Source organism: Ovis canadensis, chromosome 25 (genome assembly GCF_042477335.2).
Source record: "Ovis canadensis isolate MfBH-ARS-UI-01 breed Bighorn chromosome 25, ARS-UI_OviCan_v2, whole genome shotgun sequence".
In the NCBI taxonomy this organism is placed as follows: Eukaryota; Metazoa; Chordata; class Mammalia; order Artiodactyla; family Bovidae; genus Ovis; species Ovis canadensis.
In genome coordinates, this window is record NC_091269.1 from 46751062 (window position 1) to 47213575 (window position 462514).

Sequence of the window (462514 nt, forward strand, 5' to 3'; positions counted from 1 at the left end):
ATGGACAGGGAGGCCTGGCGTGCTGCTGTTCATGGGGTTGCAAAGAGTCAGACATGACTAAGCGACTGAACTGAACTGAACTGAGTCTATGAGGAGAAAAAAGTGGCAGTTCCACAGCTAGTATTTTCCCAGACTTCACCTTAATGTGCTTCTCCCCTCAGCTGGTTTTAATCTGTATTCTTATCCTGTAATAAGCCATCATTGTCGTTCATTCAGTCGCTCAGTCATGTCTGACTTTTTGCAACCCCGTGGACTGCAGCACACCAGGCTTCCTTGTCCTTCACCATCTCCCATTACTCAGGCTCATGGCCATGAGTCAGTGAAGCCATCCAACCATCTCATCCTCTATAATCCCCTTCTCCTGCATTCAATCTTTCAGAGCATCAGGGTCTTTTCCAATGGGTCAGTTCTTCTCATCAGGTGGCTGAAGTATTAGAGCTTCAGCATCAGTCCTCCCAATGAATATTCAAGATTGACTCCCTTTAGGATTGACTGGTTTGACCTCCTTGCTGTCCAAGGGACTCTCAAGAGTCTTCTCCAACACCACAGTTCAAAAGCATAAATTCTTCAGTGCACAGCCTTCTTCATGGTCCAACTCTCACATCCATACATGATTACTGGAAAAACCATAGCTTTGACTACATGGATTTTTGTTGGCAAAGTAACATCTCTGATTTCTAATATGCTGTCCAGTGTCTTTTCATTTCAAGGCTGCAGTCACCATCTGCAGTGATTTTGGAGCCCAAGAAGATAAAGTCTGTCACTGTTTCTGTTGTTTCTCCATCTATTGGCCATGAAGTGATGGGACCAGATGCCATGATCTTCATTTTTTGAGTGTTCTCTTTAAAGCCACCTTTTCACTCTCCTCTTTTATCTTCATCAAGATGCTCTTTAGTTCTTCTTTGCTCTCTACCGTAAGGGTGATCTCATCTGCATACCTGAGGTTATTGATATTTCTCCCAGCAATCTTGATTCCAGCTTGTGAGTCATCCAGCCCAGCATTTCACATGATGTATTCTGCATAGAAGTTAAATAAGCAGGGTGACAATATACAGCCTTGACATACTCCTTTCCCAATTGGAACCAGTCTACTGTTCCATGTACCATTCTGTTGCTTCTTGAGCTGCACACAGGTTTCTCAGGAGGCAGGTAGGGTGGTCTGGTATTCCCATCTCTTTAAATATTTTCCACAGTTTGTGCGACCCACACAATCAAAGGCTTTGGTGTAATCAATAAAGCAGAAGTAGATGTTTTTCTCAGAGAAGGCAATGGCACCCCACTCCAGTACTCTTGCCTGGAAAATCTCATGGACGGAGGAGCCTGGTAGGCTACAGTCCATGGGGTTGCTAGGAGTCGGACACGACTGAGCGACTTCACTTTCACTTTTCACTTTCATGCATTTGAGAAGGAAATGGCAACCCACTCCAGTGTTCTTGCCTGGAGAATCCCAGGGATGGGGGAGCCTGGTGGCTGCTGTCTCAGGGGTCGCACAGAGTTGGACACAACCGAAGCGACTTAGCAGCAGCAGCAGCAGCAGCAGCAGATGTTTTTCTGGAACTCTCTTGCTTTTTCAATGATCCAGCGGATGTTAGCTATTTGATCTCTGTCTCCTCTGCCTTTTCTAAATCCAGCTTGAACATCTGGAAGTTCTTGGCTCATGTACTGTTGAAGCCTAGCTTGGAGAATTCTGAGCATTTCTTTGCTAGTGTGTGAGATGAGAGCAATGGCACCCTACTCCAGTACTCTTGCCTGGAAAATCCCATGGACGGTGGAGCCTGGAAAGGTGCAGTCCATGGGGTCACTGATGGTCAGACACTACTGAGCTACTTCACTTTCACTTTTCACTTCCATGCATTGGAGAAGGAAATGGCAACCCACTCCAGTGTTCTTGCCTGGAGAATCCCAGGGACAGGGGAGCCTGGTAGGCTGCTGTCTATGGGGTCGCACAGAGTCGGACACTACTGAAGTGACTTAGCAGCTTAGCAGCAGAGATGAGAGCAATTCTGTGGTAGTTTGAGGATTCTTTGGTATTACCTTTTTTGGGGATTGAATGAAAGCAGACCTTTTCCAGTCCTAAGGCCGCTGCTGAGTTTTCCAGATTTGCTGGCATATTGACAGCAGCACTTTCACAGCATCATCTTTTAGGATTGGAAATAGTTCAGCTGGAATTCCATCACCTCCACTACCTTTGTTTGTAGTGATGCTTACTAAGGCCCACTTGACTTAGCATTCCAGGATGTCTGGCTCTAGGTGAGTGATCATGCCATCGTGGTTATCTGGGTCATGAAGATCTTTTTTGTACAGTTCTTCTGTGTATTCTTGTCACCTCTTCTTAATATCTTCTGTTTCTGTTAGGTCCATACCATTTCTGTCCTTTATTGTGCCCATTTTTGCATGAAATGTTCCCTTGGCATCTCTAATTTTCTTGAAGATATCTCTAGTCTTTCCCATTCTATTGTCTTCCTCTATTTCTTTGCATTGATCACTTAGGAAGGCTTTCTTATCTTTCCTTGCTATTGTTTGGAACTCTGCATTCAGACGGGTATATCTTTCCCTTTATCCTTTGCCTTTCGTTTCTCTTCTTTTCTTAGCTATTTGTAAGACCTCCTCAGACAACCATTTTGGCAATAAGGAGTTCATGATCTGAGACACAGTCAGCTCCCGGTCTTGTTTTTGCTGACTGTATAGAGCTTCTCCATCTTTGGCTGCAAAGAATATGATCATTCTGATTTTGGGATTGACCATCTGGTGACATCCATGTGTAGAGTCATCTCTTGTGTTGTTGGTAGAGGGTGTTTGCTATGACCAGTGCATTCTCTTGGCAAAACTCCGTTAGCCTTTGCCCTTCTTCATTTTGTATTCCAAAGCTAAACTTGCCTGTTACTTCAAATATCTCTTGACTACCTACTTTTGCATTCCAGTCCCCTACGATGAAAATGACATCTCTTTTGGTGTTAGTTCTAGAAGGTCTTATATGTCTTCATAGAACTGTTCAAATTTAGCTTCTTCAGCATTACTTGTTGGGGGCATATACTTGGGTTACTGTGATAGTGAATGGTTTGCCTTGGAAATGAACGGAAAGCATTCTGTCATTTATGAGATTGCACCCAAGTACTGTATTGCAGACTCCTTTGTTGACTATGAGGGCTACTCCATTTCTTCTAAGGGATTCTTGCCCACAGTAGTAGATATAATAATCATCTGAATTAAATTTGCCCATTCTGGTCCATTTTAGTTCACTGATTCCTAAGTTGATGTTCACTCTTGCCAACTCCTGTCTGACCACTTCCAAGTTACCTTGATTCATGGACCTAACATTCCAGGTTTCTATGCAATATTGTTCTTTACAGTATTGGACATTACTTTCACCACCAGACATGTCCACAGCTGGGCTTTATTTCTGCTTTGCCCAGCCTCTTCATTCCTTCTGGAGCTATTTCTCCACTCTTCTCCAGCAGCATATTGGGCACCTACCAACCTGGGGAGTTCATCTTTCTGTGTCATATCTTTGCCTTTTCATACTGTTCATGGGGTTCTCAAGGCAAGAATGCTGAGGTGATTTGCCATTCCCTTCTCCAGTAGACCACCTTTTGTCAGAACTCTCCACCATGACCCATCCATCTTGGGTGGCCCTACACAGCATGGCTCATACTTTCATTTAGTTAGACAAGGCTGTGATTCATGTGCTCAGTTTGGTTAGTTTTCTGTGATTGTGGTTTTCATTCTGTCTGCCCTCTGATGGATAATAAGCTATAGCCATGAGTATAATTACTTCTCAGTGAGTTTTATGAGTCCTTCTATCAAAACCGCAGATAGGGACTTTGCTGGTGTTCCAGGGGCTAAGACTTCATGTTCCCAATGCAGGGGCCCTGGGTCATATCCCTGGTCAGGGAACAAGAGCCCATATGCCTCAACTAACAGTTTACATGCTGCAACTAGTAGCGATCGCATGCTGCAACTAAGACCCAGCACAGTCAAATAAATAAATATTAAAAAAAAAAAACCCTGAGAATGATTTTGGAAACCCCTTGAAGATGCCGTTGGTATTGGAGGTAAGAATGATCTCCTGGAGCAGTGGGGGCAAGTGATCTCTTGGGGACTGTTCCTTATAACTATGTAGTTGACCTAAACCCCTCACAACATGAGACCTTGTGAAACCCTCCTATTGTAACTGTGGGCCTGACCATGTAATATGCTTTGAATGTCATGCAGGCAGAGACTTGCACATTTCCACTTGTGCTTTTACCCTCTGCCTACTCTCTGTGCTTTTACCCTCTTTCATCCTCAAAAGAATGTGCCCGTGTTAGCTTGCTAGAAAATGAGAGATACATGGAGCACAGCCAACTCACCCTCATTGTCCCAGCCAAGAACGTTTTAGATTATTCAACAGTGCAATACCCCTAAACACATAAACAAGCCTGACCAGGATCTGCAGAAGCACCTAGCCAATCACTCCAAGTATGTGAGTAATATTGTGATTTCAGGGATGTTTGCTCTGAAGTATTATTTTGACAATAGATTACTGATAACAACTACTTCTTAAGCTTCCACTGTGATATAGGAATACAGAGCATACAGATACTGTAAATCAGGAGAAACCTCCAAATTCTTTTCATCCAACACTGAAAATTTAATGACCATCTATTTGGATATTCCTTATGCTATAAAATATTAGATATTTAGGGATAGCTATAACTGAGAAATGAAATAATCACAGAAAAAATTATACTTACTTGGGAATACAACCACAGACAGTATACACTTTGTCTAATACTCAGAACCCCTTTGGATATTGGGGTAAAGATAATACTATACAAGACAATACAGAAGTGAAAGTTAACTACAATTATAACCAATTATTGGAAGACTTGCCAGACCTTTTAATTAATATGAAACTTTGATCTTTTTTAACTTTGCCAACTTTCTGATAGAATTTCCAGTGACTTCAATAAAATGGCCAGAGGTAGTTGTAAATTTTTTTTTAATTTAAAAGGGAAGAATTAAAGCAAAGAGTAACAGCTCAATTAACATGAAACAGAAACCCATACTCAGTCTACTGACTACATTATAATAACAAAAATCATGAAATCCAATTAATTTTTACTTTAGTATACCCTAAGTGGATCACAATAAACTGTGGAAAATTCTGAAAGAGATGGGAATACCAGACCACCTGAACTGCCTCTTGAGAAATCTGTATGCAGGTCAGGAAGCAACAGTCAGAACTGGACATGGAACAACAGACTGGTTCCAACTAGGAAAAGGAGTACATCAAGGCTATATATTGTCACCCTGCTTATTTAACTTCTATGCAGAGTACATCATGAGAAACGCTGGACTGGAAGAAACACAAGCTGGAATCAAGATTGCTGGGAGAAATATCAATAACCTCAGATATGCAGATGACACCACCCTTATGGCAGAAAGTGAAGAGGAGCTAAAAAGCCTCTTGATGAAAGTGAAAGTGGAGAGTGAAAAAGTTGGCTTAAAGCTCAACATTCAGAAAACGAAGATCATGGCATCTAGTCCCATCACTTCATGGGAAATAGATGGGGAAACAGTGGAAACAGTGTCAGACATTATCTTTTCGGGCTCCAAAATCACTGCAGATGGTGACTGCAGCCTTGAAAATTAAAAGACGCTTACTCCTTGGAAGAAAAGTTATGACCAACCTAGATAGCATATTCAAAAGCAGAGACATTACTTTGCCGACTAAGGTCCGTCTAGTCAAGGCTATGGTTTTTCCTGTGGTCATGTATGGATGTGAGAGTTGGACTGTGAAGAAGACTGAGCACCGAAGAATTGATGCTTTTGAAGTGTGGTGTTGGAGAAGACTCTTGAGGGTCCCTTGGACTGCAAGGAGATCCAACCAGTCCATTCTGAAGGAGATCAGCCCTGGGATTTCTTTGGAGGGAATGATGCTAAAGCTGAAGCTCCAGTACTTCAGCCACCTCATGCGAAGAGTTGACTCACTGGAAAAGACTCTGATGCTGGGAGGGATTGAGGGCAGGAGGAGAAGGGGACGACCGAGGATGAGATGGCTGGATGGCATCACGGACTTGATGGACGTGAGTCTGAGTGAACTCTGGGAGTTGGTGATGAACAGGGAGGCCTGGCGTGCTACGATTCATGGGGTCGCAAAGAGTCGGATACGACTGAGCGACTGAACTGAACTGAACTGAACTGAATTGTCCTATTTCATCTTGTCTCCCAGTGGAGACAAGTCTTAGTTTTTTTCCCCCCCTGTGTGTTAAACATTACTTCATATTTGGGGAGGTGGAAGAGAAGGAAACCCATTGTACTTTGCCCTTGAAAAGAAGCATAAAGACCTCCCAGTGTTTATGGCACCATTGGCCATGCAGACACACAGGGCCCTTTGCCAGTAGCTTAATATTTAAGGGGCCCTCATGAAACCACTTACCACCCTACTTGCTAAGATCTATTTCTTGTCTTACATGAAGTGAGACAACATCCAACTGTAAGCCTGCTTACAGAATGAACTTGCAGTTTCCCTCCAAGTTTGCTCAAGTGTCCCTGCATCCTAATGTTCACTCCTGTAACTGGTCATACACTGACTAATTGGGCTTTTGTCTCACATACGTACATGCTCACACACACAATGCGTCACGTGCATCACATACACACATGTACAAGAGTAATTAATTTTTGCTGGCAGAGACAACATATTATTCACCATTGTGTTCCCAATTCTAGCATGCTGCTTGGCACATAATAGGTTTTCAATAAGAATGTGTTCAATGAATTAATAAACATATGTATTAAATACATTGTTACTTTCCAGCAAAAGTTAGAGTAGGATTCAATGACTTGAGGCTCAATTTGTGCTCTTAAAATCGTATATGGTATTAAATTATTACATGATCAAACGAAGCCATTGCTTTGAACTTAAGCACACCCTAGGAGAGACAATTTTTACCTTATGACCAAAAAAACTATGAGGATTCTAGCTACTTACATCACATTTGTCGTATCTATTAAACATGTACTATAATTGTTAAACATAATTAATGATTTGGCTGAATATTTTAACAGTTTTATTGAGCTATAACTCAAATGACATATAACTTACCCATTTAAAGTGTGCAATTCAGTGATCTTTAGTAGGTTCACAGAATTGTGCAACCATCACCACTATCAATTTTACAACATTTTACCACTCCAAAACAACAACAAAATTGTTTCAACCAGTAGTCACTCCCCACTCTCCTCCAACACTTCCCTGATCCCTATCCATAGGAAACCTCTAAACTACTTTCTATCTCTATCGATTTGCCTATTCTAAACACTTTACGTAAATGCAATATGTGATTTTTTGTGAATAGAGTCACTTAGCATGCTTAATGCTTCGTCCATGTTTTAGTATGTATTGGTACTTCATTTCTTTATACTGCCAAATAAAATACTGTTTATGGATATACTGCATTTTGTTTTTCCCGTCATAGTTGATGGACATTTGGATTGTTTCTACTTTGGAGCTATTTTGAATGACACGGCTATTAAATTTGGTGTACAAGTTTTTGTGTGGACATATGTTTTCAGTTGTCTTGAGTATATACCCAGGAGTGGAACTGCTGGGTCATTTGGTAACTCTGTGTTTAACTTTTGGAGGAATAGCCAAACTGTTTGCCAAAGCAGCTACACCACTTACGATCCTGTAAGCAGTTTATGAGGATTCCATTTTCTCCACATCCTCACCACTCCTTGTCATTATCTGCCCTTTTGATGTGGCCTCCTTCATGGGCATAAAGTGCTATCTCATTGTGATTTTGATTTGCACATCTCTGATGGTTAATGATGTTCAGCATCTTTTCATGTCTGTATTAGTCATTTTTGTATCTTCTTTGGAGTAATATCTATGCATATCCTTTGATCATTTTAAAATTCAGTTAGTCGTCTTTTTATTATGGAATTGTAAGTGTTCTTTACATTTTTTGGATATAAGTCCCATATTAAATGTATGACTGGCAATACAGTTTTTCTTTATTTTGTGGGTGTTCTTGTCAAGTTCTTGGTGGTACTGTTTGTAGCACAAAGGTTTTTAAATTTTGGTGAAGTCCTACTTTTTATTTTGTTGTTTGTGGAAGCAAGCTACCTGTGATTTGATATGGATGCATTGTATCTGTAGATCAATTAGAGGAATATTGCCATTTCAACAAAATTAAGTCTTCCAATCTATGAACATGAGATTATTTCCAGCATTCCAATGTTTTCCAATATTTTTATTGAGTTTCCCCTCCCCATACCCAGTCAGATATAACCCAGGTCTATAGTACATTATGATAGTCAAAGGCACAATGTCTGTCTAGAGTCAGATAAGCTTGAGTTAAAATCCAGCCCTTCTACTGATTAGCTGTATAAATATGGACAAGGTATTTAACTTTTCTAAGCCTCTGTTTTCTCATCTATAAAGTGTAAAGAATAATGTATATCATTTAGGATGCAAGGATTAATGATAAATATGTAAAACACTTTGCATAGTGCCTTGAATACAGTAAACACTTAATTAATGTTAGCTATTTGTCTTAGTCTGTTTTGGCTGCTATAACAGAATACCACAGACTGGGAGGCTTGCAAAAAACCAGAAACTTATTTCTCTCAGTTCTGGGGCTAGAGCTGTGGTTTTAAGATCAGGGTGCTAGCATGGTCAGGTTCATGTAAGACCCTTTTTTGAACTGCAGATTACTTGCTGTGTCTTGTGGTGAAAGGGGCAAGGAAGCTTTCTCAAGCCTGTTATATGACAGCATCCATGTCTTTGAGCATAATGGTTCAATCCATATGACCAAATCACCGCCCAAAGACCTCACATAAAAGTTTAACACTGGGCATCAGGATTTCATCAGGGGGTTGGGGAATGGAAACATTTAGACCATGGCACTATTTTTTATTATAGCACTTAACACTTAATTGCTAAAAAATATAGTTTTTTATTTTAAAAAATTATCAGAGCCCAAACTTTCTCTAAGCATGCTTCCTCATTCCTTTGGAATTCACTGACTTTATATCTTGTTTCCCTCAAACTTTCTGTGCCTTCCTTAAGGCTAATGAATCAATCTGATAAGAAGCTTAGGTTTATGTGCTAATAGTAAGATCACAAATAAATAATTGATCAACTAACTGGAACTACTACTCTTCTTTCCCAGGTAACCTGGTACATATTAACAATGACATTCAAGATTTAATAATGTTTATTATCCCCTACAGCCTAATCACACAGAGAGTGATTTTTTTTTTAATGTAAGTCAAATCATCTCACTCTCCCATTCAAACTCTTCTGTAACATCCCATCCTTTCAGAGTAAAAGCCAAAGGCATTACAATAGTTCTATAAGAACTGCAAGACTTATAAAGTACTATGTGATCTGGTGCTTGGCTACTCTTTAATCTCATCTCTGACCACCACGCTTTGTCCTAGGCTTTCCTCAAAGCTTCCAGGCACCCTTCCCCACTAGGGTCTTGGCATCTGATAATTTTTTTTCTGTCTACAACTCTCTTCCCATAAATATTCACTTGGCTTCCTTCCTCAGCTCCTTCAGAGTCTTTGCTCAAATGATACCTTAACAATGAGGCAGATAGATAAAATAGCAAAATCCTCTGTCTTCTTCTCTTGCTTTATTTTCTCCCTGACATTTATAACTACTTGATACACTATATATTTACTTGTTTCTTTCTCTAGAATGTAAGTTACACAGAGATAGAAATTTTCATTTACCATCTGAGTCACCAGGAAAGCCCTGTTCTATGTAGAAGGATGGGTGTAAAGACTATATTTTTTATTGAAAAATGGATCTAATGGGCTTCCCTGGTGGTTCAGACAGTAAAGAATCTTCCTACAATGGGTTGGGACGATCACTTGGAGAAGGGAATGGCTACCCACTCCAGTATTCTTGTCCGGAGAATTCCATGGACAGAGGAGCCTGGCAGGCTACAGTCCGTGGGGTCACAAAGAGTTGGACTGAGCAACTAACACTTCTACTTTCACGGATCTAATACTAGAACTACCGGAGTAGTCCTCCTGGTAATGAATTTAGATCTTAGAAGATCATGCTTTTGACCACCATGGTTGACTATGTAGTTTGAGGGCATAGCAGCATGCCTGGGGATTGAACTACAATTCCCAGAATGCATCCTAAGAGGACTCTGGGAAGTGTGGCAGAAGCATGCATTTGACAATCGTGGTTAACTTTGGAGAGCTTAGTAAGCAGGCATGAGGATTGAACTACATTTCCCAGAGTGCATCTCAAGGAGGATCCTGGGAAGTGTGTCAAAGGCAGCAATCATTCTTTGAGGAAAGAGTCCAACTTCCCAGGAAGACTTGGAGTTCCCTGGTTGTTCGGATTCTTGAGGCCTAGGAAGGCACCCCTAAGAGAATTCAGAGTAAGTACAGTGGAAGAGAAACATATTCAGATTCTAAGTGAAAGAAAGATTTTATGAAGAGACAGAACCAGAACTTGAAAAAATCTGTCAGATTCTCTTCCTTCTTGCAGAAACCATAGTTATGCATCATAAATTATTGGAGCTGTCAGATTAACTCCAGCTAATAATTTTCTGATACTTTTTTGGAGAGTTGTTTAAAAATGGAATTTGTTAACTTCTCTGCATTGTCTGAATTATTTTGAATTAAGGGAGGAACACTTATTTTTTAGAAAGCCAACCACAAAGCTGGTCACTGAGAGCTTGAAATGTGTTTCCCAGTGGCTCCTCCATTCTGCATGTTTCCCATCCCACTGAGGTCCACAATCATCAAAAGTCAGACTCCCTGAAAAGGACTCTCTCAAACACTACTGAACCTGGCCTCTTCTTAGTAGAAGTAATCACAGAGATTAGGGGTGGACTTTTTTGTCATGTTATAGTGCTTTCTAAATGAATCTTTCTTCCGTTAAGATGAACAGGATGAGAAGTGTATATGAATCCTTTATTATAGGAGGTTCAGAGAAATTGTTCCACTTAAGGGCCTTGCCTCATCATTATTTAATAGTTTTTAGTCAAAAAAAATATTAACTTTTATCTGTATCAGTCTTTTTTAAAAAGTTACTTTTAAAAGTACTTTAAAAAAATTATACTTTTTAAAACTTAAATAGTCCATGAATGTTGGAAGGTGCTTCCTCATGTATTTCTGATCAAAACATGACCTTTGGAGCCAGATAGCCCTGAGTTTTCATCTATTGCTCTCTAGATTGTATCTCAGATTGGTTAACCTCTCAAAGTTTTACCTTCCTCTCTTATAAAATGGAATAAATTCATTTTTTCATTCAGTATATTGTGGTTTTTTCTGTGATAGGGACTGTACTAGATGCTGTAGATAGGGAGATACAATCCCAGTCCTTAAGGATTTTATAGACTATTAGAGCTGAGAATTAGGTAATAATATCTGACACAGTAATAATACACTTTAGATCTCTTTTCTCCCTTTCCTTCCTCTATGAAAAATGAGACAGAAACCAAGCTCCCCAACAAGTTAGGTGACAACTCCAGATCACAAATTCAGTCAGTGAGAGAGCCAGGAAAAAAGTCTGAGTCTCTGCAGTCCAAGTCTGACTGCCCTGTCCCTTTCTTGCTTTGGAGGAGATATGCCTTTGCACTGTAAACAAAACAGAAGGCAGGCCTGGGCTTGTCATCTAAAGTAAAATAAGGGTGCTAATATTTTCTTCTAAGACTAATTTTATGAATAGTGCATTTTTATCTCCAGTGCGTGATTTGGCATAAAGTATAATAATAGTTGCCAATTCAAACAAAAACAACTATCCTGTTCCTAATGGGGCAATTGAGCAACCGGATGTGTTTCATATGCAGCATGTTTTCTAGCTGTAGACCAGTATGTTTACCAAGTGTGAGCCCTTGGGTCAATACATTTTGAATAATACATCACACCAAAGACCCCAAAAGTGGAAATCACAAACCATTTCAGAAAAGCAGTGGCAAAATTTTTCCTGTATTAGATTTATAAATAATATAGGGCCATCGGAAATTTTATTTTTATCCAAAAAGTAATCTCACATAGCCTCTTGACTGTTAAGAGTCTTTTGTGTGTGTGTGCTGAGGTTCAGTTTGAATGACAGTTTCCCAGAGAAAAGCAGTACACCAGTGGTTCCTACAATGCATTTCAGTGATCATATTGTGGAAAATGCTGTAAATATCCTATAATATTTGAAAAATTAGACTGGGCAAAAGTAGAGTAAAGGCACAATAAATAACTAAGCACAGGAAATCAAACTGACACTTTACAAAAGGGGAGCTAGTATTGTTAAAAATCTGAACACTTTGAATCTCAGTAGTGATCAATGAAATATAAAGTTGTTTTTTTTAACCGGATGTTATCAAACTTTGTAAGTGTAGCAATCTAGAACCATATGATTTTAAAACAAATTTTGGCCCAGTAGTTCTATGTTGGAGACCTTACTTTAAAGAGGTAATCAGAAAATATCAGTACAGAGGTATTTAGTAGTCTTTTATTTCTGGTAATTTAAAATCAGAGCCACCTAAATGTCTAAAATTAGGGGAATATATAGCAAGTAAGGATAGAAGTCTGCTTGGTGTAATACTACACAGCCAAAAATAAATAGAATAGGTAAAACTTACAGGAAAAGATGGAAAACTGCTTATGACATGCTTCGTGAAAGCAAATTGAAAAAATGTTTACTGATTACAAATATGTAAAGGTCATATGTGCAGAAGACTAGTATATAAATTATATTAAGGTGGTGATAATATGGGTGTTCTCACAATTCTGTTTTCTGTATGTCCTGTAATATAGCATTAATTTGCTAATTTAAATTATATATTTGAAAGAGAGAAATACAATTAAAGTTGAATTTAAAGGAAATAATTTTCTCTGTTTAAATAGTCTACACTGCTTTTTATATGTATAAAAAGGAGCCATTTCAAAAAGGTATTAGACTTAATCTTTACTAGATTTATGACTATACCAATGAAGGTACAATTCTCAGTTAAATTATGTCTTCCTCTTGATTATCAATTCTTTTTTATTTTTATTTTTATTTTTTTTTTTTTATCTTTAAAAAATCATTGCTTTTTTTATTTATTTATTTTTTTATTTTTTAAATTTTAAATTCTTTTTTAAAACTACATGAGGAACTTTAATATGTCTTTTACCAGCTCTGAGATCATTAACTTATGAGTCAGCAGGCCATGTAAATCCACAGTTGGCTAAGGTTAATTTAGTGAGCATTACATTTAGCAAAGCACAGTGGGCCACACAGATTAGCTGGTAGTCATAACTACAAACAGCTCTTACAGTATCACCAAAGGAATTCAAAGAACTCACCGAAGAAATTCCCCATGACTCTCAGGGAATGTGATGCAGTGCTACTGGGAACAGTGGCCTGTAGAAAGCTTCCCAGTGAAGTTAGTCCTGGGAACGTACAAGAAATATGAACACTTGGTTAAAAAACTCTTTTAAGTGCAGAAATGTAAAAAGTAAAAATTATGAGTACCCTTTTTAATCCCTATCTCCATATCACTCTCTCAAATTAGTCACCATTAATAGCTTGGCAAGTGGATTTCTAGTCATTTTTAAAATAAAAAAAATACATATCTAATTAATTCTACTGGCCTGTATATATATATATCCTTTTCTTTACAAATTAATTAGATAATGCTAAACCAACCAACTACTCTTTGGTTTTCTTAATAATATATTCTGAATATCTTTCTCTGTTACTACAAATGTTTTGTCATATTGTTATCTTATCTGTTTGTTTTTACAGCTCTGTGTTATTCCATTTTATCATAATTTTCAATTAACGTCTTATATGTATCCTTTTCTTCCTACGATAAATTCTTAAAAGTGGAATTGCAGGGGAAGGGTGCTTACTTTCACCATTTAATAGATATTTCAAAATTTCCCTCTAAAAATAGCATATCAATAACATTCTCAGAGTTGGACCTGAGATAGAAATATTAACTTTAAATTCATTTCCTCCAGGATATCACACCAGTCTTTGTGTTATTAAACTAGAGACTATACTTTTAATATTCTCCTGGAATACTTTGTAACCCACATGTCACATTCTGCCATCTGTGAAAGCTATAATATTTGCTTTCTCTCTCCTGCAAGAGGGCAGGATTTTTATCCTGTACATTATTGTGTCCCCTCAGAAAGCCTGCATAAAGTCAGTACTCAATAAATATTTTGTTGAATGTTGCTTACTAAATATATTTTACCCTTGGCTAGGATATAGATTATAGGCAAAGCTGTCCAAGGATTAGTCATCAGTGATTCATAATTATGCAACTGAGAAGTAGGCCTAAACTTTAGACATTCCTTGGTGATTTAGTGTCAAAACTTGCTTCCCTTGGACAGAGTTAAAAGGGTGTTTGGATAAATTTTAAAAATAAATAAATAAATAAAAGGGTGTTTGGTTATTTAACTATACTGATTTTCTATTTCTTGACTTTTTTATTGCTAATGTGAACTGTAGTCTTCATGGAGAATAAAAAACTTACTGATATACAATTTAAAAGACGTCCCTTTCTACAGAATAGATTCTTAAGATATAGAGTTATTTTTCCTCTCACAAAAAGACTAAAAAATAAGAAATATCTTAGATTCATGTGGGTTTGCATAGCTGCCTTTTGAAATGTTTTCCTAATGCTTGTGTTTTTATATTTTTCTTATCTATAAGATTCTTCTTCATTTTCACAGGGACTTCATTTTTCACATATGCTGAGAAATTTGGCTACATTAGTCTGGAGACAGTCCTAGGCTTATTTGGTCTATTAGTGTAATGCTACCTGCTGTAACCAACTTCAGAATTTCAGTGCCTTAATATAGTAGAAGCTTATATCTTACTCTTGGGGAGTCTTTGCTTGGTGGATGGCATTTCTCCACGTAGTGGTTCAGGGTGGAGAAGGTGATGGCACCCCAGTCCAGTAATCTTGCCTGGAAAACCCCATGGGCCGGAGGAGCCTGGTAGGATGCAGTCCATGGGATCGCTAAGAGTCGGACACGACTTAAGAGACTTAGCGACTTCACTTTCACTTTTCACTTTCATGCATTGGAGAGGGAAACGGCAACCCACTCCAGTGTTCTTGCCTGGAGAATCCTAGGGACAGGGGAACCTGGTGGGCTGCCGTCTGTGGGGTCGCACAGAGTCGGACACGACTGAAGCGACTTAGCAGCAGCAGCAGCAGCAGCAGCAGTGATTCAGGGATCCAGGCTCCTCCATCTAATGGCTCTGCCATTTTGAAGTCATCCAAGCAGATGGGGAAATGATGGAGAAGGCAAACCCATACTTAACTGTGCCAGCCTAGAAGAGATACACATCACTTTCAGTAACATTATACTGTTTAGACCTAATTTTGATCCCATCAAAGAAACAGAGGAGGAGAGAAATGTAGGCCTTGGCTTGGCAAGTACCACCCAGCAAGAACTCCGCAACATGGAAGCAGGACCCCAAGGTTTTTAGTGGACAGTTACCTATTTCTCACGACCTATTAGCTAGGCAGAACAGGTTTTAATTTTGTAGGTACGAAAGAGGTACTGAAAAGTTGGGATTTTCCAGGTGGCACAGAATCCACCTGCCAATGCGGTAGACACAGGAGACTCGGGTTCGATTCCTGGGTCAGGAAGTTCCCCTGGAGTAGAAAATGGCAACCCATTTCAGTATTCTTGCCTGGGAACTTCCATGGAGAGAGGAGCTTGGCGGGCTACAGTCCATAGGGTCTCAAAGAGTCAGACATGACTGAGCAACTGAGCAGGCACGCTCTGAAAAGTTGACATCTCACAGCTAGTTAGCAGTAGAGATGTAATTTAGAAGCCAGATCATGACTTCTATTCAGTTTATCTTTTCTTAATATTAAATAGTGATCCTTTTCTGGCTTAAAGTATAACCCTCTTGGTGATTCATTACTTCAAATTGCATGCTCTTTTTTTTTCTTTTAATTCCTTTTTCTCCTAAGGAACTGACAATGTCCCTGTATTGTGGAACTGCTGTCAGGAGAAAATTTTTTTGGTGTTATAGGCTGCTGTCAACCTATGTCACTAAGACACGGTAAGTTTTGACCAAACTGAGCTCTGATTTTTCTATCTTTGGTCCATTAAAATTACAAAATATAAAGATCTCAAAATTATATATTGGGGCTTACGGATATATGATTAAGATTTACATGTAAAGATGTTCAATGCAAATTATATATAATTAGAGAATTTCTAAACTAAATTTCCAATAATATCTAAAGTATCTGACATACTTAAATATGTTCTTTTTTTAAGGTAATTATAGTCTTTTCCACTATGGTACCTCTCATGCATAGAACCCTAGTATCTGCCACATAGTAAGCACTGAAATATTGTTGAATGGATGAATGAACAGTAAGGGAGAAATTAAATTATGATACAGCCGTTATGATGGAATTAAAACTATATTGAATAATAGTTCATTAATGTTGCTGAAAATAAGGTAGGTAACTCCATTCCCTGCCTACTACGATTCCCAAACTCCTTCGCCCAAGAACAAACCTCAGTGAGAGGCAGTCTGGAAAAAAGTATCTACAGCAGTACAGTTCAGTTCAGTTCAGTTCAGTCGCTCAGTCATATCCGACTCTTTGAGACCCCATGAATCGCAGCACACCAGGCCTCCCTGTCCATTACCACCAACTCCCAGAGTCCACTCAGACTCACGTCCACCGAGTCCATGATGCCATCCAGCCATCTCATCCTCGGTCGTCCCCTTCTCCTCCTGCCCCCAATCCCTCCCAGCACAGCAGTACAGGAAGATGAAAAAGGACCTCTTTGTCATCAGTCTGAGCAAGTGTAAAATCTGTGAATTTGAAATCACTAGCCTGCTGTCATACAATTTTGGGGTATAAATTTGCACCATCTATGTGGTGTAGTTCCAAATTCCCAACCTATGAAAAGAATTTAAGTAGCATTTGTAGACCTGCAGAAGCAAGTGTAAAACCCCTCTGGAGTGATACACTCACAACCAGAGCTTTTCATGTTGAAAGCTCTCCCATACATGAGTGCCCAGTCCAAAATTTAAAAGCATACAACCATGTATTATCTTATACGAGCAAGAGTGAGAAAACAAAATTGCAATACTTGTTTTAGATATTGACATTTGAATTATTTACAGTTCTCAGGCTGAGACCCTGAGAACAATAACAGAATTACTGACTAGTCTAAAAAAATGAGTGTCAAGGTGATTAAATATATTGAAAATGAATAATAATCATAAGTAAAATAAAATTTTGTCAGTGAAGAATATGGTGTGAAAATGTTAATGTTTAAGAAAAGAAGGCTACAAATTAGTAGATAGAGTCTAAAAGTATTTATTGTACAATTTATTGTATATGTATAAATGGATAATATTAATACATAGTTTGGAGAATTCCAAGGGATAAACAGTGATCATCTCTGAGTGGTGAGATTCTCGATGATTTCCCTTTTTTAAAAAAATTGGTAACTGCATATTCTAATTTCAGTAGAATGACTATTTGTCAACTTTTATAACAAGAAAACAACAGTTGAAGTTTGTTAATCTTAGTGTGTTGTGGTTTCCATATTGTTATACTTAAAAGGAGAAAATGCATTATCAAGTGACTGATTATTGAGGCATAGTTGATTTATTATATGTTTTAGGTGTTTAACACAATAATTCAAAATTTTTATAGGTTATATTCTGTTTAAACTTATTATAAAATGTTGGCTATATTCCCTGTGCTGTACAATATATCCTTATAACTTAGTTTTTATTGAAATATAGTTAATTTACAATGTTTCAGGTGTACAACAAGAAAATGCATTTCTTTTTTTTTTTTTTTAAGAAAATGCATTTCTAAGAAACGTGTTCCAATCAAGAAGAATATAAGTTTTTGGATCTCAGTTCCAGCTGCAATGAGACCCTGGATTTAAGACCTTAACCTAGTTATTTTTGTAGATGTTTTGCTTTTTATGGTCATTAGGATAAAGCACAGGTTGTACAACTCTTACTGCTTTTTTACAAAGGCACCAGTGTATGTTCTTTTGTTTATATTAATATTTAGTAATGTCTGAGTGGCACCTGTCTCTCCTTTGAAATACACTGAGTCTTTGTCCCAGGAGATTATAGTCACTCACAATAACTATAAAAATATCTTGAGTATTAAAATCTCAGGTTCCTTTTGTCTTCTGTTTACAAAGAGCTCATTGCAATCGCTTTTATCATACAGTCAAAAATAGGTTTCTAAAGATACCACTGGGGCATGTTTATCATTTTGCTTTGTAGTTTCATGTGGAGCTAATGCTACTGGTGTTACAAAAGCTCCCAGATTCTACAGAAAATATCTGTTAACTGTATTTCCCACTTTAAGGGACAAAATGTACTGTATACCTGAGAGTCTGTCTTAGGGATTTCAACAGTCAAAATCATTATGCTGGGAGTTCCCTGGTGGCTTAGTGGTTAGGATCATGGGCTTATGCTGCTGTGGCCCAGGTTCAGTCCCTGGCTGGGGAACTGACATCCTGCAAGCCATATGGCACAGCCAAACAAACAAACAAAACAATACAAAAATCATTATCCCTAAGGCCCCAGAAGGGGAGTCCACATTCAGCCCTCCCCAAATCCCATAGACTTTGCCCTGATTCCTGAGGCTCTTGAAAGGATAGACTCAGGCCATCTTTAATGAAGGTACAGAACTTGCTGCATTCCTTTTCTTTTTTTTTTGAGAAACTAATTATAGGATGCTCTTTTTTCTACAGTTTAATTCTGGCTACTGAAAATTTTACTTATTAAATAAATGTCAAATATGGCTTCACTTTCATCAGTGGTCCCTTTAGTAGAGATAAGGAGCTAATGGCATACAGTTGGGAGAATAGATGCTTGAAATAAGACTGCATTTAAGATAAAAATTTTATCATCCCTAGGTTGAAAAGGGGTTTCTGAAGGTATATGTTTGCCCCTTGTCTGCAATAATAAAGTCTGCTCCCATCTCCAGGTACTCTGTGGTGGATGTTTTATCACTGTACTTATTTTCCTTTCGCTCCACTGCATGTAAATTCTTGCCTCACAGCATATTGGCAGAGTACCTTGAGGTTCAATTCAGTAACTATTTACTGTTGAAGTTCAAGTCAAATATTTATTGAATTTGAGCCATTCAATATGCTAATTACTCAAGATACATAACTGAAACAGACCCTGCCTGCCCTTAAGAAGATTTCAATCTTAGAGGAGACAGATTAACAAATAGAACCATGTTAGTGCAGTCACAGAAGTATCAGCAAGGTATACAGTAGGACAAAGGAGGGAATGATCTCCCAGAGTCATATCCTTTTTTAAAGCAGTTTAGGATGTAAATAAAAAAAGAGAAATAACTGTGGTAGGAGAGCAATGCAGGGACATAATTCTCAAAGACGAACGTTGTACAGGAAGCTAAGGATGGTTTTGTAATGGTTTGATTATTTCCAAAACACAGGTATTTATTTGAACTGAAAGAAGATGATGATGCATGTAAAAAAGCCCAGCAGACAGGAGCATTTTACCTCTTTCATAACTTGGCTCCTTTGCTTCAGAAATCAGAACATCAATACCTGGCCCCCCAGTATAGCCTATTAGGTAAGCCCAACATGGGGTCGCAGAGGGTCGGACACGACTGAGCGACTGAACTGAACTGAACTGAAAGTAGGCCAGCAAAGTAGACCAGCCTGTGGCCACTGAACAGAATTCAGTCCATGTTAGATCCCTGAGAAGAATCCTCCAACTTTAGAGTCCAGATTTTTTCCAAATGCTTTGACCAATTAATTATTTAGTATATGAACTGAATTGCCCAGTTGGATAATTTTTGGTGATGGTATGGACCTCCCAGGTTGCTCAGTGGTAAAGAACCTGCCTACCAATGTAGGATATCCAGGTTCGATCCCTGGGTCAGAAAGATCCCCTGGAGGAGGGCATGGCAACCCACTCCAGTATTCTTGCCTGGAGAATCCCATGGCCAGAGGAGCCTCGCAGGCTACAGTCCACAGGGTCACGAAGAGTCAGACATGACTGAAGAGACTTAGCATGTGTGCACAACTGTTTAAGATGTGTATCATGACTTAATTTATTCTTAGAAGGGTCAAAGTTAAACATGGATTAACTTGCTTTGAGATATAATGTTTTATATAAATAGAATAATTTTACATATAATTACTGATATATTAATAAGTACATATCATATAATTTGCTTTTAAGGTATATAACTAGAGATATCTAAGCCATTAGGAATTGGCATTCAAGATGCTACCTTTCAGTTTTACATGATGTCACTAGATGTTGTTGCTTAGTCGCTGAGTTTTGGCCAACCCTTTTGCAACCCCATGGACTGTAGCTCACCAGGCTCCTCTGTCCACGGGATTTTCCAGGCAAGAATACTGGAGTGGGTTGCTGTTTCCTTCTCCAGGGGATCTTCCCGATCCAGGGATCAAACCCGCATCTCCTACACTGCAGGCAGATTCTTTACCATTTGTGCCACCTGGGAAGCCCCTGTGTCGCTATATGCCAACTTCTAAATACACTGCCAGGGCCAGATTATGCACTGCATATGTTGGAATACTTGGATAGTTTCTGGCAGTACATAAGTATATGAGGATGTTTATCAGAAGGCACTAAACATTATTTAGAGGTTAGCAACGTAATCTTGTATTATGAACAAATAACCATGAATCCTTCAGGCACAGAACAGATTTTCTCCCAATACAGCACTTGTCTTTATAGACCAGGATCTCAGATGAGGAGTCTACCCTGGCCCATAAAAGCAGCATACTCTGGAGATGAAATTGTAGAACTGCTTTGGTCTACCATTTTAAGTATGACACTTTTTTTTTTTTCAGTGCTTTAGTAAGTTAACTATGATGTGTCTTTAAAACTAGGGGATATGCCGCTTTCATGATATAATCAGAGTAATACAGGATTACACAGAAAGAATTCCTTTAAACTCTTCAGATTGCTGATGGAAGCCAACAGAGCTTAAGTGAGTAGATCAAAATTGCACAGCTAATTAGCATGCAGCACAGTGACTGGGAGCCAGGTGTGCCTTCTTTAAGTTGAAGTAGATGGTTTCTAATAAGTCTAGTATGGCTCCGGTGGTTTAACTAAAACCCTGTGTTTTCTTCCCCCCTTTCGCATTTCTTAGAGTTGGAAAGGCTCCTGGGTAAGTTTGGACAAGACTCACAAATACTAGAAGATTCCGTGCTAATTGGATGCTCAGAACAGCAAGAAGCATGGTTTGCTCTGGATCTAGGTCTAAATAGCTCTTCTTCCATAAATGGTATATAACATTATTCCTGATGGACACTTCCCAGTGGTTCTTAGGCTTTGGGACTCTTCATAATAAAATTTCAAAGAACATGTTAAGAATATAAAACAATCTGTTTTTAAGTTGTTGTTCAGTCGCTAAGTTGTGTCTGACTCTTTGCGACTCTCCTGCGACTGCAACACGCCAGGCTTCCCTGTCCTTCGCTATATCCTGGAGTTTGCTCAGACTCGTGTCCACTGAGTTGGTGAAGCCATCCAATCATAAGCATTTAAGTAAGAACACTAAAAAATACTACCATCATTACATAAAATAAAGGATATTTTTTAATGCTTTCTTTCTCAACTATATGGTGGTACACAGATGTTTGTTATATTATTCTCTGTACCTTCATGTATTTTATATATCTTAAGAAGAAAGAAATGTTTTAAAGTTCATGATATTATTATTTCTCTTATCAATGCAGGTGAATAAACACATTACCCTGGAGTAGCTCTGAGTCTTCCGACTTGCATTTGGGAACTGGTTTGCTAGAGCTTGTGGCCCTTATCAGTCCTTCTGTGTCTGTTTTAGGGTATCAGCTGTGAATACAATGATGCTGGAATGAGGTTTAGATAGGGGCTCAGAGGTCCCATTTCATCTTTTTTCCAGGGATAGTGTGTGGCTAGTCCAAATGTCCTTATTGCCCCAGAGAGGATCTTGGGAAACACTATGGGAAACAACCCAAATCTTGGGAAACAACCCAAATCTTGGGAAACAACCCAAATCTGCCTGAATATAAGAATTTCCTGGTGCTTGTTAAAAAAAAAAAAATTTCTAGGCCTCACTCATCTGCTATTCAGAATCTCCAGGTAGGGGCTTGAGAACTTGAATATTTTTTCATTCTTCCTAGTTGAGTCTTATTAGGTGAGTTTGGGAAATACTCTTCTAACAAGATATACTAGAGAAGGTCCCCGAGGTAACATCTGACATTTGTTTCATTTTCATTTCATTCTCTTTTCTAATATTTTAGCTTCCTTACAGAAAGCTGAAATGGAGACAGCCCTCCAGGGGTCTTTCATTAAGCTGACAAAGGCTCTCTTTGAGCTGAATGTGAAGGATGCCTCCTTGCTGTCCACGGTAGATTGATTTCTTGGTTCTGTAGGAAATTTAGTGAAGTAGTGTATTTGGGAAAGATTTGATTTCTTTTTTTCAGATCATAGACTTTGGAGAAAGGACACTGTGTTTCTTCTTTTACCCTGTTTTTGTCAGTACCGTTTTCTCCTAAGGGTGTATACATCTATGGCACTATGACCTATAGGCCTTATAAACATTTTTAGTGACCCACAGCATGACATATATATGGTGAGAAGTTACTCTACATTGCCCTAATGACTTATTCTCCACCTTTGGATTTCACTTGCTGAAATGGCTTTTGACTGTCCATTTAGTTGGGCTTCCCAGGTGGCACTAGTGATAAAGAACCCAGCTACTTACGCAGGAGACAAAAGAGACTCGGGCTCAATCCCTGGGTCAGGAAGATTCCCCTGGCAGAGGGCATGGCAACCCACTCAAATTGCCTGGAGAATCCGATGAACAGAGGAGCCTGGCAGGCTACGGTCCCTAGGGTTGCAAAGAGATGGACACGACGGCAATGACTTCGCGTAGCACAGTACAGCGTAGTCGATTAATACTGTTGTGTCAGTTTCAGTCAGATATACGTATATATCTACCCACATATATATATATATATATACACATGTATCTATTCTTTTTCAAATTCTTTTACCAATTCAGTTGCTATATAATATTGGATTGTCCGTTTAAGTTAAAGAGCTATCTCTAAACATTCATTTGCAAAAAAATTCCAGACTTATTGGGGAGTACACATATTGAGGTATTTTGTTGTTGTTGTTGTTCAGTCACCCAGTCGTGTCCAACTCTTTGCAACCCCATGGACTGTAGCCTGCCTGGCTCTTCTGTCCATGTAATTCTCCAGGTCAGAATACTGGAGTTGGTTGCCATTATATAGAAAATGTTTTCTTAAGCTGTGTCATAAGTACATGGGTGTTTATTATACTTTTTTAAAAAATAATTCATAATGCATTTAAAATGCTTTTTTTAAAAAAATTCATACTTAAAATGATAGAGGACTATGTTCAGAGAGTTTCCTTTAAAGTTTAAATAATTAATAACCATTTAAAGCAGGTGAGCTGGAAAGGGAATGACACGTCCCTTTGAGTTGCTCTCAATATTAGTAGTCCCAGCACCATTACAGATGAAACCCACATTCTCTCCAAACAGTGCCAAGTCCATCTTTGTATTCCTAGGCTCAGGCTCTTCTCCGTTGGCATGACACTCATCAGTTCTGCAGCAGAAGTGGGCAGCCCACCAAGAAGAATGTGTCTGGCAGCAAGCGTGTGTGCCCTTCCAATAACATCATCTATTATCCACAGGTAAGCATTGCTTTAAAAGTACGATAATCCAAGCCAAAAGGCTTTCCTTAGTTACCCATTACTTGGTTTCATTAACGGGCCCTAAAGCCCTACGTTTCCATCCCCTTTTCCTAGGTGGCACCTGTGGTGATCACTCTGGTGTCAGATGGAACTCGATGCCTGCTTGTCCGCCAGAGTTCCTTTCCCAAGGGAATGTATTCTGCCTTGGCAGGTTTTTGTGATATAGGTAAGGAATTTAGGCATATACAGATAACATTGAAGGAAATGAAAGCTTATCAATAATATGTATTTCTTTTTTTTTTTTTTGGCTGCACTGGGTCTCCATTGCTATACTCCAGCTTCCTCTAGTTGTGGTGGCCGGGCTTCTCATTGAGGTGGCTTCTCTTGTTGCAGAACAGGACTCTAGGGCACACGAGCTCAGTAGCTGTGGTGGGTGGGCTTGGTAGTTGCAGCTTGCAGGCTCGAGAGTGCAGGCTTAGCAGTTGTGGCACTTAGTTGCCCCGCAGCATGTGGAATCTTCTCAAACCAGGGATTGAACCCATGTCCCCTGAATTGGCAGGTGGATTCTCAACCACTGGACCACCAGGAATGTTCAATAGTTACGTATTTATTCTTATTGCCAGAGTACTTGGAATCTCAAGCACATTTTCTCCTATTTTATCAAGAAAACTACCTTCTGGCACTATAATTTTCCAATATTTTATAGGGAAATTTTCAAATATAAGCATATGGACGATTTATACTGTAAACACCTATATACCCACCACCTAAATTCGATAATTATTTTATCACAAATCTGTTCATTCTTCCATCCATCCATTAATCATTCTTATTTTCTGAGGCATAGATTGCAGACATTAATACACTTCCTCCTAAATATTTCAGCATACATATTAATATTCTATTAACTAAAATTTAATATTTATTTACAGGCTGTTTTTTTCTCAGCCCATTGCAGTAAAATCGGCAAATGCTGACATGTGGCATTCGAATTTTATTGAAAAGCTGAGGACAGCAGTAGCCTTTCCAACTCTTATTTTGTGTAACGAACATAGCAGGTTCAAGAACTGGCAGTTTGATACCCAACTCCAGAGTTGATTCCTAGTGTAAAGACTCAGAGATTTAGGCCTTTCCCAAAAGTATTTCCTTGACTTTGAAGTCACTTTTATGCTCCTTTCAAAAATGGGCATCTGCATCACCCTTCCTGCTACAGGGCTGTTCTGAATTAATCTGAGTAGTTATAGGTGAAAGTCTGGAAGAGACTGTCCGGCGAGAGATTGCAGAAGAGGTGGGATTGGAGGTGGACAGACTGCATTACTCTGCATCCCAGCATTGGCCCTTTCCTAACAGCACACTCATGATTGCTTGTCATGCAACTGTGAAACCAGGGCAGACAGAGGTAAGTTCTGATGCTTTCCTTATGACATATCCTTTGCCCCATCCGAGCTGGTCCATAGTTACTTACTAAGCACCTGCCTAGTCCAGCACTGTCTAGATTATACAAAGATGTGTAAGATATGATTTATACCTTTAAGCAATTTACAGTCTTATAAACAAATTCACCATAAAAATTAGGAATGTCAACATGACCACCATTCTTCCTTGTATATATATCTCAATCATGAGACAATTTACCTTTCATCATCAGGAAATTAACAATGTTTTACACTGAGTAGGCACACAATAAATATATAAAATTTAATGACTGATTTCAGAATTGGTCTTATAGCTCAAGTCAGTCAGGATGTTGGGGATTAATAATATAAAGTCACAGGAACTTCTGACTGAAAGGGACTTAGATGTTGTTGTCTTATCCAACCTCATCTTGCTCTTTCGTAAATCTTAACAGATTGTGTTGTGTTCCCTATTTGCCAAAGTCTGCCTATTGTGTGCTTTGGTTTCTATACAGTAATATCTAACCTATCTCAGTTTCTGTAATAAACTGTGGATGCAGTTTGCATTATTTTGCTTCCTGCAAGGAAGATACTGTGCTTTTGACTATCATTAATTAACACTTACCTTTCAAAGAAGAGTAACACTTATATGTTTCCTTTTTAGTTATATAATCATTTAGGCACAGAAAGAAACAATATTATTCATAACTTATATTCAGTGCTAACCACTTTTTGTTTTGGCTGCACTGCATGGCTTGCAGGATCTTAGTTTCCCGACCAAGGACTGAACTTGGGCCACAACAGTGAAAGCGCAAATTCCTAACCACTAGACTGTTAGGAAACCCCCAATACTTTACTATTTGCACTTTCATGATTTTTTTAATGTGTGTGTGTTTTAATATTTAAAAAATATACTTAACTCTCTTCCCTTAATTATGGTTATTTTGCTTCTGGACATTATCTAGAATATTATCTCCCAGTGAATAGAATCCAGATACCATCTTCTAAGATTTCTCAGTTCTGGAACATTTTCTCACCCTTGGCCGTTGTACTCTAAGTAGCTCCTAACTTTATATCCTGTTTTTCCTTATGTCTTTCAGCTCCAGGTGAACTTGAAAGAACTAGAAGCAGCTGCCTGGTTCAGTCGTGATGAGGTGGCCACAGTCCTGAGGAGAAACAACCTATCCAATCAACAACAGAGTGGGGCCGTGCCATTCTGGTTGCCCCCCAAGTTAGCCATTGCCCATCAACTGATAAAGGAGTGGGTAGAAAAACCGACCTGTTCTCCCCTGCCTGCTTAGCTCAGATCAGGCTACCTGATCAGATAACTCCCTCCTCATGATCTAAGAGGGGCACATCAGAGAACAACAGATAAACAAAAGCCCATCCCAGGCCAACCTCATAAGGCAGAACAGACGGTGAGCCTACTGCAGGACACATCTGCCAGTGTTAACAGAAGTTCCTAACCACAGGCAATCAAAAGTGCCAAAACCCATCAGATAACAACAATCAAAGCAAAAGTTGATTAGTCTGGATACAGGCCCTTTGTTCACTCATTTTCTCCTGCACTGTGGAAGCAAACATCTTCTGGCATATGGCTTATCAATGCTGGATTTATACTAACTGCCAAAATGTGCCTGGTATAATTTCAGTTAAAATTTTATCTTAGTATTAAAAATATATAGCAGATCTCAACTGAGTTACTTTTTATGTTCACAGAATTTTAAAAAGTAGCACAACATTTTTGAATTTGCATAGAGGTAATTGTTTTATATATAGTAGTTAAGTAAAAGTCATAGTTCCTTAAGTCCTTCATCCCAGGAAAGCAGGAATTAAGGTCTTCCTCAAGGTGCTCTGTAATAAATCAGATACAGTGATGTTCTGTTGAGGTAACTGCATGCCAGTGGGGCTCAAGAGGGTAAGCATTTTTTGCTGTTACTTGCTCAGTTTGCGACCCAGGGAAAAGAGTATCCCTTGCCACACCTGTTTTCCTAAACTTAAAAATGGCTGCAGCCATTTGCACACCAAGTGTTGTAACTGCAATAAAATGACCAGTGAAGATGAACCATTTCTTGAGTTTTATGGAATAAACTAAATTTAGGATTTCTCGTCATTCATATATGCCATTCTGTACCTTATCACAGGAGAGAAGCACTGATCTGGAGGAAATGAAGTACATTTCTGAGCCTCTGTTCAGATGTATTTTTCTATCTTATGAAGTGAGGAAACTGTAGAAAGCGAGAACTGAGGGTGGGAGGGAGGAAACTATTAGTGTGAAGTCTGTGTAATGACTAAAGCAACGCTGGGAAGAAATGCTGTGAGAAGTCTGTTTGAGAAGAGGAATGGCTGAGGCAAGAGTCGTATGTTCAGGTACTTTTAGGCAACCAACTAGTGATTAAAGACACAAGTGCCAGAGACCCTAAGATGATTCACACACCCAAGTCCCACAGGACTAAGTAAAACCGATTCTAGAACTAGACAGGATGAAGCACTGAATTTCCTTTTGATCCTAAAAGCTGGGATCAATACTCTCACCACTGCCAGCACACCATCACGGCTTTGGGAAAATCAAACTGCTGTCATCGGGAAAGGCTGAGGGATAATATGTGATGGGACTCGATTGTCCTGTTAAGACTGGCAGCTTGCCCTGACCTGGGCTAAACCCGGGCACATAGAAGGGAAAAAACACTCTAGCAAGAGAGGTCCTGAGATTTCTTCATATCTTGCAGTTAGAAGAAAACAGTTCAGGGTCCATGAGTTGTACCGCCTCCCAATGTTTTCTATCTCTATGTGGGTGTGTTTGTGACCACATGTGTACATATCCCCAATTTGAAAATACTGATAGAAAGAGGAGTGTACAGAATTCCTGGTTATGAGTTTCTCAACTTACCACGAAGTAACTGTTTACTTTTAGATTAATGTGTTGTTTTGGAAAAGAAAATATGACAGTAGTTAATAGGAGGAGCTGCAACATTGAACTTTGTTTTCCAGCAGTGACTAGAAAGAGTGCTTTGGTTCTTAGAATTCCAAGGATAACTGAGAGCAGAGGCAAATGAGGCCAGGGTGGGCTGGAGTCCTAAAAAATGGCAGATAAATAAAAGAAACTTTGGTATAGGGCTTACCTGACTGGAGAATATTTTTGTGGCAATGAATTATGAAGGTGCTAAGAATAAAAAAAACCTGATGGGTCCTTGAAGAAGAATAGCAAAAACAGGTAGAACATTCAATTATTTGACACCAGAGGGAGACTGACTCAAGGTCGTTCCTGGTAACTGGAATAAAGCAGCTCATTCATTCCTTATGTTTGCCAGTCTACCTTCCTTCCTCCACCCAATGTTTAATCCTGAATAAAGATAAACTTAATGTTCCAAACATAGAGTGTGTAAGTCTTATCTCAAGGGCTTGATTCTCTTTCTTCTGCTGATTTCACAACCTTGTATGCACCCCACAGTTGAGATCACAAAAGACTTGTACAAAGAAGGCAACATTTGGGGCTCATAGAGAAGTTAACCTATGAACTTGAAGAAAACATTTTTACTAGATGAGTAATCAAAACTAGAAATGAGCATAGTCAGACTCAGTATTTATTCAAGAAGGAAAAAGAGAGGCTGGGTTGGCTGGCTAATCCTTCGTTGGCTTATTTGTGGGTCTGTGATCATCGTTGTCAGGCAGCTGCACACCCATGCTTTGTAAAAGGTTGGAAGCAGGTCCTGCCAGTCCAGCTTGGGAACTGTAGGACTCTAATATGTTTGAAACCAGGTTCAGGTCCACATCCACTGGCGTCATAACAGATCCTCCTGTGCCAGAATCTTCTTCCTCTGAATTGTCATTGGTAGTCTGGGATAGAGGTTCCTTGTTCATGGAAGGAAAAGAAAGTCATGGGACAATAGGACTAGGTTGGATGGCAGTTACAATAAAAAGCAACAATGTAAAGTTGAGTTACATATTAGAAAGGAAATTCCCTTCTTGACAGAAAGAAAATGAAGTCTAATAATAAACTATGTAATTTAACAAACACATTAAAATCTAGTTCCAAAGATTATAGCATACTTCTTCCTAGGAAAAGTTTCTACAAATTAAATGGATTCCTTCCCGATTTTGAAATAGCCCAAGGGAGATAACCAGAGGTAAGGAGATATATTTATAGCTTGCCTAAGAGTTTTAAAAGAAATACACAGAAAAAAAATGAACAGTTAAAAATAAATAAATAAAACAGAATCTGAAATTTACTCTAAGTGAAAGAAGGTAGATTTCTCTCCTACCCACATGTAACATAGAATAAGCAGTATAATTAAGCTTATGTTTAAGAAAATAATCTTTTATCCAAACAGAGTTAGAAAAAATTAACCTTATTCAAATCAAAAGATCAAATTCAAATCACAAAAAATTACCACAAATGAAAAAGAAAAACTAACATAAAATAATTTTAGCTGTCCTTTGTACTAGACTCAAAAGGGAAAGAGGTTGAACATATACCATTTGCTTCTGGGTGGTGAAACTTTTGGCAAGGCTGGTATGTGCTAGTTCCTGGTCCATCTGGGCCATGTATGACTTGAGATCATCCAGAGTCCCTTTTACAGATGCTTCTTCTCCAGGCTCCTGTGTTTCAAGATCCAAGTCATCATCACTATCTAAACATTCAGAGTCTTCCTCATCCAGATCATCAGAGTCTGACTCATGGGACTTTGAACCTACACAGACCCCAACACAGAAAGAGTCACTTGGTACATTTTTTTGGCATAACTATACATCTCAAAAGAATTAGAATATTCTCTGAAAAAAAAAAAAAGGTGAATATACATAGTCAAAGTACTTCAGAAAAATCCCCTCCAGAAAATGATACTGCTGGCAGACATTTGCAGAAAAGTACACAGGCTGAGCTGAAAGATTCCTTTTTTTTGTTTTAGGTGAATTTAATTGATTAAAAATTTTTACTTAAGAAATTTTAAAACTACATAATACATGAATACATTCTGATGTAAACATTCAAGTTATATAGAGTTATTGTCTCACATTTCATTCTCTTCCCAGAGTTAAACATCTTTTAACAGTTCAGTGGGTACCCAGACCTTTATTTATGTAATTCTGTATGTGTCTGTATGTGTATACAAAATATTTTTTACATAGATATATTGAACTACGGTTTGTTTTTCTATTTATTTATATATCTTGGAGGTCCTTTACTGTCAAAACCCATAAATGGACCTCATTCTTCACTAAGGCTATATAATATTTCATAAAATGAATGTACTATAATTTTTTTTGGTGGGGGGTAAAACTGTACTATAACCCAGTTTTTGCTACTACAATGTTGCAATCACCATCTTAGCACACACAGCTTTTTCATGAGGTAAATTCCTGGAAGTGAAATAGCAAAGTCAAAGGTTATCAACGTTCTGGAGCACCAAACTGCCTTGAGAAAAGACAACTTACACCTCCACCTCCACAGTTGGACAGTGCTCCTTTCTCCCACACTTGAGGAAACTGATTATTACCAACCTTTAACATTTTTCCCAATATGATGGGCAATAAAACTAATTCTTACTTTTATTGTATACTTACTTGTTTACTAGAAAGAGTTAACTATTTTCAAATACTTATTGATTATATTTCTTCTTCAAGACACTACCTGTTTATATTCTTTGTTGATTTTTTTCTTAATTGGGCTATTTGTCTTTTTTATTTTAGTAATATATAAGTGCTGCTGTGCTTAGTCGCTCAGTTGTGTCCAACTCTTTTCGACCCCATCGACTGTAGCCTGCCAGGCTCCTCTGTCCATGTGGATTCTCCAGGCAAGAATACTGGAGTGGGTGGCCATGCCCTCCTCCAGGGGACCTTCCCAACCCAGGGATCGAACCCAGTCTCCCGCATTGCAGGCAGATTCTTCACTGTCTGAGCCACCAGGGAAGCACAGTATTATAAGTGCAGGATGTTTAAAAGAGAAAAAAAAAGAACAATGTAACACTGGAGCCCATGTAAAACCCTATCTAAACACACAGCATTCATTCACTATTTAATGAGCAACTACTATGCCAGGCACTAAGCAAGGCATCTTCTGCAAAATTACTTAGGGCAATAATTAATAGTTGAAAGCAACTCAAAATCACACACACACACACAAAAAACAAAATACAAATGAGATCCAATGCTCCAAAGCTCTAGCAATCTCTATACAACTTACAGTTGCAAAATAAAAGTAAACATCACTGTAACTCACCTAAAATCTTATCAAAATAATTAAGAAAAGAATCTGCATCAAAAGTGATTGGAGCCTCAGAAGGTTCTCTGTAAGATTAAAGGAAAAAGACATTAGGAACGCATGTAAGAATTAAAGATTTTAAAATTTAAAAAATAAAAAACTAAAAAAAAAGAAAAAAAAAAAAGAAAGGAAAAAGACAATTTATCCCAAACAAAACTCTTTGAAACTTTGTCTAAGTTGGTGCTGTTCTTAGGAACACTACCAGAGATAAACTTTCAAAGGAGGCAGAGCAAGGAAAATCGTAGTTTAAATTTTAAAAACCATTAGGCTTACTGATCTTGCAAGGCAACAGAAATGAGAAAGATAGAAGAAATAAAAGTAAAAATTGCACTTTGATTATGCACATTTTTAACTTATGCTGATTTAGGGATCTGCCAACCTACCACCTCCTATCAGATATATCTAGCATTAGCAAAAGAAGCTATTTATCCAAATTCATTTAAATAAAATCTATCTTTTTAAGAACCAAACCTTTAAACATAAAAAAGATCAAACTTTCCCTATCCTTGCTGTCTTAAAGAGAGAATACTGAACATAAATTTTAATCTTATGAGGCTAATGGCATCAACACTAATAAAGATGTATTTGGCTGGGCAAGGAACAATTCCATCTACCTTTTTTCCCCTGCTGCTGGTGCTACTGCTACTAAGTCGTTTCAGTCGTGTCCGACTCTGTGCGACCCCATAGATGGCAGCCCACCAGGCTCCCCTGTCTCTGGGGTTCTCCAGGCAAGAACACTGGAGTGGGTTGCCATTTCCTTCTCCAATGCATGAAAGTGAAAAGTGAAAGTGAAGTCCCTCAGTTGTGTCCGACTCTTCGAGACCACATGGACTGCAGCCTACCAGGCTCCTCCGCCCATGGGATTTTCCAGGCAAGAGTACTGGAGTGGGGTGCCATTGCCTTGTTCTCTGTTATTATTTCTTCCTCTGATAAACACTTTCACCTCCTCTTTTTTGTAGCATTTATTATATAAAGTTATTTAAAACAGTACATTTTCTGTATTACACATGAAAATTCACATACAGATGTCTTTTCTATCAAATCTTTATTCTTTCTCCATTGTCAAAAATCTTAATTTTTCATTCCTGCTAGATTTTTCTTCCTTGGTAATTCTTTTTGTTACCCCACTAAAACATTTCTCATGGAAGGAATTATGACCTTGGTACAGCAGAAAGTGATCGCTCAGCAAATGTGAATACTGGCCTCGGTTCTCAAATTCCTTCACCTTTTCCATTGTTATCAAGCACCTTGATATGTGACTGGAAAGCTTCTGCTCACAGTTGCTGATGAGTTTCAAGCAGAGGTGCCAGGGTACCATCTGCTCGGTGTATTCTGGTGTGTATACTGGTAACCAATAGACAAGTCTTCCACCTAATACGAGGGTCTCTGCTGAGAACTTTAACAGGTCAAAAAACATGTCACACAGATAACTCAAGGAAACAGGAACGTGGCTTTCTGGACATTTTCTATTCCCTCTGGTATTTCCTTCTGTGAACTTGTCCTTCTTGTAGATTCTCTAATACCATATGAAGGATCAGTGATGACTGCATCAAAATAAGTGCCCTTCTTCCAGGAGGGTTTTGATGCATCTGAAACCACGATATCAAGGTAATACTTCTCTAAACCATACTGATGAAGATTTGCCCTAAACCAAACTGATGAAGATGTTTTCATCCGGTCCTCTCCATTTCCAGTTTTTCCTACTAGCCTTTCCTAAGCCATGAACAGTATTGTAGTCTATGTCTGTTCCATATACGTATGCACCAAAATGAGCAGAAGCTATCAAAAGGCCACCTGTTCCAACAAATGGATCAAATACAGTATCATCTTTTTTCACTTTTCCATGGTTGGCCATGATGAATGATAAACCAGCATCCATGCTTGTATTTCAAATAAAGTGTCTCTTTTTGACACTGTATGACTCAATAAGCTCTCTGTGTTCATCTGCAACCCATCTACCAAAATAAATATTATGTGGATTCTCAGGGATGTGGTTTGGGTCCAAACCATAATCTTCCAAAATAGAGAATGTATGTTGTGGCTTTTTTAAATTCACTTTCCCTTCAAATGACAGAAATTCAAATGCATCTATTCATCTTTTTCTTCTTGTGTCAAGGTTTTATTAAATGTGTGAATCTTTATTTTATACATAGACTCTGAATGCAGAAATAGAACCACCTTCTCAACAGGGTAGCTTTTAAGAGAACTGTACAGCTCCTCCAGACACTTTCCATGACCCCATAGTTCAAATATAGACTTGGCACACACAGAAAAATCAAGCTTCTGGCAATACCTTCAGATGGAATGCTAAGAATCCAAAAAGGAGACTTTTCATAAGTTTCCTGACTACTGGTGAACTAACCTCCAAAAAGTGAAAGGAAAGACTTTATCTCCAAAAGGAAGAACTCCAGGTGTTCCTGTGCCATGAGCAGAAGACAACGTGTTCAAGGTACCCAGCGGCACTTATCCTCCTCTTTCAAGTTTGAAGCTTCCAATCTACTTGAGGGTACAAGATCAGATGTCTGATCTTGATGAGAGCTAGATGTTAAAAGTCCATAATATTCTGAGTAAAAGCCTAAAAAGTAAAGTATATGGTTGCCCTGCACAGCTCTGGGGCAGTGGCCTTTAGATCTGAGTGATCTCTCTGGCTCACTTCAAGGATCATAATCAGGTTATCAGAAATTTGACTCCAGATAAGTAAGTTATCATAGCACTAGGTACCAAAAGAGGAAAACAAAGCATTGAAAATCATTTACTAAAAATAAAAAATAAAAAAAACCAAAACAAAACCACAGAACTGGCAATGATTGGATGATGCCAACATAGATCCTTTAACTATTTAGATAATTATACTTTAACAGAAATTACCGAGGCAGCTCTGCTCCTTTGTGGGTTGAAACTTTGGATATGAAAGCTTTCATGCTCTCTGAGACTTGGGTTAAGTCATAGTTCTCCTCCCGCCCCTTGGAAGTGGGCTCTGGCTCTTTTTTGCCAGCAGCTTCCTGCAGCAGCTGGTCCAGCTGATCTGGTGAGAGATCTAACCACCGTTCATCTGAAAAAGAAGTGTGACACTGCCATACTATACTCACATGAAACAGGTATGAAACAGGTATACTCTCAGTAAAGTACCCTCTGAGACTTAGTGGGATGTTTTAATTCTTTCTAACCCCGTGCTCTATCCTGGCCCATCACTTACCATCTTCTGGGGGAAGATAAGCTTCTTCTTTCTTAAGCTCTTCTATATCAAATTGTACTGTCTGCAATAATGTTAAGATTTCTTCACCTGGGCTCATAGCATGAGAGCTATAAAAAATCAAAGATATGGGTATTTAATGAGAACTTAGAATAATAACCACAAAAACAGAGTATTTTAAAGTTGGAAAGGATTATCTAGTCTAATTTGTTTTTAAACATTTGTTCAGGATACTGAATCCTTCCTCTCAAAATTTCACCAGGAACTCAAAATATAAAAAGAGCTCAAAGAAAAACTGCTTTGAGGAGTTCCTGGTGGTCCAGTGGTTAGGGCTTGGTGCTTTCACTGCCATGACCCCTGGTTCAATTCCTGATTAGAGAAAGAGGATCCCGCAAGCCTCACAGCACAGCCAAACCAACAAAAAGTCCAAAAAGTAAAGAAGAGAGAAACTGCTTTGCAAAAAAAGAAACCATCAACAAATGAAAAGACAACCTAAAGAACGGGAGAAAATATTCACTAACCATATATATGAAAAAAACCCCAAGTTCTTTGATTCAAAAATGGGCAGAGAGAATGAATAGACATTTTTCCAAAGAAGATACACAAATGCCAAGAAAAGGTACTCAACATCAACTAATCATCAAGGAAATGCAAATAAAAATCACAGTGAGATATCACCTCACACCTGTCAGAATGTCTATCATTAAAAAGAAAAGCATTGGCAAGAATGCGGAGAAAAGGGAACCCTCATGCACTGTTGGTGGGAATGCAAGTTGGTACAACCACTATGGAATACAGTATGGAGGTTTCTCAAAAATTAAAAATAGAGCTACCATATGACTTAGCAATCCCACTTCTGGGTATTTATCCAAAGGAAATGAAAACAAAATCTCAAAGAGATGTCTGCATCCCCATGTTCAGTGTAGTGTTATTCACAGTAGCTAAGACTGGAAACAATCTAAGTGTCTACAAATAGATAACTGGATAAAGGTGTGGTGTAGATGGATGAACGGACAGACAGATAAATTCACAGAGACAGAGATCTACATGGGGTCCCAGGTGGCGCTAGTGGTAAAGAGCTTGTCTGCCAATGCAGCAGATGTAAGAGATGCAGGTTCAATACCTGGGTCAGGAAGATCCCCTGGAGGAAGGCACAGCAACCCACTCCAGTATTCTTGCCTGGAGAATCCCATGGACAGAGGAGCCTGGCAGGCTACAGCCCATGGGATCACATAGAGCTTGACACGACTGAAGCAATTTAGCAAACACACACAGAGATATACATATACACACTGGAGATATATATAAATAAATACTGGATACACACTGGAATATATATATATATATACACACACACTGGAATATAATGGAATATTATTTAGCCATGAGAGAGAAAGAAACCTTGTCATTTTCAACAACATGGATGCACCTTGGAGGTTTTATGCTGCATGGAATAAGCTAGACAGAGAAAGTTAAATACTGCATGGTATCACTTATATGTGGAATCTAAAAAAAAAACGTCAACCTCATGGAAACGGAGAATAAAAGTGGTTGCCAGTGACTAAGGGGTGATGGAAATAAGCACAAAAATCGTGGAAAAAGGATTCAAACTTTCAGCTGTAAGTAAATATAGTCATAGGATCTGATGTGAAACATGGTTACTATAGTTGATAACACTATTGTGTAAATGAAGTCTGCTGAGAGAGTAAATATTAAATGTTCTCACATACACACAAAATATAAACATGTGAGGTGAAGAATCTGTTAATTAACTAGGTGGTGGGACTCTTTTTCATAATGTACAGGTATATCAAATCACCACAGTGACACTTTAAGTGTCTTACAGTTTTGTCAATTATACCTCAGTCAAACTAAAAAGAACCCTGAAAGATTGCTTTGATTGAAATGGAAGCTGGAGGCTTTGAGACCTGCTCCTCTTGCCTTCCCCTTTGCTCTGCAGCAGGCTCCATGGACACCATCATGAAGCTGCTGATTTAGTGTAGCTCTTTCAATCTGCATATATCATATTATGAGGAAATGAAAACCCAAAGAAAGTATGCACAAAAATTAATCTATCACGTATTAAACGCTAGGCTAGCACTTCAAATACATTTTCTTATTTAGCCCTCTAATTACTATTACAAGGAGGTAATAATCCTGTTTTACAAAGGAGAAACTCAGAGCCCAGTGAATCTCTATAACTTTTACAAGGTCATTGAGTTGGACAGAGCAAAGGCTTGAAATCAAGTCTTCTGATACTATTTTGTGCTCCTCTTACTATAAACTGATAGGGAAATACACACAGAGTGAGCTATTTTATGATGGTGATGTGATTTGTTATATAAGCTTATGGAACTCTGTCTGAACTATTTATAAGGGAACAAACCAAGTTATATAATGGACTTGCATTAATTTAATAAACATTTGCATACCTTGCTGAATCATGTGGGTAACAGGGACTTATCCCTACTCTGTAATATGCAAATATTACTAAGACAGAGAGAAGAAATATACACAAATAATTACGGTAAGTTAAAAACATATAAAGTCACACAGAAATACCAAATGGTTCAAAGAATCATAGGTGAAGGTAATTACATTCACTGGGTGGAGACAGAGAAGTTTAAAAAAAAAAAAAAGAGCTCATGGAAGAAGCTGAGTTAGCCCTTAAAGAACCAAGAGGATTTTGATGGGTAAGACAGGATAGAGAAATGTAAGGGGAAAAAATGAGCATCTGTACAGAGGTGGGGAAGTGAGGAACATGTTCAGAGAGAGCAAACGGGTTCAGTTTGGCTTAAGGGTGAGATCTGAGGCTGAACAGATGGACTGAAGAGTACAACGAGGCTGAAAAGGCTAAGTTTAGACTCAGTGAAGTAAGGAGTGAGTGATCACTGATGGCTTGTTATTTTTAATTTTTGCTTTATGAGATTAAAATAATATAGACAAGTCAAAAAGATAATATATCCTTACCACCCAGAATTAAAATACTGCTATATTTATCTCTAAATATATTATTACATTAATAAATTTAACATAAAAAGCAAACTAGTAATATATGTGGTGGTGGTGTCCCGTCGTGTCCGACTCTTTGTGACCCCATGGACTGCAGCTTGCCAGGCTCCTCCGTTCATAGAATTTTCTGGGCAAGAGTATTGGAATGGGTTGCCACTTCCTCTTCCTCCAGGGGATCTTCCCAACCCAGGGATCTAATCTGTATCTCCTACAGGTGAATTCTTTAAGTACGTACTTTAAAAAATATATGATAGATAAAGTTAGTATTCCCTTTGATGATCAACTACTAGTTCCAATCTGTTTCTCTGCTGCCCAGAAGTGACAGCTCTCACAAGAACCTTTCTGGGCCACTGAGTGAGTAAGAGAACACTGTTTTCTTTACCAGACATATTATTCCCTTGATACCATTCCCTCAGTTATCACCTGTCTGCCTCAATCCCTGACATTCTTAGATCTCTTTTGAAAGAAAACCTCCTTGGAAAGGTCTCCTGGGTCAACCTTTCTAGAAGAGCAGCCCTTACATCTCTCTCCCCAAACACTGCCTTTTCTTCAAAGTACTAATTACTATCTATCATCATATAATGGTTTATCATCTTTCTCCAACACTAGTATGCAGCTCCACAGGGCAGGGAGAATTGGGGTTCACTTGTTGTATTCCCAGTGCCTAGAAGAGGGCCTGGCATATAGGAGATAATAAATACTTACTGAGTGAATGAGGATATATGTATCTATAATATGTAATATCTTGTGTATTTTTATAATTTATATCCATAGCACCTACATTTTACTTGTATTTTTCATTCAACATTGTATTTTTTTAATCTATTCATTTAGACCAGTGATTCTCAACTGGGACAATTTGGCAACATTTGGTAATATTTTTGGTTGTCACAATTGGTGGGGAGTCAGTCCTAGGGAATTTACTGAGTAGAGGTCAGAGACATTGCTTCATCTTACAATGTACAGGATAGTTTCCCACAACAAAGAACCATCTGGTCCAAAGTGTCAATAGTGTCAAGGTTGAGAAATTCTTACTTAGATTTATGGATATTTATATAATCTCTGGCTAACTAATGGACAGTAAGCCATCATATAAATACATTGAAATTCATTTATCTATTATTGGTGGACACTTCCATTGTTTGTAATTTTTCACTATTACAATCTCTAATAATTTTTAGGAGAGGGAGGTAACATGAGTACATATGTATTTCAAGCAGATTCTCCTGGCTCTAATGGTTGAATTGGAAGAGAAGAGTCGCTAGAGGCTGAGAAATAAGTTTAGGTATAGCTATAGTTCAATATGGTTCACTTATGGCAGAAAGTGAAGAAGAACTAAAGAGTTTCTTGATGAAAGTGAAAGAGGAGAGTGAAAAAGTTGGCTTAAAGCTCAACATTCAGAAAACTAAGATCATGGCAACTGGTCCCATCACTTCATGGCAAATAGATGGGGAAATAGTGGAAACAGTGAGAGACTTTATTTTTTGGGGCTCCAAAATGACTGCAGATGGTGACTGCAGCCATGAAATTAAAAGATGCTTACTCCTTGGAAGGAAAGTTATGACCAACATAGACAGTCTATTAAAAAGCAGAAACATTACTTTCCTGACAAAGGTCTGTCTAGTCAAGGCTATGGTTTTTCCAGTAGTCATGTATGGATGTGAGAGTTGGACTGTGAAGAAAGCTGAGCACCAAAGAATTGATGCTTTTGAACTATGGTGTTAGAGAAGACTCTTGAGAGTTCCTTGGACTGCGAGGAGATCCAACCAGTCCATCCTAAAGGAGATCAGTCCTGGGTGTTCATTGGAAGGACTGATGCTGAAGCTGAAACTCCAATACTTTGGCCACCTCATGCAAAGAGCTGACTCACTGGAAAAGACTCTGATGCTGGGAAAGATTGAGGGCAGGAGGAGAAGGGGACAACAGAGGATGAGATGGTTGGATGGCATCACTGACTCAATGGACCTGAGTTTGGGTGGGCTCCGGGAGTTGGTGATGGACAGGGAGGCCTGGCGTGCTGCAGCTCATGGGGTCACAGAGTCGGACACGATTGAGCGACTGAACTGAACTGAGAGTTCAATAACTAAGTAATTAGAGTATCTAGACAGGCAGTAAGGTAAAAGAATGTAAGATACAAGATAACAGTGAACAGTATCTAAGGACTGGATCCAAGGAGAGCCAGGAGGTCTGGGTGATAAGAAGGATGACGGTACAATTAAAAGCCAGCAGGACAGTCGAAGATATTAATTCAGCTAATAAAAGCAAAGCAAACAAACAGAAGCTTTAGGAGCCAAGAGCAGGTCTGGAGGGGAATGTGAGCTTGGTTTCAAACTGCAAAGAAGTCATTCTGGTTGGTGAACGGGAGTTTCTCCTACAACACTCATGAAAATGTTGGATATTGAAGCTATTTGCAATAAGTAAATTAGAGTCCATTTGCTAAAACGCTGTGCAGCTATTTAAAAACACACTTTATCAAAACATTTTAAGGTCATGGGAAAATGTAAGATCACAACGAGTAAAAATTATGAACAAGATACATAATTTCTTGATAATGTAAAATTTTTTTAAAAAATCAATTGGTTATGGGGAATAATAATCCTGGGAGGCAGTAAATCGGAAGAATAATAATAGTGGCTAACTCATGATATAAATTGGAATAATAGTAGCTTACTCATGATATAAATTTTTCCCTCTTACGTTTTTCTCTATTTGCTATATGAATGAATGTTATTTGTATAATAATAAAAGACATTGTTTTTTAAAAAGAACTACCAAACCCTCAATCTATCTTATTTCATGGGAGAATAAGATAGCCCTAAATCTCCTACATGAGTCTCTCTAATTTCTTAACTTCTTTTCAACCTAAGATTATAAAGTAATGCTATTCAACAGGGAAGTGGTCTCCTAGAGGTGACAAGATTCATCTGGGGGAGATTCCCCTAATTATGAGAGCCACCTCCTTTACTTTCTTTCCCAAGTTTCCTTAAAACATACCCTAAGAAGGCATCCTCTTTTCCACAAATTACTGCCATAAAATTGATGAGAATGGGACAAAGGTACCTCTAGACACTTACAAAAGAGTGGGAAAAAAAACTGTCAGCCGTTCAGTTGTGTCGGACTCTGCAACCACATGGACTGCAGCCCATCAGGGCTCCTCTGTCCACAGAATTCTCCAGGCAAGAATACAAAAGAATAAAGACTGCTGTAAAGTCATTACTATCTCACAGATACTGAGGTTAGAGTTCTCTCGCCATCAATTTTGCTTCATACAATCTTTAAGTATTACACATATATGTGATATTTGAGATGTTGACAAAACAAATAAGGTTCAAAACCAGTTCGGTTTGAGAAAAAAAGCCCAACAACAAAACAAAACACACATCCACACACAACTGGGGACCTTCTGAGTCACAACATTTACAAAGTTATTTCTTTCATGTTATTTAATAGCTTTAAGTATCTCAAATTCAGTTTTGCAAACAGAAACTGAATTTTTTCCAGTGCTCAAATTCTGACCTTTGATTCCTCAGCCCAATAAACCCTTCTGCAGAAGCTCCATTATCCTTGGGCCATACTGACTAGAAGCGCTCTCGGGGGACAAGTCAGACAAGAGGGACTTTCTTTTTTCAAGCACCTATTCCTTCTGATTTTTGCCTGCTTTTTTCTCCAGTGTCTTCAAATAACTGTTTTTTCTCTTTTTTTAAAATATTCTGTCCAGGGTTATCACTGAAATTAGCAGGGAGTTAGTCTGAGATGATACTTCAGTATTACCAGAACTGAAACTCAACTTTATCGAATTTTAAAGGGCAGCCATTTTCTTCCATGTGGCTTCCCTCATAGCTCAGTCGGTAAAAGAATCTGCCTGCAATGCCAGAGATGTGGGTTCGAATCCTTGGTCGGCAAGATCCCCTGGAGAAGGAAATAGCAACCCGCTCCAGTATTCCTGCCTGGAAAATCCCATGAACATAGGAGTCTGGCAGGCTCTAGTCCATGGGTCACAAGAGTTGGACACGACTTAGCGACTAAACTACCACCATTTTCTTTCAACCTTGTGCTCAGTTCTTTCTTCCCCCAGAAAATATATGGCAGGTTAGAATGAGATATCATTTGGAAGCTGAATGTCTGCTTCATCCTGTGATTCAGATCCACCTTAAAAAAACTCAACACAGCCCAGAACTCCCACAGGAATTAAGCATGTGGCTCAATAACAGAATCCGCGAGTTCAAATCCCTAGGCCTGTCACTTTGAGCTGTGTAACCTTTGGCAAATTACATAACCTCTTTAAGATTCAGTTTCTCAGCTGTGGATAGAGAAAATAACAAATTATATCTATTTCACAGGGCTTTAAGAGGGGGTTAAATGAGTTAGTGGCCTAAGCTTTGTAAGTACTCAACATATACTAGCCATTATATGATGATGATGAAGGTGGTGGTGGTGGTGGTGGCTACAAGTGCCAGCAAACTCCCATAACAACACCTCCTCTCTTGACACCAGCTCCTTCAGTAGTCATGAGTTCTGCCGTAAACAGTTTAAATATGGCAGCTCCAACATGTGCAGCCATCTCAGGAGTAAGTAACTCCTTAACTTCTGGCAAGTTATCACTCTGCTGCCCTGTTTGGGTAGAGATAAACTCACCTTTCTGGCCGATTTACAGAGAGCTGGAAGTAGTTCTTGGCCATTTCTAGCCTTTCCTGGTACTGAACAGAACCTTCCATCAGTCCCTAAAAAAATAATAATGCCCATCAGAACCTGGTATAGATGATATCATTAAAATAACCTGCTCACCAGCAACTTCCAGGGAGGCAGTATACAATACTCTAATATATTGTACAAAAATCATGAGGCCTGACTCCTCGTCCTTGTTTTGTCATGGATGTACAGTTTCTCCAGAAAACGGACTAGGCTAAATGTGATGGGACCTCATCCTTTTCACCATTTAAGGGCCTCTTTCCAATTTGGGAGGTTTTCTATCATTTTCTATTATTTATTAATAACTTGTTATAAAGAAACAATTGATTAACCAGCAACTAATTTATAAAACAAAGTACAAATAGAGCTCAAAAAATAGCATAACCCTAACCTTAACTATCATTTCTACCTTTCACAGGCATGTTTATGATGGCATTTATGCTTAATACTTTACATTCTTTAAAAATATACTATAAGCAGTTTTCCATACCACTACACAATCTTTAAAATTATCATATTCTTAAGGCCTTTTCTACTTCTTGGATGTTTCCTTAAAGTGTAGATTATTTAACATAAAGCTTCCCTGTTTGCAAGGCAGGAACAGAGGCACAGACATAGAGGATGACTTGTGAACATGGAGGGGAAGGAGAGGGTAGGAGAAACTGAGACAGCAGCACTGATTATATATACACTACTACGTTTGAAACAGACAGCTACTAGGAAGCTGCTGTTCAGCACCGGGAGCTCAGCTCTGTGCTCTGCGATAACCTGCAGGGGGTGGGGTTGTGCGGAGGAGGGAGGTTTAGGAGGAGGGGACATACATATACTTATAGCTGATTCACACGTTGTACAGCAGAAACACAAAACACAACATTGTAACGCAATTATCTTCCAATTAAAAATAATAATAAAATAAAGTGAAGGTTCCAAGTTTGAACTTCTGTATAATTCTTGGAATACAGTATCAAATTCCTTTCCAGTTAAGGTTGCCACTATTACAATGTTATCGGCAATGGATAGGTGTAACTATTTTCACTATATTCTCAATAGCACTGAATATCTTTCATATGCTTTTTACATATGTGAAAATGGTCTTTATTATTGTGTTAATATACATATCTTTACTATGTGTGAGTGATTATTTTAAGAGAAATTTACTAGTTTCCTTTTCGTAAATTTTTTTATTGGAGCATAGTTGCTTTATACTGTTGTGTACGTCACTGTAAAGCAAAGTGAAATCAGCCATACATCTATCTACATACATCTCCTTTTTCTTGGATTTCCTTCCCATTTAGGTCATATAATTTTTTAATCTATGTCTTTGCTAATTTTTCTATTTGGTGTCTTCATGTTTGCTTCATAGATTTGCACAAGTTATTCATCTGATATAAATAATAACTTTTATCACTTTGTATAGATGTTATTTGGAGAAGGTAATGGCACCCCACTCCAGTACTCTTGCCTGGAAAATCCCATGGACAGAGGAGCCTCGTAGGCTGCAGTCCATGGGGTCGCTAAGAGTCAGACACGACGTAGCGTCTTCACTTTCACTTTTCACTTTCATGCACTGGAGAAGGAAATGGCAACCCCCTCCAGTGTTCTTGCCTGGAGAATCCCAGTGATGGGGGAGCCTCGTGGGCTGCCATCTATGGGGTCGCAGAATCGGAAACAACTGAAGCGACTTAGCAGCAGCAGCAGCATAGATGTTATTAATTTTTCTAAAATATTAGAAACAGTTTATAGACACTCCCTTATTACCACCAAACTAGAATGGTCCCTTTTAACTCTAGTTCTTACAATTATGTCACACATTAAATATGGACCTAACACTTTAGATCACTGGCTTGATTTTGCCTAGACTGTACAGTTTAAAGAGTGCATAGTAAGTCCTACCTTAAAGTAATCATTCTTTTTCAGACTTTCAAGGAAGCCAGCCCAGAGTGGTGACGTAGTCACAAGGGATTTTTTGGAGTCCGAAAAATGTGGGCTACATTTGGAGCATAAGATCTCAAATCCATGAGCCTACATGGAAAAGACAGAATTTTTATTATTTGGTTACTTTCTTTCCATTTAACCACATTCAAGAACTAGGTGACTGGACATATGGGTATGTGAACATTAATAATACTCTAAATTTTATGAAAAAAATATGACTTTAATTCCAAGTTTCTTAATCTCTACAGATTACTAAAAATTATAAAGGGGAAGCAAATAACAGAAAACAAAAAATTCTTATTTTCCTGAAAGAGATTTCTCTTCTTACTGATTAAAAAACTAGAAATTTAAACTTGTTTCCTGCTTGCTTAAAAAAGGTTGCAAAAGGTTTCTTGTCTAACACAATTATAAATGAATTAAGCATGGTCTTAGAAATAGTAAAGGGAGGGAATCACTTCATTTTAAGAGTCCTTTGATTAAAAAATATAATAAATGCACAAGGCAAAATAATTCTAATAGGGAGCTTCCCTGATTACTCTGGAGAAAACTACTGCCACCAATTCCTTGCATATCCTTTCAGAAGTAATCTTTGCCCTCAAGCAGATATGTGTGCGTGTGCGTACATATATCCTCCTACTTCATCCCCTTCATCACTAAATGGCAACATACACACTACTCTGAACCTTGCTTTTCTCTTAGTGATATGCCCTGGAGATGATTTCATACAAACACATACATTTATCCATCCCACTTCACGGATAGACCATAATTTATCCATCTATTTTTCTACTAGTAGACATTTAAGTATTTTCCAGTCTTCTGCTAAGATAAACAATGCTTTCACGAGTATCTTCATACATCTTTGTGTACGAGTAAAATATATGGAGGATAAATTTCAGGAAGTGAAAATACTGAGCAGCAGGGTTTGTGCATTTTAAATATTATGGAAAGTGATAAACTGTTCTAGAGACTGAATCAACTCATATTTCTATCAATAATGTTTGAGGGTACCTCTTTATGTATTTTTACAAACCTCATATTTGCTATCAAGCTTTGGGATACTTGTCAATCAAATGGTGAAAAACATTACTTTGTAGTTTTAAATTGCAATCCTCTTATGATGAGCAAGTGTCAACATTTTTCATAAAATCATTTGAATTTCCTTTTCTCTGGACTATCTGTTAATGGTTTCTGATCATTTTTGATTGATTACTACTATTTTTTTCACCTTGAATTGTAGCAATGCTATATACTAGATAAAGCAACTTTTGTCATTTACTAGTTTTATTTTTACTCTTTTGTCATTTAAACTGCAAAGATATTTTATACTTTCTCCAGGTTAACTATATTTATGGGTTTTTTTCCATATAGAAATGTTTAATTTTTATATAATCAAATTTATCAATCTTTTATTGTCTCCAGTTTCAAGTCATGCTTAGGAAGGACTTTCTTACTCATATTTTCATAAATTTCCCTACACTTTCTTCCAAATTTTATGGTTTTGTTTTTTTCACTTAAATATTTGGTTCAACTGGAATTTATTTTGGCATGGATGTAATAACTTTTTCAGCTGGACACACAGTTCTATCATCCCTTACAGAATAATCCATTTTGCCTTATTTCATATACCACATTCTTAATACATTAACAGAGTTTATTTCTAGATTTCTAAGTTGTGTCATTACTCTGTGAAGAGCCCTTTGACATTAAGGAAGAAAATTAAATTTTCTGGTTCAACATTACCAACTTCATGCCCAATTCATGGGCTCGGTACTGGGGATGACATGGAGGAGGCAGCTTGTATCCACTCCGCCGGTCCGGCACAAACCTTTGTTGCACCAACTGTGCATACAGACATTTAGTGAAAGTGACCTGGACATTAGGACAAAATATGTGAGTGTCTTCCTGAAATTAAAATGCCTGACTATCATTTCACAGTTAACAACAATAACTTCATTTATGAGCTTCACATTCAGATAAATGCAAAGAAGACTCAACCTACTTACTGTCTACACTTTTTAGTAACAGCTTTACAGAGATATAATTCACACACCATAAAATTTACCTTCACTGTCTATATTCAGTTGTCACTAAGGGATGGGAATACCAGAGCACCTGACCTGCCTCTTGAGAAACCTATATGCAGGTCAGGAAGCAACAGTCAGAACTGGACATGGAACAACAGACTGGTTCCAAATAGGAAAAGGAGTACATCAAGGCTGTATATTGTCACTCTGCTTATTTAACTTATATGCAGAGCACATCATGAGAAACACTGGGCTGGAAGAAGCACAAGCTGGAATCAAGATTGCCGGGAGAAATATCAATAACCTCAGATATGCAGATGACACTACCCTTATGGCAGAAAGTGAAGAGGAACTAAAAAGCCTCTTGATGAAAGTGAAAGAGGAGAGTGAAAAAGCTGGCTCAAAGCTCAACATTCAGAAAACGAAGATCATGGCATCTGGTCCCATCACTTCATGGGAAATAGATGGGGAAACAGTGGAAACAGTGGCTGACTTTATTTTCTTGGGCTCCAAAATCACTGCATATGGTGACTGCAGCCATGAAATTAAAAGACGCTTACTCCTAGGAAGAAAAGTTATGACCAACCTAGATAGCATATTCAAAAGCAGAGACATTACTTTGCCAACGAAAGTCCATCTAGTCAAGGCTATGGTTTCTCCAGTGGTCACGTATGGATGTGAGCGTTGGACTTTGAAGAAGGCTGAGTGCCGAAGAATTGATGCTTTTGAACTGTGGTGTTGGAGAAGACTCTTGAGAGTCCCTTGGACTGCAAGGAGATCCAACCAGTCCATTCTGAAGGAGATCAGCCCTGGGATTTCTTTGGAAGGAATGATGCTAAAGCTGAAACTCCAGTACTTTGGCCACCTCATGCGAAGAGTTGACTCATTGGAAAAGACCCTGATGCTGGGAGGGGTTGGGGCAGGAGGAGAAGGGGACGACAGAGGATGAGATGGCTGGATGGCATCACTGACTCGATGGACGTGAGTCTGAGTGAATTCTGGGAGTTGGTGATGGACAGGGAGGCCTGGCGTGCTGCGATTCATGGGGTCACAAAGAGTCGGACGTGACTGAGTGACTGAACTGAACTGAACTGAAGGTAATTCAAATCATTAGTTACATTACATGGCAATTTTGGCAGGTAGATGATAAAGAATAATTCTTAATTCTCTGGAGGAAATGAAATAGTTTATTGCTAAGAAAGATATAACTGCTCAAATAGGGAAAATTTGGTCAAAAATAGCTAGGAAATACTGAGATATAAAATAGGAAGTCAGGTCTCTTATAGTCTTCCTCTTCTGGATAGGAGAAAAGAAAAAAATCAAGGATATAAAACCAGTCAATCCTAAATGAAATCAACCCTGAATATTCATTGGAAGGACTGGTGCTTATGTTGAAGTTCCAATACTTTGGCCTCCTGATGTGAAGAGCTGACTCACTGGAAAAGACCTGGATGATGGGAAAAACTGTGGACAGAAGGAGAAGGCAGCAACAGTGGATGAGATGGTTGGATGGCATCACCAACTCAATGGACATGAGTTTGAGCAAACTCAGAGAGACAGTGAAGGACAGGGAAGCCTGGTGTGCTGCAGTCCATGAGACTGCAAAGTTGGACATGACTTAGTGACTGAACAATAACAACAAAAAGTCTATATTAACTTGCTATGAGGAAACAGAATATTCCCAATTTTTTCCTGGTGAACAATTAAAATAATGTTCAACATTCCTTTCAGTGAGAGAAACTAAACGACCAAGAGAGCTATCTTACCGATGTCATTATTCGTGTTTCAGGCAAGAATGTCTTGAAAATACGACAGGCCCGCAGGTCAATGGGGTCCCGGAGGTAAAACGCCTGGACTCCTGCAGCCACCAATCTAGGGCGCTGTTTCAGCACTGCTGCAATGCCAGCTGGGAGGAAGCAGTGTGCTTGATGAAGGGAGGCTTTAATTTTTTCTGGGTACCTGTGACAGGTAACATAATCACTTTTATTTTATGATACAACAGAGTTTATTTTCTTGGGCTCCAAAATCACTGTAGATGGTGACTACAGCCATGAAATTACAAGACGTTTACTCCTTGGAAGAAAAGCTATGATCAACCTAGACAGCATATTAAAAAGCAGAGACATTACTTTGCCAACAAAGGTCCATCTAGTCAAAGCTATGGTTTTTTTAGTAGTCATGTATGGATGTGAGAGTTGGACCATAAAGAAAGCTGAGCACTGAAGAATCAATGCTTTTGAAGTGTGGTGTTGCTGAAGACTCTTGAGAGTCCCATAGGCTGCAAGATCAAACCAGTCCATCCTAAAGGAAATCAGTCCTGAATATTCATGGAAAGGACTGATGCTGAAGCTGTACCACCAGTATACTTTGGCCACATGACGTGAAGAATTGATTCATTAGAAAAGACACTGATGCTGGGAAAGACTGAAGGCAGGAGAAGGGGACAACAGAGGATGAGATCGTTGGATGGCATCACTGACTCAATGGACAGGAGTTTGAGCAAGCTCCGGTAGTTGGTGATGGACAGGGAAGAATGGTGTGCTGCAGTCCACAGGGTTGCAAAGAATCAGACACAACTGAGCAACTGAACTGAACTGAACTGATGTAAATATCTAGGATTCTTATACCATTTACTTTCCTCTTAGCATTTTATCTTGTCTTGGTTCATCAGGAGTGAGATGAGTAAGATGAAAAGAGTAACAACTTTCTTGTCACCCTTGGGAATTCCCTGGTGGTCCACTGGTCAGGATTTGGTGCTTTCACTGCCAGCAACAACCCAGGTTCATTCCCTAACTGGGGAATTAAGATTTCCATGCTGAGTGGCAAAAAAAATAATTGTTTAAAAAAGATACTCTATATACTAAAGACTACAGGTAGGAAAAGAGAGAAAGAAAAACTGAAAGAAATGGAAAATAAAGAAAAGGGATTAAGGTGGTTCAATAAAAACAAAACGAAAATGTTATTACTATACTTTGAAAAGAAAATCAGAATTTATTCTCCTAAAAAATGGTACAAAGTGTACTGAAGCAAAGCTAAAAGAGATTATTATTTAATACTGTTATGGTCTGAATAGTACTAAATATTTAATAGGTACTCAAATTTGAATGGCTGAACTAATATGTTATTAGACTAAGGTGTTCTCTTCTGAATAGAACCTAATGTGCTCCAACTAAGTCAGAGAATCCCATATATACACCCAAAATCAGAGAAAAATCCTGAACAGATTGTGCTCACTCAGATTTTCATCTCTAAAGGTCTGAAAATTTTTATCTATGGATCTACATAATACTTGGCCACACTAAGATAAATAAATGCAAAAACACTGGGCCTATAACCTTCAAATGGCAACTAAAAGATACATCTGTTTCTCCATTTTAAAACACATGAAGTTTAATTTGTTGGTCAATTTCACAAAGGATGAAGACAGAATGAAAATCAGCACTAATCTAGGTGAAAGAAATGCTTAGATTCAACAAAAGACTTGAGCAACACAAGTCAAAAGACTCCTTGACTAGCAGTGAAAGTGTCAGTTTTCTTACCCTCTGATGCGTCTGTTCACAGCAGCTCGTACAGATTCTGAAGCCAGAATTTTTTCTGGGTGTGTTGAGATTATACTCAGTGCTTGTGAGATTGTTGGGGGTGTGGTAGGTAACCAGGATACTGTTCCAGATTTCTTTGGTGCAGGAATAATGCACAACTCCCCTTGGTGGAAAAATACCTGCAAAGTGATATAGTTTCCATACTTGGCATTGACAAAATCCAGGGACATATGAAAATGATGCAACATGGTTTCACCTCTGTAAATTTTCTAAACTTGGATATACTTACCCTGTTGGCACTATTATCAGGATCCAGCCATTTAGGGAGAAAATCAGCAGCTTCTATTAACAAGAATTCACCATCATTGTCTTTGATCCTAACGCAAAAGAAATTTCAACTTTGAATTAAAAGAAGTACATATTTGCTAATAATCAAAACAGATTTGTTCTAATACATTTTTGCCCTAATCTTAGTAAATAAATATATGAGTATATACCATACATTTCTATAAATATGTAGATTTCTATAATTAAGCAAAATGTTTTAAGATACCATTAAGTACTGAAGGGAGACTCTAAAATTATAAGGAGGAATTCGAGAGTGATAAGGAGAAAAAAATAAGTACATAAATAAATAGCAGTAGAAAAAAATGTGAAAAATAAACCAAGTACATAGGTCTTCAAAAGAAAAAAAGAAAAAAATCACATACAGCCAAGATTAGAAAAACCTTTATGGAGGAAGTACCTTTAGGCCCTGAAAGATACTTCTGTTTTGCCTCATCTGTATCACTTTTTAAAAATTTAAGTTCTGCATATGTAATACAGTCACATGATTAAAACTTTTTAAAAATACATAAATAGTTATACAATGAAAAAGTCTCCTTGCTATGTTTGTATCTAATGTGCCTAACCCCTCCACCATTGTTACTTCTTGTTTATCCTTCTAGAGTCTGCTGATGTGTAGTCAATAGGAATATAAATCTTTTTCTTCTCCTGTTGCACGAATGGTAACATACTATATTTATTGTCCCAGATTATTTTCACTTTTAATGGGTGGAGATACAATTTATCCAGAAAAAGGAGAGATGCTTTGGGGAGTAGGAACAGCATAAGCAAAACTATGGAGGTGGCATTTAAGGTAGAAATTTGAAGACTGACAACAAATTAAAAAAAAAAAGGACTAGAAAAGCACAGTTATATCATTTTGTGAAGAGCTTTAAATGTTGGCAGAATCCAGTGAGAATGAGTTTAATTTTATAAACAAAACAAGTGAAATGTTTTAGAGTAGGGAAGTAAAATGGTTTGAGTCCTACTTTAGGAATATTAATCTGGCGGAGACATAGAGGAAAAACGTCTTTTTCTAATTAAAAAAAAAAACAACTGACAAGACAGTAGATGCTTATTAAAAGAGCTTTAGAGGCCTAGTGGGTAAGTATGACCCATCACTGCATATATAAATATCAGAATCAGCATATGAAAGGCACTGCCCCCTCATTACCCTAGTAAAGATATAAACTACCATATTTGTGCCTGTTTATTGAAAATTCTACCATTTATTTAAAAAGTATGGCTACCTATTTGTAGGTGTGGTAATAGTAGTGTTGCATTATCTCTTAAGTTTACATCCTAAAGTATTTAAAAATCAAATGGTATAATATTGGAGGTTTGTTTTAAAACACTCTTGCTTCCCTGCTGGCTCAGTTGTTAAGACTCAGTCTGCCAATCGGGAGACTTGGGTTTGATCCCTGATCCCAGAAGATTCCATATGCCACAGAGCAACTAACTTGAGAATGACAGAGAATTATCAGTTCCTATAATATTTTAAAAACTGGATTACAATGCATTATTATCTACTTTGCTTCCTATCCATACAATTGTTCACTGATGTCTCTTTAAATTTCTTCTGTCTACAGTTGCTCAAAAAAAAAAATAGAGCTATAGAGGAAGAGATAGGGAAATCTGTGAAATAAATAAATATATATATATATATGAATTTCTGTTTAAGACACAGAAATTTGATAGTGATTACTTTTGGGAAATCAGAGCAGTACACCCTTTTGTATTGCTTGAATTTTATTTATCACGTGTATTTGTTCTTTCATAACAAGAATAAAAAAAAGAGAAAACCTATACTAAGCAGGTCTTGTGTGAAATTTTTTGAAAGTTAAACTCTCAGATGATACTTTAATTCTTCTTTATGAAAAGGAAGTCACCAGCAAAAAGGAAGAAAACACAGAAGTCACATTTGAAATCTGTATCTCAAATCTGTACAATTTCCACCAGCTACAGAAAAAAAATTACTAAACGGATAAAAATATAGTGACTTTCAATAATAGAATTTGTTAAGAATTACTATTTTTTGGTGAAGTTGGCTTCTTTATTTTTTTTAATTTTAATTTTTTAATTGGTGGAAAACTGTTTTACAATGTTTTGTTGGTTTGTGCAGTACTACACAAATCAGTCATAATTACAAATACGTGTATGTGTGTGTGTGTGTGTGTGTGTGTGTATATACACATCTCCCTCCCTCTGGAGCCTCCCTCCCTTCCCCTTACCCCATCCCTCTAGGCCATCACAGAGCAGGAGGTGGGTTCCCTATGTTATACAGCAACTTTCCACTATCTGTCTGTCTTACATATAATAGTGCATGCATGTCAACACTACTGTCTCAATTCATCCCATCCTCATCGTCCCCCTCTTTAGCCACAAGTCTGTTCTCTACTAGCTTCATCAGTGCCATTTTTCTAGATTTCATATATATGCATTAATATGATACCTGTTTAAGAATTATTAATAAAACTATAATACCTTGCTACTAACTCTGGAAATTCTTTCGTAATTTGCTTCACTATATAAACAATAAACCATTCATCCTCAATGTTATCCCCAAACTTTGTTATGCCAAATATATGAGCAGGAACATTTCCTAAAAACAAGAGAAAAGCAATGATATAATCAAATAAATTTATCAGTTCAAATAAAAGTACAAGCAATCATTCAATTAAACAAACTTATTGACTGGCTATGCCCCAGGAGTATGGCCATATACTGGGAGCTGGGGTTGCAATCCTGAACAAGATATAAGAAAGAAGCTTTCTCTTGAAGAGCTTAGAGTCTGGACAACAGGAGATAGACAACCAATCACAAAACAAGATGATGAACAGACGTATACACTGAGGGCTACGTGGTCATAAAGTATGTGATATCTGAGCTACGCGCCTCTGGAGGAATGACCACAGTAGGCTTTCCAGAAAGAGAACACGTGCATGTATAAAGGCACAGAGGCATGAGAGATGATTGTGTGTTCTGGGAGTATCGGCAGAAATTGTCAAACAAGTGCATTATCCAAAAACATGCAGAACTTAATATACTCAGATAGCCAATGGGTCAAAGAAGAAGTCGTAAGGGGAATCATAAAATATTGGGAGACTAATGAAAACCAGGGCTTCCCTGGTGGCTTAGACAGTAAAGAATCTACCCGCAATGCAGGAGACCCAGGTTCAATCTCTGAGTGGGGACGATCCTCTGGAGGAGGAAATTGCAACCCACTCCAGTATTCTTGCCCAGAGAATTCCATGGACAGAGGAGCCTGGCAGGTTACAGTCCACGGGGTTGCAAAGAGTCAGACACAAGACCGACCAACTAACACTTTCACTTTAACACTTTCAATGAAAACCAATACAACAAACCAAACATATGGGATACAGTGAAAGCAGTGCTAGGAGGAAGTTTACAGTCATAAAAGATCTCAGATCAACAATGTAGCTTTATACCTTAAGGAACTATAAAAAGAACTAAATTCCAAGATAGAGGAAGGAAATAATGAAGATTAGAGCAGAGATCAATGAAATAAAGAATCAGTTCAGTTCAGCTCAGTTCAGTCGCTTAGTCGTGTCCAACTCTTTGCGACCCCATGAATCGCAGCACGCCAGGACTCCCTGTCCATCACATCTCCCAGAGTTCACTCAGACTCACGTCCATCGAGTCAGTGATGCCATCCAGCCATCTCATCCTCTGTCGTCCCCTTCTCCTCCTGCCCTCAATCCCTCCCAGTATCAGAGTTTTTTCCAATGAGTCAACTCTTCTCATGAGGTGCCCAAAGTACTGGAGTTTCAGCTTTAGCATCATTCCTTCCAAAGAAATCCCAGGGCTGATCTCCTTCAGAATGGACTGGTTGGATCTCCTTGCAGTCCAAGGGACTCTCAAGAGTCTTCTCCAACACCACACTTCAAAAGCATCAATTCTTCGGCGCTCAGCCTTCTTCACAGTCCAACTCTCACATCCATACATGACCACAGGCAGGTTCAATGTAATGAACTAGACGGACCTTAGAGGGCAAAGTAATGTCTCTGCTTTTTAATATGCTATCTAGGTTGGTCATAACTTTTCTTCCAAGGAGTAAGTGTCTTTTAATTTCATGGCTGCAGTCACCATCTGCAGTGATTCTGGAGCCCCCAAAAATAAAGTCTGACACTGTTTCCATTGTTTCTCCATCTACTTCCCATGAAGTGATGAGACCGGATGCCATGATCTTCGTTTTCTGAATGTTGAGCTTTAAGCCAACTTTTTCACTCTCCTCTTTCACTTTCATCAAGAGGCTTTTTAGCTCCTCTTCACTTTCTGCCATAAGGGTGGTGTCGTCTGCATATCTGAGGTTATTGATATTTCTCCCAGCAATCTTGATTCCAGCTTGTGTTTCTTCCAGTCCAGCGTTTCTCATGATGTACTCTGCATAGAAGTTAAATAAGCAGGGTGACAATATACAGCCTTGACGTACTCCTTTTCCTATGTGGAACCAGCCTGTTGTTCCATGTCCAGTTCTGACTGTTGCTTCCTGACCTGCATACAGATTTCTCAAGAGGCAGGTCAGGTGGTCTGGTATTCCCATCTCTTTTAGAATTTTCCACAGTTTATTGTTATCCACACAATCAAAGGCTTTGGCATAGTCAATAAAGCAGAAATAGATGTTTTTCTGGAACTCTCTTGCTTTTTCCATGATCCAGTGGATGTTGGCAATTTGATTTCTAGTTCCTCTGCCTTTTCTAAAACCAGCTTGAACATCTGGAAGTTCTTGGTTCACGTATTGCTGAAGCCTGGCTTGGAGAATTTTGAGCATTACTTTACTAGCATGTGAGATGAGTGCAATTGTGCGGTAGTTTGAACATTCTTTGGCATTGCCTTTCCTTGGAATTGGAACAAAAACTGGCCTTTTCCAGTCCTGTGGCCACTGCTGAGTTTTCCAAATTTGCTGGCATATTGAGTGCAGCATTTTCACAGGAACACAATATTTTAAAAAATCAACTAAATGGAGTTGGTTTGTTTAAAAGATCAACAAAATTGACAAAACATTAGATTAACTAAGTAAAACAGACTCAAATAGCTAAAATCAGAAATGAAAGAGGAAAGGAATATCACAACCTATGCCACAGAAATAAAAATTATAAGAAAACACAAAGAACAACTGTATACCAACAAACTGGATACCTTAGAAGAAATGCATAAATTCCTGGAAACACACAACTTATCAAGACTGGGACACACAGACGTAGAAAATCTGTACATATCTATAAAAGTAAGGAAAGTGAATTAACAATCAGAAACTTCTCAACAAAGAAAAGCCCAGGGCTAGATGACTTCACTGGAAAACTCTACCAAACATTTAAAGAAGAATTAACATAAAAAAAAAACACTGAAGAGGAGGAAACATTCCCAAACTTGTTTTATGAGGCCAGCATGAGCCAACAAAACACTTGCAAACTAATTCAACAACATGTTAAAAGGATTATACACCATGACCAAGTGAGATTTATTCCTAGAATGCAAGGATGATTTGACACAGGAAAACCAGCTGACGTAATATACCATATTAACAGAATGAAGGTCAAACAAGTGTACTGTGGAGTGTCTCAAGAGCTGCCATGGCAAAAAAAAGCGCCACACAGGTGGGACAAACTGCCCAACCAACTCCTCTCCCTACTCCAGATCTCCCAAGTTTCTTCAACTAGAGAAGCTCCAGTCAGAGTGGCTTCATTTTTATCTACCTTACATATTAAGGGTTTCCCTTGGGGCTCAGCTAGGAAAGAGTACTCCTGCAATGAGGGAGACCTGGGTTCAATCCCTGGGTTGGGAAGATCCTCTGGAGAAGGGAAAGGCTACCCACTGGAGAATTCTCTGGCCTGGAGAATTCCATGGACTGTATAGTCCATGGGGTCACAAAGAGTCGGACATGACTGAGTGACTTTCACTTTACATATTAAACTTCAATTTTAATTTCATCCAGAAGCAATGCAGAACTGTTGCAGGGTGTTGGACAGGAGAGTGACATGATCAGATTGGTTTTACAAGGTAACTGTCAACACTGTCAGGAACTGGAGACATTGGGACCAGAGAGGTTAGTCAGGGGGCCTCCGTAGTCTTCCGGATGAAGAGGGCTTAGACTGTAGCCAAACAGATGTGAGAAAGGGTCAGATTTCAAGGGTAATAACAGTAGGATTTAGTGCCTGTGGAACATAGTGAAGTGAGGATTTGAGGATGATTTTGAATTACTAACAAGCTTGACTACTAGATGGATAGTAACACCATTAAGCAAGACAAGAAAACACTGTGTAAAAATTATTTTCGAGAAAAAAGATAGGGAATTAGTTTTGGCCATGTTATGCTAATGGGACAGTGTTCTTGCCAATAAGTATCACATGTATCAGTGATAAGGCATTCAATAAAATTAACGTTTTACATTTGGCAACTGCTAGCCAAAAGGTTGGAGAAGGCGATGGCACCCCACTCCAGTACTCTTGCCTGGAAAATCCCATGGACGGAGGAGCCTGGTGGGCTGCAGTCCATGGGGTCGCGAAGTGTCAGACACAACTGAGCAACTTCACTTTCACTTTTCACTTCCCTGCATTGGAGAAGGAAATGGCAACCCACTCCAGTGTTCTTGCCTGGAGAATCCCAGCGACGGGAGAGCCTGGTGGGCTGCCGTCTACAGGGTCGCACAGAGTCAGACACGACTGAAGCAACTCAGCAGCAGCAGCAGCAGCAGCCAAAAGGTTAACAGAGAAGCATTAAAATGAGCCAGAATGAAGGAATCACAAGATGTCAGGCTCCTGATATGAAATAAGACCCCACAGAAGTTGTTGTTGCATGAGTAGAGCCTTGGTAAGTTATCCATGACTCATTTTAGTAAAGTTATAAGAAATGAGATGACAAAGTGCCATTATTTGGCCACAGGTCAGATCTCATGCACTGACAATACAGGGAGCAGTGAAGGAATGTCAAAATGCTTCTGGGTGGAAAATAGTGGTTACTTAGCTCAATTATTTCTCTTTATAAGCCAAGCAGAGCCACTCTTAGACCCTTAGCAAAACAACTATTTGAAACAAGGCAGCCTAGTAAACACACTATCAAGACCGAGGAATACAGAGTAACAGCTGAAAGAACTATGGTTAAAGAAGCCAGCCAGAACCTGTTTAGTGTAGGAACCTAGATATATGATGGCATAGTAAAGTTCAAAAGTAAAGCCATGGCTTGATAATGTTGAGTATGTATTAGTTCCTAAGATAATGACTGTTAGAAAGCTTTCATCAACATGAATTTTTTTTTAAATTTTTTAAGTTCAAGAGCTTAACTGAATTTCAGCAAATACCATAAATAGTTCAGGATATAAGTCTTCCTGACAACACTGAATGAACTGTGGACTATTACACATCACTGGTGTCAGAATGACATTAAAAATCACATGTATCAAAGCAAAATAACCTTACCTTTCCCAGGTTTATATCTGAGATTGAAAGGCTGATTCTGCCAGATATAGGGGACCAGCATAGGTGCAAACTGGGTCATTATCCTCTCAATGTACTTTTGAAGGATCTCTCTGCATTGTTCTGGGTCCCCTGGTTTATCTGGTATCAGGAACAGGCGATACTCTACGGTGTCTTCCACTGTAGCAAACTTCATATTTTCCTCCATTCTTCTTTGAAAGTTACATTTAAAGTTTCAATAATATAAACCATATAGAATAATGCAGAAGTAATATCCTAGTCCCTGAACTATGCTAGGCAATTCCATTAACACTGTTTCCCCTAATTCAATGATTCACATACCATCATCATGATTTTTGCACTGACCACATACCAACTATGGTAACACTTATTTAATATTCTTTTAATGACAGTTTTATAGTTATATTAAAAGAATTTTTAATATATAATAAATGGAAATCCAATACCACATTCCCAAACTAATAAATAAGCATTAAGAATAAAATAAAAAATGTTGCCCTTGCATTATCAGTAGTGTACAACACACTTTCGGAAAAACTGCAATAACATCTTTTGAAACACTATCAAAAATCCCAGGTTTGCCTAAAGTCCCAGTTGTGTTCTGGGCATTTCATTTTCTCTTTCTGTGGCTTTTCCCTTAATTGGAGAATGAGACTGTTATCTGTTATCTCTATAATCCTTCCCTAGTTAAATTTTTAATATTTAAATATTCTTAAGCACAATCTCCCTTCCTCCGCAGAATTTAAATCTTTCCCATTGTGTGGGATAGAAGAACTCAAAACTACAAAACATTCATTCCTATCATTTCACCCCCAAATAATCTGCCCATGGCTCTTGATCCTACAACTATCTGTTCTAAATTTTCCCCCTTTTCAGGTTTCAGAGGGTATAGCTCTGGGATATTAGGAGGTGGAAAATAACTCTTTTCTAAAGGTTTCGCTTACATACAAAAGTACTAGTTCACTTTTGTTGTCAGGTGAGGCTTGGTACGGAGAAGGCAATGGCAACCCACTCCAGTACTCTTGCTGGAAAATCCCATGGATGGAGGAGCCTAGTGGGCTGCCATCTATGGGGTCGCACAGAATCGGACACGACTAAAGAGGCTTAGCAGCAGCAGCAGCAGCAGCAGCAGAGGCTTGGTAAAAGAAAAAACTGCGCTGGATCGTCCACTTCACGGCTGCAATTCGATTTTCAGACTTGTTTCTCTAACGGATTAGTAAAATGAGGTCCAGAGGAACTTGCATCTTCTATCCAGACATTCTTTCACTACAGACTGTCCATTTGGCCTTTTAATCCAAGTGCCCGCGTGCTAAGTCGCTTCAGTCTTTGTGTCCGATTCTTTGCGACCCTATGGACTGGGAATTCATGCGATTCTCCAGGCAAGAATACTGGAGTGGGTTGCCACTTCCTTCTCCAGGGGATCTTCCTGATCCAGGGATCGAACACGGGTCTCCCCCACTGCGGACAGATTCTTTACTATCTGAGCCACCAGGAAAGCCTTATTATGAAGAATTTCGTGACAGGGCTGAAGTGAAGTCGTTCAGTCGTGTCCGACTCTTTGCAACCCCATGAACTGTAGGCTCCTCCGTCCATGGGATTTTCCAGGCAAGAATACTGGAGTGGGTTGCCATTTTCTTCTCCAGGAGATCTTCCCAACCCAGGGACTGAACTTGGGTCTCCAGCATTGTAGGCAGACCTTTACAGTCTGAGGCACCAGGGAAGTCCTCTAGTGACAGAGCTAGAAGGGACTTTTGAGACCACGCAGGTTAACTCCACACTGTATATATGAGAAAACTGGGAGCACTGCCAGCTTGCTTGCAACCAAGCAACAGAGGCCTGGCTTGGAGTCTAGGGGCTCTTTACTCAGACTAGGCTCTCTCCTTCACCCAACAAAACGAAGCAAATTCCGCTTACGGTCTTGGGCCTGGGCCTCTTCGGCAAGTCTTTGTCGCAGCACCTTTCCTCAGCCGTCTCTCCTACCTAGTGAGCTGGTGGGGAACTGCCAGCAGTAGACACAGCCAGGCCCCGGATGGGTCCACACGTTCGTCTGGAACCAGAACCCCGAGGAAACTCCGAAAGTCAGAAACGACTCAGCCTCGGAACCCCGGGCCGTCATACCGAGGCACGTCGGCGGAAGCATTAGGCGAGTGCTCCTGTGGTATCGTCACTTCCGCCCACACGGGCAAGCCGGAAGACTAGGGAGGTGGGGGCCCTGGCAAAGTGGCGATCTGGAGTCTAGGAAACGGGGCGTGACGGGGCCGGAAGGTGGCGGGAGGGGGCCGAGCCGGAGCGGGCGCGAGGGCCAGGCTTGGAGGCCCCCACCCTGGCTTGTCCGCCCCCGCCGCGGCTGAGGAGGAAGAAGAGAATGACCTCCAGATACACTAGGAAGGCGGTGCCACAGAACTTGGAGTTGTGAGTGAACTGCTCAGCTACTCCAGCCCGGGCCGGGGGGTGCCGAGGAGGGTCGCAGGCGCGCTGGGGACCCTTCCTGCCCAGTCCCTTGCTCCTTTTACCTTTCCCAGGGTGAGGAAGAAAATCTTTGGAATTCTCTCCTACCAGCTTTGCCGGACGTTGGCCCTTCTGTTTCCTTCTCCAGCTAATAAGGGCATGTTGTTACTTGTGCTGTCCCAGAAACTTGGTCTGTTTGGCCTGCACTTCTTGAGCTTAGGGACTTGGTATCCTAAGGCATTTTGTAGTTTCCACGTGTTCCATGCCCCAGTGTCAATGGCCATTGACAACTCGTGAAACTGTTAATAGCTGAATGCTACAAGAAAGTTGAATACGTCTGGCGCCAACCACACTGCAAAGCTACTTATATGCATTAGCTCACAACTCTATCAATAAGGATAACAGATAGGAACTATTATTATTTTGCACAGATAAAGATCCCAGGTTTAAAGGTTGTAGCATGCCAGAGATCACACGGCCGGAAGGGGGTGGAGCTGAAGTATAAACCTGTTGTCTGATTTTGAAGCTTGTGGTCATAACCATTACACATAACTGCCTCCCCACCTCTGCAACTTAGTGTCGGAATCCTTGAGGATCAGTTTTGCTTTTGAGACTTTAGAGAGCAAGTGTGCTGTGTGCTAAGTCACTTCAGGCTTCTCCAACTCTTAGATACTCTCTGGATTGCCACAGAGGCTCCTCGGTCCATGGGTTTTTTCCAGGCAAGAATACCAGAGTGGGTTGCCATGCCTTCCTCCAAGGGATCTTCCCGATGTACGGATGGAACCTGGGTTTCCTATACTGCAGGCAGATTCTTTACCATCTGAGCCACCAGGGAAGCCCAGAGCAAGTATTTCTGGCTTAAAGACCCACCTCCCTCCCCTAGTGAAATGTTGTAATTTAGGAAGTAATGTCATCTATTTGTTAATACTTTAGACTTCCCTGGTGGCTTAGACGGTAAAGCGTCTTGCTTACAATGAGGGAGACCTGGGTTCGATCCCTGGGTTGGAAGATACAAAGGAAATGGCAACCCACTCCAGTACTCTTGCCTGGAAAATCCCATGGACGGAGGAGCCTGGTAGGCTATAGTCCATGGGGTCGCAAAGAGTCGCACACGACTGAGCGACTTCACTTTCACTATACTTTCAAAAATACTTTCACATCTTCATTCTTGTGACAACTCTGTAAGATGAGTATGATTATCTTAAGTTTTGCAGCAGATGAAATATAAGAAAGGTACATACCTTAAGATTATATAACCAATAGGTTTTGAGCTTGGGCTTTTCAACCCCAAATACCAATTTTTTTTCCCTCCACTGAACTGTGTAATTTTAACAACCATACATTTATTAACTATTACCTACACAGAGTAATAACAGGCATGGTATTTTCAGTCACATATGGGTTTCTGTTTAAACTCTTTTCTAGCCTTATTCATTTTAGGCAAATTACTAAATTTTTGAGCTTTCACTTCTGCAATATAGGCTAAGACCTTATCTAAAAGTGATGGCATAGAGCTTGACACATAGTAGGTCCTCAGTAAGTGGTAATTTCCTTGTCCCTTCCCATCTCTATTTGGTACAATAGCCATACAAAGAAAATCAGTCTATGATCTTTCCTTGCCTTTCAGAAGCTTGTTATCTATTAAATAATAGGATAGACCCAGAAGCAACTCAGTTAAGCTTTTTAGGAACTAGGAGAAGAAAGTCATTTCCCAATCTAGGGAGCAGAGCTTAGCCAAAAACCTGGTTTTATAATTAATTCTGACCATTATGAGAGTGAAAAAAGTATCATTTATGGAAAAAAATTGTTGATTGCATTTATTGGATCAGAATTATTGACCCAGTATGGTTACGTTGTTGTTGTTCTTGTTTAGTCATCTCTTTTGCGACCCCATGGACTGTAGCCCACCAGGCTCCTCTGAACATGGGATGTCCCAGGCAAGAATACTGGAGTGGGTTGCCATTTCCTTCTCCAGGGGATCTTCCTGACCCAGGGATCAAAACCTGCATTCTCTGCCTTGGCAAACAGATTCTTTACCACTGAACCACTTGGTTATGTTATTTGTTCTCTATTGTTGATTTCATACTCCCTAAAGATAACTCTCCCAAAAGATGATTGTCTAGAAGTGTCAGAATAATGTGAATAATGACAATAATGAAGATTATATGCATTTAAATAAAAGTATATTAAAGGTACTTTTCCCTTTTGCTCTTACAATGATAATTTGCTTTGAAGAACTAATTTTAGTTTTCTAATAGTTCCAAATTATAGATATTAAAAAGATTTTGGCATAAGGATACAGCTTGACATTTTAAAAATGATAAATCTTGAGCATAATTGTATAGTGAATAATATATTGAAGAAAGTAGGGAAAACCGCTAGACCATTCAGGTATGAACTAAATCAAATCCCTTATGATTATACAGTGGAAGTGAAAAACAGATTTAACGGCCTAGATCTGATAGATAGAGTGCCTGATGAACTATGGAATGAGGTTCGTGACATTGTACAGGAGACGGGGATCAAGACTATCCCCATGGAAAAGAAATGCAAAAAAGCAAAATGGCTGTCTGGGGAGGCCTTACATATAGCTGTGAAAAGAAGAGAGGCGAAAAGCAAAGGAGAAAAGGAAAGATATAAGCATCTGAATGCAGAGTTCCAAAGAACAGCAAGAAGAGATAAGAAAGCCTTCTTCAGCGATCAATGCAAAGAAATAGAGGGAAATAACAGAATGGGAAAGATTAGAGATCTCTTCAAGAAAATTAGAGATACCAAGGGAACATTTCATGCAAAGATGGGCTCGATAAAGGACAGAAATGGTATGGACCTAACAGAAGCTGAAGATATTAAGAAGAGGTAGCAAGAATACACAGAAGAACTGTACAAAAAAGATCTTCATGACCCAGATAATCATGATGGTGTGATCACTTACCTAGAGCCAGACATCCTGGAATGTGAAGTCAAGTGGGCCTTAGAAAGCATCACTACAAACAAAGCTAGTGGAGGTGATGGAATTCCAGTTGAGCTGTTTCAAATCCTGAAAGATGATGCTGTGAAAGTGCTGCACTCAATATGCCAGCAAATTTGGAAAACTCAGCAGTGGCCACAGGGCTGGAAAAGTTCAGTTTTCATTCCAATTCAAAAGAAAGGCAATGCCAAAGAATGTTCAAACTACCACACAATTGCACTCATCTCACATGCTAGTAAAGTAATGCTCAAAATTCTCCAAGCCAGGCTTCAGCAATACATGAACTGTGAACTTCCTGATGTTCAAGCTGGTTTTAGAAAAGGCAGAGGAACCAGAGATCAAATTGCCAACATCTGCTGGATCATGGAAAAGGCAAGGGAGTTCCAGAAAAATCTATTTCTGTTTTATTGACTATGCCAAAGCCTTTGACTGTGTGGATCACAATAAACTGTGGAAAATTCTAAAAGAGATGGGAATACCAGACCACCTGACCTGCCTCTTGAGAAATCTGTATGCAGGTCAGGAAGCAACAGTTAGAACTGGACATGGAACAACAGACTGGTTCCAAATAGGAAAAGGAGTACATCAAGGCTGTATATTGTCACTCTGCTTATTTAACTTCTATGCAGAGTACATCATGAGAAACGCTGGACTGGAAGAAACACAAGCTGGAATCAAGATTGCTGGGAGAAATATCAATAACCTCAGATATGCAGATGACACCACCCTTATGGCAGAAAGTGAAGAGGAGCTAAAAAGCCTCTTGATGAAAGTGAAAGTGGAGAGTGAAAAAGTTGGCTTAAAGCTCAACATTCAGAAAATGAAGATCATGGCATCTGGTCCCATCACTTCATGGGAAATAGATGGGGAAACAGTGGAAACAGTGTCAGACTTTATTTTGGGGGGTTCTAGAATCACTGCAGATGGTGACTGCAGCCATGAAATTAAAAGACGCTTACTCCTTGGAAGAAAAGTTATGACCAACCTAGATAGCATATTCAAAAGCAGAGACATTACTTTGCCCTCTAAGGTCCGTCTAGTCAAGGCTATGGTTTTTCCTGTGGTCATGTATGGATGTGAGAGTTGGACTGTGAAAAAAGCTGAGCACCAAAGAATTGATGCTTTTGAAGTGTGGTGTTGGAGAAGACTCTTGAGAGTCCCTTGGACTGCAAGGAGATCCAACCAGTCCATTCTGAAGGAGATCAGCCCTGGGATTTCTTTGGAAGGACTGATGCTGAAGCTGAAACTCCAGTACTTTGGCCACCTCATGCAAAGAGTTGACTCATTGGAAAAGACTCTGATGCTGGGAGGGATTGGGGGCAGGAGAAGGGGACGACAGAGGATGCGATGGCTAGATGGCATCATTGACTCAATGGACGTGAGTCTGAGTGAACTCTGGGAGTTGGTGATGGACAAGGAGGCCTGGCATGCTGCGATTCTTGGGGTTGCAAAGAGTCGGACACGACTGAGCGACTGAACTGAACTGAACCCATCACCTACATTAAAACAGTTATCAAAATTTTAATATATTTGCTTCATATTTCATCTGTATATTTTTTCAGCCTGTCATCTATGAAATATTGGAAAACCCCAGACATTATCATTTCCCCCCATATGCTTCATTATGCATTTCTAAAAATTATATACATTTTCTTATTTAATAACCATAAGTCTGTAATCAAAGTTAATATATCTTTGGTATTATCTGATTGTTACTTCATAACCAAATTTCTCTGACAGACTAAAATATGTCTTAAGTTTCTATTTCATCACTGGAATCCACATTTCTGATCTCCACCACTGTTTCAAAGACAAGCTTTTGGTTATAAGATCATTGAATGAGAAGAAAAAAGCTCTCCACTAATTCAGCTCCACCATTTGAGAAATAATTTAAAGTACAAGCTCTGCTGAGTAGGTCTTTATCTCTATATACAAAAATGGTACAGTTTATTAAAATCTCAAACTATTCATCTGCTCTGAGCAGCCTGAGACAGACTATTTGTATTTGAATCCTGGCTCCATCACTTACTAGCCATATGACCTTAAGCAAGTTCCTTAATCCTTCAGTGCCTCACTTTCCTTTCTTGTGAAACAAGAGTATTACATTTATAATACACATTTGCATATTAAAAGCCCTTGGAAAACCTATTGTAAAGAAACCTGTGTAACTTTGTTTAACCTATGAAGTTATTTGACTATAGGGTTTTTTGTGGAAAGAAAGTCTACTATAGATGATTAGGACTGGAACATACAATAATTGACCCCAGAGTTTATTCTGAGGCTTCCCTAGTGGCTCAGATGACAAAGAATCTACTTGCAGTGTGGGAGACCCAGGTTCGACCCCTGGGTCAGGAAGATCCTCCGGAGAAGGGAGTGGCTACCCACTCCAGTATTCTTGCCTGGAGAATCCATGGACAGAGGAGCCTTACGGGCTACAGTGTATAGGGTCGCAAAGAGTGAGACATAACTGAAGCAACTAACACTTTAACTTTTTTCATAGTTTATTCTAATGCACATGTTGAACTCTCTAGAACAGCACGGTCCAATAGAAATATAATACAAAACACATAACTTAAAACTTTGAGATACACTAAAAAATAGTAGAAACAGGTGAAATTAACTTTTAAATCTTTTTAAGTAACTATGGACTTACAGGAAGTTACAAAAATAGTACATAGAGTCCCATGAACCCTTCACTCAGATTCCCCCAATGATGACAACTTATATAACTTTCAAAGCCATGAAACTGACATTGGTACAGTACTGTTAAGTAGACTATAAACCTTACTCAGTCTTCATCAATTTTTATATCCACTCTTTTGTGTATGTATATGTATACATAGTTCTATGCAATTTGGTCTCATTTATATATTTATTTAACCACCAGTGCAATCAAGATACAGCGCTGTTCTATCACCACCAAGAAACATCCTTATATACCCCTTTATAGTCACTTCCATTCCTTTCTCCATACCCTGGAACCACTAATCTTTTCTTCACCTCTGTATTTTTCTCATTTGTGAATGTAATATAAATAGAATCATATAGTATATGTAATCTTTTGAGATTGGCTTTTTTCAGTAAGTATGATGCCTTTGCAATCCATCCAAGTGGTTGCATGTATCAGTTCACTCCTTTTTATTGCTAAATCATATTCCACTATGTGTGTAGAGATACCAAAGTTGAATTATTCACCTATGAAAGGACATTTCAGTTCTTCTAATTTTTTTTTCAATTATAAATAAAGCTGCTCTGAATGTTTGTGTACAGATTTTGTGTGAACATAAATTTTCATTTCTCTGGGATTAACCCAGGAGTGCAATGGGTAGGTCTTATGATTAATACATGCATTTAGTTTTATAAGAAACTGTGAAATTATTCCCAAGTGGTTGTACCATTTTACATGACTACCAGCAATGTATGAGAAATCCAGTTTCTCCATATCTTCACCTCTATTTAGTGTTATCACTGTATTTTATCTTAGCTGTTCTAATAAGTGTGTTTTATACCTTATTATGTTTTCAATTTGCAGTGAAATAAGTTTTAATATATTTTGTTTAACCCCTGTATATCCAGAATATTATCATTTTAACACGTAACCAAAATAAAATAATTAGTGGTACATTGTACATTCTTGTTGTACTAAGACTTCAAAATCCTGTGTGTTTTATACTTAAAGTGTATCTCATTTCCAGCTGACCACATTTTAACTGCTAGTGGCTAATGGCTATTGCACTGGATAGTGCAGTTCCTGAATAGCAAGAAGTAGGTGACTTGTAGATCAAGTTACTGAAAGGTATATATTTTTTTCTTTACAAAAAATATAACTATTTTTCCATTTCACAGGAAAGGAATAACAAAACATGCTCTTAATCATCATCCTCTTCCTGAGCAACTGGATGAAATTTCCTTTGCCAATGACAGCCGGGAAAAAGACCTAAGTTCCCAAAGGTAATGACACAAAGTGTACTGTTTGCTTACTGCACTTGATAATGGCATAAGTTTTGGGTTTTTTGCCTTAGGATTGGTATCAAGCCTTGTACTGATGAAACAAAAGAATTTTTGTCACATTTTTCAATACCATTCAACTTCCATTCTGGAACAACTAGTGGAAACATACTTATTTTTGTAATCTTTGAAAAATAGTATTATGAGGTAGTTAAAAGCAGAAATGCAGGAGGAATCCAAACAGATCAGATTTTTAATCTTGGTTTTGCTACCTATTAGCAGAATAATTGGAGAAGGCGATGGCACCCCGCTCCAGTACTCTTGCCTGGAAAATCCCATGGATGGAGGAGCCTGGTAGGCTGCAGTCCATGGGGTCACGAAGAGTCGGACATGACCGAGCGACTTCACTTTCACTTTCCACTTTCGAAATGGCAACCCACTCCAGTGTTCTTGCCTTGAGAATCCCAGGGATGGGGGAGCCTAGTGGGCTGCCATCTATGGGGTCGCACAGAGTTGGACACAACTGAAGCGACTTAGCAGCAGCAGCAGCAGCAGCAGCAGCAGCTGCTGAATAATATTGGGCAAGTTATTTACCTGGTAATAGTATCTCTTAAAGGGTGTAGTGAATATAAATGAGATAAAATATAGTAAATGCTGAGTAAATATTAGCTGCAATTATTATTTTAAGAAATAGGACAGAGGAGATGCTAACTTCACAGAGGGTTCTGAAAAGCAATTGTGGTATCATGCAAAAACTATAGTCATAAAACCTTGTTTCAAAATCTAGTACTAAATTTCCAGAGTTTTTGTCTTCAAGTATATCACTAGATGTACTGGTGAGTTTTACATCACCAGATTGTTGTGAGGATAAATGCAGTTAATATCTGTGAAAGTGCTTAGTAAACTAAAAGTGGCATACAAGTTCACATACTATTCCTAGTATTTCTGAAATGTCTTTAGTTTCTTGAGGGTAGATGTTATAAGTGAAATGTTAAAAAATATTAATTGTAAACTAAGACTAGAATTATTTAGAATGGCTGCCATCAATTCTGTAGGAATTAGGTCAGACCTTACTGTGATGCTTACATTTCAAATTCTTCATTTATTTTTATCTTTGTGGATGTATTTGTACAAATGTCTAACACCTAAAAGATTGCTGAGTAGTTAATGCTACAGAAACTTGAGGAAATAGAAGAATTTTTCTGTTTTCTCTTTTCCTTCCCACTTGTGCATTTAGTGAATCTGACATCACACAAGAATCACCTTTTACATCAGCTGACACTGGAAATTCAAGGTCTGCTTTTCCAAGTTATACAAGCACAGGGATCTCTACTGAAGGCAGCTCGGACTTCTCCTGGGGATATGGTGTGAGTTTTATGTTATTGGTCTCATGGAGTGCTTGTGTGACTGTTCTGGGAGTTAGGATTTGTCCGTTTGGTCAGTATATTTCATGCCTTCCCTCTCCTACATTTTTTATTTTATTTTATTTTATTTGGCCATGCCATGTGGTATGCAGGATCTTAATTCCCCAACAGAGAATCAAACAGTGAAAGTATGGAGTCTTAACCACTGGATCACCAGGGAAGTCCCTCCTACTTTGTTTATTTACCCTTTAAAATAGCTGTAAAGAAGGCATCAGTCCTCTGAGTAGTTGATCCTTAAAGATGCTTAGTGTTTGGCTTAAACAGCTGCAGGTCAGTATAGATCTGGGCCCTGGATCTACTGTGCTGTGCTCAGTCCACTAATGTGTCTCTCCACTACTAACGTTACCTTGTTGTTTAAAATGTTTTTGAAAGTTACTACTAAGCCATATAGACTCAGAAAATGTTTATAATATATTGTTAAATTTTAAAAAGCCCATTAAAAACAATGTGTAGTGTGATTCTAATTTTATTTACATATATTTTTGCTTATATATACTAGAAAAAAGATTAAAGGTGTTTACCTAAGATGTTATTCAGCTATTATTAATTAACTGAGTATTGTGATGAGGTTTATTTTTTTCATTCTTGACTATCTCCCATTGTATTTTAAATTGTATTTTAAATTTTCTTCAAAGAAAATTTAAAAGATAAATTTTATGCATGTTTATCGCCTTGATGCAATAGGTATTTTTATTCTGTTTGGGTTTTTTTGGCCACAAGGCATGTGGGATCTTAGCTCCCCAAAACCCATATCCCCAGCTTTGAAAGGCAAAGTCTTAATCACGGGACTGCCAGGGAAGTCTCTTAGTTTTTTTTTAAAGGGTATCTGATGCAGTGCGGTTGATGAGGAAAAAAAAATTGTACAACTTAAAGAAAATGGCATAACTTATGTATTGGGTATGCATGCGCTTGTGTGTGTATGAAAACAGTACACCGACCAAGATAGAGACAGTCAGCTTCCACAAGGCTCCTAGATGCCCTCTCCCAGTCCCAAAGATAACCACTATTCTGATCTCTATTACCAGGTTTACTTGTTCTTGCCCTTCATATAAATGGAATCCTATAGTATGTATTAACAGTTATATCTGGCTACTTTTGTTTAGAATTCTTTGGACAGTTCATACATGATATTGCATATATTTGTAGTCTGTGAATTGTCTGTCTATATTTCACACTCACTTATTTTTTAATTTATCGTTTTCATATTAATTAGGAGTTCTTTATCTTTTAGATTAGGTGTGGTGAAAGTCGCTCAGTTGTGTCCAACTCTTTGCAACCTCATGGACTATACAGTCCATGGAATTCTCCAGTCCAGAATACTGGAGTAGGTAGCCTTTCCCTTCTCCAGGGGGTCTTCCCAAACCAGGGATTGAACTGGGGTCTCCCACATTGCAGGTGGATTCTTTACCAGCTGAGCTACAAGGGAGGTATACTTTTTCTATTAAGGACTAAATAGTAAATATTTCAGGTTTTGCAGACTGTCAGGACCCTCAGTTCTCATTGAGAAGGCAGCTGTAGGCAGTGCATAAATAAATGGGCATGACAGGATTCCAATAAAATGTTATTAGAAAACAGGTTGTGGGCTGGATTTACCCCTCTGGTCATAGTTTGCTGACCCCTATTCTAACTACTTTTAATAGAGACTCTTAGGAAGCTGCATTGTGTCCCTTCACCCTGTAGAACTACAGAACTTTTGGTATTATACCCAGCTGAAAACTTATTTACCAACTGCTGTTACAGGTAGAGGTAGCTAATGAATTTTACAATAAGTCAGGAGATGGGGCTTTCTGGAATGCCATTTTTTCCATTTATCCCCTTTCTCCTAATTCCTGCCTGGAACATGGACCTATGGCTAAAGGTAAAAATAGCCGTTTTGAACCATAAAGCATCACTAAGGATGGAAATGATAGAAGAAACTGAATCCTTAGTAGCCATGGAGCTACTGTATCAGCTGAGCTACCATATCAGCTTTTAATGCCTATCTGTAGATTAATTTTTTTATGAGAGAAAAATAAACTTGTTTAAGCCACTATTATTGTTTTTGTTAGTAGTAACTAAGTGCAGTTCATCACTAATACACTAATTCTTTGTTAAATGTATTGCAAATATCATTTCCTGATAAGTGGCTTTTGTAACTTTCACAAATTCTTCCATACTTAGGTCTTTAATCCCCTGGAATGGTTTTTTTGTACATTCATATAGAAGGAACATAATTGTAATTTTTCTGTGTGGATAATGAATTGTTTCAGCACCATTTACTGACTAGTTCAGGATTTCTAAGCAAGGGCATTTTTGGCATTTTGGATATGGCTGTACAGAAATGTCCCATATATATAGCAGGATGTTTAGTATTCATCATCTCTGCCTATTAAATACCTAAAGCAACCTCTGGTCATTGTGATCACTAAAAATGCACATACACATTTCCAACTTCTTCCATGTGAAAGGAGTAGCATGAAAGTGTTAGTCGCTCAGTCGTGTCTGACTCTTTGTGACCACATGGACTGTAGCCCTCCAGGCTCCTCTGTCCAGGGAATTCTCCAGGCAGGAATACTGGAGTGGGTAGCCATTCCCTTCTCCAGGGGATCTTCCTGATCCTTGTTGCATCCTTTTCTTGTTGATTTGCTGTTATCTCTGTTATAAATTTCAAAATATAAAAGGGTTTGTTCCTGGGCTATCTAAACTATTCTATTCTAAAATCATGTTACTACAACTGACTTTAATGAAACTATAATTTTATAATAATCTATAATATATGATAGGGAAGTCTTACTACACTGTTCATAATTGTATTGGCCAGTCTTTTTCATGTATGTTAGAATCTGATTATTAAATTGCATAGGTCAATTTGGAGAGGACACAGAGTCGGACACGACTGAAGCGACTTAGCAGCAGCAGTAGCAGCAGCAGCTATCTTTATGATAGTGAATTCTCCTAATCATAAATTTGATATATAAATCTATCCATTTAATATCCATTTCTTTAATGTCTTTTAATACATTTTTATAATTTTATCCATAAAAGTAATATACATTTGTTGAAAATCTATTCCTAGGTACCTTGCATGGTATATGAAAAATTGTATTTTTAATCTATTTTTGCTAGTATATAGGTGTAGAGTTCATCTTTTTTAAGGGAACTGAGTTCTAGGCTAATATTGACTTCTGGCAGAAATTTATATTCTTTGTCACATGTTTAAAACTTTGATATTTCATTTAAATATTTTAATAGATTTCTTATCTGTTTAACATAAGATTAGACTTTGATTGGATTAATTATTTTTACCTTTTTTACTATCATTATCACATACATAAAATTCATTCTTTTAAAGTAAACAAGTGTTTTTTAGTATATTCACTGTTGTGTAAACTATCCTAATTCCAGAACACTTTCATCATCCCAAAAAGAAACCCAGTCTCCATTAGTAATTACTCTCCACTTCTCTCTTCACATTGCCCCTGGCAACTACTAATATGCTTTCTGTCTCTATGTATTTGTCTGTTCTGATATTTCATATAAATGAAGCATATACTGTGTCACCTATTATATCTGGCTTATTTCATCTAGCATATATCCAGGTTTTATCCATGTTATAGCATATGCCAGTACTTCTTTTTTACTGATAAATAAAATTTCATTGCATTGCTATACCAATTTTGTTTATCCATCAGATGATGGACATTTGGGTTGCTTCACTTTGTTGCTATTATGAATAATGCTACTATGAACATTTGTGTATGAGTTTTTCTGTGGACATGTTTTGAATATTCTTAGGTATATCCCTTAGGAGTGGAATTGCTAGGTGATATAAAAACTTTATGTTTAATATTTTGAAGAATACATTTCTCTTTGAAATTTATACCTATAATTGTGATTTTGTTCAAGGTTCCTGGTTAGTATGTAAATAATATTGATATTTTCCTTGAATTACACAAACATTTCATTGGAGATTTCACATGTATGTCAGAGTAGGTTATTCCTTTGAAATCCATTATTTTGTTAGTAAGGTTGTATCTTAATTAATGAAGTTCAAGTTTTGTGATCAGTTGCTATTACTGCATACTGTGTTAACTTGAAACAACCTCCAACTTACAGAAAAGTTACAAGTATAGTAAAAAGAACATTTGTACCTTGATATCCATAAGGGACTGATTCTAGGACCCCCCATGAATACCAAAATCCATGGATGCTCAAGTCTCATATATAAAATGGCACCGTATTTGCATATTACCTACACACATCCTTTGATACACTTTAAATCCTCTCTAGATTATTTAAAATACCTAATACAATGTAAATGGGTTTTACATTACAAACCCATGGATGTGGAAGACCAACTGTTTTTTTCCTAAATGGTTTGAGAGTAAGTTACTGACATGATACTTGCACCAAACATTTTAGTGTGTATTTCCTTCAAACAAGGATACTCTGTGTAACTAAAGGGCAAGCATCAAATTTAGGAAATTAACACTGCTACCATCTAATACACAGATTCCGTTGAAGTTTCACTAGTTGTCCCAATAATATTCTTCTTGGCAAAATCTTATATCACATTGTCAGGTCTCTTTAGTCTCCCTCAATCTGGACTAGTTCTTCAATCTGTGATACCCAAGAAATGAGCTTGCTTTTCTCATTTCATTCTATTAGGTGGCACGTAATTCCCATTATTGATGTTGTTCACTTTAATCACTTAATGTGACTTTCCTTTGCATTTTAAAGTATTTTATGGGGAGGTACACTGAAATTATGTAGCTACTATCCTATTCCTCCTCTAACTTTCAGTTTATGGTTTACATCAGTATAGACTCAAGGATTCCTATTTTGTTTAGTTAGTTATAATACATAGTTATCATTATTTATTTTGAAGTTCCAATTGTCCCAGATTTTACCAGTAAGAGTTCCCTTCAGGCTGGTTTCTGTGCCATTTTGACATGTTCCCATCATTCTTTGAGTCTGTCTGACACAAGGTATCCAGGCTTATTTTGTATTTTCCTTGCCACAGCCATGGAATCAGCCACTTCTCCAACGAGCCCTAATTCCTTTTAGTGCCATGTTTAGAAACAAGATTTGGGTGCTAAGTGTGCTTACTGCTTTTTAGGTGTCACTGATTCCTAAACCCTCCCAGTCGACAGAACTAGAGAATAGAAGTATTCTTCTGATTCCACTGTGAAATGACCCATTTCATTCTAGTTTTTTCCTTTTGCAAATTTGTAACTTCTCTGATAGAACATGGTTCCCCTTATAATTAATATATTTACTTATTTGATTAATTCCCCTGAACATAACCAATTCCCCACTAATTCACTGCCTCCTAACCTCTGCAAAGCCCTTCTCACTCCACATATGTTTTCAACACCCTGTGCTGGGTCACTGCCCCTTGCACCCTTCCACCCACTGAGTGGCCTCACCCTGCTCAGTCAGACACCCAATGTTGTCCTCGCATCCATGTACCTTCCTCACACTTGGCTGTCACCCTGTGTGGGGCTGCCTACTCCCTGTATGGTAACTTCCCTCACTTAAATGTGGTTCTAACATTATAAGCTGACTGCTCTTCCACATGGACATCCTCATCTCACTTGTACTCCATCACTCTGCAACAAACTGCTTCCCATGCAAACACCCACTGTGACAGATTACATTTTCAAAAGCCATGCTAATATGTATCCCATCTAACATGCTCTTCTTACAAGATACTAATACTCCTCCATTGAGAGAAAGGCTCTGTGTTCTTTCCCCTTGAACCTGGAATGGACTGTTTAACTGCCTCAACCTACAGAATGCAGTGAAAGTGATGCTGCATGATTTTTTAGGTTAGAAAGCAACGCAGCTTCTATCTGGCTCTTTTTCTTTCTCTCTCTGGATGCTTAACCTTGAAGTTCAGCTACTGTATTGTGAGAACATTTAAACCACATGGAAAAGCCCAGGTAGTGAGAAACTGAAGCCCCAGCTGAAAGCCAGTATCAACTGCTAGATATTTGAGTGAACGAGCACTCAGATACTTTCAGCTCCAAGCCTTTGAGCTTTTCAACTGGTATCTCACCTGCAGAGAAGAGACAAGCCATTCCTGCTGTGAGATATGTAAATTCCAGACACGTAGAAACCTGGAGAGAGAACACATGATTATTGCTATTTTGAGCCATTTCGTTCTGGAGTAATTTGGTACACTGCCAAAGTAATTAGAACACCCTTCTCACACTGCTCAGGGTCAGAAAAACTGCTTAGATGTTCTCTTTCTCTCTCTTAGGCTCCTACCATACAAGAGGCCATCTTCCTACACAGATGCCCTTCTTACTGTGCTTGGGTTTCAATGTCTTATACCAGGCTGCCTTGCCAGGTTGATGCTTTCCTTATTCTGTTCTGGCTTTGAAACTCCATGCTGTCTTTTGAGGCATTGGTGAACAGGCAGCATATACCTATAATCCCTGAGAGAAAAGAAACTCATAAGGTAGGCCCCTATTTAACCTAGCTTCCTGCCTGGGAATAATTTTCTGACTATGGAGTTGTAAGACAGAGTCCAAACAAAGCATAGTGGTCCCATTTTGCTGAGTAACAGAAATCGGAATTCTGGGCAGATGAAGCAGTTAGAATCTTTAGGACACGAGGCGATAAAGAACACCAGAAGATAATTGGGTAAATACAAAAGTCTATATTATTTGGTGATTTCTCTAAGGGATAACTAGCTGAATAAAGCAAAAAAGTACAAGATGGAGTTTATATTTATAGAAGTAAAAGATGAGACAAATACAACTCAAAGGATGGATGAATATAAACAGAAGTATAGTGTTATAAAGTTATTACATTTGTGATAAAAAGTTATTACATTTGTGTCAGGTATTGAGAGAGAAGTGAAAAGTATATGAAGAGGGAGGTATGAAGTGGTAAGATGTTGACTGACTAGACTTTGATAGGTTAAGAATGCACATTATTAGCCCTAGAGCAAACATTAAAAATTTTTAAGAAGAATAAGCTAAGATGCCAATGGGAAAAATAAAATGGAATAGTAACAAATATTTGATTAACCTAGAAAAAGACAGGAAAGGAAAAGAATAGGACCCACCTCCCAAAAACGGGGCAAATGGAAGAGTAATAGCAAGATGGTAGATTTCCATCCAACCATGTCAACAATTAAAACAAATGTAAATAGAATGGGTAAAAAATGGATAAAGTGCAGAATGGATTAAAAAAAAAAAGACTCAACTGTATAGTATATGTGTGCATGCTAAGTCACTTAATCATGTCCAACTCTTTGCATCCCTGTGGATTGTAGCCCGCCAGGCTCCTCTGTCCATGGGATTCTTCAGGCAAGAATACTGGAGTGTGTTGCCATGCCCTCCTCCAGGGGATCTTCCTGACCCAGGGATCAAACTTGCAACTCTTATGTCTCCTGTGTTGGCAGGCAGGTTCTTTACCATTAGTGCCACCTGGGAAGCCCATATACTATATGGAAAGAGATTAACTCTAAATATAAAGACACAAATAGGTTAAAATTAAAAGGACAGAGAAAATTATACACACAATAAGCTGACGAGGTTGTATTAATATGATACAACATAAATCTAAAGACGCATAGTTGATCACTGGGAAAGAAGAATGTGTTTTAGTGATAAAAAGGCAGTTTGGGGCCCTCCCTGGAGGGTCTGGTGGTTAAGACTCCATGCTTCCACTGCAGGGGGCACAAACTAAGACTCTATATGCTGTGCGGCCAAAAACAAACAAACAAAAACCTGTTTAAAACAAAATATAGTAACACTTAGGGCAGTTTGCCTTAGCTGAAGCTACCATACTGAATACCACAGACTGTGTGGCTTAAACAGTAGATACTTATTTTCTCACAGTTCTGGAGGCTAGAAATCCAAACTTAAGATGCCATCAGGGCTGATTTCTGGTAAGGCTACTCTTCCTGGCTTACTGTATCCTCTCTATAACCTTTCTCCTGGGCACGAGCATAGGTAGAGAGATCTCTGGTTCTCTTCCTCTTCTTATAAGAACACTAGTTCTATCAGATTAGAGCTCCATCCTTGGGACCTCATTTTACCTTAATTTCCACCTTAAAGGCATTAACAAAATAGCATCACATTACAGATGAGGGCTTCAACATAAGAATTTGAGATGACACAGTTCAGTCCATAACACAGTATACGAGGAAGATATAACAATTCTAAATAAATAAACATCTAATAGAGTCTCAAAATGTATGAAGAAAAACTGATAAAATTAAAGAGATTAGGTTAAACCATAATTATTGTTAGAGATTTTAGTTATTAATAAAGCAATTAGAAAATCAGAAATAAATAAAAGATCTGATGGTATACCCAACAAATGCAGAGTACGTATCCTTCTTAAGAGCATATGGAATGCTCGCAAGGACAGACTGTATGATGGACCATAAAGTATCTCAATATTGTTCAAAAGATTAAATCATACAGTGTATGCTCTCTGATTACAATAGATTTAATAGAAATCAATAATAATAAAATACCTATAACAATTCCCAAATATTTGGAAATTAAACAACACTGCTCTAAATATTAAATTTCAAGGAAAATTAGAGGGTATTCTGCAACTACATGGCAATAAAACGACAAAACATCCAAATTTATGGAGGCAGCTAAAGCAGTCCTTAAAAAGACATCTATAGCTTTAAATACTTATTTAAGAAAAGAAGAAAGCTTTAAAATGAATAATCTAAGTTTCTACCCTAGATGCTAGGAAAGAAGAGTAAATTAAACCCAAAGTAGAATGACAGAAATAATTAAAAGCAAAATCAATGAAATAGAAAATAGGTAAATAAAAGAGAAAATGAATAAGTTCAAGAGTTTACCCTTTGGAAAGATTAATAGTAAGCCCTCTAGTGGTATTAGTCAAGGAAAAGCAAGAAAATGCAAATTATAAATATAGGGAATGAAAGAGGAGATGTCACTACAAATTCTAGAGACATTAGTAAAACACTATTAACATAATAATATAAATAGTTTTATGCCAATAAATTCTGTAACTTAGAAGAAATGGACAAAGTCCTTAAAAATCTGACAGCTGTAAAACTCTTAAACTGAATCAATCTATTCTCACAGAGAAAGCACCAGGCTCAGATGGAAGAACATACATTTGTGGAAGAAATAACAGTCACACAACAATTTATAGATCAGTGTACTACTGATGTCAAAACCTGACAAAGGCAATATAATAGGAGAAAATTCTGAGGTGGGATTTGTAAATAGTATGACAGAGTGAGTATCCCCCAAAGCAACAATAAACTGAATGTAATCGTCAAAAGCAACCATTTCAGGATTCTGAAAATTAACTAAGGTACACAGAAAATGGAGAAGCAGTTATTCATCAAAATTAAGAAAACTTTGAGTTAGGAACACTAAAAGTCTATTCAACGTTAAAGGATGCTGTGCTTAGTTACTCACTCGTGTCCAGCCTCTTGTGACCCCATGGACTGCAGCTGGCCAGGCTCCTCTGTCCATGGAATTCTCCAAGCAAGAATACTGGAGTGGGTTGCCCTCCTCCATGGGATCTTCCCAACCCAGGGATCAAACCAGGTCTCCCGCGTTGGATTGAGCGGGAGCCACCAGGGAAGCCCAAGAGTAAGGAGTGGGTAGCTTATCCCTTCTCCAGGGGATCTTCCCTACCCAGGAATCAAATGGGGGTCGCCTGCATTGCAGGCGGATTCTTTACCTGTTGTACTACCAAGGAAGCCCCTGAAAACTAGCAGTTTCACTACCAGAGAGGTCTCAATAGATTTGGAGTGGAACTTGGATGGGCTTTATATCCAATAGCATTTTTAACATCAGTACTACACTTAGCGACATATGGAGAAGGGAAAACAGTGGCTCAGATAGTCTGAAGTTTCAATACTAACTGGAGCGAAAAATGGATTGGCAGACTATTCAGAAATTTACCAAGCATCTGAGAACTAAGTCACGGGAGGCCCTAATAAACTCTCCACATAGCCTATGCAGGAAAGAACAGAGAGGGCCCAAACTATGCACACATCCCTGGTTGATGTGAGTTAGCACACAAATGCAGAGGAGATATGAGAGGGCACAGAAATTAAGAGCCATCAAACTGCTTGAATTTGAACACAAAGTAAACTTTAAGACAGAAAATACCACGAGAAAAAAGGACATTTCCATAATGATAAAAAGGCCAATTCTTTAGGAAAATAAAATAGTTATAAATGTATACACACCTAACAATGAAGCCTTAAAGTATATGAAGCAAAATTACAGAATTTAAAAGAGAAATAAGAAACAAAAAATTGTAGCTGGAGACTTCAGTACTCCACTCTTAATATTCCATGTAACAACTAAACACAATCAGGAAGGATATTGAAGACTTAAACAATACTATTACCTCCTGACCTAACTGAGTCCACCCAATGACAAGAGAATATATAATCTTCACATAAAAAACAAATCTCATAAATCTAAAAGGATTGAAATTATACTGGGTATGTTCAACCATGTTGGAATTAAGTTAGAAATGAACAATGATATAAATTAGGTATCTCCCAAGTAGTTGACAATTAAAACGGTGCTCTTCTAAACAACTGATGAGTTAAATAACAGTCTACAGGGAAGTCAGAAAATATCTTGAATGAAAGGGAAAAACAGAATATCAAAATTTACAAGATACAGCTAAAGTGGTGCTTAGAGGGAAATTTACAGCTTTAAATACCTATGTAAAAAGAAAATCAAGCTTACAGATATGGAACAGATTCGTGATGACAGAGGTGGGATTGGGCGTGGGTGAAATGGATGAAGAATATCAAAAGATATAAACTTTCAGTTAAAAAATAAGTCATGAGGATGTAATATACAGCATGGTGACTATAGTTAAAATACTCTATTACACAGTTGAGAGTTGCTAAGAGAAAAGATCTTAATTCTCATCACAAGGAAAAACATTCTGTAATAACGTATGGTGACTCACTGTGGAGATTGATTTGCTTTATATACAAATATTGAATTATGTTATACACACCAGACACTAATATAATGTTGTATGTCAATTATACCTCCATGGAAGAAAAATGCCTATAGAAAAAAAGGAGCATATTTGAATCACTAACATAAGCTTCCATCTTAAGAAACTAAAAAAGAACAAATTAAATCCAGTGCAAGCAGAAGGAAGGAAATAATACAGATGAGAGTAGAAATTAATGAAACAGAAAACAGAAAAACAATAGAGAAACTCAGTAAAGTTCTTTGAAAAGAATCAACAAAATTGACAAGTCTTCAATTTGATCAAGAAAAAATAAGACAAATTAACAAGATTAGAAATGAAGGCAAAGACATAACTACTGACCTTATGGAAAGTAAAAGGACTAAGGAAACATAATAAGCAACTTCATGTCAAGAATTTAGATAACTTAGATATATAACGGACAACTTTCTAGACTAAAAGATTTTAATAAATTACAAAAGTTACTAGAAAAGAGGGACTACATATAATGGAGTAAAACTCAGACTTAAAATAGGTTGCGCACAATTAACAATGTCAGTTGACAATGATTCTGTATCTTTAAAGTGCTAAGGAAAAAATGAGTGATGCATCTCCATCATATATATGATAAATAATAAAATTATTACATAAATATGATATACTGTCATTCAGTGTGCATGCATGTAGAGAAGGCAAAATAAAGACATTTTAAATATCTATAGAGTAAGAGTTTCCCATTCCTATATACTCAACTAAAAGAATGATTAAAGGACAGACTGAAGCAAAAGGGAAATAAAGCCAGAAGAAAGAAATGGGGTACAAGAAGCAACAGAGAGTAAAATAATTGGCAAGCTTTATTGGTAGTTACTAAAACAAATAACAATAACATTTTATGTGTTAAAAACAACACTAATGCTGAAATTCAGTATAAGATGCTGAGAGGGGAATTAAAGAATATCAAAGATAAAAATCACACAGAAGATGTTTACAGGGAAGCTGAAGCATATCAAAGTCCTTTTAAAAAAAATTTTTGTTTTACATAATTGGAATGTCATTTATCAAAGTGGCAAAAGATGTCTCAAACCCCTACATCCCTTTCTGTTCCTTTCAGTCATCTTGTAAGCTAAAGGAAGGAAGGTTTAGACTAGAAAGGAACCTTCAAACTTTTTAAACTGCAACCCACATTAAGACATATAGTTGATATTGCAACCCAGTGTGCGTACATAAGATAAAACACAGACTTCCCTGGTGGTGGTCCAGTGGTTAAAACTCTGAGCTCCCGCTAAGGGGGCCTAGGTTCGATCCATGGTCAGGGAACTGGATTTCACATGGCACAACTAAAGATCCTGCATGCTGCAACAAAGATCAAAGAGCCTGTGTGCAGCAACTAAGAAGTGATGCAGCCAAATAAATGAATATATATATATGAATATAAATATAAATATATATTTGTGTTGAGTCTTTAAAGTTAAACCTATCTGTGTGCTTAAATCTATCTCTGTGCTCAGTCATTCAGTCATGTCCGACTCTTTTTGGCCCCATGGACTGTAGCTCACTAGGCTCCTCTGTCCATGGAATTTTCTAGGTAAGAAAACTGGAGTTGGCTGCCACTTCCTTTTTTTTTTTGGATAGTACCTGACTCACTGTTAAGAGTTAAAATACATATTTCTTATCTTATATTTTTAAAAGAAGGTGTTAACTTTTCTTCCTCCAGAATGTAAAAGGGCACATAAAAAAGATGAAGTAGAGCAGGCAGAGAATCAGATAACATGATCAGACTCCCATCCCTCTGGCTGCTGCAAAAGGACAGATGATAGGGTAAAGAGCTAACCTAAATTGTGAGGTGAAAACTGACTGTCTACCTTAAGCTCTAAAAAAAATACTAGAACCAAATAACTGTAATAAAATTAACAACCATTGTCTTTGAGTGGTAGAATTATTGATAATTTTTATTTTTCTTTATTTGTTTCTGTATTGTATGATAAGAAAATGTTGCTTAGAAACTGCTGTTTCTACGAATTCTCTTTAAATAGGAATAGGGAGGCCATCTGAATATTCTAAGATTGAAAAACTGACTAACTTAACTTTTCTTTCACACAAATGGACTAAATATTGAAAACGAAACAAAATCTGATTGCTTTCAACCTTTATGATTATGATTCTTAACAGAGACTGAAGCTCACCTAAGTATTTTGGGGTGATAATTTCTTTTAGGAACTTGATCAAAATGCCACTGAAAAAGTCCAGGCAATGTTCACAGCCATTGACGACCTCTTGTATGAGCAAAAGTTGAGTGTACATACTAAAAGTCTCCAAGAAGAGTGCCAACAGTGGACATGTAGCTTTCCTCATCTCAGGTATTGGAATCCTGTATATTCATGGCTAATACTAAAATTTGAAAAGCAGATTTCCAAGAAACCTTATATTCTAAAATCTTAATGGGCATGGATTTGTATCATTAAGGTGATATGGTATAAAGCCTCAGATGATAGAAAACTCATGTTGATGGAAGTTTCTCAGAGTTTTCATAACTAGTTGTCCTAATCAAGTAAAACAGTTTCTATACCAGTAGCTGTGATCTGTATGTGTCCAAAAGAGACCTTCTTTTGAACAAAAGCATCAGAAAATGTATTTGATTACACTACTGTCTATAAGTAAATTCTTATACATGTATACTTGAAAGCAGACATAGGCTATTAGGAAGCTTCCCTTAGAAACCACACTACTACACATACTTAAAATTTATAAAGCTTCATGTTCTTAAGAATACAATTCAGTTTTTACTAATTTGGCCTGGCTTTCACTCATTTTAGCAAATTTAATGAAGATTGTTATGAAGGGTGGAGGGTAAATTTAAATGTTTGCCCAGTTTCCTTGGATTCTTTTTCGGTGGGGTGGAAAAGCTTCATCCATTCTGTCTCCATTGTATAGGAGAGAGAGATACCTTCAGAAAGGCTCTGGATTCACATTTCTCTCAAGAATCATTCTAAATCAGTAAGGGACTAAGTATGTACTAGACTTCTCTGGAGAGCCATCACATTTGTTCCAAAAATACCTATATTTTGTATGCATGCTGGATGAAGGTGCTTAAGTGTCTCTTTATGTTCTTCACTTTGAAGGATTCTAGGTCGGCAGATAATCACTCCAAGTGAAGGTTATGGACTGTACCCTAGATCCCCTTCTGCTGTTTCAGCTTCACGTGAGGCAACACTGTCTCAAGAAAGAGATTCTACTATGTAAGTATTCTAGTATGTAAGTATTTATATATTCTAAATATGCAAGTATTTTATTCTACCGCTTATACTAAAGGATTAAAATACTTATTTATTGGTATTTAGTAAAGCACAGCAAATTCTGTAAGACTAATCATAGTCTTTATGCATACTAGAATTTTTTTACTTAGGTTATAAAAAGATTAGGTAAAAAAAAGATTTTCTCTAGAATTTTAAGAGTTACTCATATCCATAGATACTTATATCTCTGTCTACCTATAAATACAAGCACTTTCTTCCTGGAATAAATGTGTCAATAGAGTGGTTTAAAGAAATTCAGGGATCTAAGAAATAGAATTTTAAATTGTTTTGAAAAAAACTTTGAAAAAGTGGTTTTCTTAAACATGTAATACTAATTATTATGGAAGTTAAACTGATATTATTAAAATGGGTAATTAGTCGTTAGCTAAAGTGGCTAATTCTTTGAATACCTCAAACTCTTTTAACAGTAGCACAATAAACCCAGATAGGATTGCTTTAAAAACCTATGCTTACCCTTAATTCTGTGGTAAAATGTCATGGTTTTAATTCATTTTAAAATTATTCCTTTACTATTTCCTAAGACTGTAATTTTATTTATACTGATACCAGTTAAGAGTTGTAGTGATACTTGCTTTTGATGCCTTTTAAAGCTTGTAGTAATTTCATCAGACCACAAAGTAAAACATTATTGTCTTAGGTTAGTTACGGTTATGGGATCTGGGTTATCAACTAACTGATTTTTGGTCAGAGAGTGGGATTTGTTTACTTCTTTCAGAGTAATTTAAACTCAAGGTTCTGTTTACCAGGCTGAGATTTCTTTCTAAATTTAAGCCTCATGTATTACACCAATAAGCCTTTTAAAATTAACTCCTTTTCTATAAGTTTCAGATTTTTATAGACTAATTTGTCTCCCACAGAAAGGATGTATTCTTTAATTCTCACAGACCAAAATTAGATAACTTAGGTCCTGTGATTAAGATATATTTACCTGATCTATTAGTTTAAACTTTATATATACCTTTTATTTTCTAATTGTAAATAGCATTTCCTTTTAGAGATTCCAAAGAAATAAGGAACAAGTCTGAACAGTTAACTCCTCCTTCTCTAGGACGTTTGGCTAAATCATGATTCTGCAACACACTGCAGACATCTTTTCTGTCTGTTTTACTTGCTACTACCGTTGCTGCTTGGTCCTTCTTATTTTTGGTTCTGGATTATTTGACTTACAGTATTCAGTAATTACTTTTCTTTACTATACAGATGAAATAAATACCTATCTGTACTTTATACAGACATATAGTTAAATGAAGCAAGTTACTCAGCTATATTAGGATATCACTACTTAAAGAAAATAATAACAAATTAAATATAATCCATATTTACTTGCATATCACTACCAGTTTGTCCATACTTTATATTTTTTTCCTCTCAAGTGCCATTAAGGAGCTCACTGTACTGCAAAATATTTATATATTTTAACTAACTATAATTGTTATTGATGCTCAAATTGTTACAGCCGTGTCAAGCTGGTTCGTTTTTGTCCTTTTTTCCAGGCCTATCCTGGAAAAATATTTTTTCTTCTTTAAGGCATGGAAGCAGCTGAAAGTCAAGGAAACACTTAACTTCTTTGAGAGACTACTAGTATTTGAGAACAAAATTTGGGTAGTTGAGGATATTTAAGTTGGTGGTGATGCTGCAGTTTTGCCACTTTTTAAAATAAGTGATGTAAAAAAAATGTGTCAGAAATACAACTTTGGTATTTTTTAGTTTAACAAATTAGTTTTCCATAAAATATGAGGTTTATCAGCTACTAAGATTTTCTACAAAATAACATTTCAAATTATATCTATTCTTGCCCCACCACATTACATCAGATTTTCCTTTTAAAGTTCATGGTTAATCCTTTCTGTCCTTCACTTAAAAATCTTCAGTAGCTTCCCATTGAATTTATGATAAATTTAAAATTATATCATAAACTGGCCCCAGTCTACATCTGTGTCTTTATCTTCTGTCACTCTCTCGTTCATTAATCCTTCCACATTGGATTATTTTTCACATCTCAAATGTACTAAATAAGATATTTGGTTCAGCTTCCATTCTTGAGTTCTTGGGCCAGAGGAAATTGGTATAAAAACAACACAAAAATACAGTCGCTTTCTCTTTGTATCTCTAACACCTAAAACAATGCCTAGAATATAGTTAGAATCAACTTTTAAAAAAAACTAAATTAAATATCATATTTATTTGACAACAAACTCCATAAAAATGAACTTATATTGTGGCTGCAAAACAGTGTTATCAATCAAAACAAATATCATATATAGATCAAAGTGGAAGTCCAAGAACTTTATAACAGTAGAAAATGGTGGTAGCATAAAGAGAAAATACAGGCCAGAAAAGGATCTTGAACAGATGAGTTTGAGAACATTCCCATTTGAAAAAAAACATCGACGGAGGAATGGATAAAGAAGATGTGGTCCATATATACAGTGGTGGAGAAGGAAATGGTAACACACTCCAGTATTCTCGCCTGGAGAATCCCGCGGACAGAGGAATCTGGTGGGCTGCTGTCCATGGGGTCACACAGAGTTGGACATGACTGAAGCAACTTAGCACGCATACATGCATTGGAGAAGGAAATGGCAACCCACTCCAGTGTTCTTGCCTGGAGAATCCTAGGGACAGAGGAATCTGGTGGGCTGCCGTCTGTGGGGTCACACAGAGCCAGACACAACTGCAGCAACTTAGCAGCAGCAGCATATACACTGGAATGTTACTCAGCCATTAAAAACAATGAAATAATGCCATTTGCAGCAACATGGATGGACCTAGAGATTCATACTGAGTGAAGTAAGTAAGACAGAGAAGGAGAAACATCATATGACATTCCTTATATGTGGAATCTAAAAAGAAATGATACAAATGAACTTAATTACAAAACAGAAAGAGACTCACAGAGAGCAAACTTATGGTTTCCGGGTCCGGGGCAGGTAAGGATGGGAGGAAGGGATAGTTAAGGAGTTTGGTGTGGACAGGTACACACTGCTATATTTAAAATGGATAACCAACAAAGACCTACTGTATAGCACAAAATAAATACAATTTTTTTTTAATGAAAAAAAGCTTTGTAATCTTCTGCTGCAAGTTAGTTTAAGGGGCTTGTCTACCCTTAGTTTAAATACATAACGGCAACAAAAATTAACTATAATATCTAATAAGTTGCCAAAGTGTACGACTGTATGCAGAATTTTTTTTTTTTTTTGATGGTTTAGTATGGTTTATTAAGCTGTGCCTTAGTACAGACGCTGAGGCTTGCCCATGGTGCTCTTAATGTACAAGGCCCTGACGTTCTGCCAGTTTTTCTTGAGCAATGATACCAGGAAGTTGACAGCTAAGTGGATGTTGTACACAAGCTCATCATCTGTCATCTTCACGTGGCCAACAGCCACTGCCAGACACAGCACCTTCTTCATCTGGAACTTGATCGTGGACTTCACTTCATCAGCTTTGGCCACCATGTTCTCATTGTGGGTCAGCAAGGAAGGGAACTTGCCAGCCTTGTTCAGGCCTGGGCCCAGGATTCGGGGGATCTGCTTGATCAGAGACTCTGAAGCCAAAAAGGCATCATATTTCTTGGCCAGCTTCTTGACCAGTTTCTTATTCTTGTTGAGTTTTTTCAGTGCCTCGATGTCCATGTGGAGGATATCCACAGCCTTGGCCTCATCACAATGCTGCTGGTCCCCCAAGACACACACGGAGAACTTGGGGCGGGGAGTGGACTTAAGCCTGACGGTGCCCGAGAAACGTTTGTCCTTCTGAGGGTCATAGTTCTTCAGGCTGATCTGAAGCTCCACCGTCTCCAAAAACTTTCTGCGCTTGTGCTGGTTCCCCTGCAGGACTTCCCGCACCGCCTCGTAGAGGGTGTCACGGGAGACTTTGCTGCTCATAGTTCCTACGCCGCGATAACCGGAAAAGAGTGTATGCAGAATTATAACCGTTAAATCATTGAAAGAATAGATAACTAGAAAATAAACCTTTGTGTATATGACTAGATAATTTTCAACAAGGGTGCCAAGGTTACACAGCGGGGAAAGGACAATCCCCCCAACAAATGGTGCTGGGAAAACAATGCAAAAGAATGAAGTGGAACTCTGATCTTACACCATATACAGAGCTTAACTCAGAATGATTTCAAAGACCTAAATGTAAGACCTAAAACTATTAAAACTCCTAGAATAAAACACAGGGGAAAAGCTTCAGGATATTGGATTTGGCAATGATTTATTGGATAGAACATCAAAACCTAAAAACAAAAGCAAAAATAGACAAATGGGACTACATCAAACTCAAAAATTTCTGTGCACCCAAAGAAAAAAATCATTAAAGTGAAAATGCAACCTATGGAGTGGGGGAGAATATTTCCAAGTCACATGTCTGATAAAGGGTTAATATCTAGAACACATGAGGAACTTCTACAATCCAACAACAACAAAAAGAACCCAATTTAAAAATAGAAAAAGGACAAGAGAATAGACAATTCTCAAAGAAGATAAACCAGTGGCCAACAAGTAAATGAAAAGATGCTCAACATCACTAATCATAAGAGGAATGCAAATCAAAACCACAATGAAATAACCACCTCATACCCATTCCAGCTGAGCTATTTCAAGTCCGAAATGATGATGCTGTGAGGGCCTCCCTGGTGATCCAGCAGTTAGGAATCCACCTTGCAGTGCAGTGGACACTGGTTCAGTCCCATATGTGGGCAGATCCCACATGCCACAGGGCAACTAGGTCCGTGTGCCACAACTGCTAAGCCCATGTGAGGCAACTACTGAAGACCATGTACCTTAGACTCTCTGCTCCACAACAAGAGAAGCCACCGTTATGAGAAGCCTGCAAATGGCAACTAGAGAGTAGCCGCAACTAGAGCAAGCCCACACACAGCAGTGAAGACCCAGCACAGCCAAAATAAATAAATGTTATTTTTTTAAATAAGATGATGCTGTGTAAATGCTGCACTCAATATGCCAGCAAATTTGGTGAAAACTTGGCCACAGGACTGGAAAAGGTCAGTTTTCATTCCAATCCCAAAGAAAGGCAAAGCCAGAGAATGTTCAAACTACAGCACAACTGCACTCACCTCACACGCTAGCAGAGTAATGCTCAAGATTCTTCAAGCCAGGCTTCAACAGTACATGAACTGAGAACTTCCAGATGTTCAAGAAGGATTTAGAAAAGGCAGAGGAACCAGAGATGAAATTACCAACATTCATTGGATCATACAAAAAGCAAGAGAATGCCAGAAAAACATCTACTTCTGCTTCATTGACTACACTAAAGCCTTTGATTGTGTAGATCACAGCAAACTGTGAGAAATTCTTAAAGAGATGGGAATACCAGACCACCTTACCTGCCTCCTGAGAAATCTGTATGTAGGTCAAGAAGCAACAGTTAGGACAGAACATGGAACAACAGACTGGCTCCAAATTGGGAAAGGAGTACATCAAGGCTGTATATTGTCACCTTGCTTATTTAGCTTCTAGGCAGAGTACATCATGCAAAATGCCAGGCTGGATGAAGCATGAACTGGAATCAAGACTGGTGGAAGAAATATCAATAACCTCAGATATGCAGATGACACCACCCTCATGGCAAAACATGAAGGAGAACTAAAGAGCCTCTTGATGAAAGTGAAAGAAGAGAGTGAAAAAGCTGCCTTAAAACTCAACATTCAGAAAGCTAAGATTATGTCATCCAGTCCCATCACTTCATGGCAACTGGATGGGGAAACGATGGAAACAAGGAGAGACTTTATTTTCTTGGGCTCCAAAATCACTGCAGATAGTGACTGCAGCCATGAAATTAAAAGAAGCTTGGTCCTTGGAAGAAAAGCTATGACAAACCTTGACAGCATACTAAAAAGCAGAGACGTTACTTTAATGACAAAGGTCCATATAGTCAAAGCTATGGTTTTTCCAGTAGTCATGTATGGATGTCACTGTTGGACCATAAAGAAACCTGAGCGCCGAAGAATTCATGCTTTTGAACTGTGGTGTTGGAGAAGACTCTTGAGAGCCTCTTGGACAGCAAAGAGATCAAACTAGTCATTCCTAAAGAAAATCAGTCCTTAATATTCATTGGAAGGACTGATACTGAAGCTGAAGCCCCGATACTTCGGCCACTTGATGCAGAGCTGACTCGTTGGAAAAGACCCTGATGCTGGGAACGTTTGAAGGCAGGAAGACAAGGGGATGACAGAGGATGAGATGGTTGGATGGCATCACCAACTTGTTAGACATAAATTTGAGGAAGCTTTGGGAGTTCGTGATGAACAGGGAAGCCTGGTGTGCTGCAGTTCATGAGATTGCAGAGTCAGACATGACTGAGTGACTGAGCTGAACTGAACCCATCGTTTAACTGTATGGGGGTCCTGGGAAATGTAGTCTAGTTTTGTGGCCTGAGAAAAAGTTTAGTCAACATGTAACAGTCTCTTTGGGTGTCCCTGGTGGCTCAGCAATAAAGAGTCTGCCTGCAATGCAGGAGATGCTGGTTTGGTCCCTGGGTCAGGAAGATCTTCTGGAGAAGGAAATGGAAACCCACTCCAGTATTCTTGCCTGGAAAATCTCATGGACAGAGGAGTCAGGTGGGCTACAATCCACAGGGTCACAAGAGTCAAACACAACTTTGTGACTAAACCACCACAACCCATCATCAGGATGGCCACTATCTAGAGAACAGAAAGCAACAACTTTTGGCAAAAATGTAGACAAAAAATTGGAACCTTTGTGAACTGTTGAGAGAAATGGAGTGTAAAACAGTATAGCCACTAAGGAAAACAGTATGGGCTGTGTTAGTTGATCAGTCGTGTCTGACTCTTAGCGAACCCACAGACTTGCAGGCCGCCAGGCTTCTCTGCCCGTGGAATTCTCCAGGCAAGAATACTGGAGTGGATTGCCATTCCCTCCTCCCAAGGAACTTCCCAACCCAGTGATTGAACCCTGGTTTCCTGCCTCGCAGGCATTCTTTACCATTTAAGCTACAGGGAAGACTCCTGTTGTCTCTTGGAAAACAGTATGGAGGCTTCTTAAAACACTAAAAATAGAATTACTATATGAACCAGCAATCCCACTCAGGTGTATATCCAAAAAAAATTCAAAGGAGGATCTCAAAGAGATATTTGCATACCAGTATTCACTGAAGCATTAATCACAATAGGCAAGAGGTGGAAACAACCCAGATGGTCATCACAGATGAATGGATAAAGAAAATTTATATACACACAATGGAATATTATAGAAGGAAATCCTGTTACATGCCAGAATATGGATTGATGAGCCTTGAAGGTATTATTTAATAAGTTAAATAAGCTAGTCACAAAAGGACAAATACAATATGATTCCACCCATATTTAGTATCTAAAGTAGTCTAATCATAGAAACAGAAAATAGAAGCATAGTTGCCCAAAGGAGGAGAGGAAGGGGAAGGGGCAATTAGTGTTTAATGGATACCAGAGTCTCAGTTTTGCAATATAAGTTCAAGAGATCTGTTGCACAATAATGTGCATGCATTTTCAACAACAGTGAAGTTACTGAAATAAACCTATAATCTCCTGAGGTACTTCAGAGTTGAACATGAATGTAAATATTCTTAGATTTTAAAAAAAAAAGAAAGCTTATTTTATAGCCATAGCCATTGCATCTGAAAAGATAGCAAGCAGTATTCAACTGCTTCAGTATTAGGTGCATAATACACCGAAGCAGAGTGGGTGTGTGGCTCGTATTTATTCCTGTTCTGAGAAATAATAGGTATTAAAGTTTAGAGTAGCCCAGGAAGGTGTCATCAGGGGAAGGGACTTTGAGCTGAAACCTGTATGAATGAGTTCCTGTGAGAACTGTTTATGTTGTACATAATTACTATCTTTCCCCTCTCCCAGATTTGGCATTAGGGGAAAGAAGTTACATTTTTCATCTTCATTTGGTCCTAAAGCATCCTCCATTGCCAAATCCCCTTGCTTGTGTTCTATGGAAAGAGAAGAAGACTGTATCATATTTTCTGAGGGAATAATAGAAGAATACCTAGCATTTGACCACACAGATATGTGAGTATTATATCTTGTAAACGTTTTTACTCCCCTGTTCTGTGTATTAGTATCTATTTTTCTAAAGTATGCCACCAATATTATCTATAATTTATGTTATTTATGTTCTATTACTTCTCAGTTGTCCAGCATTCGTATACTTAATTGATATAAGTTGTTTTTTCCTGCACATGTCATTTGCCTCTTACTGGGATTAAACAGTTTTCAATGAATTAATTTTTTCTCCATATAATTTGATTTTTCTTCTTTGTCAATTATCACCAGTAATTCATGGAAACTTTATTCATCTTATTCTAAATCCAGGCTCTCTTACTGTTCCATGCTGTGTCCCTGAAATATTAACCTCTTAAACTATTCCTCCAAGCCTTTAGAAGTTCAGAATGATAGTCACAGTAGCACATCTGGAAGTGAGAATTTCAGGCTATGAGGCTGTGGTTAGGTCTAGTTAGTGTCACATGATTCTGGACTTTTCTTCCCTTATTTCCTATTGAGCCATGCTTACTTTTATGTTCAATGTATACAGTCCTAGGCTAAGGTAGACATAACTCAGATTTCTATACATGGCAATGAGTTAGCTAATTGTTCCAAGAGAATCATATGTATGCTCTTTCGATTTTCCAGAGATTTCCCCCTTCCCTTTCACTTCATCTGGCCTGAGTCAAATTATCTGTATTTTCTCCTCCTTTTTCCTCAAAGGTCTTTTCCCTTCATTTTAGCTTTAAATAAAGCTGATTTAACTACTCCAAAACGTGATGTTCATGACTCAAACCCAATGAATTTTCAAGTAATACAGGGAAGATTTTTAGGAAGGCAGTCTTCTCTTTAGAGATACCACTGAGATACTGAGATGTCATGAATCAAATCATGTAAGTTTGGAAGAAAATAAGATATGAAAGATTTTTTTTTTAATAGTTTGGTAATAGGGAAGGCCTTTCTAACTACAGCTTAAAATCTACAAGTCATTTAAAAATAACTACTTAAAATTTCTGGATAAAAAATTCATAAAGTCAGAAGACAAACTGGCAAAAATATTTGCAGTTAATGCATGCACAGAGGCTTAATTTCCTTAACATGTATATCAATAAGGAAAAAATTAAGGACAAAACAAAGAACATGGCAGAGTTCACATTATAAGAAAATGGATCTTAAATATATGAAATGAAACTCAGTCTCATTCAGAGATGCAAATCAAAACCATCATGAGTATTTTACCTGACAGACTATCAAAAGACAAAAGGGAAAGAAATTTGATTATTCCTTGAATGAGAAAGTAGGCATATTCTTTCACTACTGGAGAACTGTACCACCTCTTTAAATTGAAGTGCACATACCCTTTGACTCAGTAATCTGTTGATAGGAATCTACCCTACAAATAAGATACCTATGTAGCCAAAGAACTACATACATACAGTCCCCAACTTAAGATGAGTTGACTTATGAATTCTGGATTTACAATGGTATAGAACTGATACACATTGAATAGCAACTGTTTGCTGGAATTTATATCTTTTCTTAGACTAGCGATATGCAGTATGACTCTCTCTCAGGATGTTACACAGTGGCAGCAAGCTGCAGCTCCCAGTCAGCCACACTATCATGAGGGTAAACAACCAATACACTTACAGCCACTTTATACCCATAAACCATTGCTTTTCACTTTCAGTAGAGTATGAAATAAATTACATGAGATATTTAACACTTTATTATAAAATAGGCTTTGTGTTAGATAATTTTGCCCAGCTGTATGCTAATTTGCCTTCTGAGCACATTTAAGGAGGCTAGGTTAAGCTATAATGTTCAACAGGTTAGGTGTATTAAATGCATTTTTTACTTACGTTTTTGTTAGTTTATTGGGCTGTAACCTAATACATAAGGAATATCTCTAGAAATATATTGTGGTATTGATTATAAAAGCAAAAAGTTAGTTGATCAACAGCTGCCTGGCTACATATATTATGGTATATCCAATGGAATACTCTGCAGTTATTTTTTTAAAGAGGCAGATTTATATATATTGATAGGGATCATGGGCCAGGATACATTGATAATTGGATGAGCAAGGTACAGTACAGTGTATAATGGAACTTTCTCTGGACTTAATGTATGTTTGCTTCTGGGAATGAGGATTGGGGTAGAGATATAGGAAACTTATTTTTCACTACATGTATACATTTCCTTCTAAGCAATTTGAATTTTCATCATATGGCTATGTTATCTCCCCTTAAAAGAAATATAAATTGAAATACAGTTAATACTAATCAGCTTCCCTGGTGGCTTAGATGGTAAAGAATCTGCCTACAATGCAGGAAACCTGGGTTTCATCCCTGGGTCAAGATCCCCTGGAGAAGGAAATGGCAACCCACTCCAGTATTCTTGTCTGGAGACAGAGAAGCCTGGCAAGGGATAGTCCATGGGGTCGCAGTCAGACACGACTTGAGCAACCGACACACACACAGCCTCCTCCACCACTTAATGCCAAGCTAGCTCTTCCTTTGGAAAGGAGAAGCAGAGAGTCTGGCTGTCCTGCTTAAATCTTAGCATCCTTCTTTCCAGCCTAGTTTACTATTTCATTCTTGAGTACTTTGTTACCCTAGGAGTAACTTTCACTGTTAAGGCGGGAAGATACTTCTCTCCACCCAAGTCGGTTCCACAATTTGCTTTGTCTTAGTTTATACTGTCACAGATAAGCACATCTATCAGCCAGATTTTCTTCCCCTAGAAATCTATTTGTGCTATTGATACTCACTGCCAGGGAAGAGATAGCCTTGCCTAATTGGGAGTTTCTGAATTATAGGTACAGATTCCAGAAGAGCCCGAGTAGCTTCCTATGCTGTTGGGTTTCCCTCTTTTTCCTTTACAATCAATTACCAAACGTTTATTTAGGTTAGTAAAAGTATACAATATAATAATCTATGTGGACTATTTCCCTAATGAATCACTGCCTCAAATAACTATGCAGCATAATCACAGTTATACCATTCAGTGTGTCACATTAATATAATCTAAATGTTATCCAATTACAACAAAAAGATTATTTGTGTTCAAGTCATAGCTTGCTTGTTGCTCAACTGACAGTGCCATCTGTTTAAAGCTAAAAAAAAAGTACAGTGATTCTCACCCTTCTTTTTCTTGTTCTATTTTTTGCCAGAATAGGGGGGTGGAATCGGGGTAAAAAAGGAAAATGCAGTCTCCTCTGTTGAAAACTTCCTTAGCTCACAAGAGAACTTAATATCTGTGCTATATATGTCAAGGGTGGGGGGGGGGGGACAGATTTATGGAGGAGAAGCACAGATCACATTCCTAAGCAGCACAAAAGACAGTGGTGAACACTCAGTGAAAAAGAACCATGAAACCTTTCCCTCTTGTTTCTGTTACAGGGAAGAGGAGTTTCATGGAAAGAAATCAGAAGCAGCTACAGAGAAACAGAAATTAGGGTATCCACCCATTGCTCCATTTTACTGCATGAAAGAGGATGTCCTTGCTTATGTGTTTGATGACGTGTGGAGCAAGGTCCTAAGCTGTATGGAGCAGCTGACTCGTACTCACTGGGAGGGATTTGCTTCTGGTAAGGCTCTTTGTGAAAACAATGTAAAAAAATAATTAAGACTTCCAAACCCTAACCAGTCTATTAGATTATATGCTTAATAGTACAGAAGTGTCATATTTGTATTTCTTATAGAAACTAACAGATAGTTGGACAATATTTGGGAATGACTGGATGAGTAATGAGGCCTAGTCTATGATGACTAGAGATTGAGCTTTCTTTTTGAATGTAATTATTTGTGAGAAAAAAAACATGTGCAAGTCACAAATACATTTTAAAGACCACTTTATTGAAGAACTGATTTACAATAAACCAGTAAAACTTAAAGTATATAATAAGTTGATTTATGTATATACAGCCATGAAACTATGATAGTCAATACAGTGAACATATCCATTACCCGCAAAAGTTCATGACCTTGTAATCCCTCCCTCCTACCCTCGCCCAACTCACTATCCGGAAGTGACAACGTATCTGCTTAAATGGAATCATGTTGTATTGACTTTTTTTTATCATGTTCTTTCTCCCAGTATAAATCATTCTGAGAGTCATCCATGTGTCAATAATTTATTCCTTTTATTGCTGAGTAGTATTCCACTGTTCCACAACTTGTTTACCCATTTATCTGTTGATGGATGTTTGGACTATTTTCATTTTTGGTCTATTAGTGCTTTTATGAACACTAGGGTACAAGACATACATTTTGACATGTATTTCCTTTTTCTCTTGGGTAGATTTCTAGGAGTGGAGCTGTCAGAGTATATGGTCAAATGTATATTTAATGTCCTAACAACTGTCTGCATTGGTTTTCTATGTTGTATAAAACATTAACACAAACTTAGCAGCTTCAAACAATACACATTTATTATATCACAGGTCTGTGAGTCAGAAGTCCAATAACAGCCAGCTAGTCCTTTACTTAAGATCTCACAAGGCTGCAATCAGGGTGTTGGTCAGAGCTGGTTCTCATGTTGAGGCTCATGTTTTTGGAAGCATCCAGTTTCTTGTAGCTGTAGTAGTCATGGTAGCTTACTTCTCCAAAGCTTTCTCAGTAAGAAAGACTGAGAGCTAATCTACTAGCAAGACAGAAGATTATGTAACATAATCAAGGGGGTGACATCCTATCACCTTTACCATCATCTGTTGGTTTGAAGCAAGTCACAGGTCCTGCCCACACTCCCAGGGAGGGGATTACACAAAGGTTTGAACACCCAGAGATGAGAATCACGGGCTGGGGAGGCACATTGGAATTTGTCCACTACAGTCCTCCCACTGGCCCCCAGTGAGTCATGTGCTCCCACATGCAAAGTACATTCAACTCTCTTTAAAGGTTTCCAAGAGAATCATTCTTGGAATGATGGAGCCTCAGCTCCAAAGATTTTTGAATCAGGTAAGAATGAAGTTCCTGGATGTAATACAGGGCAAGTGAAGTTATTGGAGGCACAATTCATTTCTATTTTATAGCCCTATGAAACTAAATACAGAGGTACATTAACATCTAACTATTTAATCCAGCCATTCTGTTCCTAGAGACAGATTATTGATATTTGACCCCAACAAACCCAACATATAGTTGTGTGCCAGGAAAAGGATAACCATTCTAGACACTCCAGTTAAAGGCTGGGGTGGGGGAGGGATCCCTAGCAATTCTGAAATCCACCTGTGAAAATATTCAGGATTCCTTCATCAAGTTTCAAGGCCTGGAAATAATCCTCTTAGCTCTCTGCTCTCTCCTCTGAGCTCTTGATTTCACCCTCTGAGTCATCCTGTTAACATGAAAGGTATCATGTTTGTAGCTAAGTAATTTTATTAGGTTGTGTCCTGCCAGTAGAATTTTGGGGGCCTGATAGCCTTCCTTTATTTGGAATCTTTTGAATCTAGAGAGATTGAGAATTCTCAAAATCATTAAGTCCTGTTTTCTCTATGTTTAATAGTTTTTCCCTCAATTTCTCTCATCTCGTGTCTTATCATAAGCAGCAAAAAAAAAAAAATCAGGCTTCACCTTTAACACTTTGCTGGGAAATCTCCATAGCTATATAACCAGAATCATCACTTTGAAAGTTCAGCTGTTCACATGACCATAAGAGGCCATTTCCTAAACTTTCTGTCACAAAACAGCAAGCATCTCCTTTCTTCCAGTTTCTAATATGTTCTCCCTTTTTCCAGTTTCTAAGGTGTTCCTCATTTCCTTCTGAGCTTTCCCCTACAGCACCCTCCAAATCCAAATTTCTCCTAAGTCTATTCAAGGTAGTTTGTGACTTCTCTATCATGCTTCTCAAAATTCTTCCAGTTTCTATCAATGAACAATCAAAAATGAAATTAAGGAAACAGTTTATTTATACTAGTATGAAAAAGAATAAAATACTTAGGAATAAACTGAACCAAGGAAGTATAGGACTTCTACACAGAATACTACAAAACACTTAAAGAAAATAGGTAAGGCCTAAAGAAAGCCTTCCTCAGTGATCAATGCAAAGAAATAAAGGAAAACAAGAGAATGGGAAAGACTAGAGATCTCTTCAAGAAGATTAGAGATAACAAGGGAACATTTCATGAAAAGATGGGCACAATAAAGGACAGAAATGGTATGGACCTAACAGAAGCAGAAGATACTAAGAAGAGGTGGCAAAAATACACAGAAGAGCCATACAAAAAAGATCTTCATGACTCAGATAACCATGATGGTATGGTCACTCACCTAGAGCCAGACATCCTGGAATATGAAGTCAAGTGGGCCTTAGGAAGCATCACTACAAACAAAGCTAGTGGAGGTGATGGAATTCCAGCTGAGCTATTTCCAATCCTAAAAGATGATTCTGTGAAAGTGCTGCACTCAATATGTCAACAAATCTGGAAAACTCAGCAGTGGCCACAGGACTGGAAAAGGTCAGTTTTCATTCCAATCCCAAAGAAAGGCAATGCCAAAGAATGCTCAGACTACCACACAATTGCACTCATCTCATATGCTAGCAAAGTAATGTTCAAAATTCTCTAAGCCAGGTTTCAACAGTTTGTGAACTGTGAACTTCCAGATGTTCAAGCTGGATTTAGAAAAGGCAGAGGAACCAGAGATGAAATAGCCAAAAGCAGTTGCAAGAGAGTTCCAGAAGAACATCTATTTCTGCTTTACTGTCTATGCCAAAGCCTTTGACTGTGTGGATCACAACATACTATGGAAATATGGGAATACCAGACGACCTGACCTGCCTCCTGAGAAATCTTATGCAGGTCAAGAAGCAACAGTTAGAACCGGACATGTAACAATGGACTGGTTCCAAATTGGGAAAGTACATCAAGGCTGTCACCCTTGGGTGACAATATGTCACCCTGCTTATTTAACTTATATGCAGAGTACATCATGTGAAATGCCGGGCTGGATGAAGCACAAGCTGGAATCAAGATTGCCAAGAGAAATATCAATAAAGATAAAGGAGATCAGTCCTGGGTGTTCATTGGTAGGACTGAAGCTGAAACTCCAATACTTTGGCCACCTGATGCGAAGAGCTGACTCATTTGAAAAGACCCTGATGCTGGGAAAGATTGAGGGCAGGAGGAGAAGGAGACGACAGAGGATGAGATGGTTAGATGGCATCTCCGAGCTTGATGGACATGGGTTTGGGTGAACTCCAGGAGTTGGTGATGGACAGGGAGGCCTGGCATGCTGTGGTTCATGGGGTCGCAAAGAGTCGGACATGACTGAGCAACTGCACTGAACTGAACTGATGACACCACCCTTACAGCAGAAAGAGAAGAAGAACTCAAGAGCCTCTTGATGAAAGTGAAAAAAAGTGAAAAAGCTGGCTTAAAACTCAACATTCAGAAAACTAATAAGATCAAGGTATCTGGTCCCATCACTTCATGGCAAATAGATAGGGAAACAATGGAAACAGTGAGAGACTATCTTCTTGGGCTTCAAAATCACTGCAGATGGTGGCTACAGCCATGAAATTAAAAGACACTTGATCCTTGGAAGAAAAGCTATGACCAACCTCAACAGCATACTAAAAAGCAGAGACGTTACTTTGTCAACAAAGCTCCATCTAGTCAAAGCTGTGGTTTTTCCAGTAGTCATGTATGGATTTGAGAGTTGGACTATAAAGACAGCTGAGTGCCGAAGAATTGATGCTTCTGAGCTGTGGTGTTGGAGAAGACTCTTGAGAGTCCTTTGGACTGCATGGAGGTCCAACCAGTCAGTCCTAAAGGAAATCAGTCCTTAATATTCATTGGAAGGACTGATGCTGAAGCTGAAACTCCAATATTTTGGCCACCTGATGCAAAGAACTGACTCATTGGAAAAGACCCTGATGCTGGGAAAGATTGAAGGCGTAAAGAGAAGGGGACAACAGAGGATGAGATGGTTGAATGGCATCACTAAGTCGATGGACATGAGTTTGAGTAAGCTCCAGGAGTTGTTGATGGACAGGGAAGCCTGGCATGCTCCAATCCGTGGGGTTGCAAAGAGTCGGACACGACTGAGAGACTGAACTGAACTGAAAGAAACGGAAGGGGCTTCCCAGGCAGTGCAGTGGTAAAGAATCTGTCTGCCAATGCAGGAGACGCAAGAGATGCAGGTTCGATTCCTGGGTCTGGAAGATCCCCTGGAGTAGGAAATGGCAACCCACTCCAGTATTCCTGGGTAGAAAATTCCATGGACAGAGGAGTTTGGCGGCCTACAGTCCACAGGGTTGCAAAGACTTGACTTAACTGAGTGACTGGGCACACACACACAAAGAAATGGAAAGACAGGCTCTGCTTTTGTTATTGGAAGACTTAGTATTGTTAAGATGGCAATTTCCCTAAATATATCTACAGTCTGAGTACAACTTTCTCAAAATTCCAGCTGCCTTTTTTAAAAGGCAGAGATAATTCATATAGAAATGCAAGGTATCCTGAATATCCAGAACGATATTGAAAAAGAACAAATTTGGAGGACTCACACTTCTTGATTTTGAAAGATAATACAAAGCTACAGTGATCAAAACAGTGCAGTACTGGCATAAGAACATATATTGATACATGGAATAGAATAAAAAGTCCATAAATAAACCCACACCTCTATGGTCAGTTGATTTTCAACAAGGGAGCCAAGCCTATGAGGGAAGAAGAGTCTCTTTAAGAAATGATGCTGGCAGGGAACACAGCCAATATTTTATCATAACTATAAATGGAGTATAACCTTTTAAAATTGTAAACCACTATGTTGTACACCTGAAACTTACTGAATATTGTAAATCAACTCTGTCAATCAAAAAAAAAATTCAGATGGGGAAAAAAAAGGAAATGGTGCTGGGAGAACTGAAAAGAATGAAGTTGGATCGTTACTTCACATTTTATAAAAAATATCAACTCAGAATGGACCAAAGGAATACACTTACGAGCTACATAAAACTTAGGAGAAAACATTGGAGTAAATCTCAATGAGCTTGGATTTGGCAGCTGATTCTTAGATGTCATCTGACACCAAGACCACATACAACCAAAGAAAAAACAGATAAATTGGACTTCATCAAAATAAAATACTTTAGGGTGTATCAAGGGACATTATCAAGAAAGTGAAAAGATAGCCTACAAAATGGGAGGAAATATATGTAAAACATACACCTAACAAGAATCTATTATCCACAATATATAAAGAACTACAACCCCAAAACAAAAGAAAAAACAATCAGCAAATAACTCAAAGAGCAGTTTCTCCAAAGATATACAGATAGCCAATAAGTACATGAAAAGATGTTCAAAATCATTATTCATTAGGGGAAGCAAATAACCAAAACCACAATGAGACACTACTTCATACCTACTAGTGCGACTGTATTAAAGATTAAAAAAGGACAGTAACAAGTATTGATGAGGATGTGAAATTAGAATGTTTGTAAATTAATGGTAGGAATGCAAAGTGGTACAGTCACTATAGAACCAGTTTGGCAGTTCCTCAAAAAGTTAAATTACCATATGACCCAGCAGTTCTACTCAAAGGTATATAGCCTAAAGAAGTGAAATAGAGCCATACAAAAGCCTTTCATGAATGCTGATAGCAGCATTATTCATAAGAGTAAAAAAAGTGGAAGAAACCTAAACATCCATCAACTGATGGATAAACAAATGGTTTATCCATGTTATGGACTGAATTGTGTTCCCCTTAAAATCCAAAAGCCCCAACACCCAATGTGGTTATGTTTGGCGATATGGCCTTTAGAGAGATAATTAAGGTTAAATGAGGTCAGAATGGTGAGACTCTATTCCTATAGGGGTGGTATCCTTAAGAAAAGGAAGAAACATTAATGAGTTCTTTCTATGCATGTAAAGAGCAAAGGTCATGCAAACAAACACAAAGTGAAAAGGCAACTGTGCCTAGGAGCCAGGAAGAGAGGTCACACTATAAACCAACCCCAACAGCACCGTGATCATGGACTCTGAGGCTCCAGAACTGTGAGAAAATTTATTTCTGTCGTTTAAGCCACCCAGTCTCTGGCATTTAATGGCAGCTCAAGTAACTAATACTTCATGTACAACATTTCAAATATGCTAAACACCACTTATTTTTCTGTGTATCCATAAATTTAGGTTATTGTGAAACTTAAAGTTTGGAAAAAAGAAAGTGATTTTAAAATGGAGCTGGAGGATCTCTGACTAGTTTGGTGGGTTGACTGAAATGTCCTAAAATAGGGGTCAGCAAAGTTTGTGTATAAAGAACCAGGCAGTAAATATTTTAGCCTTTGCCAGCCATCCAATCTGTTGCAACTGCTTAACTCTGCCCTTGAAAGCAGCCATAAACAAGTGGATATAGATGTGACACTATTATACACTCAGTATATATCTTCCCCAAAGACATATATAATTACCGCTGCCACAAAAACTGGCAGTGGTAATGGGTATGAAGTTTCACTAGTCACGTGGCTATTTAAATTTTTAATTAATAACAATTAGGTAATTTTAAATTTCCATTCTCAATCACACTAGCTAAATTTTTCTTTAATTGAAGTATAGTTGATTTACAATGGTTGTGTTAATTACTGTTGTACAGCAGTGATTCAGTCATCCATATTTACATATCTTAATATTCTTTTCCATTATGGTTTACTGTAGGATACTGAATATACTTCTGTGCTATACAGTAGGACCTTGTTTTTTTTTAATCCATTCGATATATAAAAGCCTACATGTGCTAACCCCAATCTACCACTCCATCCTTCCTTCAGCCTCCTCCCCCTTAGAAACCAGTCTGTTCTCTATGTCCATAATTTTTTGTTTCACAAATAGGTTTGTGTCATATTTTAGATTCTACAAATGATATCATGTGGTATTTGCCTTTCTTTGACTTACTTCACTTAGTATAATAATCTCTCATTGCATCCATGTTGTTGCAAATGGCATTATTCCATTCTTTTATGGCTGAGTACTATTCCATGTATATATATATATACACACACACACACACATCTTTATCCATTCATCTGTCAGTGGATATTTAGGTTGTTTCCATGTATTGGCTCTTGTTGTGCTCTGGACACTGGGGTACATGCATCTTTTTGAATTATGGTTTTGTCCAGGTATATGCCCAGGAATGGGATTGCTGGATCATATGGTAACTCTATTTTTAGTTTTCTAAGGAACCTCCATGCTGTTTTCTACAGTGGCTACACGAGCTTATATTCCCACCAACAGTGTAGGAGGGTTCCCTTTTTTCTGAACTTTCTTTAGCATGTGTTATTTGTATACTTTTTAATGATGGCTATTCTGACTCATGTGAGCTGGTACCTCATTGTTTTGATTTGCATTTCTCTAATAATTAGAAGTGTTGAGCATCTGTTCTTGTGCCCATTGGCCATCTGTATGCCTTGTTTGAAGAAATATCTACTTAGGTCTTCTGCCAATTTTTGGATAGGGTTGTTTTTTGTTGAGCTATATGAGCTGTTTGTGTATTTAGGAAATTAAGTCATGTCATTTGCGAACACTTATTCTCAGTCTGCAGGTTGTCTTTTCGTTTTGTTTATGGTTTCTTTTACTCTGCAATAGCTTGTAAGTTTTACTAGGCCCCACAGTAGCCAAATTTTAAATCCTCTATAGCCACATGTGGCTTGAGGCCACTATCCTGGAGAGTGCATATATAGAACATTTCCTTCAATCTCCAAATGTCCCATTAGATAGCTTTGCTCTAGTAATCTTTGCTTTTCATTCTGCCAGGAACCAACAGGCATCACCAGCCTGAGAAACCACTTTAAAATAAATTCATGGTTTAAAGTGTTTTTTTTGAACCATGCAGGTGGTATGAAACTGGGCTATAAAGATTAGTGAAGCCTAGCTTGAGATTATGAATTCTCAGGGGAGATTTTTTTTCACAGTACTGTTGCTGTGGGTCTGAAGATATCCATGGATAATAGATTCTATTCCTTTGCTCAGATGATGAGAGTAATGTTGCAATCACCAGACCAGCTTCACAAAGCCCCTGTGTGCTGAGTGAACTACAACCTTTGGTCTTACCTCGAGTGCCACAGTCTAAGGTGCTGTCTATCACCTCAAATCCGGTAAGTCCCATAGGGTAATGTACAGGAGAGCCTAGACCTATTCTTATAGAGAAGTCTGCTCAGTTTTTTGGCTTAATTGTATCACTATGACTTTTTTTCCAGTAAAGTTATATGTTATCATAGTAATCCAGTGATTCTTTGCAAAAGTTTCATTTTGAAAAAACAGCAAGTTAGAGTTGATAAGTTGGAGAAGGCAATGGCACCCCACTCCAGTACTCTTGCCTGGAAAATCCCATGTATGGAGGAGCTTGATCGGCTGCAGTCCATGGGGTTGCACAGAGTCGGACATGACTGAGCGACTTCACTTTCACTTTTCACTTTCATGCACTGGAGAAGGAAATGGCAACCCACTCCAGTGTTCTTGCCTGGAGAATCCCAGGGACGGGGGAGCCTGGTGGGCTGCCATCTCTGGGGTCGCACAGAGTCAGACACAACTGAAACGATTTAGCAGAGTTGATAAGTAATTTTCAGCTCTTTTGAAAAGGTATCTATAAGCTCTGCAATCAAGATTCAACTATATGGTCAGCTCCAGGCAGCTTTGGGAAGAATGAAATATATAATAAAATGAGGGGCCAATGTCAGATTTTCTATGGCCTTAACATTCTATCTTTTGAATTTCTTTTTGACTTCTTCCCTCTTTTTTTCTGTTATTGTGACCTACCTGGTTTTTATTTTTTATACTTGAATCTGTTGACTTTTTTGCTTTTGGAGGCTTAGCAGCAATCATTACCCAGGTGTAAAAGGCAAATCAAAAGGAGAAAATGGTTTCAGTCTTCAGCATATAAGATGGCCATTTCTTGCAGGCTGATGAGCCTGATCTACTGTTTGCTTTGTTGGTATACTGGCCAGATATTGTGCAGCTATATTTTTAAAAGGGTTATTCAGAAGTAAATTCAGCTTGTACATAACTATACTATACATACCTGTAACATATAATACTGTATATCAATTATACTTCAATTAGAAAATAAACTCAGCAAGGCCCATATCTTATCACACTAGAGGATGACCCAGGTAATCTAATATTCCTATGATAGTAATAAAATACTTCTATATGTCAAACTGGTCTGCTTATGGTTTAAGTAAGCCCTGAAAAGTTAACATACACATTTCTAGTTGTTAATGACCAAAGGAAGGAGAAGCAATAATCCAAATATTCTAGAGAGAAAGTAGAAGAAGAATGCCTACTTGGGAGAGGAGGAGCTAACCAGAAAGGGCCCTGAACTGATTACCTAAGAGAGAAAATAAACAGGACACTAAGGTGGCAGTGGCAGTCCATGGAAGACTAAATCCTGCTAACATTAGAACAAATAAGATTAACTCCTTCTAATAGTCTTCAGATTTGAGCTTATTATTGAGAGCTGACTGCTCCAGGTGTAGCAGAGAAAGCATTAGCAGAGCACAGGATTAAGTGATGGTAAAAGATTATATACTAGAGTTTACCCTTATTCTTCCCATTTTTGTTCCATGTTGTTTTTTCTAATGTAAATAATAATAAAGGTCCTCTCTCCCCAATGAGACTGGCTATTAATTGCTTTCACATAAGTTGACCAGGCTTCCCCATTCAGAAATGAAGAGGATGACTCTGATGTTGTCATCTTAACAGTGGACTTGGGGCCCCAGATGGGATACTGGCCAAGATACTACAAAAGTTAAGACATAGGAGAAAAAACATAAATGATCTAATTTGGAAATATTAACTTTTGGCAAAGTTGGGAAACTAAGCTGGTATCGTCACCAACCAATGAGAAACATCTTCTTTTGATATGTAGATGAGTCTCTGTCAAGCAGCAAGTGGTCATCAGCCAAATGTGAATGGTCTCTTGATTCATGGGATGCCTCTACAGCCAAGAAATCTCTCTCTAATGGACAAGCTCCTGTAAGAAGTATAAAATTTTAAGACTATAGAGTTTAAGTAGATCACTAAAAAATAAAAGGAAAGCAAAGTCAAGTCAATCAACATGCATGTATTGAGTGCCTACCAAGCAACCAGAGACATGTGGGGAGTAGACATATATAAGGAAAATGGTCTCCACCTTCAGGGAGCTGATAAAATAACTGGTGAGAAGACACACAACTAAAAAGAGACCTAACCATTTATGGCATTCCTGTGACTGAGTACCAAGTGTGTGTACTTCAAGTGAGTGAACACTATGGCAGTCCCAAAGAAGGGAAGCATTTTGGTGGGAAGTGCAGGTTTTAAATGTGTCCTTGAAAGATGGAAGTATGGATAAGCAGAGAAGAGTAGCAAAGCTATTCTAGATATGAGAAATGATGTGGGGAAAGGTTTGGAGACAGGAAAATACAAATATTTAGAAGAGAAAGCAGATCATTTTTTGCTATAGTAGAACAGGAGACAATAGGTTAGAACTTCAATGTTCTGATCAAAGACCACTGGTGTGATTAGTGGGAAAGCAGACTGAAATTAAAGAACTTTGGAACCAGACAGTGGAGGGTTTTGAATGCCTTGTTTCTGAGATTCATTCATGTTTCATGTGATTCTCTTTTACTGCCAACTAGTATTCTATTTTAATAATATACCACAATTCATTTATCCATTCTTCTGTTAATAAACACTTGGGCTATTTTTCAGGTTGGGGCTGTTATACATAAAAGGCACTATACATATTCTTATACTGGTCTGGACTTATGTTCTCATTTATCAATATACAGAAGTAAAAGGATAAGTATATGTTTAATTTTATAATAAACTCATAAAATTTTTTCAAAAGAATTGTACCATTTTACATTCCCACCCAGCAGTGTATGTGTTCAGCTTTGGAGAACATCAGTTTAAATCAGGAATTTGAAAGACTTCACACAGTAGAACATAGATTGGATTAAAGAAGGAGGAACTGAAGGGAAAGGAGAAGTCTAATGCAGGAATTCAGGCAGTTATGGGTCTGTTCTCAAGATGTAGCCAAGACTAAAAAAGTAATAAAACTGTTTAGGAGTTATCATAAAAGAAATCAGATTCTATAAAAACAGAGGAATAAAGGTGAACTCAGATTTCAAGCTCAAGGGAAGACAGTTTGGGGATGGGGGAGATGAGTGTAGGGTCTGTTGAGTTTATAATGATGGGCCATATAGAAGAGGTCAGATTTGGAGACTGATCTAGAAGTATAGAGGTGATAAATCCACTTATGAGTGAGTAGTCCAGAGGAAAAATAAAGATGAGTGAAGAGCAGCTAAGGCCTAAACTCCTATAATTAGAAAGCAGGTAGGCTGTGTAAACAAAGGGCTTAAGTGAGTGGTTAGGGAGGCAAGACCAGAAAGATCTCTTACAAGTAATGCTCAAGGTTTAGCCCTATTCTGTGATGGGCATTTTTCCTTCAAAGTTCTCCAAACTCTGAGGCATATTTTGTGCTAGAGGATACCAAAGTGGCCTGAAAGCTTGAAGAACATGGCCTGTGGCAGAGTGTTATTCTTCCACTTTCCCTCCATATCACAGCATAAATACTATCTCTTAGGTGCCTTACAATAAAATCAAACGGTCTCTCATCTGCTTAAAACATAAAAATGAAGCATCTGAATCTGTGGGGCAGAGTTTAAGCTACTGAACTGTTGAATATGGTATTTTATTTACCAGAGTACTTACAGAAGAGTATTGTGTTTCACAGCTGTTTACGCAAATGGGGATCTACTGACCTGGGCTGCACAAAGCTCTGAACCCTTTGGCTGTTCCCGCTTTCTAAGGAACCCCTATCCCTGTGGGCTTCAGCTAGCTCAGCATTTTAATCTCTGCAATGTGAGCCACACTAGTGCCACAGCACTACTAAGCAACAGTACTGGCCTTTCAACTAAGTCTTTCTGATGACATGCCTTCAGCAAAAAGAATGCCTCCAACACGGTAGGAAGCACATTCCCTGAGGTAAACTTCTGGGAAGCACTTTGGAGTAGCTACACTACAGGTTAGCCTTTACCAGTAACTGAAGAAGTGACTCTGATGGCAGGTGAATAAAGTACTTGCTTTCCCAAGTCTCCACTCTAGTAAATCATGTGTAAGACTGAAATGATGTCCTTTTTTCAGATACACATACACATTCTCATTCCTGAGATAAATTATATGACATCTAAAACTAGGTTATTGATTGATTGTTTTCTGTTTTTGCCTTTCTCTCCCTTGAATGTACTTGAAAGTTTAAGGCTTTTTACCCTTTGAGTTCTGTCTCCCTGTACAGAGCAGTCTTGATCTCACTGTGGGTTTCTGATATTTGGCCACTAGAGATCTTGATGACAAGCTACTTATGAGACCTGGGTCCAGTACCATCTTTTCAACTCGAAATTGGCCAAATCGAGCCCTGAAGCTTAGTACATCATTTCTGTCATATACAGTGCAGTCCGCCAGGAGACGCAACCCCCCACCACGTACCCTTCATCCCATCAGCACAAGCCATTCACGCGCTGGAACACCAAGACTTACGGATGAAATACGCAGAGGATCCCGAGTGTAGGTTTCAGAAGCAGAATTTCTGGAATCTGTGGTAAAACTAATGAAAAATTTTACATATAGAATGAATTTAAAGATAAGATTGAAATATATGCTTAGGCAGTAATCACTACATATTCTTATGATGAGTTGTACACTGGTTTAAATCTAATACAGAAAAAATGGGAGTTATATTTGAATAATATATAGATATACTTGTCTTCTGATTATACTTATCTTCCTTCTGATTTAGCTAAACAGATTTTCACAAATGAAATGTTGGCTAGAATATTTCAATGGAACTCATCAAAGGAATAGAAGACATTCTATATATATTTTTATTAAAACATTTTCCTTAGTGGGAACATGCTCAGTAAAATTCTTTCCCCAAATGACGATTAGTTCTCCTTTAATATTTTTCCATACCAATAGGATTTACTTATTTCACTGACAATGAAAACTTCATAAATCTCAGATAAGTAGCTGCCTGTACCCCAGGAAAAAATGTCCCTTGGCACATCCTAGGAAGTAACAGTAAACATGTCCTCTTCCCTTTTCCCATCTCACTATGCGAAAGACTCCAAGTCAAGTTTTTAAAATAAAATCCTTCCATTAGTTGTTAATTTTAAAAACATCTTCGGAGGGTTGATTTCTAAGATTATGATCAAGGGTAGGAATTAATAACACCATAACTGAATTCAGCGTTTTGAATTCAGCCTCTGAATGAAGCATATGTCACTATACTTCTCTCCCAACATTTCTTAATTTTGACTTTATTGGTATATTATCTATACCAGTAAAGCTATACATTCACTTGGGTATGAGTGGTTTTGATGTAAAATTAATCTCTCATCCCTCGACAGTGCTTTTTTCGAAGTGGAAAAATAAGTTACTTTGTTTTTTTCTGGGATATGAAAAGTATCATTCAGCTTTAATTACTGTCTTGGGCTTGAGTAATACTGTAACTGCTCCAAATCCTTTGGAAGGAAATAAAAGTTTAGGATCCTTACCTGGAAATTATAATTTTTAGTGAAAAGGACAACCAGAAGGCCCCGAACTATGAGTTTCATCAGATGCAAAATTACCAATCTATGAATTTGTCAGGAAAAAACAACCCAGGATAGGGAAAATTGTTCTATTCCAGTTCTTTATGGGAGAAAGGGTCAAATGCTGCTGTGCACATAGGATGAAGCTTCAACAAAAAATAAGAAAATACTATGAAGCCCAAAATTTTCATTCTCCAAAATCCTTTGAGATCGCTTCACTTAAAAAAGTGTAGGCAGCTTAAAGCTTTCTGTGCATGACATTAAACTCATCTGTTCAATGTATTTGATGCTAACCAATTTGTTTATATTGTTACAATTTTATGCTTTCATATCTTGGTTTTTGCTGGTGGGATCTGCAGCCCTGTGGCGGCTGACTCGCGCTCCTCTCCCTCACCACTGCCGCTGAGTCGAAATAATCTGCTGCCACCTATTGGCACCTCTAAAGCAGAACACTTGAGCATGGTGGGGCCACAAAGGCAAACGGTATGTCTCCTTCCTATTGCCTTTCCAGTGTTTATAAAACCTCATGGTCAGTAATTCTGCAGGATCTGTGCTCTGGTTTTGACTTGTATATTTTGTCAAATGTGCAAACTGAATTCTGATTTGACAATGTAATTGGAGCTGCTTAGCCTGCAATTACCATACCTGTTAGGGCTGATACTGGACATGCACAGCTCCACTATAAATTAACTGTTTCCGTAATTCTTATCCCTTCTGCAGAAAACCCATAGCGATTCCAGTCGAGCTCGAAGTGCAGTGGTGGATGAGCCTAACCATCAGCAGCCCCAGGAGAGGCTCCTGTTACCTGACTTTTTCTCCAGGCCCAATACAACTCAGTCATTTTTGGTAGAGTGACATACTCTATTGTCTGATAGCTGAGCAAACGGGAAAAAACTAGTTTGGCAGGCTTAAGGCTTTATATGGTGATTTAATCAACTCTTAGAGTAAAAGCTGAGGTTCTAATAAAAACAGTGTTCTACATTTTAAGTATATTTGTTGAAACTCTAATTGCTCTCTGCCACTCATTATTTTAACTTGTAAAAATAAGGTAAAATGCCTTATATATAAACAGCAAATTCTAAGCAATTTAAAATTTAGATATTTCTGAGAATAATCAAAAAAAGTTAAACTCCAGTGCATATCAGATTAGCGTTAACTTCATTCTTTTAACATTGCTCTGAGGGAATTAAACAAAAAGTGGTAACATTATTTTGTGGACTGGTGGATGGGCAAGTTAAGACTTGCAGTTTTTGTTAACTGGTGTTTGAAATGCTAACACTGTCACCACTAAATGTACATTTACTAGACTTTTTACTTTTAAACATCAGAAGTTGCCCCAAACTCAGCCCCACGGCATTTGCTTTGTACAAGAGGGCTTGGAAAGCCCAGAGAGTGACTGAGGGCACACTTGTGGCCCAAGAACCAGGCACCCACACCCTAAACCAGTTTTCAAGACAGTGGTGTTTGCAACCCACTTATCTCAACTCATAATTCTTAAACTGTGTCAGCCTAAGGCACCATATGATCTTTCCTCCATTAGAAGAGTGGTGAGAATAAATGAATGGGACACTGTATTAGCTTCCTAGGGCTGCCATAACAAATTACCACAAACTGGGTGGCTTAAAACAGTATAAATTTATTCTCTCAGTTCCAGAGTCTGTTAAGTCCAAAATCAAGGTATCAGCAGAGCTACATTCCCACTGCAGGCTCTAGGGAAGAATCTTTTCTTGCCTCTATCCTAGTTCATGAGCTGTTCAGCTTAACTGCCTGTTTTTGTAAACAAAGTTTTCTTAGAGCAGAGCCACCACATTCAATTTTGTACTTTCTGTGGCTGCTTTCTTACTCTTAACAGCAGAATGGGATAGTTTCAGTGACAGTATGTTCCACAAAACCTGAAATGTTTACTATCTGGTCCTCTATTTTAAAAAAAAAAAAAAGTTTGCTGACCACAGATAGAAAACATGGGGCTTTATCAGGAGAGGAAAAAAAAACAAACCCTCAAATTTCTTATTCCAGTGCTGACAAGAAACTGAGGGGATGTTTGTTGTCCCAAAAGTACTAGCAAAATGGCCATGATAGCTCTTTTTTTAGTATCTGCATGTGGATATTTTAGTTGTATCTTAAAATCTTTAAATCCCTTAAACTTTGAAATGTTTGAGTCACATTTTAAGCATGGAGGTTGTCAGTGTTGCTGAAAACGTTCTGTTCTGTTGTTATAAACAGCAGGCACTGGAAATCAGATTCAAATTCCCTTGAGAGCCAATTATGAGTACTTAAGAAATATTAAACCATATGGATTATTTATAAATGCTGAGATTTTCTTAAAGGCATATTAATAAAGTTGCAGAACTTGCAATTTTTACAAGTTAACAATCACTCTGTGGGCTGCTGGCTTGGGATTTTTTACTTGGAATGTTAAGAGTATATTCAGCCAACTGTCCCTCAGACTGACAGATGATGCCAATTACACTGCTCTCTGACTTCAGGGCTTTCCCTTGTAAAACAACTAACACATCCTCTGGAAGAAGTCACACTGTAAGCAGTGACTCATCTTCTCTCTTTTTCAGCCAGATACGCAGTATCGTCGTGCGTGTGCTGCTGAGTATCCTCACCAGGCCCGACCTGGTAGGGGATCTGCAGGGACAGGTGGAGATATTACTACAGGTGGATTATTTTACTAAAGTCTTGTTAAGATCTTGCTTTTTTCCCATGCTTATTATTTTTCCTTCCTCCAAATTTTATATTTTGCTTTCCTACATCTTTATAAATCATCTCAAATTCATTTTGGAATATAGGATATAGTAAGGAAAATAAGAGAACTCTAACTGCTCAAAGCCAAAAAGTTCCAGATCTGTTTTCTCATATATAAATTAACCTCTTGCCATTCAGGCAGAGTAAACAATACTTTTTTTTTTTTTTAATCTAAACCAATTAAGCCAAATAAATCATTTTCATAGCATTCAAACACTGCATGGATTTTATTATGTAGGCAAAAACCTGTACTGCTATGGATTAAACTGCTCTAATCAGTTAAACTGGTAGGCCAAAGTAAGAAAAGAAATTCACAATGTCAAGACATGAGGAGTCTGATTCTATCCCACTAACTTTTTTGTCTAAGTTATATTCTATAGTTTCTGTTTTTACAGGAATGATAAAAGAAAATTTAAGGATGTCTTAATTCTTTCTATAATGGTCTTCTCACCACCAGGGTCATTTTTTCCTTATGTTATAGGTGAAATTTAGAATTACCAGGCAGTTGAAATGTTTCCTGTTAATAATCAGATTAATCAGCAAGTATGTTAAAAAGTAATCTGCCTGAAATCATCTCTGTAGTTCAAGTGAATTCTCTTAGTTCATGTTCCTAGTAGCAACACTTGGTAGTCTTTGAATGCTGTCAGCAGATTCTGTTCTTGAATCAGTCCTCAGGGAAGCACTACTGCCTCTGAGCTACAGTTATTACATCTGGCCATGCTGATGGTCAGGTATAACTAGTATAATGTTTAGGTAAGTGAAACACATTTTATTCCTTTTTAATTAGTGACTGTTTTCTAAAATTAGGTTACTACATCACATCTTACATAGATTTTGTTTTTACATCATAAAATATGTAAACACGATTTTTATTGCTTTAGTAAATATAAACTTTACTACTTAGCCACAGTCTCCAAATTTAAAGTCTAACAGTTGGAACAAAAAATGTCTGTACATAGGAGCTCAAGACGATCAAATCTAGAATGTCTATTCATGTTACTCTATGATGTCATCTTTGTCTCTCAGGTCCTCAGTTACATGGATCTACAAAATCTCAAAACAGAAGTGGACCAATCTCTAGAACCAGGCAGGGACCATAGCACGAATGAGGAGACCTTTCTTCGGGCTGCAGGGAACACATGGGAAGATTTCACAAATCAATGTTCAGTCATCTCATGATGCAGACCTTGTATACAAGAGACAACCTGAAACCATCTTTGTGAATTATTTTGGTACAACAGACTGAGAACAGTATCAGCCAAAGATTACATGGGTACTGTTTCTATCTCCAATTACTGTCTTCTGTTCAGCATAAGTTAATCACTTCACTGGACAGTAGTTTATAGCCAAAGATGTAACAAATGAATAATTTCCTCCAAATCACTGCTTATGTTGTCTGTTAACAATGATCAGTTCAATTACTACAGCATTCTATCAGACTACATGTACACAAAACGTAGCAAATCGTTTGATAACATTATTATTGGCTTTGGAATACTTCTGCTTGTGTTAATTTCTGGAGAGGTGTACTCACTTGTAAGTCATTTTTAAGAGACAGTTATGTAAAAAATCACATCACACAGATGTGATTCCTAAAGTTTTCTCTTAAATGTCCAAATCCATAGGCAGATATATATGGCAGGGATGAATAACTAAAAACATAAATGTTGAGCACTGGTATAAAGTAATCCATGTAATAAATAGTGAATTTTTTCCCCCCAGGTAGGACAATTCAGCCTTACAACAGCTGCCTATCAGGTTATACTTGTGTTCTTCTCAAAGTACTTTAGTGGCCATTCCCCACCCCCAACGCACCCCACCAAATATCACACCTGCCTTGCCAGATTTTCTCCTGCAGGTCTAAGAAATGCAATTTAAAAATTTATAGAATCTTTCTGTTAGTGAGCCAGCAAGACACAACTTCTTAAAATTCCTGAAACCCTGCCGTTCTGTCTAGTATAAACATATGCTAAGAGCAAAGGAAGAGAATTTTGACATTCTTCTGATTTTCACATGGACCTTTCCCGAGTGCACTCATGAATGCAGCAATGGTTTTAACTATGGTTTAAACTTATTTAAATTTCGTTGAATTCTGATGATCATTTTGGTTTTAGATCTTCTATTACTCTTCAGAGTTGATAAATTCAAATGATCATAAATTGGGATAATTTTATTGTTTCAAAGTGTTCTAATACTATCATATGAAGACAGATACAGCAAACAACCTGCATTAAAGTGTATTTTTAATACAATTAAAGAGTATTTTTTAACCTATTTGTAATCACAAACTGAAAACGTGTCTTATGCTTACCTCAGATAAATTATGTACATGAATCTCAGTAACAGAAGGCTTGTTTTATGCATATGGTATTAAATATATTAGCTTACAAATCAGAGATTTTAAGTTGAACAGTCTCTAAGAAATTTTCATATATTCTAATGAACTCATACCAGTTCTACTAAATATAAATGAAAATCTCTGTACTGTTCTCACAAATCAATACCATAAGAACATAACAAACCACTGGATCAAGACAGCTTGCCTTTCAAGGTCAAAGTTAACAAGGCATTTAGCCTCACCCTTTTATAGATGACGAAACAAGTTCTGACAAGCTCAGTAACCTGACTCTAAGGACATTCAGCAGTTAGAGAGGATTACAGCATCTCCTGCAACTTAAACTAGGCTATCTGCTACAATGGTGGCTAGAACTACTTTTCTTCTCTTTTCTTTATCCTAGGCACCATTCATATACTTAATAAATCATCTTTTAAATGATCATATTGAGATCACTTAAAAAGTCCTGGGAACTTAACAGTCATCTTTCACTTGATTATTTAATCTTATACAATTCTTACAAAAGAGCTTGAAGTAATCTGAACACCTGTTTCTCCTATACACCTCAAGCAAAGAGTGCCAAACTTGGTTGAGGAGGGAAAGAAAAAAAGAGAGGACGTATGCAAGAACATTAAGACTGCAAGCAAACAGGCAAGTATTTGGAAAATAGATGTCCAGCAAGTGTTGAAGGCTAGGTGGAGTACATGTCCTAAAAAACACACACCACTGAATACCCTGAAGCTCACTCCTATGTGGCAAAATAACAATCGCTAAAAGTGGTAGGGACAGATCTGCATTCTAGATAGTTCCTTATTCAGAAGAATACTCTCAAGGAAGCATTCACCCTCCCGCTCCCTCAGTGATCATCAACAAACTCCTTCATAGGAGGACCTCACAGAATGTCAGCATATTTCTAGGATATACTAAGACCAGGCTGAGAAAGTCTACTTGGTTTAGATAGTTGATCCAAATAATTTAGGCTTGAAAGACAACTTTTCTCAAGAGTTGAGTTGACTTTTTTCTTCAAATCTTGACTGTACCTTCCCTACAAAGGCATCAGTTAACACCTATGGACTTTTGAAGAGAATATTCCATTATTTCTTTTCTTTCTTGAGTGTCGTTTTTTTCCCTCCTCGTTTGGAAGGTTTGCAGTACTTTGCTTCCATCTGAGCCAGAAAATTGTCCATTTCCTTTTGCCGATCCTTTTGTCTGCTCTGTTTAAGAAGTTAAAACACAAGCTTTCAAAACTCAAGACTGTCCACAGAAATAAAGTATTTAGCAGTTGCCAAGGGAGAATAGAGAGTGACTGCTAGTGGATAAGGGGTTTGTGTTTAGAGTGATGAAGATGTTCTGGAATTAGTGCTGATGATGGTAAAACGTGATCAATATACTAAAAAAACCACTGAATTGTACATTTTAAAGGATGACTGTATGGTTCCTGAATGTCTTAAAAGATGAAAACAAAATGCCTACAATACTATATGAACTCCAAAGAAATACTAGCAGTAAGAAGCAGAAATTGAAAGAAATGGTGGTAAGCTTCACAGACAACCTCACAGTTTACCTGAATGGCTGCTTTCAAGTTATCCACTCCTTCATCAAGCCCCAACTCCTTCCTGCTCATTTCTGCTTCTTTAGCCTCTTCCTGAGCCTAAAACAGAAACTCATGTGAGATACAATACCAACCTAGCAAATACTAAAAATACACCCTTTTTCCCAAAAGCAAATCTGTTAAGACCATTTCAATTTGAGAATTATATAAATTAAAAGGATAAAATCAAGCAGTAGATCCTCTTTTTCCAATAAGCATTTCTGAGTGTTCCCCATTTGTATTTGCTAGGGGTAAGCAGGTCATTTGATTCCATAAACCATAGGGGGACAGGAAGGAAAACAAAATGCTAGAAGAGCTAAGAAAGGTCACTTAACCAAGGATGCTCTCAAAATGTTGCCAGGACACAGGCACCTCAAATTCCTCCTCTGGAAACCAAATTTATTACATGTGACTTGTGGTAGCCAAGAGTGCAACTCTGGTTTAAAATTTCCCAAGTAGCTAGGATAAACTCTTAACAAATTCCGTTTTAACGTTTCTTTAACAGATTTCAAAGCCGCCACCTCTTGCCATGTTTTACTAGGGCACTGATTCCAAGAATACCTTGGGAAAGGTTAGTAAGTTCATTCTCCAGGGCAACACCTAAGACTAGGAGAGGCCCCAATCCCCTGAGAATTTTCTAAATAGCAATGAATACTATTAATACTGTGAATGATGATATGTTAGAACCTCGTTACTCTAATGAGTTTCCCCTACCTACTTTCTGTCCTTGAAATCAATTTATTTCTTTTAATATTATTTTTTCTCTTAAGTTTGCAGAACTCTTTGTCAAAACTATTCCATTCCCCACTCTACCCCCCAAACTCTAGGGAAGTTTTTCAAGCTAACAGGCTATTGCTGAACACAGCTGTGCTCAGCTTCACCTAAAAAAAAGTTGCCAACTTAAACTGTCAGCTTGAAATCTAAACAGATGTAGCCTATAAGCCAAAGTGATGATCTTGATACATATTCCACTTCTCTCAACACACTTGTCAGGATTCTCCTGCACCTTTTTACATAAAAGCCTCAGACTTAACTCCACCTCCAATTCAGCCAAACAAAGTACCCGCCAAAGAGCTACAATCTTACACTGTCTGCTCTCCCTGGAGTTCCCATTATGAAAGCCAGGTTGAGGCAAGAGTGACTTTAATACCAGTCCAGTCTTCCCGTAAAGACCAGAGGCACAGCTATCTGTTACTTTGAATCTGCTCCCTCCTGAAACTCAGATGTCCTTACCCTCACCAACTCTCCAGTTTAACATGGGTGAAAAGGACACACAAACCACAATCCTTGATACTCTACAAAAGTGTACCTCAAAGGGTGTTTGGAAATACACCATTATCAAAATAAACTGGTTTTTGGTTGTTTTTTTTTCCACTCACCCCATCTCCCCATTTTTTTTTGTTTTTTGAATGTATATTCTCGGTCCAACTCAAGAATCGAAGTGAGTGAAGTCACTCAGTCATCTCTGACTCTTTGCGACCCCATGGACAAGCCTACCAGGCTCCTCCATGGTCCAGACGAGTACTGGAATGGGTTGCCATCAAACTGGGCAATACAGGAATTTGAATTAAGACATAGTCCTACAGTCTCTCTCACCTTCTCACCCCTTAACCAAGTGACTCACTGTGGAGCCTAGGTATCTGGATTCTGTTACTTTATTGCCTTAGAATGCCTCAGCAAGGTTAAAAGAATTGGCCCATATGAAGAATATTTCAGTGCTAATTTCAAGTGATACTGATTATCTAATCCATGCATTAAAATCCTTTTGAGCACAACAGAGTAGGGAAAAAAAAGTTTCTCTTAATGAGCTCATTATGCTCATTTAGTTAGATGGCAACTAGAAGTTAAGCCTTATCTTTATTTCAGCAGTCTTATTTCTATTTTCATTGTTATAAATATCCTCAAATTCTTTTGGGAAGTAGTCAAGATATAAATAGTAAATGGCATTCAAAATCTTACCCTCCTTTTCCTTGCATTCATCTTCTGCTTCGATTCTTTGACAAAGGCGTTATAGGATGGGACCTCTCCAGCATCAATGGCTTGTTGAATAATGTGCCTTATCCTGGGTTCTTCTGTGTACTGCACACACAGCACAGACTCCATAATCTGATCCATGTCACCCTTGAAGTCCAGATAGGCCTGTTTAATATCAGTCAGCTCTTCTTCAGAACCTTTGTATGTCTTCTCAAAAGCCTGAATGTCTTCCAGAGATATCTGAACAAATGAGAGACACATGCTGTAACTTTGAATCAGTTTATTTTAAATAACTGGAATACAAGAAAAAACTTAACTCAGGTTTCAAAATATTTCTCCCCAAATACAACAGCTGCTTGAGTTGAAACTGTTGCAAGGAAGCAAATTTTCTATGTTAAAGATTTTCTAGGGTTCTCCCTAGTCCAATCTTTAGAAATGCTAAGCTACACACCAGGAAAATTTAAGCGAAGTTTCCAAAGGTGAGAAGAGACCCAGAAAAATACTCAGGCCTTACACCTGGCTTCGTAAAATAAACACATATTATAAAAAAATTTAACGTCCCCTTTCACTCCACTCTACACCAACAGATAGTTAAAGGCCCATTTCATTAAGTGTGTGTATCTACGTATGTACATGCATGTGTTATAACACACATATATACATGGTTCAACAGAACGGTTAGATAAATTTGCCCTTCTTCAAAGAAGTGGGTCTCTCCTAAGGAATGTCTGTGTTGTGTGTGCGTTTATTAATATTTAGAGACCAAAAAATCCTCATCCTTAATAACACAAAACGCAAGGCCTTAGAGGCATTCAATAAAGGTTTGTTGAATGAGAAATGTTAACGGTCACAAGAAAATCTCCAGAGTTCTTTACCTTTTTAAAGAGTAATCTCCAATAGGCCTCCCAGTCCCGGTCTTGGCTGAGCACATCAGAATCCTCGTCCACTGTTCCCTGTTCATCGTATAATGTTCTCTGTTCTTTGTCACTCAGAACGGAGTAGACCTTCCCAAGGATCTGCGGGAAAGAGTACACTAAAATCACCCCTCCGCCTCTCACTGAAACCGCGCCGCGAGAAATAAAGATTAGAAAACGCCAGGCCGGGTTCGGCTCACTCCACTCCGGGAGAGGCCGGGCGGTCATAAGACGGAGCGAAGCCCGGGCGGCCGGTGGATAGAGTCTAGCGCACCTGGAAGCGGCGGGTGGCGTCTTCCTTGTCGCCCTCGCCCACCCGATCCGGGTGCACCTGCAGGGACACCTTGTGATAGCCGCGTCGGACCTCGCTGTCTGAGGCCTCGCGCCGCACGCCCAATACTTGGTAAAGGTCGGCGGTGCCGAATAGTTCTTCGCACAGTTCCAGAAGCCCCATGGTCGGCAGCGGTGCAAAGGGGCGGCGGGCTCAGCGAAAACACCTGAACCCAGCTACACTGAGTAAAGCTCAAGAGCGCCTACCTTTTCCCGCGCAAAAAGCCCGAGGCGCAAGCGTCACAAGAGGCGCCGGAAGAGGCGGGGCCACGACGCCGCACTTTACGGCCGTCGAGAAGTGGGGGCGTGGCCAAGCTGGGGACGGCCAGGATTGAGGCGGTGAGTCTCCGAACACCGAAATCTCCTTCCACAAATTCTCTCAGCCTCGGCCATTCTCCCCTTACTCTGAAAACCTCATCTCTACCTTTTCCCCAATGTCCCAGCTCAGTTTATGCAACAATGTAAACGTTCATATTTGGTTGAATCTAGCGCTGCGTTCTGCTCTTTATTCCAGTAAAAAACAGCGTAACATCAGCATTTGGCAATCTCATGTGGTTTAAATTTGGGGATCACAACAGATTGTGGAAAATTCTTAACAGAGATGGGAATATCAGACAACCTTACCTGCCTCCTGAGAAACCTGTATGGGCTTCCCTGTAGCTCAGACGGTGAAGAATCGGCCTGCAATGGAGACCTGGGTTCGATAGCCCAGTGGGGAAGATCCACTGGAGACAGGAATGGCAACCCACTCCTGTATTCCTACCTGGAGAATTCCATGGACCGAACAGAGGGGCCTGGCAGGCTACAGCCCATGGAGTAGCAGAGTCAGACAAGACTGAGCGATTAACTACACTACTACAAGAAGCAATAGTTAGAACCAGACGTGGAACAATGGGCTGGTTCCAAACTGGGAAAGGAGTCAGTCAAGACTGTAAATTGTCACCCTTATTTAACTTATATGCAGAGTAAATCATGCGAAATGCTGGGCTGGATGTATCACAAGCTGGAATCAGGACTGCAGGGAGAAATATCAAAAACCTCAGATATGTAGAGAACATCACCCTAATAGCAGAAAGTGAAGAACTAAAGAGTCACTTGATGAGGGTGAAAGAGAGTGAAAAAGCTGGCTTAAAACTCAACGTTCAAAAAACCAAGATAAGACATCCAGTCCCATCACTTCATGGCAAATAGACAGGGAAAAAATAGAAACAGTGACTGATTTTTTTCTTTGGCTCCAAAATCACTGCAGGTGGTGACTGTAGCCATACAATTAAAAGACGCTTGCTCCTTGGAAGAAAAGCTACGAAAAACCTAGACAGTATTAAAAAAGCTAAGTGCTGAAGAATTGATACTTTCAAACTGTAGTGCTGGAGAAGACTCTTGAGAGTCCCTTGGACAGCACGGTGATCAAACCAGTCAATCCTAGAGGAAATCAACCCTGAAAATTCATTGGAAGGACTGATGCTGAAGTGCCAATTATTTGACCACCTGATGTGACGAGCCGACAAACTGGAAAAGACCCCAATGCTGACAAAGACGGAGGGCATGAAGAGAAGGGAACAACAGAGGATGAGATGGTTGGATGGCATCATTGACTCAACAGACATGAGTTTGAGCAAACTCTGGGAGGTAGTGAAGGATAGGCATGCTACAGTGCATGAGGTCGTGAAGAGTCGGACACGACTGAGTGACTGAAGTTGGGACTGCTAGGCAGGGACTTTCCCTTGAGCCCTACAATTTAAAAAACCTACATTAAACAAAAAGCACAAAATACCAGTCTTCTAAAAATTATCTAATTGATAGAACTTCTAGATTTGACTTTTTTTACAGAATCATTTCCATTCACCTTCCAGTCCCTGAATCACCTTCCACTTTGGTGGAGATAACATGATCCAAACCCCCATCTTGATAAAAATAAAAGCTTTAGAAACAAAGGCTTTCTCAAGTGCAGACGTGGGTTTGAGCATGTTGGATTTGAGATGGTAGCAAGACAGACAGATGCAATCATCCAAGAATTGGTAAAAAATCTGGTTCTGGAAATCCAAAGCAAGAGTAGGACTAGAGGAAACTTTGGAAATCAGGGAGAGGATGAGCTTACACAGAAGTTTCCATAAGTGTGTCTTAAATAAAAGACAGACCAAGGCACAGAGTGAATACACAAATTGGCAGAAATTCAACAGCTCAAAATAATACCTATTTCACATCAGTTCCCTTCATCGGTCAATACTTTCCAGAATTACATTCTCCTCTACTCTACCAGTTAAGGTTTCTCCCAAGACCTCAAACTCTCCAGGATAGACTGTTCTCCTTTAAACTTTGAAATGGTTTTCAAAGCATTTCTTTTTCCTACCTTCAAGATCAAACTCCCATAAAGTCAGTTGCTCTCTGCCTGTCCTGCCTTTAAAGCCTCCCCAAAGCAAGTGGAGGCCATCCAGTGACAACTCAGAGAGCCTTGATGACCTGAGTTTGAGGTGGCTGGCAATTATTCTCAGAATATAAAACTGAGGATAGGTTGGTACAACAATAAGGCTTTAGAATCTCCTATATAAATCTCCCATATTTTAGTTTTACACCAGATTATGACATATTATTCAGAATGACGACTAAAGCCATCTAACCCTGCTACAGTTATGGTGGAACAGATAACAGGCTTTGGGGGGACACAACAAGTCATTTATATTAACAAACTATGGTGCTGCTGCTAAGTCACTTCAGTCGTGTCCGACTCTGTGTGACCCCATAGACGGCAGCCCACCAGGCTCCCCCATCCCTGGGATTCTCCAGGCAAGAACACTGGAGTGGGTTGCCATTTCCTTCTCCAATGCATTAAAGTGAAAAGTTAAAGGGAAGTTGCTCAGTCGTGTCCGAATCTTTGCAACCCCATGGACTGCAGCCCACCAGGCTCCTCTGTCCATGGGATTTTCCAGGCAAGAGTACTGGAGTGGGGTGCCATCGCCTTCTCTGACAAACCATGATACCTCAACCTAATTTTGTCGCTGACTTTTAAAAGTAGACTTTTGAAAAGTCCCTTATCTTTACTCACTACTCCCACTACAGACATAACATGGTGGAAAGGGCTCTCCAGGTAGGAACATCAGGGTCTGACTCTGTTCTGCCCAATACTTGGCCTTGACCAAGTTTCTACTTCTGAACCTCAGCTTCCCTACTGATACACTGGAGACAATCCTACCTAATTTCATGATACCTTATAATTCTCACAAATAACCTTGCATGGAAGTTGTACATAGGTACTTTACTTTCTTCCAGGCATTCTTTCTTTAAAAAGTAGATTATTAGAGCCTAAAAGCATGTAACAAACTACCTTTGTAAATTTGAGATTGTATGTTGACAAGACAATGTAAATCTGCAATTACAAAAACAGTAAATGAAGTAATCATATTCTTGAGTTGGTGGGATGACCATAAATGATTAAACAAGGAATACTTGGAGAGGACAGACATGCTGGTTGGGGACTTTGAAACAGGGAAATCTTGGAAGGTAGTAGGCTATAAAGTTGCCCAGGGGACCCAGAGTCCAATCTACACCACAACCACTGTCTTTCCCCTGAAGAAGGCTGAAAGAATTAATTAGTATCTATACCCAGCTTTATGTCGGTCAAGAACAAACTTCTCCCTGGGCTCTGTTCAGATCAGGCCAGATGATCATGGATGACTTAAAAAATTCCATTTATTCACCTCTAAATATAATAAAACTAAGAGTTCTGCACAAACATTTTAAGAGGACTTCAAGTTCGTTCCCACTGCTATGTTCACTGAAGTCAGTTCTCTTTTGTTTCTGTAGCCTCTGTATCTGTTTTCTGAGCCGCTAAGAGGACTTCTCGTGCCCGTTTCCGTCGCAGCCTCTCAGCATTTGTGATCACCATCGGGTGCAGAGGAAAAAAGCCAGAAAGACCTAAAAGTAACAGGATTTTCATTCATTATAACAATACAAACTAATGTTTACCTGGGACCTCAGTCTCACTGAACTGAAGTCTAACAGAGATTTGATCCAAGACAAAGATTCAAAACAAATTCCTCACTTGCCAAAATGTTTTCACCTCTTCCCCCAGCTCCCTTCCTTCCATTTACTGCAAGATCACAATGGATGTTGTCTACTTCTTAACACTATTTTCCTTACTTGAAAAAATCGACTGACAGTCATGCAAGACACACCATTCCCCTTTTTTTTTAGCATAAAATCTCAGTCATCCAAAAAGTCTCATGAAGTCTCTACAAAAGGAATCTCCAGATTTCAACTGGCAACTAGATCAATTTCAGTTCTCCCTCCAGTCCTGATTAGCCTGGAGATAGTGAAAATCATTCTTAATTCTCATCATCTTGGAAATGACTTCAATTTAAAATCCCCTCAAAGAGGTAAGGCTTAGCTGAGTTACCCAGAAGCTTTTCCACAGGCTTTGAGAGGTGGGCTCCACAGCCAATCCAATGCCGGATCCGGTCCAGGTTGAGAGCAACGAGTTTCTCTCCATGACTGTTGGGCATTGGATCATAGGAGCCCAGCTGCTCTACGAAACGGCCATCCCTGGGACACTTGTTGTGAGCAGCCACGATGCGGTAGAAAGGCCTGTTGGTACAGCCACCGAGCGCAAGGCGGATGGTTAAGTGGCCTCCACGGTAGGCCTTGCAAAGGACAGTAGCTGTAGACAAATAAGTGGTTAAGACACAAGAATCGAGAGCACAAAATGCAGAAAAGGAAATGAGACAACCCCCTTCACCCACTGAAATGTCCTTGCTGCTGCTGCTTAGTCGCTTTAGTCGTGTCCAACTCTGTACGACCCTATGGACTGCAGCCAACCAGGATCCTGTCCATGCGATTCTCTAGGCAGACTATTGGAGTGGGTTGCCCGTGCCCTCCACCAGGGGATCTTCCCGATCCAGGAATCGAACCAGGGTCTCCTGCACTGCAGGCAGATTCTTTACCTCTGAGCCACCAGGGAAGCCCAAAATGTCCTTCCTTTCAACCAATTCTTGTCAGTCTGACTCAGAAACCCTTTCTTTGTGAAACTCCTCTTAAACACTCCAGCTATACCCATCGCACTCAACACAGGCCTGATATTTACTGTCTCTGGAACAAGCTGAAGCCCGGCTGCCTCATCTAGAAAATGAACGCCATTTATCTCAAAGGAGTTCAGCGAAAACTTTAAAAGCGAACAAGAAAACCACTGAGGGCAGAATCAAACGTGTGCAGTTTCAGGTACGGACTGTCTCTAGCTCGTCTAGGAGAGCGCAGCTCCAGTCAGTCCACACTCCCTCTTATCCCCACGACCGCCCGGAAGGTCTCCCGAGGCCCCCAGCACTCACTGAGCTGGACCATGGCGCAACCGGCGGGCCCCGGGGCCTGTGCGCCAGTTGCGACGCTTCGGAGCTTCCCGGAGCCGGAGCGAATCCGCTCTACAGCCTCCGGCTGCGCGAACAACCCGCCAGAAAGCTCAACGCTGAAGAACCGCGGACTTCGACACTCCTCCACCCGCGCCCAGGCACCATGGTACCGGAAGCGAGTGGTCCACTCGCCCCGCCTCTTCCGGCCCTTTCCCTGCACTTCCGTAACACAACACGGAGAGCCCTAAGATATCTTAACTGCCACAAAGAAGGAGCGGTACAACTTGGGAATGCCCTGCGAGCCGAGCCCGGTGGGATCTCCCGCCCTCACTGCCCTGTGGGTCTCTGCCCAAGGGAGGAATACTGGGAGAATACAGGGAAGGGGGGAAGTGAAAGTGTTAGTCACTCAGCCGTGTCCGACTCTTTGCGACCCTACGCATCGTACCCCGCCAGGCTCCTGGGTCCATGGGATTTCCCAGGCAAGAATACTAGAGTGGGTTGCATTCTTCCCTCAAGGGGATATTCCTGACCCAGGGATCAAACCCGGGTATTACCTATTGCGGCAAATTTTTTACCGCTTTGAGACCAGCAGAGAAGGCCACCATCTAGATGTTTTCCGAGCACCAGTTAGGACCTAGGCGCAGTGCCAAAGAACGCAAAGATGAAAGAGGGCTGTCCTTGCCCCTAGGCAGCTGACAGTCCTGGGGTGAGCAGAAGAGAAGGTGAATCTGGTAATTCCTCAGGACGACTTCATAAAGGAGGTAGCATTAGGGCTGAAACTAGAGAAGAACTATAAATGAATGATTTTGTCCTGTGTTTACCAATGTGCCTTTCACTTTCCCTCCTGTTTTTCCATGTCCCTCTTATTCTCTGTGTCCTCCTTTAAAAAATAAAGACAGGAAGCCTTTATTTTTGGTTTTGCTGTGCACTGATCCAAGAGGACAAGGGTGAGGTATGGTTCCTTTGTCATTTCTAGCCCTAGAATAACGGCCTCAATTGTGAGGAGTTTTACATCTGTTACATAGTAGTGGATTCTTCATAGAGCCCTTGTGATTTACATCCATCAAGATACTGTCAGCAAAGACCACTCGATTCAGCTTCTCTGTTCACTGTTAGATCTGGGCACAACTCATGTGCTCTTTGCCCTAATGCAGTGACCCAGCACAGCATTCTTCCTTTCCACCCACCTTAGAAAATGATGCCTTAATTCCTAAGTTCCAGTAAGTGAACCTGGTCACAGACCTTAGCAGTTGACTTCCTACAGGAGTAATTCTGATAAGCTTTCACTAATAATTAACATACTATACCTTACTTACACACACACACACACAAATAGTTATATTCTTATGTATATCTCAGCATACAATAACAGATGAATTCTGAGTTTTTTATTTAGGTTTTTTTCTATTGCCATCCAGTTAACTGTCAAACAGTAAAACATCCAGTAACAATAGCCATTCAGTAAGACAATGGAAATAAATGAATGGGTATCAGTTATATTGATGATCATTTCTTTCTTTATCCCCAGTCTTCATTCTGGTGAAACATCCAGGGTTTAATTTTTCTTGAAAAGAAAGGAGCTCAGCATCCCATACAGAAAATTCTTCAGGTAGAAGGATGTCAGAAAGATGGATTTCCAAAGCCAACTGTCTCCTGAACCATGTGGAGCTCTGCAAGCAGATTCTCATCTTTCAATTTTAACTGCATAAGAGGTAGAAGGGAAGAACACATACGTCACGCCTGACATAGCTATGTGGAGGCTCCTTATTTGTGGGGCCACAGCTAAAGAACATAGTTCCTCAGGTTGGAATTGACTCTTCCTATATTCTCTGTTTCATGGTAACTCCATTAAAAAGTCTCAGAACACTGTGCTGGTTACATGGAAGTGTTCACTTTACCAAAATTTACATAGTATGAATGCTCACAATTTGTACTTTTTTTGTGTAAAAAAAAAGTTTATTTTTAAAAAGTTTACCCTAATACCCAAATATATTCTTAACTAATGTATAATACTGTTTGGCAGGTGAGAGACAGGAATAAAATACATAGGAATCAAAACCATTAGATTTGAATTTAATTTTAAAGTCTCAATGTGTAATGGCCACATCTGGTTGCCTACAAATCCACTCTCTTCTTTTACTAACAAAATCTTCATTTCTTTTCAGGACAGCAATGTAAGCAACTAAAAAGCAACAGAGTAGCTAACAGTAATTTCAACTGTGATCAATGAAATGTAAGTTCAAGTCACATCTCTTTAAAGGCAGGTGAAATAGCTAGTGTGGCCCTTTTGTCCTTTGCCTACTTTGTTCTTTACTATGCTTGAAATATGCATGTGATAGCTTGAGGTACAATGGCTGTCTTGCAACTGTGAGGGCTGGAAACTTCATGTTATGACTGGTGAAGCAGAAAGAAAGAGGTTGGGTTTCTGTTAACACTGTGGAGCTGTGGTACCAGTATGTTCTGGACTTTTCATTAGATGAGAAAAAATAAAACTCCTAATTTGTTTAAGCCACTGGCTTCCAAGTCACATTATTTGCAATCATAACCAATAGACTAGACCAGGGATTCACAAGCAATAGCTCATGAGCCAAATCTAGCCTGCTGCCTGTTTTTGTTAAGTAAAGTTTTACTCGAAATACAGCTGTGCTCATTGGTTTGCATATTGTCTGTAGCTGCTTTTGCACTACAAGGGCACAGTGTGGTAGCTACAAGAGAGACCACGTGGCCCACAAATCCTATTTTGCCCTTTATAGAAAAATTTGCTGACTGCTGGACTAGAACACCACCTTCATTTTGTATGTGAGGATAATGAGACCCATAGAGGGTAAAAAAAAGATCTCCCACGGTAATATGTGGGTTATGGCAAAGATGGTTAAGAAAGTCCTCTAGAAAAATCTTCGTATCGTGAAATGCTGTGAAGTCAAGTCTTGAATTAAGCCAGCACCTTCCTCCTAGCGTTCCCAATGTCAGTATACTACAAATAACAAAGGTATCTGCATCATACCTTCATCGTGTACTTGTAGGCCTGCTCAGCTTCCAGTTGCCGTCCAGCCTGAAAAAAAAGCACAATTTAGTGATGAAGACATACCATAATCATTAAACGGAGAAGGCACACTGCCGCCATTGCTGCCTAAAGCAGAAGATTCCACAGCTTCTTGGTTAAGAACCTCTGAATGAAAAGCGGAAGCAGGAAAATGAAAGGTGGTGGGGAAACCAGATAGTAAATATAATATATACTTATAAATAAATATATATATATATATATATTCCTCCTTCATTTCAAATAGCTGAAAGACAACTTGGCCTTTTTTTTTCTTCCTGAAAGCACCATAAGTCATTTGTTCCTCTTAGTATTTAAGCTATTCTGTTAATATTAGCTAACACACATAGCACTTGCTTTGTAGTTTACATTGTTTTAATCACTTACACTTTTAAAGTGCTTTACTTTCATATATACCACTATTATTTACATTTATATTGTATATCATTTACATGCCACTATTATTTATAATTCCCAGTTTACAGATAGAGAAGTCTGGGCACAGAAAAGATAAATAACTTGCCAGGGTTATTAAGCTAGTAAGTGGAGGAGCCGGGTATTGAAACAATACAGCCTGGCTCCAGAGTCCAAGTTTTTAACTGCTAAAATTTATCCCATCGTGGAAGAAGCAGATACTGGCATTACTTGCATGTAGATCTGGATATGAAGGGAGAATACTACTTCTCCTAGTTACTTCTTGTATGAAGTACTCATGTAAGACTTAAATGAGATAATATGACTTCACTAATAGACTTCACTCAGCATCTGTTGGGTCATCAAAAAAGCATGAGAGAGTTCCCAAGAAACATCTGCTTTATTGATGATGCCAAAGCCTTTGATGGTGTGGATCACAATGAACTATGGAAAATTCTGAAAGAGATGGGAATACCAGACCACCTGACCTGCCTCCTGAGAAATCTTATGCAGGTCAAAAAGCAACAGTTAGAACTGCACATGGAACAACAGACTGGTTCCAAATTGGGAAAGGAGTATGTCAAGGCTGTATATTGTCAGTTCAGTTCAGTTCAGTCGCTCAGTCGTGTCTGACTCTTTGCAACCCCATAGACTGCAGCATGCCTGGCCTCCTTGTCCAACACCAACTCCCAGAGCCTACCCAAACTCATGTCCATTGAATTGGTGATGCCATCCAACCATCTCATCCTCTGTCGTCCCCTTCTCCTCCTGCCTTTAATCTTTCCCACCATTACTGTCTTTTCAAATGAGTCAGCTCTTCGCATCAGGTAGCCAAAGTATTGGAGTTTCAGCTTCAACATCAGTCCTTCCAATGAACACCCAGAACTGATCTCCTTTAGGATGGACTGGTTGGATCTCCTTGCAGTCCAAGGGACTCTCAAGAGTCTTCTCCAACACCACAGTTCAAAAGCATCAATTCTTCTGTGCTCAGCTTTCTTCACAGTCCAACTCTCACATCCATACATGACTACTGGAGAAACCATAACCTTGACTAGTCGGACCTTTGTTGGCAAAATAATGTCTCTGCTTTTTAATATGCTGTCTAGGTTGGTCATAACTTTCCTTCCAAGGAGAAAGAGTCTTTTTATTTCCTGGCTGCAATCACCATCTGCAGTGATTTTGGAGCCCCCCAAAATAAAGTCTGACACTGCTTCCACTGTTCCCCATCTATTTGCCATGAAGTGATGGGACCAGATGCCATGATCTTTGTTTTCTGAATGTTGAGCTTTAAGCCAACTTTTTCACTCTTTAGTTCCTCTTCACTTTCTGCCATAAGGGTGGTGTCATCTGCATATCTGAGGTTATTGATATTTCTCCCAGCAATCTTGATTCCAGCTGTGCCTCTTCCAGCCCAGCGTTTCTCATTATGTACTCTGCATATAAGTTAAATAAGCAAAGTGATAATAAACAGCCTTGACATACTCCTTTTCCTATTTAGAACCAGTCTGTTGTTCCATGTCCAGTTCTAACTGTTGCTTCCTAACCTGCATATAGGTTTCTCAAGAGGCAGGTCAAGTGGTCCCATCTCTTGCAGAATTTTCCACAGTTTATTGTGATCCACACAGTCAAAGGCTTTGGCACAGTCAATAAAGCAGAAATAGATGTTTTTCTGGAACTCTCTTGCTTTTTCAGTGATCCAGTGGATGTTGGCAATTTGATCTCTGATTCCTCTGCCTTTTCTAAAACCAGCTTGAACATCTGGAAGTTCATGGTTCACGTATTGCTGAAGCCTGGCTTGGAGAATTTTGAGCATTATTTTACTAGCGTGTGAGATGAGTGCAATTGTGCGGTAGTTTGAGCATTCTTTGGGATTAGAATGAAAACTGACCTTTTCCAGTCCTGTGACCACTGCTGAGTTTTCCACATTTGCTGGCATATTGAGTGTAGCACTTCTCAGCATCATCTTGCAGGGTTTGAAATGCCTCAACTGGAATTCCATCACCTCCACTAGCTTTGTTCATAGTGATGCTCTCTAAGGCCCACTTGACTTCACATTCCAGGATGTCTGGCTCTAGGTGAGTGATCACACCATCGTGATTATCTGGGTCGTGAAGATCTTTTTTGTACACTTCTGTTTTCTTGCCACCTCTTCTTAATATCTTCTGCTTCTGTTAGGTCCATACCATTTCTGTCCTTTATTGAGCCCATCTTTGCATGAAATGTTCCCTTGGTATTTCTAATTCTCTTGAAGAGATCTTTAGTCTTTCCCATTCTGTTGTTTTCCTCTATTTCTTTGCATTGATCGCTGAGGAAGGCTTTCTTATCTCTCCTTGCTATTCTTTGGAACTCTGCATTCAGATGCTTATATCTTTCCTTTTCTCCTTTGCTTTTCACTTCTCTTCTTTTCACAGCTATTTATAAGTCCTCCTCAGACAGCCATTTTCCTTTTTTTCCATTTCTTTTCCATGGGAATCGTCTTGATCCCTGTCTCCTGTACTTACATATCCTTAATTTTTTCCATGTTTTATCAATCAGTTTCTGAGAAAAGTGTATTGAAATCTTGCATTTTAGCTTATAGATGAAGAAACTGAGGCCCAGCAAGTTTAAATAAATTGTCTAGGATCCCACAGCTAGTTGTGGCAGAGCTGGGGTAAGAACTCAGGTATTCCTCATACTGATATTTACTCCAAAGAGAAAATTCAATCATTTTTGTTTTGTTAGTTTCTCTTATAATCACAATATCCCCTGTTGGTTTTGTATTATGTTGGCCAATAAAAAATTGAGGGCCACTCTCATCATTCCCAATTTGAATCTTAGGCTAATGTGCAAGTTATTGAAGCAAGTTATTTTAATTATGAGAGGGTTATTTCCTACAGGTTAAGGAGCTATCACAAATTTCCACCCTTAGCCAGCAGTTCAACAGGAAGGAATGATTCAGAAACAGTATAAGAGAATCTCCTTTGCTGGTATCTGACCTTGTTACATTCTGATACAATATCACTCCCATTTGTAATTCTTTTAAATGAAAACTACTTTAATGAAACAGGAACTCAGGTCATTAAATATAACTAAATACATTTAAAATATAAACACCATGCCTTTCCTGATTAGTTTGGTAGAGCTGAGGTAAGAACTCAGGTAAATATCTAATCTATCTTTCTGAATAGCTAAACTATCTATCTGAATTCTGCTCTCAGAGAAAAATGTCAGAGACAATTACAAAGAAGAATGCTTCACAGCTTTGGGTACATGTTTTAAATGATAGGACTTTTGGGGAAAATAGCTTCAGTCTATCAGAGATTTCTGTTGTTGCTAATTCATTTATGTCTATACCCTTATAGGCTACTTTGCCTTTTTTTTAATCACTGGATTTTTATATCGCTTTTATAGACCATATCCTACATTTTTGGTAGATCCAGAGCATAAATGGCATGACTATACATTTCCCAGACTTGAGGTCCTAAACATGAGAGGGTGCTAAAAGGAGGGCAGAAGGAGAACCTCTCTTCCCCAAGTCTAATCTGCCATCCCACTGCATAACCCTTGCACATCTCCTAACTACAGCCCCAGACCACAATCTGATCTGTACATGCTCCTTCATCTTGGGGCAGGGCACACATTGGGCTGGGCTTGGTTTGTGTGGCTTGGGGTTGGGCCTGATGAGCAGCTCAAAAATGTTGCATGGAACCCACTCCACCTGAAACCCCCACTGGTGGTCAATTCCAGTCCACCCCCTTTACCACTCACCTGAGACCACCAAATCCAAGTGCCTCACTTCTATTTTTAGAATCTCCTTTCCAGACAAACACACCTAAGCATATAATTTTCAGGCACATTTTAAGGAGAAGCTTCCCAGACATGGCCCCTCCTTCATCACCAGTATAATGACCAAATCTAAGCTCACCAGACCTCACCTATCATGAATTGATGGCCTTCCCACTATCCCTTTCTTTACTTGGCCCCTCACCTCTCTGCCCAAGGACACTGTGTAAGGATAATAAACACTCACCTTCAGGCAGACCAGAGCCAGATATGCCCACACTTCAGCATTGTAGTTGTTCAAAGCATTGGCTTCAGAGAGAGCATCCTCAGCCTCTGTGAGCTCCTCTAGCTTGAAAGGAAAAGAAGATATGTGATTTGTTAAGTCAGAGTAATTTCCACTTAAGCCAGCTAGAATCTGTTTGGCTGAAAATGCTATGTCCAAATAACTGGTGTATGTGTGACCCATACTAATAATTTTCAACTTAAAAAAAAATTTAGCAACAGAAATCATTGTTCAAACAAAATCTTTTGTGGTGGTGTTCCAATATATGAGGCTTCCCTGGTAGCTCAGAGGTTAAAGCATCTGCCTGCAATGCAGGAGACCTGGGTTTGATCCCTGGGTCGGGGAGATCCCCTGGAGAAGGAAATGGCAACCCACTCCAGTATTCTTGCCTGGAGAATCCCATGGACGGAGGAGCCAAGTGGGCTACAGTCCATGGGGTCGCAGAGTCAGACACGACTGAGTGATGTGAACGAGTTAAAAGTAGAACTGCTTTGATTAAAAAGTCAGGTAGGGGACTTCCCTGGTGGTCTGGTGGTTAAGGATTCACCTTCCAGTGCAGGGGATGTGGGTTCGATTCCTGCTGGGGGACTAAGATCCCACATGCCATGAGACAACTAAGCCCTCTCACCACAACTAGAGAGAAGCGTACTTCCACGAGGAAGAGCCCATGCACTGCAAAGATCCCACATGGCACAACAAAGATTCCACATGCTGCCACTAAGACCACTGCTGCTGCTGCTAAGTCGCTTCAGTCGTGTCCAACTCTATGCGACCCCATAGATGGCAGCCCACCAGGCTCCCCTGTCCCTGGGATTCTCCAGGCAAGAACACTGGAGTGGGTTGCCATTTCCTTCTCCAGTGCATGAAGGTGAAAAGAAAAAGTGAAGTCGCTCAGTCGTGTCTGACTCTTAGCGACCCCATGGACTGTAGCCTACCAGGCTCCTCCGTCCATGGGATTTTCCAGGCAAGAGTACTGGAGTGGGATGCCATTGCTTTCTCCACTAAGACCACATGTGGCCAAAAATAAGTAAGTAAATAAAGAACATGCAGAAAAAAAATACTACTGAAAAAAAAAATCAGGTAGGGGAATCTGGAGCTCTGTCTGCTGGGCTCTCAATTTATACCCCTCTTCTTCCCTCTCTCTACAGCAGGCCCATGAGGGCTTCCATGCCCCACAGAGCTTCAGGTGCCAGGGGTGGAAAAACCAAAAGTATTCTCTATCATGTGTGCATCATTCAGTGATTTCCCTGCACACAATGGGATGTCAGACACATCTGTAGTTGTTCCATTTACATCATGTATCCCTTTCTTAAGTTAAAGTCCTATTAGTCTGTCAAATTACTATTGGTCAGAAAGGTTCTCTTTCCCCTAACATTAGTTATTGATAGCACAATCTTGAGCAATCTATAAAGTATTCAGAGATTCTAGGGTGCTCCCTGAGCTCTGGGCACATGGATATCATTGTTGCCCCTAATATGGTGAGTTTGCTTTGTAAAATCTTCCAAAAGGCCACCTAAGGAAAGGATAAGATACTTCTCTCTCCCTAGTAAACTGCTGTTCATTATCCTGTTTTATAAAAGATGATAATGGGTTTCCAGGCCCAAGACAATATGAACAATGGCCTTTCAAAAATGCCCATACATTTTCCCATACTTTAAATGTCTTGGAGATATTAATTATTTAATCAACTTATACTTGCTAAGGCTTTACTCTGTGCCAGGCAATATGCTAGATAATCTGAATAAAAGAAAAAAATACAATCTTTGTCCTCAAATACAAAGGAAAAAAATACAAACTTTGCCCTTTTATGACAGATATATAAAAAATTAAGACAAAATGAAAACTCAAACACATGAAGAGTTCTGATACAAAATAAGCACCCACGCACACATATACGTGTATGTATGTATAATTTAGTGGAGGGACAGAGGAATAATTCTTCCTGAGAGTAAAGGATGGCTTCAGAGAAGAAACATTGCTAAAGTCAATCTCAGCAAATAAAGAGCTGTTAGTTGTATTTCAAGGCATTCCAGATAAGAGGAATTTCATATACAGAAGCATGGAGGCTTTGGAGAGAATGGCATGCTCAGGAAACTTTTAATAAACCTGTGTGGCTGGAGAAGAGATGGGTGGGGGAGAGAGAAATAAGGTGAGAGAGAAAGAGAAAGAGAACAAAGGAAGTGATAACACTGAGAGGATTAGAGAGAGACCAGATCAATTTTTTAAAAATCTGATTATTATTCTGAAACAAGGGGTAGTATTGAAGGGTTTAAATAGGGAAGTAATAGGCATCTGCATATTTTAAAGACCACTTTGATAAAAACAGCAGCAGATGAATTGAGGGAGAACAGGATACCAGCCTAGCAAGTAAAGGGGATAAAGCTTGAATTAGAGCAGCAAAAGTAGGATGAAGAGGATAGAATAGACTCGAGAGACATTTAGGAGGCAAAATTAATAGGATATTCGATGCCTAATTAGAAGTAATGGAAGTAGACTAGGATAGCTTGTAAGTTTCTGGTTTGGTTGACAGAGTTCATTTAGTCCCATTCACTAAGATAGGGAATAAAGGGGAACGTACAGGCTTAAGGAATGTGAGAATCCTTCAGAGATAAGTTAGGTTATATTTTGGATATGTAAATTATGAGGTGTCTTGGGGACCACCAAAGGGAGCTGTTTGACAGAAGGGTCAGAACATGAAAGTGTTAGGAACTGAAACTTTAGTATAGAATTCACTGCGGCACAGGCAGCAGTTAAGCCCACTGGGGTGGATGATATTTCTTAGTGAGAAGAAATACAGTGACAGAAGAGCTGGCTATAGAACCCAGGAAGACCCAACAATTATGGTGGGTAAAAGACCAGGAGTCAGCGAAAAAAAGGCTGAGAAGGACACCCTTGTGGAAGTCAATGGAGGAGAGGGCTTCAAGAAGTTAGCAGTCAACAGGTTAAGTGTCACAGAGAATTCATCTAAGGGTCTGCTGCATTTGGCAATTAAGATGTTATATGTGGTCCTTGTCAGAGAAGTTTCAGCCAAGTGTTAGGGTTATACATCTAACTGCAAGGAAGTAAAGGGTAAATGCAACCTAGGAAATGAACATATAATTCACAAGTAAAGAAATACTTGTATCACATGATTTCAACTTCTTTGTGATGAAAATGTAAATTAAGATACATATTGGGATTCCCCAGTGGTTCAGTGGTTAGGACTCCATGCTGTCACTGCTAAGGGCCCAGTTTTAATCCCTGGTCAGTGAATTAAGATCCTATAATCTGTGCAGCACAGCCAAGAAAAAAAGATACATATCAAATTGGCAAATAATAATGCCCGTTGTTGATGAAGTTAACAGTAAAATGGATTCTCTTACCTGGCAGAGTAAAAATCAGTATATAGCCTTTCTAGAACATGAGTTGACACTATAAAGACTAACATTTTTCTACATTCTCTATGAATATATCCTAAGGAAATAACAGAATTATGCACAGAGATTTATGTCTAAGAATGTTTATTCCTGCTTTATTTATAATAATATAATTGTAGAAACTAATGACAAGTCCAATACTAAGTGGCTGGTCAAGTAAATTGTGATATCCCCATACATAGATATAGTATAACTATGACTGAAACACTCATTGGGGGGCAGAGATTACTTGGACATCTTAGCAGTCGGGCTTAACACAAGTTTTTCTGAATTTCTATATCAATAAAAATATTTTTATACTACTTAAAACAAACAGAAGCATGATTTATGCTGACTAGTTTATATAGTTGGTTTCTTGTACTTTTGAAAGTGCTGTTTGGTTTTTAACACCAATAGTTGTTTTACATCCCTTCTGGGAAGGTGTAACAGAGGGCATACGGCTTCTATATAAGTGATCACATGTCCCAGTTGACTATATCCCAGTATAAGTATTAATATTGCCCTTTACATTCTTAAAAGTGTCCAGGTTTATATGATAAATTACATGGTAATCTTACTTATTCATCCAAACCAGGGAATACTACACAGTTATCAAAATTCATGTTTTAGACTAATTGAAGATGTGAGAAAGTACCAATGCTATATTGTCAAGTAGAAAAAAGATTACAAAGTAGCAAATATATTATTCACAATCTTATACATTAAAATTACTTCCGTGCTAAGTCACTTCAGTCATGTCGAACTATTTGCAACCCCACGGACTATAGGCCAGCAGGCTCCTCTGTCCATGGGATTCTCCAAGCAAGAATATTGGAGTGCATTGCCATGCCCTCCTCCAGGGGATCTTCCCAACCCAGGGATCAAACCTGTGTCTCTTATGTCTCCTGCACTGGCGGGCAGTTTCTTTACCACTAGCACCATATATGTACAAAAAAAGACTGGAGGAAAATGCATTCAAATGTTAACACCATTGGTTATCATCAACGGTGGGATTAAGAATACTTTCATGTTTTCTTCATATTGTGTATCATCTATATTTTCTATAATGATCATATTTTACCTTTATGATTTAAAAAATAAAACAGCAATGAGGGATAGGAATCAAGGCACATAAACACTCTTTTGGTTAAGGTTAACAACCAGGGAGGTTGTTATCGCTGTTAAAGAAGGAGGAAGTATACGGAAAGAGCTGATTGAGAAGGAAAGCTTAGCAATGTAAATTTAAAAAAAAGAAAATATTAATACAGTAAGGGATTAGGAGAAAAGGAGAGGGAAAGATCTCAAATATGCACGAAGGAGTTAGACGAGAACAGGAGAATGCATGCCTCTTTCAAAGATTAGAGAAAAGGAGGGAAGGGTGACTAAAGAGTTTTCAGGGGCAGAGGAACAGAAATCTGCCAGAGGCTGTAGCAACTTTTCCTGAATATAGAAGGGCCACAGAGCTTAATAAGCATCAATTAGCTTCTTTAATTGAGTAGATTCTTCACATCCTATATCACTTTTCTCTTACAGGTAACATCATAAAATGATGAGCTTATGTACCAAATAACATTAATTTTTTTATTATATAGCTTCACACTTTAGTTTTTGTAGGATTTTTAAAGAACATTTTATTTTTGTAGTTCAGATGGAACTTCACTTTTCTACTGAACAGCTTTGAAGAGCAGCTTTTTATTAGAGAAGATTGCCTTGATAGCCTTCCCACCATCATTCAAACCCCATGGATGCCTGGAAGGCCAAGGAGTCAAGGTCAGCTATATGCACAGGCTAGTCTCAATACCTCATACTCTTACCCGATAACAGGCGATTCCCAGTCCTAGCCAGGTAAGGCATGAAGGTGATCTCTTACAGGCTTGCAAGTAGGTTTTCTTTGCCTTTTCGTACTGTAGAAAGAAAGCACCACTAAGCTGTTGTTCTTCTAGAAACTTTAAATACTGCATTGCCAGAATAATCATGGGGCTTCTGTAATTGTATTAACACTCCACACCAATCTAAGTTAGATGAGTCCTTGGATTATTAAGGACTCATATTATAACTTTTTAAGAGAAGTTTTATGTTCACAGCAAAACTGAAAATACAGAGATTTTCCAATTACCCCCAGTCCCCACACATGCATAGGCTCTCCCATTAGCAATATCCTCCACCAGAGTGCTATCTTTGTTACAAATGATGAACCTACACTGACATATCATCATCACCTAAAGTCCATGGTTTTCCTCAGGGTACACTCTTGGTGGTGTACATTCTATGGGTTTGGACAAACGTGTGACGTTTTTCCATCATTACAGTATTTTCACTGCCCTTAAAACCCTCTATGCTTCATCTGTTCATCACTCTCCTTCCTCCAGTCCCCAGGAATCACTGACACTTTTACTGTCACCATGGTTTTACCTCTTCCAGAATATCATACAGTTGGAATCATGCACCGCCTCGCTTACGCACATTTGATTTTTTCATTAAATAACAAGCATTTAACTGCGGTGTTGGAGAAGACTCTTGAGAGTCCCTTGGACTGCAAGGAGATCCAACCAGTCCATTCTGAAGGAGATCAGCCCTGGGATTTCTTTGGAGGGAATGATGCTGAAGCTGAAGCTCCAGTACTTTGGCCACCTCATGCGAAGAGTTGGCTCATTGGAAAAGACTCTGATGCTGGGAGGTACTGGGGGCAGGAGGAGAAGGGGACGACAGAGGATGAGATGGCTGGATGGCATCACTGACTTGATGGACGTGAGTCCGAGCGAACTCCGGGAGTTGGTGATGGACAGGGAGGCCTGGCGTGCTGCGATTCATGGGGTCGCAAAGAGTCGGACACGACTGAGCGACTGAACTGAACTGAAGGCTCCTTTTACGTTTTTTCATAGCCTGACAGCTTGATAGCTTTTTAGCACTGCATAAGGAGATGGCAACCCACTCCAGTGCTCTTGCCTGGAGAATCCCAGGGACGGGAGAGCCTCGTGGGTTGCCATCTGTGGGGTCACACAGAGTCGGACACGACTGAAGTGACTTAGCATAGCAATATTCTATTATCTGGCTGTACCACAGATTATTTATCCATTCACCTACTGAAAAACATCTTGGTTGCATCCAAGTTTTGGCCGTTATAAATAAAGTTACTATAAACACCCATGTGCAGGTTTTGGTGTGGAGATGAGTTTTCAACTTCTTTATGTAAATACAAGGAGAGTAACTGCTGAATCAGAGGGTAAAAATATTTCTGATTTTGTTAGGAATTGCCAAACTGTCTTACAAAGTAGCTGTATCAATTGTCATTCCCACCAGCAATGAAAGAGAATTCCTGTTGCTCCCACATCCTTAGCAGCATTTGGCAACGTCAATGTGCCAGATTTTGGACAGATTTTGGTGTATAGTTATATTTCGTTACTGTTTTAATTTTCATTTCCCTAATGATATATGATGTGGAGCATCTTTTCATGTGTTTATTTTCCATCTGTATTTCTTCTTTCATTAAATATTTTGGCCACACTGTGTGGCATGCAGGATCTTAGCTCCCTGACCAGGGATCAAATCTGCACTCCCTCCAGTGGAAGCATGGAATCTTAAATACTGGACCATCAGGCAGGTCCCTTCTGTCTTTTGTATTTCATCTGTATTGTGTTTGTTAAGGTCTTTGGCCCTTTTCTTAAATATTGTTTTCTTAAAGAATTGTTGTTCTTATTGTTCAGTTTTTAGAGTTCTTTCTATACTCTGGATAGCAGTCCTTTAGCGGTGTATCCTTTGTAAATGTTTTTTCTCAGTAATTTTTTTCACAGTATTTTTATTACAAAGCAGTGTATTCTCTATAAATGTTTTTTTGCAGAATATTCATTGGAAGGACTGATGCTGAAGCTGAAACTCCAATACTTTAGCCACCTGATGTGAAGAACTGACTCATTTGAAAAGACCCTGATGCTGGGAAAGATTGAAGGCAGGAGGAGAAGGGGACAACAGAGGATGAGATGGTTGGATGGTATCACCGACTCAATGGACATAAGTTGGAGTAAGCTCCAGGAGTTAGTGATGGACAGGGAGGCCTGGTGTGCTGCAGTCCATGGGGTCGCAAAGAGTCAGCTACAACTGAGTGACTGAACTGAACTGAATATTAGACTGCCTGAGTTTGAATCCTACTTCTATTAATTACTGGTTATCTGATGTTGAGCAAGTCACTACCTTTGGATGTAAAAGTATCATATTACTATTTTTAATCCTCAAAGAAGGATGTTAATGTTAATCAGGTCCCAGACCATGACCAGTTATTCCCCATCCTCTATTCCTCACCTCTTTCTCTTCCAGATATATTTGCCCCAGGCGCAGGAAGATAAAGTGCATTTCAGAAGCATCCACTACAAAACTAATGGTTCGCTCATAGCATGCCTTGGCCTCCACATGATTTCCACTCAGAAAATAGAGATGACCCTTTATGCCCCAGACATTAGGGTTCTGAGAAAGTGAAGAACAAGTAGTACATGGGATGAGATAGTATTTAAAAGCATATTAATGATTTTTGTTTAATATTTTTATTTAAATGAAGTCCGTGTTTTTTGCAAATTAGAAAGAGGGCCACTCAGTTGTACTGGGAAATACTGCTCTAGGACTGCCCGCTCATTCTTCAAAGTCATTTTGTCCTTAGGGTAAATATTAAGAAAAACATTCATGATGGTGTTCACAAAGAGAAAGTAGAAGTTCAGGAAAACTGAAGTAGATAAACTGTCTGCTAAAGAGCTGTCCTTATCTTTTCTCTGGCCTTTGTAAAAGTCATGATTAATTAAGGAAAACAAATGGAAGGAAATTAGATAAAATGAGTTAACTGCTTGTCCCTTCTCCAAACTAAATTTAAGACGCAATGGCGCCCCAATCCAGTACTCTTGCCTGGAAAATCCCATGGATGGAGGAGCCTGGTAGGCTGCAGTCCATGAGGTCGCTAAGAGTCGGACACGACTGAGCAACTTCACTTTCTCTTTTCACTTTCATGCACTGGAGAAGAAAATGGCAACCCACTCCAGTGTTCTTGCCTGGAAAATCCCAGGGACGGGGGAGCCTGGTAGGAGGCCATCTATGGGGTTGCACAGAGTCAGACACGACTGAAGCGACTTAGCAGTAGCAGCAGCAGCAAAAGTAATTACCAGGTAGTCCATCTGGGCAGCTTGTTGAAGGTATTCCTCTGCTTTAGCAAAGTCCTTCTTGAGAAGGTGTGTCTGGGCCAGCACCAAATAATACTCACAGCTGGGGCCTCCTTGAGGGCACAGTAGCTCATGGGCAAGCACTCTGTGTACATACTGCAAGGAAAAATCAGATGATAAGAAACATGTAAATGACTGCACTGTGTCAGTTCCACAGCTCTCATGGTTGAAGACTGTGTCTCTGATAATAAAGAGTATATTATAGAATGAGATGATTATCAATTTCAAAAGGCTAGAGGTGAGTTATGAACATTCAGCATATCATGGCTCCATTAAGAGCTATTCATGTGGCAATATTTCCAAGTTAATTATCTGTAGTACTATACAATCCTGTTCTCGCTCATCATACTAGATGAGTTTTAGCCTACTGTGTAGCATACATAGGCATTTCATCAACCACCAAATTAACATATAAAGTAAATGTTCAGGCATTTGTGTTTACAAGGAAACTCAGAATGAGGCAAAACTTCCCTTTCTAAAATTCTAGACTTGGGATCTTAGAAACATAAATGTCTGCTTCTGACATACTCTCAAATATTTGTTATATTCACCAGTTATACTTTGGGCTATTCTTTGTTTTTAATATGATTTAAGGCCTGCAAATTTGACAAACTCATATATACTTGCTAAGTAGAGGAGAAACCCTTCTCCCTCTGTTCTCATCCCAGGCTATAACACAGAAACTTCCACTAACATTAATACCTGCTTAGGAAAATACAGGGGAAGGCTCTGCAGCTCTCTCCTCTACCTGCATTCAGGCTCTTGGACATGGGGGGAAAAGTGATTCATTTAATTAGGAAGACAGAGAGCCTGTTTCTCTACTGTGAATGGTTAGCATGTTACAGGCTCCTGTTTTATGCGGTCCACTCTCATTGAGTTTGTAATTCTTGCCCTTTCTTGAGTTTGCCCACCCTCAAGTGGGACATGCACTCTACAGATTGAGGGCCAGCTCTCTTGGCTCCTGCATCTTGCTCTCTCTCTTACTGCTTGCTTCATGGGTATGTTCCTCATTGCCTATGTGGTAGGTAGACCTTGCAGGATGCTCTTCTTCTCTGGGAGGAGACTGCACCTTTCCAGCTGTTCCACCTATTACTGCACGGCTAGGTCAGATCTGGGACCAATCACATATCCAGCCCAGTTTTACCAATAAAAAGTTAATATTTTTATCCCTCAATAGCACTGTGTAATAGTTTCAATTGGTTCAGAATCTGGAAGGAAAGAAGGGTGTGCTTAGGCTCCTGTGAACCCCTAACACTCACATAATATGAGTTCCCATATTAAAGTAACATCAGGCTACACAACTCAGAGTCTGACTTTGCTTTGCTGATATTCTATAGGAAGCAGACTGGCAGTGAGGTCTGCTAATGCTTTCTGCAGAGAGTAGTTCACATTTGGATGTTTATACCATTAGGCCTACAGTGTGCTCTTAGAAACATGTTTGATTTCTGCATCATACACATTTAAACTTGCAAAGACACCACTATAATAGAATAAGTAGTTCATTAAAATCTCTCCCTCTACTTGCCCTATTCCAAATATTCTTACCTGCACAGCATTGACCTTCATCAAGAAGCGTATGGTCTCCATGAAAATGGTGGTAGGAGTTTGGGAAACGCTATACGGGGTGGAATGCAGACAAGTTGATGACTCTTGAGATTTTAGGGCTTCTGAAAATATGATATTAAAATAATAACAATTAGATATAAAGAGAAAATTCAGAACCTCAGATACATAGAAGAGAGAGTATCCTACTCAATTATAAGAGAGAAAGTATAATCTTGAAAGCTATAGATTATTCTACAACAATGGCCCCCAAAGAGATCTCCTAGGTTCTCAAGGTTAGTCTACTGGTGGTTCCAAATAAAAGTTGGATGAAATGAGAGTTGTTTTTTTTTTTTTAATTCAGATCTTCCTGCAATTTCCCTGGCAGTCCAGCTGTTGGGACTCCCCCCTCCCACTGCAGGAAGCACAAGTTCAATCCCTTGTCAGGGAACTAAGATCCCACATGTTGGACAGCATGCACCCACCCCCTCTCCGGCCAAAAAAAGTATTCAGGTCTTCCTGAATGTGAAACAGATCTGTAGATACTTTGAACCTTTAGATATTCCAAACATGAAAATTCACTGTTAGAAAGTTGTAGATCTGTTGGCTATTTCTCTGAGCTAAAAGTGAAAGAATGGCACTACTGAGATTGGATTTCAGAGACTAGCCTCATATGAAGGAATTTAAACATAACACATAAACCAATCAACTTCAAACAAGACTGCCATTTTGGTCATCATAAGAGTCTTTATCATTGCCTAGTTTGTTTATGCCCTTCTTTCAAGCAGAAATCTTTATTCTAGCTACCTTTTTTTGATGCTGTCTCCTTGATAAGTATGTTGGATGCTTTTTGGCTGGCAGCTGGATCCTGAGATTGTACAGACAAAATGGGTTCATGGGAATCAGACTGCAGCTGAGAGGATTCATCAAGAAATTCATCTAGAATGGATAATGGAGCTCCTAGTCCTAAAAAGATTATATTTTAATGAGAAAAAAAACACCTTCCTAAACTGTATTAATATTTAAATGTTTATTATAGGAAAAAATTTGAAGGAGGCTTGAAACTTCTAATCCAATTCTGAAAATATTAAGAAATACTATGTTGCAAAAAAACAACAGGAAGTTAACATGTGATACAGTATTTATTCATTATCATGCTGCTGCTGCTGCTGCTGCTGCTGCTGCTAAGTCGCTTCAGTCGTGTCCGACTCTGTGCAACCTCATAGATGGCAGCCCACCAGGCTCCCCCGTCCCTGGGATTCTCCAGGCAAGAACACTGGAGAGGGTTGCCATTTCCTTCATTATGCTAGTGTCCATTATTTGTTTTCATACTTCATTCAAGACTCCACATTGTATTTAATTGCACTGAGCAGCTTCAGTGTACAATAAATTCTGGTAAATTCTCTTTTCATTTTTATTCTATTACAAATATTTGTGACATTTAACTTCCCCAAAATGAGATTTTTAAAGTATCTTTGATATTAATTTCTCATTCAAACACTTTCTTCTCTGCAACTACCCTCTGTGTTTTTTGTCTTCTAATTTTGTTGAGGCTCTCAATAGCTAAGTCAAATATCTCTCTTGGTAAATGTCATATTGCACTTGAAAATATGTGAGTTATTTTCAAATATATTTTGATGTTGATCTCTAATATAATACCACAGTGAAAAGAGAACAGACTGTATGATATCAGTATATTTAGACCATGAAATTTTTGCACCTGGTCTTATATCACTGGATATGTTCCAATGTCTTCATAGTTTATAGTCTATGGGACCTTGAATAGAATTTGTATCTTATTGTTATATGAAAATTGTGTAAATCTTAATTATGTCAAACTGGTTTATAGTGCTTTTCAGGTCTACTATATCCTTCTATTTCTCTGTATATTCATTCTGTTAATCTTTGAGAGCTTGATATTGAATCTCCAACTAAAACTCTTAATTTACCTACTTTAAAAAATAATTGTAATATATAAGTGGAACTACAAGTAACTCTGTTATGCATTTTCAAGTCTCCTATAAATGTGTTATCATATTTTCATAATTTAAAAAATGAAAGACAAATACAGTGAAAAAATTTTATTATAAAAGAAGATAAAATATAAGTAACTTCCAAAGCATACATATCCCCTAAATATTTCATGGAAAGAAATGTTGTTTTGCAGACTTTTATTCTGATTAATTTAAAGAGCACAAGCTACATGGACAGCACAGCTCCTGCCATGATGACTCCCTAGTCCAAACCTGCTGTGAGCCCAAGTCCTGATAATGCCAAACAAATACCTATTGCCAAAGCTATACCTAGAATCTCAAGAATCCAAAGGAGAATATTAACATAGTTTTACAAAATATTAAAACTCCTTGAGGACAAGAATTCTATTGTATCTCATTATTCAAAAATCGTCACCATCATCATCAGTCATATAAAGCAGCTCCATTTGAACATGACTGTATTTGAACATAAGGACTGTAATGCATAGTTTTATTTATTTCTCACAACACTATGAGATATGTTTACTATGTTGCCTGAAACAAAGTGAACCACCACAGAAAAGTTAATTTGCTGAAGCTCTTAAACATACCATGCTGCCTCTCACATAAATACATGTTTTAGGAATAAAAATAAAAAGCAATGCCAGTTAGGAAATGATCAATGCCAATTGGCTCTGACTCAGAAGAAGTCACTCTCAGCTAGAGAAAAAGATATGGCTTTGAAAAATAGGTAAAAGTTGGATAGGTAAAGAGGTAGGGGCTAAAGCTTGGGAGTAGCAAGCTAATTATTTTAATAGGTACTGAGGACTGCATAGCAAAAATTAAGGAAAGGGAGGTTAGGGGCTAGACTCTATTGGTATTTGAATGCTAGGAGTTTTCTTCTATAAGAAAAAGAAGAGGGTTACAATGAAGAGTTTTAGCAGAAAAATCAGAGGACTAAAGTGGTATTTTATGAAGATTACTCTAGCAGTACTATGCAGCAAGGAGAAAAAATGTTGATGAAGATGTCCATAATAAGGCTGTTATAACACTCTGGATATTGGTAATGGATAGCAGTGGAAATATAAAGGCATGGTGTAGGGAGCATTTCGAAAGAGAATCAGCTGGTCTGGGAAATCAACTTGATATAAAGATACAGGGAAGATCAAGTAAGCAAGCAAGAAGAAGCAGGACTGACTCTGAGATCATGAGCTTGGGTGCCTAATATGACAATGTAGTCAGTTTGAGATATGGGGAGATGAGTTAACTAGTGGAAAAATCCACTGCTAGACTCTGGAGGGGCGTCAGCATTAAAGACAGACATTTGAGAGTTATGAGAAGTGAAACAGAAACTGTGAGGGTAGGTGAGATCTTAGAAAGTAAGACAGTATTACTGGGAAATGATTACACCCAATGGATGTATCAAGACAGCAAAGTGAAGTGAAGTTGCTAAGTCATGTCCGACTCTTTGTGACCCCATGGACTGTAGCCTACCAGGCTCTTCCATCCATGGGATTTTCCAGGCAAGAGTACTGGAGTGAGTTGCTATTTCCTTCTCCAGGGGATCTTCCCGACCTGGGGACTGAACCCAGGTCTCCCGCATTGTAGGCAGAACAAGAAAGAGAAGGAAACCCAAACTATTAGAGATGGAGGTAATACAATATGCACTTCAGGAAAAAGAGACTGGTTAAATATGCAGACTGATCATCGAGACATGATGATCTTAATGAAAAAAAAAAAAAAAAGAAACTGGAGGTGGCCAAAATAGCAGAGTAGGAAGGCCCTGAACTCACCGCCTCCCATTTGGAGGGAGGTGTAAATTTGGATGCACCAAATTTACAACCACTTATAGAACAGCTGTCTTTATCTATGAAAATGACAGAGACTAGAAGAAAATGTTTTCCACACTAAAGACTTAAAAAAGGAACCACAATGAGATAGTAGGAGGGATGGGGACATGGTATAGTCAGGATCCACACTCTCAGCTTGGTGACCCACAAACACGAGGAATATCACCATCATAGAGGTCCTCCCCGAGGAGCAAGGGGTTTGAGCCCTATATCAGGCTCCTCAACCCAGGGATTCTGCATCAGGAAGACAAGCCCTCAGAACACCTGGCTTTGAAAACCAGTGGGGCTTAGGATAAGGAGAGCCAAAGGACTATAGGAAATAGATAATCCACTCAAACGGCATCCACAAAATCTCACATGCTCCAAGTCTCAGCGCAGAGGCATTAACTTGAAAGGAGCCCGGGTCAGACCCTCTTGCTGATCTTGGAGAACCTTCTGGAGTGGCAGAAGCTGGTACTCCCTCTAGGGATGCAAACACTGGTGAAACAGCTATTTTTGAAGCATTCTACCATAATAACATTGGTACTAGTAAATGCCATTTTAGAATCTTCCCTTTGGCCTATTACCAATGGGAATCGACCCCACTCACCAGTGGGTTGGCACAAGCCATGAGCTCCCCTGGAGCTCACAAACAGCTGTTTGGAGATACGGACTTGCCCACCAGTGGACTGGCACCAGCCTTGAGTCCCTCAGGGACGCACGACCAACCACACAGGAAGATACTGTGCTATCCAGTGGGCCCTCAGTCACCACGTGAGGCACAGCCTCATGGACAATTGGGCCAGGGGCCAGTCCTGCTTACCAGCATGCCCATAAAGTTCACCTTGCCACAAGAGAAGAGGGATACTTCTAGAGTGTATACCTCTGGTGACCAGAGAAGAGTGCCCTGCTGGACCCCATTGGACATCTCCTACATAAGGCACTTCTTCAAGACAGGGAAATGTAGCCAACCGACCTATCTAACACAGAAATAAACACAGAATTGGGGAAAATGAAGAGATAGATGAATATGTTATCAATAAAAGAACAAGACATAACCTTAGACACTTAAACTGCTCTAAAAAATAAAGTTTGTATAAAAATAATATATTAATATGAAAAAACATGTCCTTCTAATGAATTTTTTCAACCTAGATGAAATTGATGAACTCTAAAAAGTAGAAAATGCAAAAAAGTAGAAAATGCCATGAATAACACTAATAAACATAAAATACAAATACATTAAAGACTAAAAGCAAAAGAACAAAAGGTACCTAATAATCTGGATCATAAAACTAGACAAAAAAAATTATAGGCTTTCATTTACGAACACAGATGCAAAGATCCAAAATAAAGAGTTAGCTATTCAAATAAAAAGGTATATTAAAAGTTAATACACTATGATCAAGCAGTATTTATTCAATTATTGCGAGGACTGTTCAGTATAAAAGAAATCTATCAATGTTGTTCACTATACTAATAGATAAAAGGAGAAAATAATTTTTTTTCAATTGATGCAGAAAAAGAATCTGATGAAGATCAATACTTATTAATGAAAAAAACTCTTTGGAAATTAAGAACAGAAGAGACTTTTCTTAATTCTGTAAAGGTTTTGTTTTTTTTTTTTTAAGAAAAATCTTAAAACCATATTTTAGATTTAATAGACAAACTTTAAACTCATTCCCCTTAGGAAAACAAGACAAGGCTGAACACTACAACTAATATACAACATATTACTGTAAATAATAAAAAGAAGTGAGCAGTATGAGAATTGGGAAGAAAAGGTAACACTATCATTATTGGCAGATGATATAATGATCATATTCTGGAAAAAACAATAGAAGTAATAATCTACCTGAGTCAATAAGAGTCAAATTACGGGCTTCCCCAGGGGCTCAGCAGTGGAGGATCCTCCTGCCAGTGCAGGAGACACAGGTTCCATCTCTGGTCCAGGAGGATGCCGCATGCCAAGGAGCTACTAAGCCTGCACACGACTACTGAGCCTGTGCTCTAGAGCCCAAGTGCCACAACTACTGAAGCCTGCACGCCCGGGAGCCTGTGCTTGGCAATAAAAGAAGCCACTGCAAGGAGAACTCTGCCCTCCTCAACTAGAGAGTAGCCCTCACTCTGCACCTAGAGAAAAGCCCGCATAGTAACGAAGACCCAGCCCAGCTGAAAATAAACAAATAAATAAACTAAGCTCCCTATTTTAAAAAAATGAGCCAAATTAGATTATCATACACAAGTCAAATCTAAAGAGCAATAGTATACACTAAAATCTAAAATGTAGAAAATCAATAGCGTACATTAAAAAATACCAGCAATAACCAACTAGAAAGCATAATTAAAATAAGATACTCTTCTGATAGCAATGCAATCAATAAAACAACTATGAATTACTTAAACAGGGCCTCACTGGTGAAAAAATGTTAAAAACTTTAATAAAGAACCCAGAAAATGACCTGAGTAAATGGAGAGATTCTCCACAAACTTGGATAGAATGGTTAATAATATGCAGATGTCTATTGGGGTCCCCTGTTGGCTCAGACGGTAAAGAATCCGCCTGCAATGCTTGAGACCTGGGTTTGATTCCTGGGTTGGGAAGATCCCCTGAAGGAGGACATGACAGCTACAGTCCATGGTGTCACTAAGAGTTGGACATGACTGAGGACCAAGCACAGAAGCACAGATGTGTATTACCCCTAAATTAATTTATAAACTCAATACAGTCGAAAAAAATGTCCAACTGGCTTTTTAATGTACTTGATAAACTCACTATAAAATTCATATAGGTGAATAAACATTCATGAACAGGTAAATCAGGTATACAAAAAGCAAGTAAATGGGAAAACCTCATATGCCAGAAACCAAGGCACAGTATAACACCACAGCAATAAAGAATGTGATGTTGTTTTAAGATCAGACAAATCAGAACATAGAGCTCAGAGACATATACACCTTAAATCAAATGATAAAAGATGATTGTTTAACATACGGTTTTGAGAAAGTTATCTCTCTACATGGAGAAAAATGAAACTAGTTCCCACCTAGCATCACACTCAAAGATGGAATCTGGACAGATTAAACATGTAAATGTAAAACTAATATTATAAAGTTAATTGAAGAAAATGTGACTTGAGGCAGGAAGAACTATTTAAACAAAACTTCAAAGGCACAAAACCACAAAGCATTTGTGGAGCTGAACAACATAATCAACTAATTAAACTCACTTTACAGAACACTCCACTCAACAACCTCAGAATATACACTCTTTTCAAGTGTACATGGATCAAGTCAGATTAAACTACTAGACCATAAAACAAGTCAAAATAGAATTAAAAGGATTCAAATCATGTAAAGTACATTTTCTAACCACTATTACATTACATTAGAAATAAGAAACAAGTATATCTGGAAAAATTCTCAAATATTAGAAAATAAAAAACATATGGCTAGATAACCCAGATATTCAACTTCTAAGTTGAACAGTCCCAGCTATTCGACTTCTACGTATTTATACATCTCATCCTCTTTCCCTCCTGCCCTCAATCTTTCCTAGTATCAGGGGTGACAGAGGATGAGATAGTTGGATGGTATCACTGACTCAGTGGACATGAATCTGAGCAAATGCTGGGAGATGGTGAAGGACAAGGAAGCCTGGCATGCTGCATTCCATGGGGTTGTAAAGAGTCAAACACAACTTTGCGACAAAGAATAACAGCAAGTATTTATCCAAAAGAATGAAAGTCCATGTCTACACAAAAATTTGTACACAATATCCACAGCAACTTTAACAGTCCCAAACTAGAAACAGCCCAAATATATATCAGTTCAGTTCAGTCGCTTAGTCGTGTCTGACTCTTTGCGAGCCCATGAATTACAGCACACCAGGCCTCCCTGTCTATCATGCACTCCCGGAGTTCACTCAGACTCACATCCTTTGAGTCAGTGATGCCATCCAGCGATCTCATCCTCTGTTGTCCCCTTCTCCTCCTGCCTCCAATCCCTCCCAGCATCAGAGTCTTTTCCAATGAGTCAACTCTTCTCATGAGGTGGCCAAAGTACTGGAGTTTCAGCGTCAGCATCATTCCCTCCAAAGAAATCCCAGGGCTGATCTCCTTCAGAATGGACTGGTTGGCTCTCCTTGCAGTCCAAGGGACACTCAAGAGTCTTCTCCAACACCACAGTTCAAAAGCATTGATTATTCAGCACTCAGCTTTCTTTACAGTCCAACTCTCACATCCATACATGACCACTGGAAAAACCATAGTCCTGACTAGACGGACCTTTGTTGGCAAAGTAATGTCTCTGCTTTTCAATATGCTATCTAGGTTGGTCACAACTTTTCTTCCAAGGAGTAAGCATCTTTTAATTTCATGGCTGCAGTCACCATCTGCAGTGATTTTGGAGCCCAAAAAGATAAAGTCTGACACTGTTTCCACTGTTTCCCCAACTATTTCCCATGAAGTGATGGGACCAGATGCCATGATCTTCGTTTTCTGAATGTTGAGCTTTAAGCCAACTTTTTCATTCTCCTCTTTCACTTTCAAGAGGCTCTTCAGTTCTTTGCTTTCTGCCGTAAGGGTGGTGTCATCTGCATATCTGAGGTTATTGATATTTCTCCCAGCAATCTTGATTCCAGCTTGTGCTTCTTCCAGCCCAGCGTTGATTAAATAAATACAGTGTTGGTATCGCCACACATCAGGATATTATTTAGCAATAAAAAAGGATGAACTACTGATATGGGCAACAACATGCTTGAGTCTCAAAATAATCAAAACTGGATTAAAGATTTACTGAGCATGGCCCCCACCATCAGAACAAGACCCAGTATCCCTCTCAGTCAGTCTATCGCATCAGGAAGCTTTCATAAGCCTTTTATGCTTCTCCATCAGAGGGCAGACAGACTGAAAACCACCAGAAAACACCAATCTAACCGTATGGACCACAGTCTTCTCTAACTCAATGAAATTATGAGTCATGCTGTGTAGGGCCACCCAAGATGGACGGGTCATGGTGGAGAGTTCTGACAAAATATGGTCCACTGGAGAAGGGAATGGCAAACCACTTCAGTATTCCTGCCTAGAGAGCCCCATGAACAGTATGAAAAGGCAAAAAGATAGGACATTGAAAGATGAACTCCCCAGGTTGATAGGTGTCCAATATGCTACTGGAGATCAGTGGAGAACTAACTCCAGAAAGAATGAAGAGATGGAGCCAAAATAAAAAGAACACCCAGTTGTGGATATGACTGGTGAAGAAAGCAAGGTCCAATGCTATAAACAGAGATATTGCATAGGAACCTGGAATGTTAGGTCCATGGATCAAGGCAAACTGGAAGTGATCAAACCAGCGATGGCAAGAGTGAACGCTGACATTTTAGGAATCAGTGAACTAAAATGGATTGGAATGGATGATTTTAACTCAGATGACTATTAAATTGATTACTGTGGGCAAGAATCTCTTAGAAGAAATGGAGTAGCCATCATAGTCAACAAGAGTCCAAAATGCAGTACTTGGATGCAGTCTCAAAAACAACATAATGACCTCTGTTCGTTTACAAGGCAACCCAATATCACGGTAATGCAAGTCTATGCCCTGACCAGTAATGCTGAAGAAGCTGAAGTACGGTTCTATGAAAACCTAAAAGACCTTCTAGAACACCCAAAAAAGATGTCCTTTTCATTATAGGGGACTGGAATGCAAAAGTAGGAAGTCAAGAAACACCTGGAGTAACAGGCAAATTTGGCCTTGGAGTACAGAATGAAGCAGGGCAAAGGCTAATAGAGTTCTACCAAGAGAACATACTGGTCATAGCAAACATCCTCTTCCAACAACACAAGAGAAGACTCTACACATGGACATCACCAGATGGTCATTACTGAAATCAGACTGATTATCTTCTTTGCAGCCAAAGATGGAGAAGCTCTATGCAGTCAGCAAGAACAAGACTGGGAGCTGACTGTGGCTCAGATCATGAACTCTTTATTGCCAAATTCAGACTTAAACTGGAGAAAGTAGAGAAAACCACAAGACCATTCATGTATGACCTAAATCAAATCGCTAACAATTTTACAGTGAAAGTGAGAAATGGATTTAAGGGACGAGATCTGATAGACAGAGTGCCTGATGAACTATGGATGAAGGTTCATGACACTGTACAGGAGACACGGAGGAAAACCATTCCAAAGAGAAAGAAATGCAAAAAAGCGAAATGGCTGTCTGAGGAGGCCTTACAAATAGCTGAGGAAAGAAGAGAAGCCAAAAGCAAAGAAGAAAAGGAAAGATATAAGCATCTGAATGCAGAGTTCCAAAGAATAGCAAGGAGAGATAAGAAAGCCTTCCTCAGTGATCAAGGCAAAGAAATAGAGGAAAACAATAGAATGAGAAAGATTAGAGATACCAAGGGAACATTTCATGCAAAGATGGGCTCAATAAAGGACAGAAATGGTAGGGACCTAACAGACGCAGAAGATATTAAGAGGTGGCAAGAATACACAGAAGAACTGTACAAAACGATCTTCATGACCCAGATAATCACGATGGTGTGATCACTTACCTAGAGCCAAACATCCTGGAATGTGAAGTCAAGTGGGACTTAGGAAGCATCACTACGAACAAAGCTAGTGGAGGTGATGGAATTCCAGTTGGACTATTTCCAATCCTAAAAGATGATGCTGTGAAAGTGCTGCACTCAGTATGCCAGCAAATTTGGAAAACTCAGCAGTGGCCACAGGACTGGAAAGGGTCAGTTTTCATTCCAATACCAAAGAAAGGCAATGCCACAGAATGCTCAAACTACCACACAATTGCACTCATCTCACACACTAGCAAAGTGATGTTCAAAATTCTCCAAGCCAGGCTTCAGCAATATGTGAACCATGAACTTCCAGATATTCAAGGTGGTTTTAGAAAAGGCAGAGGAACCAGAGATCAAATTGCCAACATCAGCTGGATCATCGAAAAAGCAAGAGAGTTTCAGAAAAATATCTATTTCTGCTTGATTGACTATGCCAAAGCCTTTGACTGTGTGGATCACAATAAACTGTGGAAAATTCTGAAAGAGATGGGAATACTAGACAACCTGACCTGCATCTTGAGAAACCTGTGTGCAGGTCACGAAGCAACAGTTAGAACTGGACATAGAACAACAGACTGGTTCCAAATAGGAAAAGGAGTATGTCAAGGCTGTATATTGTCACCATGCTTATTTAATGTATATGCAGAGTACTTCATGAGAAAAACTGGGCTGGATGAAGCACAAGCTGGAAGCAAGACTGCCAGGAAAAATATCAATAACCTCAGATATGCAGATGACACCACCCTTATGGTAGAAAGTGAAGAACTAAAGAGGCTCTTAATGAACGTGAAAGAGGAGAGTGAAAAAGTTGGCTTAAAGCTCAACATTCAGAAAACGAAGATCATGGCATCTGGTCCCGTCACTTCATGGCAAATAGATGGGGAAACAGTGGAAACAGTGTCAGACTTTATTTCTTTGGGCTCCAAAATGACTGCAGATGGTGACTGTAGCCATGAAATAAAAAGACGCTTACTCCTTGGAAGGAAAGTTATGACCAACCTAGATAGCATATTAAAAGGCAGAGACATTACTTTGCCAACAAAGGTCCATCTAGTCAAGGCTATGGTTTTTCTAGTAGTCATGTATGGATCTGAGAGTTGGACTATAAAGAAAGCTGAGTGCTGAATAATCGATGCTTTTGAACTGTGGTGTTGGAGAAGACTCTTGAGAGCCCCTTGGACTGCAAGGAGATCCTACCAGTCCATCCTAAAGGAAATCAGTCCTGAATGTTTATTGGAAGGACTGATACTGAAGCTTAAACTCCGATACTTTGGCCACCTGATCCGAAGAGCTGACTCATGAAAAGACCCCGATGCTGGGAAGATTGAAGGCAGGAGGAGAAGGGGATGACAGAGGATGAGATGGCTGGATGGCATCACCAACTCAATGGACATGAGTTTGAGTAAACTTCAGGAGTTGGTGATGGACAGGGAGGCCTGGCGTGCTGCAGTCCATGGGGTTGCAAAGAGTCAGACATGACTGAGTGATTGAGCTGACTGACCAACTAAAGTGGAAAAAGTCAGACCAAAAAAGAGTATATACTGTATAATTCTTCTTAATTCTAAAGCTGGGACATCCCCAGTGGTTAAGAATCTGCCTGCCAATGCAGAGGACACAGGTTGGACCCCTGGTCTGGGAAGATCCCACATGCAGCGAAGCAGCTGGGCCTGTGATCCACAACTGAGCCCAAAGTCCTAGAGCCCTTGCTCTGCAACAAGAGAGGCCACCACAATGCGAAGCCCACACACCACAGCAAAGAGTAGCTGTCCGCACTCACTGTAGCTAGAGAAAGCCTGCACACATTGATGAAGACCCAGCGCATCCATAAATAAATAAGTAAAATTATAACATATGCAAACTCATCCATAGGTGCCGGGGTCCAGCCCCGGTGGATCCAGGGAATTGGAAGCAGGGACGGCGTTGGCAAGGAAACTTATTTATTTATTAATATAAGATTAGATTAGGAAGAAATAGTGTAGTAGGAAAATTAAGTGGAGAAAGAAGGCTGAATAACTTGGTTTACGGGGAAGGCCAATACATTTTCAGACAAGGAGCTAGCACCATCTACGTTGGGCCACTGGCGCCCACTTGAATATCGGGGGGGTGCCCCGCCTTGGGCTCCCCCTTGTGTGGATCTTAAAAGCCAGGACAAGTAAGTATACATGGTGAGCCGCCCCACTCCAGATGGGAATTCAGCCTGAAATTAGAGTAAAGAGGAGACACGGGGGAAACCAGTCCAGCGACTGGCCCCGTCCTCTATTGTTCAGAAGGCCTTTTATACTTTTGATAAAACATGGAGATCAATGGGTAACACAAAGTTATGCAGCGTTAGCAGCCCAGACTCTTATCAAAACCAGGCTTTTCTCTCTGCATACCTAATTGTATACATAAGTCTTAGGTGATTTACATCATCTTCTGGCCAAAAAGGCCAATTAACATTCTACAGCCTTTTTTCTGATAATGGTTTGTTAACCAGAAGACTTATTTGTGTTGATCTTCCCAAAGTCTGGTGCTACTCTCAGAAAGCACTAAATAAAGTTACATTCTTACATAGCAAGGACACAAGAGGAGTACAGTGATATATAACAAAAGTAATTAACTCAAAAGTCTAGTGTTGCTAACATCAAAACTACTATATATCTTTTTCCATATCCCGTTTACATTGATTAACATCCTCCCAGGTGCCTAAAAGATAAAGAATATGGAGGCCTGGTAGCAGTCATTGAGTCAACAGTGAAAACCCTCTACCAATATAATTTTTAACTCTTTAGAAAAGGCTCTGTATCTTTAAGATGCTTTAAGCTTTGTGCCTCTTGTGGTTGGGGGGCTGTAAGCAATTCACAAGCTGTAAGAGGTGGGGGGGGGGGGAACCTGTTAGGCAAGCTAGAGAGTTATCAGAGGGGTTTTTACTGAAACATCCCTTTCAAATGCAGAAGGCTAAAGTCCTGATTTGACTTTTTCCAGAGAATATTAGAAGAGTGGAAAAGCAGGCAGATTCTTATTTTTTGGGGGGTGGATGCTCAGGAAATCCCAGGGGGAAAACCTGAGGTCTGATTAGCCTTGCCATCAGAGCTCTGCCGCATGACCTTGTCACGGGTGGAATTCCTCATGCTGGCTCCCGGCACATAGTAATAGAAAGTTGATTGGTGTTTATACGGAAACAGGGCCAAGACAAAGAGATTCCAGTCTACAGCCATACCACCCCGAATGCGCCAGATCTCACCTGATCAGGGTCAGGCCTGTTGAATACTTGGATGGGAGAAAGAGATTACAAATGGGCACAAAGAAAGTTTTGGAGTTTTCAGATATGTTCATTATGTTCATTATATTGACTGTGGTGATGTTTCCATGGATGTGTTCGTATGTCAAAACTTATCAAACTGTACACGTTAAATATGTGCAGTTTATGAAATATCCATTATACCTTAAACTGTTGAAAATATATGTACACAAAATAACAATTCTTTGTTAGTAAGTGTAACAACTTGTAAACAAAATAACACATGCAGGAAACACAAAAAAACACACAACTTTAAACACATTAGAATGATTTCCTAAAGTGGAGGAAAGGAGAATGTTAATGAAGAACAAGAAAAAAAAATGTATAAATAAATTTTAAAATTTTACAATCACATTACTGAGATTTTAGATCCTGGGGAAGAGAGTGAGGGGGAAAAGAATGAAACTTACTCTGCTAAAATGATACCCCTTTTGGTGGCTCAGAGGTTAAAGCATCTGCCTCTAATGCAGGAGACCCGGGTTTGATCCCTGGGTCGGGAAGATCCCCTGGAGAAGGAAATGGCAACCCACTCCAGTATTCTTGCCTGGAGAATCCCCTGGATGGAGGAGCCTGGTAGGCTACAGTCCACGGGGTCGCAGAGTCGGACACGACTGAGCGACTTCACCTTCACCTTCACCTTCAGAGATGTTAAATTCTCTAAAAATTTTTAAGTCTCAAAAAATTGACAAGCAACAACAGTAGAAATTGCCAACTTTCAGTCACATGAATGAGGAAATGTTTAGAAGGACTGTTGCCTGGTAGCCCTGGAACAACTCAAAACTCCACGTTCTCATTCATTTAACAACTATTTACTGTGTACCTACTATGTGCCAGGTCCCACTCATGAGGCCAAGAATTCTTCCAATAGCCACACACCATCTCCCTGGTCCTACCTGTTGGGGCTTCCACTTTGAGGGCTGCTGTAGAAGAACCACTGGTAACTCCCCAAGGACCTAAGCTGGATTCTGCTTTCCCTCCTTCCTCAACACACTCTACAGTACCAGCGCTCTTCTGCCTCGTTACTTGTGCCTGAAGAACCCGTGCCTGAAGCTGTTTGAAGGCTTCATGAAATGCCATTTCCATTCGAATATCATTATTTTGAATTTCATAGTACAAGCCTGAAAAAAAAAAAAAGACGTTGAAACAAATGTGACTAATTTCCCGCTATCAAATACTGTAGAAGGACAGCATTTCATTTGGATTTCCCACACTTCCACCAAAGTTTAAGAATTACATGATGAGCCATTAAAGAATGGAAAGAGAAAGGAAAAATATTCTAATGAAAGAAGAGACGTTTGTATCATAGGAAAGTATCAAACCAAGTAAAGTCCAGGCTACAACATTGGTTGGTTCCAAGCAAGTAGCATCTTCGAAGAAAACTTCCGCCTGCTCATAGTTCTCCATCAGGACAGCCAGGACACCACACAGCAACAAGCTGAGAAGAGACCACCAGCATGACTGACAACATGGCCCCACGTCACAGGAACCAAGGCAAACTCACACCGAAGCTTATCTGCCCCTACTCATTCCTCATCTCTCTTCCAATCATACCTCTGGATGTGATTCTGGTTCAGGGAAAGGGCTTTTCGAAAGCACTCCTGTGCTTTGATATTGTCTTCAGTTAGGAGGCAGAAGGCACCGTAGTCCAGCCAGTGCTCCAGGTTCTGGGGCTCCCGAACTAACCTCTGCCACACGAAACATCAGGAGGACCAAGGTTACTGCGACGCTGTTACATCCTTCAAGCACATAACATCACAGAGCAAGCACTCCAAAAATACTATAAGCTCTATGAAATTAGAAATGTGACTTCTTTTTTGCTTACCACTAACTTCTGAATGCCCAGAACAGTCACTTGTCTGACTTATATTATGTGGTCAATAAATATTTCTGGAAATAATGCAAAAAATGAAAGCCTCAAAAAAATAATGAATCCTCAATTCATTGCTTTCTAGTATCAGTGTTTTGGTCACCATATACTCATCCAATACTTGGGAATCAAAAGATTCATTTTATGTTTCATTTTAAAGATTTACATATAATCACTTCTGTCACAGTCTTGAGGAGGCAAATATCAGCTTATCCACAAATATGTAATAATAAAAACAACTTATAATGAGTGAAAACTATAAAACATTGCTGAAAGAAATTAAAGAAGAGAGATAAACAAATGAAAGCACATTGCATGTTCACAGATTAGATTAGAAGACTTAATACTGTAAAAAGCAATATACAGATTCAATGCAATATCTATCAAAATCCCAATGATATTTTTTTGCAGAAACAAAAAAGCCCACTCCAAAATTCATATGGAATCTTAAGGATCCCGAATATCCAAAACAATCTTAAAAAGGAACAAAACTAGAAAACTCAAACTTCCTGATTTCAGAACTTAACAAAGTTACAGTAATCAGTCTGGTACTGGTATAAAGACAGACATATAAGCCAAGGGAATAGAATGGAGAGCCCAGAAATAAATCCTAACATATATAGTCAAATGACTTTTGACAAAGGTGTCAAGACCATTTGGTAGGGAAAGGACAATATTTTAAGCAAACTCTGCTAGGAAAACTGAATATCCACATGCAGAGAATGAAGGTGAACCCTTATCTAACACCATATACAAAAAATAATTCAAATGGATCAAAGACATAAATGTAGTACCTAAAACTATGAAATTCTCAGAAGAAAACACAGGGTAACAGCTTCACAACTGGATGTGACAATTTTCCTCCAGCTGACTGTGTTCCCATTGAGTGCGCGTTTCTCCCTCTCCCCACACTGGGGCATTTGCACCAGAGGGAGGGTGTGCTGAAGCAAGCTGGGCCCATGCACACACAGCTATAACTATGGCTGCTTATGTAGCCATCTGTGGCTCTTCTCAGATGCAACCCAGGTTAGAATTTTTTTCCCTGGTTGTGGCCTCCCAGATCCAATGCTGTGCTGTGTTGTGGTCTGAGTAGGGCTGGAGCATTGGCTTGGCTTGGGCCCAGGTGCACGGTAAGGTGGCCATGAGGAATGTGCCAGCCTGTAGGGCAGATGTCTCTCTGCCCTGCCTCAGGGGCAAGCCAGGACACTTGCATTCTTCATAAGTGGAGTCCAGGCTTCTCCAGCCTTTCTGTCTGTCCCAGCAGCCAGTCCTCCAACCAGCAAAGGGACCTTGTCTTCTCTACACTGTAATCCAGGACTGGGACACCCAGTCTGTGGCTTGACCCACTTACTCCTCAGTTTGAATATACACCAGTGCACCCTCCCTTTTCTTCCGAGTCCCCTCCTAGGGACACAGGTCCCAACCAAATCACTTTTCTTCCCTTTCAAGTAACTTATGCGTGTATCTTTCTTACAGCCTTGTTGTACATGAGTCCTTCTGTCAGTTTCCAGTGAGAATTGTTCCACATGTAGATGTATTTTTAATGTGCTTAAGGCAAGGAGGTGACCTCCATGTCCTCTTACTCTGCCATCTTTATTTCTCTCTCTCCAGGTTCATTTTCTGCATATGGATAACCAACTGTTCTAACACAATTTTTTGAAAAGCCTATCCTTTCGGCATTGAATTTTTAAATTTGTAAACAATTTTGTCAAAAATATAATGGCTCTGTTTCTGGACCTATTTTTGGACTCTGTTTTATTGATCTATGTGTCAGTCTTTTCACCAACAAGGTTGGATTTTAAACAATCAAACACTACTATGTATTATACCCATATTTACAATTAGCAGTGGCAACAACCACCAGAAAGATGTTTAATTACCTCTTCATAGTACACTGTCGCCATTTCATAGTTTTCATTGACTTCTGCTTCAAATGCAAAGAGTCGAAGCTGTTCACTGCTAGTATAAATGACTGGAGGGGTGCCTTGGACATCATCTGGTATGGTCTTGTCAGCATCAAGATGACAGGCGGACAAAATGAAGCAGTTATAAGCAGAGAAGTTTTATAAGAATAAACCAGATATGAGACTCTAGTTATGATATCTAAAATGATATTGAGGTTTCTCACAGTCTTGCCAGTACAGTAACAGAGTGCGTGTGAACCAACAGATAAATATCAAGGGTGAAATAGAATCTCAGGTATCTGAACACCAAAAGTCTGAGGTCATGGAAGTGAGTAAAAATTATTTACAGCAGAACTGCTCTCCTCAAGGCTGGGCAGTCAGCATCCCTAAGTCACTTCTAACCCCAAATAGCTTCTTTCCTTTTCTCTAGTGTACAGAAATATTATCATTTTTTAGGTGTCATGACATGAATAGGGCAAGAACTAGCTAGAATCTTCAAACATCGAGAAAACAAATCTTTGGCAGCTACATCTATATTTTCAGTGGGATATATAGACAGATTCTACCAAGGAGACATTTTAGACATAGCCAGAAAGGTAGAAGGAAAAATAACATATCCTTTATACCCAGATAGGAAAGGAGGTCTGGTATAACAAGCAATCTCTTGGGCCAGAGGCTAGAGGCAGGGAAGACCCCTCCCCCGATTTCTTAACCAGAAATAAAACTTGTATCATTGACTTTAACAAGGAGAGTTACTAAGGAATGTGAAGAGTGAAGCTAAGTTTGGGATGGGCCAAAGAGAGCTTCTGATCACTGTTAATGCCTTTGTACTCCGTTCTTTCTAATTCTGAGCTCCAAATCCCTATAGCAACACACTCCTATGCCCAAACCAGAAATATTTTACCTCTAATATCCACTCCCCACACCCACATTACAAGCCTTCTGTCTTCTTGTCATTTAGTCCCCTAAAACTGTTCTCTGACTTCCAATATGCCTATAATTTCCCAAATGGATAAGCCTGGACCTCATGATTATCTACTCATACTGCTCTCTCACCAGCACATTCAAGTCCTGGGCATCCTTGTCCTTTTCCTGCACTTGCTCAGACAACTCCCAAATCAAAACAATCCTACAACCTGACTTCTTCCTTCTTAGGCAGAAGCTGCTAATTGAGCCTGAAGAAAACTGCATATGGTCTTAGCTGAGGACTTTAATACTCTCAATAATCTATGTATTTGTCCTTGTTCAGCAACATTTTCCATTATGCTAGGCAGTATCTAAATTTTCTTCTCTTCAAACTTGCCATTCAACCCTTACTCCCTTCACTTGCAGTAAAGAAGTTACTTCACAGAGGAAATAGAAATTATTAGGCAAAAAAAAAAAAAAAAATCCTACAACTTTTGAATCCCACAACCAAGCTCTGTTTTCTAAGATGTATCTAACTTCTTGGCTGTGGTGGGTCTCTGTCGGTGCATGTGGGCCTTCTCCAGCTGCAGAGAGCGGGGGCTCCTCTTCATCGCGGTGTGTGAGCTGCTGCTCATCGGTGGCTTCTCCTGTTGCAGAGCACAGGCTCTAGGCACATGCGCCTTCAGCAGCTGCGGCTCTCAGGGCCGAGAGCATGGGCTCAGCAGCTGCGGCTCTCAGGGCCAAGAGCATGGGCTCAGTAGCTGTGGTGCACAGGCTTAGTTAGTCCACAGCATGTGGAATCTCCGTAGACCAGGGATCAAACCAGCATCCCTTGCATTGCAAGGCAGATTCTTAACCACTTAACCACCAGTGGTTAAGACGGGAAGCCCCTGAACTGTTTATTCCTGCATCCATTGTATGTCTTTCCTTTCAGCCTCAGAGGAAGAGGTATCACATCCTTCTCTGTTTCGAGACTAATCCTTACATCTAAATTCTTGACCCTTTTCTACTTGTATATCCCAAGTTTGCCATTGATTGCCCCCTTTCCCCTCAACTTTCAACTTCTCCCAATCTACTGACTCCTTTTCCTAAACCTGAGGACATTCTAAAGACTTCCATCTTAAAAAGAAAATCTCTAATTTCCAGCTACTATTTTCCTACTTCTTCCCTTTATCTTCCAACTTCTTGAATGTTTATCCCAATTGCTTTTGGATCACTCATTTACTCTTCAATTCACTATAACTTGGATCTACTTCATTAGACCAATGAAACCGCTATGTAAAGGTTAACAACAGCCTCTTTCTGGCCAAATACAATAAAATCTTTTCAGACTTTCTCTTTTCTCCCCAGGTTTATGAAGATATAACTGGCATCAGTTCAGTTCAGTTCAGTTGCTCAGTCGTGTAGGACTCTGCAACCCCATGAACCGCAGCACGCCAGGCCTCCCTGTCTATCAACAACTCCCAGATTCCACCCAAACCCATGTTCATTAAGACGGTGACGCCATCCAACCATCTCATCCTCTGTCATCCCCTTCTCTTCCTGCCCTCAATCTTTCCCAGCATCAGGGTCTTTTCAAATGAGTCAGCTCTTCACATCAGGTGGCCAAAGTATTGGAGTTTCAGCTTCAACATCAGACCTTCCAATGAACACCCAGGACTGATCTCCTTTAGGATGGACTGGTTGGATCTCCTTGCAGTCCAAGGGACTCTCAAGAGTCTTCTCCAACACCACAGTTCAAAAGCATCAATTCTTCTGTTCTCAGCTTTCTTCACAGTCCAAATCTCACATCCATACTTGACCACTGGAAAAACCACAGCCTTGACTAGATGGACCTTTGTTGGCAAAGTAATGTCTCTGCTTTTTAATATGCTGTCTAGGTTGGTCATAACTTTCCTTTCAAGGAGTAAGCGTCTTATAATTTCATGGCTGCAATCACCATCTGCAGTCATTTTGGAGCCTCCCAAAACAAAGTCAGCCACTGTTTCCACTGTTTCCCCATCTATTTGCCATGAAGTGATGGGACCGGATGCCATGATCTTAGTCTTCTGAATGTTGAGCTTTAAGCCAACTTTTTCACTCTCCTCTTTTCCTTTCATCAAGAGCCTCTTTAGTTCTTTCTCGCTTTCTGCCATAATGGTGGCGTCATCTGCATATCTGAGGTTATTGATATTTCTCCCGGCAATCTTGATTCCAGCTTGTGGTCCCTCCAGCTCAGCGTTTCTCATGAGGTACTCTGCATATAAGTTAAATAAGCAGGGTGACAATATACAGCCTTGATGTACTTCTTTTCCTATTTGGAACCAGTCTGTTGTTCCATGTCCAGTTTTAACTGTTGTTTCCTGACCTGCATATAGGTTTCTCAAGAGGCAGGTCAGGTGGTCTGGTATTCCCATCTCTTTCAGAATTTTCCACAGTTTATTGGGACCCACACAGTCAAAGGCTTTGGCATAGTCAATAAAGCAGAAATAGATGTTTTTTCTGGAACTCTCTTGCTTTTTCAATGATCCAGCGGATGTTGGCAATTTGATCTCTGGTTCCTCTGCCCTTTCTAAAACCAGCTTGAACATCTGGAATTTCATGGTTCACATACTGCTGAAGTATGGTTTGGAGAATTTTGAGCATTACTAGCGTGTGAGGTGAGTGTAATTGTGCAGTAGTTTGAGCATTCTTTGGTATTGCCTTTCTTTGGGATTGGAATGAAAACTGACCTTTTCCAGTCCTGTGGCCACTGCTGAGTTTTCCACATTTGCTGGCATATTGAGTGCAGCACTTTCACAGCATCATCTTTCAGGATCTGAAATAGATCAACTGGAATTCCATCACCTCCACTAGCTTTGTTCATAGTGATGCTTCCTAAGTCCCACTTGACTTCACATTCCAGGATGTCTGGCTCTAGGTGAGTGATCACACCATCATGATTATCTGGGTTGTGAAGATCTTTTTTGTACAGTTCTTTGTGTATTCTTGCCACCTCTTCTTAATATCTTCTGCTTCTGTTAGGTCCCTACCATTTCTGTCCTTTATTGAGCCCATCTTTGCATGAAATGTTCACTTGGTATCTCTAATTCTCTTGAAGAGATCTTTAGTCTTTCCTATTCTATTGTTTTCCTCTATTTCTTCGCATTGATCGCTGAAGGAAGGCTTTCTTATCTCTTTGTTATTCTTTGGAATTCTGTAATCAAATGGGTATATCTTTCCTTTTCTCCTTTGCTTTTCGCTTCTATTCTTCTCACAGCTATTTGTAAGGCCTCCTCAGACAGCTACTTCGCTTTTTTGTATTTCTTTTTCTTCGGGATGGTCTTGATCCCTGTCTTCTGTACAATGTCATGAACCTTTATCCATAGTTCATCAGGCACTCTGTCTATTAGATCTAGTCCGTTAAATCTATTTTTCACTTCCACTGTATAGTCATAGGGATTTGATTTAGGTCATACCTGAATGGTCTAGTGGTTTTCCCCACTTTCTTCAATTTAAGTCTGAATTTGGCAATAACGAGTTCATGATCTGAGCTACAGTCAGCTCCTGGTCTTGTTCTTGCTGACTGCATAGAGCTTCTCCATCTTTGGCTGCAAAGAATATAATCAATCTGATTTTGGTGTTGACCATCTGGTGATGTCCATGTGTAGAGTCTTCTCGCGTTGTTGGAAGAGGGTGTTTGCTATGACCAGTGCATTTTCTTGGTAGAACTCTATTAATTAGCCTTTACCCTGTTTCATTCTGTACTCCAAGGCCAAATTTGCCTGTTACTGCAGGTGTTTCTTGACTTCCTACTTTTCCACTCCAGTCCCCTAGAATGAAAAGAACATCTTTTTTGGGTATTAGTTCTAGAAGGTCTTGTAGGTCTTCATAGAACTGTTCAACTTCAGCTTCTTCAGTGTTACTGGTTGGGGCATTCGTGATATTGAATGGTTTGCCTTGGAAATGAAGAGAGATCATTCTGTAGTTTTTGAGATTGCATGAAAGAGGATACCCCCTTATTTTTCCAAAAATTCGTCTTATAAGTTAGGCAGTTTCTCATTCATCTTTGTGTTTTCAATGCCTAGCACAGAGCAGCTACCCCAATAAATGTCTGTAGTGTTAAGGAAGAAAAGAGGGAAGAAGAAAGGAATTATTTAGAGGAGACCCGATGACCTACAGAGAAAAGGAAGAGTGCTTAGTTCTAAAGCACCTACCTGGTTTAAGGCCACATGCATCTGATCCACCAAGAAAACATATAGCTCACTGATAAATTTCTGCAGCTCCTCTTGGCTTTCAAATGATGTTGTCTTCAAGTACTTCTCTCTCACAATCTTTACCACAGCATGCTGCAAGAGACACACATCACCATCTGATAACACAGTTCAGCAGAAGACCTCCCTTGAGCTTCTGATCTAAGGCTCATCAGAAACCCAGAAGGTGAACTGATTTTCCTTGGTGACTGCTAGACTGTCGGCTCTCTGATTTTCCTCCAATCAACACACTTTGCATGACATCAAAGTATGTCTTCATGACATCATTCTTTTCTTGACATTACCATCATCATCAAAATGGTCAATACAGGATTCACACTTTGCAAAGAGAGTCATAAAGCCAAAGAAAACCTTAGCATTATGTTTATGCATTATGTTTCTCATAGTGGCAACATGATTCAAGGGAGAAAAAAGAGAAAGGCCTGATCTGAGAGACTGAACAATGGAATCCTGGTTCTAATCCTGCCACTGTACAACCTCATAAATTATTTTACACTTGGTATTTCGGTTTCCTCATTTATTAAATGGATACGTACTTCTGGTATTCTTATCCTACTTCAAAAGAGGATTGAGAGGCCAAAGAGAAATAACAGGGGAAGATGGTCATCCAGCTACTAATAGCAGAACCAGGGATCAAACTGAGATGTGCCTGTGCCACCTGAGAAGAGCCTCATGTCTCCATGGCTACCAGTTGTTTTTCACTTTATTATTTCCACATACTTTCTTTGTATCTGTTTGGAACAGTTTAGGGCACATAGTAAATGTACACAGAGAGGCACTGCAGTGCAGCAAATGAGAAGCCAGATTCTGAGCTGAGTCTGGAGCCAGATTGCCTGTATGTACATTCCATCTTTGACCTTTACTAGCTCTATAATCTTGGGCAAATTATTTAACCAGCTAAATACTGCAATTCTCTATCTATAAAATGAGGAGGACCTTTTTCTTATAGTTGTTGTGAGGATGAAATTAGTAAAATATGAAGTATTTAAAAATATGTCTGTACACAACAAATACTCAATAAATGTTAGCCATTATTATTTGGGAAATTATTATTAAGTAAATATTTCTCAAATCTTAGTGATTCTATGGGCTAGGAAAAGGTTTGCAATGGGAAACAGAAAACTGTCATGGAATCAACACCAGGTACAGAGTGACTGCTTGCTAGTACAACACGAAATCTGGCCTAATTTCAAGTGAGGAATTTGTTTATTACAGGTTTACACTCAGTATGGATACTGAACCATACCAAGACTATACAGGAGTGGAAGAATGTCTCTAGACATTCTGTCATAGAGAACATAGGTCTTTGCACCAGTAGCAAGAAAGGTAGAGCATAGCTGAACATAACTGGAAAAGAAATGATAACCACATATGCAGAGAAGATGCTTCATAAAAATCCACAGTTTAATAAATTAATATTTACCTTGAGCTGTTCTTTGAAAGCAAAGTATTTTCCAGAGCAATTAAGTTCATAGCTGAGCTGGCACTTCTGCTCCTCCAGGGTTTCACTGTCTATATCATTCCCAGTCTTGACTACTTGTTTTCCAAACATATTGTGATATTCATTCAGAATGGCTCTAGCAATGTTCTTGATCTGCATGTGGTAGTCACTCACCGCCTAGAAAAATACAAAATATCTGGTAAAGGGGCCTCAAAGAGGTCAAGACATGGAAAGAAAGTCTGAAACTTGATTGGGTTTTACATTCAATAATCCTTTTGGTATAAATTGCCCTTCTCTTCCCATCTCAGAAACCATCAGCCAAAGATTAAACACTGTATGCTATTCATTGCATGCCACTGGTCAGACTGAAGCATGAGGGAAAATTTGTGAAGCTACACTTTCTCACCCCTTCTGGAAAACATACTGAAGAACCCATGCCCTATTTTCAAGTGGGTGCACTCAACATCTCAGAGTTTCACCTTGGCCTTGGCACTTACTTTCTGAGCTCCTCCTGTCCTACGGGTAAGAGGTGGCCTTGGAGGAATCATTTCCTTGACCCTGTATCAGAAAAAAAAAAAACAACACATAAACTTTCCTATATCCAAGTGTATGTTCTTTTATTTCCCACCTCCAAAGGTCTGGGTGAGGGATATCAAAGGTCAGTTGCCCATCACACTTGACCACTATGCTATTATCTCATGTAAGAACCTAGACATGAACTTCAGAACAGCATATAACTGTGAACTAGGAAGGAAGGTAGGAAGCGACTAAATAGCTACCTGGAAAGTAGCTAAGTTGCACTTCTGGCTAATATGAGCCCCGGCTTTACCCTTATACATTTTTTTAAAACCTCTTGTACACAAGAAGCTACATGACTCAGGAATTAGAAAGAAACGGGTGTTTTTACTTTAGTAGCTTTATGTAGCTACTAACAGTAGCTGTTATGACTTTTGGTAGAATCTCTGAAAGCACAAAGTTTTGGAAATATAAATGGTACAAGCAAGTGAAAGCTTTTCTTTCCTCTCCAGTAGGAAAAATTGATGCTTTCGAACTGTGGTGCTGGAGAGGACTCTTGAGAGTCCCTTGGACTGCAAGGAGATCAAATCAGTCAATCCTAAAAGAAATCAACCCTGAATAGTCATTGGAAGAACTGATGCTGAAGCTGAAGCTCCAATACATTGGCCACCTGATGTGAAGAACTGACTCATTTGATAAGACCCTGATGCTGGGAAAGATTGAAGGCAAGAGGAGAAGGCAGTGACAGAGGACGAGATGGCTGGATGGCATCATTGACTCAATGGTCATGAGTTTGAGCAAACTCTGGGAGATAGTGAAGGACAGCGAAGCCTGATGTGCTACAGTCCATGGGGCTGTAAAAAGTCAGACACAACTGAATGACTGAATAACAATAAGGATAAAAAGTATACTCTTGGTCAGAATTTATAAGACTGCATTAAGCTATAGTAAAGACATCAAACTTTACGGTGGGAAAAAAAAAACTTTACAGCGAATAAGAAAATACATTTTACCACTGTCAAGCTACTTACACCAAAACTTTTACCTTCCATTTTCAGGAGTTCTTACAAGAACCCAAAAGAAATTAGGGATTTCCCTGATAGCTCACTTGGTAATGAATCCTGCAATGTGGGAGACCTGGGTTCAATCCCTGGGTTGGGAAGATCGCCTGGAGAAGGGCATGGCAACCCACTCCAGTATTCTTGCCTGGAGAATCCCCATGGACAGAGGAGCCTGGCGGGCTACAGTCCATGGGGTCGCAAAGAGTCGGAGACGACTGAGCGACTAAGCGCACACACAAACGGAATTATAGTTCTTCCTTCTTATAGTTTCAGATTCCTACTTAGGTATACTATACTGTCTTGAAATTTACCAAAAAACTCACAAATCCAATTTTTATTTAATAGGTTCTATATATGAGAGAATTCCCTGGTGGTCCAGTGGTGAAGACTTGGTGCTTCCACTGCAGTGGCCCAGGTTCAACCCTCGGCTGGGGAACTAAGATCTCGCAAGCTACGTGGCATGGCCAAAAAGAAAAGAAAAGTGAGACTAGGTTCTATGTAATTTTAGACCTTGCTCATAACTCCTAATTTTAATTTTATCTATGTTATTAGATAATATATCCATATGATTCAAAATTTAAGAAATATGAAACAATATATAGTAAATGGTCTCCTGCCAGCCTTGTTTAGCCACCCAGTCTCCTTTCTAGAGATAATGTTATTCATTCAATGAAAATATACATTAGTGCCTATTATCTACCAGGCACTTTTCCAGGTGCCGGGGATAGAGTATTAAGCAAAGACAAAAATTCTTGCCCTCGTGGCACTTACATTTTAGTTGGGGGAAAAAAGGACAATAAATAAGATAAATATGTTAGTGATATGTTTCACACAGAAAAATAATGCAAGAAGGCAGACAAACTATGTTGGGGGTTGGGAGCAGTGGAGTTGGGGAGCATATTTCACCAGGGAAAGCTTCACTGAGATGATAATACTCGAGTATGACCCGACAGAAGTGAGGAAACAAATCATGTAGGTAACTGGGGTGAAGGAAATTACAGGAAAAGCAAGCAGCAAGTGTAAAGGCCTTGCTGCAAAAGTATGCCTGGCATGCGTGAGCAATAACAAGAGCCCACTTTGGCTAGACCAAAAAAAATGAGGAGAAAATACATGCAGAATACATAGCCAGCCCCTTGTAGGTCATTACAGACTTTGACTTTTACTCAGAGTATGATGGGAGTCACTGGTAGCTTCTGAAGAGAGGAGTTATATGAATTGATTTCCATTTTAATATAATCATCATAGAATGCTGTAATAAGAATAAACTGCCCAAATGTGGTATATTCATAGAATTAAGTACTATTCAACAATAAGGAAATGAAGTACTGATACATGCTCCACTCTGGATGAACCTTCACAGCATTATATTAGATGAAAGAAGCCAGTCAACAAAGACCACATTAGTATGATTCCACTTAAACGAAATGTTCCAGAGTTGGCAAATTTATACAGACAAAAAGTAGATAAGTGATTGCTTAGGCCTGGGGTGCAGGGTGTTGGTAGGGAAATGGCATGAAGGTTGAGAGGAAATGAAGAGGGATTCCTCATATATATGGAGACATTACCCTCCATCTATCTATATAAAAAAGACAATAAAGGATACCATGAATAATTATACATCAATAAATTGGATAACCTTGATGAAACAGACAACTTCTTATAAACACAATCAAAGCACTGTGGTACAACATAAGCATAGCTCTAAAAAATTACACATATTTATATGAGAGGTGTGTGTGTGTGTGTGTGTGTAATACAGAGACTTACAATAACTCCAGAAGGATAAATACCAAGGTGTTAAAAATGGTAATCTTTGGGTGAGTAGAAAGAAATCTGGGTATTTTTAGATACTTTCTTGTTGATTTTTTTTTCTTGCTGATCTTGAAGTTTTCAATATTTTTGTAATTGGCCTATACGGCTTTTTTTAAAAGAAGACAAAATAACGAAAAAAACTTCATTAAAAAAACACCCAGAAAACTGTCTGCTGCTTAACCCAAGAAAAATTACATGTATGTAGACAAAATGACTTTCTTTAAAGGAAGTCACCTAAATTGTCTTGCAAAACAAGTATGAGAACCATTGCCACACACCTTCTGGCTAGTTCCTCTGGCATTCTCTTCGGAACCAAGGCTTTGTCCAGTTCAATCTCCAACACAATGTAAGTCCCTGCTTCTACATATTGCTGCAAAGACATTTTTCTCTAATTTATTCTTTCCAGGAAAATACATATTCATGAAAAAATTTTAGTACTATAATGCTCACAATATAAATGAGAAAACTGTATATTTAACTATATATAGGGTGATTATGACTTAAAATATTTTTTAGATAGAAAAATAACTGGAAAGAAAGATAGTAATGGCGGCGGGGGGGGCCTTCCCTGGTGGTCCAGTGCTTAAGGATCCGACTGCCAATGCAGTGGACATAGGTTTGATCCCAGGTCTGGAATGATCCCACATGCAGAAGGGCAACTAAGCCCATGCACCATAATCACTGAGCCTGAGGACTGGAGCCAGTGTGCCTGGAGCCCTTACTACACAAGAGAAGCCTCTGCAAGGAGAAGCCTGCACCCCGCAGCAAAGAGCAACCCCAGCTTGCCCTAACTAGAGAAAGCCCCAAGCGCAGCCACAAGTAAATAAATAAATAAATATTTTAAAAAAATTGTGGCAGCGGTTATCTCTTGCAGAAAAAGGTTTTCAGTTTTACTCTTGAAAACATCTACCCCAGTTGAAGTCTTGTTTAATTTGTTCAACACTATTCTTAGAATTCTTTTAAGTGAGTGTCATTCTATCTTCTAGCAAACATCTTTCAGGAGTCTTGCAGCAATAATATCATAACCTTCTGACATTCCCACCCACACCCTCCTAAGTACTATCTATCAACGTCAACCTAGGACATTTCTACCTAGATTTTTGCCAGCATCCTAAATACATCAGGTCCAAAACTGAACTTATCATTCCCCTATAATAACCACTATCTTTATTTTTCTCTAATGATTCTGTCATCTTTCCAGAAAGTGAGGCTTGATACCCAAGTTAGCTTTAACTTTTATTCCTCAAATTTCATACCTTGCCTCTGCTGGTTTTTTACTTTCTTTACTGCAACCCTGTCCCTAGATTAAACTGTCATTAACACTCCTCTACTATAAGAAAAACCTATACACTGACATCTGAATCCCCTACCACAACTTCAATCTCTTTTTTCCATATCCTGGCAAGAGTATTGCCCTGACACACTCATGAGGTATTATCTCCACATGACTTAAAAACTTAAATGTGCATCTCTAAGATAAGGCTTAACAGTCCCTCATCCTCCACAGAATGAAGCCCACACTTTTTTCAGCAAGCCTTTCAAAGCATTTCTAAACCCCACCTCAGTCTCCCTCTTCTTTATCACCTCCTTCTAGAGCCATTACTTTCTTTTCATTTCTCTGTATCATGGTGGTGGTGGTGGGTTAGTCGCTAAGTTGTATCCAACTCCTGCAACCCCATGGACTATAGCCTTCCAGGCTCCTCTGTCCATGGGATTCTCCAGGCAAGAATACTGGAGTGGGTTGTCATTTCTCTATATCATACACTGAATTAACATACCCTGAGTTCTGCTACCTTCTTTGTGTCTTGACTCAAGTTATTCTCTGATCCTGAAATTCTTCTCCTTCCGTCTCCATTGGCAGAGGGTTCCCTTTATCTTTCACTACTTAGCTTGGATGCCACCCCTTCCTGAAGACTTCTGAGACTGCCTCATCTGACTCCTGAGTTCACACAGCGCCTTCATTTGCACCTCTGCTACAGCAGTCTTCAAGTGTCTGTCTTACAGTTAGTTATATACCAGTCTGTTTTGCCCACCAAGGTGTTGAGTGTCCTGAGAGCATATGAATAAATGCTGTAGATGATAAGTATCTCTACATCCCTAATAGTGCTTAATAAGCATAATTAATGAGACATAATTTTTTAATGCTAGGAAGGACCTCGAAATTAATGTTATCCACTCATTTTAGAGTCTCAACAAGACAAAGACATGATCTTACTCGAGTAAGCTAGTCATGGCAAATATGGGATGGTTACTCAGAAAATGAATTTTCCTGAGCATTTTCCACTATATGATACAATCCTGCTTAGAAAGGACTGATGGATTCAAACTTTATTTTTAAACTCTTCATGCATAGTTACCTGTCCTTCTGGATTGTTGCAAAGGGAGGGTTCAATTTCCAAAGGAGTATCTGAGCTCTGAGATTTTATACTAGGTACTTGCTGAAACAAAATAAGCACGCATCAAAAATTCAATTCTTACACGGTCTCCACAACAGCAGGAGCAAGGAACATTGTGTTGCATCAAAACATCAATTAAACTGAAGCAATGCATCAAAAGAGAAATCAGTGCAAGCCTCTGGAAAGTAACAAAACCAGCAAAATCATCAACTTCTCGACAACCTACCACATCCCCAGGCCTAGGCTTTCCTTCCATATCCTTTTCTTTGACTGTTTTATCCTCTTTCAGGTTCTTAGAAACAACTGGTTTAGACACTGGAGAATTAATTCCTCCTACTTTATTATTCTGATTCAAACTATGGCCAGTATCCCGGAACAAGCTAAATAAACACTTGGTCTGAAAAGAAACGAACAAAAAATGTAATTACTCACAGGCAAATGAAACAAACTTAAAAAAAAAAAAAAACCTTTATATTTTTCTTATTGAGTTTTTAAAATTTTTACAAATGTTGTGTTGGTTTCTGCCACACAACAACACAAATTAGTCATAATTGTATATATGTCCCTTCCCTCCTTAGTCTCCCTCCTTTCCCACATCCCACCCCTCCAGGTCAGCACGAGCACCGGACTAGGCTCCTGCGCTACACAGCAACTTTTCCCCAGCTATCCCTCTCACCCGGATAGTGTGTGTATGTTGATGCTACTGTCCCCATTTGCCCCACTCTCTCCCTCCCCTGTGTTCACAAGACCATTCTCTACATTTGTGTCTCTTTTCCTTCCCTGCTGTTCATCAACATTATTTTTCTAGATTCCACATATATACATTAATATAGTATATTGTTTTTCTCTTTCTGACTTACTTCACTATGTATAATGGTGGAGAAACTTCTGAGCACATTATTCTTTAACATCATTTAGTTTTCCAGATCATTTTAGTATAGTACAATCAGAGATAAATAGAAGCTAAAAAGCTTAATTGCCTTGCCGTAAGGGCATTCATAGAAAATTAGCTGCCTACCCTAGTTTTTTTTTCCTACCCTAGTTTTTAAACTAGTAAGAGAAATTTCACCCTTGCTTGTTCTGGTTTCTCATAACTTGGTACCAGAAAGTGTTTAAACTTTGACACATAATTTCAGACTAAGCAACAGAATTTATTTCTGTTCAAGAAATATTATCTATCTAAATACTACTGGCTTATCACTTATAATTGGAAGAATAGTGCAAGTTTAAAGTAAAACTATGCATGGGAAAATTCAAACTATAGATAAATAACTAGAAAAGGATCTTAAAATAATCTTTATAATTAAACAACAAAGATGAATCTAAACATAATCTATGATAAGTGAAAGAAATAAGACTGCCCTCCCCCAAAAAAGAGGGGAGGAGTGGACCGAGGAGGGAGAGAAGGGCAACAGATGAGGGTAATGGAGATTTTCATTTCATGATTGTGGTGATAGTTTCACATATGCAAACCTACATTAGAAGTTTTACATTGTACACTTTAAATATATGCAATTTATATATATGTTTGATGCAGGATACAGGATGCTCGGGGCTGGTGCACGGGGATGATCCAGAGAGATGATATGGGGTGGGAGGGGGATCCATGTTTGGGAACTCATGTACACCCGTGGTGGATTCATGTCAATGTATGGCAAAACCAATACAGTATTGTAAAGTAAAATAAAGTAAAAATAAAAATTTTTTAAAAAGAGAAAAAAATAAATATATGCAATTTATATGTCAGCTATACCTTAATAAACCTGCTAAAAGATAGTAAGGCAATATTAAAGAAAAATTATGAATACTAAATACTACTCACAATCCTGCCACCTCTACCATAATTGCTGTATTTCATATATTCTAAGATGCAGATTTTTTTCAAATGTTAACATCTCTGGAAGAGAACATTTCATGTGAGTGGTATTACACAATATGCAGTCATCTGTGGCTCCTTTCACTCAGCATAATGTTTTTGAGGTTTATCCATGTTACAGCATGTGTCAGTAGTTCATTGCTTTTTAAAAAGAGCTTTGTTGTTTTGTTGTCCATACAATTTACCCATTTACAGTACAATCAAAATTCCATGATTTTGGGGGGAAAAAAATCGCTTTCCAGCTCTAAACAGCATCTTCCTATGAGAATCTGTTTTTCTGCTTGGTTGAAACAGAATGAAGCACTTACAATTTTGGATCTTTTCTGTTTAGGCTATGGGGATGGTACTAAAGACTGCTAGCCCATGAATATTAAAAACGGAATTCACTGGGCAACATCTAAGCAAGCTCCTGAATGGAGCAGATGATCAATAAAGGTGAAATAAGGTTCCGTTTCAGCAGCAAGTTCAAAAGAGACAAAGAAATGGATTCTCCCAGTTTGCTCTGGAAAAATAAAGTTCAGTGATTTTGGCATATTCCATTAATTGTAGTTCCTTCCTTTTTACTGTTAAATAGCATTCCCTAGTACTCCTCGGAAGGAAAGTTATGACCAACCTAGAGCATGTTAAAAAGCAGAGACATTACTTTGTCAACAAAGGTCTGTCTAGTCAAAGCTATGGTTTTTCCAGCAGTCATGTATGGATGTGAGAGTTGGACTATAAAGAAAGCTGACCGCTGAAGAACTGATGCTTTCGAATTATGGTGCTAGAAAAGACTCTTAAGAGTCCCTTGGACTGCAAGGAGATCCAACCAGTCCATCCTAAGGCAGATCAGTCCTGGGTGTTCATTGGAAGGACTGATGTTGAAGCTGAAACTCCAATACTTTGGCCACCTGATGCGAAGAGCTGACTCATTGGAAAAGACCTTGATGCTGGGAAAGATTGAGGGCAGGAGGAGAAGGGGACAACAAAGGATGAGATAGTTGGATGGCATCACCGACTCGATGGACGTGAGTTTGGGTGGACTCCGGGAGTTGTTGATGGACAAGGAGGCCTGTTGTGCTGCAATCCATGGGGTCTCAAACAGTTGGACACAACTGAGCGGCTGAACTGAACTGAACTGATTCCCTAGTGTAGATGTGCCACAGTTTGCTTATTGATTCACTAGTTGTGGGCATTTGGATTGCTGTGACATTTTAGCTATTATGAATAATGCTATCAACATACATATACATGTCTTTGTGAAAACTGCAGGTTTTCAGTTCTCTTGGTAGGTTCCTAGGAATGGCTACCCACTCCAGTATTCTTGCTTAGAGAAGTTCATGGACAGATCATGGGGTTGCAAAAAGTCGGAACACGACTGAGTGACTTTCACTTCACTTCACATGGTAAACCTGGGGAATCCCAGGTGGCTCAGCAGTAAAGAATCCACCTGCAGTGCAGGAGATATGGGTTCAATCCCTGGGTTTGGAAGATCCCCTGGAAGAGGAAATGGCAACCCACTCCAGTATTCTTGCCAGGAAAATCCCATGGACAAAGGAGACTGGTAGGCTACAGTTCACAGGGGCGCAAAGACATGACTGAGCACACACATACACACATATGGTAAGTTTAATATAGATTATGTTTATATTTAATGCAGATTGTCTATATTAAAGTAATTCTGTTTATTTAACAAAGATTTTCTAAATAGTTGTTCTGCCAAGTATTAAGAGTAAAATATTGAAATTTCTAAATGTTAACTGCCAAATTGCCTATTACCTCTTTCAAATCTGTTGAGTTTGGCTTCATGCATAATGAGGTTCTATTGTTAGATGTACATACATTTATTAAACATGTATTATATATAATAATCTATAATTTATAAATCTTAGCTTCCTGATTAATTGACATGCCACGCTATATCTGTAATAATATTACTCATCTTGAAGTCTATTTTATCTGACATAAATATAGCCACTTAGCTCTGTTTCTATTTGCATAGTATATATTTTCCATCCTTTTACTTCAACTTATGTCTTTGAATCAAAATGTATTTGTTATAGATAGCATATCATCGAATCTTGATTTTTTATTGAAATATAGTTGATTTACAGTTGTTAGTTTCAGGTATACAGAAAAGTGACTCAGTTACATACATTTTTCAGATTATCTTACATTATAGGTTACTACAAGATATTGAAAACAATTCCTTGTGTTCTGAAGTAACTCCTTGTTGCTTATCTATTTTATGTACAGTAGTTTGTTAATCTCATACTCCTAATTTACCCCTCCCCTCACTTCCTTTCCCCTTTGGTAACAATAAGTTTATTTTCTAAATCTGAGTGTATTTATGTTTTGTATATAGATTCATTTGTATTATTTTTTAGATTCCACACATAAGTGATATCATATATTTGATTTCTCAAATCCCGACTTTTTAAAAAAATCCAATCTCATAACCTCTTCCCTTTCACTGGTGTGTTTAGACTACTCACATGTGTTATTATTAAAATATTTACATTTATATTTGACATTTTGCTATTTGTGTTCTATATATCTTATCTTTTTTGCTCCTCTGTTCCTCCTTTAATTGCCTTCTTTTAATATTAAATAAATATATATTTTCTTTTATGCATGTGTATGGTGAGTGAGTGAGTGCTAAGTCGCTCAGTCATGTCCAACTCTTTGCGACCCTACCGACTATAGCCTGCCAGGCTCCTCTCTGTCCATGGGATTCTCCAGGCAAGAATACTGGAGTGGGTTGCCATGCCCTCCTCTAGGGGATCTTCCCATGCGTATGGTACCTACACACATACATTTTTTAGTGGTTGCTTTAGAGATCACAATACACATCTGAACTAATCCTGATCTATTGCACATTGAGCCTAACTTAATTCTTGTAAAAATGGAAACTTTATTGTACTACAGCTCCATTCTACTCTCCATCCTTTATGCTACTATTATTGTATATAAGTTATATCTATATAATGCTTTCAAAATGTGGTACTAGAGAAGATGTTTGAAAGTCCCATGGACAGTAAGGAGATCAAACCAGTCAATCCTAAAGGCAATCAACCCTGAATGTTCATTGGAATGACTGATGATGAAGCTGAAGCTCCAATACATTGGCCACCTGATGTGAAGAGCTGACTCATTGGAAAAGACCCTGATTCTGGAAAAGACTGAAGGCAGAAAGAGAAGGGGATGACAGAGGGTGAGATGGTTGGATGGCATCACTGACTCAATGGACATGAGTTTGAGCAAATTCCAGGAGAGGGTAAAGGACAGGGAAGCCAGGTGTGCTATAGTTCACGGGGTCGTAAAGAGTCAGACACAACTGAGTGACTTTCACTTTCAGAGTAAAGGGAGGAGGAGGTGGTTTAGAAGCAGATGTTGGTAAGAATGCCTCAAACTCCACAGTTTTTCATGCATTAATACTTCTCAGTTTGTTGATGTTTTGGTCAATTTCCAGAGTGCTGAAATGGCATTTTGTCAATGTGCTGAGCCTTATAGTTGCTTCTAGGGGGAGAAAATTTGACTACCTTGTCACTCAGACATAGCCAGAAGTGATTCCTCTCAAGTACTTTTCATATATTTAAAAAATTATGGTTATGTATTTATAAAAAGTTGTGATCACAGTAGATGTAGTTTTACACCCTTTTTCATTTAACAGACTATCACATGTATCTGTTCATGTTTTTTAAGTTTTTCCTAAGAATAATTTGAATAATCTTCTTCACATGCATATAATAAAAGTAATAAATAAAAATGTCTGTGTGTCACCTATATCTCTAGTGCTTTATGTATTTTCTCTTTTAATATGTAAAACAATTATAGGAAACAAGTACTGTCTCCATTTTACTAATACATAAAATTGAGAGAAATTTAGTCACTTGCCGTAAGTCAGTAAATGGCAGCTAGTCTGGAAGTTCCAGAATTCAATCTAGAAACTGCCTGACATCAAAGCCTATAACCTTTTGATTATGATATACTGTTTCCCTCACCCAGAGCACCTTGAAACGACTGATAGGATAAAGTAGTTTATATTTTAGGAATAATAGTCATGATTCTGATACATATTTAAACATTTGCCCTTATTTTTTAGGTACATTGTAATTTGGTTTGTGGTGGTTTCTTCTATGTATGCTGCTGCTGCTGCTAAGTCACTTCAGTCGTGTCTGACTCTGTGCGACCCCATAGACGGCAGCCCAACAGGCTCCCCCGTCCCTGGGACTCTCCAGGCAAGAACACTGGAGTGGGTTGCCATTTCCTTCTCCAATGCTAGAAAATGAAAAGTGAAAGTGAAGTCGCTCAGTTGTGTCCGACTCTTCGAGACCCCATGGACTGCAGCCTACCAGGCTCCTCCATCCATGGGATTTTCCAGGCAAGAGTACTGGAGTGGGTTGCCATTGCCTTCTCTGTCTTCTATGTATAGGAGATCTTTATTTTTTGGCAATCTAAATCTTTTATACCTTTCATTCTTCTCAAGCACAGGAAGTCTTCCCTTAATTCATATATTTAATTAATAGCCACTTCTGTATCTATAGACTTCACATTTAACTCACTTTAGTAAACTCACTAGGAATTTATCATGATCTATGCTATATGCAAAATTTTTGCTTCCTTTTTTGCATTTAATTATCTACAAAGCATTAATGTTTATCTTTTTAAAAAATTTTATTTCCTAAGTATATACACTTCATTACTTTCTTTTCTTGCTGCACTGGGTCTTCACTTGTGCACTGAGCTTTATCTAATTGTGGAGCGTGGGGGCTGCTCTCTAGTTGAAGTGCCAAGCTTTGCACTATGGTGGCTTCTCTTGCGGAGCCCAGGCTCTAGGCACGTAGGCTTCAGTAGTTGTGATGCACGGACTTAGTTTCCCTGCAGCATATGAGACCTTCCCGAACCAAGGACTGAACCTGTGTCCCGTGTTGCAAGGTGGATTCTTTAACCACTGGACCACCAGGGAAGCCATAATGCTTATCTTTTTAATGGGTGCGGGTTCTACCATTTTTATTTACAATAATCTATTAATCCATCCTGTATTATTAGACATTTAATCTTAAGTTTAGTTTTGCTATTATTGATCCCCAAAAGTTTTCATGAATATAAGGCCTTTGATCCTATTATTTATTTCAGACACATCCCTATAAACCTGACTTCTGATTCAAAGGATACTTATACAGAGCTTATTATTCATTTGGTTTTCAAATAGAGATGATGGGTCTTTCATGACTCTGTTATTGAGTAATAGCTGTCCTAATAATGATGAAATAGTAATGTGTTTTTGTTATTGATTTTTATAAAGCTGCACTTTCTCCTAAGAAGCAACATGATAAAACTTATTTTTCTCTTAAATAGTTTATATTTTAACATCTGAAAATTGCAAGAACCATATTATAGCTCATTAATCAGTACATGGATTTAAATTTTTGCATATTGAACACAATAGACTTCTTGCATTATTCTAAAGATTTTTATCTAACTTTATTGAGGTAAAATTCAAATATAGGCTTACTTTAGAGATACTGCAGGTTGGTCCCAGACTACATCAATAAAGCAAATATTGCAGTAGAGCAAGACATGGATTTTTTGGTTTCCCAATGCAAATAAAAGCTATGTTTACACTATACTGTAATCTATTAAGTGTACAATAGCAATGTCTCAAAAACCAATGTACAGATCTTAATTTTAAAATACTTCTTCACTTCTTCACTGAAAAAAAAGGCCAAAATGATTAGATTAGTAACAACACAGATCACTATAACAAATAAAACAGTAATGTTTGAAATACTTTTAGAATTAACAAAACGTGACAGAGACACAAAGTAAGCAAATGCGGCTGGAAAATATCACCCACAGACTTGCTCATCTCAGGGTTACTAAAAATCTTCAATTTGTAAGAAGAAAATACAACATCTGTGAAGAATAATAAAGCAAAGTACAATAAAATAAGGTATGCCTATATAGGAGGCTTCCCCAGTGGCTCAGCGGGTAAAGAATCTGCCTGCCAATGCAAGAGACACAGGAGACGTGGTTCGATTCCTAGGTTTGGAAGATCCCCTGGAGGAGGGCAAGGCAACCCATTCCAGTATTCTTGCCTGGAGAAGTCCATGGACTGAGAAGCCTGGTGGGCTACAGTCCAAAGGGTCCCAAAGAGTCAGATCTGACTGAGTACTCATGCCTATATCAGTTCAGTTCAGTCGCTCAGTCGTGTCTGTCTCTTTGAGACCCCATGAACCACAGCACGCCAAGCCTCCCTGTTCATCAACAACTCCCGGACTCCACTCAAACCCATGTCCATTGAGTCGGTGATGCCATCTAACCATCTCATCCTCTGTTGTCCCCTTCTCCTCCTGCCCTCAATCTTTCCCACCATTACAGTCTTTTCAGATGAGTCAGCTCTTCACATCAGGTGGACAAAGTACTGGAGTTTCAGCTTCAGCATCAGTCCTTCCAATGAACACCCAGGACTGATCTCCTTTAGGATGGACTGGCTGGATCTCCTTGCAGTCTAAGGGACTCTCAAGAGTCTTCTCTAACACCACAGTTCAAAAGCATCAATTCTTTGGCATTCAGCTGTCTTTATAGTCCAACTCTCACATCCATACATGACCACTGGAAAAACCATAGCCTTGACTAGACGGACCTTTGTTGGCAAAGTAATGTCTCTGCTTTTTAATATAAACTACATATTTAAAGTATATGATTTCATCAGTCAGAATAACCAATATTCTCATCCTCTCTAAATTTTTTCTCATATTTCTTTTGTAATCCATTCTTCCCTCTATCCCTGTTCCCAGGCAACCATTGATTTGCTTTCTACTTTCTGATAACTGTATTTCATTGGCATCATTCAGTATGCACCCTCTTTTGTCTGGTTTCTTTCATTTATCATAATACATTTGAGATTCATCCATGTTGCATATTTAATAGCTCATTCCTTTCTATTGCGAAATAGTATTTAATTGTATGGTTATACCACATAATTTGTTTTTCTGAATACCTATTGATAGAAATTTGGGTTGTTTCCAGTTTGGGGTTTTTGTTATCCTAAAGTTTTTAAGATTTAAGGGCGAAAGACTTCAAGGCTCTATATTTAACATCCCAGGGTATCAACTGTTTTCAAATATCAACTGCAAAGATGTGTGTGCTACAGATATACGTAAACACATATATAAGAATAAATAAGGATGATAACATCTATACTAATTTTTCTTACCTTTTCATAGACTGTACTATCTAGGTAAGGGTAAACATGAAAAGCTCCCCGAATCTTCTTTACACCTGGATACAGCAATGGCACCATATTAACATAAGCCACACCATGAAATGAAAACTGACCTTCATCATCAGTCTAAAGGAATAAAAACAGATAGCTGTTAGTGTTACAGAGTAATGTAGCATAAGGTCTGGAGCTCTGACTGAGCAGTGCAAAGACCTGACTTTAGGAACTAGCTATGCTACTTGATTTGAGCCAGTTATATAGACATTTTGGGTCTCTGCTTATTTATTTATAAGTGGGTTTAATAATATCATGATCACTGAGATAATATATATTAACGGTGTTAATTAACAGTAAAGATAGTAGTTTGATCAGCAAACACTCTAATAATGTATACTCAACCAAAGAGTCAATTTCTCCATGTTGCTTCTTAGGAAAAAATGAAACTTGGCCAAAAAACAATAACAACAATAACAAAAGCTTAAAAGAAATCAGACTGTGGCCTTAGCTTTAGTTCACAGGTTCATATAAATGAAAATACCCTTACAAATCATCTGGACCAGTGATGACAAACAGGATTTAACTTATGCTTAAATTCTGATATTAGTGGAGGTGTTTTATAATACTGTGTTGACAAAGATTCTACATCCTTATCTGGATTCAAAAGGATGGGTTCAAAAGGAAAGGATATTTTGATCGATCAGTATTATCTGCCATGGATGAAGGAGGATGAATGACAGTCTGCCATCATATATTTGTCAACCCTGCCCTCATCTAAATTCTCATTACATAGATGAAGAACATGTCAATAAATATACGTTAACATAATTCTTAATGGTTGTATGGTTTGCCATAGAAAACATTTACAAGGAAAAAAATCAATTAAATGAAGGAAAACACATTTAATTTCTACAAGGTTAAAAGTAATCTCTTTGATTTTGCTGATTATAACAATATCTAAGGACTTCCCTGGTGGTACAATGGAGAAAACTCCACCTGCCACTGCAGGGACATGGATTTGATCCCTGGTCCAGGAAGAGTCCACATGCCATGGAGCAGTTAAGCCCATGAGCCACCAACTATTGAGCCCGTATGCTACAACTACTGAACCCCGTACACCTAGAGCCTGTGCTTCGCAATGAGAAGCCCACAGCTACAGAGTAGCCCCCACTCACCACAACTAGAGAAAGCCCATGCTCAGCAATGAACATGCCGCATAACCAAAAAAAAAAGAAGAAAACAAGACAAAAACAATAATCAGAAATCAAACTTAAAGTCCTGTCTTCATAGGATAACATTATGTTGTTTTAGAAATCATATCCCTGATGAATATAAATTTCAAAATCCTCAACAAAATATCAGGAAACTAAATTCAACAATACATTAAAAGAATTGTACACTATGACCAACTGGGACTTAATACAGGGATATATGAATGGGTTCAGTTCAGTTCAGTTCAGTTGCTCAGTCGTGTCCGACTCTTTGCGACCCCATGGACTATAGCATGCCAGGCTTCCCTGTCTATCACCAACTCCTGGAGCTTAATATCCACAAATCAATCAATGCAATATACTACATTAACAAACTGAAGAATAAAAATCATATGATCTTCTTGACAGATGCAGAAAAAGCATTTGATAAAATTCAACATACATTTATGATTAAAAACCCTCAAGAGAGTGGGTATAAAGGAAATGCATCTCAACATCATATAGGCCATATATGACAAATCCAAAACCAACATCATCCTCAAAGGTAAGAAGCTGAAAGTATTTCCTCTGAGATCAAGAACAAGACAAGGATGCTCACTCTTACCACTTTTATTCAACATAGTATTAAAAGTCTTAGGCACAGCACTCAGAAAACAAAAAGAAAAAAAAGGAATACAAATTGGAAAGGAAGAAGTAATAAAGCTGCCACTGTTTGCAGACATGGTATTGTACATAGAAAATCCTAAAGATGCCATCCCTAAACTACTAGGACTAATAAATGAATTCAATAAATTTGCAGGATATAAAATCAATATCAGAAATCCACTGCATTTCTACATACTAAAATGAATTATCAGAAAGAATAAGAAAACACTCTCATTTAAAAATGCATCAAAAAAAAAAATAAACTATCTAGGAATAAATATAAGTAAGGTGGCAAAAGACCTGTACTCTGAAGAGTACAAGATACTAAGGAAAGAAACTGAAGACGACACAAACAAATGTAAAAATGTACCATGCTTATGGATTGATGGAGTTAATATCGTTAGAATACTACTCTGCAGGCACTAAAGATTCAATGCAATTCCTGCCAAAATACTAAGGGCATTTTTCACAGAGCTAAAACAAATAATTCTAAAATTTGCCACAAAAGGAGGCTCTAAAGGCTCTAAAAGGAGCCACAAAAGACTCTGAATAACCAAAACAATCTCAAGAAAGAAGAATAAAGCTGACGATATCATGTTCCCTGACTTCAACTATACCACAAAGCTAGGGTAATAAAGACAGTATGGTACTGGCACAAAAACACACACATAGATCAGAGGAACAGAATGGAGAGTAAAGAAATAACACTCATATGGTCAATTAATTTATAACACAGAAAAGAAGGATACACCATGAAAAATACAGCCTCCTCAATAAATGGTGATGGGAAAACTTGACATGCAAAAGAATCAGCTGGCCTTTCTCAAAATGTATATAAGACTAAACTCAAAATGGATAAAAGACTTAAATGTAACACCTGAAACCATAAAACTTCTAGAGGGAAACAGAGGCAATACACTCTTTGACAGCAATATTTATTGGATAAGACTCCTCAGGCAAGGGAAACAAAAGTAAAAATAAATTGGACTAAAAAAATAAATAAATAAATTGGACTATATTAATCTAAAAAGTTTTTACACAGGAAAAGAAACTACGAGCAAAACGAAAAGGCCATTTACTAAACGGGAGAAAATATTCGCAAACTATATATTCAAAATGGGGTTAATATCCAAAATGTACAAAGAACTCATACAACACAACATAATAATTAAAAAAAAAACCCCAAACAGCTGGATTTAAAAATGGGCAGAGGACGTTCATAGGCATTTTTCCAGAGAAGGCATACAGATGACCAACAGATATGTGAAAAGATGTTCAATATCAATAACCATCAGGGAAATGCAAATCAAAACCACAATGAAATATCTCACACCTGTAAGAAACCATGCACGTGTGCTCAGTTGTGTCCAACATTTTGCAACCCCATGGACTGTAGCTCACCAGGGTCCTCTGTCCACGGAATTGTCCAGGCAAGGAAACTAGAGTGGGTTGCCATTTCCTCCTCCAGAGGATCTTCCCGACCCAGGGATCGAACCTGTGTCTTCTGTCTTGGCAGGCAGATTCTTTACCAGTGAGCCATGTGGGAAGCCCCCTGTCAGAATGGCTGCCATCAAAAGACGATAAGCACTGGCAAGGATGTGGAGAAAAGGGAAGTCTTTTCTCAGTACAACAATACAACAATGTACTGTTGATGGGATTATAAATTGGTGAGCTGTTATGGAAAACGCTAGGGAGGTTCCACAAAAAATTAAAAATATACCTGCCATCTGATCTAGCATTTTCACTTTGGTGTATTTACCTGAAGAAAACAATATCATTAACTGGAAAAGAAAATATGTACTTCAATATTCATCACAGGATTATGTAAAATAGATATGGAAGTGACCTAAGTGTCTATCAATAGATAAAGAAAGGGCTTCCCTGGTGGCTCAACAGTAAAGAATCCATCAGACAAAGCAAGAGACATGGGTTCCATCCCTGGTACAGAAGATTCCACATGCCATGGGGCAACTAAGCCCACACACTCTAGAGCCCATGCTCTGCAACAAGCAGAGCAATGAGAAGCTGGTGCACTTCCGCTAGAGTGTAGTATCCACACACCGCAGCCAGAGAAATGCCCATGTACAACAAAGACCCAGCAAAGCCAAAAATAGATACGTAACTTTATCTAAACAGACAAAAGACAAAGAAGATGTGGCATATACGTGTGTGTATATGTATACACACACATACACACCTACATATACAATGGAATATTACGCAGCCATAAAAAAAGAAATCTTGCCATTTGTGACAACATGGATGGATCTAGAAAGTATTATGCTAAGTGAAATAAGTCAGACACAGAAAGACAGATACCACATCATCTCACTTGTATGTGGAATCAAAAAGAAAGAATAAAACAAAACAAAAACAGAGAAAAACGGGTAGTTGCCCGAAGGGAGCGGTCATTCAGTGGGTGAGAGGAAACAACTGAAGGAGATTAAGAGGTCCACACAACCAGTTATGTAATATATGTCACAGAGATATACTGTAATAATATACAACATAAGGAATGTGGTCAATATTACTGTAATAACTTTACACGGGGACAGATGGTACTATACTTATCATGGTGAACACTTCATAATGTATGGAAGTGTCAAATCATTATGCAGTACACCTGAAAAGCTAACAATATTGTGCAACAACTATATTTCAACTTTTTTAAAAAAAGGTCTTCTGGGAATTCCCTGGTGGTCCAGTGGCTGGGACTCTGAGCTCCCAGTGCGGGGGGCCCAGGTTCGATCCCTGGTCAGGGAGCTAGATCCCACATGCTACAACTAAGACCCAGAGCAGCCAAATAAATAAATAAATAAATTTTTTTTTAATGAAAAAAATAAATTAAATAAATAAAGGTCTTCTGCAGTAGACATTGATTGACCTACTTCCTGTGGTTTCCTTTTCAGCAGGATAGGAAGCAACTGTTGGCATCATCAGTGGGATGAATTAGAAACAGAGTCACTCGGACAAATGCATTTCTTTTTATCATAAACAAACAAAAAACAGTAGAGAACTTGTTCCAGGCTCATCAAAGCTATATCTTTTCAGAATAGTAGCACATCTACGAAAATTAGCAGGCTAAAACATTTTAAGTAGGTCAGTCTAAAATAAATTTGGGAAGATGTATTAGGTTGAACCGTACAGCCAATATTTAGCTACTTTTGGTGTATTCAAAGGCTATTTCATAGTTTTACTTGTGGTAAAACTATAACAAAGGGCTAAAGGGAAACAGGATATCTGAGAATAAAGCCTAAATAATTTTTAGTGGACAACAGGGAACTAGGGTTACCAGTCATTCTGATTTGCCAGGAACGAGGAGTTTCCTGACACAGGAGACTTGCAGCACTAAAACTGGGAAATTATTAATATTAAGCAAATTAGGATGAGCTGGCTACCCTAGGGAACAGCCACACAGTTCACAGTTTCCTTTGGTATCAGAATCAGAAGCAGAGTAACAGGCTGGGTCTGACACAGCATTTCTTCTACAAATATTTTTTAAGTGAACAAATTTACCTTTTCAAATTTAGCAGATTTCCCTTTGGGCACAGCAACCAGAGGAACCCTTGTGATCTCTACAGGCCAAAATCGGCAATCAGCAATTCGCTTCTGAAAACTGCAAATTAAGAATCAGCCCATTAGCATTATATGCAAAAAGGAGATTAGTATAATTAAGGTTAAAATGAAGTATCTTGCTCTTTAAAAGCAATGGAATACTTATATGCAAAAATTCTTATTCGGTATGTGAACTTTTAAAATCTTCTCATAGTTATGAAATTCCAAAAATAATTATCCTATATTGCTAGGAAAAGCAAATTGTAGTTTTTGAGAGCAGTTTGACAATATAAATCAAAAGTCTTTAAAATGTTCATAGTCCTTGACCCAGAAATTCTACTTCTAGCAATTAATTCTAAAGAAATAATCAAACAAGTCTGCACAAAGTACAAAATACATTTATTTCTACTGTGAAAGTAATCACAGTAGGATTTCCAGTGTCACCTTGGACACATAAAGAGCTTGAAAGCTGTCATTCTTGTCTTTACAACAAGAAAAAAGCTGTTCAAATAAAAAAATCAATGACTTCTTAGATCCACCTAAGAATTAAGTTCATATGGCAAATCACCACCTTGAAAAATAGAGAAACAAGCAAGTACAGAGAAGCATAGCTAAGATTAGCTTACAGGCATCAGAAGCCACTAGAGCCAGTTTAACTGGTAGAAACACTTTAAAGACAATTGTGAAAAACTGCTGGAGACAGAATGAACTAACCAGAGAGTTAAAAACTCCTGGGTGCCCACTCTTAGGGAGTCTCCACACCTTCTTAGGGTTTAAATCAAGGAGCTCCATCAGATTCTTATGGTGAAAACAGGAGAAAAATTGTCTTAGCAAGAAAGAAGGGAAAAGTAACTGTATTAAAATATGTCCAGAGTGTTCTCTGTAATAAAGGCCTGCTCTGTAAGGGAAACTACTTCATCAGAGTTTTATTTGACCCAGGGAAAGGGCAATGAGACAACTCTAGCCCTCTTTAGCCTTCCTTTCTCACATGAGAAGAGGAAGAAAAAAAGACACACTTATGAAGTTACAACCTCGGGACTCAAACTCATTGAAATACTGAGATTTAATAACAGGATTATAGAAAACTTCCTTTCCCCAACACTTTACCACCATTCAACAGGATCCAGTATAATAACAGTGAATTATAACTGAGAATCTGCAAAACACATACCCTATTTGGGAAAAAGCTCTGAGCAAATCCAAAGACAACAGGGAAGGAGTAAGAGGACACTGAAGCCTCTAGCACTTAAAGCTATAGTAAGTATTAAATACAGCCTACCTCCCAACCCAGTTAACATGAAACCTCACATTGAAAAACCCAATCATCACATTTCTTATTATCCAAAACATAATGTCCAGCCTTCAAAGGAAAAAAACTACAAGAAATGCTAAAAGGCAAGAAAAATGCCATCTGAAGAGGCAGAGCTATCATATGAACTAGACTCAGATATGACACAGATTTTGAAATTATCAGGTAGATAATTTAAAATAATTGATTAATATGATAAGGACTCTAATGGAATAAGTAGAAAACTCGTAAGAACAGATGGGTAATATAAGTAGAGAGATGGAAGTTCTAAGAAAGAATCAAAAGGAAATGGCGGAAAGCAAAAACACTAACAAAAAAGAAAAATTAATTTGATGGGCTTGTCAACAGACTGGACATAACTGAGGGAAAAAATCTGTGATCTTGAAGCAACTGAGCCAATAAAAATTTTCCAAACTGAAACAGAAAGGAGAAAAAAAAATTTTAATCACAAAAGAATATCTAAGAACTGTGGGACAATTACAGAAGGTATCTAGGAATACCAGAAGGGGCAAAAAAATGAGAAAGGAGCAGAAGAAATATTTGAAGTCACAATGGCTGCAAATTTTACCAAATTAATGACAGATACCACAGATCTAGAAAGCTGAGGGCACCAAGCATAATAAATAAATATATATATATATAAAATCTACACCTAGGTATATCATATTCAAATTGTAGAAAGCCAAACAGAAAGAAAATCTTGAAGTCAGAGGAAAAAAAAACTTACCTATAGAGGAATAAGGATAAGAATTATCTTGGATTTCCTTTCAGAAATCATGCAAGCAAGAAGAGAATGATGTGTAATACTTACAGTTCTGAAAGAAACCAACTACCAACTTAGAATTCTATATCTACTGGAATTATCCTTCAAAGATGAAGGAAAAATAGACTTTTAGTCAAACAAAAATGGAAACAAGTTGTGGCCAGTAAACCTGTGATGCATGAAGTGCTAAAAGTCTTCACAGAAAAAGATATGAGATGGGTTGGAAATGTGGATCCATAAGACAAGAAGAGAATAAGAATGAAACAGATTTAGGTAAAAGAAATCTAAATTTTTTCTTACTTTTAATTAGTCAAATAGATAACTGTTCAAAGTAATAATAGCAACAATACATCCTTAATGAAGTATCAGCAAATCAAATCTAACAATGCACATTTATATTATACACTACGATCACACTGGGTATATAGGAACTCTGGAATATGTGATCAATTTTTTCATAATTCTAAAACTGTTCTAAAAATATCCTATTAATTTAAAAATGTATTTATTTTCATTCAGATAATACATATATTGATAATCCTTTATGTCTCACTTCTCCCTAATCACTAGGTCACTGTGACCAGAGATTGACAGTTAACCACACAAAACTGTGTCATGTTCTGCTTTAGTAAATAAATCCTGATCTGGTACGGGTGACAATGTGTCCAACAAAACCACTCTTTCCTAAGTCTCTTTTTCTTTGAGAGACGGGCAGCGAGATGAAAGAAGGTTCTACAAAAAGGGCTAATACAGCCAGCATGTGTCCTTTTTTAATCCATGAGCAGTTGCCTCTTCCAACTTTCTGCCAGGAATGTGACAGTGCAGGCTAGAGATCCAAAAAGCCATCTTGAACCACGAGATAACCTTGTGTATGGAATGTACACGTTAAAGAAGGTAGAGCAAAGAGAAAGAGCCTGCATACCTAATAGTACTGTAGAGCCACCATACATACTAGGTCTGACCTTCTTTTACATGAAGGAGAAGAATCCACCATGGTTAAACCACCATCACTGGAAGCCTGCTATTAGCAGATGTGGTAGAAGAGAATCTCAGATCACCTTAACTCAACTGTAAATAAAAGTATAGTAAAACATTTCTTCCCACAGTCTCTATGGGTTAGACATACTCCCTCCCTCTTCCTACCTGACCACTGCAGGAGGATCAAGGTAGCAGCGACTTTCCAAGTCCCAAGTAATCCTTTTCTTCATGCATTCTGCTTGGTTCCTAAATTCCCTATCCTAGAAAATCATAAGACAGAGACTTTTATTCTCTCAGTATGGCATGGTTGCCTCCAGCTCCCTCGGAGGGCATTCTTTTAATGGATTTGATCATAATAGTTTTACTACTGCTACTATTACTACTCTAAGTATGACTACTACTAAAAGCACTAACACCATCTTAAAGTTTTGAGTACTTCACTATTAATAAAGTACACAGAATAAATTACTTATATTATCCTTTTATCAATCCAATACTAACTGCCAAATATTCATTCACGTAACCTCAATCAGTGATTCTCAACCCTGGATGCATATTAGAATTATCTGGAAGCTTTCAAAAACAAAAAATCAAAACTTGGGCATTGGTATTACTTTAAAAGTTAATTCTTATACAATTGATCTGGTTAGAGTTTGGCCACTGTTGTTTTAAAAGCTTTCCACGTGACTATGATGAGCAACCAAGGTTGAGAACTAGTTACTCAAACTAAAATGGAACATAAAATCTAAATATCTAAAATAAAATATCTGATCTAGGTGAAAATATTAATAAAAGTAAAGCATGAATTTTTAGTAATCACAATGATGAGAAAAGACACTACACAATATTTTAAAAATACTGCTAGCCTTATCTCTGGGCTTCCCAAGTGGCTCTATTTAAAATATTTAGAATCAGACGCTAAAGTAATTCAACCACTCACTATAAAATTACTTCATCAAATGTTTCCACTAATGATTAGGTTTGTTCAAGACACATTTGCAAATGTGTTTACAGAATTTCCTATGCCCTTGATAAACATACGTTGTAGAAAAATACGAAGGAAGGAACAGAGGGAGAGAGGGAAGGAGGGAAGGAAGGAAGAACCAAAGGAATAATTTCAACAACTTAAATGTCCATCAACAGGAGACTAATTAAGCAAATTAAAGGATGTTCATACCATTTCATATCATACAGCAAGTACCAATAAAGAAAAAGGATGAGAATGCTCTTCGTATACTTAGGTAGGAAAAATCTCCACCATATACTATAAAGCAAAAAAAAACAAGTTGCAGAAGTATGTGAGTATGTCACCATTTGTGGAAAAAAATGACAAGGAAAGAATACATGTAGGTATTTGTGTGTGTGAATATGTGAAGAAAAAACATATTTTCTGTGCTTCCAATATGATTAAGCACTTTATATGATACTCAGTTAAAAATAAACAAACACTTCACACTTGAAATAAAGCAAAAATAGCATAGTCTTCCTGACAGGTTCTAGTTCTGAAAACAGCAAGACTTTGAATACTTTCTGTAAATCCAGACTCCCTAAAGAAAAACAATTTGATCCCTGGCTTTTACTATGTCGATGTCTATAAGCCAGTCTTTCCGAAATCAGACTCCCTTGCGCCCTTTGTGAGGAATCTTTAGGAAACTTTACTTTTCTAAACATTTTTGCTTCTGCGTCTTCCTTTGACTATGTACTTTTGCTTTATTTATATTCATAAAAAAAGTATCTGAAAGGGAACACAAGAAACTATAGTGAAGGTTAACTATCAGGGTGATGATCGAGGAAGGAATTAGGAAGAAGAGGCAAGGAAGAGCAGGGAGACTGTAACTGCCTCTCTCTTCATGCTTTTTCAACTTGCGACTATATTATAACCTACTCATAAATAAATAAATTGCAAATGAGATAAACAGTAAAATATGAATTAAATCAATTATTTTGGTTGTTGGACTTGTCAGGAAATATTTTAATCAGATTTTTATAGATAATTGTTTTGACATAACTGTTTTAAAAGGTAATGGGTGTATATGAGTTACAGTGATTTACAAACTGTAAACATGTTTTATCATAGGTCAGTGCAATGAGATTACCACCAAAAAACCATCTAATTCTTTCACCTCAGGGTGGTTGAGTTCCCCTTCTTCTTCCTCATAAGGACCACCAACGATGAAACTATCAGGAATGTTATTAGCTCCAGGAGCCAGAATATTGGCAATAGGCCATTTTTTGGGCCGAGGAACAGGTTCTCTTTCCCCTCCAACCTTCAGAGTTCCGTTCTTGAAGAAGATGGGATAGTCCTTCTATAGAAATAAATACCATGTAACAGGAAATTTTGTAAAAGACTCTGAAGTGGACAAAAAAAGATTACCGAAGTGTCTTTTCAATGGAGTATCAGATATTGTCTAACAGACCCTTCTGGGATTAGCTGAGTCTAAAGAGGGGCCTATGTCCTTCATTTGTCTTTGTGCTATTTTATAATTCTTTAATTTATAGAAAATTGATAATAATGCAAATTATTCTTGTCCATAGATATGCACATGTATTTTGTCCAGTAAAAGTATAACTCATTATTCCCCTATGGCTGATGATAAGTTTTGAATTATCAGCAAACATATTATAACTTTCCTGGTTGCTTACCAGGAAATAGGGGCTTCCCTGGTGGCTCAGAGGTTAAAGCATCTGCCTGGAATGCAGGAGACCCGGGTTTGATCCCTGGGTCGGGAAGATCTCCTGGAGAAGGAAATGGCAATCCACTCCAGTACTCTTGCCTGGAGAATCCCATGGAGGGAGGAGCCTGGTAGGCAACAGTCCATGGAGTCGGACACGACTGGGCGACTTCACTTTCACTTTCACTTACCAGGAAAAGGTAAGCAACCTTACCTCTGAACAACTCTGGGCCATTTGTTCAGATTCTTGTTTGAATTGGTTTAATCCCTTTATTTCATTTTATACTTATATGAGAGTCATGATGCATCTTTTTAAAAATTCTTTTACAAAACAAATGTGACAAAGGCCAAAAATATAAACATTCTTATATTTGCAATTCATCTAAAATAAATTTGCAACAGAAAATTGGCAAAGTCTATAAACAGACAATTTAGAGAAAAGCAAATTAGAAAATCCAACATTTAAATAAAAACATGCCAAATATCATGAATAAGTGAAATGCACATTAAAACCATGAGATATCACTTTAAACTGCAGATTGGGAGAGTCAAAGTCTGAAAATATTAACTGTTGACAGCACTGTAAAGTTAATGGTATTCTTACACATAGTTGATGGAAATGTAAATTGGTATAACTATGGAAAGCAATTTTGTAGTCTATTATAAAAGTTAAAATTGGCATAACCTGTAAGTCAACTATTCTAATTCTTTGAGTTAAGTTTTAAAACTTCTGTGGAGGGGCCTTTACGGGATAGTAGAGTAATAATCTTTGAAAATCTGCTCTTCAAAAAAAACACCCAATAATGCTAGCAAAAATTGACAAAATTAAGGATGTCAAAACCATTCAATACGGACAGGACAGTCTTTCCAACAAATGGTTCTAAGAAGACTAGTTATTCACATGCAAAAGAATGAGATTAGTTCTTACCTAACACCATATACAAAAATTAACTCAAAAATGGATCAAAGGCCAAAACATAAGAGCTAAAACTGTAAAATTGTTAGATGCAAACACAGGGGAAAAGCCTCTAGACATCGCATTTGGCAATGATTTCTTCGTTATAACAAAATTAAAAAATGGATAAATAGAACGTCATCAAAATTGAAAACTCTGGGGCATCAAAAGATACTAACCAGCATAAGAAAAGGCAGCCAACAGAAGGGGAGAAAATACTTACAAATCACACAGCTGATAAGGGATTAACAGCTAAAAAATACAGAGGACTCCTAAAATGCCAACAACAAAAAGACAAACAACCCAGGTCAGAAATGAGCAAAGCACCTGAATAGATATTTCCCCAAAGAAGATATAAAATGGCCAATAAGCACATGAAAAGATGCTCAGCAACCTTTAATTTTTATTTCACTAGGGAAATATAAATCAAAATACAAGGTTTGCTACTTCATACCTATTAAAATGGCTATTATGAGAAAAGAAAATAACAAGAGTTGGTAAATATTAGAGAAATTGCACTGCAGGTGGGAGCGCTGAATGGCAAAAAGGAACTGGAGATTTCTATGCGTAAAAAGTGTAAAATGGCAATAAAGCAGATGAAACTATTATACTTTTTTAACAAGCAATTTGAAAAACTCTTTTAAGAGCCTCAAAAGACCCATACACATCGTTCTATAGAAATCTGGACTAAGAAAATAACTTGGAAGTAAAAGACTATAATGTAAAACACTATACAAAATTTACAATATATATGCAAAAAGTAATCTTTGTAGAAATAAGACTTCCAAAAATTGTCAGTTTTTAAGTGATTTACATATTTTCCACAATAAATATGTATTTATTGATATAAATTATACACAGACTATATGTAACATGTAAACTATAAAATTAACATCTATGTGTAAAACAAAAGTGAACGATTTTTTTTTTTTGAGCCTAAAAAACTCAGCTGTTAACAGAGCTTGCTTTGAATAAAATCTTAGAAGGAGAAGAAGAGATAGCCATACGAGTGTCTAAATCTGTATGAATATCGGGCTGTAAGTCTTTACCTCTCCAGCTGACGGAACTTGCATACCAACCATGTAGTTCTGCAGCGGCCCTATTGGAATGAAGGATTCAGGCACCGAGTAGGCAGCCTCCAATGTGACCTTCAGAAGATTGCCTCCTGAGATCTGGGCTGGGGTCAATAAGGGCTCCGCGACAAATACTTTAACTTCAAGGCTGCACTGCTATAAAAGAGTAAAATTACACAGAAATTTCAAAACGCCAGTGGCCTCCCCAGGTTTCACATTATCTCTTTTGAATCTCACATTACTGTTCATGGTAAGAAGGTCAGGTTTAATTATTTCCATACAGAGGAGTCAAATAACTCTTTCTAGGTCCCATAGTTTAGAGATAAAGCCAAGAAGAAAATCTTATCTCAAAGTTAGAGCCCTTCCTTTCTGAGGGCAAGTATGAATACAAATACATATAGACAAGGAATCAGAAAGTTTTATACCGAAATGTTATTAATAGTTGCACATGAGTGAGTGAGATTAGGGTGCTTTTATTGCCAGTGTATTTTATGATTATTTCTGTAATTTAAATATAGAGCTGAAAAAAATTTTATGTTTTTTATTAAATATTTTAAAATCATGTTCTTCAACATATTTCTGTTTTTCAAAGGTGAAAAAGTATTTCTGGTAGCACGAAAAGCTCTAGGAATGAATTTTTTTAGTAAGGCTACCAAGATTTGATCATAGCAAATACCTTCTTCCAATAACACAAGAGAAGACTCTACACATGGACATCACTAGATGGCCAACACCGAAATCAGATTGATTATATTCTCTGCAGCCAAAGATGGAGAAGCTCTATACAGTCACGAAAAACAAGACCGGGAGCTGACTGTGGCTCAGATCATGAACTACTTATTGTCAAATTCAGACTTAAATTGAAGAAAGTGTGGAAAGTCACGAGACCATTCAGGTATGACCTAAATCAAATCCCTTATGACTATACAGTGGAAGTGAAAAACAGATTTAAGGGACTAGATCTCATAGACAGAGTGCCTGATGAACTATGGATGGAGGTTCATGACATTGTACAGGAGACAGGGAGCAAGACCATCCCCAAGAAAAAGAAATGCAAAAAACCAAAATGGCTGTCTGGGGAGGCCTTACAAATAGCTGTGAAAAGAGGAGAAGCAAAAGGCAAAGGAGGAAAGGAAAGATATAAGCATCTGAATGCAGAGTTCCAAAGAATAGCAAGAAGAGATAAGAAAGCCGTCCTCAGTGATCAATGCAAAGAAACAGAGGCAAAAAATAGAATAGGAAAGACCAGAGATCTCCTGAAGAAAATTAGAGATATCAAGGGAACATTTCATGCAAAGATGGGCTCAATAAAGGACAGAAATGGTAGGGACCTAACAGAAGCAGAAGATATTAAGAAGAGGTGGCAAGAATACACAGAAGAGCTGTACCAAAAAGGTCTTCACGACCCAGATAATCATGATGGTGTGATCACTCATCTAGGGTCAGATATCCTGGAATGTGAAGTCAAGTGGGACTTAGGAAGCATCACTATGAACAAAGCTAGTGGAGGTGATGGAATTCCAGTTGAGCTATTTCAAATCCTGAAAGATGATTCTGTGAAAGTGCTGCCCTCAATATGCCAGCAAATTTGGAAAACTCAGCAGTGGCCACAGAACTGGAAAAGGTCAGTTTTCATTCCAATCCCAAAGAAAGGCAATGCCAAAGAATGCTCAAACTACCACACAATTGCACTCATCTCACACGCTAGTAAAGTGATGCTCAAAATTCTCCAAGCCAGGCTTCAGCAATACATGAACTGTGAACTTCCTGATGTTCAAGCTGGTTTTAGAAAAGGCAGAGGAACCAGAAATGACACTGAAAGATCTGCTAGATTATCGAAAAAGCAAGAGAGTTCCAGAAAAACATCTATTTCTGCTTTATTGACTATGCCAAAGCCTTTGACTGTATGGACCACAATAAATTGTGGAAAATTCTGAAAGAGATGGGAATACCAGACCACTTGACCTGCCTCTTGAGAAACCTATATGCAGGTCAGGAAGCAACAGTTAGAACTGGACATGGAACAACAGACTGGTTCCAAATAGGAAAAGGAGTATGTCAAGGCTGTATATTGTCACTCTGCTTATTTAACTTTTATGCAGAGTACATCATGAGAAACACTGGGCTGGAGGAAGCACAAGCTGGAATCAAGATTGCCACAAGAAATATCAATAACCTCAGATATGCAGATGACACCACCCTTATGGCAGAAAGTGAAGAAGAACTAAAGAGCCTCTTGATGAAAGTGAAAGTGGAGAGTGGAAAAGTTGGCTTAAAGCTCAAAATTCAGAAAACTAAGATCATGGCATCTGGTCCCACCACTTCATGGGAAATAGATGGGGAAACAGTGGAAACAGTGGCTGACTTTATTTTTCTGGGCTCCCAAATGACTGCAGATGGTGATTGCAGCCATGAAATTAAAAGACATTCCTTGGAAGAAAAGTTATGACCAACCTAGATAGCATATTGAAAAGCAGAGACATTACTTTGCCAACAAAGGTCCATCTAGTCAAGGCTATGGTTTTTCCAGTGGTCATGTATGGATGTGAGAGTCGGACTGTGAAGAAAGCTGAGCACCGAAGAATTGATGCTTCTGAACTGTGGTGTTGGAGAAGACTCTTGGGAGTCCCTTGGACTGCAAGGAGATCCAGCCAGTCCATCCTAAAGGAGATCAGTCCTGACTCTTCATTGGAAGGACTGATGTTGAAGCTGAAACTCCAACACTTTGGCCACCTGATGTGAAGAGCTGACTCACTTGAAAAGACCCTGATGCTGGGAGAGACTGAGGGCAGGAGAAGAAGAGGACGACAGAGGATGAGATGGTTGGATGGCGTCACTGACTCAAAGGCCATGGGTTTGGGTGAACTCTGGGAGTTGGTGATGGACAGAGAGGCCTGGCATGCTGCAGTCCCTGGTGTCGCAAAGAGTTGAACATGACTGAGCGACTGAACTGAACTGAACTGAAGCAGGGGAAGAGATGAGATCATATTTACTTTTAAGTCACTCTGCAAGCAGTGGGAAGGCAGAACTGGAGGGAAGCAAAGGCAGTTACAAGTCTACTTGTAATGTTCCAAGTGAGAGATTATAAGGTGATAAAGTGTAAGAATAAAGCTAAGAAGAGAGATTCCAAAGGCACTCACTGAGGATATAGAAAAGGCTGGATTTGGTGCAGTTCCAATTTGCAGGTTAGTGTCAGAGTCTGGGTGAGCAGTCATGGAAGTAATATAGATTCTATAGATGTCGTGATTTATGAATGAGTGATGCCACTATCCAAAATAAAATAAAAGGAAGATGTTAAGTTCAGTTTTAAAATGTTGAGTGGAATTTCATTATAGAGAAATCAGTAGGTAATTGTAAAGTCTGACATTCTGAAATTCAGGAGAGGGGTCTGAAGACTTTTAATTCAGCAGCTCTAGCTCAGACCCCCTCTCCTGAATTTCAGAATGTCAGACTTTACATGTGAAATTCATGGATGATACCCTTCCCCTCAAATTTATGGATGATAACCCTTCCCTAGGAATTGAACACAGATTAAGAAAAGAAGGTGACCAAGGACAGAACCTTTATACTAAGCAACAGATAGAGGAAAGACAGGAGCTTCGGTGGTGAGTCAGATGGTAAAGAATCTGCCTGCAGTGCAGGAGCCCTGGCTTGAATCCCTGGGTCGGAAAGATCCCCTGAAGAAGGGAATGGCAACCCACTCCAGCATTCTTGCCTGGGAAATCCCATGGACAGAAGGGTCTGGTGGGCTACAGTTCACGGGGCTGCAAACAGTCAGACATGACTTAGTAACTACCACCACCACCAGGGGAAAGAGATGCAATGCAGGAAGCTAAGAAGGAAGAGTCAGTGAGCTAGAAATCAGAATACCAAAGGGAGGAAAGATTTTTAAGAAGGAGAGACATTGGAGAATGCGGTATCTCTGATCAATATGTCTCTGAGAAGATAAGCGGAATGTCCCTCAGGTTTCTGATTTGTATTATTGAATATGACAGGGAATACCAGATGACAAATTGAAGTCTCCTTTTCAAGGACAGGTTTATGTCATTTTAGTCTCTGAGTCTTGAAAAAAGACTAATCTATGCTACTATATAAAATTAGTGAGAATTCTTGTTATATATTTTTTCCTTGAGTACGTGAAACAATTAAACACAGGAATATTATGAGCAGAGGTCATGAGGACTGACAAATCATTTGACTAACTTTTCCCCTACAGTGATTTAAAGGAAATCAACAGCACAGAGGCTGGGTCACTGGACCAAGGAAGGCAAACTGAGCTCAAATATCTACCTCTTTCCAGCATATGAAATGACAGAAAGATACTAAATGATTATCCTTATCATCAATAAAACAATAATGCTATAACAGCCCAAGAATAAGAAATGCCATCCCTGGACTACACAGTTTTAGGAATCCTTGACAGACAGAAAGAAAATTAAATCAGATCGACCAAAAAAAAAAAAAAAAAAACAGGAAAAAACCAATCATATCCTAGAATAAGAGGAGAGAATCACAGCAGATGTAGGAGTGGATTGTGGCAGAATCCACAGGAATCAGGAAGGGCCCACCTCAATTGTTAAATAGGGAACTGCATTCAGAATAGTTGGGACAGTTGGGCCTTTCTCTCTCCTTTGCTTGTGCAAAACAGAAGGCAGCTGTGGTGTCTGCTGAAGAGTGAGTGTGTACCTGCACAAGGGTGGTAACAGCAGTGCCTCAAGAAGCTGCTGATGCCAGGAGAAAGTGAAACAAGGCCCAGAACACAAACCAGTAGCACAGCCTACCGATTCATGCTTCCCCTCTTCCGGTGGTCAGGGGCAGGCTACCATGCAGAAACTGTGTTAGCTGCCTCAGATACTATTTAATTTAACCCACCAGGACATAGTTAAAGAGGTATTTTGATGGGTAAACCTTCCCTATATATACCCCTGGGCAAAGTAACAGATATCTACTCTGTGTCCATATACCCCACCCCATCATTTAATCACACTGGTGGTCATAACTTTTGATGAGTGGACTATGAACTCCTAAGGTAGGATTCTGCCTTTTTTATCTTTGTTTCCCAGAACCTAACACTACGTGTGCCTGTGAAAAGAAGGAAAGAAGGTGCCTGACGAATTAGACTCAACTAAATTGAACCTTACGAGCAGACAGTCTTGACTGAACATCAGGCTGAAATGTTGGAGAGTTAAAACTCTGATTACCTTAACACCTGATCGAAAAGGTTCTATGGGCGAACCTGGCACAGGGTGCAGTGGTACCACTGTTGCAAATGAACTTTCTCCTGTGAAAAGAAGCCCAGGTCAAGCCAAAAAAGGAAGGGTTTTGCAGAGATAGCTGTGCTCATCGTTTCATCGCATCTCTCAAATTCATTGCGGGTGATTTTTGTACTTCTCTGGAACTAAGTTTCACGGGCTTGGTTATTTCTGCTGTTGAGCAAATCACACATCTGACCTTCCAGCAGAGGAAGAAGGTCCACCACAGCCTGACCAAGAACCATGGTCTTCTCCTCTTTCTGTTTCTTTTCCTTTGGTAAAACTTCAGTCACTGTTACTAGAAAAATCAAAACAAAGAAATGAGAACATGTCTAACTCACAAATCAGATAACCAAGGTACAAACAAAGTACTGTCAAAGAAAATCAAGTTAAGAGAAATGAACTGGAAACTCAAGAAGGCACCATTATTAGCAACTTCCAGTGGGAGATGCTGGACCTTCTCAGTGACTTATTAAACTTCTTTCCATGCAAATTATTTTTAGAAAGGATTTTAGATCATCATCATGTACACACATCAGTATAAATTTACTGATACATATGACTGTAACAAAGTTTCACATAATATTCATCCTTACTAGCTCAAAATCCTTAGGTATTTTCTATTACGTTTCATGTATAAGAAATTACTGGTCATGACTCCCTCAATCAACTTTCAGAAAGACTAAAAATCACCATCTGTAGTTTGAAAAACACTGTTCCAGGTCTTCCCATATTGCCCAGCGTAGGACTTAGCACACCTTGGAATAATTTATAGAGCATGCAAGGTATGTACCAGGCTTTTCACTGCAGCATCATTCCTTGTATGTGTTGATATTTATTATGAAAAATTTCAAATATGTAAAAATGAGTAGCACAGATGGTAAAGAATCTGCCTGCAATGCAGGAGACCTGGGTTCAGTCCCTGTGTTGGGAAGATCCCCTGGAGAAGGAAACGGCAACCCACTCCAGTATTCTTACCTCTGGAAAACCCCATAGACAGAGGAGCCTGGTGGGCTACAGTCCATGGGGTCACAAAGAGTTGGACGTGACCAACGTGTAAAATATCCCTATTAAGCTTATATGCAGAATACATCATGAGAAATGCTGGGCTGGAATAAGCACAAGCTGGAATCAAGATTGCCACAAGAAATATCAATAACCTCAGATATGCAGATGACACCATCCTTATGGCAGAAAGTGAAGAAGAACTAAACAGTCTCTTGATGAAAGTGAAAGAGGAGAGTGAAGAAGCTAGCTTAAAACTCAACATTCAGAAAACGAAGATCATGGCATTCAGTCCCATCACTTCATGGGAAATAGATGGGGAAACAGTGGAAACAGTGGCAGACTTTATTTTTCTGGGCTCCCAAATGACTGCAGATGGTGATTGCAGTCATGAAATTAACAGACGCTTACTCCTTGGAAAGAAAGTTATGACCAACCTAGACGGCATATTAAAAAACAGAGACATTACTTTGCCAACAAAGGTCCGTCTAATCAAGGCTATGGTTTTTCCAGTGGTCATGTATGGATGTGAGAGTGGGACTGTGAAGAAAGCTGAGCACAGAAGAATTGATGCTTTTGAACTGTGGTGTTGGAGAAGACTCTTGAGAGTCCCTTGGACTGCAAGGAGATCCAACCAGTCCATCCTAAAGGAGATCAGTCCTGGGTGTTCATTGGAAAGACTGATGCTGAAGCTGAAACTCCAATACTTTGGCCACCTCATGCAAAGAGTTGACTCATTGGAAAAGACCCTCATGCTGGGAGGGATTGGGGGCAGGAGAAGAAGGGGACGACAGAGGATGAGATGGCTGGATGGCATCACAGACTCGATGGACATGAGTCTGAGTGAACTCCGGGCATTGGTGATGGACAGGGAGGCCTGGCATGCTGCAATTCATGGGGGCGCAGAGTCGGACACAACTGAGCGACTGAACTGAACTAGACTGATAACCAGCATGGAGGTTTAACAATAGTTAGCATATACTTGCTTCATGTTCGTGGAAATACTTCCAAGTAACTTACAGACATCTTTACATTTTACTCCCAAATATTAAAGTATACAAATCCAAAATACAGTACTTTCCTACATAACCACAACATCTCTATCACATCTAGTAAATATGCATAACAGCATTAAACATAATGCCTTAATGCATCTAATGCCCAGTCTACATCTAACATTTCTCAACTGTCCCAAAATTTATTCTGTAGCTGGTGTGTATCAAAGGCCACATGTTGCAATTGGCTGTCATGATTCTTCATGTTCTTTTCATTTACAACCGTCCCTCCTCCCACATACATTTTTTTAATATGGCACTGCTTTCTTGGAGACATCAGAACAGTTATAGAGAATATCTCACCTTCTGGATTCATCTTTTTTCTTTCTCATTATATTTATTTCTCAATCCTTGTTTCCTCTAAATTTAGGTTGTAGAGCCTGAGCTACTCCATCTTGTAAAAGAATTCCATTTTTGCAAAGGTACCGGGCAAACAGACTTAGACTTTGGATATTGCCTAAACTTGCCCCGCTATGCACGAGCCAATCAGCCCTTAGGATAAACCTCCTGACTTTAAGTTCAAGGATATGTGATTTACCTTGGAAGTAATGATTTACATTTGTGATTTACCTTGGAACTAATGATTTACATTTGTGATTTACCTTGGAAGTGATGATTTACCTTTGTGAAATAATGATTCACCGTGTAAGTGAAAAAAAATCAATCAGAGATCCACACACAACGCTATAGAAGAGGGTAACCAATCAGCAGTCCTTCAGCCTGAACATCCCTTTTTGTTACCCTTTCACCTGAATATTCCCTATATAAGCAGTGTAACCCAAAACTCGGGGCTCCCTCCCTAGAGCCGCTGCGTCGGTGGCGGTGGGAGCCCTAGCTCGAGCTAGCAATAAACCGCTGTATGCTTTTGCATTGCCGTGGACGTCTTATTTCTCTCAGTTTTGGGGACTCGGACTTCGGGCATAACAAGGTTCCTCTGTCAGCATTTTTAGCAAAGTTAATACAATTTGGTAACATATTTGTCTAAATGTTACATTATTAAACTCTGTGATCTTGCTAATTGTGAAAATGGAATCTCTGCTTAATTTTATTTCTCATATTAAAGTGAGATTGAACATTTTCCATATGTTTAACGGTAAGTTATGTTTCTTTATCTGTGAAATTTTCATATCTCTTTCATATGCTTTGTGCATTTATCCATTAGGTTCTAGGTGTTTTTTTAATTGGTATATAGGAGCTCTTTAAAGGGAAAGTACAGAACAGAACTGCAAATTGTATCTCAGTTTGTGATATCTTAGAGTTGCTTATGTAAAATGTATTTTGTTTTCCTTCTGTGGCTTCTGCATTGGTAAAATACTTAGAAAGGCTTCACTACTCTATTTGTTTAATTATGGTACATAATTTAATTTTGTATGCACATTTTATCCATCTATAATTTATAATTCAAAAAGATACATAATTCAAAAAATTCAAAAAAGACACATGTACCCTTGTTCATAGTAGCACTATTCACAATAGCCAAGACATGGAGACAACTTAAATGTCCATCCACAGATGAATGGATAAGGAGGATACACACACACACACACACATACACACACACACACATACACACACACACATAATGGAATACCAGACATCCATAATGAAGATTGAAATGAGGCCATTTGCAGCAACACGGATGCAACCAGAGATTACCATACTAAGTGAAGTAAGTCAGAAAAAGAAAGACAACTACCGTATGATATCACCTATATGTGGAAACTAAAATACGGCACAAAAAAAAGTGGATATATATGTATGTGTAACTGACTCTTTGCTGTATGGCAATAACTAACACAACATTGTAAATCAACTATACTCCAATAAAAACTTTAAATTACAAAAGTCGTCATAAGTCAAATTATAGTATACCTTAATGTGAATATTCAAAGGGACAATTCTAATTTAAACATATCTCAAGGCTACTAATGTTAATAATAAAAAAGACAAAACAAAAATAAATAAATAAAATATGGCACAAACGAACCTATCCATAAAACAGAAACAGACTCACAGAAACAGACTCACAGACACAGACGACAGACTTGTGGCTGCCAAGGTAAAGTGGGTGAGGGAGAGGGATGGACTGGGAGGTTGAGGTTAATAAGTCAAACTATCAAGTTTAGAATGGATAAGCCACAAGGTCCTACTTTATAGCACAGGGAACTATAATCTCCTGGGATAAACCATAATGTAAAAGAATATTAAAAAAGAATGCATGTATGTGTATAACTGAGTCACTTTGTTGTACAGTAGAAATTAGCACTGAAGGAAAGTTACATGGCTCAAAATAGCCTGGAGCTAAAACTCCCCTTCAGGTCCTCCCCTCCGTTCTATGCAAAACAAAGAACTCTCATCCGAAGGAAAAAATGGACATTAAGGTTGATTACACGCAGCTCCCAGCTGGTCCAGCCTCTGGCCAATCTCCAAAATTCCTTGCCCCAAATTCCCTGCCCCAGCTGTTTAAGAGATAACTACTCCGAACAACGTGTTGGAGAAGACTCTTGAGAGTCCCTTGGACTGCAAGGAGATCCAACCAGTCCATTCTGAAGGAGATCAACCCTGGGTCTTCTTTGGAAGGAATGATGCTAAAGCTGAAACTCCAGTACTTTGGCCACTTCATGCAAAGAGTTAACTCATTGGAAAAGACTCCGATGCTGGGATTGGGGGCAGGAGGAGAAGGGGACAACAGAGGATGAGATGGTTGGATGGCATCACTGACTCGATGGACGTGAGTCTGAGTGAACTCCGGGAGTTGGTGATGGACAGGGAGGCCTGGCATACTGCGATTCATGGGGTTGCAAAGGGTCGGACACGACTGAGCGACTGAAACTGAACTGACTCCAAACCACATTGGAAAAGAACAGGCCCCCTTAAGACCGTAACTTTCCACATACATGCCTATATATACTTACTTATTTCTTAGGTTAGTGCAGCAGCTCACTGATCTGACTGCTGCCCCTTCTCGCCTCATTAAAGGTGATCTGTTCCTGTAAAGTGTCGGTCTCGTTCTTTTTCTGAACCTCGCCTTCTCTAACTCCCTTACCTTACAAGCACATTAGAAATCAACTGTATTTCAATAAAAATAAATAAATAAAATAAAAATTTTAAATTCACACTATCAAAAAAAGGATATGGATTAAAACAAAATAAAACAAAAAAGACTTAGCCTAGAATATAGGTTTAGGAACAAAGTGTTTCAGAGATAATATTATGTAGCTAGCAACTGTAAAAGTGTGAATATAGAAACTATCCATTCATTCTTTCAACAAATATTTTTGAGCCCTTTTATATCCCAGATATTTCTAGGTGCTAGAAATTCTGAAATAAGATACCGTCTGATTTTAAGAAGTGTCTCCTCTAAAAAGGAAGAAAGTTAAAAATGCTCTACAGTATGGTGAATATATAGAAGTACAGATAGGGTTGCCAGATGCCCAATTAAATATGAATTTCAGATAAAGAACAAATAATTTTTTACTGTAAATATGTCTCAAATAGTTTTTTGCTTTGTTTTTTTTTTTCCCCTAAATCTGACAACCCTAAATATAAGAATACAAAGGAAAAGCTTCCAAACCAGCTTAGGAGACCAACGCTGCAAAGTCCAATTATATGTCTATTCATTTATGCCCATGGATTTATTTGAGGATTATCTCCATTCTTGTTTGACTGTTAACAGAACTTACTAGTTACTAAATAGTTATTAAATAATATTTTTAGGGAAATTAAAATGAGTTGTACACATGAATAGATCAAATTATCTATATATCACTGGTCTTGCTTTCAAACTTGGGGTTCTTTTTTTCATAAAAGAGAATGTTTACTTCTTTCTATATTATTGCTTACTGTTTCTTCAAAATTGTATAAATTCTCTTTTTTGGTGATCATATATGTGTTTTATTATCAACTGCTGGAAAGAATAAAGCCAATTTGGAAAATTTTTTTAAATCATTTAAAAAAGTCCAGTTACATGTCAAAAGGTCTTTGATACAAACGGATTAAAATTAGCAGGTCATGGTGACAGCTGCCAGAACCAGGCAAGACTCAAATTACTCTGTGTTATTTCTAGATTAAAAAGGTTAAGATGTGTTCATCTGTCCCAACAAAAGCTACTAAATACTTCAGAATTCCCTGATCACTCACATGATTATTGTATCTAGAATCACAAGGACTTACAGAACACAGGTTTGTGGGCGAGGTCATCTAAAGCGATTCCTCCTCCTTCAGGACTGAACTCAAAGCTGCAAGTGAAGTTGTATTTTGCAGTTCCTTCTGGAGAAACAGTAATTTTTGCAGAGTCTCCCAGAACCACTTGATTGAATTCTGCACGAATAAAGGTAACTGAAGTATCTCCTTTAAAACCTTTCTGTTGACAGAAACATACTTTACAATTATATTCAAATAAAGAATTTTCCCACATGTCTGGCAACCCATTGTGACTTAAACTGACACATTTTAAACATTTTTGTAACAAGCTGTACCACAAATACAAATGGGGGAAGTAGAAAGTCATTAAACAAATACAGCTGCAGCTAAATGCAATATTCTATTTAAAGGCCATTAAGTTGGAAGTTTTGAAAAATAAGTTATTGTGTTTATATAATTATAAAAGCACACTGTGGAAATCTTTTATGATTTTGTTTTTAATTGGAGTGGAAGTTTTGAAAAAGTGAGGAAAGCACATAGAAAAACTAATTACCTATAATAATATATTTTCTAGTGTTTTGCTGTTATGTAGATATATATATATACACATTTATATATACCTTTAAAATAAAGTAGAGATCATTTATTATATCCTGTTTTGGAATAAGCTGTTTGACTTCATAGTACTGAATGAATATTTTGACATTTCATTATTCTTTTAAAGTTTAATAGTTATACTGCAGTTTCATCAAATGAAATTAATCACAAGAGAAGCTCTGGAAGAATTCAGATCCTTTTCAGGAGAAAGGAACTGCTGTTTAGGAAAATGAGAACCAGCTGTTTTACCCTCATTAAGTTTAGTATTTAAATTGCCAGGCATTTTATACACACTAACATGACTTGCAGATTATGCTGCTGCTGCTGCTAAGTCGCTTCAGTCACGTCTGACTCTGTGCGACACCATAGACGGCAGCCCACCAGGCTCCCCCATCCCTGGGATTCTCTAGGCAAGAATACTGGAGTAGGTTACCATTTCCTTCACCAATGCATGAAAGTGAAAAGTCAAAGTGAAGTCGCTCAGTCGTGTCCGACTCTTCGCGACCTCATGGACTGCAGCCTACCAGGCTCCTCCATCCATGGGATTTTCCAGGCAAGAGTACTGGAGTACAGGAACACTGAGAAGGAAGTGCCATTACTATGTAAAGCCATGGCATTTGGTGGGACAGAAACATGCAGAACTCCATTCCTCCTGCTAATGTTCCCAACACATTCTTCCCCAAGCCACAATAGGATGACTGACAGGGAGACAGGAGGCTAAAGACAAACGTGCTCTCAAGAACGAATAAACTAGGGACTTCGAGAATTCCCGAAAATATAACTTTACCAAGTCATATCCCTCTGTCACAGTGATCTGCACAGGTCTGCCTGTCGATGACACCTGCTCCATATCAGCACCTGGGCAAAACCTCTCTGGTCTTCTTTGAGCTCTGTGAACATAAGAAGTGAATCTGTTCCCTTATATTCTACAGCTGCACAACTATCCACATTACATCATAACCGATACCAGGGGAAAACCTAGGGAAATGCCTTACTCCAGTACTGCTTTGTCCTCTTTCCAACCATTGGTGCCAGACAGGCAGTGCTTTAGGGAGCTAGTCACAGGATGACTCTGCTGGTTAGTGCTAAAAAATCCTCTTTATACATGTAACTACCCATTACGAGCAAATTATGACAAGGCACGTGAAGTGAAGTCGCTCAGTCGTGTCCAACTCTTTGTGACCCCACGGACTGTAGCCTACCAGGCTCCTCCCTCCATGGGATTTTCCAGGCAAGAGTACTGGAGTGGGTTGCCATTTCCTTCTCCAGGGGATCTTCCCTGACCCAGAGATCGCAGCCAGGTCTCCCGCATTCCAGGCAGACGCTTTAACCTCTGAGCCACCAGGGAAGCCCAGGCAAAGAGGGTAGGAATGCCATCACCCCACCTCCCATCCCCCACATCCTTCATAGTGGTTTTGGTAGCTTTTTTCTTTTTTTTTTCTGATGTGCAAGACTCCCCTCAAGGGTTATTTAATCTCTCAGTTTTAGAAAAACACATTTTGATAACAAGAAGCAACCATACAGAATGTTAGCCCACTGAAAAGAGTTCTGACATATGTCTTATTTAGTCAAAGACATTTTCAAATGATTTTACAACACTAAGGACACACTTTCAAAAATAAATTGGATAGCTGTTAAGGAAAAAAAGGTCATATTTTCTGACTCAATTAAAAATGGAACTTAATGCAATTCCAACACTTTCATAGGATACACTTTGTTAAGTGTGTCTAGGCTAGTGGTAAAAAAAAAAAAAAAGATGTTGCTGTCCCCAAGCTTCTGCCTCTTTCTGACAAGTCGCTCACTTTCCGTTAACTACAAGTCTCAGATCACTTGTGAAACGTTATGTCTCCAGGCTAACTTAGGGCCTAAGTGGCCCTGACAACTTTCTTACCAAGTTTACATTTGAAATGATCTTGTATATAAGTCTCCTTTTTTTCTTTTTCAAAAGCAGTACACGAATTAGGCCTTCACTAGCCTGGCCCTGGAGAAATGCCTAACTTTTCTGGGCCTCAGTGTCACCTTCCGTAAAACGGATAATATAACCTGACCTGTTACACATTTGTTGTGAATATCCACTAAAATAGTAAAACTGCTTAATCAATGAAGCACTTCACAAAAGGTGTTATTGACAGGCACTACTTGAGTGCTACTGAATGCTCAATTACTCCTTTAAAGACAAGTAATCTGTCACACATTTCTGCAGCCCCTGAGTGCCTGGCATCATGCCTTGGCAAGAGTCATTAGCAGCATATTTGTTAAATGAGTGCAAGAAATCTGGCCAGCTAAAAGTTATAGTCAAGGCAATCAGGTGGGGGCTCCTGTTGCCACCGACAAGGTACGCGATTGTTATCTGCTCAGAAGTTTCAGGAGGGGAAGTCAGATTAGAAATAGGTTAGATGCACTACAGTAAATCAACTATACTACAATCTTAAAATTTTTAATGTAATAAAAAAATTTTTAAATAGCTAAAAAAAACAACGAAAAAGGAACCGTTTACATGAAAGATAATGTTACTGGCGGTGGTCTGGAGACAGAAGCCCAGTGTGCACTTATTGGCGGGGGAACCTCGGCGCAAACCGGGAAGTGGGTTCTGAATCTGGCTTTGGGTGGGAGGCCTGGGCCTGGCGGGAGAGTCGGGGGCCTATCGGGGTCGGCAGCTTTCAGGTCTGTACGCGAGTACAATCGTGCAGGGATGCGACCTGTGGGTTAAGCTGAAGGAGAAGAGACTAAGGTAAAGCGGTGTGGCCGCAGGGTTGGAGTGGTGAGCCCGAAAAGAGATGATTTTCTAAGGAGTGCTACCAGTCTTACCGAACAGCCGCAGAAGCGTTTTTCGCAACTATAGCAACCAATTACCTCTCGCGATAACTTTGTCTCCGCAATCACCACAAGCTGATCCCAAGACTCGCGATAACATTGCCAGGGGGAAGAAAGGATGGGGGCGCCAGGTGAGATTTTGCGCGTGCGCCCTGGAAACCTTGCTCTTGAGCCACAACCTCCGTGGCTGGCTGGGGTTTCGTATTTTCGTAGATGCCACTTTCCCTTACCCAGGGTGTTGGCTAAGTACAAAGTTTTCCACTTTCGAGTTTGCTTTCTCAACTCCTTTCTTTCAGTAGTGAAAGTGAAGTCGCTCAGCGTGTCCGACTCTTTGCGACCCCATAGACTGGAGCCTGCAGGCTTCTCCGTCCATGGGATTTTCCAGGCAAGAGTACTGGAGTGGGTTGCCATTTCCTTTCTTTCAATAACCCTCCATAAATAGACAAACCAAAAGGAAATTTATTTAAAGATAAAAACCTTTATTAAACGATTTTGAAAACAGATCATTTAAGTTTTTCTCCGTGAAAAATGCGGCTAAGACAATATTTGCAAAGTAAGTGCCTCACACACTGTTGGAAGAATGCAAAACCACTATGCTTCTAGTGCGCAATATTTACACAATAGACTCCAAATATATGATGTTAATGGAAACATTTAATACATTTGAAATTCAGCATTACCTCAGAGTTGGAAAGGCAAAATACAATAGCAAAAACCTGGAAACAACCCAAAGGAAGAGTGGATGAATACACTGATAATATATCCAAAAAATTGCATATTACAAAGCAGTCAAAATGGATTAACTATAGCTATTCACCGTGTCGATGAATCTTAGCAGTATACATACTTTAAAATGTTGCACTGTTAGGAGCCACTTGAGGGGGGCTCCTGGCCAAATCAAACAATTTGAACATCAAAGTAAACAATGATAATGGATTACAATCTGTTGAATAAGATAGGAATACACAAGTTCACACTGATATAATGAAGAGAATGGAAAGCTCTTTATAGCAGTTGAATGTCAATCCAGTAATGGAGAGGAAATGATTGAAATAGAGAATTACCACTTGGCACCAACTATAGAAGTGGCTGATTCAGACAGGAGTCTTCGGTGCTAAGGCTGGTATGTGGAGATTTGATAAGGAATAGTTTAGTGGCATGATTTTGGAATACTAATCAATTACAAAGGGAAAAACTGAATTTAAGAAGCCAGCATGATCAAATGATCAAGGTTAACATCACCAGTGTGGGGAGGAGTCTACATTTTATGCCTCCTCATGAGACTCGCTGAGAAAAGCAAAGCATCATTTTGTGGTATTCCTACAGACAAAGGACCCAGATTGTAAGCCATCCTATAATAAAAGCTTGTACCTTTTAATAAAACTGTAAAGCTACAGAAGACTGGCAACTCGTCCAGATTAAAGGAGTCTGAAAATACACAACTAAATGCAGTACGTATTTCTGTATAGGATGTTGACCCAGAAATGAAGAGACATTGTTGGGATAGTGGGCAAAATTTGAATAGGCTTAATAGATTGGGTGGTAGTGTTGTACCAATATTGATTTACTGATGGGGAAGATTGTTTGCCACTATGTAGAAGAGTGACCCTGTTCAGGGGAAAACACCCGCTGGAGTGTTTAGAAGTGACGGGACAGCGTGACTGCAGTTTGCTCTCTCAACCCACCAACAGTTCAGATAAACACTAATAACAAAAGACTTATGCACACACACACACACTCAGAATAAGTAATGAACCAATAAAATATTAACTATGAGAATCTAGGTAAAGAGGACATGGGAGTTCTTTGTACTGTCCTGGTAACTTTTCTATACATTTGAAATTATTTCAAAACAAATTATTAAACTATACACACACACATTACTTTCCATGGAGAGTCACCAGAGTCTAATTTTAAAAATAAATTGCTTTTCTGCTAATAAACATATTAAAATTATAAAAATTGAGAAAAATGCCTTTAAAGTTAGTGTTATAAGTCATAAAAGTTCTCAAAAACAATAACAAGTAACTGTTGAGTAAGACATTTCTCCCAGGATTTTTTCCCAAGTGAAGATTACGACTGAATTTGTGCTGAGATAACTATCCTACCTTCTATACATCATAATCTTTTTTGGGACCATGTGGCTTGTGGGATCTTAGTTCCTCAAACAGGGGATCAAACCTGGTCCTCCAGCAGCAGCAGCATGGAGTCCTAACCACTGGATTGCCAGGGAATTCTCAATAACCCAGTTTAAAAACAGGCATTTTAATAGATATTTCCCCAAAGAAGATATGCAAATGGATAATCAAGAAAATATGGCCAATCAAGAAAATATATTCATTAGTTATTAGGGAAATGCAAATCAAAACTGCAATGAGATGCCACTTTACATCCACTAGGATGGTTAGAATCAAAGAGACAATGATAGTGTCGGTAAGAATGAAGACATTGGAAGCCTCATTCATTGATGGTAGGACTGTAAAATGGTACAGCTGCTTTGGAAAATAGTTTGGCAGATCCTCGAAAAGTTAAAGACACTACTACTACCAGCAATTTCACTCCTGTTATTATAGCCAAGAGAATTGAAAATTTGTGTCCATAGAAAAGCTTGTGCATGAATATTCATAGCAGCATTATTCATAATGGTAAATAGGTGAAAACAACCCGAATGTCCATCAACTGATAAATGGACAAGCAAAATGTAAATCCAAACAATGGATTATTCAGCCATAAACAGAATGAAGCACTGATTCATACTACCACACAGGTGAACCTTAAAAACAGTACGTTAGTTAAAAGAAGCCAGACACAAAGGGCCACACACTGTATAATTCCATTCGTACCGAAAGCCCCCAACAGGGAAATCCACAGAGACAGAAAGTAGATTAGCGATTGCCAGGGGACAGGCAGGAAGAAAGGAAAGAAGACTGCTAACGGGTGTAAGTTCTCTTTTCGGGTGATGAAAATATTCAAAAATCGATTGTGGTAACTGTTGCACAAGTATGTGAATATCCTAAAAACCCACTAAATTGTACACTTTAAAAGGATGAATGGTATGATATATGAGTTATATCTCAATCTTTAAAAGTTTAAAAATATATTTCTTACAAATTTTTTCTCTAATAACTTACACCCCTTTTCCTTTACCAAATCCTATTGCTGTTGGTTATTTTTCCAAAATCTATGACAGAAATCTATCTTGGCCTGTTATCCTTCGACCAGTGTATCTTGCTTTCGCCTCACACTACAGCTATACATAGGCCTCTAAGAGGAAGGTTGTGTCTTATACCACCTTGCATGTATGTCCCTTGGCACTTACCCCCAAACAAATGTTCACTGAATTGTAATTGATATTTACTATTCTTTCCCTCAATTTTTAGTACAATCATTCACCATATATATATTAAATATCTGCTTTGTGCTAGGGAGTTCAACAAAAAGAACAAATAGGGTTATTATTCTCAGAAGAATTTATAATCTAACAATATCCTTGTATCCTAAGTTTTGTTTAGATCCCCCACTAGATTACAAACCTCCTTCCTTTGTACTTTCCCTAACTTCCTATTGTAATGCTCAACATAATAAGCAATTGCTTAGTACTGGGAATAAACCCAGGTTTGAAATCACACTGCTATAGCACAAACTGAGTTCCTGAACTACTTCTCCAAAAAACTAATATTCAGTCTCCCAGGAAGATGATTTAAGCTTCATTCATTCATTCATTAATTTGGCACCTTTTATGTGTCAAGCTTCATTTTCTTGAATCATGATTAAACTGCAACTAAAATTAAAGTATTTTATAATTTTTTTTTAAAATCAAGGGCCAATAAAGATCTATAGGCAGTCTTAGTAGACATAAAAGTAGGCTATATATTTTAGGCATATAAACATATAATCTCTTTTTAAAAAGCCGCTACAGCCAATACTAAACTATTTTCTATGTGGGAAGTTCAGTGTTTATGAATATAGAATACTGATTTATGTGAAGTAAGATGCAAATTACTCTTTTAGGTCAAAACAGCTGAATTTGTTTTAAAAAGTAATACAATTTTGACATACTACCAACTATAACTGTCCAATGGAAAGCAAAGAGTTTTTTCTAATGTTCAATATTATTTATTAAAATTTATTCAATATTATTACACAGAATTTGAAATTATTGTGACTTTTACTCAATTCGGCATCCTATTTAGAATAAGTGCAGTGAGAATTACGCTTTACAAACATTGCATTATTACTTCATCATTGTGATATGGCTTTACTTGATTGTACATAGAGGAAAAAAATAACATTGGAATTAAGGCAATAACCACATGTGCAAACCAAGCACAATACCCTGACACAGTCCTTAGTAAAAGCTCTTTTGGTTAGGTGAGGGTTGATGTTGCTGCATGCAGGTCAGTCATTGCTTTGCAGGATAAGCTTTGAATAGCTTCATTCATTTATAAAAATCTCTCCTACTGGCCCACAATGGCCAGAAGAAGCTTTCGGTAATCTCCACTCGTGTCACTTGCAATCACTGTGCCCAGCGTCTTCTGATACATCTGACTGAACATCTGTTTTATCTGCACAAGATCGATCTGCATGCAAGACACGATGTTTGTAATATTAGAAAAAAGTTGTTAAAGAAAACTGATAATCTATTAAAATTATTCTTTAGTAGTGAAAAGATCCTAATTATAACCAAAGCAGAGGGGAAAAAACACCAAAGGACTGACATTTTATAGCTAGCATTTATACCAGCACTAGCAAAGTGTTGGCCAGGATGCAGAGAAGTTGAAATCCCTGTTCACTGCTGGTAGGAGTGTAAAGTGGTGCAGCCACTGGAAAACAGTATAGTAATTACTCAAATAAAAATAGAATTACCATACGACACAACCATTGCACTTCTGAGTATCCACAAAAGTGCAACACAGGCTCAAATATTTGCACACCCATGTTAAAAGCAGCATTATTCACAACAGTCAAAGGGTGGAAGCAACCCAAGTGTCCATTGGCGGATGAATGGATAAACAAAAGGTAGAGTATACATTCCTTGGAGAAGGAATTCCAGTATTCTTGCCTGGAAAATCCCATGGACAGAGGAGCCTGGCGGGCTATAGTTCATGGGGTCACCAAGAGTCAGACATGAGCACAATGTATACATACAATGGAATATTATTCAGCCTTAGAAAAGAAGGAAATTCTTACACATGCTACAATGTGGATGAACCCTAAAAATGTTAAAAAGGACAAATACTTTATGATTCCACTTATATAAATTAGCTAGAGAAATCAAATTGCAATACATAAGACAGAAAATAGAATGGTGGCTGCTAGGAGTTGGGAAGCAAAAAGAATGGTGAATTATTGTTTAATGAATATAGATTTTCAGTTTTTTAAGTTGAAAAAGTTCTGGCGGTGATGGTTGCACAACAATGGGAATGAACTTAATGTCACGGAACTATACACTTAAAAGTGATTAAAATGGTAAATTGTGTTACGTATATTTTATTATAATTAAAGAAAAAGAGATCCTGCTTAGAAAATTTAAGTCTAAAAACAAAGACACAACAAAGTTTTTCCAAATATTGTATTACAGTTGTCTTTTAAAAAATGATTTACCTTCTTTCACACAATTTTGTAGTACATGCTTTCTTTCAATTAAAAAAAGTCTACTAAATATACAAAGTCAAAGAAAGGAATACATCTGAGGCTATATTTAAGTAAAAAGATAAAGATAAAACTTTTAAGTTATTTTATTATACAGTGCATGCTAAATTTTAAGAATTTTTATGTCCAATAGGGTTAATCTGCATAGGTCTTTCATACAGCTTTTTGTTGATTTTTTTTTTTTTTTGGCAGCGCCTCATGCTTGCAGGATCTCAATTCCCTGACTGCTGAACTTGGCAGTGAAAGTGCCAAACCCTAACCACTAGACCACCAGGGAATTCCCTCATCCAGTTTTTTACATAAGCAAAATGAAAACGAAAAGATAAACCTCTTCTTGAATTCCCTGGCAGTCTGTTTCACTAAAGCAAGCCTCTCACAGCAGGAAGAAGGTGAACGCTATGCTTTATACAACCGCTACCAGCAGTGAAAAACAGAGCTCTTTCTTAACGTCACTCATGGACTGACAACCAACGGAGGAACTTTTAAGAAATTAACATTCTAAGTGAGACAGAGAAAGACAAATATTGTATGATTTCACTTACATGTGGAATCTGAAAAAAACAAATGATCAAATATAACAAAACAGAGTTAAAGACACAAAGAACAAACAGGTAACTGCCAGAAGGGAGGGGGTTGGGGGCAGGAAAGAAATAGGTGAAAGAGTAAGAGGTGCAAACTCCCAGTTGCAAAATAAATGAGCGAAGAGTATGAATGAGTGGAGAATACAGTCAATAACTATGTGAATATTTTTGTATGATGATATGTCATAATTAGACTTTTCATGGGAATCCTTTTAAAATGTACAGAAATATCACATCACAATGCTTTATAACAGAAACCAGCAGAGTACTGTAGGCGAATACACTTCAAAAACAAACAAACTCAAACAAAAAGATAAGATTTGTGGTTACTAGAGGCAGCGGATTGAGGGGGGCAGACTGGAGAAAGACAATCAGAAGGTACAAACTTCCAGTTATAAGATAAGTTACTAGGGGTGTAATATACAATGTGATAAATATAATTAACACTGCTTTATGTTATAGAGAGTAAATCCTAAAAGTTCTCATCACAAGGAAAAATATTTTCCTTTAATCTCGTATTTTATAAGATGATGGATGTTCATTAAATTTACTGTGATAATTGCTTCCTGATGTAAGTCAAATCTCTATGCAGCACACTTTAAATTTATACAGTGAGGTATATCAATTACATCTCAATAAAACTAGAAGAAAAATTGTGTTTAATATATCACTAAGAAAAAAGAATCAACATTCAAAATCAAATGACGATCAGACAGAAAGAGAGCGCCTCACCTCACTTCGAGTGACCACAATCCTGACCAGGGTGGAGTCATCTGTGCCAGCGCCTTTCATAGAATAGTAGAGCCGCTCAGCAAAGAAGGCAGGGCGGTTCAGGGCACACTGCACTGAAAGCGAGAGAGGCTTCAGACGAGAAATCGTGACTTGACGAAGATGTCCACACACCAGTTTCATCTATCACTTCCAGCTGCTTTGGCGCATTTCCCATGTAATTATCTCAGAAATCTTAGGTGAGTTGTAGAGTGCTCTCCCCCATGATTTTTCTCAGCCTCCCTCTTTCTTTCCAGCTACATCAGACAGTCTACCTTCAATTCTACAAGATTCCCTCTGGCCAGTAAATCCTATTTTCTCTCCACAGATGCAGTCACTTAAGATTCTTAACATTTTCCCCCTTAACATGAGAAAATGCGTAGGAACTGTAGCCTGGTAATACCTAACTAAACGGAAAAATGACTAAAATCTGAATTCTAGATGTCAAATGTATCCTTTGACTGAAAGAAGGATGTAAGATAGATTCCAAGATAAATAAGAAAACACAGACTTGAGAATGATAGTAAGAAATCTGACATGTTTTCGCTTAAGAAAATTAAGTTTGCAAAGGCTCTACCTTTCATAAAGATGGACTAACTGTACGTTATTGTGTTAGCTACAATTACAATAGTAGTATTTATAAAATATTCAATTGCTAATACCAATGTGTTACTAATATTCTCTTTAGTCTTATATTCTCCATGAAAACAAAATTTCCATTTCATTAAGCTTCTGGACGTCAGGACCAAAAACTGGGCTTTTAATTTCAAATGGAAAAGGGTCTCCTTTGGCTAATACTTGAAAGGTGTTTGGGGGCTCAAAATGATGGTTTGTGCGGCGGCACTCTGTAGTTTCCTTAGGGCTTCCCATTTACCTTAATGGAAATGCTACAATCCATTATATATTTTTGTATAGTCCTCAAGAAGGGTATAGAGAATAAAGACCAAATAATTCCAAAACAATCCTATTTGATCATACCACCAACCATTCATAGGGAACTGCATACAAAAACATAGGATTAGCTTGTCTCTGCCTAAGCAGACTCCAGGGAGGCTATACTAAGAATCACCACTTAATGGGAACAACTATTCAGAGTTATTTGAAACAAATAACACTCATTTACAAACAAAATGAAGCAAAACACGAAAACAGGAAAGGTGTCTTACAGATGGTCTTCAAACCGCTTTCAACATTTCCGGAAAACTCACGGCTGACACTGCTTAACAAATCTCGATTAGCCATCTGTAAACAAAAAAGTATAGGGGTTGAAATATTTTAACACCTCAAAATAGAAGCAAAATCTTCAAAAGAAAAGCTCATACCCTGGAATAGGCCTCCATGGTAGCTTTCAGCTGAGGAAAGCTTCTTGTGGCAAGAACCATGTTAAAGCAAGATTCATCTGTCCCTAGTCTCCCCTCACCAGCCTGGTAGAGACGCTGAGCATCTTCCTGAGCCAGTTGGTGGTTAACATTCTGGTTCTCATCACGATTTCCCTGCAAAACAAGGAAAGCAGGAGTTAGAAGAAAGTGATACAAGTCTTATTTTTAAAACAAGGTTTTCCAATATGGTCACTTTTGAATTTAAAAGGACAATTTACTAAAAACTAATGCATAAAGTTTGTCACGCTTGTCTTTCACTTCCAAAGAAACTATACTAGTGTAACTAGTATTTTATTACATTGCCAACTATGGATTTTATAATGTATGATCATGGTTTGATGAGGTTATATTAAAACAAGAGGTTTTACAGGGCTTTGAGAGCTAAATTAGAAAACGTTTCCATAAAAAATTACACAGACATTTTACTTTTGAAGGTATAGACAATTTTACCGATATTCAGTTTAAAAAGCTTTCTCTATAGACTAAAGAGACAGGGATTCTTAAAGAAATTACTCTTTTGGGTTTGATCCTTGGTTTACAAGCTGTGGGGGGTTTTTTGTTTTTATTCAATAAACATTTCTCCAGTAGCAGGTATTGAAAGTCTAGGTATGATACAAACCAAAGAGATTGGAAATGACTATTACTACTCCATTCCTCCCACGAAGGAGATAAAAGATGTCTCCAAAGAGGGATTAGGGCTACAACCAAACTCTCGGGAATTAAATGCAGGCTCAGAGCAGGGAATGACAAGTGGCCCAGGAGAGCCCAGGAAAGCTTCTCTGAGGAGGTGCTTTGAAGGGTGGTAATTGGGCCAGGAGAAAGAGACTATACTGAAACTGCAGACTATAGCACCTCCAGAGGCTGTGGCCACACACACAGACTTATGACCCACAAGTCCTGAACACTGACAATGCAGCCACTTCCACCCTCTGGGAGAAATCCCTCGGCATCAAAGGAATTTCACTTTCGCTTCTTTTGTGATAGGGTCTCCTTCCATCAGTCCATGTTCTGAGCCAGTGAGCACTGTCTCTTGTCTAGCTTGGGGAGAGATGCACTGAGATGTCCCAGAAGCTGGATATCCCTGAACTCCAAGGTCTGAAGTAACTTTAGATTTCTCATGATGAAGCGACTCCTAAGCCATGCTTTGCGGACCTCGTCTCCTAGGAGATATGAACTACCACTCAAATTAACAAAGTATGATTCTGCTTGGCTGGGATTTAAAATCAGCATTATACTGAGTTCCACTTTACATTTACCATGTACCTAAAAGGTATGGAGCTCTTATCTGGTACCAGAGTGTATTAGTCAGGGTTCTCCAGAGGAACAGAACCAACAGGATGTGCTATGTGGTGGGGACCCAAGAAAAGACAAGGCCCCTCCCTCCAAGGAAGTTAAGCCAAAAGAGGAAGCATACAGGATAGAGGCTTCGTGAACTTCCTTTCATTCATCCAAGTGCAATCTTAATATGTAAGTAACACAAGTGCTGACAGTCTGTATCCATTTATAGACCAAACTCTTCCCTGGGATGGGATGGGGCAGAGAGGGAGAGAGGAAGCTCCGGGCCTGAGTAAGAGTAAAGCTTAGATGGGTCGTTGGTTTCTCTCTGAAACAGAAACACAAACCCAAACAAGGAAAAGGTCGCCCTCTAGAGTCTTAGTGTCTGTCTGAGGAACAGAATGGAGCCGTGTTCCTGAAGGTTGAGGAACTGTTTTCTGAAGGTCACTGGCACAAGCAATGTATACAAGCCTATTCTAAACAGGCGGAATACGGCACAGGCAAAGGAGCTCAACACCAGCTCCCCAGATGACTGCCTTCGGGTTCAAGCACACAATATGGTCCCACTGTCCTAGAAAGCCACTTCCTGGAAGAGGGTCCTTTATTTTATAAAATGGTTGGGCCTTGAACCCTGCATAAAGAGACATTCAGCACCTCATTAAAGTCTGAAAATCATTTCTTTAGCATTAAATCTGTGTTTCTGAGTTTCTTTTCATGCTAAGCTACCTTCCGGCTCTGTTGTGGTAAATTCAATGTCCTCCCACCCATTTGCTTTGTTTTCTCATTTCCATACCCACACACTCTGGCACATTGTCTTTTCTGCAACTACATCCCTTTGCTCTGAGAGCCTCTCCTCTGCTTTTAGAATCTTCAATACTGTCCAGCCTTGTGTACTAGCGGGATAGCCAGTAACTCCTGATACTGAATCAGTATGCTAGTCTTTTGCATCATCTTTTTCAAATATACCCTGATTATTTATAGCAACATTTCAAATACCCTATTTGGAGAATTTTCTGCAACTCTGCCAGCAAATCTAGGGAATCAGAACAAGGAAGGTACTTAAGCACGGTGTTTCAGTGGATGCTGAAATGTTTCCTGCATTTCTCTCTCACTCTTGTCACCTTGCATAGCAGGCCTGCATATCTTCAGCTGATGGTCCCAATTAACTAGCAGAACGATGCCAACCTTAAAAATACAGACTCAGCTTCATTCTAAGACACAGAGCCTCAAGTTGATTTCTGATTTCATACAACCTTCATGGGGTTAACTGCCGATTCCTTACAACAACCAGATTTGCAGAAATCATTTTCAATACAGAAATAAAGAAACCCATACAAATGATTCTCTGTTGTCCCTCTTAAAGATGTCAAGATTCCAAGGGGGCTAGATATTAAAAGGAATAAAGAATGCCCACTGGCAGTAGGCAGTAAAGAATGTTCCCTCCACCAACACTCAGACACTTAATTCAATACTCACCTGGCACATGGATACAAGTAAACGTTCAAAATGCCCGGATGTATCTGACCTAATGTCCTTTTCAAGGTCTCGTCCAAATTCTGATTGATAACATCTGACTATTTCTCGGATTTCCTGGTTTGTTCTCGTGCACAAAATTTCAATCAACACACGTTCCTGAGTTCCTGCTCCCTATGTGAAATAAAGGAAGAATGAGAGAGAATTATAAACAAAAAGCAAATTTATATAAGTTACTAAATCTTAATGTTCCACCAAACATAACTCTGGCCTCCAGACTGAAAAGGTCTATATATTCAGATGATATAAAATAATATATTGGTTTACCTGTCACTGTAAACTCAGAACTGCCATAATTTATGGGGTTTTACATTTGAAATAGGATAAAATACTCAAAGTAAATGCCATATAGTACCTTCATTGCATTCCGTAAACTCCAGGCATCATAATATGTAGGTGGCATGAACAGGGCAAGGATCAGTTCTTCCATATTTCCACTTAACTCTGATTTAAGATCTTTGATTAAATCCTGTTACATTACAAACACAAATTCAGTATATGAGCTCTCCAAATTTTGTTTTGCTTCAATTTTTTTAAGGGAAATACGAGAAAAATGGAATTGAACTACTTTAAGAAAACCTCAATTTCTGTTCAGAGTATCATACACTACGGAATAAGTATTTAAGCTTATTATATCCAAGAAGATATATTTCAGTCGTTCTATCAATAAATACTTGATAATAAACTTATTGTAGTTCCGCCACTACACCAGGTACAAAAAAAGAGGAATCGGAAACAAAGAATAGTTCAAATTAATAAAATGATAAACATGTATTTACTTAGTATAAGAAACTGTTCTTGTTTTATGAGGAAGCAGAAATCATCATCATTGTGTTCTTATTTGAGAAGAAAAGACAAACATCTAAAAACTAAAATACAGCAGCCTGTTCTCCAGCACCAGTTGAATAAGCAGCACAGAAATAAGTTGAAGTAGGAAAAGTTAAAGTGGGCTAGAGAGCGTCAGAGAAAACTTCAGTGAAGATATTGAAGAGTATGCAAAAATTAGCAAAGAGAAAGGAGAAAGATATTTCAGGTAAGGAGGAGGGAAACAAACAAGAACACAAAAGCTGTTCCTAGCCTTGGCTATATGCATTAAAATAATCTGCAGAATTTTTCTAAAAAATTATGTCAAGAATGAATACTCAGAGATTCTGCATGTGTTTTTAAATTTGAAAAGAAATTGTGATATTTTGCTCAGGCTGAGAATTACTTAGTATAGACACAAGAATGAGCAAAGTTTATTCAATGGGACAATAAGACAAGCAATTTTGTTAAGAATAATGTTTTTAGACATTAATAAAAACAAAGTTGAAACTATATTCTTGAATTATTACCTTGAATACCAAGCTAAAGAACATGGATTTGATTCTGCATGCTGGGAGGAGTCACTGAAAATTTTTACGTAAGAAAACAACAGGCAGTATGGATTATAATGACCAAAGACATATATGAAATTTAGCCTACTGGAATATTTAGATAAGGAGTAATAAAGGTTTGGGTTTGAGTGGTGACAGGGGAAATGGAATGAAAAGAAGGAGATAGAAGACACATTTCTAATGAGCCTTTTTACAGATTAGATCAACAAGACAAGCAATAACCAGTTGCCAGGACAAAGCAGTGCCTGGCATACACAGGCACTGAAACAATATTCACTGACTGATTGAGAAAGAAGAATGTGGGGTCAAAGACTCCACAGCTGGCTAGAGGAACAGTGTTTTTATTAATGACACGTCCAGAGAAAAAGTGGTGGTGGGTAAGGAAAATAGTCTGGGAATTTAGTTTTAATTCAAAAGTGATACACAAGAAAATTTAGGACAACAAAGCACAGACTACATGTGAACTAAAGAAATTCATAATATAAAAAATATTTTTGTGACAAAAATGAGGCTGATGTTGAACCCTAAGGGAACCTAGAGCTTGTGTCGCTTAAGGAGCCTTAAGATAAGGAAGTGGACACTGGGTTGGGCACAGAGGGAAAGCAGAGTAGGAAAGATGAATCAGGTCAGGGGGTCTCTACTCCCATTCTGAGAAAAGTTAACTGGATCCAGAGAATGTTAGAAATTAGGATTCCTATCTGAATGACAAACCAGTGCTACCCCCGCTTGCCCTTTATATTTAAGCAGCCATGGCACCTGTCAGCCATAGGATCTTGATGGATTTACTTACTGATCATCCTCTCAACAAATATTTATGTGGCTATCTGTTATTGTTCCTGTCCTTGGTACTATAAACACAAAGATGAATATGACATGGTTTGCCCTAGGGCAGCTCACAGTTTTTAGGGAGTGGGCACTGAGATTAGTTACAGCAGAGGTCTTACAAAGTGCTACGAGATCACAGTGGAACAAGCAATGAGAGAAACTTCACAAAGTAGCTTAAACGAGCCAAATCCTGGAGAGCTTGTTTGCCATGCGACAAAAGAGGAAAAGGTATTCCAGGACGAGAAAACAACATATATCACCACAGAAGCATGTGTGCAGGGAATGGCAAGAGGTTCTATAAAACTGTAAAACAGGATATGTTTGCAAGGAGGGAGAGAAGTGAAAGACGATGCCACGGGCCAAGAATAAGCAAGGGCCACATAAGAAGTCCTTGAATCCCACTTCAAGGAGAAGACTGAACCAAGCTAATGATTATCATTAAGGTCATAATCTACTTTCTACTGAACATGTGTCACCTACCAGACATAGTACATGGGTACGATTATGAGATCAAGGACTACTCTAGAACTGGAAAGGCTTTTAAGAGAAATAAATATTGAATACACCTCTTCTGGGGTCTCTTGAGTCTAGCTGTCTCTACTTTATACTTATCAGTACTAGTAAAAATATAGTATCCAACCTGACAGAATTCGGGGCCTACAGGCCACTGTTCTTGCTGAGTCCTAAAAAGAAAATGAAACAAAACAAAACATACCTTGCCATACATGGTCTTAAAAGCTGCTTTAATTTTTTGCCTTTGGTCATTGGAACGATTGGCCACAACATCTATAATTGCCTGCTCGTCTGTACCTGGAAGAACCACACATGTCTAAGTAAGGATGAGGTCTGTGTGGGGTGCTCACTGAGGACATTTTTTAGATTACAAGGTTCCTGGTGCTAGATTAAATTGAGGCGTGTGCACACAGGCTCACATTTAAACTTGGTTTTATGATATAAACCTTAGTTTTACTTTATATCCAATCACTTGAACTGATTATAAATAAGACAAAAATACATTTTCCTTACCAAAACCCTTCATCGCTTTACGAAGAACTTCAGCATCTCTCATGGCATCGAAATTGGCAGCGGGTCGGATTGTTCCGTGAGTTCCCTGAGTCATTGCAGCAGGCTGAGAACAAGAGGCATAAAACCCAGGTCAGTTATTGTAGCAATCTAACCCTTTCACAATATATACATATACCAAATCAACATGTTACATACCTAAAACTAACACAATGTTCTATTTCAATTGGGTTTCAATAAAACTGGGAGAAAAACAGTATGAAAAAATGTTCAACATCTTTAATAAAAGAAACACTAGCTTAAAATAAAAAATCCCTCCCAACTCAGGTTTCTCTGCTAATAAGACAACAACTTAAGACTTCTCCAATCATCACTCTTGGGCAAGAAAGCCAGTGCTGAGGTTTCAGGACAAGAATATTTATTTTTGTGGTGGAACAGATATAGACCATCCTTCTCCTGCCAAAAGACAGCATGACACCAGACTTTCAGGAAACAAGACAGTCAAGCTTGTGAAGTTAGTCACAATCTTTCTATGCCTTGGTTTTCTTCAAGGGAGAATAGGGGGAAAAAGAGATTGATCCCTGAGTAGTGTGAGATGAGTGGCAGTGTTTTATTTAAAGAATATAATAATGGCTTTAGGGAGGCAGAGTCGGAGTTGCCCAGTGAGATTTCAAACAAGCAAAGTAATTTTGGTAATCTCTCTTCATTTTCAGTATAGGCTCTGATTACTAGACATAAAATAAAACAGCTTACAATAAGAAAAGCACAAAAATGAAATCGATGACTAGAGACTCTTGGAGTTATTCATCAATTTTTTAAGGACAAACCAAAAAGCAAAACAATGGATACATTTTTTATTTTTAAAAATTTATTTATTTATTTTTAATATAAATTGGATACATTTTTTAAACACCAGTCTATGAAGAAATTTAAAAATCACCAATGACAAAGACCACAGTAATAAGTGTTTCAGGCAAGAGTCACTAATTTGATGCTAAAATTAGTGGATAAAAGTATAATTTGTATACTTTGTAACATTACAGCAGAAAACCTAGCAGACATTGTCTGAAACAAATGATCACCACCAGTTATCACCAGTAAGAGGGTAAATCAACAATAAGAGATACTAGGGGCACAGCATCACTTCTGTGGTATTCCTGTTAGAAAGGCATGACCTAGCTCTTTCGTCTAGGCCGCTGACATGCCATCCAGACTAAGGAAGACCCGGAAACTTAGGGGCCACGTGAGCCACGGCCACGGCCGCATCGGCAAACACCGGAAACACCCAGGAGGCCGAGGTAATGCTGGTGGCATGCATCATCACAGGATCAACTTCGACAAATATCACCCAGGGTACTTTGGGAAAGTTGGTATGAGGCATTACCACTTAAAGAGGAACCAGAGTTTCTGCCCGACTGTCAACCTTGATAAATTGTGGACCTTGGTTAGTGAGCAGACACGAGTAAATGCTGCCAAGAACAAGACAGGAGCTGCTCCTATTATCGATGTGGTTCGATCAGGTTACTACAAAGTTCTGGGGAAAGGAAAGCTCCCAGAGCAGCCTGTCATCGTGAAGGCCAAATTCTTCAGTAGAAGAGCTGAGGAGAAGATTAAGAGTGTAGGTGGGGCTTGTGTCCTGGTGGCTTGAAGCCACATGCTGGGAAATTCATTAAATGTTCAGTGCTTTTCAAAAAAAAAAAAAGAAAGGCATGACCTAGATTTAATCAGAGGGACTTATCAGACAAACCCAAATAAAGGAATATTTTACAAAATAACTGGTAGTACTCTTCCAACATGTCAAGGTGATGAAAACAAGGATTGAAGAACTATTTCATGTTAAAGGAAACTGAAGAGACATGACAACAAATGCAGTGTTTCATCCTGGATTTGATTCTGAGCTGAAAGGACATTACTGGGACAGTTAATGAAATCTGAATAAAGACTAAAGGTCGAGTAGTAGCATCATTAAAACATTAATTCTTCATCACTGTATTTATGTAAGAAGTTAATATTTGGGGAATCTGAGTAGAGGGTATGTATATAGGAATCGGCTCAGTCAGTAAAGAATCCACCTGCAATGCAGGAGACCTGGGTTTGATCCCTGCATCAGGAAGATCCCCTGGAGGAGGAAATGGCAACCCACTCCAGTATTCTTGCCTGGATAATCCCATGGACAGAGGAGCCTGGCAGGCTACATATAATTCATGGGGTTACAAAGAGTCAGACACACTTAGTAATTAAACCATATATAATTTTTACAACTTTTTAATGTCTGAAATTATTACAAAATTAAGTTTAAAAATTCTAAATACAAAGTTATGAAACAGTTTATTAGTTTTCTTAAAAGACTCAAATCAGGGCTTAAGAGAGATGAGACAAGATGATATCCCACCACATTTTTTAAAAATTAATTTTAATAATATGTTTTATTTAACCAAGTATTTCTAAAGTATCATTTAAAGATGAAATCAGCATCATTTCAAAATATAAAATTATTCAGCTGCTATTTAGGCAACTGAAGCTGTATTTCAAGTTATACCCACTGAATACAGCAACATGCTAGTAACTGTAGGGACAAAGTGTTTGGGGAGAAGCAGACCAGACCATCTTTCAGCAAACACTTTTACAGTCTGTAATTCCTCCCACTCATCTATACATTTTTTCCACCAATAAGCCTAACAATCATCTGTCACTAGTTTCTAAGCCAGCAACATAAGCAAAGAACTAACAAGAAATATTTGTATTGTGGTTTTAAGGAAAACTAAAAATATTCTACTTGTAGCATATATTCAAGTAGAAAAACTTTTCAACATATTGCCTTTACATGAGGCTTATGAAACTATGAAAGTTTCCTTTAATGTAACCATTGTTTCTAAAATCCTAAGCAGGGCAGAAGGTTCTGTTAAAAATACACTGAACTAGGTAGTAAGAGAAACTAACTCCCATCAGGTACTGTTTGATGACTCTCATTTTATCATCTTGTTTTTAAAAACAACCAAAACCTATTCCATTTTTCATCTGGAGGGAAAAATGGCTTTGTTTTATTCTTTGTTCAAAGTCTAAGTTTGAAGTGACTCTTCATCAAGAATACTATCATCCTCCAGGCATTATTTTGAACTCAAAAGAAATCAGGGTCCATGTTCTTGAGGTCAAATCACTAACTACAGAGGATTTCCCAGCACAGCAAAGCTCATTCTATCTGCCACCAAGAGTTCCACCCTTTGACACCCATTTGATTCCAACCTTCTTGCTGAAAACCTGCCACAGAATTAGAATTGGATCAATCAAGAGAGGTCACTTGCCTGAACTACTCAAGCAAGACACACACACAGCAACCAACCTCCACCAGAGGATTTTCAGTGACAGGGAGCTCATGAGGTAGTCTATTCCATCTCCATCTAAAAGCTCTTCCAAAATCTACCGCTCTGTTAACTCCCTGGTTTTAGTTTAAGATGGTAATTGTTACACAAGATAAGCTGCAGGTATATGTGTATTTTACTTTAAGTGTTTTTATGTTTAAAAATCTTTTATATTCACTCATAAAATGATGTCTTTAAAAGTATACACATGCTTAAACTAAACTAAAATAAAAATTCTCATAACAAATGATTAGAATAGCTACAGCTTTATACTATGATTGACAATCAACTTGCAATAATTTTTTTAAAAAAGAAGTGAAAGCAATGTACTATGGGCTTTCAAGGAATATCATTTACTGTATCAGTAAAGTAGCATATTTTAACAAAGAGACCGCTGTTCTGGAAAGCAGAAGAGCTAGAATCTAGTCTCAGCTTTGTCATTCACTAGCTGTGTGGCCTGGGACAAGTTCCTTAATCTCTCTGGAGCTCAAATACCTCAAATCAGGAAAGTAAGCCAGAAAATGGTTAAATTGTTTCTCTTCCAATACTGTAATCCCTTTCCCAACCCAGCCAAAGAAAAAGCTTAAAAACGCTAGACTTTTATGAATAGACAGTATGAAATGAGAAAATCAAGATAAAGTAAACGTAAAACTGCTTATGTTCCTAGTAACCGGCATAGGGTATAAAAGAATTAACAAGTCAGTTAAAGAATAAAACTTCACATTAAAGTAAGGAGCTATACTGAAATGGGGCAAGGATTTGATATATGGGAGGCCTTCTGAGACTACTGAAAAATCAATTTAACAGACATTAATCACTACCACGCTTAAAGGGCTTGCCAAGCACTAAAGGGACATAAAGATGAAATAGCTATCATGAGCCCGCGAGGAAGTGGTGAGAGACAAATACACAAGAAATTAGAAACAAATCAAGGCACGTTTAGGGGACTGAGTGATTAGTGAACATTAGAAAACCTTACTCACTTCACTGCTATAATCCCAAGAAACAGGAGAGAAAACAGGATAGGAAGGAAAGGATTCTGTATTGATCTGAAAGAAGAGTGGAAAGTTATAAAGGCAAAAATGGAAAATAAAACAATACTTCATAAAACACAGCTAGAAATATCAATCACCCAGCCACCTGAGTTCACAGTTATACTGCCAGCAAGGGACGAGGAAAGAGAACTAGAACCAATGCCGAGAATCCAATCTAATGATTGAATCTCTATGAAGAAAAGAGTATGGGTGTCATCACCTGAGAGACGGGACCTATGTTTGTCTTATCAAAGTCATCAGGACACTGGTGGACCAAAGAGCATGGAGTCTATCAGAAGCAAAGATTAAAGTCTTAAGTGTCTCTTACAGACCGTCTTCCCTGCTTCTAGGAAATCTCTAAGATCAATAAAGGAGTAGTGCCCTTCTTTAGCAGACTTAATTTAAAAGACAGAAACGAAAAATACCTGACTAGGGTAAGGAGGTTGTCCTCCAGGATACTGAGAAGGCATCGCTCCCCCAGGAAAACCACCTATATATTAAGAAAAAAATATAGCAAACAGGTATTAACTATCTAATTTTTCAAAACAGCACTGATTTATTACGAATATGGAAACATATGAGGACATTCACACTTATGTTATTCACTAGAATAATTTTTAAGTATCATGATATACTGAATCAAAAAACAACTTTGGTCACAAGGACCTTTAAAAATATTCCATGTTATAATTTCTTTAAAACAATTTAACACAATTTCTTTAAAAATAATACTTTAAAAAGAAGAACAAAATAGTTGAACCAGATTAAATTCTGATTCTGTTTGGAAAGGATGACAGCACATGGTTCTGGGCTCATTCCGTTCATGTTACATGAATGACAGAGAAATTCCTAAAGGTTTTGTTTTTTTGGCTTCAGGAGAGATACTTTTTTTAATTGAAAAAAACAGGTCCTTATTTCCATCTTATGATTAAACCTTTTTTATCAGATTAATACATTTTCATGAAATCAGATAGTACCTAAGAAGTATTTAGTATAAACAATTACTAAAGATGATCCTAAACACAAACTAAGTTCTTTCAATGGCAACTGAAAAATTCAAAACATCCAGCCATCATGCTTCTCTGGACAACTGATACCTACCAGGTAGTGGGACCTGTGCTGGGCCACCCCCATAAGACTGTGTAGGTGGCTGTGGATAACCAGAAAAGCCTGCTCCTCCTGGTGGGGCTCCAAACCCTTGGCCTGGAAGAAGAACAAGAGAGAAAAATAAACTATAGTGACAGGTCTCATGATTGAAGTGCAAACTTTACAAATAATAAAAGAAACATTCTATAATGCTACAGCAGCAGTCCCTTTGGTCTAAATTCAACTTCTCAACAACTCCTTCCTCATTAAAAAATACATTAAAAAAAATGTTACTTCTTTCATTTGCCCTAATGACTTACAATATAAAAGTGCTAAGTTTTTTCTTTTTTTCTTTTTTTTTTACATCTTGTGGACAGAGCTGTCCTAAGGTCACAATCATGCTAAAATCAAATGTCTCCATCAGTTCTTAAGATTACAAATTATCAAGCAAACCATTAGTCCTTTATGACCATGAGATTTATTCTAATTCCTTCACAACAGAATTTTGGAGCTCGCTCCTGAGAATTCTCCAGCTTTCATGCCTCCTCAGAATCTTTATCCCTCTATCTTGCCAGCTAAGTCTTTACTATCTAAGGTAGGAAGCAGGCTAAGAGCAACTCTGATTTCATACAAAATAAGCAGGAACGAAAAGGATTAAAGAGACAAGAAAAGAAGTGTTACACTACTTCCACAACCCACGACTCACCTCCAGGATAGGATGGAGCTCCGCCAGGCTGTGGGGCGCCGGGATAGCCTCCAGGGGCTGGATAACCACCAGGGGCAGGGTAGCCTCCAGCTCCTGGGTAGCCACTACTTGGTGCTGGTGGGTAGGCACCTCCTCCCATTGGAGGAAAACCACTAGGATAAGGATACTGACCAGGAGGCGGGAAAGAGGACTCCTGACCCGTAGGCTGAAAAAACAGAAAAGTTTTCAAATGAATGTGATCACTGAGAAACAGAACCTAGCTAAGAAAACAGAGATAACTGTTAAGGTCTAGCTGATTCTTTTACATATTAAAAAGCCCATTAGAAGTCCTGGTATCTCATACTAGTTTATCAGTATAGTAGTTTGTCAGGATACCTGTCTGACAGAATTCAGTTTTATGTAAATCTACCTGTGTCAGGCAAGAAGAGTCTGTTTCTCTATTTGGGAGTGTCTCGTTTCAAACCTCAAGGCTTCATGAACAACTAGCGAAGCTCAGTATAGTTTCTTCATTTTCCTAGCACCGGGAAATATGGGAACGATCTGCCTCTCTACCTTAAAGAGAATTCATGGCTTTCTTGTAATACACCGGACCTGGGTATAACGGACAGAATAAAAACGTGAACTAAGCACATACTGGGTGTGACATTTTGGACCTCAATTCAGATCACACAATGTCTAAGTCTGAAGAGACTGTTGTTGTTTAGTCACTAAGTCATGTCCAACTCTTTGAGACCCCATGGACTGTAGCTGCCAGGTTCCTCGTCCATGGGATTTCCCAGGTAAGAATACTAGAGGCAGTTGCCATTTCATTCTCCAGGGGATCTTCCTGACCCAGGGACTGAACGCACTTCTCCTGCTTGGTAGGTGGATTCTTTACCACTGAGTCACCTGGGAAGAAGCCCAAAGAGACTGTTACATGTTCACTAAACTTTTCCCCAGGCCACAGAGACTACATTTCCCAGGACCCCCTTACGGTTAAATAGGACTGTATGACTGAATACTGGTAAACGACAGTGGACAGAAGTAATGTACACCACTTCCAGCCTGGTCCCCACGGCTTCCTGCCCAGTCCTCTAAGATCTCTCTTCCTCTCTCGTTTCCTTCATCTGCCAGCTGGAAGCAAAGAATCCAGTGGAAGACTCCAAAGCAATAGAGGATGGTAGGTAGAGTCAATATACTAAGGCAACAGAGGATAGAAGGAGCCTGAAAACCCACAAGATGAAATGGAACAAAGTCTCTTAGCTCCCTACCACACACTTCCCCCATCATCCCCACCACTGACTTCTAGGAGACTGGAGTAAGCAAGAAATAGGTTTTTATTGTGTTGAAGCATTGGGATGGTGAGATTGTCTGTTTCAGCATCAGCCTATACTGACAGAAATGGTTGCCAGAGTCCAGTTTAGTACATAGGGACCTGGGAACATAGTTACAAATTTCATTTCTCTTATGAAAAATTCAGGAGAACTATATATTCACTTTACACACAGGTACACATATTGTCACTAATCCATATAGGCCCCTCTTTCTATTTACCCAGAATTACAAAGAAGCCCTACATACTTATGAGCATAAAACTGAAATACATTAACCTCAGCTATGAGGTTATTCCTCAGAACAGTATAGATAAACAACAAAAACTTGGTGGCACATTTATAACATGTACTCAGAATACTAAAAGTCTCAGAACTACAAATCCAGGGCCCTCTAATCCACTGCAATTTGTCTTCCTGAGTCAAGCCCTTCTTAATTATTTTAAACATCCAACACAAAGGTTAAAAACGAGTGACTCATAGGATGGATTTAGTTTACATACATGTTGTATTGAATCATACAGTATTTAACATTTAAAAATATGCATTTCCCAATTTAAAAAAATGGGCAGTTTCATATAAAATCCATATTATTGGCTTTACTTAAAGAAATGGAATATCCAGCAACACTGAATCAACCTCCCTGTATGGCCACATCAGGCTGAAGTGGACTAACAGGTGGCTTTCCATAGGTGACGCAAGTCTCTGTCGTCCCTCCACAACCCTGCCTTTACTCACGTACTCTACTCAGTACTTCTGGCTGTTTGAATTTAATACCCCTGCTCTAGCATATTTGTAAGATCTGTCATGGGCTGGCTAGTCCTATACAACACCTGTTCCCAGGGCATGAGCTATTTTAGCATCATGAGTGGCAATACTTACGGGATATCCAGGGAAAGGTGGATAGCCTGTGGGCGGATAGCCTGGGTATGACATTCTGTAACAACAATAAGAAATGTCCTCTGTAATTTCCTATAAGGAATAAGGCCTTCGAAGATACACATTGTCACAATTTAAATCAAATCACATCTTCTGAAAGAGTCTATCAGGCTGGCTGGTTCAGTAGTTTTGAGATGGGGCCCGAGATTCTGTATTTCTAACTACCCTTCCAGGTGATGCTATTACTGCTGGTCTGTAAACAATATTTTGATATCAGAATATTTAGGTATTTCTGAATCTACCATTTAATTTGTCAAGTTTATCAATATGGGTTTTGGCTCTTCTCCCCAGTACAGCTATAAATGATTTGTATTTCTCTTTTATCAAGACCCCAAACAATGATATATACACACTAATATGTATAAAATAGATAATAAAGACCTATTGTTTAGCGTAGGAAACTTTACTCAATACTCTGTAATGGATTATATGGGAAAAGAATCTAGAGTGGGTATATGTATAAGTGATTCACTTTGCTATACACCTGAAACTAACACTGATAAACACAGTACTGTAAATCTATACTCCAATTAAAATAAAAAAGATCCCAAACAAATCCAGTTCAACATTTACAAAAACCCATAATGCAAAAAGCACTGTTCTAGGTGCTGATAAAGAGATGAGAGGGGCAGAGGGAAGTAGCCTGCCTTTTGAATGTATAGTATAGGAAAATTAGAAAATAAATTTAAGTTATTATTGTGTCCCTTATGACATAAGCACAATATAGAAGCTAAAAACTTGCTAAATTGAAAATGAGTGGGCGTATATCTAGCAGAAGTTAAAAATTATTAAGAAAGATAATAAGAATACTGATTCAGACAGTTCTAAAGCAGTCATTTGGGATCCAAAGATCTGGATGGAAAGGATGTTAAATCATTTTTTTTTTCTTCTTCTCCAAGCCCAGTTGATAAAAGGAGTAAAGGAAAAGCAATACCATCTAAGAACAGTCAGATGGACCAAGGGTAAAAGAGGTCAGGTTCCAGAGAAAAAGTCTGAAAATAATTTATGGGAGAAATTAATAATAATTTTAAAGACAACAAGTGTTATAGCACCAAAGACTATATAAGCTATTTAAATTTCTAAATCTCAGGAACTGTTCCAGTGACAAAGTCCTATTTCTACAGTCTAAAACTACTACATTAAGTCTCACCTTTAAGGGTTCTAGAGGAATTATGCCAACAAGAGTTTCAGAACAGAATGAAGATAAATACTATCTGCATATAAGAAAACAAAGCACCTTTAAGAAAGTGAATCTGGGTACATTTTAAAGAATAATAATATAAAAGAGTAGAATGCAATGCCATTTCCAGGATGTACTTTATAAAAATACTTACAAAAATGCAAAATTATTATACATACACAGCTATTCATTAGAGCACTATTTGTAACAAAAAAAGGTTTAGGGAATTCCGTGGCAGTCCAGTGGTTAAGATTCAGCACTTTCACTGCTATGGCATAGTCAGGCAACTAAGATTTCACAAGCCATGCAGTTTGGCCAAAATAAAACATTAAAAACAACCTAAAAGACCATTAATAAGGGACAGCTAAAACAGATTACGGAAAGCCATACAATAAATGTTAGGCAACTATTAAAAATGAGCAGCTCTCTTATATGTATGGCTGAGTCCCTTCGCTGTCTACCTGAAACTATCACATTGTTAACTGGCTATACTCCCATACAAAAGAAACAGTTTAATTAAAAAAAACATGAGCAGCTCTCCTTTTATTCATATATGAAATCATCTCTAAGTCACACTAAGTGGGAAAAAAGCAAGATGAAAAACTGCATAGATAATCTGCAACCAAATGTGTAAAACATACAGTTATTTGTATATAGAGAATATCCCTGAAAGTAGACTCAACAAAGTACGAAACAGTTACCTCTGGAGAGGAGAACTAGAGCATAACGAGACTTTTCAATGTAGCTATAGACCTTTTGGAATTATGCATGTATCATCTATTTCAGATTTTAAAAGCTTTTGTACAAAGCTTAAACAAACCCAAGGGTGACTCAACAAACTACTCAACTTTGCCCAAAGAATAATTAGACTTTACTAGTGAACCACAATTTTTACTTCCTTTTCAACATTCTTAGTCAGCAACTACTTTTAAAAAGACTAGAAAAGCATTCCTGGTTCTCCAAACCATCCCCACCCAGTGAGTCAACTACTAAAAGGGTTGGGTCTCACTAGGCAAGTCTCAGAGATGGCATGAAGCCCAGGGACACAGGAGGTAGCTGTTCCAAATTTATGAAACAAATGAAGCAAAACAGGAAGGGTGAATGAAGATGGCCAACAGTAGATGCTACAATTTTCCAAAATCTGCCTCTTGATTGGAAAGGACCATTTAAATCTGTCAGCATGGGCTCTTTGATAAAGAACTGGAGGCAGGACTAGGCTCTGGCATGGACAGGGTAGGCAGACACCACCAGGGAGGACTGAAAGGCTTCGGTTTGCAGTTCTACCTCCTTATCTAGTACTTGAAACACCTTCCCTGACTGGTAGGTAACTCATTATACTCATTATCTAATCAGGACAGGTTACTTTATCAGATCAGTTTTCCCCACCAACTGGCATAAATTGAGGAAGTTTAGAGGCAGTTGCATGACTTCCTTTCATTTCTGTCACTTTATGGTGGACATCAGCCATCATCTTCTGTAGAAGAGTTCACCCAGGTTAGGCGCATATCCGCGTAGGTTTGCTGCCGGTTAGGGACTAGGAATCAAACCTGGAATGCTTCTTCCTACAGTAGTGTCGAAGAATTATAAACCTGGGCCAGTGTACAATTTCAGGCTTCCTTCCGCATTCGTCCTAGGGCTCACTAAGCAAAGTACAGATTTCCCGTTTCCCTAAATTTGCTGTGTCACCAAGAAGTCTAGGCGGACTTAGCTGCTCGCTGGTTTTCCTACTCAGCTCTCCTAGAGGGCCGCTTCAGCAGGGCCATCCTCTGGCCTCCGTCCCTCCACCTGTGGTCCACCTGCCTGCGCCGGAGGCCTCACTGCTCCCTAGGATCCCCGGACAGACGAGGGGCAGAGACAACCGGCGAACAGGACTTCCCGTGGTCTGGCCACCTCGCCGACCCCGCCCAAACGTCCCCACCAGGCAGCCCGGGTCCCAAGATGCGCGCACCGGCTCGCCGGCCACCCCTGGGGCCTATAGGCCCCTCCAGCCTCCCCCCGGTCCCCCCCGCCGGTTCGAGGCCGCAGGCGGGGCCCGGCCCACTCCCGGGTGGCGGGCCACGGAGCTGGGCGCGGCGAGGTAACCGAGGGGCTGAGGGGTTGCAAGGGTAGGGGGCGCCGTTCCTCACCTGACCCCGCGGAGCAGCGTTACGGCCCAACCTGGTCCGGAGCAAGATGGAGCCGGGGGCGGGTCTGGGAAGGGCGGGGCGCCCCCGGCCGCCGACGGAGCCCGTTAGGGCCGCAGCTGAGGCCGGGAACGCCTTTGGGGTAGGACAGGGCGGTGCCGGCGGGGCCCGTCCGGGCGACCTTTGGGACCCCGGCTCGGGCTTTCCCTTCGACCCCGCGTCGCCGCTCCACCTGCGAGGAGGAGGTCCCTTCGGGCGCACCAGCCAGTTTTATCACAGTTCCTTCTGAGCTGTCTCAAGCCATTTGGGAAACCGAGGAGGTTCTGAGGCATCCTGGAGCCCCTTCAGTGGAGGGTCGCAGAAGCCTCGAGACTGGAGACCAGGGGCAGCCTCTCTGCCTGATGTGCAGTCCTCTCTGGTTATCTTCTAAGGACAAGAATGGTGTCTTTTAATAGTGCCTTGTGAAATGAATATTCTTGGGGATCCTAAATAGTGGGAACACGAGATTCATTAATCAAAACCACTCCAGAAGGGAATTCTTAGGTGATTCTAGGCTCACCTCACACCAGAGCCCTATCGAATTACACACACACTAGCATTAAACATTTGAGGCCATTTCAAGGCCCAGAGCAGTATTTTAAACTCATTAGTTAATTAGGTCAGTCGCTCAGTCGTGTCCAACTCTTTGCAACCCCATGAATCGCAGCACAGCAGGCCTCTGTCCATCACCAACTCCCGGAGTTCACTCAGACTCACGTCCATCCAGTCAGTGATGCCATCCAGCCATCTCATCCTCTGTTGTCCCCTTTTTCTCCTGTCCCCAATCCCTCCCAGCATCAGAGTCTTTTCCAATGAGTCAACTCTTCTCATGAGGTGGCCAAAGTACTGGAGTTTCAGCTTCAGCATTATTCCCTCCAAAGAAATCCCAGGGCTGATCTCCTTCAGAATGGATTGGTTGGATCTCCTTGCAGTCCAAGGGGCTCTCAAGAGTCTTCTCCAACACCACAGTTCAAAAGCATCAATTCTTCAGCACTCAGCCTTCTTCAAAGTACAGCTCTCACATCCATACATGACCACAGGAAAAACCATAGCCAGAAAGTTTATATTCCAAAGCAACAAAAAGACAGCTAGCTACCTTTTACAGTGGTTCTCAAACTGTGGCCCCCAGACTGGCAGCTGCCACATTTCCTGGAAACGTGTTAGAACCACAAATTATTCGGTTCCACCTTTGACCTTCTGAATTAATTCACCTCGAGAGTTTAGAGGTGAAGCCTGGCAGTTTGTTTTCACAAGTCCTCAAGGTGGGTCTATGCACACTAAACTTTCTATCCAAGCCTTCCTCATGGGAGTGGGATAGGGTAGATGAAATTTTTAAGTGGGAAGGGCAAAATATGCATGGCCCTAAAACAGGGATGAAATGTAAGGTACTTGAGAAAGGTCACTGCCAAAATTTAAACGATACTGCACAACTCTCTGGGAACCCAGCATTAATTTCCCAGCTCCCACCAGTCTGTCCGGCAAACATTGGGCCTTTTTGCCCAGGCTGCCTGGAGACCTCTGGAATCTCAGCATTCCATAACAAGGGTGTCCTTACTTCTCTTTGCTCTATATTACTATTAATACCTTGCTGATCTCATCCCTGCCCTTCCCTCTGCCCTATCACCTGGAGAGGTTATTTTCTAAGCCTATTTCCAGCCCACTTTCCTGAGCTATAGGCCCAAATATCCACTAGCCTACTCAGGCAGTACTGTTGGATTTTCCACTTCATCCTTTCAATTCATCCTTCTTTCCTGACAAGGCCTTCTAGGATCAGAGGTCCTTTCTTCATACTGCCTATCCCTAGAAAGCACTGCATGCCTTCCAACAATTATGAATCTATTAAGATTCAATTCAAAGATCACCCATCTCCTTCCTGCCTCAAGCAGCTTTTCCTGACCTTTTCCTTTCCCTTACCTTCTCTTGGGTAGACTCCCTTTGTGCACCCAACTAAACCTTTTGTAGCTATTTGCTATGACACATTTAACAGTAGTCATAGCATACATTTACCTTACCTGTATTTAACCACATAAACTTAGCAAAAACAAAACACCTCTGAAGGTCATCAATTGCTCCAGAGTTCATGTGAAACAGGAGCCATTTTGCTTCTCCTAATGTGAATACGAGTTGGCTTACAGCTCAACATTCAGAAGACGAAGATCATGGCATCTGGTCCCACCGCTTCATGGGAAATAGATGGGGAAACAGTGGAAACAGTGTCAGACTTTATTTTTTGGAAGAAAAGTTATGACCAACCTAGATAGCATATTCAAAAGCAGAGACATTACTTTGCCGACTAAGGTCCATCTAGTCAAGGCTATGGTTTTTCCTGTGGTCATGTATGGATGTGAGAGTTGGACTGTGAAGAAGGCTGAGCGCTGAAGTATTTATGCTTTTGAACTGTGGTGTTGGAGAAGACTCTTGAGAGTCCCTTGGACTGCAAGGAGATCCAACCAATCCATTCTGAAGGAGATCAGCCCTGGGATTTCTTTGGAGGGAATAATGCTGAAGCTTAAACTCCAGTACTTTGGCCACCTCATGAGAAGAGTTGACTCATTGGAAAAGACTCTGATGCTGGGAGGGATTGGGGGCAGGAGGAGAAGGGGACAACAGAGGATGAGATGGCTGGATGGCATCACTGACTTGACGGACATGAGTCTGAGCAAACTCTGGGAGTTGGTTGATGGACAGGGAGGCCTGCTGTGCTGCGATTCATGGGGTCGCAAAGAGTCGGACATGACTGAGCGACTGAACTAAATGTGAATATTCTTAAAAACACACAGCTTTTGTACAGACAGAACAGTAATTTTGTCCCCAGTGGGACATTCGGTGAAGTTGGGAGATGTTTTGGTCACAACCAGAAGGGTTTTACTAGAATCAGTGGGGAGATGCCAAAGATGTTACATTCTACAATGCACTGGGCTCCCTCTTACAACAAAGAATTATTCAGCCTGACATGTCAGTAATGTTGACGTTAAGAAACTCCTTGAGTTAGTCTGATCTTCCTAAATAATGGATTTGATCATATAATTTCTTTGATTAAACTCTACTAGCTTCCCACTGAAAGCAGAATAAAATCCAGACTCAAATAGCCATGGTCTATTATGCCCCATATAATCTGGCCCCTGCCTACCTTGCTGACTTCATCCCTCTTCATCTACCTTTTCAAGCAGTAAACTCTGATCAAAATGACCTTCGGTCTAAACATACCAGCCTTATGACCAAACACACCAGACATTCTCAGGATCTTTGCACTTGTTACTGCTCCTACTTAGAATGTTCTCCATTGTATATCTCAAATATATTCCATCTCCTCAGAAAGGTACGTATTCCCTGAGCAGCCCCACTGCTACTACCACCACCACCAGTTAAACACACTGATTGCCCTATTTAATTTTCTTTGTAGCACTTAAAAGCAGATCAAGTTCTGTATTTACTATTTGTCATCTTCCTCTGCTGCCCTCAGAATGTAAGCTCCTTGAGAACAGGGATATCTCTAGTGACTAGAAATAAATTTTCAATAAATCTTTCGTTGACTACAACAGGGACCCCCAAACTCAAGCCAATTATTTCATCCAGTGATCAACTAAAGTTTTTTTTTTTCTAATACTTGTTGAGAGAAAGATATGTTGGAATCCATAAGAGTGTTATCCTAAGGGAATTTCAATGTAGTTTTGAAAATACAGATTTACTTCATATGCTGACTTTAGAAAATATAACTCATTATATTGCTCCTGCTTTTGTCAGTCTTCTCCGAGCAAACTGTACACACTTTAAGGGCAAAAGCAAACTTAGAATCCTCAGCATTTAGCATGAAGTGAAGGCATTTTCCACAGTTTATTGTGATCCACACAGTCAAAGGCTTTGGCATAGTCAATAAAACAGAAATAGTTTTCTGGAGCTCTCTTGCTTTTTCGATGATCCAGCAGATGCTGGCAATTTGATCTCTGGTTCCTCTGCCTTTTCTAAAACCAGCTTGAACATCTGGAAGTTCATGGTTCATGTATTGCTGAAGCCTGGCTTGGAGAATTTTGAGCATTACTTTACTAGCGTGTGAGATGAGTGCAATTGTGCAGTAGTTTGAGCATTCTTTGACATTTGCCTTTCTTTAGGATTGGAATGAAAACTGACATTTGCCTTTCTTTGGGATTGGAATGAAAACTGACCTTTTCCAGTCCTGTGGCCACTGCTGAGTTTTCCAGATTTGCTGGCATACTGAGTGCAGCACTTTCACAGCATCATCTTTCAGGATTTGAAATAGCTCAATTGGAATTCCATCACCTCCACTAGCTTTGTTCATAGTGATGCTTTCTAAGGCCCACTTGACTTCACATTCCAGGATGTCTGGCTCTAGGTGAGTGATCACATCATCGTGATTATCTGGGTCATGAAGATCTTTTTTGTATAGTTCTTCTGTGTATTCTTGCCACCTCTTCTTAATATCTTCTGCTTCTGTTAGGTTCATACCATTTCTGTCCTTTATCGAGCCCATCTTTGCATGAAATATTCCCTTTGTGTCTCCAATTTTCTTGAAGTGATCTCTAGTCTTTCCCATTCTGTTGTTTTCCTCTATTTCTTTGCATTGATCGCTGAAGAAGGCTTTCTTATCTCTTCTTGCTATTCTTTGGAACTCTACATTCAGAGACTTGTATCTTTCCTTTTCTCCTTTGCTTTTTGCTTCTCTTCTTTTCACAGCTATTTGAAAGAGATGGGAATACCGGACCACCTGACCTGCCTCTTGAGAAACCTATATGCAGGTCAGGAAGCAACAGTTAGAACTGGACACAGAACAAGACTGGTTCCAAATAGGAAAAGAAGTACATCAAGGCTGTATATTGTCACCCTGCTTATTTAACTTATATGCAGAGTACATCATGAGAAACGCTGGGCTGGAGAAAGCACAAACTGGCATCAAAGATTGCTGGGAGAAATATCAACCTCAGATATGCAGATGACACAACCCTTATGGCAGAAAGTGAAGAGGAACTGAAGAGCCTCTTGATGAAGGTGAAGGAGGAGAGTGAAAAAGTTGGCTTAAAGCTCAACATTCAGAAAACAAAGATCATGGCATCTGGTCCCATCACTTCATGGGAAATAGATGGGGAAACAGTGCCAGACTTTATTTTTGGGGCTCCAAAATCACTGCAGATGGTGACTGCAGCCATGAAATTAAAAGACACTTACTCCTTGGAAGAAAAGTTGACCAACCTAGATAGCATATTCAAAAGCAGAGACATTACTTTGCCAACAAAGGTCCGTCTAGTCAAGGCTATGGTTTCTCCAGTGGTCATGTATGGATGTGAGAGTTGGACTGTGAAGAAAGCTGAGCGCCAAAGAATTGATGCTTTTGAACTGTGGTGTTGGAGAAGACTCTTGAGAGTCCCTTGGACTGCAAGGAGATCCAACCAATCCATTCTAAAGATCAGCCCTGGGATTTCTTTAGAGGGAATGATGCTGAAGCTGAAACTCCAGTACTTTGGCCACCTCATGCGAAGAGTTGACTCATTGGAAAAGACTCTGATGCTGGGAGGGATTGGGGGCAAGAGGAGAAGGGGACAACAGAGGATGAGATGGCTGAATGGCATCACTGACTCGATGGACATGAATCTGAGTGAACTCTGGGAGTTGGTGATGGACAGGGAGGCCTGGCGTGTTGCGATTCATGGGGTCGCAAAGAGTCGGACACGACTGAGTGACTGAACTGAACTGAATGCACTTTCATGTATTGTCATCACCATTGTTAAGTTGGAAATTTTTGTGTCACCCATTGCTATATGGTTTCTGTCTCCTGATTAGACTCTTAACTGTATCACACTTCACACATAACAATCAGTAATGAAGCCCTATATATTTTACTTACATGTTCTAGCTACAAAATATCATAATTACCTTTGCCATACCTTCTATAAACGACTTTAGCTCACATGTACATCATTTGAACCATAAAAATGGCATTCCAACCCATATTTCCCTCTGTCAAGCCATCTTGCATAGTAAATTCAATCTATTTATGTTACTGAATAAAATTTAAAGTGGTATGTATTCAGTAATAGCTACCATTTATTAAATACAGACTATGTGCTAGGCACTGTGTTAAGCACTTAACAAATATTCTCACTTTTACACTCTGATTTAAAAAACTGTTTTTTGGTTACAGCTTCATTTTACTTCACTGATACCAAGTGTACAGTTTAATGGTTTTCAATATGGAGTTGTACCATCACCACAATCAATTTTAGCAAACACATCAACCCCCAAAATAAACCCCATGTGTTTTATCCATCATCCTCAATACTCTCATCAGTCATCTTATGCTGCCACTAATCTACTTTGTTTCCACAGATTTCCCTACTGTAAACATTTTATATAAATGCACTCAGACAATATGTAGTCTTTTATGACTGGCTTTTCACTTAACATGAAGATGGATGAACGTGTTTTCAAAGTTCATCCATGTGAAGCATGAATTAGTACTTCATTCTGGTTGTTCAGTCACTGAATCATGTCCAACTCTTTGCAACCCCATGGACTGCAGCACACCAGGCTTCCTTGTCCTTCACTATCTCTTGGAGTTTGCTCAGACTCATGTCCATTGAGTTGATGATGCTATCCAACCATCTCATCCTCTGTCACCCTCTTCTCCTGCCCTCAACCCTTCCCAGCATGGCCAAATATTTCATTGTAGTTCATACCACATTTTATCTATTCACAAGTTCATGGACACTTGGGTTATTTTTACCTTTTGGCTATTATGAATAATGCTGCTATGAACATTTGTGCACAAATGTTTTCATTTCTCATGAGTACATACCTAGGTGCAGAATAGCTGGATCAAATGGTAACTCAATGTTTAACTTCTTGAGAAACTCCCAGACTGTTTTCCAAAGTAGCTGCACAATTTTACATCCCTACAAGTAGTGTATGAGGGTTGCAAATTCTCTACATCCTCATTAACACTAATCTTTTTATTGTTGTTATCCTTGCAAAAGAAGTGCTTTTTTTTATTGTACAAATACAAATTTCTTTTGATTTGTATTTCCAGATGACTAATGATGTTAAGCATCTTTTCATGTCCTTACTGATCATCTGTGTATCTTTGGAGAAACATCTATTCAGATCATTTTCCCATTTTTAAATTGAGGTTTTTGTCCTTTTATTATTGAGCTGTAAGAGTTCTATATAATATTCTGGATACAAGTGGAACAGTTGAGGTCTTAACAAGTTGTAGAAATGAATACTTAAAGTGAAAGTGAAAGTGAAGTCGCTCAGTCGTGTCCGACTCTTTGCGACCCCATGGACTGTAGCCTACCAAGCTCCTCTGTCCATGGAATTTTCCAGGCAATAGTACTGGAGTGGATTGCCATTTCCTTCTCCAGCGGATCTTCCCAACCCAGGGATCAAACCCAGGTCTCCCACAGTGCAGATAGACGCTTTACCGTCTGAGCCACCAGGGAAGTCCAATGAATACTTAGGGAATATCCTAATCCTGAGAGTGTGATAAGAAATGGACGACAATGGACAGGGTGTAGTACAGTGACAGGCCTAAAAAGAGAGCTGATGTTAACCACTCCTTTGGCAAGAGAGAAAACTCCAATCTTGAGATGGTCTATGTAGACAAGTTAACACTTGCCAGTGATTAGGAAATAACATAAGACAAGTGATTTAAGAAGCCCCAAACTGAATTTATTGTGGTATAGACCAAGTGATAACAAACTGCAGTATATACAGATACACCCTGGGATATCTAAAATACAACACAAGGGCAAAAAGTTGCTCTAAAGTTGCTGCTTCTGCTAAGTCGCTTCAATTGTGTCTGACTGTGCCACCCCATAGACGGTAGCCCACTAGTCTCCTCTGTCCCTGGGATTCTGAAGTTAGAAGTCCTCAAAAGAAACAGGGAAATGAGAAATATATCTTGAAAAAGCCAGGAAGTACAACAGTTTGCCAATCCTCACAACCTCCCCCATGCTCCCAACCACTTCTCTGAATTGTTCTTTCTTCCACCACTTCAAGTTATTAAGACATCTGCATTTTTTTAGCCGAAACTGCTATATAAGAAAGTCTTTTTCAAAAGAGCAAAGTGCCATTCTTCTCCTTGGTGCCATGTGGTTCAAATCAAAAGGTATAACTTTCTTACGAAGGAAACTGTTAAGAACTTTATAAAGTTGAATATGAGGGCCTTTTGCCAGACACTAAATCTAGAATCTTGTCTCTAGAAGCAACATGTGGCTAACCTCTTAGAAATGAGTCACATCATACAGGAGCTCCCATTCAGCTTAGAATCTACCCAGACAAGTGAATTAGGTTTACGATATAGTAGATTTGAAAGTTGGCAACAATCTGGCATCAGCAGGTATTTCATCACAGCCTCTACATTTTCTAGACATCCAGTCATGATCTGGCTCAGCTATTTATACCCTGCCATTTACTTTCTCTTCCAATTGCCTCTTATCCAGCTGGCAGGAACTTCCAAGAAACATGATATAGTAGGCACTGCAGTAAACTGGCTGCTTGTTGGGGTTGGAGTAGACCTGTTCAGGTTTAAGGGACGCAAAAGGGTTAGCTCCATAGGCTGTGATGTGTGTATCCAGGTCCACCAAAATCTGCAACGAGGCTGCCAACTCCTGATGGCTATGGAAGACAAAGAAAAAAAAATTGCTCTGCTGATTATGAAAAAGATAGAAGAACTGCTCATTAACCCCCAAAATTACCTAAGGCCGGACTAAGGCAATGGCCACCCCACTCCCGAATGTCTATACTACCTGCTCAATTAATTAGCATAGCACTTTGAAGGGATAAGAAAGCCAAGTATGTGAAGGAAGAAAATCCTGACCAGAAGGCAGAAGATAAGCAAGGGGGAGAGAAATGAGCTTATCTATAGAGGTGTGAGTGAATCAGGGAGGTACCACAAAGAAAGGAAGTCAAAACCTGTAAACAGTAATCATTGTAGGGATCTCATAATCACGAAGTAGCAAGAGGGTGGGCAGCCAAGCCTCCATCAAGTCCGGGGAAGCATGGAAACCTATGGAACAAAATAAGACGGGAATAGAAAGGGGAAACGCAAAGATAGACCCCAAACAACACAGTTCTATAACTGTGTCCACCCCTCACCTAGCTCACCTCCAATGCTCATCTATCACCATCACCTACCCTAGATTCTTCAACAGAAAATTATGAACCGAAATAAAGCACATAATGATCAAACAGGGTCTTCATTATGCTTAACCTGATCCAATGAAGAGGGCTCTAAAAGTACAGGGCCAGGATGGAAAACTCCCAGAGGACTGGCCCCTTATTCCCCCAAACCAATGGCTCTTACCTGGATGGAATGCCACCACCAAATCTGGATGGGCTATCTGCCCAGTCTCTATCTGCTCCTCCCAGAAGTCATGATAGAGGCCCCGATGGCCACTAATCTGAACTGTGCCAGGTTCCAGGAGTGAAGCTGAGGTGCTCTGTGAAAAGCCAGCAGCCACATCTACACCCACCATGATTATATGGAAGCCAAGGTGTCCAGGAAACATGTAGCCAAGCTCATCATAGTCCCCAGGGCGAGTGAGGAATGTCTCTGCATGAGAAGCACCAACCACGTGCACTGTGCTTCCCCCAACTTTCCCAACATTTATTCCCAAGGCCCGAAGCCCAAAGCCCAGTGTCAAGGGCCGTGACAAGACATCTGTCAGCAACCGCTTCAAAGAGCCCTTCAGGACATCTGGGTCTGGTCTTGGCCGTCTTACACTAGCCCACAGGGTAGTCATGGCCTGACTTTCAAGCACAGCATCCAGTGTATCATCTAGCTGTAAACGTCGCATAGAAAACCAGGTGTCCCAACCCTGTACAACTTCAGTCAGCCATGACCAAGGTCCTGAGGGCAGGACAAAATCACCTGCGGGAAAGAAGGAATAAGAAGTGATCTAATCTTTTTCTGCCTTCAATATTCCCTCCATGTTCATTCTCCCAACCTGTCACCACAACTGCTACCCCACTCCCCTGTCCCCTTCGGTTCCTCTTTTTTTTTTTTTAAACAACATGCTTTCATATGACCATTATGGCCGAGTTCCCAATACCGTCACTCTACCTGTGACCAGAAGCCATTCCATGAGACGGTCCACAGCTACAAGACGCAGTTCTTGACAAACCTTCCTGTGTGTTGGCCAGTCTGACCTCTGGCACTCTGGATCACAGTAATAGACATTTCTGCACCTGAGAGAATGAGCCCCAGAAATAGATGTTCCTATACCTCATAGGTGAATAGGGGACGCCTGGGGAAGGGAACTGATATTTCCGCACCTAGGAAGAAAGATCACTGGATGAGGAAGGTAGGGATAGGAACGACAGCTGCTGCACCAAATTAGGGGACTACGTTTGGCAGAGGAGGAAGGAGAGTGTGGGAATGCGATTTTTCTCTTGGATCAGAGTGACACTTCAGCCTCTATCTAGAACTAACTTTTTACATCTCTTATGGGGCGGGGGGGGGGGGGGGCGAAGAAAGCCCACCAGGAGTTTGTAGCTGCCCTGTTATCACAGGCATAGCCCCAACTTCTTCAGAACATATATGGTCTTAATACTTAAGTACTCAACAGAAGAGAGGTAGAAAGGATTATATTCTCCTCTCTGTCTAATCTCCCCATACGAAAATAAACATGAACCTTATAAGCAACTCTTTTCTAATTTCTCTGTGGCCTAGATCAGACAAAATGAGGAATGAACCTGAAGTTATGAAGGTCTGAAATGTAGAAAGGTCTTATAAGTCTCAGACTTTTCTTTCTGCAATGAAGTCTTAGAACAGGATCATTCCAGAAGTCTCCCCAACCAGCTCCTGACTAATCACCTTTTGCAGTGCCGGAGGACCTTGGAGTCTGAAAGGCCACTAGGGAGTGCTTTACAGTAAGCACAGAATCGGAATGTCTCTTCCATCTTCTGGAACATTTCTTCAAGGCATCGATATCCAAAGCCTGACACTGGAGTACCCCCGTCTAGCACCAACCTGCAGAGTACAGTATGGAGAAGGAATGGCAACAGGAAAAATATCTCCAGAAGTTCTGATGATACCTACCCTGACTTCTATACATTTTCACCTCTCCTACTCCCATCATTTCTCATTTAAGCAAATTATGTTTCTTTTATAGTAATAAAACCAGCTCAATTTGGGATGAGAAAATCCCTCATTACAAATACCCCATGTTTTCCAAGCTACAATTCCTCTCCACCTTCTGCCAGAGACAATATATCACTCTTGCACAGAGCTAGTCACTCACTTGTATTCTTCATAGCTTTTCATGTTCAGTTTTTGAAGGATCAGCTGGGATAGGCCAGGAACATTATTCTCCAAAAAGAAGAAGCCAAGTGTATCAATGCTAGGGCCAGGTTTAGCGAGGTTCAGAGGCACAGGAGCCACAACTGTAGGTGGGGTCTCAACCACAGGAGCCACTGATGAGGGGGATTTCTTGTGCCTTCGTCGTCGGGACCGTGGAGCCATGGCTTGTCCAATAATACCTGGGGACTACATGTAGAACAGATATGGAATGAAAGTTTATAAGTTGGACACACATGATATGTTTTCATGTTTGACCTTTTACTTGTCATTCTAGTCTCTCAGGCCCAAGTAACAGTAAGATTTATTTCATATCTACTGATTACTGATCACCACATGCAGTTGTAAAAAAACAGAGAATTTATTCTATGTGAATATAATTATGCATATATGTGTTATACATGAAGTTCTATATATAATATAGATGCTTAGAAAAAGTCTGGGATGGCTCATATAAAACTGGTAACAGTTATTTTTCCTCTGAGAAGGGGCAAAGGCCCTGCAATGGGAACTAGGTCAATGAACTTTAGACTTATTTGCAATGTGTGACTTCTTATACAAAGAATATATTCATATGCTATTAGTGTGTTCCTAAAAATCAACTTAAAATAGAGGAAAAAGCAAGAAAGGTTTTGGTTGTCCAAAACTACCATGTAATTGGAGAAATAATCAATCTAATCTAGTTGGAGAAGGAAAACATTCATTTTAAAAGACCTATCATCACATTTATAAGCAATAAACCCAAAAGTAGAAATCAAATGGATATAAAATGAGCACTAGCACTTACAATGCTGAGTTACATAGCTGGAGCAAGTTATACGTAGTATTAGGAAAATCTCCTAAAGAGATGAGTTCTGAAGTACAACCAAGCCCACACTGACCAACTACCTAGTGAGAACTCTGTGAAATCCTCCTTTCCTGGCCTGTCTTCTTCTATTCCTTTTACAAGGATTGAGGAAATGAAATCATGAGACTGTATCGGAAAAAATTAAAACACCCGTTCATTCAATAAATACTTATTGATAAACAGATAAAATCATTCACAAAATACTATAACAGAAATAAATGTGAAAAAAATATACTGAACATTTAAATGTCTTATAGAAGGGTTAGATGTAAACTATAACAAAAGGCAATGTATAAATCTTACAAGAAAAACGAAACTAAAAGCACTAATGGGAGATCAGAAGAGAGTCTCTTCAGCTGGTAAGCCTCAGGCAGATTCTATAAAGCAGGTAGCAGCTGGAATAGACCATTAAGTATGGCGACGTTTCGAATATACAAATACAGGGAAAGAGGAGTTCTAAACACAAAGGAGAGTATGAGCATAACAAATGTAGATGGGAAAATTCTGGGAACTGAGGAACTAGAATGGTTTGAGTTTAATTAAGTGTAAAGACCTAACTATAAGAGATAAAACTACAAAATCTTAGAAGAACACAGGAGAAAAGTTTCATGATACTGGATTTGGCAAGTTCTTGAACATGACACAAAAAGCACAAGCAATAAAATAAAAAAGATAACTTGGACTGCATCAAAATTTTAAAACTTTTGTGCATCAAAGGACAGAGTGAAATGACAACCCACAGAATGGGAAAGAATATTTGTAAATCACGTATCTGATGAGAGATTAACATCCTGAATATGTGAAGAACTTCTAAAACTCAACAAACGGCTCAGTTAAAACTGGGCAAAAGTCTTGAATAGTTCTCCAAAGAAAATATACAAATTGCCAATAAGCATATGATGCTAAACATCACTAATCAAAGGCTAATCAAAACTGTGAGACAACACTTCACTCCCACTAGGATGGCTATTATCAAAATACTAGAAATTAACAAAAGTGCTGGTGAGGATATGGAAAATCTAGAACCTTCCTGCACTGATCGTAGGACAAAATGGTGCAGCTGCTTTGCAAAACAGCATGGCAGCTCTGCAAAAAGTTAAATATAGAATTACCATATGACTCAGCAATTTCACTCCTAGGTATATACTCAAAATAACTGAATACATGCACACAAACAAATGCCTATACACAAATGTCCATAGCAGCACTATTCACAATAGTCAAAAGGTAGAAACAAACTAAAGGTCACCAAGAGATGAATGAATAAACAAACTGGGAGACATATAATACACACACATACATACATACGTATAAATTCAGCCATTAAAAGAAATGGATACTGATACATGCCACAATGTGGATAAATTATGCTAAGTGAAAGAAGCCACATATAAAACAACACATTATATGATTCCACTTTTATGAAGTAGCAAGAATAGGTAAATCCAAAGACAGAAAGCAGATCCATGGTTGCCAAGGGCTGGGTGAAAGGAGGAATGAGGAATGAGGAATAACTTAACAGCTATGGGTGTTCTGGGGGGAAATGACGAAAATGTTTTAGAACTAGATAGAGGTGATGGTTGCACAATAATGTGAATGTACTAAATGTCATTTAATTGCTCATTTTAAAAGGATTAATTTTGTTATGTGAACTTTACCTCAATTAAAAAAAAAAAAAGAAAGGTATCTATAAGAGCTTTTGAAGCTAAAAAGTTGTTTTGCTCCCCAGATAAAAATGCCTGTAGATACAGGGAAATGACAGGATATGACGATGCTGACAGTGGCTGGTTTTACTATGAATGAGTTAACTATTAAAGTTCAAATCAAGAATTGTGTTCTGCTCCAAAAATGGTCTAACACTGAATCCTTCTGGACCTGTTCTATTGGGGAGAATGCTCATTCAGCTGAGATGTAGGTGGCAGAACAATCAAACAAAAACTCTCCCCAAATCATCCAGCTAACACACATCACTTTACAACATGACTCTTGTAAACCACTGTTCCCAGGCTAATAGAAGAACTAATTTGATTTCCTTTGTACTTTCTTTCTCTTCATCCTTTCATTCTACCCTTGTATTCTTTCCCCTCATTGCATAAATGAAGGAACAGTTTCAAAGTCCACAAAACAGAAATAACTAAGCTCATCTGCATATCATATCTTCTATATTCCCACCAATAAAGAAAAAGTTAGACCTAAAGATAGTACATTATTTTAGGGTTCAAGAGTCATCTCTCTTTACTAAAGGGTGGATGGAATTGCCCTCACGCCTTAGGACCCCACTTCCAAAAACTGACCTGGCTTTTCCCTCCAATTTTAATCACCAAGCATTTGCTTCACTGGGATTCTTCTGAATCCCAGAATCACTGCAATTCTAGAATAAGTATATATGCTCTCTCTACTTAGTTCCCTCTGGCAAGACACCACCTTCTTAAACTTTGAAAGAATGGAATCTTCTTTATAGATATGGAGGAAAAGTATTTTTGAGAGAAATCAAGTCTTAATTCCAAAAGTAGTAAGAATCTTTCTGATATTCTACCAAAGGCCTTTATTCTGCAATAGAAGCCAATTAAGACCAGAAAGTGCTTATCTGCCTTTCCAAAGAGAGGTCCTTCCTCCAATGGAGGATTAAGTCCAAATGAAGACTGTTTGGACCCGCTAGAAGTCAAGGGATCACACAGTTTGGGGAGGTATGATGTTGGTGAAATCTTTGATGTTATACTTGCCTCTGTGTCTGGAGTGGGTTCGTAATACAAATGGACTAATTTTCTGGCAGGAAGGTAAGAAGGTGGGAATGAGGAGCCAGATCTTTGCATTTGCATCTGTATATATCAACAGGCTCATGTCTGAGTTTGTATACCCAGATCCCCTGGTCTTAACTTTCCTGCAATGAGATACAGGATCCTTCAAGTTTGGGGGTGGAGGTGGGGGCTGACCTGAGAGAAACAAAAGCAGTGACTTGGGCTCTAATTTATTTTCAGTATATAGAGAGAACACCAACACCAAGCACTAGAGAGGAGACATGAATTCGATGGCCTACAAAAACTTATTTCTCATCTATAATTTCCTAAAATATTACCTAGCCTATTCCCACACCTAGGTTTCCCATCTTCCCTGCTCCTTACCACCAACAGACTCAAATTTCACCAAATCATACTCATCTTTTCACCATCTCCAGACCAGTGAGGCTTATCTAATTTTCTCTAATTCACCAACAAACAAAAAGTGTCTTTAGGGAGGTAAGGAAGAGAAGGATAAGTGAAGCTAGTCACTGAGGATCCTCAAAAGGGGTTGGGAAAGAGAAAAAGGAGAAATGCATTAGGAATATTGCTATTACTACCACATTTAGCTGCCTAATCAGTGATTAACACTCCCTTGGGTGATAAATTCTTTACTTAACTATAAACTAAGCAAGCAGAGGAGTTGATGGAAAAGTAACTTACCCTGCTAAGCCCTCAGCTTCCTTCCTTCTCTCTTTCTTCCAAGTGAAGTAAATGCTTGATCTCCTCAGATCTAGGTTGTGGCTGATTTGCAGCTGTCCCTTCATATCACTTTCATTTGCAAACTGCTGAAATGCTGGGTCTCTGTGATTAGGTGTGCCCTGCCAACCAGACAGACAACACTGAATTCTCCCTAACGAGGCAAGCAAGGGCCTGGCCCCCTGCCCATGGACTACTCTCTTTCTGACCTTCCTGCTCTGCCAAGAAGGCTCAGAACTCTGTCAACACTCCCAAGCTCACCAAAGGCCAAGAAGGCTGAGGAAAGCTGAAGCCTACTGCTTCCTGGACCTCTCTCACTAAGGCAACATTTCTCCTCCCAGTCCACAACATCAAGAATAAGCCCCGGGGGTTAGTTCAGAAGTCAGTATTTGATACACATTAGCACAGAGAAACAGGAACTCCTACAGTTCTAAGATGTCAATCTAGACCTAGGATGGGTTCTCCCAAGCCCTGAGTCCTTTTTAGCATAACAAACACTGCTCTAACTTAACTTGACAACTTAAGTACAAATACAATGCCCAGAAAAGAAGAATAGAAATAGTCATTCAATGGTAAACAAAGGGAAATCAGTTGTAGGAGAAACATCCAGAATTAATTTGTAAAATTCAATTTTCCTGAAAAGAGAGCAAGGTACTTTCTGAGGAGATGTCATCAGTGTATTTCACCTGTTGATTTTAAAAGAGGAATAGTGACTTTCCTCATGGTCCAGTGGTTAAGACTCTGAGCTGCCATTGCAGGGGATGTGGGTTGGACCGACACGATGTGGCAAAAAAAAAAAAAAAGGAATAAAATTTTCTGGGATATTACTGTAAGCAAGAGCAATATATTAATGACTAAAAACACTATTTCTAGGAACAGAAAAAAAAATAGAAAACAATCAAATACCTCATTCCTTCCTGTAATGGATGCTGATTCAGAGAACTTTTAATTCCACATTCCTAGCTCCTTGTCAGTTAGAGCTATTAAGCACCAGAACCTATCACAAGTTGCTAGTGCATGGTTCTGTATGACTCTAAGACCTGACTTTGCTCACATCTGGCCCCAGCCATGTCACTTACCTGCTTCTGTGAACATCAAACTAGGGAACAGAACCACTTGCAGTGAGGTCCTGGACCGTGGCAAATAAATCTACATATGAACAGATGCAGAGAGTAGATTCCAAGGAAACCTCAAACTGCAGAAGCACAAACTACAAGCAGGGAAGGTGGAAGAAAAGTGTTAAGGATGCAAAAAAAAAAAAAAAAACCATTACATAACATTATGTAGAATAGCTGTGGAAAAGGAAAATCAGTTGCAATAAGCAAAAATCCTGAATAAAATAAGGATAATTCATTTTAAGCAAAAGTTTCAGGCCAATTTCGAATTTAACTGGTAAAGCATTTAAAGGTTTTGAGGTTTGTTAATGGCTAAACTGCAAAAGGTCAAAGAAGTCAGATCATCTTTTCTGACTCAGAATGTCATCTTTGAATGTAAAAGGAGATGATATGTAGGAAAAATTTGATATTGAATAGTAATTTTACCAACATTACTACTATTCTGGTAGACATTTAAATGTACAATTTAGGAAGATCTGAACTTTTCACAACTTGCATTCATCATCAGTTATGTTTTAAAAAAAACTTTAAAAATACTTCTATAGTTCATTGTGAAACTAGTTAAGAGGCAGACTAGAAAGAGCTTCCTATTCAACAAACAGGAAAAGATCTGAGACACTGGGTGATAGTATTCTACCACTCTTCATGTATACCACTTTTTCTGAATTCCATTCCTTCCTCTTATTTTCTTCTTTTTAATTTTTACCATTAACCCTAATTCTTCTGCTTCACTAATGATGCTTCATGTTTACCTAGGCTTCCATAAATAATACATAACCCTAGTGATGGACCTAAGGACTAAAGAAGTTAATACTACTTGATATATCAGTTAAGCTCTTAGTTTAGAAATGCTATTACAGCAAGAAGCTGTAATGATTAACAATTTGAGCTCTCTTTGCTACCAAAAATTAGGCAAGTATAAATATTTCAATTTAATGTTTCATAATGGGTGAAAACTGTAATTAAACTTCCTATACAGTTATATTATGAAATGTTGAACAAAATGCAAATTTCCCTCAATTAGCAAAGTTCTATACTTAGTTTGATTATGACAAAGAAGAAAGGAGTATAATGGCAGTATCGTTTTTTTCTTATTATTAAAAAATCTAATATATTCCAAATGCTAATGTAACAAAATTATAGACAACAACATTTTCTTTCAATTAAAAGTCAACTGAAACACTGATTTTAAATAATAGACTTAGGCCTAAAATAGGCATCCAGAGTCTCCTAGTGCTCAGTTACTAGTACTCATATAAAACAAGTGTAATCAAACTTTTTTTAAAAAAAGAGCAAAATTTATGAAGACAAGAATTTAATTCATCAAATTAGCATTAACTATCCAGGAGATAGTTTTCTCTTAAGGATATATCCCAATTCTATTAACTGGATTTTCTGATTTGCAGGAGAAGGTCAAATCAGACTACATCTTCCAAATAAAACCCAACACAGAGATAGGAGCAGCGGCCCATGCATGGAATTTATTGTGTGCTACTGTTTATAAAATACTCGAATAGTCCTGCACATGCATAATATTTCCAACTTAGACAGGAGACCGTACAGGGTGCACTTTCTGGCAAACAAACAATAGATGGTTCCGCTGCCTGGAGCTCTGAGTTGTATTCCAGGGCATGAGGGAAGCAAGCCACCAAAGTAAAGGCAAATGCCAAACCGCAGTGGCAGTCAATACAGGTCAGTAATTGTGTAAAACTAGCACATGGTTCCATTTAGTTTAACCAAGCAGTTCTGTAACTATCAAAAGAAAATGTTCAACATGCAGTCTTGACTCTTATGCTTCCACTAACATCTGAATGACTGAACAGAACCATTGCTTCTATGCTGCACTGCTTAATCAAAACACTTCCAGAACATTTTAAAATTTCCTTTGCATCAAAACATAAAATAATAGAAAGCCAGCAGTAAATCACCCTGGTGGCTGTATAAGCAACTTGAGTACTCACAATAAACTAAAATTTCTCATAACATCTAGGTAACCTATATATGTCATACCTGTACATCATAGGTCTATATATTAAATATCTGCAAAATTAAAACATGCATACACAAAATACGTCAAGTTTTACAGACATGTTTTGAATTAAAATTACTTTGACAATGTACAAACTTCTTTTTAAAGTACCTTAAATGAGTAATTCTGTAATTCTTCATAATTCTGCAATTTAGAGATTTTCTTCTTAAATCTGTGGGGTTTAAATCTCAAAAGATCTGGGCAAGAAAGATTCTAAATTAGTTTTTGGATTTGTGTTCAAGTAAGAGAGTCTGCCTAGAAATAGGTTTCATTCATAATTGAAAAATATCAAGACTATATTACAGAATTAGCCACATTTAAGAACTATAGACCTGAGGTCAGCATTTTGTTTAAACGCCAACTGGGTTTCTCAGCATTTTGCCCATAATTCAAAATACAGCTTAGTAACCTCGGAAATGTATTTTAAGACCATGCTAATTCATCCTTTAAAGACATTTCATGGAAAAAAAAAAAAAAAAGTCCACATTAGCTCTTAGGATTGTATTTGAAGTTATGGTTGAAAAACAAAATCTAATTCTACTGAGGGGAAAAAGAAATCTCATTTGTAAACTTAAATGTGTGAACCACAAGCATAAATGGAGGTGTAGTTGCCCTCCACTGGAAATTGCCCCAAGCCCCTTGCTCACTGCTCTCCACCTTGGCAGCGATGACCCAATCTTATCAGTTAGCACATGTCCCAGGGCCCTCAAGCCTCCATCCAGGAAGGGGGCTGGGGTCTCAAAAGCACAATGGTTTCTCCAGAGGGACTGTGACATTTACAGTCAGCTTGGCCGACCCCTCCAGTTCCTCGGGTGATCTGTCCGTTTGGGGCCCGAGATGTGAGAGTCCCTGGGAAGCCGTGGGTCACTGGGCACCATGGTTGCCAGTCCCGTGGTTCTCAGTGGTATGTGCGGTGTTCAGAGAATTGAAACCATCTTGCTGTACAGCATCTTTCCGGGGTGGCATTCTCTCATTGATCCTATCCAAACCCTTTGCCTCTTCAAAACTGCAGATTCTATGTGGTGGAGAGAATCCTCGTATTGCTTAACAAAATGCAAATTTGATAAGTCAGTAATTGAAAAACATTTCTGAGATTTCAAAAACATAATTAATGATTTTTAAGAAGAAAGAAATTAGTTGTACATAGCAACATTTAAACTGTACTGTAACTGAAGCCTATCCCCATTCCAGATTTCCCCTTAAAATATGAAACATTTAAACCTAAATATAAACATGATAGCTTCATAGATGACAAGTGTTAGCATAGCCTTAAAAAAACAAGACACAAAAATAGCCCTCTCCTGACCCTGAGATCTCCAGGCAAAGGTCTCAGGGTCTCAACCTGACTCCTACTTCATCAATTATCTCCTACCTCAGGCTCTAAAATCAACAGTGGCTATCACAGTAAGACAGCAACAAGAGTAGGGGCAAGTGAGGAGGCTAAACAAAGTTAATCCTTAACATACAAATCTGTACCAAGAACACGGGAGGAGAAAAGAAATAAAGCTAAAATTTAGCAATTAGAACTACCTTGGAGGACAAGGTATCATCACTCCATCGCCACCAATATGAAATGAAAAAGGTGGGAAATGCCTCCAGGAGGTAGATCTGTGTTTGTAGGTAATAAAAAGTATTTAGAGTTCCATATTTAGGAGATGCTTTCCTTAATTCACTAGTTATTCATTGCCTATTTTTTGGAAACCTAAATCAAAACAGACAGCAATTCTCCTTCAACTGGTATGGTTTCTTATTCACTTCATCTGGAGTGATGTATCCTCTATTATTAAAATGTGCATAGAAAAGATTTCCATACTATTGATTATGATCTAGTTGCTTTAATATGCAATCCCTGAGACTCAAAAGTCTGTGCATGTGAACCAAATAAATGGTTGGGGCAGCAAAGCTTTCAGCGATGTGTAATACCAAGTTAATACATGATACACATGAATATACTATTACCAGCAAACAACAGCCCAAACTGCAGCACAAAATCATAGTGACAGCTCCTGGACTCTCAAGGGAATTACTGAAAATGACTTTATCATTTTTTTATCATGAGAATACCAAACCTCTATCTAGAGAGGATTTCACTCAAGAATATAAAATCTGAGTTGCAAAGAATCATGCAAAATATGGAACAGGTCTTTATTTGCAACTATAAATGCTATAATATTATAGCATAACATGCTGTACTCTAAAGAATTCTGGAACATTAAATGCTGGTCTCATTACTATACTAGAAAAGGGAAAAAACCAAATTGTCACTATGGAAATCAGTCCTTGTGATTCAAAAAAAAAAAAAGAAGAAGAAGATATGACTGTTAAACTTGATGAGTCAGTGAGTCTGATTCATCTTGGGCTGTGCAAGCTAGAAGACACACCCATAGGACATTCTCTGATGCCCACCCACACACCACAGATCTCTGCCCAGCGCAAGGACTCTGATCGTACCTTTTTCAGCCTCAATAGCCTCAACTGTGGCTGTACAGAAGTGAGCAGAGGCATGCAAAATGAATGAGAGAGATGAGAAGGGTCATATTGTACAGCAGAAAAGGCAATGATCACTTAAAAAATATAACAGTACCCCATACTACATCATCATTTACAATTTAACATATATAGTACCCATATTAGAGAACCCCATCCAATCCCCCAATTCCTGACACAGCACAGTTTACACACAGCACTAAGACACCATCGCTCAATGCACAGAACACAGAGACCTATTATAAACACAGACACCTCAGCATCCATGCAAATGCTAGTATTAAAATTATCCATCTTGACTTCAGTATTCTGATGGCCTTAGAATTTTTCAATATGTTTATTATATCACATCCATAACAATCACAAGGAAATCTCTAGGATGAAATTATGAAATTCTCTAGGGTGAAACCATGATGGTAGAATTGTAGCAGAGCAAACAGAAGGAAATTCTTTTCTTTCATGTCTAACTGAAATAATACTTATCACCAGTTGGTTCCCTAAGACATAAACTAGAAGGAGTCTAGCAATGCTTTTACTGTCACTTCTAATTCATAGAGAGAAGCATAAGCTGCAGAAGTTGCTATGTTCAGAGGACAATGAAATAAAATCTGTGGGCAGTAAACTTGGTAAGTTAAACTAACTAGAACAGTTTTGTAGTCTTATCCTTTGTGGGTAATCTAAAAGGACTCCGCTCATCTACTAAGATCTTCCTTTCTATTCTAACATTGGTGTTCCAAATATCTAAAGATATTAACATGTATAGCCTTAAAAAAATCCATATATGTTCAGTGTATCATGAATCCAAATCTGCCTCAGATAATAAGAGTCTGCATTCTTAAGTGAAGATAAAAAGGCTAATGAGCATCTATCTTCTCAAGCCCATCTACCAACTAGAGAGGAATCAAGAGATAGAACTGAGGTCTCATAGGCAATTAAATCCTAATCATTTCATGATATGGACATACATATAAGTCATATAAATGAAAAATGCATTCCTGATATAGCCTATCTCCGGCCTATTTAGAAAATTTCAACATATTTAGTCATATATTTTTTGTAGTCAAAGATTCTTTGGGCTCAATTCTGGGTTTAAACTGTATGAAGCGCTCACATTGAAGACCAGGACCAAAAACTGCAGAAGACAATATTGTCTGATTATATTGTCAAGTCTTAATTCTTCACTTTACCCAAAATATACAAACTCAGAATATTTATAACAATAATGTCCATCCCTTCTATTTTGCTTCTTCTACAAGAAGGTCAATTAGAAAAATTATTCCTAAAATGAACTTTTAGCAGTATACATGATTTAAAAATGATAAATTTCATCCAAAGCGGTTATTAATATGAAAGGACACTGATAAATCTAAGGAATTAAAGAAGGTTAAATTAGATAAGTTTGTAGATCTCAATCAGATAGTAAGTTGGGGACCCCCCAAAAGAAACATGAACACTGAGTAAAGGAAGAATTAATTTTTCTTAAATGTTAAATCATATTACAAATTAAAGCAGATATACTTACTGTATACCCACTGTACAAATCACCACTTAAAAATCTAGCCCTGTATGCTTGTAAAGTACTCTTGTAATTTGTCCACACGGAAAACTGGTATAAGTGACCCACCTCTACTGGATCATCCCTGCAATTCCTATTCTTCAAAACATGGACTATTTTCTTTATAATTTACAAATTAATTGGGAAAATAAGATGCCTACCAGAATGTATGTTTAAAAGAGCTTGTGGTAACAGAAATGACTTTACATGAAATATTTCATAATTTGTTTTATATACAGTAATAAATTTAAAAACTGATATTACTATAAGAATTGGGATCTATTTGGGTATATCAATACTTTAAAAAGGCTGTTAAAATTTTTTCAAATTATAAAATTTGGCAATATACTTTTGTGGGCTTTTAATTTTATATGTAAAAGCGTTTTCTAGGTCAATTTATATTATCTGCTCTTTCTCAAGGCCTCTAAATGCTTCTAAATCCTTCTCAGAACACAAAATATACATCACACTCAAAACTGCACACCATGTCAAGCTTGAATGCTTAGAATTCAAAGATCATTTGAAGCTTACACATTAAGCTGGAAAGAAAGAGATCTGATAATTGCAAATTTCTATCTGAAAAGCACTAATTTACCTCAATTTTTTTCAATTTTACAGGGCATCTTGACATGGCCTTAGTAAGTTTTGAGTACAATGCTATTTCAAACTGTGTTCCTCAGTACTACACAGAATAAGTGATCAAGAGGAAATGACCTTACTATAACATAGATGGCCACATATTCTCTTATATAGTTCCTAGTGAAGGCAGCATTATAATGGCTAGCTCCCAATCAAACTCCCAGAAGAAAATGAACATAAAATATGACTAATAAATCCTACTCCGATAGGCAGTTTGTAAAACACTTAAAAAATACTATAAATGAACTGTAATGTTATTGATAAGACAATTTCAATTTTCTGACAACAGGAAAGAGGTCTCAGAATTTTAAAACTTTCTTCTTGCAATACTTAGCTCTCCATTATTCACATAAGGGGTCATCATGTCTATTAAAAATTTTAAATGCTACATAAATTTTTAAAAATCACACAGGCGATGCTACTTCTGTATGAGTTTTGTTGTTTCAAAATGGGTCTACTCATGCCAGAGAAATCACTTCAATCAAATACTTAAACCACACTATCGAGATCCATTGCTGGCAGAGCTGTGGAGCTATCTAGTCTCCCAACTTGGACCCCTTAAACTCAGCACTATCCAGTAACTCACTCTATGCCAGGAATAGACAGTCTCTCAGTAAAGCCGTCTTTCAATCCTTCCCTGCAGTTGGGGGTGATTTCAAAGTTGGAAGACTGAGCTTCAGGCTGCATGCAAATTACGAATAAACAGAAGTGCTGAGCTATCAACAAAGCATGTAATTAGCAGGTGCTAGTTACGAAATCTGAAAGGTTTGTTGTGGATACAACATAAAAGTAATATACTCAAGGATAACTGAGAAATGATTGTAGTTTAGATTTATTTAAGTATAAGACCCTTCTGGGTTTTTTTTCCCTTTTCTGAACAAACAGGAAGAAGTGTACAACAATTTTCAAGCTATTGAAATTCATCCTTTTCTATTACTAGATTTATTGAATGTTTAAGATCTTAATTTGTTTTAATGAAATTCTTTTCAGCTAATTTTCCTAATGCTTACAACATAATAAGAAAAATGAAAGGCAAGAAATATAAAGATAATCAAAGAACATTTTTTTAAATAAAAAAAGAAACCTTGTTCAAAATGAAAATTTGAAGTTATAATTTCAAAACATACTTGTATATCTCACATACACCAGTGGTGGTAGCAGACAACACAATAACATATAAATAGAACATGTATACAAGTAGAAATTATTTGTCTACAGAAAAAAATTCTTTTTATTTATTTATTTAAGCATTTATTATGAGACTAAGTGAAATGAAATTACGAGAAGTCAATCTAATTTAAATTTATTGAAAAATTAAAATTAAAACTTTACTGTTTTTTTTGCCTTAAAAAACTGACTAACTACAACACCAAAAAGATACTGTCAATCATGACTAAGGAAAACATCAGATCTGTTGCTTCCTATCTTAATACAACAATGACCCTTGGAGGGCTGTGGTTACAATAAAACATAAAGTAAGGCTTTACATATCACATTTTCTGCTTTCCAACCAAAAAGGAAAGAAATCTAGACTTGGAGTTACTGTGTATAGACTATAACATTCATATCACTTTCTTCTATTTAATCTGCAATGGGCTTTTAGAAAGTCAACTCAGTATTTACACAAATATTTACGCCAAAAAAACTTGTTTTACTTAGTATAAAATATTCAATGAGCCAGATTACAGGAATGCTTTACGTATAATTCTTTTTATTTTCATGCAAAATAAAGGCACACTTAATAACACCCTTTCAATTTTGACTTACAAGATTTAAATTCAACCCCTTATATAACAATGACTTAATATCTAATGTTACATTCACGTTCAGAATGCACAAAGCACAGCAACAAATGCAGCAAACCTTAAAACAAGGTGCTACAAAGTTGCCTCTACATCCAGACAGATAAAGTGCCTGATAGACTGATTTAATTTAACATACTTTTACAGACATACAGCTAACCTAAAGAGAGACAGACAGATTTAGGAAAGCAGCTACATCTGCAGAGGAAGGAAACAGCATGTTACAGACAGTCAATTATACATAGAACATTTGACAAACACCACAGAAAACAAACTTTGGCATCATTTACCAGGGTACAAAACCTTGCACAAATGTTTTGGCAAGTGAAGTGCATAAGTAATGATCTAGGGCTCAGGCAGATTGTTAATTCTAAAATTAACATCTGAAAATATAAGCATAGTCTAATACAATTACATAAATTAAAAAGATAAAAAATAAGAAACTTGGAATTACATTTCCATTTTAAGTAATATGAATATCCTGATTCACATTCTGAAACTGAGGCTTTAAAAAGAAAAGGGTGCATTAGACAAACGAATAAATATTTTAGGCATTATGATATGAGTTACCCCCATATCATTTCATGAAAAGCTGAGAGATTGATCATTATTTTCAATTGAAAAGAATACTGATTCTATCAATTTTCTGCCCTGGTCAGGTTCTTAATCCAATACTACCTATCATACAGTATTCTGCTTGTGTCAGCTGCTGAGACAAGAACTAAAAAGCAGAAAGAATTCCCTGCATGCATTATGTGTATTGTTAGCAAAAGAGTGAGGTGTGCCCCAGTCCATCTGAGGCACAGCAAGTTGCATAACATCATTACCACTTTGCAGGGTCTGCCGTCCTCCAGCCAACACTCCACTAGGCAACATCCCTGTGGGAGTCAGGCCCTTGAGTGTCAGCACACTTTCACTCTCCTCCCTATAGCAGAGAGAGATAACAAAGATCAGAGACTTCCAACAAGTTCCTAGTTAAAAAGAAGGAATGGGGCCCAGATGAAGTCCATGCATATAACTTATGACATTTGCTGCTACTACCATATTTTCCTCAATTCCAAGATATACATTTTTCCACATTCTAAATGTTTCAGATATGAGGGTATGCGGTACAACTGAGACATATATTGTTTTTCCTGAAAAGTTTATTAAATATATATGAGATTCATCAGCAACAGGTATCATAAAATTGAGAAAATATGGTATTTCATATGCTTTAAAGATAGAATGTCTGATATAAGCGGTTTTGCAAACAACTTTTTAAGAACTGACTCATTCGCATGCAGTCTTAAACCTGGTCTTCCTGAATTAACCCCAGGAAGACAATTTGGGGCTCCAGCATAATGGAGTTCCTTTAAAGATGAGCAAGTTCATCAGCAACACTCTAAGAAGTGCCCCTTCCTCTTATTCTGCTCTAACCTTCAGGGTACAGATCTACTACTTTCATCACAGAAGGATAAGAGATAGCAAAGATGAGCAATAACAATCAAGGAGTCAAAAATGCTAATTTCAGAGAGACTTGTGTCACCATTTTCAACACATAAATATACAACTTCTTTACAGAAAGAATGCTACTATATTGTTTTTAGATATCAAACAGGACACTGTGTGTAGTAAAGCACAATAAAAGTGATTTCTGCAAGACAAATCATTGGAAAAATGTATCATTACCTGAGAACAGAGAAGACCCTTGCCATCTTGCCAATTGCTCGAATTTTGTTTCTTATGATTTCTTTCCGGGCTGCAGCTGAACCTACTTTCAATGGAATAAATAGAAAGAAAGACTCAAGTTTAGGGCATCCATACTTATACCTGTTTCACGGTCATCTGAACCAACACCAAACCCCTACCACCAGCTCACATGGAGACTAGATGAAGTCATGCCAAAAAGCTTCTCCTTCAATGTTTAGCTCACCACTGGTCTAATATTGGGATCTGATACAGATAAAAATGAAAAGTAATCCACAACTTTGACTCTCACACTGCTGACTAATGAGTAAAAGAGCAATGGAAAAGAAACTAGAGTCCAACCTGTACCACAAACCAGAGGGCAAAAAAATGGTAACATTCCTACAGTCTGTCTAACTTTCATGAGAGCCTACAGCATGCAGACTAACAGACTAGAACTGATTATAGTCTATAGCCTTCTGCTTGGTTAACATAAAAGCCTTTGACATGCAGGCTTGAAATATGCCATCATACTATGACAAAAGAAGCTTCCTTGTTCAAATTTGGTCTGAAATTGTGATATGAAGTGACTACTGGGCAGGTGACCCAGAACTAAGGACCATACCCACATTTCAACAATGTACATCTCAACTTCATGGACTAGAAGTCCTTTAAGGTCATGCAAATATATACAAGCTTTTACACCCCTAGGTGAGTATGACATAAGGAGAGTGACAATGAGAAAAGACTCCCCAAAACACATGGCTAAAAAATCACTAATGCTTCACCTCCAAAGGGTTAGCTGTACTGCCTACCACCAATACAGAAGAGAATATATCAAAATAACTGAATATATGCCTGAAAAAAAGACTCAAAGGTTGTTATCTTCCTTCCCTTGGCCTCCAGAAAGAACAACAATCTCCGTCCTGTTATCTCATATATAGCAACTAGAATCACTCTGGACCCAAGAGTGTGGTTCCTTAGAATTGTGCTTCAACATGATGACAGCGCACATATGGAAGCACCATAGTTGAGGAGAAGGTTAAGGAAAGGCTAAGACACTAGACCAAAAGGGGCCTTAGGTATATGGAGGTCTGAACCACCACCAGTCTTTTGAGCTACAGCATCTCATTTAAAATTCAAGCAGTCCACAAGTACATATAATTAAAAACTAAGATGATGACTGGACCTTACTGTAAGTAAACAGAAAAAGAAATCCAATTTCAAAGATGAAAACAAAGGACATATTTTAGAGAAAACAGGCTGCACAACCATGTTTCTGATGCTCTCGGGGTAATAGTATGAGCAATGAAGCTACAGTTTTTACAAATCCGAAATTGTGTGGGTACCATGGTATTACACAGGTATTTTAAAAATGCCAAAAAATTACTTAAAGTTTCAAAATCATAGAATATTAGAATTTGAAGAGACATTAGAGATACTGAAAAACTCAATTTCCTCATTTTATAGATAAAGAAACTAATTTTACTAAGTATCTTGTCCAAGGACATAAGGATAAATTTGATTCTCTTCAAATAAATTTAATATAGATACTTTATTTTTAAATTGATGGAATTTTTTAAATAGCTAGACTGGAGGAGAGGAGTATGGGCACAGGGGAGGATGGCTGTAAGGAGATACACTCATATTTTCAGCTTTAATTATCATATCTATAAAACTGAATGATATGTAAACTATACTTATTTCAAATTAAAAATTCACTGGAATATAAAAACACTTTACAAATCAGGATTTTAAATCAGTCTACAAACACATCATGCATAATATTAAAGTAAATGTCCACAGTAAAATTACTTTGGGGAATAAGACAGACAATCAAACACCCCTAGTCATGCAGGGAAGAGTACAAAACATTACAAATAAGCAAAAGAATGAAATTTTAAAACAAGAGGAATGAAAAAGAGGGAAAAATATTTCCATGCACAGAAAGACAGATATCTTGGAATATGACTTCTAAAAACATCAAATTCTAACTTAGATAAAACTTAAACTAAATTTGCACAAGGCAGAGGACTCTGCATAAATATACTCAATGAATACACTAACTTACATGGACATGAGAATAACTTATGAAGTCATATTTCAAAACGATGTTACTCTGTCTGGTCTGTACCTTTTTTATTGCCATATATGAGCCGTTCTTCAGATGGAGAGTCCAGAAAAAAGGAAGTGAATGATGGAGAAAAGGTGGTTGAGACAAATAAAAAGATAGAGATTTAACTTGGCAGTGGTACTGAAGAATGAATGTAGAAAGAAAGGGAGAAAAATGAAGTCCCTCATACTTGAAATTTGAAAAATGTAGTACTGTAGATCTGGCAAATAAGGAGGGATGCCACTGGGTAGAGCTCTAAAGGAAAGATTTCTTAAAAGATATGTGTTCAGAAGAAATTATGGACAGAATGACTATAATATTTGATGAAAGTAGACAAATTAGGGACAGAAAAAAACACGTGAAAACACATAAGACTGATAAAAGACTGTGCTAACAACAATCGCACATTTATATTAATACCCCTAAGGAAATGTGTCACCCATGGAAGCATGTTAAGTGAAAGGTAATGACACAAATCAGATACAAACTCATGTGGTTCTTCAAGGACACCAAATCTGCAAAATCTGTAGCATACACAGAGAAATGTAGGTAACTTTATAAACTACCTTACCCACTCCCAATAAAGAAAAGGCTAAGCCTCCCACACTCCATTATAACAAAAGCCTATAATTTCTTGAAATCAGAATTGTGGAACTTTTGCACATACTCAGGATCAACAGTATGTGCTATCTGTTCCCAATCCAATCTGGAAGTTTGAGGGACATCTTTTTACACAAATAGCAACAGACTGTTTCAAAGCAAGTAATAGCTCTAAGAGTAGGCAGCAGAGACGTTTCATTTGAGCTTTCCATTGTAATGCTGACATACATGATTCCATTACAGGAAATGCAAAATTTTAGCTTAGTAAAACTATAACACATATGGGTTATCTATTTCCTTTACCAAACTCAAGACAAATATAACTGAAAGAAACAGTATTCATTCTAAATATCATAGAAACCAGTCTTCAAAAATTCCCTTAAATGATTACACAATACCTCCAAAAGGAATGCTATGTGCATTTACAAATGCCATATATTTCTGCAAATTTTTGCCTTTAAAAATAAACCCACAGGTACATTAAACAATACAGAATACCAAAGTCCATCACTTAAGAAGAAAGAGTCATTCCTTTGGCCAATTTCAGCCTTGAATATGCAAAAACTACTCTTTTCTTCCTCCCACTGGGAAATCTCCAATCCTATTCTTCCCCTTTCCCCATGGAAAAGCTAAACTCTTATTCTGCCTCCACAGCAATCACCAACTCAATAAGTTTTCTTCCTAAATCAGGTTTCTCTGCAGGCTCAATCCATAGCACAGTTTCACTGCTGAGCAGGAAAAGAAGGAGAGGACAGAAGGCATGTTATCGTGGTCAAAGGAAAGGAAAAAAGATGGAGTTGAGGGGAAGAAATAAGGGAATATGAATAAGAAAGGGAAACAAATGCAGCTCCAGTAGCTCCTTTCCCAACCTACCCTAGTATCTATCCTAAACTCCTTTCCTTTCCTCCATTACACAAGGTTCTTTCTCCTTCAAATCACTCTTGTTCCTAGACAAACTCCCAGATCCATATCCTCAAAACTTTCTTGGAGTCCCTACTCTTAATACTTGGTAGTGCAAAGGTGAAGCAATATGAAGGAACTGCACCTGCTATGCTGGCAGTGAAGGGAGATCTATTTCTAGTATGCAAAGTTGGAACTCAGTATATTTTCCCAGAGAAACACTGTCAAAAGTGGTGCCTGTGCTCAGTCGCTTAGTCGTGTCTGACTCTTTGCGACCCTATGGACTGTAGCTCGCCAGGTTCCTCTGTCTATGGGATTTCCCAGGCAAGAATACTAGAGTGGGTTGCCAGGCCTTCCTCCAGGGGATCTTGCAGACCCAGGGATCAAATCTGAGTTTCCTGCATTGGCAGGAGGATTCTTTACCACTAGTACCACCTGGAAAGCCCATAAATGGTGCTTCCCAATTTTTAAAATTACTTGAAGAGTGAGGAAAAATTTTCATCCTCTCTATTCCCTCATATGGAAGAGAAGATTTTGAGAAGTTAGGTTACTTTCCTAAGATTACACAGCTAGTATAATGGTAGCACCAAGACATCTGAACCACCGATCCTTTTCACTAAACTACAGTGCCTTTTTAATGATCAAATTTGATTCACCTCTGGAGTTTAAGAATGATATAACAAGTTGATAAATAAGTATAATTTTTCACTGATAGAAAAAAATATTGATAAGATGCATAAATTTCATTAGAAGGAATATAATAAAAATTTATATTTATTCTTGGTTGAATTCCCAAAAACAATTGTCTGCTGCTGCTGCTAAGTCACTTCAGTTGAGTCCAACTCTGTGCGACCCCATGGACAGCAGCCCACCAGGCTCCCCCCATCCCTGGGATTCTCCAGGCAAGAACACTGGAGTGGGTTGCCATTTCCTTCTCCAAAGCATGAAAGTGAAAAGTGAAAGTGAAGTCGCTCAGTCGTGTCCGACTCTTAGTAACCCCGTGGACTGTAGCCTACCAGCCTCCTCCGTCCGTGGGATTTTACAGGCAAGTGTACTGGAGTGGCGTGCCACTGCCTTCTCTGACAATTGTGTCTATCTTCATATAAATCATCAATATCTAAACCAAGTACTATATTAGACTTAACAGAGAAATTTTTTCCTTTTTATTACAGAAGGAGGACTAAAGGATCACCTGTCACTACTTCTATTTAACATTATTGATTCAACTTTTTTAAAAGAAATAAAAGATTAAAATGTAGAAAATAACAGTATCAGCCTTATGCAAATGACATTTTTTAAAGTTATGGAAAACAAAATAAAAATTATCGTAGGAAGTAATTCTGCTGATCCAACTTGTTGAACATAAGATAAACCGACAAATATATAATTATACAGTTAGAGAATACATTAAGAGAGATACCAGTTGCAATAGTAATTAGAATACAAAATAGTGAAATATTAATTTAGCTTGGTAATAACAGCTTTTTTCAAAGAAAAAACATAATTTTAAATAAAATAATGATATACTAAATATATTAAAAGGAATAATTATAGTAAATGAATTATATAGTGCAAAAAATTTTATCTTAGTTTAGAAAATTATACATTATTTTAAAAAACTTTCTAGATTCAGATATAGATAGAATGTAATGCCAATTAAAACTTCTACTATAAAATGAAGAGCAGAAATCAATGAAATTCAAGCCAAGAAAATAACAGAGAAAAATCAACAAAATCAAATATTGGTTCTTTTAGAAGTAGAAATAAAAGTAATACACGTCCCCACCAGCCAGGCTAAACAAGAAAATAAAGATTTTTTTGAAATTTATTTTTAGAAATAAAAAATTGGTTGTTAAGTACTGAATCATGGATATCAAAATAATAATTAAAAATATTATGAATAATAAAAAAATTCTTACTAGTTTCCAGAATTTGATATTAACAAAAAAACTCTACTGAAAAAAATTAGTAGGATATGCACAAAAATTATTTCATTATATTATTGATCATTATATCAGTATCTATAACACTGTGAACTACAATCTAAACCTAGAACTAATCTTACAATAATGGTAGCAGAACAGGGAAAATAAATATTTAATTAAAACTATTTTAAAATGCTATGGAAAAGACAGATGATGAAATATGTTAGAACTAAAAACTTTTCTACAAAACATCAGAAAGAGAGAATTAAAATAAGGAAAAATAAATATTATTCATTGAAACTTCTTATCCCCCCCAAAAAGAACTAATATAAGTTAATTTATTTCAGTTAACGAAACTATAAGCCAGAGTAAAAGCACTCGCTGCCTGCCACCAACAGATGGCAACAGCAGACATGTATATAGTCACTCTGTACTTTGAACAAACAGAATTAAAACAGTTTAAGAACTGAACCTGTTTGTAAGTAAAGATATTTCTAAAGAAAAAAAGCAAGGGGAAGAAACTGAACTAAAAAAAAAATAGTAAAGATATTTCTAAATAGCTTTATTCAGATTTTACTTGTTAGGTGGTCACCTGAGAGGAAGTTTACACAGCTGGTAAAGCAGATTTCTTCCTTAGCATCATTAGAATTCAAATATATATAAATTAAACCAATGGTAACTTACTTCTAAGTAAAAATGACCAAAACCCAATTAGGTGGGCCTGTGAAAAAATAGCTCTATGGATTCATTGCTAGAAACACTTCATATTGGTCCAATTCTTATGTAATTTGGCAGTTCACAGCTAAAATAATGAAGCTAAAATTCTTTATACTCATTATTAACTCTGTAATTTTCTTCAAGAAATTTATTCCAAGAAGGAAAATTAAAACTATTGTATGACTATGTTTATTGCATGCTATTCATAATAAAGATAATTTAAAGCAACCCAAATGCCAAACAACATAAGATTAACTACAAAGATTATGGTATAGTAACATATAAAAATATGTAGGTGTCTAATATTACCACTATGTAAACCATGTTCAATAGATGGGAACATTTATATACTGATTAAAACTATGAAAAATATGCTGCAACAAAGATGTGAGGGGCAGATGGAAGGAAATAAAGAGTTTTCAGCTTATAAATTATTTCTATTTTTTGTTTATCCAATTAATTAACACAATAAATATTTAAGTTCTAAATAAAATCTTCAAAACATAAAAAGAAAAGTAATTTTGCTTCTATTGTAGTAGTTTATACTATAAATGTGCATTAGATACACAGGCTGGCTGTCTTATATAACAATTAATAACCATGTATAACTTTGTTTCTACGAAAAAAAGGGCTTTCTGAATCTCAAACTAAACAAGAGGTTTCTTAGAACATAACCACTCAAAACTGGGAACAGCTTATTTTGATTTCTGAAAAGAAGTGACAACAACACTATGTATTCAGGTGTTTCTGATGCATTAAGAATATAGTACCAATGAAACAAAAAGCATTTTTATCCTCCCTTCTAAGTAGTGTCCATATTCATGAAGAACCACATTCTTTTAGCACTTCAATTTTCTTTTCCTTCTGTTCTCTTTCAAATTTCCCCTTTCCCAAAATTCATTTTCTTCCCCGTATCAACAGAGAAAAAAATAACTAAAATTAGTTTAGAGTCCTAAATAATATCTGAAAAAAGTGACTTGTCACTTATCAAATAGTATAGCCATTTGAGAGCAATGACTATAATTTACAAGAGTATATTGAAATTGGGCAGTTAAACAATAGCATTTCACAATAAAAAACAGTAAAATAAATAGTCATACCATCAAACTGGTCTTCGCCTTCAGTCATAAGTTCATCATCAGAGCAAATACTCAGAACGTTTACCAACATTTCTGTCACTATTAAAAACAAATGTTACACATTAGCTGATTATATTCAACTATCTACATGTATACAGGGCAACCATTTATATAAATGATCAAATGATTTATAACGCAAGATTAACACATTTAGATAGTAGAAATGATGGAATTAAAACGCTATATGGGCTTTCAAACTGAAAAAAATCAAATGGCTAACAAGCCTGAGAGAGATTCTTTATGGAGTAAGTAATCAGGCGCCTGGGGGAGCAGGGTGGGGGGAAGCAGCCCACACAGGGGAAGTACAGGGATGAATAACATCGAAACATATACATTAATTTTTCATTATGGATACAACATTAAGGAGTCGGGAAAAAACAATGGCACAGTTTCATTGTTTTAAGAAGTTTTAGCATTCAATCTTTTAAAACCTGGCTCAAGCAATTCCCCTGAAACTTAATCTTAAGACTACTAATGACTATCTAACAACTAGAAACGACGGTTCTTTTTTAGGCTTAATTCTCCTTCATCATTCTGCCTTCTCTTTTCCCTTGCTTTCCAGGATTTTACTCTTCTGGTTTTTCTACCTTTTAGACACTTTTTTCCCCCGAATCTTCTTTTTATATCTTCAATCTCTTGGTGATTCCATCCGTTCCTACATATTTTCAAGTATTACCTTTTGAGGATGATTCTGAAGTCTTTACTGCCAGTCTCTACCTCCCCTTAAATTTCTGGATTTCTTTGCTGGTTTTATTGTCAGCTGTTTCACACTATCTGTATATTGTCCGTTTCCCCTGCTGCTGCTGCTGCTAAGTTGCTTCAGTCGTGTCTGACTCTGTGCGACCCCAGAGACGGCAGCCCACCAGGCTCCCCTGTCCCTGGGATTCTCCAGGCAAGAACACTGGAGTGAGTTGCCATTTCCTTCTCCAATGCATGAAAGTGAAAAGTGAAAGAGAAGTCACTGAGTCTTGTCCAACTCTCAGCAACCCCATGGACTGCAGCTCACCAGGCTCCTCTGTCCATGGGATTTTCCAGGCAAGAGTACTGGGGTGGCATGCCATACTATAATGAAACTTCCTGAGCACAAGGTGTTGTTCTGTTTACTCCTGCATCCCCAGAGCCATGCACATGAGAAGCATCCAGTAAATATATGACAAATGAGTAAATAAATAAAGGTACAAGCAAACTTCAATTAATAAATAAAAATGTCTATTGAGTATTAGCCCCTGGATATCCTGACAACACCTAGAAAAGAACACATTCAAAACAAAATTTAATACTGCCCCTATTGTTTCTCCTAATAAATATATTAATAGGATACTATATGCCAGGCACTGTGCTAAAGCTTTGGGATTCAGATACAAAAGGTTCAGTCTTGACCCTCCAAAAGCTTACTAACTACTAAAGGATATATAGTTATAAATATATATATGTACATATAAACTATCACAAAAATGCAATGAGCACTATGCTCTAAGTATGCAGAGTTATGCACAAGATCTGCTGAAGAAAAGCAGCTTTTGGTTTGGAATAGAAATTGGCCAGGTGGAAGTGGCAGATAAGGCATTCTAAAAAGAAGTTAGAAAAAGTAAGCAACAGTCAATAAATCAGTGGAATAAAATTAAGGAGTCCAGAAATAGAACAATTCAGTGGGGAAAGAATAGTTTTTTCAACAAACAGTGCTGGGACAAATGGATATCCACATACAAAAGGATGAAGTTGGATCCCCACTTTACAACACACACACACACACACACACACACACACACAGAGTAAATCAAAAAGGATCTAGGACCTAAACGTAAAAGTTGCTGGGACAAGTGGATATCCACATACAAAAGGATGAACTTGGATCCCCACTTTACAACACACACACACACACACACACACACACACACACAAAAGTGGATATCCACATACAAAAGGATGAAGTTGGATCCCCACTTTACAACACACACACACACACACACACACACAGAGTAAATCAAAAAGGATCTAGGACCTAAATGTAAAAGCTGGTCAAACTATAAAATTTTTAGAAGAAAGCACAGAGGCAAATCTTAATGAGCTTGGCAATAGTTTCTTAAATATAACACCAAAGCACAAGCAACAAAAGAAAAAATACAGAGGACTTCATCAAAATTAAAGACTCTAGTGCTTCAAAGAATATCACCAGGAAAGTAAAAAGATAATTCACACAACAAGAGAAAATATTTGCAAATCATATATCTGATATGGGACTCACCTTTAAAATATACAAAGAATTCTTATAATTCAATAGTAAAAAGACAAATAATCCATTTAAAAATGAACATTTCTTAAAATAAGACATGAAAATGTAAAATAAGCACATAAAAATACACTCAATGTCATTATTAATTAGAGAAATGAGATACAATTTCATATCCAATATGATGGCTATAATAAAAAAAGATTTTAAAAAAAGTATTGGCAAGTGTAAGGAAAAACTAGAAACATTATACACTGCTGGTAGGATTATAAAATGGTATAGCTGCTTTGGAAAACAGTTTAGCAGATCCTCAAAACGTTAGACATAGAGTTATCATATCATCCAGCAACGCTATTCTCAGTTACATATCTAAGAAGAATGAAAACATATTGTACAGGAATATTCATCATAGCATTATTCATAGTAGTCAGAAAGTAAAGAGTACCAAATGTCCATCAGCTGACGAACGGATAAACAAAATATGGTATATCCATACAGTAGAATATTATTTTGTCATAAAAAGGAATAATGTATTGACTCAGGCTACAACATGGATAAACCTTAAAAATATTATAGAAACAAGTCAGTCACAAAAGACTACATACTGCATGATTCCATTTATATGAAATTTCCAGAACAGGAAAACCTATGCAAACAGTAAGCAGACAAGTGGTTGCACAGGGCTGGAGAGAAGATGTGGAGGGAACTGGGAACTGCTAATGGACACAAGGTTTCTTTGAGAGGATCATGAACACATTTCAAAACTGATTGTTGTGACAGACACATAACTCTGAATATACTAAAAATCAGTGAAGTACACAATGGAAATACGTTAATTGTATGGTATTTGAATTATACCTCAATAAAACTGTCATGAGAAAATAAAGAAAAAGTATTAAGGCATGAAACTTGAAAGAGCATATACATATAGTACATTCAGGAAGTTGGCTATGCTGTTTCATGGCTGGAACATAGAAAACGTGAAAGAAAACAACAAAAAAAATGAAGCTGAAGAGAAACTAGGCAAGGTACAAAGACTTCATGTGACAGGTTAAGGTTTATCTTGAGAGTTACCAGGGTCATTTACAGTTACTAAGTACTAGCTTCTATGTGTGTACTGCTTTCCATCTAGAAGCTTTGCTGTGAAGGAAAGGCAAGAGAATCATAGCATAATAGTGGTCAATGAAAGATATCAGACAGGGAAAATGTTATTTTTTATTTAAAGATCAGATATATTTGAACATTTTACAAAAGGGCTTAGTAGAGAGAGTCTGAAGATAGAGAACACCTAAGTAATAAAGTAAATTTCCTGAAAAAGCAGAAGGATAATGGAGTATAAGAACAAGTCAGAAACAGTAGCCCTGGATTGAAGGGTCACATTTTCAACAGGCTAAGAATTCAAGATGAGTGCAGTTTATCAGGATGGTCTAGTGGTTAGGAATTCATGGTTTCACTACCAAGAGTCAATCCCTAGTTGGGGAACTAAGATCCCCAAAAGCCATGCAGTATAGCCCCCCCCCTAAAAAAGATGAGTGCAGTTTAGAAAGCAGGGGAACAGTAAGCAGAGAAAGCTTCCATAGATGGTATGTGTTTTCTCTGTCAGTAAGGGAAGTGGCTAGAAAAAGAAAATGTTTAAGTTAAAAAAAAGAATTTTAGAATACATCCTGGTGGCAATAAGTGAGGAAGGAGACTAGTGACATAAAGATGTCTGGGTACTACTGAGAGCCTAGCTAATGCTAGAAATCAAAGGGTGATACCAAATCATTGTTGTTGTTTAGTCACTAAGTTGTGTCCAACTCTTTTGCAATCCCACAGACTATAGTCCACAAGGCTCCTCTGTCCATGGGATTTTCAAGGCAAGAATGCTAGATTGGATTCCATTTCTTCCTGACTTAGGGATCAAACCCACATCTCCTGTATTGGAAGGCAGGTTCTTTATCACTAAGTCACCAGGGAAGACCCAAGGCTATATAAATATCTCCAGTAGCACTCTATATCCTAACTGTAAAAATGGAGAAAATGGATAGTTAGACTTTACTGGGGCTAAGATTAATAGGACAAAGTAAAAAAACAAGAGAGAAAAGAGTTTGGGGTTGGTGGGCTACAGTCCACGGGTCGCAAAGAGTTGGACACAACTGAGCGACTTCACTTTCACTTAAGAAGAAAGAAAGGCAAAAGGGCATCAGATTAAAAAGAAAACAACATGGTCAAAGACCTAGCAATCCCAATGAAGACGAAAAGCAGCTATAACTGAAGTGAGGGGTTGCTAGAATAACAGTTCTCATCAGTGTGTTAACGGCACTATCATTATCACACTCAAAACATCCAAGCCAAATTCAATCATTCCCTCTTCTTAAACAAGCAATCTTGTTAAGTCTCACTGATTCTACTTTTACAGTTCTTGGAGTTCTCCCATACTTTCCATTCCTAATGTTAACAGGGCTTCATTATGTTTCTGATTCCTGATGAAGTTTCATAACAGGTCTTCCAATCTCTAGTCTTTCTTCCAGTTCATTTCACCAGAGTAATTTTTCTAAATGACTATCATGATTATTTTCTGTTGCAGTTACATCCCACCATTTATCAAAGTTCCAGATTCTCTGTTTAAATGATCAAAATCCTCCTGACCTAATTTTGACTTTCCTTCTTTTTCTACTATTATCCTTCATTCATTACTTTCTAATGTATGAAGAGGCTTCCCTGGTGGCTCAGATGGTAAAGAATCTGCCTGCAATGTGGGAGACCCAAGTTCAAACCCTGGGTTGGGAAGATCCTCTGGAGAAGGGAATGGCAATCCACTCCAGTATTCTTGCCTGGAGAATCCCAAGGACAAAGAAACCTGGCAGGCTATAGTCCATGGGGTTGCAAAAAAGTCAGACACGACTGAGCGATGAACATTTCATTTCATCTTTCATACATTACTTGCTAATCAAATTGAACTCCTAAACATTTGTCAGTGACCTTAGGATTTCTTCCTGTCAGACTCAGCCTTGGGAAGTACCTCCTCCTAAAACTGTCTTACTCACATCTTATTGCACAATTACTGTCTTACTGCACAATTCCAACATTCTTTAACCCCCAGTTCAAATGCTACTTTAATCTCTCTGATAGACAGAATCTCCTTTCTCCTGTTAATTCCAAAAAAATCTGGTAAATGAACAAATCTTACATATATGACCTTCTATGGCAGATCACACCATACTGGATTCTCTGAAGCAGAGGTTCTTAAATTGGGGCCAGTAAACCTGACGGCATCACCAATTCACTTCAGATCTATGAGCAACCTCAAAATGTTACATATGTAAAGACTGTACATGTATTTCGTACATGAAATTTTCTGGGCGGTGTAAGTCTCTAACTTTTACCACGTTCTCAAAAGGGTTTTAATCTTATCTCTGAGCTTCATTCCATAACATTTATAGATACAAAAAATAACAGCTGAGATCTGATTCAAAACAACTGAGGTATGGGATGGGGAGCAGTGGATGGGGATATAAATGACACAGTATTGGCCATGATTTGATAACTGTCAAAGCTGAATAATTGGTACATAGTAATTCATCATATTATTTGCTCTACCTTTTATGTGCTGCAAGTTTTATAACATAAGATTTTTAAAAAATGAAATAAAAAGTCCACAAGAGGTTAAAAAACTACTTTCACCTAACTTTGGGATTAAACCAGCCTCCAAGGAAGCCTCTGGCTAGGTTAGTTGCTTCCCAGGGACTAGATCAGAGTCAAACTGGTTTTCTCAATGTGGAATCCAATGAAGAGTCATTTGCAGATTTTCACACCAAAAGAAAATTTTCATTAGAATGAAGAAGTAAATAGGCTATTTAAACAGCTAACGTGTATTAAAATGGAAAAATATGCAAAGAGTTTAAGAAAATTTTCTTACTGTGTTCAACACTGGTTAGAATTCTATTTGTGTATACTGTTCAAATCTGAAATTCTGATTTTAGAAAGATATGAATAATTTAGAGAAGATCCACAGAAAAACAACAAAAATGGTCAGATAGTTTGAATACTTCCTTACAATAAATAGCTAAGATGATGTAGAGTGGCAAAAAAGAACAAAAGATCACTTTGTAGCAGACTTCAAATACAGGATCACTGAAAGAAATCCACTTTCACTTATGAGAGATCCACAGAAACTAGATTTAAGTTTTCTCATCTCTCAAAAGGAGTTAGACTACGTGATTGTGATCACTGAGAGATCTAAAATTCTATCTAAAACCAGGGCAAAAATCAGATGCCCTGGTTTTTGACAGGTGCATTAGTTGAGGAAAACCTATTAACTTCTCTTTGTTTGAATACTCATAGCATAAACATTTAGATTAGATATAATGAACTACTTCCTTTTTCGTGGAGGCATCAGAAAATCAAATTAGAAATATCCATTTTCCTCCTACCTATCTTCCCTGCTTTCCCCACCCACCATCCCACTCATACTACGTTAAAATAGTTGTGCTGCAGTCTAGCCTGGAGGCAGAATAAGCAACATGAATTCTCAAATTCCCTTTAGCCTGATGAGGCTATGATTGAACTATTTCTCATATACCAAAGATAGAAGGTTATAAGTGTAATGCATCCCTTGCACCTAAGCCCTTTACTGGCCCCCTTCTCAATTGCTAAAGCGGGTAATTCTATCTCCATATTAATGTTGACCTACGGAGTAACTGATGAAGCCCAAAGGGAATCTGCAAAAAACCTGTTGAACATACAGTTTAAGTAGTAACTCTGAATTTTAGAACCAAAAATGCCTTGGCAGAAGTAACATATCTCAGGCAGAAAGGAACATTTTGTAACATAGAGGAGGTGAGAAAAAATAGAGAGGGATATAGAACAAAATGTTTTACAATCATATCTGTACTCTAATACTCATATTCCACATATGGAAACTGAGGTATTGCCTCATGGGAAAATTAACACTAAAATGGAAAAAGAAGAATGTGATAAAGTAAGGAAGTCTTAAGAACTCTACAGAACTAAAATAAAAATCAAAAATAAAACCTCTTAAATAGTATTTATGCTTTTTTAAGCCTATTAAGTACATACTAATAGGAATCTCTAAATTATCAGGAAACCATTACCACTAAAATTATATCCATAGAATATATTGCTCCATATAGGAGAAGAAATATTAGGTCAGAACCTGAATTTCTCTTTATCATTTCTGACAGTACAGAGCTGCTACAAAATGACTAATACTGCCCCAAATGGAGGCTATTAAATCCTCCCATGAATTGCCATGACATCCCCAAGAGCGATGTTAAAATATGCAAAAGCGTCAGTTCCAAAGCAAAGCCATCTCTCCATTCCTTCATAAAAGATTTAAGCTAAAGAAAAAAAGAAAGAAAACCCAACAGCTGAAGACAACATCAGGCTATTTATAAGTCTTCTCCCAGTCCCCCAGACACCCTCACATGGGGGCTGTAAACAGCTAACTAAAATATCTTTGAGGCTCTCATATCCACACCCACTGACACAAGCAGAGCTGTATCCACAGTGAAACTAGACTTCAGCTCCCTTTAGCAAGTAGTATGTGCCTGCAGTAGTAAACTGGAATAAATATAACAGTATAACAATTTTTTAAAAACAAAAATCATACCTTTTTCTCCAACAAACGGTAAAGACCATGTGAAAACATCCATAAAATTGGGCAACCAATAAGGATGTGGAGAACAGTTAAACTGTCGAATATTCATCACATTATTTTCATACTTTAATACAGCAGCTGCAAGATAAGTTTGAATGTCAATGTAACAATTTGTCTTTAACTCCAAAAGTCTAAAACACATAAAAGCAGAAAAAATATCTTTTAAGGGGGGTGGAAAATCAAGGGGTGAGTGGAATGAAGGGTACCAGAGAGAGGTAGGAACTAATTTTTAGTAGTAATACACTTTTCGCTTCCAACACAGTTTTATGTAGAACATAGTCAGATCTTTACTTGTTATTATTAATGAAATTCCCAATCTTTCTAGAATGCTTGTTGTACTTTATAATCCAATACAAATAATCCAACATGCATGTTTATTAAATCCAAAATTGTGAGAACTCAGTTTTTTGAGGAAACATAGAACAGCAATGAGCAATTTTCTAGGTCTAAGAGTTCATACAAGTTGGAGGAATTTAAGAGGGTCTTTTTAGTTGCAGGCAACCTGAAAAGGACAACTAAATGGAAATAAAGCAAGAAAAAAAAAACACAGAGAAGAAAAAGAAACATTTGAAACATTTTATTTATGAATATATGAATGTACTTATTTCATGTATTGTAAGAAATCAAGTGAAACTACTACAAAGAAATATTTCACTTCATTTAGAAAAAAATTCATTAAAATACCAAAACAGAAAAACTCAAAGGTAACATACTTATCTCAATTTCAAATATCTTTCTAAAACTTCATAAGTTGATATAAATAATACCTTAAATTAACCTGATAAAGATTTCAGGCACTGGTTATATTATTTTATGGAACACTGGATTAATGGGCTAGATTCTAATCTAAACTACAGTATATACCATATGTGTAATAGTAAATTATTTAACTAATCTGTTTCTCATTTATAAAACATCCTGCCTATCTCAGAAGTTTAAGGTCAGAGAATAGAATTCACGTGAAAGTACAAAAAAATATAAAATGTTTGGCAGATACTAAAATAGTTATGTGCTTACTTTTTTTTCATTTTAATGTAAAGGACTGAATGTATGTATTAAATTCCATGATTTGGGATTCTAGCTAATATAGAATCAAAATACGCTTGTTTCTCTGATGAAATTCTCATGAAATAAATGTATGTCAAATTTAGCCTCAGAAATTAAGGACTGATACCAAGCTTTTAATTTAAAAAAAGAGAAAGATAAAGAATCTAGAAAATTGCCCTATAGATGGAATGAAACATTATGAACATGTCCCGTACCATGTAAGCACTCAAATCATTAACACCATGTACAGAATCAGCACTATCAAGAGACATTTGATTTTGACAAGACGGATTGAATGGTTTGAGTTTCTTTTTGGAGTACTAAGAAAAGTATCCCTTGATCTCCTGAGTTAAACTGACAAAGGACAACCAATATGGCAGTAATCAACCGAGCACTGAACGCTAGTTCCTTTAATACTAACAAAGGGAGGTTACAGGTACAAAGTTAAATATAACAAATCAATTTGGAGAATGGAGTCCAAACTTAGATATATTTTTCCTTAAAAATGAAGCCTTGCTTCATTAGGTATCTTTATAGAAGTTTCAAATTTTATAAAACAAGATATAATTTAAAAGATTATCTTAGCACTGGTATAATCCTTGGAGGCATTATAGTTTCTAAAGACCACCAACTCAGTTAATCTCTATGGTTGGGTTGTTTTGGTAATTAATACAGTATGGAGTTCTTACAGCATACCCTGTATCCAAGCTATTTGATAGCCTGCTACTGCTACTATCTGATCTCAGGTAAATGTTTTAACCTTTTAACTATCGCCTATAATCTTCCAAAAACTCTATTTTGCTCCTCTTTTGAACTCAAACCCATATTTAGCAATGACCTCATTAAATGTACTTTAAAAAATCTTTAACCTTCTGTTCTTTCCTCCTGGCACAACCACTCCTGTCTGACCTTGGGAACTATGGCATAGTCAACTGAATTCCTGATATATCAAGACAGAATAGGAGCTGGCTTCTTGATTTCCTCTTCTGAAAATGTGAACTGCCTAAACATACTTAAGCTCATCTTCAATGTCCTTGGCACACACTTAACTAGATTAAGATCCTTTGGTATTATCTCTCAATGAATTATGTTCCAAGTTAAAGGAAATCCAGTTGTAACAGACAGATCAAATTTGGAGGGAAGGAGGTGGAATATAAACCACTAGAAAAGAAGGTAAATTACAAAGACATAAGAAAAAAAAAAGGAAGAAAGAGCAGTAAAAAGAAAGGAAAGGGGAGATTGTCTTCCTGAAAGAAGGTTGGACTGAGTTAATTAAAGGTTCAATTACAAATCATCATGGGGCAGTGGATAAAAAATTAGAGAATAAGAAAGGAAAAGAAAACCTACCTCAGTGGACATAAAACAAGAAACATGATAAACAACCATACAGTTCAAATACATGAAATGGTCAAAGGAGCAGCAGCAGCTTTATGCAAGCAAGAAAACATTCTCTTGATTATAAGAGAAAAGATTTAAGAAAGGGGAGTTTGAGAAAATCATGTGCATTTTTACTTGACAGAGTTACCTCAGAATATTCTTTCACAGGCAGTTTTTGTGAATGACAAAGTTGTGAAATGGTAACGTGACTTAAGTTTCACATTTTGGATTTTCATTTCTTGTCCTCTCCCCTCCCTTATATCTTATATTTTTTCATAAAGAGATTTGGATAGTTACAGTTTCAAACAATGCCCCTTTTCTACTATATTTTCAAAAAATAAGTCAATCAAAATACTAAGTTGCTTAACAATTTTTTTTATCAACAACATCTTACCTTTATTATTGTAGACATCTAAGTAATTAGGTGCCGAAAAAATTGTTATTAATGAAGGGAACCCTGTAGTTTGACTTTTTCTGTACATTCTATAGCTGCAAAACAAATAACTTAATATGCATCGTAAAGCATCAATCATGGTTACTAAGTTTGATTTGTACATAAGGTGTTAATTTGGGTTAGGGAAACAGAGTTCTTACCCTGCATCTTGAGCTTCATGAGCTCTAATAATCGATAACAAATTATTGTTTTGCAAAAATTCACACACTGCTGGATAGCTGTGGGGAAAAAGAGAAAATTAAGTAAAATAATGACTTTCTATATATAATGAAAGCATACGCTATTTTAACAACTAAAATGTGATTAAGCTTGAATATTTTTCCTTACTTATAAAAATACGAACATCCTCGAACTGTATTGTGACTAAAATGTTCCTGTGATTTTTCATTTCCAAAATCTTCAGAAGGATCGGACCATAGCAAGTCACACATTGGTCCAAATGCAGGTGGCTCTTTGAATCTATCTAACTGTGAAAGAAAGAAAAGAAACGAAGAGCAGAAATAACTTGTCAAAAGTGAGAATGGAATAGACAAAGGAAAGTGGTACCAACTCTGAATACTGTGCATACTACATTGTTCTGAACAGTTAGAAGATATTTTCTTAAAATACCAGTATATTAATTTTTACCATTACCTAATCTTGGCAGTGAAGAGAGGTTTGAAGCTTCTAGTCTCTACTCAACAAAATGCTATAAATAGGAATCAACTCTTGTTACTAAAATATATACTCACTCTCCTAATATCATCCAGTGTGTGTATTTCTGGTGAAAGTCCACCATGAACACAAAGAAATTGTTGGTTTAAAAGTGCAGCAAGAGGCAAGCTATCAAAAGCTTCCATACAAGCTTCATAGACTCTTTCTGAATATTTAATTTTACCTAGAGAAAAAAAATTCAGTAATTGAAAACTGCATCATTTGTTAATCATTTAAAACATATACATGCACATACATAAATGACTATTAAAACCAAGGCAAAAAAATTAAAGATATGGATAACAGCCAAGTGGTAGCTAGGGGTGCAGAGTTGGTAAAGGGGTGAATATCAAAGGCAGCAAGGAGGAATTCATGGGATGATACTTTTCTGTATTGTGACTGTGATGGTAGACAGCTTTAATCATTTGTTAAAGTTGAGAACTAAACACTTCAAAGAGTAAATTTTACTGCATACAAAAATTTTTTTTTAAAAAGGCCAGCATCTTGCCCCATAAGAATCAATAAAGATAAGCAATGTTACTGTACTTACAAAGACAAAATATTTGCACTCCTTAGATTTATTTTGTGTATGCAGCAGATAGTCATAAAATATTACTATAAGTAATAAGTCAAATCTCTAAAAATAGCTCAACTCTTTACCTTTATAGGCTATGTAAGGCAAAAAATTAGTACTATACTTAAAGGTAGTGTTAATTATTTTATTCTACAAGTCAGTGACTACTTTTTTGTTACAGAGAAGACTTAACAAAACAAAACTCAAAGTCCATCCAATTAAAAAAAAATAAAAGATATTTTTCCTATTTTGGAGGACCAGAGGGTTTCCTTTAGCTTACAATGAACACTTAAAATGAGCAGCAAAGCAAGAAGTCAACGTAACACAAGAAAGAATTAAACTGTCATCTACTTTTAAAAGTCTGTCATACGTATTCCTTTGCACCTTTATACTTTTAAATTCCTGGATATTTTATGTTTTTAGTGGGATTTTGCTGGACAGCTTGTTACTTATATAAGAAAAAAAATATTCAGTTCCTATTTCACTGTTTAACACTATAACTCAAATATGAGAAGATCTAGCAATCAGAGATTATAAACTGGTAGTCTGATGACAGACCTGTTTTCCAACACTGCAGTTTAATAAAAACTTTAATTTGATTGCTTTGAGGTCAAGCATGAACTTTCCCGGCCTCATCTTATATTCATTTAAGTTACCCACCCGATCTTTGAAGTTATATCAGAGTTTGCCACTTCTGCCACTACCTGTCACTATATTGATCTTTATTGCATCATGTTTTGCATCTCAGTAATTCTGAAGTTATTTTCTAATTTTAAATCTTAATTCTAAGACTTAATACAGCCATGAGTACTAACAAGTACATAGCTAGGAGATGTGAGAAAAGGTCAAACTCTATACTATATGATTGCTTACAGCTATTAAGATTACCACAGCCATAAAAATTTAAGAGAGAAATGGGATAAATATTGTAGACTAAGACCTTCAATTAATCAACAATGTGTGTATGACACAATCTGCATAATTAAAAAATAAATAAAACAATCTGCAGTGATGACAGGATGATTAATTTGTTAAGAATGTTCATGGGAATGTCTCAATATCGGTGGAGAGAAATCTCCAATGCAACATTTCTTTTCACTTGGTTCATATTCTTCCTGTTAGAAAAAAATAATTCTAAAATTAAAACTATACACAGAGCTCAAAACTGTTCCTAAGTACATATGAAAAAATCAAATTTATTAGGAAATACTGAAATGAAAACATCTGAATAATATTAAACACTGGAGAACCGTAGACAATCTTCCTGAAAGCTTTACATGTTTGGACACAGAATCTGTTCTTACATGTTGCACTGTAAAATCTTCAAACTCTACTACCCACATCACTCTAAAAGAACCCTGAGGAAGTGAAAATAGTTCTCATGGCAGTACTCACATTCCTGCTTAAAGGTAAAATATTCAGTAAGGTGTCTGCATTCATGGTTGCCTCTCAGGAGAAATAATGTACTTGGATATAGGATCTTCAGGACCCATAAATATAAGACACACTACAAAAGAAAATGTTTCCAGTGAATTAATCGTATATTTTTGTTTATTTTTGTTTAACTAAGCTGTTTGATCTTTGTTTCATTTCCTCTAACCCTATTACCCTTATAATTTCTATTATTCTTCATTATCTTTTTATTATCTTTTTCTCTTTGTCCCTTACTAAAACAAAGCTCCACGAAATTAGGGACTTTGTTTCTTATTCATGCCTGATTTACCACTCAGAAAAGTACCTAGTAAGTAGAAGAGCAGTAAATATTTGTTGAATAAATGAGTCAAATAATTTAATTACCTTAGATTTACAAATTGTTTGCTGTAAAAACAATTAGCAGATTGGTCTCCTCCTTAGGTATACCAATAAATAAAACAGTAACAATGTCAAAAATAAATAGCAGCTAATATTTACTGAGTATTCATAATATGCTAAGCACTAATTATTCCTCAAACAACCCTATGAAGTATGTAATATTATCTCTGTTTTACAAATGAGGAAACAGAAGCAAAGAGCTTAAGTAACTTGTCCAAAATCACAAAACCTCTAATCCTCTGATTTTAAGCATTATGCCATGCTGCCTAATGAAGAGAAAAATCATGTTTTATGTTTACTTTGTTGGTTATGAATGTTGCCTTATATAATTAGGTGCTTATTATCTGAAATGATTCAAAGACAATGTAATTTTAAACAAAAAGAATATTAGAACAGCAACTATTTTTCTCTAAATACACCTAAGAAACAGACTCATATTTTACTTATTTGGTTTAAAAAAAGGAAAGACTATTTCATATGTAAATAAGTTTGGTTTACATGATCACATACAAAAAGAAAATACAAACTCTTTACTTTTTTGGCTGCACTGCATAGCTTGCAGGTCTTGGTTCCCTGACCAGGGATGGAACCTGGGTCCTTGGCAGTGAAAGTGTGGAATCCTAACCACTGGATTGCCAGGGAATTCCCACAAACTTTGTTTTAAACAAGTTAAGGTTAACTGAAATGTGTAACACATTTCATTTTATTCACAAGAAAAAAAATAATTAAGCCTGGTAAGTACTTAATAACTACCTGCCCTTTTCACTTATTCTGATTCTTTATTACTTTCCAACAATAAAATGAATTTAAAAAGTCAGCTACAGGGGCTTCCCTGGTGGTCCAGTGGTTAAGACTTACAGTGCAGGGGATGCGGGTTCAGTCCTTGGTGTGGGAACAAAGATCGCACGTGTCAAAAAAACCAAACAGAAAACAAAAACAAAAGTATAACAAATTCAATAAAGACTTTTAAATTGGTTCACATAAAAGAAAAAGCTTTAAAAAAAAGTCTTGTTAAAAAAAAAAGTCTGCTACAAAACCCTCTAATACCAAACGCTCAGTTACCAACTAAGCTTCCTAAAATTGTTCTATTGTTTCTCTCAAAGGCCCGAATCTTTCTATCAAGAAGGGCCAATTTCTAGCTTTCTTGAAGGCTCCAAGGAAAGACTGAGCGGGGCCAATGATGACACTATGAACAGAAAGAACGACTCAGGATAATAAAATTCCCAAGGGAATTTGGATGGACAGAGCCCTGAGCTCCCTTTCCCACCAAGGATCCTAGCATACCTCAGAACAGAGGCTGAAAACACTAGAGGAGATATGAACAACAGTAACTGGCATAGAAATTCATCAGGTAAGCTTTCAGTATCTAGTGGAGGACATGGTTAAAAGCACAGGCTCAAACTGCCTAGTTCCACCACTTACTAACAATATGACCTTGGGCAAGTTATTTAACCTTTTCAAGCCTCAGGCTCCTCTATAAAATGGATAAAATAAAAGTACTTACCTCATAACTTTGTTGTAAAAATTAATCAAGTATGTTAACTGCTTAGAATATGCTTGAAACACATTAATACTAACACACCTATTTGCGGAGCTTCTACTCAACAATTTAACCTCTAAGAATTTGTCCTACAGAAATAACTGGGCAAGTATATAAGGATGTATAAATGATATGGTCCACTGAAGCATCAACTGTCATGGCAAAAAACTGGGAACACCTTAAATGCCTAACAATAAGAATTGATTGACTGTGACTAGTTTAGTCAACAGAATACAATGCAGCTATTAAAAATGATGCTGTAAATTTATAATTGAACTGGCATGACATCAGAGCATAGGAATTAATAAAAAAAGGAAACTACAGAACATTATAATAGTTCATTTTCATTTCAAAAAAGGAAAGAAATGCATATGTTAGAAAATACAAATTGTTCTATATCTTAATTTTTATAATTAGAAAAGTAAAAGGAGCAAAAAGAACAATCTACTATTAAGTGATAATAAACAGGTCATTTTAATGCCTCTCAAATTTTTAAAAGCAGATGAATACTTTCAGAATACATAAAGATTCCATATGATATACTTGGGTCTTAATGGCTACAGGAGGAAAGATAGAAGCACTAGAGTTTAAGTGATAAAATGCATTCTATTTTATTTAATTAGAAAAATACAATTAATCTTTTTTTTTTTTTTGCATGGCTGAATGCCTTTAAGGACAAGAGAGATAAACATTAGCTCCTCAGGGCCACTAGATAACAGGCAATAAAGGCCACTCGTTTTGCTTATAATTTCCACTGGGAAATGGTAATTACAGTAACACAAAAAAAATTAAGAGAATAGTTTGAAAGACAAAAGAGGAATAAATAATAGCTTTACCTAAAAACTTCAGAATATGCAGAGGTATTAAAAAGAACCCAATACAGGTAATTTAAAGAACTTATTTTATTAGGAAGTAACAGAAATCATCTATGATAACACTTAAAAGCAAATCAAATGACAGTATATGATTATTACCTCTATACTAAAATAACCTCTGTCCACATAATCACCAAGAAAAAGGTATCGTGTATTAGCAGGTGATCCTCCTACTTCAAAAAGTTTCATCAGATCAAAAAATTGGCCATGGATGTCACCACACACTGAAACAGAAGATTATTAGATATGAAAAAAAAATCTAAAATAACAAATTTTACTTAAATTCTAATTTCGTTTACATAAGAGAGAGCATAAAATTCTATCAAGAAAGGTCTACGACAGAAGCAATCTATGAAGAGTCATGACAGGGATAATGTGTACCCGATTGTTCATGTGCTCAAGATCTAGAACAAGATATAACAAGAGTACTAAAATTTGTAGTAAGTGACAAAATTTTCATCTAAATTTAAAAAACTCTTCTTTAGGAAGTCAAGCATGCACATCTTAGGATGATAAAATTATACTGGTGGCAGTAAAATATCCATTCTAACTCCATACTTTCTCATGACTTCTAAACGATCATTTTTGGCATCTGATATGGCACTGAGGTATTTGCCCCTGATGACTGAAAGCATAGTAAATAAGTATTTGTTGAATCAAATTCAATGATGGCCAACTCAACTGATGAAACCTTCATAAAAGCATATTAGACTAACGTCTGCACTCAGATTATTTAGGATCATGTTTCTTCATTGAAAACAGGCAAAAACTTTCGTTATAGGAAATAATCTGGAAATTCAAGATAATGTCCATGTAATACTAATTTAGTATATAATATGAATGAAGAAGAAACAGTTTTATAATTAGGTAAGTAAATAATGGTACAGTTAAAAAAAAATCCAAAACATAAATAAGTGTACCTGTAATTGGAGCCTCTACTTCTATCATGGTTTTCTCTCTCCGAAGAATGGCAGCACCCTCATTGATAATTCTAAGTGCAATTTCTTCATCTACCCGACCTTCTTTTACTAAGTGGTTCTTCAGAACATCAACCCTGGGTATCCCATCCATATCAAATACTTCTTCAGATGTCAAGCGATGTGTTGGGGGGAAAGGAACAGCTGCAATTTTTTTTAATTTAAAAAAAATCACTATTAATATATTAACATAAAAACTAATCAATGGATCTAGGTAAGTAAGAGTCAAAACTGAAAAGCTGAAGTTTTTGTTTCTTCATTTACTAGATAGAGGTATTAACTTTTAAAAGCTTTTTTAAAAAGAGAAATCAAATTATACTTCTTTTTAAAAATAATCTATATATAACAACATGAGAATTAAGAGAAATGAATTGTCTCACAAAATTACTTTTTTTCAGGATAACTAAAGCTTTTCTTCTTTAAGCCAAAACATTTTTTGATAGAACTCTCAAAACAGATTATACACTCTTCATCTTAAATGAAGTATAATAAATATAACAATATCATACAAGCATAAATAGAAATCCGAAATATAAGGTGACTGACCAACTTCCTAATAAAAATATATAAAACAATGCATGCTGGCCAACTTGAGCAGAAACTTCTGTGCTGTGTTTAGTCGCTCAGTTGTGCCTGACTCTGCGACCCCATGCCCTGTAGCCTGCCAGGTTCCTCTGTCCATGGGGATTCTCCAGGCAAGCTTACTGGAGTGGGCTGCCATGCCTCCTCCAATGGATCTTCTCAGCCCAGGGACTGAATCCAGATCTGCACTGCAGGCAGATTCTTTATCAGCTGAGCCGCCAGGGAAGCCCATGAATACTGGAGAGGGTAGCCTATCCCTTCTCCAGGGGAACTTTCCGACCCAGGAAATCGAATCAGGGTCTCCCGCATTGCAGGAGGATTCTTTATCAGCTGAGCTATCAGGGAAGCCCAGAAATTTCTAGAAATATAGATTAAAACAGCCAAATGTTTACTTACAGATTTAAATTAATCTAGATGCATATATATATTTAAAATAATATTAATACTGCTTTTTCTCTTACCTTCATTTTTCATGTAACAGTTTCATTCAAAATCTTTACACACATTTTAGACATCAGTGCATTCCTTGCCGCTAGATTCATTTTTTGTCATCTAAAACACTTTTATAAGCAAATCATCCTCATTTCCATTTAAGTTGCTTAAGATACAGCACTTTTTAAATACATCTCCAATGCTATTGCTGCAAATTTATCCTAAAACACAATTTCCACTTCTCTAACTACTGAAATAGTTGGCCTTTTTACTCCTGTAGCATATAATTTCCATAAATATTTACCAACTGTATTGTTTTAAATTGAAATCTGTTAAGTGGAATAGAGAACATGAAAGTCCATTTTCAATGGCATCTACCTTAAGGTCATGTACCTAGGAAAACTTACTATATATCTGTTAAAATTTTGTATTCCTTTTTAACTGAATCCAACAAATGATCTCTTTATGCACTTATAATCAGCTTGGGTTGAAGCAGTTTTAGGCTTTTTACCAAATAGTACTTTGGTTTCCAAAAAAAAGAAAGAAATTTATAGTAAGAATGTAGTCTACATATAGACCCAAATGTATTTCTCTCTTTTCTGAAATAAATTTTTAAAGAAAAAACTCATTTTGTGTATGGGTATACAGTACCCAGTATCTTCCTGACCATCACTGTCATTATCAATTACTATACAGAAGACTGGAAAAGTTTAGGATGAACTGCTTCTTCACAGTTCAACTTAAGTAACTAAAAACAGGGGACTGGGTTAGAATCTTACTGATTACTGAAGAAAAGAATAAAAAATAACCATATTCTCATAGGAGAAAAATAATTTAGGAAGAGCTCAGTTCTTAGAAGTGAAATAAGAACTAAAGCAGAGGAATATAAACCATTTCTAAAAGACTTTGAAATCATCAATCCCTCTAGCTTTTATCTTTTTTTGATAGTTAGTAAAACAAAACTTGCTTTCCCTGGCCCCTTCTTGAGAACACATTTATTCCCATTATTTTTTACTGCATCTAGAACAAGGCATTAAAGTACATTTTGCTCTCCCAAACAGGGCTTCCCTGGTGGCTCAGACGGTGAAGAATCCACCTGCAATGCGGGAGACCTGGGTTCAATCCCTGGGTTGCGAAGATCCCCTGGAGGAGTGCATGACAACCCATTCCAGTTATGTCTTGCCTGGAGAATCCCCATGGATAGAGGAGCATGGTGGGCTACAGTCCATGCTGCTGCTGCTGCTAAGTCGCTTCAGTCATGTCCAACTCTGTGCGACCCCAGAGACAGCAGCCCACCAGGCTACCCCGTCCCTGGGATTCTCCAGGCAAGAACACTGGAGTGGGTTGCCATTTTCTTCTCCACTGCATGAAAGTGAAAAGTGAAATTGAAGTCGCTCAGTCGTGTTGACTCTTAGTGACCCCATGGACTGCAGCCTACCAGGCTCCTCCATCCATGGGACTTTCCAGGCAAGAGTACAGTCCATGGGGCCACCCAAATATAGCTATGTCAGATTCTAAAAAAATAAAAACCTTTATTAATGTATGTTTTTCTTCAACCAACGATTAAACAGACTATTATACTATATGCTATTGGAGAAGACAATGGCAACCCACTCCAGTACTCTTGCCTGGAAAAATCCTGGGAAAATCCCACGGACGCAGGAGCCTGGTAGGCTGCAGTCCATGGGGTCACTAGGAGTCGGACATGACCAAGCAGCTTCACTTTCAGTTTTCACTTTCATGCATTGGAGAAGGATATGGCAACCCACTCCAGTGTTCTTGCCTGGAGAATCCAAGGGATGAGGGAGCCTGGTGGGCTGTCGTCCATGGTGTCGCACAGAGTTGGACACGACTGAAGTGACTTAGCAGCAGCAGCAGCAGCAGCAGCATACTATATGCCACAACCAAATTTGCCACTATCAGTAAATCAACTGTTTAAAAGCTACAGAAATTAACAATTATTAATAAATCAAAAGTTACTTTTGGGACATTATGAAAATGAAAAGTTTAAATATATCTTAAATAAAAATTTCTGAGATCAAACTGGGATATTTTTCTCATCAGGCCAAGAGAATTTCTCCTCTACTCAGGGAAAGAGATACTGTTTAAGATGTTGCATTCCAGATTACGCAGAACATAACTCCTAATAATTAACAACATAATTCCACTAATAGCTGAACTTTGTTCAAAATACAGAACTTCCTAAAAACCTTTGTGGGAGACCTTCCCCTCCATCAGCCAGTCACCTGTGGTACCGCATGTTTTCATGCACACTGTGATGCCCCACTGCAAATCACACCAAGGTACTGCTCCTCTTTAACCAAGAGTCAGAATGTCCTATTCATTTGGGAGAAAAAAGTATACTGCCCCCAGACCTATGTTTTCCATTTCTTTTTCAATTCAAGGCATACTTTTAAATCTCAACAACAGCTACAATACCTTTTAAGGAATGGGCAGGTAGAGGGGTGAAGAAATGTCACCACAGGTAAAAGCAGATGAAAACTAAACACAACACTGAAACAGGAGAGTAGAAAGTTTTGGAAAAATGTTTTAATACATCAGTAAATAAGAAAATAAGAGGCAAAAAGGCATTGTGCTCTTTGGCAGGTGGAAAAAGGAGCTATAGCAGGTGATCTAACTAAGCAAAAGAAAACTGACCAAATAGAATTTGGCCTAATAGGAAATTACTTACTGACACTGCTGGTCAATAGAGGGTTGAATTTGTTATTAACTGAGAAATTAATACTACCATTTTGCAACTCCTAAGGTACTTTTAAAGCATTTCCATCTAATTTTGGGTTTTTAATTGTTTTTTTACATTTCTAATTCATCTTCAGCCAACTATTCCTGTTTTCCAACTCTTCTAAGTTTTAGATAGGGAAAAACCAGCACATAAATGTATGTACATACAATGTGAATGGTCAATAAACAGAGGAGCTTTTCCCTGTTGCCCAACCCTAAGCAAAGACTGCAAACTATCAGCCCAATGAGGCCTCCAACACTATGTGGGGCATAGCCTGCGCCACCTGAAAACTCTACTCTAAAGTAGCATTCAGATGTCTGTGCTTTTCATCACTGCCACTACTCGCCACTGTCCAAAATAAGTTCCTCTTGAATTTATTCTATTTCTTTTATTCACACCATGAGTAAGAACAAACTCCGGGAGACAGTGAAGGACAGGGAAGCCTGGCATGCGGCTGTTCACAGGGTCACAAAGAGTCAGACAGGACTCAGCGACTGAACAAGAACATCCTCAGGCTGTTCCCCTCCCTCCCAATCCTCTTCATTCAGCCTCCAGAATTCCCACCACTCTGAGCAGAAGAGGCTACAGTCTTTTAGCTCTCCATTTCCACATCTAACATCATCACTCCTATGAAGAAGAAAATGCTGCCTCCTTTGAGGTTCATGTCTTCTGGCTAGTTTATTCTTGTCCTAGCCATCTACTACACTTCTGGTCAACTCTTACATGAAACTCGGGTTCCTAGTTCAAAAGCCTTCTCCTCTCTAAGCACCACCATCATCAATGCCCCTGAGGATGACCTATGTAAACCCAAGAAAAGAGAGGTTCTGACCTCCACGCCACTTAAACTTTCTCAGCCTTGCCCATCATTTCTGCTCTACCTCTGAGATCCTGAACTCCAATCTCTTACTCCATGACCAAAATCTCTAATGCTTTCAGACTCACTCCCTTTTCTCTATTTGTTCTCTAATTATATCAAGAACCTGGACACCTCCCCTAATCAACTACTTCTGGAAACCTTTGCTTCCTGTAATTTTGAAGCTATCCCATCAACCACCCACTTTTTAAACAACATCCTGAATTGTTTTGTTCTTTTCTACTTCTGAAACTCCAATTCTTGGATGAGCTAGTTTCTAAAGTTGGACATTAAGTAAAAAATCATCAAAACAATCCAGTGCTTATACAAATTAATGGTCTGCAACTTTGTTGGTCATTGGCACTTGCCAGAGATCCCATTAAACCTCCTTGTCTGTGCTCTCTCCCATTCTCCTCAGTGGAGATTTCAAATGGTCACCTCTTCCTTGAACCCTAAACTTAATTTCTCTCTTACTCAGTAATCAACTTTGCACCTTTTTCAGAGAAAATTGAGACCTTCAGACCAAATGTCATTTTTCTGCTCCTCTCCATCTACATCTATACCAGGATCCATCTTTACATTTCTTCCTATCTCAAGGAAGAGGATTCCTCCCACCCAATACTAAACATTCTACTGTGCTTTGAATGCCACCCCACCCCCAACATTTTCACTTCAGTCACCCTTCCCACCCACCCATGCCCCTATTCTGTGTTTCCTGCCTCCAACTTTCCATAGGGTCTTCCCTTTGAGTAGATAAACATACAGCCAGCCCTCCAAAATAACAGGTTGGCATGTGAGGATTCAACCAACCACAGATAGAAAATATTTTAAAAAGAAAAATATTTTTCAAGTAAAACTTCAAAAAGAGAATACTGAATTTGCCTCTCTAGCAACTATTTACATAGCATTTACATTGTTTTATTACAAGTAATTTAGAGATGATTTAAAGTAAATGAGAGGATACAGATAGGCTATATCCAAATATGACACCATTTTATATAAGGGATTTGAACATGCACTGATTTTGGAAGAAGGAGAGGTATCCTAGAATTAAATCCCCACAGATACCAAGGGAAGACTGTACCCAATTCTCTATGATCTTAAAAGCTACCCCAACAAGTAATTTTCCCTTACTCCTCATCCCTGTTTCTGCCATATATATCCCATATTTTACAACTAAGCTTCTTCAAAGAGTAATCTACAGTGGATACCTTCATTTTTTCACTTTTGTCTTCTTTCCTCAACCCACATTTATCTGGCTTCTGCTCTATTCCTTATAACTCTCTCTCGGGTTCTTGAAATCACTCACCTGGTTTTTCCCTTAATTCTCTGGTCATACCTGATTAGCCTATCTCATGAACTTCAAGTCCTTTTCCTAATCCTATGACAATGTGGCTGAGGATTCTGTCCTTGGCCCTCATATTATACTCCTCTCATTCATAACTACGGCTTCAACCAAAATCTATATTTTGTGGACTCCCAAACAGATTACTCAATCCAGACTGTGCCACTAAACTCCAAATCCCTATTAAACTATTAAATATCTCCACTTGGATGTTCCATAAGTATCTTAAACTTAATACAGCCAAAACTTAATGCATGAACTTTCCTTCCAAACTATCACCAATATAGTTGTTTATCTGGAAATTATCCTAAAAGTCTTTTTCTTCCTCACCCTAACACAGCCAATAAATAGGTCCTAGATAATTCTCTGATCTCGTTTCATCCCTTTGGTCCTAAGACACTAAATAAGGACTTTTTTCCCCTAAAATTACAAAAATCTTTTCAATTTGCCCAGGTTTCACAATAACTCAGAATACTCTTTTTAAAATTCAGATCTCAACATCCACCTGTTGCAAGACTGGATGATGCATCACATAAAATCCAAATTTTGTACTTTAACATGTCATACAAGATCCCTTCTAATCTGACCCTTGCCTACATTTCCAACCCTCATCTTTTTGCCACTAACTCATATTCCAGACACATCCTATACTCCAGATGTTATTTTCATTTTAAAAACTACATCACTCAGAAAAACCTCTGTACATTGCATTCCCTATTATTTATAGGTACACTATTTCCATATTTTGTCTAATTTCTCTTTGTCCTTAAACTTCATATCAGTGTTCCAATTCTTGAAAAATGTTCCTGTTCTTTGGCTAGGTTACCTATCAGCTGCACTATAACTACCTTGCTTCCCCCTCAAGCTTACGAGCTCCTTAAAAGGGAGCAAGCTGTCTTTCATCACTATATAGCTAGTGATTAGAACATAGGTACTAATGAACATTTACTGAATTAATGAAACATTAGTTATGGTTTCTAAATTACTTATCTTTACACTAATTTTGGAGAAGGCAATGGCACCCCACTCCAGTACTCTTGCCTGGAAAATCCGATGGATGGAGGAGCCTGGTAGGCTGTAGTCCATGAGGTCGCTAAGAGTCAGACACGACTGAGCGACTTCACTTTCACTTTTCAGTTTCATGCATTGGAGAAGGAAATGGCAACCCACTCCAGTGTTCTTGCCTGGAGAATCCCAGGGACTGGGGAGCCTGGTGGGGTGCCATCTATGGAGTCGCACAGAGTCGGACCCAGCTGAAGCGACTTAGCAGCAGTAGCAGTACACTGATTTATACAGCAATGACAATATATTTCTAGTGCTTGCTTTCATATACACAATCCTATGATTCTCAGAGACATCCTATGAGTTTGGTAGGGCAATTTTATCTCAGTTTCACAGAGAGGATAACAGGTTCAGACAAGTTAATGGCTCTCTCAAGGTGTTTTAACTAGTAAGGGGTAGAGTCATGATTGAAACTGAGGTCTTCAGAATGCTACTCCAGTACCACCTGTCTTATACCAACACGACAACAATGCTCTTCTGACTCAGAGTCATCAAAAGTCTCCTGATCAGGAAAAATGGTATAACCCACCCAGATGCCAGGGGTAGAAGCACGCATTAGCCACATGCTTTAAGGAAAGGTTCAATAAATCCTACAGCACTGTCTTCAAAATTTCTAGGTATCCCTTGAATTCCTTTTAATTTGTAGTGGTTCTTTGAACACGATACCCTTCCCTCAAAAATTAGTTTTTCCTTCCTGGCTTATTTTTGTTATGATATCATCATTCTCTGTCACTCAGATTTAAAATTTTGATGTCACTGTTCTCTTTCTGGACTCTAGTTCTATTTTAAATTTTCTCTATTTTATATCTCCATTGCTGCAATGCTAGTTCAAGTTCTTATCACTTTGTGTACTAGAAAAATCTAAGCTCTACTTTTCCTCCCCCTTTATTGTACAAAGCACAGCTAAATAAATCTACTCAAAATACTGGGGTGGTTTCCACCCTAATTTCTTTTCTACCCTTTACCGTTTAGTCAAAAAAGGACTAATGAATAAAGGAGACAAAAGTCTGAAACTTATTTTTCAAAGTCCTTCTTAACCATCCCCAGTCTCTTACCTATCACTCCAATCTCTGCCTTTAACTACAACTGCTCAATTTAAACTATCACTAAAGCAAAATAAGTTTCATTACTGTTTTCTTAAAAAAGTTTGCTCTTCTACCTGTTTCATTGCCACACCCAGTCACTGCTCCCGTATATCTACTTTCTAATATTACTCAGGATTTGTGTCATATTTGATTTTTCTCTTTCTCATAATTCATCCATGCCATGGTCATTTTACACTTGGACTACTCCATTAACCTTCTGACACCCTGATTTTAGTCTCTTCCATTTTAATCAGTAATCACTTATCAACAATATCTGTTACCTTTCAAAAACCAAATCATTGGGTCATCCCTCTACTTTAAAACTTTCAATAATGTGTCAGGCCAGGCACTATGGTACAAATTTTCATGAATTGTCTCTGTTAATCCTTCAAAAATCCCATAACTTTATTAACTGTATTTTGCAGATGAGAAAATTGAGGGCTGGGGATACTCAGTATCTTGTCCTCAGTGAAACGATTAAGGCAGAACTAGGCAGTCTTAATTCAAACCCAGGCAGTCTTAATCATCCAATGTTCTTAACCATCCAGAGGCTATACTCCCTAAGTTTCAGGTCCTCAACTTGGTGTTCAAAAAAGCTTTTTCAACTTCATCTGCTACTTCTTGCCAAGAACTTTACACAATACTGTCAGACATTCCATGCTTTTTTCAAACTCATGCCTTTCTACTGCTGTTTTCGCTACTAGAAAATATTTTCTCCTTCTCTGCTAAGTCGCTTCAGTCATGTCCGACTCTGTACGACCCCATAGATGGCAGCCCACCAGGATCCCCCGTCCCTGGGATTCTCCAGGCAAGAACACTGAAGTGAGCTGCCATTTCCTTCTCCTCCTCAGCCCCACCTTAATATCTGGAGAAATTCTACTCATCCTGTAAGGTTCCCCTCAAAGTATAATCCTTTCAGTGAAGCTTTCTCTCTAATTAAGAGTCAATTCCCTCTATAAAGCTCCAACAGCACTTCGTACCTAATTCATTATATTATTTATTTGCAATAGTGTCTCCTCCACTAGACTGCCTCCAAGAAAAATCTATCTTGCTTAATATATCTAATTCAATTCTGTATCCCTAAAGCCTAGTATAATGTCTGGTACAAAGAGGTATTCAATAAATGATGCACAAATAAATGGTCCCAATCTTCTGCTTATTTGAATCCTACCCGTCCTTAAAGCTCTTTCCTCCTATACAAACCCTTGCTAGACCAATCAAATCTAGACCCATACCTATCTCCTTTGAACTCAACTTGCTGGGTCTGCCACTTAACTGGCAATTATTATTCACACAGCCTTATGACATAAATTATTAACTTTTCATGAGTACCTATTTCCCCAAGGACCAAGATTGCATTTTATCTTTTATACTGTTTCCCTACAGTTTTTAGGTATATGGCAGGCATTAAATAAGTAGTTGCTATTTGGTTACTTTGAATTTCAAAAATAAATTTTACATATCATATAAAAATGTCAATTAGTGTTAGCTTATTTCATCTCTATGTAAAAGTAAACATTTTTATACTGAAATGAAATCATAGGATTGGCACTAAAACACATCTCATCTAATAAATCAAAATTCTTTCACCAAACTCTTCCTTATAACTTTCGCCAATTCATTCAACAGTACCGGAACCTGAAGATTTTGCCTCATTACTGAGCAGCTATATTTTTCCCTTGGCATTTTCCTTCCAAGATGACTTGTTGCCAAAGTGTTCTCTTTCCTTCTCACTGCTGACTTCTCTCTGTCTCATATACAAACACGCGCGCGCGCGCACACACACACACACACACACTTCTCTGTTCCCCTGCTTTCTCTAGGACACATGGTACTAAAGATTTAGTATGCTTAACAGTTTGACTAGGGTAAAAAGGAAAAGGAAAATCATTTTCAAGAATTATCTCTTTTAGATAGGTTAAGTCCATAAAACAGATTTTGTTAAAAAAAAAATTAAAATTCACGTTGCTTTAAAATATAATGAACTGGGGCTTCCCTGGTGGTGCAGAGGTTAAAGCGTCTGCCTGCAATGTGGGAGACCTGGGTTCGATCCGTGGGTTGGAAAGATCCCCTGGAGAAGGAAATGGCAAGCCACTCCAGTATTCTTGCCTGGAGAATCCCATGGACGGAGGAGCTTGGTGGGCTATAGTCCACGGGTTGCAAAGAGTCGGACACGACTGAGTGACTTCACTTTCAGGGCTTCCCTATGACTCAGTGGTAAAGAATCTGTCTCTCATTGCAGGAGACACTTGTTCAAGCCCTCTTCTGAGAAGATCCCACATGCCATGGAGTAACTAAGCCCATGCACCACAACTACTGAGCCTGTGCTCTAGAACCTGGGCACCGCAACTATTGAGCCCACACGCCCTACAGTCCATGCTCTGCAACAAGAGAAGCCACTACAATGAGAAGCTCTCGTACTACAACTAGACAGTAGCCCCTGTTCTCTGCAACCAGAAAACAGAAAACACAGCAACAAAGACCCAGCACAGCCATAAATGGATAAATAAAATTATTCAAAAACAAGCAATCATAATGAACTAGAATTAGCGCGCGCGCACACACACACACACACACACACACTTGAAGTAGCTATGTGACTCCAAGACCTATGTGGGTCATCTAAAAATCTGTAATGAAAATAAGCAATCCTATTAAAGCTAAGTTACTGGAAAACACGTTAGCCAAACAACCTCTGATTTTTGAGCAGAGGAGCAGGCAACAGGACCTAAATGAATCATAAGGCTGCCCATTAGATATTAACAGGTAAAAAACTTACAACACACACATTTTGGTTCAATCTGAAAGTCTGATAATTTAAGAGATAAGGATAATAAAACCTAGGGAATAAAACATGCTGAATGCAAAAGAAAGTGAGTAGCAATGTGTGTGCTAAAATAAACAGGTACACAAAATGGACAATGCAATGTAAGCAATAAAGGTGAATTTTTGCATTAAGCGTAATAGATTTATTAATTTCAAGGGAAAATCTAGTTTTACAAATCTGGGACCTCATCTATACAGCAAAAAGTACATTTTAAAAGTATCTGAGGGAAAAAAAAGACCTGGACATTTCAGGTCAAGTAAATTTCAGGGGGAGGAGGAAGAACAATATAAATAAATTCAGGGTTTTATGCTTTAATTACACACACCAGTTTTGCTGATGTGGCAAAAAGGCACCAGGAAAAATTAACTGTTTTTCCTAGTTTGTTTCTATTTTCTTATTGCCAACTTACTATCTTAGCTAAAGATAAAAAATGCTTGACAGAAAATAGTTAAGAGGGCATACTATCTCACTTAAACCACTTGGGCTCCACCAACTTTTAAACAAATGAATTTGACCAGAGCCAGAAACTGGAGCAGGCCCAGAACTGTCTTAACCAGGAAACCTAATCACACATAATCAGGGATATGGAATTACCACTAATAATTTCAGTGAATAGATAATTTATACATGAATCACCTACCATATTCCAAGATCTCAAACTTCACATAACGTGAAATTCAGGCATTTGATACGAAACACAGAAGACCTATTCCCCTTCAAAAGCTATGACCATAAAATACAGGCCTCTTGGCTAGAAGTGTAAGAGCATAAAATCTGAGATAACAGGGAAAGTTTCAGGGAGTAAAACACTATATTCAATGCCAACGATGGTCTCTATAACCTTACCACTATGAAATGGTGCAAAACCAGCACATACTAGACTTAAATCTAGATTTGTAACAAGTTACACTTAAGTTGAATTAGCATGGTGGTTATATAGCTTCAGCGAACTGGTGTTCTTTGTCATCAAATGAAACATTATACTACAATTACTGAGGAAGGCAAGAAAGAAGCTTGAAAATGAAATATAAAAGATTTCTACAATGAAAGGTAAATTTCCCAGTAACTTCCAAGGAAGCTAGAAACTCCTGGAGCAGCACAAACCAGTCTATTGCACACTATCTCTAAAGCATGTGATCCATATCTGCCATTCCAACTAGCTAACAAATACCATAAAGAAATGAAAGTTGTCTTGAAGAGCATACTACTAAGTACATGGTATCTTATATCCACAAGTTCTACTATGATTTTCTATATCAACAAACTCCCATTTACCTAAATCAAATGACTTTTATTTCCTACCAATAAACTGCAAATATGACTATGTCTTGTATTCACAATCCACCCCTAAGGAATATGCCCTATGTCTGGAATCTTATTTTTACTGTATTAAAGAAGTACAAGGGAAACATTACCATATAAATGTCAAAAAACAAGAAGACTCACAAGCATTTAAGTATAGCACAAACTTACTGTTCAGAAATGTGACTGGTTGTCCCATCTAATAGTAGGGTGAAAAGTGCCAGGGGAAATTAACAGACAGCACAGGTATACTGTCAAAAAATTAACAGGCAGCTCATGTCTCCTATTCCCAACCCAACAAAACTTCAAGATTTTACAATAGCATGCATGTCTGAACTGCCGATCATTTTTCTTTCTCTTTTTCAAAAGACCTCTTGGGACAAGGATTCTATAAAAGCTTTTTTCAACTGATGCCTGGCCCGAATATATACACAATTAAGCTTTTAAAATTGTCTACATAAATCTAGATACAAATTAGTATTATCATTAAAGGAGGCTAGAACTGATAAATTAAAAACCACAAAACAAAAAGTTTTTCTTGTTTTTAAATATTTTAATGGAAACATGTCTAGTCAGATTTCCAAAACTGGGCTAACAGTGTTTAAACATTATGCCAGCATGTTTGAGAAGTTGAATGAAATAAATAAAACAAATAAAAGAAGTATCTATCTTTCAAAAATAAATGTGATACAAAAAAGAAAACTTTATTCTAAAATGATTTCAATTTATTGGCCAAGCTACATGATAAAGAAAAATCATTTCAAATTATGTTCTTCACCTCCACAACAGTGTTTGAAGTTGATGGGCTCTCCCAGAGAGCATGGAAATCTTAAGCAATTCTAAATTAGCCTTCAATTTCTCTATTTCAAATTAATGTTATGACCTGTTGTAGTTAAACAATCATAAATTCTGCACCAGCTGAGAAATATTTAATTTCTTCTTCTAGGGGGAGTGTGTAGGTGTTTGCATGCACGGGAGGGCTAACCCCTCTTGCCCTCTGACCAGTGTTGCCGGTTCTAAGTAAATGCTTCTTCCTATCGCCGAAGATCTTTTTTTTTTTTTTTACTGTCTTTTTTTCATCTCTTATGCACTTAAACCCGGGGCCCCCAAATTCTGGCTTATCCCTGCACCCTTGTCCAATCCCATACAGTTCCCCCAATTTCCGCGCGGGGTGACACCTGAAGGCCGAGTGCGAACCCCTGCGGCTGGCATTAACTAGGCGCGAATAGGGCGGACGGCTGTCACTGGGGAGCAGGCGTGGGCCAAAGGCGAGGTGATTTCTGACTGCTCATCGCCCAGCCCCGCGTGGCTGAAGGTCTGAGAGCCCCTCCATTCGCCCCGGCAAGCCAGGCGTGCAGCTGTCGCGGTGCAGGAAGCTAATCGCGGCCTCTGGGCCGCTTTGACAGGGCGGGCAGGAAAAGAAAGAGGCTCGCCGCGACCAGCAGCCTCACCCCTCCGGCTCGGAGACCTACAGAACGAAACCTCTGCCCCGGCCCGAAGGCAAGCGAGACCTCGGAGCCGCCGCCACCGACTCAGCCCAGCCCAGCAGGGGCCCGCCCAGGGGCCACTCCCCAAGTGAGGCAGCCAGTCACTCGCCCGCCCTTCCGGGCCCGCTCCGGAGGGGACGGTCTCCCGCCCGCCCTCACACAGCTATCTCATCAGGCCAGGCCCCCAGGGCTTCGTCCACCTCTCACCTTTGACGACGCGGTCAGCCCCGGGAGGGGGCGGCGGGGGCGGGGGTGGGGGCGGTGCAGCCCGGGCCGGCTCCGGGGCGGCCATGCTGGGCCCGGGGCTCGGCTAGGCGCTGGGCCGGGCGGGGCTGGGGGCGGGGGCGGCGGCTACCAGAGCCAAGCGGCGGCGCCGCCGGGGAACATGGCGGACCCTCTTTCCCTACAGAGGGGCTAAGACCGGCATGCACCGCGCTTGCGGGGGCGGGGGCGGAGCAGGCTCTAGGGACTTGAGCAAAATTACTGAAGCTAGGAGAGAAACAAGACCATGCCAAGGGATCAGCTTAAAATTCTGGGCAAGCAGAAATAAAAGAGAGTGAGGAGAGATGATTCGTCTGTAGCTAGTTCCTGCGGTGAATGAGTGCTAGGGAACACGACACCGGCTTTCATGGAGCTCCTAAAAGATGGAGAGATGTGACCAAACCTAAGAATCTCCCGCAAATAGAGAGAAAAAAAAAAGTATAACAATTTGACTGTCAGATTTGGGTACTTCGGTCGGTAACTGACAGAACTAGAGGAAGCGTTGTAGGTTCTAGAGCGAAGCAACGGTTCAGAATGGAGTTTGAGAGAGAATCTGGCCCTTGTGTTTAGAGCCTGGGATTGTCAAGAGTCTGAAAGCACAAAGAATGCAGGTACAGCGGACTAGGCTCCAAGGGTTCAGAATCAAAACAGGAAAGAGGAAAGGAAGGGTTTTGTCACTGAGATGTTCAAAGAGTCTACGAAATTGACCTGAAAAGGACACAGCCTCCCTCTTGATTCACTGAGAAAAGAGAGATTTCGAAGGCAATAGGGACTTGGAAATTAGCTCCTCATAAGAAATACCTCTACGGTAGAATGTGGGCCCAGGTTTTCTACGGAAACTTTAAAGAGATGTACACTCAAAAGGAAGGGAGTAGTGGGACAAGAAATGATTGTTCAATCAATAATTATTAGAAGAGGATGACAGAGGATGAGATGGCTGGATGGCATCACCGACTCAATGGACGGGAGTTTGAGTGAACTCCAGGAGTTGGTGATGGACAGGGAGGCCTGGCGTGCTGTGATTCATGGGGTCGCAGAGTCGGACACGACTGAGCGACTGAACTGAACTGAACTGATATGTTGACACCAGCAGAGGTGCTGGATCAGTAGCAGGGATCAGAATATCCTAAGATCTATATATCTTTTTTTAATTTTTGCTGCACTGAGAGGTATGTCAGATCTCAGTTCCCCAACCAGAGATCAAACCTGTGCCCTATGCAGTGGAAGCTCGGAGTCTTCACCACGGGACTGCAAGGGAAGTCCCACGTCTATATATCTTGATGGCATAGGATTCAAGTAGGATAGGGTGAGAAATACCTGCCCATCCTCCTGCTCAATACTACATGTGCTCAGAATCTGTTCATAACAGATGGTGATAATTAGGCAAGCAATAGTCCAAACGACTCAAACACCACCTCTCTACCTCTTGACCTGTCAATCTTAATGATCCTGAGAGCTGGAATAATCTAAGAAAAGAGAAATGCCCAGTTAGTAATGTTTGCTAAGGGAGCTCACATATTATTTTTTAGAGGGAGATGAATTTTCGAGTGAGGAAGGAGTGAAAATGGATCTTTCTTACATGGAAAGTGAAAGTGAAGTCACTCAGTCTTGTCCGTCTCTTTGAGACCCCATGGACACCAGGCTCCTTTGTCCATGGGATTTTCTAGGCAAGAGTACTGGAGTGGGTTGCCTTTTCCTTCTCCATTCTTACATGGAAGTGCCATATAATTCTGGAGGGAAGGCAAGGGGCAGCCATATGAAGAGACAAAGGAAGGGATAAGAGGCACATGATAAACTTGTAGAGGGAGGGCACAACGGGTACCTAGATCAGGAGTGAGTTTCTAAGAGGAGTCTGAATCCCAGAAAATCTCCCTGAGGGGGGAAGGAGAAAGTATGTAATGTGTTGAGTGCCTCTTGGCAGGAAAGGGATAGAAAATGTACTAGCAGCAATAAAAATAAGGAAAGTCACTCCATATGAGGACTCATTGACTCCTACCTTGAATACATACCCTTCAACCAGTCTTCAACTCCTCTTTGGCTCCTCACTTTCACTCAGTCAAAAGCCATATACTGAGCCCCAGGCCACTGGGAATTGGTATTTCTTGCTTCCCCAGCCCAATACAAAAGAGCAAGAAAATACAAAAGGAATCAAATAGACAAATGACAAGGAATTAAATAGAACTATCTTATAGATTTATTAATGAAAAATACTTTACAAAAAACAGTATGTTTGGCCCTAAAATAGTTCAGCTGACTCTGAGGGTTTACAGCGGCGACTGAGCAAGTGGCAGTAATGGCTGTGCTGCTGAGGACAGGAGGGTATGTTAGTGTGCCTGACTCCCATTTGTTCCGAAGAGTAAATGTTATGTTGGTAGTCCCACATTCTAGGCCTAAGGTTTGGGGGCTGAGGGAAGGCTGACAGTCTGGGCAGGTGGGCTAGCCTGAATGATGTGGTCAGGACCAAGACTACAGGGCTACATGTCCCTCCAAGGATGAGGGATGGAGAAGACAGAAGGTCGGATAATAGGGATAGGTGGATAAAACAAAGCATAGAAGTTGGTAATATAACAGGGAACAGAATATGATGGCTTAGAGTATTCAAGAATAAAATGGTGACCCTAAGATCCTAAGGAATGGCTAGTGTCCAGAGTAACATGAATTCATCTTTAAAGTGGATCAAATAAAACCCTAAACAGCAGCTGCTTCCTTTTGCTAGGTGAATGGAAATTGAAGTTTCAAATATTCCCTCAAAGAGCCAGGTCTCCTTAGGGGTTCCTGGCACCCCTGGGAGAAATTGCCAACTCTGTATTGAGATAAGACTTGCACAACCTTGGCAGGGATGCAGGGTGCCAACTCTGCTGCAGTACAGTTTAACAGAGAAAGCTGTGGCTCCAGGAGAGGAAAGGGGTAACCCTTACCACCTACTGTGCTGCAGGGCTCTAGCCCTGACCTGTTCTCTGCCAGGGGCATCTGCTAGGACAAACAGAAACTCCTCTCTCCCTGTCCTCCTGTGCCTAGACGGCAGGGCATAACTGCTTTGCCTCCAGTCATCATCTGGGGGCATGTCTACTCTTCGAGGACCAGGGGCTCGAAATCCTGGAACAGGACCTGAATTCCAAGCTGACCTCAGGGGTACACAAAGACTGCTTGGTGGCGGCGACACAGGGTGAACAACAGGACGGTGGGAGGGTGAATGGAAAAGATCCCCCCAGGACTGAGCATGAGGAACCTGAAGGTCCTGCTGTCTTTCTGGTAGTGTGGCAGTGTGGGTTAGCTGACGCTTGCACCCTGGAGTAGTCAGGAATCTGGCCCCAATATGCTGGTTGGCCTCTGACCATGGTCCCCGGGAGGCATCTGTTCTGGAACGATGGGGGAGACTCCGGTAGTTCAAAGTCCTTCCTGTGTACTTGACCCCTTCGGAAGTTTCACCCCTGTCACACATAGCCAGAAACTGCTGGACACTCCTCGAAGTTCCTGGGGAGAGAAAAGAAACCCAAAGATTGAGTATCTTCAGTAAAACCATTATCCTTCCCAGAGGACCATTCCTGGCTGTTCCTTCCAACTCCTCACCTCTTTTAAGAACATACAAATAAGGGAAAGAAGGAACCTAGCTTTGCTTTTAATTTCATTTTTAAAAATTCTTAATATACACTAAAATCAAGTCACTGCCAATCTGTGTAAATGAAACAGTCTCCTGGATGTTGCACACTCCTATCTCACTGCATTATAATCTGTCCTCCAAAAGACAGACAGACACAAACACACATTCATGCATGGCTCTCTGATATTTCAAATATATGTTCTCTGTGATAATTTTACTCCTTAGAGTCACCACTCCAAAACATCACTCAGTTTTTTTAACATGGTACTTTCACTCCAGGTGAACTGTGTCTGCTTACATTTGTGTTCATTCTCCAAGATTTCTGCTTTTGTTTGCACTGCTCCCACATACATAATGTAGAATGCCTTTTCTATACATTGATTCCCCTTTACTTAAAAGAAGCAAAATAACTAATTTTCCAAACGTCACTTCTAAACAGTACTTCTCATTTTTATTTTTTAAATTCCATCAATAGCTGTGCTATACATATATATATATATATATACCTGATTACTGAAACTTTGAGCTCTTTAAGAGCAGAGAACTGCCTTCTTTCTCCCATGTATTTACTGTAGTATTTGGTGCAGAACAAGTTGCAATAAATGCTGCCTTACTGATCAGATACTTCTAGTAACTCTCAAAGGATGCTGGTGACCTGGCAGCTCCACTGAGTAATTAGAAGTCCATTTATCCAGAAGGCCTGCTTATCCAAAGCTCCCTAAAATTTGGACACAAATATCAACAGTACTACTCAGTTCTAAGAAGATCCTTTTCCCTGGGGATTTATACCCATAGACAGGTTTCTCAACTTTGGCACTACTGATAATTGGGGCTGATGATTCTTTGTCCTAGGAGTAGGGTAGGGGTGTGCAAGGAAACTTCTCTGTGCATTGCTAGATGTTTAGCAGCATCCCTAGTCTTTCTACCCACCAGATGCCACTGGCACCTCCCCTTTCTCATTAAGAACCACTGCCTTAAACTGTAGATTTGGTCCATGAGGGGAAAAATGGAACAAATCTTGCCGTGGAGGGTCAAAGAAAGCCAGAAGGATGCTGCCCACCTTCCCCAGGACTGTCTGGGTCTCTATGCATGGCATGGGTATTCTGTGCATAGGATCTTTCCAAGTCTGCCATTTACTGCTCATCCTCCTAGACCATCCCTCAACTGAGACTTGGGATAAAAGGAGAGAAAAACAGCTGAGAGAGATGATATTTCCTGTTTTGGGGGATCCTAAAGACTGGGTACTAATTCCCTGGGTCACTTAAAATCATATCCTATCACAACTGAAGCAGTTCATTTTCATGAGTAGTTAGATTCTGGGAGCTCTGGTCTAGACCCCATGTTGCCCAAGAAATGATTCAGTCATGATTCATCAAGATCAATGCTTGATCTTTAAAGCAATAATTCATTTCCCTTTACAACTCCACCTTGGGACCCTCCTTCCCCTTCCCCATCCCCCAACAGATGCACTGATTTGATTCTTCCCGGTCCCTGGAAAAGTACTACATTCCAGCACATAATATTAGATTTGGGGAGAGTTACCTGGGGGTCTATGGGGCTCCCCTGCCATGCTGGGCATCAAGACATCTGGGGACAGGAACTGTGGTTGGGGTGGGTAGAGTTGGGGACCAAGGAGAAATACAGGAGGGTCATGGATGACAGGGAGGGAAGAGGAGCTGGAACAACGATGCCGGGTTTCCAAAGGCTTTTTCCTCACGCTTGATGAATCCTTACAATGAGACAAGACAAAAAAAAAAACATAGAGATGAGGATTAACACACAGCAGGCTATGGTTGGGTAAACACAGTGAGGGAAGCAGGGGGATATGGAAGGAACTAGAGTACAAACGTTGCTTAATCTAGAGATGGACCCAATTTACTCGACACTCTTCGCATCAGCCCCTCTAGGAAACATCCTGACTATGAAACATCCTCCACTATGAACTTAAGACACCAAAGTACAGTTCTCTTCTCTTAATATGTCTTCCTCATAACCCTCACTTTCCCAATCCTAACATCAAGGTCTTTAGCAAAGTCCTTAATGCTACTATTAAAATTAGAGAATGAGATAGATATTTAAAAAAAGGCAAGAGGGAAATTCCCTGGCTATCCAGTGGTAAGGACTGCAAGCTTTCACTGCCAAGGTTCAATCCCTGGTCAGGGGACTAAGATCCTGCAAGTTGTGTGATGTGGATTAAAAAAAATAATAATAACAGAAGCCTCTAAAAAAATTAATAAAAATTTAAAATAGAGAAGAAATGAGAGGGAAATTCAGAAAACAAAAAAGACTGAAAAATTCTACACTCACTCTAAATATTGGGAACTAATATCTCCCTAAATGTAGACAGTCAGATATTGGGAACTAATATCTCCCTAAATGTACAGTCAGAAACTCTCTATTCCATCTCTCCAGTTACTGCTACACTCCAGTCTCCATTTTGGTGGTGCCTGTTAAGTCTGTACCCACTGTTGCTTATGACCTACTTTGTTCTTCATTTGTCATTCACTTATGTGGCAAAGTCTCAGAAATATGTTTTTTAATGTAAGAGATATGAACATGTCCAAAACTGAACCAACATTCTTCCCAACTCCTCCTTCTGGTACCGTATTTTCTTAAGTCACCTAGACTCAAAATATTGACACTGTCCTTGATTTTTCACTTTTCATCCACAATTCCATTAGTTGCCTATGCCATATACTGTCATTTCTACCTACAGGTTTTATATTTAAATTCAACTAGACCACTGCAGCAGCCTCCAATTTAGTCCTTCCTATCTCCAGCCCACTGCCTCCTTTAGTGTGGCCTGCAAGTTCTGTGTGATATGGCAAAGCTGATCTTTCTCACTTTATCTCCTACCATTCCTGTGCCTTTTACACGCCAACCTTCTTAATGTTCTTCAAACATACGAAGCTTATCCCACCTTAGGGCCTTTACACTTTGTGTTTCTGTTACTGGGAATGCTCTTCCCATGGCTTACACCTTCATATCACTGAGGTCTCTCATCACATGTTACTTTCTTAGAGCTGCTTTTCCTCACTACTCTATCAAAAAAAACAGCCCTGAGAATAACCACTATTACCTCTTTACTCCTTAGCCTCTTGCTTTGTTTTATTCTTTATCACACATTGTCTGGGGTTTACTTAATATCTTTTCTCTCCTACTAGAATACATTTCTTTTCACTCCAGTATCCCCATAACCTTGAACAGCTCCTGGAGGATTATTATAGGCACTTACTAAATAATATATTAAATAAAATAATCTATATGCCAGTGTATCTTGTTTCTTTTTTGAGATTATAAGATACTTTGTGTTGTTTCAGCAGTGTGCGCTCATAGCACCTAACACGGCCTGGCACATGGTAGGCATTTACCAAGTAGCCTAAGGACCAGATGCCAGTCCTCTCTGCATGTGACACCGTCACCAAAAGAAAGACACCCTTCTTCACTGGGTCCCCTTCCATCCCTATAGCCTCTTACCAAGTCTCCTTTTGGGGTTCTTCAAAAGAAGAACCTTGAATCTGATTCTCTTCAGAGATACGTCCTGGTTTTTCTTTTCCCTCTTTTTGCAATTCTCTTCCTCTTTTCAGTGGCTCTGATTCTCAAATCTCAATTTTAAGTTTATATGTCTCAGAATCAAAAGCCTACCAGATATCTATCAACTCAAGCTTAATACGTCCAAATTTGCACATATCTCTCCCTCCAAATATATTCCTGCTTCTCTTCCCTCAAATATTATCATTAACAACCCACAATTCCTAGATATCATCCTCGATTCTCTTTTCCCCATGTCCAGGCAAGTAGGCACCAAACATTTTAATTTCCTAGTTGACTTTCCAATGTGTCTACATCTTTCTATCCTCCCAAACTCCTTACTATGGTTCATGATATGACCCTTGCTTATAGTCTTAACAGTCTCACTTGTCAACATTCTCCATTTATCCCTTGCCAGACTCTAATCATACCACACCAAAAAGCTTTTTTAAACTCAGTTAATATCTGCTTCAGTCCTCTTTATCTGCTACATTCATTTTAATTCTCCAGGAAGACTTCCCTGATTCCTCAAGCCTGGAATTCCCCTATTTTGCTTCCATAGCATTAAATCCTATCATATTTATATTATAATTGTTTATCTGCCTCCTCCAGTACACTGTAAAGTCAAGAGAGCAGGGAGTGTATCTGGCTCACTCAACACCATTTTTCGGCACAATACCTAGAAGATAAGCTCAGAAAGCATTTGTTTCAAAGAATGAATCAATGTATAAGTGAATGATACAGAAGTCAGGCCAAAAGGAAGCCAACTCTCCTAGCAAAATAACAACTTGCCATTAAAGGTATATGAGAACAAATGCTGGGCAGAAAAGACCACCTTTTCCAAAAAGAGTGGCCAACTGTTCAGAGCTATTTATAAATTTATGACAATAAACTGGAAAAAATGACTACCTCTTGGGCAGTCACTGGGAAAGAAACTGGATCTGAAGAACTGGTGGAAGAGACTTAGTTTTCCTTTTTGTACTTTTCTATTTTTATACCACATATTTAAGACCTGTTTTTTAAAATTTTTATGAAACTGACATGGTGAGCAAGCTTCAATGTACTACTGGTGCTTTATATCCTGACCTAAACTGTAATAAAATCTCAAGTTGCCTCAGGCAAGTGTATGAAATTCTCAAAAGGCACATTTTAGAAATCCAACCACTGAAACTATTTGAGTTTGCTGATCTCTGCTGACTTGGATATCCCTGGACCTTTCATCTATAGATTACTGCATTAATTCTATATGAAATGCCCCAAAGATGAGGACTTTAAATCATTTTCCTTCTGCTGCCAATGCATATGCTTCATTTCAGCTTGAAAGCCAACTGGACCCCAATCGGTCATTTTCTAGGATGGGGAAGAACAGGCAAAACAATATGTCATCCCATCTCTTCTTTTTCCTTTGATTAGTGCAATGGATTCTGACCCAGCCAGCAGTCATGGCTCCTCAGAGACTCCTCTCAAAGCTTCTGGGACACTTCTCATCCTGAGGAAGCCAACATTACACCCTCCAGAATTGCTACAGGGAAAGAACATTCTTCTGGGCTCCAAGTGAATGTGTGACCAAAAAAATAATGATTACATGTCCTCATTTTTGCTGAGTGCACATGGCTTTCCCCAAATTACAACCTTCCATTTCTCTTGCCCCTTCACCGCAGTGTATTTTTACCTAGCAAGAGAAAGAAGATGCTCTAAATAGACAGACCCTGATTCTACTTACAAAACTGTGGGAAGAGACTGGGGCCTCCTCCCTCTCTGAGACAACGGTGCCGCTGAGACTGCGTGAGATGCGCCGAAAGTTCTCTGCACCATACTGATCATCTTCCCCACACTCCCTGCTGGGGCCTCGGCAAGGTGCGGCCTTCAAACACACAGACACACAGGCAGACACGTAACATCAGACCTGTGGTTTTCCCACAGACTCTGTCCCGAGGGATATGGGAGAGAATAGGGTAAGTAAGACTCACTAGTAGAGATCTGAATTAGATATATTTGAAAGGTAGTAGCCCTGTGGCAACCTCCTCTCACTCAAAAGAAGCCCAATCATAGATCTTGTTCTCTTCTAATAGCCCCACATTCCTATGCCCTGCCTTATCACCAACCCCACCACCCATATCTCTCCATAATTCTTTCCCAACATACCACCCCATGCCCAGAACTATAGAACCTGAGGTGGCTACCTGAGAAGCAGATACTGCGTTGGCTTCATGGAGACTGTGCTCCATTTCTGCTGTTGGGGTCTTTGAGAGACCAAGGCCAGGGGCTGAGTGCAACCTCCTCCCTACACCATCTGCAGAGCCTGAGGAGGAAAACATAAACATAAGTTGAACCCATCTCTTCTCCCAGAGTCTGCACTCAGCCTGCAACACAAAACTCTGCAGTTTTTGCTTCATTAAATAACAAATATTCATCTCTGAATTCAGTGGAGGATGGATTCCTAGAATGTAGAAACAGGAGTTTCAGAATGTGGATAGCTTCCCATAGGCCATAGGGATCTCAAACACAGGCCCTAGAGAAGGGACTCTGTGGACACATAGCTAAATAGTAAATATAATCAGCTTTGCTGCTGTCAGATTTGGGTCCAAGACTTATAATAGATACAGAGAAAGTTACCTGACACAGTAATTCTCTAGAGCATCTGCAATGACAAGGGAAATGTTGTCTCCAGTCTAGTTAGAAAATTATCATAGTAACCATATATTAAACCACCTCCTTTTACAAAACAGGAAAATAAGTTCCAGAGTCTGACAAATAGTAAGTAGTTTAATCAGGATTAAAACTCAAGTCTTTGGATTTTCACTTCAATTATATACTATGAGCAGAAGCTCTTCAACATTTTATATGTGTAGTGTGGTCTTTTATTTCCTCATTAGCATCTCTCTAATCACTTACATTCTAAACAAATTCTAAATGTTATCTCTTCCTAAAAATCTTGTGAGACTGTAAAGAGATGAGCTGCTCCAAACTGGATATGTGACTCCCAAGGGGCTTGCTCCAATACAACTAATTAAGCCTTCTGAAAGTGCACACACCCTTGACCTACATTTGATATATATGTCTATTGCCAATTCACATCTTGATTTGATATTTTGATTCTAATATGTGTACCTAGCCAAAACATGATATTGCTGATACTAAGCTAAAAGGCCAGTTATTTTTAATATTTTCTTGTGCTTAAATGCAGTGGTTCCAATACTACCTCTGATTCATCTAGAACTTTTTAAAAATACAGCTTTGTGTATCTCTCCACGGACATACTAAATCAGAATCTTTCTGGTTAGAGCCTGGGAATATTATTTTTAAGAGATTTCCATAAAGAATGTGGGAGAATAGCCTTAAACATTGTTAGAAGAAATGTGAAATATTATAGTCTTCCTAATAAGCAATCTAGAGATAACCATTAAGATTGAAAATATATTTACTTTCTTACCCTCTTGAGAATAAGAAGCAAAAATATCAGTTTATTGTGGCATTGTTTGGCTAATAACTAGAAATAAAGTAATGCCTATCTACAGCAGAATGGCTAAATACTTTATAGTATCCTCAATATCAAATACTGTTCAGCCACTAAAAAAAAAAAAAAGGAATTGAATTAAACTAGATGACTTTGAGGAATTTTCAAGTATTTTCAAGTACTGAGTTAAAAGAAATCTGTAAAATAATCCCCAAGAAAAAAACATGATATATATACATCTGCATAGGATTACATGAACAGAAAAATACAGATATATGCCCAATAGATTATTGTCTGAGAAGGTTGAGGGCAGGGGTAAACAGTAGGGACTGATTTAAGGAAAGGAGAGAGAAATTTTCTATAATAAAAACATCAGGTATGTTATGATCCCATTTATATGAAATTATTCCTCTCTTTTTTTTTTTAAGCCATTTCTTCAGTGACTGTGATGGGCAGTCAGATTTAAGAATTATAGCTGTAATGGTTAGAGTTTGCTCAGTTGCTCAGTCGTGTACGACTCTTTGTGACCCCATGGACTGTAGCCCACCAGGCTCCTCTATCCATGGTATTCTCCAGTCAAGAATACTGGAGGGGGTTGTCATTTCCTCCTCTGGGAGATCTTCCCAACCCAAGGATCAAACCCCTGTCTCCTGTGTCTCTTGCACTGGCAGGCTGATTCTTTACCACTGAGCCACCTGGGAAGCCCAGGAGCACACTGATAAGGTTAAGATGAGCTTTTTGACTAAGAATGGCTCCATGTTATTCATGGCCAAGCACTAATAAAATCCTTCATCAGACTGAACTCGTTACTTGCCTTCTGCTTCACTGATATATAAAGAGCTGTTGGACAGAACCTGGATCCGCTTATCTGCAGACACTTTTGCTTCATTTTTCAACCAAGTGACCTTAATAGGAACTTCTCCATGAGCCTGGCAACCTAAGAATCTAGAATTTGGAATTGCTCTAATCACATGTGATTCCTATCTAGCGAATGAGGTAGCCACTGCAATCTCCTGAAGAGAGTAGACACTGATTCCTTTAAAGACATTTAAACAGAGGTGAAGGTGGCCTCTGTAAGGGGTACTGTTTAGGGCACTTCTGGCTTTGACAGAAAGCAGAATTAAGGTGCCCCTTTATGGATCACAGCCTTGTCATAGTGAAGGGGCCTGCGTAATAACACAATGAAGCTATGAGCCATGCTGTGCAGGGCCACCCAAGACGGACAGGTCATAGTGGAGAGTTCTGATAAAACGTGGTCCATAGGAGGCAATGGCAAACCACTCCAGAATTCTTGCCTCTGTTGTTGCGGCTGCTGCTGCTGCTAAGTCGCTTCAGTCGTGTCAGACTCTGTGCAACCCCACAGACAGCAACCCACCAGGCTCTGCCATCCCTGGGGTTCTCCAGGCAAGAACACTGGAGTGGGTTGCCATTTCCCTCTCCAATGCATGAAAGCAAAAAGTGAAAATGAAGTCGCTCAGTAGTGTCTGACTCTTTGCGACACCATGGACCACAGCCCACCAGGCTCCTCCGTCCATGGGATTTTCCAGGCAAGAGTACTGGAGTGGGGTGCCATTGCCTTCTCTAATTCTTGCCTCTAGAACCCCATGAACAGCATGAGAAGGCAAAAAGATTATGAAACCGGAAGATGAGCCTTCCAGGTCAGAAGGTGTCCAATAAGGTACTAGGAAGGAGCAGAGAGAAAGCTCCAGAAAGAATGAAGAGGCTGGGCCAAAGCGGGAATGACACCCAGTTGTGGATGTGTCTGGTAGTGAAAAGTTGTAAAGACTAATGCTGTAAAGAACAATACTGCAAAAGAACCTGGAATATTAGGTCCATGAATCAAGGTAAACTGGATGTGGTCAAGCAGGAGATAGCAAGAGTAAACATTGACATCTTAGAAATCAGTGAACTAAAATGGAAAGGAATGGATGAATTTAATTCAGATGACCACTGTATCTACTATTGTGGGCAAGAATCCCTTAGAGGAAATGGAGTAGCCCTCAAAGTCAACAAAAGAGACCAAAAAGCAGTTCTTGGGTGCAATCTCAAAAATGACAGAATGATCTCAGTTCATTTCAAGGCATATCATTCAACATCATAGTAATCAAAGTCTATGCCCAACCACTAATGCCAAAGAAGGTGAAGTTGAATGGTTCTGTGAAGACCTACAAGACCTTCTAGCATTATATCAAAAAGATGTCCTTTACATCACAGGGGACTGGAATGCAAAAGTAGGAAGTCAAATGATACCTGGAAGAACAGGCAAGTTTGGCCATAGAATACAAAATGAACCAGGGCAAAGGCTAACAGAGTTCTGTCAGGAGAAGCACTGGTCATAACAAACACTCTCTTCCAACAATATAAGAGATGACTCTACACATGGATATCACCAGATGGTCAATATCAAAATCAGACTGATTATAATTCTTTGCAGCTATAGATGGACAAGCTCTATACAGTCAGCAAAAATAAGACCTGGAGTTGACTGTGCCTCACATCACAAGCTCCTTACTGCAAAATTCAGACTTAAACTGAAGAACGTAGGGAAAACCACTAGGCCATTCAGGTATTACCTAAAGTAAATCCCTTATGGTTATAAACTAGAGGTGATAAAACAGATTCAAGGGCTTAGATCTAGCAGACAGAGTACCTGAAGAACTATGGACGGAGGTTCATAACACTGTATAGGAGGCAGTGACCAAAATCATCTCAAATAAATTCAAGAAGGCTAAGTGGTTGTCTGAGGAGACTTTACAAATAGCTGAGAAAAGAGCAGCGAAAGGCAAGGGAGAAAGGGAAAGATATCCCCAACTGAAGGCAGAGTTCCAGAGAACAGCAAGGAGAGGTAAGAAGGACTTCTTAAATGAACAATGCAAAGAAATAGAGAAAAACAATAGAATGGAAAAGACTACAGATCTTCTCCAGAAAACTGGAGATACCAAGGGAACATTTCATGCAAAGATGGGCAAAATAAAGGACAGAATGGCAAGGACCTAAAAGAAGCAGAATAGGTTAAAAAGAGGTGGCAAGAATACACAGAAGAACCATACAAGAGAAGTCTTAATGACCTGGATAACCACGATAGTGTGGTTACTTACCTAAAGCCAGACATTCTGGAGTGCGCCTTAGGAAGCATTACTATGAACAAAGCTAGAGGAGGTGATAGAATTCCAGTTGAGCTATTTAAAATGCTAAAAGATGATTCTGTTAAAGTGCAATACTCAGTATGTCAGCAAATTTGGTAAACTCAGCATTGGCCGAAGGACTGGAAAAGGTCAGTTTTCATCCCAATTCCAAAGAAGGGCAAAGCCAAAGATTGTTCAAACTACCATACAATCATGCTCATTTCAGATGCTGGCAAGGTAACACTCAAAATCCTTCAAGCTAGTCGTCGGTAGCTTGTGAACCAAGAACTTCCGGATGTACAAGCTAGATTTAGAAAAGGCAGAGGAACCAGAGATCAAATTGTCAACATCTGTTGGATCATAGAAAAAGCAAGGAAATTTCAAAAAAATCTGCTTCATCAACTACATTAAAGCCTTTTAACTGTGTAGATCACAACAGACTGCGGAAAATTCTTAAAGAGGTGTAAATACCAGAACATGTTACTTGTCTCCTGAGAAACCTGTGTGTGGGTCAAGAAGCAACAGTTAGAACCGGACATGGAACAAGTGACTGGTTCAAAACTGGGCAAGGAGTACATCAAGGCTGTATATTGTCACCCTGCTTATTATAACATATGCAGAGTACCTCATGTGAAATGCCAGGCTGGATGAATCACAGGCTGGAATCAAGATTGCTGGGACAAATACCAACAACCTCATATATGCAGATGATACCACTTTAATGGCAGAAAGTGAAGAGGAACTGAGAGCTTCTTGATGAGGTGAAAGAAGAGTGGAAAAGCTGGCTTAAAACTCAACATTCAGAAAACTAAGATCATGGCATCTGGTTCCATCACTTCATGGCAAACAGATGGGGAAAAAGTGGAAACAGTGACAGATTTTATTTTCTTGGGCTCCAAAACCACTGCAGACAGTGACTGCAGCCACAAAATTAAAAGACATTAGCTCCTTGGAAGGAAAGCTATGACAAACCTAGAGAGTGTGTTAAAAAGCAGAGACATGACTTTGCTGACAAAGGTGTGTCTAGTCAAAGCTATGGCTTTTCCATTAGTCATATATGGATGTGAGAGTTGGACCATAAAGAAGGCTGAGCACCAAAGAATTGATGCTTTCAAATTGTGGTGTTGGAGAATACTCTTGAGAGTCCCTTGGATAGCAAGGAGACTAAACCAGCCAATCCTAAAGGAAATCAGTCCTGAATGTTCATTGGAAGGACTGATGCTGAAGCTGAAGCTCCAATACTTTGGCCACCTGATGTGAAGAGCAGACTCATTAGAAAAGACCCTGATGCTGGGAAAGACTGAAGGCAGGAGGAGAAGGGGACGACAGAGGATGAGATGGCTGGATGGCATCACTGACTTAATGAACATGGGTTTGAGTAAACTCTGGGAGATAGTGAAGGACAGGGAAGCCTGGCATGCTGCAGTGCATTGGATGCAAACAGTCAGACAGAACTTAGAGATGAACAACTGTGAAAAGACGTTTGTGGGAAAACTAGAAAAAAATGAAAACTGACTAGTTACTATATACTGTAGTATAGTATAGTAATACTATACTATAGAGTATACAACTGGAAAAAATGAATACTGCCTAGTTACTATATTATATAATTTCTACTATATTATATTAAAAAATTATTGCTAATTTTTTAGGTATAATAGTATCATAGTTCGGCTTTTAAAGGGGGCTTCCCTGGTGGCTCAGTGGTGAAGAATCCATCTGCCATTGCAGGGGACACAGATTCACTCTCTGATCCAGGAAGATCCCACGTACTGCTGAGCAACTAAGCCTGTGCACCACAACAATTGAGCCTGTGCCCTCGAGCCTGGGACCCGCAACTACCTGAACCCTGCCCACCCTATAGCTCACACGCTGTAACAAGAGAAGTTACCACAATAAGAAACCTGGGCACTGCAACTAAATAAAAGCCCCTGCAGCAATAAAGACCCAGCATAGGCAAAAAAAGAAGAAAAAAAAAATCCAGTGGGGGAAGGGAAAGGGGAGGAGGGTTGCTAAATGAAAATAAGCCACATGTTGATAATTGGCCAAGATAATCACCATGGAAGTCAGTGATAAGTACAAAGGGGGTGATCATAATACTTTATTGTTGTTGTTCAATCGCTCAGTTGTGTCCGACTCTTTGCGACCCCATGGACTGCGGCACACCAGGCTTTCCTGTCCTTCACAATCTCCCAGGCCTTGCTGAAACTCATGTCCATTGAGTCAGTAATGTTATCCAACCATCTCATCCTCTGTCGTCCCCTTCTCCTCCTGCCTTCAATCTTGCCCAGCATCAGGGTTCTTTTCTAATAAATCTGTTCTTCGCATCAGGTGGCCAAAGTATTGGAGTTTTAGCTTCAGCATCTGTCCTTCCAATGAACACCCAGGACTGATCTCCTTTAGGAGAACTCCTTTAGGATGAACACCCAGGTTGGATCTCCTTGCAGTCCAAGGGACTCTCAAGAGTCTTCTCCAATACCACAGTTCAAAAGCACCAATTCTTCGGCACTCAGCTTTCTTCACAGTCCAACTCTCATATCCACACATGCCCACTGGAAAAACCATAGCCTTGACTAGATGGATTAGAGGTTCACTGACACCTTTTTAGGGTACTGAAAAAACACTTTAAAACTGATGGTGGTGAAGGGTGGATAACTATCAATATACTAAAAAACCACTGAACTGTACACTTTAAATAGGTGAGCTGTCCAGTATGTAAATTATCTATCAGTAAAGCTTTTTTTTTTAAGTAGTAAGTCAGAGAAAGAGAAAAAACATATGATCACACTTATATGTGGGGTCTTAAAAGAATTAAACTCATAGAAACAGAATGCAACGATAGTTGCCAAGAGCTCGAGGTTAGGGGAAATATAGAGATATTGGTCAAAGGGTACACATTTCCAATTATAAGATGAATAAGTTCTGAGAATCCTAATGTATAGCATGGTGACTATAGTTAACTATTTTGTGTTATTATATACCTGAAAGTTGCTAAGATAGTAGATCTTCGTTAAATATTCTCACCGCACACACACACAACAGTAATTAGGTATGGGGATGGTTTTGTTCACTACCTTTATTGTGGTAAAACTTTTCAACATACACATGTATCAACCGTCACACTGTATACCTTAAACTTACAGTGTTACTTATCAACTATAGATATAAATCTGGAGGAAGAAAGGAATTTGGTGCTTAATAAATGCTTCCCAATAAAAGAGGACTCCCCTAAAGATATATTCTATCATATATGGACCCTAACCAGCATTTTCCTCCTCGATTTCCTTCCTTCATCTATTTCTCACTTCCACTGATCTCTTTCTTTATTTTGTCAGGTCAGTTCTGAAAGACTCGACTTAAAAGAGACTAACCAAAATACAGCCTACTTTGGTTTGACAAGTTATTTTTAGGACTGATTCATCAAATGGATCTTAAAAATCAGTTTTCTTTCACTATCAAGTACAAATTAATGGTTGGTAGGTATGCCTGGAGAATCTCAGGGACGGGGGAGCCTGGTGGCTGCCGTCTATGGGGTCGCACAGAGTCGGACACGCCTGAAGCGACTCAGCAGCGGCAGCAGGCGTGCTTTCATACTGCCTTCAGAAGTCTAATCTTCCTGAGTTTGCCAGCATGTATCAAGAGATTTTTTTTAGTTTAAAACTTTCAACTAGTTATTATCCTTCTAAAAGTTTATTCTAAGGAGTTTATCAGAAATGTGGCCAAACTCTTTAAGTATAAAGATACTCATCACAGTGCTATATTACCAAAAAATTGGAAGTAAGTACTTAACCAGAGTAGAATGGTTGAATATATTAGAGTACAGTCATGTGAAGCATATTATAGTCATTAAAAGTAGTTTTTTCCAGAGGGAAAATGCTTATGGATATAAGAAAATCATGGGACTAAACTGTATCCATATTTTACAATGATTCTACTTTTGATAAAAACAATACGAATAAATATATAGTATATATGCATAAAAAACAAAACCAGCAGCAACATGGCTGGACCTATAGATTATATTAAGTGAGGTAAATCAGAGAAAGACAAATATACATCACTTGTACATGGAATCTGGGCTTCCCTTGTGGCTCAGGCGGTAAAGAATCTGCCCGTAATGCGGGAGACCCAGGTTCGATCCCTGAGTTGGGAAGATCCCTGGAGAAGGGAAAGGCTACCCACTCCAGTATTCTGGCCTGGAGAATTCCGTGGACTAGTCCACGGGTCGCAAAGAGTCAGACACAACTGAGTAACTTTCACTTTCACATACATGGAATCTAAAATGATGATACAAATGAACTTATTTATAAAACAGAAACTGACTCACAGACATAGAAACCAAACTTTTGGTTATCAAAGAGGAAAGAGGGGAAGGGATAAACTGGGAGTTTGGGATTAACATATATATACTACTATATAGGAAATATATAAACAAGGACCTATTGCATAGCACAGGTAATAGTCAATATTTTGTAATAGCCCATTTGGAAAAAAATCTGAAAAACAATACACACACATATATGTATATATATTAACATACATATGTATACAGTGGCTCAGCAGTAAAGAATCAGCCTGCAGTGTAGGAGAAGCAGGTTTCATTCCTGGGTCAGGAGGATCCCCTGGAGGAGGAAATGGCAACTCACTCCAGTATTCTTGTCTGAAAAATTCCATGGACAGGGGAGCCTGGCGGGCTATAGTCCAAGGAGTCACAAAGAGTCGGACATAACTAAGCAAGCATGCATGCATATATATATATATACATACATACATATATATATATGCATATACATACACTATATATATTAATATATGAACTGAATCACTCTGCTATATACCATATACCTAAAACTAATACAACTCTGTAAATCAACTATACTTCAATTTTTTAAAAAAGTATATCAACCAGGGCTGGGACACAACCCAAAGCCAGAAGTAAACTCATGAAATTACTGAGTGGGGTTATCAGTGATTTTTCTTACTTTCAGTTCAGTTCAGTTCAGTCGCTCAGTCATGTCCAACTCTTTGCGACCCCATGAATCACAGCATGCTAGGCCTCCCTGTCCATCACCAACTCCTGGAGTTCACTCAAACTCATGTCCATCGAGTCAGTGATGCCATCCAGCCATCTCATCCTCTGTCGTCCCCTTCTCCTCCTGCCCCCAATCCCTCCCAGCATCAGAGTCTTTTCCAATGAGTCAACTCTTTGCATGAGGTGGCCAAAGTATTGGAGCTTCAGCTTTAGCATCATTCCTTCCAAAGAACCACCCAGGACTGATCTCCCTTAAAATGGACTGGTCCTTGCAGTCCAAGGGACTCTCAAGAGTCTTCTCCAACACCACAGTTCAAAAGCATCAATTCTTTGGCACTCAGCTTTCTTCACAGTCCAACTCTCACATCCATACATGACCACTGGAAAAACCATAGCCTTGACTAGATGGATCTTTGTTGGCAAAGTAATGTCTCTGCTTTTGAATATGCTATCTAGGTTGGTCATAACTTTCCTTCCAAGGAGTAAGCATCTTTTAGTTTCATGGCTGCAGTCACCATCTGCAGTGATTTTGGAGCCCCCTAAAAATAAAGTCTGACACTGTTTCCACTGTTTCCCCATCTATTTCCCATGAAGTGATGGGCCCAGATACCATGATCTTCGTTTTCTGAACGTTGAGCTTTAAGCCAACTTTTTCACTCTCCTCTTTCACTTTCATCAAGAGGCTTTTTAGTTCCTCTTCACTTTCTGCCATAAGGGTGGTGTTATCTGCATATCTGAGGTTACCGATATTTCTCCCTGCAATCTTGATTCCAGCTTATGCTTTTTCCAGCCCAGCGTTTCTCATGATGTACTCTGCATATAAGTTAAATAAGCAGGATGACAATAGACAGCCTTGACATACTCCTTTTCCTATTTGGAACCAGTCTGTTGTTCCATGTCCAGTTCTAACTGTTGCTTCCTGACCTGCATATAGGTTTCTCAAGAGGCAGGTCAGGTGGTCTGGTATTCCCATCTCTTTCAGAATTTTCCACAGTTTCTTGTGATCCACACAGTCAAAGGCTTTGGCATAGTCAATAAAGCAGAAATAGATGTTTTTCTGAAACTCCTGTTTTTTCCATGATCCAGCCTGTAGAGTTGCAAAGAGTTGGACACACTGAAGCGACTTAGCATGCACCCCAAATAGTAACAATTTATTTTACTATAGATACTTTTGAAAATATACTTTATATACTTTATATATTTATATATATACTTTATATATTTTCAAAAATATCTATAGTAAAAAAAAAAAACTTGCTATATGGGGTGCATGCTAAGTCGCTTCAGTGTGTCCAACTCTTTGCAACTCTACAGACTGTAGTCTGCCAGGCTCCTCTGTTCATGAGATTCTCCAGGCAAGAACGCTGGAGTGGGTTGCCATGCCTTCCTCCAGGAGATCTTCCTGACCCAGGGATTGAACCCATGTCTCTTACATCTCTTGCCTTGGCAGGAGGGTTCTTTACCACTAGCGGTACCTGGGAAGCCCACTGTTTGGACTTTTTGTTTTGTTTGTACTATAATGTTTGACATTCAATTGCTTAGTTCAGTTTTAGTCACATTGTATTTTTTCATATGTGTTTCTTATCCTTAAAACACTTCACATTTGTATATTCTTTCTCTGTTACATTAGCCAGGATCTAACTGAGGCAAATTCCTACTTTTCCTTATTCTTTAGAATCTTCCCATACTGCTTTGTCCTATGTATCTAAGGATCCTAAAAATGTTATTGCAAAGTCTAGAGTGAAGATCCTAAGAAAAACATATCTTAATATCAAATCTTATATTTATGTGATGATCCCCACTCTGACACTACTGGAAACAGAAGACTCTGAATAAACACTTGTTTGGCTGTAATTAAATGTTGGTTGGCAGCATGCAAAGAATCTATACCACCTGAACTGAAGATACATTTCTCGAGTCAATTTCACAGAATCATACGTATCATTTTAAGAGTTGCAAAGTATCTTTAAAAGAAAATCACTGAACCAATTTTCTTATAGGTAAAATCTTATATATTAAATGACTTATCCAAATTTATACTGACAGTTAATGATGGAGACAGGATGACAGTTCAGGCTTTGGATTCTTAAGTACACCAATCCTAAATTATAAATATCCTTTACGTCTTCAGTTTATAGAATTATGTGTATACTTTGCATTTAACATTAGACTTCATTCTTCACACAATATAATCTCACAAAGAGTCAGTCAACAGGTACCCTACAAGCATACCTCCTTGAAAATTCTAAACCCGGTAGTTTCGGAATGGATGAGGGAAGGTCTCGGTATAGCTGGTTCGGTACAATCTGGAAATGCTACATTGGAGACCTGGCTCAGTGTCTACATCCTTGTTGCAAGCTGGATCTGGAAGCTGGATCTTGGGATCAGTTCAGTTCCTAAGCCATAGAAGGATGACTTACCCACTCAGCCTCCCCTGTCTCATGCTGAATCACTCTCAAAGGCCTAAGAACCACTCCTTAGCATATATACTGCAGCGCCCTGGGCATACAGTCATTGGTCTCTTTCTTTAGAAGGAGGGAACTAGCCTGTGAGTGATGATTCTGCCCCCATTCTCTACTCTAGCCAGGAAAATGTCTAGCTCTTATCATGAAGTCGTTATAAATAAAGTCAGAAATTCTGCTGCTGCCACCTAAGCTGAGGATATTATTTAGATAGAATACCATCCCCCCTTCTGATCTTATCCTCCTGCCTTCAGCTTTTCTGTGCCCCCACACCTCCTGCCCCTGCTTGCATTCTTACCTGTTTGGCTCAGCGGGTTCCAGGCTACTTCCTGCTGCCCACATCCAGAACAGCCAGATTGAGAAACCTGAAGACTGGCTTGGTAGAGAGACTCCAATTCTGAGGTCTCCTGCTCTGTGTCCTGGTTCCAATGTGGATGCAAAATGATGTGCTTTCTTTCTGGATAGGTTACACAGGTATGGGAATCATGAGGGGAGGACTTCATTCCTGGCCCAGGGACCCCATGTGTAAGCTGAGAATCACAGAGCCTTGTGACATTCACCCAAGAATCCAAAGGCAAGGAAGTCCCCGAGTCGACACTGCTGCCCAGCTCCTTAGGCCCACCATCTCTCACTTGAGACGGTTTCCCGTGGTAAATACCTGACTCTACCAATCTGGGCTGTCCTCCCCTAGAAGCTTCACCGTTAGGCGGCCCAGAGTTCATGGCAAGAGGAGGATGATTAGCAGGCTCTTCCCAGGAAGGCAGTTTGTTCCTACTATCCAAACAGGGTTGTTGTTTTGCCCAAGACCAGTGGCCTTTCCCTTGACCCTGTGGGAAAGGAGGCTTACAGTCAGAAGGTGGAGAGTCCTTCCTTAGACTATTTGGCAAACTTCTATCCTGGGCACCTGTTCCATCCCTGGTGGAGGCTCCGTGCATCCTCTGGAACTGCTCTGCCAAAGAGCGGACAAGCCCCTTGGTGGTAGGAAACTCTGGCATAGAGGGCTCCTCGCTGCCTCGGTCCATATTTGAAATCAATGGAGTTTTGAGGTTTGGGGTTTGGAGGCATTGGTTAGTTTTCTGTACAGTATTAGAAGAGTGAAGCACAGATGAAGAAGGAGCAGGTTTTACAGGGTGGCAGGCCCTGTACAGAGAAAGGCTAGGCTGAGCTGCTGAATTTGAAGGACCACAGCCTAGACTGCGTACATCTCCTCTCTCAGAGGTGGCTATTATTCCATTTGGCTGTGGCCAAGGCATCACCTGGGATGAGTCAGCAGGATCCCTCTGTTCTTGGAATAGCTGTTCTGGATCGGTGTCTCTTCCTTCTTGTTGGGGGAACCGGGTCCCGCTGCTATTGTCACCCCTGCAGCTTTGCAGCTCATCCTCTGATTCCCAACCATGATGAGAATTCTTCTCAGTTCTCCCTGGTGTTTTAGGTAAGCCCTGCCTGTGGAACACAGAGGGGTCAATACTGTCCACCTCCACAGAAGTAAGAAGGTTCGAGGCAGAACCGCTGGGGGAATTGTGCTGTGGAGCAGACAGGGCGGATGACTCTGGGAATAATGGCGAGTGTGGCTCATGGCAGGAAGCAGGTGAGTAAATGAAAGTACTGGCCCCAAACTCTGTATTCGTGTAGGGTTCCAGCGGGGCCTCCTGGCTTAACAATACTTGGAGCGGGATAGGCTGTTCACTGAAATAAATAAAGAGAGCCAGTCATAAACTGTCTTAATTGACAAGATTACTTACAAAAAGAACTGTTCATCTGGTTCCCATTTCTAGCTTTTCACAGAGGGAATGGTGAAAAGAAATAGAAAGACAAGCATAAGTAGAGTCAACAGGTTGGAGGTTCACAAAAGACATGTGGTCAGCTCATACCCAAGAAACGGGTAATATCAGTTCTCTTTGTTAAATATCCTCATCAAAGTTGTACACAGTAATAGTAAGCAAAGCTCTTGCCAATATTCTTCATTACCTGTAAAGTCCCATTCCCATCCTCTACTTAAAAATTCAAAAACAAAAATTTCTAGTCCCACATGCAGATGACAAGAGAAGGTAAGCAGAGCCTAGAGATCACTCATACCTAGGGTCCTAAGAGGCAGACCAGTCAAAAGAACCAGAAGGCCATATTTACAGAGTACAGGATGACTTGGGTTCCTGGCATTAACAGAAAGATCAACCATTTCAAGCGTATTCTTATAATCTGGATTTGATTGTGTTTATTCACTGAGATGCTTTCCCAAAGTAATAAATGGTGACTCTCTTGAGATCTGGGAATGGGAGTAGGGATTAAACGCATTTAATTGGTTTCTAACTAATTGTTTTATATTTCTGATCTGAAAATCTCATTAGAAGCACTTAGATATAACCTTAATTACTCACATATATCAAGTGGCCTTAAGATTTCTGAAAAGAGTTTAGCTCCCTCAATTACTTACATTCAAATATATCTCTGATCAGATTCTCAAATCAGCATTCAACTAGTGGAGTAAACAATAGGAGAAAAGAAGAAAATGGGAAGATCCTAGCTAGGAGTATTAAATTTCAATGATAACATACTATAAACTTATTACCCTTATAACACTGTGAAGAATGTATTACTTATAAGGGAAACCTAATGGAGTCCAAAAGACCTGGATTTGAAATTCTATGCTTCTACTACTTACTAGCTGAGTAATCCTGGGTATCATACTTGGTTAATCCTCTCTGAGCCTGAGTTTTCTTATTTATAAACCATTGCTAAATATTAATCCCTGTCTCCTAAGGTTATTGTGAGATAGGTAAAATAAAACAGGAAAGTATTCAGCTTACTGCCCGGGCAAATATTCAAAAAATGTTAGCTTCCTTTATAACATTTATATTCTAAAAACTACTCAGGCTTATTAATAGCCAACATTAAAACATTAATTCTTACTTACTTCTATCTATTCTAAGTAACAGCCAGTTTCAAGGGCTAAAATGTGGGAACTATACTAATGGCCATGGGGACTTTTTTCCTATTCCTGACCATAGGGAAGTAAAACAAAGGGAATCTTTGTGTCTTCTCTCAATCGTTCAGTCAGAGCAAGGAAGACTGCTTTCTCTGCTTCCTTAAGGGACATGAGACACTGAAATTCGCAAATAAATCACATGGTTTCTACTGCAAAGTGAAATGCAACTCAGATTGTCATGTCTAAGATCGTAATATGTACCAATTTGATAATCATGTTATTATACAAGTCCAGAGACAAACTCACCCACAGGAAATATGGACAAGTGGTCTATTTATGACGCTATACTTTCTGTATCTTTCTAGGAACTGTTAAGACAAGGACCAGCAGTGGGATGAGCTTTTCTTTGTATATCTGACCTGAGAGAAGAAATCTTTTCAGAGCACTCTTCTCTCTCCCTGGAGTCGCCAAGACAATGAGAGCTGGCTATGGAGCACCCATGGTCACTTCCTCCCCTGGCGTCCATAAACTACAGTGGTTCCCAGGCACTACCTTGTTGGCTGAGGGAGGGCTCCTCCCTGTGAGGGGAGGCAGGTTGAGGGCTGCGACGGCGGCTGAGATGATTGCTGCTGCTGCATGCGATCCTGCAGGCTCCGTGCTTTTCGAATACTGATTTGCAACTTCTTATCGACTAGGGCTCTGCTGTGCGTGCTAGAGCTGGCACCATGCAGGGCAAGTCTTAGTTTAGCTAAAATGCAAAAGAAAATATAGCAGAAACAGAACACAAAAATACAAACAAAAATAAAAAATAAAATTCAACCAAAAATGAGCAGTTATGCAGTAAAACTGAAAATAGGCAGCAGAACTACAAGGCATGGACCATGCATATGGTGTCCAGGGCACAGAGCTGCCTCTGGCAGCAAGGAACATTCATGGGAGCCATGGAGGCCAAACAGGTTCATTCAAATTTAAAAATCAAACAAACAAAAAGCTAAACTAAAATGAGTCAAGAAGATAAATTGGTGCTTCCATCTCAGATGTTACCACTCTCATTGTCCTTTGCAACTAACCTGTCCAATTCTGGTCTCCATTCTCTGCTCCCAACTCCCCCTTCCCGAGAGCCAACAGCAGAACTAAGATCCAAACCTGCGTCTGTCTTTATAGAACACAGCTTCTTGTGGGTCATATTTGAGAACCAGATACAAATTCTTAGTCCCTTGCTGTAACCCTATGGTGCAGCATACCAGGAAGGCAGGGAAGAAACATAAAGAATCAAATATGCAGTTAAGAAGTCACTGGCCTAGGAAGTCACAGCCAATTTATTCATTTCTTCCTGCCCGAAGCTCCACTGCACTAGTCAGTAACTAGCACAAGAGCAGACTAACCTCGCCTCTGAGACCTAACTTTATTTGGGGATTATAAGATAGGTATGGCTGGATAGTTCATTTGTAGACTCCTGCTGAGATTTTTCCAGCAAATATCCACAGGCCACAGTGACAGTGCCTAGCACATTCAGGAATCTGAAAGGAAAAGATAGCTAAAGGGCCTCAGTTTGGGGGAGTGAGAGTAACGAGACCTAAAAGCTCTTTTTATCCTATCTGAGTGAATAACTATCATGGAGTTAGTCAAAAGTGCCATAGCCATAGCGGTTAGAGTTACTTACAGATAGCTTCGTTACAGAGAGCCAAAGCGGCAGCACAGTCTCCCTTCTGCTCCAGATGCAGCGACTCTTCAAACACTGAATCTGCCTCTTGCAGGGACCTCTCAAAGCCGTCACTCCTCCCTGAAAGGGCCAGCACTTTTCATTTTCATAACAACCTGTTCCAACCTTTCCTATGTACCGTTGTTTCCCTTCGGTGCACGTAAATCCTCACTGCTGAGCCTCTGGTCCACCTCTACTCCAGCTGACCATTACTAGTAAGAATTCTCTGAAACATGTGGGACATCCACTTTTCTTTGCCTTAGCTGAGACCTTACCAAAGCCGTGAAAGACAGGCATGTCATTGCCCACCACATATTTCAACTCCAAGACCTCTTACGAGGGCCCTCAAGAAAGAACAAAGTACTGTCTATAACAGAAGGGTGGGTTCTTCTGCCTGGAAATGACCTGCTTTCCCACAGGATTGTAACAAGATACAGCTTGGCAATGTGTGTCCAGAACCCCAGATCTCCACCGAGACCTCCACTGCTGTGTTAAGGCAAAAGTGGCTTCATGACTCTGTGGATAGCCATGTGTAACCCTTCTTTCCTGTACTAATTCTCTCTCTACCACCTGCACCTGGAAAATCAGTACTCCTCTTGGGCACAGGTGTTCTACAGTTCCGAACTTCAATATATCTACCAAGTCAGTGGAACCATCTTTGTTCTTGGTTTGCACACACATATCTTTCATCAGCACAGCTAAGTATTTACTTCTTTCCTGCCCTTGCTCACCAAACCTACCATAAAAGAGTCACCTTCCCACACAGTGACCATGAAATGTTGCCTTCTCCCCAAAAGTGAATCTGTGCCAAAGCAGGTACAGGAGTCAAAGAACAGTGCCAGATAAAAAGTGACAAACTACTCTAAGCGTAACTTCTGTCGAAGAATCTTCAAGTTTATGTATTGCACTGCCTTTTACTCACTCATAACCATAAATCAGTAGTAAGCTGTAATGTAATTTCATCTGTGATTGGAATTGACGGTAAGTTTCACAAGCTCACAAGAAAAAAAAAAATTATTTCTCCCATAATATCCCCATCCTCCATTAACCTCCAGCTGGACATGGTAAGAAAAGCTCTTCTATACCCCTAACATTCACTCCCCAATTCACTAATAACTTTTGGAGAAAAATCGGGAAGACAGTGGAAGTAGCATTTGGGTTCTACTCCACCACTAGAGTTATGGTCCCTGGGGTAGGGGGTACACAGGCCTGAAATTTTCTCATTATATCCTAAATCAACTGAATCTATGCAACCTTTATAATCAGAGGTGGTGGCTACAGCAATTAAAAAATGTTCTCTACAGAGACATAGGAAAACTACAGCTGGCCAATCATTGTACTAAATTTTAATTCTTATCCGCCAGAATTCTTAGCACTCCATTCCTTGCTCTTCCAGGAGGTGCTAAACCAAAACATCTGGAGCACTGACGGTGAAATACAACCAGAGGGACCCCACTCTCAGTTCTGATGCACTAACCAACTGACAGAGTGGGGAGAAAAGTAAGGGAGGAAGATGACAAGACCCCTCTTTCAGAAGCAACGTTAACCTGAGACACCAATGTGATATAGCTTAAGGAAAAAAAATCAGAAAAAGCTATCTAAATATAGGGATAGCTAAGTAATTAGGAAAGGTAAGCTAATTTGGAGACAAATACAATATTCTGGGAAGTATAAAGCAACAATTGCTTTGAATCAAAAGACAGGAGAATCAGAGGAGAAAGGGGGCCCCTCAAAAAGCCCAGGAAGTTTCTTTGAGTGTTGATAATAAGAAAGAAGTGGGCAAGAGAAAGCAGCCACCCAAAACAGCCCAGGCTCCTGTTCTTTACACTGCTTTAGCACAATCTGCTGTATCTGGCTGGAGGTTCTGAACAATAGATTTATTTCATAGACAAGCAGAGATATAGGTTTCAGAGCCTATTTAAAAGAGATACCTCAGCCTTTTTAAACTGTTATTTTGAAGGCTAGTCTCTCCTGGTGTAAAACGACATCTTAAAGCAATCGAAGAAAAAAACAGTAACTAATTTGGGGCAGCCAGAGCAGCTGAAATAAAGGCCAGGAAAACTGTGTGAGATTGGAAAATGAACCATCAGAGGATGAAAAGGCAGTCAGCCTCTTGTTCTTAGAACCTCCTTGGCAGATCCACTTCCCTGAAGCTCCAGGTAGGAAATCTCAAGGGCATCTTCCTGCTGAAGAATTCCCCTCACAGTCAGTGTGGTTCATTCATTGCCTTTTTCTGCTGTTTCTGAACTGTGAGTAGTTTAATTTACACCTTCTATAGCTGCTCATCAGAAATACTTTTCATGAACAATGTACTATCTCTAATCTACAAGCTTTTAACAGGCCCCAAATCAGTGCCTGTCTCTATCTAACAGGCTTGTTACCTCCTACTTTAGTTCTCACTGAAATGGCTAAATTAAGATAAAATATAATTCTGCTAAAGAAAAGACAGAATTTATGAACTCAAATACCTTTTTCCTTCCCCCTCTCTCTGTCCCCATCGCCCACAACCTAACGCTCACAACAATTACCCTGATTCTGCAGTTCATCCAAGTCCATGAAGCGGCTGGGATGAGGGTTAAACCCTTTAGCTGCCTCTAATTCCTTCTCTCGTTTCCTTCGAAGTTCCTGTTCCTGTGCCCTTCTGGCCACTTCTTCCTGCAATTCATCCAGTTCAGTTTTGGAAGATATCTCCCCACCTGGAATACAAGCAAGGGAGAAGAGAAATCGCCACTTTCCCATAACCAAGACTAAGCACCTGCTATATTCCTGGTCACCACACTGCTTTTTCTTTGGAACTCTTGGCTTCAGTTTGGAATGCAAATTTGGATAGTGTTTTCCATATCAGATTCAGGATGAGGCCTGGGCCATGAATAATAATAATAAGAGTGATATTTATTGAGCACTTTATAACACAAATAACAACATAGCAACTAACATTTGTTGAGTATTTACTATGTGACAGGCATAGTTGCAAGCACTTTTACCTGTATTATTTCATGTAATTCTCACAACAATATGTGAGGTAGATACTATTATTGCCCACATTTTAAGAAATGAAGAAACTGAGTCACAAAGACAATAAACAGCTTCCCCAAAATAACAAAGATGGCAAATGGTAAAGCTGAATTAAAGTCAAATAGGTTAAATTCATAATCCAAGCTTTTAACTACTAAGGAGCATTCTCTACTGCCACTAACTCACCAGGAAGTTTCAAGCAAGTCAATTTCTCTCCCTTAATTTCCACCTCCTTCCAAATGAGTTTGTAAAATATCCATAGTAGTAAACCTTAATTTTATCAGTGTTCATAGATGGAATCAAATAGATCTAAAAGGATACCCATGATATATTAAGCGAAAAGCCAAGTGATATAATAATATCTATAGTATAACTTCCTTTTATTGATTTTTAAATGGTAGTAATAAATTTACTTAGGGGTTCCCAGGTGGGTCAGTGGTAAAGAAGCCACCTGCCAATGCAGGAGACGTGGGTTCGATCCCTGGGTCAAAAAGATCCCCTGGAGAAGGAAATGGCAATCCACTCCAGTGTTCTTGCCTGGGAAATTCCATGGCCAGAGGAGCCTAGTGGGCGACAGTCCATGGCGTTGCAAAAGAGTTGGACACAACTTAGCAACTAAACAACAACTACAATAAACTTATCATTATACTTGTACACAGAATACAAAGCATAGAAAGAGATGTAGAAAGATATATACCATAATGGTAACACTGCTGCTACTGCTGCTAAGTCACTTCAGTTGTGTCCGACTCCGTGTGACCCCACAGATGGCAGCCCACCAGGCTCCCCCGTCCCTGGAATTTTCCAGGCAAGAACACTGGAGTGGGTTGCCATTTCCTTCTCTAATGCATGAAAGTGAAAAGTGAAAGGGAAGTCGCTCAGTCGCATCAGACTTCGCGACCCCACGGACTGCAGCCCACCAGGCTCCGCCGTCCATGGGATTTTCCAGGCAAGAGTACTGGAGTGGGGGTGCCATCGCCTTCTCCGAATGGTAACACTACTTCCTTCAAATTGAAGAGGCACAGCGCAAGTTACCAAACTGTTGGACTTGTGTTAACCTCTGTAATTTTTTAAAAGAGTGATCAGTCACCAGATTAAAAAAAAATAGTTTACTATACAAGGAGGATGGTAGTGTAGTACAGTATATAAGGAATTTATTCTAGCTCCTTGCCAAATATCTTTTACAAGTTGACGGATCCAGTTGGTGAATTCTATACAGCTAGTCTAGAATCAGGGCTATCAGTGAAGTCATGAGATTCAGTCTTCAGTGTACTGAAAAGCTATTGGCTGTTAAAGAAAAGAGAAGGGAGAACAGGCTGAAGTAAGAGCACGGGTATATCAAAGCCATGTTAGTCAATATGAGACAAAATGTGGGAAATAAACTAAACCTATAATTTCATTAGGAAGAATAAATTTCTTCCATGGGTTTCTAACTGTAACCTACTCTAGCCCAGAATTTCAGAGATTATCTGCCCCTACATGCATTGTTCTGCTTTGCCAGATGTTAGCAGTCTATGCCCCTCACTCATACCTGAAAGAGTTCAGACCTTTTTATTTCTGCTGCATATCATGCTTCCAGCCACCGCTAGGAACTTTCCGTGGTCATTAAGAGAACTGGCTGTCAAACCAGTAAAGTTCCTGGGCTCATCTCTACAGTTTGCCGTGTAGTATTCTGGCCTCATCTCCCTAGTGAGCTGGCCACAAATCTATATTCAGATGCTCATTAAATCAGATCATAATTAAACTTCTGCCCACACATGCGACTCCCAATTCATCTAACATACCAGAAAAAGAGAGGGATGATGAAACACACCTTTCAGAGAAGGTTGATTTTTAAGTTAGACAAGCAGATCCCAGAAATCCTCAGCTGAGTAAACAATACTGAATACATATTATCTTCCCTCAAAAATCACAAAAAGTCTCCATCTTGGGGAGACTATATAGCAATTACCTCAATTTTCTGCTCTAAGTAAGGATCTATTCATTCTGCTTATTTGAATATGCACTCTAAGTATATATGCGTGTTGTGAGAAGAATGCAAATAGGATATAAAATCTATGACTACCTCAAATTTCTATGCTTGGTGTATGATGCCTAAAATTCCAATATTCCTTTATCTTTAAGCTTTGACTTGTGAAAATACTAGCTTCTCTTAAAGAAAGCACATTTTCACGCATTTCCAGTCACATATATCTAGTGCAAAAGAGTCAGATCATCCCTTTAGAGCTTCTTTGGAGAAGGAGGGACACAGGCACGTTCAAGAAGGAAAAACCAAGCAAGGATACTAGGCAGGATAGAGAGGCAGGGGTAAGGGTAGCTCTGACCTGCTCATTTCCCAATTTTGTCTAGAGTCTACATGTCCTCCTTGTTATCTCAATTCAGAGGAATAAACAATAAAAAGTCCATTCCCAAGAGGATGCCTCTACACCGAGGAAAGCCCCAGGACTTATTCTTCGGAGGAAAGCAGGTTCTCCTGACACTGTTCACCATATTTCTGTTCCTTCTTGCTTCCACCAGAAGCAAAGGAGCAAGCAGGAGGGCTGTGATAGAACAACAGTGAAAAAGATAAACCTGGAGAGAGAGCAGATCAAACGCCTCCACATTCACATTCTGGTGGAACGAAGCGCAACTGCCCTCTCATTTCAAATGTGCTCAAGTTAGGCTGTTTCCCAGACAGAACTGGCAGTGAAATCCAGCTGTCCAAATCCAGTGTCCCTCCACTTACCTGAAAGGGGCTGGTTCTTCATCCAGCCACTCCTGGACACAGCGGAGTCTGCCTCCAGGATGCTGCTACTGTGAGACTTAGGGATGTGACGCCAGGAAGGGGCCAACCCTGCTGACCTCTTAGCACTTGGATCCCTTCAAAACAGAAACCAGAGGCGAAGGAAAGCATCAGAACGCTGGTAAATAGCAACATGCGTAGGACCAAATTCCCTCCAAAAGCAACAACAAAAACCTAAAGCACCAAACTAACATTAAAATATCTGGTAAACTATTTCTGAATATCGAAACACCCATTCATTTCCCCATCTTATCGCACCTCATTCACGTTTTGTGTGTGTCTGGCACAAAATTTCTTTAATGAATTAATAAACAAATGTTCTCATATAGACTGCCTTCCTCTTTCCTACACTTTTATAGCATCTTTGCATGTGTTAAACTGAACAGGGTCTGAGGTCAGGGAAGAGCAGTGGGAAAGTATGGTGATATAGTTATCAACCTTTTGGATGATGTCCCTCCTTTCAAAGCAACTATACTGTTAGCAAACTTGTCTCTGAGGCAACTCAGTAAAAAAACAATGTATGGAGATCTGAAATATATAAAGCAAATGGGTTTTATGGACAAGGTGCAATGACCACTGTTAAGCTGTCATCATTATCTTATGGAATGATGAACATCATTGGCTTCATAAGACACAGAATCCCTGATGAACCTAAAAAAAAATAATAGTAAAACAAAAGGCAGGAATAAACAACAACTGGATTTTCTCTCTGATCGTATACAAGTTTCAATTCACTAACTCATTCTTTCATTAAGTTTGCCAGTTATTTTATATATAACACTTTAAAAAAGTTGTCTCCCCTTTCTCAAGTGCCTTTGCTTCTTCCCCCAGCAGAGGGTGCTGCTGCCACAGAAATTGATAGACCACATTTGCTTGCCCACAAGGGGGAAAGACAGTGCATCTCTTCAGCTTGTGTGAGTTAAGAAGCCTCTTGGCGGCTTACATTTCTGTGAGGAACAACACAGCTATTCAAAGGCCAAACAATACCTGCAGACACTTGAGCTCTCAGGCAGGGCTGCATCCAGGCTGACGGGGCTGCTGCTGTTCCTCTCACTGCTCTCATAGCCAGATTCCATTCGCTGGATTAGGCGAGGGTGTTGCTCTAAAAGGTGACAGCCTGGCCGTGCTGGGCCCCAGATCTTGTACTGGGGGCTTGGTCCACCAGTTTTAACGTCACAGGCAGGTGGCTTGCTTGACTCATCTGGTGTAAATTCTTTTGCTATACCGATCAAAGGACAGTGTGGAAAGAGGTAGATTTAGCATCTGCCTCAAAACAAGACAGAACTAACCCCTCCCTCTAGTGACTCATTCATTGAGCTCATATCCACAACAGGCCACTCAGGAGGGTAAAATTCTTACCCTTCAAGGTAAAAATGTACCTTGCCAAGTCTACCAGAAACCTCAGGCTATATATATATATATATCAATCAACTTTATTCAAAAGCTCAATTCTTCCCTAATTATCTTCTCACCTGAATCTTCAGAAAACGGGCTAAGCTGGGTATAGCCACTGTGCTTCCTTTTGTCCTTACTAAAGATACTGTCAATATTCAGAGACTCTCGTTTGGGTCTCCATGTTGGACGGTATTTGCTAGAAGAACTGGATTTTGACTCGCTGCTGGTACTCTCTACTTCCCAGTCACGAGAGTGTAAAGGCAGGCTCCGAGGAGGTTTTTTGTCGGTCTGTTCTCCTCCCTTCCCTGCACAAGGAGGTCCTAGGGTGGTCTGAGAAGCCAGGGATGGTCTGCTATGGATCATATTGCTGACTGTCTCTTTAAAATCCCTTAGCCTGTTGGTGCTGCTGGATGATTTGGAGGCATTCCTAGGAGCCTGCTTCTCTTTCAATGTTTCTCCTAAAAACACAAAGAATGAAACAACTGTAAATGTTTAGAGCCATCATGGATACCCAGACCCCAGAGTCGAAAAAGAAAGGCCTTTGAGCAGAGAGAAGAAGCCACAGGCTGAAGTGTGACAAAAGTGAGATAGAGTAAAGAAAGAAAGAGAAGCTCTGCAGGGGGGCTTGCCTTCACTGTGGTACCCTGAGGCCTGAGGCTCATCGCCTTTCCTCCTGACCCGGCCAGAGCTCCTCTTGCGCTCTATCAATGACCCTTTCTTAGATGGGAGTTTCTGATTACATTCACTGTCAGTCAGGTGTCCTGAAGAAAACAAGGAAATGAGGTAAGTTGGTATCTGAGACTGACCTCCATACATTTGAGAACCTACTCTCCCTTTGGGATTCATGGCAGCATCGCCAAACTTAGGGGATCAGAAGCTGTAGAGGCCAAAACTACGTATCTGATTTCAGTGCAGCAGGAATCTCTCAGCAGACAAAGGCAGAGAAGCTCAGTATTTATCAGGAATTTCCAAATTTACAGTGTCTCCTGAGCAATGACCAGTCTCAATCTCCCTCATAATTCTTCCCGGTGACCCAGAAGGATACATCACTTGGTACTTTTTAAAAAGCAAAAGTTTTAAAGATTATATAAGAATGTCATGTATCAATGTATTTTAATTCTCATCAAAAGAAGACAGAGTTTTCCTTCTATTTATTTAACAACACAAATTAAGTGAAGGCTAATTTTTGTTACATCTGATATTATCCCAGGGGCCCTAGCCTTTGCCCACGAAAGCTCTGACTGTGTATGGCTTTAACACCCAATTCTAAACATGCGTTAAGTGTGAATCATCCCAAAGGACATTTGAACTTTGAATAATTCAAATCATTCCCAGCCATAACCCAAGTCTTACCAAATTTGACTTCACCCAGGGATTACATTTCATAGTTCCTCAATACTAATCTCTGGGAAACCCGGGAGATCTGGGCTCTTTTATGTAACTTGCCACATTTCATGACCACAGTATGTAAATGTACACACTGTATGTACATATGTATGATCTGACCACAGTCAGATTCTAAAGGTCTAAGCTGCTGGAAGCCAAAGGTGAATTAAGCAACTGAAATAAACTGGAATGTAGACTTGGAGGAAACCCCCTAGGGTTCTCAACATGTCTGAGAGCTAGCAGAAGTTTGCTTTCATATGTTGGTTATGAAAATCCTTATACATATTCAGGTATAAGATGTAATGATATGGCTACATATTTACAATCACTTACCAACACAATCTTTTATTGCTTTTATCTAATAATTTGCAATCTCTGGGCTGATAAGAAAGATTTAAGAAAGGAGGAAATCAACTGGAACAACTAAATCCACAAATGTTAAACTAATGTGCATGCTTCCCCAGCCCCAGCCATTCACAAACCCTTAAAATGAACCTGACTCTCCTCATTTATCCTGTGACTTGGTTTCTCCCTGGTTCCGTTTCAGAAATATCATCTAACAAAAATCACACTTTGCCATAGTCATTCATACAATAGTCATCAAAAGAAATCCAACATGAATCTGACCAAAACACTATATCCAACTACCAATTTATAAACAATACAGAGGACAAAGAAATATGCTAAAGTTTACCATATAGACACAATCAGTAAAATTTAGAATGAGAAGAAACTATAGCACAAACAGATTAAAAGATATGCAAGATTTATCAACCCATTACAATGTGACTCATTTGGATTCTGAGTAAAAAAAAAAAACTACTACAAATATGAAATTTATAGACAATAGGATATTTGAACACTCACTGGTTATTTAGTGGTTTTAAGAAGTTAATGATATGCTAAAAGATGATTATTTTAGATACATACTAAAATACTTTTGGAAAGGGGATATAATGTCTGGGATTTGCTTCAAAATAATCCACGAGTAGGGGAAGTGGCCAGAGGTACAGATAAAACTAGACGACAAAGAGTTATAATTATTGAAACTAGGTGACAGGGACATGAAGGGGCTGCATACTATTCTGTATACTTTTGAATATGTTTGAGGGTCTCTCTTTTCTTTTAAGGGGATGCATAGAATGTAAACCACCAATCTGAAGCCATGAGAGCACTAATTCCCAAGTCTCTAAGAGTATGGGTACTGTGCTATGCTTCCAACGATGAGCTTTTCATCTCAGCAGTCACTCACTGTTCTTCCTTTTATATCCTGTAATGATTTCTTCTACTGACACAGGCACAATCTTCCATAGATTAACAGAACAATTCAAGAATGTTCTCTGCATGGAATTCACAATAACAAACAGGCTAGCTTTTCATCTTTTTGGTTCTCTGTCCTTCAGGAAGCCTAGCAAGGTGATGAGCAGGTTCCCCATCCATAAATACGTCCCTGCTCACAAAACCCTTTGGGATGAGAATGTGATGAGGTACAGGATCACAAGGGTTGATGGGACACTATGAGAATGAGGGATCAAGAGCACAGCAGGAGAAAAGTCTTTAGAAAAAGACTTCAGGATAAACAATCACATTATAATCACATAAATAATCTCATTACAATGGTCCTTACTGAGAAGGTGCTGTTGACAGGCACATGTCCAGTGGAACACCATTGTTCATTCAGAATTGGCATTGCTTCCTTTCATCCCAGTCAATTACCCAAGTTCTCTGCATTGCTCTCTTTGCATGAGAAACATTTCTGACTCGCCCCGTTTCCTTCTCCTTGGGAGACCCTCTATGTAGAACAGAGTAAGGCAGGCAGGGTTGACTGTGTTAAGTCCCTACCTGTGTCCCGACTGCTCTGAGACGTGGAATCAGTCTCCACATTATAGATGACTGTCCCCTGAGAATCAGAAGAGAAGTGACTGACCACAGACTCATGGTGGAAGTGTTTGTAGGGATAGCTCTCCGTTGAGGAATCTGTTCGAGTGTCACTTGAGATGGAGGGCTCCCTCCCTGAGGGAAGGAGGAGATAGGCAAAGGTGAGCAGAGAGAGGACAGTGACAGAGAGAGGGGCAAAGAGTTGGGTGGCAACAAAGGCCCACAAGGTAGGAATTTCCTAAACAGTTGGATAAGAAGGATATACCAGAGCCGTTCTTTCTGACACCCAACCTCAGATGACACACACACATATAAATGATGCCTCCCACTCCTGCCCCTACCTTGCTGAAGCCCTCAATGTGCCTGCCACTGTGAAAAACTGTGGGGCTTTTAGAAAGCCTAAGGAGGGAAAAGTAAGAAGAAAGGAAAACACTGTGGAAAGTAAAATCTAGTTAGATGGCAAGTCCCAGGCTGACCTGGCACACATAACAAGTTGCTTCCCTATCCCATAATTTTTCTCCTATACTGTCAGAGCACTCATTTGTAAAAATTTAGTTGATATTATAAATCATAAGCATGTTTAATATGCACAAGACATTCAGGGGCAGTCATTTATACTCTGGTGTGAATCAGTTCATTTGGGCTGCTTTCCTCTGCACACCCGGCTGCGATAAGCACGACAGTGTGAAGGGGTGTTTGACTGAAGGGAGAAGCGGCAGAGCCGGTCTGGGTGGGGTGCAAGGGCGGAGGGAGCACACCAAGTGGGAGGGAGGCACAAAGGAAGAGGAAGAGAGTCCAGAGACGAGTCTCTTCTCTTCCAAAATTATACTCAGGGCCATCCAGCCCTAGATCCAAAAGAGGAAAAAGAACATGACTTTTTCCTCATTTTAGGAATCAAGCCAAAACCATTAGGGTTGTATTTCTATTATAGGATGAATTTCTGAGGGACAGCCTGAGATCTTAGCAATAAAGCTGAAATTGTTTCCACAGGAAAACACGATTTAAGTTCCAAATAATTGAATTAGAAGTGAACAGCTAAGGAATATTGCTTCTGCACTTGGCCTTTTAAAACAAAAATCTCTCATCCCAAACAAAGTGACTAGCTTTGTAGTAACTCATCATTTTCTTGGTCCTAACAATTCACGTCACTGTTAAATCGCTAGTAAGAATCAGTCACCTTAGCAATATGAGATGGTTAAATAATGAGGTTTCCTCATAAACTTAATATCTCAGTCTAAATCAACATAACTTCCTTCTGACTTCTGAATCGGGGCCAGGTGATCAAGACAACATCTTCAGACAACAGTGAAGGAAACTAAGCCTGGCGCAACTTGGGCTTCAGTGCAAGCTGGCAAATCTGCTTTACCTTTCTCCAAGCCCAGCCAAGTGCTAGGCTCATGGCTTTAAGACCCTACTATCTAGTCATCACATGGCCAGAGGGAGGGAGGAAAGTAAAGAGCTGGGCTGCTCACCTGAATCTTCACTATCGTAGCATGTCCTGCTGTATGACTGGAACTCAACTTGGGGGGGCAGGTCCTGGGTGGACACTGGGGTACCCTGGGGATCCGCATAAAGCAGCAGCAAAGGCTGATAATGCCCCTTGATGCATTTGGTCACCACATCCTTCCACTTGGGCCCAATCTGAACCAGAACAACCAGAAAAGCAAGACCAATTATACTTCATGTCCATAATTCAACATATATCTTTCTGTGCTATTTTTCTAAAGAAAAAGAGATGAAAAGACAAGAACTGGGTAAAAAGATAACAGAAGAGATCATACACCTAAATTTAAGACAAAATCTTTTTTTTTTAAATTTTTGGCCACACCATGAGGCATGCAGGTCTTAGTTCCCCAACCAGGGATCAAACCTGTGCCTGCTGCACAGTGAAAGCACAGAATCTCAACCAATGGACCACCAGGAAAGTACCAATGAATTTTTTGTTAAGTCTTTTTTTGTGAAATCCTTTTAGCTAAAACCCTATAACAGATAGGAATGATGAATAAAATTATTTTTCTTCATGTAAAACATCAATTCAGTTGTGAAATATGAATACAAGTTCTCAAAGCTGAATATGCTATGTGAGGCAATTTCAATTGTACTTGGGGATCAAATTCTTTTCACAGACATCAAATAAAAGCCCCTGCTTGAAATCTGCATTTCTATCATTTTCTCCTAAATATTAAAATCACTTGTATGAATCTAGAGAGCACACAGAAACTCTCTCACAGACTGCCTTAGAATAAGTGACATTCCGTTTCAGAGTTCACACGTGGCAGGACATAAAATGTCAAACTACTTAGAATGGACAGCTGAACCCTGCAGCTTTAGCTTTGTGCTGGATTCAGTGCGGCCACAGCAGTGGGAAAAAGTGACAGGATAGCCGTGGAAACAACACTCCAATCAAATCCCCACACTGACTCTCTCCTAAGTCTAGACCAGTCACATTCTTAGATGGTGTGTTCTTGCAGTCAGACAGCGAGCGCAGTGCTTATTTCATAACAGACGTTCAGTCAACGTATACCTGAGTTATTTTAACCGAAACACATTTATGTGCTTTTTTCATACAAATCTTATTTACTATTTTATAAGGTGGTCGTATTATTTTTCAAATAAAAAAATCTAAAGCTCAAAGAACTTACATAAGTTGCCCAAATTACAACAGTGAAAAAGAGACGAAGAAGAGAATCAGGGAATTAGACAAATTCCCACTTTACTATTTGAGGAAGATATTACGAAAGGTCCACAAGTTGGGATAGATTAGAGTCAGCAATTTCCTAGCTGCTAACCTTATCACAAGAGGCTTCCTAACTCACATGGATCACTTAAACTACTTCAACCACACACTCCATGGTTTAGATAGCACCAAATTTCCAGCTTTAAATATCATCATGGCCTTATTTTTTTTATACTATCCCAAAACACGTTAATCCATGATGGAGTATTTCAGGGAGATAACTACTAGAGAACAATTTATAGCAGTCCTGAGACAAAGCATTATTCACTGTTAATTCCAAGATTTGGAATTCTGAATTCCATGCTAAGCTTATAAACTAATTTGAGACATTAGATTGTTTTTGCTCAAATCAACCAATGAATGTATTTAAAAAGCCCTTTTAACTATAAATACAGAACTGTGCTGAATGCTTGGTGAGGGGATTCAAAGACAATATAGAAGATAAATTGATCCTGTCTTCAAGGAACTTGTTCTGTTGGGGGAAGACAGGCAGATAGACAATAAAATTATGAAAATGAAACACTGAAGACAAATAACTGTAGTTTTCTGTTCCAGTCACCAAACACATCAAGAAGGGTTTGAATATTCCTACCTCCTTGACATGAGCATCATCAAAATACATCCATTTGCGGATTTTTGTTTGGAAAAAGAACGTAGAGTAATGTTTGCCGTAGTAACAGATCATTCCTACTAAGTACAGTTCAGACTGCTTGGCCCGGTCATCTGTCACTCTGAAAAACAGCTGTGGGGAAAGAGGAGAAAGCAAAGAAGAGTCACATACTCAATCCTCTCATATCACCTCTCAGAAGACTCCATCATTTCTTAATTAAGGTACTGACTTGCTTCTTGTTTTGCTAGTTCATATTATCCTAAGTAATGAACCTAAAAAGGCAGAATTTAAGGAAAAGAGAGAAAATGGTCAAACTGGTAAGGTGGTGATGTTTCTTCATGCATTTTAATAATTTTTCTTGCTGGGGCTTATCCTAAGAGGAGCCAGGAATGTTGGGGGGAAAAAAAGAATAAAACATTCTTAAGTTTCAAAAGTTATTTATCAGCTGCTGCCATAAATATAAAGTTCCTCCTGAGACACTAAGTAGAGGATAAGAAAGGCCTTAGGAGGAGGAATTGCTTCACACTGGTTACTAGTATTTCAATTCCAAGATGTCCAGCACTGTCCTGGGTACAAAGAGACATATAAAATGTTTGAAGGCAAGAACTCTTGCCTTAAGGAACCTGTTTCGTTGAGAAAGCAATCATAAAAACAAAACAAAAGTAGAAGAGAAAACATATGCTACAGAAACTTGGAAAAAAATGAGATTTTTATTGTGCATAGCTATTATGTCAGAGATTCTTTGGCAAGGAAATCTAAAATAAGATCCCAGTAGTCCACTTATTCTCAGCCATAACTTAATGACATTAAAAGACAACAAAGGATCTCCTTAGTCACAGGACCATCAGAGAGAGAAACCAGTAGAAAGGAAACTACAAGCTTCCCGGCTCTTCTTCTGAACTGAAGGAAAATTCTGGCTGTGCCTATACTAGGACATGCAGCTGATAAGGCAATGACCCCATGTTTGAAGTCTGTTCCCTATTCCCCTGAATAGATGCATGGAAAAACACTAGAATTCTCTTCCAAGCCAATTCGTTACAGTGTCAACAGACACTGGTTCCTCACCATGAATTTAATATCTGGGACTCATGTGACCAACTTCTACCTCTTTCATCGCCCACAGCAGCACTAGTCAGGACTGCTCACCTCTTTGACCTCACTACCTCCCATGGATGAACATGCTGGTATTAACTAACAATGAGCAGAACACAGGATAACTCTATGAATTATTTGATTTTTTAAAATTATTTATTTTTGGCTGCGCTGGGTCTTCATCGTGGGGGCTTTCTCTAGATCAGTGAGCAGCGGCTCCTCTCCAGTCGTGATGCTCAGGCTTCTCACTGCAGGGGCTTCTTCTGTTGCAGGGCACAGCCTCTAGGGTCTGCAGGCTCAGCAGTTGTTGCACATGGGATTAGCTGCTCTGTGGCACATGGGACCTTTCTGGACCAGGGATCAAACCCATGTCTCCTGCACTGGCAGGCAGATTCTTAACCAATGGATCACTAAGGAAGTACTGAATTACTTCATGCTTATCAATAACTAAACTCTGCCCATTGTATCTTTCAAGGCCAAGATCATTCCATATCTTCCAGAAAGCCTTTGCCACCTGTACAAAGAAGGTATGTGAGCACGTACATGCATGCATATGCATGTCTACATATACACACAATCCATTTGTTCAAAACTCTTTAATATTTGTCCTTTAGGATATACCTTTGTGTTTAGAGCTCATTGCCCTTGAGCAATACTAAGATATAAGAACTCCAAGTGAGAGATACAGGTAATTAACACTCACATCACCCAGCTTAAGGCAGGTGCCCAGGCTGTGAATGACATCCTCTGCCAAGTCTGAGTGGTCCGAGTCCCATACCAGCCCAATTGTGATAATCTGTGGTGCGTTCATCAACACACGGCGAATCCGAATCCTTTCTCCACAGTTGCTCTGAAATACACATATCAGGTCAGTTTGACATGTTTCTCACTGGCTCTGCCTTAATTCCACTAACTCCAGGGCTCTCCTCTCCACTCTGAACCCCACAACTCACCGGGCAGTTCCGCAGATCCCCCATGGTGCTGGCATTCTGCAGCAGCTCACCAAACATGCTTGGTGAGGGTTTTTCTCGTCTTTCCAGCATACAAATAGCCTGATTGCTTTGAGATGAGAAGTTGAAGGGGGATGATTTGGGGAGTTGTACAGAGTTATAGCTAAATCAAATAAATCATTCATGCGGATTCCTAACTCACATGTTTGACTTCCTTCCTCTGTCCACTGTGCTAAAACCCCTTGTCCTGACCAGCCTCAGTGTCCCACAGAGTAAGTGAGCCTGCTGGTCCCAAATCCAAAGCTCACAGAATCCCCATTCCTCCTCCCACGATAGGACAGGAAAGGAAGAGAACAAAGGTTATTCAAAATGACTGTTCTGAGATCCCATGGTATAGCAAAGACTCAGCAATAAGGCTACAAGCTACCTGGGAGCCTTTGGTTAAAACTCAGAAATGCCTATGAATACAGAGAACGAAACGCTGTAAGACTCACCAAAGGGAAGTAGTGGAGATATAATGCACCATCTGGATGAAAGGCAGTGGGTCAGAAGTGGCGCCACAGCTGGTACATACACACTAAGCCCAGGGGAAAAAAAAGTGAAACCAGTAGGCCACAGTCATTAACTGCTTTGGCCCCCATGTGACACTCTACATCCTCAGATAAAGTGTTCTTAAAGAAAAGGTCTAAGAAGTGATAGGGATAAAGATAAGGTTCACCTGCTCAAACAGTGTCATCGCAAACTTCTGGTGGGAGATGCAGTGCTGGGCAGTACATATGTCCTCTTTGGTTTCATCAGCAATGTGGAAGTGAATTCTCATCAGGAGGTTTTCCTAACGGAAGGAACAAAAGCAGTGTATGAAAAACATTTAACAAAGAAAAGCACAAATTTGTTGGCAGTTTACTCAGAGAGACAGCAATCCTTCTGGGAGGTGAGAATATCTCTGATATATTTAAAAAATTTTTAATTTGAAATAATTATCAATTCACAGAAAGTTTCCCCAAAAAATTGTATAGGCAGTCCATGTATACTTCACCCAGTCTCCTCCACAGAAGGCATCTCACATAACTATAGTATGATACCCAAACCAGCAAATGGATATCAGCACAGTCCAGAGTTTGTTCAGATTTCACTAGCTTTACATACATTCATCTGTGGGTCTGTAAAGCTCGATTCAGTTTTATCACATGTATAGTCATGTAAACACCTCCACAATCAAGATAACAAAACTGTCTCATCACCACAAAGCTCCCTAATGCTATCCTTTTATAACTTTACCCATTCAACCCCAACCTTAACATATTAGCAACCACTAATATGTGCTCCTATCTCTATAATTTTTTTATTTTAAGAATGCTATAAAAAAAAAAGAATGCTATATAAATGGGATCAACCTTTTGATACTGCGTTTTTCACTCAACATAATTCCCTTTAGATCATTCAAGTAGCTGCACATCAACCGTTTACTTTTACTGCTGTGTAGTATTCCATGGCATAGAAGTACCACGGTTTGTCTCACCATCTATCCATTAAAAGTATTTCAGACTTTTTACTTTGGGGCTATTATAAATAAAGCTTCTATGAATATTCATGGGTAGGTTTTCATATGAACATATGTTTTCATCTCTCTGGGATTCATGCCTAGGAATCTAACTTCTGAATCTTATGGTAGTTTTCCAGTTTAGTGTTTTAAGAAATTGCCAGGGGACTTGCCTGGTGGTCCGGCAGTTGTGACCCTGCACTACCATTGCAGGGGGCATGGATTGAACCGCTGGTCAGGGAATTAAGACCTCACATGCTGTGCAGTGCAGCCAGGGGAGAAAGAAACTGCCAAAGTGTTCTCAAGAGTGGCTAGATCATTACAGATTCCTACCAGCAATAAATCAGGGATCCAGTTTCTCAGGGGTACATTTTAACCTGTAATAGGATGTACATTACTCAGACTGTTTAATAGTTGCACAAAGAGAGCCTTCTGAAGATTGATGGGTGGCACCTGGAGTTGAAAAAAGTGAGGCTTATCTACTAAAAATCACCAAAAGTAGCACACCATGTTTGCGCTAAGGACTCAGCTACTCTCTATTTAATTATCCTGGGTAATGCAGGAGCTCTCAAAGTGTGGTTCCCCAGACCAGTAGTATCAGGATTAGCCCACGTAGGAACTTGTTACAGATATTCTTGGGCCCTACCAAACCTACCAAACCTACCAAATCAGAAACTCAAGAGAGTAGGACCCAGTAATTTATATTTACATAATGAGCCTTGTCTCCTCTGAAGGTGAGAGCTACTGTTCTGTGCAAGGACAAGCACGAAACGACCCTAAGCCTGAAGGAAAAAGAATAAACCCACTAGGCAATTCATACTGAGAATGAATTCATACTCAGCAGAGACAACTTACGGCTCTGAGAAACTAGGGAAATTCTAGTGCCAGCTGTAGAGATGAGGAATACAGTAAATAGCACAGTAAAGTAACAAGTCCCTGATGGAGGCCATCCACAGTCTTACCCCGTATCAAAGAGGGCCAGAGGCCAGCACTTACAAAGCACTCCGCGGCATCATCCATAATTCCCAGCTGGAAACGCTGTTCATCCTGAAAAGTCTTTGCCAGGGCACTGCGGAGAGTGTCAGATGGAAGCACTTTTTCACTACTGCACTGAAACTGGTTAAAGATTCCCTGTGGAGAAGAGGTTAGACAAGGGGAAAAGCACAATGCTGTTACTCAGCTTCTATGCATCCCAGTCTGCCATGCTAGCATCTCCATGCTTATAGCTATGGAACCAAATGTACCTTCCAGGAGTTGATATGCCTGCAGTAAGTAACAAAAAAAGTGAAAAACAAGATTCATAAGAATGGGCATGACATGCGCTCATAAGGATCCTTGCTCTTCCATCTGAATGTGATATACCATTAAGGACACATTAGGAGAAACTGTTGTCATGCATTAAAGAAATGCAGTTACCTCATTTCCTCTGATATATAAAGAGATAAATGGTCTATAGTAAATAAAGATAAATTACACGTCAATAAACTGGTTAATTATTCTCTGGTGACTCATCCTATGAAATCTGGCCCTCTTCTTTTAAACTGTTTAGCCACCATAAAATTACCCAAAAGTAAACGGAATAACAAATACGTACATGTCTAACACTCAGAAATAAACATTCTATCATGTTTACTTCTAATCTGCAGATACAGCTAAAGTCTCCTTTAAGACCAGTCACTCACTATCATGAGTTCATAGCACAATCTTTTGTTTTTAATACTTTATATATATTTGTAAGTGTGTGTGTGTATATTTATCTCTCAATAACATATAGTATGCTTATGTGTATATGTTCTTTGTTTATGTAAAAAGTATCACACTGAATTTTACTTTTTAAAAAAAAATTCAGCATTATTTTTGAAATTATCCACACATTTCATCCCTTCTCCTTGCTGTATGCATTACATCAGGTTACTCTATCACATCTATTTATCATTTTTTAATTGACAGAAATTTTGGCAGTCTCCACTTTTTTGCTATTATAAAGAGATTATGGCAACTTAAACTTCTACCAGTGCATGAATATAAATAAACTGCCCCGTATCCTTGTCAGCAATTAATATAGTCAAACTGGTTAATTTTAGTCTTTCTAACTGCATTAGTTTTTCTGGGTCTTCTGTGAGCACTACTTAGAGCAAATACCTCTTCTAGTATTCTGGTATCTTTCAAGCGCAGCAGTTTTTTATTTTGGTGTAACTAAATGTATCTGCCTTCTCCATCTTTACCTGTATTTGAAACAATGGTGAATGTGATATGCAGAGAATGGAAACAAAGAGTGGCAACAAGTGACACCTGGCTTGAGGTGTCTTCCCCAGTGGTATTAGGCCCTCCACCCTGAGATTAGAATGTGTTTGCTGACATCACACAGCCCAGATCCACACTAAGCCACCCAGATAAACTACTCCCCCAACAGTGAGTTACATATCAACATGACAAAGAAGGTCACTCTCCTGAAATCCTTGTTAGTAATTATTCATATAAAAAAAAAAAAATCCAGGGTTATTTTTCAGACTTACGAATGAGACGAGAAATGAGATCACTTTTATCAAGCTACCTATGTGAGCTAACAATAAGAGGTCCCATCAACCTAAAATGGCTAATTCTTGGTCCTCATTTTACTTGACACTTTACTTGTAGTGCCTCAGTCACTCATTCCCTTCCGATTTTTATCCAAACATTACTTTCTCAATAGAGTATTCCTTGATCACTCTATTTAAAACAGCAAGCCTCACCCACTTTTCCTAAACCTCCCACGTTTACCTGTTTTAATTTTCCCTATGGCACTTGTTACCAACAGTCATACCATATATTTTATTTATTTATTGTCTAACTGCACTCCCTAGAATATGAAGTCAGCAATTTCTATCCTTTAATTCCTTGCTATACTCCCGCACCAAGAACAGTACTGGCAGGTAAAAGGCTATCAACAATTAGTTTTCGGGCTTCCCTGGTTGCTCAGTGGTAAAGAATCCACCTGACAATACAGGAGACAAAGGTTGGATCCCTGGCCTGGGAAGGTCCCACATGTTGCAGAGAAACTAAGCTTGTGCGCCATGGCTACTGAGGCTGGCTCTAGAGCCAGGAAACCGCAACTGCCAAGCCTGAGCGCCACAATTACTGAAGCCCACTCTCCCTGGAGCCTGTGCTCCGCAACGAGAGAGGCCACCAGGGTGAGAAGCCCTCACACTGCGGCTGGAGAGCGGCCCCTCTCGCCGGAACTGGACAGGGAACCACACAACAAGGAAGACCCTGCACAGCTAAAACAGCGTATAAATAAATTTAAAAACTTTTTTTTAATTTTAAAAAATCTAGTTTTAAATGAATGAATGATTTTATATGGGTAGATCGTATCAAGGGAAAATACTAAGTCCCTACTCTTTTTAAGCAGATGAAGAATCAACTTTTTGAGTGAAAACTTTTAAAGTAATACAACCAGTTCAAGCAAAATGGGACTAAACCTCATTCTTCTGATTTCAAGTAGGAACTGTTTTCTTCACCCTATTTTCTTAATATCATCATTCCACCTCATACACATTGAACATCTATCCCTATAGTAACTTGGGAACAATTTACCATGTACCTGGCTATTATTTGCCTATAAACAAGTCTTTGATATGAAGGAGGCAGTACCAACAAACCATATTTAGTATTATTTAACAAGCATGGAGTTGGGGACAGAGGTCTCTTATAATTACTTTTAAGTTATTTTAGATTGATCTAGAAAGCTTTAAAAAGTCTATTATAAGATCAGGTAAAGGCAGAGCAAGATCTTCCATAATTTGTTGCTGGAAGTGAAAGAACATCTATCAGTGACCCCTTAAACTAGACCAGAATGAAAGGTCTAGGTCCACAGTTGAACACTCCCAGAGGGCAACTGGATACCGACCAAGTGACCAATGGTATTTTGAAACTTGGGAAAATGTGAAGAAAAAAAGAAAAGGAAAGTAGGAAAAGAAGTAGTGACTGCTTGTACAAATGGTGATCTGAACACTTGATGATATAATGAAAGAGAGTCTCTTTAGCAGGGCCAAACTTGGTAACCACTAACATATTCCCACCTGTCATTCTTCTCAGTCATTAATGGTAAGGCATCAGTGCTCTTGGGCAAGGGACAGATAAGGTTTGGTCCTTTGTTCAGAGCCCACAGTCAGTTCCAAAACAAACCAATACAAAATTAGTTTCAGGAGAGTTCTGTACAAACACAACAAATGCAAATTACATCCCCTTTCGTCTTTCTCAACTGGGTTTCCTCAAGAATTAAGCCTTAATACTCGAAGGCATCAACAGCTCCCAATGAATTAACTTCTCTCCTACACATAGTTATGTTACCATCCTAGAGAGAATTAAGAAAACAGCCACTCAAAATACTTTATGGCTCCGATGACCCTGTTTGAGAAAGGACAGAGCTCCATGGCGAGATGGCATAGCATAACAGTATGGACTCTGGAAACATACTATTTGTGTTCAAAATCCCAGCCCTATTATTTATCATCTATATGACCTTGGACAAGTTACTTAACTTCTCTAGGCTTTAGTTTCCTCTTCTAAAAGAGAATTAATAATAGTATTTACCTCCTAGGATTATTTAAGGATTACATAAATTATCTATCTTTATACTTATATCTTAGATACTTATATCTTAGTCTGACAGTATGAAAGTGCTATCTAACTGCTAACTGTTATTATCATTACCATTCTATTTGGGAGTTATTTTAGGTTACTGCCTGCACTGACCTATGAAGAAAGGCCTTGAGTCAGATACACTTCTGCCTTGAGCTACCTCCTCAGTCTCTGAGATCTGGGTACGAAGGTTGAAACTCTTCTCTATTCTGCCGCTTGTATTTAAGAGGCTGATTTCCCATGACCTAGATAACAAGGGAAAGAAAGACTTAAAGTCAGAGCTCTGCCTGCATCCACAGTGCATATGCAACAACAGATCTGGCACTTGTGTTCAGCGGCATCATCCCCACGCTACTCTTTTTTAACCTCTTAATTACAGACAGCTTTCTCCATACACACTGAATATCTTTTCAGAATAGCCTCTGCTTGCATATTCTTTCTTTTCTTATTTCAATTATTATCGGTCTTGTTAGGAACAAGCTTGTGCATCAGGGATGAAGCAGCCTAAGCCTGCCCAGCATGCATCTGTGAAGCCACAGCTCTGGAAGAAGCTGTAGCACAAAGCCCCTCTGTTAGGGCAGCACACTAACTCTGTGTGTCCCTCTCACATGAGCACAAGGCTGGAACGAGCCTTCTCCTGTTCCCTTTTTCGCCCTCCTCCCACCTTTCCCAGAGGGAGATCCTATTCACACCAAAGAAAGCCAAGAACATTTAGTTCAGCAATAAGAACAGGTGGTAGCACCAGTAAGGAACAAAAACTGGTATTCTTCCAGTTGCTGAGCTCTATGGCAGAGAGGGAGAGAGGGCAGGAAGAACCAAAACCCAGGAATCATTTTCCTCTGTGGGGTCCCTGTCAGTTTCATTTCAATAAATAGAAAACCCAACTTTGAGGTTTCTCTCTGCTCTTCTTCACAGAGTGAAACCAAAGAGGTGTTCCTTTCCATTCTCAGGAAAAGGCAAATTACTTTTTGTTTATTAACTATTTTCTTGGATGTGGTGCAAAAGCAACAAGACTTTAATGACTAAAAGCAGGTGCTTCCCCACCCATCTCTCTTGGATCAAGTAGCAAAACAATTCTACCCACATGGGCATATAATTATTTGGATTAGTAAAAACCATGTAAATAAGATAAAAGCGCCATAAAGACAGAAAGTCTTTGTACTTTGGCATGTACAAATGCAGCTGTTGCTTGAGATTTTTTTTTCTTTCCCCTAAAACACAGACTTTGTCTTTAAGCAAGGAATAGCTGATTATTTCTCTCTCAGAACTTCCTAGCTTTGTATCAAAAAGAAGTCATGAGTAGGGAAGATACAGGTCAAGGAAAAGGGCTGTCACTAAATTTGATGCTTTATGGACCCAAGGTTTTTGGAAAGTGCCCTAGCTGGCAGTCCAACTCACCTCTGAGAGGTGTCCAGCAATATTTTATACAAGGGCATGACGCATGTTACACACTGCTACTAACTCAGTTCTCTGGATTTCTCTTCTTGCTCTGAGCTTCCCAAATCTATAATTTTGGCTCTTATAACTATCTTTTTTTTCCCCACACCTCCTGGAAATCATACACGTAAATAAATCTTAAACCTAGATATGGCCAAGTGAGCCTGTTTGTAAACACAATCCTTTGAAAGGAAGATAAAGGAGCTACTCCTAGTGGGTCACTGACTGCTGAAAGAGAGAAATTTCACCCTAGTTTTGTGTGTTCAAAAGAAAGCTGAACGTTTTCTTTCAAGAGGAGAAAGAATGTTTAAATGTTTACCATTCTGGCACCCAAAAGAGTAACACTGGATTTTTAACATTTGTTGAAAAGAAGTTCAAACATATCAGGTTAGACAAAACGGCACAATAAATTTCCTTGTACCCATTATCCATTCTCAACAATTATTGGCCTGTGGCCAAGCTTATTCTATATATACCACCCACCCACTCACCCCTTTCCCAGACCATTTTGAAACAAATACCAGACATTATCCATCTGTAAATATTTCAGAAGATGCCTCTAAAAAATAAGAACACTTCTAGTTTAAAACATAACCATAATACTATTACCACAGTCTTAGAAAAAGCTATCCAGTTGGTTCAACAGAAACACCTGCTCAAACTTTGGGGGAGGCAGAAAACAGCTGGCCAGTTTCTCTCCTGGGATTCTTTAACCTTACGTCTTAAAATAGCCTCTGGACTTCCTAATTAGAAAATTAACCACATACCCTATATCAGTTCCTTTAAATTAAACTCAGTTATCAATACCATTATCTCCCAATGAGTTCAGGGCTTTATCTGCACTCAGTTCATAATCTAAAACCTTGGACTTGCAGCGGTGAAGTAAAAGACCATCATAAACTACCTTTCACACTCATTCCTCCCACTCATACAAAAAAGACACCCACATACACACAAAGGTAGAGACCCAGATAGAAATACCAAGACTTCAAGACACTGGACAGGTAGACACAGAGGCATAAATAGGCCAGACTCATCAGGGAATAGTACTGCTTTCAGTGGGCAATCATAAACTAATATTGAGCTAAACTAAACTAAAATATAAGTCAATCTGCTAGTTTTTGCCAAGATAAAAAATGTAGGACCATATAGATTACCAACAGTATTCAAATCAAATTTTGAGAATCAATATCCTAACCATTCACTCCATGGGGAAATAAAACACGGAAACCTTCCGGACAAGCACAAGGATTGTGAGATTGTAAAAGTTTCAGGTTCTGCCATAAACTCTGGAAAGGAAAGAATCATGGTGATCTACTAAATTTTTCCCTGTAGTCATATTCTCTATTTGAAATATCATGTAAAATTCTGAACTCTAGAATTTCATTTTTGCTTTTTATTTAACTTTATATTGGAGTATAGCCAATTAACAGGTGATGCTAGTGGTAAAACCTGCCTGCCAATGCAGGAGACATTAGAGATGCAGGTTCAATCCCTGGGTCAGGAATGCCCTAGAGGAGGGCATGGCAATCCACTCCAGTATTCTTGCCTGGAGAATCCCATGGACAGAGGAGCCTGATGGGCTACAGTCCATAGGGTCGCAAAGAGCTGGACATGACCGAACTAACTTAGGAGTAGCAGCATAGCCAATTAACAATGCCATGATAGTTTCAGGTGGACAGCAATGAGACTCAGCCACACATATATAATTTTTAAAAGGATAAGAGCTTAAGTTTTATACTATCCAAGTTATGTCAATCGTTAAATTAACTCAGAAACCTTAGGGACAGACTAATACAACTTTAAAACTAAGAAAAGTTAGGGACTTCCCCAATGGTCCAGTGGTTAAGAATCTGTGCTTCCACTGTAGGGGGCACAGGTTCCATCCCTGGTCAGGGATCTTGCATGCAATGTATGCAGTGTGGCTAAACAGTTAAAAAAAAAAAAAAAAGACTAAGAAAGGTTAACCGAAAGATCACAAAAATAGTCATATTCCACAAATAGGCAAAACAATGAAGTTCAACTTAGACACTGCCTTAGATATAAGGACCTTCCTTATGTGAGGGCTGTTTGTTACAAGCTAAAATTTCTGGGTAACATACCAGAAATCTAATTTCCTGGCTTACATAGTCAGTCCAGGATAATGGGTTTATTGTTTTCTGATAGTGGCAATGACTACAAGACAATGAAGAATGTAGATTCCTAAAATCTACAGAAAACAAACAAACAAACAAAAATGACCAGACTGTAATTCCTTACACCACTTTACTCCCTATGTGTAAGTTTCAGTCCCCAGTATAGGAACAGCTACATGGTACAAAATCAAAAAATATTGAGATTTGTTCCCTTAACCCTCAAATTTCCTCCCAGTTAACAAGTGAGCAATCAGCAGAACATAGACTTTACTGCTCCTTCACAAAAGTCTTACTGCTCTACAGATACAGACTTATACATTCCAGGACACCTTAATAGACAAAAACCTATTTCCTCCATCCCTACCTCCATCATCACCACCTCTCCAACGCTTTTAGGCCTTATACTAAGTCTTAAAAAAAAAATTCACTAATTGAGAAGATTTATTGGATTTAATCAATCAATGCAGCATTCTTCTTTGCCTATAACAAAAAACACTCTGTCCTACATCCTGGCACTGCAAAGCCTCTAGTACAATCCCTGGAAGGAGAACAAAATCTTTGTGGCATACTAAGTACAGAGGACGGATTTCCTCCTCTGGATAGAGATAAATAAATAAACCAACACTAAAGTAAAGTCATACCCTGGGGGCCAGGGTGTACGAGCAGATTCTAGCCCAGAGTAAGAGCTCTGGGCTATAGGCATGAAAACGGTTTAGGTCAGTAATACTAGATGGGAGTAAATTTGGTGTTTTAGAAGGGACAGGGTAATGAGCACACAAGTCCCTTCTATTTGCTAAATCAGAGTTGAAAGAAATCCTGGTTCAAAGTAAGAAGAAAGACTAACAAATTCTTCATTAATAATTTGCATGGAAGATTTTCGGGCTGCAATTACTTTAGGGACTTAATGTTAAGTAACACAGAAAAAAAAAAAGCCAACAGTATATTTTACAGGACCAAAAGAAATGGACTATCAAAACTAGTCCCTTTCTGTGGTTTTGTGTACAAACCACCAAAAAGTACTGGACACAACATATTCTACTGTACCAGTGAAGGTTATAAGACAGGATTATTGACAGATGTTCACAGACCAAAAGAAAAAATAAAATAAAGACATGATCCAAATGTATCCACATAAGGCCAATAGTAAATGTATATTTAAGGTGCTAGGTAAAAAACAACTGGAGAAAGAGCAGGGATACATATCTTTCAGCCAGACTTGGAAAGGCAAATCCTTCATCCAAACATCAGATTAAGAGAAAGTTGGCTAACTTCTGACTCCTCTAGGAACATGTTTGTTTCTTTTTGCCCTTAATAGTAGGTTCTAGAGATTAGCAATTATGCTCTAACATAAAGAATTCTGACTTTATAGAATTGGCAAGTTTTACAGACTATTTCAACTTCAGGGATTCTGGAGTCTCTTGTTTTAAAAAAAAATCTAAGAAATAAGAATTTTATGTATAAAACTTAGCACTAAAGAATGCAAACAAGTCATGAAGTATCAGCAAAAAGGAATTCTTACTGGCCTCATCAAATATTCCCTTAATTTTTTAAATAGAAAAATACTTACAATTATACTCACAGAGAAAAAAATATAGAATTATGCCCAAACTGGTCACCTCAAAGTCAACATGTAACTTAACCACAGGATACCATATAACTGCTATGCTGACAGAACCCTAGCCTTTCACTCTTTCACCAGCTGACCTTTACCATCCCCGACTACCCTCCCTGTCACCACCTCAACCCCTGCATATCTCACTCTTCCCTTACTAAATAAGGCATGAAGGCTTAGATTAGTGGACCTACTAAAAAAAGTATGAGGCTAAATGTCACAATATGAAAATCTGTTAAACAGGACAAAGTGAGAGAGAATATAAGACAGAAAAGAAAAAGGCAATACCCAAACTCCGTAACAAAAACACCAAGAACTACTAAAGACTCAGGCTTCCCTAGTGGCTCAGATAGTAACGAATCTGCCCGCAATGAGGGAGACCTGAGTTTGATCCCTAGGTTGGGAAGATCACCTAGAGGAAGGCATGGCAACTAAAAGACTATATGAACCCAGAAAAGCTGTGTTTATATTAAGGTCCAGGCACTGAGCATAACACCAAGAGAGAAGAAACCCACTCAGCCATGCCAAACATTGTTAAGTCAATCACAGATCTGCATAGAGAGAATATTTTTAAAACTTTGTAAAGAAGATAAATTCTTAAAAGAGTTCTGACAGGTAGATGTGGTTTGATTCAAAAGGGATGTGTTATTGTTTTACCTATCTTTATGCTATTGTTTGGGGTGACAAGGGAGCCAGGCAGAGTGAATGACGTCCTCTATGCGTATCTAAGAAGCAGGCATACTATGTGCACTATCTACTGTCATAGCGGAAACACAGTCTTGGGAAGGAGAGGAAGGGAAAAGGAAGTGTGAAATTAGTGTTTTACACGTCTATAATCTTGCCTTTTAAAGTGATTTAACAGACAACTGGAAGCCCACTCCAGGGTTATAAGAAGGGAGTAACTTCAAAATATCACTCCAGGGCAGTCTTAGGTTCAAACAAAGAGGAAGATATTAGAGATTGAAAGGCAATATAAGGATGGGGGGGAGTACTCTTTTTACTGAAATGGTGGGCAAAAAGACTTATTACTAGAAATATCATAGACCAGAGAGGAGGCATAAAACGAAATGATGACCCCTGTGAGGGAATACAGACTATTTTGTTTCCCTCTTTACACTTTAGGCTTTCTACATTGCTGAAACATGATGGGTATATGCAACCAAAGAATAATAAATAAAAGCCCATGTGCTTACCACACAACTTAAAAAAAATGGAAAAATTGAGTTTGAGACTCCCCAGTTGATTATATCCTTCCCATTCCACCTTCAAGAGGTAACCATTATCCCAAATTTTGTGAAAATCATTCCTTTTTTCTCTACAGTTTTATCATATGTATGTATCCCTGAACAATATGTTATTTAGTTCTGCCTGTTTTTGCTTTGTATATAAATGGAATCATAGTTTAGCAGTCTTCAGTGACTTGCTTTTTTCATTCAATGGGATTGCATCTCTACTGCTCTTAGAGATGATACAAAACCAATCATCTTAGGAAACTAATGGGATTACATCCCAATAAACCTACCGAAAATATATGTAATTTATCTACCAAATATCATAGCCTACTGCTGCCGCTGCTAAGTCGCTTCAGTCGTGTCCGACTCTGTGTGATCCCAGAGACGGCAGCCCACCAGGCTCCGCCGTTCCTGGGATTCTCCAGGCAAGAACACTGGAGTGGGTTGCATTTCCTTCTCCAGTGCATGAAAGTGAAAAGGGAAAGTGAAGTTGCTCAGTTGTGTTTGACTCTTCACGACCCCATGGACTGTAGCCTACCAGGCTCCTCCGTCGATGGGATTTTCCAGGCAAGAATACTGGAGTGGGTTGCCTAGCCTACCTTAAAAATGCTCAGAACATTTACATTAGCCTACAGTTGGGCAAAACAATCTAATACAAAGCCTACTTTACTGTAAAGTGAATATTTGATCTAATTTACTGAATATTGAAAATGAAAAATAGAATGGTTGTAGGGGTACAGAATGGTTATAACTGTGTTGGTTGGTTTAACCTTATGATTGTGTGGCTGACAGAGAATGACTGACTGTGGCTGACTGACAGCTCATTATAGCTGCCCAGCAACACAAGAAAGTATCATATCACGTATCACTAGCCCAAGAAAAAAAATCAAAATGCAAAATAAGGTTTCTACTGAATGCATATTGCTTTTGTATCATCATAAAGTCAAAACAATCATAAGTCAAACCATCATAAGTCAAGGACTGTCTGTAATGCTTCTGTGATTAATTTAAGTTGATATATGTAGCTGCCAACTATTCATTATCACTACTATATAGTATTTTACTCTGGGAATAAACCATAATTTTTAATTCATTACACTATAGTTGGAATGAGTTGCTTCCATTTTTCTGTAATCATAGAAAAATACTACCTTAAATATCCTCTAAGATATCTTCTGGTATGTACGTACAGGAAGTTTTCTACAGGGAATATCTAGGAGTAGAATTACTGAGTAGTAGGATACCTGTTCGGAGAAGGCAATGGCACCCCACTCCAGTACACGTGCCTGGAAAATCCCATGGATGGAGGAGCCTGGTAGGCTGCAGTCCATGGGGTTGCCAAGAGTTGGACATGACTGGGCAACTTCATTTTCACTTTTCACTTCCATGCATTGGAGAAGGAAATGGCAACCCACTCCAGTGTTCTTGCCTGGAGAATCCCAGGAACGGCGGAGCCTGGTGGGCTGCCGTCTCTGGGGTCGCACAGAGTCGGACACGACTGAAGTGACTTAGCAGCAGCAGCAGGATACCTGTTCGGAGAAGGCAATGGCACCCCACTCCAGTACTCTTGCCTGGAAAATCCCATAGATGGAGAAGCCTGGTAGGCTGCAGTCCATGGGGTAGCGAAGAGTCAGACACGACTGAGCGCCTTCACTTTCACTTTTCACTTCCATGCATTGGAGAAGGAAATGGCAACCCACTCCAGTGTTCTTGCCTGGAGAATCCCAGGAACGGCGGAGCCTGGTGGGCTGCCGTCTCTGGGGTCGCACAGAGAAGGACACGGCTGAAGCGACTTAGCAGCAGCAGCAGCAGCAGCAGGATACCTGTTACCTCAATTTTGTTTGACAAATGCAATGACAACTTGGTTTCCTAAATAGTGGTATCAATTTATATTCCAATCAACAATGCACATAAATTCTCATTATTCTACCTTTTAGTTAACAATTTTACCCAACTTTTAAATTTCTACTAATCTGAAGGGTATGGTTTAATTAACATTTTTAGATTACTCAATGGATGTTGAGGTTAAAACTCCAATACCCTGGCCACCCGATGTGAAGAGACGACTCACTGGAAAAGACCCTGATGCTGGGGAAGATTGAGGGCAGGAGGAGAAGGGGACGACAGAGGATGAGATGGTTGCATGGCATCATTGACTCAATGGACATGGGTTTGGGTGGACTCCGGGAGTTGGTGATAGACAGGGAGGCCTGGCATGCTGCAATTCATGGGGTCACAAAGAGTCAGACACGACTGAGCAACTGAACTGAACTGACTGAGATTACTAAAGAGGGTAAGCCTCTTTCATATCCTTAAAAGTTAACTGGCTTTCCCATTCTGAGAAATGTCTACTTATGTCTTTTGTTAGTTTTCCTGTTGACTCATTTTATGTTTTACTTATTCTTCATGGGAGTTCTCTAAATTCTATGCTAGATACCAATCCTTGTTGACTATATATAATAGAAACACTTTCTCACAATTCGTAGCCCTGTATATTTACTGTCTTTATGAAATCCTCTGATGAACAGAAGTTCTTGAATTTTCTATAGTAAAATATGTCAAACTTTTTAGCTTTGTATTTTTCATGACTTACTTATTAAATCCTCTCTATCACTTAGGCCATGATACTCCCTCATAGTTTCTTCTAAAACTTAAAAACTAGAGCTTAATTATTTAACATTTATTTAGCACTGAGGGATTGAAAAGCATTTTAGGAAAAAAAATCAAGTTTTTAATCTTCCAAGATAGCAAATTTGACAGCTCAGATGGTAAAGAATCTGCCTTCAATGCAGGAGACGCCAGTTCGATTCCTGGGTTGGGACGATCCCCTGGAGAAGGGATAGGCTACCCACTCCAGTATTCTGGCCTGGAGAATTCCATAGACTATATAGTCCATGGGGTCACAAAGAGGCAGACGCGACTGAGCAACTTTCACTTTACATAGCAAAACCATCAGTGAAGGAAAAGAAATCTAATGGACAGACCAGGCAATGATGTGATTGATGAGGAAAGCACCAGAATTCCAACACATCCTCAGAGCTGCTGCTGCTGCTGCTAAGTCGCTTCAGTCGTATCCAACTCTGTGCAACCCCAGAGATGGCAGCCCACCAGGCTCCCCTGTCCCTGGGATTCTCCAGGCAAGAACACTGGAGTGGGTTGCCATTTCCTTCTCCAATGCATGAAGGTGAAAAGTGAAAGTGAAGTCGCTCAGACGTGTCCGACTCCTAGCGACCCCATGGACTCCAGCCTATCAGGCTCCTCCATCCATGGGATTTTCCAGGCAAGAGTACTGGAGTGGGTTGCCATTGCCTCCTCAGAGCTAGAAAGTCCTAAATCATAATCTTTGATCCACTAAGCCCATTTACTTACCTATCATAAGCAACTGCTTCTCTGAAAAACTCCCAAGATACATCCTTAGCCCTCTAGCTTGAAAAATTAGATGTCTCAGAAGGTGTCCCATAAAGTCTGGTGATTGGTTTTCTTTATCTCTCTGACTTATATAATTGTATTGATTTATATTAAAGTAACAATTTGTCCCTCTGGAAAATGAAACATAAGACCAGGACAACCAATTCTCCAGAGTCCAGTCTGGGTCGGTGAAGAATATGGCACAGTCCTAACTAATCAAAGGCATGTCAGAGGGTCATGTAAGTGCCATCATCTCTTCCTGGTACAGATAGGAGTTTTCTATCTGTAGAAATTCTATCTGTAGGAGATTCTCCTACCAGGTATTTCCCCAGGATTCAGATATCCCTAGCAAGTAATTTGCCCTGTTTTTTTGGTTTTAATGTCATGAACCAGACTTCCCTTGGATTTGATGGCCAAAGGATCACTATGTTTCTTGTCTATCTAAAATTAGATACTTAATGTCAATGTACCTTTCAGAAAATCAAGCCAAATGCTCTTTTGAATGGACTTCTGTCTGAATGGGTATAGTCAGAAATGTTACAACTTGTAAAAATCTGGTTTCATTAAAATTTCACATTTAAACTCCTCAATTAACCAATAATTTATTTTTTTTTGTTTTTTTTGCTGCACTAAGAGGCACAGACGGAGAAGGCAATGGCATTCTACTCCAGTACTCTTGCCTGGAAAATCCCATGGATGGAGGATCCTGGTGAGCTGCAGTCCATGGGGTCGCTGGGAGTCGGACACGACTAAGCGACTTCACTTTCACTTTTCACCTTCATGCATTGGAGAAGGAAATGGCAACCCACTCCAGTGTTCTTGCCTGGAGAATTCCAGGGACAGGGGAGCCTGGCGGGCTGCCGTCTATGGGGTCATACAGGGTCGGACATGACTGAAGTGACTTAGCAGCAGTAGCAGCAAGAGGCACAGAGGATCTTAGTTCCCCAACCAGAGATCAAACCCATGTCCCCTGTGGTGGAAACAAGTAATCTTAACCACTAGACTGCCAAGGAGGTCCTCAATGATTTATATTCTATATATTGCTAAGCTATAATGGTTGCAAACAAAGAATTAGGGGAAAAAAAAGATATCTGTGACCCTAGTGGCAAAAAGTTCAGAAGTCTCAGTTATCTCTTTCCAGAGATATCAGCCTACCATGGACTAAAACTTCAAACTGATGTTGGCCAAAAAATTGTTTGACTCAGCTGTTGCAAATTTAACTAGGAAATAATCCTGGAGTTTTTGGTTATAATTCCTGTTTTCAGATATAAAAACAACTAAGTGAATAATGATCACAACCAAGCATCCTTGTGACAAACCAAGGATTCAGACTTCATGAGCCTGAAAAACGACCCTAGAAGCTTCATCATCCAACCACAAATAACGCATTGTATATCTGGGCCAAGAAAACAGAGAGGATACATGTTGGAAAATTGATGGAGAATGGGCCTTTTATACATCCTAGTTCTTTCTCTTTAGCAACTTACCTAAAATCTCTGAGTCAGAACTCTCTCACATTACACCATTTTATTTGTCTCTAAATGAATCCTCAGTTTCACTTTATTCAGAAATGAAAAAACTGGAGTCAGATGAAAACAGAACCAATATAAAGAATCTATTACATGTGATAATGGGAAATACTAGGGAATGCGGAAAATGGGAAAATTTTAGTACTGGTTTTTCTTCATAGAAACAGTTTGTTGCTAAATTTAGCTTTTACAGACAACAGTTAATTCCATGAAAAACAGCTTGTTGTTTGTTTTTTCAAAGTGAAAATTTAGTATTAGCTTTTAAGATAAATACTCAAAGCACATGTAAATAGTACCCGATCACATTAAATAGAGTTGTATGGGCAAAAGGTTCAGAGAAACAGAATACCGAGTAGTATTTCTTTGAAGCAAGCAAAATTAATCATACTATCCTTTGCACTAAACCATAGGCAGATAATGTAGTAACAAATTCTTTAGCATCAATCTGAATAATCAAACCACCTCAATATTGATCATTTGGCAACCTAATGACAGTGAGAGGAAACAAGTTTGAAGTATTTACCTTGAGAGCACAAAAGATGCAGGAATCTCCCATGCATTTGTGAGTTGTAAGCTGCCTAAAGCTACGTCGGAAGATGTCCAGGTGCCATAAAACCTGAGGAAAAGGGAAGATACTTCATTATGCTACAAAAACTCCCCATTTAAATCAAGAAGTCAAGCAAACATAGGTAATAATCACAGAAGACATCATTACTCTCAAGAGAAAAGTTCATTCTAATGTATCAAAAAAAGTCCAAATAAAGTGAAGTATCCAATCAGAGGCACAGATGACCATATTATGGAAAAAACACTAATTCAAATATAAAGTAGATCACACAGAGAAAAACAATTATTTTTAACTTGTAACAAGATTATAACAGGCACCCCAAAACTATCAATGTCTTCAAGTATGACATATATCAAATGTGATCTTAAAGAGGTATTTTACGGGTTAAAAACTGCAGAATAAGGATTTATTTTAATGGTTCACACAAGAAAAGCAAAAATATTTAAAAACTTATTTAGAAGCTTGAATTGTAGTGTGGAATTTTGTCTTTGTTAGATTTCTTCATTTTTGGACCTTTCTGAGAGAGATGTGACCTCCTTAAGTCAACAGAATTTTAAAAAATAACAGTAAAATCAACAGTGATAAATCTGTTCATAGAATGCAACTTTGACAGAAAGTGATGAGAACAGCACTTTACGTTTATGGTATTTCTCTCAAAAACTCATAACCCCAGTTTAATCATGAGAATCACATCAAATTCCAATAATGGGACATCCTACTAAATACTTGACTAGTACTATTCAAAACTGTCATGATTATCAAAACAAGGAAACTGTGGGAAACTATCATAGCCAAGAGGAATGTGACAAGGAGATATGACAAGTAAATGCAGTATCTTGGATTGGATTCTGGAACACAGAAAGACACTATGTAAAAAACTTAGGAAATCTGAATAAACTTTGAACTTTAGTTAAAAAAGAAACAGTGTAATATATAGCATAAATGCCTTAGGAAGCTTCTCTTATCTGGAAAACATTTTAAAGCATCATATTAAAAATAAAATAAAATAAAAGCATCATATCTGAAAAGGCACTACACTTTAGGTGTACCAGATAATAGACACCTCTGGGGCATCTTCACATTGATACTTAGGTATCTATAGGTATATATTTCCAACGTTTGTTGAAATATGCTACACTCCCAAATAAGTAACACCTTTTTATAATAAATGTAATGGGTTCAATACACTTGTGGTGAACATAGCTTTCATACCATAAAAGTTAGAATATTAGCTCATAGAAACAATTATTTTTAACTTGTAACAAGATTATAACAGGCACTCCAAAACTATCAATGTCTTCAAGTATCAATATAGAAATATGTATATGTGGATAAATTATATGTTCTATAATTGAGTAGCGGCAATGAACGAACTAAGACTGGTAAATGTTAACCACTGTTGAGCCTGGTTGATGTGTGCATGAAAATTCGTAATACAAAATAAGTAAGTAAATAAGCTTGACAAGATTCTTGAACTACAAGTGAGAAAACTAAAATACTATTACCTGTACAAAGTCACGAGGCTAGTCTAAAGAAAGGCTAAAACTCGGACCCAGGTCTCCTAATTCTTAAGTCCAGTGCTTTTTATACCAAATACACTGTCATGTCTTTTTTTTTCTCTCATAACAACTTATTTTCTCATATATCTGAGGTGTAAAGCTAATTAATACTTTACCCAAGCATAATTATCTTAAAATTTACTCTTACTCTGAAGAAGAGAGAAAGGGGAAAGTTATCACTTGAAAGTTAGACTGAGAGGGATGAATCTGTCACACTATGGCCCTGATTGGGCAGGACAGGAAGACAGACAGTAAACACTGGGGTTTTGAGAAGGCTAATGTGGCAAGCAAGACCAAAAGGGAAAATTCAGAGTAGAGAATCAACTTAGGGGAATTTATTTTCTACCAGCTCTGTGCCAGCATATCTAATCAGATACTATAGGAGAGCTCAGAGGAAGGAGACAAAGAAGTGGGCAAAGACGACCCCAATCAGTGGGTGTGCTGAGAGCCTGAATATTATGAGACAAGAATAACATACCTGAAAATCTTTGACTTATGGAAGGAATTTTGCTTTCTAGACTGGAGGAAAGCAACCAGAGTGATGAGACACCTTAGTCTCAAATGGAAAAAAAGAGAAACAGTAGAGACTATTCAGGAACAAAATCACTAAACAAGTAGTACGACCTAGTCCATGTACCTCCCTTTAGGCAGGCAAGTAGTAGTAGTTAGTTATTATTTCTATTATCATTATTAATCTCTTTTACAAATCAGGTAATTGAGACTCAAAGAGATAAAGTGACTTGCCTATGATCACAGAGATGAACTTAAAAAATGATCTTAAGCTGCTGACCTCAAACAGAGACTCTCAAGTATTAGATTTTAAAAAGTAACCAGAAATACAGCATCAGCAACTAGAAGTCGAAGTTCACCAAAAAGAAATTATCCTTACCTGCAAGGCACTGTTGAGGAAGCAGCTGTTTTGTCCTGGCTCATTGCTGAGGCCTTTGCTGGGAGCTATGGAGGTTGAGCTTCGAGGCGCAAACATCCCCTGGACACTACCACGGCCCCCTGAAAAATAATTTCTCTTCCAAGACATTACTGTTCATTACTGTTTTAGGCTGAAAACAAGAGAATATTTTGTATCTTTGGGGGAGTCCTTAGTCTTTGTTGAAGTCCTTAATATAAACAGAATCCAGAATTTAACAAATTTATGTTGAAGGACTTTGAATTTACAACCTTTCAAACATCATATAGGTAGCTCAAGAAACTCAGGCATCCTTAGATCCACAAGCCAGAGCTGTCCTCAACTTGTTCCAAACAATGCCTAAAATTTAACATGGCACAGGACAAATTCAAACAGAGAAATCCTTAAGTATTGTTTCCTTCTATTTTTCTTGAACTGCCTCCATAAAATCCTGGTGAAGCGGCTGTAATCCTCAACTCCAACAGAATTCAGGATCAGGGTAGAGTGTGTTCTTTAGGCTTGTTTATAATGCTTCCTGTGGATTGAAGATTTTCCCAACTGGAAGGAGAGGCAGACAGACAACCAAGAATCCAGCACAACTCTCCTCGCCTTCTACTGCCTTGTCCCATTGTCCCATCATCCTCTCAAGTAAAAACCCAAGTTCTAAGCAATTGACATAGATTTCAGAAAGCTAAGAAGTTTGTCTGAAATACATGGAGTTTCTGCTGTTGTTGCTCTGCTGCTGTTCTTTAGTATGTCCCAAACATCTTCTATTATTCCATCCACAACTTCAGAAAATCTCTTCTCTTTTCCTCCGTGACCAGACTAGCCAGCTGTGCCAGAGAGCTTTAACAGAAAGAAAAAAAATAAATAATCAAAAGCTTGCGTCACTTAATGACTCTACTAGCTTTGTGTTGTTCTGCCAAGATCAACGCTGCCTCACCTCACACTATAAACTTGAAACCTTGGCTAACAATACATAGCCCTCCCCCAACCAAAAAAATAAGCCCAACAACAACAAAAAGGAGAAACACTCAACAGGCAGGGGGAAAAGGTGTGAGCAGCCTTACTTTCATAGGAGACTTCTCTCAAATTTTCTAGGAGAAGAAAGTTGATCTGGACAAAAATAAAACTCCAATGTGAAATTTCCACAACCAGGCTAAGAAAAAAATTACCAAGTAAACACATACCAAACCGGGAAATTGAAACAGTTTCTTTTGGATGTTTTGAGTACAGAAAATTTTAAAGGTGTTTTACATGCCCAAGGCTATAAAAGCCTATTTAAAGGTGGGAGGGGCATGTTATCACTTTACTGAGTAAAGATGTCCCATCCCAGAGAAACCTTCATGGTGAGTAAACCATATGTCCTTAATATTCAGTCCAAAAACAAAGAAATCTTCTTCTGCCCTGTTTGTTTGTATGTCACATTTTTTTTTTCTGCCAGAGATCAGAGAGATAATTTGGGTTACAAATCACTTAATCCTCAGATTATATCCAAGGCAGTCACCAGTAGAGGCCATCCATTGACCAACAATAATCTTCAACTAATTAAAATGCCAAAGAAGCAAGAGGCAAAAATTTCCTTGGAAGAAAATGCTTCTAATATTCACCTTTAAGTTTTCCTATAAGGCCGCCAGGTCCACATAAGGAAAAAATTAAGAATGTTAAATATTAAATTTGGTTCTAACAGTTGCCCAAGCTTCTCCTTTCCTTCTCACCATCATATGGATGACCTAAAAAAACAAAAATGCTGTAACAGTTTCATCCTTCTCAGATCACCTAGCACTATCTATAGTGTGTTCAGTGGAAAAGCTGAGGCACAGGAACATTAAATGGTTGCACAAGAATGTTCTTTCCCTTCTCTAAATTCCCAGACTATTTATAATCTACAGGTCACAATTAAAGTATTTGATTATACATTATAGTGTCATGTTATTCTCTATTTGTTTTTATTACTCTTTGTTTTATATGGTGTCAGTCATATATCCTGACCATGACTGTATGAAATGGAATACTAGCTAGTATCAGACATGTGCTAAACAATACCTACATTCTTTATTCAGTCTTCATAACAGCCCAATCAGTAGGTATTAATAGTTCCATTTTACAGAAGCATAAAGGGAAGCTTAAAGATATTAACTTGCTCAAATCAAAGTTGGTAAGTGGGAGACACGACACAGAATTGGTTGACTACTTACTGTGACTTAATTATGCATTTTATTATACTATTCCAAAAGCTCCTAACACAGTGCTAGTTATAAGGAAGCACTCAATAAATACTGCCTGATGATTAGCGCACAGCACCAGGAAAGATCCCACGTCTCCCACACAGACTACAAGACCCTCAACTCTCTATACACACCCTCATACACACCCCACCGGAGGCCACTAAGCAATTTCCAACAAGCCATGCAGCATTCCTTCAGCTTAACTGCTGCAAAGGAATGACAAGGACCAAGCCTCCACTCTGCTCAAAGCCAAAAGAACTTGGCAGCAGCATCCACGTGAGGAGCTCACTGAAACTCAGCCTGCCCTATGATACACACCCGTGAGTTCAGGGAGCCAAGGGGAAAAAGGCAGTAGCAGAAAAAGATTCTCAGGCTCTGAATGGCCTATGTAGGGTAAGGCAAAAAGCTCTCACACTTGAATTAGGTGTGTCAGAAACCAGAGGTGAGAGCCAAAAAGAACAAAGCCAAAAGGGGCAGTAACAAATGGTCCAAAGAAACACTGATGAAAAAATATTTCAGTTAAATCGCAGGTCTCACACCAAACAATATAATCCATCTATGAAACACACCTGAGAAAGTAAATAAAAGAATTCTACCCACAAAGCCCTAACTTTTGGGGGAGTGGGGCGTGCACTGTACAGCATGCGGAATCTCAGTTCCTGGACCAGGGATGGACCCTGTGCTTGCCCACGCAGCCTTAACCACCAGACCACCAGGAAGTCTTGGATTTATCTAACAACCTTCTTTTTTTTTTTAAAGCAGTTTATGTGTTTCTATGATTTTTGTTTGCCCTGGGTCTTCGTGGCTGTGCACGGGCTTTTCTCTAGTTGTGGCGAGCAGGGTCTACGCTCTAGGTGCAGCGCTGGAACTTCTCGCTGCAGAGGCTCCTCTCATTGTGGAGCACAGGCTTTAGGCACAGGGGCTTCCGTAGCTACAGCAAGTGGGCTCAGCAGCTGAAGCACACAGGCTGAGTTGCTCTGCAGCATGTGGAATCTTCCCGGACCAGGGATTGAACCCATGTGCCCTGGACTGACAGGCAGATTCCTATCCACTGTCTACCAGGGAAGTCCCTAACAACCAATTTTTAAAAGAAAAAGAACTTCCTAAGCAATATTGAAGTATTTTAGGGGTAAAAGGGCATAATGTCTGCAACTTACTCTGAAATGGTTCAGAAAAAAGACTTGTGTGTATGTGTGCATACTTAAATATACATGGGGAAAGAAGGAGAGAGAAAATAATAAACTGAAAACAGCAAAATGTTACCAATAAATAAATCTGGCTGAAGGATATATGGAAATTCTTTGTTCCATTTCATAGAAGTTGTTTATAAGTTTTTAATTATTTTCTTAAGTTGAAAAGGAACTGATATCTGCAAATAATAAAACAATTTAAAATTACATATGAAAATATAAAAAATGTATTGCTATGTGGCCAAATTAGAAGGAAATAAGCGTTAAGTCACTTAGTCGTATCCGACTATCTGTGACCCCGTGGACTATAGCCTACCAGGCTCCTCATCCATGGAATTCTCCAGGCAAGAACACTGGAGTGGGTTGCTATTTCCTTCTCCAAAAAGGAAATAAGGCTGGAATACTATTTCTATGAAAAGAAGAGCCTGAAATACAATATAAGGTCAAGTTGTTGTAAGGAGTAAATGATGTAAAGTAATCATGATATTGGGGCTTCCCAGGTGGTGCAGTGGTGAAGAATCCGCTTGCCAATGCAGGAGACATAAGAGACAAGGGTTCCATCTCTGGGTCAGGAAGATCCCCTGGAGTTGGAAATGGCAACCCACTCTAGTATTCTTGCCTGGAAAATTCCACGGACAGAGGAGTCTGGTGGGTTGGAGTCCATGGGGTCCAAAGAGTTGGACATGACTGAGTAACTGAGCACACACACAACAATTATTATATCAATAAGAGGACTAGGACAAGACTTGCAGTTGGAAAATATGGGCTCAATTTCCAGATTTTTATTACTTTCTGTAATCCCAAACAACGTAGCTGTCCTAAACTTTGTTTTCTGGGTCTATCAAACAGCTTTACAATATCTATTTCACACAATGACTGAGATTTAACATGATAGGTATGTCCAAGCAAGTTTTCAAAACAAAGAATAAATTATGAGTGCCTAAAAATAGAGAAGCAAATTTCTGTTTGGGCACCTCGGGATACGAGAAAGTTGCAAGCCAACAGGAATAAGTCTTCTAATTGTACAAAAAGAAATGTAATAGGCCTCACGCGGAGCAAGGTACATATCAGTATTATTGAGCTATGTGCTTGAAGAAACATTTAAATTTTACAATTATTTTAAACATACAAAGATTAACATGAAAAGGTAAACCATTCAGTCTGTTACAAGAAATAGGGTAACATTTTAGAAGGTCTAAAGAATGACAAGAAAATCATGAGAAGTATCTCAGTTTCTAATGAAGGAACAGTAGCCCCATTACTAGCGATTAAAGCCAAAAGTAACCCAAACAATAGGAAGTCAAACTGGACTACACTGAGACATACAAACAAGTTTAACCAGAAAATTTGCTCACATTTCTGGTTTCTGTTCATCTGTGGAGCAGTTTACTTATAATTTCCTGGAGACTCTATATTTGCCATACAGTCAAAGGTCCATATAGTCAAAGCTGCGGTTTTTCTAGTAGTCATGTATGGATGTAAGAGTTGGACCATAAAGAAGGCTGAGCACCAAAGAATTGATGCTTTTGAACTGTGGTGTTGGAGAAGACTCTTGAGAGTGCCCTGGACTGCAAAGAGATCAAACCAGTCAATCCTAAAGGAAATCAACCTTGAATAATCATTGGAAGGACTGATGCTGAAACTGAAGCTCCAGTACTTTGGCCACCTGATGCAAAAAGCTGACTTGTTGGAAAAGATCCTGATTCTGGGAAAGACTGAAGGCAGGAGAAATGGATGACAGACGATGAGATGGCTGGATGGCATCACTGACTTGATGGACGTGAGTTTGAGCAAACTCCAGGAGTTGGTGATGGACAGGGAAGTCTGGCCTGCTGCCATCCATGGGGTCACAGAGTCAGACACGACTGACCGACTGAACTGAATCGAACTATATTTGCACTGATAAATCAACAGTTATCTCAATTCCTTGGTACACTCCACACATCAATAATTACAAACTGGGGGTTAGGTGGGGGGAGGGAGTCTATAGGGAGGGGATATATATAAAAATATATATATATACACACACACACATATATGGGCTTCTCTGTTGGCTCAGAGGTTAAAGTGTCTGCCCACAATACAGGAGACCGAGGCTCGATCCCTGGGTCAGGAAGATCCCCTGGAGAAGGAAATGGAAACCCACTCCAGGATTCTTGCCTGGAGAATCCCATGGACAGAGAAGCCTGGTGAACTACAGTCCATGGGGTCGCAAAGAATCGGACACAACTGAGCGACTTCACTTACTTACTTACTTATACACATATAGCTGATTCACTTTGTTGTATAGCAGAAACTAACACAACATTGTAAAGGCATTATACTTCAATTAAGAAAAAATTACAAACCATATTCACAATATCTTGTTGCTGATTATGAGGATATCAATATAGTAACCCCTATACAAATTAGTTATTACTATTATCATTCACATATTCCCTTCTCATGAACTCTTTCCCCTTTAAAGATAAACATATACAGATATCCTATATTCTTTATTTTTTTAAAAAAGTAACAACAAAGACCACCTTGAACTTATTTACTCCTATACCTACTGTCCTAAATTTTTTTCAACCTTTCACTGCTAAACATCTCTGTAAAATAATCTACAACTGCTACTTTTTCTTGCTCACCATTAATCTCTTCAGAACACGGTACTGTTCCTTCAATCTATCACCACCATTTTACTTCATGGTATCTTTGTTTTCAAAAGAAATCTCCTAATTTCAAAACCTACTGGCTCTTCCATATGCTTCGGTCTTCTTAACTTTTCTGCAGCACCTAACACTGGCTGCCTGATCTTACACAATCCTGAATTCATAGGGTGAATTAAAAAGAAAATGAGAGAGTAACAAAAATGAAAGAATGACAAATGAATACTGATTCTCCTATACTCTAACAGTCCATTTTCTCTCTCTTTTGCTGCTTTCTTAAAAGCGAACATTCCCTAAAGTTAAAATCAGGTGTGCCTGCTTTTGTCTAGAGTGCGTCCCATGGTGTTCTCATCCTCTTTTCCATCAGAACTTCAACCGTCACTTCTGGTTGATAAATGACAAATCTCATGAACTCTGAAACAAAATTACCAACTATGCGCATATTGTCTCACTTTCAAAACAAGTTTAACATGTCGAAATCTGAAGTCACATCCTTCCCCAACAAAAGAATCCTTCCTCTTATTCTCCCCCCACCTTTTTTGTCAAATAATGACATCTCCAATTACTCAGGTTCTAAATCTTAGCTATCAGTCTCCGACGCCTTTCTATCCCTCTTCCCCTTCCCCATCCACATCATAAGATCTGTCAATTACCCCTTCAAAATCTCTTACATCGATCCTTCCTTTTCACTTCCACTGCCATCATCTAGTTGGTACCACAATTACCCCTCCTGGTGACTCAGATGGTTAAGAATCTGCCCTGCAATGCAGGAGACCCAGGTTCGATTCCTGGGTCGAGACAATCTCCTGGAAAAGGAAATGGCAACCCACTCCAGTATGCCTGCCTGGAGAATCCCATGGACAGAAGAGTCCAGTGGGCTACAGTAAAATGGGGTCACAAAGAGTCAGACACAACTGAGTGACTAACACTAGACTATTACAATACATAAGCCTTTCTGGCCTCCTGTCTCTTGCTAGCTAATTCATTCATAAAATTAGTTTTTTGAACTAATATTTCTCTTTAACATACTTCATTACTTACTTGTGATTTCACACACACACAAAAGTGGAAAGCTTGAATTGTTCCTTAGCAGTAGAACAATGTCAGCTATTTAGCTAAAAAAGGTTTCTGATAGGACCAGTCCCACCTTTTTAGGTCCCCCAAAAAAGTAATGATGTCTACTCTTACTGACCCTGTTCAACATCATACTGGAAGTCCTAGCATGTACAACAAGGCAAGAAAAAGGAATTTTAAAAACATATAGATTATAATGAAATAAAATAACCATCTTTCTAGATTCTATGTTCTATACTTGAAAATCCTAAGAAATCTACCCAAAAACCTCTAAGAACTAATAAGTGAAGTCAGGTCACAGAATACAAAGTCAATATTTTTTAAGGAATCACTTGTGTTTCTGTATGATAGCAATGGACACTGGAAGCCGAAATTCCTTTAAAGTACTACTTACAATACTATCTTTACCACTGAGCCACCATAAATATAAAATACTTAGGTAAAAGCATAATATATATAAGCTTTATATCCCCAAAACTACAAAACCTAAGGAAGTGGATAGGCATGTGACGTTTGTAAACTGGACATTTCAGTTTTAAGATGCCAATTCATTCCAAACTAATGCAGAGATTTAACGCAATTTCAAATCAAAATTCCAGCAGGATTTCTTTTTTGTAGAAAGTAACCAGCTGATTCTAAAAGTTACATGGAGGCAAAGGAAGTATAACAACCAAAAGAATTTTAAAACAGAAGAAACAAGGTGGAATATTCACTGGTCAATACCATATGGTACTGGTGAAAAGACAGATACACAGAGCGCTGGAACAGAACAGAGAGCCCAGAAACAGGCCGACACAATTAATGTCAACCAATTTTCAGTAAAAGTGCAAAGGTAACTCAAAAGAGAAAGGACAGTCATTTCAACAAATGAAGTTGGAACAACTGGACAAACCTATTAAAAAAAAAAACCTGAACCTTGACCCATAACTTACATTTTATACAAAAATAACTCAAAATGGATTACAGTCCTAAATGAAAACCTAAAACTATAAAAAATTCTAGAAGACAAAAATTTTGTGACCTTGGGCTAAGCAAAGATTCCTTAGATACAAAACCAAAGCACAATCCATAAAAGAAAAAAGAAACATAGAATTGGACTTCACCATAATTAAGAATTTCTATTATTCGAAAGGCACTATTAAGAGAATGAAAAGACAACCCAAAGATTAAAAAATATTTTCAAATAACATAATGAACAAATGATCTGTATCCAAAATATACATCGAACACTCTAAACTTAATGAGCAAAATTATCCAATTTTCTTAAATAGCAGATAAACATATAAAAAGATATTTACCATTATTATTAGTCTTTAGGGGGACGGAATTAAAACCACACTACAAGCATATTAAATAGCTAAAAACAAAAACTACAAAAAGAAGTTATTGAAAATCTGACAACAACAAATGCTAGAGAAAAAGAATCAGAGCAACTGAAAGTCTCCCAAACAGCTGACAAAAATGCAAAATGACACTGTTGGCAATTACATACAATGTTAAATGTACTTTTACCGTCTGAACTAGCAACCTCATTTCTAGGTATTTTACCCAAAAAGAAATACAAGCTTATGCTACGTAAAAACCTTTATACAAATGTTTACAGTGCCTTTATATATAATCACCAAAAACTGGAAATAACCCAAATGTTCTCCAACTAGTAAATGGTGCATACATAGATTAAACTCAACAATAGAAAGTAATAATACTAACACTCACAAAAAATATGGATGAATCTCAAATGTACTATGATGAGACTCAAAAGGTCATATGCTATACAATTTTACTTTTATGACATTTTAGAAAAGTCAAAATTAAAATTCGAAAGTCAAAATAGACCAGTAGTTGCCAGAAGTTGGAGGTGAGGGTAAGAGTTGATTACAAAGGGGCAGTACCAGCATGATGAAACTGTTATGTGTCTTGACTGTGCTGGGAGTTACACTTACCTCTCTACATGTAGAGGAATGTCAGGTCCATGAATCAAGGTAAACTGGATGTGGTCAAATAGGAGATGGTAAGAGTAAACATCAACATTTTAGGACTCGGTGAACTAAAATGGACGGCAACAGACAAATTTAATTCAGATGGTCATTATATCTACTACTGTGGGCAAGAATCCCTTGGAAGAAATGGAGTAGCCATCATAGTCAACAAGAGTCCAAAATGCAGTACTTGGGTGAAATCTCAAAAACAACAGAATGATCTCAGCTCATTCCCAAGGCAAGCCATTCAGTATCACAGTAATCCCAGTCTATGCCCCAACCACTAACGCCGAAGAAGCTGAAGTCGAACAGTTCTATGAAGACCTACAAGGCCTTCTAGAATTAAAACCAAAAAAACATGTCTTTTTCATCATAGGGGATTGGAATGCAAAGTAGGAACTCAAGAGATAACTGTACTAACAAGCAAGTTTGGCCTTGGAGTACCAAATGAAGCAGGGCAAAGACTAAGAGTTCTGTCAAGAGAACACGCTGGTCCGAGCAAACGAGTTGTCTGAGGAGGCCATAAGAATAGCTGAGAAAAGAGAAGGGAAAGGCAAAGGAGAAAGGAAAAGATATACCCAACCAATGCAGTTCCAAAGAACAGCAAGGAGAGATCAGAAAGCACTCTTCAGTGAACAATGCAAAGAAGTAGAGGAAAACAATACAATGGGAAAGACAAGAGATCTCGTCAAGAAACTTAGAGATACCAAGGGAACATTTCACTGAGATGGTCACAATAAAGGACAAAAATGGCAAGGACCTAACAGAAGCAGAAGAGATTAGAAGAGGTAGCAAGAATACACAGAAGAACTATACAAAAAGAGGTCTTAATGATCTGGATAACCATGATGCTGCGGTCACTCACCTAGAGCCAGACCTCCCGGAATGCAAAGTCAAGTGGGCCTTTTTAGGAAGCATCACTACAAACAAAGCTAGTGGGGGTGATGGAATTCCAGTTGAGCTATTTCAAATCCTAAAAGATGATCTTGTGAAAGTGCTACACTCAATATGCCAGCACATCTGGAAAACTCAGCAGTGGCCACGGACTGAAAAAGGTCAGTTTTCATTCCAATCACAAAGAAAGTCAATGCCAAAGAATGTTCAAACTACCACACAACTGCACTCATCTCACATGCTTCCCAAGGTAATGCTCAGTATCCTTCAAGCTAGTCTTCAACAGTACATAAACCAACAACATCGAGATGTACAAGACGGATTTAGAAAAGGCAGAGGAACCAGAGATCTAATTGCCAACATACACTGGATCATAGAAAAAGCAAGAGAATTCCACAAAAACATCTACTTCTGCTTCATTGACTACAATAGAGCCTTTGACTATGTGGATCACAACAAACTGTGGAAATTTCTTAAAGAAATGGGAATACCAGATCACCTGACCTGCCTCCTGAGAAACCTCAGGTCAAGAAACAACAGTCAGAACCAGACATGGGACAACAGAATGGTTCAAAATTGGGAAAAGAGTACATCAAGACTGTATATTGTCATCCTGCTTATTTAACTTACATGCAGAGTACATCATGTGAAATGCCAGGCTGGATGAATCACAAACTGGAATCAAGACTGCCAGTAGAAATAACAACAACCTCAGACACACAGATGACATCACCATTATGGCAGAAAGCAAAAAACTCCTTGCTCTTGCCTCTAGATGAGGGTGAAAGAGAAGAGTGAAAAAGCTGGCTTAAACTCAACATTCAGAAAACTAAGATCATGGCATCCAGTTCCATCACTTCGTGGCAAATAGATGGCGAAAAAGTGGAAACAATGACAGATTTTATTTCCTTGGACTCCAAAATCACTGCAGACAGTGCCTGCAGCCATGAAAAGATGCTTGCTCCTTGGAAGAAAAGCTATGACTAACCTAAACAGCACACTGAAGAGCAGAGACATCACTTTGCCAACAAAGGTCTGTATGGTCAGATCTATGGCTTTTCCTGTAGTCATGTACAGATGAGAGCCGGACCATGAAGAAGGTTGAGCGCCAAAGAATTGATACTTTTGAACTGTGGTGCTAGAGAAGACTCTTGAGAGTCCCTTGGACAGCAAGGAGATCAAACCAGTCAATCCTAAAGGAAACAGTCCTGAATGTTCATTGATTGTAAGGACTGATGCTGAAGCTGAAGCTCCAATACTTTGATGTGAAAAGCTGTGAAGAGCTGACTCACTGGAAAAGACCCTGATGCTGGGAAAGATTAAGCGCAGGAGGAGAAGGGGGCAACCGAGGATGAGATGGTTGGATGGCGTCACTGACTCAATGGACATGAGTTGGAGCAAACCCCAAGAGATAGTGAAGGACAGGAAAGTCTGAAGGGCTGAAGTTCACAGGGTTGCAAAGTGTCGGACACAACTGAGCGACTTAACAACCACCACCACCACCAAGGTTGAACAAAGAAATTAAAAATCTGAACACAAATTCTTATATTTATTTAATCTTTAAGGTAATCTACTTTTAATCTACTTTTTTAATCATCATTACAACTGGGATTTACTAAGTCAAAACAGCCTGCCTCACTTTGTTGTCTCTAACATCAGGTATACTCCTAGGAAGCTTAGAAGCCAAAATTGGGAAGGAAGCATGTCATCTTATTACCTATTACCTATTAGTGAAATGCAGTTACTAAGCTTTATGTCCCATATTGTTCCCAATCTGAACACACTAACTTCCTGTGGGCAGGGTAAAAACCTTTCCCCTGTGTGAAATGACAGAAAACAGTGGGTCCCAAACTTTTTGCAGATTCCCACATCCAGAAGCAGACTTAACAAGAAACCATTAAGATTAAATTTCAAGGTCCTCTCTTGCACAGGCCCTCAGGCCCAATATTCAATTTTCTATTTTTTAAAAAATGTTTTCCTTAAAGTGGGTCCCCTAAATTATATAAGCTCCAGGACCCAGAGAATCTGAATCATATTACAGAAAATGGGCTTCTATCGTACATGTTACTTGAAAAAATATTTAATTCAAAAAGCTACTTTGAATTCAGTAATAGTAATAAATTTGTATTTTACTAATCAAACATCTAATGTTATTCATAGTTTACAATTTCCTTAGCACTAAATAGAGATAAATTGTACTGCCTGGTTTACATTTGGATTTTTCATTCTTAGGCAGACTGTAATATTTCTACTACAGATCCACAGTTGACAGAGGAGAAATGGCAGGGCTAAATTTAAAAGGCTTAAGACTGACAGCATTAGAGCAATAAAGCTCTAGCTGATGACCTTCAGGAAAAATAAAAATCAGTTTATTTCTCTGTATTAATGAAACACAGAGAATGATTACTTCACAATGAGTATACACAATACATCACGCTGTGCTGCCATATTTCTCAGGCCAAAGTATCAAACCAGGCTACAGACGCAGCTACCCTAACTATCCACTACTGTATTCCACACCAAACAGCTAAGCTGCTCTTAGCCTCTATTTCTGAAAAAACCCTAAGTAGTCATTCAAGTGTTTGGTGAAATGAAACTGGCTTATGCCTAAAGAGAAATGAGGCCTGAAAGGACACTGGGCCACAGGAAGAGCCCATCACCCTAAGAGACAGTGGGGTGAAGGGGGTTCAGAGACATATAGCTTATTAGCACTGGAGACTTCATTATGAATGGGATACGAGTGTGACTGACACCAGTAAAGACTAGAGGGATTTGTTCCTGCAGAACCTGAGGGTCCTTTGATGAAACCAGGAATAAGGTACAAGTACCCTAGAAGGGGATAAGTCTCTTAAGGAAATTCATTTCATAATCATTAAATGAAGTTCAGTGAGGTCTCTAAGTAATACTACTAATTCCATGCATAGAGAATTTTATGACATTCATGCAAACGATAGTATCAAAATATCTCCAACCAGATATTAATTAAGTACAAAGGGAAAGATTTTAACTTTACTATAGAGAAACCAGGCAGAAAGGCCCTGAACCAAGTGATCAGGTCAAACATCACCAGCAAAAATAAATAATGACATTATGAATCCCGTGTTAATAATGCATTGAGAACACATTTCTGTGATAGTCTTGCCTAAACCTTATAATCTCAGTTCAATCATGAGGAAAAAAAAAAAAAGACAAATCTAAATTGAGGGACATTTGACCAAATAACTGACTAATACTCTCCCAAAATGTCAGAGTTGTAAAAGACAAAGAAAGACTGAAAAACTTTTACAGAACACAGAAGACTAACGAAGAAAAATGTGTGAAATGCAATGTGAGACCCTAGATGGAATCCTCAGTAAAGAATAATGATGAACAAACTAGTGAAGCTTGAAGGTCTTTCCTTAATAGTACTGAACCAATGCTAATTTCCTGGTTCTAATCATTGTACTACAGTTATACAAGATGATCACATTAAAGGAAGCTGAGTCTCTTTCCCGGCTGGAACCATGGAGGGTGCAGAAGAGAAGAAAAAGAAGGTTCCTGCTGTGCCAGAAACCCTTAAGAAAAAGCGGAAGAATTTCGCAGAGCTTAAGATCAAGCGACTGAGAAAGAAGTTTGCCCAAAAGATGCTTCGAAAGGCAAGGAGGAAGCTTATCTATGAAAAAGCTAAGCATTACCACAAGGAATACAGGCAGATGTACAGAACTGAAATTCGAATGGCTAGGATGGCACGAAAAGCCGGCAACTTCTATGTACCCGCGGAACCCAAATTGGCGTTTGTCATCAGGATCAGAGGTATCAACGGTGTGAGCCCAAAGGTTCGAAAGGTGCTGCAGCTCCTTCGCCTCCGGCAGATCTTCAACGGCACCTTTGTGAAGCTCAACAAGGCATCAATTAATATGCTGAGAATTGTGGAGCCATACATTGCATGGGGATACCCAAATCTGAAGTCTGTAAATGAATTGATCTACAAGCGTGGTTATGGCAAAATCAACAAAAAGCGAATTGCCCTGACAGACAATGCATTGATTGCTCGATCTCTTGGGAAATACGGAATCATCTGCATGGAGGATCTGATTCATGAGATCTATACCGTTGGAAAACGTTTCAAAGAAGCAAACAACTTCCTGTGGCCCTTTAAATTGTCTTCTCCACGAGGTGGAATGAAGAAAAAGACCACCCATTTTGTAGAAGGTGGAGATGCTGGCAACAGGGAAGACCAGATCAACAGGCTTATTAGAAGGATGAACTAAGGTATCTACCAGGATTATTTTTGTGTTCTGGTTAATAAACAATTGAAACAAATTGAAAAAAAAAAAAAATAAAGGAAGCTGAGTAAGAGATATCTAAAAACACTCTATATGGGGAGGGAGGTGGGAGGGGGGTTCATGTTTGGGAACGCATGTACACCCGTGGTGGATTCATGTCAATGTATGGCAAAACCAATACAGTATTGTAAAGTAAAATAAAGTAAAAATAAAAATTAAAAATAAAAAAAATAAAAACACTCTGTACTATCTTTACAACTTTTCTGTAAGTCCCAAATTGGTTCAAAACAAAAAACTTTTTAACTATGCAAATACTTCACTGAGGGAGATGAAAGCTTGGCCCCAGTGGGGAACAAGGTATTTGGAGGATTAACTTTCTACAAGTGTAGGTGGACTAATAGCTTGTGATCGTGGGAAACTTAAGAATCCAGTGAAGACTTGTTTGAAATCTATGGGTTTATCATGTTTACCCTCACAGTTCAGCAGTTAATGGGTTAAGTTCCATTAATTCAGAAGTCTGTTTCCTAGAGCTTGCTCTATCTGGAAAGAACTATTAGAAAAGTTTTTCAATCTGTAAGATCAAGAAAAAGTAAATGTAAAAGGACAGGGGTCTTGTTAGGGTGATGCATTTTTTCCCCCTGTTTTCTCTATTTTCTAAATTATCTATAATTCATGGATAAATTATATTTAGTTTACAATTTTCTTCAAGTAAAACTAAAATTGGATTTTAAACTCATTTTCCCTAAAAACAGAATGAACGGACTCTGGACCAGAGGTAACTAATCATTGAGACACCTAAGATCCTAACAATTTGAAAGCTGTTTAATAATTGGTAACTCTTGCCTATTTAAAAACAGGAGGCTAGATTTCGATTTCTATTTCTTTTCATTCCAATCTCATTGCTACTGCTGCTACGTTCAGATCCTCTCCCCACTGGACTACTACACCACATTACTGACTCATCGTCAGACCTCCATTGCTGCATATGAGACCACCAGAGGACTCCTAAAATGCCATACCATTCCCCTTTTCAATGGCTTCTAGTGATGAGGATTCTTTTGGTTAGAGAAAAATGGTACTTTTTTTAAAAAATGGCATTTTTATAATTCACAAGGGGAGAAATTAATGGATGGAGTTTTCACAAGTTTCTCTCCCATAATTTTTTCCCTGTCCACTTATTCCACTATCAGGGCAAAAACAAGAACAAACAGTAAACTTAAAGAAAACCAAAGCAGTCAGCAGGACCTACTTTGACAGTTTTTGTTGCTGACTCATGTTCATGATAGTGCTTTTTCATTGCATGTTTTTATTTTGTTTTCTTTTTCTATTTTGCATGTTTTTATATTCACATATTCTGCTAGTAAAATTAACTACTAACTTATAAAACTGAATTAAATATTTCTGGCACTTACACAAAGTTTGAGAGTCATTAGACCTTACCACCATTTTCCAGTTACATCTTCTACTCACTCATTCACAAATGAATTTGTAGAAGATATAGCTGGATCAATTGATCAGACATCTGAGCCCCTATTAAGTGCCCCTCACTCATCCTCCACTCCAAGATGAACATTCCCATCCTCGTTCATATTACAGTTACTTGTGTACAGGGACCACCTCATATATTCCTTAAGGATATCTTTCATTCCACAGAGAAGTGGAATATAACAGGCACTGAATCACTGAAAGTTTATTTAAAGAGGAAACTTTATGTTTGAAGGGATAAGTACCTAGAACAACCAATTCCAACATTCTGATAAACTCTGACTCTCCTTAAATGAGTCCCCCAAATCTCCATATCTAGCTTGAGATACTGCAGACATTTTTTCCTAATGAAGATTATATAAGTGAATCAATATTTGCTTTTGATTCACACTTAAAAATAAAAAGAGATAGCATCTACAACCATAAAAAAAAGGCTACACTATTTGTTGATTTATGGGCTGATTATTGCAAACTCCCCAGTGAATACTGCTACCCAACTCAAACAATTTCCTGTGGGTTGGACTTTGGCAGCCTCAAATTATTACATCATGTACAACAAGAAAAACTCTATGCTGATAAAGGACAGAAAGCTTTATATTTTTCTTTTGTGAGAACTTGGAACACTGTCATTTACCACAAATCCGTCCAAAACCAGCTGGGAAAAAAAAAAAAAACAACAAGGCAAGTTTCACTGTTATAAGTGACAAACTAAATAACTAAGAAATGACAGTTGCATGCTACTTAGCCCCTCTTTACAGAGATCCAGAGCTATATAGATAATTTACTGATCTGTAAGGGAGGCAGTGGGCTTCCCAGGTGGCTCAGTGGATAAAGAATCCACCTGCAATGCAGGAGACGCAGGGGAAGAGGGTTCGATCCCTGGGCTGAGAAGATCCCCTGGAGGCGGGCATGGCAACCCATTCCAGTATTCCCATCTGGAGAGTCCCATGGACAGAGGGGCCTGGCGGGCTACATGACTGAAGCATGGCAGGACATGACTGAAGCATGGCAGGACATGACTGAAGCATGGCAGGACATGACTGAAGCAACTGGGCACACGTAAAATAAGAGAGGCAGCAAGACAGCAGCAAGAGCACAGTGGCTGAAAGCACAGCCTCTGCAGGAGCAACTGTGTTACACAGCCTCAGCAGCACCATGCTCTCAGTGGGATCCAGGAGGTACCATTCTAAGAGAATACTATGTGAATTCTAAAAGTCAGGGAGCTAGAGTTCACAGGGCAGAACAGTTTTGGACCCTATCACCTAACATCTGTGTCATCTTGACCAGCTTACTGAATCAATTATTGAAGTCTCTGATAACCAGGTAGGATTAAAAAATAACATGTCTCCCACAGAACTCTTACACAGATTAAACAAAATAGTGTGTGTGTGTGTGTGTGTGTGTAAAATTAGCCCAGTATCTAGTACTTAGTAAATGAGGCATCAATGTTTTGATGACAAAAATTAATAAATGTTTTGATGATAATTATCATAAAGAAGAATAAGATGAACCTACATTCCAATCCTGTTCCATCACGTTCAGGTCTTTTACCATCTGTAATAAATGTGATTTATTGAGAGTACTGTAACAAAATTCTAATACTCAGGGCCAGATATAAAATAGCAGTTCTATAAGCAGTAGCTATGATTATGAAAACTACATCCCCATACCAATTGTCTCTCTTTCCTTTTCCCTCCCTCTCTTATACACACAAACACAGGCATACATACACTTACTATAAAAATTCTATGAGATTAAACTATAATTGATAGCACAAACAGAAAGCAATATCAAAAAGAAGGAAAATATATTCCAAAAATACTGCATTCTCAATACAATTCAACTATTGGTTTTTCTAGTAGCCATGTACAGATGTGAGAGTTGGACCATAAAGAAGGCTGAGCGCCAAAGAATTGATACTTTCAAACTATGGTGTTGAAGAAGACTCTTGAGAGTCCCTTGGACAGCAAAGAGATCAAACCAGTTCATCCTAAAGGAAATCAGTCCTGAATACTCATTGGAAGGACTGATGCTAAAGTTGAAGCTCCAATATTTTAGCCACCTGATGTGAAGAGCCAACTCACTGGAAAAGACCCTGATGTTGGGAAAGATTGAAGGCAGGAGGAGGACGACAGTAGATGAGATGGCTGGATGGCATCATGGATTCAATGGACATGGGTTTGAGCAAACTCTGAGAGACAGTGAAGGACAGGGAAGCCTGGAGTGCTGCAATCCAGAGTCATAGGGGTCCTAGAGTCAGACACGACTAAGCAACTGAACAATCACCATCAATATTTAGCTCAGGAAACTTCAGTGGCAAAATACTTATAGTCAAAACTCCTAGGACTTAAACGGTCTTCCAGTCTTAACCCATGCATATTTCCAACCTCAAGTATCGCTGTTCCCCTTAAAATAGAATAGAAGATTTGTTCTCCATATATGCCCAGCATTTTACTCAATAAGGAATATGTACATTTATTGAATAAAGTCTGCATATAAGTGGACCGATAAAGTTCCATCCCCTGTTGTCCAAGAGTCATCTGTATTATCTTTGCCGCGGCTTCATCTTCCCAGTACTTCCTAATACTAGAAATCCGCTCCACTCAACAAACCTGTTTGAAGAAGCCACTCAGCTGGTAAGTTATAGTAATGATGACTAATGACATTCACACCCTATTAGAAAGGAGTAGTCATTTATAATTAGTTCATTTCCCAAAAGATTTTCTAAATACTGTTCCCCACCAACTGGGACTTACTCTGTCTCAGGAACTCTGTTATTCAGTGCTTACCCAATACATAAATGCTTCATTAGAATACAAAGCAGAAAGTTACATTGCCTCACCTTCAACAAATGTTCAATGACTGTTAAATAAATAAATGAAGAACTAAGTTTTTTAAACACATTTTTCAATTTAGAGATAACTCAGTTATAAGCATAATCAGTCACCTCTTTATTTCTTCCCTGAATCTACTTCCTAAATCGTATCATATCTAAATCGTACCTTCTGTTTCCCAAAGGTCTATGGAAGAAAGATACTTTAGCTAATAGCCAGTAGGACAAACACAACATTCTACTCATATACAGCTAATATCCAAACCAGTAACAATGGCAGATAAAGGAAAGAGAATCAACAGCAATTATAGGCACCAAGACAGCAAAATGATAACTACGCATTAAATAAAGTTGCCTTATACTATCCTTTAGCTCAATATCTTAGAATCAAAGTTTTTTCCTAATTTTTTAAACCACTGAGGTTTTTTCTTTAACTTAAATGCTCAATCACAACCATTCACTATTTATGAATCATTATAAACTTACCATTACCCAAATTATTTCAGCACAAACAATAATGAAAGCATGATGGCTCTCAAAAGCCACTGACTGCACTGACTTGACTCATTTCTGCCGGGAGAACAGTGGCACTGAATGGCACAAGCAACTCCAGTGTGAGACACTAAGCACATGACTGGGAAGGTGACAGAGGATACCAAGGAAAGGAGGAGGGGAGGCATGGGCAGGAATCCACTGAGTCTACTCTAGAAGCCTTCACAATACTCAAGCAAAACATGCTACCAGACTCCCGGTTTTAAGCCAGCTCAGATCTTACTTCTACCACGGACAACTGAAGAGACCTTCGGCAACTCTTCCAGCTGTAAGATTATAATAATAGCAGCTACCACTTGTGCTCTGTGTCCCATTCCCCAGTTGTGTCCGACTCTCTTCGAGACCATGAACTGCAGCCTGTCAGGATCCTCTGCCCATGGAATTTTCCAGGCAAGGACACTTGAGTGGGTTGCCATTTCCTTCTCCAGGGGATCTTCTAAATGCAAGGATCAAACCCCCATCTCTTGTGTCCCCTGTATTGACAGATAGGTTCTTTACCAAGAGTGCCACTTGGGAAACCATCACTTAGTGAACACCAACTCTATGCTAGGCACAAGGCAAATGGTACATCCTTTAATTCTCATGATTAATCTACCAAGTAGGCATTATTTCCCTCAGTTTCCAGAAAAGTAAAACCCATGTTCTACTCATGCACAACTCTTTCCCAGAGGGATAATACTACCTACTTAACAAGGTTGTACTGGAAATTAGAAGTAAATGCAAAGCACTTACCATAGGAACTAGCACTTGTCACACAGTAGGAGCTCAGGAATTCATTATCATACAAGTGCACCTATCACTTGAATAAGTGACTCAACTGAACTTTAATGAAATCCCACAAGTAAGTTTTCCTTTATATCATCTTCCATAAAAACAATAATTAGCAGCACTTCTTAAGAACCCAAGGTTTACAACTTTATAACTGTTTAAAATACCATAGGATCATCCATTCAGTGCCAATACACACACACACACACACACACACACACAGTTTTTTAGTTGAGAATCAAAATGTATAACCCAAGGAAATAGAAAGCCCATTATGAAAGTGATATTTGCCTTAAGCTGAGCACCAAAATATTAAATATTTTACTTACAAAAAGATTATAGATCTCACATCTCAAGAGAGAAGGTGCTAATGAACAAATCTAACTTCCCAAAAATAATTCCCAGAAGCATCTGTTATCCTCAAGTACTCAGCAAACCATTTCCCAGAACTGACAATATATTGCCAAAATCTTAGTGAATTTTGCCAACATTCTGCTGAGAGGAAAAAAGAATCATTCCGGTTCTTGAAATAAGTGCTACTTTTCAGTTTAGCCACAAAATACAATCTTTTCTCTGTTATTACTTTTATCAATATGTTAATACTGAAAATAAATATAAAGAAATCACAAATAATCTTCTGTCTGAAGGAAATTTAAATCCACATCCTTTATCTTTAATTTTATAAGCTGAAGAAAATCTATGAGAATGGGTTTTTAAACCAATAATAAAAATCAATTTTCTAAAGCCTTAATAATTGAATCAGAGGAGGGAAGAACAGAAACAACAGTCAGCATTAAAGAAGCCTTCTGAAAGTTAAGAGTCCTGTAACCTCAATTTCAAAGTTTAAACTGTTGCTGTTAAAAGCAACACTTCACAAAGACTGATCAGTTCCCTCCATCCCTCCATCTATCCCGTTTTACCATAAGCACACACTCACCAGAGAGCAGGCTCAACTCCCAGCAAAAGGCCTTCAGCAATCACAAGGGCATTTGTGGGACGAGAGATACAGGAATGGGGAGGGGCAAGGGAAGAGCTAGAGTTCTAGGGAGGGAAGGGTACGGAGGGAGGAGACGCAGCTAACAACAATGGGAAACTGTGACTCTAAACCACAAAGGCTTCCCACAGAACAGGGTAACAGGGAAAGGACAATTCTTTTTACCACCTACCAGGAGCTCAGCACTGATAACTCATGATAAAGCTAAAAAGATGGAGCTTCCAACTAACACAAAGTAAACTTAAGAAACTAACCAAAAGTAACTTGAAAGGACATATCACAAACTTCATAGAGGCTTAAGAAAAACATTTAGGAGTCAGTTTCCTCCAGGGGCATTCCTGATGACAAAGGTCAGCAGTATAACAATAAGGTCTACAGAGTGGCAGCTGCTTTCAAATGGAGGGCTAGCACTAAAAAACAGTCCTTTGCACTAACAGTCAAAAGAAGCACTAGAAGACACGTAACAATGCATTATTTAAATCCTTAATTCACAATTCTAAGACTATCCAGACTTAAATTGAATTAAATCATTTTAAGAGGCAAAACTATTTCAACTACCTTAAAAAAAGATATTCTTAAAGAAAATTTTTGTGTGAAATGAGCTGCTAGATTCAAGAATCCATTTTTAAAAGCTTGAAATCTCAGAGTCCCAACCTGAAAAGTAAAGACAGTGAAAGATCTTCCCTACTTCTCTCAGGGAAGAGGCCAAACAAATTATATCATCAAGAACGATCAGCAGGCAGAGTCCTACCCCCAAACCGGTGATCAGTCCACCCAGAACTTACATTTGCAGGCAGGGCACAAAGGCCCTGGAGGACCAACATACACCCTTCTATGAACTACTTACTCCCTGTTATAAACCAGTTTTATTGAAAGGAGTTGTTCTATAAGCATACTGATGAAAAAACTTACCAGCAGAACCCTCGCCAAATAGGAAGGAAGGTCTGCTCTATTTCCACAGGTTGAGATAATACGTATAAATTGATTTCTTTAAAGATTTAATTAAGATTTATTGGTAAAACTAAACAAATGCAGGCACTGCCCAAAACTAATTCAGCTCTTATATTTTAACAATATACTAAAGTAGTCCTTCTGCAACAAGGAAAGTGCCCAAATTAAAAAAAAAAAAAAAATAGATACTATTGCTTTTCTTTTGCTCATCATTAGCATTCTAATTCAGGTCTCCTAGTGGTTGGTGGAAGATGGGGATGTTAGTGTCATTTCAAAATGTGGGGCACAAAATTTCTATGATCAGTGCTAGATACAAAAAAAGAATGTACAAATATTAGGGTTAACCTCTCCAATCAAGTCCTTAAGAGATGGTTTATATTCCAGAAATGGAACATTTCCTGCCATATCAATAAACAAGGATGTCACAGTCATCAGCAATTGCAGCCCTCCTATGTAAAGAGGGCTATTATAAAGAGTTGGACACAACTGAGTGACTAACACTTTCATTTATATACGTGTGTGTGTGTGTGCGCGTGCGTGTGTATACCGGCAGCCATCAGACTACAACTACCTCCTATAATGGGCCCTGAGGAAAAGAAGCTCACGATGTAAAAACACAGGATACTGGCCCCAGGTAAGCATTAGTTGCTAAATTGTGTCCAGCTTTTTGCAACCCATGGACTGTAGCCCACTGGGTTCCTCTGTCCATGGGATTTCCCAAGCAAGAATACCAGAGTGGTTGCCATTTTGTCAGGGAATCTTCCCAATCCAGGGATTGAACCCTGGGGCCTCCTGCATTGCAGGCAGATTCTTTACCACCTGAACAACCAAAGAAGCTCAGCTCCAGATAAGTGAGTTACATAAGCAAGGAATGATTACAATGAGCCCAGATTCTTGTATCTTCCCATGCACAGAAAAGCGCTAAATTCCGTAAATGGGGATCTCTGGCTTTCTTCAATTAACAACAATTTTTTGATGTTCAGACTACCTGCCCTTTGTTGAAAAACTTCTATATAACCTGGCTCCTTCCCTCATCTCCAAGTGATCTCTCAGAGTTACTTCAGATGCTGCCTCTTGGACTTAGACCCTAAAAATTTCCACCAAATAAAATATCTCTCTCAACCTTTAGGTTGTGAATATTTTTAAGTCAACATATTCATTCATAATTCATGGAATTAATCAAATAAAACTGGCGTACTGGGGCAGAGTTACAGAGCTTCAACCCTGGTTACAATGCAACTAAATAACATGACTTCTCATCTCAGTCAGGTAAGGGAGGTGGTCCACAGGCAATCTCACATTAATGGACTGTAATCTTTTTTGAAGCCCCTCAGAAAATACTTCATGCAAAACTCTCCCGTGTACTCACATTCTGCCTTATAAAAGTTATTTTTGGACTTTTCTTATTTCCTTTTCATAGGAGGAGATTAGACTGCATAAGAGATTCTATCTCATAAAGAGAACCCTGTGTCAACCACTGGCCCTCTCAACCAAAAATAAATTAAGTAACTACAGCTTTGTGTTAGATGAGTGCCAGACTGCTTGTAGGAGTGTTTTTGTGGCATGATTACTAGGTCAAGATGTTGCCGGGAGACCCCTTCCAAAGGCTTGAAAACGAATTGTCCGAGGAGACACATGTACTGACAAAGCAAAAGACTTTATTGGGAAGGGGCGCTGGGGTGGAGAGCAGGAGGGTAAGGGAACCCAGGAGAACTGCTGTGCCACATGGCTCACTGTCTTAGGTTTTATGCTAAGAGGCTTATTAGTTTGGGGGTTGTTACTGAACAATCTTGTTTGGCCCATATTTGGTCTGACTTAAGTTTCTTCCTGGTGGTGAAACAGGAGGGAAGGGGGCAGGGCACAAGCTTTAAAAGAATGACATAGCCTGAGGACACAACAAAAACTGATTAGAGTCAAATGGGTCCAAGATGGTGAACCAGTAACTTCCACTAGACCTTGAACCTCAGTATCCACTCTTTGTAATGCATCAGCAAGCTAAGTGACACACCCACCAGTGCCACAACAATTCTGAGGCCAACCACCAAAGACCAAAAAGTAGGCAATAGTCCAATTCCTGTTCATCTTTGCTCCTTCTCCAAAACAGGAATACTCCTCCCAATCACTCGGCCTCCCTGATGGCTCAGCTGGTTAAGAACCCACCTGCCAATGCAGGAGACTCAAGAGACACGGGTTTGATCCCTGGGTCAGGAACATCCCCTGGAGAGGGGAATGGCCAACAGTTTCAGAAACAACCAAAACATACATCAACAGATGAATAAGGATTCAGACATTATAAGAATGAAGGATTAATACATGCTACCACATGTAAATATTGCAAACAGTAAGTGAAAAGGCCAGTAATAAGGATCTCCTGTTGTATGATCCCAATTACATGAAACACCTATAATAGGCAAATTACAGAGATAGAAAGTAGATTAGTTGTTGCCTAGGGCTGCGAGGAGGTGTGAAAGAAATAGAAAGTGACTGCTAAGAGATAAACCATTTCTTTTGGAGGTGACAAAAATGTTCTAAAATTGACTGTGCTGATGGTTGTTCAACTCTAAAAATACTAAAAACCACTGAATTATAAAACTTTAAATTTTGTGTTATGTGAATTATATGTCAATAAATTTTTAATTGTTTTTTGGTTGTTGTTTTTTTTTAAATCACAGTTTTCCTCTTTGCAAAACAAGGGCACTCTTTGTTTCATGTCTGTGGTTTAAATTAGGTTTCCATAAACAATAGCAGCTGTCACCTGGTAAAAGTAAATGGGCTTCAAATGCTTGGCAAACAACTTCTGTGTGTATGAGATTTTGAATAGCTGTTTTTAAAGTATACATAAGCACGAAAATCAGGCTATCAAGGCATTCTTAGTCTCTGACACTGTCATTTAATTCAGGACAGACAGAATGCAATTAATCATTTCTCTAATCAAGAAGCCAACAGTAATACTACTGATAATAGAAATGTTCAAAGTGAATGGACAAGATAACTCACTTTGACAAAAATAAGGGTGAAAATGGCACATCCACAAAAGTCAGAGTACAAGTTTTATGTTTGGGTAGAAAGACAACAGATGAAGAGGCAGCCTGAAATGATACTTGCTGGACACACCCTTTGCTAAACAACTACAAACATTCCCCGACATATCTGTAGAAATCCGTCCTGTTGCTTTTTGGGCAAATTTCCCCAGAGTACTCACTCAAAAGCTGACTTAAAATCATCTGTTTGATAAACAATTTTGACTGTGCTCAGGGTGCAAAGAAAGCAAACAACTGATGAACTTTTGGTAAGTGAAAAGGGAGGACAGAGGAAAGGAGAAAAATGGGCAAGTATTTACCTTCATTAAAGAGACTTATGCGCCATTCCTCAGTCGGTGATCTGAACTATAAACAGGGGAAAGGGGAAATATGACAGCATAGTATTAACGTTTTGAGAAAGGATATACTCCTTCGTACCAATTTATTTTCTTTCCTTAAACAAACAGTTTAAATGTCCAGTTCACAGAAAAAAAAGTAGATGATCAATAAAGATAGGGAAAATGTCCTATCTCATTCATAATTAGAAAGACAGTGAGGTCACCCAGTCGTGTCCACCTCTTTGCAACCCCGTGGACTGTAGCCTACCAGGCTCCTCTGTCCATGGGAGTCTCCAGGCAAGAATACTGGAATGGGTTGCCATTTCCTTCTCCAGGATTCATAATTAAGGAAATGCAAAATAAAAATATTATCACCTTTCATATCTCACAATGCCAAATATTTAAAACTTGGGTGAATCCAAGTGAGAGTGAGGAGAGGGATAAATTCTCATTCACTCCCGGTAGAAATAAAATGAATTTGGTGGTATTTCTCAATTTAAAATGCTTATACCCTTTTGTTTCAGCAATTCAAATTCTAAAAACTTGTCCTCTAGTTTGCAAAAATAATATAAAAATATATTACAGTTACACTGTTTGTAATAAATAAAAACTAAAGGTCTGTCATTAGGGGATTGGTTAAATTATGGTAAGTCTCATTTAGAAATATTTACAGATGAAATAATATGTATGGAATTGACTTCAAAATAATTATAGGTTGTCTTGGGAGAAGCAGGGGAAGAATAAACAAAACCACAGCTGACCATGTACTTAATAGTTCACAAAGCTGGTGATGGGTATAGGCGGACTCAACACTCTTCTCCTTACTTCTATATATGTTCAAAATTTTGCATAATAAAATGATACAAACATATTAAACAATCTCACTGAAGGGGGTAGTGGATAAAAGTACTGACTTAACCCTGGAAATGACTAGAGTTTGTAAGCCTAAAGGCATAAGGAACTGTATATTACCACTACATTCCAGCTAGTAGAGTACATTCCCACAGGTGTACAGGTTAACAATTCTGAAGACACATGTATACTGGAATTGAATAATTAAGTAAATGAATGGAAGATGGTGGAAGGTTTCCTAATTTTTGAATGGGAAGATACAGATAAGAGGGAAAAAGCTAAAATTATCCATGTGGTAATGGATTAGAGTTGAAGAATGAACTTGTGATTAGCTTATTAAAGACACAGATGGGGGACTCCCCTGGCAATCCAGTGGCTAAGATTCTGTGCTTCCAAAGCACAGAGGATGAGGTTTGATCCCTGGTAGGGGAACTAAGATCCCATGTGCTGAGTGGCATGACCAAAAAAACTTTTTAAATAAAATATAGACGGTTACATTTAGAAATATTTATAGATATGTATATATGTATACACCCATATGGGCTTCCCAGCAAAAGAATCCACCTGCCAATGCAGGAGACACAAGAGACAAGAGTTGAACCCCTAGGTCGGGAACATCCCCTGGAGTAGGAATGGCAACCCACTCCAGTATTCTTGCCTGGAAAATTCCATGGACAGAGAACCCTGGTGGGCTATAGTCCAGGAGGTCGCAAAGAATCAAACTCGACTGAGCACAAGCACATATACCCATATATTTATTTGCTCTATCAGCTGAGAATGCTTAGAACCAATGACATCCCAGTTGCAACAAGCACACCTAGACCTTAGTCATTGTTTTTTTTCCCCTTAACTTTTCGGCCACGCCATGGGCAGGATGTGAGATCTTGGTTCCCCAACCAGGAACCAAACCAATGCTCCCTGCAGCGGAAGCTCAGAGCCTTAACCACTGGACCACCAGCGAAGTCCTACAGACTTGATACCTTGGTTTCAAAACCTGTTCTCCAATAAAAGAATCCAAGGTTCCTCGGAGAAATGTATGATTTTAGGCCTGGAAGAGGAAACACATGAGATGAGCCTGGAGCATCCTGTAATGTCCAAAAGTAAAGAAATGCTGAAGACAAAAAGAAAACAAAAATCCTAAATTGACAGAGGCATATCAAAGGTACATAGGAGACAACCAAAGGAGTTCCCAATGGCCAAATCTGAAACAATATGAGGGGGAAAAAAAATTAGTACTGGATTAACCCGAAGTGTAAAATAAATACCTACGAGTCCACACTGATATAAAGAAAAGTACTCCTGGGGAATTCCTGGTGGTCGAGTGGTTAGAACTCCACGCTTTACTGTTGAGGGCCTGGGTTCAATCCCTTGTCAGGAAACTAAAACCTCACATACCGAGACTAGGAAACAAAAAAACGAAAAAAGAAATTTTAAAAAGAAAAAAACTATACTCCAAAGAGTACAGTATGGAGGTGTGATGCTGAAGCAGGGAGACCCTGAGCTCACGTTCTCCCACCAGAATACTGGAGTGGGTAGCTCTTCCCTTCTCCAGGGGATCTTCCCAATCCAGGGATCGAACCCAGGTCTCCTGCATTGCAGGCAGATTCTTTACCAGCTGAGCTATCAGGGAAGCCCCCTTCTCCCACAGGCACATCAAAATTACAATTTACAGAATATCTATGAGAATGACCTGAATACTGGCGAAAATATCTTCCATAACTAAAAGTATAACTAAGGAACCACAGCAGAAGGGCAGAAGGCACAGAGATGCAGTAAAGACACTCTGGTGGGCAACACACAAACCGGACGATAATCACAGCTGCAGAGGTCTTCCCTAAGGAACGAGAGTTCCGAGCCCCACACTGGGCTCCTCAGTTGGGGTCTTGCACCAGGAAGATGATATCCCCAGAACATCTGGCTGTGAGGGCTAGAGGAGCTTGCAAAGGAAACAGCCAGAGGCTGTAGAAACAGAGATTCTACTCTTGACATGCAAAAAAATCTCACATGCTCTGAATTCCAGTACAGGGGCAGTAATTTGAAAGAAGCCTGGGTCAGACAACTTGCTGATCCTGCAGAGCCTTCTGCAGAGGTAGGAAGATAACTGGAGCTCATCCTGGAAACACAAACACTGGCAATAGCCATTTTTTTGGAGTTTGTTCTACCGCAAGGATACTAGTGTTAACAATTATCATTTTGGAGTCCTCCCTCTATCCCTTGGGCTTCCCTGATAGCTCTATTGGTCAAGAATCTGCCTGCAATGCAGGAGACCCCAGTTCAATTCCTGGGTTGAGAAGTCTGCTGGAGAAGGGATAGGCTATCCACTCCAGTATTCTTGGGCTTCCCTTACAACTCAGCTGGTAAAGAAGCCTCCTGCAATGCAGAGACCTGGGTTCGATCCCTGGGTTGGGATGATCCTCTAAAGAAGGGAAAGGCTACCCACTCCAGTATTTTGGCCTGGAGAATTCCATGGACTGTATAGTCCATGGGGTTGCAAAGAGTCGGACACAACTGAGCAACTTTTACTTCACTTCACTCTATCCTTTAGCACTGGAGGCTTACTTACCCACCAGCAGACTGACACCAGCCCCAGAACCCAGCCCTGCCCACCAGCGAGCCAAAAGCAGCACTGGGACACCCTGAGCCACATAGCCAGTCATTCCAAGACACAGCCCTGCCCATACCAGCAGGTCAGCACCAAACAAGGGAACCCTGGACCATGCAGCCAGCCACGCCAGAATTCAGTCCTGTCCACCACTGGGCTGGCAGCCAACTGCGCCTGGAGCCAGACCCACCTACTGGCTACAGTAGTCACCCAACCACAACTATACAATGGCCCCATGCAGCCCACACAGGGGATACCCTTAGGGCATACAGCCCAGTGACCAGAGAGGAATTTGCTGCTGGGCCTCATAGGAAGTCTCTGTATAAGGTCATTTCTCCAAGTTCAGGAAACTTAAACAACCTACCTAATAACAGAAATAAACAGAGAATTAGGCAAAATAAGAAGACAGAGGAATATGTTCTAAACAAGGAACAAGATAAAACCTCAGAAAAGGAACTAAATGGAGCAGAGATAAACAATACAAACACATACAAACATGTGGAGGCTAAACAATAGACTCCTCTGTCCATGAGAATTCCCAGACAAGAATACTGAAGTGCGTTGCCATTTCCTTCTCCAGGGGATTTTCCCAACCCAGATATCAAACTCAAGTCTCGTGCATTGGAAGGCAGTTTCTTTACCTCTGAGGCACCTGGGAAGCCCAAAAAACCCATGAGTCACTAAAGAAATCAAGGAAGGGACTTCCCGGGTGGTCCAGTGGTTAAGACACTGTGCTTCCAACCAGGGGGCCAGGGTTAAATCCCTTGCTGGGGAACTAAGAACCCTCACGCTGTGGGGCAACTTAGCCTCCATGAGCCCACAATTAGAAAACTGTGAAATGCAACAAAAGATCCTGGGTGCAGCAACAAAGATCCTGCATACTGCAACTAAGACCCAATGCAGCCAGAAATGAAGGAAGGAAGAATTCCAGGAAAGCTCAATTTTTAAAACTATGTAAGTAAAATAAAATCTGACACAAATGAACCCATCCATAAAATGGGACTCACAGACATAGAGAACAGACTATGGTTGGCAAGGGGGTGGAGGGGTGGTAGAAGAATGAACTGGGAGTTTGGGGTTAGCAGATGCAAGTTATCACATATAGGACAGATAACAAGGTCCTACTGTATAGCACAGGGAACTATATTCAATATCCTGAGATAAACCATAATGGAAAAGAATTTTTAAAGTATATACATAACTGAATCACTTTGTTGTACAGTAGAAATTAACACAACATTGTAAGTCAACTATACTTCAGTTAAAGAAAAGAAAAGGTTGCTATCTAAAGAACTGCTAAATTTTTTTTAATTGCAAATTTTATTTTTCTTTCTTTTTAAAAATATTTATTTATTTTTGGCCACATGGCATGTGGGATTTTAATTCCCCAGTTCAGTTCAGTTCAGTTCAGTTGCTCAGTCGTATCCGACTCTTTGCAACCCCATGAATCGCAGCACGCCAGGCCTCCCTGTCCATCACCAACTCCCAGAGTTCACTCAAACTCGCGTCCATCGAGTCAGTGATGCCATCCAGCCATCTCATCCTCAGTCATCCCCTTCTCCTCCTGCCCCCAATCCCTCCCAGGATCAAAGTCTTTTCCAATGAGTCAACTCTTCACATGAGGTGGCCACTGGAGTTTCCGCTTTAGCATCATTCCTTCCAAAGAAATCCCAGGGTTGATCTCCTTCAGAATGGACTGGTTGGATCTCCTTGCAGTCCAAGGGACTCTCAAGAGTCTTCTCCAACACCACAGTCCAAAAGCATCAATTCCCCAACCAGGGATCAAACCACTGCCCCCTGCATTAGAAGCATGCAGTCTTAACCACTGGACCACCAGAGAAGTCCCTGATGAATTCACTTTAAAAAGAGAAATTTCCTTGTTATTTATCATGTAAATTTGATATCTACATAAAAGCATAAAATATTTAAATAACAGCAAATGAAGATGAATGAAGCAAAAAGAAGTGAAGACTATTTATTTGATCTCAAAGCAACTCTACAAAGAAATTTTGAACCTCCCATCTACCCACAAATTATTTCTTAAAATATTTTAGTTCATTAAATACTTACTGAGCATCTATTATATGCTTCCCTCATAGCCCAGTTGGTAAAGAATCAGCCTGCAACTTCGGAGACCCCGGTTCAATTCCTGGGTCGAGAAGATCCCCTGGAGAAGGGATAGGCTACCCACTCCAGTATTCACGGGCTTCACTTGTAGCTCAGCTGGTCAAGAATCCACTTGCAATTTGGGAGACCTAGGTTCAATCCCTGGGCTGGGAAGATCCCCTGGAAAAGGGAAAGGCTACCCACTCCAGTATTCTGGTCTGGAAAATTCCAAGCCAGATATAGTGCTAATGTTAGAAATGCAAATATGACTAAAATCAGAGGACCTTCTAAATGATCACTGTCTAATGAGAGAAAAAAAGAACTATAACCTTGGAAAGTAATATCTGAACTGGGTTTTAATACAGTTGTATAATAAGAATCTAATTTTTGTCTCTGGTTCTTGACAGGGAAGATTCTAAACCTTCAGAATTTCTCAAATGATACAAGTATCTCTGTTATTCATGTTGGGCCCTTCCAGTCACACTGAATTAACACTAACCAGGTGACTCATAGTGGGCCCCTTGATAGTTTCAGGATAGGGACTGGCAGTACTGGAAAGCCCAAGTACTGTGTGGTTAGAAGGTTGGGGCTTTGAGTCACATGATCTCAGACAGACCTCTGGGAAATAGAGGGGGAGGCTGGAGACTGAGTTCAATCACACAGGCCAACGATTCAATCAATCATATCTATATAACGGAGTCCCAGGAAAAACTCTGAACACTGAGTTGGTGAACTTCCCTGGTTGATAACACTCATCCATGTGTGAGAAGGGTGACACATCCTGAAGATACAGAAGCTTTGCTTTGGGGATCCTCCCAGACTTATCCTATGTATCTCTTCCTTTTGCTGGTTCAAATTGTAACTTTTCACTATAATAAAACCGTAATCAGGAATTCCCTGGTGGTCCAGTGGTTAGGACTCAGCTCTTTCACTGCCAGAGCCCAGGATCAATCCCTAGTTGGGGACCTAAGATCTTACAAGCTGCATGGCACAGCCAAAACAAAAACAAACTGTAATCATAAGGACAGCATTTTCACGAGTTCTGTGAGTTGCTCCACCAAATGATCAAACCTGAGAGAATCAGGGGAACTCTTGAATTTATATCTGATTGATCAGAGATGCAAGTATCTTGGAGACTCCTGAACCTGCACTTGGAGTCCAAAGTTCAGATAGTCTTATGAGAAACTGTGCCCTTAACATGAGAACGTTAAGCTAACTCTGGTTAGTTAATGTCAGAACTGTATTGCAAATACCCAAGAGGAATTCACTTAAAATAAGAATTTACAAAGTTATTCATCACAAAGGATAGCAGACATCAATACAATGGAACATGAATCAACCACGAAAAACTTATGTTGTAGATAAATATTTATTGAAATGGAGATATAATCACCATTCTTTTTATCTCCAGCTCCAATCTCTTCCCCTGAGGTCCACACTTGTATATTCAACTTCCTACTGAACATTACCCCCTGGATGTCTACTAGGTATTTCAAACCTAACACACCCCAAAGAAAAAAAATCTTGATTCTTACCATATATACCCCAATCAGCTCCTCCAGTCTTCCCTATCATAGTAAAAAGCTCTACCATTCACTCACTTCTTTAGGGCAAAACTGGAGTCATGCTTGACTCCTTTCTTTCCTGACACCTCACCAGTCCATCAGCAAATCTTATTGATGTTACTCTCAAAACTTATCCCTTCTTACCACCTACACTGCTACCATCCTAGACAAAGTCACCTATGTTTATTGCATAGAATACTGCAATAGCCAGTATGTGCTGTCCTTGCTTCCATGACAATCACTTCTTCACACAGCAACCAGAATAATCTTTTTTAAAAAATCAATATTATTATTCCACATAAAACACTCCAGTGAGTTCCCATTACATTCTGAATGAAATCCAGATTTCTAATCTTATTTACTTACTTACTTATTTGGCTGCTTCCAGTCTTAGTTGCAGCATGTGGGATCTTTTGTTATGGTCTGAGGAAGACTCTGCAGTGGCGGCATGTGGGCTTAGTTGCTCCTCAGCAAGTGGGATCTTAGACCCCCAATTAGAGACCCAATCAGCATTCCCTGCATTTCAAGGGACTCTTAGCCACTGGACCACCAGGGAAGCCCATGGATCCTTAATCTTAAATCCCTCATGATTTAGTCCCTACTTCTCTCAACAATTTCATCTTTACTGCTCTCTGCCCACCCCATCATTTTTCAGAAAATGACACGCTAGTTCCCACCTCAAGGCTTTTCCACCGTGAATCTCTCTCCATTGAATGCCCATTCCCCAGCTCTTTGCATAGGCCACTACTTTGCTTCAATTAGGTCTCTATTTACACGGTACCCTCCTTGGGCTTCCCTGGTGGTTCAGTGATGATAAGCATTCACCTGCTAATTCAGTGGGTTCGATCCCTGGTCTAGAAAGACCCCCACAGCTGAGCCCGTAGGCCACAACTACTGAGCCCAAACTCTGGAGCCTATGCACTGCAACAATTGAAGCCTGCACGCCCTAGAGTCTGTGTTCTGCAACAAGAGAACTCAGTGCACCACAATGAGAGACTAGCCTCCACTCACTGCAACCAGAAAAAAGCCCACATGTGGCAACCAAGACCCAGCACAGACAAAAATAATTTTAAAATGTTAATAATTATATTATATATATTTAAATATAGTTATTACATTTATAATTGTATATAACTATATACTTCATATGTATAAATGATATATATATATAACTGAATTACTTTGCTGTACACCAGAAACACAACATTGTAAACCAATTTATTGAACTATACTTCAGTAAAATTAATTAAAATTGCCAACTACCAATAAAATCAGTAAAAAAGTGTATTAAATTAAAATAATGAAATAAAATTATCAAACACCTATCTCCTTACCCTGCTTTATTTTTTTTAATTGCATTTATCACTACCAGGCATTTCTCATTATCTGCCTTTCCCATTAGAACACAAGCTCCAAAAGGCAGGGACTTTGTTTATCTTACTTGCTACTGTATCTTCAGAGAGTCCCTTGAACAGCAAGATCAAACAAGTCAGTCTTAAAGGAAATCAACCCTGAATACTCATTGCAAGGACTGATGCTGAAGCCGAAGCTCCAATACTTTGGCCACCTGTTGTGAACAGCTGATTCATTGGAAAAAGACCCTGATGCTGGGAAAGACTGAAGGTAGAAGGAGAAGGGGGCAAGAGAGGATGAGATGGTTGGATGGCATCACTAATTCAACGGATATGAACGTGGGCAGACTCCAGGAGATGGTGAGGGACAGGGAAGCCTGTAATGCTGCAGTCCATGGGGTCACAAAGAGTCGGACACAACTTGGTGACTGAACAACAACAAATCTTCAGAGTCTAGTACACCATGTAGACACATAGTGGGCACACATAAATAACTTGCTGAAGGAACAAATGGTTAGAAGGTTAGGTGAAAAGGGCAGGTTATAACAGTATTTTCAAAACTGTTCAGTTTTATAAAACTAAGCAAAATGGAAAACAAAAGCTACCACACACACACACACAGAGTCAATCCTTATTACATGGATTCCTCATAGGTAAATTTTCCTACTCACTAAAATTCATCTGTAACCTCAAAATCAAGACCTGCAACATTTTCTCGGTCACTCACGGACATGTGAATGCAGATGATGAAAAATTTGAGTTGCCTGATGTGTACATTACCAGTTGAGGTCCAAGGCTGGGGAGATATGCAGCCTTCTGGTTTCAGATTTCAAACTATAAACCAGTGTCCTTTTAGTGGCTTATTTAGTGCAATAGTCTTCACATTTTTGTGCTTTTGGTCAGTGATTTCACTGTTTAAAATGACTCCCAAGTGTCGTGCAGAAGTGCTGTCTACTGTTTCTAAGTGCAAGAAGGCTGTGATGTGCCTTCTAGAGAATACATTTGTTAGATAAGGTTCATTCAGGCATAAATTACAGTGCTATTTACCATGAGTTCAATGTTAATGAATCAATAATATATATTAAATAATGTGTCTTAACAAAAACACACATAAAACAAGGTTACATGTTGATTAGTTAACAAAAATGGAACCAGCAGCTCAGAGGAATCTAACCCTGTAATTCCCCTAGGAGCAGTAATTCAGTATTCATTAATTCAGCATTTGCAATGATACTATAGAACATAGTACCACAAATAAGGAAAGTGTGTGTGTATCTGTGTACACAAAATTAACAGGGCACAGAGATTATATATCATTATGTGTGCGAGCTCAGTCGTTTCAGTAACGTCCAACTCTTTGCAACCCCATGGACTGTAACCTGCCAGGCTCCTCTGTTCAGGGGATTCTCCAGGCAAGAATACTGAAGTGGGTTGCCATTTCCACCTCCAGGGGATCTTCCTGACCCAGGGATCAAACCCAAGCTTCCTGCATCTTCTGCACTGCAGGCAGATTCTTCACCATTGAGCCACCAGGGAAGCCCCATATACCATTATGCTGCTGCTGCTGCTCCTAAGTCACTTCAGTCGTGTCCAACTCTGTGCGACCCCATAGACAGCAGCCCACCAGGCTCCCCCGTCCCTGGGATTCTTCTCCAGGCAAGAACACTGGAGTAGGTTGCCATTTCCTTCTCCAATGCATGAAAGTGAAAAGCGAAAGTGAAGTCGCTTAGTCGTTTCCAACCCTCAGCGACCCCATGGACTGCAGCCTACCAGGCTCCTCTGTCCATGGGATTTTCCAGGCAAGAGTACTAGAGTAGGGTGCCACTGCCTTCTCCAATATACCATTATACCATGGTGTTAATATAGTTATTACTAGTATAATCTTTGGGTGTGAAGATTATAGGATATTTACTTCTTAATTTTTTCCTTGTTTGTATTTTCTATTTTTTACAATAAAAAGACTTTCGTTAGAAGAAAAAAACTGAGTTACTGCTATTATTTTAAAATAAGAATTGTATCAGTAAACATTTCATGGTAGCCAAAGGAATATAAAAACAGGATAAGAACAGTAATAATTAATCAATAATTAAAAGTGTAAATTTATAGCTCTCCTCTGAACTTTTTAACCTAGATCTTCTAAATGAAGCCTCATATATGCAAATACACATGTAATCCTATATACTTCTTCCTGAGTAGTGATTAATAAACTACTCAAACACTAACAGTTTAAAACTCACCTATTTATAATCACAAAATCTTAGAGTAAAAATAATCTTTAGAGAGCATACAGTTAAGTTTCTAACCTAATGCAAGAAACTTTTTAATAATCCTTTTTACAAGTGGTCACCTACCTTCTATCAGAATATGTTCAAGAACAGAAATTACATTATCCTATAAGGCCATACATTTTAATTTCCATCTACTGTTCTTAGTTTAATCTCTGATCAAAAACAGATCTTCTGTTTCCTCTTTATGTAAGCCTTTTGGGCTTCCCAGGTGTTGCGACTGGTAAAAAACCCTCCTGCCAACGCAAGAGACATAAGAGACATAGGTTCAATCCTGGGTGGAGAAGATCCCCTGAAAAAGGCATTGCAATCCATTCTGATGTTCTTGCCTGGAGAATCCCCATGGACAGAGGAGCCTGGCGGGCTTCAGAAAGAGTGAGACACGACTGAAGAGACTTATTAGCATGCATGCGTACAAGCCTTTCAAATTTAGAAGACAAAACTCATGCGTTCCCTTAATCATCTCTTTCCAAGCTAAATACTCTACTACAGCCATGACTCAAAGCAGTATACAACTTTATTCACCCCCTCATATAATCCCCACTCTTAGTCTATGGGCTGGATCTGGTAACTTGCTTCTAATGAACAGAATACAGCAAAGGTGATGGGATGTCATTTCCAGGATTAGGTTATAGACTCTGGCTTCCATCTTCTTCACTGTCATGGAAGTCAGCTGCCATGTTGTATGGAGACTCCCACAAGGCAAGGAACTGAAGGATGCTTCAGCCAACAAGCTAGTAAACAACTAAGGTCCTCAATCAATTAACCTGTGAGCAACCGAATCATGCCACATGAGAGGTAGAACCTGGAATGTGATCCTCCCCCAGTTGAATCCTCACATGAAATCAAAGCCCCTGTTAACAACTTGATGAAAGCCTATGAGAGATACACCTTGATACCTGACTCACAGAAACAGAGATAACAAATATGTGTTGTTTTAAGTTGCAAAATTTTGAGGTAATTTGTTATGCAGCAACAGATAACTAGCAATTTCACTTCTCATTGTAGCCTAGGAAAATTCCCATATGTGTATATTTTTTAAAATAGACGAAAACTGAAAACAATTTAAATGTTCATCAAAGGAGAATGGATAAATACAATGTGATATAGTCTTAAGATTTAATGCTATATATAATTTTTAAAATGGAATATACAAGGTAGATTTCTGAGGGGGGAAAAAGATTGAAAACTTATTTACTGAATTTGAATGAATGGAGTCAAGTTTTAGATCCTATCTATGAGTCTTAGCCTACCAGCACAATCGTGTCCGACTCTTTGCAACCCCGTGGACTATAGTCTACCAGGTTCCTCCGTCCATGGATTTTTCAGGCAAGAATACTGGAGTGGGTTGCCATTTCCTTCTCCAGGAGATGTTCCCAACCCAGGGACTGTACCCAGGCCTCCCGCATTGTAGGCAGACGCTTTACCATCTGAGCCATCAGGGAAGTCCTCTACAAGTCTTGGAATGAGATAACAGTGATCAGAACTTTGAAAACCAATCAAATGGAAAAAGCAAGGCAGGACTTCCCTGGTGGCGCAGTGGATAAGAATCCACCTGCCAATGCACGGGACATGGGCTCGATCCCTGTCCAGGAAGATTCTACATACTGCGAAACAACTAAGCTCATGTACCACAACTGCTGAGACCACACTCTAGAGCCCTCGAGCCTCAACTACTGAGCCTGTGCTCAGAAACAGAGAAGTCCCTACAATGAGGAGCTCACAACTATGGAGAAGGCCCTGCTCGCTGCAACTGGACAAAGCAATGAAGACCCAGTGCAGTCAAAAAGAAAAAGAAAAAAGCAAGGCCATTATGTCTAAGGAAAATTAAAAGCCATGTAAGGAAAACATTATCATCAGAGTATGTAGCCCAGGTTCAATATCTGTATAATATAAACAACAATGATTTCACCCACAAAATATGTAACTATGTTAAAAATATAAGGGAGAAGACATCTATGTGTTTAAAAGTGCCAACACCTCATGTCCCTCATATTAAACACTTTTTATAGATTTAATAGCTTTTAAAAGTCATTGCTATAAGTATACTATTACAAATATTTAAGACAGCTGATTGTGGTTGCCACTGTGAGAGGGGATAACTGTTATTCTTTCTTCTATGCATATAAACTATTCAAATTTTTTAAACTATGAACATAGGTTACTTTGATAAAAATAAGATAAACTTCCTTGTAGGGAGAAAGAGGAAAAGGGCCTTGGTTTTATCTCTATCGTTTTATTTCTAAGAAGGAAAGAAGAAAAGTAAATGTTAATAGTAGTTAATTCTGAAAGGTGGGAACGTGGTATTATATATTTTTTCCATTTTAAATGGCATAAAATTTAAATAACTGTTTTAAATTATTTTACAATTTCTCAATACCCAAATCCCAACAGTTTCCTACATAAATGGAATTCAGACCATTTTTGCTCTAGTCTGGCTTCCTTAAAATGCTCTCAACTTTGTCAGTGTACACTTAAACCAATATGCAAAATGTGTTTCCAAACTAGTACAAAAACATATTGAAACCAATAGTTTTGTGACCTGGATAAACTTGTAACACAGCTAATGGCGTTTTTAGCAGCCATATTACCTAGTCAATTACTGCTACATTCGTGATTAACCAAAATTCCCAGTTATTTTTCACATGAACCACTGCCCAACCAGCTCTTCCTCATCCTGTTACTGTGCATTTGAGGTTTTGAATTTAAACAAAGGACTTATACCTGCTAAATTTAATTTCAGTTTGACCCCATAATTTCACCTTATGGGTATAATTTTTCAAGCTATATTCATCATCTGTCAAATTAACTATTCCTGCATCTTTGCAATACTTACATATCTGATTAACATGTTTTAATTTTTTTTTTACTCTATCCAAGGTCCAAAGAAAATTCACCAGAGACTTTTCCTGGTGAAATCAAGAGTCTAAGTGGGTACAGTTATTCAGTCTTTCTACACATTCATTTAGTCAATCAACCAAACCATATTTTACTATATAACAGCTACAAATGCATCATGAAAGACTGGAAAACTGGCATTATGACTATAACTAGAACAATCTCTTGATCTAATAACCTAGTGGTTCTAAAGAGAAGTAACAGAATTTAGAAATAAGAAGAAATTATTTATAATAATCAAACCTATACTAAATCTTTTTGGTTAATACTCAGTATTATCTGTTTGATCACTTATGTAATTTTTCTGGATTAACATTAATTTTACAAGTCTGCAATTTTCCAACTACTTTCCTTTTTTCCTTGGATATCAGGATGGTTGTTTCTTTCTGGTCTTTATGATTTCTCAAAAATTAACAACGTTGACTCTGAAATCATCAGCCAGTTAATTCAGTAATCTGAAATTCAACTGAGCCTTAAAATTTTAATTCACTTTAAAATGATTATCCTGGGCTAGTTTCTAGTTTAGAATTTGCTATATACTTTCCAGTTTGAAAATTACTGTCCTTGCTGTTAATAACAATTTATACAGTACTTCTCTTTCAAAGACATTTAGAATTTCTCACCACCCTTATGGCAGAAAGCAAAGAAGAACTAAAGAGCCTCTTGATGAAAGTGTAAGAGGAGAGTGAAAAAGTTGGCTTAAAACTCAACATTCAGAAAACTAAGATCATGGCATCTGGTCCCATCACTTCATGGGAAATAGATGGGGAAACAGTGACAGACTATTTTGGGGGCTCCAAAATCACTGCCAATGGTGACTGCAGCCATGAAATTAAAAGACGCTTGCTCCTTGGAAGAAAAGTTATGACCAACCTAGAGAGCATATTAAAAAGCAGAGACATTACTTTGCCAAGAAAGGTCCATCTCGTCAAAACTATAGTTATTCCAGTGGTCATGTATGGATGTGAGAGTTGGACTATAAAGAAAGCTGAGCGCCAAATAATTGATGCTTTTGAACTGGGTGTTGGAGAAGACTGTTGAGAGTCCCTTGGACTGCAAGGAGATCCAACCAGTCCATCCTAAAGGAAATCAGTCCTGAATATTCATTGGAAGGACTGATGCTGAAGCTGAAACTCCAGTACTTTGGCCATCTGATGCGAAGAACTGACTCATTGGAAAAGACCCTGATGCTGGGAAAGATTGAAGGCAGGAGAAGAAGGGAACGACAGAGGATGAGATGGCTGGATGGCATCACCGACTCAATGGACATGAGTTGAGCAAACTCCGGGAGTTGGTGATGGACAGGGAGGCCTGGCGTGCTAAAGTCCACGGGGTTGCAAAGAGTCGGAAACGACTGAGTGACTGAACTGAACTGAACTGATACAGTACTTCTAAAAGGCATTTAGAATTTCTCAAAAACCCTTTAAATAGGTTGTAAAGAAATTAATATACCATTATCCTATTCTATATATAGGGGAATTGAAGCACAAGGAAATTTAAATTATTTACCCAAGGTCAAAGAGCTACAATGAATCAAAATCTATTGCAGTCTATCTAGGGCTCTTTTTCATAAAGCTATGTAGCTCTCTAACACAAAACTACTTAAGACAGCAGACAAAACTTCTTGCTTAAAAACCGATTTTTCAGTTACTGGTTGACTAGAGTTAAGGAGCAGGTGGGTGTAAAGGAAGTGGGTGTAGCTGTAAAAGGGAAGTATGATGTTTCCTATGGTGGTGAAAATATTCTGCACCTTCACTGTATCAATGTCAGTATACTGGTTGTGATCCTGCACTACAGTGTTTCAAGATGTTACCACTGGGGGAAACTGGGTAAAGAATATATCACCCCTAATTCTGAGTGAATTTTGAGAAATAGCTCAAAAGAAAAAAAGTTTAAGAAAAACTAATTAATAATTGATATTTCTCTTTTAAGCCAACTTTAATTTTAAAGCAGCTTACTTAAACTGAATAGGTAAATTAAAACCAAAAGTAAAACAGAATCAGGCATAGAGCTCTGAAAGTAAGCAGAGTGGACTAAAAAGCAAAGTAAGTCCCACTAACTAAAGCTTTAAAAAAGCCATAATGATCTTTGTTAATTAAAAGGGAGCCCTCAAGACTTTTATTTCCTAGGGAAGAAAAATAAAACAAGACAGTCTAGGAAATAAATTATTAAATCACCTGAAAAAGAATCACTAGAATAAACCTAGAACCACCACAGCTTTCCTCAACCCATGATACACTTCACTGCTGCAATCCTCAACTTAGAGAAAAAGCAAACGTGCACATGTGGCACCTTCACCTTGACATTCACAACCACACATTCCCAGAGAGTCCCAAAACTGCTGCTTTTTCTTTTTTCCTACTTACAAAGTGGCTAAAGCTTCAACCATTTCCTGATCCTCCCAGCTGCAGGACTTGCAATTAGGAAAACATTCACTCAGCATCTAAAGCAGGTCTGGTTAGAAGAATGAGCTCATCCCTTCAGATGTGCACCTGATCCTCAGGAAGCTGCTCCTCCTCCAGCCAGCAGGTCTTTGTATGTTTAAAGGGACACTCTCACCTGTGTAACCACTTGGCCAGAGCCAGAACAACTCCTTCCCTGGACACGCCTACTGTCGTGCAATCATTTCCTGCTCCGGCCACCTCACACAGCCACTACGTTTAGGCAGTCGCGGCAGAACTAGCAGTTGCTGCTCTCATTATGGCCTCACTAGAGAAGAACCTTATTTTCACTTTACAATGGAGGTCAGGTCCTTCATACGATCCTGTAAACATCACACTATTTGTTTCAACAGGTCCTTGACCAGAGTCAGACCTGACAAGAATCACTCCTCTTTTTCAGAACTTACAACTCATTTTTTAAACTAGGAATGTAACACTTGTACATCTCTTATTCTGCTTGTCCTGCCTACAAGCCTCAATTAACAGAGGCAGCTAAATGGACTGTATGCAGTTATAGCTAAATGCTCCAAATTCAAGTTTGCCCCTCAGTTTCACTACCTCTAAGGAAACATTCACTTTGCCATAGCTGGCTATTCACTAGCAAAGCAAATAATAAGCCTAACTCAAAAGATATGTAGAACTCATGTCAAAATGATGTAATAGTGGTATTTTAATTATTTTCAATCAAAAGTACATGGGTACCAAATAGTCATTCAAAAAATATGTCTGTGCACCTGTTACATAAAACTATTTGACAGCATGCCAAACTGGGCTTTCAACTTAAAAAAAAAAAAAAAGAAAGAAAGAAATCTAAGAATTAACCCTTCTCATCTCAGCATTCCAAGGACTTCTGCAGTATTCTCTGTCATGGTAAGCTTCTAATACACTAAGAGGCTGACGTTGGAATATAAATTAGTCAGCAAAACATCAAATTCACTACTGGTTACCTTTGAGAGATGGCAAGGGATTTGTGATCAAGAAGGGAAAACCCAGGGGCCTTCAACTTATTTAGTAATATTTAATTTGCTGGATAATAGACACAAGGATACTTACTGTATTATTCTTTTTAAAGGTCTTAAGTAATAAATAATAAAATATTTTAAAACAGAAATTCTGAGCATCAAAAGACATAGAAGAGTGAAAGGCAACCCACACAATGGGAGAAAATATCTTCAAATCATTTATCTGATATGGAGCTAATATCTAGAATATATAAAGAACTCCTTAAAACTTAACAACAGTCAATTTAAAAGGGTACAAAGGATTCAAATAGACATTGCTCCAAAGAAGATATACAAATGGCCAGTAAGCACATGAAAAGATGCTGAAAATCATGAGTCTTTAGGAAAATGCAAAGCACAAAAACAATGAAAATCAAAAACACTCATTAGAATGGCTATAATTTAAAAAAAAAAAAATCCCCAGAAAATTACAGTTGTTACTGAGGACATGAAGAGATGGGAACTGCTAGTGGGAATATACAATGGTGCAGCCCCTGTAGACAATGGTGTGGCAATTTCTCAAAAAAAATTAAAAATGGAACTATCATACAATCCAGCAATTCCACTTCTGGGTATCCAAAAGAATCAAGAGAAGTGCCCAAGAGGATGAAAGACCTTGAACTCACCTCCTCCAATGGGTACACCAAAATTACAATTATATGTAGAGGAAATACTGATGAGAAAAACTGGAAAACCATCAGAAAAGATTTCTTCTACAGTTAAAGATATAAAGAAGAAAAGATAGGTAGGAGGGGTGGTGATATGGTGTAGTCAAGACTCACATCCCCAGGAAGGCAATTACAATTGCCTAAATGGGAAGACAATTACAATTGCCACGGTTCTCCTCAAGGAATGAGGAGTCCATGCCTCACATCCAGGTTCCTAGCCCTGGTTCCTGCACCAGGACAACAAGCCCCACAACATTTGACTTTGAAAGCCAGTGGGACTTACATCTGGGAGAGACAGCAGGCTGTGGGAGCCCTTTACGTGTGAGATCCCACTCTTAAAGGGCACACACAAAATCTCACACACTCTGGGACTCAGAGCAGAAGCAATAATTTATAAAGAGCCTGGGTCAAAACCCAATGATGGTCTTGGAGAGTCTCCTAGAGAGGCAGGAGGTAACTGGAGCTCATTCTAGGGACAAAGACACTGGCAGAAGCCATTCTGAGGCACTTGTCCCAACATGCGGACAGTGGTGCTGACAAACGCCAATTTGGAATCCTGCCTTTAGCTAATTAATCCTGGAACCCAGCCCCACCTACCAGCCTATCCACACCAGTACTGGCACACCTTAGGTCAAGCCGCTAGCCAAGCAGGGACATAGCCTCAACTACCAGCAGGCTAGCCAGAGACTCTGGGACACAGCCTCGCCCACCAATGGGCAGGCACCAGCCCAGGAATCCACTACTAGTAGGCTGACACCAGCTTCAAGATACTCAGGACCCCACACACAGTCATATCAGAAACCTGCCCCCACCCATCAGTGGGCTGGCACTAGGCCCACGACCCCTGGGGCCCTGACCCTACCCACTAGCAGGCCAACAATAGATCCAGGACTCCCTGCTACGCAACCACCCACCCTGGAATATAGTTCTGCCCATCAGTGTGCCAATACTAGCCCCAGGACCCCTGGAGCCCCACAGCCAGCCCCCTCATGACCCGTCCCTACCCACCAGCAGCTGATAGCCTCTGCATAAGTCAGGGCCTGGCAACCAACTAGACAGGTGGCCAGTGACACCTACCAGACCACTCATAGCAATATAGCCTACCACAACAGAAGGAGCCACATACATAGCTCTGGTGACCAGAGGTAAGTACACTACTGTCATAGGACATCTCCTGAAAAAGACCACTTCTCTAAGATCAGGAAAGAAGCCAATCCACCAAATATATGAAAATAAAAACAGCAAATCAGGCAAAATGAGGTGACAGAAGAATATGCTCCAAATGAAGGAACAAGATTAAATCTCCAGAAGAACTAAGTGAGTGGAGATAAGCAATCTACTCAATAAAGAGTTCAAGATAATGATCGTAAAGATGTTCAAGGAACTCAGGAGAAGACTGGATGAAGAGAGTCAGAAGTTAGAGGTTTTTAACATAGAGTTGGAGAATATAAAAAGGAACCAAACAGACCTGAAGATACAGTAAATGAAATAAAAAATACACTAGAAGGCAGCAACAGGAGATTAGATGATACAGAGGGATGGATCAGCAAGCTGGAAGACAGAGTAGTGAAAATCACTCAAGCTAAAAAGAAAAAAGACAAATGAAGACAGCTTGAAAGACCTTTCAGACAATATCAAGCATACTAACATTCACATTGTAGGGGTCCCAGAAGCAAAAGTGGGAAAAAAGAGACACAGAACATATTTCAAGATATAATACCAGAAAACTTACCTAACCTGGAAAAGAAAACAAACATTCAGGCCCAGGAAACAGAAAGATCCCAAAAGGAGCAATCCAAAGAGGATGACAAGGAAACACACTGTAATTAAAATGGCAAAAACTAAAGATAAAGAAGAGAGACTATTAAAAATAAGCAATGTAAAAGCAAAAAGTTACAGGTGAACTCCCATAAGGTTGTTCAGTAGAATTCTGAAGGCCAGAGGGAGTGGCACAATATATTTTAAATGATGAAATGGAAAAACCTATAACCAAGAATACTTTACCTCCCAAGGCTTTCATTCAGATTTGATAGAGAAATATGAAGTTTTACTGACAAACAAAAGCTAGCTAAGAGTTCAGCACCACCAAACCAGCATTATAGAAACATTTAGCATGGTTAAGAACCCACCTTCCAATGCAGAGGATGTGGGTTCAATCCCTAGTCAGAGAACCAAGATTCCACATGCTGCAAGACAACTAAACCTGCAAGCCACAATTACTGAGCCCCTGCACCACAACTAGAGAGAAACTCACGGGACGCAACCGGAGAAGCCCGCTCTGCAACCTAGAGCCCACACGTGTGCCCGAGAGCCTGCACTCTGTGACGAGAGAAGCCACCACAATAAGAAGCTTATGCACTGCAACTAGAGAGTAATCCCCGCTAGATGCAACTAGAGAAAAGCCCAGGCAGCAGTGAAGACCTAGCACAGTCAAAACTAAATAAATAAAATTTTAATAAAGAAAATTACAAGAGGCAAAATCTCATTGGTAAGTGTAATAAACCAACTATAGATAAAGCTAGAAGGAAAGTTAAAAGACAAAAATCATCTATATCCACAGTAAGTAGTTAAGGTAAACACAAAGATGTAATAGAATATGATTTCAAACCAGCAAACATGGGTGGGGGGGAGAGTAAAAATGCAGGGTTGTTAAAATGCATTTAAACTTAAGAGATCAGCAACTTAAAATAATCATACACACACACACACACACGTGGTTGTTGTTTAGAAGCTAAGTCATCTCCAGCTTTTTTGTAATCCCAAGAACTATAGCTCCCCAGGCTCCTCTGTCCATAAGACTTCCCAGGCAGGAATACTGGAATGGGTTGCCATTTCCTTCTCCAGGGTTCTTCTTGACCCAGGGATCAAACCCATGTCTTCTACACTGGCAGGTGGATTCTTTACCACTGAGCCACCAGGTAAACCCATATAGACACATAACTGTGTAAAAACTTCATGGTAACCATAAACCAAAACTCTGTAATAAACAAACACACCATAATAAAGAGAAAGGAATTCAAACAGAACTCTAAAGATAGCCATTAAATTAAAATGTAAAAGATCAAAAGGATGATTTCATTTATATTTGGAATCTAAAAAACAAAACAAATGAATAAACAAAACATAATTACAGGTACAGAGAACAAATAAGTGATTTCCAGAGGGAAGAGGAGTTAGGGGAGGAAGGAGATAGGTAAGGGAGATTAAGAAGTACAAACTTTCAGCTGTAAAATAAATGAGTCTCTGGTATGAAATGTACAATCTGGGGACTATATTCAATAATTAAGAAATATCTTTGTATGGTGATATATCGTAAGTAGACGTAGCATGGTGATCATTTTGAAATATATAGAAATATTAAATCACTATGATGGGTAACTGGAACTAACATAGTGTTGTAGGTCAATTGTACTTCAAAAACAAACAAACTCATAGAAAAAGAGGTCAACTTTGTGGTTACCAAGGCAGGAAGGGGAAAGAGGGAGAACTGGATGAAAGTAATCAAAAGGTACAGATTTGTGGCTACAAGATAATTAAGTACTAGTGATGTAATATACAACAGGAAAAATTTAATTAATGATGTTTTATATTATGTATGAAAGTTGTAAGAGAGCATATCTTGAGAATTCTCATCTCGAGGAAAAACTTTTTTCTATTTCTTTAATTTTGTGTCTACATGAGGTGATGAAAGTGAAAGTGTTAGTCACTCAGTTGTGTTTGACTCTTTGTGACCCCATGACCGCAGCCCTCCAGGCTCCTCTGTCCATGGGATTTTCCAGGCAAGAAATACTGGAGTAGTTGTCATTTCCTTCTCCAGGAGATCTTCCTGACCCAGGGATCAAACCTGGGTCTCCTGCATTGCAGGCTGATTCTTTACCATGTGAGCCACCAGGGAAGCCCAAACCAAACATGAGATGATGGGTGTTCACTAAACTTACTGTGATAATCATTTCATGACGTATGTAAATCAAATCATTATGCTGTGCACCTTAAACTTACACCGTGCTGTACATCAATTATGTCTCAATAAAACTGAAGAAAAAAAGAAATGAAAGCAAGGTCTCAGAGAGACCATTGTACACCCATATTCACAGCAGCATTATTCACAACAGCCAGAAGATGGAAGCAACCCAAGTGAACCAATAAGCAAAATGTGAAATATACATACAGTGGAATATTACTCAGCCTTGAAAAGGAACAGAATTCTGATACATGCTACAATACATATGCTTATGCTAAGCAAAATAAGCTATGCACAAAAGGACAAATACTCTATAATTTATTTATGTTAGGTACCTAGAAGAGTCAAATTTAGAAACAAAAAGTAGAATTGTGGTTGCCAAGCACCGTGGGACGAGAGGAACGGGGAGGAGTTGTTTAATGGGTATTGAGTTTCAGTTTTTCAAGATAAGAAGAGTTCTAGAGATTGGTTGCACAACAACGTGCATATGTTTAGAACTACTGTACACTCATAAAATGTTAAGATGATAAATTCTTCTTTGTGTATTTTACCACAAATAAAAAGAGAGAGAGAGAACTAATCAAAATAGATCTTAACCTGCTAAATATATTGAATTCAAACAGTCTGCTGCTTTTCTCTTCTTTCAAAAATTAATTCAAGCTTTATTGGTGATCTCTGTTGAAAAAAACTGATGCACCATAGACAATAAACAAATTTATTGCTTTGATCAATTTCATACAACTGAAGAACCTAATATATTGGGGGGTAGCTAATGTACACGTGAAGAAATAGAAAGTATAGACATACCTCATTTAATTGAGTTTCACCTTTTTTTCAACAGTATTTTATTTCTTTATTATTTTGGCTGTGCTGGTCTTCACCTTCCTCTAGTCTCAGTGAGCAAGGCCTAGTCTCTAGTTGTGGCACGCAGGCTTTTCATTACAGTGGCATCTCCTGTTGCAGAGCATGGGCTGTAGGGCACGTGGGTTTCAGTAGCTGTGGCACGTGGGTTCATTAGTTGCAGTTCCAGGCCCTAGAATACAGGCTCAATAGTTGCAGCCCAGGGGCTTAGCTGCTTCGTGGCATGTGGGATCTTCCCAAATTAGGGATCAAACCCATGTCTCCCGCACTGGCAGGTGAATTCATTACCACTGAGACGCCAGGGAAGTCCCCATTTTTTCATTATTATACTTGTTATGGCGGTCTCTGATCAGCAATCTCTGCTGTTAATATTATTTGGGGGCATCACAAATCGTGCCCGTGTAACACAACCAATTTCATAAACATTGCTCTGTTCTGACCAATCCACCAACCAGCTGTTTCCCCATCTCCCTCTTCTAAAGCTTCCCTATTCCCTGAGACACAACAATACTGAAATTAAAAACCCTACACTGGCCTCTAAGTGTTCAAATGAAAGGAAGAGTCACATGTTTCTCACTTTAAGTCAGAAGCTAGAAATGATTAAGCTTAGTGAGGAAGGAATGTCAAGAGCCAAGGCAAGCTGAAAGCTATGTCTTATGCAGGAAACAGTTGGCCAAGTTGTTAATGCAAAGGAAAGTTCCTGAAGGAAATTAAAAGTGCTACTCCAGTGACACATGAATGATAAGAAAGTGAAACAGCCTTACTGCTGATATGGAGAAAGTGTTTGTGGTCTGGGTAGAAGGTCAAACCAGCCACAACATTCTCTTAAGCCAAAACTTATGCCAGAGCAAGGTCCTAACTCTACTCTATTCTGTGAATGCCGAGAGAAGTGAGGAAGCTGTAGAAGAAAAGTCTGAAGCTAACAGAGGTTGGTTCACGAGGTTTAAGGAAAGAAGTCGCCTCCGTAACATAGAAGCACAAGGTGAAGTAGCAAGTGATGTAGAAGATACAGCAAGTTACTCAGAAGAAGTGGCTGAGACAATTAATAAAGGCGGCTATACTAAACAACAGACTTTCAATGTGGACAAAATAGCCTACTATTAGAAGAAAATGACATCTAGGACTTTCATTGCTGGAGAGAAGTCAAAGTCCAGCTTCAAAACACAGCCTGACTCTCTTGTTAGGGGCTAATGCTGTTATCAAACCAAATTCAACCTGTCTAACAGACAGCAAAGCCAATCTAATGACACCAAGCTGTGGTGAAGAAAAGTACAGCACTTGTTACATGGCACCAAGCAAGAACAGGTAACTCATGCTCAAAAGACCAAAACTCCCTGCTGGCTTTCAGGCAAGGGTTTTTAAAGGCAACATTAGAATTGAGGGTTGCAGAGTGCATGATCAGCTTATGGGCTTTTTTTCTGATTGGTCAATGATGAGGTAACAGGATGACATTTTAGAAATTTTAATCATCAACCTTCTGGTTCCAACCAGTCTAGGGTCTGTGAAAGATTCTTTACAAGATGGGACTACCAGACAACCTTACCTGCGTCCTGAGAAATCTGTATGCAGGTCAGAAAGCAACAGTTAGAACTGGACATGGAACAACAGATTGGTTCCAAATTGGGAAAGGAGGATGTCAAGGCTTTATATTGTCACCCTGCTTATTTAACTTATATGCAGAGTACACTGTGCGAAATACCGGGCAGAATGAAGCGCAAGCTGAAATCAACATTACTGGTAGAAATACCAATAACCTCAGATACACAGATGACACCACTCTTATGGCAGAAAGCAAAGAACTAAACAGCCTATTGATGAAAGTGAAAAAGGAGTGAAAAACCTGGCTTAAAACTCTCAACATTCAAAAAAACTAAGACCATGGCATCCGGTCTCATCACTTCATGGCAAATAGATGGAGAAACACTGGAAATAGTGACAGGCTTTATTTTCTTGGGCTCCAAAATCACTGCAGATGGCGACTGCAGCCATAAAATCAAAAGACACTTCCTCTCTGGAAGAAAAGCTATGACAAACCTAGACAGCATATTAAAAAGCAGAGACATTACTTTGCCAACAGAGATCCATCTAGTCAAAGCTATGGTTTTTCCAGTAGTCATGTACAGATGTGAAGAGTTGGACTATAAAGAAAGCTGAGGGACGAAGAATTGACGCTTCTGAACTGTGGTGATGGAGAAGACTCTTGAGAGTCCCTTGAACTGCAAGGAGATCAAATCAGTCAATACTGAAGGAAATCAGTCCTGAATATTCATTGGAAGGACTGATGCTGAAGCTGAAACTCCAATACTTTGGCCACCTGATGCGAAGAACTGACTCATTGGGAAAGGCCCTGATACAAGGAAAGATTGAGGGCAGGAGAAGAAGGGGACGACAGAGGATGAGACGATTGAATGGCGTCACCAACTCGATGGACATCAGTTTGAGTGAGGTCTGGGAGCTGGTGATGGACAAGTAAGCCTGGTGTGCTGCAGTCCATGGGGTTGCAAACAGTCAGACATGACTGAGCAACAGAACTGAACTGCATCTAAGGTCTAGTGCTTATGGTTAGTATACAGTCACCATCCTACATCTGGGTGGGGATTTTAGTTTCTGCAGAACAACTCAAAGATATGTGTCATATTGTTACGTATATCCCTTCAGGAGGAACTAAGAGTCTTGTGATTCTGTTTTATCACTGAACTATAGCTTAAGCTATCATTACTTTTTTTGCTTGATTGCTTTTCCTTTGTTTCTGCATTTCCTCACTTCTCTAATCAGTAACTACTTGAGTCTGCTCTGTGGAATTCTGCCTCCTAGGGAAGGCCTAGGAGACTAAAACGTTTTCTACAAACAAGAAACAGGGCTTATGTACTTGGTAAGGCCCCACAGGGTCCTGCTCGGTTTCAAAACGGTCGGTGACTTTAAGTCAAAACCAACAATCATTTACTGATTCAAAAATCTTAGGGCCCTTATGAATTATGCTAAGTCTACTCTGTCTGTATTCTATAAATGGAACAACAAATGGACAGAAATGGTAGGGACCTAACAAAGAGAAGATATTAAGAAGAATACAAAGAAGAGTTATACAAAAAAGATCTTAATGCCCAGGATAAACACAATGGTGTGATCACTTACCTAGAGCCAGACATCCTGGAGTATGAAGTCAAGTGGGCCTTAAGAAGCATGACAACAAACAAAGCTAGTAGAGGCGATGGAATGTCAGCGATTTCAAATCCTGAAAGATGATGCTGTTAAAGTGCTACACTTAATATGTCAGCAAATTTGGAAAACTCAACAGTGGCCACAAGACTGGAGAAGGTCAATTTTCATTCCAATCCCAAAGAAGGGCAATGCCAAAGAATGTTCAGACTATCACACAATTGCACTCATTTCATATGCTAGCAAGGTAATACTCAAAATCCTTCAAGCTAGGCTTCAACAGTATGTGAACTGAGAACTTCCAGATGTACAAGCTGGAAGTCAAAAAGGCAGAGGAACCAGAGATCAAATTGTCAACATTTGTTGGAACACAGAAAATGAGTTCCAGAAAAACATCCACTTCTGCTTCACTGACTACACTAAAGCCTTTGACTGTGTGGATCACAACAAACTGTGGAAAATACTTAAAGAGATGGGAATACCAGACCACCTTACCTGTCTCCCGAGAAACCTGTATGCAGGTCAAGAAGTAACACTTAGAACTGGACATGGAACAACACACTGGTTCAAACTTGAGAAAGGAGTACATCAAGGCTGTATATTGTCACCCTGTTTATTTAACTTATAGCAGAGTACATCATGCCAGGCTGGATGAAGCACAAGCTGGAATCAAGATTGCCAGGAGAAATATCAATAACCTCAGATATGCAGATGACACCACTCTTATAGCAGAAAGCAAAGGAGAACCAAAGAGCTTCTTGATGAGGGTGTAACAGGAGAGTAAAAAAGCTGGCTTAAAACTCAACATTCAAAAAACTAAGATCATGGCATCTAGTCCCATCACTTCATGGCAAATAGATGGGGAAACAATGGAAATAGTGACAGATTTCATTTTCTTGGGCTTCAACAAAATCACTATGGATGGCGACACCAGCCATGAAATTAAAAGATGCTTGCTCCTTGGAAGAAAAGCTAAGACAAACCTAGACAGCATATTGAAAAGCAAAGACATTACTTTGCCAACAAAGGTCCATATAGTCAAAGCTATGGTTTTTCCAGTAGTCACATACGGATGTGAGAGCCAGATCATAAAGAAGGCTGAGTTCTGAAGAACTGATGCTTTCGAACTGTGGTGTTGGCAAAGACTCTTGAGAGTCCCTTGGACAGCAAGGAGATCAAACCAGTCAATCTTAAAGGAAATCAACCCAGAATATTCATTGGAAGGACTGATGCTGAAGCTGAAGCTCTAATACTTTGGCCACCTGATGCGAAGGGCTGACTCATTGGAAAAGACCCTGATTGGGAAAGATTGAAGGCAGGAGGAGAAGGGGACAACAGAGGATGACATGGGATCATATCATCAACTCAACAGACATGAGTTTGAGCAAACTCCAGATGATGGTAAAGGACAGGGAAGCCTGACGTGTTGCAGCCCATGGAGTCACAAAGAGCTGGACACAACTGAGCAACTGAAAACAGTACTCTGTCTGTGCTCTGTACATGGAACAACAGAGCCTGGATGACAACACATCCGTTTACATGGTTTACTGAATATTTTAAGTCCTGTGTTGAGACCTATAACTCAGAAAAAAAGATTCTTTTCAAAATATTGCTGTTCATTGACAATGCACCTGGTCAGCTAAGAGTTCTGATGGAGACAGACCAAATTAATGTTTTCATACTTGCTAACACAACATCCATTCTGTAGCTCATGGATCAAGGAGAAATTTTGACTTTCAGGTCTTATTAAAACAGGAGGGAAGGAAATAGCCTCTAAAAGTATGACATAGCCCTTGAGGATAAGACACAAACCGGCCAGAACCAGCTAGGTCCAAGATGCAGAAGATTTGATTTTCATGAATCTTGAGCCTCATTATATGCTCACTGCAATATTAATACATTAGCATCTAAATGACACACCTACAGTATCACTGGTGTCATGACACTTTGGAGGTTAACCATAAAAGGTCAAAAAGTGAGCAGTGGTCCAATTCCTGGAAACCTCTGCCCCTTCCCCAAAATCCTCCCACTCCTTAAAACTAACCACACACTCTATCTGTGGAGAGTGTTTCTCCTAAGGCCATTCTCACCTTTGGAGATGGATTGTACTCTGTCTATGGACTGTGTATCTAGATAAATCCACTTCCTATCTATCGCTCTGTCCCTCACTGAATTCTTTCTGCAATGAGACATAGAGAACCTGAGCTTCATTAAGTTCTGAGACCAGGCGTGTGATCTCGATTAAAAGACAATGGGATCAGTCTCAATCTGGGTGTGCAGTTTCATTATTATTTAAGAAACACATTTTGTAAAGCCATAGCTGCCATGCTGCTTGCATTGCTGGTTAAGTGATAGAATTTCTGTCATGCGGGAGGCCCAGGTCTGATTCAGAATGTACTGCACACCCCTTCAGGGCTTCTCCGATGGCTCAGCAGTAAAGAATCCACCTGCAATGCAAGAGATGTAGGAGATGCAGGTTCAGTCTCTGGGTGGGGAAGATCCCCTGGAGGAAGAAACAGCAACCCACTCCAGTATTCTTGCCTGAGAAATCCCATGGACAGTGGAGCCTAGCAAGCTACAATCCAAAGGGTCGCAAAGAGTCAGACACAACTGAGCTCGCACACACATAGCTGCTATAGATAGTAATTCCTCTAATGGATCTGGACAAAGTCAAGTGAAAACCTTCTGGAAAGCACACTCATCATTCTAAATGTCATTAAGAGTATTTGTGAGGAATTCTTTGGTGGTCCAGTGGTTAGGACTCTCATTGCCAAGGGCCTGGGTTCGATCCCTGGTTGGGGAACTAAAATCCCACAAGCCATGAGGTGTGATCAATAATAATAATAATAATATTTGTGATTCATGGGAACAGGTCAAATACCAGGAGTTTGGAAGAGGTTTATTCCAACCCTCATGGATGATTGAGGGGTTTATGATAAAACTTGAACAGATAAGGAGTTACTTCTACAGATGAGCAAAGAATGTGGTTTTTTGAGATGGAATCTACTCCTGGTGAACATGCTATGAAGACTGCTGAAATGACAACAAAAGATTTAGAATACTGCACAAACTTAGTTGATAAAACAGTGGCAGGTTTTGAGAAGGCTGACTCCAATTTTGAAATAAATTCTACTGTGGGTAAAATGCTATCAAAACAGCATTGCATAGTACAGAGAAGTCATTTGTCAAAGGAATAGTCACTTGATGTGGCAAAATTCGTTGTTCTCTTATTTTAAGAAGTTATCACTACCGCCCTAAGCTTTAGCAACCATCACCTCAACAGCCTGAAGGCTCACTCTGCAGCAGACCCTCCAACAGCAGAAAGATTACAACTCACTGAAGGCTCAGGTGTTGGTTAGCATTTTTTAGCAATGAAGTCTTTTTTAACTAAGATATGTATATTTGAGGGCGTTTCTTGGTGGTCCAGGGTTAGGACCTTCACTGCCACGGTCCTGATTCAATCCCTAGTCTGGGAACTAAGATCCCACAAGTCTGACAGTACAGTGAAAAGAAGTGTATTTTTTAGATATAATGCTATTTCATACTTAGAAGACTACAGTATACTGTGTATATTTACAGTATATTATACAGTATATCATATAGTAAATTATATTTACTCATATCCAGTGGCATACAAAAATTCAGTTGACCCACTTTATTGCAGTATTCTTTTTATTTATTGTGGTGCTCTGGAACCAAACTGCCTATAAATATCATTACTAAGATTTACTGGAAAAAATGAAGATTTAACCTAAGATATGCAGTCCCCAATACTAAGATGAGAGCTTAAAAAAGAAATAATTATTATTATTCATATTTAATACAAAGTTTGAAATCTGCATTAAATTGTATTAGCCCAATTCCTGAGGTTTATTTAGAAAGGGTGGAGATAAGGAAACTATAATTAAAAAACTAAGAAAGAATCCTTCAGAGGAAGTATGTGCTTCATAGGGTTATTGTAAAGAATAAATGAATCATTGCATGTAAAGTTTGAGCAGAGTGGCTGGTACATGGTATTGCTCAACAGAAGTTATTGTTGGAGAAAACCTTCTCCATTTTCTCATGTCCCTATTTTTCCCTCTTAAGCCAACATCATCAAAATTAGTTTGACTGTATTTAACACAAACATGTACAAAATTTAAAACATGGGTTTGGGTGGACTTTGGGAGTTGGTGATGGACAGGGAGGCCTGGCGTGCTGCAGTTCATGGGGTTGCAAAGAGTTGGACACGACTGAGCATCTGAACTGAACTGATGCAGTTCACAAAGTGATTTTTACAATCACTATAACTTAATACTTACAACAGTTCAATGAAGAAACAAAGGAAAACTAAAATTTGAGTGCCTATTACATGACAGCTATTATACTGAGAATTAACATGTAGTATTTCACTTAATTTGTTCAGGTAGGCTATTATTATCCTAATTTCACAGATAAGAGAATTAAGGTTCAGAAATACTTTGTAATTTGACCAACTTCACACAGCAGCATTAAATTGAAGGGCTGAGATTTGAATTCTGTCTAGCTCCAAAATTCATACTCTGATCACTAAAAACTATTTTCAGCCCTATAAGAGTTTCTCATTCTCTTATTCAATTATTCTTTCATTCACTCCCTCACTCAATCAAACAAGTCAACAGTGCCAGCACACTACTATAAGCTACTGATATAAAAATTAATAAAACAGCATCTGCCCTCATAGCCTAGAGGGTGCGTATGTCTGAAGGAGGGATGGATGAACACAAATCAACCAGAATACAATTAAGTAAAAATTCAATAAAAGTAATATAAGCCGAATGCTACTGAAATATGGAGGGTAAATACTAGCTTGGGGGAATAAGAAAAAGCACCATAGAAGAAACAGTTTCACCTGAAATTTTTTAAATATGTGATTACAACTTGATAAAGAGCATCTAGACAAAAGCCTGAAGCTAACACCACACTTAAAGGTGAAATAACACTTTCCCCCTAAGGTTAGGAAATATACAACGAGGCTGTATATTATCACCCTGCTTATTCAACATATATGCAGAGTACAGCATGGGAAATGCCGGGCTGGATGAATCACAAGCTGGAATCAAGATTCAGTTCAGTTCAGTTGCTCAGTCGTGTCCGACTCTTTGCAACCCCATGAATCGCAGCACGCCAGGCCTCCCTGTCCATCACCAACTCCCGGAGTTCACTCAGACTCACATCCATCGAGTCAGTGATGCCATCCAGCCATCTCATCCTCTGTCGTCCCCTTCTCCTCCTGCCCCCAATCCCTCCCAGCATCAGAGTCTTTTCCAATGAGTCAACTCTTTGCATGAGGTGGCCAAAGTACTGGAGTTTCAGCTTTAGCATCATTCCTTCCAAAGAAATCCCAGGGCTGATCTCCTTCAGAATGGACTGGTTGGATCTCCTTGCAGTCCAAGGGACTCTCAAGAGTCTTCTCCAACACCACAGTTCAAAAGCATCAATTCTTCCGTGCTCAGCCTTCTTCACAGTCCAACTCTCACATCCATACATGACCACTGGAAAAACCATAGCCTTGACCAGATGGACCTTAGTCAGCAAAGTAATGTCTCTGCTTTTGAATATGCTGTCTAGGTTGGTCATAACTTTTCTTCCAAGGAGCAAGCGTCTTTTAATTTCATGGCTGCAATCACCATCTGTAGTGATTTTGGAGCCCCAAAAAATAAAGTCTGACACTGTTTCCACTGTTTCTCCATCTATTTCCTATGGAGTGATGGGACCAGATGCCATGATCTTCGTTTTCTGAATGTTGAGCTTTAAGCCAACTTTTTCACTCTCCTCTTTCACTTTCATCAAGAGGCTTTTTAGTTCCTCTTCACTTTCTGCCATAAGGGTGGTGTCATCAGCATATCTGAGGTTATAACCAAGACATATATCAACAACCTCAGATATGAACATGATACCACCCTTATGGCAAAAAGTGAAGAGGAACTAAAGAGACTCCTGGTGACAATGAAAGAGGAAAGTAAAAAAGCTGGCTTTAAATTCAACATTCAAAAAGAACTAAGATCATGGCATTCAGTCCCATCACTTTATGGCAAATAGAAGGATAAAAAGTGGAAACAGTGACAGATTTTATTTTTTTGGATTCCCAAATCACTGCAGACAGTGACTACAGTCGTGAAATTAAAAGATGCTTGCTCCTTGAAAGGAAAGCTATGACAAACCTAGGCAGCGTATTAAAAAGCACATCACTTTACCAATAAAGGTCCATATAGTCAAAGCTATGGTTTTCCCAGTAGTCATGTACAGATGTGAAGAGTTGGCTGAGTGCTGAAGAAATGATGCTTTTGAATTGTGGTGCTGGAGAAGACTCTTGAGAGTTCCTTGGACTGCAAGGAGATCAAACCAGTAAATCCTGAAGGAAATCAACTCTGAATATTCTTTGGAAGGACTGATACTGAAGATAAAACTCCAATATACTGACCATCTGATACGAAGAGCAGACTCATTGGAAAAGACCCTGATGCTGGGAAAGACTGAAGGCAAAAGAAGGGGGCGGCAGAGGATGAAAAGATTAAACAGCCATCACCAACTCAATGGACATGAATTTGAGCAAACTCCAGGAGACAGCAAAGGGCAGGGAAGCCTGGAATGCTGCAGTCTATGGGATCGCAGAGTCAGACATAACTTAGTGATTGAACAACAACAAACAAGAACTGTCAGGAAGTATTTAACAGGAGGCTTCCTGTGTGCTGTTTTGGATCTGTCAGGAATTCTCTGCTCCTTATTAATTCCTGAATACTCAGGAATTAAGAGGAGAGGCAAGCCTCTCCCCGGGGGCTGAAGAATCCAGGCATTTCCTTCATTAGTTTTTCTATACAGTGATGAGTACCGTCTTCCTTCTTGTGAACCATATGGTAAAAGTGATTGTTTACAACTCTCTCTCTCTTTAATATGGATCGTCTATGTTTTGTAAGTCTGGAATTTTAATCTTTATCTTTGCTGAGAATAACTACCTTGTAAGATAGTATATATGCCTACACCATGTTGATTAAAACACCTTTGTTCCATCAGAGCTCTGGTCTCCATGTCTTTCTTTCTCTCTCCCTCTCTCAGGCTATTTCTTTGGAGCGCAGAGGCTCTCTGAGTTCACTTTCCTGCCCAGGTTTCTAAGACCCTCTAGAGAAGGCGCTCTGCGCCTTCACCCCATCGAGAGGGCACCTGAGGCCTCCGTGAACAGAGCAAGCCTCGTGCCAGGGGCTTTATTGGCTTTCTGTGTAAAACAGGGAATATCAGCCTTTCTCTCTCTCCTTTACTTTCTTATCGTTGACTCCGGACCACCAGGTTCCGGTCCATTAAAGGACGTCAACAAGGAATGAAGCAAGCAGGTCTGCTGTCATTATATTTGATATCAGCAGTTCTAGGCACTGTAATTAGCAAGAAAGAGGAATAAAACACATACAGATTGGAAAGGGAGAAATAAAACTCTATTTGCAAATGACATAATGTCTATATAGACAATCCCAAGGAATATACAAAAACACTCCTAGAAGTAATAATAAGGTCACAGGATATAAGATCAACACACAAAAATCAATCGATTTCTATATACAGTTGACCCTTGAACAACACAGGGATTAGCGAAGCAGACACCCTGAGCAGTGGAAAATCCCTACATAACTTTACAGTCACCTGCCAGTATCCATGGCTCCATACCCTCCCATTCAACTGAAGGAAGAGTATGTAGTATTACAGTATGTATTTTTTTCTAAAAATCCATATATAAGTGGACCTGTATTGTTCAAACCTGTGTTGTTCAAGGGTCAATTGTACTAACAAAAGATGTGCAGAAATCGAAATTAAAAACATATTACCATTTACAATCACTCTAAAAAATTAAATACTTAAGCATATACACTTACCAAAAACATGTACAGGGTCTGTATGCTGAAAGTTAAAAAATGCTGAAAGAAAGAGATCAAAGAAGACATAAATAAACAGGCTTGTTCATTGACTGGAAGACTCAACATGATAAAAATGTCAATTCTCCCCAAATTAATATATAAGTTTCATGCAATACCTATCAAAATCCTAGTAAGGCTTTTTCAAGACTTAAACAAATTTATTCTAAAATTTACATGGAAAGGTACAGACTCTAAAACTGCTAAAACAATCTTGATAAAGAATAATAAGTGAAAAGAATTATTCTACCCAATATCAAGCTTATTACAAAGCTCTAGTCATCAAAAGAGTGTGATACTGATACATAGATTAATGGAACAGAATAGAGAACCCCAAATTTAGGACCTACATAAATATTCTTAGGGCTTCCCAGGTGGCTCAGTGGTAAAAGAATCCACCTGCCAATGAAGGAAGACATAGTTTGATTTTTGACAAAAATGAAAAAACAATTTAAAGGAAAAAGGAAAACCTTTTCAACAAATAGTGCTGGAGCAACTAAAATTCCATTGCAAAGAAATTAATTAAACTTAAACTTCATACCTAATATAAATATTAAATCAAAATTATCCAGAACTTAAATGTAAAATATAAAACTCTTACGAAAAAATATAGAAGAAAATCTTTGTGATCTAGAATCAGGCAAAGAGTTCTTAGACTTGACACCAAAACCTTGATTCATGAAGGAAAATGGATAAATTTGACCTCATCAAAATTAAAAACTTTTATACAATAAAAGCCCAGGGGAAAGAATGAAAAGAAAAGCTACAGACTGGGAGAAATTATTTGCAAACCACATATTCAACAAAGAACTAGTACTCTGAATATACAAAGATCTATCAAAACTCAACAGTAAAAACTCAAACTATACAATTAGAAAATAAGTACAAGACAAAAGATCCTTCACCAAAAAGGGTATACAGTTGGCAAACAAACATGTGAAAAGATGTTTAACATGTTTAAAGATGTTTAACAGCCACTGCTGCTGCCGCTAAGTTGCTTCAGTCGTGTCCGACTCTGTGCGACCCCATAGATGGAAGCCCACCAGGCTCCGCTGTCCCTGGGATTCTCCAGGCAAGAACACTGGAGTGGGTTGCCATTTCCTTCTCCAATGCATGAAAGTGAAAAGTGAAATCGCTCAGTCGTGTCCAACTCTTCACAATCCCATGGACTGCAGCCCACCAGGCTCCTCCATCCATGGGATTTGCCAGGCAACAGTACTAGAGTGGGCTGCCATTGCCTTCTCCATTAACAGCCACTGCTGCTGCTGGTAAGTCACTTCAGTTGTGTCCGACTCTATGCAACCCCAGAGACAGCAGCCCACCAGCCATTAGGGAAATGTAAATCAAAACCACAAAGCATCTATCAGAATATCTATAGAATATCATCTATCAGAATAGCTAAAATAAAAAGTAGTGACAACACCAAATACCCAAAAGCGTGCAAAGAAACTGGATCACTGGTACACTGCTGATGGGAATGTAAAATTTATTTTACTGCCACTCTGAAAAACAGTCAGCCAGTTTCTTAAAAAACTGATCACACAATTACCATACAACCCAACAATTATATTCCTGGACATATATCCCAGAGAAATGAAAACATGTTCACATAAAACTTGTACACAAATGTTCACAGCAGCTTTGTAACAGCCCAAAACTGGAATCAGCCCAGATATCTTTGAACAGGTGAATGTTTAAACAAATGGTGGTATAGGCCTATCAGAGAATAATTCTCAGCAATAAAAAGGAAACAAAATATTGATACATGCAACAACCTGAATGAATCTCCAGGAAATAATGCTGAATGGAAAAAAAAAAAGGGCAAGCCCCCCAAATTATATAGTATAGGATTTTATCTGAGGCTTCCTGGGTAGCTCAGCTAGTAAAGAACCCACCTGCAATGCAAGAGACCCTGGTTCGATTCCCGGGTTGGGAAGATCCCCTGAAGAAGGGGTAGGCTACCCACTCTAGTATTTGCAGGCTTCCCTGGTGGTTCAGATGGTAAAGAATTTGACTGCAGTGCGGGAGACCTGGATTCAATCTGTGGGTAGGGAAGATCCCCTGGAGGAGGACATGGCAACCCACTCCAGTATTCTTGCCTGGAGAATCCCATGGACAGAAGAGCCTGGCAGGCTACAGTCCATGGGGTCACAAAGAGTCGGACATGACTGACTGACTAAACACAGCACAGCAGAGGATTCTATTTATAAACCATGCTGGACCTTAGTTCCCCAACCAGGGGAACTAGATAATGTTGGGAACTAGAACCTGAACAAGTTTAGTGCCTTAGGCTCAAACAGCAGGTTCACCGTCATCAATGCCACTAGAAACAGGTTTCGATCAATGTGTCAGTCACAGGTAAAAAACAGCACTGGGCAAAGTCAGGGTAACAGAAGAATTTTTGACTTGTTGGGGAATACAGAGTAGTTTAGACTGGCTAAAATAAGACGACAGTGGAAATCTAACTAGAAATAAAACTAGAATCACAGGTCACTCTTTGATAGTCCATAGAACATCACTGAAAACTGTTGAACAGGAAAGTGACAAAAAGCAAAGTACAGCTTTTGACTCAGTTTTTTTAAACTGGCTGCTATTCAGTGAAGCTCAAGGAAAGCCAATACACTGCCAAGACTGGTGGGAAACTGGAGGCGCCCAGGTGCAAAACTTAAGGAGGCCCTCACTCTCAAGTAGGGTTGTACTTACACAACCCTAAGAGTGAATACTTCCTTAAATTTTGCACCTGCACAACCCCTAGTATTCTTATTTTGTGAGCTAAGCACCTCATTTGCCTCATTCACAATGGCCAAAAAGTAGAAACAATTCAAATGGATAAAAAAGAATGTGCTTTATTCATATAAGGGAATACAGAATATTTTTGGTGATAAAAAGAATGAAATACTAATACACGCCACAACATGGATGAACCTTGAAAATACTATGCTGAATGAGAGAAGTCAGTCACAAAAGACTATATATTGATATTTTATGATTCCATTTGTATGAAATGTTCAGAATAGGTAAATCTACAGAGATAGAAGTAAATTAGTAGCTCCTAAGGGAGGGAGAGTTTGAGAAGGAGAATAACTGCCTATGGATATACAGTTTCTTTGCAGGGTGATAAAAATGTAATAAAATTGATTGAAGTGACAGTTGCATAACTATGGACATACAGTAACTTCTGAATTGTACACTTTAAATGAGCAAGTTGTATGACATGTTTGTTATATCTTGATAAAATTTGTTTTTAAAGCAGATGTTTAGCAACTATCTATTGAAATAAAGCAAAAAAAGGATGAAAGTCATTGTGAAATAAGAACTCCAAATTGAATTTTTAAAAGCAGTTGTTGATTCTTTTCATGAGTTGTTAAGAGGAAGCACAGAAAAAAACTCTAAATCAGACTTCTATAATTTGCCCAATTAAAATCATAATCAGTTTGGTTCATAAAGATTTCCTACTCAAAATAACTTGCTAGCAGTCACTATTTGTGACTTAAACAGTGGTCTTGACTTATAAAGCATATTCATGTATGTGTCTGCTATAAACCATCAATTAAAAAAAGATAAACAACTTACAAATATACTATATGGCACTGTCTCCAAAACAAAAATAAATAGAATTTGGATAGCCTTTTCTATAGATGTATTCTCTAAGGAGAAAGACTGAAAACTGAACCTCAAACTGAATTCTGCTTTCCCACTAATTCTCATTAAACATAAAAAAAAAGTGTTCTTATTTTTAATATTGATAAGCCAACTTAAACACTTCAGCGAGGATGTGATCAAATCAGTGACCGACTCAGCATTAATCTGGACATTAGAATTTATTCAGTATTATTTCTTCTGGGAACAATACTGTTTTACTAGCAGCTAAATACTTAAGTACTTTTTATGATTTTCCTAACTCCATACCCAGCCATTCCTCCTCTTTCCAATGCTCAGCAATGTATGTCTGGAAAATCCCTTTACTTAATACCCACAATTCCCAGAACGTTTTCCTCAGCTTCTGCCCTCTCTCACCTTTTATTTGATGCCTTCACTTGCAGGTACACCCAAACTTTAACAGCGCAGGGAATTATCTGCAGCTATCACTAATGGAAAGGTTCTAGAATGGGATGGTAAGTTATATGTGAGCAGCAATTCCTAGGTTTTTCTCTACCTTCTGTACTTGGCCATTCTGACACAGTCTTTAAAGCAGATATTCTACCTTGGTATCTCTACCTATTCCTCTCAAGTGGTGCCCAACAGAACTTTCTGCACTAATGGAAACGTTCAGAATCTTCACTGTGTGATACAGTAGACGCATGTGACTACTGTGTACTTGAAATGTGGCTGGTACAACTGAAGGACTGAATTTTTACTTTAATTTTAAAAGCCACATGTGGCTAGTGGTCTGCATACTGAACAGCACAGCTAGCCGAGAGTCCTGCAGAGACTAAAGCTATTGCTGTAATGCTAAACCCCTTCGCTGGTGTCCAGCCACCCAATCAGGATCCTGCTAGTCCTGTCTCCTGGAAGATGTTCCCTGCATCCCCCAACTTGATGAGATGACCCTACATAATGAATAAATGAATCATCTGGAACCACAGTATGAGTATCTGCCTAATTTTCTTTCTTTTTTTTTTCCCATGTTGCTGCCTAATTTTCTATAGCTCCTACCACCTCAACTCCTGCTGCTTTGAGCTTGGAGTTACCACCTTCCTTCAGGTACTGCACATTTGATCACTGTTTCTCAGACTTTAAGGTATTTATGAATCACCTTGGGATTTGGTTAAGATGTAGGTTCTAATTTGGCATTTCTAACATGCTTCAAGGTGCTTCTATATGGTTATAACCCTAGGTTCTTGGTTCTCCTACCCTGTGATTTGAATAGTGTTACTGACAGGTCAGCAGCAAACATTAATTCAGATCTCCTAAATATAATAGTATGATTTTCAGTCATCAAATATTTGTACCATGTAATACAGCTGCACAAAAATATCAATTCTGAGCAGTTGATGTTATTTGATGTGATATACGTTTTTTTGAGCACACTGTTTTACAGAGGCAGCTACGACAATGAGCTAAAGACTACAATTCTAATAACTGAACAACTGGAAAGGAAACCAAGGTTTGCTTTGATTCCAAAGCTCACGTTCTTTCTGCTATGCCAACCTTCTCCTCAATGCTTAACTCAGGAATGTCTACATGTCAGGATTTCCCTTCAGAAGAGAGTCGTGAAGGAACATTGCTCCTGAAAAGTTATTGCTTCTCCCCAGGCATAATAATAATCAGACAAAACAGCTTCTTCCATATGTATGATTAAACATCAGACACCATTAATATTTATACATTCTATTATAGATTTTCAACCCGATCAACTTTATTTAGCTATCCTCTCCCCAACTTTTTGGTTTTGGCCGAGTGGCATGTGAGATCTTAGTTCCTGACCAGGGATTAAAACCATGCCTCCTGCTGTGGAAAGGCAGACTCTTAACCACCGGACTGCTAGAGAAGTCCCAAGAGCCTTCTTAAGCAAGTCCTCAAAATCCAGAGGCCATTATGAAAAAGATGTGACTTGCATTTTTTGTGTAAAATACAAAAAATTTAGTATCTCAATAGGCACTATAGATAATGCAACACACTGGAGAAAATATGCGTAACAGATACTAAAATACAGATCTGCATCTATATAAATATAAAGAGTTCTTAGTTCTTGTTGATCAATAGGTAAAAGAAAACAATCCAATTAAAAAATACATAAAGAACAGAACAAGCAATTTCAAAAGACAGAAATATAAACAGCCCATCAAACAAAAAGATGCTCAAACTAAAAAGTAATCTGAAAACTACAAATTAAAATGTAAAAATCTGCCTTTACATTAGTAAAAATGTACAAGACTGATATCTAGTGTCAGAGGCACTTTCATAAACTGCTGGTGGAATAAAGAATGGCACATAGACTGTCTGAAAGGCAAACTGGCTGTATATTTCAAAACTAAAAACATGTAAACCTTAGCAACAATTCTAGGCACCTATTCTAGAGGCATCATAGAACATTTGCACAAGAGACAAGAATATGGGATGTTCATTTCAGTGTTCCCAATAACTGCAAAAATCTGAGACAACTTAAATGTCTGTAGATAAATAAACAGCTAAATAGATTACTTACATTCAAACTGAAATACAATCAGCTGTTAAAAAGTATGCACTGACAGGATGAGATTTCAAAAGCATATTGCTAACTTTAAAAAAAGCTGCAGAAAAAATACCATTCCACTGACTTTAAAAAGATATATATAGACATAGAAATTATAAATAGAAATTGCATATAATGCATACAAAAAGAACTGGAAAATTCATCAAAGAGGATAGTTCTGGAAGTGGAACCTTTGCCTCTTGGCCTCCACATAAAGTCATTATTTTTAAAGAATGTACTTTTTTTCTCTTCCTTCAAATTAAGTATATAGTTTAAACATCTGTAAGATTTTTAAATGTTTTAAAAAAGACAAACAAGGTCAACCAAAAAAATGTTTAATTTGTAGTTTTCAGATCACAGGAGTCTGCACATCTTTTTTTTTTTAACTGAAGTAGTTATTTTACAATGGGTGTGCTAATTTCAGCAAAGTGACTCAAATATAGGTAAATAGGCAAGCATATATCAGACTGTTTTTCAGATTATTTTCCATTATAGGTTTTATTCCAAGATTTTGAATATAGTTTCCTGTGCTATACAGTAGGTCCTTGTTTTATCTATTTCATATATAGCAGCATGTATCTGTTAATTCCAAACTCCCTCCACTCTGCCTTCTCCCTTTGATAGTTTTCTATGTCTGGGAGTCTGTTTTTTATTTCTTTATTGGATATTTATATTTCTCTCCGTCAAACTGCTTATTCTACTCTTTGCCTAATTTGTCATCAGTCACTAAGTCGTGTCCGACTCTGCGACCCCACGGACTGCAACACAGCAGGCTTTCTTGTCCTTCACTATCTCCTGGAGTTTGCCTAATAAAAAAATAAATAAATACAGGAAAATGTTCAACCTCACAGGTAATCAATGAGACAGAAATCTAAAGTGAGGTATCACTTTTCACCTACCATGAGAGTAAATCGTTCAATGTCTATTTACTATTGCTAATAGAAATGCTGAGAAAGAAATACTTTTTTCCAGTGGATAAAACCTTTCCAGAGGGTGTGTGTAGAAAAAGTCTCCAGGCTCTCCTGTGATGGGTGGAGTTAAAGAAAAGCTTTTAGATCATCATCCTCCTAACACATCATCAAATGCTTTCAGTTTTCAACCCTTCTGGAGAAGTTCCCTTCTCACCCCTCAAGGCTCCTTCTCATTTCATTATCTTGCTCTAAACCTTTCTTGGAAAAATGTCTCAATGCCTCAAAAATAACTTACATAAAACATAGGCACACAGCCCACTTAGTTAAAAGGTGTTAGAAAACATGAGAATCTCATTCACACCCACGTGCTATTCCAGCTAAAATCTATATAGAGGGACTGATGCAGAAAGTCAACTCAATGGGAAAAAAAAAAAAAAAAACACTGACTCACCTTCAAATCTGCATGTATTTCTTAAAAACACCTGGGACACTGCAGCTGTGTGACTCTGGGCAAGTCATTTAAAAGTTCTCAGTTTCCTCAATATAAAAGGGAGACATAAAATTTTAATTTCAACCAGGAAATCAGACTTCGGACTTTGGAATATAGTTTTAAAAATCTGAAAGCAAATATTTGTGCGTGTGTGTGTGCACGCGCACAAAGTCACTTCAGTCATGTCCGACTCTTGATGACCCTTTGGACTGTAGCCCGCCATGCTCCTCTGTCCAAGGGATTCTTCAGGCAAGGATACTGGAATGTGTTGCCATGAGCTCCTCTAAGGGATCTTCCCAACCCAGGGATCAAACCCACATCTCTTACATTGGCATTGGCAGGCGGGTTCTATAACACTAGCAAAACCTGAAAGCCAATACACCAAAAAAAAAAAAAAGCCCCAAACTGCAGCAGTCTACAAAAATGTTTGCCTAAATCCCTCAGTCTGCTGTAATAACCGTTGCCCTATATATGAATATAGATAACCATTTCCACTGTTAAAATCATCAGTTTCTGGAAGCTTACAGATGTTAACAATTGCTTATTATAACTATTTCCCCAAGCAAAGCTCCCTATACAATTATACACAATATGAATAAGGTAATTTACTCAATTCTCTGTACAATACAAACCTCATATTTAGCATCATGCTAATATTCAAATTAGTTCCCCCATAGTGTAAATATTTGAAGGAGCAAAATCTATGAATAAAGAGAGACTGAATTTTAGTCTTCTGGCCAATTCCATGTTCAATGTCTGGCCCCCCTATCCCCATTCCAAGGCTCCTTTACTGCAAAAAGAAAGGAGCCCTCCTTAGGTTTTCAGTTGCACAGATTTCCAACTCCAGTCCCTAATCTGCCATTTACTAGCTCCGTGATATTAGACAACTGCCTTAATGATTTAAGCTTCAATTTTCTTATCTTTAAAATTGAAGTATTAGTATCAGCTGAGTGTTGTTAAGATAAAATGAGAAAATTGAGGCGGGAAGAGGGGTGGAAAATAAATGAAATGAGATAATGTGCCTAGGACATTAATAATCACTCAAAGAATGTTAGCATTTATGCTTCTTATGACTATTATTGACTTAAGAATGTTCAGTGATGTTTAAGAATACTTTTAAAAGACTATTATATTATGAACTGACCCCTTAATTTTCTCAAGCTTCCATTCTAATTTTATCTCTTCTGAAAAACATAGTATGTTTTATTAATGCATCATAATTTAGAATTTGCTTAATATTTTCTAATTTTTTAACAGTTTTTTCCATTTTATTCTTGTCAACTAAGTACTCCCTAGGGCCAGAATTTTGTTTCATAAGCCTGTGTTCACAGATGTATTGTGTTTAGTACATTATAATGATTTGCTACTCTATTTTGCTCTCTGAGCAATTTCAAGGCTAAGGGGAAGGCTTACTTGTATTTGTATCCAGAAGGCTTAGTTATCAAATACAGAGAGGTCTCAATAAATGTTTGTTGAAAGGATAAATGAATGAATTTATCTTTTCCCCCAACCCCTGCAATGCCTTGCACAGTACTCTACACATAATAGGAACTCAGTAAAGCTTCTTAATGGATTCATGGAGAAGTCTTTTGGACTCAACCACATAAAGCTTTATCTTGCCTCAGAAAATCATTTCAACTTTAAAGATTAGCTACTAACATTACAAATTAAGTTTTAATCTAACATATATCAAATAAATAGGTTCAATGACTAACCACAACAAAGCTAGCTCTAGAAGGATTAAAATCCATTATTCTAATTAATGAATTTGTGAACCTCAACATGGAAAAATCCAGTTACATAATCAAAAGAGAGGTTATGCTTTTGCAAATTTAAACGTACCAAAAATAGTGAGAAAAAATTATCAGAAAGCTTGCATGTGTAGATAGAAATGAACAAATTATTTTTCATGCCTGAATTGAAACCACTGTTTTCATTAGAAATAAGAAAACTGGTCCAAACCTGTCTCTAGAAAATACTCCTTGAGACTCAGTGTAAATGCTTTGCCCTCGCAGTGATGTAACTCCTAGAAGACTCCTTTTATTTCCAGACTGACAGATATTCAAAACTCTGTCTCCTAAAATAAAAATTCGTTCATTTCTTAAAAGGCAAAGAACCTCAACAGACACAAGGTTTTATATTCAAGTAACTAAAACTATCCCTAGTGCTCAGCCTGGTGCTTCCGCAACAGACACATTTTCTTAGTTTTTAAATCATATTCATGGAAGGTTTAAAAGTCGTACTACACATTCTTTCACTGTATGATCTAAACTGAGTTTACACCGCATATATAATTTCATAAGTACACCGTAAAGAAATTCTACACTTGAATGAATCAGGAAAGAAACGTGAGCTTTGCACACACCCCCTTCTTCCAACTCAATACGCACATCTTAGTTTTTTTTCTCAAGAATTTCTCTCTCCCGCCCCCATCCCACACGTTATTTCAGAGCAGGAATCATTCATTACCCCATTCATAGTCTCTCCACCGAAAGAACCTTTCCAACTAATACTATTTCACCCGGACCCTCCATTCACATCTCAGAGCCCGTGGGGGATTTCTTTGGAAGGGGCGGGGGGCGGTGAAGTTCCGGGACGCCACCATTCCCGCCAAGCCCTTTAAGGAACCAGGTCTTAGCGCGCAGTCCCGGACTAGTCTCAGGCGGACCCCAGTAAACTGCGAAGGTCTGACACCGCACCCCCCGCTCCACCCCCGCCCCCCGCCCCATCTCCGCCAGGGCAAAGCAAACCGGGCCCAATCTCTGGGCTCCCATTCAACATACCCTCCTCCTCGCTGTACCCCATTTCTTCCCACTTATTCCTCGGCGTAGCCCGGTCTCTTTTTCCAATTCTGACTCCCCATAACCATCTTGCTCCCAACACACACACCCTCCTATACTCCTGCCCCTGCCCCTTGAACCCTTCTACACCCGGGTTCCTCCCCCTTGGACCTCGCGGCAGCTCCAGCCCTTCCCGCGTGCCCTGGTGCAGACCGGCGCCCTGTCCTTATAACCACTGGACCTGGCTCCCACCCAACACGTCACACGACGGCCCATTTCTCCCGCGACCCGACCTTCCCCACCCCCTCCCTAGGCGCTACCCCCCCAGCACCCTGTTACCTCCGGCCCCGCCCCCCTGAGGGTGTCGCACTCACCACTTCTGCCGCCGCATCCTTAACCGCCGCGGCTGCTATAGCTACAGGGAGCCAAGGCAACCAGCTCTCGCGACAGTTTCCACAGCTACGGCGAGAACAGCCGGGAAGAGCCTCTCGCAAGAAAGTAAATGAGTCAGGCTCGAGACGGCTAAGTATATCTCGCGATAGTGTTGTGTAAAATGGCGGCTGTAAGGCGCTTCGGGGGTGGCCCGGAAAGGTTTGGAGGTGGGCGAGGGCGGGGAAGGATCTTGAACTGGCGGGAGAGTCGGAAAACTATTGTAGGTAGAACGCAGGAACGGTCCCATCTGAGGAAAGTTAGTGTGGCGAACCCTACACTGGAATAACTTTAGGGATGTGGCCGTCATTTCCCAGTGCCTCAGACTTGGAACAGTGTCACCTTTAACTGAAGTTCCGTCTTCCTGGTGTTTTCTTTTTGCGTGCCCAGTAGAGACGGAGCGAGCAAGCCAGAAATTGACCTTTCCATATCTTCGTTAACCTTTCTTCAGGAAATTCATCCGTTCTTCCCCTACCCTGGTTTGTGAAGGACATTTGACTTAACAGAAATGTTTATGTTTATATACTGGCGCCCCGCCCCCATCAATTCTCCCTACCAAAATAGGAAATAAAAGTTTGTTTTTGTTGTTTTTAATCGAGCATAAGCACAGGTGTTTGGATGCGGAAGGGGGCCGCGTTGGTGTGTGATCTGAACTTTGCAGTTGCCACCCTGTGGGCACATCCTTAGTTGATAACTCTCAACAACAGTTTTAACGGCTTTCTCTCCTGGTGGCTCAGACGGTAAAGCGTCTGCCTGCAATAGGGGAGACCCGGGTTCGATCTCTGGGTCAGGAAGATTCTCTGGAGAAGGAAATGGCAACTCACTCCAGTACCCTTGCCTGGAAAATCCCATGGATGGAGGAGCCTGATATGCTACACTCCATGGGGTCGCAAAAAGTCGGACACGACTGAGCGACTTCACTTTCCTTTCCTTTCTCTACTCTCAGAAAGCTGTAAATGCAGACTGAGTAGGATCTGGAACAGAAGATGAATATATAAAGAACGTTGTTCAGTGAGAATAAAAGTAATAAATGGAGAATTCATTTTCTTCTCTCCAAGCCCCTGAATAGCTCTCATAATCTAGACCAGTGCTGTCCAGTAGAAACATACTGTGAGCCATAACATGCAATTTAAAATTTGTAGTAGCCACATTTTTTGAAAAGAAAAGTGAAATTTAGTAATCCACATAATCCAACATATTCAAAATATTTTGACATGTAATCAGTATTTTGAAATTTCTAAAAATACTTATTTTGGGCTGCATCGGTTCTTAGTTGCAGCACATAGGATCTTCCTTGCAGCATGCAGGATTTTTTGTTGTGATGTGCAGATTCTTTGTCTCAGGGCCTGGGCTTCTCTTTATTTGTGGTGCTGCCCGGGTACAGAAGCACACAGGCTCAGTAGTTGCCTGTGGACAAGCTTAGTAGTTTCAGCATGAGGGATTGTCTCTAGTTGTGGCCCACCAGCTCCAGAGCAAGTGGGCTCCGTAGTCCTGCAGCATGTGGGATCTTAGGTCCCCAACTAGGGATCCAACTGGAGTCCCCTACAGTGGAAGAAGTTTCTATTGGAAAGCCCTAGACCCTGTACTAGATAATGAATTATCTGAGTGACTTTAGGAGCACAGTATTAAGGGCATGTGTTTTATGTAAAAGAACCCTTGAAGTTGCTAACTCAAATGACTGCAGAGCCTAGGTGACTGACAATAAAAGATGACCTGGTGTAAAACATAAGGTGGTAGTGGAGGCTAGGGCCCACTAAAGAGTACAAGCTTCTATTTGAAAGGGAGGTTTCCTGAAGCCATATGGAAAACAACATGGAAATTCCTCAAAAAATTAAAAATAGACCTAATATATGATCCAACAATTCCACTCCTGGGAATTTATCTGAAGAAAATGAAAATGCTAACTAGAAAAGATATATGTACCCCTATGTTCTTGCCAGCACTATTTACAGTAGTTAAAATTTAAAGCAACCAAAGTTCCCATCAATAGATGAATGGATAAAGAATGTGATACATAAATATTATATATATAATGTATATATAATGGAATATTATTCAGACATAAAAAAAATTGAGATCTTGTAATTTGTAACAACTTGGATAGACCCAGAAGGCATTACACTAAGTGAAATAAGTCAGACAGACAAATACGGTATGATTTCACTTACATGTGAAGTCTAAAAAACAACAAATGAGCAAACATAAACTAGAAACAATTACAGGTACAGAGAAAAAAACAGATGGTTGCCTGACAGAAGGGTAGTGGGGAGAAGAAAGACAGGTGAGGGAGACTAAGGTACAAACTTCCAGTTGCAAAATAAATGTCACTGGTATGAAATGTACAACACAGGGAATATAGTCAATATCTTTTTGTGGTGACTTCGTAACTAGACTTATTGTAGTGATAATTTTGAAATGTATAGAAATATCAAATTACTATGTTGTGTAACAGAAACTATAGTCTTATAGGTTAATTATACTTCAAAGATAAACTCATAGAAAAAGAGATCAGATTTGTAGTTACCAGAGGTGGGGAGTTGACAGAAGTGGGGAACTGGATGAAGGTAATCAAAAGGTACAGACTCCCAGATGTAAGAGGAATATATGCAACCTGATAAGTGATTAACACTGATGTATGTTATATATGGAAATGATTAAGAGAACAAATCCTATCAGTTCTCAAAAGAAAAAAATTTTTAATAAAAATAAAGGAGTTCAAAACTCTCTGAGTTTTAAAACACAATGATGGCAAGCAGAAGATTTCTATAAGCAATATGGACAGCTAGATCTACCAGAATGTGGCCTCTGTGAGCTGTGGCATTCATATGAATGAAACATTTTTGAAGAAAAGATGTTTTAACACACTGATGTCCGGGCAAAGGGATAGTGAAACCAAAATTGAGGATTTGACTAGATTTCTGGCTAGATCCAAGTGTGCACTTTAATACATTAAACCACCACTACAACTTCTAGTAATAATTTGATTTCTATATAGACTTTTCTACTAGGAAGATGGCAAATAGATGGGGAAACAGTGGAAACAGTGACAGACTTTATTTTGGGGGGCTCCAAAATCACGGCAGATGGTGATTGCAGCCATGAAATTAAGACACTTACTCCTTGGAAGGAAAGTTATAACCAACCTAGACAGCATATTAAAAAGCAGAGACATTACTTTGCTAGCAGAGGTCCGTCTAGGCAAGGCTATGGTTTTTCCAGTAGTCATATGGATGTGAGAGTTGGAATATAAAGAAAGCTGAGCACCAAAGAATTGATGCTTTTGAACTGTGGTGTTAGAGAAGACTCCTGAGAGTTCCTTGGACTGCAAGGAGATCCAACCAGTCCATCCTAAAGGAGATCAGTCCTGAGTGTTCATTGGAAGGACTGATGTTGAAGCTGAAACTTCAATACTTTGGCCACCTGATGTGAAGAGCTGATTCATTTGAAAAGAGCCTGATGCTAGGAAAGATTGAAGGCAGGAGAAGGGGACGACAGAGGATGAAATGGTTGGATGGCACTGACTCAGTGGAGATGAGTCTGAGTAAACTCTGGGAGTTGGTGATGTACAGGGAGGTCTGGCGGGCTGTGATCCATGAGGTCGCAAAGAGTCAGACACGACTGAGCAACTGAACTAAACTGAACTGAACTAAGAAGATAATGCCTCAACCAACCTGGGCTCCCTGTAAATTACTAGATTTACATCAATATTTCAAATATTCTGAGATTGGAAAAATTAAATTTTTAGGTTTTCAGAGCTGTGGACTATTAGGCCTGGGCATTTTTTTTTTTTTACCTCAACTTTAAGGATAGGCATTTAATAATTATTTTACAGTCTCTTTGTCACCTGAAAGTTCCTATTTGCTTTGGTATCTCTGATGCCTGATAATAGTACCTGGTATATAGTAGGCATTCAAGAAACATCTGCTGAAGTAATTAGTCCTTAACTTTGGGGGAGGGCTCACAGACTTCTTTAAAAAATGTTTTTATTTTAAAATTTATTTATTGGCTGTGCGAGGTCTTAGTTGTGGTATGTGGGGTCTAGTTCCCTGACCAGAGATTGAACCTGGGCCCCCTGCATTGGAAGTGCAGAGTGTTAGCCACTGGACCACCAGGAAAGTCCTTTACAGACTTTTAAACATGAGAATCTGATAAAAGTTATGAATCTTTATTCAGGTCCTGTCTGTGTCCTGCCCATATTCCCTCAGCCTATCCTAGAGTTCACGAAAGCTTTGGCAGACAAATGCTATACAAGCCCATAGCTTTCTACTTTAAACACCTGAGTATTCTCCTTGCCTGGAAATGTCAGCAGACTTAACATTCCCCATAGCAATCTATAACCAATGAGAGATGGGATTTGATAGCGAAATATTCCAATTCTACCCCTCCTCAGTGAGGCAGTTCTAAAGTATGTTTTACTATAGTGTTTCTCAAAATTTACTAACACATAAAAATCACCCGGAGAGATTAATAAGACATAAATTCTGACATTTCCATATTTTTTGGCCAGAGTTTGCAGGATCTTAGTTACCCAACCAGGGATCAAACCCAGGTCCCTGGCAGTGAAAGCATCAAATCTTAACCACTGGACAGCCAGGGAATTCCCTTGAATTTGTGATTTTAATCAAACTTCTAGGAGAAAATGATACTGCCAGACCATGGACCACACTTTCACATTTTTTCTCAGAGTTGCCAGTGAGAATCAGCCCCATTTGCCCAAAAGATATTTATTGGCCTTCTTCTCACTCCCTTACACTGCTTAGATTCTTGGATCACCTCTCAAATTTACTGCTGCTGCTGCTAAGTCGCTTCAGTCGTGTCCGCCTCTGTGCGACCCCATAGACTGCAGCCCACTAGGCTCCTCCATCCATGGGATTTTCCAGCCAAGAGTACTGGAGTGGGGTGCCATTGCCTTCTCCGCCCAAATTTACTACTTGCATCCAAATCTTTGTTTCAGGGTCTACTGGGGGGAAATCCAAACTATGACAACTGTTCTTAGAAAAATGCATATAGAAATAGTTTTGTGTATTACTTAGAAGTATGGCTTCCCTTGTGGCTCAGCTGGTAAAGAATTGCCTGCAATGCGGGAGACCTGGCTTTGATCCCTGGGTTGGGAAGGTCCCCTGGAGAAAGGAAAGGCTACCCACTCCAGTATTCTGGCCTGGAGAATTCCGTGGACTCTATAGCCCATGGGGTGGCAGAGTCGGACACAACTAAGCAACTTTCACTTTCACTTCACTTTAGAAGTATGAATCCTCTGAAATTTATTTAGGTGGTAAAGGAAAGTGACCAGAGTAAATATCATGTGACTCTAGGCCATGAAAACTGAATGAGTCTAGGCAGAGTCTAGGAACTTACTATAATAGCTCATGGAATGAACTGAATTCAGCCAGCTCTCCTTAGAAGTTACTTCCCCAGATCCTAGTATGTCATCTCTTTATTTTTCCTGGTCTGCATCAAACTCTTATTTTGTGAAACATAAGAGTAAATCTGGGACTCTCAAGAAAACCCATGCTAGCTTCCCTGGTGGTCCAGTGGTTAAGAATCTGCCTTGCAATGCAAGGGACACCAGTTCGAGCCCTGGTTTGGGAAGATACCACATGCCAGGGAGTACCACAACTGCTGAGCCAGTGCCCTAGAGCCCTCGAGCCACAACTCCAGAGTCCCTGCGCTGCAACTACTGAAGCCCAAGTGCCTAGAGCCTGAGTTCTGCAACAGAAACCACCTCAATTAGAAGCCCACACACAGCAATTAAGAATAGTCCCCGCTTGCTGCAACTAGAGAAAGCCCAAGTATAGCAACAATGACCCACCACAGTCTAAAAAATAATAGTAATAAATAAATCTTTAAAAAAACTTGAAAGAAGTTTTTGCTTGAAGTCAATAAAAAGAGTATTGTTACTCATTCCTATTGGACGTTGATGGTTTCTTCCCAATCATAGTGCTTTCTGGACACAATTGCAGTTGCCCTATGACCCTTAGATCTTTTCTTGATGTTTTCACACAAAGCCAGGCATACCATAACTGCAGCTGGTTTCTCCTACTTCCTTCTCAATTCCAACATGGCTCCCTATTCTACTCCATCCTTTCAGGAATTTGTAACCTTTGACAGATACTCCTAAGCTCACCCTGGTGTCATCTGGAAGTCTTATGGCATGCTCCCATTCTGTGATAATTGAATAATCTTGATTATCCCAATTTCTAATCAGCTACATAAAGAGAATTAACACCAGGGTCACCAATGCCTAATTTCCTAAACACAGCACACAATTACTTCTTAGCTTTGCCCACACAGGGGCCAGCACATGTGTTTGTGCTGATTGTCTTATGTACTACTGAATAAGTATGTCTTTGTATATACCTATGAATGTGGTTTGGTGGGTGTGGATATGAGTGTGGGTATGTAATCAGAATTCAGGTCTAGTCTTGAAGTCTGAATAATGAATGTATGGTATTTTACTTTAATTAGTCCCTGTGCATTCTTAGCCTCAGTTTTTGTCTACCCTCAAATATCAGAGGAAGAATGAGTTCATTTCCTTGAAGTTTATTAACTGTTACTGAAGGCAGAGCAAATTCCATAAAAGAGCAGGTTCCATACAGAGCAGTAGAAGGGGAGCTCTGAGTTGGTATGAAAAAATGCTTGGAGTGGGGACTTCGAGTGAAAGGTGAAAAGAAAGATCTTTCCTTGCTTTTTCCCTCCATTCCCACAAGGATCCTGGATTTTCAGAGGGGGTATCCTGCTCAGTATTCCCTCTACAAAATGGAACCAGAGAGGGGAAACTTGATACAAAGTAGAGGCGGAAACACCTCACAGCTCCTCTGTTTCTCCATCCAAGGGGATGCTAATATCCACATTGTAGTCTACAGGCTCCCCGGAGCTCAGCCAGGGAATAGGGGTTCGATTGAAAGAAGGCCTGTTGGAGAGGTTCTGGTTGTAGAGAACTAAGGGTTCGCTCAGCAAGGGCCCCAGGTCAAACTTGGGCATCTGGAAGGTCATGCGTTTGGAGGCCTTCTCATATCCACCATAAGGCATTGCTGTCCTGAAAAGGAGAAACATGATTTCATTAAAAACCAGAACAAAAGAAAAAGAGGGGTTTTTTTTGTCAGTGAAATGTTACCCTGTTTGGAGGATGGAGAAGTCTGTGAATTCTAGTTTAAGATCATTTCTGCACTGCTTTTTCTTCTTCTCCCTTAGTAATCCATCCTGCCTTCTGGTTTGCTTGTTTCCCCAAGGCTAATAAAGAAAAAGTAGTCTAGAGGGTACTAAATAGTCTCATGGATAGCTGTGATCCAAACCAGTCAAATTTCAGAGAAATTGACAACAAACGCTACAGGCCCAAGGGTCTGAGATCACCTTAAATTATAATGTAGAGACCTCCCTCAAAACCCCTACCCCACCTCCAGTGGATAATGTGTGCCCTAAATGAGAAGAATTAACATTTCCTCAAGAATCCAGGCACCTCAGGACCAAAGGGCTTCCCTGGTAGCTCAGCTGGTAAAGAATCCGCCTGCAGTGCATGAGACCCTGGTTTGATTCCTGGGTCGGGAAGATCCACTGGAGAAGGGATAGGCTACCCACTCCAGTATTCTGGCCTGGAGAATTCCATGGACTGTATAGTCCATGGGGTCCCAAAGAGTCAGACATGACTGAGCAACTTTTACTCACTCACTCTCTTAGGAGCAAAAGCATTTCTCTAGTGCTTCCCTGTCCTGTTTTCACACAGTCTAGAGAAGCCTGGAGAAGGCGATGACACCCCACTCCAGTACTCTTGCCTGGAAAATCCCACAGACGGAGGAGCCTGGTAGGCTGCAGTCCATGAGATCGCTAAGAGCTGGACAGGACTGAGCAACTTCACTTTCACTTTTCACATTCATGCATTGGAGAAGGAAATGGCAACCCACGCCAGTATTCTTGCCTGGAGAATCCCAGGGACGGGGGAGCCTGGTAGGCTGCCACCTATGGGGTTGCACCGAGTCGGACATGACTGAAGCGACAGCAACAGCAGCAGCAGCAGAGAAGCTTAGCTCCAAAACGATAAAGCCTATTTGAGCCTTATAAAGTAGGGTATGGGGCCTCCCTGGTGACTCAGACTGTAAAGAATCTGCCTGTAATGTAGGAGACCTGGGTTTGATCCCCAGATGGAGAAGATTCCCTGGACTAGGTGGACTAGGGAACAGCAACCCGCTCCAGTATTCTTGCCTGGAGAATTCCATGGACAGAGGAGCATGGTGGGCTACAGTCCATGGAGTCACAAAGAGTCAGACACAACTAATTAACACTCATTTCACGTTTTATTTCAAAGTAGGGAATAAAGAAACAGAATCTTCAATAATATTATAATAACTGTGTGGTATGTAATCTATAAAAATACTGTGTCACTGTTGTACACCTGAAAACAATATAATGTAAGTCAACTATACTTCAATGAAAAAAGAAAAGAGAAATAGAATTCTACTATAAGGACAGTAATGAAAATTATAACTTTGAATGAAGGGACCCCCCCCCAAGAGGCCTTTACATGTGTGTAATGTATTATTCCCATTTCACAGTCAAGGCAACCAAGGTTCAGAAGTAGGGTTACTTTCCTACACAGCTAATAACAATGAACCAAAATTCAGATCCTGCCTCCGAGCGAATCTTTCCTTCATCGTACCATGCTGTTTCTCTGAGCTGGAGTAAAAAGGGCAAGAGCCTTCAATTAGGGCCCCCACATTACTCCTACGCCTCCTCAGTCTCCTGAAACATCTGAACCAAAGTCTCCATTCCAACTAAGGACATGTTGCCATACACTGGAATGCATCAGGTTCCTTTCTCACCCCCCCTTACCTGTTGAAGGACTTATACTTAGGGAGTTCAGCTTTGGCCCCATAGGCCAGCAGGTCGATGCCAAGTTCCACTTTCTGTTGGGGGTCAACCCCCATGGCTTTCTCCCATGGGGAAATATAGGTCTTAAACACAGTGACATGTTTTCCTTCTCCACCTGCCTGGTTGTCTGGCAGCCGAGGGAGAGAAATAATAGTCAAATGATAGCAGTTAGGAGGAAATGGAAATTAGTCTAGAGCTCTGGACTAGAGAAGTCGCTAGGGGCTGGGGACCAAAGGTAAAACATGCTAGTAATTGTTTATGGTTTGCGAAACTATGATAGCCTGGAGTCAGATATGTGATGAATGAGAGAAAGGTGACTGAGAGATAGGACTTCTGGGTGGAATAGACATGTCTCTATATCCTTCTGGACCCAGAAGACCCATCAAGATATCTCAGCAGGCCTTTCCTGTATCCAACACCCAGTCCAGGCCTCATTCCTAGGGATTTCTCTGCTTTAGGGACCAGACATTTGACTCTTGGGTAAGGATACTTACCTGTTCCTGTCTCACCAACCCCTGCTGTGCCAGCAGCACCTCCTCTGCCCGCATGGCCCCCAAGACCACCTGCACCCCCAGATCCAGGGCCAGAGCCAGACCCAGAGCCAGACCCAGAGCCCTGACGATGGTGTTGCTGGTCAGAGCCATACTGCCCGGCAGAGCCACTTCTCCCTGCCTGGCCTCTGACACTGCTCTTGCTGTAGGAGAATCCCTGGCCAGCTGTCCCCAGCTGTCCCCCCACTGTGGGAATGAACTTCTGGAAGTGATCCTGAAAAGAGAGGACAGAGTGAGGGGAAGGTTAGCAATGGGCACAGGGAATACCATAGCAAGTATGAACTGATCAGAGACAATGGCCAACTCAAAGACCCTGAATCCTCTGAGACTTCCCCATCCACTAGATGTTAGTGGATAAACCTGACTGAGAGAAATTAAACTCTCCTTAAGGGATACAACCCCATTGGCTCAGTTCTTCGAATTACATCTAGGATAGAGGCAAGTTTTTGTCCAAACTCCCCTTTCCCATCCTTACCAATGCAAAAAGGATCAAGACTTCTGTTCCACTAAAATTTGAGAGATTGGGTTTGGCATGGAGAACCCAGCCTTAATTTGAGGAACTAAGGAGATCTCTGCCTCTCTCCCACCATCTTGTCTAACAGATAAAAAGTGTGTCTCTTCCTCTCCCTTCCTCCTTTCGTTGCATAGGGAACCAGGACTTCCTGACGGTGAAACTGTAGCAGGTAGGGGGAAGGGTGGCCCAAAGGGCAACACTGGAGTCATCCCCAAAGCCTAAAAATAACCCTGCCAACTCCTTCAGGAGGCTCTCCTGGCCACCCACCACGCACACCCCCACGCTCCACCCAGTGTAACCAGACACAGGCAGGGAGGAGGGCTTTTGGCCTCCTAAAGTTAGATATGGCCGGCTCAGCAATTTTGTTCTGCTCATACATATGGGCCAATGGCAGACACTCCTGCCCCTGGCCCCATGTAGGCATCTATTTTCACCCTTCCCTGGCTGCTTGGGAAAGATGGAGGGGGAAGAAAGGAAATGGAGACGATCCCCTCCTCCTCAGCTGTAACATCTTGTGCCTGGCCCCTCTCCAATCCCTACTTCTCTTTGGAGAATGACCCTGACTAAGGGATGTTGGGCGTTAATGGATGGTTTCAGTCCTTGCATCTATGGCCCTTAGACTGACCCTTAAATAAAAGAATGGCTCAAGAAGAGATGGCTATAAAAATTCACTTACCTCTTTCTAGGGTTGCGAGATTTTTGCACACACAAAAAAATCACAGGACACCAGTTAAATTTGAATTTCAGATACACAACAATAGTTTTTTAGTACAAATATGCCTACATATTCATGGGACATATTTAGATATAAGAAAGTATCCATCGTGTATCTGAAATTCAAATTTAACTGGGTATCCTGTATTTTCTAATTTAATTTTTATGTCCCAAATATTTCATGGGACACACTTATACTAAAAAATTATTGTGTATCTGAAATTCAAATTTAAATTATCTTTAATTTTTGTTTCTTTTTCGACTGTGCTGCATGGCTTGTGGGATCTTAATTCCCCAACCAGGAAGAGAATCCAGGCTCCTGGCAGTGAGAGCACCAAGTCCTAACTACTAGACCACCAGGGAATTCCCTAAGTGTCTTCAATTAAGAAAAAAGAAAGTTACATCCCAAATATTGTGTGAGATATACTTTACAAAAAAACTATTTGTGTGTATCTCAACTTTATTTTTGTAACTGAAGTAGAGTTGATTTATGTATAGATTATACACCATTTAAAGGCATTATAAAATATTGGCTTTATTTCTGGTGCTGTAAATATATCTCTATAGCTTGTTTAGTGTGTATCTCAAATTTAAAACATAGGACTGGGCATCCTGTGCTTTATCTGGCAATCCTATCTTTAATACTTAACCATACTGGGGAGGAATTTTCTCTCTGAAGGTGTGGTACTCCTCACCCTGCTTCACCAGCTCTAAGATACAAATTTAGTTTCGGGGTGGATCGTAATTCACCCTGCATCTATTGGAGGCATGCTATATCTGAGGGGTTAATGAGTTTATAAATTTGCAGGGAGGGGAGGTTGATAATATTTTGGAAACTCTGGGCCTGCCAAGAAACTGTCAGAAGAAGCACTAGGCTTCAAGAGTTGTAGAGTTCTAAACTCACCATTGAGCTGTCAGAGAAGACATCAGGGTGGTTTTCATAGATAAACTTCTCCACACGCAACTGCCTCAGTTTGAACATCTTGGAGCCCCGGTTAGTGAGCAGCGAAAGCTCCTCCAACATCACGTCTCTTGGGACACTGATCTTCTTGCCCAGGTTCAGGCCTGAACTCTCTTGTCGACCTTTCAGGGAGGTGGGGAGGCAGAGACAAGGGAAGAGGAAAGTGGGGTTTGCTAGTTCCAAATGCAGCTGCCATCCGCAACTAAGCGTGTGTGTGTGTCCCAGTGGAGGTCACTGAGGGAAGCAGATGCTGTCTCTGATGTCTGGTTAAATTCTGTCTAGTCTATGAGGGATTTTGATTTCCTGGGTTTGGAGTTGGAGAGAACGCATGGGAAATGGGGTGTAGAGGGGAAGACAGAGGGAATACTAAAGTGGCGTGGAGAGGGTACATGGCGTAACAGAGGTATGGGGTACAAGGCAAAAGAGTAAAGAAACATCATAGGTGGAGAACATTGGGGAAGCCTAGCATGGGGGGAGGCCCAAAGGCCACCTCTAAATATAGACTCCTGTCTCAACTTCTTTCCCTTCTCTTCTTCTCATAAACTCTGGCTGCAAACAGCCTCTCGGTATTAGGAAAGCTCGTCTACCCCCAGGAAAAATGCTCAAGGAATTTTCCGTTTTAAGTGCTCAGACAAAGCTCCTTCGTTCTGGGGAAAGAAGTAAGGAAATTAAGCTCTTATTGAGACCTTACTCTGTGCCAGTCTGCAGCATATATGTTTTCTCCTCAAACACACCTCATTGACCTGTGGGTCCTGTTGTCTTGGACCTGCGCTGGGTAATATGGCAGGGATATTACTGTCTCAGATTACAAGGTGAAAAGGGTGGAAGGGGGAGTAGTCAGTGTTGAATTCTTTCTTGTTCTCCGCCCCCCACCACCCCTGTAAACCCCACCACCACCCCAAATTCCTCGTGTCTCTTCATATCTCTTCACCTTAAGACATATACAACCTTATGATGTTTCTGGAACTCTTGGGCCAGAGATACTCTTACTAAGAAGTCCCATGCTAGGTAGGTGCGAACATGCCATACCTCCAGTGAGTTCCATGATCAGCTTGCTGGATTTCCTCTTCTTATTGGGGGCTGGGGTCCCTGAGAGCGGCATTGTGTTGGTGGATGGAGCCTGGACAGGGTGGGAGGGGGAAGCTGAAGGATGGACAGGGTCTAGAGTGAGTGTCCCCAGTAGGTACTGCTTAAAGACTTGCAGGAAAAACACTTCATTAGATTTTTCAGAGGTAAAGGCTTCCCTGGTAGCTCAGACAGTAAACAGTCTGCCTGCAATGCAGGAGACCTGGGTTTGATCCCTGGGTCAGGAAGATCCTCTGGAGAAGGAAATGGCAACCCACTCTAGTATTCTTGCCTGGAAAATCACATGGACCATGGACGGAGGAGCCTGGCGTGCAACACCCCATGGAGTTGCAGAGTCTGACACGACCGAGCGACTCACAAACACACACAAAAGGTGAAAACCCATTGCTTTATGGCTTCTCTTCTTAGGAAGCAGAGCAGAAAGTATAGATATACCCCCTGTTCCTACCTTCTACCAACCTCTCTATTCAGCTGTTTTACACAGAGATGGTGCAGAGTTTAGGAATACAACGTTATGTTGGGAATAAAACAAACAAATTACAGGTAGGGCAATGCACCCAGATTTCATTGGTTTGGCATGATATGAAGTTTTTATTTGCATGGGTCTCTCAGTTTGGAGCTGTCATTCCAAGCTCTAGTCTCTCAGTTTTCCCCCAAGCCCCAGGGCAGGGGTGGGGAGGTGGGGGTGGAGCAGAAAAAATGTTCTGCCAGCATTGAGGAGACCCAGCCAAAAACATTCTCCATAGGATGAAGAGGTTATTGCTCCTCCCTTGGGCCAGCTGGATCATGGCCTGGGAGGTCACAGCACTGCTTCTGCTCTCTCAGTCACTGCCCCCTGCCCTCCCCAGCCCTGACTGGACCCTAGAACCAGAGTGCAGAGGGAGGTCAGGGGACATTTGAACCTTGATGCATATCAATTCAGCAATATCACAGCAGCACAAAATTCAGGGAGGACAGAAACATACTCATAGGACCTGGCAGTAGATGGGGACAAGCTGGAAAAAGATACAAATTCCAGCCCCTCCTTCACAGAAGCTGGGTCTCAGCAAAATGCTGTCTTCTACTGAGTCCTATCTCACAACACACCTGCAATTCTACTTGCTTAGTGGGGTCTGCTGCAGCTGGAGCCCAGGAACTGCTAAATGGACTTTCCCTGTACCCCTCTCAGCCCCAACTAGGTTCTTATTTTCCACCCAGCCTCTCAGTCTCCACCCCTCTGCCCGTTTCTTCAGTGTCTCCCCCAACATCTCAGTCCCCCCACCCTCTGGAGTCCTTCTCCCACCAACTCTCTGTGGCCCCCCTCAACTGGACAACTGGGGAATAAGTATAGATGGAGGAAGGGGGCAGCTCCCCTGGGATCAAGGGTCACTGTTACAGACACAGACACAGCAGTGACAGAAGGCGCTCCAGCCCCTTGGGCCATCAGCTGGAGACTTACCGGCTGCTCAGGCGGTGGTCAGCTCTCCCTGGGGTCCAGCAGCTCTGGAGGACTGAGCTGCTGTGACTAGAGAACCCGAGCTAGGCAGGCGTGGGGGCAGCACTGGCAGTGGGGGAGGGAGCATGGTTATTAATAGAGATGATGAGCGCAAGCAGCTCAAATGGCACAGGGGGTACTGAGACCCTGGAACCAAGATCCCGCCCTCCTTGCCCAGAGGCTCGGGAAGGGTAGGAAAAGCCTTTGGAATTCTCCCACTAAGCTGTCTGAGCCAAGGATCACTCTGCCCAGGGACTCCCCTTCCTTGGCACCTAGAGGCTCAGATCCAGAGAAGCACTCAGGGAGAAACTGAAAACTGAGAGGGAGAGAGGAAGCAGGCAGCAAGTGGTGGACAGGAATTCGGAGTGGGAGAGTGAGAACCAGAACGTGTCTGGAGAGCCATGCAGAGCCAATGTAGGCCGGGGCTTGAGGGACATGTGGGTGGGAAGGCTTAAGATGCTATGTCTGGAGAAGGGAATTTCTTTTTCTTTTTTTTGTTTTTCTCAGTTCAAGCCTTAATTTTTTTTTTCAGGTTTAGTTTTTTATTTTTTAAATTTTAAAATCTTTAATTCTTACATGCGTTCCCAAACATGAACCCCCCTCCCACCTCCCTCCCCACAACATCTCTCTGGGTCATCCCCATGCACCAGCCCCAAGCATGCTGCACCCTGCGTCAGACATAGACTGGCGATTCAATTCTTACATGATAGTATACATGTTAGAATTCCCATTCTCCCAAATCATCCCACCCTCTCCCTCTCCCTCTGAGTCCAAAAGTCCGTTATACACATCTGTGTCTTTTTTCCTGTCTTGCATACAGGGTCGTCATTGCCATCTTCCTAAATTCCATATATATGTGTTAGTATACTGTATTGGTGTTTTTCTTTCTGGCTTACTTCACTCTGTATAATCGGCTCCAGTTTCATCCATCTCATCAGAACTGATTCAAATGAGTTCTTTTTAACGGCTGAGTAATACTCCATTGTGTATATGTACCACAGCTTTCTTATCCATTCATCTGCTGATGGACATCTAGGTTGTTTCCATGTCCTGGCTATTATAAACAGTGCTGCGATGAACATTGGGGTACATGCGTCTCTTTCAATTCTGGTTTCCTCGGTGTGTACGCCCAGCAGTGGGATTGCTGGGTCATAAGGTAGTTCTATTTGCAATTTTTTAAGGAATTGGAGAAGGGAATTTCTGTTCACAATGTTTTAAGTGCCCTGTGAAAGTTCCTGGATAAGCGAGTCTTTCTTCTGGGAGGGCCAGATCTTAGCAGGATAAGGGACCAAATTAACCAAATCCAGTGCTTAGGCTGTCAGGGATGATGTGGGGCAAAACTTGAGCCAGTTTCCTCATTTTTACCCCCATTTGCTGTTGGGGTGCTCAGCTCAGCCTACTCAGAGGACAGATGTCACTTCTCCCTGGATAGATATCCTTCTTCCTGAGAAGGACATAGAGGCTTCTGACCTGCCAGGGCTTTACTCTCTGAGGTTCCTACTTAGAATTTTCTGGACTATCTCATTCACACTGGTCTAGAGAAGCCTCTGGGCTGGGGCACAAGCTTGAGAGCACCCTGGAGGTCTGTCATTTGCCTGAGCCCTTTCTCAGTAGCTGCAAGAACACCCTGGATCCTCCTGTCTTCTGCTCAGGTTTTGCAACCAGCTGTTTCACCTCTGCTGGAGCCACCACCATGCTGTAGCTGCCTTAGGAAGTGGCTTCTGTAGCTCCCAGAATACCATTTCGTCCTTCTATGAGCTAGCCACTTTTCCTGACCATGTCCTTTTCCCATCCTGAACTTTATAGGTTCAGGTTAGATTGCCGGGAGAAATCTCAATAACCTCAGATATGCAGATGACACCACCCTTATGGCAGAAAGTGAAGAGAAACTAAAAAGCCTCTTGATGAAAGTGAAAGTGGAGAGTGAAAAAGTTGGCCTAACGCTCAACATTCAGAAAACGAAGATCATGGCATCCGGTCCCATCACTTCATGGGACATAGATGGGGAAACAGTGGAAACAGTGTCAGACTTTATTTTGGGGGGCTCCAAAATCACTGCAGATGGTGATTGCAGCCATGAAATTAAAAGATGCTTACTCCTTGGAAGAAAAGTTATGACCAACCTAGATAGCATATTCAAAAGCAGAGACAATACTTTGACTCATGTATGGATGTGAGAGTTGGACTGTGAAGAAGGCTGAGCACGGAAGAATTGATGCTTTTGAACTGTGGTGTTGGAGAAGACTCTTGAGAGTCCCTTGGACTGCAAGGAGATCCAACCAGTCCATTCTGAAGGAGATCAGCCCTGGGATTTCTTTGGAAGGAATGATGCTAAAGCTGAAACTCCAGTACTTTGGCCACCTCATGCAAAGAGTTGACTCATTGGAAAAGACTCTGATGCTGGGAGGGATTGGGGGCAGGAGGAGAAGGGGACGACAGAGGATGAGATGGCTGGATGGCATCATGGACTCGATGGACGTGAGTCTGAATGAACTCTGGGAGTTGGTGATGGACAGGGAGGCCTGGCGTGCTGCGATTCATGGGGTCGCAAAGAGTCGGACACGACTGAGCGACTGAACTGAACTGAACTGAACTAGGGGCCAAAAGTTCTCCCTGCTCCCCTCTACTTGGCCTCTGACCAAACCAGTTTAGCCTCCAGATACCTCATCTTTTGTCCTTTTCCTCTGTTCTCTCCTAACCCAAAAAAGCAGTTAGATGAAAAAACATAAGTAGCAAAAGGTGATTTTGTCATCATCACCATCCTCCCCTCAAAACCCACAAAAACCAACCAAAATTTGGTCTTCTATGATTGAGTACCCAAAACTACTATGTGAATGAAGACAGAATATGTATTGTAGGCTTTCTGAGCCCTTGCTTTGGAATTCTGTGAGTGTGCACGGGTGCACGTTCAGTCCCTTCAATCGTGTGTGACTCTTTGCGACCCCATGCACTGTACCCGTCCAGGCTCTTCTGTCCATGGCATTTTCCCAGCAAGAGTATTGAAGTGGGTCATCATGCCCTCCTCCAGGGGAATTTTCTGAGAGGCTGCTCACTTGTGACAGGATCAGGGTCATAGGGCTGGTTATTGGCACAAATCTGCCCCCTGCTGGTAAAACTGGAGTAATAGAACTTTCCTTCTCAAAAGTCTAAGTCTAGCCTGCTTTCCAGTGCCTTCTCTTTTATTAGTCTCAATCCAGGCTGATCCACCTTCTCTCTCCCTCTTCCTTCTCTCACCCCACCTTCACCTTCAGCCACTGCCTTCCCTTCATTTCCTCCAGGCAGTTGGAAAATGTTGATGGCAAAAGGGTTAGAGGGCCTTTTCAAATTGTCTTGGTTCTGTAAGCTTAGGCCTCATCTGAGAGGTATGGAACAGGGGATGGAGACGGAGAGAATCTAGACAGAGGGAACCGAATGGAGGTGGCTACACGGGGTCAGGACAGAATTGGTAGAGAAGAGCAAAAGGCCTTGGGGTGAAGGGCAGAACAGTAAAAAACAGGAGGGCAGGAGCTGAGAAAAAGATCAGGATTGGGGAAAATGAATTAGATAAGATGAAGGGGAGACCTGGATTTAGGCAAGAAACGAGACAAGATGACAACAGAAGATATAGGGCATAAGTTTATTCTTGTGCACAAACCAAAGCACTGTGGTTCACACTCAATATGCAAAGGAAATGATCAGTTTCCAGGTCAAGCAGCAAAAGTGACTGGTGGTCATGGTGAGAGGGGAGTCCATATCTCTCTCGGACAGAGATCAGGACCTCAACCTGGAAAGGAATAAGAGCTAGGATTTACGGGATGGGGTAGCACTAAAAAGAGGTTTTGGCTCTGGGTGTTTCCTTACCCTTTCCCAGGTAGTTATGACAAGCTGCAGAAGATAGAGGAACAGATTCACAGGAGGGAACACAGATATACCTGTGTTTTCAACATTCAGCACACATTCTCGCATCCCTCTACCATCATCCCCCTTCTCTCTAACAAATACATATTTCTTCCTCATTTTCTCCCAGTCCCCCTTTCATACACGACTGGTTTCTTATTATCCAATATTACTCTACCAACACTGCACTCACCCTAACCATGCTCCTCTCTAAGTCTCAATCAATTTCATTCATTTCTGTCCTGCTTCTGGCTTCTACCTTACTTGCCACATTAAGGTTCTTTTCCCCTTCCTTTCTGTCTTAGGTTCATGAGGCCATGAAGCCAATGATTTGGTCATTCTCAGAGGAGATTTTCTTTCTTTCATTTCCTGGATGCTTTGTTGCTCAGCATGGGCCTCTCAAGTTGTTAGCTTTCTGAAATCCTGAGGAATAGAATTCTTAGTTCTATTCCTGGTCTAACTGATGTAACTCAACCCACACAAACTGCCCTGGTCCTTCGTGTCTCCTCACACTCTGTGAATTTCACAAGATGCTCTACATTTGCTGCAGATGATGATATTTAACTCTAGTCAATCTCTTTCTCCCCTCCAGACATTCTATGCGAGGACAAACCTCTATGTCCTCTATGTGAGGACAACTGACTCTTCCTTCATCAGTGCAAAGGTGAGACCCAGATTGGGTCTTTATGTAGACTTCTCCTCTTACTCTTGCCTCAGAGAGAAGAGTACATCTGTGTTCATGCACACACTTGCACATACACACACATTCACAGACATACACATGCCTAGGAATATACCCGACAAGCTGGGAAAGAAGAGTGAGGAACAGCAAGTAACTTAATGCAAATAGGGGGTCAGTCAGTCCCTTTGCTGCCTGTCTGGTGGTGAGCTTCTCACCTGAGGTCTTAGTAGTAACTTCCCTGTGTGTTTCTCATTGAATGTTAAAACAAGGCCCACAGAAAAAGGCACAAATGTAGAGAAATAGGGACCAGCACAGGAGTGTAGGTGAAGAGACCTAAAGACAGAGATCCAGGCAAGGAACTACGAAGAGAAGCACAGACACCAAAGCAGAGAGAGTAGGCTGGAAGGCAGCAGGGAGGTTGGGAGCCAGGAGGAAGCTGCGGAACAGAACACCAAGTCCAAAACTATCTCTGGCAGGGGGAATTTAGCCTGCTTGGGGGTGGGGGGTGGTGTGTGTGGGGTGTGGGGGGTGGAGGGAGGGGTCGCAGGGAGAGTGTTGGGAAGGAGAAGCAATTTTAGGAACTGGATGTTCCACCTCCCCTTAGTCCTGGGAGCTGTGCCCTGTTCAGTGGTGGCCCGCCCCAGGCCTCCACACATGAGCCTGCCATCCTGTTCTGGTAGCTGAGAACCGGGGCCTGGCAACTTGGAAGCCACAGGAGCTGGGGGAAGTCCCAAGACCCCTGGGAGACTCTGGAGGAGGGGGTGGGCTAAGGACAGGGGCTGAGGCCAGCTCTGTCCTCCAGATGGGCTCATCCAATGTAGTGGCTGCTCTGGGGGCAAGCACAGTGGGGGCCAGGGGTTCCGCAGTGGGCTGGGGCGCTGGAGTTGAAAATCGGCGGATCTCCTGGACTCTGGCAGTTTTGGGAGGCCCTGAGGAGGTGGGTCCAGGAGTCGGGGGAACCTCATCGAAACAGAACATGGCAGTTTTAAGTTGGTAGGGCTGGTGCCGCATGAAATCCAGAGCCTTGATGCCCTGCTTAGTGGCTGCCCGAGGCCCTTGGGATTGGGTCTTACTAGGGTGAGTTCGGGCAGCGTGGGGGAAAAAGGGTGAGAGCAGTGGGTTGTAAGCAATAGGAGGTGGGGCACGTATATTGGGTGAATATTTCCAGGAAGAGGGCAGTGAAGGGGTAGGAGAAGGGCTTCTGGGCCGAGGGCCAAGGCCAGGACCAGGTGGAGCTTCCACCACATACCTGTCCGCTCGGCTCTGACGTTTGGCAAACAGCTCCCCACCCCTCCCCTGAAGCCTTGGTGTTTCAGGGATTCCAGCCGAAGGGGCCGCCCCGTTCACTAACCCATCGAGGAACGCTCGTGAAGGGGGCTTAGGAGCCACTGGGGGTGGAGTCTTAGGAGTCGTAGGGGGTGGGGTCTTGGGAGCCGTTGGAGGCGGGGTTTTAGCTGTCACGTGAGGCAACGTCTTGTAACTCCTGCCGCCTGGTGGCTGCATGAAATTGCAGGCTTCAGCCCCGAGGCTCAGAGCATCCTCCTCGGGACCAGATTCCGCGCCCCCAGCCCGGGGTTTTTCATCCAGGTTTTGCACCAACGATAGCAGCTCGGGGTTGGGCGAGTTCTTCGTCTCCTCATTTCCTGACCGGAACATCTGCTTTCGGGTTCCCCGACGCCGGGCCTCCTGGAGGATACCCGTGCGAGCAGCTGGCACGGAGATGCGTTGCTCCCGAGCGCTGGGGGGCTCAGGGGCCGCAGAGCTAGGGGCAGGCGCTTCTGGGCGCACAGCAGGTCTCAGAGGCGACGACAAGAAGATAGAAGCGGTGGAGGTCATGGCAGCTCCGCTAGCGGGGGCGGGGGCCTCTGAGGCTCCGCCTGGTGTAACAGGACGTTGAGGGGCTGGGATGTAGAGGGAGCTGGTGGCCGTCACGGGGCCGGGGGGACGTGGGGTGCTGGGGGAAGCGGGGACTGGCACGTGGCTGGGAACCCCTGAAGTGAAGTTGGGCACGGGAGTGGTACCCTGCGGAGGAGACAGGAAAGGCGGTGGGGCGGAGGGGAGGCCTCCCAGGCTCTCATTTGCCCTCTTGGGAGCTAGAGGCCGGAAAATCACAGAGGTGGTACCTGACCGCTGCCCTTGTAAACCGGGAGTAAAGGGCCTAGCTGAACGGTTAAATATGCTTGGAACTGAGGTAGAGGTTCCACAGCCAGGGAGGAAAGGTCTGGGGCTGGCCACAGGGGCTGGCGAAGGGCTGGATGGGAGCAGAGCCGCCTCTGGCGGAGCGCTTTGTGGCCGAGGTGGAGACTGCAGGCCCTGCCCGTTGAGCGTGGCCACTGGACCTTCCTGGGCCAGCTGCTGGGTGATGGAGGCTGCGCGCTGGCGCTGCTGTTCAAAGAGTTGGGCCCCTCGCCCGGAGGCCTCACTCAGCTGCCCTCCCAGCCCCCGGTCCTCTGCTGTGCCTGAGCTCGGCCTGGCTAGCTCCATGTCCAGGTAGGGGCTGTCCCAGTCGGACTGGTTGGTGAGGCTGCGGGCGTCGGAAAAAGCCTCTTCGTCCAGCTCGGACTCACTGGTTGGAGGCAAGCCGTCCTCCTCCTCAGCGCCGGTCCCCGCGGCAGCCCCAAAGCTCACTAAGGTGTACTTCTTGGCTCTCTGCCGACGTTTCTTAAACATCAGTACCCCCTTGGAGTGGGGGTTGGGGGCTGCGGTGAGCAGGGCTGCAATCGTCCGGCATTTGGTCTTGGCCTCCTTCACACTCCTCTCTTGGAGGCTCTCTGCCCTTTGTAGCTCTGAGGAGAGGAGAAGGGGGGTGGTCAGTATGCATCTGTGAGCCCCAAGGTTCTCCCCTCCTCCCAGTTCCTTTAGGCCTCTACCTCTGGCCTTTTCACTGGCCTAACCCACAAGGGCTTTCCTACCTGTGGCAAAGTCCTCTGACTTGGGGGCAGAGTGGAGGTGAAAGGTGAAACCAAGGACAATGGAAGGGAAGGCAGAGCCTAGTTGGCTGCCCTGACACCACTCTGACCACACAGCTCTCCTCCCTCTACTCTGCTCCTGTCTTTCTGGAAATCACTTTTACTCACACCAGGCACTTGTCCCCCTCTCCCCTCCATTTCTGGCTGGCAATGTGAGGGTGGGGGATGGGGGGGGTCACTTCGCATGGCAGGCAAGGACATGAAGCAGGTCCCAGGGTAAGAAAAGATGAGAAGGGACACTTCTCCCACCAGAGACCACGTTAGAGGGCTTCTCGGAAAGTTTGGGACTTCCCCTTATCCTACCCCTTACCCTGTACTAAGGATAAAAGGATCCTTAGCAGTGGTGATCTTCATTCATAATTTCACTACCATCATGTAAGCCACATCATATACATTCACAGAAATAACTCCCACACATTGTTTCAACAAGAATATGGCCCTAGGGAATGCTCTCAGATGTATTTTTCTCCCTCATTCCCATATACTCTAGCTTATATAGACCCCAGTTAATAGACACATGTGTAAATCCATGTGTCCACACAAAAACATACATGCATAGCCCAGGTAGCTCTTCTTCCCAGAATTCCCCTAGCCAAGACACTAACAGTTGGGACAAAATTCCGTGCCTTCTAACCTCCAAGGCACTCCTTTGTGCCTTAAACCCCTGCTACTCACAGCCAGGGATGGCCTCAGATCCGAGATGCAGGAAAAGCCAGAGTGTTGCTCTCCAAGGCGAGCTTCCAAATCTTTAGGATATCTCAAGGTCACCAGCTGATACAATCTCCTTTCCCCCAAGCTGAGGCTGGGAGTGGAGTGGGCTTCTTTTAGAGTCAAAAGAAGCCCCCTATATTTCAAACCTTCTAGGTCGAGTGCTCAGGCACCACCACCAGGCAGGCACAAAAGGACTGTGTGCTAAGAGGAGCCAGGACAGGGCCTCCCAGGCCATGTGGGGCCTGGGAGGTGGGGCCAGGAAATGGGAGAGGCTGCCCTGCTGCTAGGACCCTGACTTGGACACAGTTACTCTCTAATCCGTGATCCCCAGTTCCTCCTGAAAAATTCTTGAAATTCCACCTACTTTCCACTCAAGATATCAAGCTCCTTTCTAATTTGGGCAGCCATTCCACCCATTCCAACATCTGTACCACACAATAGTCCTAGAGATAGGCACTGGAGTCATAGCTTAGCTCAGATTTCAGTTCCTGGGAGAGTTACTTCATCTCAATGAAGTTCAGTTTCCTCATCTGTAAATGAGGCTAATGGCTACCTCATAGAATTGCTATGAGGATTCAGTGAGATAATATAGGTCAATTTAGCATTTAACCTAAGGTCCACTATGAGTAATCATTACTATCAAAGCTTTCTTGATACTGCTGCTGCTGCTAAGTTGCTTCCGTCGTGTCCGACTCTGCGACCCCATAGACGGCAGCCCACCAGGCTCCACCGTCCCTGGGATTCTCTAGCTGCACACAAACGTCTTATTCACTCATTTCTTCTCCCAGAGGCTCCTACACAAGAGTACTCACACTTCTCTCACACACACCCTCTCTCCATGAGTTTTCCACAGCTCATGTTGTCACAAACCCCTGTGACATGTGGCCATAGCATTAGCCCATCCTGAGAAAAGGGCAGTGAAACTCCTGAGAAAAGAAGGAATAGGAAGGCAACAAGGAGAAGGGGTGTAAGGGGGTAAGATCTTTCCCAAAGACCTCCCTTCCTATACCGTTGATATAGTCCCTTTCATTCTAGATTCCAGAACTCTCTTGGCTATGGGAGGGTAGTACCTGCATAGAATGGGTCCTGGAGCTCAGGAACTGGGTTTGGGGCTTTGTCGCAGCTGGCTTGGCTGAGGGGCTCTTGGCTGATGGGCTCAAAAGTCTCCATGCCGAGAAAGGCAGTGTTGGCTGGAGCAGGACCAGCTTGAGCCACCCCCCATGCCTTTTAAAGCCCCTTTGTCTTGGCCCCAGAGCTGGCAGCTGAATGAGCTCACTGTGCTATTTTTGGAGCCTGGCCCCTTCCCTCCTCTCAGCTGCCCCACAAGCCCCGGTGTGATGGACATGGGCACCTGCCTACCCTCCCCCTCCACTCCAGTGCACTGAACAATGAGGTCTGCTTGGCTAAAAATATCCGTGAGCCACTAACTACAGTCTCATCCAGCATGATGGGGAAGGGAGAGGGTGCTAAAAGGAGAATTGGGGTTAAGCATGGGATCCTGAATGTATATCTGGAATTTCTTTGTGGGACATGGGACACTCTCAGGAATGTCAGAGGGTGAACTGTCACGTCCTTAGCCTCTATTCCAGACTTAGAGGCACAAAATTCTATTGATCAGGAATCAGAGTGGTGGGAGAGAGGAGTGAGAGATAACTAGGGGGTAATCCCGAGATTTCCAAGGTGACGAGAATGGAGTGCTATGGGAGGCGTAAGACAGGGAGAAACTTCACTCTTAAACCTTGTACTGTAGCTCACATCAAAAATAGTAGAGAGCCCGAGATAAGTGGAATAGGCTTTTTCTGTCCAGGCCTACATTATCGCCTGAGATACGAAGCCAAAGATCTCTCCCTCCACCACTTCCTAGGGATCTCATGACTATTCCATAGCCTCCTAGTCCCCAGGAATCTTCATGGAACTAGCAGTGCCAAAGGCAGCTCCGATGTTATGCCTGCAGTAACACTGAAGAATCCCTATGCCCCTGTCCTGCTTCTAAATACTCCCCTGCCCCATGTCTGTGCTCCCCTCACCCATCTGACATCTAGCAATATCACACCAATAGGCAAACGCTTCATCAATTCATGTCCCTTTCCAACTTCCCTACTTAGGCCGTTCCTGGGTTAGGTTGAAGAAACCCCCTGTATCTTTTTATCCCACTGGTTCAGACAGAAAAAATAATGGGGATCGTGAAACTAATTATTTTCCCCTCCCCTTCTCCACCTATTCCCAAGACTGTATTCAAGGGAAGCATAAGGTAGATAATTGACAGAATGTATAGTTAAGGGGGATTAGATTTAGGACTCAAACTGAAATATCCTGAATAATGAAAAGGAGTTCATGCACTCACTGGCTTGTTTGGCCTTCTGGGTATAGGTGGTGGTAAGATCTTCTGCCACTGGGTGGGGAACAGGCCCCACCATAGGGATGAGATGAGGGCCAGGCCGGAGGGGGCCATGGGGCAACAGCAGGGCTTCGGCAGGGGGTGGCTGAAGAGTTGTCCCATCCTCCCAAGATGGGGAGCTCACACGACTGTCACCCTGGCTGGGAGGGCCAAGGACAGCAGGTGCCGGCTCTGCAGGGCTGTCAGACAGGTAGACCTCATCCGGTGGGGCTCCTGGAGGGGTGGGCCTTGTGGGGCCTCGCCGGCGGGGTCGGCGGGGCTTTTCCTGGGTGGCTGGGCCATCAGCATCACTGTCTGTCTCTCCATAGTAAGCCTCACTGTCAGGGGGCGAGAGGAGGCTCCCGGGCTGGAGAGGCTGGGGAACTGGAGCTCCTGGGGGCTCAGGACTCAGTGGAGACAAGGGTGACCGTGCCTGAAGCTCACCCGGGGATGGAGATCGCACAGGTCCCTCGTCCTCTACCCTGGATGGGAAAGATGACAGAACTTGAGAAATGAGCTGGATGACTGATAGCTAGAGAGATCTAGAGGAGATGGGAGAAGGCCGTATGGGGAGAGGGGACTGGCATTTGGGTGGAATGGATGGGCTGGATAGAGTAGAGATTTGAAGATGAACTGGGAGGCAAATCTGCTTGGCAGGCTTTGAGTGGAAATGGGCTTAAAGAGAGATATGATAATGCAGAGACAGGCAAGGGGTCTAAGATAGGCCCACGTACCCACATTCAAGTGCTCTGAGAGGCATACACAAACATCCGTGCTCCAGCAAAATACACAAGCAGAAATAGGTACTTGTTAGTAGCTGAAGTCAGGTCAGTGAGACATAGAGCTGAGACAGGCAACGGAAGCCCTGGACTAGGGGGCTGGGGATAGGCTGGGGTGGAGGGATCCATACCGCCGCACAGTGAGAACAAGCTGATTCCCTGAGGTATCGATAAGGCCCATGGCACTGGCATGAGAGAGGCTGGTGCAGGAGACCCCATTGATGGCCAAAAGCTGATCCCTCTCTCGGAGTCCTGCTCTGCCCGCCTGGCTCCGTCTTCGGATCTGAGAAGGTGTTGGAGGAGAGACTGTAGGTGAGGGAGGGCTCCAAGGGGGAACAGAATGAAAGGAGTTAGGACAGGAAGGAACCATGTGTGGAGGGGATTTTATTGGGTTAGCCAAAAAGTTTGTTCAGGTTTTTCCCTACGATATTACTGAAAAACCCAAGTGAACTTTTTGGCCACCCAGTACTTTAAAGGGTAAGAAAGGGTGGAGAGGGGCAAGGGGTGACAGTTAAGGGGGTCAATCTAGAGGGAAGAAGGTGCTAACTGGAGAAAATAACATTGTATGAAGGGAGGTAGGGTAATTGCTAAATGAAAGAGGCTTGGGGAAAAATGCCTAGGAGAGACGTACTGGAAATGGTGGTTATTGCCTCAAGGCTTTCCTCCAAAGGAAATATCTATGCTAGCCAATATTCTTTCTCTTCTAGTCCTTGAAATCCTAGGCACCGTTATCTATACAGTCAAGATTTTAGAACAGTATTCCAGACTGGAGGGAGTCCAGCAGATTCTGAGATTATGATTGTGTGTGTGTTGTGTGTGCACACACATACATATGTTAAAGTAATAATAGTAGTAGTGGGTATCATTTACTGAGTGCTTACTAAATGTTAGGCATAGTGCCAAGCACTCAACATGTTTTATTGAATTTAATCCTTCAGAATTTAGTATCCATGGAGTAGGTACTATTATTACCTACATTTTACAGTTGAGAAAAATAAGCTTGTGCTATGAAACCAAAATGGTAACAATTTCATCTGACAGGTCAGATCTTGCCATAACCCTCCTAGTACCTAAAATAAGTCTTGCCTAGTGAGAGAAAGGATCTGGCATAGGGAAAGAGGACAAGGGGCAAGGCTGGGCTCAGCTGGATGAGACAGCTTCAGCTCATCACACACCAATTTAGTTAGAAATGAGAGCCTTCCCTACATTCCTGGAGTTTAGGGTAGAGAGGCACAGGCCCAGGAGATTGGAGGGCCAGCCCTGGGCCTCTGCTGCTATGGTGACGCAGGGAACCAAGCCAGTCTTTCTTTTTCTCTGCTCCCAGAAACCAGGGATTCCCTTTTCTATAGCCCCCCACAAGAAGCCACTGCTCAGATACTATTCCCACCCCCCCAACAGATTTGAGCATGCTCCCTCGACCACCTGCCCACTCCCACTCCACTTCTTCACAGCCTCCCACTTCTCCCCTATAGGCCATCACATGACTTTTCCCAAGTTCCCTTGGGTTCCCCTTTCCCTGAAACCTCAATATAGGCTCCCTTACCTTGGACACCTGTAAAGGTTTCCTCTGCTCGGCCCCCCCCTGAAGTCGGAAGCCCCAGGGGGCTCCCCCTGACAGTGTGACCAGCACCTCCTCCTCAGCACCCATCGCTCAGCTTGGCCTATGGCCCTCGGAGTTTGGACAGCGTCCCAAGGAGAGAAGTCGAGGCGCTGGTACCCCGTCCGGCCTGTGTGGCTGTCCTGCTTCTGCTGCCCTAGGCCTTCCCCCCCACACCACACACCACAGGCAGGCAGCCTGGCCCTGAGATCAGTACAGTCCACACACGTGTCCTGTCAATCGGAGCTGCGCCCAAAATAGTCACCGGCTGTACTCCCCTTCCTCCCCCAGCTGTGTTACTCCCAGAGCTAATTATAGTGAAAATTTCTGCCCTCCCCGTCCCCCATTCTTCTTCATGGACTTTTTATTCAGGACTGAGTACTAGCTCTGTGGGCTCTATCACTAATGTACATCCTTTCAGGGATGGTGCCTTCCCTGATGGGGTCATGGACTGATCCCAGCTGCTTTCCTCCAAAGCTGATTCCAAAATGGCAGCAGCAGGGGCCTCAATTCTCGAGCAAGGAATGGCTAGGTTTGTCCCACAGGTTGGCAAGCTCTCCAGAAAGACAGTGCCCCTTTGCTGTATGAATTAACCAATTAATCAAAGCGGATATCCATATGCCACTTGCAGTGCTGGGTACAATGTAGAGAAATTCTGACAAGCCTGCTCCAGCTGAAGTACTGCCTGTTTCATAAAGTTTTCCTGACTGTCTCCCAACTCCCTACCTAAAGAATTAATCCTTCCTTCCTCTGGGCAAAAAATGTAGCTTGTTTATATGTCTGTTATTGTAGTTTTCAGCCAATATTAGTTTGTTTATATACCTGTCTCCCTAGGTTGTGAGAGTCTTGAAGGCAGGGACTGTGTGCAACAGCCAATCAATAGCCCACAGAGCAATGACTGATTTAACAGGTGCTCAATGTTTGCTGAAATAAATTACCTTTTACAATACATAGTTGGTCATGGAAAGGTGGGTATAGATAGCTGTGCCTAAACATGTCAACCCATGTTAATAACACAATATTTACTTATTTTTAGGTTTCCATTACATTAATATCTCTATATTAATATTATGATGCTGTAATTATTAAAAGCTACAGTTTCCTGGAATAGGTGCTCTGCTAGCCTGCTAAATGCTGTTTGCCTTGGTGTATGATGTAGTCATGAAAAGCTCTTGGAATTTAGAGTCAGAATTGGACTTGTATTCTTGTTATATTATTTCTTAGCTGCGCAACCTTGGGCAGTCACTTGACCTCATCAGTAAAAAGAGTATCTAAATATCCATTCATTCACTATTCAAACATTTATTGAGTATTAGCTAGTAATACCGGAGAAGGCAATGGCAACCCACTCCAGTACTCTTGCCTGGAAAATCCCATGGGCGGAGGAGCCTGGTAGACTGCAGTCCATGGAGTCACTAAGACGCAACTGAGTGTCTTCACTTTCACGCATTGGAGAAGGAAATGGCAACCCACTCCAGTGTTCTTGCCCAGAGAATCCCAGGGATGGGGGAGCCTGGTGGGCTGCCGTCTATGGGGTTGCACAGAGTCGGACACGGCTGAAGTGACTTAGCAGCAGCAGCAGCATCTAGTAATACGTGTAAGCCATTGTGCCATACCACTGGCTTTCAATTACCTCTACACATTGAAATCACCTGGAAAACTTTGAAAGCTACTGGTTCCTTAAACTAGAACTGTGTATAGGATTAGATGATGTATAATGGCATTTTACATAGTATATAAATTTATATATTATACACACACACACACACACACTCAGGCTCCTCAACCTTGCTGCTGCTGCTGCTAAGTCGCTTCAGTCGTGTCCGACTCTGTGTGACCCCATGGACGGCAGCCCACCAGGCTCCCCCGTCCCTGGGATTCTCCAGGCAAGAACACTGGAGTGGGTTGCCATTGCCTTCTCCAATGCATGAAAGTGAAAAGTGAAAGTGAAGTCGTTCAGTCGTGTCCGACTCTTTGCGACCCCAGGGACTGTAGCCTGCCAGGCTCCTCCGTCCGTGGGACTTTCCAGGCAAGAGTACTGGAGTGGGGTGCCTGCTCCATCCTCAACCTTAGGGATTCTAATTTTACTGGCCAGTTTTAAAAGCACTCCAGGTGATTCTAATGTGCATCCAAGACTTAGAACCAGAGTAGGGATACAGAAACCAATGAAATGCAACGTATCAGTGTGTATTCTCAAAAAAACTGACTTTAGGACTGCTCTGGTGGTCCAGTGGCTATGACTCTGTGCACCAATGCAGGGTGCCTGCTTTGATCCCTGGTCAGGGAACTAGATCCCACATGCTACAGCAAAGAGCTGGCATAGCCAAATAAAATTAATTTTAAAAAGAGAAACTATGAATTTAAACTCTACTACTTACTAGGAGTGCATTAAGCAAGACAGAGGATACCTACTTTCCTATGCGTGAGCATACATGTTAGGACTGGAAAGATGGTGAACTATGTCTGGGCAGGGCGAAGCCACAGGAAACTCTGGTGGAGGTCCGTAGCGGTAGCGGTCCTGATGTGCAAATCGGTCGTCTGACCCAGGTATAGGGGCGAAAGACTAATTGAACCACTTAGTAGCTGGCTCCCTCTGAAGTTTCCCTCAGGATAGCTGGCGCTCTTGCACAAACCATGCAGTTTTATCCGGTAAAGCAAATGATTAGAGGTCTTGGGGCCGAAACGATCTCAACCTATTCTCTGACTTTAAATGGGTAAGAAGCCCGGCTGGCTGATGTGGAGCTGGGCGTGGAATGCGACTGCCTAGTGAGCCACTTCTGGTAAACAGTGGCGCTGGTAAACAGAACTGGTGCTGGGGGATGAACTGAATGCCAGGTTAATGAACCCATGGGTTCAGTGGGATAAATGATGTGGCAATTGCTCAACAAATGTTAGCTAAATTTCACAAATTACTAATCCAGACTAGTGGGTCTTAAATCTTCAGTGTGCAGTGGAATTATCTAGAGGGTCATGGCTTGCTGTGCCCCACTTGCAGAATTTCTGATTCAGTATGCCTTGGATGGGCCTGAAATTTGTGTTTCTAACAGGTTCCCAGGTGAAACTGACACTGTTGACACCAAGATCACAGATTGAGAAACAAACTGTGATTTGACTCCATTATAAACTCCTGAGGACAGAAAAAATCTTGCTGTTTTCTAAAATATGCTCAACGACTAATACAGCTTCCAGCAAACACTAAAAGCGCAATTTTTAAAATAAGTGAACCATTTTGTGCCTCAGAATAACTAATATTTACTGCACAATATGAGAGCAAGAACCACCCCCCCCACACACACATTGGTCATTAAATTCATTTAATTTTTTTCCCCTTTAAATGAAAGATTAATGAACAAGATGATAGCAAGAACTTTTCTACCCCATTGGTCATAAAACTCTTAATTTAACATTTTTTTCCCTTTTAAATGCTTCCACCAGTGCTCTTTTCCCTCATTTCTTTTATTAAAATTTTTTATTCTGAAATGAATTGTACATAATACATATGTACTATTTTTAAATAACAATAAATATCCATGTGAATGTTAAGAAATAGAACACTGTTAATATTACTGATGCTCTATTATGTTCCTCCAAATTATACTTTTTCCTTCCCCAGAGGTAACCAACAGACTGAAATTTGTGAAAGAGTGCGCCAGAGAATTCTTTTTCTTTATAGCTTTATCACGTGTATATAATTACAAAACGATAGTTTAAATTGGCCAAAAGCTTTTGTTTGTTCACTGCTGTATTCCCAGAACCAAGAACCTGGCCTGATACACAACAATGCTTAAAAAATAATTATGAAATGAAAAGATTATTGAAAGG

At 39.4% G+C, this 462514-nt stretch overlaps 15 protein-coding genes and 4 pseudogenes across 70 annotated transcripts; 7 read left to right on the forward strand and 12 right to left on the reverse strand.

The window, feature by feature from the left end:
• The first annotated feature begins 10207 nt into the window (after window positions 1–10207).
• On the forward strand, window positions 10208–27139 carry NUDT13 (nudix hydrolase 13). Of its 11 annotated transcripts, none has more exons than XM_069572055.1 (9): window positions 10245–10394; window positions 15939–16030; window positions 19431–19570; window positions 21126–21260; window positions 22258–22364; window positions 23555–23680; window positions 23795–23906; window positions 24919–25079; window positions 26175–27139. In XM_069572055.1, the coding sequence occupies exons 2-9, from the start codon at window positions 15948–15950 to the stop codon at window positions 26373–26375; spliced, it is 1065 nt and encodes a 354-aa protein (XP_069428156.1). In that variant the 5' UTR covers window positions 10245–10394; window positions 15939–15947; the 3' UTR covers window positions 26376–27139. The 11 variants fall into 11 exon arrangements, with proteins under 11 accessions (XP_069428161.1, XP_069428156.1, XP_069428157.1 ...); XM_069572056.1 differs by having other exon boundaries at window positions 10257–10394; window positions 24925–25079; XM_069572062.1 differs by lacking the exon at window positions 19431–19570 and adding an exon at window positions 20863–20963 and having other exon boundaries at window positions 10304–10394; window positions 24925–25079.
• Window positions 27140–28636: 1497 nt separating this feature from the next.
• Window positions 28637–59684, reverse strand: ECD (ecdysoneless cell cycle regulator). 2 transcript variants are annotated; one of them, XM_069572047.1, is made up of 14 exons: window positions 59421–59684; window positions 57489–57697; window positions 52537–52654; window positions 50018–50105; window positions 49729–49907; window positions 47956–48148; window positions 45906–46034; window positions 44121–44249; window positions 42174–42259; window positions 34530–34636; window positions 34202–34385; window positions 31292–31359; window positions 29551–29765; window positions 28637–28926 (listed from the first exon to the last, which is right to left on the reverse strand). In XM_069572047.1, exons 2-14 carry the CDS (start codon window positions 57691–57693, stop codon window positions 28696–28698), a joined length of 1932 nt encoding a protein of 643 aa, XP_069428148.1. In that variant the 5' UTR covers window positions 57694–57697; window positions 59421–59684; the 3' UTR covers window positions 28637–28695. The 2 variants fall into 2 exon arrangements, with proteins under 2 accessions (XP_069428148.1, XP_069428149.1); XM_069572048.1 differs by having other exon boundaries at window positions 57489–57694; window positions 59421–59663.
• LOC138430146 (tRNA (guanine(10)-N2)-methyltransferase homolog pseudogene) lies at window positions 32320–34179 on the reverse strand (annotated as a pseudogene).
• Window positions 59673–113146, forward strand: FAM149B1 (family with sequence similarity 149 member B1). 6 transcript variants are annotated; one of them, XM_069572049.1, is made up of 14 exons: window positions 59673–59918; window positions 66769–66873; window positions 68108–68237; window positions 81459–81601; window positions 82364–82480; window positions 90435–90599; window positions 93977–94164; window positions 102544–102668; window positions 104441–104547; window positions 106894–107118; window positions 108503–108626; window positions 108864–108989; window positions 110711–110807; window positions 111921–113146. In XM_069572049.1, exons 1-14 carry the CDS (start codon window positions 59872–59874, stop codon window positions 111992–111994), a joined length of 1773 nt encoding a protein of 590 aa, XP_069428150.1. In that variant the 5' UTR covers window positions 59673–59871; the 3' UTR covers window positions 111995–113146. The 6 variants fall into 6 exon arrangements, with proteins under 6 accessions (XP_069428150.1, XP_069428151.1, XP_069428152.1 ...); XM_069572052.1 differs by having other exon boundaries at window positions 59685–60029; window positions 68108–68235; XM_069572050.1 differs by lacking the exon at window positions 108503–108626.
• LOC138430148 (large ribosomal subunit protein uL1 pseudogene) lies at window positions 84076–89304 on the reverse strand (annotated as a pseudogene).
• On the reverse strand, window positions 109760–120424 carry DNAJC9 (DnaJ heat shock protein family (Hsp40) member C9). Its single transcript, XM_069572067.1, has 5 exons — window positions 117983–120424; window positions 117670–117810; window positions 116780–117034; window positions 114794–114880; window positions 109760–114443 (listed from the first exon to the last, which is right to left on the reverse strand). The coding sequence occupies exons 1-5, from the start codon at window positions 118160–118162 to the stop codon at window positions 114324–114326; spliced, it is 783 nt and encodes a 260-aa protein (XP_069428168.1). The 5' UTR covers window positions 118163–120424; the 3' UTR covers window positions 109760–114323.
• Window positions 120425–121707: 1283 nt separating this feature from the next.
• On the reverse strand, window positions 121708–123725 carry MRPS16 (mitochondrial ribosomal protein S16). Its single transcript, XM_069572068.1, has 3 exons — window positions 123357–123725; window positions 122432–122692; window positions 121708–121950 (listed from the first exon to the last, which is right to left on the reverse strand). Exons 1-3 carry the CDS (start codon window positions 123367–123369, stop codon window positions 121817–121819), a joined length of 408 nt encoding a protein of 135 aa, XP_069428169.1. The 5' UTR covers window positions 123370–123725; the 3' UTR covers window positions 121708–121816.
• Window positions 123726–124747: 1022 nt separating this feature from the next.
• On the reverse strand, window positions 124748–208088 carry CFAP70 (cilia and flagella associated protein 70). 7 transcript variants are annotated; one of them, XM_069572041.1, is made up of 28 exons: window positions 207952–208088; window positions 205886–205988; window positions 204532–204721; window positions 198498–198596; window positions 198248–198327; window positions 193023–193202; window positions 190470–190652; window positions 188512–188606; window positions 185258–185357; window positions 179883–180017; window positions 171032–171202; window positions 170767–170847; window positions 168688–168779; window positions 165518–165578; window positions 165003–165197; window positions 163523–163654; window positions 158418–158543; window positions 156222–156355; window positions 155990–156105; window positions 155564–155788; window positions 141816–141974; window positions 141012–141133; window positions 139410–139562; window positions 138565–138726; window positions 136083–136172; window positions 130838–130939; window positions 126379–126426; window positions 124748–125075 (listed from the first exon to the last, which is right to left on the reverse strand). In XM_069572041.1, the coding sequence occupies exons 2-28, from the start codon at window positions 205946–205948 to the stop codon at window positions 124995–124997; spliced, it is 3375 nt and encodes a 1124-aa protein (XP_069428142.1). In that variant the 5' UTR covers window positions 205949–205988; window positions 207952–208088; the 3' UTR covers window positions 124748–124994. The 7 variants fall into 7 exon arrangements, with proteins under 7 accessions (XP_069428142.1, XP_069428141.1, XP_069428146.1 ...); XM_069572040.1 differs by having other exon boundaries at window positions 207907–207995; XM_069572045.1 differs by lacking the exon at window positions 138565–138726.
• Window positions 208089–208370: 282 nt separating this feature from the next.
• Window positions 208371–241472, reverse strand: ANXA7 (annexin A7). Of its 5 annotated transcripts, XM_069572099.1 has the most exons (16): window positions 240909–241471; window positions 234065–234546; window positions 231909–231972; window positions 230702–230756; window positions 228510–228714; window positions 227819–227920; window positions 227143–227207; window positions 226667–226732; window positions 222328–222430; window positions 222017–222111; window positions 219456–219569; window positions 219044–219214; window positions 216236–216406; window positions 216080–216155; window positions 214878–214990; window positions 208371–212492 (listed from the first exon to the last, which is right to left on the reverse strand). In XM_069572099.1, the coding sequence occupies exons 4-16, from the start codon at window positions 230753–230755 to the stop codon at window positions 212370–212372; spliced, it is 1458 nt and encodes a 485-aa protein (XP_069428200.1). In that variant the 5' UTR covers window position 230756; window positions 231909–231972; window positions 234065–234546; window positions 240909–241471; the 3' UTR covers window positions 208371–212369. The 5 variants fall into 5 exon arrangements, with proteins under 5 accessions (XP_069428200.1, XP_069428201.1, XP_069428202.1 ...); XM_069572100.1 differs by lacking the exons at window positions 226667–226732; window positions 231909–231972 and having other exon boundaries at window positions 240909–241472; XM_069572101.1 differs by lacking the exons at window positions 226667–226732; window positions 231909–231972 and having other exon boundaries at window positions 234065–234487.
• LOC138430159 (large ribosomal subunit protein uL15-like) lies at window positions 223181–225691 on the forward strand. Its single transcript, XM_069572106.1, has one exon. The coding sequence runs from the start codon at window positions 223526–223528 to the stop codon at window positions 223970–223972; it is 447 nt and encodes a 148-aa protein (XP_069428207.1). The 5' UTR covers window positions 223181–223525; the 3' UTR covers window positions 223973–225691.
• Window positions 233163–240139, forward strand: LOC138429943 (basic proline-rich protein-like). Its single transcript, XM_069571538.1, has 3 exons — window positions 233163–233171; window positions 233573–234015; window positions 238210–240139. Exons 1-3 carry the CDS (start codon window positions 233163–233165, stop codon window positions 238253–238255), a joined length of 498 nt encoding a protein of 165 aa, XP_069427639.1. The 3' UTR covers window positions 238256–240139.
• A 286-nt stretch (window positions 241473–241758) lies between the features above and the next one.
• Window positions 241759–250508, reverse strand: MSS51 (MSS51 mitochondrial translational activator). Its single transcript, XM_069572103.1, has 8 exons — window positions 250421–250508; window positions 249699–249856; window positions 245356–245600; window positions 244929–245084; window positions 244176–244300; window positions 243417–243983; window positions 243026–243119; window positions 241759–242728 (listed from the first exon to the last, which is right to left on the reverse strand). Exons 3-8 carry the CDS (start codon window positions 245574–245576, stop codon window positions 242509–242511), a joined length of 1383 nt encoding a protein of 460 aa, XP_069428204.1. The 5' UTR covers window positions 245577–245600; window positions 249699–249856; window positions 250421–250508; the 3' UTR covers window positions 241759–242508.
• A 1796-nt stretch (window positions 250509–252304) lies between these two features.
• PPP3CB (protein phosphatase 3 catalytic subunit beta) lies at window positions 252305–299825 on the reverse strand. 13 transcript variants are annotated; one of them, XM_069572094.1, is made up of 16 exons: window positions 299587–299811; window positions 285605–285805; window positions 284784–284908; window positions 281853–281964; window positions 279922–280067; window positions 279518–279657; window positions 279331–279408; window positions 279131–279225; window positions 276265–276390; window positions 268385–268462; window positions 263164–263190; window positions 261033–261114; window positions 260189–260286; window positions 255330–255359; window positions 254409–254486; window positions 252305–253921 (listed from the first exon to the last, which is right to left on the reverse strand). In XM_069572094.1, the coding sequence occupies exons 1-15, from the start codon at window positions 299669–299671 to the stop codon at window positions 254428–254430; spliced, it is 1482 nt and encodes a 493-aa protein (XP_069428195.1). In that variant the 5' UTR covers window positions 299672–299811; the 3' UTR covers window positions 252305–253921; window positions 254409–254427. The 13 variants fall into 13 exon arrangements, with proteins under 13 accessions (XP_069428195.1, XP_069428194.1, XP_069428198.1 ...); XM_069572093.1 differs by having other exon boundaries at window positions 261033–261117; XM_069572097.1 differs by lacking the exon at window positions 263164–263190.
• Window positions 299826–301811: 1986 nt separating this feature from the next.
• USP54 (ubiquitin specific peptidase 54) lies at window positions 301812–431977 on the reverse strand. Of its 16 annotated transcripts, none has more exons than XR_011253018.1 (26): window positions 431485–431614; window positions 428292–428377; window positions 420716–420757; window positions 387070–387115; window positions 361848–362708; window positions 359355–359447; window positions 343855–343989; window positions 342037–342150; window positions 341813–341895; window positions 341322–341427; window positions 341072–341218; window positions 339259–339408; window positions 337402–337570; window positions 335894–336064; window positions 333295–333426; window positions 332743–333123; window positions 332258–332489; window positions 331214–331347; window positions 328002–328169; window positions 325435–325554; window positions 324324–324519; window positions 321147–322534; window positions 308956–309074; window positions 308496–308698; window positions 304784–304970; window positions 301812–303114 (listed from the first exon to the last, which is right to left on the reverse strand). XR_011253018.1 is itself a non-coding variant. In XM_069572069.1 (26 exons), exons 5-26 carry the CDS (start codon window positions 361992–361994, stop codon window positions 302555–302557), a joined length of 5073 nt encoding a protein of 1690 aa, XP_069428170.1. In that variant the 5' UTR covers window positions 361995–362708; window positions 387070–387115; window positions 420716–420757; window positions 428292–428377; window positions 431485–431614; the 3' UTR covers window positions 301812–302554. The 16 variants fall into 16 exon arrangements, 15 of the variants coding, with proteins under 15 accessions (XP_069428170.1, XP_069428173.1, XP_069428171.1 ...); XM_069572069.1 differs by having other exon boundaries at window positions 308496–308636; XM_069572072.1 differs by lacking the exons at window positions 387070–387115; window positions 431485–431614 and adding exons at window positions 430293–430407; window positions 431114–431389 and having other exon boundaries at window positions 308496–308636.
• Window positions 373840–376204, forward strand: LOC138430322 (large ribosomal subunit protein uL30). Its single transcript, XM_069572473.1, has one exon. It carries the CDS (start codon window positions 375385–375387, stop codon window positions 376129–376131), a length of 747 nt encoding a protein of 248 aa, XP_069428574.1. The 5' UTR covers window positions 373840–375384; the 3' UTR covers window positions 376132–376204.
• LOC138429944 (tigger transposable element-derived protein 1-like) lies at window positions 405002–410870 on the forward strand (annotated as a pseudogene).
• On the forward strand, window positions 410923–420172 carry LOC138429945 (tigger transposable element-derived protein 1-like; annotated as a pseudogene).
• Window positions 431978–438063: 6086 nt separating the features above from the next.
• MYOZ1 (myozenin 1) lies at window positions 438064–446029 on the reverse strand. 2 transcript variants are annotated; one of them, XM_069572104.1, is made up of 6 exons: window positions 445666–446029; window positions 444171–444261; window positions 443085–443263; window positions 440896–441166; window positions 440363–440528; window positions 438064–438575 (listed from the first exon to the last, which is right to left on the reverse strand). In XM_069572104.1, exons 2-6 carry the CDS (start codon window positions 444241–444243, stop codon window positions 438344–438346), a joined length of 921 nt encoding a protein of 306 aa, XP_069428205.1. In that variant the 5' UTR covers window positions 444244–444261; window positions 445666–446029; the 3' UTR covers window positions 438064–438343. The 2 variants fall into 2 exon arrangements, with proteins under 2 accessions (XP_069428205.1, XP_069428206.1); XM_069572105.1 differs by having other exon boundaries at window positions 444171–444284; window positions 445666–446028.
• Window positions 446030–449303: 3274 nt separating this feature from the next.
• On the reverse strand, window positions 449304–458909 carry SYNPO2L (synaptopodin 2 like). 2 transcript variants are annotated; one of them, XM_069572422.1, is made up of 4 exons: window positions 458639–458909; window positions 457227–457378; window positions 456284–456798; window positions 449304–453045 (listed from the first exon to the last, which is right to left on the reverse strand). In XM_069572422.1, the coding sequence occupies exons 1-4, from the start codon at window positions 458741–458743 to the stop codon at window positions 450884–450886; spliced, it is 2934 nt and encodes a 977-aa protein (XP_069428523.1). In that variant the 5' UTR covers window positions 458744–458909; the 3' UTR covers window positions 449304–450883. The 2 variants fall into 2 exon arrangements, with proteins under 2 accessions (XP_069428523.1, XP_069428524.1); XM_069572423.1 differs by lacking the exons at window positions 456284–456798; window positions 457227–457378; window positions 458639–458909 and adding an exon at window positions 455010–455148.
• Between the last annotated feature and the right edge of the window lie 3605 nt (window positions 458910–462514).

Coding starts and splice junctions, on each gene's coding strand:
- SYNPO2L (XM_069572422.1), bottom strand. CDS start 458,743: ATGGGTGCTGAGGAGGAGGTGCTGGTCACACTGTCAGGGGGAGCCCCC. Junction 457,379..458,638: donor AACCTTTACAGGTGTCCAAG/GTAAGGGAGCCT, acceptor ACACCTTCTCAG/ATCCGAAGACGGAGCCAGGC. Junction 453,046..456,283: donor CCAGAAGGCCAAACAAGCCA/GTGAGTGCATGA, acceptor TCCTCTCCTCAG/AGCTACAAAGGGCAGAGAGC.
- MSS51 (XM_069572103.1), bottom strand. CDS start 245,576: ATGGCTCCACGGTCCCGACGACGAAGGCACAAGAAATCCCCCTCATCA. Junction 245,085..245,355: donor AAAAGCTATGAAGAATACAA/GTGAGTGACTAG, acceptor TGTACTCTGCAG/GTTGGTGCTAGACGGGGGTA. Junction 243,984..244,175: donor GGAATGGCTTCTGGTCACAG/GTAGAGTGACGG, acceptor TCTTTCCCGCAG/GTGATTTTGTCCTGCCCTCA.
- ANXA7 (XM_069572099.1), bottom strand. CDS start 230,755: ATGTCATACCCAGGCTATCCGCCCACAGGCTATCCACCTTTCCCTGGA. Junction 222,431..226,666: donor CTTGGGATTATAGCAGTGAA/GTGAGTAAGGTT, acceptor TCTTGTTCTCAG/CCTGCTGCAATGACTCAGGG. Junction 219,570..222,016: donor TTAAGACCATGTATGGCAAG/GTATGTTTTGTT, acceptor GTAATGTAACAG/GATTTAATCAAAGATCTTAA.
- LOC138430322 (XM_069572473.1), top strand. CDS start 375,385: ATGGAGGGTGCAGAAGAGAAGAAAAAGAAGGTTCCTGCTGTGCCAGAA.
- ECD (XM_069572047.1), bottom strand. CDS start 57,693: ATGGAGGAAAATATGAAGTTTGCTACAGTGGAAGACACCGTAGAGTAT. Junction 48,149..49,728: donor GTGAACAGACGCATCAGAGG/GTAAGAAAACTG, acceptor TACCTGTCACAG/GTACCCAGAAAAAATTAAAG. Junction 34,637..42,173: donor TCTGTAAATCGGCCAGAAAG/GTGAGTTTATCT, acceptor GATTTTTTATAG/CTCTCATGCTATGAGCCCAG.
- NUDT13 (XM_069572055.1), top strand. CDS start 15,948: ATGTCCCTGTATTGTGGAACTGCTGTCAGGAGAAAATTTTTTTGGTGT. Junction 19,571..21,125: donor CCCCCAGTATAGCCTATTAG/GTAAGCCCAACA, acceptor CGCATTTCTTAG/AGTTGGAAAGGCTCCTGGGT. Junction 23,681..23,794: donor ACATCATCTATTATCCACAG/GTAAGCATTGCT, acceptor CCCTTTTCCTAG/GTGGCACCTGTGGTGATCAC.
- DNAJC9 (XM_069572067.1), bottom strand. CDS start 118,162: ATGGGGCTTCTGGAACTGTGCGAAGAACTATTCGGCACCGCCGACCTT. Junction 117,811..117,982: donor ACGCCACCCGCCGCTTCCAG/GTGCGCTAGACT, acceptor TCTTTCCCGCAG/ATCCTTGGGAAGGTCTACTC. Junction 114,444..114,793: donor ACTTGAAAGCAGCCATTCAG/GTAAACTGTGAG, acceptor CTTCTTAAACAG/AGCAGACAAAAGGATCGGCA.
- MRPS16 (XM_069572068.1), bottom strand. Junction 121,951..122,431: donor GCCTGTGGAAAAGCTTCTGG/GTAACTCAGCTA, acceptor TGTTACTTTTAG/GTCTTTCTGGCTTTTTTCCT.
- FAM149B1 (XM_069572049.1), top strand. CDS start 59,872: ATGACCTCCAGATACACTAGGAAGGCGGTGCCACAGAACTTGGAGTT. Junction 90,600..93,976: donor GCATTTGACCACACAGATAT/GTGAGTATTATA, acceptor TTTCTGTTACAG/GGAAGAGGAGTTTCATGGAA. Junction 102,669..104,440: donor TGTCTATCACCTCAAATCCG/GTAAGTCCCATA, acceptor TTTGATATGTAG/ATGAGTCTCTGTCAAGCAGC.
- USP54 (XM_069572070.1), bottom strand. CDS start 361,994: ATGTCTTGGAAGAGAAATTATTTTTCAGGGGGCCGTGGTAGTGTCCAG. Junction 333,124..333,294: donor CTCAGGGTACCACAGTGAAG/GCAAGCCCCCCT, acceptor TTGTGTTTTTAG/GAGAAACATTGAAAGAGAAG. Junction 309,075..321,146: donor GAACCCGCTGAGCCAAACAG/GTAAGAATGCAA, acceptor TTTCCTCCTCAG/GCTCTGCAGATGGTGTAGGG.
- LOC138430159 (XM_069572106.1), top strand. CDS start 223,526: ATGCCATCCAGACTAAGGAAGACCCGGAAACTTAGGGGCCACGTGAGC.
- CFAP70 (XM_069572041.1), bottom strand. CDS start 205,948: ATGGAGCAGGTGTCATCGACAGGCAGACCTGTGCAGATCACTGTGACA. Junction 198,597..204,531: donor CGCCCACAAACCTGTGTTCT/GTAAGTCCTTGT, acceptor TGATTTTTCTAG/TAACAGTGACTGAAGTTTTA. Junction 125,076..126,378: donor CCTACAAGTACACGATGAAG/GTATGATGCAGA, acceptor CCTCTTATGCAG/TTAAAATTGAAAGATGAGAA.
- PPP3CB (XM_069572085.1), bottom strand. CDS start 299,671: ATGGCCGCCCCGGAGCCGGCCCGGGCTGCACCGCCCCCACCCCCGCCC. Junction 279,658..279,921: donor CACTGGATGATATTAGGAGA/GTGAGTATATAT, acceptor TTTCTTTCACAG/TTAGATAGATTCAAAGAGCC. Junction 276,391..279,130: donor AGATGTCTACAATAATAAAG/GTAAGATGTTGT, acceptor CTTATCTTGCAG/CTGCTGTATTAAAGTATGAA.
- MYOZ1 (XM_069572104.1), bottom strand. CDS start 444,243: ATGCCGCTCTCAGGGACCCCAGCCCCCAATAAGAAGAGGAAATCCAGC. Junction 443,264..444,170: donor GATCATGGAACTCACTGGAG/GTATGGCATGTT, acceptor CCTCCCTGAAAG/GTCGACAAGAGAGTTCAGGC. Junction 441,167..443,084: donor TCTTCTCTGACAGCTCAATG/GTGAGTTTAGAA, acceptor CTCTCTTTTCAG/GATCACTTCCAGAAGTTCAT.
- LOC138429943 (XM_069571538.1), top strand. Junction 234,016..238,209: donor ACGGAGCTGGGCGCGGCGAG/GTAACCGAGGGG, acceptor GCCTTTCTTTAG/GATTGGAATGAAAACTGACA.